Source organism: Peromyscus californicus, unplaced genomic scaffold (genome assembly GCF_007827085.1).
Source record: "Peromyscus californicus insignis strain IS unplaced genomic scaffold, ASM782708v3 Scaffold_12__1_contigs__length_115047231, whole genome shotgun sequence".
NCBI lineage: Eukaryota > Metazoa > Chordata > Mammalia > Rodentia > Cricetidae > Peromyscus > Peromyscus californicus.
The window spans coordinates 3449296-4026011 of NW_026294413.1; the positions used below are offsets into that span (position 1 = coordinate 3449296).

General features: G+C 46.8%; 3 protein-coding genes and 1 non-coding gene across 13 annotated transcripts; 2 read left to right on the forward strand and 2 right to left on the reverse strand.

The window, feature by feature from the left end:
* Window positions 1-28957: 28957 nt before the first annotated feature.
* On the forward strand, window positions 28958-132177 carry Stk24 (serine/threonine kinase 24). 7 transcript variants are annotated; one of them, XM_052732443.1, is made up of 12 exons: window positions 79122-79328; window positions 79672-79803; window positions 81491-81721; window positions 106204-106260; window positions 113426-113534; window positions 113737-113894; window positions 118799-118984; window positions 121091-121236; window positions 122955-123078; window positions 123859-123927; window positions 125634-125770; window positions 128972-132177. In XM_052732443.1, exons 1-12 carry the CDS (start codon window positions 79248-79250, stop codon window positions 129006-129008), a joined length of 1467 nt encoding a protein of 488 aa, XP_052588403.1. In that variant the 5' UTR covers window positions 79122-79247; the 3' UTR covers window positions 129009-132177. The 7 variants fall into 7 exon arrangements, with proteins under 7 accessions (XP_052588409.1, XP_052588404.1, XP_052588405.1 ...); XM_052732449.1 differs by lacking the exons at window positions 79122-79328; window positions 79672-79803 and adding an exon at window positions 28958-29329; XM_052732444.1 differs by lacking the exons at window positions 79122-79328; window positions 79672-79803 and adding an exon at window positions 61772-61912.
* A 402-nt stretch (window positions 132178-132579) lies between these two features.
* Window positions 132580-404167, reverse strand: Farp1 (FERM, ARH/RhoGEF and pleckstrin domain protein 1). 4 transcript variants are annotated; one of them, XM_052732439.1, is made up of 27 exons: window positions 403924-404167; window positions 337998-338191; window positions 225280-225384; window positions 207260-207302; window positions 204334-204412; window positions 196213-196310; window positions 193251-193365; window positions 192287-192434; window positions 189194-189289; window positions 187631-187794; window positions 186390-186458; window positions 183755-183830; window positions 182478-182733; window positions 170142-170329; window positions 169067-169156; window positions 168031-168164; window positions 151084-151165; window positions 147750-147987; window positions 144353-144483; window positions 142063-142131; window positions 141843-141932; window positions 141286-141368; window positions 141095-141207; window positions 140121-140287; window positions 136199-136306; window positions 135193-135344; window positions 132580-134068 (listed from the first exon to the last, which is right to left on the reverse strand). In XM_052732439.1, exons 2-27 carry the CDS (start codon window positions 338166-338168, stop codon window positions 133987-133989), a joined length of 3147 nt encoding a protein of 1048 aa, XP_052588399.1. In that variant the 5' UTR covers window positions 338169-338191; window positions 403924-404167; the 3' UTR covers window positions 132580-133986. The 4 variants fall into 4 exon arrangements, with proteins under 4 accessions (XP_052588399.1, XP_052588401.1, XP_052588398.1 ...); XM_052732441.1 differs by lacking the exon at window positions 403924-404167 and adding an exon at window positions 403342-403473 and having other exon boundaries at window positions 170142-170299; XM_052732438.1 differs by lacking the exon at window positions 403924-404167 and adding an exon at window positions 403342-403473.
* An 85334-nt stretch (window positions 404168-489501) lies between these two features.
* Window positions 489502-489647, forward strand: LOC128108124 (U12 minor spliceosomal RNA). The gene has a single exon (XR_008217333.1). It is a non-coding gene; the product is annotated as a U12 minor spliceosomal RNA (small nuclear RNA).
* A 6356-nt stretch (window positions 489648-496003) lies between these two features.
* Window positions 496004-541434, reverse strand: Ipo5 (importin 5). Its single transcript, XM_052732450.1, has 26 exons — window positions 541223-541434; window positions 535439-535519; window positions 532632-532824; window positions 530709-530811; window positions 529723-529819; window positions 529252-529356; window positions 524229-524351; window positions 524025-524145; window positions 517227-517314; window positions 514664-514770; window positions 511535-511659; window positions 511359-511448; window positions 511113-511286; window positions 509199-509417; window positions 507641-507724; window positions 505325-505457; window positions 505127-505248; window positions 504260-504356; window positions 502843-503015; window positions 502107-502218; window positions 501964-502019; window positions 501009-501131; window positions 499785-500004; window positions 499071-499299; window positions 497291-497432; window positions 496004-496728 (listed from the first exon to the last, which is right to left on the reverse strand). The coding sequence occupies exons 1-26, from the start codon at window positions 541310-541312 to the stop codon at window positions 496642-496644; spliced, it is 3294 nt and encodes a 1097-aa protein (XP_052588410.1). The 5' UTR covers window positions 541313-541434; the 3' UTR covers window positions 496004-496641.
* Window positions 541435-576716: the final 35282 nt, after the last annotated feature.

Sequence of the window (576716 nt, forward strand, 5' to 3'; positions counted from 1 at the left end):
AAAAAATGCTGCTCAGTCATTGTACAATGTGTTCTCTTTATAGTGGGGATACTGACTCTGTTCATGGAAAAGTCTCTTTATTGAGTAACATAGCTTTTTTTAAAATCACAGCTAGAGAGAAACCTAATGATGTATTTCAGGGCTTTTAGAAAAGAACAATGACAAATAACCCTCTGTCTCAAGTCACGGAACCATCTTTCAGGCAGGTTATGGTGAAACACACTAGCAAGGAGAGGACTTAGGCTTGTTTTTATCACATCTTTTTATTTATTTATTGGGGGTGGGTGGGTCCATGCTCCACAGTGGAGGTCAGAGGACAGCTTTCAGGAGTCAGCAGCCTCCTTCCACTGTGTAGGTCCTGGGGACCAAACTCAGGGCTTCAGGTTTGGTGGCCAGTGCCTCAGCCAGCTGAGCTGTCTTTCTAGTTACTGTTGCCTTCTCTCTCTCTCTCTCTCTCTCTCTCTTCCTTCCTTCCTTCTCTCTTTCTTTTCTTTTAATTTTCGAGATAGTGTTTCTCTGTGTAACAGCCCTGGCTGTCCTGGATCTTGCTCTGTAGACCAGGCTGGCCTCAAACTCATAGAGATCCACCTGCCTGCCTCTGCCTCCCAAGTGCTGGGATTAAAGGCGTGTGCCACCACTGCCAGCTCTTTCTTTTTTTATAAATAGGCTTTTAAATAAATGAGAAAGATATGTAATTTTCATTAAGTTTTTGGTTTGTTTGTTTGTTTGTTTTTTTGGCTTTTCGAGACAGGGTTTCTCTGTGTAGCTTTGTGCCTTTCCTGGAACTCACTCTGTAGTCCAGGCTGGCCTCGAACTCACAGAGATCTGCCTGTCTCTGCCTCCCGAGTGCTGGGATTAAAGGCGTGCGCCACCACCGCCCGGCTTCATTAAGTTTTTAAAGCTCTTGGTTACAATAAAATTTTGTTCTAAAACAAGAATGATACACATAAATATGTATATATGTCATGTACTTTGTATAAATAAATATAATGTATATTTAGCCTTTAAATGTTTAGAAACAAACACAAAAGTATACATGTAGGCTAAATTAGTAGGAATGAGTGACAGGCAAGTTCAGATCCCATAAATTCTGGGCTTGCCTACTGGTAATTTGCCTTTTGCTCGCCACTGGAAGGCACTGTTCACAGTGGAGGCACTAGAGCTTTGGAACGGGTGAGTGGCTATGATGTCCCCGAGGGAGTGCGGGTCCCCGAGTCACAGTTTTGGGGGTAGCAAGTAAGGGAAACTGGCTTGCTTAAATTTAGCCCAAATGGGAAGTGAGTTGACATTCAGAAGGTCACAGAACCCACAGGAAGAGCCGTGGTCTCCACAAGGGCAGGAACCAGAAGGAACAATGTCACAGGCCAGGGCACTCAGTTTCTTGGGACCTCCTGTTTCCCATCTGCAGCCATGCATCAGCAGGAAGGGCACGTTATAAACTCTTGCACTCGGGAGACAGTGTACAGCAGAACCAAGTAAATCAGTTCGAGCAAAGAGGAAACAGAACAGGAACCCAAAGACTTGAATACCCAAGCTCAGAAAAACAGGTCCAAATAAATCAGATAGAGGCAACCCACTGCTTGCTACCGGTGAAGCAATCCAGAGTGTGGGAAGGAGGACTCTTCAGGCATGCTCCAAACTGCAGGTGGTAACTGGGACTCTTCAGGCCTCTCTGGTAACTATGTGATTGTGCTGTGCTGATATTTATTCATTTAAAAGAAGAAATTTCCATGTTAATTTTTTTCCTTTTTTTTTCTTTTTAGCTCTTGGTTCTCTCTCTCTCTCTCTCTCTCTCTCTCTCTCTAATGAGAATAAAGTTAGGCAATGTGACAACTCCCTGGAGAAGCCCTCACACTCTCTTGAGTATGTTCTTCGGCTCTGCAATAAACTTCTTCCCAGTTTCCTTTTTAAAAAGTTAAGCAATGAAGGGAGAAGCGGAACTACATGATAGCAGTGTAGTAACGTAGTATTTTTTAAAGGGTGAGAAATGCTCCAGCAGGGAGAACCAGATACCACACGGGAAGTCAGCAAAGCGGGAGGGCCTGCAGCTCTAGGCCAAAGGGGACAGCTCTTCCAAATGTGTCTAGCAGGCTTTCTGGTTCTTAGCAGAAAATCATCCCTGGAGTGAGGTGGGTGAGGAGGAGGAAGAGGAGGGGACTCTAGGTCCACAGACTAGACACATGTCCCTGCAGCCGCTGCCACAGACAGAGAAATCCAGAGATGCTTAAGACAGAGGAGGGATCGGTGAGTAGACATTATAGAGTCAGAAGCCGGCAGTTCTGGTGGCACAAACTTTAATTCCAGCACTTGGGAGGAAGAAGCAGGTACATCACTGTGAGTTCTAGGCCAGCCTGGTCTACAGAGCGAGTGCCAGATCAGCTACGACTATGTAATGAGAACCGGTCTCAAAATTTAAAACAAAAAGAAGGGTGGAGAGAAAAAAGAGGTGACATTGCCCTTAGAGCTGTTCACAAAAGCAGCCAGTGACCCTGGGAAACAGCCTTTCGCTGTGGCCTGGACTTTCGTGAGGGAGACACAGGTAAGGATGTGGTAACGTCCTCCATGGGTGGGAAGTGGGGCCAGAGCAGAATTCTCAGAGAAAGGTCAGGGCCTATCCGTGGACCACAAAGTTCCCCTAATGAACCTAAAACTCACGTCAATATTCAGGTCCGTGGGCGAAGGGTGTGGCTTTGCAGTTCAGGGCTTGCCTGGCGTGCTTGAAGCCCTGGGTTCACAGACCTCCCCCAAACCTTCAAACCCTGTCATCATTCTTACCACAGTTACTCACGCACAAGTCAGACTCCCATCTTACAAACGACACAGACTGCACGAGACAGGACAATGGCTTTGGATATTTTCCTAGAGACTTTCTCTCCTCTGGTCCACCAAGGAGGTGAGGTCCTGGCCACTCTCCCCCCACACCCCCACTCCCCTCCTTCTCCCCCACCATCTCCTCATCCTGTGTTGTCAGCAGGAGCTCATCTAAATGGAATCACTGAACTTTTGGTTTTTCTCTTGGGTTTTGTTTATTTTCTTAAACTGAAGAGATAATAATTTTTCCTCTTTCAAAAATTTTTTCTTTACATTTGAAAATTTTATCGTACATGTATATAATGAAATATGTGACTCCAATTTCTTCCTCCAACTCTCTCCATATACTCTAAACACACCTCCTCCACTTCATGTCTTTTGGGTTTATTTGTTTTTTTGGGGTTTTTTTTTTTTTTGATAACCCACCAAGTCCAGTTAGTCCTGTCCATATGTGCATGAGTGTGGAGAGAGTGATATATATATATATATATATATATATATATATATATATAATATGATAAAACGTGCATGAAAAGGTCACAGTGAAACCTTTATTACATCTAATCAACATATGCTGAGAAAAGATGAACAAATCACACAGAAGAAGGGCAGGCTTCCCATTTTGTGGCGTTTCCGGTTGCTGCCTGCCTGTGCCGTCAGCGCCACGCTCTCTGACTTGGTTGGACAGCGCCCTCTCCCAAGGGCTGGACTCTGAAGTAGTTATAAATCTGTAGCATAAATCTAGAGTGACAGGAGCCGACCAGCGGCTGCCAGGAGCAGGATTAAGAAGGGCAGAAGGAGAGCGTGGAGGGTGGGAGACACATCCATTATCTTGATGGCTTCACAGGTCTATACATATGTCTGAACCTGTCAAATTTATATTTTATGTGTGTGATTCATAATTGTATTTCTTTAAAAAAAAAGAAAGAAAGGAAAGAGGGGCTGGAGGTGTGGCTCAGTGGACAATGTGCTTGCCACTTAAAGCCGAATGGCCTGAGTTTGATTCCCAGAACCAATGTGATGGAAGGAGAGATCAGACTCCCAGAAGCTGTCCTCTGACCTCCACACATGCACTGTGATATGCAAAGACACACGTGAATGCACACACAAAGTAGACTAGTAAAATGTAATTAAAAATGTAGGCCAGTGAACGGAGTTAGAGAAAGGCTTCGGGGTTCCCGAAAACCCAAGGCTTCGTGCTAGCACCACCTTGGGCTGCTCACAGCCCCTGCTACTCCAGCTCAAGGGGGTCGAACACCCTTTTCTGGCCTCCATGGATCCTGGACACACAGATATACACCCTTACACATAATTAAAAATAAAATAAATTATGACCATATGATAGTAGATACCTTGAAAATAAACATTTTAAAGCCAGAATTAAGTTAATTAAGTTAAACAAGCATGAGCCTAACAGTTACATACAAGGAAATTTGTAAAAAATCAATGACATAGAGGAAAAATAGGAGTTGGTTGTCACTGAAGGATAAAAATACTTACAAAGAATGTATTTGATAAAGGATCTATATTGGTTTGGAACTGGAGATACAGGTGTTGACTGATGTTTGCTCAGTAGATTGTATTTATCTGGGTCTAATCCCCAGCACTCATCTTTATCACCATAGTAACAATGTCAGTGCTATCACCAGGAAGAAAAATAAACATATGCAGATGCTAATGAGTGGGTGTGTACTAACATATGTGTGTACATGGCTTGTGCAGGAAGGCTTGTCCCTATGGCAACGGCAGTCCCATAACACACACACACACACACACACACACACACACACACACACACACACACACACACACACACACACCACAGACCCCGAGCTTGTTACTGAAGAACTGTAGGATTATCTGGTGACAGTGAGATTGCCTGGTGCACACACTCCTGCGTCAGCAACTATCCTCCATTAAAGGAACCAGACCTCTTTATGGCTGAATCCAGAGCTGAGGCAGAGAATACAGCAGATGAGCCTAGACAATCTCTACCAGAAAATATGGACTCACTCCCCAATACCAGGAACAGGTTAGAAGAATCTAGGAGCCATTTGAACAGACATCTACTAGTGAATCTGGCTCGTTTTAAAAGCAAAATAATAAAGGTATAAATAGCCGGGCGGTGGTGGCGCGCGCCTTTAATCCCAGCACTCGGGAGGCAGAGGCAGGCGGATCTCTGTGAGTTCGAGGCCAGCCTGGTCTACCAAGTGAGTTCCAGGAAAGGCGCAAAGCTACACAGAGAAACCCTGTCTTGAAAAACCAAAAAAATAAAAAAAAATAAAAAAAAATAAAGGTATAAATAACTATGGACTACATGGAACAAAACAGGATCCTACGGATTCACACTGATAGAAACAGACAAATAAATGGACTATACGCTTACGTAGTCTCGAATCACCATAGAACATGTGCAGATTACACAGGGAGCAGGCATGGCGGCTTGCAGCTTCCATCCCAGCAGCTGGAAGGCAGAGCTGGGAGGATCACAGCAAATTCCAGGCCAGTCTGAGCTACGTAATGTGACTTTGTCTCAAACCAACCAACCAATAAGCAAACCACAAATCTGAATGGGGGAAATGTACAGTTAAGACCCCACAGACTTCACCTGAACGGAGTGAGCCAAATGAACACCTTTAAAGACAACAGGCTAGAAACACAGGTTATCCCCCGTTTGGGATTCTTCACAGTTAAACTCAGGTCCTGTGTCTTTGGCAAGGAATACCACGCTTTCACCTGAAAAGTCAGTTTGGGGAACCTGTTTCAGACATTTGAAAACTAAGGAGATGTGACAGCTAAGTAACAGGACAGACATTCCACTAAGTGCTTTTGATATAAAAGGCATCGATGGGTTGAACGACCAAACTTGAACTGGATCCAGCGATGGCATAATAGTAAAATATAAATGCTAATGTTTTGATGTTTAAAAAACACCTTCACTTATAGAAAATATATGTTTAAAAAATGTACAATGACAGGGCGCTCATCAGCAATGTGCTCACAAAGAACTCTGTTCTTGAAATGTTTCTGTATTTGAGTTGTGTCCAAATAGAAGGAAATGGATATCAGCTACTGTAGAACAAGTAAGAAATAACTCTGCAGAGCTGGCCGTGATAAACGGTATATTATTCCAGCACCCTGGAAATTAAGACGGGGGACTAGGAGTTCTAGGCCAGCCTGGGCTATATAGTGAGTCCTTTGCTTAAAACAGAACCCCAAGGGCTGGAGGTATGATTCAGTGGCTGAACACTTGCTTAGCATGCCCAAAACCATGGACACAATTCAGATAGTACCAACTCCAAGACTACTGACAGGAACATGCAGAGATACCGTGAAGGCCAGATCTCAGACTAAAGGACCCACCATGATCAATGGAAAGACCTATACCAAGGCATATCATGAAGTCTCGGGGGATGAAGGATGAAGAAACATTTCAAAACTCCCCAAAAAGAGGAGACGCATTATCATGGTGTTGACTTCAGGAGAAACTCAGGGGACCTGGGATCAAATGCCATTGGGTTTTGAGCCTCAACACGGGAAACCTTTATCATGAAGAGAACATGTGTCTGTCTCACATTTCTGTATCTGGTCAAGTCTTCCAAGCAAGAATAAGAACATGTTCAGATATTTAGTCTCGTAACTTTCACAAGAAGGAACCAAGACATAAAGACAGAGGAAGATCTGGAAAATCGGGAGTCACAGAGGTTGTGGGAGTGCCAGGTGACGCTGAAGGGGACTGATTCCAAGCAGTAGCCACTGCAGTAGGGCCGAGCCACCAAGCTGGAATGAGGTTAGGGGACATTCCCAGAAGACAAATGCTTTTTTTAAAAAGAAGGTTTAATTATTTTTACTTTTTTACATGTGCAAATGGTTTACATATAGGTATGTATGTACACCTTATGTATGTCAGGTGCCCAAGTGAGTCGGAAGATGGCTTCAGATCCTCTGGAACTGAAGTTATAAATGCTGTGAACCACCATGTGTGTGCTGGGAACTGAACCTGAGTCCTCTGGAAGAGCAAGAAGTGCTCTTAACCACCAGGCATTCTCTCCAATTCCTTGAGAGGATTTTAACACTTTCTGAAGATTGAGGAAATGGATAATGATGGGACATAGAATATTAATCAGCAAAACCCACAATGACAAACCTAAAATATGAATTTATAGCTATATGATACACCAAAAAGTATACAAGAAAAATAATGAAAGAACTTGGGAAACTGAGGCCAAGAATTTTGGGTTTGAGAATATCTCTTAGGAAAGGTCCTGTCTCAAAACAAAAGCAAAACAAAAAGCTAAAACAGCAAAAATAATAAAATCATAATATTCCATATTTTTAAGGAAGGGAAGGTTAGTTTTGGCTCAGTTTGAGGGGACAGTCCATCTAGGCAGCAGGAGCCAGTCACACGACACCAGCAGTGAGCAATGGATGCTGGTGCTCAGCTGGCTTCCTCCTCGTTTCTCAGTCCAGGACCACAGCCTGTAAAATGCTGCCCAGACTCAGGATGGACCTCCCTCCTCAGCTAATCTAATCTAGAGAATTCTTCACAGACGTGCCCAAAGGTTTGTCTCTTCAGTGATTATAGAGCCCATCAAATTGACAATCAGTGTTAACAATTGCAAGCCTACTCCTTGTCAACTTAACACCTAAACACATCACTTTAAGCCATAATGTCCCACCCCTTGTCCCCATAGAGTCATGCCTTCTCATAATGAAAAACACTCATCCAACTTCAAAAGTTACAACACTGTTCAAAAGTGTGTGTGAAGGCAACCTCTGAACCTCAAGCTCCTAAAAAAACAAAAAAATAAGTTATATTCTTTCAATATGTAATGGCACAGGATGAATATTCTCAGTCTGAAAGGGGGTTTGAGAGGTCAACAAGGAAAGATCAGAGCCAAATAAGACCCAAACCCAGCAGGGTAAGCCCCAAATCCTGCAGGATGAGATTTTCTGGGCCACGGGTTTTAGTAGTCCTGCCCCTCCAGTGCTGCTGTCCATAGCACACACAGCCTCTCTCTTAAAGAATCAAATTACTATACATGCTCAATTATTCACTAAAAAGTATTTTTATACTTTTATATTCTTGTTTTGGTTGGGGTTTTGCTTTTTCAAGACAGGGTCTCACTGTAGCTCTGGCTATCCTGGAACTCACTCTGTAGACCAGACTGGCCTTGAACTTATAGATATCTGCCTGCATCTGCTTTCTGAGTGCTGGTATTAAAGGTGTGCGCCACCACCACCTGGCTTTTTATTTTCTTAAAAAAAAAAATTCAAGGTCTGTATGGAACTCTGCTTTAGCCATGAACTGGAGAGCCATCAATACTGATCTTACCAAAGATTACATCCAGCTATGATGGGAATTCAGTGGGTGGAGGAAGTATATGTGTGCATGGGGTATGTGTTTATAAAGAAGCAAGATCTTAGTATACAACAGAAAGTCAATAGTTAATAGGCAACTTAGAAAAACCCCAAGCAGCCAGGTGGTGGTGGAGGTACACACCTTTAATCCCAGTACTCGGGAGGCAGAGGCAGGTGAATCTCTGAGTTCGAGGCCAGCCTGTCTACAGAGTGAGTTCTAGGACAGCCAGGGCCACACAGTGAAACACTGTCTTGAAAATGTACGTTTTACAACCCAAAAGGGGAGTGGTAAAGGAGGAGGTCAATTGAGAGCTAATGATCCATTAGTATATCAAGAAGGGGATCTATTTGCTCAGTCTACATTCCTAGAAGTAGTTAGGTAAGAAGTTAGGAGTCTATAATGATAGTAATAGAAAAGGAGGGTCTCAGATTGCACAAGAAATAAAGCTATCGCTTGACCTAGGGATCAGGCGCCGTTTCCACAAGGGTGCTTGTTACCTTAGTTCAGGAGATCGTTTGGCCTTGGATGCTTGATAAGTTGTAGAAGTAACTGTCTTATTAAATAAGAAACACAGAGCCAATGCAAAGAAGAAAACCAAGAAGTCAGAACTAAGAGCCTTACCCTTCACTCCTGCAGCTATCCTCTTCAGCCAAGAGACCTACTTCCTGTGTTTTTGTCTTTATATAGACTTTCTGTTCTGCCTTCTCATTGGTTGTAAACCCAACCACATGACCTCCTCGTCACTGCCCATCTGTACAGACCTCCAGGTCTTCTATGGTTGGTATTGAGATTAAAGACGTGTGTCTCCATGCTGGCTGTGTCCTTGAACACACAGAGATCCACTTAGCTCTGCCTACCAAGAGCTGGGATTAAAGGCGTGCGCCACCAATGCCCAGCTCTGCTATGGCTTGCTATTAGCTCTGACCCCCAGGCAACTTTATTTATTAACATACAAATAAAATCACATTTCAGTACAAATAAAATATCACCATAGTAAGTATTTTAGATAAATATACTGTTAGGAGTTCTTGGAAGGACACATAGCATTATAAGAAAATCATTGTAGGAACCAGCTAATATATATACAAAAGCTAAAATATCACCAAGACTTCTTAAGCCATGGCTTGACCTTCAGAAAAGTCCTTGACTTGTCCAAGTAGCAGCTTTTGTGATAGTAGCTGAATTCCATTACGTTTTCCTGCGGCTTGTAGCATGCAACATGTGGTGTTTCCCCAAATGGTTTCTCTCACTGAGTAGTTTTGAGTATTTTTTATCTTTCTGCTAGATACCCAGTGCTTTCCCTAGGACAGAACTTTCTTGAAGAGTCTTCCTCAGTCCTCCCCTGCACTCTGCTAGCTGGGAACTGGGTTATTTGGTGATTTAAATCAGCACTCAGCTGAAGACATGGCACCATTGGCATAGCATTTGTGTAACATACCTGAGGCCCTGGGTTTGCTCCTCATAGCACACAACCCAGATGTGGTAACACACACACACACACACACACACACACACACACACACACACACACACACACAGTTCAAGGTTATATAATTGGCTACATGCAGAGTTTGAAGCCAACTTGGGCAACAAGAGACCTTGTCTCTAAAATAAAATATATAGGGTGAGGTGTGTGGTGCACGCTTTTAATCCCAGCACATGGGAGACAGAGGCAGTCAGATCTCTGTGAGTTCCAGCCTAGGCATGGCTACAGTGAGAGCCCATCTCAATAAAATAAAATAATAAAATAAAGTTTATTATTATCTCTGTGAACCCAGTGTACTGTATGTGAAGAGTTTTGGCACCTCTTTTGAATCAGGTATTTTAGATTGTATTCTGTAGCCTTACAAAAGATTTCTATTCCCAAACTCCTGTTTTTTGTTTGAGCAAGTGAAAATAGTATTTTAGAGTTAAATTTGCTGGGCATGGGGGCTCACACTTGTAATTCCAGTGTTCCAGAAGCTAAGACAGGAAGACTGCCTGAAGCTCAGGCCAGCTTGGCATCAGAGTGAGACTTTGCTTTAAAAATACTGATTAAAGCCGGGCGGTGGTGGCGCACGCCTTTAATCCCAGCACTTGGGAGGCAGAGGCAGGCGGATCTCTGTGAGTTCGAGGCCATCCTGGTCTCCAAAGCGAGTTTCAGGAAAGGCGCAAAGCTACACAGAGAAACCGTCTCGAAAAAACCAAAAAAAAAAAAAAAAAAATACTGATTAAAAAAAACAATTCCTGGGTTTGATCCCCAGAACCTCATAAACCAGGAGCAGTGGCACCCCATAATCCCAGCACCTAGAATGTGGAGGTGGAAGGATCAGTAATTCAAGATCATCCTTGGCTACATAGAGGCTAGCCTGGGCTACATGCTTCAACCCCCAAATAACAACAACAATTGAATCCTCAGATTGAACCATGGTGTTTTTGTTTTCATGAGTCTAGAAGTTCCCGGGACAGCAGAGTCTTTTTCCATGCTGGCTCTCAACATGGGAGCTGAAATAGGCTGCTGGACATATTTGGTAGTCAGATGACAGCCTTCTACAGAAGTGGCTTCATGTCTGGGGCAGAGTCTCCTTATTAAAAAAAAAAATAGACCAAGTTTTCTTTTCTTTGCTTGCAGCTTCCAGATCTCGATCTTATCCATCTAAAAGGATGATTTATCGAGTTTGCCAAAGGCATTTCACACGTGTTTGTTACATGAAGAAATTACATGAACTGAAAAATAATTATTTTCCAAAGCAAATATAACATTCACCCCTTTGCCTGCCTCCCTCCTCATCAAACACAATTAGCTACATACCTCTTGAGTTAAATCAGAGAGATCCTCCTGCTCCAGGGTCATGAGATGAGCAGCTGCCACCCTGCTGGTGGTGGCTGTTTTGGAGGTGGGGCTTGGCTGGTGTAGGAAGGACACTATGATAGGCCTTTGAGAGAGAGAGTTGAGCTCTGCTCTCAATCTTGTTCCCTGCTTCTGATCAGTTCCCTGATGGAAACTCCTCTGTCTGCCCCATGATGACGGATCGAATTCCCTTAAACCGTGACCCAAAAGCAAACCTCTTTCCTTAGGGTGTGTCTGTTGGGCATTTTGTCGCTGTGCTGTGGAAGCATGGAATATAGGGACTGTTTAAAAATTAAGGTTAAGTGGAGTGGAAAGACGGTTCAGCTGTTAAGACTACTTCCTGCTCTTCCAGAGGACCCAGGTTTGGATCCTAGTACCCATATCAGGCAGCTGGTAACCGCTTGTAACTCTGACACCATCTTCTGGCTTCTGTGGGTTCTCTCTCTCTCTCTCTCTCTCTCTCTCTCTCTCTCTCTCTCTCTCTCTCTCTCTCTCTCTCTCTCTCACACACACACACACACACACACACACACACACATATAACATTTTATAAATAAAAGCTAAGATCACTCATGGTGACTCATGCCTATAATCCCAACACTTGGGAAGCTAAGACATGAGGATTGCCAAGAGTTTAGGTAAATTTGGGTTATGTACTGAGTTCCAGGAAAGCCTGGGCTACAGTGCAGGACCCTGTCTCAAAAGGGGACAGAACTAATGTGTGTCAAGATATAGCTTAGTGGTAGTGCCCTATGATCTAGTCTCAGCACAAAAAGAAAAGAATTCACACACACACACACACACACACACACACACACACACACACACACACACACACACACACAAAGCTATTAAATATCTTTGGTCTTAAAAGAGATCCAGGAAAGACAGAAGACAAAGGATCACAGTGTCCTGAGCCACTATCAGAAAAGCAAGAGTTACATGACACACTTTGTTCTAAGAAGAATGGAAGGCTGCCAAAGAGGTAGAGCGGGCTGCTTGAGGAGTCTACTGGGAGGGCGGAGCAGACGCTGAAGACCAGGTGGAAAGACTTCCGGGTTTGGAAGTGACACACAGTCTTGGCGTGTCCCCAGTCACCTGAGTCTTCTTAGCTGTGGGCTCTGGTTCAGTGGGTTTGGAGTACGGCTGGAAATACTACCTGGGTAACAAACCACCAGGGGAATGGATGCTCCCCGAGGTGGGGCACGCAAGCAGCAAGGTTTAGAGTAGGGACGGCGGATGGACGAAACAGATGGGCTTCGGGAAAGAGGGTGATGGAACCGACTCAGCAGGAAAGGGGCGGTGAGGGCCAAGGATGGGTCCCCGGATTTGGAGCAGGTGCAGTGATTAGACCGGGCCAAGGACACAAGAGAAGCAACGCCATGTCATAGTGCCCAAAATGGACTTAAAAAGATGCAAACAGCGGGCCGTGCTTCAAGAAGGCAGCAGAGTCACCCACGTTAGGGGCTAAAGCGCAGAGAAAGACAGCCAGTTACCCACGAGCTATGTCTGTGTAGGTTCATTAGTGAATGGAACACAAGTTCCGCGGTGTGGTCAGGTGTGCACCAGACTGCAGAGGTCTGACAAGCACACGTCAGTGGAGCCAGGAGTGTGGTCTGAGGCAGATTGAGTCTCACTCCTGAAACACCAGGTACCTGGAGGCCCTTTTCATCCTTTGTGGTTCTGTTTTTATTTTGTGGCCACAACAGAGGCAAAGCCAGTCCTTCCTTCTCCCTCAAGTGTGTCCTCTCACCCTTCTTGAGCTTATAGCATCTGGGTGTGGTGAGCCCAGGGAGAGTGCTGCCCCGCCAGCCAATGGGTGACATCAAACCCTGTGACCAGCAGCCCCGCCGGCCAATGGGTGACATCAAACCCTGTGACCAGCAGCCCCGCCAGCCAATGGGTGACATCAAGCCCTGTGACCAGCAGCTTTGACTCTGAGCCTTAGGGCTGAAGCCCAAAGCGGCACAAGCGACAGGAACTGGGAGTGGGGGTTAAAAACAGAAACCTTTAATAAACTTGTTTATTGCTAATATTAATGTACACAATAACTTTATACTGCTACATAGAATTTACATTCTAGGAGTATCTCAAAATTTTTAGTCAAACACTTTTTAATTGGATATTTCAACTTTTCAACTATTTCACTTTTTTCTCTTATACCAGTAATACAATCTCATTTTCATATGTACATTCTTAAGTTGTTGTTATTATTCCCTAAGCATAATGTTGTGAAACAAAAGTGTAAAACCCAAGTACCAATACTTTAGAGTTTTGCCCTGTCACTGAGAGTTCCTCTAGGAAAACTGCATCCACTTACATTTCCATCAGTGATCTAAAACTGCAGGTTTTTCAATATAAGCATCTTCTAAATAATAGCATTTTAATTTTTAAATTAGCAAATTTGCTATAAACAAACAAGCATTAACTAAATGATTCGTCTGCTGCCTCTGTTAGAATATTCTTGGAGGAATATTCTAACACAAGGAAACAAACTAAACCCAGACGTCTACCTTACAGGCTTCATGATTCTTCATAGGTGAGTGGGGGGGGGGAGGCGTTCCTGGGGATCAGACCCAGGGTGGCACTCTACCACCCAGCTTTACCCCCATCCCATCACAGATACTTTCTGATGGGGAAGAACCATAGTTTTTATTTGTCCGACACTGGCTTTGAACTCCTGATTCTCCTGCCTCCACCTCCCATATACTAGGCATGTGTTCCCACCTCTGCCTGTGACAAAGACCCACTGGTCCTATTCCCAGAAGCCTGGATCCTTTCTGTTGAGGTTTGCTTACTGTTCTTGTCAGTCAAGTATTTTGGACCCTGCCTTTATCTTTAACTACTTTAATGTATTTTGGACTTATTTATAGCCTAGAAAGCACCTTGATCTTTCTGCTCATTTCCAGGTAGCCTGGCTGTGGAGCTATAGTTTCTGTTACCCCCTTTGTGGGCTTCCATGAACCCATCCAGTTCAGACCACTCACCTGACCTGCCAAGCTAACTCACTTCCATCATTTATCAACACACAATGGCCCCCAGGGCCATGGTGGAAATAGTTTTATTGGGATGCAACCTTGCTCCTCTGTGAATGTACCGTCTGTGGCTGCTTTGCTGACACACAGTAGGGTTGAATCGTAAAATATTTTCTGTCTGTGCCTTTGATGGAGGAGTATGTTGGCTATGATCTAGCCTTGTAGTTCTGGGAGATGATCCTGGATTTAATCCAGCATCAGATTAAGCAGATGCCCTTAGCTCCCAGCTTCTCCACTTTAGAGAGCACAGGGCTTTTGTCTGCTAAATACCTCTATCTGGTTTCTGCTCCATCTCTTACTCAAAGAAACCACTCAGTCCCCTCTGTCTTACTGTTCTATTGCTGGGATGAAACACCATGACCAAGGCAACTTTAAAAGGGAACATTTAATTGGGGGATTGCTTTCAGTTTCAGAGGGCTAGTCCATGATCATCAAGGCATGGAGTGCTGTGGCTGGCAGGCAGATATGGTGCTGGAGCAGTAGCTAAGAGCTTATATCTGACCCACAAGCATGAGGCAGAGAGAGAGCAAGGCTGAGCCTGGTGTGAGCATTTGAAAACCTCAAAGTCCACCCACAGTGACATAGCTTCTCCAACAAGGCCACACCTCCTGATCCTTCCCAAACAGTTCCACTAACTAAGGACCAAGCATTCAAACATATGAGCCTGTGGGGGCTGTTCTCATTCAAGCCACCCCACTTTCCAATGCCATGGCCTATCACAGCCCTTTCTTGGACTTTTGTCTTTTCTATTTTTTCCTTTTGTGGTGCTAGGAATCAAACACAGGCAAGTGGCTACCACTGAGGGCCAGGTTGGCTTCAAATTTAAAATCTCTTCCTTCAGCCTCCCAAGGACCTAGGTTTACAGATGTGTATTACCATGCCCAGGGCTCTGAGACTTTTGCTCAATCATAAATGATGATTCTCTTTAGGTCAAGACTCTCAACCTGTTCTGATGATGGGCTTCCAGGGCAGACACAATCATCCTGCTCTTATGTGTAAGGAGAAATCAGAGGCCAAAGAGCCTAAATAGTGAGAGATCTTGGTTTGTTTGAGTCTCTAGATCTAGTCATCAGAAGCCAGCTTCACCTCTTGCAGCTTTAATTTTAATTTGTTTTCTATTTATGGGACTGGAGAGATGGGTTAGCAATTTACAACACTTGCTGCTCTCCCAGAGGACCAGAGTTCAGTTCTCAGCATTCTTATCTGGCAGTTCACAACTGCCAGTTAACTCCTGCTCCAGGAGATCCAAGATACAAAACACACAACAGGGTCTGACATAGCCCAGGCTGGCCTCAAACTCTTAATCCCCCTGCATCTATTTCTCAAATTGTGAGGTTATAGGTATGTGTACTGCATTTGGTTTATGCCATGCTATGGATTGAACCCAGGGCCTCTTGCATGCTAGGCAATCATTTTACCGGTTAAGCCACATCACGAACCCAGCCCCTCACAATTTTAATTCTAATTCTTTTTTTTTTGTTTTTTTGTTTTTCGAGACAGGGTTTCTCTGTGTAGCTTTGCGCCTTTCCTGGAACTCACTTGGTAGTCCAGGCTGGCCTCGAACTCACAGAGATCCGCCTGTCTCTGCCTCCTGAGTGCTGGGATTAAAGGCGTGCACCACCACCGCCCAGCTTAATTCTAATTCTTGACTGTGGCTAATTTGAAAACATTGGATCTCAGCCAGGGCGAGGAGTATGCTTCAGTAACCCCAGCCCTTGGGAGGTGGAAGCAGGGGGATTGTGAGTTCATGGGCAGTCTGTGCTACATGACACTCTACCACTCTACCTCAAAATCACAAGGGCAGGGATGTAGATCAGAAGCAACATGCCAGCATCATAAGACCCTGGATTTGAGTCCTGGTGCCATGAGCAAAACAGACAAGGAGAATCTGTGTCTTTCAGGTATATAAGACAATAACTTATTCTTCCTATTTAAGCTGGTTTCGGCAAATTTCTCATCATCTGAAGTCAACAGTTTAGAGAAATAGAAGACTTGGATCAGGTGTCAGAGGAAGACAGAACTGAGTAACTGGCCGGGCAATGTGGAAAGCAGCTGGAAGCCTTGGTTGGGAAGCTGGTGTTCCCTGATGGCCATGAGGCTTGGTCTGAAGCTGGCTGACTTGCATTAGGAGACAAACCATTTGTAGACTTCGGACTCTGTAAGTTCAAAAGATGGTATTTCCTCACAGTGTTTCCACACCCACACAAAGTAGCACAGCATTTGTAAGGGTTGCTGATCCAAGCAGACAAGGATGCTCCCTGCCAGACGAGGGTGCTCCCAGCCAGAAGAGGGTGCTCCCAGCCAGAAGAGGGTGCTCCCAGCCAGAGACAACTGCCCCGGGCCTTTGGGACCTTGGGTGTTGCCCCGCTGCCTGGGACTGTGGTCATGGACACTACTTCCTGTTGTGTCACAGCCTGACACTCAGGATGCTCTTAGTCTTAAAACAGTCAGGCCGAGTGTGCTGATTTCTTCTGTGTCCTCGAGTAAGTTGCAAAAGGAAACGAACAGGCCTCAGCCAAGTTGGTCATCAGGAAACACTGCCGTCTTGGGTGACAGCCATGTAGTATTGCTCTAGAGGACCTGCAGGTCTGTTCCAAAGATCCCAAATCAGAGGTGTGTTTCTTTCCAAAGGCACAATTATATTATCGTGAGTAAGAGTGAGCCAGAAAGGCAGGTGAACACCCGGAAGTAAACATGGGTCCAGATGTGCATGTAACATGAGTCGTCTCACGTGGTCCCGCTCTTAAAACAGTGTTTGGCTCACTGCTCTGCTCTCACTGTCTTGAAATTGCTCTTTTGAGCCAGGGTGTTAGTCTGTAGCCCAGGCTGACCTCCAACTAAAGCCAATTCTGCTTCTGAGTACTGGGATTACAGGTGTGAGCCACTGCACCTAGCTTTTGAAATTGTTTTGTGTATGTGTGTGGTCATGTGGTGTACACATGCATGTAGGACAGAAGAACATTGAATGTCTTCCTCAGTTACCACTCTGCACCTTAATTAATCAGTTTTTTGAGACAAGGCCTCTCACTGAACGTGGAACTTACCCTTCCATTATGCTGGCTGGCCAGTGGGCTGTGGGGATCTGCCTGTCTCTGCCTCCCCAGCACTGGGATGACAGACACTGTTGGCGTTTTAGATGGTGCTGAGTATCTGACCTCAGGTCCTCAGCTTGAACAGCAAGTGCTTTTCTGACTGAGCATCTCCTCAACTACTTGGTAGTTGTTTGTTCTTGGGTTTTTTGTTGTTGTTGTTGTTGTTTTGTGTGTTGAGACAGGGCTTCATGTAGCCCTGGCTAGCCTCAAACTCACCATGTGGCAGAATCTTGACCCTCCTGCCTCTGCCTCCCAAGCGCCGGGACTGCAGGTGAGCCACGGCGCCAAGCTTTTGAATGGTTGACACGCTTTGATCTGGTATCCAGCTTAGTCCTCTGGAGAAGCTGGAGAAGCAAGTGAGCCTGCTCCTCGGCTTCTTCACAACACCCCCAGCCTCCTTCTTCCTCCTGCTGAATGGGGCCATGGCTTTCCCATGGCCAGACCTGGACCGAGGGCCTCATTAGCCTATGTGTGAAATTCACACTGAAGCATCTTGACTCAACAGGCTGTGGCCTTGATCTCTACTCTGTTTTCCAGGGACTTAGGTCACCCAGGAAGTTCCCTGGTTGTCTGATCCTTAAAACTCAAGGTTCCCAAACTCTGATCCAAGGGGCTCCTGGGTACTGCTGAGGATTCAGAGGTCCCATTGATACTTTGTTTTCTAGAAAACACAGCAAGACTAGATGTCTGTCAGACACCACACTGACAGGTATTAATATCTATTTCAACATTAGATCAGACTATATTCTTTGCAATGATGTCATGTCATTTGCAAAGTCAATGCTATATTTTTGGCAGTTGATAAGATTTAAAAAAACACAAAAAATTAATGTGGACAAGAAATGAAGGTTGTGGTGTCTGTTATGGCCCTAAGGTCGGGAAGTTACAGTGTCCAACAGGAATGTATTCCTGTTAGTCAGTGAGGTGGGTCAGGAGGGGAGTTAAATATTCTGTAAGGGACTGGAGAGAGGGTTCAGTTCCCAGTACATGTGTTCTTCCTGGGGACCTGGGTTCAGTTCCCTGCACCCAGCGGCAGCTCACAACCACCACATCATGTTCTAGGGCATCTGATACCCTCTTCTGGTCTCCACAGGCATTGTTCATAGATGGTGCCCAGATATACACACCAGCAAAACACACATACATATAAAATAAAAATAATGAAATTTAAAAATATATTATTTAGACATTTATAGTACTTTCTTTTCTCCTCTCTGTGTATATATGCACGTATGTACACATCCATGTGTACAGGCACATGTATTGTATGGATGTATATGTGCATGTATGTATGTATGTATGCATTCATGTGTAAAGGCACATGTATGTGTGTAGATTTTTATATGTATGTATGTATGCCTACATTTGTGTGTACAGGTACATGAATTGTGTGGATGTATATATGTATGAATACATTCATGTGCACAGGTGCATTATGTGTATGGATATTTTTACGTATGAATGTATGCATTCATGTGTACAGGTGCATGTATGTGTGTGGATGTATACATGCATGTATATATGCATTCATGTGTACAGGCATATGTATACATGTGGATTTTTTATGTATGCATGTTTGCATTCATATGTACAGGTGCATGTATGTGTGTGAGTGTATTTATGTATGCATGTATACATTTATGTGTACAGGCACATGTATGTGTGGATGTATATGGAGATTAGAGGTCACTCTTGGGTGTTGTTTATTAGAAGCCATACACCTTTTTTTAAAGTTTACTTACTATTATTGAGAATGTGTGCATGACATATGTAGAGGTGAGCCATCCCACTGGCCCTCACCTTTTTTTTTTTTTTTTTTTTTTTTTTAAGGCAGGGTGTCATGTCTTACTGGGACCTGAGTTCATTGATTAGGTCAGGCTGGCTAGTCAGTGATCTTCCTTGAAATTTGCAAATCTGCCTGTCTCCACATCCCTGGGATTACAGGTGTGTTTCACCATGCCCTGACTTTTTTATGATCCTGGGGATCAAAGTCAGGACTTGATGCTCGTACAGCAAGCACTTTATGAACTAAGTCATCTCCCTCTACATATGTGCTAAGTTATTTATACATGGCTTCTTTTTCTAGGCCTGGCTGTCCTGGAACTTACTTTGTAGACCAGGCTGGCCTTGAACTCAGAGATCTGCCCAGCTATACATGGTTTCTTAATTGGCCTGTTAGGTATTTCTTTGGGCTAAGAGATGCTATGAGCAAAATCAAGACATTATAAGGAGGATACGTAAGAGAGAGAGATCCGAGACCTCTGCCCTGAAGCAATGACTCCACAGCCTCACCAACAAGAGGTGAGCCAGGAAGGGTCTTGTGCTCCTTCATTCCCTCCCAGGTGACTGTCAGGGCTACAGAAAAGAGGGCATCCTTCAAGGTACAGAGCCAGCACAGCCTGACTTCACTTTCCAGGAAGGCGTCAGACAGACTGTGGGCTGATGGTGACACCTGCTCATTTCCCTTTTCCTTTCAAATGACAGTTTTTAAAGTGGTTATCAAACTTTTCTTCCTCTAAGAGGGGATTCTGCTTCCCTTCGGCTATAAACTGCTGTCCTGTGAAGGGCCCACTCATCCTGCTGTTCGCTGTGGAGAGGGAAAGCTTCTGTAGAAGCACTGGTGTTGAGCTTAAAGACTCAAAGGTTGGCATGAGTTGGCTGCACTATTCTAGGATGGAGGCACACACACACACACACACACACACACACACACACACACACACACGGAGTTACTGTGATGTAGCAGTTTCTTCTGGGTTGGACATGACCATTGCTATCTGAAATTTTTTTACATTCATTCATTATTCATTCATTCATTTGTATGTGTGTGCTCCAGTGTGTGGAGATCAGAGAACTTGTTGGAGTCTGTCCTCTCCTGCTACCCTGGACTCAAGTTGTCAGGCTTAGAGGCACCCTCGTTCACCCATCTCACAGACCATTGCCATCTTTGATTCAGAGCAGCTGTGATCACCGGCAGGTGACTCTCAAGACTCCAGCCATTACCATCTCCCGGTGCAGGAATCAGGCTCACAGAGCTCTCAGGCCCACACCCACCATCCTGGAGATCGCTGCCCCTCTCTGAGCTGTGGAAGAGGCAAACTCTGGACTGGGAACTCTTTAACAGTGTAGCCTAGGGGACGTCGTGGTGGTGTAGCTGCCTTTGAATCACCCATGCTCCTGTAGGTAAACAATAAACTTATTGATTCACCAAGCTGAATCCCTTCATGTCTGCTGAAGGTGAATAGACATTTCTTTCCATCTCTCCAGGAAATACATAAAAGTTGTGTGTGTGTGCGTATAGGCAGATTGTATGAGCAGACGTGTGAGTGTGTGTGTTCTGTGTTCACACACGGGCTGGGCAGCCTCAGGGCAGATCATATCATGCCAAGAGTCTTTTCCCACTCAGAATGGCCCTTTCCCACTTGCAGTGTCGAAGGCCATCTGGATTGGTCTCTCCTGTTCACTGTGCTTTCTTGCCCACTGGTCATAAGAGTAGATACCCACAAATGTAGGTTTATCTAGTGAGGTCTCAAATATGGGCCCCCAAAAGAAAAAGATACTCTTCCCTCTGGAATTACAAGGACTCCCCCCCCCCCCAGTAGCTCTTGACATTACACTGGGGAACAGATGAGGGCTGTCCCCAGCGAGCACATGTAAGAGAGAAGAGAACGGGCTCAATGGCTTATTTAACTACTCTTGAGTCCACCTGTATTTCTTACTTCTGAAACCAAAACACCCATAGCAACAACTGAAGGAAGGCTTCTTTCTTTCTCGATGGATTCCAGCCCATCATGGACAGAAGGGGTGAAAGCAGGCGAGGCTCAGTCTGTGGCAGTAGGAGTCTGTATGTGCCCATGGCTGTTCAGATACCACATACAGGAGGCAGAGAGCTACTGGAATGGGGTGGGGACGACCTTTAAATGACCCCTAGTGACCTTGCACCAGCCACCTCCTAAAGGTGCTACAGACCTCATAATAGTCACCAGCTTGAGAACAAGTATTCAAAACAAAAGCCTGCTTACTGTTGTGGTCCTTGCCTATAAACTTAGGGGTAGAATCAGGAGGATAAGTAGTTCAAGGCCAGAATCAGCTACATGATGAGTTCTAGGCCAGCCTAGACTATGTGAGATCTTATTTTAGATAGACATACACACATAAAAACAAAGCAAAAAAGGTGGGTAACTTCTTTGCTAACATGGGTGACACAGTAGGACATATGATCATGCAGAAGTCAGAAATATGGCTTCTAGCAAGGCCAGAGGCTGGGGAAACATGAGCAGGGGCCCGAGCACTGCATTGTCAGTGGACAAGACCACCAAGAGGAAGACAAGGTCATTGTGGGTGACGGGACAGAGAAGGGGAGTCTCAGGATGCATCCCAGAAGTCATGTTCAGATCAGGAACTGAAATACTTAAGTGACCTACTAGTGTGGCCCAGCTGAGGACCTTGGTAGGTGCAGGGGAGCTGATGAAGACTTGGAAGATGAAACCGAGGGAGAATGAACAACACAGCATGGCTGTAAATGTGTTATATCTGCTGCTTCTCATGATGAGTCAGTGTGGATATTTTTAGAATCTGAAAGAGTTGAGTCAGCAATTAAAGCCATCGTTGATCTGAATGGTAGGTATTTTGGTAGATGGGTGGTAAAAGTGTGTTTCTACTATTTGGTTAAATTCAGGGTCTCGGATCTGGCACAGCAATTTGATTTTAGGAGCGAATATCACCTCCAGTGACCCTACACTACCTGCACCGGAAGCAGTGACGTGTATTGCTTCCCTGGGTGTGACACTGAGACTCTGGATGACTTTTTATGGGGGACTAGGGGGATCCAGCCCCTCGAAAGTCCCCTCCCAGGGTCCGGGAAGAATCTACAACCAGCTGATAATTAATCTTTGAAGAAAAGAAATGAATCTATGTACACGAAACTCCTTAGTTCATACACTTTATTATTCTGTGGTAGTTTTCTTTCTACACAGCTTTTATTCTGCTCTCATGTCTAGCGCCTTTCTTGCCTGATTTCTCTTTATATTCATCTACTGTCCCCTCTAGGTTCTATCTTCCTTCATCTAGTTCTGTCCCTTCTAGGTTCTCATCTATCTAGTTCTTTCCCCTATCAGCTCCTCTCCCATCTCCTTCTCTCTCCTCATCTTGTTCTTCCTCATCTTGTTCTTCCCCATCTGGCTCTTCCTCATCTCCCATCTCGTTCCTCTAGTCCTCTCTTCTAGCCCTTCAATCTAGTTCTTCCCCATCTCAGTTTGTTCCTCTCAAGTTCTTACCCATCTAGTTCTTCCATTCTCTTTTCTCTTCTCTGTCCCCTGCCCTGGAAGTCCCGGTATATAAAGGGAGGGTCCGAGCCAAACTGTGTAAAGCTATTACTTATGTCCACCTGACCTAGGCAGTGTCTCCTTGTGGAATTTAAGTCAGGAGACTTGCAGGTGGGCTGTTATCACTGTTAGTCCTTGGAAGTTGGGCGCCCACCTGGGCAGTGTCTCCTGTAGTCCTTGAAAGTGGCTAAGGGAGATATCTGATTCCAGAGAAAGCCTTTCCTGAGGCAGTTCTCCAAATACCTGGAATGTGTATGTCCAGAGAGTGATCAGTCCACACTGTTAGCCCTTCTTTGGGAAAAGTCAATTGGGAAAACTATGAAGGCACACATGATTTTCATAACAGAATACAGCTGATATATAACAAGCCAAATAACACCAAATGCTCCCTGGAATTTGGCTTCCTCTGGAGGAAATCCTTGATCCCTCCAGGTAGTGACTTTGCCATAACCAGCTGAGTTCTTATGATATATTCCTGTGGCCTGCAGCAACTTTTAAGATGATATGTTGATGATTCCTCTCTATTTTGTTTTGTATTTAATTCAGCATAAAAATACTTCAAAGGGGAGGCACTAGGAAGATGGGTCTTTGGATAAAGTGTTTGCAGCGCAAGAATAAGGACTGGCTGGGCATGGTGGCGCACACCTTTAATCCCAGCGCTCAAGAGGCAGACATGGGCAGATCTCTGTGAGTTCAAGGCCAGCCTGGTCTATATATTGAGCTCCAGGTCAGCCAAGATCGAGACCCTGTCTCAAAAAAAAAAAAAAAAAAAAAAAAAACCCTCCTAAATAAATAGTAAATGGACTGGAGTACAGATCCCCAGGACCTATGTGAAAGCCAGGGAGACACAGTGGATATATATATCCCCAGAATTCCAGAGGCTGAGAAAAGGGGATCCCCAAAGCAAACTGACTGACTAGACTCGGAATTGTGAGCTCCAAGGTTAGTGAGAGACCCTGCTCCGGGAAAGAGAGTGGGGAGCAACTGCAAAAGATGCCATGCTCAACTTTGATTAAAAAAGACTGGGCACACAACATGCGCGCGCGCACGCGCACGCACACACACACACACACACACACACACACACACACACACACATGAATACCAAAAACAACCCAAAACAAAATAGGCCCCAAACCAACCAACCATAAAACAATAACGAACGAACGAGCCTGTTGGTAACATTTCGGATTGAAAACATGACATTGCTTCTTGGGTTTATCTAGGTCTGATTATTCAAGTTTGGCTTTCTTTTGCTCAGGTAAAAATTCTCTCTGCACTTGCTGATGTTGGAGGGAAGTTCCTGGTACTTGTTATGCAAAGGGCCGCAACAGCATCACTAACCTAGCTAGGAAACCACATAAAAATGGCTGGAGAGTCAAGACACATGCTATCTATGTCTTTTTTTGCAGGAGAATCCTTGAAGGTGGGGTCATTTCGGCAATGATTTCAGGCTTCCTGAAGTCATTTGTATTCTGAATCTGAAACTGTGACTCCTCAGCACACTTTACTTTGTGTGACTTTATAGTGTTCTCTGGGCTCATAATTCTGTGGATCTGCTTGAAGTGAAAATTAAAATCATCCTCCACAATTTATTTTCCTTGTCAGGAATCAGGGCCAAGAGCTTTTTAGCAGTAGAGTGGCAGTCTGTTCCTGTAGGATGGATGACATCACACCTTGTGTCCTTTCTGGATCTGTTGGAGAGCAAACCCAGCTTTGGGAGGGAGGGAGACCCACACACGTAGCACTCCATGAGTCTTTGTGTACTGAAGCCTTTAGAAGTTGATTGGCAGGGTCAAGTGGCCACTGTTCAGAGTGTGACAAGCCTTGTTAATTGGCTCTTTGCTGAGGAAAATCTCACACGAGAATTTTTCTAGTGAACCTGTTCTAGTAGGTGCTTCTGAATTGCCTGCATTTCCTTAGGGGGTAGCCCTGATGCAACCAAAAGCTTCCTCTGCCTGGATGAGGCTTTGAGACCCTGCTCTCCTGGGACATTGCCTTTCCAAAATGTAGCCACACATAGGGACAGAGCTGGCGCTGAGGGGAAAGACCTTATTTGAACAAGTTGGCCTGAAATCAGTGCTTACACTGGATCAGTTATACTCTTCCCTGGGAGTTCGTGCTGCGCATTCCAAGTGGTTACTTTGCCTTGGAAGTACTCACCAGAGAAACTTTCTAAGTTCCAGGACCAAGGGGTAGTGCTCTGGTTTCCCTGCACGATAAAACTATAGGACGGCACCCTAGGAAAGATGAACAACACCTGAAATACAGACACGTATGAAAAGAGAGTGGAAGGAGGCCCCACAGCCTCAAAGGGAGGAGGCTGGCTAAGACTGGGGGAGCCTGCAAGAGGCCAGTGAGAAACTCAGTGACAGCCTGTGCTAATGGGATTAAGTTTTGCCTTTCCCTTGCGATTCAGAAGTCCTAACCTCAGCAACCAGAAACTAGCAGAAATGTGGCTGTACTTGGAGACAGGGTAGATTAGGGACCCCTAATCAAATCTATTCTGATTGCTATCCTTATAAAGAGGGACGATCAGGACAAAACACACTCAAAGGAAGATGGGGGAGGGTGACCAGCCTCAAACCTCCGAAGAAACCGCCCCTGCCAACACCCTGACCTCAGACTTCCAACTCCTGCACTTCTGTAGTGTGTGTCCCGTGGAGGCCGCCCCAGCAGACTGACACACACTTTGATGAAAAGGTGATCCGGAGTTGTGTCCTTTGAGAGCCCCCTGGGCCACTGTACGATGCTCGACTCACACCACTCTGCAGCGTACGTGTGTCCCTGCCATTGTGCCACCGGACCACGATGACATGTGTTCTTTATATAGATGCTAATCGTTTGTCTCCAGGTACCAGACACGTGTAGAAACTGTCAAGTAGCTATTCGTTACTTACCAATCTACTCGTATTTCTCTCTTCAAAGTTCACTGTGGAAGCCCCCTTCTTTAATCTGTGCATTTAAATTGCTAATTCCGGGGCTGCCTGGCTGTTCTTCATAAAGTGGCATTTGGGGGTGTTTATTTTTCGACTCAGAAAGTCAAGGGAGAGATTTGTTGTTGAACTTCTGTTTTCTGCTGTACTCTTCGAGCTTGGCAGAGACTAGAACTGGTTTAGGGGAGACTGATAAACGGGGAGCTCCTTGTGTGGGAGAGGCTCTGTTTGGAGCATGGAAATGTCTTTTGTGGCTCAGAATACATGTCAAGAACACAGTTCATTGCTCAGTTCCTGTTTTTAAGTGAACAGAAAAGGCAAAGAAGGGGAGGAAAATAATTGATGCATTAGTGTCTCCATGGAGACCAGAAACACGCATGCTCTTTATGGAGCCCCTCACAGTCTCTCTTTTTGGAATTAGGAAAGTCTACAGTCTGCCGTAAGTATATATTGGAGGTGCAGAGAGACTGATAGGAGGCCGAGGTGATGATCTTTCCCCTCGTAGCTGCAAAGGCAGCTATTGTAACTGAGTTATGGCATTGTATACTTCCAAAGTTAGGCACTGGGGAGACCTGGTTTCTAGGATGGCATTAGGGAAACACCCAGGGTCCAGGGTTTGCATGCCCAACCCTGGACTGCAGGCTTGACATGTAGTTTGCATTCAAAATAGGTGTGAGTGAGTGCATGTGTAAATGAATGCAGGTATGAAAGCAATTAGCTGTTGGGCAGGATCTGATTCTGTACTCAGGTCCTGGCGACCATCTCTGCTCTGGGAAAACAAGGGATGGAGCTGCCCTAGGAACACTGAGTAACACATACAAAGGACATATGTGAACCAGTAATTCCCATGTGACTGCTTCTCTCTCCGTGAACATGGTACTCAGTAGTACCACATGGTCCGAGAAGTGAAGTTCAGCCTGTGAGGGAATCACAGCTATCGGAAGCTTGACACTGTCCAGGTGTGTCAGATCCCATAGTAAATGACAAGTTCCTAGCTTCACCTGTGTGGGGGTACAAACGGAGATGCTGATTATGGTTTGTAAATTATGTCATGTGGGACCTCCAGTCTCTTGTGGCTTCTCTGCTGAAACTTAGTCCCGCGAAGTCATTTATAGGTTTTCTGTAGTACTTGGTCAGAACCGCGCTCTAGCATTTCCACTGGTCTCCTTTCTTCCCATCGCCCGTCACGCTGTAGGTTTGACTGTGCCGACACTTAGCATACATTTTAGCGGGCTTGCCTTCATAGGCTGTGGTTGGCAGTGACTGAAGAGATCGTCTTCAAGTCCAAGGAAAATCACTGCTAAATCTTGGTATATAGCAAAATTTGGTGTATAGCTGGGCTTTTTTCTGTGAGCACACACATACACACACACACACACACACACACACACACACACACACACACACACGAATTCCAGTAGCTTGAGATCAGACTACCTTTTCATTTATTTTTATTTACCTATTTATTATTTTTGGTCTCACATAGCCCAGGCTGTTTTCAGGTTACATACATTGTTTTGTGCCCTGTGTTTTCCTGATAATATGTAAGGACATTTTCCTTATCTTTCTATATTACTGTATTAGTTACTGTGACAAAACACCATGCCTAAGGCATCTTTTATAAGAAAATGTCTATTTGGGCTCATCGTCTTAGACAGACTAGAGTCCGTTGGCAGGGAAGCGTGGCAGCAGGTGGAACAGGAAGCTGAGAGCTCACATTTTGAATCATAGGAGTGCTGGGAAGGGTACCAGGCTTTGAAACATGAAATCCCACTGCCAGCATCTACTTCCTTCAGCAAGGCTGAATTGCCTTTATCTCCCCAAACAGGACCCACCAACTGGGGAACCCGTGTTCAAATACATGAGCCTATGGGGGCATTATCATTCAAGCCACAATTACTAAATGTGTAACCTACTGAAACTTTTTTTAAACACCCACCTGGTTCTGCAACCACCCTTGCTATCCTGAAACTCTCTCTGTAGACCAGGCTGGCCCTGACCTCAGAGATCTGCCTGCCTCTGCCTCTGCCTCCCAAATGCATCACAAAGTACTATTTACTTAAGCAGACATTTCCGAGGCTGAAAATCTCTTAGAAGAGATTCTAATGTATTTCTTTCATGTTATTCTAGGTAGCTCCCCCAACCCCATTCTTTGTGTATTTTTTTTCCCAGGTTCAGACTGTTTGTGTAACACATAAACTCTTGGGTATCCGGGTTCATGCTTTTTGTTTTGTTTTGTTTTTCGAGACAGGGTTTCTCTGTGTAGCTTTGTGCCTTTTCTTGGATCTCGCTCTGTAGACCAGGCTGGCCTCGAACTCACAGAGATCCACCTGGCTCTGCCTCCCGAGTGCTGGGATTAAAGGCGTGCGCCACCACCGCCCGGCAACGGGTTCATACTTTTAATGCTTTTTAGTTTACTCTTGAAAGGTGGCAAAGCTTCTCAGGTGACTAGGAGTCACCATGAAGGCTTTCTGAAACATCCTGGAGGACGATTAGGCAGTTGCCCAGGTCTCCAAAGGGAATCGGGTTCACATTCTCTTCTGATGCAGGGCCCAGAGGGAGCTTGTGTTCTTGGAACACCTTGGAAGACAAGGACACCTCAGAGAAGAAACTCTTTCGTACCTCAGTCGAGGATTTATGCGTTTTCTCCTACTTCTGACTCTTGGGGACTCATTTTGTATGCCTAACCTCGCACAGCCATAGTGTAAAACGGTCATTCATGAATGAGGCCTCCGGGTTCCTAGACTGTCAGATGCAGCGATTCTGAAAGACTCTTAGACCACTTCCTATTTGCCACTTGTAAATAAAGTACTTCCTGGAGGCGCACGGATTCGGTGCATCTTTCCTTGTTCGCTGCAGAAGAGGCAGCTCCGAAGGCGGGCGCAGAGCTGGTGCCCAGAGTGGGCCTACGGCTTCGGAGCGGTGCAGCGAGGGGAGGGCTGGGTCGGAGTCTAGACGCGGTTTCCTCCTACTGTCTTCCCTTCCTCCGTCACCCCTCCGCACCCCACTTTCCCCTTCTTGTGCGCAGCCCAGAGATGGCGGGGGAGGCGGGTGGGCAGCCCTTCCTCCGTTCAGCTAAGTTTCCACACCCGGGGGCCCAGGCGAGGCTGAGTTGAGTAGCCAAGACGCTGAACACCAACCCGCTCTACCCTTGGGGTTTCCTCCTTGGTCTGGTTGGAAACTTCGCCCAGACAGAGAAGACGCTCCGCCCGGGTCTTTGGGAACAGGCCCCAGGCTAGGCCCCTTTGGGGACACCCCGAGTGCAGACTGGCCTCCGGAGGGCCGGGGCCGGTGGAGAGGGAAGGGTGTGGGGGGTAGTGCGCTCCGCTCCCCCACGGCCAGGATCTCCTGCGCGCGCGGGCGCGCGAGGCCCCCCCCCGGGTTCCGAAGACCCCCCTGCGCGTCGCCCCGGGGACCCCGCCCGCGCGCGCCCGCGGGGAGGCGCGACTTCGGCCTAGGGCGCCCGGCGGCTCCTCCCCTCCTCTCCCCCTCCCCCTCCCGGAAGCGCGGGGCGGGGTCCCCGGCCGGGCCGCGGGGGCGGGCGCGGGGGCCGGGCCGGGGCGGGGCGCGGCGGGCTGTGCGCGCCCACTCGGCTCCAGGCGGCCAGCGCTCGCGGGCCCAGGCCGCCCGGCTCTCAGCGGGCACCGCGGCGGAGCAGCGAGGGGGAGCCCGGGAGGAACGACCGTAGTCGCGCGAGGCCCCCCGCGTCTCTGGCTGCCCGCCCCAGGCTCGGTGTATGGGGACGCGGCCCGCCAACCTTCGTTGAGACCGTCCCCGGGGTGCGGTGGCCTCGGGCTCCAGAGCCCGCCCCGCCACCCGAGGGCTGCGCGCGGCCCCGGGCCTGCTCGCCGCGCGGCTCCGCGCGTCCCGGGCCAGGAAGTGGCGGCGCTGAGCGCCATGGCCCACTCCCCGGTGCAGTCGGGCCTTCCGGGCATGCAGGTAGGCTGGGGCGGCCGGGGCGGGCTGCGGCCGGGGCGGAAGCGGGCAACTTGGCGGTGTCAACACGGCCGCCCCCCCTCCCCCGCTCCAACGCGCCGGGACCGTTTCCCCGGTTCTTCGCCAGCTCGGGCGGTCGGGACCTCGGGTGTATGCACGTGGAGGGGCTGTGGGGTGCGCGGCCTGGGGCCGAGGTGGGGTGCAGGAGCTTTGCGCTCCCCAACTCCGACGCGCAGGCCGACGGCCCATCCGCGGCAGGAGTGTGAACTGGTGTCCTTGGAGGCCCCGCTTGGGTGCCTGGGCCCTGTGTGGGCCTGGGACGGGGGCAGCGGTACTCTGGGGTCCTCAATCCCCGAGAGCCTCCCCCAGGCCTCCCCAAGGCGGGGGACCCAAGCGCAGGAGCGGCTGGTCCCAGGCCGGGCGGGCCGCAGGGCGGGGTGCAGGAAGGTGTAACCCCGCTTGGGAGCCTGTAGTTCTGGTGCGGAAAGTGCGAGGCTGCAAACCCGGGAGACGGAATCCACACCTCCGCGCGCGCCCTGGCGTGCAGAGCCCAGGTTCACCCCTGGGGTGCCTGGACTCCGCCGCTGGACTTTCACTTTGAGACTCGATGGCATCTAGAGTTGTTTGCTAACCGGCTTTCAGTCCATACTTTGTGTCTTCTTAGCCTGCCCGTGACTTTTTTCTTTGGAGGGGATGGGGGCGGTGAGGGGAGTTGAATTTCAAATTTACATGAATGCACGGACATTTTCCGCCGTTGAGGACTGTTTTCGGTCCTTTGAAAAACAATTGCTAGTCTGTTCTTACTTGTAAAGTTTGTAAGCGCATAAATGCTGACAAAATGATTGCGATTCAGACCGCAAGACCAGTCAGAGTTTTGCTTTCCCAAGTGAGTGAACGGAAGACTTTGGCTAAAACCCCAAATATTGAAGATTATCAATCTGTAGATGCAACGGGCTCCTTTTCCCTGGCTCCAGGGTCGAGCTGCACAGTGTCCCAGGCCTTGGCTCGGACTGCTTGTGCCTGCCTCTTCTGAAGGTATTTCTTACCCTTCTTCCTTTTTTTCATACCATGGGAAGGAAACTGGATTTCATTATCCAGATTTGAACTCTAGAAAAATAGGAACTCAAAGTTACCACGTTATTGGCCACTAGAACTTTAGTTATTTTTTTCTTTTTTTTTGGGGGGGGGATAATAAAGTTGGAATTAAATAAAGTCGGAGAGTATCTTGGAGCGTCACCCCCAGCTTGTAAATCCTGATGCTGCTGGCCACTAGTTAAAAGCCAGCTGCGGCCTCCTGCAGCTCTGCTTTGTGAATTTAGAGGCAAGAGGTCAGGGTGAACTAGATGAGAAACAATTTCTTAGCAGTAGAGCAAGAAAGACCTCTTGGGACATTAAAAACCGTTCTGCGGTGTTTTCTTTTTCTGGCTATTATAATGTCTTAAGAGGATCCTCCACTGATGCCCACTAACCCCAGCCTTTGTCAAAGAAAGTGTTTGAAAAGATACTTAATCTTGGCACAGTGCTGTGCAGTCTGCTTCCACGTTTCTAAAGAATGGGCCAGAATTCTTCATCCTAGGAAAAGAAAAAAATCAGTACCCCCCCCAAGTGTATTTTTGAAAGATGGTTTTAGAAGGGCGCTGTTTTGATTTTGCTTTTCAGCGTAAAGGTGGTGAGTTTTTCTCAGTAGATTGTTTTTGTCGGTTCTGGTTCCATAGAGGTGGGAAAGTGGCTTTCCACAGTCGCACCTGCCCTGTGTACGTCTTCAAACCACATGCTAAATTTTTGGTGTATTATTGGAGAAGAGCCATCCTTCCCTTCCCATCCCCCCCAGAAAAGAAAAACAAGCAGGTTTATTTTCTCCTTGGAGTCAGCAGCTGCAGCCTCCCCAGGAGCTGTTTTGAGGATTTCATTAAAGGCACACCTGGGCTTGACTTTTACCTACTATGAACCTGAAGGGAAATAGGCATCTCCTTTGCTGTGGTTCTTATGAACCTCCCTTTCACCTCCTGGCTAGGATTTAGGAGATGGGTTAAAATTATTGTCATGCTGGGTGTGGTAGTGGCTGCTATAATCCCAACACTCATTCAGAAGGCAGAGGTAGTGGATCTCCGTTAGTTCCAGGCCAACCAAAGCTACATAGTGAGACTCTGTCTCAAAAAACCAAAACAAGCCGGGCGGTGGTGGCGCACGCCTTTAATCCCAGCACTCGGGAGGCAGAGCCAGGCGGATCTCTGTGAGTTCGAGGCCAGCCTGGGCTACCAAGTGAGTTCCAGGAAAGGCGCAAAGCTACACAGAGAAACCCTGTCTCGAAAAACCAAAAAAAAAAAAAAAAAAAAATTTGGCAAGACTTCAGAGCAGGTTCAGACAGCCCATGGGAGAATGTTAAGAAGATCACCTGAATTCAGGAATGCTTTAGTGTAAAGATTATTTTTATGGCCTGCTAATCATTTTATATTTGCTATTGCTGATGGAGAAAGAGATGTTTTTTACACCATTTTATAACTTTGTGGATCATGAATTGAATGGAAATTGAAGGTACGATAGTGTAGTGCATTGGGTGACAAATATGTGATTCAAATCCAGCTTTTTATTGCCCTCAAGATAGCACCCCATTCACCATGCTCTGCTGTTGTTTTATTGTTACTTTGGCAAATATTATACATTATTTTATTTTAGGTATTTGCTGAAGAAAGGAGAAATACAAGATCAGTGGCTTATTCAGTCAGTAGCCATGATTGACTACTATTGTGGTCCTTGGTAAAGGGGGATGATGGTGATGATACACCTGACTGTTTTGATGAAATTTTCTGGGGATTTTCTTGCTCCTCTTCCTAGTGTCTGGTTTTATAGTTGTGGGGATAATTAGAAATTACAAGCTGAGTGTGATAGCTGAGTCCTGGCTGTAAGTACTCCTACCTTCATTATTGAACATTCATTGTTTCATGCAGTTGAATTTCAGTGAAAATAAAAACTTAAGTTGGAGGTGGGAGCACCCAGTTAATGCTTTGAGTTTGCATTAAACTATGGTGCAAAATAATTAGCTTTTTGCTTATAAAGTTTTTTGGTTAAAAAAAAAATACTTTGTGCTGAGGTTGGTGGTGGGGTGGGAGATGGTGGTGGCACATACCTTTAAATCCATCCCAGCACTCAGGAGGCAGAGGCAGGTGGATCTCTGTGAGTTCAAGGCCTGCCTGATCTACAGAGTGAGTTCCAGGACAGCCAGGGCAACACAGGGATACACCCTGTCTTGAAAAAAAGAACAAACAAAATTTGTGTGTATGTAATGTACATTAGGTGTGTGAAGGAGTCTTTGGAGGTCAGAAGAGGGTCCCCTGACCTGGATTGTGGGTGCTGAGAACCAAACTCTGAGTTTGTTTCTGTAGTACTGTAAATTTGTGTATAGAATTCTGGTAGCCACTTTCCTGGTATGGCTTTCCTGGGCTGTGACCCTCATAAGAGAGAGATTTTCCATCAGGACCAGAAGCTAAAGCTTCAAACCTAAAGTTTCTTTACTCCTTATGAGTTACTACTGCAGTATAGCATGCCAAGAAAAAGCTGGTTGTCACAGTGAATTGATGCCCAGCCCACTGGTTCATGACCCCAAGTTTAAAACATGCTGAATTAGGGAAGTCACATGTATAAGAGGGCTGGAGTGAATTCAGCGTGCTGTGTGGTTCTGAGTTTGAGACCTCGTGTTTGCAAGTGTAGCTAATTTAAAGGGATAGCTCAGGAAACTGGCTCCACTTGCTGATGTTATCCTGTGCTGCCTTTGCCCCTTCTCTATGTGAGGAGGCCTGTGCACTGGGTAGCCAGGAAGCGTGTTCACTAGCACATTGGAAGTCTGGAAAATAAGACATCAAGACCATTGCAGTTCATTCTGGCTCTGGCCTCCCACCCCCTGTGTGGCATGTTTCCAGAGGGCTGTGCACTGTCCTTGGGAGATACCTGCTCTTGTTGCCCTGTTGGGAACTGCACCCTGCAGGGTGGCTTGGTGACTGAGTGGATTCAGTAAAATTGTGAGGCCTGGTTCCAAGAACATCTTGAGTGAGGCTGAACAGAGCGGTTTAGTGCCTTCCAGCCCTACTGCAGACAGGAGAGTCACTGAGGACAATTCAGGCTGTGGCTATGGAGGTCCTTGGCATCAAATGGTCAGCAGCTCTAGCAGGACATGCCCTAAGAAGGTTCCAGTGACTGGGGCCCAGGGGACCAGGCTTCTGTAGGATGGAGAGGCAGAGTGTCTAGGGGCCTGCTGGGGCTGAGGCCTGGGGTTCTTGGCATAGGTGCTGGGGAAAGTGGGTTCTGGGTATGTGCCCAGTGTCCACCTAGAAGATGTTGGAGTATTTGAGCAGTGAGGATGTCCATGGTTGGGATGGTGGGGACTTCAGTGTCCTGGACAGCTGGCTAGGACACCCTGTGGGATTCTTACAGACCTCGGTGACTTGAATTCTGTGACTTCTGTCACACACTTTGCCTTATTCTGCTGTCTCGTGTGGCCAAAAAATAATTGAGGAAAGTCAGGTACACTTTCTTGTTACTTGCTTAAGTCTTTTTCTTCCCAAGACAAGTTCTTCATGTTGTCCAGGCTGACCTTGAACTCAGCCTCCTGCTTCCCTCCCCAGGGCTTGGGGTACATATCCAGCTTGTACGGGCCGGGGAATCCAGTCATGGCTTCATGAGCGCCTGGCTGGCCCTTGACTTCAGCCCTTGCTTCTCTTGGTCTTTCTGTACCTATGTCCGTTCTTAATGTTCCCTCATTGCTAAGTGTTTGTTTTGCTTGAAAATGCATGCTGTTACCCTGACTCCTTTGACCTTCTGGTGCTAGCCCACTGAGCCATATGATATTCCCATCCCTGAAAAGTTTTCTTTCCCTCCCTCCCTCCCTCCCTCCCTCCCTCCCTCCCTCCCTCCCTCCCTCTCTCCCTCCCTCTCTCTCCCTCCCTGTGGGATGGGGGATGGTCAAGGTTTTAAATTACTTTTTAAAGATTTATTTTATGCATATGTGTCTGACTGTGTGCACCGGGTGCATGTGTTTGTCTTTGGAGGTTATAGCCTCGGATCCCTGAAGCTGGAGTTATAAGCAGTTCGGAGTTGTTCCCTGTTGGTGCTGGGACCAAACCCTGGTCCTCTGCGAGAGCAGCAAGTGCTCTTTACTGCTGAGCCATCTCTCCAGCTCCAAGAATTAAAGTTCTGTGTGTACATCTGCATGCAGACGTGCATGTACTCATGCCGTGATATGTGTGTGGAGGTCAGAGAACTATTTTCTGGAGTAGGTTCTTTACTACCGTATGTAAAATACGGGGATCGAACTCAGAATGTCAGGCGTGGTGGATCCATCTTTTTATTTTTTAAACATTAGTAGCTTTTGGCTCTAGTCCCAGATCAGGGAATGTACTTTGTTTCTTTTGCGGCAGGGTTTCTCTGTGGATCCCGGCTGTCCTGAAACCAGGGGAACCTCCCACTCAGAGGCCCGCCTACCTCTCCCTCCCAGGTGCTGGATTGAAGGTGTGTGTCTGACTCAAGGAAGGTACCCAGTTGCCTTCAAGAATGCAGACATACTGTCACTGAAAGTAGTGTTTCCCAGCACGGTGGCCTCCCAGTGTCCGATCTGGACAGGTTTTGTTCTTCTTGGAGCTGCTGTGCCCACCAAGGTTCTGAGTTGCCTCTCTGGTCTGGTGCAGGTTGATGGGGTTCTTCTGTTGGTCTTTGGCAAGATGCAGTGTGAGTTGCTAGTGAGGGGTGAGCCTGTTCCGTCTTCCTGTGGTTTTATGGGGCACACCCTCCAGGCTGTGGTCCAGCAGTCTGTCTCTTGCCACACAGCTTTATTTGGGTGATTTTCCTCGTGATTCAGACTTGCCTGCTTGGAAACTGGTACCTGCAGGAAGTGGGCCCCACCCGACCCTCCCCTGCTAATGCTCTCCCTGTTCCCTTAGCTGGGGTGATAATCACTAATGGAATCTTGTGGCTGGAGTGCTTGCAGGAAGTAGACCTGCGTATGTTACTCCTGCTGCTGTAGAGAACCAGTGCTGGTCTTGTGCCCATTGGTAGTAGTCACTTCTCATAACTGATTTTTATAGTGGACTCTACCAAATGACTTGGGAAAAGAAAATGAGACCATTAGAACATCTGACTAGTAGGGGACTGTGCCCAATCCTAAACTGCTCTTGGAACTGGTCATGGTGGCTCATGACTACTGTTCTGGCATTTGGAAAGCTAGGCGAGAGGTGTGCTCTGAGGTCAAGTCTGGGGCTACATGGTCATTTCCAGGCCAACCTGGACTATAGTGTAAGACCTTGTCAGTTGCTCTGCGTAAATCAAGATGTAACTTGCTGCAAAGTATACAGTGGCCTCTTCAGAGGCCTAAAGGTGTGTGCTGGGAGTGCACAGGAGGGCTGAGCCCTTCCCGCATGTTTTCTTAAGGGTTTATGGTCAGCAAAAGAAACTAGTGTTGAGTGCTGCAGTGGTATCGGCGTGAGTAGTGGGACATGGTAAGTTTTATGTGAATGCTTACCAAATGTGTAGCTAGGGCTTGTCCTAGTATTTTAATCTCTTCCTGTTTTTAAAAAGGAATTTCAGACTCTAAGGTTTGGAGGTCTGGTAAGGCTCCCAGCCCTTTGTTTTGTTTCAGTTACTTAGGTTTTGTTTGTTTTTATTGAAAACACAGATGAGATGCACAGTTCCTGGGAAAGATGGTGCGTACCCATCCCCTGCCTCCCATTTCTTACTCCCCAGAGGCGTCCCCTGATCCCTTCTGCTGACTTATGCCATCATTCCTTGGCTTAGGAGGACTCACATTGCTGCTTGTGTCTAGTTCTGGGAGTGCTGTGTAGACCCAGGATTCTGCAAATGAGGATGAGGTTTGGTCTGCTGCCTTCTCCCCACAGGAACCTCCTTTCTCCTGGCAGAGTTCATATGGTGACCTGGTTAGATGTGACGGCAGTGTCTATGTGGCCCACAGCCTGGGCAGCAGTGGTGAGGTGCAGGTCATCTTCTGATGTCTCGGGGGTTTTTCCCGATAGTTTTCACCAGGTATCTGGAGCTCCTCTTAGGAAACCCAGCTGGAGCAGACCTCAGGTCTTTGCCGCCAGAGAGTAGCTGGGATGGTGCCCTCCAGCTTGGTCCACTGCCCCCTCTGGTCTCTTGGCCTTCTTCTCTGAGTTCCTTTGCTGCTGTCTCCTGGTGGATACCTGTTTTGTGCATCCCTGTCTTTCCTGGCTTTATGCCGTTGATGGGGCAGTGGGTAGAGTGCAGTGTGCACTCCCCTCCAGTGAATTAGGATATGAGCTGTTCATGTTTACCTGTTGGTTATAAGGTAGTGTGACATGGTATACAATGGTTGGTTTTCTTGCAGATTGTGTTTTCAGTCCTGGGGGTGGGACAGATCCTCATGTGTTCTAGGCAAACACTTAACTACTCCTTGTGGTTATTTTTTGTTTTGAGACAGGTTTATGCTATGTAGCCCAGGCTGGCCTCCTGAGCCTGGGGATACAGGCACGTGTGGCTGTGTCCTGCGGGCCCCCTCTCGGAATCCTGAAGACACTTGCCTGCTGCCTTCTAGCTGTGTTCTGCTGGAGTGCAGTATGCACCGGGACTGGATTCCACCCACACAAACTGTCCTGCCCTTGAACCAGGAACAGTTCCTTTGTGTTGTGAAGGTCCACAGCGATATCTTGGTGTGAGTGTTGTCATAGTCCGCAGGCACTCAGGAGGCCTTTAGAGTCAGGCAGCTGGTGTCTTGTGATGAGGGTTTTTTTTCCCTTCCCTTTTTGAAGCTACCATCTGGATGCTGTACCTTCTCATCTGGCCCTTGAGTGGTCTTACCCTGTTAAAGCTATTTTCTGTCCCTTGTCTTTGTCGCTGGCTTTCTGGGCCATTGTCTCAACTTTCCAAGTCTCCTAGTGAGCGTTTCTGCTCCTGTTTTCTTAGACTCCAAGAGCGTTTGTGGCTCTGTGTTCCTCATTACAGTTGCTTTTCCTTTTTGCTTGAAGTTTCTGTTTTATGTCCTAGGCATAATTCTTTCCAAGTCTCTACTCTTCCTTTATTGGGTTTAGCTGCTGGGTGTTTTGTTTGTTTTATGGTAGGGACACCCTCTAATGTCCACTCACGTTTATGACTGGAGATTGCTGGGACCTCAGTTAAGTTTTTCTTTTACCTGCCTTCCTGTCCCCCCCCCCCCCTTCCTCCCTCCCATAGAGTCTCACTATGTAGCCCTGAAGCAGGGAATGCTGCCCAGGCCAGGCTGGCCTTGAACTCACATTCTTCTTACCCTAGCCCTGAGTGTTGGTATGCACCACCATGCTGGCTGTGGGGTGTAAACCATAGTGCTCCCTGTCAGTCATTCCTACTGGACAAGACAGTTGGGAACGGCCTTCTGAAGTTGTTGCCTTTCAGAATCCTCCAGCCTGTTCTTTCTGCCCATTCACGTCTCTCTTCATCTGCTGGGAGCCCCACTCTCCTTAATCTTTACGGAGGTAGACTGGGTACAGGGGTAGATGCACTGTCTGCAGTTGTTCTGGAGGTGATGGACCAGCAGGGGAGGAGGGGGCCTTTCTGGAAAATCTGTCTGGCTTCTTCTTTATCAGAATTGCCTTTGCTGAGTCACTGACTTCAGGTACCTCTGTGGAGATATCTCTGTGGAGATATCTCTGGAGATATCTCTGTAGAGAGACTAGTTACACATTCACTGGGAAAAGCAGTGTAGGAAAGGAAGGGTTAATACTTGAGGAGAGAGCCCATCGTGGACTGGAAACTGGTGGGGGTGGGAGGCAGCTGGCCACACTATGTCTCCAGACAGGAAGCCAATGGATGTTGTTGAGCTGCCTTTCTCCTTCCCATTTCTAATCAGTCCTGGACCCTTACAGTGCCCTGAGGTTCACTGTGGGCCGGCCTTCAGTTAAACCTCTTTGCAAACTCCCTCAGACGCACCCCAAGATGTGCCTCTTTGGTGATTATGCCTCTAGTCAAATTGGCGAAGATTGACGTCTGCCCACTGAATGGAGTACCTCTGCAGGTACCCACTGTCGCCAGTTTCTGGGGTTGTTGGGGTTCAGTGCTGTGAACTGGTACCTGCTTCCTCCCTGGAGTTCGTGCTTGTCTTCTGCGGTGGTTGACACTCCTAAGTTCATGAGTTGGAAACGTAGTCTTCAGATCCATGTTTTCGTGGTTAAGATGTGTAGCTTCTGGGAAGTAGGCTAGATGAGACCATAGTGCAGCCGTTTGGATGGTGATCTGTGGGGAGGAGACTCCTGGGCTGACATGGTCTCATTATATTACTGATGGTGCCTATCCCTTGCTTGGACTTTCCACCATCCAGGACTATGAGGAGTTAGCTTGTCTTATAACTTACTGATCTACAGTGTTCTCTTCCCGTGTTGGGGCAGGCTTAATCTCTCTCTCTGTCCCATCTTTGTGCCTCACCTGCTCTCCAGCAAGTGGCTGGATGAGAATGAGGACGTGGTTGATGAGAAGGGTCTAATTGCAGATTGGAGAGCACAGTCAGAGGCATGCGGGAGGGTCCACACTGAACCTGCCATGGGGTGGGGAGAGAGGAAGAGAAGAGAAGGGAGAGATGGTCAAGAGGACCAGGAGGAGCATAGCAGAACAGCAGAGTTATGTCGGAATCAGAAACTGGGGGAAGGGAAGGGAAGCCCCGTCCCTGGGCTGGAGAGGTTTAGGGTTGGGGTGGAGTGAGGAATGCTGGGAGGAGCCACAGGTACTGAGTGACACTGCCTTGGGTTTCTTTGAGACCTAACGTTAACCTTGCTGTGTTTAGATCAATCTGGAAAATACTGGCCTTTCAAGTGTGCTGCCCTTTGTGGGAAGCCTTGTGGGAGGGGCCTGATTCGGGCAGAGCTGCGGTCGCAAGGGCTGGGAGGAGTGCCCTGGCTTTGGGTTCCAGTGTTCTGTTTTGCTCTTCCTTGTCTCAGGCTGTTGCAGGCATTTGGATTCTTTATACTATGCTTCTCAGTGGGCCCAGTGCAGGGTTGGTAACTGACCGTGCGCAGGGCTCTTTTTAAAATAGTATGTACTTTTTATTTTTTAGAGTTTTCGTAATGGAATCCAGGGCCTTGGGAATGTTAAGGAGGCATTCTACAATGGAGCTGCACCCTCAGCGTCAGGATGTATATCCTGTGGGGAGACTAGTTATACGTTCATTGGCAAAAGCAGTGGAAGGAGGGAGGGTTCACATGTGGTCGTCATCGTCTTCATTATTTTTGAGAAAAAAGTCTTCCCTAGTTAGAGTGATGGGGCTGACTCTGGCCATGGTGGTCTTCTGTCTGGGCTGATGCACACTTCTAGTGGTAGTACTTGTTCTTGTGAACAGTGTGCCTGACTGTTGATGAGGGTAGCCTGCCAAGGGTGTCCAGCCTTGCTGTTAACGACACAAGAGATATCGAGTAACTTGGCTTTCTACCACTGGTCTCAAGCCCGTAAGTGAGTGTACAGGTTGACTTGTGGGTCTTCAGGTCTTCACAGTTGCCTTGTTCCTCCTGGTCAGGAGCCAAGCTCCTAGTTGAGGGTGTGGGTCCCTAGGCCCTTTATCTCCTTTCTCTCTGCTGAGCTGTGTGGGTCTCAACCCCTGTGTGTATGTGTGTGTGTGTGTGTGTGTGTGTGTGTGTGTGTGTGTGTGTTTGAATGACTCTTTCACAGGTGTTGCCCAAGACCATTGGAAAACACTGATACTTAAGATTAATAACAGTAGCAAAATTACAGTTATGAAGTAGCAATGAAAATAACTTTATGGTTGGGGTTCCACAGCATGAGGACCTGCATTAAAGGGTTGCAGCGTAGGGAAGGTTGAGAACCACTGTCTTAGGCACTTCTTTGGCTGGCTGCCTGTCCTGCCTGTCGGGTGTTGTCCAGTGAAGGCTGACTGAGGCATCATCACCGTAGCAGGGAGGCTGCTGGTCTCCCCCCTCTCCCCTCTCCGATTCTGGAGGACTGAGGTAGGAGTGCAGTTCTGTGACGTTCCCAGGGGTGCACCTGCCTCCACGACCACACTGCTGCGGAGTCACAGTTACACTGGGAGAGCCGCACAGGGGGCCCTGTGTGTCACCCCTGCAGTTCCAGGCCAGCCTGGGTGTCGCCGGAAGACCAGGGCCGCGGCAGACCACCTGGCAGCGGAGGGAAGATCGGTGCCCGAGAGTCCTGGCTTGGATTTTATTTGGGAAGACTGACTTCGGAACCTGTTGTGCATTTGGGGCCGAGGCCTGTGTGTTGTGGGACTTGGCCTCTTCCTCCTGCAGCTTGTGTTTCTGTCTTGTTGACCCTGGAAACTTTTCTAAGGAGCACATCTTTTGGAAATTGCCTGGCCTGATAGGTTGTCCTGGCACCTTGTGGAGACTTTTCACGTGGCTTTCACTGTAGCTACTTCTGGTTCTTGTAGATCTGGGATAAATGCCAGCAGAAAGTCAAGGCCTGTGATAACCCTGGCTTCTCCCTGGCTGTTTTTCAGCGACCTCTGTGGTGGGTCAGCCTTTGGTCTTCTGGGTTTGGACCTGGCCCCTCTCGGCCTCTACAGTCCACGGCCATGCCTCTTAGCTGGTGGCGCCAGCTTGCATGCCTGCACATGCCAGATCCTTGGCCTAGTAACCACCTCTCTTCTGCCTTTTGGTGATGGGAGGACACAGGATGCCTGGGACAGTGGGGATGACCAGACTGGCAGGCATTTCTCTCTCCATTCGGGATTGTGGGTTCTCTGTCATCAGCATTAACTCTCCCTTGAAGTTGCATGTTTAACATTGAACAGTGCATGTGTTTGTGCCCACAGACCCCCCCCCCCCCCCCCCGTGTGTGTGTGTGTGTGTGTGTAGAGAGAGAGAGAGACACACACACACAGAGGTCACCCTCAGGTGTTGTTCCTCAGGTACCTGCTATTTGGTTACTGAGCTGGAGTTTCTCCTGGCGGAGCTCACTAAGTAGGCAGCTGACTGGCCAGTTGAGCTCTGGGCACCACCTGGCTCCACCTCCCTGGTGCCAGGCTCACACACACCTGCTTCCTTACCTGCCCTTAACAACAACAGAAACCTGGGTTCTGGGGGCAGACTCTGGTCCAAGCCTTTCCTCAGCTCTGTCTGTATTTTGAGACAGTGTCTTGCTCTGTAATCCAGTCTGGCCTTGAATTTAACAGCCTCTTGCCTGAACTGCCTGGGCTGGGGTCTGCCATTATCCCCGGCGACTACAGACGTTCTGAATTGAGGGGAAAAGTCCAGTGAGTGTTTTTAAACTGTTGAAGGCTTTCACGTACAAGTAACTGATGGGCTGTTTAGTCCAGAACTGGCAGCTGTGCTTGAATTAGCTCCTCTGAATTGGTTAGATTATATTTCCAAACTTTGAGGTTTTGGAACTTGATTTTTAACTGTAATGTAGCACTTGTGAAATTTGTTACAGTTGTTCATAATGTGTATGTGTTTGTTTTCAAACTCTAGGACAGAGCGCACATGGTTGAGTTAGTGGATGCCTGTCCCAAGACAGGTGGATGAAAAGCTTAGCACCCTCATTAGAGTATGGGGTCTTCCAGAACGCCCTCCTCTGTTGTGTTTTTGGGAAAGATGAAGAACGTATGTTGAGTGAAACTGCACACGTTTCCTGGCAGCGAGCTAGCAGAGGCAGCGGAGTGGATGTGTGTGCAGCTAATGGTGTGGGGAGGTGGATGCAGATGCAGTAAACATCCTCCAAATTGGCCTGGGCTGCAAGGGTTGCCGCAGGTGTGCTGCATGCCATTTCATTTCCCCGGAGGCCTGGAGCAGAGGCCTGTTTGTGCTCACACAGTTTGAAACAGGTTTCCTTCACTGAATGTGATTCCTGCCTCTGGGGTGTGTTCCTGTTTAGGTAGAGCAAGTGGTTTCTTGTGCGCAAGGTTGAGAAGCCCCTCCCCACTGTGTAAGTTACGGTCTTCTGTCAGTGCCTGTGCGGTGTGCCTGTTCTGCTTCCTGGTGAGAGGTCTTTGCTGCTGTCCTGCTCAGAGAATGAGTCTCAAGTTTACCCTTGGCATCTCAAAATAGCTGGTGTGAAGAGATGATAGCATAGCTTAAACCTTTTAAGAATGGTAAACTTTTTGTTGAGACTGGGTCTCTGTTATATAGCTCTGGCTCTCCTGGAATTTGCTGTGTAGACTGCTGGGATTAAAGGTGTGAGGCACCACATCCAGCTAACCTCTCTCTCTCTCTCTCTCTCTCTCTCTCTCTCTCTCTCTCTCTCTCTCTCTCTCTCTCTCTCTCTCTCCCGTTTTTAACATATGGTCTATTGGCACAGGTCATTTCTTCAGCTGTAGCTGTGGAGGGTTTTTTAGAATTCTATGGGAACAGTTCTGGTCCTCTGTCTTTGTGCAGCAGAGTCTGGGTCAGCCTGTTCTGCTGGTGGCCTGTGATATCAAGGCCTTTGAGACCCGGCGGAAGGACCTGCTGCTGCTTATCTGCCAGGTCTGCCAGTCCCTTTCCTGCACTGACCTTGCAGTCGGGGCAGTCTGTTAAAATAATGTGAGCTGGGTGTGAGGACTGGGAGAGGAATGGGCACTCCCTTCCCCCAGGAAACACCCAGCCCTCAGCCTGTGTTTTCCTGCAACCTGAATATAGTGGTTTTTTGTTTTGCACGTTTCCCTGTGTTCATGAAACTTTATGTAGTGGCACTCATAACGTAGGTGTAGATGTAACCAACTGTCTTATTAAATAAGAAACACAGAACCAATGCAAAGAGGAAAGCCAAGAGATCAGAGCTAAGAGCCTTACCTGCCTGCTGCAGCTAGCCTCTTCAGCCAAGAGACCTCTCCGAAAGAGACCTACTTCCTGTCTGTCTTTATATAGACTTTCTGTTCTGCCTTCTCATTGGTTGTAAAACCAACCACATGACTGCCTCGTCACTGTCTGTTGGCTGTATCCTTGAACACACAGAAATCTACCTAGCTCTGCCTACCAAGTGCTGGGATTAAAGGCGTGCACCACCAATGCCCAGCACTGCTATGGCTTGCTATTAGCTCTGACCCCCCAGGCAACTTTATTTATTAACATACAAATAAAATCACATTTCAGTACAAATAAAATATCACCATACGTATACCATGGTACCCATCCATGTCTCATTTAGAATTAGACCATAAACACTGTCCTGAATTTCCATAGACTTACAATGATGTATTTCAGGTTCCTAAACAGGCTTCCGTCCATTTTCAATACAAGGCCGGCCTCATCTTTAGGGCAGGTTTTTTTGTTTTTTGTTAAATAGAAAATACTCATTCTCATTTCTCTCTCTCTCTTCTCTCTCTCTCTCTATGTGGGGGGTTGCACAAGTGTGTGCTCATGCCACAACACACTTGTAGAGGCTCTGGTCTCCACAGTGTAGGTCCTGTGGATGGAACAGGTCCTCAGGCTTGGTGGGAATGGCCTTTGCTGCCTGAGCCATCTCAGTGGCCTTCAGACCAGAATTCTAGCTAGAAATATACTGGTGTGGTGTGGTGATGAGAAAGAACAACTTGAACATTTCCTTTTGCCTTTAGAGAAAGAAACAATTACCTATCCCCACCTCCCCCTGTAGTCCACATGCCCTTCCTTGAAAACATGGAGTTTTCTGTGGCTAACTGCTTTGCACACATTGGGCAGCAGCCTTTGTAAGGCTGGGCTGCTCGCTCCTTGCCCAGCCGTGTTTTAAACAGTGGGCTGTGGTGAAATTGCTTCTAGATGCTTGATGACTTTGAAGCAAATGTAGAAGCCAGATGAAGGCAAGCAGCTAGAATTATAGGGTGGAGGTTTTGGAGTTACGTGTGTATGTTCCACATGTGTGGATTTGCACATATGTTGGGTGTGTTGGGGAGTGTGAGTGTGGAAGCCAGAGACATTACGTGTCTTCCTCAGTCATTTTCTATCTTGTCCTTTGAGACAAGGTTTCTCACTGCACTTGGAGCTCGTGGACCTCTACAGTGACGAACCAGCCAGCTCCAGGAAACTGCCTCTCACCACCTCTGGTACTGGGAGCATGGGTGCTGGGCATCAAACTCGGGTCTTTGTGTTTGCATGGCAAACACTTCTACTGACTGGGCCATCCCCCAGCCCCATCCGCCCTCTTTGAGACAGGGTTTCATAAATACTTGTTCCAGGCAGGCCTTGAACTCACTATGTAGCTATAGTTGAAAAACTTCTGAACGTCCTGCTTTCACCTCCCGAATGCTAGGTTTTACCAGCAGTGTGCCAACACACCCAGTTTTAGAATCATGTTTTGAATTGTCTGTCACATAACTATTTGGTGATTAATATTCCCTTGTTTTAAAATAGACTTAAAAAAAAAACATTTTATGTGTATGGGTGCTGTGGATATCGTTCTGTATAAATAAAACACTGATTGGCCAGTGGCCAGGCAGGAAGTATAGGCGGGACAAGGAGAGAAGAGAATTCTGGGAAGTGGAAGGCTGAGTCAGAGAGACACTGCCAGCCGCCGCCATGACAAGCAGCATGTGAAGATGCCGGTAAGCCACGAGCCATGTGGCAAGGTATAGATTTATAGAAATGGGTTAATTTAAGATATAAGAACAGTTAGCAAGAAGCCTGCCACAGCCGTACAGTTTGTAACCAATATAAGTCTCTGTGTTTACTTGGTTGGGTCTGATGGCTCTGGGACTGGCGGGTGACAAAGATTTGTCCTGACTGTGGGCCAGGCAGGAAAATTCTAGCTACATGTGGGTGTTTGCTTGCATGTGTCTGTACACCATATACATACATGTCCAGTGCCTGTGGAGACTGAAAGAAGGCATAGGTTCCCTGGAACTGGAGGCACAGATGGTTGTAAGCTGCTAGGAACCAAACCTGGACCCCCCCACAAGACCAAGACCAGAAAGGTCTTAATGAGTTATGTTTTTCTGTCCCTGTTTTTTGTTTTTCACATTTTCCTTCTATTTGTGTGTTTCTTCCCTTCCCTCTTTCTTTCCTCCTCCATTAATTAATTAATTAATTAAGACAGGGTTTCTCTGTGTAGCTTTGGTACCTTTCCTGGAACTTACTCTGTAGCCCAGGCTGGTCTCAAACTCACAGAGATCACCTGCCTCTGCCTCTGCCTCCCGAGTGCTGAGATTAAAGGTGTGCACCACCACAGCCCAACTTTTGTGATTGCTTCTTGGGTTTTAGAAAGAAGCATCTTTTTCCACTGGTTTTCTGAGAGTGGAATAGTCCAGCCTGGATACAAATCCAGAAAGCCAGTCTCAATAAGAGCTGGGAGGATGAAATTAATTTTTTTTTTAAAGTAACACTTTTTGGTGCAAGATGGTCCTGTGCTGTGTGTATGTTAGTTCTGATTGGTCAGGAGAAGTGTGTGAACTTGACCTGTGGGATCTGTCTCTACTCTTTCATGCCCTCCTGTGTCCAGCGGCTCTGTGCTGACTATCCATCCCCTTCACTGCCTTCAGGAAGAACTTGAGTTCTCCTTTTGACATTGATAGTTCACACAAGCAGCAGCCCTTGATTATTAGAGGAAAGGATATGTGTTGATCTAAGTACTAGGTAGGGAATGAAAAATTTGCAGCATCCTGAGGAGATGGAGTTCTGGGTTTGGGGTTTCGGGGAGGAGACTGCCATACGTCCACTCCTTGGGCCTGGGGTTTGGGAACCAGAGGTCTACATGTAACATGTTGTTTTCTCTGATTTAGTTGGATCTCACTCTGTAGTCCAGGATGACTCAGAGTTGACCATGGTACAAGGTAGTCTTCTGTTCACGGCAGTTTATCTGTCACAGTGTCCTGATTGCTGAGGTTACAGGTGTGGCTGCAAAGAATTTCTCAGAGGGTAAAGGTGTTTGCCACCAAGCCTGATGACCTGAGCTGAAAGAGAATCAGTTCCTCTGGGTTCTCTCACCCCAGCATGCATGGCTGGGCATGCCTCCCCCCCAGATAAATAAAGAATTTCTTCTTACTTTAAGTAAGAGGGAATCCAAGCAGGTTGTAGGAAAGCATAGAGACTTGAAGTAGAATCGAGTGCCCAGACGCAAACAGGGAGCTGGATTTTTCTGAACTTAGTGAAAAGCGGGTGACATCGTGAAGTCAAAGGTTCTCCTGGCCGGGCGGCTCGGCCTGGAGCCTCCTATGCTGAGGAGTTCTTGGGAATATTTTTTCACTTACCCTTTGCATTTGAAGTGTTTGCACTGATGGCCAGCCACGCGTGAGTTGTAACAGACATGGTGTGGCTGGACTGGGAGGGTCGTGGGGGGAGGTGCTGAGGCAGAAAGGGCAGGCTTGGCGATGGATGTGGGTTAAGAGGCACGGGGACACTCACTGGCACAGAACATGGAAGGGTGCAGACCCTACGGCGACAGATACGAGTTCTGTGCGTGAGCTGAAGGCAGAGGGTGTGGGCAGCCAGGCCCACAAAGGGCGAGTCCAGGCCAGGGAGCGGTTTGCTAAGTAGGTCACCGGTGGCTACAAGCAGCGAGGAACGGGTGTGACACTCTGAGTGACTAAAAGGGAGGGCCCTTGAGGTTGCGCCACCGAGCTTTGCCTCCTGGTCAGTGTCTGCACTGAGAGTTCCGGCTGAACCCGGCTGCCCACACTGACCATGGAGTTTTTATGTTTATGGGGGTTTGATTTGCATGCATCCTGTGTACCATGAGCATACAGTGCTCATGGAGGCCAGAAGAGGGCGTTGGACCCCTCGGAACTGGAGTTACAGACCATCATGAATTGCCGTGTTGGAGGTGGAAATCTGCCTCAGTCCTCTGGAAGAGCAGTCGGTGCTCTTAACCTGAGAGCCGTCTCTCCAGCCTCCTTTGAAAGGTCTAATGAGGAAAACCACGTCATACCTACTATATGTATTTCATTTTGACCCTGAATCTCCTCACCAGATAGTGTAGTGGGTGCCACTTCTGGAGGAGGTCACGGTGAGTTGACAGTGACATTTACTAGGGAGGTTCTTTAAAATACTGGTCTTGGGTTCGTCTTTAAAAATCTGTGTTGGTATCTTTTGTAGATTGCCATAATAGGCTTTCATTTTAAGCTAGGTGTGTGATTTTCGTGGTTCCTGAGTTGCTGCTTGTAGCTGGGTTTGGTGTTACTCAGAGCACATGGGTTTCCTGGTGTTGAATACTCATCATTAGGGCTTACGGTTCACTGTGTTAGTTTTTCTCGCCCAGTTTGGGCAGAGAGGAGACTCACTTGGTCATACCCCTGAAAAGGCCAGATTTGATTTCCTGTGTGACGTACTCATGCTCACAGGGACCCTTTGGCTCTCCACTTGTCTGGATGGTTCTTATAGCTTTCCTGAGGTGGTCCTGGAAGACAAGGAGCACTCTTTGTCAGTAATGCCGGCACAGGTTTTTAGGAAAGTGCTACTTGGCTTGGCCTCCATAGCGTCCCCAGCTCAGGGCAAACCCTGTGACAAGTTTGGGACTCGGGCCAGTCTCTTTCTTACACCCTTGAAGCCAAGCCAGATAACCAGTGTTTCCCCAAGGTAGGGTAGAGAAGTGCCAACGGAGAGTCCTCCCTCAGGTGGGACCTTCTCGGGTGGCTTTCTCAGCAAGGACAATGGCTAAGGTATGCCAGGAAGGGCCTCGCTGACATATGCAGGGTTTTTTATTTGGAGAACACTGCTCAGGAGCTGTTGTTGGGGGCAGCTTTCAGCCCAGCATTCCATAGTAGAGTGCTGTGTGTATCACAAGCCCAGTGTCGACTGTGACAGAGTGGGAGGACCAGGGGATTCACGGTGTGGCTATTGAAGATGGCAGCCAGTGCCACAGTCCCTAGGTGAAGTCCCCCAGGAGAGGAAGGATGAACGCCAAGAGCCGTGTTAGAACGAATGTGTTTTGGACATTTTTAATATCATTTTTTTGTCACCGCCGTGTAACTGAAGCATTTTAAAGTGTCAGTTTCAATGGGAAAGAGATTGGGGGCATCTTTTAACTTGATTTCTTGTTTTCTTGTCCTGCAAGAGGCACTGTGTTGACAGTGACTTGGAGGTGTGGAGATGGCAGTGTGTAGAACCCGCAGCTCTTGTGATACTGTCTCAGGCACAGGTATTAGTGTTGTAACTTTTACAGTGGGTCTGTTAAGAGCAACGAGTGTTTGGGAAGCAGAGCTCTCTGGGGTGGATGGTGGGAGCATTTACTCTGTCCTTTTGTGGACTTTGTTCAGGGAAGATGTAAGTGAAGGGCCAGGTCTCCACAGCTGTTCCCACCATTTTCCTCGAGAGTGGTCCAGTTATACCATTGGCCCGGCCTCATGGTCATTGAGAGTCCACAGTGGGTGTTAGGACTCACTTTTAATTCTGTTTTTATTACATGTATGTATGTATATTTGTAATGCTGTACATATGTATGAATGTATAGCACACATGCCATTAGGTTCTGCTGGAGTATTTCCTGTATGTACCATTTTTCCTTGCTGGCTTCTTCACTTTTTTTTTTATGGGGTGAGCCTGGGCCCTTAGCTCAGTGTGCTACAGAGAAAGCTGATGTGCCTTTGTGGAAGGCCGTCCACCCAGCAGCTCGGCTGTGCATGCTTGTTGAGAGGCCATCCGGAGGGCCTGCAGACGTTACTCTTCCCTTAGAGGCAGGGGTGGGAAAGGATTCCAGACACTCTTCAAAGCCCCTTGCATGCAGTCTTGCCCTGTTTGCATGTGGTATCTGGAGGGGCTAGAATATAGAGGTGGAGGAAGATGAACAGAAGGGGTCTCCATCTTTTGGCTGTGGGGAAGCCATCCTTCATGCTGGGTGGAGCCTTCACTGCAGCTGCTGGGGGTGCCCCAGAAAGTGAGCTCAGCGAACACATGGTTCCCCAGGGTGAAGTTGGGTGTGTTGTTGGAGCCTTAGAAGGTGAGGGTGGACACTGTTTACCTCTCCCCAGGGAAGGAGTTCTAACACCCGAAGGTGCAGCGTGCCCTCCACAGGCAGCTGAACCCGACCAGGAGAGTCGATGGGGTGCTTATACGATACCTTCAGTCTTCTTTCTGAAGGTCCTTGAGGTCCAGTAAAAATCTAGGTGTTCGCAGGAGATTGGAGCCCGGCTCCTTTCAGCAGGGCTCTTTGCTTCCTTGGGGCTCCCTCCTATTTCCTCAGAGGCCCCTTCCCAGTTGAGTCTTCGGATAAGCGCTCTCCAGAGGAAGGCAGGGAGCTGGTTCCCCAGGGTCTCTGCAGATGGTCTGCCTCCTGCCTCTCTCCCGAGGCATTGAATTTGTTGTTCAGGTTTCAGGTACCTGTCCACTGTCCTGGTTCCTGTGGGTGGCTGTTTGGTACTTTGCGGAGGGGAAAATACTACATGGTGTCTTACCCCCGAAAGAGTTTTTTTTTTTTTTTTTTTTTTTGGTTTTTCGAGACAGGGTTTCTCTGTGTAGCTTTGCGCCTCTCCTGGAACTCACTTGGTAGCCCAGGCTGGCCTCGAACTCACAGAGATCCGCCTGGCTCTGCCTCCCGAGTGCTGGGATTAAAGGCGTGCGCCACCACCGCCCGGCAAGTATAGGCCCTTTTTAAGTGAACCTTTAGCTCAGAAGGCTGAGGCTGGAGGATCATGAGTTTATGGCCACCGTGGGCTACAAACAGAATGTTTCAAAACATTCTGGGCTGTACAGAGATGGGCTGTAGCTCTTACTTGGAATGGCTACGCCTTACGTCCTTGAGGGGCAGAGAGGAAGCCTAGGTAGGTCTCCATTTATGTGGTCAGACCACAGTATTGTGTGTGTGTGTGTGTATGGATGTTTTGGCTGCATGTATGTCTGTGCATGCCTGTTGCCTAGGGAAGCTAGAAGAGGGCATTGGAGTTAGAGGTGATTGTGAGCCACCATATGGGGCTGGAAATCAAACCCAGGTCCTGGAAGAGCAGTCAGTGCTGCTCTTTCTCTCCAGCCCTGCAGATAGATTTTAAACCGAACTTAGTCTTTATGTGAGTTAGAACTTGAGTGATGTCTGCTTATTAGTGAGATGTTGAGTTGAATGTGCTTGAAGCAGAAGGCTGCTTAAATGGCTGAATTTTACTTGGCCAGAGTCTGGCCTCTGAAACTAAACATTTTATGCAAAAATAACATTAAAATGTGTACGTTCACCTTTGAGCCCAGCGTATTCCCCCCGAGAAAGGCCAGTGGTTCATGGGAGGGAGACCAGTGTTGGCTGAGGTTGGGCGTCAGTGTGGTGGTGTGCTGCTGGCCTGTGTGTGTGAAGGAAGGTCAGCCTTCCGAGGACAGAGCTATTTCTGCGTAAGATAGGCGCGAGAGCCACAGACTTTGACCTCATGTCAAGAGTTTTTTCAGTTTTGGGTGACTAGCAGTGAGATTGGCCCTAGAATGCAGATCTCTCTAGAGTGTCTAACCTCCCTCCCTGTCAAAGGGAATCTATAAGGTTGTAGTTAAAAGTTTTCCTGTGTCCCACCTGACCCACAGTCAGGACAAATCTCTCTCACCCACAGTCCTGCAGCTGCTTATAAAACAATCACTCAAGGGGGTTGGGGATTTAGCTCAGTGGTAGAGCGCTTGGCCCTGGGTTCGGTCCTCAGCTCCAGGAAAAAAAAAATGTGGTAGCTGAAAACCAGGTAGGCTGCCAGCACCATGTTAATTGGGCGGTGGTGGCGCACACCTTTAATCCCAGCACTCGGGAGGCAGAGGCAGGCGGATCTCTGTGAGTTCGAGGCCAACCTGGTCTACAAAGCGAGTTCCAGGAAAGGCGCAAAGCTACACAGAGAAACCCTGTCTCGAAAAAACAAAAAACAAAACAAACCAAAAAAATCATTCAGAAGCTGCTGCTTATTTATAACTGCTTGGCCATTAGCTCAGACTTATTTTTGACTAGCTCTTACATTTAAATTAACCTATTTCTATAAATCTATACTTTGCCACATGGCTTGTGGCTTACCAGTATCTTTACATCTTGCTTCTCCTGGCAGCGTCTCCTCTGTTCTCTTTTTCTCCTTCCCTTCTCTCTAATTAGAATTCCTACTCTGCTTTACCATTGGTCATACAGCTTTATTTATCAACCAATCAGAGCAACACACATTGACAGTATACAGAACGACATCACCAATCACAAGGTCTCATCTTTAGGTACTATAAATAAACTATTAATACGTTAGCAACATGCCTGAGGAAGGGAGAGCCGTCAGTCCAGGACATGTAGGTGGTGACTGGAGTCACGCAGGAAAGGAATAGGTAGGTGACACTAGGGTCTGTTTGTCCCCAGATTACATGTCAGCCTGTAGGGCTGGAACAGAATCCCCAGGGTGATAGTAGTGAGGGGTGGGTGGGGCTGCTTGTTACCTGAGCATGCTGAGGAGGAGAACCATGCTAGTTTGAGGCCAGCTTGGGCTATAGCTGGAGTGGGGAAGAGATGTACATTTGGGATATATTGGTGAGGGTAGAGACCTCACAAACGGGGTTAGTATCTGTGTATAAAACAGGCCTGAGGGAGCTTGCTAGTGTCTTCTGCCATGTGCCAACTGACGCTGACCTTGAAGATCTGCCAGGGTGCTGGGGTACAGGTTTCCATTCTCCAGAGCTGTAAGCAGTGTGCTGTAGCTGGAGAGCTTCTCTCCAGGTCCCACAACCCACATATAAAATAATCACTCAGATGCTTATATTATTTATAAACTGTATGGCCGTGGCAGGCTTTTTGTTATCTACTTTTTTTTTTATCTTAAATTAACCCATTCCTATAAATTTATACCTTGCCATGTGGCTTGTGGCTTACTGGCATCTTTACATGTTGCTTGTCATGGCGGCGGCTGGCAGCGTCTCTCTGCCTCAGCCTTCCACTTCCCAGAGTTCTCCTCTCTCCTTGTCCCACCTATACTTCCTGCCTAGCTACTGGCCAATCAGTGTTTTATTTATACAGAGCGATATCCACAGCAGTGTGCTTGCATTGTTTGTGAGTTACCTAGTCTCAGACACCTTTTTCTAGCAGATGGAATAGACTTATGACCGTGTCAGGCTAATGGAGGGCACTGTGAGTCCAGCTGGCGATCAGTGTGCGTGCTCTCTATGGAGAATTGCTAGTTACTGGAGGACTCGGCTGCTGTTGGAAGAGTGAGTACCTGGGAGAGCTTGTGTCTGCTTGGTGGAGGTCAAAGAGATAGAGTAGTTTATTTTTTATAGAGCATCATGTGACATGAGGGAGAATAATGAGTATATGTGTATGATCAAGTGTGTGGCTTGAGGGTAAACTCTGGAGATTGCCATCCCTCTGCCCCTTGTATGATTTATTGTCCCATATTCAGCCACCAGTGGAAATGTCCACAGTTGTCTGTGATTTTCTGCTATTTCATAGTGTGGCTCAGGAAAAAAATGCATTTAAAGCTTTGGGGTACAGTGTAATGGGAACGTTTGTTGTTACTAGTAAAAAAAAAAACCAACAACAAAAATCAACCATTTTGGGTCTAGTGTGACAGCTCAGATTGGTGCTGCTATTGAACCTGACAGCTGAGTTCAGTCCTCAGGACCCGCATGGTAGAAGGAGGGGAGAGACTCACACAGGTTGTCCTTGAGTGTTCAAGTGCATTTGTATGAGCACACAGACAAGTAAATTCAATAAAGAGTAAAGCCGTTGGTCTGGGTGTGGTGACACACACCTTTGATTACAGCATCGAGGGTCAGAGACAGGAGGACCTCTCTGAGTTTGAGGCCAGCCTGGTCTGTACAGCGAGTACTAGGCCAGCTGGGGCTACATAATGAGACCCTATCTGGGGGGAAAATAAACCACCACCACAAAATAAAACCTCTTTTAGGGGTGATAGTGGTGTACTCGGGAGGGAGGCAGAGGCAGGTGGATCTCTGAGTTCCAGGACAGCCTGGTCTACAGAGTGAGTTCCAGGACAACCAGGGCTACACAGAGAAACCCTGTCTCAAAAAAACAAACAAAAAACAAAAACAAAAAACCCTTCATATTTTATTACCAGGAAAACTATATTACGTGTGCACTTCCTGTCTGGTTAACAGATTGGAAAACGAAGGTTGAGAGGCAGATGGCTAGGAGGAGGTGGTCACAGACTTATCCATGTGACCCACATGTTCTTGTGGCACACATGTCAAGTTCTCCAGGGGGTTTGCTCACTGGAGTGGAGAGAGTTAGGGGTCTCTTTCTATTGGCTTCTCAAGGAAGAAGCAGGGGACAGGGACTGGTGGGCCACTTCCATTAGGATTGCCTCTGCCATGGTGGTGTATAACTGAGAACTGCAGCTGGGGTTGGATTGACTGGTGTGTGCAGTGTGTATGTGATGGAGGCTGTGGTACTGGGGTATAGGGAAGGCGTGTGCTGTACTGTTTTGGTTATGTTGATCAGAAAGAGTAGATAGCAAGGCCAGGCTACTAGCTGCTTGATGGATAAGCTGAGAGTCTTGCAGCGAAAACAGGGTTTCATAGTCTTGGTTTTTATCTCCAGGCTGAGTCTCTCCACTCATGGCATGCCAGAACATGAATCATGGACTAGAAAAACAGCAAACAACCTTATACAACCCCCCAATCACTCTGCCCCCCACCTCCAGCATAAAAGTTGCATTTAAAAACCATTAGGGAAAAGGGGGGAATTGAGATGTTGAAGTTCTTAGAGGTCAGGATGTGAAGGCCTCAGAAGGGATAGCAGTAAGAGTCGGTGTGTTCTGTCTGCTTGTAGTTGAGAGCATGCACCTTGGCTCTTTAGAGGTTGCTGCTTGCTTTCCAGCACATCAGTAGGGGAGAGGAATGGGGACTTGTGTGTGGTGGAGCTGCCCTGCCTGCACTTGTGGGATAACGCTCATTGTGGGAGACACTAGACATACTCTGGCCTGTTTATCTTTGGGTTGTTGAACCACAGACCATGTAGGTGTGGTCTGTGAGGGTGATAAGTGCTGGGGCTTGGGCTGGTCTGAAGACTTACGAAAGCCCCAACTCACCATAGTTCTTGGCAAAACTAGGCTGACCACCTTTTGGTAATGCCAACCATAGTTGAAGCTGTTTTGCTGGTCTGATTTCACCATTTAAGAAAAGTAGAAAGACCAAAATTATGAGGAGTCCTTTAAAATGAACCATTCTGGGAATGTTTGGTTTGTTTTTGCAGCTCTTGGTGGCACTAGAGAAGCAGACCTTTGAAAATAAGTAAGCTTTCTTCCTTTGAGCTCTGCAGTGACTCCCATGCTGTATGAATGTGATGCAACGCCTCCTGTCTGTCATGTGGATGCAGGGGACTTGTGGTGCATGCCACACCATATAACCACTTCTATAGCCTTAGCCCATTTGTGAAGAGACAAAAGCCTTTAGGAGCGACAGGGAGTTAAGCCTTTAGGAGGGACAGGGAGTTATGCCAGAGGGCCAGAGAGGTTGCTCAGTGGTTAAGAGCAGTTGTTGCACTTGCAGAAGACCTAGGTTTGGTTCCCAGCACCCATTTGGCAGCTCACCGTCTGTACCCACAGTTCCTGGATCTGATGCTCTGTTCTGGCCTCCATGGGCACTGTACACATGTGGTGCACATATGTGCGTGCAGGCAGAACATTCACACACGTCAAATTAAATTGCTGGATATGGTAGCACTCAGGAGGTAGAGGCAGATGGATCTCAAGGATGGAGTTCAGAGTTAGCCTGGTCTACATGGTGAGACCTTGTCTTAAAACAACAAACTTCTCCCCATCACCTTTCATCTTAATAGCTTCAGAAAATCAACAACAAAACCTAAAAAAGTATTTAGTGGATTTAGTAAAACCTTTTCCTTGAAAATTCCAAGTGTCTTATTTAATTTTTGAGCAATTTCATCTTATTATTTGTTGATTTCCCTCATGGAAAGAATTGTTTAAAAACAATATAGACACAGTGTTGGGTTTTTTACTCTTTTCGGGGGGGCCCGCCACCCAGCTCCCAAATAAATCATACATGGAGGCTTATTCTTAATTATAAATGCCTGGCCTTAGCTTGGCTTGTTTCTTGCCAGCTTTCCTTAACTTAAATTATCTACCTTTTTGCCTGTAGGCGTTTCCTGTTCTCTTACTTCTGTAAATCTTGCTCTTTGTCTTACTCCTGGGTGGCTGGGTGTCTGGCCCCTGATGTCCTCCTCCTTCCTCTCTCATTCCTTGATCTTTTCCTCCCAGATTCTCCCTCTATATATTCTCTCTGCCTGCCAGCCCCACCTGTCCCATTTCCTGCCTTGCTATTGGCCATTCAGTGCTTTATTAGATCATCAGGTGTTTTAGACAGGCACAGTAACACAGCTTCACAGAGTTAAACAAATGCAACATAAACAAAAGTAACACACCTTAAAGTAATATTCTACAATCCAGCTTGGTTTAGGGCAGTGAATTTGTGTCTGTTAGCCAATCTCGATCACCAACTTGATTTGATCTAAGAATAAATAATAGTTTCTGAACTCAAGTTTGGCCTCTTAAAAAATTGGTCCGTTTTCTCTGTATGGGTGTATGCAGGCACACATGTGAGTGCAGTGTTTGTGGGGGCCAGAGGTGTTGGACTCTCTGGAACTGGAGTCACAGGCAGGTGTGAGCCACCTGGTGTGGGTGCTGGGAATCAAAGTCAAACTGAACTTGGGTCCTTTGGAAGAGCAGCGTTTGCCTTTAACCACTGAGCTATCTCTCCAGCCCTAGTCTGGCCTTTTTTTTTGATCTCATACTCTCCCCTCCTGCAGAACAGAAGTGTTGGAGCCCTGCTTTTCCCACAGAATAAATTAATACAAACCGGTAGGTTTAGTGTTAACCATTGGGACAAGGAAAGTCGATAACCATCGTTAACATTTTAGTATACAACTTTCTAGACTTTTCTTCTGTAAATGTGCATAATACAAGACAGAATCAATTCCAGTAATTAATGCTATCTGGTTGGCTACTTGAGGTGTATGTGGTTTGACTATGTTCTGTCCCCTCAGGCTTGTGTGTTGGTGCCTGTCTCTGGCTGGTGGCTGTGTTGGGGGAAGTTGTGGAAATCAGAAGATGAGGAAACGACCTGGAAGGAGTAGATTGCAGGGGGCGTGCCTTTGATGTTTGCGTCTGGTCCCACCCTGCCTGCTTTCTGTCCAGGAGGACCTCTCACCTCCACATGTTCCCACCACATGTTATTTTGCTGAAGATCCTGGGTCTGAGGAGACATGGGTAAAACCTGTGAGCCAGAGCAGACTTTCCCCTTTGTGTTCTTAGATAACTTCTGCACGTGAGTAACTAGTTCACGTAGTTTAAAGCTTTAAGAAAAGATGGAAAACTTGAGTGACTCTGTCAGTCTTTCCATGTGTCTATTCCTTCTCCCCTTCACCCCTCCTCTTCCCTCAGTCCTGTTCTCTGAGATCTTGTCTCAGAGTCAAGGCTGACCGCGACTCAAGGATCCCCCTGCCTCGGTTTTTGAATGGTGAGATTACAGCTGTCAGCTACCAGTAACTGTTTTTCTTCTACTTGTCTAATTCTTACTTTCTGGGAGTTTTTGCTGTTATTTCCATTCATTTACAAGTGCGGTGAAGGTGTGTGTGTGCGTGCGTGCGTCGCGCACACCCGAGAGCTCCCACATTGTGTGCCTCTTGTGATCACTTTTCTTTTTGACTCTCCTGGAAAACCTTCTCTGGGCAGGGAGCTTGAGGTGCCCTCATCACCTAAGCCTGCTGGGTGACGCTGTCATGGAACTGCCTCTGGGGCCCCTGCTGCGTGGGTTGTGGCACGACTGTTCCTGCCCCCAGCAATCCTGTTGATGACTTTGGTCCTACATCCCAAGAAAAGGGCATGCATAAGCTGCTGCCCTGTAGGGGTCTGGAGAATTGCTGTCTGCTCCTGCTTCCTCCCTCAGTGTGGTTCAGGTCTTACTGGATGGGGCAGGTCTTATTTCAGAGGAGAATTGCATGAATGTGCCTCCTGTTGATCTTTCTGCTGGAAGGCTCTTCTTGTTTTAAACTCAGGCTCCTTTAGCACCACGAGGTCCACGTTAGGGCTGTTCTTCCCATGGGCTTTGGTATAATGCACGGTCTACTCCATCCACATAGTAGTTGTTTTCTTGTTGAGACAAAAGTGATGTCAAGGAGAAGGGTTGACTTTGTTCATTTGGAGGTTCCAGCCCATCATAGTAGGAAAACACGATGGCGGGAGTGGGGGTCATATGTGTCTGCAGTCAGGAAGCAGGGAGAGATGAACACAGTGCTGACACTCAGTCTGGGACTCTAGTCTGTAGGATGAAGCTACTCACACTCCTGAGTCTTGTCTGTTCAGATAAACCTCTCCGGAAACACAGACAGGATGCGTCTGCTGGGTGCCTCCAAATCGAGTCTGGCTGGCAGTGAAGAGGAACCATCAGTGTGGAACAGTCGGTATGGGTGACGACACTACCAGATCCCAAGGAGTTAATTGTCATTTTGATGTCAGTACTTTTAAAGATAGGCTGTAGGTGGACTCTTCCTGTCCTGCAGCTGCTCTCAAGTGAACACACTGAGGCTTACATTAATTACATACAAGTGCTTGGTCAGTAGCTCAGGCTTGTTACTAGGTACTCTTAAATTAGCCCATATTTCTTATCTATGCTTGACCATGTGGCTTGGTACCTTTTCTCAGTACAGTGTGCCCACCTTGCTCTTTGTGGCGTCTGCCGGCCGCTCTGACTCCGCCCTTCTTCACCCCAGCATCCTCAGTTTGATTGCCCTGCCTAACTTTATCCTACTTGCTATTGACCCATCAGCTTGTTTATTAACCAATCAGAGTAATACATATTCACGGTGCACAGAAGGATTATTCCACAGCAGTAGGCAACCAGCTTATCGTTCCCTTAGCCGTGTTCCCTGGTTTCTCGTTGGTGGCAGGGAATGGCTGTGTTCCTGGGCTCTTGGCCCCATGTTCCACCTGTGTTCTGGTCTGACTGGCCCAGCCTGTCCCATTCCACAGCACTGGCTACTTCCTTGATACCATTTGTAGAACTGAAGAAACTGAGAAGGAGACTTTCAGGGAAGTTGTGAGATTTTATCACTAGTTACTATATTGGTCCAGAAGACTGAACCAAGATTGTAAGGTATCTACCTGGCAAACAGGGCTTTGGTGCCTCATTACCTCGGAGTTTATTTAAATAAAGAGGAAAAGGTCATAATGTTTTCAGACAAGTCGCACTTGGCACTTTGTAGATGTCACAGATCGGTCCCCACCAAAGCCTGACTTGCAGGGTGTGCATAACTAGTGGGACAGGGCAGCGCATGAGGCGTGCCATAGCTGGGCATTTGGACACAGGCCAGAGAGGAGAGATCACAGCCCAGCCTCAACGAAACAAAAAGTGTGTGTCAAGAAAAGTAGCATAGGGTTGATTTTTGACAGCCCCTGTACGGCGTTTAGCTTACGTCCAAAAGCTGAAGTTAAGGCAGCTGTACTTTGCTGAAAACTATGTCATAGACTTGGATGACAAATACCACACCCCTGTAAGGTCTTACTTGGGGTGACCTTTTTGACTTTGAGTTTGAGGGTGGACTTGTCATCAGTGTCTGGTTTTGGGCTCTGGAATATTGATGTCCTGTGTAGACGATTCAGCTTGTTCTCACGGGGCTCCTCCTGCCAGGCTCCGATCTCTCCATGTTCTGTGCTTCAGCCGTGATGGTTGACGGTTACCATCCTCCACCATCATTTCTACAAGATTGTTGTGAGCTTTGTCTTCATGGGAAATTAAATCCATTTTCAAAATACCTGGCCATTGTTTCCAGGAATGCTTGAGTTGACCCAGTAGTTAACTTCCTAAAGAGTCTATAAAGCGTCTATGAATCTACAAAGATGACATTTTATAATGTCTGTAAATCAGTTTGTTGTCCGTTCATCCTTCAGGAAGTTAGAGACACCCCACCTGGCAGATGTCAAATGCAGAGTCCCCCTGACATTGGCCATTGTGATCTTCCTTGCAGGCCTGATAGGACCTTGAGATGTGGACTGTCTGAGATTGTTCAAGACAAAGAACATCTGGACTTGGCTAGGTGGGCGCTGGTGCAGACTGGGGTGAGCGGTGGCCGTGAGATCTGACCCCGGGCCTTTGTTACTGTGCATAGACATCTGTTACACATCTCAGCACAGTGCTTTTTGGCTTCCCCTGCAGGAGTGACTGTCCTGGCCTTGCTTTTGCCCAACCCTGATTCAGTGATATTCTTGGGGCTACTGGGGACCCCCGATGGCAAGACTCTGTCTCTGTGTTTTTTCTTTGGCCTGTTAGGATCATTTCTTAGGATTGGCACCCTGGTTTGCTGCTTCTAATCTGTCAGTTTCTTTGGTGTTCCTTACGGACCAGAATACTTGAGAAGGGACTGAGGTCCCTGTGCAGTGCAGAGCATTAATGAGGACTCACTCAGGGATTTGAGGCGCGAGTTTGGTGTCTGGAGGCCATTTTTAAAGCTTTGTCCTTCTCAAGGGTTGAGGTTTGTAGGATCTGATCTCTGTTCAGGGTTGAATTACTGCACCTGAACAGCTGAGAGCCACAGCTCGATGTGCGCGTGCCTCATGGGCCAGCCCAACCATGGGACACATTTGCTGCGTTATTCACTAGGTTTGTCCTCCAGGTCCTTAGTAGTCTTTTTTTGGGGGCGGGGGAGGAATATGGATGGATAGCTCTCTCCCATATTTGGGTAGAGAGGGATTTTGTTGGAGGGTGATGTTTGTAGCTATTTTTTCTTAGCCGGAGAGCAGGGTTATGGCCTGCCCTCTGTGGTGGTATTGTGTTCCCCAAAATATTGTGAACCCTAATAAACTTATCTGGGGTCAGAGAACAGAACAGCCACTAGATACAGAGGCCAGAAAATGGTGGCACTCACACCTTTAATCCTAGCACTCCAGAGGCAGAAATCCCTCTGGATCTCTGTGAGTTCAAGGCCACATTGGAAACGGCCAGGCATGGTGACACACGCCTTTAATCCCAGAAAATGATGGCAGTGAAAACCAGAAACTAGGCTGGTTAAGCTTTCAGGCTTTCGAGAAGCAGTTCAGCTGAGACCCATTTGGATGAGGACTCAGAGGCTTCCAGTCTGAGGAAACAGGATCAGCTGAGGAATTGGCAAGGTGAGGTGGCTGTGGCTTGTTCTGTCTCTCTGATCTACCAGCATTCACCCCAATAACTGGCTCCAGGTTTGATTTTATTAATAAGACCTTTTAAGATTCATGCAACAACCCTCCCCACTGCATTTCTGCTGGCATTTTTAGGCCCCGAGTAGCTGAAGGCAGGCTCCTTTCTCTCTCGTGCGTGCTGACAAGAGGTTCTGAGATTTTGCTTTCTGTTCGTTTGCCCACAAATACACCTGTTCTTACTGGGCTGTATTTTGGAGTTGAGTTGAGAGATTAAGTTGAGCTGTTGTGGCCATACATGGTAAGTGTCCATAGTTGGGTGCGTAGACAGGAAGTGTAATGAAGTGGAGAGTAGGCTCCACTTTCAGACTCTGTGGGCTGCTGCTTGCTTGCCTTTATTTTTCACCCTTGACCTTCAGGAAGAGAGGCTTAACAGGGAGATGTGTGGAGGTGAGGACCCAGGAAACCCATTTATTTCTCAGGCTCTGCCCTGTGGTTTAATGTTTGATTTCTTAATATGATATTAGTGAATCGCCTTGAAGACAGTTTCTTGGGTCTTACAAAGCTACTTAAATGATGGTTCGCTGACAAGCCACCCATGGGCTTGAACCCAAAATCTGTGCTGTGGTTTGGATGAAATTGTGAGTGTGTGCCCCATGGCTTCTTACGTCCAGCGTGACTATGTTACAAAGAGGTGGGTACTTTCTAAGGTGGGGCCCAGTGGGAATTGATTGCCCTGGGGAGAGATTAAGGTGGTTAAAGAGTGAAGAGCCCGCCCCTGAAGAAAGAACCCCTGGCTCCTCGTGTTCTGGCTTGCTTCTTGCCACACGTTCGCCTCTCCTTGTATGTGCTTTCCGTGTGGTGCTCCATGTCATGGGACGCAATCAAGGGAGCCCAGCACTATGCTTTTGACCTTCGTAACTGCACTAAATAAACATCTTTGCTTTGTGATCCAGCCTCAGGCATTTTGTTATAGCTACAGAATGTAACAGACTTACAGTCCATGAAGTTGCTTGTGTTTCGGTTTCCATTGGTAGAACGTAGGACTGGAGGCTGGAACTGAAGTACTAGTACAGATTTTTTTTTTTTTTTCTGGATGGTGGTGGTTTGGTCCTTTTGTCCTTTACCTAAAGAGGAAGTAGGCTGGGAACAGTGCTTACTCAGCAGTATTTATTTAGGATTGTACATCTCCCAAAAGATTGCTTATTTAAGCCTATCCTTAAAATACTTTAAAGCGCTGGCATACTGTTCAGTAGTGGGGCTAGTGGAAGGTGGTGCCAGGAAAATACTGAATTGTACGTGCCGATTCCCACGTCCAGAGCTTAATGCAGTCAAGTATGGCCTTCCACCTTCAAGCTGGTTAGAAATACGAAGTTATAAATGGCCTGTGGTTGGACTCTTTGAGGATGCTGGAGAACAGTGGGGTGACGAGGTGGAATGAGAGGCCGTGACTCCTAAGGCTCTGTCTCTGGAGTCTCCAGAGAGTAAAGGCCATGCTCAGAGGGGAGTTGGTCAGTCTCTTTTTCAAGTGTAAGATTTTATTTCTCCGTTTCAATAGTATGAAGGCATCAAGAGTGACGTGTACACGGGAATACATTGCTCACTGTTCCACACCACTGAGTAGTCAGTGGCAGGTGCTCCTGAACCCTGGCTTTCAGGAAGACACACGTCCTTCTGCTGTTGAGGTATGGCCTCAAATAATGTCTCTCCCTAGAGTGGTAAATATTAAATTGGCTATTAATAAGAAGTAACAAATCTCTAGAAGGCATTAATTTAAAGAATTTTTAGTGATATTATATATATATATATAATTTTCCTTAAGCGTCCTCACCCTGTTCTGACACGTTACTTCCTGAGCTTTGTTTCTCCTTATCACCCCAAACTTCCTCGGACCACTCAAGTGAAAACTTTAGGGAAGGGTGTTAACGTGTTGGCAGGCTCATCCACTGGACTTCCCCACTGTGGGTCAGGGTGTTTCCATTCCTCTGGAGGTGGGAGCTTGTGTGTAGGCGGGCCTTAAACCTGAGATCCTCTTCAGTGTGGTGGTGGTGGGGTTCCAGTTGCGCGCCACTGTGCCCGTCTCAGAGGCCATCATAAATACCGGATCTCCCAGTTTCCCTCAGTTGAAGCTTTAGCACCTTTGCTGACAGTTGCCCCGGCAGGCGGGTCTTCAACGGGGACCTAACGGGAGGGCCGACGAATGAGAGGGACGAGAGACACAAAGAATGAGAGCAAGACAGGACGTCTGATCAAGCTCCAAAATTTTATTTTACTCTCAAGGCATATATAGACGGGCAAAGGGGGTTGAGGTCAGGAAGGGACTTAATCATGGGTTGTTCGGCCAGCAGGGAATGTTGCTCTGGGGGTTATCTATCTACCCTTGTCTAACTGCCTAAATGCCTAGCTGCAGCTCGTTCACCTGATATCTGAGAAGAGGTTCTGGTGCTATGGAGACTTAAGCAAGGCCTAGATCTAAGAAAAGAGGAGAGAAGCCCAAATATGGTGCCATGTGTCAAGGGTCTCTTAGGCTTATGGCTCCCACCAGACAGTGGTTACCTAGTGAAAGACCAGATGTACAATGTATTTAAATCATCAAGCTGTGAACCAAAACGAAGCAGTTTGTTCTGTTTCAAAACATCCTTCATTCTCTAGACATACCTGCTGTCGTCCTGTACCAGGTATTTTTCCGGAAGCATGAGGCAAGAGGCCCCGGGGGAGAGAGGCATTTGCCCTTGGAGTGCTGTGGTCTTTGTGTGTGAAGATGGGTCAGATGTAGTTTTCTTTTCTTTTCTTTTTTTTTATTTTTTTTATTTTTTTTTTTTTTTGGTTTTTCGAGACAGGGTTTCTCTGTGTAGCTTTGCGCCTCTCCTGGAACTCACTTGGTAGTCCAGGCTGGCCTCGAACTCACAGAGATCCGCCTGGCTCTGCCTCCCGAGTGCTGGGATTAAAGGCGTGCGCCACCACCGCCCGGCTGTAGTTTTCTTTTAAATAGCTTTGCTGAGGTGAGTTTATGTGTCTGGATGCTCATGTCAGGTCTGTCATTCAGCGATTGTTCCCAGAGCTTCACCAAGGGGTGCACTTGTCTCCACCTCCTCCCCATTCCTTCACAGGCCTGTGCAGTCTGTCTTCATACCCTAGCCAAGGTAACACCAAGTCTGCTCTGTATATTGTGGTCTGTAACTTTGCCTTTCTTGGGCTTTTGTATGAATTGAGACACATGCCATTGGCTCTTTTCATATAGTATGATAATCTTATGTCTACGTTGTTTCTGTGTGTCTGGTACTGGGAACCGCACCTACAGTCTTGTGCTCTCCTTAGCTTCTGTCCCCAACCTCCTTTTTCTTATTTGAGAGAGGTTTCAGTCGTCTACAGCGCAGGCAGGGCTCGATTCATCTGCTTTGACTTCCTAGAGAGCTGGGGTTGCAGGCCTGCCCGACTCAGCAAAGATCTGCCTACCTCTGCCTTGCACCACCATGACCCACCTATGTTTAAGTTTTGAGAAATTGCCGTACTGCTTTCTGAACTGGCTTTGTCTTTGAACAGCAGCAGTTTGGGGTGGTCCTGTTTCTGTGTCCTGACCACCTGGTGGGCAGCGTCTTAAAAAAAAGGAGTTTGGCAGGGGATGACTTGCCTGTTTCCCAGAACAGCAGAGTCAGGTTCAGCTGGACACAGAGTCCTTGAGCCAGCCTGACTCTGGGGCCTTCGGGGAGGTCTGCAGGCCTGGACTTGACTGGAGCTGAGTGGAAGAAAGAGCAAGAGCGTCCCTCACTTGGACAGTCCCATGCTGGTGTTGGTAATCGTCCTCCCAGCAACTCGCGCTTACAGAAGAGGGACTGAGGTGCAGACTGTGACGTGGCCTAGCCAGGGTCCCCTCATCAGAGCTGAGACTGAGGTCGGGAGTCCGGGTTGGTTCTTCGTGTGTATACGATGAGGCAGTAGGATGTTCCAGGTTAAGACTTAAGAATGCCTTCACTGCTGCTTGCCTCTGTGAGCATTCTCTACTGAGGACTGCAGTGTCTCTTACCTGCTGGCCCTTACTGGGTTCTTGTCTTGCAGTTAGCAGGATCAGCACCTGCAGCCTCTGAGCCATGGACTGAAACATCAGCTGACCTTGTGGAGTGTCTCCTGTCTGTCAGGCTCTGTCTTGTGTTAACTAGCTCACTGTAGGGGACAATTCAAAGCAAACAATACAGTGGCCAGAGGTAAGAGCCCATTCAAGGGTGGGATTCTTGCCTCAGATGGGTTATGGACATGAGGATGAGCATTCCTTCCCCATCTAAGCAATCTCCTGAGAGGACTCGCTGATCGTTCAGTAGATTGCTACCACTGTATATGAAGGTGAGTGTCCTTGATGAGTAGCCTGGTCTGAGGGGTCATGGTAAAGTGGAACAGAAGAACACTGGTTAACCAGAGCTGAGTCTCTGGGTAAGAGACTTGCTCTCCTGCTTCTGAGGCTTTCAGGGAACTCTCAGGGTGGAATGTGCTCACCACCCTCTTTCTCTCCTCTCGTTGGGCAGCTGGAGTATTGGTAGTAATATGACAGATGTGTTTCTCAGTGCTGGTGGTGATGCACCAGAAATGCTTCTGGAGACTGTGGCAGTCCCTGGTTGTCTTGTCCCTGATCCCTAGGGTAATCAGTCACTGTCTTGGCCAGGTGATGGAACTGTTGTTTTGTATCAGCCATCTGATGGGCTAGCATTTGTCAGCTTCTCAGCTCATGAGCTAAAAAGGGGTGTGTGTGTGTGTGTGTGTGTGTGTGTGTGTGTGTGTGTGTGTGTGTGTGAAAGAGAGAGAGAGAGGGGAGGGCTGTGTCTGTGTGTCATGTCTGTCTGTGTTTCCATCCATGTGGTCTGAATTCTCTGAAATGTGCACTGAGCCTCTTACAGAAGTGTCCTGACCCAGTCTGGCATGTCACCACGGAGTTCTCATTCCTCCCAGCAGTTGCACGGGACAGCTGACTTAGTGCCAGTTGCCCAGGGGCTCGGCTCAGGGCTTCCGAGAGAAGCAGGGCTTGGCTGACACTGAATGCCTCATGATCACTGCCGTTCTTGCAGTCCCTGTTGCCTGCCTAAGCTAGAAGGCCCTTGTATTCAGTGGGATATGTGTATTCCTGTTTGGGCTTTTGAGGCAAGTAAGCTCTTTAGTGGCCTCTAAAAGCCAAGCCCCCTCAAGTAAAGGAAATTCTTTCATTGATTGAAGTCTGCATATCCCAAAACTGTTTGGTCTGATTTCTAGATTGCTTTGTTTCTTGACACTCACTGTCACTACTTTTATGAAATATTCATGGGAAGGTGAGTTCACCTGTGAGGACTGGGAGGTGGCATCAGGTTTATACCTGGTGGTGTTCTAGTGTGACAAGGGTGTGCTTTGCCATGTAGGCACCCCTGGAATCAGGCACACTGTGAAATGTGTGGCTTATAGTACTTTGTTGAATTCTGCTCCAGTCCACAGGAGACCCAGCTTCTCTCTCCGGCTCCCCGGCTGCGCGTAAGGTTATGCAGGATTTGACCTGGACTTTTTCAGCCCTGTCACGGAGTCCCTTTCGCGTGGGATTCTACGGAGTCACGTGGAATCAGCCCAGCATGGTGCTTTTATTTATTTTTTTAATTTTAAAAATACTTATTTTACATTCTGCCAGAAGTTTCCCCTCCCTCCTCTCCTTCCAGTCTCCCACCCTCTCTGTCCCCCTCCCCCCCATCCACTCCTCCATTTCTGTTCAGGAAAGGGCAGGTCTTCCATGGATATCAACAAAACATGGTGTATCAAGTTGCCGTTAGACTAAGCACCTCCCCCATGTATTAAGGCTGGGCAGGGCAACCCGGTATGAAGAGTAGGGTCCAAAGTTGTGTAGCATGTTGCCTTCTTGAGACGGTAGAACTGCCATGGTTAGGGATTATGTACCTAGGCTGCATATACACGGAATGTTTTTCATGATTCTTTGTTGTTTTGCATTTTGGTTTTAATAAAAATTCCAGTATTCATTTTTTATTGGACTATACAATTTATTTGGAAGTCCTTGTGATTTCTCAAATGCTTGCCCAACATAGTAGCCCTGACTTCATCTTAGGACTGTGTCTCTGCGAAAACCCTGACGTCTATTCTTCTCTCTCTCTCTCTGTCTGTTGTGTGTGTGTGTGTGTGTGTGTGTGTGTGCACGCTCGCTCACACATGTACAAAGGTCAGAGGAGGAGGATGCTGTATCCTGTTCTGTCACCCTCTGTCTTACTCCTTTTGACGGGGTCTCTTTGAACTTGGAGCTAGGCTGGCAGCCATCAAGTCCCAGGGACCCTCCTGTCTGTGTTCTCCACAGTGCTGGGGCTGAAGGTGCATGTGTAGCCACATCCCACTCTCTTGTGGGTGTCAGGATTTGAACTTTGGTCCTGTAGCTTGCTTGCAGAGCAAGCTCTTAGTTGCTGAACCATCTCCCGTCTCTGTTCAGGGAGACTTCTGTTGAAAAGTTCACTGATGACCACTAGGGGATCTAGGAAGCGTAGAGGTTTCCGTCCTTGGGACTTAGGAGGCAGTGTCCTCTGGGTGGGGGTTTGGTTGGAGAATTGTGACCACAGGCTAGTTGAAGGCCAGAGCCTTGGTTCCTTAGCTCCTCAGGTCCTCAAGTGTCACACGGCTGGAGGGAGTGGAGGGAGTAGTACACCGTCTAGTGAATGGACCCCTTTGCCCTGGTGTCCTGAGCCTTGTCTGCGCTCTCCCTAGGGTAATGGGGGTGGGGATTGAGGACAGAGGCAGAGATACTGAGGCTAGGAACAAGGCCTACTTTCTATGTTGTGTCGTTTTTTTTTTACACAGTATACTTTCTATGTTGTGTTTTTCCCCTCACCCCCCCCCCCCCTTTAAGACAGGGTCTTATTTTGTTTCCCTGGCTAGTTTGGAACTCTAATGAAGATCAGGCTAGCCTGAGCTTGGAACTCTCTAATGAAGACAGATCTGCATCAAGTGCCGGGATTTAAAGGCATGCACCACCATACCCAATTTCCCCCTTATTTATAATGCTTTTTAAAGCTGAATTTACTTTGTTTTTTTTTTTTTTTAAATTATGTGTAGATGTGTATGTGTGCATGTGGGTATGTGCACACGAGTATCTAGCCAGCCCTGTAGCTAGAGTTATAAATGGTTGTGAACTACCTGGTGTTGGTGCTGGGAACCACACGCAGTCCTCTGGAGTAACAGCAAGTGTTCTTAACTACTGCGCCACCTCTCCAGCCAATGCTCTTTTGGTGGGGGAGGGGGTTTAGTCTTGTGTAGATCAGGCTGGCCTAGAATGTAATCCTCTGCCTCTTGAGTGCTGGCCTTGCAGGTATGGGCAAACTCCCATCAACATGGTTTTATATGGGTAGGAGTTTCTACCTTAAAGATGGCAGGTGTTGGCACTAGGATCCCTAAGTATTAGGAGTCTCCTGTAGATTTTTTTTTTTAACTCTTTGCTCATTTAGGGGCCCATCACCCAACTCCCAAATAAATACACAGAGACTTATTCTTACTTATGAATGCCTGGCCTTAGCTTGGCTTGTTTCTAGCCAGCTTTTCTTAAATTATCCCATCTATTATTTGCCTCTGGGCTTTTACCTTTCTATATACCTTTCTTTACTTGTTACTCCATGGCTTGTTGTATAGCTGGGTTGCTGGCCCCTGAAATCATCCTCCTCCTTTTTCTTTTCGATCTCCTTTACCCAGATTTCTCCTCCTATTTATTCTCTCTGCCTGCCAGCCCTGCCTGTCCTTTCTCCTGCCTCTTTATTGGCTGGTCAGCTCTATTAGACCAATCAGGTGTTTTAGACAGGCAAAGTAAACACAGCTTCACCAAGTTAAACAAATGCAACATAAAAGAATGCAACACATTGTTGCACCATTAAAGAAATATTCCACATCATAAACAAATGTAACACATCTTCAACTAATATTCCACAATGGTCTCCTAGTTGTGTGGACATGTAGGCTAGCATTTAAAGACTCTGTGTCACCTTTCTTATCTGTCAATTCTGTGGAATAATTATTCAGATTTTCTCCTAGACTACATGATTGTGGTCGATGCTGGAGTGTGGAGCTGAGTTTATGAAAACAGAATTGTGTGAGACAGGTCGAGTATGTTTAAAGGGGTTTAGGTGAAGAGCTGTGGCTGACAAGAGTGAGGTCACTGAAGGGAAGGAGGCACATTTATTTCTGTGTGAACCTGTAGTGTAGGTCTCCTTTAATAGTGATCCTTTGTCAACTAACTTAGCAATGCCACTTTCTTTGAGAGAATGTTTGATGGCTGAAGACGATTGCCGATTCTGTGAGCTTCCTTGAGCCATTTTGCTAAAGATAAAGATTGTGCTGGTTTCTTTTTCTTTTTCTTTTTCTTTTTCTTTTCTTTTTGTCAATCTGACATAAACTAGAGTCATCTGGGAAGAGAGAATATCAACTGAGAAAATGCCTCCATTAGACTAGCTTCTAGGCAAGTCCATAGGACATTTTCTTGATTAGTGATTGATGTGTGAGGGCCCAGCCCACTGTGGGTGATGCCACCCACGGCGGGTTTCTTATTTAAATCACAACGCTGGGTAGGGGCTGAACTGAAACTGCAGGTGGGTCTGCAAGATGGACATTGAGCTGCCATTTGTGTCCCTCCCTGCGGTCAGTCACGCCGGCCCTTTTTATAAGTCCTGGGATCCTGCTGGGCTGAAAGCTCTGTAGGTGTTTGACTGGTGTGGACTGCCTGCTGAGGTTAAGTCGATCTGCTGAACTAGATGCTGTGTGCTCTTTGGCCCCACCCTGCAATCTTCCAAGTCATAACCTCATGGTGTTGCTGTGTTCACCTCCCCAAGGTTGAGATCCAGTTGTCCAAGCTGAGACTGTCTTTGCTGGTTAGAGCTGCATGTTTGGGGTATTGCAGGGATTTTTGTTGGCAGCAGGTTTGTCTGGGAAATTCCCAAGAAAAGGACATGTGACTTTTATTAGGTCTTTTTTGATGTATAAGCTTTGTGTTGACTTTCTGTGTATATATATCTTGAGTTTATAAAAAGGACATCTAGTGGGGAAACTGTGATTGAAATTTAACCTTGGCAAAGTGAGGGAGCTTCAGGTTGACAGACTCCACTTGTACAAACTGCCAGGACTACTGTCCCCACAGAGACCCGCTAGAGATTAATGTGCAGCTTAATCCGCCGAGATGGGATTCCTGGAATTTCTTTTGCTTGCCAATTAGCTTGAAGATTTGTTACCCATGAGAAAAATAATTGTATTAAAGATTAGAAAAGTAGTATGAAGTTCAACTGGAAAAAGTTCAGCCTAAGGAAATAGCCCCGCTGTGTTGAACCCATGCAGTGTGTGTGTGTGTGCAGTGTGTGTGTGCATGTGTGTGCAGTGTGTGTGTGTGTGTGTTCATTGTGATGCCCGTGTCCTCCTCTGTTGAGCCTGTTGGCCTGAGTGCTGCTGTGATGAGAAGCTCACTTGCTCTGGTAGAGTTTGTTGGGATCCACACTGTCTTTGAGATGGCAGGCACAGGGCCACATTGCCTCTACCACAGGCTTGCATCAGGCTTCATTCTTTGCTCTGGACCAAGGCAAGCTTGCTCCCTTAACACACTTGTTTCAGGTGACTGAGAAGTTAGAAGCTTGCTGAATCTGTCTCCAGGAATATCTGACCATAGTGCACTGTGGGAGCCAGGGCATTAATGGTGGTCCTACTGTATAGGCTTGGGCACAGACTTCAGTTTGAATTTCACTAGCATTTGCATGCATTTTGGGCTGCATGTGTTCTGTGAGGGTAAATCATGTAGATTGGAGTGCACATCACTCATCCAGGCTAAAGAACCATTTCACTACTGCAGAGGTTCATCTGGTACCAATCTCATCACCTCTTACCCCAGAAAACATGGCTCTGATCTCCAGCTCTTGTTACTTGGAGGATTTTCTACAAATGAAGTCATACAGTGTGTAACTGCTGGTACTTGTGCACAGTGTTAAATTGGGTGGTAAGAGGGTGAGTGGAATGATGAGAAAGAAGTTGGGGGGTTCTCAATCTGTAACTTCAGCCTTCAAGCCTTCACTGCATTACTCAGTGAAGGAAGACAAACGGGGAGCTCTTAGGAAGACTGAAGTAGTTGGAGGCGGCTGTGGTAAAGATGAAGGAAGGTTTGGAGAAACATTTTAGAAGAATGGTGGTCATAGTTTTAGGTGGGGAGAGGGTTTCTGGTTTTAGGGAGTGGTAGGTAGTCATGAGTGGTATTGGCAGTCTGGGATAGGAGAGCCAGGCACACAGAAAGACCAAATTTATACTGAGGAACAAGCTCGCACAGGGGTCTGTTGGTAGGACTGGGCCAGGCTGGATGAATTGGCATCGAGTTAGGGTGAAGAGCAGAGACCTATGACCCAGTTCATCTGCAGGAGGAGTGAGCTCTCTGGACGAGGGATGCTTGCCAGGTTCTGAGGAGCAGATTGCCAAGCCTGTTACCAACTACCTCCCTGGCCCAGACCAGTAGAGCACCATGTTGTGACAGGGATGGTCATGTGACACAGCCAAGTCATTAGTGCATCAGACCTAGGCAGGGGCTTTGTTTTCATTGGGAAACTCGGGGGAAGCTTAGCTTACTGAGCAGAGGTAATTCCAAGAGCCGGTGAGGACTGCATCTTTCACTGCCAGAGAGGTTTGAAAGAAAATGGTCATAGCTATTCAGGTTTAAAACACAGAGTAAGTACTTAAGTCATTACAGAACTATTTTAATGAATTCTCTCAAGGGATCTGAAGTAGTAAGTGCTATAGAAGCCTGGGCCCAGAATATGGTAGGACACTGCATACTTCTTTTTCTCCTCAGAGGCCTCAGAAGCCCTAGGTGGCTGGTAGGTGTTGCCCGCCCACCAGTCTATACTGAGAGGTCAGGTTCTGCTTTCTATTAGCTGCATGTGCCTGTGTGTGTGCGTGCGAGAGAGGCAGAGATGGAACAGAAATACCCACTATTTGCTTTCCCAGAGAGCACAGGATGAGTATATAATAGAGAAATGCTTTCAACTGGTCTTTCTCATTTATTTGAAATCTAGTCACCTTCCTGGGTAGATGTTGAGCTGCTCCTGGACTTTTATGCACAAATTGAAATTGTTCCCTCTTGAGAATGTAGTTTCTCTCTAACCTACAGGGCACCATAGTCGAGCAGCAGAGTACCAGCTGCACTCTACTCCAGGAGAGGGTGCTAGGACATGCACTAGCTGCCAGGGTCTTGCTTGTGCTAGGTATGCGTTGAACCACATCCGGATCCCAGCAGGCCATCCCATTACATACTTGGCAAGTGGAAGTGAGTCTGATACCCGCTCTCATGTTAGGAATCGCCTGAGCTAGCCTGTCTGCCATCTCCATGTCTCTATTCAGGCTTATGAAGAAGAGGCAACCTCTGACATGTATAAAAGCCAGTCTATGCAACTTTGTTTTTATAATTTTTACTAACGTTCTTTTAGGATTTGTTATAATAATAACAAATAATTTGAATAATTGAATGTTTGGTTTCCAGTTGATGGACTGTTCATGAAGGATTAGGAGATGTGGCCTTATTGGAGGAGGTGTGTCACTGGGACCCCCCCTTTTCAGGTTTCAAAAGCCCATGCCAGGCCCAGTCCCCGTCTTTGCCTCCAACTTTCCAAGAAGATGTGAGCTCTGAGCTACTGCTCCAGTGCCGTGCCTACTGCCTGCTCCCCCATGCTCCCCGTCATGATGACTGTGGACTCACCCAGTGAAGCTGTAAAGCAGGCTCCCAATTGGATGCCGTCCTTTGTAAGTTGTCTTGGTCGTGAAGTGTAGCACAAATCTTAAAAGTTCTTATTAATAAAATCAAACTTGGAGCCAGGTATTGGGGTGAACACTGGAAGATCAGAGAAGCAGAACAAGCCACAGCTTCCTCACCTCACCAATTCCTCAGCTGATCCTGTTTCCTCAGACAGGACGCTTCTGTGTCCTCATCCAGAATGAATCTCAACTGAACTGCTGCTCAAAAGCCTAAAAGCTTAACCAGCTCTAGTTCCTGGTCTTCACGCCTTATATACCTTTCTGCTTCCTGCCATCACTTCCTGGGATTAAAGGCTCACTTCCTGGGATTAAAGGCGTGAGTCACCATGCCTGGCTGTTTCCAGTTTGGCTTTGAACTCACAGAGATCCGGATGGATCTCTGCCTCCCAAGTGATAGGATTAAAGGGGTGTGTGCCACCATTTTCTGGCCTCTGTGTCTATCTAGTGGCTGTTCTGTCCTCTGACCCCAGATAAGTTTATTAGGGTGCACAATATTTTGGGGAACACAATGTCACCACAATGTTTCTTAGCCCTTCCCCATCTTCTGGCTCCTACACTCTTCCTGCCCTCTTTTCCTCAGCATCATCCAGATGTAAAGAGACATCATTGTGGTGATATATTGTGTCACCACAATATACTGTCCAGAACAGTAACTAAGACAGGTTTGTTACCATCTTGTCTTGATGGAGGCTTATAACTTTTCACAGTGAGTGATTGGTCATTCAGAGTAACTGAAAAAAGTAAAAGGTTCCTCTGTGTGGGCAAAAAGCCGAGTTAAGAGTAAAGGAGAAGTTGTTATGGGTGGCAAACATTTTATGAGGGAATTGGCTATTTATTTTTTCTTCAAGGCTCATTTCTGAGCATCTGGATTTAGAGGGGCCTTAGAAGTCCATAACAACGGTACAGGCCTTTCCCTTAGAAGTCCATAACGGTACAGGTCTTTGTTGGAGCCTGTTGGGTTTTCTCAGCAGTGAAGGCACCGATTTAGCACTATGGCCCTGTGCACTGTGGTGTGGGAGGCACTCATTCTATGCACTTGGCTGGTTGTCCATGCAGGCTCTTCTAGGGAGATCCCAGGTTTCTAGGTAGCCATTCACTGTCTAAACCCAATGAAGAACTTCTGTGACTTCTGTGATGTGTTGACTCCAGCTCTCCTTGGTACCTTCACTGGGCTTCATAGGGTCCTAGAAGCTGGGTATGTTGGCAGAAAGGTTTGGTGTATTCTCAGAGCCCAGGCTCAAACCCAGGCTTTGGATCCAGAACACTCAATTTGCTGTTCATTTTGGCTAGTTATTAAGGGTTCTGACATTTATAATAAATAACCTGAGCTTTTCTAAATCTTGTTCCAGATTAAAAAGAACCAAGATAAGGTCTGAATATGTATAGAGGTGCAGAAGTTAGACTGAGTTTTTATTTTATTTTATTTTTTTACTCTTTGGTTATTTATTCTTTTGGGGGCCCAGCTTCCAAATAAATCACAAACGGTGACTTATTCTTACTTATGAATGCCTACCCTTAGCTTGGTTTGTTTCTAGACAGCTTTTCTTAACATAAATTATCCCATCTACCTTTTGCCTTTGGGTTTTTATCTTTCTCTATTTCTGTATACCTTTCTTTACTTCTTTTTCCGTGGCTTGCTGTGTAGCTGGGTAGCTCACCCCTGGAGTCTTAACTCCTCGATCATTTTTCCAAGATTTCACCTCCTATTTCTTCTCTCAGCCTGTCAGCCCCGCCATTCTTTCCTCCTGCCTTGCTATTGGCTGTTCAGCTCTTTATTAGACCATCGGTGTTTTAGACAGGCACAGTAACACAGCTTCACAGAGTTAAATGAATGCAACATAAAAGAATGCAGCATGTCTTTTCACCATTAAAACAAATGTTCCACAGCATAAACAAATGTAACACATCTTTTAAAAATATTTTACTATTATTTATTTACGTGTACATGTGTGTATGTCTGTGTATGTGCCTGTATCTAAGTTAGGGCCATCCCCTGGATCTGGAGTTACAAGCAGTTGTAAGCTGCCTGATGTGGGTGCTGGGAATTGAACTTGGATCCACTGCAAGAACAATACATGTTCTTAATCACTGAGCCATCTCTCCAGCCCCAACACATCTTAAAATAATATTCTACAACACTGAAAGTTGGAGACAGATAGCCTGGTTTGTGTGACGAAAAGGATGGGGAAAGTTAAGATGGTAAAGCCACAAAAGCAGGCAGGGCAGGTACCCTCTCCCTGCACTTTCCACTTGACTCCTAAGTCCCCAGATTTCTTAACTAGCTGGTGAAGCTTTTTTTGTGATTAGAGGAATCAGTATTTTAGTGTCATTCATTTTTAGTTACTTTCACTGATTATCTCAGATTGGTGAAATATGGACATTTCTGTCATTTCCACAGTCTGGGATATCTAAGAGCATAGCAGGGCATCTGGCAAGGGGGCAGGGCATCTGGCAAGGGGGCAGGGCATCTGGTAAGAGCCTTTCTGCTGTGTTGTAACATGACAAAAAGGCAAAAAGAGTGTGCTGGAAAGACAGAAAAATCTGGCTGAATCTGTTTTCATCATGAGCCTACCCCCATTGGGAGCGCAGTTCAATACAGTCATGAAGACAGAGCCCTACATCCACATCATCTCCCAAGGGTCCCAGCTCTTAGGACTGTTAAAGGGTCAGTCACATTTTAGCATGAGGTTCGGGGGATACATGTACCTGGAGCTCCTGTAGCTGCTCAGACCCAAGTAAGCACACAGAGACTTATGTTACTTATAAACTGTATGGCTGCGGCAGGCTTCTTGTTATCTAGTTCTTACATCTTAAATTAACCCATATTTATTAATCTATAAGTTGCCACATGGCTTGTGGCTTACCGGTACTTTTACATCTTGCTTCCTCTGTGTCTGGCTGGCGACTCCTCCCCAGCCTTCCTGTTCCCAGCATTCTCCTCTCTCTTTGTCCTGCCTATGCTTCCTGCATGGCTACTAGCCAATCAGCACTTTATTTATTAACCAATCAGAGCAGCACATTCACAGAATACAGAGCGATATCCACAGCAGATGCATTCGGACCCCAGCACATGCCTTTGGTCTGCGGACATTGACCTCAGTTATTTCAGGTTCCTGACTGGGAGGCACGTAATCTTCACTCTTAGTTGTGTGAGAGAGATGGACAGAGGGAAGAACATTCTGCTACTGTTTCTGCCTGCCCAGCCCCTTCTTACAGAAGGAACCAAAGGCTTATAGCTGTGGAGTACCCTGTGAGGGTCTCAGAGCTCAGTACACTCACCTGTGGGACTGATGGACATTGCCTTTCGGAGCATTACTTCTTCCTGTCTCACAGAATGGAGATCCCCACTGCAGCAGTACAGGTGAGCAGTGGACCTCAGACACCATGTGGACACAGCACCCAGTGGACCTCAGACATCGTGTGGACACAGCACCCAGTGGACCTCAGACACCGTGTGGACACAGCACCTAGTGGACCTCAGACACCGTGTGGACACAGCACCCAGTGGACCTCAGACACCGTGTGGACACAGCATCCAGTGGACCTCAGACACCGTGTGGACACAGCACCCAGTGGACCTCAGACACCGTGTGGACACAGCACCCAGTGGACCTCAGACACCGTGTGGACACAGCACCCAGTGGACCTCAGAGACCATGTGGACACAGCACCCAGTGGACCTCAGAGACCGTGTGGACACAGCACCCAGTGGACCTCAGAGACCGTGTGGACACAGCACCCAGTGGACCTCAGACACCGTGTGGACACAGCACCCAGTGGACCTCAGACACCGTGTGGACACAGCACCCAGTGGACCTCAGAGACCGTGTGGACACAGCACCCAGTGGACCTCAGACACCGTGTGGACACAGCACCCAGTGGACCTCAGAGACCGTATGGACACAGCACCCAGTGGACCTCAGACACCGTGTGGACACAGCACCCAGTGGACCTCAGACACCATGTGGACACAGCACCCAGTGGACCTCAGACACCGTGTGGACACAGCACCCAGTGGACCTCAGACACCGTGTGGACACAGCACCCAGTGGACCTCAGAGACCGTATGGACACAGCACCCAGTGGACCTCAGACACCATGTAGACACAGCACCCAGTGGACCTCAGACACCATGTGGACACAGCACCCAGTGGACCTCAGAGACCGTATGGACACAGCACCCAGTGGACCTCAGAGACCATGTGGACACAGCACCCAATGGACCTCAGACACCGTGTGGACACAGCACCCAATGGACCTCAGACACCGTGTGGACACAGCACCCAGCTTGGTCCCTTACCCTAGTCTAGTTCTGGAGAGGGATTATGTGTCTGTCTCTTGACCTTCCTCCATGTTAGAGAAGGCTGAGCCTCCTGCCCCTGACTCCTGCCCCGGGGGCTGCTGGGCCTCCTACAGCAGATTCCGCTTCCCTTCAGGCTATGACTTCTCAGCTCAGCATAGTCCTTTTTATACAGGAAACTCGGGGTGGTTCACCAAGGGCATTTTCTTGTCTTTTTTTTTTTCCCCTGCCAAGGAGATTGTTTTCCTCAGAGGACAAATTCTGCCATCAACATCTTGAGCTTCCCTTTTCAGACAGGTTACCTTTAGCATTGCTTTTTTTCTGAGCATGGATGACACCAGCCATGTGGTAATGAGCTTATGCAAGAATTTCCCTGGTGTACAGGGCCTTGGCCTTGTGGGAACAGGCTCTCTGTGGAGTTCTGCTCTCACAGTCCTCAGTGACCCTCCTCTTGCCAAGGGCAGTGTTCAGTGGCGTATTTGAGCAGATGTGAGGTATCACATTGGATGAACTGCAGGAAAGGGGAAACAGCTGCTTTCTAAACCGTCTTAGGCCAGGTTTTGTTGAGCCACACGTCATCCCAGAACTTGGTGACTTTAACAGTAGTGATTTAGTACGCCTCCCTGTTTTAGTTACTCTTCTATTGCTGTGATACAAACACTACAATCAAGCAGCTTATACAAGTGTTTATTTGGGCTTACAGTTCCAGGAGATTAAAGTCCATAATGGCAGGAACAAACATCCGAAACCTCACAGGGAATGGCAGGAGTCTTTTGAAACCTTAAGCCTGCACCCCAGTAACACATCTCCTTCAACAAGGCCACACCTCCTGATCCTTCCCAAACAGTTCCACCAACTGGAGACAAATATTCAGACATAAGCAAGCCTATGGAGGCTGTTCTTATACAAACCACCATACCATCTCCCCCCCCCCCCCGTCTGTGTATGGGTGTGTGTGTGTGTGTGTGTGTGTGTGTGTGTGTGTGTGTGTGTGTGTGTGTGTGGACGCACATGTGTACTCTCAATGGCTTGTGGCTGTGGTCAGCTGGAGGGTTGTAGGGGCTGTGCTCTGGAGGTACGATTTGTCCTCATGCAGCTGCTCCGGTGGGCCAGAACAGGCTTCTTTGTGCTGATGGAGGTGTTGAAGAGGCCTCAGCTGAGAGCTGTGTGGTCCTTTAAGGCTTGACCTTGTAAGCTATACAGGGTTTAAAGCAATCCCAGGCAGGCCCAGGTCTTGGGTGACAGTCAACTCAGTGTTTGCTAGAGCAGTAGACACAGATGTGTGGAGCTGTGGCCCTGGGGTCGGTGACTTGTTGGGGCTGTTTATGGTAGCACTCTGCTAGTTTGCCTCCTGCTGCCGAGGACTGTGTCCCACACACATGCACAATGCGCTCCGCTCCTGCCTCCCCCTTCCCATGTGGTGCAGCACCAGACTGCATCAGGCTGCAGCTTCTGTCTCTTCAGGGAGCTGTGAACTGAGATACCATCATCTCAGCCATCAGTGGCTGACACAGATTGTTGTCTCTTGAGACTAGGCGTGGGAGATGGTCTCTAATGGTTTCCAGTTCCCTCTGTATTAGCTGTCTCATGGAGGAACAGATAACTCAGGCCGGGCAACTTCCAGTTCTGGTTCTGTAGGTGCTGGGCAGTTCTGCTGGCCTTGGACTGGGGATGGATGACCTCATGCATATGCCAGGACTTCATGGGGTCCAGGAGCTGGCCAGGTGGGTCTCACCATGGGCTGAGAGGACCGTTGAAGTGACATTCTCCACGATGTGTACAAGGGCAGGTGGGAGTCACGGGTAGTAACATTGTCCTGCCCTTCACTGGCCTCTTCAGTGTTGGAAGGGTTTAGGTAAATTAGTATTATTACTATTTTTTAAACCTCTCAAAAGGAAGTACCAGCATTGTGCATGAGGATTGAGCACTTAGCAGGCTGCTGCCTGTAGCTCTTGCTGTGCCCAGGCTGGCTTTCCCCCAGTTCTCAGGAGTCTTTCTCTGAGAGTGTCAAGGGACAGTCTCAGAGAGAGACTATTCTTGTGATTTCTAATGTGGGTCTCGCTGGTGTCTACGTAAACCAGGTTTTGTTGCTGCTCAGGGAGCATTTGTTGACTATCAGTTTCATTGCCCATCTTGGTGCCGAGCCTGTGGATAGAGAGGTGTGTAAGCATGGCCCCCATACTTCCTCAGCTTGATCTGGAACATAAGACAGAGCAAAAGAGGAGGCTTGTGAGAGGGCAGTTCAGTAGGGTGAGTGACACCATGTGTCTGTGGGAGGAGATTATACTAGAAAGTGAAGTGTCCTGGAGTTCAGGAGTCCTAGAAGCAGAGTGGGAGCTGACAGGTGGTGTTGGTGTATGCATGGCAGTGGAGAGCAGTTCTTAGACTCTTCTGGATGCTTAAAAAATGTGGATTGTATGCAACTCCCCCAACCCTCACTGGACTTAATGATTTTCCCAGGTGATTCTGTTCAGCTGGGAGGGGGAAACACTGACCCACACCCTGGCCTGGGAACTGGCTGGCATCCCTGGGAGAAGGAACAGAGAAAGAATGGAAGCCTGGGTTGGGATCTGAGTGGTTTCCTTGATTGAGGGCCAGTGTGAAGATTCCTTTGGCACCAGGGGCTGGACGAAGAGCTGAGGGCAGACTGTGGAGGCCAAGTTACAAGGGGCAGAGGGCGTGGCTGATGGGACTCCAAGGAGGGCACTGTATCAGTGGTGACCAGCGTTGCCTAGCCAGACTGCTGTGGACGGGGCAGGCAGGTGCAGAGGACAGGCAGGAACCTTCAGCAGAGAAGCGTGTGAAGTGGGAGGACTGCTGAGCCCAAATGGGGTGCTGCTTGTCTGTCCAGAGTGGGAGGAACCTGAGCGTGCTGCCCAGGGCAAGGAGCCAGTAGAGAGAGAGGTGGGAGGAGAGCTGTCCGAAGGGTTGCTGGTGAAGCTTTGCAGAGGAGGATGGAGTCCAAAGTCCCGAGATTGGCGTTAGCCTTGAAGAAAAGGAAGGCCACCCCACTTGATCCTGGAGGGAAGAAGGAGGTAAGAGGGGTTAGACTGCAGCCACTCTGACTGGAGGTGATTCTGCTGGAGGAGGGACATGGGTGTCCCTCACCCAGGCCTGTCTGTACTCTGGCTGCTTGTGGGATGTGGGAGGGAGCAGATAGACAGGCTGAGTTGGATGCAAGATGCTGCCCCCGCTTGCATTTTCCAGCATTCTTTGGGGATATTCCCAAAAATGACTTTGAAGAGTGCTTACCTAGTAAACCTGGCAAGTTTAAAAATGGGAAATTTTAGGGTTACCCACCAGTTTCTAAAACAGCCCCCACTTGAGGAGATTGCCCTCAGCTCTGAGATCTTTCTCAGACTATCTTGGCAAATGAAGGGTCTTGGAAAACCGTGTGAGTGTCTGAAGACAGTGGAGCTGGTTCCAGGACTGGAGACAGCAGCTGTCCAGGCCAGGGCTGCTGTCAGTTCCCAGCTGAACCACAGAATGTTGTTTCAAGTGCAGATGGAGGTGAGTGGGTTCTCTCCTTGGACTTATGGGAATGTACTTAGCTTTTCTGTGAGACAAGGAGGTCTTGGCCAAAACTGCAGTCTTTGCAATCCTACAAGTTTCTTCAGCAGTGTGTGACAGGGCACTCCATTCCACTGTGCAGAGTGCGAGCGACAGCCCTGCTCCCTGTCCTCCTTTCTTGTGGTGACTGGAGCACCTCACAGTGTGTGTGCCACGTCCAGCATGTAGACTTACTGTAGCTGTATGTGACTCTGGGTACCTCTGCCTCCGTGTGAGAACGGGGCACCTGTGACTGTTAGTGTCTGGTTCTTGTCATACAGTGTAGCGCAGCGAGGCTCCCAAGTTAAACCGTAGTAAGCCAGGTGCTTGGAACTTCAACTCTGAAGGCATGTGAGTGGCTGGCACCCAGTGACAGCAAGGTCATTGTCACTGTGCCTCTAGTGTTGGCATGTCCTGTGCCTTTAACCCACCTTGTCACTGCCACAGATAGCCTTCTTTCCTTGTCTTTCCCTGCCTCCTTCTCAGCCCCTCTTTGCTCTCTTTCTTGTCCCGTCCGTCCGTCTCCACCACCCCCCTCCCGTAGTACAGATTCTTTGAAGGATTAATAATAGACTTAAGGCTCAGCCAGCCGTCGTGTTCTTTCTGTGAGAAGATGTGTTTGCCAGACTGGCTTTGGGGCTTCTAACGTCCTTGGGAGTTGCAGGTTTTGTCATTTTGCTCTGAGACTATCTCCTGTCCCCTGTTGTGACACCAAGCCCCTCGGACAATTTCCAGATGGGACTGCTCCTGCTGAGAACCCTGGGACAGGGCTGTGTGGGTGTTGGGACCCAGTGTCCAGACTGTCCTTGGGCATGGGTGCTGTGTTTCGTCAGACTGTCCTTGGGCATGGGTGCTGTGTGTAGTCAGACTGTCCTTGGGCATGGGTGCTGTGTGTCGTCAGACTGTCCTTGGGTGCTGTGTGTCGTCAGACTGTCCTTGGGCATGGGTGCTGTGTGTCGTCGCACCTTCGGGCTGATTCATGCTTGAGTGCTCTAAGAGTTCTTTCATGGTAACGGCATTTGCGGGCAATGGGATCTGGCTGTTGTTCTGGTGAAGAGGATAGCTATAAATGACAGCTAGTCGGGATGCGTTTATTGGGGGTTGAAACGGTCTGTTACACTTAGGTTGTGGTTTTTCTTCCCCTCCCTGTTAGGTGAGAGCTGACTCACCTGTATTTAAGCAACTGTCCATCTGGAGTTAGGACGTGTTGGAGATGGAGTGAGAAAAAAGTAGATTCTTTGCTTGGAGCAAATTTAACTTCTGACCTCTTCCCTTCCCTGCCTACTGAACCCAGGGACTCACACATACTAGGCAGGCCTTCTACCACTGATACATTGCCAGTCCCAGAGCAAGTTTTAAAATGAGCTAATTATCTTTTCTGATGCATTTGGTATACACTTCAAGTTTTGTTTTCATTATACAAAATTTGCATTGTTTTTGTGCCACACTCTGTGTTTAACCCACACGTGTAGATAAGACCCAGGACTTTTAGATCCTGACCCTGAAAAACTGTAGTCACAGCACCATGGTCCTTGTCACAGGAAGCACAACCGTCCCTCCTAGGCCCTGGTCAACACACAGCATTCTAGGTAGAATGAAGAACCAGCTGTGGCTCTGGAAGTCTGATGTCTCTTCCTTCTCTCCGCAGAACCTGAAAGCAGACCCAGAGGAGCTATTTACCAAGCTGGAGAAGATTGGAAAGGGCTCTTTTGGTGAGGTGTTCAAAGGCATTGACAATCGGACTCAGAAAGTGGTTGCCATAAAAATCATTGATCTGGAGGAAGCTGAAGATGAGATAGAGGACATTCAACAAGAAATCACAGTGCTGAGTCAGTGTGACAGTCCATATGTAACCAAATATTATGGATCCTATCTGAAGGTAAGGCTTAAAAATAACGCTGCTTCCCGTTATGCTGCGCTTGGCTGAGTGGGGAGAGCGGACCCGGGAGACTGACAGACAGCACAGCAGGTTTTCAGAGCAAGGAGAGAGTGAGCCTTTGACCTTTGCATGGCGTCATCATCGTCATCGAAAATGTCACTCATAGGATTTTACTTTTGGTAAAAACAGTTGGTGTTGATGTTCTCTCAGAGAAGAAACTGTTTGAGTGGGGCTTTGTTGTTGAAACTGTTCATTAATTTATAACAGTAACCACTAGTCACTCAGGGTGGCTGTGAGTAGCCACAAAACCTCTTGCTGTCCTCAACTGTGTGGCTGAAGTAGCTGATGGGTCCACGCTCAGCGTGTAAGAATGCTGGTGAGTAAATGACCGAGTCAAGCCGACGTGCTGGTGTGCAACAGTGCAGGTGGTCCCTGGCCTTCCCCGTTCTTCAGTGGTAAGGTTGAGTGAATGCAGTGGCTCTCAACCCCTTTCGGAATTGAACGACCCTTTCATGGGTCGCCTAAGAACATCAGAAAACACAGATATTTACTTTAGGATTCCTGTCAGTAAAATTACAGTTACGAAGTATCAACGAAAATAATTTTATGGTCGGGAGTCACCGCAACATGGACTGTATTAAAGGGTTGCAGCGTTAGGAGGGTTGAGAACCATGGTATTAATGTGTTCCGACCCTGCGTGGAAGCTGTCTATCGTGGTGGATATCATAGGGTCATCCCACCACTAAGAAGGCTCGGTGACTCCTGTGTTCAGGCCCCGGGACAGGTGGCCGCTCACTGAGCTCATAAAAGTAGAGTCCTTAAAACTGGAGATTTAGAGCAGTTAAGAACTGATGCGAAAACATCTCGACAGGATTTCTGTGGAAGCCAGAACTTCTATGTGGAAGCGCGAGCATTTTTCGAGGAAGGCAGCAGAGACGAGGCCTGTCCCTCCTCCTCCGACCACCTGCTGGACACATCTACTCTGGTGTGAAGGCAGAGGATAGAGTTTGATTCTTGTGGAAACAAGATGGTTATCAGTCTAAGGTTGAAAATGTTGAGACTCATGAGTTCACCAAAATGAGTATTAGGAAATGAAAATTAGGTGGTAGTGTTATTCTCTTGTTATGGCGAGAAAGCACGGCAGTCTATAGATGCTGCATTTATGTAGGTTTTGAACTGAAGTGGTGACTTCTCGAGTTAGGGGGCACTGGGCGTGGATCTTGTCATTATTCATTTTTGGTGTGGGGCTGCTAGTGATTTTTTTTTTTAAGCGTTCTGCTTCCCCGTTTGTGAAATGGGGAAGACAAACACCATGCTCTTGACTGGATGTGACCAGGTGCTTCCAGTCTTGCCCTTACTGCCTTGCAAGAGAGCTGTGACCTGGAATTGTGAGCCTCCTAAACCCGTTTGTCCTCAGTTTCTTTTGTCGGGGTATTTTATCACAGTAGAAACGAAAAGTAGAGGAGTCGTATAAGGGGAAAGGCCACAGCACGCTGCCCAACGGCCGGCCTAGATGGGTAGGTAAGGCCGCAGTGGTGTAAGGGGAGAAGCAGCATGCTGCATCCATACTCTCCACTTAAGTGGCTACAGAAGGCCTGGAAAGGTTGAAAGATGGTGATACTCCATTTAAACTGAATTCACTATTGTCCAAGTGTTTAATTTGGGGAAACTAAACTAGCTGGGCTATTGACCAGAAGTCGCCTTCTGCCACAGCCACTGGGCCAGCCTTTCTACCACAGTAGTGCTGTACACGAGGTCCAACGGAATGGGGTGGGCAGAGGCAGGACCAGGGAATGCTGTGGAGTTTTCAGTCGGCAGCGGGTCAGTGTGGTTGGTGTGCCGCAGGACCCCTGCCTGTCCCTGCTCCATGCAGCCTCTCAATACATAGCCTGCTGCTGTATTTGGGGGATTGCCAGCCTGCCAGGTCTCTGTGTTGGGGTTGACTGATGTCACGGCCAGGGCTTTTCTCTACTCCTCTGGCAGGTGCTCCACCAGGTGTCTCCTCAGGCTGCCCATTCTGCAGGGTTTGGGACCTGTTGTGTTTCGTGTGCCTGGCACATAGAGGGGTTTTGGCAAATAGTGACTTGAATGCATTTTTTTTCTTTGTTTTAGATATTATCTCAGCCACATGACTCAGAATCCATGTCTGAAGCTCATTGTTATGTGCTAAAATGGGGTTTTTATCCTGTCCTTTTAGAACCACTTATCTGGTCTCTGGCCTCATCCCAGTTCTAAAGCAGATCAGGTGTGAGGCTCTGATAAAAGAAAAAAAAAGTGTTTGCTTTTCAAATCTTCACTTGGTATACTTTCTTATCAGAGTGTCACTACTAAGGACACATGCTCCACGGGGTCATTGTCTCATTGTGACTTCAGATCCTGGGTTTACAGTGAGGTTTGTAAGCTTTTTTTTTTAAAGTTAGTTCCTAAAAATTGTTAGGGTATTTTACCCACAAGATTCACCAGAAATTAATATTGAAAAGGTCCCTGATGAGTTCTGTGAAGGACCTATGCTGGTGAAGGTTCTGTGGTTTCGGGTGCATTCCACACCTCACTTTAGAGGGCTTTTCTCAGCCATAGTCTTTTTTTTTTCTTTTGTAAGTTGAAAAATCACTTTACTTGTTCTGGGGAGTTGTCCGGAGTCTCCTCAGAACTTCTGAAGCTGCTCCCTGGTGCCAGCAGCCTGGTGGCCTTGAGCACTTTGAAGCACAGGGCTTACACACGTCCACGGTGACAATGTTGCTATCTGTACATCCCTGAAATGGGGATAGGTGCACAGACATGTTCTTGTGGTACTTTTCAAATGATTGTACTTTTGATGTAATGGAGATAGCCCCAGCAGAGGACAGTGGTCCTCTGCATCCTCATCTTGGGCATGACACCAGACAGGGTCTGACCTCAGATGGAGACGTTACAGTGTATGTAGGTGCCCTCGATGGCCTCCTTGGGTGCCTTGAAGCCTAGACTGATGTTTTTGTAGTACCAAGGGAGTTTCTCCTTGCTAATTTCTTCCAGCAGGACATACTGTGGTGATATTGTGCTCCCCAAAATATTGTGCACCCTAATAAACTTATCTGGGGTCAGAGAACAGAGCAGCCACCAGATATAGAGGCCAGAAAATGGTGGCACACACACCTTTAATCCTATCACTTGGGAGGCAGAGATCCATCCAGATCTCTGTGAGTTTAAAACCACACTGGAAACAGCCAGGCATGGTGACTCACGCCTTTAATCCCAGGAAGTGATGGCAGGAAGCAGAAAGGTATATAAGGCGTGAGGACCAGGAACTAGAACTGGTTAAGCTTTTAGGCTTCTGAGCAGCAGTTCAGCTGAGATCCATTTGGATGAGGACTCAGAGGCGTCCAGTCTGAGGAAACAGAATCGGCTGAGGAATTGGCAAGGTGAGGAAGCTGTGGCTTGTTCTGCTTCTCTGATTTTCCAACATTCACCCCAATACCTGGCTCCAGGTTTGTTTTTATTAATAAGACTCTTTAAGATTCGTGCTACAAATATACTTCTTGGTTTGAAAGGTTGTGGGCTGCTTTTGGTAAGTAAGCTCGGTCTGTGTGTCCGCTATCCTCCCAACAGGTGAGGAAGAGAGAGGTGGGCCAACTCCCAGGCTTCCCTGTTCACTACTCAGTTATATTGGACTTGCTGGCTTGTCTTTTCCCTACCTGCCCCAGAGGAAACTAGTTTCCTCTGGTGAAATGAAAGCCAGTCATTTCACGCTCCAGGAAAGAGACAGAAAGGTGCTGGTGTGAGTGGCCAGTGTCTGTGATGGAGTGTCTGTCTGTCTCTGGTCTGGGCTCTTTCCTCTAGCATAGTGAATGGCCAGTTTCTTGACCTTAGCTCTTCTGAGTGAGCACAACAGAATACCGTTAGCCCCTGTGTGTAAACTTTGTGCTGGCTAGTCTTACATCAACTTGACACATGGTAGAGCCATTTTGGAAGAGGGAACTTCAATTGAGAAAATGCCCCTACCAGATTGTCCTGTGGCAGTTGGGCATTTTCTTGATTGGTGTGGGAGGGCCCAGCTCACTACGGACAATGCCACCTGTGGGCTGGTGGTCTTGGGCGCTCTAAGAAAGCAGGCTGAGGAAGCCAGGGGGAGTAAGCTAGTAAGCAGTATTCCTTCAAGGCCTCTGCTTCAGTCCCTGCCTCCAGGCTCCTGCCCTGATGTCCCTGGATGATGGACTGCAGGCTGTAAGATGAAATAAACCCTTCCCCCCAAAGTTGCTTTTGGTCATGGTGTTTTATCATAGCAATAAAAACTAAGACAGTTTCCAGGGGAAACACCCATAGTGCACTCTGCCTTGCAGGTATTGTATTATAATCTAAGAAACATTTTTATATCTGGAACAATTTATCTTGCCATGTGAAAAAAACGGATCCTGTTAGAACCTGGCAGATACTTTCCTTCCTTCTGACCTTTCCAGCTATTTTTTCAGAAAACCAATCCTGGTATTGTCCCAATTCCACCATATTTAGTAGTATTACGGCTGCTTGCTCAGGAGTGCATCTTGTTTGAGTTCCATGTTTTTATTGGTGTGGAAGAAGTAAGGTACTGTTTTAATATTAGTGCATGAGAGGTGATTGACATTTACTGGGACTGGAGTCACTACACGAGGTCGCCCATGTGGCGCAGTCTTGCCCTGTTAATACGAGGGTGTTCTGTGAGCTACGTGAGTATAGCATTGTGGCACTCTTCTGTGTGGTGCGTTGGTTCCCACTGACCACCGCATCGGTGGCCTTCCCTCACTGGAGGTCTGAGACCAATGTCTGTAGGTGGTTCTGGTTGTCAGTGCTTCCAGCTTCTAGTGTGTGGAGGTCTGGGATCATCTTGTATACCCTGTAGTGCATAGGACCACCCAAGTGCCAGAAGTCAGTGTGCGTGTGGTGGCAGGTGTGTTTCGTTTTAATGCTGAATGTGTTAGTTGTATTTGAGTTGCTGTGATGCAGTATCTCTAAGAACTGACTTAAAAGGGAGAAGATTTGCTTTGGTTTCCCATGTCAGGTTTGGTCCACGGCTCTTGGTTCTGCCCCTTTGAGACTGTAGTGAGCTGTACGTGGTAGGTAGTGAGCAGAGTTACACACACCTCAGGGGTGTCGGGGAGCCGAGAAAGGAGGGAGGGCTCAGGCCCTTCCATTCTTTTCAAGGACACAGCCCTAGGAACTCGCTTCCTTCCTCCAGGTTCCTTGCTAGAAATGCCACTGGCACCATCAGCCAGGGCCACGCCTTCCTGCACAAGCCGTGCACAAGCCGTGTGGGGTGTGTGTGTGGGAGGGGAGTGGGGCGGGGGAGGGGCGGGGGAGGGGCACGGGACCTCTAACACCACAGGACCAAGCCAGAACACTGACTGTTACTCCATTGCATGTATATATCACATTTTCACTTGTCACTTTGAGGGATATTTGGGTGTTTTCCACTTTCTGGGTATGAATAATGTTGCTGTGAACCTTTGTTGTGATTTGTTCTGTGGACGATGTTTCCGTGTCTCTTGACTGTACCCAAGGTGGAGTTGTTGGGTCATACGCAACACTGTGGTTGGCTTTCTGAGGAGCTGGGATCTTTGTTGTTGTTTTCTTTTGAGATCTTTATTGTTTTTTTTTTTGAGCCTCTCACTGTTGTGTGACTCTGGCTGGCCTGGAGATCACTATGTACACCAGGCTGGCCTCGACTTCTAGAGACCAGCCTGTCTTTGCCGCCTGAGTGCTAACTTTTGTTTTGGGAAAGCTATCCATACTATTTTGCAAATGGTTGCTTATAATGGTGAATTACGGTTCTTATTTCTGTTCATCTGTTTCATTTTGTTTTAGATAGTCTCCTAGTGACTGCAGAATGGTTGGTCTGTCTACACAGGGTGCTCTCAATCTCACCATCCTCCTGCCTCCGCCTCACAAAGCACTGAGATTCCAGACGTGTGCCACCATGCTGGGTTCTCTCTGGGCTCTGATGGTACCCTGTCCTGGCTAATGATGTTGAGCATTTTTTTTTTAATGTTAAGAAAAGTTTCTAATTTTTCCAAACCTCTGAGATAAAAGCAGTATTTTGTTATGCTTATCTGTTATGAGTAGTCAGTTTGACTGGGTCTGTGCTCTTGGCCACTTTGATTTCTGTTGCATTCTTTTTTTTTCCCCGAGACAGGGTTTCTCTTATTTTGGTGCCTGTCCTGGATCTCGCTCTCTAGACCAGGCTGGCCTCGAACTCAGAGAGATCCTCCTGGCTCTGCCTCCCGAGTGCTGAGAGTAAAGGCGTGCGCCACAGCAGCCCCGCTTCTGTTGGATTCTTAGTTTGTATCATCTGGAAAGTTCTCAGTTAAGTCTTCTTTCATCTAGTGCTTGAAATGACAGTTTAAGCTATTTTTCTTCTCTATCCCTACTTTTAACTATGGTATATATTCTTTGTTGGTGTATCCTAGATTTTAATGTGATTAATCCATCCAGTGAGAGGAAACCTTAGTATTTCTGCTTTTGAGGTGCAGTTTAATGAACATAACTGCTTCCTTGGTTAGAAATTTAACTTTTTTTTCCCTATCTTTATAATTTAGCCTGCTACATGTAAAGTGGTGTGAAGCTATGGCCCAGGGAAGAACCCTTGCATCCCGTAGACCACGGGGTGAGCCATGCCACTCTGTATACAGGTTTGAGTTTCCTGTGGTATTAAGTATTTATTCATCACACATTGGAGCTCCTCCCCTCTGCATCTCAAGAGTGGGGATGCTTGTGTGTTGATAGGACTTGGGGTTGACTTCTTACAAGGTTTAGGTAGAGATCGACAAGCTCACTTTTGGGGAACTGTCGTAGAGAAACAGGGTAAGATATGCTTGGAAAGAAAAGGGGGGCTCTCAGTTTTCTGCCACTGCTGGCCATTCTGACCCCGAATCCCAGAGGTCTGTGGATCCAGCCCAGAGGCCTCTTCACTGTGTGTGCGCTCAGCCTCAGGACCTGTTTCTTCTTCTGCCCACCCCCCTGAGTCTGTTGTCTTTGTGCTCAGCTTGCTTTTAGTGTGTGTTCTTCACGAGTGGTGGGAGGGTAGACTCAGAGGCCACTAAGACTGGACAGGGCCCTCTGGGGCAGGTGGTACTGTTTGTTCTCTATAGACAAGGAAGCCATGGCAGGAAGTGCTGTGGGATGGTCTGTATGTCAAATGTGTTGCTGATTGGTCAATGAATAAATCACTGATTGGCAGTGGCCAGGCAGGAAGTATAGGCGGGACTAACAGAGAGGAAAATTGAGAGAACAGGAAGCTGGGAAGGGAGACACTGCCAGCCGCCATCAGGACAAGGAAGATGTAAAGTACCGGTAAGCCACAAGCCACGTGGCAAGGTATAGATTAATAGAAATAGATTAATTTAAGCTGTAAGAACAGTTAACAAGAAGCCTGCCACGGCCATACAGTTTGAAACCAATATAAGTCTCTGTGTTTACTTGATCGGGTTTGAGCGGCTTGGGACTGGCGGGTGAGAGAGATTTGTCCTGACTGTGGGCCAGTCAGGGAAACTCTAGCAACAAGGAAGGTTGTTGGTTGGGACAGGGACAGCCGCATTTCCGGTCTGTGTTTTGTGGCCCTGAACCTGACTAGTCTTATCAAACACTGTTTACCCTCAGTTTCCCTTTTTGGGTTCCTTTACACTGATGGCTTGTCCTTCTCCTAAGGGTATTTCAGATAGCGTTTCACATTTGACAAAGTTGGGGTAAGAGGGGGCTTGTTGGTGGGGGCACCCTGACGGCTCCATGCTGGCTTCTCTGGCCCTGCTTCTTGCTCGTTTGCAGTTTGTTCTCGGTCTGCACTGTCTGGGGTCTTGGCGCCTGCACACTTACTGAGACTGTGCTGTGGCTCACCAGGCCCCACTGGGAGCTGGAGCAGTCCGTACAGTGGGCTAGCAGGCCCCTGACCCACTCACCGTCTCACCTGCCCGCAGTCTGGGCCTGCCGCATAACCTCTCCAGACAACCACCGCGTGTGCCTTGGTGCCCAGCTTTCAGTGTGGTATTGGGGAGTCTTACTGCTCAGGTGCCCTCACCTCTGCACTTTCTCGTCTCTCCACTGCCTTGCTCCTCCTTACTTGTGGATGGCCTTGGTCTCCTTGGTGGGAGGGAGAGTGCTGCCCTCTTGCATAGTACCTTTTCACCCTTGCACCCTAGGGCAGGCCCCTAAAAACATGGTGGGTTTTTGTTTGTTTGTTTGTTTCTTTTTTTCTGTCCCTGACAATGGAGACTGGCCAGCTCTGGACTGAGATTGACAAACTTACTTTCTGGTCATCTCTAAAAGGTGTAGCAAGAAAACTTCTTGCTGTGGATGATTGATTGATAAATAAAACACTGATTGGCCAGTAGCCAGGGAGGAAGTGTAGGCGGGACAAGGAGAGAGGAGAATTGAGAGAACAGGAAGGCGGAGAGGAGGAGACGCCAGCCTGCCATCCAGGGAGCATCATGTAAAGGCAGCAGGTAAAGCCATGGAACACGTGGCGACACATAGATGAACAGAAATGGGCTGAGTATAAGAGTAAGAGCTAGACAATGGTAGGCCTGAGCTAACGGCTGAGCAGTTTAAATAACATAAGCATCTGTATGTTTATTTTATAAGTGGGCTAAGGGACTGCTGGGACTTGGCAGGACCCGGAGAGAAAAACTCTAGCTACAACTTTTGCCTTTTGAAAATTTACAGGATCTAGTTTTATTAGTATGTTTGAGAGTTGATTTTTCAGAGAAGTAAAGTTTATCTGTAGGTGATCCCCTCTTTGAATATATGAAACATTTTAATTAAACTTTTTAAATTTGAGACAGGGCCTTATGGGCCATATGTGGTTCAGTCTAACCTTGAACTCGTGTTCCCTACTGGTTCTACTTCCCAAGTGCTAGAGTGTTCTTACTTGACATTGTTGGTAGCAGGAGCCACATACCTGAAGACATTTGTCCAAAGGGAAAGCAGTATGAGATGAGTACAAAGGGTGCATAAGGAAAATTGTTCCCTCTGTGCCGCTCGATGGGATGTTTGGAGTGACCGAACTGCGTTCCAAACTGTTGGGCTGTTACAAGGATTAGGCACTCGGCTTGGTGTACTGAACATTAATGCTGCAAGCCACAGGATTATTCAGCTACTGTGTCTCAAGACCCCTGAGCAAGACCACCACAGAACGGGTATCCGATGCAAGCACACAGGGTTTATTAACAGCAAACCCGGGCTTGGTCCGTGTCCAACACTCGACGTAGCAGGTGGAGGAGGACGGCTGTGAGCACTCACTTCGAGGGTTTATATAGGAAAGGTTTACGTGCAGAGGGTCACATATCATTGGATGAGGGGCTAGGGGAGAGGCAGTTCTTTAAAATTACTGGCTGAACTTATAAGCGTGAGGTTACTGATGGCTAAGAGGATGCAGGGTATCTACACAGACATAAGTTCTTACTTCCTATATCCTGTTTTTGCTGAGTCCAGGATATATACATTCAGATTTATTGTTCCAGCCTTATTTCCCCATAAGTTCAATCTCTGGTCAGCTCTAAAACTGCTGGTCAGCAAATAACCTTGGTCGGTGGGGTGGGGTAGCATCTCTCAAGAGGGCTACTGATTTTTCCCTTTCACTACTATGACAAAAGCTACTACCTGGAAGGTCAAGGACTTTTCCAGAGGTCAAGCCAAAGCTTAAGGAGTCTTGGTGATGTTTAGCTTTTGTATATATATTAGCTGATTCCTGCAATGATTTTCTTGTGTGCTATGTGTGCCTCCAAGAACTTGTACAGTGTATTTTATCTGAAACACCTCTCAGGCCCCCGAGGTCAAAGGACCAACAGAATAAGTTTTTCAGACCAGCCTCTTGATCCCCAGAATTAAGACAAAAATCTGTACAGAGACACTGCCCAGGCCAGGCACATAGCTTTGTGTCTTGTGCAAATTAAGCTCAGACCCTCCTTTATTATATAGCCTTAGTGATATTTATACTAACATTATAGACTCCTAACGTTTTACCTAACCACTTCTAGGAATGTAGTTTGAGCACATGAATTCCCTTTTTCTGATAGTATTAACTGATTTTAGCTCTTAGCTGACCTCCTCCTTTAACCACTCCCCTTTTGGGTTGTAAAAGAAAGTCTGACAGAGACTGCCTGAGGAAGACTCTTGTCTGTCTTTATGACCCTGTACGAATTCTAGCCTGATGACCTTTATTAGCCAGAGCATTGCTACTGCAGGGGTGTGTAACTGCAAACCTCAGAGACTGGGGAACTAGATTGGAGAACTGGCTGGAGAACTAGAAGGACAAGATGGGAGATGAGGAAGAGCCTGACGGGGAAGAACGAGATGAGAAAGACCAAAATGGGGCGGAACTAAGATAAAGGAATCAAGATAGCACATAGAGGGAACAGGAGAAAGATGGAGACAGAATTGGGCAAGCAAGAAACTAAGTATGAGAGCAGAAAAGAAGCTGGGGAAAGAGAGAATCAGAAGAATAAAGTGTATGGACTAAAGAGTTTCGTGTATGTAAATTTGTTAGGGAACCCTCAGATTAATCTGCTGCCGCCAGTGAAGGCTATCGAGAGGCTGGACCCTTTATTTTAATTATTTATTATGAGATTGGCTTTCTGATGCTTTGCTTCAGTAGGACCTAATGATTTTTCTTGTTGTTAGTCAGTGGAGATAGGTTAGTAGGTTAGTGGCAAGATTGATTATTGTAAACCCTGATCCCAGAAGTAGATTATCTATTGTTTTTAATTTTTAATTCTTTTATCTATCTATCTATCTATCTATCTATCTATCTATCTATCTATCTATCTATTTCTATTTTGGGAGCCTGCCACCTAGCTCCCAAATAAATTATACACGGAGGCTTATTTTTAATTATGAATGCCCGGGCTTAGGTTGGCTTGTTTCTTGCCAGCTTTTCTTAACTTTAAATTATCCTGTATATTTTTTGCCTCTGGGCTTTCCCATTCTATTACTTCTGTAAATCTTACTCTTACTCCATGGCTTGCTGGGTAGCTGGGTGGCCCCTGGAGTCCTCTCTCTCTGTCTACTTTTTTTTTTTCTTCCTCCTCCCAGATTTCTATATATTCTCTCTGCCTGCCAGCCCCGCCTATCCTTTCCCCTGCCTCGCTATTGGACATTCAGTTCTTTATTAGACCATCAGGTCTTTTAGACAGGCACAGTAACACAGCCTCACGGAGTTAATGCAGCATAAACAAAAGTAACACACCTTAAGATAATACTCCCTGACGATCTACAGTATGCATCTACACAGGCTTTTCCTCTTGCTTCCAGCCAAACCAGTATAGAACAGCACTTGGGTTTAGGTGTCATTGTGGGGCACATATTTTCAGACAGTGTGGTGAGCTGGAAGTAGCTTATGTTGAAATGCAGTAGCCAAGTTCTGTAGAAGTAAGTTACCAGCACTCTGTGGCTCCTCTTTAGACAGGACTGTAGATGGGCTGCAGTGGGCACGAAGACATCTTGCCTTTCTCTCGTTCCCCTCAGTTCTGGATCTGTATTCCGGAACACTTGTCCTTCTGGAAGGAGTTCCTCTTCAGAGCTGACAGGCGTGTCCTTGAAGACATTTCCGAGTGGAGGCGCAGTGACTTCCTTGATTACAGGAGACATAGATGGGGCTAATGTGTGGTGAGAACGTGACTTGGGACGGACGGGCTTTGCTTCATCTGTGGCTTCCTCTCCCCAAAGGGATGGCAGCTCAGTAGACAATGGGCATGCGACCCGAGGTCCCGGAGAGATCTGCACCTTCCTCATACATTCCAAACCTGCCTCCATCCCTGCCTTGCACGTGTTTGTGTTAGAGAACCTGAAACTGTTTGTTTATTAGCTGAGGCAAGGCACGGCCACTCAGAAACAGACAGCTCTTGGCTGTAGGAGTGAGACTTCCCTGGGATAGCCGTCCTGACTAGTGAGTGACTTTATGTCTGTTTCTCTGCATGCTGAGCCTTATTCTGCCCATTCTGTAGCCGCCTGAGGCTTCGTGCTTAGGGGAGAAGCTGCGTGAGTTTCTGGTGGCCACTGTGGTTGTCGTCCCTGCCTGAGCCTGCTGCCCATGCATGCAGGCTTCAGAACCCATCTTGCCACTGAAAGACATAGGGGACCAAACACCTGCAGTTCCCAGAAGAAGTGTACCACACGTCGGGAAGTGGGTAGCAGTCACCGGTAGGCTGCTCTGGTGCCAGCAGGGGTGCGGCTGCCACCTTACCAAGGGCTGCATCTGTGAGCAGGTTAGTGTTTCCTAGTTTGAAAGAAAATGGCCCCCATAGGGAGTGGCACTATTAGGAGGTGTGGCCTTGTTGGAGGAAAATTATCACCGTGGGGGGTGGGCTTTGAGGTCTCCAACGCTGAAGCTATGTTCAGTGTGACACAGAGCTCACTTGCTGTTGCCTGTGGATCCAGATGTAGAACTCTCAGGTCCAACTCCAGCACCGTGTCTGCCTGTGAACGGCCATGCTTCCTGCCATGGTGATAATGGACGGAATCTGTAAGCCACCACCCCAGTTAAATGTTTTTCTTTGTAAGTGTTGCCATGGTCATGGTGTCTCTTCACAGCAGTAGGAACCCTAAGATACCTAGGGAGCTTATGTTGGAAGAAGGTAGTTTTGTCTGTAATTATAAGAGATTCCTGATTTTGAAGTTGAAAGAGGAGTAATTTTAACTTGTGTACTCAGAAAATATAGAGAAGAACTTGGATGCTGAACATATAAAGATCATACTCTTTGGAATATAAGTGTGGCTGCTGAGAGAATGTATTTCTCACCTCACCTTTCCCTCTTGGATAGCATCGTGGAGAGTGACGTTGGCACATGGGCATCTTGTGTGGGGTGGTGCTCTGCCCCCAGAATCCCCGTGCAGAGTGGTTGCTGGGTCTGTAGCTGCTGGCCATGGTCAGTTGGAGTCACTGGGGTGGGGTGAGGTGGGGGGTGAGGAGACTTAGTGAGGGGCAGTCCAGTCCCTGGGTAGTCACTGTGACAATTTGTGTTTGTTCTGAAAAAGGGAAGCATCTTGTTTTGGGACTTTTATTTTAACCCTTGCAGAGTATCTGCCATTCATTCACTCACATAACATTAATTTATTGAGTGTTCTCAGGGTGGCCTACCTCAATCCCCACTGTGCTGGAATTGCAGGCCTGAGCCGGGATTCTTTGCATCTCTTAGGGTTTGTAGTTATGCTGCTGTGGGGTCTGTGGTGTGGAAAGATTAGGATGGTTCCGGGTTCTTGCGTGGTCTCAGCATTCCCACGCTGTTAGGCTTGCTTTCTAGGAGGTGCTGGAGCCCTCTGCAGGCCTCGCCCCTTCTTTTCCTGTGCCGTGTGGACCTTGTTAATAAAAGACAGAGTGAACTGGACCGTCAGTCACGAATGCCAGGTTATTAAAAGAATTTAATATTGTACCAAATCTTCTATTACTTGGCCTAATGTCATAACAGATTTGTTACTCCTTTTCCTGGTTTCTGCCAAGTGTGCCTCCATTTATGGTCAGGAATTAAACTTGTTCGCCGGCAGAGCTGTGGACAAGAGGGCACGTGTTAGCATCTTTCTGCTTCTCCTCTGACCGAACAGTTGCTGGGTTCTCTAACTTGCCATTGGACTTGTTACAAATGTGCACAGAGAACTCCATTTTTAATTTTGTGAGTTGGATGATGAGTAGGGTCTTTGATTTACTGTTGGGGTTTTAGTTGAGGCCCCCGGAGTGTATTGAGCTGGGGCTTGTTTCTGTCTTATGGAAAACACGAGGCAGATGTCCCTAGTGTGTTCAAGGTGTGGTCTTCCCCACAGGTGGCCCTTCTAGGGATTTGCTTTTTGAAAACTGCCAGGTGAATTTCGTGTGTGAAGAAAGCTCTAGACTCCCAGGCCAGCACCCTCCTGATAGTTAGAGCTGTGCATGGTTTCCGTGTGTTTGGATCCAAAGGCAGGCCTCTGTGACCCTTGGCCTCAGGTGACTGCAGGGCCTGCCCCAGGGGTAGATATGGCTACCATGTAGAGGGAACATGAAGTGGCCTCACCCCAGAACCACTTAGATGGAGCGAAGCAAAGACAATGACCTCAGTGTGGGCTCTGAGGGTTGGTGGGAGTAAGGCCAGTCAGCTGGGCTTGGTGAACACAGCAAAAGTCACATCTGGAGCCGGAGGGGAAAGGTCAGGGCTAGTTTCCTGGTCTACAGAGCAAGTTCCAGGACAGTAGGACTGTTGCACAGAGAAACCCTGTTTCGAAAAACCGAAAAAGGGGAATTAAACTGTCTTTACTGGGTAAGGAGGAGGAGGGGACATGGCTAGTTTCAGGGTCTCACCATGGCACTGTTGTAGGCACTAAGTCAATAGGTTCTGTGTGGTTGGTGGTGCTGCTCAGTACATGCTCTAAGGGCCATGGGGAGCCATCAGCCAGCTACGTCTCAGTTCCTGAAAGTCCTGAAAGTGAAACTCTTTCTAGTCACTTTGGGTGGCCATGGAGACAAGAAGGATCCCTGACCACCAGTCCGTCTAGCCAGTTGAGCTCCAGCTTCAGTGTGAGACCCTGTCTCAGAAATAAGGTGAAGGGCCAGTCAGCTAGCTCAGCAGGCAAAGCTCTTTCTGCTAAGCTTGATGACTTGAGTCTATTCCCTGGGACCCACTTGGTAGACCCAGCTCTTGTGTGTATAGTCCTCTGACTTTCACACGTCTGCTGTGGTGCAAGTGTACATGTATGCACGTGTTTGTGCTTCCATACAAAGTAAATGTAATAAAAAGAGTTCTAATCTTTACGAGAAGCATGATCTATTGATGAGGGCACAGGGTGTTGATCTCTGGCCTCCGAATCCATTGTCTTATTTAGGGTTTCTATTGCTCTGAAGAGACATCATGACCACGACAGCTTTTATGAAGGAACATGTAATTGAGTGGATTACAGTTTCAGAGTTTCAGTCCATTATCATCATGATAGGACAGGGCCACATGCAAGCAGACGTGGTCCTGGAGAGGTAGGTAGCTGAGAATCCTACATCTTGCAGGCAACAGGAAATAGGCTGACACTGGGTGGTATCCTGAGCATAGGAAACTTAAAATCTGCCCCTGCTGTGACACATTTTACCTAACAAGGCCATGCCCACTCAGGAAAGCCACATCTCCTGATAGTGCCACTCTCTGTGAGATTATGGGGGCCAGTTACATTCAGACTACCACATCCATGTACACACACATGCACCCCTCACTCTGCTCTCTGTTATTCAATGCATCTAGGAAGTTCCATCACCCAGGATACTAAGATGAGGTTGTACATTCAAGGCTAGCCTTGGCTACATAGTAAGACTCTGAAACATATAAACATACTTGAAAAGTCAAGCTGACAGTGTCTAATGCAGGTAATTAGCTTACCTCTGTATTTCATAGGAAGTTTTCACTAGAAATGGCATAGAGTACTCTGTTTGCCGAGGTTGGGGAGTCCATCAGTGTGCATGGCTAGCGCGCCCTGGCCATTGCTCGTGTAACTGCTTCAGTTCACAGCATCTGTTCCTGTGGCGCCAGGCCACCCTCTCTGCATGTTTGGGCGCCCACACCTGTACTCCCAAGGATGGGAAGAAGGTGCGAGGGATGAGCCAGCAGGTAAGGCAAGAGGTGGGTTGTCCACAGAATCCGTTACAAGGCTGAGCGAGGGGCTGGCACGCCGGCTGTCAGGGCTGCTGCCTCTTGAGCTTCTGTGTCTCAGGAGTTCAAGCTGTCTGGTGGTTTGTGGTAGAGAATGTGTGGTTTGGGTGAGACTTGGCTTGTGTGTGGACTCCTGGTTTGCTGTGGGCATCACAGGGTTTGTAGTGTGGAAGGCAGGTAAAGGAACAGACGCGGCACCTCTGAGCTGTTAGGGGAAGGAGCGCGCACTGTGGACTTTGTTCCTGGTTCTCAGGTCATAGAGGGAGATCCGACACTGCCGTGTAGGGCTGTGGTGTACCCTGCCGTGTAGGGCTGTGGTGTGGACCTCGGTGTGGCTTTCTGGTTAGGAGTGACAGCCAGGGAGAAGGCAGGAGGCCTGGGGCAGGCCTGAGGAGGAAGCTGGGGTGACTGGCAGGGCTTGGAAGCTCCTGAGACAGGGTGTGTGGTAGGTCGAATCTTAACCCTACTACACAGCTTGTTACAGAAGGCTTAGTTCTAGTGAGGCGACAGGCTGTGGTTCAGGTGGCCCCGCAGTGTGCTCAGGCATGTGGCTGGATGATGTCTGTTAGATGTACAGAGTGGATTGCCAGGAGCAGGCCCTTTTCCTAAGACTTCTCAGAGGCACCATGCTAGGTTTTCAATGCTGTACTGGTACCTGGGCAATGTGTTAAGCATGGTAGTGCTAGATTGTAACTCCAGCCCTAGACATGGAGACAGGAGGGTCAGGGTTATTCCCAGCTATACAGCAAGTTTGAGACCTTCCTAGGCAAGGTGAGCCTTTGTTTCAAAAACCCAAAAGCAAATGGAGAAACAGAAAAAAATCCCAACTCTAAAACAAGCCAGAACAAACTCGTTGGGAGTTGGCTCCAGGGTTAAGAGTCAAGAGTTTATCTGTGTGTGATGACCCCGCCTCCTTGTTTATCTGTGTGTGATAATCCACCACTGCTGGATGCAGTAGCCCCGCCTCCTTGGCTGGATGTGATAAACATGCTGAGCTTGGTGCTGTGGTTTCTGAGAGCTCAGTCCACTTGGCCTCAGTTTTTCTCTGTCCATGTGTCTGTCTTCTCTTCATTCGCTCATTGCCCCCTCAGGTCCATCCCTGGAGTCGTTCTAGACAGGGTACATGACTCTTTGGTGTGTGAAGAAGTTCAGCTGTACATTAAGAAAATACAAATACTTCCTGAGCTACTTTCTCTTTTTCCCTACATAAGGAGCAGTCAGTGACTGTTGCCTGCCTTAGTTTGTGGGATGCCACATCGGAGCATATGGTGAGTGGTCCTAGTTGCCAAAATTGGAAAAATGAGGCGCTTCAAAGTATGAAATTTATAGAGTGACACCACAAAGCAATACCTGAACAGTTTGACTTGTAGAATTTTGATGGGTGTCAGTCAAAATACAGGTGCATCCAAATTACAATGAAACTCACATCAGATTGTGTGTATAAGATGTGTGCAAAGCATTAAATGAGGTGTATTCATGCTTGAACTCTTCTGTAAGATCTCTTATTACACTTGTGTAAATATTCTAAAATCCGACAAGAGAAATCCCAAACACATCTGACCTCAAGCTTTTTCCAGTGTTGGATATTCAGTGTGTACCACAAATTAGGTGGTTCCAACAGGTCTATCAACCCATAGTTCTGGAGGCTGGAAGTCTGCAGCCATGGCTCAGCAGGGTTGTTTGTTTGTGTTCTCACAAGATCTCACTATGTGCTTGTGTCCCGATATGTTTTTCTAATGACACCATACACATTGAGTTACTGCCACCATAATACTCTCAGTTTTGCACAGTTTTCCCCTTTAAAGATGCTGTCTCCAAATACAGCCATGTTCCGGGGTACTGGGGGGAGGGTAGTGTAGCTCCCTGTGTTCAGCAGGCTAGGCACAGCCACCCACCCCAGTATGCCAGGTACAGAAAGAGTAACAGTGAATGCCAGAGAGAAGAGATTTAGCAAATGCTTGCCTTGGGAGGGGGAACAGATAAAGGGGTTCAGTGACCCCCAAGTTACTCTTTGGGGTCCTGGCCTGGGTTTTAGGTTTAAAAAGAGGAAGAACTGTGGCCAAGGGCAAGGAGGATATGTAATTAAGTAGTCTGGCTGGTCTTCAACTCAGATACCGTTCTGCAGAATAGTCCAAAAGCTATCATGGTGCCATCTCTGAGGGACCAGCCTCGTCCTGTGAAAGGGTGGACTTTGTCCTGGAGCACAATCTGCTCATCACAGGTAAGTATCCTGTGAGGTGGCTGCAGGCTTAGGACAGCCTTTTCTGCTTCTGGACTGAAAGGGAGATGAGGTAGGGCAGGTGTCACTGGCTTTGAGATGAATGATTTCCCTGTCAACATGAATCAAGCAGGAGTCTGACAAAGTAGGCCAGAGTTGCCTGGGTTTTCAGGGTCAAAGCCTGGGCTGTATCAGCCCTGGAAGTCTGGGTTTCATACCCTGTTCTCATGTACTAACTAAAGACACAGTAGTGAGAGGCAGAGAAGGGAGGGGACTAGGGCGTTCATCAGTGACTCCCAACCCCACCCCATCGCCTCATGTCTGCCTTTGAGCCTGGGCACTGACATGTTAGACTTAAAAATGGAAGGCAAGAAGCACACACAGCTAAGCGGTTCTTGTGAGAGGTATGGTCTTCCCCGTCATGGACCCCCAGATTGTCTGAGCTCCAGTGTGTCTTGCAAGACAGCCTGATGAATTGTCAGTGTGAAATCTCTTCCTGTCAGACAAGTTCCTCCTTCTGACTGGCATGAGATACCTGGGAAAATTTAATTGTTTGGGGTCTGTTATTTCAGTGGTCTGATAGGATGAAGTGTCTCTCTAAAATATCTTCTCTCCTTCCAAGACTGTGACAGACAAACAGAAAATGAAGGTAGAAATGCCAGGTCATCTGCTTCTAATTACCTTGTAGGCGGTGAGGATCAGTGTTTGTTTGTTTTTTTTAAAAGCAAATATAGCTTCTGAGTGCCTATTAGATGGTGAAGTGGGGGTGGGGGGTGTCTTAGTGGAAAAACATTAATTGGGGTGGCTTACAGTTCAGAGTTGAGTCCATTATCGTCCTGGTAAGACATATACAGTGTTGGAGAGGTAGCTGAGAATTCCACATCTTGCACAGGCAGCAGGAAGCGGTCTGTCTCACTGGGTGTAGCTTGAGCATAGGAGACCTCAAAGCTCACCCACACTGACACACTTCCTCTAACAAGGTCACATCTACTAAAACAAAGCCACGCCTCCTAATAGTGCCATTCCCTTTCCGGGCCGTTTTCTGTTAAACCAGCAGAGGGGCATGAAGTTAATACCTGTGACCTGTGCACTTGGGGGGGGACTGGGGTGGGAGGACTCTGAGGTCCAGGACTGTGAGCTATGATGAGTCTACTTTAAAACATAACCTCCCAGCCAACACTACCCACAGCAGCAGAAACAGATGTGCCGATGATGGGCTGGGGTGGGCACTTTCCCACACTGCTGGAGTCTGTACTGACAGGTCAGCTTCCTGTTACAATCCCGTCAGTTCTGATGGGAGAATGACCGTCACTGACTCCTGATTGATCTCACAATGGAACAATCTGATGTCTATAGGGCTTGGATTAGTTATGGCAAGGGAGACAAAACCCTTCATGGGTTTCTAGAGATGGTCTGTAGAAAAATTTCAGTTGAAAGGAAGGTGTGCCCCAGTGAGTAGGGCATTAGCATTTGGATAAGTGAGTGGAAAGATTTTATAGTGTATGTGTGTGTGTGTACATGTACACACATGTGCACAGACCATTTCTCTGAGGGTATACAAGACACTATGATAATTTTGTAGTCATGTGACTGGCAGTTTGGGGGCTGTGGGTGGCAGGGAAGCTTCTCACTATATATGAATTTGGTGCTTTAAAAATAATTTTTGACTTCTAAGAAGTGATCTTATTTCCCTTATGCAAAAGGTCATTGGTGATTTACATGGAAGTTTCCTTAAAAAATAAAATTATTCAGGTAAATTTTGGTGTTGTCATTGAAGCCTGATTGTGTGTTTTCTGGCATTCAGGTCTCACTGAGGCAGGTTTTTCTGAGGTCAGTGGTCCATCTGCCTCCTCCTCCTGAGTAGTGCTAGCTTGGGCTTTCTTCCCCAGAGCAGGACTCCTCAGTCTTCCTTACCCTGATGCTTCTGGTGCAGATGAGTCATTTTTCAGGTTTCATTTTGCTGTGAACTGTTTGGTCTTGTTAATTGGGCCAATTTGGTTTCACCAGGTTATTTCCAGGCATTTGTGGGTGATGATGTGACTGATGTTCAGCGTGTGCTTAGTGAACCTCACAGAGTGCTTTCATTATCCCTCTTTATCACACAAATAACTGAGGGTGTGTGTGTGTGTGTGTGTGTGTGTGTGTGTGTGTGTGTGTGCATGGACTAGAACTAGAACTTTGTGGCCCAGGCTCATCACCTGCCTGGAACTCATCATGCAGCACAGGCTGGCCTTGATCTCATGGTGGTCTGTGTGCCTCAGTCCCCCTAGTTCTGGCATTACGGGGTGAGCCACCATCCAGGCCCAGGTTGGAGCTCAGGCTTTAAGTGACTTGACTTCCAGCTTCATTTCAGTTTGCAGTGGCCTGGGGAGTGGGAATTGTTGAGTTGGCTTTCTGATGGGAAATGTTCTTTGGGGTAGCTGTTGTGTGTGAATTGATGTGTGCAGATTTTTCCTTGTCATTCATTCTTCCATAGTGATTACACTGCTGTAGAGGTTGTTTAACCTAGAGGGTGTAAAGGGTGTGGGAAGCTGTCTGCAGTGTGTGTGTGTGTTCCATGTAGACAGGCCATTTGCATGCGGGACTGTGTGACACCGGCCTGGGTCCTGGCACCCATGGATATGGAAGGACAGGTGTCCCTTATGTCGGCTTCTCCTTGGGTTGTGGGTGGAACTGATGAGGCTCCCAGCCCTTAGCCAGCGCCAGGTCCCCCTCTAGTGTTGGTGTTGAGAACGAGTCTGTGGGTTACAGACTGCAGGATTGTGCGTGACTGTTCAGGGTGGATGTGCACAACAGTGTGTTCTAAACACAGGTTCTCACTTGTGTTATTGGATCTGCTCTCTAGCAAGGGCCGTGATATATAAAGTGCATTCTGTTGCCTTAAGGCTCCGCCCTCCCTTGGCCTCTCCCACCCTTACCATTCTCCTTCACATAGTCCCTTGTTAGAGTTGTGTCTTGTTGACCAAGATCTCTGTATAACTGTGGATTCAGAGCTTCCCCGGAGCCCAGCAGGCGCCTGTAGGTAGTTCTTCTCAGCTGTTCCTATGTCTGCAGCATCTCTTATGCCAGATGAACCAGGTTTATTGCCCACCCCCCAGTAGGCAAGAGAAACTGCAGTTGGGTGTTATTCTGGTCTGGTGGGGGGCCAGAGGAGGTGAGGAGGCATTGTGAGCTGAGAGGAAAAGCTTGGAAGACAGGTTGGGGGCGGGTGTTGGTGAGTGTCTGCTGGGGAGAGGTGAGGGAGAGCTGGTGAGTGTCTGTCTGCTGGGGAGGGTGAGGGAGAGCTGGTGAGTGTCTGCTGGGGAGAGGTGAGGGAGAGCTGGTGAGTGTCTGTCTGCTGGGGAGGGTGAGGGAGAGCTGGTGAGTGTCTGTCTGCTGGGGAGGGTGAAGGAGAGCTGGTGAGTGTCTGCTGGGGAGGGTGAGGGAGAGCTGGTGAGTGTCTGTCTGCTGGGGAGGGTGAGGGAGAGCTGGTGAGTGTCTGCTGGGGAGAGGTGAGGGAGAGCTGGTGAGTGTCTGCTGGGGAGAGGTGAGGGAGAGCTGGTGAGTGTCTGTCTGCTGGGGAGGGTGAGGGAGAGCTGGTGAGTGTCTGCTGGGGAGGGGTGAGGGAGAGCTGGTGAGTGTCTGCTGGGGAGGGGTGAGGGAGAGCTGGTGAGTGTCTGCTGGGGAGGGGTGAGGGAGAGCTGGTGAGTGTCTGTCTGCTGGGGAGGGTGAGGGAGAGCTGGTGAGTGTCTGCTGGGGAGGGTGAGGGAGAGCTGGTGAGTGTCTGCTGGGGAGGGTGAGGGAGAGCTGGTGAGTGTCTGCTGGGGAGGGTGAGGGAGAGCTGGTGAGTGTCTGCTGGGGAGGGTGAGGGAGAGCTGGTGAGTGTCTGCTGGGGAGGGGTGAGGGAGAGCTGGTGAGTGTCTGCTGGGGAGGGGTGAGGGAGAGCTGGTGAGTGTCTGCTGGGGAGGGTGAGGGAGAGCTGGTGAGTGTCTGCTGGGGAGGGTGAGGGAGAGCTGGTGAGTGTCTGTCTGCTGGGGAGGGGTGAGGGAGAGCTGGTGAGTGTCTGCTGGGGAGGGTGAGGGAGAGCTGGTGAGTGTCTGTCTGCTGGGGAGGGGTGAGGGAGAGCTGGTGAGTGTCTGTCTGCTGGGGAGGGTGAGGGAGAGCTGGTGAGTGTCTGCTGGGGAGGGTGAGGGAGAGCTGGTGAGTGTCTGTCTGCTGGGGAGGGGTGAGGGAGAGCTGGTGAGTGTCTGCTGGGGAGGGTGAGGGAGAGCTGGTGAGTGTCTGTCTGCTGGGGAGGGTGAGGGAGAGCTGGTGAGTGTCTGCTGGGGAGGGTGAGGGAGAGCTGGTGAGTGTCTGTCTGCTGGGGAGGGTGAGGGAGAGCTGGTGAGTGTCTGCTGGGGAGGGGTGAGGGAGAGCTGGTGAGTGTCTGTCTGCTGGGGAGGGTGAGGGAGAGCTGGTGAGTGTCTGCTGGGGAGGGGTGAGGGAGAGCTGGTGAGTGTCTGCTGGGGAGGGTGAGGGAGAGCTGGTGAGTGTCTGCTGGGGAGGGTGAGGGAGAGCTGGTGAGTGTCTGCTGGGGAGGGTGAGGGAGAGCTGGTGAGTGTCTGTCTGCTGGGGAGGGTGAGGGAGAGCTGGTGAGTGTCTGCTGGGGAGGGGTGAGGGAGAGCTGGTGAGTGTCTGTCTGCTGGGGAGGGTGAGGGAGAGCTGGTGAGTGTCTGCTGGGGAGGGGTGAGGGAGAGCTGGTGAGTGTCTGCTGGGGAGGGTGAGGGAGAGCTGGTGAGTGTCTGCTGGGGAGGGTGAGGGAGAGCTGGTGAGTGTCTGCTGGGGAGGGTGAGGGAGAGCTGGTGAGTGTCTGCTGGGGAGGGGTGAGGGAGAGCTGGTGAGTGTCTGCTGGGGAGGGTGAGGGAGAGCTGGTGAGTGTCTGTCTGCTGGGGAGGGTGAGGGAGAGCTGGTGAGTGTCTGTCTGCTGGGGAGGGTGAGGGAGAGCTGGTGAGTGTCTGCTGGGGAGAGGTGAGGGAGAGCTGGTGAGTGTCTGTCTGCTGGGGAGGGTGAGGGAGAGCTGGTGAGTGTCTGCTGGGGAGGGTGAGGGAGAGCTGGTGAGTGTCTGCTGGGGAGGGTGAGGGAGAGCTGGTGAGTGTCTGTCTGGGGAGGGGTGAGGGAGAGCTGGTGAGTGTCTGCTGGGGAGGGGTGAGGGAGAGCTGGTGAGTGTCTGCTGGGGAGGGGTGAGGGAGAGCTGGTGAGTGTCTGCTGGGGAGGGGTGAGGGAGAGCTGGTGAGTGTCTGCTGGGGAGGGGTGAGGGAGAGCTGTTGAGTGTGGCAGGAGGGAGAGTTAAGGCCTTGGGCTCTGCTAACCTAGGGTGCCTCTCCACTCTAGTTTTCCTCACAAAGCTGTCCCTTCTTTAGTGGTGGTGACAACTGTGGCGTTTTGGGGATTGAGGTGTAGTGAGTAGAGGCTGTGGGGAGGGCTCTGCCAGCTATCCAGGGTGACTGAGTGGCTCCTAAGCTTGCTCACCTGCCAGTTCCCAGGGCAGGTTAGCCTCTCTGGAGAGAGCCCCATGTCCCAGTTGTTGAGGCTGTGGAGAGCAGGGCGAGGAGACGCGGGCGCCTTGGACATACCCTCACAGGGTCTTGAGGAATTAGCGGCCTCAGTGTTTCTGAGGTGCTGCTGCTCTGCTGGCCTTGTGTTGGGCAGTGTCCTGGTTATGCTGGTCCAGGAGGCTCGTCCTCTACATCTTCTCGGCCTTCATGCTGCAGAGCTCGGCTGTTATGTTGAAATGGATCTGAAATGAGTGCCAGACAGAGAGACGGTAGTTGATCCAAGGCAAGGAGAGAAGGCAGGTGGAGCCCCAAAAGCTCAATCCTTGTGTGGGGACCATATGGTGGTAGGCGGGAGGGGACCTCCATGGTGCCTCCACTGTCCTGGAAGGACAGGAGCTTAGAAAGGGAACTTTTGTTTGTCCACCCCACCCTACCCCACCCTAGCGAGTACAGGAACCCCATGAGGAAGTAAGCTGTAAAAACTGTTAGGCATATTGATCACTCTGTACCCTTAGGGCATTGGTTCCAGGACTCACTTTGGTTCCCAAACCTGCAGATGGGCACTCTGGAGGGCAGAGTGTGAGGGCAGAGTAGTGTCTAGAGCACCCTGGGAGACAGTCACACTGGTAAGGCGGGACTTAAGAGAGCATTTGATGACTTTGGGTGTGCCAGAAACTGGCGGCCTTTCTACAGGAGTGGATCCAAGGCTGCCTTAGGTCCTATGAGGTGCTCCCCCGCTTTGTTCATGGGGGTCTGGAGAAGCTGGGCTGCTTTGATCTGTTGGGGTTGGGGGAAGCAGGGTGATGATGCTGGACAGAAGTGTCCTGTTCCTCTCTGTGTGCTACACACAAACCCTGACTTGGTTCCAGGTTCTCAAACTGGGCTGTGTGAGGGCACCCCGGAGAGTAGGTTCAAGATGGAAATGCCCTCAGTCCTGTTCTCCAGCAGGGGCAGGGCTCCAGGCCGCTCCTGCCCGTAAGATAATGCAGGAGGGTTTTATGTGCGTAGTGGTTTTCTGTCTGGTTGTCATTTACACACTGTGCTTTGGTGTTATAAAATGTGTAAGTCTAAAATAATAACAAAATATTCTTTCCAATTCAATACTTTTTCTAGTTTTGTTTTAAAACTAACTTTCCCCTTTTTCTTCTGCTTCTGTAGGACACTAAATTATGGATAATAATGGAATATCTTGGTGGAGGCTCTGCCCTGGATCTAGTAAGTATCATTGTCGCTGTGTAACACACACCTCAGCCTGTTCCACTGTGGCTGTGCAGCACACACACTTCAGCCTGTTCCACTGTGGCTGTGTAACACACACCTCAGCCTGTTCCACTGTGACTGTGCAGCACACACCTCAGCCTGTTCCACTGTGGCTGTGTAACACACACACCTCAGCCTGTTCCACTGTGACTGTGCAGCACACACACCTCAGCCTGTTCCACTGTGACTGTGTAACACACACCTCAGCCTGTTCCACTGTGGCTGTGTAACACACACCTCAGCCTGTTCCACTGTGGCTGTGCAGCACACACCTCAGCCTGTTCTTTCTTGTGTTGGTTTGAACAGGAATTTTGGGTCCATTTCACTTCTTCCTTAAGGAAGCATAAAGCTATTCCTACCCTGTTGTATTCTTATACAGAACATAAAATTATAGGGCGCTTTGAAAGCTCTGCGGGGAGGGTTGTTTCATTACAAACCAGAAAATTAATCTGTAGCAGCAATGAAAGCTTTGGCCTGGAGTTCATTGTTTGTCTTAGAGCACTTGGCTAGTGTATTTTTCAGACCAAAATCATCAACCTCTGGTGGAGTGGCTGTTACTTCTGTAATGGCCGCCATGTTTTTTCCCTTCAGGGTTTTTTTTTTTAAATTTAATTTTATATGTATGGTTGTTGGACCTGCATATACGTCCGTACACAGCTTCAGTGCCTAGTGCCTGCAGAGTCCAGAAGAGGGCTTTAGATCCCCGGAGCTGAAGTGACGCCTCTGGAGGTGCTGGCGAGGGAACCCACGTGTTCTTTTAGAGCAGCAAGCACCGTGTGTGGCTGAGCGTCTCTGCAGCCTTCTGTCTCGGTCTTACGTCTCAGATGGGAACGGCTCTCAGCATCAGCTCCTCCCGCTTTCCTTTCCAGGTCAGGAACAGAATGTGATTATTGGGGATGGCAGTGGGTGCTGGAGCAGCGGCCATCCGCCAGGGCGCCCACGCACGGCCATCTCTGATCTTGCCAGTGCCTGTGCTGCATCAGAACAGACCTAACCCAGTATTCTCTTCCTCTGGAGAGAATAGTGCCCTTTACAGCCAGCCCACAGAGAGGGCCGAGGATGTTAGGAGGAGATGTTTAGTTCACATAGGGCTTTGTGAGCACCCCCAGAGAACCAGCCCCGTGAAGTGCCCCTCCTGTTAACTGGCACACTGTTGCCCAGCACTTGTCTTCTGTTTCCATTGTGTCCATGCGTTAAAAGTAACGTGAGTTCGAGGCCAGCCTGGTCTATAGAGTGAGTTCCAGGACAGCCAGGGCTACACAGAGAGACCCTGTCTTGACCCCCCCCCCCCCAAAAAAAAAAAAAGTTATGTAGTTGGGGGCTGAGGAGATCAGTGTCAGCTGGCAAAGTGCTTGTCATGCAGGCATGAGGATCTGAGTTCAGATCCCCATCGCTCTCGTAAAGCCTGGCCCGCCCCAGAGGTGCACGTCTGTCCCAGGGTGGCAAGGCACAGACAGGAAGAGCCCTGGGCTCCCTGTCAGCTGATCTAACCAATCAGTGAGAGACCTGGTGTCACAAAGATGTGGATGGTACCCAGTGTTGATTGCTGGACTCCAGACAAGCACAGATTCACACAGCATGTACAGACAACACACACGCACCAAAATTCATGCGATTGCACTCTTCAGACCTCTGTACATGGGAGTCTTGTGAGTGGTGACCCCCAGTTGGCCGAATCCTTGATTTTAGCATTGAAGGTGAGTGTTGGATGAGAGGGTGATGGGTGAGAGCTGAAGGAAGTCTCACACAGGTTTTCTAAGGAAAGCCCCCCCCCCCCCCAACAGTTTTCTTTCCTACAATACACCACCAGGTAGTTTCCCAAGAGGAGAAACCTCTAAAACAACATGTCTCCAGAAGCTGATACACTGAGGAAATTGCACGTTGTTGTAAGCCATAGGATTGCTTAAAATACTGTTCAAAACGAAGATTTCAAGAAAAAGTCAGTATGAAACAAAGCTAAACTGTGATATTAAAATGGGAAGAAACCAGCTGAATATATTTTATGGTCCTTTCTATAAATATCTACACTGCACAAATAACTTCACTTTTTTACTCTTGAGGGTAGTACAGGAATGTAGAAAATTACTTCCTTTTGTACAGTTAGATTTCCTGTTACCACAGTGGCTTTAATTTGTGGCGGATACAGAGTTGTGTGTAGGGACCCTGTCTCTGACAGGCCGCAGAGGAGGAGTTCTCTTCGTTGAAGGCTTCCGTGTGTTCATTCTTAGCACTACAATAATTGGGTTTACTTGAATTGGTGCCTGTGTAGTTTTAGAAATCACAGTTGGAGGAAAATGCAGAACTAGCCGCTTTAAATTTTCCATGTGGTTTGAGAGTCCCAGGACTCACCATCCATGTAAACATCTTTGATGAGAAGAAAGGGCATTCCTTTTGGGATCCCTGTGAATGGGTGTGGAACGGCTGTGGCAGCTGCTGGCTGAGTGGACCCGGACCTTATGAACTCTGCTTTCTCGTCCTGGAGCCTGTCTGCCTCCAATGTGACTGTCTCTTTTCCCAGCTTTATCACATTTCTGTCATTTTTGCCCCCAAACCATCAAAGAGGAAAAAATACTTCAGTTAATGGGGTATGGTAATTATGTTTTGAAGATTGAAAACAATCAGGATTATTTTGAGAGGATCTCTTTATGCATTTTGATAAAGAGTTAATAACCAGAATATTGTTGTGAGTCAGAATGTGGGTACTGTAGCTGCATGAATGAACTTGAGGGCCTTTCCTTTGAAGAGTTCAAGCTGGCTTTATTTATTGTCTCTGTTAATTGATGTGGAGTTGGCCTGTAACTGCAGGAGCTCTTTCTGAGGGTTGCAGCTGGAGAGGTGAGCGTGTCCTGGTGTCCTGCTGTTGCAACAGCTTTTCTAAAGAAAGAGGAAAGGAAAACTGCCACCACCAAGTGCTGGATCCAGTATGAACTGGACAGGGCAGCTTAGACATCGAGAGCAATCAGTGTAAAACAGGCACGTCTTTGATTGTGAATGTGCTCAGTCTGTTGACTTTTTATTTAAAATTAATAAAACACTCTGCTGTGTCACTTATCTCTGACTGCTCCGCCGCCTCCAGCTTAGGAGTGCCTGCCATGACTTAGGAAATCATGTTCGTGCCCTGCAATCCGGGCCTTAGTAACTTGCTGCTGCTCTTGTGGAACTAGTGCTGTGGATATCGTTCTGTATAAATAAAACACTGATTGGCCAGTGGCCAGGCAGGAAGTAGGCGGGACAAGGAGAGAGGAGAATTCTGGGAAGTGGAAGGCTGAGGGAGACACTGCCAGCCGCCATGATGAGAAACAGCATGTGAAGATGCCGGTAAGCCACGAGCCATGTGGCAAGGTATAGATTTATAGAAATGGGTTAATTTAAGCTGTAAGAACAGTTAGCAAGAAGCCTGCCACGGCCATACAGTTTGTAACCAATATAAGTCTCTGTGTTTACTTGGTTGGGTCTGAGCGGCTGTGGGACTGGCGGGTGACAGAGATTTGTCCTGGCTGTGGGCAAGGCAGAAAACTCTAGCTACAAATCTGTGTGGAGATCTCACACACACACACACACACGCACACACACACACACACACACACACACACACACACACACACACACACACACACCTGCATTTTCCCTGTGTGGAGCTGCACACAGAGAAAGGAAGTGGGGAGCTGGGTGAAGGTTAGTGAAGCTCTGAGAGGGAAAGGCTTTAGCCAATTGAAAGACCAGGCAGTCTGCTGCCAAGAACCTAAGAGCCAGCCTGGGAATCTAATTATGAAGGACCTTGGCTGTGTGAAGCCTTACTTAGTCAGGCAGAGATGTTTGACAAACTTAAAAATGAATGTACAGCATTGGTTTTGAAAAAACAAGATAGAATTTTGTAGGGTGAGCTGCTGTTGGCACTCTGGATGGAAATGGATTTTCCTCCCACACATATGATCACTTAGGACTTTCCATGGTCTTGTCCAGGGGCAAGATTAGGTGTGGACATGTGTCACATTTCCATGGTGAGAACGAAGTCATCAGGCCAAATGATGGTTCTGTAGAACCCAAGAAGATGGTCTGTAGTTGGGTAACTGTGTGCCCTGATGATTCTCTGTCGAACAGAGAAAGAATGGAGGGGATGTGTGTGTGTAATGGGAAAGGTATTACAAGTTACCTATAGATGGGATATAGTCCATATTCCCGGTTCTAGTTACTTTTCTGTTGCTGTGATAAAACACCATGATTAAAAGCAACTTAAAGTTACGTTGGCTTGTGGTTCCAGGGTGAGAGTCCATCATGGCAGGGAAGCACACTGAGCAGCAGGCAGGAGCAGGCAGCTGGTTGCCCTGTGTGGCCAAATGTTGCTGATCTTGTGCTGGGCTGAGGTCCTGCTGCAGACCCAGACCCCGAGTTCTGGTGTCGAGATCAAGGGAAAGTAGAAGCACCTCTGTCTTCCCCTTGCTCTTAAGGGACTAGAGCAATGTGTTTTCTTCGTTTTGAAAATTAAAACTGGTGCATTCTGTGAACACTGAAGAGTAGACATGGAGGAAGCAGGTGCCTTGCATGTCAGTGTGTTCCATGGCCTTTGGAACAGAGGTTTGAATGTTTCCTTTAAAAAAAAAAAAAAAAAAAGAATGATGCTCTCGGTCAAATAAAAATTGGAAAAAGTAAACTCTGTGGAACAGTATGCATCGTGCTGTTCTCATCTATGGGAGCAGTGTCTTGGTTAGAATTGGCAGTCATTTCCGGGCAGGCTAGTGGACACAAGCAGTTTGACTTTCTCTGCATATATAATCTCATGAAGGATAACTGAAAGTTGCTTATACTTCTGTTCTGCTCTGCTCTGAATGAAGAAAGCCAGAGAGGCTCAAATGCTAGGCAGCCAAGAGAAGGGCCTCTGGCTGGCCTCGGTCTTTATGGTATAGACAGAGTGGGCTTCCGGGATGAGCCAGAACGCTGCACCAGGCATGAGTTGGGCTGTGATGAAGGTGACTATACTAGACAGGGTTCTCTAGAATAACAGTTTACAGAATGAATCTCTCTCTATATATAGAAAGGAGATTTATTAGAATGGCTTAAGACTGTGGTCCAGCCAATCCAACAGTGGCTGCTTATGTATGGAAGGTTCAAGAATTCAGTAGTTATTCAGTCCGCAAGGCTGGGTGCCTCATCTGGTCTTCAGTATATGCTGGAATCCTGAAGAAGTAGGCTCCAGTGACAGTGAAGGAGTGGACTTGCCAGAGGGCGAGAGCAAGCAGGTAAAGAGAGAGGCTTCCTTCTTCCATATCCTTTATATAGACTGCCAACAGAAAGTGGGACCCAGATTAGAGGTGGGACCTGGATTAAAGGCGTGTCTTCTCATCTGGAGTAGAAGTGGATCAACATGATTTAATTTTTATCATTTAATTGAATGATTTAATTAATCAGAAATCCCTCACAGGTATGCCCAGCCATTTTTGGGTTTTAGTTTATTCCATATGTAGTGAAGTTGACAACCACAGTGGCCATCACAGTGACCAGAGGCCTCCGTTGCCACCATGCCAGGCCACATGTACTTTTGGGATGTCATAAGGTATCAGGAAGTCATGAAACATGCAATGACACCCAGCTTTTCTTTTCCTTGGGAGCAAGATACATTGGTTAGCTTTGTTTTTATTTTGTAATATTTTATTTTCTATGTGAATAATGCTTTGCTTGCATGTATTTATGTGTACCATGTATGTGCTTGCAGAAGTCAGAGGGCTTTGGATCCCCTGGGACTGGAGTTCTAGATGATTGTAAACCCTCATGTGGGTACTGGGAATTGAGCCCTGGGTCCTCTGCAAGAGTACTAAATGGTCTTAACTGCTGAGCCATCTTTCCAGCTTGTGTTTTATTTTTTGATACAGTCTGAGGACATCAGAGCCCAGACTGGCCTGGAACTTGGGGCAATCCTGCTGTTACGGGCTGCCTTTTAAAGTCTGGGATTTCAGGTCTGAGCCAGCACACCTGGCAACACAGTTTTCTTTTAAAAACAGGTCCGTGTCTTCCCTTTGACTGAGGTGTATGAGCTTGGGTCTTCACTGTCTGTTCAGAAAGTCTGGTTCTCCTGACTTAGTGGACTTGCTCTGTAAGGGCTGCTATTAGGTCTTTTGTGTCTGCTGACTGTCTCGGTGCCCCGAGCTCAGTGACACGGTCTCCACAGGTGAGGGTGGATGTCTGTGTGTTGTGAACGGAGTCCCATCCTGTCTGCTACTTCCTCCCTCCCTCCCTCCCCCCTCTCTCCCTCCCTCCCGTCCATTCGTCCGTCCATCCGCCCTTTTTCTTGTCTTTGTTTTCCAAGCCAAGGTTTGTCTGTTTCTTTTTAAACATGGATGTGTACGTGTAACATTGCTTCCTTACAACTTCTTACGAGAATTGATTCTAAAGAGGCAAGAGAAACAGCTCCTAGAGTTTTTCAGAAAAAAAGCAATTACTCCCCCCAATTAGGGCTAATAAATGAATGTTTCATGTATGTATTATATAGCACATTCTGAAAGTCTTAGGGATTGGATGCTTTTACTGTGTTTTCCCCAGCAGGAAGCAGATCCCTCTAGAAAGTTCTGGGGAGAAGTAGCTTGAGGAAGGAATGGGCCTGCCACACTTCTCACATCTTGTGCTTTTGGTGGCATGGACCAATCCTGAAGGTCAGCTTGCAGGTGTAGGCAACAGGGGCTTTTAAACTGTTGTGCTACTGATGCAGGCCTTGCCTCACTCATGAAAGTATCCGTCCATCCACCGCTCCTGACTCTTGACCTGTACTCTCCACTTAGCTGCATCCCAGGCCAGCAGACATTTTCTGTAGTCCTCTCCCTCATCCGTTAGTAGATTTTATTTTTTACTTTTTTGTTTTTTTTTTTTTTGAGACAAGGTTTCACTATGTAGACCTGACTGACCTTGAACTTGCAGAGATCTTCCTGTTTCTGCCTTCTAAGTGCTGGGATTAAAGGTGTGCATATATCATGACGCCTGGCCCTTTAATAGATTTCAATTGTTTAGGCAAAATACCTGCTTTATGTGACGGTGTCTTTCATCTTGATTATCCTATCTATTTAGCATGGATTTTGTTTTTTAAACCCTGTGTAAGAGCTTCTAAGTGGCTAATGACATTTTTTCTTATTAGTTAGAACCTGGTCCTTTAGATGAAATTCAGATCGCTACTATATTACGGGAAATTCTGAAAGGACTTGATTATCTACACTCAGAGAAGAAAATCCACAGAGATATTAAAGGTAAGAGCTACTCTTGTTTTATTTCTTTGAAACACCTGAAGTGGTACAGCCCTGCACATCTGTGCTCATCAGCGGCTGTCCTGCCCACTCTGTGTGTCTGTTACCAGCCCTCATTCCCTATGGGGAGAGCATGCATGGGCTCCCAGGGTGACCCTGGGTATAACAGAGCATAATGATGTCCTCCTGCTTGGTTGTCCTGCAGCGGCCAACGTTCTGCTCTCTGAACATGGAGAGGTGAAGCTGGCTGACTTTGGAGTAGCTGGCCAGCTGACGGATACCCAGATAAAAAGGAACACTTTCGTGGGTACTCCCTTCTGGATGGCGCCTGAGGTCATTAAACAGTCAGCCTATGACTCAAAGGTGAGAGCCTGTGCTGTGGACCCACCACATCCAGATGTTTGTCCCTTTGTTTTTGCATCACGTAGCATTCCTTCTGTACCGGAGGTGGGTGTAGGTCGTGGGGTGACTCTGGCCTTGTGACCTTGGTTGGTGTCGGACGCCTTCTCCGTCTCCTGCTATGCCGCCGGCTGATGTGTTCTTCCGGCCTTCGTGGCTGTTGGATGCGGTGGGGGCAGGAAGGAGCAGGTGTGAGGGTGGGCACTTCAGCCTTCAGAGACATGCAGACCCTGGGTAGATGACGTGGGGCAGGCAGGCAGTGCCTGTGCACAGGAACACGAAGGCAGGTGGCACCTTGGCACAGCAGATGAGGGGCAGGGCCTGGACAGACCAGCCTGTTCTAGATAAGGCGTCTAGAGAAAGAATCAGAGAACACAGAGCCCATAGCAGAGTGGGGCAAGTGTAGTTCTTCGGTGATTGCGACCATTTGTTGTATTTCCAGTCTCAGGATCCATATTCCCAGAGACTCGGCGACAGCAGAAGACGGGAGTCGCCCCCGTCAGGCTGGTTGTCTGTCGGCTTCTGTCCTCCTGGTTCTTGGTCTTGTCCTTTAGTTTTCTAAAACCTTGTAGTAACCCACTCTGTTTGCTCAGGTCAATGGCCTGTGCACAGTAAACATGGTAACTCAGAGACATTTATAGATTGAACATTATTTTTTGTTTTTCTTTTCATTTATTTATTTGAATTATGTCTGTGTGGCCGGGCAGTAGTGGTGCATGCCTTTGATCCCAGCACTCAGGAGGCAGAGCCAGGCGGATCTCTGTGAGTTCGAGGCCAGCCTGGTCTAGAGAGCGAGATCCAGGACAGGCACCAAAACTACACAGAGAAACCCTGTCTCAAAAAAAACCAAACAAACAAATAAATAAATAAATATTTCTGTGTGAATGTGCTAGTATGGAAGACCAGAAGCATAGATCCCCAAGATGGAGTCGGCATCTGTAAGCTGTCTGACATGGATGCTGGGAACCTAACCAGGATTCTTGCAAGAACAGTATGTGCTCTCTTAAATGCTTAGCTATCTTTCCAGCCCCTCAAAAAAAAAAAAAAAAAAAAAAAAAAAAAAAAAAAAAAAAAAAGGACTCAGTCGCCATCCCCTTTGAAGATGTGCTCTGTAGCTGGAGTCTGACAAACCGGTGATCCTCCTAGTTAGCCTTCCGAGTGTTGTGATTGCAAGTCTGTGTTAGCATGCCAGGCTCATGCCTTTGTTTTTCTTTCTTCCTCTCTCTCTTTTTTTTTTTTTTAAATAGGACCCTCTTCCATGTGTAGCAGCAGACTCCCTGCCTCATTAAATGGTGTGTGAAGCATAGGATAACTTGCCTTTGGGACCTTGGGTCACTCTTGTAAGGTATATGCCCTTACGGCATGCCATGGTGGGTGAAGGGACAGACATCCGTTGCTCTGGCTTGAGAGAACTGGGCTGGTGTGGTGAACTCAGACGTGCGGTGGTGTGGGAGCTCGGGAAGGAACTCAGGCCCCGGGGCTTCAGGTTAGTCAGCTAGCTCTCTGCATTTGTTGTTCGTTGGTTCCTGGTCTTCTGGGAAAAGATCACCTCTGCGGCTGCTTCTCTTCTGAAGCCCATCTTCTCTCGGCCTTTCCCCCGAGTTCTGTCTTGTAGGAGTAGGTGTATGTCCACTGTTGACCATCAGTGTTCATGTCTGAGTTTTGGTAGAAGAGAGACTAGAATCTAGGCTCTTACACTACCCTGTCATTCTCTTTCGGGTGGTGTAGTAAATGAGCTTCTCAACCATGGCCCTTATGACTTGGGGCCCAGGCCACCCATTTCTGTTCTACCCATGGCCACTTCCTTCCTTGTTTCCCAGAGAGCTCTCCTGATCTTCCTGTCATGGCTCTGTGGCACAGTTCACTTTGGTTGTTTGGACTGTGGTTCTCACCCCCTTCCCTGATTTTCATTCAAACCCCCAGGTGCCACATGTCCTCAGTGTAGTAACAGACAAACAGTTGTTTGCTGGGGTTTGCTGTTAGTTATTTTGGAGACTTCATTCAGTTGATGGGCCATGGTAGTTAATTATTTGTTCTGAGGTAGAGGAAGTAATGCTGCTGGTGGAGTGCTTGGGGAGGCATCGTTTGTCTTCCTACTCACATTTGTTAGGGTAGATTGGTTTAAACATGGATCTTCATTGTGGTCTTTGATTATATGCCAAATGGCTTGGTATGCATGGACATGCCAGCTCAGTGTCACTGGGCATCAGATGCAGGCAAGGGACTGACTGCATAGGTCCTGCACAGGTCCTGGTGGAAGGCAGCTCAGCCAGGCCAGTGCTAGAAGGGGCACAGGGACGCTGGGCGTTAAAGAGCGTTATAACCTCACGTCTGTCACCCGGCTGGGTGTAGGTGTTTCATAGTTTAGGTTTTTTGACAGGGTTTCGTTATGTAGCCCAGTTTGGTCCTGAGCTTTCAGTTCCTCTGGATCAACCTCCTTAGTGCCAGGATCACACCGTGGTGTTCTTGGTTGGGCTTAGGGAATTCCAAAGAGGAATCTCAAGTTGCTTGGAGACCAGGGCTCCTCGCTGGTCACTCCACGTGGGCCTGAGGAAGCAGGGACAGCTCCTTTCGGCCTTGCTGCTTCTGCTTTTTCAGCCCCCACTTCCAAAAGCAAGTTCTCAGGCCTCTGGGTGCAGCCAGTGCACAGCTAGCCTGAAGCAGAGACCACCACCACCACGCCTTCTCATAACGGGGCAAACTGAGCTGGTTGTATGGTGCCTAGGATCTGGATAGAGATCATTGCCGAAGCCCTGTGGATGCACGGTGGTGGCGTGCTGTGCCTGAGAGTGTGGGCATAGGTGACAGCATTCACACAGACTAGAGGGCCCGCTCGAGTCAGGCCTGCCCTACTGCCCTGCATCTCATTTCCCTTTGCATGACTTTCTCACTTCTCCTTGCCGACTTCATGACTCTGACTGGGGCACTGTGGTAAGGGTTTCTGGGACTCACAAGGTTGCAGAATGGCCAGTGAAGTCCACTCCAAGTGGTTAAGGTCAGAAATTGTCCCGGTCCTGTGGTCATCTGAATAGGCCTTCTCTTGCCACCTGTGAGGGAGATGGTAGGCTGCCCCTCAGGGTCTGGACTGGTGATGAGTGGTGCAGTGACAGGAGAGAGGTGCCTCTCTCCACCACGGTTCCCGTCGTGCTCTCCGCCAGCCTGTCCTGCCTTCTGTTCGGTTTGAGTTGGTGACAGTCCTGCCCACTGTAGTTCCCGAAGACTGCTGTGCTCCTTTCGTTGCCGTGGCCATTTAAGGAATCCACTGTGCAGGGAGGTGATTGGCACATGGGCTTGGGTAGCTGGAAGCAAGGCTGAGTCTATCTGTGTCTCAAGTCAGAATCCACAGGGCCTTAGGCAGGGAATAGAGAAACACATCAAATGTCACCAGGGTGGGGTACTATGGCTGTGATAACACTGTGACCACTGCTTGGGGAGGAAAGGGTTTATTTCACCATAAAATTGACAGTCCTTCATGAAGTCAGGGCAGGAACCTGGAGATAGGAACTGGTGCAGAGACCATGGAGGGATACTGTTTATTGGTTTGCTCCTTGTGGCTTGCTTAGTTTCTTTCTCATATACCCCAGGGCCACCTGTCCAGGGGTAATGGCACCACTCGCAATGGTATGGGCCCTTCCACATCAGTCAATAATCAGGAAAAGAAAGCCTCATAGGTTTGCCTATTGGCCAGTCTCAATTGAGGTCCTTCCTAGTGAGTTGTGGATGCGTTGGTCAGCCCACCACCTCCACCGATCCCTTTTTTTCCTCTTGTCCAGTGGCAGTGCTGCTGGAACATGTGGCTGTTGTTGCCCCACACTGCCAGGGAAAGCTCCGTTTCTACTGCTCACGTGGTGGGGTTGCACACTACGGTTGAGAACTACCGGTGTTGCTAAGCTTATGTCGGTGTGTAAGCAAGCCTTGTTTGGGTGGCATAGTGAAGTACCGGGATGGGGCAGTGGGTGGCAGATGCCAAGGTTGCTTTTCTGCATCTGTCTCTCTCCCTAATGTGAGACCATGCCGTGCAACACTAGTGTTTCACCGTGTCTGTCGCTTTAGGGGGCCTTGAACTGGTACAGTCCTCCTGCCTCAGTCTTCTATGTTAAGTGTTCTATGACAACAAATGAAGTCTGTCTGGAAGTGCTAGTGATGGCTATGGTTGTATGATGGTGTGTGGAGGGCATTCTGTTAATGTTTCCATGTCTGTGTTTGGCTATCTTTATAATAACATTCTCTAGGGCTGGTAGAGGGTTTGCCCAGCTGCACGAGGCGCTAGGTTCAGTTCCCAGCACTGCAAAAGCAGTCAAACAAAACAAAACTGCTTTGAGTTCTGGGCACAGAGGTCGGCCCTTTATATACCGTTTTGTAACCACCTCCCTCTTGAAAATTGAGGGGGCGGGGTCAGGGGAAGCAGTTGTCTAATGTCCTAAGACCTCGATTGTAGAGCTGGTGTTGAAACTAAGGTAGCCACTGGAGCTGAAGAGCTGTGCACCAGGAGCTGCTCAGTGAAAGGGTGACTCTCAAGCAGCTCCTCCTGCTCATCTGCTCCTGTGTCACTGCTACAAGGACTCGACTGAGCACACCTGACAGAGTCGTGCTGCCTCCCACAGAGGTGGCCAGCCAGGGTCACTGTGTAGGATGTGGGTATTTGCTGTCTGTGTTAAAATCATGGCAAGGGCTCGTGTTTCTTATCAGTTAAAATTGTCTTTCACAACCTGAGATTGAAGCGCGTGTGCGCGCGCACACACCCACCCCCTCTACTTGTCTCCACCCCCCCCCCCCCCCCCCCCCCCCCCCCCCCCCCCCCCCCCCCCCCCTCTGCTTGTCTGAATGTACTCTTGCTCCATGCCTTAAAGATGCTTTGGTCCCTACAGGCAGACATCTGGTCCCTCGGCATCACAGCAATAGAACTGGCCAAAGGAGAGCCGCCACACTCTGAGCTGCACCCCATGAAGGTGTTATTCCTCATCCCCAAGAACAACCCTCCTACGCTAGAAGGAAACTACAGCAAACCCCTCAAGGAGTTTGTGGAGGCCTGTTTGAACAAAGAGCCGAGCTTTGTGAGTGCCCCCTTCTGTGGTCTCAACTTGGACTGAATTTGTTGTGTTGGAATTGTTTCAGCCACTGTTGGCAGCTGTCTCCATGGTTACATGTTTGCAAATGAGTTTGATTTCTTTAAATTACAGGGACTTGTTGTTGTTGTCGTCATTTTACCTTTTAGGGATGTAAGATGTAGTTATTTTAACATTTTCCAGCATCTCATACCTCATTGAACCTGAAGAATATCCTCCTTAGTATTGGGGTGAGGTCATCAGTTTTTAATGTTTATAGAGAAAGATCAGTCTGTAAACTAGAAAGCTACTTCAGTAATAGCAGAGGCTGGCCTGAAAATAATGGAAGCAAATGCTGTTTCCAGTTGTCGTGTGCCAGGAGACACACAAATGGATCCACGCCACCCACCATCTCTGCTTCGTCTCCCTTTCCCTCTGAGTTTACTCAGTGGTGGCAAAGCCCGGGCATTGGCTTCTGTGAGCTTTGCCTCGTTTTTCTCTGAGAATTGGGGCTTTTCTCTAAAAGGAGCCTGTGCGTTTTGTGTCACATGTAGCAGCCTGTGTCCTTGCTTTGTTTTGGGGTTCTTTGAGCAGAGTTAGCTGACATCAATGCTTCATTGAACCTGAAGAATATTCATGAGGGGTCCCCTTGAACTCTTGCCTAAAGATGGTGAGAAAAGATGAGTTTTACAAGAGCATCATGTAGTTCTTCCAGTAGGGTACCCGTTCTGGCAAAGGAATTGATCAGGATCTAAAGCACTACGAGGAGCTCCAGGCTGAGGTCAGCAGATCAGTATTTGGGTACTGGGGTGGTGGGTGCGGTCTTGATGCTAGTCCAGGTTGTTTAATTGCTTATATCATGGGCTCATTCATGGCACAGTATATAGTACAGTAGCACCTGGGAAGAGAGACCTGAGTGTGTCTATATCCTCTTCTAAAGCACGTCTAGTACTCATTTATTCCTAAGATACACCCCTCCACCTTGGCTTGCCCCTGGACCTTCAGACAAGAAGGCTGCAAAGCTGAGAATATGCGCACTTGGGGGTGCTTGGAGTGTCATAGTCAGCAGATGAAGAGGGGAGGATTGCTGAGGCCACCTGGGTTCTCAGAGATCATGGTTGGCAGAACATGCTGTTTTTGATAAGAAAAAAGAAAGAAAAACAAAAACAAAAACGTTGATTCTTTGGAGTAGGTGGGACTGTGGTGTGCCTGGCTGGCATCTCTGTTTTTGCTATCTGTCCCTGGTTGGGTCACTCTGCATGTTGAGGGAGCTTTGTGCTGGTAGATGGGGAAACCGCTGACTAAACTCTGGGTGTGCCCTTCCGTTGAAGTTATACCATGTCCAGGCAGTGATCAAGCTGTTGGACCCAGTCACTGGGGTGGGGATAGGTTCACACACCTGCTTTTCTAATTGGAAATGCTGGTGACTGAGGGAACCCAGTTGGGTCTTTCCTGACTCCTGCCCCAACCTGTTCTACATGAGTCGAATCATTGAATTCACTTTAATTTGTGGTATTAGCCTAACACTATAGGAAGTCATGAAGAACACACATTTCCCTTGGTGAGCACTTGTGAGGTGGCACATAATCCAGGAGATGAGCCTCTCAGAACCACATAAACCAGGAGATGCTCTCCCTCAGAACCATGTAAACCAGGAGATGAGCCTCTCAGAACCACATAAACAAGGAGATGCGCTCTCTCTCTCTCTCTCTCTCTCTCTCTCTCTCTCTCAGAACCATGTAAACCAGGAGATGGGCTCTCTCTCTCAGAACCATGTAAACCAGGAGATGGGCTCTCTCAGGCAGTACTTACAAAGTTGTTTGTGGAGTTACTGGGTAGGAAGGCTCTTCAAACTTCGATTGAATGGTTCTGGTGCAATGTTGTCATCCTTGTTGGAACTCTGTCACATTCACCTTGTGGCTGTAGTCTCAGGCCCGAGTGTGGAGCCTACTCTTCTGGAGTGAGCCTGCGGGAGAAGCAGACTCCGAAGTAGAGCCCAGTGCCGAGTGGTGCAGTGATCGGCATTTCAGTCCAGAAGTCTGCTGTTGAGGTGGAGCAGAGCAGAATGAAGGAGAAACTTCCTCTTGTGGTTATCTGGGCGCGTGTGTTTTCCAGAGACCCACCGCTAAGGAGTTGTTGAAGCACAAGTTCATCATCCGCAATGCAAAGAAAACCTCCTACTTGACTGAACTCATCGACAGGTACAAGAGGTGGAAGGCTGAGCAGAGCCACGACGACTCCAGCTCGGAGGACTCAGACGTGTAAGTCGGGACAGACAGTTGGGCCCTGCCGCTTTTGTGGGAGTGGGCGTGCTCATGTGCGTGCTTGCATTGCTGGGAAACAATGATAGTTTAATCCCTCATGTACTCGAGGCCGACACTGCATTGAGCTGTATCCTGCCCCTCTTCACTGATGCTGAGTTTTGTCTTGTACACATGGGCTTGTTTGGGGTTCTTTGGGGAGTGGCATTTGTATAATAGACACATGCACAGGATTGTGGCATGGCGTCCTTCTCTTCATTAGCCCCCTGCTCTTAAGGAATGGACAGAAGAAGTCCTTGTATGCAGTTCTGAGGAGACAAGAAAGAATGCTTTTGAGACTCCTCAGTGTGTCAAGCTCTATGTGGGGCAGTCACTCACTGAATGCGGGTTTCCCGCTCAGCACCCACATTCTGATGCCTGGTGTGTGAAGTAGCTGGAGCCCTCCAAACAGGAGGTAGAGGGAGGGTGGCCTGGCTGTCTTGCAAGAGAGAAAGGAGGCACCTGGAGGCCCGATCGATCGCTGTCCTGCACTCCATAGCCAGAAGCTAGCACCGTGTCTCCTGCCAGGACAGTGGACTGCAAGCCTCTGGGACAGACCCAGGTCTGAAGGTCCAGGTTACTGTTTATAGCCAAGGTCGAGACCACTGACCAGGTTTCCCAGAGGCTGTGTGAGAATGGGGGTGGGGCTTGGGAGCCAGGCTGTGCAGGAGGTCTGGGTGGAGGTGGCGAGGCACCGACCTGTCATCCCAGCTAATCCCAGCAAGTGAATGAAGCCGTCTCAATATAAAATGTACACAAAAGTGCTGGGATTGTTGCTCAGTACCTGGCTAGCATGTTAGAGGCCCTGGGTTTAATTCCCAGTGAAGGATTTGGGTAAAGGAGGCAGGGAAGTTGTCCCAGGTTTCAGCAGCATGTCACAGTGGCAAAGTGTCAGAAACAGTTTGATGTAGGCCATGTTGGAATTTGAGCTGCTTGTGGAATGTGTGAAGACGTGTATATATAGCTTAAAGTGTTGTGGCATGGAGCGCAGGATGGAGAGCAGGCAGAAGACACTATACCCTGCTGTAGAAAAGACCTTGGAATTGGAGCCTGAGAACAAAGGGTCAGAGCCTAGGGTCAGCCTCTAGGAAGCCAGCATCAGAGTAAAGCTGGAGTGTGGAAGCAAGGCGGAGCAGTGTGGCTTGTTGTTGGGAAGGACGGAGGCATCCGGGCAGGCACTGGCATTGGGTCATTGCTGCTGAGGAGGAGCACGAGGCCCGAGAACAGGCGGGGAGAGGGACCTGCTTACCTGGCAGTGTGTAGAGCACTCGGACCGCAAGCAAGGGGCTGTGAGGCCGAGGAAGGGGACGGGGGTAGTGAGCAGTGCTCCTTCAAGACTTGAAGCTCTGTATGGTGTGATGGGGTGTGGCCTGAAGGGAGCAAAGGAGAGGACGTTTTTAGCCATGGCAGGAAAGAGGGACCTGGAAAGAAACTGAGGTTCAAGAGAGACTGACAGAGAAGTGGCAGATGGGTCCTTTGTGTGGAGGAGGAGGCAGCCTCAGCAGCAGCAGACAGTGGATGCTAGGAGCACAAGGACAGTCCCAGGAACCACGCTCTTCCAGTCTTCTGTGATGTGCTGCGAGGCTGCAGACTTGGGGGGCTGGGACTTAATGGGGCTGGGAGGTGGGCTGGGCAGTGTGGTTCACAGCATGCTGGTGAATTTGGGGGTTTCTGTGAAGGGAAACAGATGGCCAGGCGTCCGGAGGCGGTGACTCTGGGGACTGGATCTTCACAATCCGGGAGAAAGATCCCAAGAATCTGGAGAACGGGACTCTCCAGCCGTCAGATTTGGAGAGAAATAAGGTACGTGGCTCACACGTGCCCCGTGCCCATGCTCACCAGCCAGTGGCTCGACACGCCGGCTGTGGGAGTGGATGAGGGGCTCCTCAGAGCAGCTCCTTGGTGGCATTTGCCCTCAAGGAATTGGCATGTTTGGAGATGTGGTACTGAGAGTGTGGGTGCTGAGCGGCACCCCTTCACCTCCTGACCCTCAGCACGTGGTGGAGTTGGATGTGGAAATGAAATTCACACCTGAATGCTCTGATGAGCGTGCCTGTTGGACCTGTTCATAACATACCTGGGTTTTATGGTGGAGTTTTAATTTCAGGCCCTTAAAAACCAGTATTTTTCGTTTGGTATTTGAGGTGGTTTTTATGGCCACTTAAATTTACAAACTGCTAGGTTTTAAAAGGTTTTGTGAAACACGGTGTTACAGTTTATCAGGCTGTGGCTCCCTAAGCCGCCTCTGCTGAGGGAGGTAAGTACAGAGGGGTGGTAAAAAATGGGACCTCTCAGACAATGGCTGCTTGGAGTACCTGGCTTTATAGCCTCCAAAGTTTCCTCAGTGAAAACCCGCAGAGCAGGGCAGCAGGTTCCTTCACACCTACAGGTTCACACGTGGGATCTTGCAGTGATGTCCCTTGGGTTCCCAGCGGCATGAGTGGGTCCCTTCGTCGACATCTCACTTCGTGAACAGAAATGTTTCCAGAGGGAAGCTGGAGAATCCAGTCATGCCTTGGTAGAATCCTTGCCCACCTCAGTGTTGCCTGTTTGTAATGACTCCCTTTTCTTTTCTTCCCCAAGATGAAAGACATCCCAAAGAGGCCTTTCTCTCAGTGTTTGTCCACAATTATTTCTCCTCTGTTTGCGGAGGTAAGACCCCTGGCTGCCCTTTTTTTCGGGGGAGGGGCGGGGATAGAAGGGAGGAAGAGGGGACCAGGGCTGTCCTTTTGTGGGCGGCTGCCAGTACAAGAAGAGGCATTAAATCAGCTAGCAGAGGTAGGCTCAGCGTCTATATTGTGCTCATGACAACTACTAGCCTGGGTCCTGCCTTCTATAAGCCAAGCAGGTGAGTAGGGAAAGCTGTGTGGATTTCCTTATTTGTCAGGGGCTGTGTAGGTTTTACTGGGCTTAAACTTTTGAAATCATTCCTCAGTAACAACCTCAAATCCACCGGAAATGAGGTAATGTTTTGGAAGTTCTAGAGAAGAAAAGGAAATCTCTCCAGTGCCCCCTCCCTCTGAGTATGCGCTGTCATTAGAGATAATAGGCCGTAACTAGAGGTGAGTATTCAGCGCTCATAACAGTCACCAAAGCTCAGTAAAGATGATTATGTGTTCAACTTCAACACATGAGCGTAATCAAACAAGTGTGTGACATTCTCATTGCTGCTACTCTGCCTGTGCTGGGACAACCCCGCACATTAGTGATACGGAGCCCTTTGAATCTAGCCCAGTTCCGGGGGCGGGGGGGGGGGGGGGGGGGGAGGGCTGCAGTTCTCTGTCTTCTGCTTTGAGACACACAGGTGCGGGTCAGGTCAGAGGCAGGTGGGTGGCAGGTTGCAGATTAGTCTAAACGCTGTGCGTGGAAGTGGCAGAGTGTTAGCAAACAATGTCATAATGCTCTGCTTCTGTGGGCCTCTCCAGTGTCAGCTGTGACCGGTCCCTCCATGGCCCATTAGAAACAGGACAAGGAGCCTGGTGCTCTTAGAGTGACAGGCTCGGTTGGGTTGTTCTCAATGCCTGCCGAGTCAAAGCTGAGTGTTTTCTGACATATTATTCGCAAAGAAATGGACGAGGGAACTCTGGAGGACCTGCTGCTGTCTTGAGTCTGCAGCTGCCCCTGGAATCTGTTCTGGGAGGTCTTTGATCCTGAGCTGAGCTCAGCCTTGATGGGAGCGGCTCTTGTGTTCATCGTCCACGCTATGAGTACATCCAGGACAGGACTTGGAGTGGTCTTCATGCCTGGAGTTGTGCCTAAGCACTCAGTTATGACTCACGGGAGCAGAGGAGGGTGTTGCCCGAGTCCCAGAAATCAGGGTTGCCACGTTTATGTGAGAACATGTGACAGCACTCTTGACCCCAAAAGCTGTGTGCCTGAGTTGTACTATTCCTGACATAGTAACCGTCAGGAATGGGGCTTTGATGAGTTTCATGGTAGCTGCCAGCCGAAACCAGTTGCATGTGGCAGGCATTGATAGCACTTTCTGGTGTGAGGAGAGGAAACTCGAGTGCACCATCAGACTCATGTAAGTGTGTGAAGGTGTGCACCATCAGACTCGTGTGTGTGTGTGTAGGTGTGTGAAGGTGTGCACCATCAGACTCGTGTGTGGAGGTGTGCAGAATTACTTGCTTGTGTTCTGGCCTGGAGGAGTCCGGTGGGGACCGTCTTTTGCCTTATACGTACATAATGTTCACAGAGTGGGACCTAGAGTGACTCAGCAGCCACAGAGCTCATGCCTGATCCTCATCAGCCTGGCATGGCAGTGGTGGTGACGGCATCAGGCCTGTTCTTCTTTCCCGGCGTGGTCGCTGCCCAGGTCTGTGCACATGTCTCACTGCTCTTGTGTGCGTTTTCAGCTGAAGGAGAAGAGCCAGGCATGTGGAGGAAACTTGGGGTCAATAGAAGAGCTTCGGGGAGCCATCTACTTGGCGGAAGAGGCCTGCCCTGGGATCTCTGACACCATGGTGGCTCAGCTCGTGCAGCGGCTGCAGAGGTAACTGCCTCTGGGCTGGAGCTGGGTTGTAGAAGGAGCCTGGTGATGCTGGTGTGGCTTCTTGGACTAGGAAGCTGCCACGGGCTGCAGCTTGGTCTATTTCTTGGGTGCTCATTCTTGTCTGTTGCTGTTGTCCCCCAGACCATGGGCTTACACCAAAGCCTCTGGGGGAAGACTGCTACTGAACTGTATAGATGAAAGAAGTGAGTCTGGGAAGGACCACAGAACCTGCATTTATAGCTCCTGCCAGAGAAATGCAAGATGCCTTAAAACACCTCTGCATCTAGTGGTCTACTGAGCAGAGGTAGAGCCCACTCGCACTGCTCACTGGGACTTGGGTCTGACCCATGTACAGATACCAGAGGCTTTAGTGTAGTGAACTCTGAGCCATGTTAGCCTTCCCTGTGGGTCTGTGCTCTGGCCTCAGGGAGCTCCCATCCCTCCCTGGTGGCTTTGGACACGTAGCCTCCATGTTGAACACATCTTACTGTTAGGGCTAAAGAATAAAGGTGGTTTGCTTGGTGGCCCCAGTCTTCAGGCCATTGGAGGAGAGAGTGGTCCTTTTAAGATTGCCCCAATTTGATTCTACAGGCAGCAGCCCTTCACAGAAATAAAGGAAAGTACAGCTTCAAACCAGCCTTGTGCGTATCCCAGCAGGTCTCTGTGAACTCTATATCTTGGGATCACTCCACAGTTCCTCCTTGTGGCATTTGTTTTTTATTTAAAGAGGTTTGTTGTAAACCACACAGAACCACCCCCAGAAACTGGTTATTTGTTAACTATCCTGCGATTTTGTTTTCTGCTTTTGGAGTATTTAAAGTGTAGACTTGTGGGCAGAGGTCCGAGAACACCTCTCAGGATCTGGTTCTTTGATGCCACTTTTTGGACCTAGGGATCTAGTTCAGGTCATCAGGCATGTCTGCAAACACCTTTTATCTGCTGAGGCCCTCCGTCCCACCAAAGCCCGCCTCTGTTGGCAGTCCGGCCTCAGCTCCTGGTCCTCTTGCCTCAGCCCCTAGCTGGATGGCGGGCACACATCACCAAGTTTTTGTCACCTTTAAGAATTTTGCATTGAGTCCAGAGTTGCCTCATGTTCCATGGGTAGTTGATATGCGTGACTTGATTTCTCCAGTAGCTCAGGCATGGGTGTTGTGAATATGAATATACACTGTATATACACCTAGTTGATCCTTGTCCCTTTTCTGGACCTCTTGGTCTTCCTGCTGAGGCACCTGATCTGCCAGCTCTAATAGAAATGTGAGGGGAGCCACGTGAAGAATTTCATTTACTTTAATTATTTTTGGGGAGACATACATGTGCCACGGTGCGTATGTAGTCGGTTAGCTCCTTCCACCTGTGTGGGTCCCGGGGGTCAGGTTGCCTGGCTTACACAGAAGAACCTTCACCTGCTGGCCCCGAATCCTGCTGGCTTTGGATGTTAACATTGAAAGCACTCCTCCCCTACCAGTGTGTGCTCGCGTGCGTGTGCTTGTGAATTTTTGTGGTGCCGGGACTTTTTATTCCTCGGTCTGGAACCTGTAGGCAAGTATTCTGCTATTGAGCTGTATTCCCAGCCTGCTCACACATGGAATTTTTCATTTCCTAGAAGCTATACCAAAACAGTAAAGAGGAACAAACAGTTAATTTTAATATATTTGATAATTTCCTCTGTTAACTTACAATCATTATAAACAATAAACAAGTGAGACATTTTGCATTGTTTTCTTTGGTATTAAACCTTGGAAATCTGGTATGAATTATATATGGCTACCTCTTTCTCAGTTCAAACTCAGATTTCACGAAGTCGTTAGATGAGTGGTGGAGTCTTGATCTCGTCTCCGTAGACATGGCTCTGGCTTTCTGTTTTCCTCCTTGAGGTTGCTGAAGGCCCATGAGCCCTAGGGTGGTGCTCACCCATGATCGACATTTAGGCTGCTTCCTCGTTTGTTCCCACATGAGTCTCTTCAAAGTGACTTTTGGATCCTTTAGTGAGAGCAGCGCATCCACTCACAGAAGGAGCAGCTCAGCCTACATCAAGTCCTTTGTAGTTCTTGACATTTGAGTCTTAGATGCTGTGGCTCCAGTACGCTGCTCTGAGGCTCCTGTGGGACAATTTGAGTATGTGCATTGATTTATAAAGGCACCCTGGGAGGAGTGTTTGAGATGAGTTTCCTTGAGTATGTCTTTGGCCATCTCCTGTGATTGGATGTCCGTTTGCAGTGACTGGAATAATCTTGGCCATGACTTACACCATTTAGCATTCAGAAGCAAGACAGTGCAGACTTTTTTTGTGTGTGTGTGTGGGGGGGGGGGGCAAATACATGGGTCTTAGAGTTAGTGACCGAGTTGTTACCATCCCTTCTGTCTTTTAATATATTGCCTCCTGATGTTATGCAAAGGTTGTTCATGCAGACACACAGACCCTGCTCTTGGCCATGTTTTGGACAACGCCAGGAAGTGGCTCACCTGACCTACACCTGTATATTGCTGCCCCAAAGAATTGCTGAGCTTAGACTCAAACTAACCATGGGTGTGTGTCCCTGAGTCACCACCAGCTTTCAAAAATAGACCCTGGCCTGGAGAAGGCTCAGTGGCTAAGGTCCTTTCTGTACACACAGAAGACCTGAGTATCGGTCCCCAACACCACACAGAGGCTTCATGTGATGGTACACGGCTGTAATCCCAGCGTAGGATGGGGTGTTGGCCTCAGAGACACGGGTAGATTCTGGAGGCTTATTGGCCAGTCAGCCTAGCCAGAATGGTAGAGCTCCAGCCCAGTAGGAGATGCTGCCTGGAAAAGTAAGGTGGGGAATGAGAGAGGAAGCTCCCGGGAGTTGGCCTCTGGCCCCACAAAGGTTCGCATGGTTGTGAGTGCACGTGCACATACACGCACACGTGTGCGCACACCCGCACCACATAGCACAAAACAAGTCGATCCTGGGTGTCATTTGCTGTCTTAATGACACCCCTCCAGGGAGGCCGAACATAGGCTTGCTTCTTATGTACCGTGAGTTTTGTGTTAGAACCAGAATTTCGTACTCATCATGCACTCTTGTAGAATAGCTCTGCTGACTCTCACCCCTCTGGTGGGTTTTTTAAAGATGTTGAAGTTTCTGTAAAGAATGTGAAGTTTTGGGTCTTTGAAGTTTTGCTCTGGTGTCGGAAATAATGTGTACTGATTTCTCTTTGCTTTTCCCTTAGATACTCTCTGAGTGGTGGAGGAACTTCAGCTCACTGAGATGCCTTTGGCATTGGGTTTGGTTTTTCCTTTCTTCATCTCCCTTCTTTAAAAGTCAATGAGAGCCTTTGCTGACTCTGCAAAGAGGTGTCATGGAGGGGCCCCTCTCCTGCAGCCGCCGGCACCTGTCCAGCGATCCAGTCCTCACTGTGCCACAGCCAGATGGAGTCTTTCAGATGGGGTGGGGAGGGTCTACTCCTTCAAGCAATTATTTTATTTTTTTATTGTTTTTAATTTTAATCATAGTGCACATATTCAAAGAACGTATCTTTAACAAAACCCCTGAACTGTATATTTGGATTGTGACAAGGCAGTTGAAGACACGCAACCTCAGGTACCCTGCTTTACGTCGATAGCTCCTCCCCCTGGGAGACGGAGAGTCGCTCTGGTGGATCAGTGTACAGATTTGTATATAGCGTCATTTTTACGGAAACTTTTGGCGTGCATAAGGAATCACTGTGTACACATTGGCCAAGTGCTTCTGTAGATACTGTCTGTGGAGTAAATATTTGACAGGCCAGAACTTGAGTCTATTGCCTTGCCTTTATTACATGTAAATTTTGAATTCTGTGACCAGTGATTTGGATTTTATTTTGTATTTACAGGGTCTGTCATTAATAATAATTAACCCCCTCCCCAATGGAACACTCCTGTTTGTACCTCAACAGATGCAAATTTCCCCTCATTTTCCCTACACCCCTTTGGTACACTTGGGTGTTTTTCTTTCTCATCGATGGTACTGTTCTTAGTGTTTTCAATTGGAACATATCTCGTCTCACAGAGCTTTAAATTATTCTAAGTCTCTCCCAGATGAAGCGCTCTCATCTAATCTTGTTGAGTTGTGCTACTGCTGTGTCTACACCAGATGTCCCGTCCTCTCGACACTTTTCTGTTCAGCCTTGTCGTAGAATCTGCATATCATCTTTCCCACCTGAAAGTGTCTGAATGCTTACACAAATAAATTTTATAACTCACTCATTTTGCATACTGTTCTTGAAACATGGCTCTACAGAGCGGATGGAGCCCCTGGTCTGCACATGTGTGGTTTTGTAAGTGTGTGTATGTTGAGACTCGAGGGAAAAGTGCTCAGATGTCAAAAAGCCAAATGTCCGGGTTAGCACCCTATGCAGTTGTGTGGTTGGTCACTGAGATGTGGCCAGTGCTGCAGGTTTGTGGAACTGCTGAAGCTCTTGCTGAGGACTTGACTGGGTGGTTTCAGTTCTCTCCCAGGAGCCGGGGTCTGCTGCTGCTGTCAGCCAGGCCGTTTCTTCATGTACTGTAGAGCGGCACTTGACAGGGTGGGAAGGCTCAGGTTCTCAGGGCAGTTCTTGCCAGTCTTACTCAGATCTCTGTAGTGTTTTCATTTGTTGATGCTAATTATTGTCCTCTTGTTGGAGTGCTAGGTCTCGAAGATAGTTTTGGGAGCAGGAACTTAGGGACGTTTGCTTGGCCTCGTGTTGGTGTGTGGTGTCCTCGTTACAGGAAGGGCAGGCCAAGGCTAGAGGTGTTGGCTGTGAGGTGATTATTTAGATTAAATGGGGTCTAGGTTTTTAGACTATTAAATTGTGATAGTCTACTAGAAGTAGATTTGGGTTGGATTAATTATTTCAACCAAGGATACATTTTGGCTAGGGGAAATAGAACCACAATTGTTCCTGTGTTGTTTTATTACTATTTTTTTTTTTTTTTTGAGTCTCTGGGTGTTTTGCCTGCATGTGCATCACATGTGTGCAGTGCCCTTGGAGGCCAGAAAGAGTGTTGGATCCCTTGGACTGGAGTGATAGGTAGTTGTGGATGCTGGGAACTGAATCCAGGTGCTCTGCAAGAGCAGCCAGTGTTCTTAACTGCCGAGCCATCACTTTGGCCCCAGTACTGTTATTCTATAGCAAGAATGGTACTTTGAACAGTGAAGTTGGAGAATATGTTGTGTTTCCTAGAGTATTCTGTACTGGAGTGCTGTGTGTTTTCCGGTAGGAGGCCTGATGCATAAACCAAAGGCTGTTATTGCAGGAGTCCCTCAGAGAGGTGAGTCTGTTCCGTGGAGTGTGCTACCTGACTTGAAGAGCGTCCCTGGGGGCAGCAGGCACCTCTAGTGGATAGAGCTCTTCAGTTTACAAGTGGATAGTGATACGACTTTTGATTTCGTCGTCTTCTGCAGTGTTGAGACATGAGCCCAGGACTTGGTGTGTGCTGGGTCAGTCCCTCTGGGCTTTCCTTGCAATGCCCGACATCCGTCTTTTAACACTCGCTGTGTGGTTGAGCTGCTGAGTGGCCTAGATTCTGGTTAAGTATGGTATGCTTATGGTGTGACTGGGCAGCTCCTCTGCAGTCACTAGACTACAAGGCATGCGAAAGCAACACATGGTTCTTTGGGAGTTTATTGGAAACTTCCTTGGGGGCGTAGGTTTGACAGTTTAAAAGTGGATTGCCTTATAGTCTCTTCCAGCACAAAATCAGATGAAGTGTTCTGTGAACGTATCGTTTAGCTGGCAGTCTAGTCCTTAGTTCGGAGCAGGGCCCATCTCAGAACCACCACAGGCACCTGCCTGCCATCACAGGCTATTGTGGGTGGGCTCAGCATCACCCACAAGTCCCTCAGTGCCATACTCAGGCTGTTCACAGCCCACAGGTACAGCTTCTGATGGTGCTGATGCCACCCATCTGAGTGCCATGAAGCAGTGTGAGGCAGGCCGAGTGCTTGGTGATTCAGGTCTAGTTCATGAGACAGACTGTCATTTGGGTAGCTCAGGCTGGCCAGGAATTCAGGCTCCTCAGCCTCCTGAGTGCTGGGATTACAGGTGAGCCCCACCATGTAGCTCACTGATGGTCTTTTCCAGTTACTGCTCTGCCCAGGGGGTGACACCCTGCATGAGTAGACCCACCAGTGCAGTGTGGGAGATCGTGACTTCCTAGTAGCTGGGTTTCCTCACAGCAGCAGCCAGCCCGCGGATTTGTTCTCAAGTTGCTCATCAAAGTTCCTGTTTGGTTCTTTATGTAGTGTTTTATACTTTCCTTGGGCAAAACCTGGAATTGGTTTATATGCATTATATTTCTTAAAAAACCTGGCTTCTGTGTTTCTGCTATAAACTGTGTAATGTAGGTGGAAGCGCTCCAGAGAGTTCCTGAGCACTCACGCTGTCGTCCACGGTCAATAAAGCTCTCAGAAGTGGTGGTTGTGTCCTGTGTGTTGGGGGGCTACCAGACTCTTCTAGCCACTCTGCTGCTGTATGGTCGTCAGAAGTGCCAGTCACATGGGAACCACATGACCAGCAGACAATCTGGAATTATGTGCTGAAGAAGGTCATCTTGTCTCCAGCCCCTCAGGAATTTGGTGACTTAGAGGGAGCCTGCTCCCAACACTGTGGTGCTGGTGATGGGGGTCGTCTGCAGATGGTGAAGACCCGTAACCCCCCTTCTCACTTGGGTGTGTTTCCTGTTTACTCAAGCCTTTACTCACCATTGTGCCAGAATGTTGTATTTCCTTAGGACCGTGCGTGGGTGCCCTCTCCCCTTTCACGTCCACCCAGTACTGACCACCCTCTGCCCACTCACAAAGACAAGACAAAGGTGGTGGTTTTGCCTTCAGACTTCTGTGTGCTGGATTGTGGCATGAGGTATTTTTATTCCCTTTTGTTAGTACTTAGAACCATCTGGTACATTGTAAGGCAAATGATTAACACATCTCACCCCTCATCCATCTGTGAGTCAGGGATGCCAGCCACAGCCCCTTGACATCAGTGGGTCTGTTTCTCAGGTAAGATGTCCCTTGCTGGGGTGTAGGGCACTGGGAGAGGACTGTGCTGATCTGGCCAACTTGCATTGTAGAGGGCTGTATGCATGAAGGGAATGGCAGCCACCCAGTCACCCTAGAGAACAGGCAAACAGTTTTCCACTGGGAGGCTCAGGTAGTGTTTGGCAGCCAGGTCCCTAGGGGAGTTTGTACAGGATGTGGACTGTCATCCTGTCTGTACCCCATGCCCAGAAGGAATGAGTATAAAAAGAGAAAGACTTGAAGACAGGCATGATAGATACTACTAGAGAATGTGCAGGTTCAAACCATAGCGTCAGGAGGAACTGGGTCCAGTCACCAGGGCTGGGATTACGTACCATTACCATACAGTGCTTCTCAACGAAGCTCACTCAATACCCACCCCGTAACGGAACAGCACAAATGGCCCCGGTCAACGACATACAGCTTCTCATGCTTGTGAAACAGACAGTAAAACATCACAGCCTTAGAGCCCCCACTGTACACACCACGCACAGGACAGTGACGCCCAGGTATTGCACTGGTATCTGCTTCTCTTAACAGCAAACAACCCCACTACAGTTTGTAAATAAGAATCACAAACAATTTGGTCAACTTCCACCGAGGAAATAGGTCTGGTAACCAGGGTCTCACTGGAGCCAAACTCTTCGGTGGAACGGAGTGTGCCACAAATTGCTTATTAGTCAAGGAAAGTGAGTCCTACCAATGTCCTATTATTATAAAAGTAGAAAGACTGGAAAAAAAATGAAATCCAAAAGTGATCTCATTCGCTTAAGACTGCGCCATGTGTTGTAGACACTGGAAAAACCCATTTTGGAAAGTAGCAGTCTGCAGGTGAGAAGAACACAGTCCTTCCCTAAGAAAAGAAGCGCACTTGTGTCTCCAGGTGAACAGATGGGTGGGCCTGCGCCGGGGTGTGCCTGCGCCGGGGTGCGCGCTTGCAGGGCAAAGACTGGCATTTGGCACTGATGACAATGTCTCAATACTGGCACAAGCTCAAGTGCCCCCATGAGAATGGCAAGACAAGCCCTCCCCCCAGGCCTGGAGGGGAGAGATTAGTGCTGGAGAGGACAAGGGGACAGGCCTGTGGAGGGAGGGGCGAGGGCCACTGCAGATCTTCAGTGTGTTCAGACAGCTGTGGATTTTGCTAGGCTCCATTCTATCCTCCAAGAAAGCAGCCCTGGCTGGAACAACCAGTGTGTCCAGCCATCAATACAGGTGAGATTCTTTGTGACTCAAGATGTGGGCTCGGGAGGCCGAGCTGGTGGCACTTCGGATGACTTCCATCCACCTAAAAAATGGAAGAGACATGAAAGTACCTTGGGTGACTGTATATACCTCTGTTGGTTTAGAACAACCCTAACGTTGATTGAAAGACCAGAGCTCATCAAAGAATGCACTACTGTTCAAGCAGAGTCCTTGAACAGGGTCCCTGTAACTGTAGAGGACCAAAGTCTGAGAGCCATCGATTGGCACACCTCACAGGAGGCGTTTCAAAGACCCCGTAAGGGCTGCATTCCTGCATTCCCGTCCTGTCCCACTTGATGGGGCCATCATTTGGTACACTTGCAATAAATAGGGGGAGCACTGTCTGTGGGACACACCAAGTCTGGGCATTGCTGGTTGTCACGGTTGACAGTGTTACTGGCACCAGCTCCCAGGCTTCTGAGATGTGCTCAGAGTGATGTATCCCAAGTTACCTGGTTCAACACATCTTGAATGCAGAGAAAGGAGGCCACTACTCTTAAGATTCGGCGTGGCAAGGCTTCATGCCTTGGATCTCTCCAGGTGAGGATCTAGACTGAGAACTGCTACCTTCTGGGCCCGTTTGCAAGCAGTTAGGTGTAGGGAATGCTTGACTGGCTTTCATGAACATTTACTACGGACTGCTGGTTGACCTAGAAATGCTTTGGGCCAGCGAGGGAACAAACAGCAGCAAGGCCAGAAGAGAACTTGTTCCAAAGTGGGGAACTGGCACGTTGGGCCCCTGGTGGGTTAACTACAGTCCAGTGACTTCAGGCGTCTGGTGGTGATATGGGATGCACTGCCCAGAGTTCACGCCCAATAACCTGCCCGCTTGTGTGTCTCTTGAGATGAAGACCATTGCCCCGGGGTCTCCTACCCCAACACTCATGTGATCCTTTGGCTGTCCATTAGGACTGCTTATGCACCACCTTCCCGTTATGTGTGTATGGTAGAGGACGGAGCAGAATGTTGGCGTGTGCGCACCACACCTGGTAAAGACTGACATCACTGAGGGAGTTGGGACTGCTCCTACTGATGCCACACTGTGGGGCCAGGAATAGGAAGCAGGCCTACAGAATACACACCAACTCAGAGAAAAGCCCTGATATCAGGAAGGGGATAACCACAGTCCTGCAGTTGGGCTGTGCACACACAGGAGGCGGCACCTACCTCTCGAATGTGTATTCACTTTCAGCTCTGAAGTAGTACACGTGGGACTTGAAATGCAGCTTAAACACATAGTCCTTGTGAATGTTCTCAGATTCCGAGGGAATGGTGAGTGAGTAACCCAGCAGAGGCAGGCTGGCGAGGGGGTGATTGTCCTGAAAAGATGGACGGGGCTCTGAGGAAGTGCTCACCAGGGCTGCTGCTCTAATCGAGGTCAGGAATAAGCAGAGGAAGCCTGTCGTGGCCAATATGCCATCATCCCACTAGTGAGTCTAGAGAATGGAGTCTCTTCCCTTAAGGGCCAGTCTGTTAGGATAAGCTGGCACGTGGCTAGGAGACCACCCTTAAGAAGGTGTGTCCACCTTAAGACAATGTGTGCACATTTTCTTTGCCAGAGTCTGCCCATAGTGTAGTGCCTTGAGCCACCGTGAGGTCTACCTGAGTCCTGACTCGGAAAAGTGATCTCTTTCTCATCAACCTTCTACTTTGGGGTGCTGGCCAGAGCCCAAGTGTACTTTTAAACTCCCTACCACTGCTTTGGGCTTCCTTGCTCTTTAGAAAAGCTCCCCTCCCAGCTGTGTGGCTGACTTCCATGACAGCTTATCTTTTCCATTTTCCCAGAAGCTGTGAGATGAATGCCTTGCCCTGGGCCCTGGTATTTTCCTTTTAAATGCTATAAATTGTCCTGAAGTTTCCATTTGGGTCCATTCTTAAATTCAAGAAGACCAAGAGGGACTCCTGAGACTTCTGATTAATGTCTTTCCTGCTTTTAATTCAGTCGGCAAGAAAACACCCCCCCCAATACTGAGTCACCCCTCCCTTTCTGAGCAGCAGCTAGTAAGGGAGCTGCTTACTTAGAAGCCCATCTTTGAGCAAATGGACAGTGTCACTTAGAGCTGCAGGTCTCCAACAGACATGGCAGGCCCTGGAACCCCACATTTCCTGCCGTGCATGTGTTTCACCAGGCACTCTGCTTGAGCAGGCAGACCTCAGACTGTGGGCCACTTACCTGGTGTGATTTGTAGAAGAACAGGCAGAAGTTGGTGAACACCACCCACAGCTTCTGCCATCCATTGCTGTTTTTGAACTTCCTCAGCAAGTTCCCAGACAGCTGGTTCTGAAAGACAGGTGGGGAGACCCTTGTCATCCACTGCATCTCAAGATTCCAGGTAGTCCCTGTGGGTGGGTCCTGGAGACTCTGGCACTGAGAACAGGTTTTCCACAACAGGCATGTCATTGCATCAAGAGGTCATCGGATTGTATGGTGAATTCTTGTCACCTGTCACAGATCAGGCCCTCTCACGGGTTGAGTTCTTACCGTGGTCACCCCTGAATGTGACTGTCGGGGAGTAAGGTGGCAGCTGTTGTAATTAGTTAAAGTAGTCATACTGGGCTTAGGAAGGGCCCTCACCCCGGGATGGTGTCCTAAAGAAGTGATGGGGGACACCATGGAAGCAGAGGTTAGAGCAAGCCATCCACCGTCAGAATACCAAGGATGGCCAGCCAATGAGCTGGGGAAGGCAAACTGAGAAGCCATCCCCCTTCACTGGGAGACCCAGGATTGAGGGAGGCCCTCCTGAGCAGTTCTATGCTGCCACCTAGTGGGGAAGCCCAGAAGCCACTCAGCCGCCTCTCCAGGCATCCGAGTCCCCCAGTTCCTCTAAGAATTCAGCGGGGCAAGGACACTGCACAGACATGTGCACCAACTCCCAAAGACGGGTCCATTTATGCCCTCCGTCAAGGTGACATTAGACGACACGAAGAAGCTGGAATAATGCCACCCACAGTTCACCGAAAATGGTTAGGTGGGCAAATTTGTATCTATCAGTGCACAGTTCAAAAAACAACCGGCCGGGCAGTGGTGGGCACACACGCCTTTAATCCCAGCACTTGGGAGGCAGAGGCAGGTGGATCTCTGTGAGTTCGAGGCCAGCCTGGTCTACAGAGCAAGATCCAGGACAGGCACCAAAACTATACAGAGAAGCCCTGTCTCAAAAAACTAACCAGGCTTCAGAGAGGGCTCAGCAGCTTGGAGAACATTCTGCTCTTGCAGAGGACCTGAGTTGGGTTCCCAGCCCCACAACAGCCTATGTAACTCCAGCTTTAGGGGATTCAGCACCCTCTTGGCTTCCACGGGTGCTGCGCTCACATGCATATAGTCCCAGACCTCGCCATACTTAAAAACAAAACCTTTTCGATAACCCCAAGTCAGTTTTACTCCATTTCTGTAAGTGCCAGTGTCAGACACCCCAGAGGCTAGAAGCTGGTATGGAAACATTTACAAGTTCTATCCTTCAGCCTGATGGAAGACGCAGAAGTGAAGAGTGTGAGCTGAGTGGGGCCCTGTGGTGAGAAGGGGTTCTGCCCACACTGGGAAGAGCTTCAGCACCCAGCCATCTGGCTGCCACTGCTGCCTGCAGGAAGGGAAGGAGGAGTGGCGGGCAGCGGCGAGCCACACTGGCCCTGTGACAGGCCCTCCGCTTCCTGACCAGCGCCACTGCCTTGTCCTTGGGCGTCCCTCGTCACCAGCCCCCGCTGAGCTCCCAGAGGTGTCTCGCCTGTCAAAGGCCACAGTGTTCTGCCCTTTTGTTGCAACTGTCCTCTTGAAGCGGAGCCCACGTTCATACGGATGGGTTACCTCAGCCTCCAGCTGTTTGGGTTTGGTTCTGAAACAGCAGGCACCCTAATGTGTTCCCATTCTGGGACTGACTGATATTACTGTGTCCTCCGACATCAGCCTCTATTACAGGTTCAACAAGTTCAGGTCTAATGTCTCCACCTCCAGGACCTGGGGATGTAATCCAACACGAGTGACGTTCTTATAAGCAGATGCCTGAACGCAGACGTAGGAGAGGGCCATGTGCTCACAAATGTAAAGCCTGGGTCACAGGATGCACATACAATCTGAGAAAGGAATTTCCCCCAAGGCCCTCTGCTTATGGAAGAACACAACCCCACCAACACCTTGACCTGCATTCCCCTTCTAGAGCCCTGAGAGAATGATCCTGTATTCTAACCAGTGTTCACAGTTATGGCAACCACAGGGACCAGTTCAATCCAAAGAACTTTCCAGAGGCCCACTGTCCCTCAGCTCTGAAAAGATACCTTCTGTCTCAAAGCCTACAGGCAATGCCTGCCTCTCTTTAACTTTCCACAGCTACTTCGGTCACCTTATCATTCCGTCTACAAACACTTGGACCAGTGTTGAATCTAACAGGAGCAAAGTGAGGCACAGCAGTGAGAGCAGCCATGAGTCCAGAGGAAAGGAATCTGTCCAGCTGTCTGTGGCTTGAAAAGCAGCCTGCCTTGGATGTCAGACTGAAGCAATGTACCTTGGGGAGGACAGATGCTAGAGAATGACATGACAGCCAAAGTTCCGAACCCACATCATTATTGCCTCTGAGTGTGGTACTTGTCGACAGACTTCTCAAGGGGTCAGATGCAGGTGTGACAATCCCACAGGCCAAGAGACAAACCCAGAAGGGATATAACAACTGTTTAGAAGTGTTAAAAACTGGGCTGTAAGCAATGGCCTGAGCTGGACTGGCCTGTGGGCCAACGTCATTGACAGCGGTCTGTACACCCCTGACCACACAGATGAGGATGAAGTACTTGAGGAGCAGCCTGTGCCTCCAGAACCCTGGCACTGGTATTCACCCCTTGAACAGCTCAGGTACCTCCAGGGTCTCAATGAGAGGCAGGAAGTTTGAAAGTGAAGCATCCTACCCGGAAGGGATCTGGAGCCAAGAGAGCTGCCTGGCAGCATTCCGAAGCCAGCAGCCACCCCAGAGCGGAGCCTCCCTACGATGGTCCTCAACTCTTCCCTGCTGCCCTCAAGCAAGGGTCCCCACCTCTGAGACATGCCTCACCTGGATGCCCTCCCACACAGACCAAGATGAGGGTGGCAGGGAAGCAGGGGGCAGCCAGCAGCCTCTCAGGCAGGAAGTTGGAAATGTGAGAACCGGACACCAAGGTTACACACCCACAAAGAATGGGAGTATGTGGGAGAGCTAGGGTCCCCTTGGAAATGTCTTCAGGACATCGCTGCTGCAGGAAACTCAGTAGGGCAGTCTGAGCTGTGAAGGCTACTTGCAGAACACAATTCCAAGACGCAGCTTAAAGAACTTGTGGCATGTCTCCAATCTCTTTCGATCAAAGAACCAACAAACGACTACCATCCTTGGCTCATATTCTAGGGCCCAGGCAAGTCAGGAACTAGACTGACATTTTAAAAAGTGGTAGTCTTTTCTGTAGAAGTTCCCCACATGGAGCCAGAGTCAGAGTCCCTAAAGATGTGGAAGACATGAGCATCTCGGTGACTAGAGGGGACCAGCAGGTGATGTTGGGGAGAACAGGAGACAGCTTTGCTGTTCCCAAGCTTGCCAGGCTATGCAGTGGCTGCTTTGCCATGGGATTTGGAAAGGTCTAGAAGCTCTGAGTGTAGTAATCCAGAGAAAGGCTCACCTTCATAGCAACTATTCAGGCATGAGTCCCAGAGCCCATCCGGAGGGCCCTTCTTGGGGTGTGTCCTGTGCACTGTAACCTGGCCCTGCTAGAACCACCTCATCCCCTTTCAGACCTGGCTGTCCCCGGTGTACTAATTTCCAGGGAGCCCTTGCAGGTCACAACTGCTGGGGTGTCCAGAGCTGTTGGTTGGGTATGGGCTGCACTACTGTACACGAGCAAACGCTTCCTTGGCTGATGCCAGGAATGGAAGGAAATGGGAAGGTTTACGAGGGCAGAAAACCCGAAGAGCAACGCCTGCGTGCCGTGGGGATGGCTACAGCAGGCGCTCACCCCTACGCTCGCTCTTCTGCTCTGGGTGCTCACACAGGATGGGGCTCTCAGTGGCCAGGCACAGTGACTCCTTTGGTAAGCACAAGGCTGGAGGTGAGAGGCAGCTAGGCCACCCCTTTCTGCTCCCACCATACCTCCACAGCGATGCTGAAGTCCACCATGGAGACACTGGTGTTGCGGTGCCAGCACACATGCACCATTGTGTTGCCACGGTGAGGGGCCTGGCGCTCCAGCGAAGTTCGTGAAGCGCTCAGATCATCCTCTGACTCCTGGTCAGCCGCTGTGGCCTCATCCGGGGACTCTGCAGGAAGTCGTGAAAGGCGACATTGATACTGTTCCCTCTGACACAAGCTTTCCCTTCACACTCCAGAGTGCTGGAGGAGGCTGGGGGTGGAGACTCCTAGTGTGGCCCCCTAAGGTGCCCAATGGGTAGGATTCTAATGGGGCCTCCCTGGTGGAAAGCACCCTTCCATTATCCCCTACACTGGCTGGGAATCCTTCCTGCCGGTGGACACTGGGCCTGTGGCCTGCCCCCCCTCCATAGGTCCCGGCTGTGCTGGTTTGGAGGCCATCCTGCTCCCTCACATCCACTTTAACATTGATCCCTGCTGTGGGATGGTCTGTATGTCAAATGTGTTGCTGATTGGTCAATGAATAAATCACTGATTGGCAGTGGCCAGGCAGGAAGTATAGGCGGGACTAACAGAGAGAAATTGAGAGAACAGGAAGCTGGAGGAGGAGACACTGCCAGCCGCCATCAGGACAAGGAAGATGTAAAGTACCGGTAAGCCACAAGCCACGTGGCAAGGTATAGATTAATAGAAATGGATTGATTTAAGCTGTAAGAACAGTTAGCAAGAAGCCTGCCACGGCCATACAGTTTGAAACCAATATAAGTGTCTGTGTTTACTTGATCGGGTTTGAGCGGCTTGGGACTGGCGGGTGACAGAGATTTATCCTGACTGTGGGCCAGGCAGGAAAACTCTAGCAACAGATCCCAGCAGCACAGATGGCAGGCCTACCTGCTAAGGGGTTCTGACTTAGTGTGATCTCTCCCTCCGTGGACAGTCCCTGTGGCCATGGCCTTGGGCACATCAGCACCACTTACTGTTGTCAGGGGGGCTGCTGGCCAGGAGCTCAGGGGTAGGTCCGTTGCTTTTCTCTGCCAGGTCAATGGCCATCTGGATGTCCTCCATCCACTTTTCCATCTCTGATCGGGAACTGAAGACAGAGATGACGTCAGCTTTTCAGACCACAGAAGGTCAAAGGTAAACGGTAGGAGTCAGGTTCAGGAGTTACCTGGCGGCCACGATGATAGACTGCCGCTGGCCCCGGAGGGTCAGGCAGTGGGGCACACCCCACTCCTCTTCACTCTCCTCAATCTGTGGAAGAGTTCATCAAGTCACTGCTGAGCAGCAAGCCAGGCACTTGCTGCATCTGTAGACACTCACCAAACTGGCTACCAGACCAGTAAAGGCAGAGCTCAGTGGGACTCAAGGCTGAGGAACCTACTGCATTACTTCACTTCCTCTCCACCTTCTGAGAAAGTTGGGATACTCCAGGTCCACATGCAGAGGTGGGTGCCCTGTGGACACCTGCTGCCTGGGATGTAGTATGGGGCCTGCTTTAGTGAGGAAAAGTTGGATTTGTCCTCACTGAATGGGTAGTTAGGCGCAGCCATAAGACAGAGAGGCAAATCCCTACCACACAGCTCAAGTTAACTTGCTCTGGATTCTAGAAAGACCATCCTGTGGCCTATATGTGCGGAAGAGGTAGTATTTCCAGGGTCCTCCTTGCTAGTGAAGGCTGAAGTATCTGATCTTCACAAAGAGGGCACTCCAGCATTGGACACTTACCGTCATGCCATAGAGTGGGAGCTGTCCGTGGACTTTAAACTGATTAGATGCCGTCAGCCCCCGGCTGGTGTACAGCAAGACATCGTTGAACTAGAGGGACAAGCAAAAGTGTATGAGCCGAATGGGTCCTTCTTACCTCTCAAATCCCAGCTTTGGGATCCTCCTCACCCACTGTAACATGGTTCTGGACTGTCAAGGACAAACAGCTTGCCACACTCACCAGAAAGAACATTCGCTGTTGGAGCCCCTTCCCGGAGAGCTTGCTAAGGCTGCCCAGGCGGATGAACTCCTGTGGAGCAGACAGAGATAGAGCCTCAGTTTACTAAGAGTGCGAGCCTGGATTCCAGTTAGCATCATATAGGAGCCTGAAAGTTCAGTGTTATTCCCATGTTCAGACAAAATGATTAAGAAAGTTGCCCAAGAGCACCTTGCTGGCTCTGTCCCTGTGACAAATCCTTGTGATGCTCAGCTGAGTGGCTGCCACTCCAGACTAAGAACAAGGCTGTTACTGCTGTGGGGTGAGCTGGGCTTGGAGCATGGCTGCTGATGCTTCCAAGAGTTAGTTGTAACAAGCCCCAGCTGCACTGGTCTTAGAGTATTCTAACACTACTGTGGGGAATGCTATAATGGGCAGGCAGGCCTCCGACCATCTGGAGTCTGTCCCCTCCCCTAGTGACCCAGATTGCGATTCTCAAGAATCTTATTCCTCAGCAAAATGGAGATGTCTGCCCAACTATCCAGATTAAGAGATGAATATAGGTAGTCTACCTGATGAGATCTAACCTAACCTCTTTCTTTTTAACCACCACAAAGAGCCCCCCGCTCCCTGCTGGGGGACTCACCTGCTGCCTTTTTGCAGTGGACTTCAGTACACCTGCTCTGTGCTTATTCTGGTCTTGATCAATTGTTTTTACCTACCTAAGGCAGCTACTTGCCTTCCAACGGCGTCTCAGGCCACACTGTAACCAGTGACACTACACTAAGTGAGCATTTAGTTAGTCCCTTCTGTTAATCAAGGAGATAAGGTTCTCCGTGTCGTTTTTACAGGTTCTCATTCAATCTTACTGACAGGATATGATCCTCATCTCACAGGAAGTTCCACCCCTCTCTACTAGAGTTAATCTTGAAGCCACAGCAGGATACTGCAATTCAGTGCTCTCTTCACAATGAGAAACTTTACAAATGGTCTCTGCACCAGGGAGCATAATATATTATGTGTTTTGTAAATGTTCAGACAATATAAATGATATTGAGTCCATTTGCATTCTATAAAGACTGCAAATCAGGCTGGTGTGTGCTCAGTCCTGGCAGAATGAAAGCTGAAATGGGTCTCGGGCTGTTCCTCCCGGGTAACTGACAGTCTCTCATGACTTGCTTCCCAGACACTTTCTTGGCTAGGTTTGGCTAACAGAAATACCCAAGGCTTCTCCCATGGGTCTTGAGTCACATGGATTAAAAGCTGCCTGGGCAGGGCCTAGGGGACCTCTGTTGGTAAAGGGCTTGCTGTGTACACTGAGGGACCTGAGTGTGAACCTTAGAATCCATGTAAACAGGCAAGCATGGTGGTGTGCATTTGTGATTCCAGTGCTGGGGAGCTGGAGACAGGGGCATTCCTGGGGCTCAAAGGCCATCGAGACTAGCCTACTCTGTAAGGCCCAAGCTAGTGAAAGACTGTCTCAAAAACACAAAATAACCAAGGTGAACCACACCTGAGGAAGCACTTCATACATGAACTCTGGCTTCCGCGCACACACACACACGCCATGGCAGAGCTGAGTGTGACAGCTCATAACCTGTAATCCTAGTACTCAGGAGGTGGAGGCAGGAGGACCAAGAGTTATATTCTAGGAAAAAGAAAAGACAAAAAGGCAACTACAAAATAGTTTGCAAGACGGCAACACGACCTGATCAGATAAACCCGAAAGGCCCCAGCTTTCTGGAGCTCTGTCTGCAGGTTAGGACGGGCTTGCAGCAGATCAGAAGCGGGCTGGGGCAGGGTGTGAAGCCAGCCAGCCAGCCACCCCACTGAGAAATCAGATGAGATGTAACAAATGATTGAATAACTGTGTCCCCTGGGCTACTTCCTACCTTTCTGTTCCCACTGGGTTGGAAAGAAAGTCTAGTGACATTAGCCATATGAAACGCGAGCGCCCGTCTCTGACCCGGTGACAGCGGCAAGAATGAATGCGACTGGCCCAGAGTCGTTTACCCCACGGGGCTCGGGCCACAGCTGTCACCTGGCTCTGGCTTTCCCTCTGTATTTTCCATTTCCACTGACATAAATTTAAACATCACGAACGCTTTCTTAAACCCTCTTTACAGTGTGTGTGTAGCGGGGGGAGGGCAGGGACATACATAAGCACATTAACCAATCGGGACCAGAGCTGACGGCTACCCTAGAACATGCAAGGTGTTCCCCTGCTGCTCCCTCAGGTGGCTGGAGGAGACCCAAGTGGCCGGCTTCCAGCCCCGACACCCTCTGTGGCATTACTCCAACACCTTGAGCTTACCCTTCCTGGGATCACAAGATTGTCAATGCCAATCAAATCTTTCTTGAGCTCATGCAGCTTCTGGAAGTTCTCCATCTTGATCATCGTACCATGCAACTGTGCCACCATCTCTGTGATCTCCGCCAGCGCAGCTGAGGGCAGGAGACAGCTGCAGGTTAGCCTAGACAGGACCTTCAGCCCAGTGCTCCAGGACGGCCTTGTCACAGACAAGCTCCAGGCCTGCTCCATCCTCAGACATAACCTACTGGGAATCCAGTGGTCAGCAGGATGGGAAGGGGCTCGGGTGACAAGGATGGTGTCTTGGCCCCCTGGTACTACGTACACAGGGGCAGCCTCTATCTTCATTGGACTCCATGCCCCAGTCCCTCATCAGCAAGGCCACCTAATGTCTCAAGTCCATTGAACTGTCAAGGACAAATGAGCCCCAACAGTACTAGAAAAATAGAACGCAAGTTGGCCAAGGGTGGCACAGTCCTCTCCCCTTGTGGGTGACATCCTCAAAGCTGGGAGGGGCCTTTAGCCTTCTCATGCTGGCACAACTGACGGGTAATACCAGTGCCACGAGATCAGGTGGGAGAGAGCGCAGCCCAACGCAAGGGTTGGGTGGAGGTTAAGGCTCTAGGAGCAAGATGTGACCAGAAGGGCTAGTGAAGGGCTGCCATGGGCCCAGGAAGCTGGAATCACAAGGTCCGCGGGCAACAGCAGTTGGCTCCTCTCAAAGACTGGGGCCACCGCACAGCACATGCCCTGAGTATCTGCTCCCCCTTCCACAGATTATCAACATCTCACTTTACTTTGTCAAGTCGCTTGTTTCAAAAGTGTCCATAGCCAGGTGTGGTAGTGCACACGAAATCCCAAGCTTAGGGAAACAGAGACTGTACTTGTGTAGATCTGAGTTCTAGACCAGCCTGGTTTTCATAGCGAGTTCCAGGACAGCTGCAGCTCTACAGCGAGACCCTGTCTCAGAGACCAAACCTCTGTGTAGGACTCCTCTGCATCGTCCAGATGAAGCCTCAGGCCTGCATCCTCCCCGCGAGGTCTCTCCTCTGCTCAGGCGAGGCCTTGCAGGGTCTGCAGACTCATGTCTGGCCTGTGTTTCGCCTCTCCCTCTGCATTCCACACCACGACACACAGAACATCTACTTTCTGGAATGTTCCACAAACCCTGTCTCCTTTGGGCCTGTGTCTGTGCCCTTCTGAGCACTCTTCACTCTTCCCCCTTCCTCTGTTAAGTTCAGCTCTCAGATTGGGTATCCTTTCTTCAGAAAGCCCTGGCTGAGCTCCCTAGGTGGATTTCATTGCCAGCTCTCTCATATTATCCCATTTTCCCCCTCTCAGGGTAAGGAACAGTCTACCTTGTGTGTATCCAGTACATGGAAAACAGGATGGGCCAGAACCTGGACAGGGGGTGGCCAGCCTTTGATATTACTACATGTTGCTGACATCTACAAGGCTTGTGTTCCAGAATTGTGCAATTAAATTTTTAAAAATGCAAAGAACAGTAAGTTTATGATTTTGTGTTTAGTGCTAATTATAGCTATTTTTGGATGTATGGGTCTCACAGCCTTAGGAGAAACACGTCGTCATGTAGGTGTTTTGTGTAGTTGTTTGATTTTTTTTTTGAGACAGGCTCTTGTGCATCTGTAGTAGTTTGAATGTAATTGTTTCCCTTAACCTCATAGGGAGTGGCACTATTAGGAGGTGTGACCTCACTGGAGTAGGTGTGGTCTTGTAGGAGGAAGTGTGTCACTGTGGAGGCGGGCTTTGAGGTCTCATACATGCTCAAGATACTGCCTGAGCATATCTGCCTGATACATGTAGCCTGGCTGGCCCTTACCCAGTGTGACAGCCCACTTCCTGCTGCCTGCCAATCAAGATGTAGCCAGCACCATGTCTGCCTGAACACCCCCATGCTCCCTGCCATGATGATAATGGACCAAACCTCTGAACTGTGAGCTGACACCTCAAATGTTTTCCTTTATAAGGGTTGTCATGGAAACTGCAGTAGGGATGTAAAATGAATGAAAAAATTTAACTAATAAAAAGAAGAAGAAAAAAAAAAGAGTTGCCATGGTCAAGGTGTTTCTTCACAGCAATAGAAATCCTAACTAAGACTAGGCTAGCCTGGAACCTCTCAAGTGTTACGACTACAGGCATTCACCATCACACCTGATCTTATGCGGTGCTGGAGACTGAACCCAGGGCCTCCCATCTGCTAGGAAAGTGCTCTATCAACTGGGCTACACCCCAACCCACACCTGGATTTTTAAGCAAAGGAATAGGAAAAAGATGTGTGTAGAAAAAGATGGTACAGGTGACCTAAGACCCAGAAGGAGTTTCTAATACTTTGTGTGTGTGTGTGAGACAAATCTTAACATGTAGTCTGGAACTCGCTATGTAGACCAGCCTGTGCCACTGCCCGGCCCTATAATACTTTAGATAAGAACCAGGGCTTTGGTATGATGGTAGACACGCACATTCATACAATGTGTTCAGGAGCCACCTCCACAGGGCCCACTCTGTACACAGCCCTAGCTTGATATTTGAGGGGACTCAGTTAATAGACGTGGCCTTTGAAGGGACTGAGGGTGAGGCCAGGGCATGCAAACTTCAACAGACTATATAAAACACGGGACAAAAACATCTTGGGTCAGCTGAGCTCAGTGAGACAGCATGTGTGAGACACCAGCTCTGACCTTGTCCTGAAGGACACTTGCTCCTTTCCTCAAGCCTCAGTTTCCCTCAAAATGAGCAACCTGCAGTGATCTCCTGGAATTGTGGGGTGATGAAGGTGAGAGCCTGGGTACGAGGCTGGGCACTGCCAGGCAAGAAGCTGAGCAAGCTCAGGTAGGAAACACGAGGAGAGGGGCTGCGGTGGGTATGAGCAGGGTGCTAGGTTTGGGTTCCAAACTGCCTGCTTCCCACTGCGTGACCCCGCACAGGTTTCTTAGTCTTTCTGGCCTCGGCTGGTACCATCTATAAAATGAGCTCCCCAACGCCTCATGAGGCTGCGGCAGATGCCAGAAGTAACAAGCAACCTGAATCCATCCGTTATTTCCTCGAGCAGGCCTGAGCTGGGAGTACTAAGTCTCAAGTAGGCAGGTGGAGGCAGGCCTCTGGGAGCAGGCTGGCTATGGATCAAGTTTCTCCAGGGTTCTTTGTCCCTGACCACCTGGGTGCAAAGGAGAGGGTGTGTGCAAACAGGGAAGAAAAGATAGTCTAACTATTAGCATCACCTTCCCACGGGCAGGTCAAGATGCAACCATCACACGATGGAAACCTGGAATACTACAGCAGCAGATGGACCCACAGATCCCCAGCGGGCACAGCCTGGCCGCATCCTGCCTGTGGACACTTGTGGTTGTGTGGGCTGTCAGACATGCACACGTAGCCTTACCTCGGCAGTCCCTGAAGTCGGCGTGGCTAGGAGGGTGGTGCTTGCACAGGCGCTCCAGGACCTGCTTGTAGTGCATGAGCCGGTGCAGCGGGCGCAGGAGGAAGGTGTTGAGTGGCAGGTAACACACCTTCTGCAGCTCAAAGTCTCGGCAGAAATGCTCCAGCCGCCGGGAGCCCTTGATGGAGTTCTCCAGTGCCTCCAAGGCCTCGCTGTGCTTCCAAAGGTGAGCGGCCAGGTGCTTAGGGAGGAAGGGGGGGGTGGTCCTGGTCAGCACGCTCACACCAGTGTGACTTAAACAAAAGAAACCTTTGTGCTCATTATTTTACTGCAGTTTTTTTTCAGATGGGGATGAAACCACAGGCCAAGCTCTCCTGGTCACATTAAGAAGAGGACCCCGATTTGTGACAGCACTGTGCAGAGCTGAACACACACAGTGAGGGCACATGTGATGGATTCCATCTGGATGTGTTCCTGTGTGCTGGCCAAACAACCAGCTGACCATGCTTAGCACGTGCAAATGCAGTTTAGTGCCTGGGCTCGGAGTGCAGCCCGAGAGACACAGCAGGCGGGCGTCACTGCTAACCCGGATGCGGTTTCGAGACATGGTCTGCTGCTTCCCTCCACACTTCATAAACACTCTTTAACACCGACAACAAAACAAAATGAGCAAACGAACAAACAAAGGTAACTCAACTCCTCGAAAGAGACAGCCCTGCCCTCCCCAGTCTGTTTTTACTTTGCTTTCACAGAGCCCCACGGCGTAAACCCTGCGGTATTGGCATGGTGCTGAAATGCCAGAGAGGCCGGCAGAGCACAGAATGTCAGAAAGAGGAGACAGGCGATGCTCACCACAGGCAAGAACGGGTACTTTTAGGTCTTCCATGCTGGTTAATGGAGGAAGGCAGAACAGCAGTTTCTGGTGGGAGGGCTGTGGGGGTACTTGGCAGTCAGGCATGAGAAGGACACATGGTAGCTGGTGAACAGCAAGTCAAGGAGATGTCCCAGGGGTGGGGGAAGGGCCAGACAAGTCTCCCTCACCACAGCCAAGGCCCATGGCAGTGTCCTGCAGGCTATGCTCCCAAATAAGGGAATTGGATTTTTTTGTTATTTAGAAAAGTGAAAACTGGAAAGGGTTGAGAAAAGGCATGTGACGCGAGAAGAGGCATCTTAGGATGGGCAGTAACTGGAAGTACCACGGTAATCAAATCACATCATGGAAGAAATGAGAAGCCCAAGGAACCGGCTGGAATGGGCTACATGGTGACCATTCCCAGCACAGGGCATCCTGAGAACAATAAACTAGGAGGTGGTGAGATCAGTGTGGGGGTGGAGAGGTGAGCCGGGGAGGCAGCAGGCTTAGGCAGGGGCTTGCTACCATAGCCCACGCTGGTCTTGAACTTGAGGATTTCCAGCCTCAGCCTCCTGAGCAGCTGGGATCACAGGCGTGTGCCACCAGGTCCAGCTCTGTGGTGTATTTTTTTTTTTAAAGGCATTACTTAAAAATGATTCTGTATGATACTGTCATGGTAGATGCTTGTCTTCACACTCAGAATGTCCAATACTAAGAGTGATCCCCAGGATGGACTGGAGGCTTCAGACAATAATAATACAGCAATACTGCATCATGAACCTTAGCTGTACTATATCAATGAAAAATGTTAAGATTAGTGGAAACCATGAGTGTTGATGTGTGGGTGGGAACCCTATACACTGATTAAAACTTAAAATTTCACTGAAAAATTAAAATATATTTTAAAAAGACTCCCAAAGATGTCTATTACTACAACCCTGAGTCCTATGCATCCGCCTCTGAGCGCTAAGTCCAGAGTGTGGAATCTGCCAGGCTCTTCTGGCTTTGCACCTAACTTCGAAATCTCCCACAGCTTCTCAATGATGTTGCCCCACACTGCAGCATGGTGTGATTTGTACACAGTGGGACGGTGAATGATATTTAGGGCCTAGTAAGTTATATCCTGGTCTTGGTTAAGAAACTGGGGAGAGCTGGGCAGTGGTGGTGCACGCCTTTAATCTCAGTACTCAGAGGCAGAGACAGGCCGATCACTAAGTGAGTTCCAGGACAACCAGAGCTGCTACACAGGAAACTCTGTCTTGAAAAACTAAAAAGAAAAAAGGAAAAAGAAAAAAAACAAAAAACAAAAAAACCTGGGAGGGCTGGAGATGTGGCCGACAGTAGAGTGCTTGCCTGTGAACTATGGGGCCCTAGGTTCAATTTCCCAGCAACACACAACCTGACATGACATACACACTCTCACAGATACCACACACATATACCCATACCACACACACCCACACACACATCCACCCTCCCATAGGCACACCACACACACACACACACACACACACACACACACACACTCCATACATACCTCCCCCACACCTCTCCCACACCACACATAACATAGCATACCACACACACTCACACACACATCCACCTCCCATAGGCACACCACACACACACAACGCCCCCCCACAGATACACACACCACACCACCCCAGCTCCACAGCAAGAGGTTGACAAGGAATGTCTTGAGTAGCTCTTCATCCTAACACAGCAACCTAGCCAAATGGACCGTGGGAAGGAAGGACCCCCAATTCTGTGAGAGCCTTCCTACCATTTACCATGGAGTGACGGTTGGTGGGACTGGTGGCTGGCTGGACATACCATCATGGTGGCAGCATGATTGGCTGCCTTCTTAGGGAGCATTCCTTTTCTGGGACAGTTATTAGGTCTTGAGGTAATGGGCATGACCCAGCAGCTGAGATTTAACAAGACCTCTTAAAAATGCCAGCACAGATGCATTCAGTAGATAAGCAGTGTGACTCAAAGCCTTCTGTATCACAGGTGCTGCTAAATGTGTCCAAATGAACAATAATCTCAGACATTTGTAGGAGAGGATTGTGGGCTAATACTCCTTGGCTCTCTCAGGTATACTTTCATTGTAGATACTGCTGTTAAAAACAGATTTGATGGGTTTAAAGACACAGAATTTACTGGCATGCCCAGATAATTTAGCATCTGGGCTTTTGTCATGTACAAAGGAAGTCAAAACAACTGACTGAAAATGAAATGTACAGTTTTGTGTACGTTGTTTTTAAGGTCACAAAGACCTGTGTATGAATACCTGTTGCTTGTGGACAGTGCAGAGCCTTTGGACCGGTAGCTATCATGCTTTCTCCAGTAACATTCTGTAGAACGGCGGGAGGACGGTCTGACTATGTGATCATCCTTGATGCTTTGCACAAGTCGACGGGCCAGACAGTGCAAGGCCACAGAACAGGCTCCTGCCCCCTCCCCCAATCCCAGCCAGCTCACCTTCATGCCTTGAATGTTCTTAAGCATGACATCCCCGATTCTTTGGTAATCTCCTCTGATGTGGGCATTTGAGCGGCCTTCCCTGGGGGCAGCAAAGGAGGAATACACTGTTAGCAATGAAGCGCCCATGTCGGGGGAGGGGCAGATGACAGAGGGGTGACTGGGGGAGGGGCAGATGACAGAGGGAGTGGGTGGCCAGCTGGAGTGGGGGTAGGGTGGTGGGGGCCTCCCTTACATACAGGCGGTGGACACGGTCTCTGTGCCTCAGTGCCTGAGTGGGCACTCCTAACTCAGGGCTCAACTAGCAAAGAGAAAAAGCAGCAGTTTTACTGACCATTTCCAGTACTCAGTGGTATGAAGAGCATGACCTAGGTGCTGACTCATTCAATCCCCAAAGCAAACCTGAGAGGCGAGTGCGTGCCTTTCTCCTTTATGGCCAGGGAAGTTGAGACGGACAGGAACCCGCTTGTCGTGAACTTGCCCTCGGCCATGCTAGTTTAGTCTCTAGGGCGGCACTTGTACCACCACGCCAGTGTCTCTCCTCATTTAGTGGTAAGAACGGAGTAATAAACGAGGCTTGTATGTTGACACCCACTGCTCAGGCTAGCCTGAGGCCACCTTACAGGAAAGAGCTAAGAAATGAAGTAACAAGAGCCAGGCATTGGAGGCCAAGCTGAATATAAGAGGTGCCCAGAGAGCAAGGAACGAGTCCACAGCTGAAGTGACAGCGACCGGGGGTGGGGGTGGGTGGGGTGCTCCTGATCCTCCGGCAGCAAGAACGGGCTTCTGTGGGGGCACCAGAGTGGGGGTGGGCAGGGCACGTGCACAGGCCTCATCAATCAAGGTCAGGCAAGGTCGTGTCGGTGGACTAGGAACAGCGCCACCCCCACCCTTTGCCCCAGGTTTCCACACAGGGCACTCATGGGCACCATTTTACCCGCTCACACGTGGAGCATAAATGACACCGTACAAGGACCAAGAGCATCCAGACCTCCGAGGCAGCGAGAGGGCGGACCTGCTGCACCCCATGCTCTCTTGAGCCTCGGAGCACGGCTGCTTTCCTCCTGAGGCCTAACTACCACCTCCCTCCCACCCGACAAGACTGTGGAAAGATCCCTGTTAACCCCTTTGCTGCCTCGCTTTGCTCCCAGGCTACTCCGAAGATGTCTGTGTCCTCTGCGAATCCACGAGAAGCCCCCTTCCCTCTCTGCCCTCTCTCCTGTATCCTCTTCTCCGTGGTTTCAATCCATGATGCCAACTCTATACTGTACTGTCCTTCAAACCTACAGACTCGGCCCGAATTTCTCAGACACCAAAAAACTTTCCAAGGGCCACTGGGGATGACTCCCACACCTGACTCGGACCCAGGCTCCTCTCTGGCAATCCTTGGCCTCACACTAAGTCCTGCCTATTATTCCATCCCTCAGATGCAAGTCTGTGGTGCTGCGGGCAGTTTTGGTTATTAAATGCCTACTGAGTGTACCACTGGGGCATTTTGCTGATCCAGGTTTGGTCGGTAATTCAATGGTTGCTTCACCTAAACACTTGACATAGGGAAGGAATTAAATTCATAGGACTTCCGGTCTAAAGAATCATTTTGTGTTTAGAGCATGCTTGCTGCTCCTTCACCTGGGAGCCCCTTCAACATGAGGCTCTGGTGAGAGCTGTAAGTTCTTTCCTCTCCTGACCACCTTTCATACTGGAACCAAGAAGATATTCCACTCAGCCAGATGTTCAGATTTTGACAAAATGGCACCCACCCACCCAAACAGAGGCAAGGCCCAACTTAACTCCTGGAGATTACCTGGACTCTACATAGATGACCCAGAATTTACAAATGGGGGTGCCATTTGACAGCACATGTATGAAAAGTCTACTTAGTTCAAAGAATGCAATTTAGTTATTTTAATGACGACAGTGGTCTGGATTGAATGGGTGAGGGGCAGATTCCAGCTTCTATTAAAAATAAGTACTTCCCCACACATGGCTAAATAATGCCCCTGGCCCAAGACAAAATCAAAGCACAACCGTGGAAGCCAGACTTAATACTTCATCCCCTCCATTTGAGGTGTGACCTCAAACTTGTGGTGACCCTTCTGCCTCAGCTTTCCAAATTGTAGGGGTACAGGCATGTGCCACCCATGTCTCCAACTATTTACTTAAAAAAAATCTGCTGTGTTAAAACCTGCAACAAGGGACCTTCCTTCCTGTGTCTACTTGTTATCTGAGTGCTCGTGCACCCCCCCCCCCCCCGACTCTTACTGTACAGGGAACACTGGGCAGGAAGCAGTGATCAGTCCCCACGCAGCATGGACCCACTGATAACCCCACATTTACTGGGCGTCAGCTCTGGGTGATGTCATGGGAACAGGCTGAAAGCATCTAGAGTCTGCAGGATACAGCAGATCTGTCTGGCCCGCCCTCCCAGAGCAGACAAAGCCCCGGGCAGTGGGTCCAAACACAGGGCAAACCCCTGGGCCTAGGGACAAGCCCCAAAGTCTTGCTGCCCCGTGTGGAATTCATGTGTGACCACCTCTCCTACATTGGCTGCCTCCAAGTCTACAAATCTAAGGCATTTATCTTACTAAGAGCAGCTCAAAGGTCATTTTATTATCAAGAACATGAAAAAGTAATTATAACTTGTCCAGAACATCCTCCGGATGTTAGCCCCACAAGAAAAGGGTCCTTGTTTGGAAGGCAGGGCCACATAGTTGTCTGGCTAATTACCACACAGTAACAGAGCTGAAAATTCTTTTGACAATTTCATAGGAAAACCATGACCCACACAATGTGATTAATTTACTTCCAAGAGCAACTACACGTGACCTTGGCAAAGGACCTTGCGTGCATACACACAGAGACAAATGTGTGCACTTTTGAGGCTTTCTGGTTCTGAAGGGACACTTCTTTCACCAGTGAGAGCTGGTCATCTGGCAGCAGACCAACCAGGAAGCAGGAAGAAGAAAATGACAAGAAAGCAACCATTTGCCAGGGGCTAGCCCAACTCTCGGCAAGCCTTCCTGGGCGGGGAGCTTACATCCTAGCAGGCCCCAAGGGGGGCCGACAGAGGCTTCAGCAGCAGGTGGGCAAAGCCCATCAGGACCAACAGTCATTGGCTCTCCTATTCAAACCCCAACCCAGGTTCAACACAAAATCCATTGGGAACCTGAAACGACATGGTTCACAGAATGCTTAGTGACTTGCTGGTAACAGCACTTCCCAGTTCTCTGGCTAGAGGGATGTGAGGACTGGTTATGAGGACCAGTGTGGAGACTCCTTACCAGTGAAAGCAGGGAGGGCAGGACTCGGGTGTCTTGAGTAACCCAGTGGAAATCTCAGCATGCTTATTAACCCCAGCCCACCCCTTACTCCTCGTAATAAAAGGAAGATGTCTCTCCTGGATTTAAACACAAGAACCAACTCTCTGGTCTGGAGCTAGAACCCAGTGTCTAGATGCTCTCTGCCATCCAGAAACCAGACCTAACACAAAGGTCACATGCTTATCTCTGCTATTCCCCGTGGCTTCTGTGACTCTCCATGGAAACAAGGCATGCTTGTGTGTCTATGTAAATGAAAGAGCGACGCATGAACGAACTGGGTCAAGATGGGTATTTGTACATGGGACGAGTTGGGAGGCAATTCTAACAGCAAGCCAGCTCAGTGAAGAGGAGGCACCCCTGGGTCCCAGCACTTGGGAGCACTCCGAGTTGGAAGCCAGCCTGGTCTATATAGTGAGTTCCAGGACAGCCCAAACCAAACCATACAATTTCAAATGCATTTACAAGATGTAAGCAATTCCCTTCACCTTGTACCCCAAACACATCTTAACTTTCTTCATTTCTTGACTGTTTTCCAGGTGGATCCACTACACTGCCTCCAATGTACTTTAAGCCCATTTTGTATGCATGTGATTTCAGAAACAGTGAAGACCCTTCTTCAAACAAGAGATGGCCCCGACCTAGCTGACACAGGGTACCAAGGGCTGGGGAACTGGCCTTGAGACTTGCTGTTGGTGACTGCCTCAGACACCAGGAACACTTGGATGGTCAAGAATGTCACATGCCAGGGCATGTCCAAGTCCCTTCCCTGCTCAGGTCTTGAGACCTGTGCTGTCCAACATGCCCCCCAAGGGCCATTTAAAGATCAATTTGACTTAAAGTGAAGTTTTGCGACTGAGTTCCTCAGTCACACTAGCCATGACCTGAGGCCAGATATTGGGGTGAATGCTGGAAGATCAGAGAAGCAGAACAAGCCACAGCTACCTCACCTTGCTAGTTCCTCAGCTGATCCTGTTTCCTCAGATTGGATGGCTCTCAGCTGAACTGTGCTGCTCAAAAGCCTGAATGCTTTACCAGCTAAAAGCCTAACCAGCTCTAGTTCCTGGTCCACGCCTTTCTGCTTTCTGACATCACTTCCTGGGATTAAAGGCGTGTGTCACCATGCCTGGCTGTTTCCTTGAACTCACAGAGATCCAGACAAATTTCTGCCTCTGGAAAGCTAGGATTAAAGGCGTGTGCTACCACTGCCTATCCTCTATGTTTAATATTGTGGCTGTTCTGTCTCTGACCCTGGGTAAGTTTATTAGCATGCACAATATTTCGGGGAACACAGTACCACCACAGTGGCTACTGTTTATTAGTCATCGAGGGTTCTAGGGGGTCTGGATAGAGTCAAGGGGTGGACCACGATCATGGCCACCTTTTACCCTGTTTCACTGATGTGTGTGTCTATGGTCCTATCTAGCCTTGGCTTAATGACCTCTGCCACGGCACACCCATTCCCAGCAGTTTTCCACAGGATGACCACGTAGGGCTGTTCTGATGGTCACATGTGACAGTTTGAAGAATCACACATTACAGATGCTGGAGAATGCAAGGTGCCACACTCAGACGTGGGCAGTGTTATGGCTATTTTCACACAACTCCAAGACACCGACAGTAATCTTTTCCCTGAACACATGGTCACATAAACTGATCTTTTGAGTGACGTGAGAAGGATGTAGGGAAGGGCATCTAGCTTTGGAGTCCTTTAAATCTTACTGCATCTGCTCTGCTGCCTCCCTGTTACGAGAGAGGGTGAAGGGTGTAGTCAGAATGGCAGTCCCCGGAAACGGCAACCGTGGACCATGAAGTTCACTGAACACCGAGAGGACAGGCTGTTTAGCTTGGATGCTGTCCTATTCGCTGAATTAACGGAAGCCCCTGGGCAACCCAGCTGACTTCAGAATTCACAGTCTGCCCCTATCCTATGGAATGGGAAGAGCTGCAAATGATTAGGCTCTTCTGAGGTAGAATTGGCTCAAGCAGGATGGTACCTGAAGGATGGTACCAGATGCAGAGGATGGAGGTGGTCGCTGCTGTTGTATTTGGAAAGTTTTGATGCCCTAGCAGCAGAGATAAATAAATGCCTTACAAACTCCTCTCCTTCATCACCCAGTCAAGACATCAGTATCTCTATCACTATGCAAATAAAGAGATTGGCATTAGAAAGTGTATCCTGCCTGGGGCCACAAGGAGCAGGAAGAGAGGGCACTACTGAGATTTGGACTCAGGTCTACCTGACTACAAGACTTGTCTCCAAGCCTAATATGGCTAACACACAGCTCCCATCTCAGGTGTGGAGTGCGGAGATGTTGCCCCTCTCCCCGACCCCTAAGCCACCCCCCAGTGTATAACCTGGAACAAAGAGGCACCGCTGTCTTTGCGACCTGGTGCCTGGTGAGTCTGTCCCGAATGGTAACTGCAGCACAGACAATAGACAGGACTATTCTAGATCATGTTCGGTGTGCAGGTATCAGAGCAGGGAACCTGTTCTCAAAGTGAGCAGACATGAAATGGCTTCTCTGAATTCCTCCCAGTCAATGCAGGCCTAAAGCTGCCAAGAGTAAAGACACTGAAGAGTCCAGAAACTCCTGGTTCAGAAACCTGCCCTCTGGAGTCTCAATTCCTCACTCCTGAGGAAAGAGCAGCAGCAACAGCTATTTCCAGAGTTCCCGGAAAGAAGGAATGGCTAAACCCACAGACAGTATCCAGAACGTAGAAACATTCCATTCATGACAGTGAAACCCGCCACTGCTGAAGTTTTAAAGCCACCTTTCTCCTTAGATGTGGAGAATAAAATAAAAAAATACCAAGGAAGGAGCCTTGCGGTAGGGAATGATGGCTCTGCAGATCCCAGTCATCATCTGACAGGGCCAAGGAGTCCCCACATTGTAACTTTACCCGTGAAAAATTACTGTTCAAGAAATGCTCAGACACCAGGAGAAGTAAAGGCCATGGAAATGAAGAATAGTTCCTTGGAAGTTTCTAAGATAGAATGCAAGTGGCCAACAAACCAGAGAGTGTCCGCAGGCTCAGCACAAGGTTAACAGACCACATTTGTTCAAGTTGTAACTGCCCGACTGCCCTCCGGGTCTGAAGGAAGACGGTGTGTGGGCAGAGAAGTTCATCCAGCTGGAGAGATGAATGAAGTGGTGTCATCTGTGAGATGAACAGAGCTGGAGATGCTGTCAAGCAAAATAAGCCCGGTCAGAAAGACAGAGATGATGCTCTCTCTCACGTGGGGAATCTAGACTTTGAAAGGAAAACAACGGAAGTTAATGGGGTGGGGTGCAAATGCTGCATACCGCCTCTCATACTCAGGATCTTCAGCTCGATACATATATGCACACACACATGTGTGAGATCAAAACAGAAGGGAGATGCTGGGGCGTGGGGAACCAGCTAGAGGCAGGGAGGAAGGATGGCTCAGTGTGGCGATTTGAATGAGAAATGTCCCTGGTAGCACTGATTCTCAGCTGGTGGTGATGTTTGGGAGGTTTAAGTGGTGCAGCCTTGCTGGAGGAAGTATATCATTGCAGGGCCGGCTTCTACAAGCTTCCTACTCCCAACTTCCAAAAGAAAGGAGCATACAGGAAGGTCCCAGAACAGTGGGGCTGTCCTCACTGCACTGGGCATGAGGGAAAGGGGGTACCTGGGGAGGCAGGTACTGAGGCTATGCTCTGGGTGAGACACACTGTAATCTTCTCTGATGAAAGAGGACGTGCCAGGCAGATGTGTCCCTGTCTCTTGCAGGTATTAGATCCTGTACTGCAGTGAGAGAAGACACAGGAGTCTAATCAGCAACAGGTACAAGGGTCTGGCTGTCACGTAAGAGCTGTATGGATGGCTAGCTCAAGGGCTGAGTCCCTCTGGCTTCATTTTCCTAATCATAAATCAACAGCAGTACTCACATGTGGGGAAGTTTACATTAGAAAAAAAGCAGCGCTTTTTAAAAATTATTTTTCAACATGAAGGCTCAGAAAGTAAACACATTCACTCTGTGGCCATCTGCTTTCTGTTGCAGTGATTCAACTCTGCATTGCTCACGGGCACAGGCAGTAATGATCATCCCTCTGTGCTTCAATAAAACTTTATTAACAACAACAGGTGGTAGACCAGATTTGCCATTCCATTTTAAAGATTGATTGGAAAAATGCAGAGTTGGCATGGTGATGGTTTTCATTTTGGTAATTCTGCCAACTGTATGCTGGCACAATGTCCATGAAGCGTGTAGAGAGCACACCCACAAACGGTAGCTAATAGTTAGCATTTGACTAAAACGTTTAAAAACACTGTTAGCATTTGCCAGGTCCCCTGTGGATAGAGGTCAGTCCTGGAGCTTTTGAAACGTGACGGAAGCAACTTACAGTCATTAAACGATGTCACTTCGTGGAGAACTCAGTTCACTGTCATTTTCTGTGCTCCATCTGTTCAGTGACGGGATCTTTTGCCTATGATAAGGAGTGCGCTTCCTTCTTGACATCCTTTAGATTGATGGTGCCTAGGCTGGCAAGCTGGGCCAGAGGGTAAAGTGCCAGTCCAAGCATAGAGGGACCCACACATGGAAGAACATAACCAAATCCTGAAAGTTGTCCTCAGACCTCCACCCATGTGCTGTGACATGTGCCCCCCCCCCCCCCCCCCCCCCCCCCCCCCCCCCCGCGCACACACATTTTTAAAAGTAATTTTTAAAAAGTTAACTAAATTCATGGTACTCAAAGGAATGTTTATGATAATGAAAAGTTCTTTATATCTGTAACCCAATAACTATATTATATGGCATGCAGTTAGAGATACTGAGAAGCTGAATTTAGTTCAGTTTAAATGGCTCTACATGGCCATGAGCATGAGGGGACACAGCTGCACGTGTCTTCCTTTGTTTGTCCTTTTAATCCTCATGGTCATCTCGGTCTTGGGTGTCGACACAGTTAACAGAGACATAAGACCCTTTCTTTACGCATAAGTCAGAAAATGGCTCACAGATACCCCCGTCAGGGAGGCGGGGTTTATACACTTTCAAAAGTTGGGTACTATGAAGGTCAGGGCAGAGGGGACGGAGGGTGCATGTGTGTGTACACGTGTCCAAGCATGGACAGGGCTGGCACATGAGTCTGTGTGTTTGGACCCAGCTAAATCGCTCAGCATGGACCACAAAGAACACTTGCTTCCTTTGAGAGAGGATGAGAAGAGGAAGTGGCTGCTCTGGAGTTAAGAAAGAGCATCTCTGCTGAGGAGTTGTGTGTGTGTGCATCCCAAGGCCTGGAGGACAGCTATCTGCTTATAGGTGTGCTGTAGAGGAGGGCAGGAATGCAACCTGGCCAGCCCAAAGCAAGCTGTCCCCTGCAGGCCTCACATTCAACCAGAGGCCCAAGAAAGAAATCAAACTCAACATCAAAGCTGTTACCTCAGAAAGTGCAGGTCTGGGATGCTGGCCAGCTTCCTCCCAGGGACACCAAAGGAAGGAGCAGAAAGGTCTGTTTGCTCCTCCTATCTCCTGAGAACCAAACCCCCACCCCTGGTTGGCCTGCTGATCAAGCAGGGGAGAGGGGCCTCCGAGAACGGAGAGAGGGGCTAGCACTCAGATTAAAACCGCACCCCAATACTACACCACCCCAACACCTGAAGCCCTGGACTTGAAGGGCTTTACACAGGGCAGTCTTTCAGTGTACCCATCCAGGCCTGGCGCACAAGCCGGCCGCTTACAAAGGAGGCCGTTCTACTTGCTGAGGCTGGGTGAGGGTGAAGGGAAGTAATTCAGGGCAGCACAGAGACAGCTCGGATGGGGCAGGAGAACCAGTGTGCAGACGTGGGCCCGACCACGAACGACACATGCTGCTCTGAGGCCCCTCCTCATCTGTTCCTGGGGTGGTCCTGCGCTCTTCTTTCTTTTGTGAAATTGTGACAAGCGTATTACAGAGTTTCCCAGTGTTACCACTTTCAAGTGCACAGTTCAGTGGCGCTGCGGACGTCCACACGGTTTGGCAAGCATCACCACCGTCCTCGGAAAGTCTGCAAACTCCCGAAACCGAAACCTCGCCCCCAGCAAACACCACGCCTGCTTTTCCTTCTGAACACCTGGCAGCTGCCACTCCACTTCCCATTTCTGATCTCACGGCTCTGCACAGCTCCAGACGTGAAATTGTTGAGTATTTGCTCATCTGCGTATAGGTCAGATATTTCCTTTTTAAACCTGAGTAATATTCTGTCATCCAGAAAACTGTACTGTGTTTAGCCATTTGGCACATACCCAGATTGTCCCCATCTTCCTGCTACTGGGAATACTTCTGTGAGGTCAGATGCACTATGTAAGGGTTAGGCTCTTTCCTTAACTCTTTCAGGCACATATCAAGGAATGTAGTTGCTAGATTATATCATAATTCTATATTGAATTCTTTTGGGGGGAAGCTTTTTTGATTCTCCTTTAATGATTCCCCAGCACAAATCCAAAGCTTCACAGAGCAGATAGAATCATGAGGCGCTTATTTGATTGATATCTGTTCTTCAAGAACACTTTCAGACAAGAAAACCCATGGAACCAACTAGCCTGGGCTCAGAGGGGCTCACAGAGACTGAACTGACAACCAGGGAGCCTGCTGGGGCTGGCCTAGGCCCTCTGTATATATGTTACAGTTGTGTAAATGTGGTCTTCTTGTGGGACTTCTAACAGTGAGAGCAGGGGCTGCCTCTGGCTGATGCCTGTGTTTGGGACCCATTCTTCCTACTGGATTGTCTCCTCCAGCCTTAACAGAGGAGGAGGGACCTGGTCTCACTGCAGCTTGATGTACCGTGGCTGGCTGATACACGTGGGAGGCCCGGCTGGCTGATACCCGTGGGAGGCCCGGCTGGCTGATACCCGTGGGAGGCCCGGCTGGCTGATACCCATGGGAGGCCCACCTGTATCTGAAGAGAGACAGTGGAGGAGTGGATGGAAAGGGGTAGAGGGGAGGTGGAGGGGAGGAACCGAGAAGAGGGGAGGGAGGGGGAGCTTCAGGTGGGATGAGAGAGAGAGAGAGAGAGAGAGAGAGAGAGAGAGAGAGAGAGAGAGAGAGAGAGAGAGAGAGAGAGAACACGAGAACATCTTCAGGGGCACAGAATGGGGTCCTGACCCTTCCTCCACTCCTACTCGGCCTCAGCCACTGAATGTGATGGGGAGAAACATCTGTGAACTCCACCTGTGAAGTTCCCAGTCACAGACAGTGACAGTCCCACCCTAGAAACAGTCTCCCCACGACCCCTGAAGGGCTTTGAGGCTTCACATCCAACCCCCTGGCATCTCCCGACAGGAATGTCCCCTTGGTGCCAGGCCTGCTGCCCTTACAGCAGGCACCACCCCAGCACACCCTGTCCCTGTGCTCTGTTTCGTCACTGTTGCTGTGCTAAAACACCCCGACAGGCAACCCTAAGGGAGAAAAGGGCCTATTTGCCTCACAATTCTAGTCCATCGTTGTGTGGAAGTCAAAGCAAGAACTTGAAACACCTGGTCACATCCACAGTCAAGAGCAGAGAGAGGGTGGATGCATGCTTGCACAGTGCTAAGCACCCTCTCCACACTTACACAGGACCCAAACTCAGGGAACACTGCTGCTCACAGTGGGCAGGTTTTCCCGTCTCAACCCCACACAGACCCACCAGATCTAGATGATGCCTTACTGAGACTCTTCAAAGGTGACTCCAGACTGTCAAGTGACGGTGAAGACTAACCATCTCATGCTAATGGTCACCTGTTAAGGCCTGCTTTCGCCTTTGGGGATGATATCTATGGGTTCTTAGGTCCCCTGCTGGCTTCTGCGGTCATAACCCACACTTAGGGAAGGAAGGATGCCACAAGTCATGGGCATGAAGATTTCATCTTCAATGTTCTTCCTCTCAACATTATTTCCTTTTATTTTCACAGATATGTCTGTTCCCTCAGCCCAGGACTCCCACATCCAGCTCTCCAGGGGCCGGTACTGACTCCAAATCACCGCGCCTGGAGCATGCCCGGTCCTTCACTACTTGCCTCTTCCTTGTAGCCCTTACTTCTCATGACAATTGGGCGCTGTTCGGATCTGCAGTGTTCTCCACAGGCTTGTTGAGTTTGAACACGTGAGTCCCCAATAGGGGATGCTGTTTTGAATGCTGTAGAATCGGAGTCATGGGGCCTAGGTAGCAGAGTAGGTTTCTGGGAGCGTCCTGGAAGGTCATACACACCTGTAGTTCTAGCCCGAGCTTCCTGTTTCTTGGGGGCTATGATGGGAACATGGTGCAAGCTCCTCCCACCACACCCTGCCATGATTGTATCCCTGAAACAGGGAGACAAAGCAAACCTCTTCCATCAGTGACTTCCAACAGGTATGCCAGTACAGTGCTGAGAAAGTCAGCCATCTGCCATCCTTCTAACTAACCACATCCACAGACCCGAGCGGCTGCCCGTCCTCCTCCTAACTAACCACATCCACAGACCCGAGCGGCTGCCCGTCCTCCTCCTAACTAACCACATCCACAGACCCGAGCGGCTGCCCGTCCTCCTTCTAACTAACCACATCCACAGACCCGAGCGGCTGCCCGTCCCTTTCCCTTCAGCCCAGTAACCTGTGGACATCTGAGTCTTGCCTGATCCCCTGCACTGTTCTCAGGGGAGCCCTAACCCAGTTTCTACCCAGTTGACCCTTCTTGGTAACCGTGTGTGGCATACACAGCCTAGTCCAACGCCATTTATATGACCACCCACTGCTCTCAGCCCCCTTCTGCCTGTCTGCACACTTGCAGGATCTGTCCGCCAAGCCCCTCGGCACCAAAGCAGAGTCTCCGTCGACCTTGGGGGTGGGGTAGCCTGTGTGCAACACTTTGCAAGTCATCTCAAACATGAAATTTCAAAGTTGGATGGAATGTCCACCCACCCCAAGGCTGAATCTAGGTGGCTTTCTCTGAGTGTGTTTAAACAGCTGAGTAAACAGTCCTTTGCTTTCAAAGGAAAAAAGCATTTCAGCCACTTTTCAGAACTCAACGAACCAGTTACCATTTCTGAGAAGGTGTAAGTTGGCTTTTGCCAGCCGGAAGCAGGCCTTGGGCCTCCACCTCTTGCTCAGGTGTGTTCGCATGGCAAAGAGTGACATTTGGAGAAGGACAGGTGTTGTCAAACTGGGGGTGGCCTAAGCATTCCAGAACATTTCCTGATATGAGTTCTGCCCTGAACTTTCCCACCATTGACAGAGCACGCTATAGTCTATGGCCTCCTGGAGGCCTGCCAAGGGGAAACCATGATGATTGCCATGCAATCTGGGGTGGTGACCACCACACACGCACCAACTCTGAGGAACTTCTGATGCAGGAAAACTCTAGGTTTCTCTCTTTGAACAGTAGTAACTGAAAATAGCAATGGGCTGGATGTGGTGGCTCATGATTTAATCCCAACACACAGGAGGCAGAGGCAGGGGGATCTCTGTCAGTTTCAGGCCAGGACAGCCTGATGTACATGGAAAGTCCAGGAAAAAAAACAAAACAAAACCAAAAATCCCAAACCTAGAAAACAGTAAGGAATAAAGTCTAGAGTTCGACACCAGCGCTTCTTTCATTTTGACCTACGCGGACACAAAAAACGCTTAACGAAGGGGAAAGAGTGAGCTCTGTGCAGGAAACCTAGCATGTCAACAAATCTGAAGTATTCCAAATTCAGTTAACTTTTTAGAAAGCTTAGTTTGGGCTCAGGAGATGGCTCAGTGGGCAAGGTCAGCAGCTGCCAAGCCTGAAGACCCAAGTTCAATTCCTGGGACCTATGTAAAAAAAAAAAAAAAAAAAAAAAAAAAGCTGGATGTGGCTGCTTGCACGTGTCAGTCCCAGATAGACGGTGGAGGCAGCAGCACCCCGCAGAAGCCTGTGGGCCAGTTAGCCTGGCGCACACAACACAACAGAAACAAGAGACTCATCGCAACAAGATGGAGGACAAGAACCAACTCCCAAACATTATCCTTTGGCCTCTACATACCCACCATGGCAGGAACCCACCCACACCTACACATCACACATATATACACAAAATACCATTTAAAAATGCCAGCTGTCCTCCTTCCTGTGCGGGACACAGTACATGGAGCCCGTGACAAATGCTAGGTGTTTTGATGGATGAAACAGTCCCGTGGGAGACAGACTCCGACTCCGTTTACAGGTGAACAAGTACTGCTCAGTCACCGACAGAGGGATGTCTATCTAAGATTCTGCGTGAGCTTCAAGCAATGCCAGGGACTGGACTCAGGGCCTCTTTCTGTGTGTGCTAGCAACATAGTTTACAACAGAGTCATTTTCCTGGTCCCCATACTTGTTCCTAACTATCTTAATTAACAAGAGCCAACCTGTGTTTACCATGTCTCAATACGTAAAAGTAAAAACCTCTATCTAAACATCTATCTCTCTGTCAATAACTGCAAATTCTTTCCTTAAGAAACTGACTGGGACCCATTCTCACTGCCTGTATTCAGCCTACGGTCGCCTGTTTTCTGCAGGCATTATTGTCTTACATGTCCTCCAAAGCCAAGCTGGCAGCAAAACTCTGTGCCTCCCCGGGACATTGCACCCTCCTTTGCAAAGCCTTGGCTCAGGACCATCTGTGAGCGAAGCCTGGTACACGCACAGTCACTGGTTACATAGGTCAGCTTCTTGATTCTACTGAGGAATACCTGAGATGAGCTACTCATAAAGACAAGGTTGACAGAGCAGTCCAAGTAGGCTCATGGCGTTGGGCCTTGGGTAGGAAGGCAGGTGGCAATGGTGTGAATGCCTGTTCTAACACCTCAAGCCAGGAAGCTGACAGGACAGGCCCCCGGGCCCAGTCTTCCATGGGGGCATGAAACTTCCCATAGGCCCCGGCTCCCAGAGCTCTGCAGAGCCTTTCCAAGAGCGACTTTGGGGATCAATCCTTTAACAAACAAATCCACAGCGTTCAGTCATTCCTTCATTTTTTCATGCTTGTAGATATGAAATTCTTTATGAAATAGAATTCAATCCACTCAGAAATGCAGACCAAAGAATCCCAGATTCAGTATTTGCCAGGGGCACTGGGTAGGGGTGTCAACTGTTCCCCAAATATATTCATCACAGCTACCCCAAGAAGTACTTGAGAAATACAGATCTCATCCCCAAAGTTCACACTAAACAGGGCTGACAGGATCTCCATTTTTCCGATCCCTCCATGGCCTTCAAGTAGGGGCCGTGATGGAATTTGCACCATGGATAACTACTTTCTGGATACGGCAGGCGCCCTCTGCTGGAGAGCAAGAGTGGCGCTCAGGAGTTCTGCAGGGCTTTACTGCAAACTCACTCCTGTGTCTCAACTCTGCCCTCTGGTACAGAAAAGACAACACTCGCCTTTCTTACAAGACTAACCTATGGGTACCAGACAAGTGTATCATGTGTTCAAGACTGAGTCCCCCTTATTCTTCCAATCATTTCATTCCGAATGGGATACAACCTCATTACTTCATTTCAAATGTGAGCCTCAGATTGAATATTTTGGCTTCAGACTGTCAGCAATCCTCCTGCCTCCGTCTGATGAGTGCTGAGATTACAGGCCCGAGCCACTCCCATTTCCAGCTCCTCATCTGCCTTCATAGGCGGCAACAATGAAGGACAAAACAGTTCCAGGTAAAGTTGGGGAATGTCTCATTTTGAATGGCAATGTTGATTCGTTCACACCCAGCTCCTGCTGAAGTGGCGTTCTATTTTCCTCATTCTCAGCAAGGCCAACTTTGTACTGTTAGGTGTTCATTCTAAATGTAATCTGCCCCCCCCCCCCCCCCCCCCCCCCCCCCCCCCCGGCCTCTTAGTAAAGCCTGCTAGCTCCCTCTCAAGGGAAGGCCATCTCATACCATTCAGGTATAAAATGCTGCGGAGCCAGGCACCGCTTAGGCCAGAGAGCTCATGCTGGCCCCGCACGCTGGTCTCAGGAAGCCAGAGTGGGGCTCTGCTTTTCTTTTCTATTACAATGATATTCGAAGGCCTCAGTCTAATGCTGTGAGAGGTCAGAGCCCCAGAGCAGGCTCCTTCAGGACCCACAGTCACTAACGTCCCCCTCCCCGCCACTTCCAATCAGAAAGCAGGAGCACAGAGCACACCGTGGTTCTGTAGCTGCGGGAGCAGACCTTTGCTATTTTTCCTGCATTTTCAAATGCATCTCTGGTAGACAATCAACTCCCCATGTATAAGCCTGCATATAACTTATCCTTAAAAAGCCCCATAAAATTTTCTATGAGGGGCTCTATAGGTAAAGTTTTTAGGTAAAGTTACATCAGATTTTCCATTCTATATAAAAAGAATTTCCAGTTTTATATATATATTATCTTCATCTCCCAAGTTAAAATTGTATTTGGTATCTAGTGGAGAGACTTAACATTTTTAATCACTTTTCCATTGATGGATACTTAGGTCACCCTAATGCGTTAATTCTGTGAGGGATGTCTTTGCTCCTATCATGTCATGATATTAAAATCCATCCTTGTGGAGCTGGAGAGATGGGTCAGCAGTTATCGAGTACCTGCTGCACAGCCATGAGGACTGGAGTTCAGATCCCGGCACCCACGTAATGTCAGGTTGTCGCTTATTCGCCCGTCTCTCCCAGCTCCAAGACATTCGCTGCCATCTTCGGGCCTCTATCTGCTCAAAGGAAGTGCACTTGCGCACAGGCACACACACACTGATGCGGGTGTGTGCCTGAGCACACCCATACACAAGCCTGAGCACACCCACACACAAAACAAGTGTTAAAAAAAAATCATATCCTGGGCTGTTAAGCTGGCTCAGTGGGAAAGGTGCTTTTCATGTGTCTGGTGGCCTGAGTCTGATCTTAGAACCCACATAAAGGTGAAAGAGAATCAACTCCACAAAGTTGTCTCTGAACTCTGCATGCACACTGTAGCATGCTTATCCACAGGCATCATGTACATATAAAATAATAAAAATATTTAGATCCTTATGATAAGGTCAGCTGTGTGTCTATGTGTGTGTGTTGCCCAGACTTTGTATTTTCAAAGTATTCTTTAAGCTCTGTTAAATGCAATACAGCATTTTATATGTGTATGTGTATGTGTGTGTGTGCATATATATATATATATATATATATATATATATATATATATATATAAAACTATAAAGCAGGCAACAGTGAAATGTCACCTCACAAATCCTCCATGTCCCTCTACCATCCCACAGTTCCCTAAAGCAAGCACCTTTACTTTAAAATAACTATGTAATTAGCATAAGAAAATGCACTCTGAAGAGTTGTCAATCAAAGGCAAAGATAAGACCCAAACATGTAGCATTTCATTGGAATTTTTTGCTGTTGTTTTTTGTTTTTTTTTGAGACAGGGTTTCTTGTGTAGCTCTGGCTGTCCTGGATCTCACTCTGTAGACCAGGCTGGCCTGGAACTCACAGACCCGCCTGCCTCTGCCTCCCGAGTGCTGGGATTAAAGGTGTGTGCCACCACTGCCTGGTGGTTGTTTTTTCCCATCAGAAAATATTTAAAGGACGTCTTGCCTCAGGCCTATTTGACTTCTATCTCTGCTACGTGTATGGGACAGAGCGGGATAACACAGGGAGGAAGGAGCAGGGGAGCAGGGGTGCAGACAGGGAACAGATTTCAAGTTGGACTGTACTCACCACAGGGCAAGTCGTTGCTCAATTTCCTTGAGAAAATTGGTATGAAACTTGTGCAAAGGTTCAAAGTTCGGGAATATGAGACTCTTCAAGGCTTCGGGCATGGAGTCGTCTTTGCTGACTGTGCTCTGAAACCACTGGGAATAAAAAGGGGAGCGGCTCAGACGTACGCAGACGGATGAATGCTGGCTCTGAGCGTGTCAGCACTGTTAGCGGGGAGGCAGGCCTCCCCACTCTGAGGGGAGAAGAGTCTCTCTTTCTGATAGCTCTCTTAAATGGTTCCCCATGGCTTGTTCAAGCCGGGGCTGATCTCCTCAATGAGCAACTACTTGAACCAAGTTCTCACTCAGGCCAGCTCACAGGGAAGTCGTGAGTTCGGGATCACAGGCTACCCTTTAGGAGCTGTTGGTCTGTCTACTCCTTCACAAAAATGTTGAGCATGGGGTGGCAAAACTGCCTGTCCACGGTCACACACGTCACTGGAGTGGGAACTGGGCTCAGTATTTGAAAGCACCAGACACCACTTCATTCCAACACTGTGGGTGTCCCTCTTTACTGGATATATTCTTTCTCAAAATCACGGGGTCTAAGTCCCCAGGAGCCCCCAGCTTTGCTTCTAAGGACGGACAGGCCAGACGGCAGCCGTCAAAGGCAGTTGGCGGCACTTTCCCCAGCATGGCACAACTTACTATGAAGATAACTGAAGTCTCCCTCAAGCAAACACAATCAGTTACATTTGACGGTGAGTAAAAACACAGAATGTTCTGGATCAACATCCACAGACAGTAGACTGATTTTCATTTCCTCTGCTTCAGGAACGTCTTTCCTTTGCACTTCAAAACCACAATCATAATTTTTTTAGGGAACATTCCAAATTAAATATACGATTGACATTAATCGCCATAACCCATGATCAGGTTCTATAATCCTTGCAATTGGTCGGGGAGCCTAACATTCCTGCAAGCCCAGCCTCTCCCAGCAGCAGTTACAAGTTGAACTGAATCATGCAGGGCCTGCATTAGAGGTAAGCTGCACATACCGAAGCGATGACCTCGAGATCCTTCAGGTATGTCCGCTCCGTGGTGGAAACTTCCTTGGCAATGAAGTAGGCCTTGTCAGTTGGGAATCTCTGTAAAATCCGTAAAAGAACAAGACACAGCGGTCACATCTGAGTGGAAGTCTCTGAGAATGCCCTGATCAAAAAACAGTGATTCACTAACTAAGGGGTAAGTCCTTTGTTAGCCTGCATCAAATCTAAGTAAGCGTATTTCCCCATGAGAGTGTGTGTGTATGTGTGTGTGTGTGTGTGTGTGTGTGTGAGAGAGAGAGAGAGAGAGAGAGAGAGAGACAGAGACAGAGAGAGAGAGAGAGACAGAGAGAGAGAGAGAGAGACAGAGAGAGAGAGAGTGAATTTTAGGAGTAGGCGGCTAAAAGAATGGCCTCTGATGTGTAAGTATTACCATCAGCTAGGGGACTCTAATTAGGCAAGAGTTACACAATCTTCAAGGAAACTCAACCACGAGAAATCAGCATCCTGAGACCTGGTGCCGTGGGCTGGCAGAGCTGGTTTCTTGAGATGTTACAAGATGGCATTTACAGTGTCAGTGGCTGGATCAAAAGGAGATAAATGGTGATAGCAGTGTGTCCCAGTTCCCTGGAGCCTGGCAGTCAGATGGGCCACCATTAGTGTCTTATGGTGTAAGTAAAGCAAGTCTGTGGACGTTCATGCTCACAGCAGTGTTATTCAAAACAGCAAAAGATGAGAGGAGTCTACACTGACAGACGGGACGGATCCATCCCCACAACGGCCGCGGTCACATGGAAGGAGGCATCTGACTCATGCCACTCCACAAAGAACGTGAATAAACCCCAAAGACATGACACCACGTGAATGAAGCCAGTCAGAAACAGACAAATACAGTAAGCAGTCCAGGTGGGTTATCAAGGATGGGGAATTATAATCATTAGTCAACAGGACAGAGGTTTGGTTGGGGAATATGAAAAGGCCTGAAAATGGAGAGTCATGATGGTCCCGTGGCAGCTGTACATTTAAAGCCGGCATATTTTATTTTGGGGTTATTTTAACTCCCCTTCCCTCCCCCATGAATCTGCACCTTTCTCCGGCCCTCCTCTTCATCATCGGTCCTCGGGCACGCTTGGTCATTCAGGAGCGGGCTGATCAGGGGAGAGGCCTGCTTGGTGTCAGGACTCAGGTTGGGAGACAAGGTCACGTTGGTTGGGGCAACTCCTCCCTGCGAGTTGATGGACAGCTCTGAAAGGTGAGGGCTACCAGTCAGGGAGCCTGTTTGGGGATGAGAAGTTTTAAAAGAAAAAAAAAAGTAATTCCTTCTGGGATTGGCGGGTTCTTTCCAACTGTCACTTTTATAAATCTTTAGACCATGTCTACCATATGGCAAATGTAATGCATTGCTAAGTTTCCCACCCTCTACATTGTAGCTGCCTTGAGAGGAAGGGTACCCAGAGTCCACCTCACTCAATGCAGCCCCAGTTACATAATTAAAGGTAAGACAGAGACCTCTGCGTGGGTCACAGTTAAGGGCACTGAACAGCATAGCACAATCCTAGTTTTATCTGGTAACTACCGCCTCTGCTTCTAAAAACTACTCCAGGAAGTCATGGTATCTACGTCACGGTGAGACAGAGAGGCACGATGAGGACTAAACAGGCATCTAAGCAGCTGGTGTACTCAGGACGGACCACATCTTGTGACAATGGGTCACGGCTAATAGGTCAAGCAGCTAATTCCCCAGTCTACAGAGAACAGAAGCAAGCTCGGTGTACCTGGTGATGTCACTCCATGTCTGCTACTGTTTGGGACAGAAACACTAGCATTACACGCAACCGTGGTCATTTAAAGGCGCAAGCTGGAGATCCCATTAGCACAGTTCCCCTTTGTGAATCAGAAGCGACAGGTCATAAGTTAGTCCTCTAGAAAGGATATCATATTAAACAATAGGAAAACGTAGGTTACCTATTCCAGTCAGCCGCAGGAGATGTTACACACGGGACACTCTGCCTCAACCCTTTGAGGCCACATGGAGTGTTTCAAAATGCACTTCTAAGTTGCGTGTTTAGACCTAGTATATTTGTAATTCTGATGCAGAAGGGACATGAGGCGAACAGTTTCAATTATAAGGAAAAGAACGTGCCCCCACTTCCAGCTCTGATCCATTGATTCTTGCTACCCACTACGGGGTTAAGGATCTTCACCGGACAGGTGAAATAGTTTTCTAGAAGAATCCTCATGCCCCTGACACCTGTTTTCTCCCTCTGTAGTTGTTCACATGTATTCTGGAAGAACAAGATACAGCAGCCCACAGTGGGGCTAATGCAGGGCAGCAGTGATGTCGACCCCACAGGTACGACTCATGAGGGAATCACCGAATCTCCCCTGCTCCCAGGCTGCCCTGTGAGTGGCATCATCAGGGTGAAGTGCCATGGTACCCAGAAGACAAAAGAGCAGCTGTCATGCCTACTGGCAGCTGGTCAGCTAGGGATCCTTGGGAGGTAAGATTAGAGAAGGTGAGGGCTTACAGGAAGTCCATGCTTTAAAAAACACCCTCACGTTTGAATAAACCTCATTGGAATGAAGTCCTGGTGTTAGACAGAGACCCATCACCCCACACACCACCAGATCCCATAAATCCCGGAGAAAAAGGCCAGAAATCGCTTCACAAATGTCAATTTTATTGACACTAGTGCACAATTGATACAGTGATTAGGAAAGAATGAAACTTGTTAAATAGAAATAGTGACATACTGGAAATTGCAATTGTTTCAAGATACTACACTATTCTCTTTTAAAAAAAATTCACAGAAAAATGTTACCACTACAAATAGAAGTTAGAAAATCAAAAATTCTGGCAGTTTGTGTCAAGATCAAAACATTCCATGCATTTGTGAGTTGCTGAGTTGAGAGTCAGTTTGATTTGTCCACCAGTCACCTAGCTACATGTGGGGCTTACCGTCAGCTCTCACGAGACCAGGTGGGCCGGTTATAAGTGACAGCATGCTGGGCCTGGGGTTGCAGTGACGTGGTACAGAAAAAGCATTCACCTCACTGAGAGAGTTGGAGCCAAGGATAAAAAGTTGTTAGAAAGCTAGCTTCGAGTGGGGTTATCAGCGGGCGGTGAACAGCTTCCAGCGACACGGAGGAGAAAGGAAGGTACACACATTCAGAGACAACCACATCCACCCTCCACAGGGGAAAGGTGAGATCCCTGGCTGAACTCCCCCGGGGAATGCTCGCACTTAGCTGACTGGGCAGGCTGGAAGCATAAAGCATAAGACAACAGACCGGTTCCTGGAGAGGTGGTGACCGGACACCTTTTAGAGAAGAGAGTTGGTTAGATTTGGAAGAACTCACATTGGATGTGATGATGGGAGGCTGAACATGAGAGCTCTGGTCACCCAAGGTACAGATAAAGTTGGCCACAGCTCAGGTCGGCCCACAGGGTTCCACACACGTGGCCTAACCGGGTCCGGTCACCTATTTTATAGGTGCAATAAGCATACAGGGGAAAACCAAATTGGGGTAGTTAACTTCCTTCTCCCAAGAGGTTCTTGTGTCCACTCAGGAAAGGAAGAGTGCTGGCTACGTAGACCGTCAGACCAAGACGTGGAGAAACACCAACACTTTGATCTAGGAATCCATCAGAAGGCTAAGGAAGGAGAAGGCCCAAGTTCCTCAGGTTCAACTTCACAAATACCAGCTGAACTATGCAGGAGACCAGAAAGGCTTTGAAACTTTCCAGGTGACACAGTGGCCAAAGAAGTCACTGCTTACCACTCGGCAATCAATGAAATGTGCTGACGAGAGCAATCAGTGGAATTTGGCAGCTTGGCGAACATTTAAAATCCCCTTTTTGACTTTGGGGCAGGATGCTGACAACCCTCTGTGCAGACTGGTGTCCAGACTGGCAGGTGTGAGGGCGTGTCTAAAGCAAGCCAGGGTTCAAGGTTAGGTGGCGTTAGTACAGCTACACAGGATTGGGTTTTTGATGAAGTAGTCCATGCTTCCCGGGGGAAGAATTAACAAAGCCATCTGTTTTGAAGGCACAGCCCCAGGTGGTGGGAGCAAGGAGAAGGAATACATCAACCACCTTCACCCTTGCTCAGTGGAATGATTGATGCCTGGGATTTTTTTTAAATTACTTTTCCCTGATAAAGAAATTTACTTTATGTCCATTTGTTATCAGGGAGCTCTAGACAATAATTCTGTAGGACCCTCTGAGGAAGCACCTGGACAGTAAGGCAACAGGTGGGAAGAGTTTAAATATTAGAGAAGAGATCAAGTGCTCACTAAACCTCTGGAAACTTCGAATGGCTTAAACATTTTCTCCTGCTTCTAAAAGTTGCCCTGCATTATCTCAGACACTCGGGTTAGTAGCTCTTACGCCCCTTGCCTCTTCCCAACGATGTAATTTCTTCTCCACTAATCTGTATGATCTGAGTTATGTCGGCTCAGTGGACCGGCAACCTCACGACCAGCAGTGCTCTCAAGGCGTGCACTTCTGGCAACTGCCTTTTCAAATCTCCCTAAACGGACACTTTGTCATCCCACAAATAATTATGTGACTTCAAATTAGCCCTGCTGTGTTTATGGATTTCAATCTATCACCTGGCCCCGCCTGCCTTTCTAGCTTTACCATTTTCATTTAGAATACATTCATAATTCTTTCCTGGCCTACGGGAGGCCCAGAGTCTCAGGACAGACTTTCATCAGAGGAGATGAAATGGCCTGGGGGCACCAGAGGCTTCTAGAAGAGAGCCAGCTTCCTGTCTCCTGCTCCCTCTGAGGACTGGGCACAAGCTTCCTATTGACTGTCACCTCTTCAGCTTGTGCCAAAGCCTTGTAAACAAACTTACCCAATTCTGGGAAGAGAAAGAGAGGAAAGAAAAAATCTACTTCTCAGGTAATTAAAAATGGCATTTCAAATGCTTCTAGACCTGTCCTGTTTTGTAAACTGGTCAGTAAGTTGATTAATGTCTAATTTTTAACTTGATAGGGTTTTTCCTATAAAAGAGAAGTAGAAAATCTGACAGTTTAAAAAAATAGAAACTCATCATTTGTTAAATACTGAAAATGAGAACATGGATAACACATATAATTTCTACTTTCAAATGTTTTTTCACTATTCCCTCAGATAAACTTATTTCTTTTGCAAGTTTCTAGATCCCAGGATCCTATCTCTTTTTACCTGACTCTAAAATATAGATTTTACCTATGGACCCAGGGTATGTTCCAGAGGCATATGTAGGAAAGACAGCAGAAATGCAGGGCTCTTTTTAAACTCACAACTCTCACTAAAAGAGAAGATAATGAAATCTCGATAGAGACGATCTATTCTGAGAGTTAACCACTCGAGGAGACCACATCACACTGACTCAGAGGTGGTCTGTGGTGAAGTCAGGTCCCTGCCCAACAGCCTCTATGGAAACAGTCGGCAGTACCTGACTGAAAAAAGGTTCCCACATGGAAAAACCAGGTCATTTTACCAAGGTTAGAGATGGTGTCCTCTTCTTGATGCCTTAGGTGGCTGGGGTGAGTTACATGTGCCGCTCAGACCCAGTGTCCTTTAAGAAAAGCTCACAAGTGGCTAGGTACCCACTTCCCACTTCCTCATCAAGCCATTCAGAGAGGCAACAGTGATGCAGTGATGCCCGACTTGCAGAAGAGAGAGAGAAATGCCACTAAGGGCCAAATGGCAGAGAATGCATACGGCTGTTCTTTCTTATAGGGCAAAGAGACGGGAGAACCCTGCTTTGTTTGAAGATGGCAGGGAATGGGTGAACTTGGTGGCACTGTATGGGATGAGGAACGTGGAGCCTCAGACCAATGAAAAAAATTACCATCTGTATGAAGGACAAAGATTCAGCCATCAGTGGGAAAGAACAATTACAGGTTTTTGTTTGTTTTTGTTTTACAGCAAGATGCCTGTAAGAACAAGGTTTAAAAGCCTCAAGTTCAGATTAACATGAGATATTAATAACATGCAGACAATTTACATGAGTTTAGCCTTCCATGCTCAGTCACCAAACTCATGGTTATCAGAGAGAACAGAGCGCTTCCTGGTGACAGGAATCCATGCGTTGCTGAGGCACAGAACTGGACCCCAGCACACAAGGGAAAGCAGAGTGCATCTGTGGGAGCACACAGTGTGGGTGCCTACTGACATGACGAAGAGCTTACCCGCAGGAGAAGCCAGCTAGGGCTAGACTTCCTTCACATCCACCCAGTACTCCCTCCCAACAAAGCCAATCTACGTCAAGTGTCTTATTTCCATCGAGAATATGAAAGCCCGTCCTTTGGTGGGTCAGCTGTGTGAGCCCCCAGCATAAGCTGTCACAGATGCGCTCTGTTCAGTGACATCTGCTCCCCCCTTTACAGTGATCCCGCTCTCTTCCAAGGGCTTGTCCCACCCCCACGGCTAACCTTGTAAGGTGCAAGGCCTTGAGAGAAGAGGGGGCCACAAAAGCCAAGTCTATCCACCTTCTCCCAGCACCCTGATGAACATGTTGCTGTCTGTCAATGTACCATTGAGTGAGCAGGATTGCTGTTCTAGAAGACATGGGCATTCCAGGTATAAACCAGTATTTAAACAAGGCTCTGGGTTGTTTTAAAGAAAGGACATCACACGGTGCTCCAACCATGCAAGGGACAGAAGGTATGCCATGCTCTGAGGATCAAGACAGAACCCTGAAAACAAAGCTTTTTCTCCCAGGCAGGTTCATGCTGACAAAACACTGTGTACAATGGAACAATGGAAAGAATGTTTTCTCAGATTTATTAAACAAATGACAAAAATGAGAATGAAGTCCCCAGCCTTTTCTACTTGAGAATTAATTCAGTGCATTGGAAAATTTTAGTACAACACATCATTGCCTCAAGGATTAAATGCACACACACAGAGAACAGGAGGAAACTGTTATAAACACGGGCCAAGCTTGTGAGAGTCGGTTAGTTAGCTTGGCAGCAATCTTCCAAGGCAGGAAGAGGCGAGAGCAAGGGATGACCCCTTATCCACTCTAGGTGCTTCTGGAGAGAGTGGCTGGCCATCCCTGATAACTGAAGAACTAAGTTTGGTCTTTCTATTAGGGGGCCAAAGCCTTGCTTTCACACAGGGCCCTGGAAGTAAGGGAGCTGGGTACGGGTGCTCACTGGTGGGTGATGGCAGACGGTCAGCACTGCACCACACACTCCCAAGTGACCCTTCTACTGTGTCCTGCTTTAGAGCCAGTTGGCTCCCCAGATGAAGACTAACGCAGACTTGATGCCTCAAAGCTCCCGGTACCCTGCATGCCCCATTCCCACCCCCAGACTGTAAGTGCCTTGGTCCAAGTGCTTTGTGTTCTGCACTTTCCCACCACCCTTCTGTATTCTGAAGTGGCTCCACCTGGCCCTAGCAGGAAGCTCAAGTCTCCACAACGAAGCCCTTGCTTCATTGTGTCAACCTTTCAAACCCCATTCCAACCACTCTAGATCCGACTTCCCACGTCAACAGCTGAGCTTTAATTCTCCTGCCATTGGGTGCAATCGCAGAGCAACTAACCCGACCCAGCGTGCTCATGAGGAAACCCAAGCAAGCGCTGCCTTCCACGGGAAGTTACCATCCAATACCAGAGGCCACGAGGGTGCAGGGGAGCCCCCTTCCAGGCTATGCTGGGAAGCCATCATGGGCTCAATGTGGTCATCCTGAACAAAGGAAAGCCTAGGCTACTTAGAGCTCACTTCCCAAGCTTCTGGTCAGGTGTCACACATTTCCTGTGTGGCAGGCTTCACCTATGGCTTTCTGGGAGTGCTTTGCTGCTCATCTGATGAAGACCTTTTCCCAAAGGACCTACACCCTCCCCTGTCCCTGCCACAGCTGGCTCATACACAAACCCACACTCTCAACCCTTGTTCCCAGGAGACATACGGAAGTCTCTTGAGGTTACTAAAGGAAGACTCGCACAGCTTTCTGTCCAATTGGTGGCACCCAGATCACGTGGATCTTTGATCTAGGCTGACTCCATGTCTTAATCATTATGGATTTTTTAAAATGTTTTTCACTATTACCTCTTTAACTAAAAGAAAACTGATACTAAGTGGCATGCTAATTTTGGCCTGAATGCCAGGACTTCCTGTTAACTACCATACCTAGGAGTCTCCAGGGAACTCATTTCCCTGTTGGAAGCTTCAACTATCCCATGGAAAGGGGTGAGTTAAACTAACAAGAATAGGTCAGGGCCAGTCAGCCCTTCAATGTCACCAAAGTCAATTTCCTTAGTTGGCCACTGCTCGGCAAAGTCAGTGCTCCACTGGTCATGCCTTTCCCTGTGTGTTTGTCTGGGTTTGGCCCACGTGAAGTCAGAGTCTGTTCTTCAAAATCAAGGGAACTGGCTCAACTATAAGATGTTTATGAAAACGCTTGCATTTCATTTTCAACATTCAGCACCAGAGAACAGACTGGAGCCATGCAGTGTGAGGAAGGCCGTCCCTGGAGGAACACAGAGGAGCAATGTGTACACACGAGAGGGAGGATCAGGAAACAGCTTTCCTTGGAAATGCAACAGTGAGCACTGGAAATTCTAGCTAACCAAAGGAAAGGGCCCAGGCAAAGCCAAGCGATCAAGGCAGGACACACAAAGCAAACGGCACCTGACTGGCTAACTTATGCTCAGTCTACCTGTACTTGGTGGCTCATCACCGAGGGCTATGGCTGTCACAAACACATGATGTACTGAGATGCCAAAAGCCACTCCAAGTGGAGAAAGCTGACTGAAAGCACATGGCCAGCGAGTCCAGCTAGAACAACAACAAACCAAACCTTGAAGCATATTTAATATCATTTTACCAGTGTTGAAAGTGTTTCCTATCTGAATTGTATTGCTTCTTCAGAAAAGGCTTGACAACACATGTCAGGATGACTCCAAGGCCAACGCACGCCCCTCAAACTCAAAGTGGTCCTGGGGGCTGACTCTGCATTTTTGTTACTCAGGCCTGGCCTTTTAAAGAAAGCATTACTTGGTTTAAACCTTCAGAGATGTTCTTGAGCAGAAAATAGTTATTACTCACACTGTAAGTGCAGGCCAAGCAGCATCAGTGGAGGGATAACCGTGTGAGAAATTCCTGAAGATGAATCGCACATGCAGGAAAGAATCTGGCCTGCAAACTTCCTCTAATTAAATGCCTGTCTAATAAAATACCATCGATGGCACCCACATGACTGTTGGAGGGAGCTGGAACAGTTCAGTCTGGGTCTGGAACTCATTAAACGCATTTCTTCATGCTAAAGGAATTTCTTGCCTTTTTAGTTTGCTCTTAACAAGGATCCACACGGGAAACCACAAAGGGTCTACATATTTCAAAATAAAATTCTACAAAGCGTAGTAATGTAAAGGGGCCCTAGCACAGCTGTGAGGGGGTCTAATCTGTTTCTCTGTCTTCTATCCCTGGCCTTAAGACACCATTCCTTTTTGAAGAGCAGTAGTGAGTACACAGGGTCTGAAGGCCCATGTTCCTCATTCAAGCCAGAGAGCTGTGCTGTGTTTACCGCCATGGAGAGGCTGGCAGGGCTCAGAAAGCCCTTTGGAAATCTGAGGGATCAAGCTGTCCCCAGTCTCTCCTAGGTATTTTTCACAGCCAACCCTATGACTGGCTTCCCTCACCTTACTTCAACTTTACACAAATGTGGGTCCTTCGTAAGTCCCAGATTGAGACTTTGTGGGCTTCAGGGAGCCTTGGAGCCGGAGGCCCCTCCACAGCTGGAGGACGGAAAGGTTGGGAAGGGGTGTTGGTTTTTCTGAGCTTTGCAGAGGGGCAGCGGGGAGGATGTGTGACCCCAGCAAGCCTGTTACACTCAGCTACTGTAGGCATACACTCTCTGATTAATGTTCTGGAACGTGTATGAGTGGAAGACAGGCTCCCCTAAGGACAACCAATGACTATTCTCAGCATGACGGGATCTGTGACCTTGGAACAAACCTGTCCCTCGTTCTTTTAGGCACTAATAATTTGCTGGGACTGTCACCTTCAGAAACACTAGCCAAGAAACAGAAATGAAGTTGCTTGGCTGGTACAAAACCAATGAAGAGAAAACTCTGTGCTATAAACCAGTGGAAACTGGTGACAGACCCCTGGGCACGCGAGGATGGGTCAACTGCTTCGAAAACACTGAAATAAAATCACTTCTGTTAAAAAAAAAAAGGCAAAACAACTGTAAGAACATGTGGCTTTCAAAGGTCCTACGCACTGAGTTCTGCTATAATCACGTGACAAGGCAAATGGAATCCTTCCTATTTCATTATAGACTTCTGTACAAGTAGACATAAGGACAAGTCCCTCAAACAAATCACTGTCACAATTAAATCAAATGACTCTGCTCAACTCCTGACTTAAGTTTTCCTACAGCAAATTGATACCATTTTCTAAGACCAGACAGAATATACAAAACATGTCCAAACTGTAAGCACCCTATAATATGAACAGCAGCTAGTTGCTTATAATTGTCTTTATCATTCAAGATTTTCACATCTAATTTTAGTTAGAGATGCAGACAAGTGTCTCCAAAATTAAAACGTGGAGCCCGAAAGGTCCGATGGCATTCAGAAATCACGAGAGGAAAGAGCTGATGTGGCTGAGGGATGGCTGCAGCTTTGCCGCACGACACTGGGTGCATTGCGAAGCCACCTAACTCCTGAGTGTGAGCTTGCTCACCCACAGTGAAGGTTTGCCTGGTGACTGCTGAAGCCTCGGTACAGCTTTACAGGCCTTCTGAACGTACAAGCCATCTAAGGCGAGGCAGGGGGAGACTACGTCAATGAACAGCTGCCAGCCCCTCTGCATCACCGGTTTGATCCACCAGTCACGCACTGAATCGGCCAATCAAGAAAAGGCAAAACTGCTTGTGTACAAATGGATAAAGTCTTCGGAATATTTGAAACTTGGCTTCTCAACATTCTGAGAAGATTCCGAGACAAGATTCTGAGAGCCACAAGCCAAGCTCGACCTCACTTCCTGAACAAGCCCAGCTTTTCCCCTGTGATGCAGCTGCAGGAGGAAATCTCCTAAAACCAGTGGCCTGGTGGCTCACCAAGGATGCTCCATCTTTACAACTTTTTTCAGAATTTTGTAGTTACTTCAGATCTAAAGATTTTGTTCTATGATTAAAAAGTTATCAAAGACTGAAAAATACAAATGGAGGCATTTAAAAAGCACTTCATCTGTGGTACATGCCTTGCTCTCCAGTAAGTCGGGCAATGACTCAGCCAACGCCCTTACTACATTCCAGTGGATTCTCCAGGGCCGTCAGGCCTGAGAGAAAGGACCCTAGCTGAACCCACAGAGCCATCTGGGAAGTCCAAGCTGGAGGCCTGGCCAACAGATCCAGATCTCTTGGGTGACAATCAGGCATCATTTGACAATGGCTCAGGGATGCCATAGTACCACTAAGGACAACACAATGTGCCATAAAACCCAGCCCCGAGATCTAGAGTGCAGAAAAGCTGCGTGGCTGGCAGAGGCTGCTGAGATCCTGAAGAATATCATTGTTCCCAGTGGGGTCATAAGAATCCATACAACCAAGGGCGGTGATAATGCAGGGCACCATGTGACTGGCAGCCAGGCAGGCATGTGGGTGGCTAACCTGCTGGAGACCACAAAGCCCAGGGCAAGGTATTCATTTCCCCTGCCTTACCACTCAGGAGTATTTCTGGTTCACTGAGGGATTCTGAGAGTTAGAGAGCCATTTTCTAAAAAGAAACCTAATGATTTGACCCAGCAACGTAAACCCCAACCAAATGAGCAATCCCAGGTAAATGGCCATGCCTGGAGAGCTGACAACTTTTACAGCAAATCGCAGGAAACCATAAGGACCCCAGATTCTTCCCATTAAAATATCCCATTACTCTTGAGTATGATTTTACCAACACAGTCTCAGCTAGCAGCTAGCAACCAACTTCCACTTGGCCTCAGATTTGTTCATGCCTCCTTATAGGTTCCAGAAAACGGCCCCCCTTTTAAAGAGGGGAAAGACATGTAAAAGTCAACACTTTTCTGTGATCTCAGTGACATCTGAGTCAAAACTCCTCAGCCAATAGGAGGAGAATCTGCACACACAATTGAACACACAGAGAAAATTGCCAGGTAAATACAATACACTGTTCACACCGCCTGATTCATCATAAGGTATTTCTTACTCCCTTCAACCAGCAACGCAAACCTTCAGTAACTTGTTGTTAGGACTTCCTGTGTACCTTGCACCATGCTTTCTAAAAAGCAAGCCACCTGTGTGAAGTTTGTGTTCCTTAAAGGTTTGGGGAGTCAGACATGACCCATAAATGTGTGCCTATCCCAAACGTCATCTAACAAATGTTGACTAAAAAACGAACAAGTCACTGGGACGGACCCTCTGTGTGGCAACCCTGGATTCGTGACTCTTTAGTCAACAGTTGACCACCTGCCTTCCAGTCCCTTCACTCTTCCTCTCCTTCCTCCTCACTCGGGCGCAAGCCAGGAGCGCCCTTCTGACTCTTCCTCTGGGATGCGGAACTCCTACTTGTTGGGTAACCGAACGCCACGGACTTCCTTGAAGGGCTCACCACGGCAGAGTCCGAATCACTGGACTCAGTCCCACTGCCAGTGGAGCACTCGGTCACTTGCAGAGGAGCCAGCTGGCCCACTCCACTACCCGTGCACACAGCCTGCACGAGGGGATCCTCTGAGATAGGGCCTGTGAGAGAGGTACCGTTGGCTAGCGTCCTACCCTGGGGAACAGCCATGTTGGCCAACCCTTCCTCCTCCTGGTCACCGAGCCTATCCATGGCCTCTGGGGTGGGGGCTGCCTGGCTAAGGATGAGTGGGTCGGTCTCTGACTTATTATACCTACTGGGGAGGTTCCGCAAGTAGGGCCTCTGCAGGGCAGGGGCGCAGTTTTCACAGGGGGGACCCTGCTTTGGGGCACTATCTTCTCCCGCACTCTTTTCCCTAAGGTCATGTCCATTTTCAGAAACATAGCCTTGGGACCCAGTCCTGTCCCAACTCATAGTTGGACTTGAGCTTCTGCTGCAGGGGGACAGAGGGGTGGCCAGGGGGCTGTGGCCAGTGGAGGCCCTGAACATTTCATCTATCAGGGAACTATGTCTTGGGAGCCCAGGGCTCCCACTCAGATCAAAGGTAATGTCTGCTGAATCATCATCAAGGAATTCTCTAGAAGGAGGTCGGGAGGACTTTGTAGAGGGAGGGGAAGCCCTGTGCCTAGTCTCTGCTCGCCCCTCATCCCTGGACAGCAGATACACACCACTGGTCAAATCACCCTCATAATTGTCATTTGTTTGGGACCGGGACTGGGACCCTGGTTCTCTGAGCAGGTCGTATTCACTATCTACATCACTACAGTCAATGAAAGGAATGGAGGTACTGCTGCCCCCAGCAGCCCGGGATGCTGGACCTGTGCTTGGCTGCGGGGGCTGACGTTTGCTTGGCTGGGTGCCATCCTTGCCACCCTCCTCCTCCTCCTCTTCCTCGGGTGGCACCATGGCGGGTCCGTCTGCAGCTCTGCTCCCTGGAGGGCTCTTAGACAGAGCTGGGCTTTGGTGCGGGCCCGACTCCAACGTAGACACTTTGGCTTCCTTGGCTTGCTGGCAGCTCTGGACACTGGGAGACTCAGAACCTACTCCGAATGTAAGGCTGGCGCTCTGTGGAGACTGGGAAGAGGGAACAGGAGAAGGGTGGAGGGGATGGTTAGACGAGAGTGGAGCAACAGTGAAGAGGTGGGGCTAACGTCAGAGCTTCTCCCACGGCCTCCAGGAGCTGGAAGAAATGGCATGTAGAGGCCAGCCTGGCCTCCCCAGAGCTGGAACCCTGTGCTCAGGCGGAAGTGAAACTCATGATACAAGGTGGAGATGGGTCCCTAGCACGTGAGTTATATACACTGACTGCTTCCAGGGATTATACAACATCACATTCTTCTGAGCATCCTGTTCAGGAAGGACTATCCCCTCATCTCAAGTGGGGATGCAGCAGATGGCCCTTTCAGCCCATGAAAGCTTCCCTAGGAAGGGCCCACGGGACAGCAGAGAAACCCATGATGGACCATATGATGAAAACTCCAGAAAAGCTACAGACAAAGAAAGGGAAATATGACAGGTGAAGAGCTGGTGGTGGAGTCACCCAAGGAAAACACCTCCATGGTCTTCCTCAAACAAATTCTTAGTCTCTTTGAGAGAAAATTCTGAAAACAGCATACCGAGACACCAGCACTGGGGTCAGTGGGCACTTGCCACACTCAGAGCAAGAGTGACAATTTTTCCTGCTGTTGCTTGGCCACGGTCCAACACAGGCCCTTGGGATTCTGTCAGCCGAGTCCTCTCAGCAGGAACTACAATGGTCCAAGCAGGAACTAACACCCAGCATTTGCATAACAAGTCGCTATTGGTCACACAGCAGACACATTTAGCTGGTAGGTAGGCTTGGCCTCATGGACTGCCATGTATGTTTCAGGCCCCAAGCTCATGAGGTTCAGAATTAAAAGATGAAACAGTAGTTGAAAAGCCTGCACACCACAGGCTTGCTGTGCAGAGGCCGGGTTCAGAGCCCAAAGCCAGCTCAGAATCACTGGGGCTAAATCCCAGAGCAAAGGAGACGGGACTGGAAAGTACAGTCGGCAAGCCCAAAGCTCAGAGAGTTGAGGAAAAGAGCTACAGTTGTCCACGACTACCCACTGACCTGTTTTGGCACTTCTGAATTCGACGCTGTGGGCTGCGAAGCAAGGCTCCGAGTGGAATGGATCTTGCTGTGTTTTCTGAGGGAAATCACACAAGACAGCTCAAGTTAGGACAGCTTGGGTTAAATGAAGCAAACACCTTCTGTTTGAGGCACTGGGTCCTTTTTCAATCATGAAGGTACCCAAAGCTACCTTGGTGGATGTGACATACATGTAGTATTTTCCTAACTCCTGTGTAGTCCAGGGATCATACTTCACATTCTCCTGAGCATCCTGTTCAGGAAGGACCATGAGTGACTGAGCTCTGCCTGTTACCTACAGGGAAAGTCAAAAGGCAGGAGCGGCCACCAGACATCAAAGACTCTGAACTGCAAGCTAACACTGTGAGTACCAATTTGGGCATTTGGTTCAATATTTTCTTGATCAGATCTATGACAGGGGTAATGATCACATGCCGTCTTATTCTTACAAGATGTAAACCTAGGAGAAAAAGGTACCCTGTAAGGAAATTGAAACTTAAGAAAGGGACCACAGGGCCACCAGCACAGGTCCTTTATCTTGTCCTCCCTATCCACAGAACACGTATTAGAAACTTTTCAAGTACTGAACTCATAAGATGGTATAAATACATTCCAGTGTACACATATCTTTTTTTCACATGGAAAGGCCCCAGGTCATCTATATGGACAGAGCTACCTCCTGTGTGGTCTTCAGTATCGCAACAGCTTAAGAAAATGATGGGATTATTATCTTTGGATAGATAGGCAAGGCTGTTTCTGGTTAGCTAGTGGCTTGGATTCATAGGCAAAGGCTTCCTGACACCACATTTCTGGGTAGAGGTCATGACAAACCATGAGAGATTCATGGCTTATTTTAGCAAAATTAGAATAAAGCATCAAAATGATTTGAACATCTGTTAATAGGGAGCAAGATCAATAAAATGTAAAACACCCTAATACTCTAGAGTTCAAAGACAAGTTAAAAAGCAAATCAAGTGTTCCACGTATTGTATGCATGTATTTATGTAATTATGACAGCATATATAAATGAAACACCACACACCCAGGGCAATTCTCCATTTTTTTAATGAATAAGTATTGAACCCCAGAAGGAGCATAAATCTAAAAGTTTCTTTTGGAAAGAGAGATGGGAACTAGATAAGGTGACCCAAGGTGGTTTTATCTACTTTTGTTAGTCAAGTAGCAACAAACAAAAAAAGAACTTCTGAACTAAATATGTCCAAATACTAACACATGTTGGGCATCCTTTTGTAGCTAGAGTTTTCCTGCCTTGCCCACAGCCAGGACAAATCTCTCTCACCCACCAGTCCCACAGCCACTCAGACCCAAGTAAACACAGAGACTTATATTGCTTACAAACTGTATGGCCGTGGCAGACTTCTTGCTAACTGTTCTTATATCTTAAATTAATCCATTTCCATAAATCTATACCTTGCCACGTGGCTTGTGGCTTACCAGTGTCTTCACATGCTGCTTGTCATGGCGGCTGGCAGTGTCTCTCTGACTCAGCCTTCCACTTCCCAGTTTTATTTTCCTCCTTGTCCCGCCTACACTTCCTGCCTAGCCAATGGCCAATCAGTGTTTTATTTATACAGAACGATATCCACAGCATCCTTTCCTCTGATGTTTGGGAACAGAAGTATTTGGATTTTGGAATATTTGCACTCACGTAATGAGATAGCTTGGAAATAGTATCCTAATCTGAACATGAAATTCTTTTTTTTTTTCCTATGCACCTTATACACATAGCTTGAAGACTGTTGTATATAATATTTATAATTTTGTACATTTTTGACTGGGATCAAGTGTGGAATTTTCCACGAAGAAGTTTTAGGATGGAGTTCAAAGTTCAGATTTTTCCAGCTCTTCAGGCTTCCAGAGTAGTTTCCCTGCACTTGTTAATGCCCAAGCTGTAACAACAGGAATAGCCACGACATCTTGTCCATATGCTAGGGAAATATTCAGTGTACTAACATGAGCAACAGAAGAAGATTAAACATAGAAACTCATAGGCAGCTGAGAGGGCTTAGGCCAGGGTTTCACTCCTCGCCCTTCATCTCCCTTGGGAAGCCCAGAAATGCTGACAGGCTCTAGGCTCTGGAGCTAGCCTCCTTTCCAGTTAGGAGACCTGTGCTACTTGCTCTGTGTGTCAGTCTCAGGGTCTCCATGGTTAAGCAGAGAATAAACGACCACTGACCACTGGTCACACAGAGCCAGCGTGAAGCAAGGGGCCCCGAGCAGAGCCTGGCAAATACTGGAGCCACAGAATTAGCGGCAAACTGCAATCACCATCTGTGGGTTCTCTCCCAACCTTACCTAACTAAAGTTAATAGAACCATTCGCAAGTCACATCCTCAAGCATGTAAGGACTCCTGAGGATCAGAATAGGCCTGTAAGACACTGGGCGCACTCAGCCCTCCATCAGCTCTCCCTCCTCACCTGTCCCCATCTTCCCACCTCCTTCTATCTTGAGTGAGTACCCAGGGTCCTAAAATGTTCTTGTCCAACCCTCGACTTGCTGAGGTTGACTATGTGGTTGACCATATCTCACCCCGGGCTGGATGAAGAAGTATTTGTTACTCAGAGAGAATGGCGCTGGCTAGAAGGAGCTCTTTACCTTTCAAACTGAACCTTCTTGTGGCCTCCTTCTTTAACATAGTCCAGAACTTGCTTCTGAGTCCGACCACTGAAACAAAGGGACATGACATGGAGGCATTTGCATTTAAACACATCTTGCTAGGAGCCTTTAATCCTAGCAGAGGCAGGAGGATCTCTGAGTCAGAGGCCAACCTGGTCTACAGAGTGAGTTCCAGGACAGCCAGGGCTACACAGAGAAACCCTGTCTCGAAAAAGCAAAGCAAAACAAAACAAAACAAAAAAACCATATCTTTGCAGGCAGGTAAGAATAAAAGCAATCCTAAGAACCTCAGGGTTTCTGTCCACTTGATCTCTTACTATTTTCCTTATATATAATAAGACAAAACACTCAACTAAATAAACCCACTTAACCATGGTTGGTTGTGAGGCCACCATCTCAGGAGTCTGTCCATCTGTGAGGGTGGGGAAAACTTAGTTCTCTGTCTATACTTAGACTAGTGTTCCTTACAGTACGAAGTCAGTATTGTTTGAAAAGTAAATGAAAATGTGAACCTAAGATGGTCAGGTCTATGCACCCGTCTATGACACAACGCTTAAGGCAAATGAGACACTTGCTTTTATAAATAAACTCCTTTCCGCGTGAGCGTGGCTAGGGGATTGGCTCCATGGTAAAGCACTTGCCTGAAATGCACAAGGCCCCTGGATTCAAGGCCCCAGAACTGTTAAAAGACAAACTCACATAAGGAGCTACAAGCATTTGATGGAGAAAAACTCAGTTTTCTTTGGGTACAGTCTCTTACAGATTGTCCATGTTCCAGTGGGTGGTCCTACACCCAACCACATATGGGCAGCACTAAGTGGGCACAATGAATGGGCTTAAGGGAGACTAGGAGAAGCTGGGAAGGAAAGGTGGTAGCCGGTGTACAGAAGAAACTGGAGGGGAAATGTAGGCATGGGATTGATCAAAACACATTGTGTTCATGTGTAAGATTCTTAAATGATATAAACAAATTCATCTAGAGACTTATGCTGGGATTTGACTGTGAACGGCAGTTGGCTAAGTAGTTCCCAAAGGTTCAGACAGACCCTCGAAGATGACATGGAGCTGGCTGGGATAAGCCAGCCAGTGCCACCATTGGTCACAGACCCAACCACGGTCTGCCTTCTCTATCTGCTGTGACTCACAACAGCTAGGATGGGAGAAGTCTCAGGAAAATGTTTTCACAGAGAGCAAACGGGCTTGAGAAGCGGCGCCCTCACCTGAAGCGGAATGACGACCCTCGGCTGAAGAGGACAGGCTTTGGTTTTGGCTTGGGTTCTTCAAAGAGTCTAAAAAAGGCGTGATGCTCCACACAGATTTTCCAGAAGGACTTGCAGAAGTCTCGACCAGCCATCAGGAATTCCAAGGTGTCCTGGTATGAGCTCTATAAAGAAGAAATATAGCTTTTAGTTTCTCTGTACCATGCACAATCGTTCTGTTGAAATGCGGAGAAAACAATAGAAATGAATTTGTCCAATAAACTCATAACTGTGTGTTTCATTACAAGATCTTTAATTCAAAGACTGAGCAAAATATGCTGTTCCTAATGCCGAGGCAGGGTCACTTTCCAGCCACTTCTCCACAGACTTCCTTACGGGAAATAATGGGAAACAGGCACATAGACCGAGTGTGGCGATAACATTTCTTAGTAGAATCCATAAACAAAACTTCATTTTCTTGGCTTCTGCTACCTCCTTAAAAATAGTTCAAGTATTAACACACACCCCTTCCTTAAAATATCTGAACTGTGTCTCTTTCTTCTGTTTTCTTCCTCATGGCTCCTGTCCAGGCTGACTTCTAATTCCACTGTTTTATAAAATAGTGGAAGGCACAAGCCTCCAGGTGGCCCCAAGAGCCACAGAGGAAATGAACTCCACCCCCACCCCCACGCCCCAGTACAAAAGTATTAATGACTCTCAGCTGACAAACTTAGATGTCTTTTGATTCTGGAAGGAATATGGCAATTTTCTACTCCTACACTCAGTGTTTCCAATTTCAGTGGCCATGTTACATAAACAAAACCTCCCAGAGTCCTCAGCGTCCCCAGCAGCTCCGACTATTTTCGGGGCTCTTGGAGTTTGCACAAACTCAACTTACAGTGTATGCTGTAGTCGTTCCCACAGAAACTGGCTTTCTGTAACTGTAATTGCATTTTCCCACAGAGAATCATTGATTGGGGGGTTTGCTTCCCAGGCAGGCCTATTAATCCACTCAACACACTGCACCTGAATTCTGAACCTAGACTGCCCTGGTCACCCCCTGCCCATGGGATAAAGGACTCAGTTCCGGATGGGGACAGGCATCAGGGATGTATTGTACATCTTCTGTGTGGCTTTTGGCAGATGAAGAAGACACTATTCTCTTTCCGGAACCCATCCTGGAGTAGGTGACACTTTTGGGGGTTCTGTGGGAACTGAAAGTGATACATTTAGCCTATGCACTCCCTAAAAGTGTAAGGAAACACCAGGAACAAGCAAGTCAGGACTGCTTCTAAGTGAGGACAGCCAGGATATGGCAGAACGCTGACTGGGTCCCAGGGCCGAGCCACAGGGTGGATACGAAGCTATAGCATGGCTAGTTGTTTTTCGGGAAGGGAAAGGGTCTTCTCCTTAGGTACGCATCCTTTTTATCTGTCCTCCCAGAACCCAGAGAATAGCAAGAGCATTCCCAAGCTTCTGGATGCACGATTCTCCCTAGTCCATCTTTACAGGCCAGCTGCTAGGAGAGCCTGCTCCACTCACAGCTCAGCTGGTCTCCACACTTTATGTTCCTGAGTGACTTACGTTCACATCCGGTCGGAGCTTGATAAGAAAGCGCTTCCTTTTGAAGCTCAGCTTCCGTACCTTGGCCCAGTTAAAAGCATTGATTTTCGTGAAACCCTGAGAAAAGAGAGCAACCCGTGAGCTGATCCAGGCCATGCACATGAGGCACATGGGAACCCCAGGCAGAGGGTTGAGGGTCAGGTCAATCGCGCAGAAAATGCCTTTGATGAATGATTCCCAGGCTCTGTGTCTACTGGATGCCATGCACTCTTACACTGTTATTTCTCACTAATTATAGAATTTGGCATTTAAACCATGTCTGCCTTCATGTAGGGAAGGCACTGGTCAAGGTAATGAAAAGATAAATAAAAATGAAACCATGACAACCACCACACCAATAATAACCGTCTCTCACGGAGGGCCAGGTATTGTACTAAGGGCTTTTTAGACTGGATCTCACCAAACCACACACAGAACTCAGGGAGATGGATTTATTATCTTCATTTCACAGAAATGGAAACTAAAACATGTATACGTAAATATAAATAGAGCCCTATGAACAACATGCCCTGTCATCTAAAGTGGTAGGAATGGAAAAACCAGGCACGGGCTAGAAGATTAATTCCACGACACTCCCTTTTTGCACACAACTGAATTGTCTAGCAATTTCTAATATTTTGATCATATTAAATATACACAAAGCACATGAATTCAATCACGGTACTTCTTTCCTCTCTTTGTGACTTTTAGAAACATTTAAAGGTTTAGTTTTGAAATTTAATGGTCATGACAAAACACTGGGTTTTACTGCTCTTTTATCTTTTCTTTCTTTTTTTAAAAAATTGTTTTTCCAAGACAGGGTTTCACTGTGTAGTCCTAGCTGTCCTGGATCTCACTCTGTAGCCCAGGCTGGCCTTGAACTCACAGAGATCCACCTGGCTCTGCCTCCCGAGTGCTGGGATTAAAGGTGTGCACCACCACTGCCTGATTTGTTAAAAGTTTGTTGGTTTATTGCTCTTTAAAATCAGGTATTCGTGACTTATTTGTGCAGGTTAAAGCTGTGGGGAGAAGTTCTTCCTCCGATAACATCCTGCTCTTCAAAACATTCTTGCTGACAGCAGCTATGAGATCCAAGCCCCAACTGTTCAGGATGTGACTGTGTGATATTCAGTGTGTGCCATAAACGGACACTATTCAAGGGTGAGGAACTGCTACAACTCGTGTGTAGGTTTGTGTGTGAGTACGTGTGAGTTTCTAAATGTGTGAGAGTATGTATATGTACAAGTGTGTGTGTATGTATGAGTGTACGTATACATGTATATGTGTGTATGTGAGTATGAGTGCATGTGTGAGTAAGTGTGTGTGGTATGGGAGAGAAAGAATAGAAGGAGGGAGAGAGAGCGAGAGAGAGACAAGAGAGCGTGCGAACTTGCAAGTACAGGCCAGAGGTCACAGGGACAGGGCTTTGTTTGGCTGCAGGAACCTCCCTCCTGTGTCCTCCCCGGGGCAGGGTCTCAGGTGCAGACACTAGCTCAGCTTTTGCAGTAGGTGCCTGCGACCTCGGGTCTCCAGGCCTGTGTGACAAGTATCTCACCAACAGAGCCGCCTCCCTCTCCAGCTCCTTCTGCAGCTCATGAAACAGGCAAAGCTGTGGCGCTCACAAAGGCACTCATGCTGTGCGCACATTTACAGCTTTAAACCTTAGCAAAATCTGATCAGTTTCATAAAAACAGGTAGGCGCTTTCCACATAACCACTCAAATATAGACTACCTACTTATGTTTATTTTAAAGTTGCATTTCTTGACTTCTGTGTGGGAGGGGCACACAGGAGATGTGGAGGTCAGTGGACAATGCAGGGAGGTAGGCGGCTGCTCCCGGGTCCCTGGGATTGAACTCTGGGCCTTAGGCTGGGTGGCAGGTACCTTTACCTACGGACAGATCTCACTGCTCCTGTCCTGCTATGCTTAAAGAAATGGACTGTGGAAGCATTTGGGGAGGGGATCATGGTTTGGACACAGTGTAAGTGTGTCCCCCAAAGGTTCATGTGTTGGGGGTTTGGTCACCAGTGTGGCAATGTTAAGAGGTAACAGTATCTTTAAAAGATGGGTTCTAGTGAGTGGTCCTTAGGAATAAGGGTGTGCCTTTGGAGGGGATTAATACAGTTCTCAGGAGACCTAGGTGGCTGTGGTCTTTCCCTCTGGTATGTGCTCTAGCCTCTGTGACACTTTCCTCCATGGTGAAGAATGTAGAAAGAGGGGTCGGGACTGTGGTGTGCTCTTTGGAAGTTTAGTTCATCAAACTGTGACTCCATAAACCCCTCTCCTTCCAACTAGCTCGGGTGGTTCTGCAAAACAGAAAAGGGGTCACCAGCACAAGGGTGTTCGTTATTGTGTTTTCACAAGACTCAAATGCCTAAATAAACGACTCTGTGAAGCTGCACACTAACTGTGGGCAGGCTTGAAGGGATCACACTGGAAGGAAGGTAGAAGAGAAAAGCACTGGTCTAAAGCCATTCCATGCCGGGCAGCGAAGAGCACGCACACTGAAGAGCAGAGGGTCACAACGCCTTTAAGAACAGGACAGGTTAAGAATGCAGGGACAGAGTCTGTCTTGCTGAAAACTGTGCATTGTAGGGCTGTTCTTTCTCAAAAGCATGTGTGCTTTTAAAACTGGGTATACTGAAGTCCCAAATAAGCTGGTCGAACACAAATCAATTTGAAAGGAAAAAAACAACAACAACAGGATCAAATTTTAACTAAGCGTCACGATGTCACCTCCGAGTATGGAATGCATTTATTTGGGATCTGAGATCACCATTCCTGTACAGTGTATTCTCAGCATAGGCCTATTGGGAGTCACCAGGTTCTACGCTCTGAAAGATCTATTAAACCCAAACGAAACTCTAAAGTGGAGTCTCCAAGCAGGACAAGGAAGAATGCAGAGACCAGGGGACAAACAAACACTGTAGAAGCCGAAGGCCTGGGTGACTTTATGTTTTCTTCTTCACTTGGAAATAACTACCAGAGGCCTTAGCATGCCACCCGCATGAACCTGGGGGAAGAGCCCACTCTCCCGCCTCCCTCACCAAGGGAAAGGCACTGTGTTCTCCACACCTGAAACACTAGAATTCCTGTGTTGGCGACAGCCAGGTTGATCTTGGTGCCTTCCCTGTCCTTGGCAGGGTGCAACCGGATTCCGTACATCTCCAGCCGACGGGCCACCTCCAGGAGCTGGAAATCTGACTCTGCCGGGGTTTGTCCACTGACAAAGCAAGGGGAGAAGAGAAAGGCTAGGGGATTTGGGTTCCCCATGTCTATTATTTTCAGATTCAGCAGCTTCTCCTGGGAAATAAAAGGCACTTCATGGCGAGCAGCAGGGCTGCCCGATCAGATGGCACCCAGCCTCCACCTGCTGACCCCAAAGCCTCATGGTGAGGACAGAAGCCCCATTACCAGGGTAATACAAAACCCCACGGTCCATCTCCAAGCCACCCAGCATTTTAGGATCTCAGTTTTCTCCAGGTCATGCAAAAGTAAAACACTACCGTGGTAAGCAAGTTTTTGGCCAGTTTAGGTAAGTTGAACTTGCAAGCAGAATGCAAGGTCTCTCCTACCGTCACCAAGTGCAAACGTCTGCCTCTGAGCCACAAAAGGAAAGGTGGTGAGTGTCTTTTGAAAAATGTTCTCCTGACCAAACCAGACCCAAAGTGGGAGATCACAGGAGTTCTGGAGTTTTCCCATATTTAACATTGTGCCTGGCTTGACACATATGTCCCCTGGCTCCGTTGATTATCGGATGGTCCTCAAGTGTTGCACACTCCTCTACATTCTGGGGTCACTCTGTCTCAGAGCTAGGGTCTCAAACACTCACCTCTGCATTTTTTTTGAGAGTCCAAAATGGACAACACCTCAGTGAAACTCTGTACTCTTCATTGAGCCACTGTTCTATGTCACACAATAGGGGTGTGTGTGTGTGTGTGTGTGTGTGTGTGTGTGTGTGTGTGTACAGGCACATCCATGTGCCAGGAGGCAGAAAGCAAGAACCGGAAGGCAGCAGGAATGCATGCATGCAACTCACATGTGGCTATGGTGGAACTCCACGATTTTGTCTTCTAGTGCATCCTGTTGAGGTATGTACTTATTTTTTGCTAAGTGTTCTCTGTCCAATGCTTCATCAAAATCCCCAATCTCGGCTACAAAGAAACAGAAAAGAAAAATAGGCCACACAGGATAAACTCTTCAGAATGTGTTATTATCCCAGCTAGCAAACCCAAATCTGACGGGCAGCACAGGGTGAGCACAGTTGGTGGGGACTGTGACGAGGCCTCAACCTCAGAGTGGGGATGGGAGCGTATTTCACAATCAGAGCAACGTGCAAAGAGACTTCTACCCCTCCTTGATGCTAGTCGTCGTGAAGAAAACTTCACAATTATTCATCTCTTAGTCACACATACTCTGGTTTCTTTTCTGTTTTACATTATCTTGACACATGGTAATCACACACACCAACAGGGTAAGTGTGGCATTTTGAAACAGATGTACACTGTGTAGTGGAGTCATCAGGGTCACTGTTGAATCTATCAGCATAGACATTCATCACTTCTTTTCTGAGAAACCTTCAAAATTCTATCTCACAGTGACTCTGAAGCATTCGGTTGCCAACCACATCTGTCCCGCCGTGCGACGGGACACTGGGGGCCGTTCCTCTTTCCTCCCTTCTCAGGGTACTGTCTTTACATCTGGGTGATTGTCGAGTGACTCCGTGTAAACAGACTCAGGGGGTTCAGAACTTTTCAAAACCAGCTGTTGAAACTCTTACAGTGTAATAACCCACATCTGTTGTCATAGAAGATGTACCAGAGGGAGGAAAAGTAAACAACTCAATGTGGCTTTTTTAATTGTTATTTTATCTTAAGAGTTTGCCAGGTTCTTACATTGTCAGGAATAACAGGTCAGACTGCAATTGTCTGATTTTTTCATCCACAGGCAACACAACAGGTTTTTTTGTGCAACCTCAACATGTGTCTAGAAATTGCTGTACCATGGACACATCTGGCCCTGAGCCTTAAACAACTGTGCCGTGGACACCAGCGAGCGAATGTCTGTCAGACTCCTGAGCACATGCCTTTCCTGTGCACCCTATTACCTGTGTAACAAGCTACTAGAATGTAGCGTACTGACCAGGGCTCTGTGCCTGGGGAAAGCAGCTCACCCAGCCACGCTTGGATGAACCCCTCACTTACTGGCTAACTCTGCCATAGCCGGTGACTGTTCCCTAACTACCTTTTCTGGATTGAATCCCCATTCCATCACAGAAGATGGTGTACAAAGCTGGAGGGTGCCTTGGCCTGCAGACATTGTCACCAGGAGCCTGAATGGAAACTTTGATTTCTTGCCACAGTTTCTTCTATCTGGTCTTGAGAAAGCACAGTTGATTCCTACTATTCAAGACAGACAGGGGCTGGACAGATGATTCAGTGGTTAAGAGCACTTACTGCTCTTGCAGAGGACCTGGGTTCAGTTCCCAGAACCCACTTGCCAGCTCACAACCACCTGTAAGTCCAGGGGATCCTATGAAGTCTTGGTGCCTCTGTGGATACCTGGCATGCATACGGTACACACACACACACACACACACACGGAGGCAAACACTCATAAAAGTAAATAGAGGTAGAGAGATGGCTCAGTGGTTAAGAGCACCTGTTGCTCTTTCAGAGGATTTGAGTTCAGACCCCACATCAGAAGGCTCACAACCACCTATAACTATAACGTATTTTATGTTCTCTTTGGCCTCTATGGGCACCTGCACACGTGACATATACATAAATACATATAAATTTAAAAAAATCTTTAGAAATGATAATCATAAAGTCTCTGTGAACATGAAATTAGCAAGTAGTGCCTGTTGCTCTGAAGGGAAATTTGGGGTCAGATTCCTGAAAAACTTGAGACATTTGCATGATCAACTTTGGTTTTTCTGTGTGGCTCTATCTAAGGATGTGCTGTTTAATACACACTCCTGATTCGTCCACACAGAACTCATGCCCAAATGAAGCTCATTCAGCACACGTATTTTCTCTACAACATATATCACAGTACACGTGGGGACAAGGGCAGCACTTCAGTGTCATGTGAGGGGCTGATTTAGACAGTGAAGTCACCAAAGACAGCATAGGAATTTGAAGTGTGGCACTAAGCAGGCCACAGAAAGGGTCCTTTTGAACAACCTGACAGCAGAGAGTGACACAGAATTCCTCCTGCTGGGCCTCAGTGGAACATGTGCATGAGGCAGATCAGATTTTCACTGTGCTGAGTGTGTCCACACAGGGGCTGAAGGCACCCAAGCACTGGCCGGGGATGAATTTCAGCGACTGGGCAAGTCTGAAATGAGACTATCAGAGCAGCGAAGACTAAACTCTAAATGCGTAGGGACTTGAGTTCGGGCTTCTCAACTCGGAGCAAACTCTTTTCCACCCTGATGATAGAAATGTGGTCAGTTAAGGGTTCAGGTTTGCCTCTGGCAGCAGGGTTAACACACACCCAGGTCTCCTCCAGGTCACTTGGTTGTGGCCCTCCTCAAAGGCAATGGCTGCCCGAGTGCAGAATAAACTGGCTTCCTGAGCATTCCCCTCCGTGAATTACTTGGGGCAGAAGTGAAAACGGCAGCAGATTTGTGTCCTAACACTAATGACGAATATTCAGTGATGAATACTAAGTCCAAGAACAGGACAAAATGGATTTGGTACACCTGTCCCGTGTCCATCCAAGCTTCTCCTTTGAGACAACTGAGATAACACTGTATATCTGTCCTTAAAAAAAAAAAAAAAAATCTAGTATCACCAGAACACAAAGGTTCTGTTTGTAATGTTTGAGGCTATGCCATTAAATGAAGTTAGTGTCTCTGTTCTACTGGGGCATCCATGGTAACAGCAAAATGACACAGATATTCTTAACCATGTTTCTGTGCGTGAGTAACTTCTCCTCAATCAGATCACGGTGTGATTCCAACAGGATTCTCAAAGGAACTCAAAAGAACTTACATTGTACGATGTGTGAGATCAAGAGGGCCGCGCTGGTGTCATTACATGTCAACCTGCCTTGAGCCAAGTCCTGCTTCACCTGCAGAGCAAACAGGTACCTGGAAAGGTCAACAGAGATGGGGGTCATAAAAGGCAGCTGGAGGGTCAGCATCCAGAGGCAGCTTCCTCCTGGCGATCTGAACACACAGTGAGAAACTAAAGAAAGGTACACAAAACCAAGTAAAGAGAAAGCCTATAGAAACTGAAGACAGCGAAGGGAACAGGCGCGCTTAGAACTGCTGGATTTTCATGGAGGCAAGCCCTCATAAACATGCTGAATCAGAAGGGGCCTTGAGGGGGCCTCCCAAGCCAAATCTGTGACAACTTGACCACAACAAGAATGATTAACATAAACTGAAACATACTGAATTATGTTTATGAATAAATTATGAATTAATGAAAATTCATGAGTCCACAGTGATTGGGGGTTGGTGAAGAATAAAAAGTTTAATGTATCTACTCACGATCTACTCATGGACCTCCCTAGTCAAAAGCAGGTCAGTGGTTGGTGCATTGGTGGCGTGATGGTATGGGGGTTGAGCTGAAGCCTGCTTCACAGGAGGGAACTCCTACCCAGCACTGCAAACTGGTCAAAAGCTTACGGCCCGAGGAACCGTGGGTCCTAGGAGGGAAGCTATACTGCTGCCTCACTAAATGGATGTGTCTTAAAAATGTTTTCTAAATATTCATGTTTATACGCATAGTCCCTCCTCTCAGCCCTGGCCAGAGAAGACTCTTCCTTCAGCGGGCAGCAATGCGGAGATTCATAGCCGGTCAAAACGATGAAAATGAGCGGCCAGTGAGTGCTCACCCTAAACAGGACGTGTACATCATCCCCACGCCGGGACTCGGGCAACGCCACAGAAGAGGGGTCAGACGAGGCGGCGGCGGCGGAGGAGGAGGAGGAGGGGGGCTGTGAAATACTGAGATTGGGACATGGCATGGCTTTTGCATTAATGAACTACCCAGTCACTGCAACTATTGCTACCTGTACAAGGTCAAACTGGAAAATCCAGTCAACATCTCAGCAGGCAGCACTAATTGGATTCAGTGACTTACAAAAAAAAAAAAAAAGCCAAGCCCCAACAACAACCCCCAAGAGGACATGAGGTGGGAAGGGGTATGTGAGAGGGCCCTGGGGGAGTACACAGGAGGAGTTGGGGTAGATATGATCAAGATACATTGTGTCTGTGTATGAGACTGACAAAGAATCAATAAAAGATACTCTAAAAATAACAACAACATACACAAATAAATGGTGGCTGAAGGCAAAGAACCATGCATATGGTCACACTTGTATAGTTTAGGACGGACAAAGGACCCAAGCAGACAGCAGAGTTTGACTTGACAAGACCAGAGAGATAATAAGAGGCCAGAAATCCTCTTTCAACAACCTCTAAAGAAATCCACGCTGGCAAGAATTGTCAACTGGTACAAAAATCATTTAGGAAGCTGCATGTTCTGAGAGAGCCTGAAGAGACATTATTTATTTCCCAATGGAAAGATCAGAATGTCACCTCCTCATTCTAATGAATAATCTTAGCATTGTTATGAAGCTTATAACATATCACTGAGAATAGATTCTGGTAAAAAATGGTTGACTGCGCCCACAGAGCCTTTAGAACAAATTTCCAGTTCTTAAGACTATAGAGTTTGGAAGAATAAGCAAAACACACCAAGAGGAAGCAACATGACAGATCCAGGAGGTACGGACTTTTGTGGTGGGAAACCAGCATTACGAGGAAAGCTGAAGACCTGTGCTGGACCGAGAGAGGCCCAGGACCAGTGGCCACCAGCAGAACCAGTCACCAAGTCTGAGTCCTACTTCCTTTTTTTTTTTTTTTTTTTTAAAGACAGTGCCTCACTGTGGCCTCAGATGGCCTCGAATTTACTATGTAGACAAGGCTGGCCTTGAACTCACAGATATCTGCCTGCCTCTGCCTCCCAAGTGCTGAGATTAAAGGTTTGTACCACTACCCAGTGAGTCTTATTTAGAAAACACAGACATAAAGAACAGTCAGGGGAAGTTGAGAAAGTTGAGTTCGGTAAAGGTAATATATAACATGAAAAGTACATGTATACATATAAAAAAATCAGAAAGGATACCATGCTAGTGTGATTTACAAGAGGGATGAACTATTCCTGTGTTTTTAGTCTTGATTAAATGTTCTAGCTTTCTATAATGCACAGCTCTTACTTTGGAAAAAAAAAGATTGCTTTATTCTATGTTTATGGTGTTGGAGTGGAACCTCGGGTCTCACCGATGCTAGTGTGGTGGTTTGGACGGGAATGGCCCCCGGAGACTCGGACGTTTGGATGCTTGGTCACCAGTTCAAGTGCTGCCAGGGAGGTTTAGGAGGTGTGGCCTTGGGGAAGAAGTATGTCACTGGGGGTGGGTTTTGAGAGCATAAGGACTGCTGACATTTCAAGTTCCCCATTTTGGCTTCCTGCTTGTGCTTCAAGATGTGAGCTCTCAGCTTGCTGCCCGGCCACCACCTGCCACCTGCAGCCTCTGTTCGGCCATCACGGCCTCCAACTGTCTGGAACCACAAACTCTTTGCTCTAAGTTGCCTCGGCCATGGGGCTTTATCACAGCAATGGAAAAGCGACCAACATACAAGGTGGTGCTCTGCTACTGAACTACACGCTAATTAATTCTCAAAACAGAAAAGAAAAGAAAAAGGCCATCAACAGCACCAACTACCCAGATTTCCATAGAACTAGATGGTATACAGTAGTGAGTCTAGATGGTATACCGATGGTATACCAGGCTCACCATGGAGGATGGATTGTTCCAAACCCACAGTCACGTGGACAACTCCGGTTATACTCAGGTTAAACTCAGGGTGTGTGTGTGTGTGTGTGTGTGTGTGTGTGTGTGTGTGTGTGTGTGTCTATTGCTCCCTCATTCACACACACAAAACAAACAAACAGGGATGCCTCAAATTACACAAATATGGAAAAGGGACTTGGGGTGCTGGACTGACAGGGGTAGGAGGGATGTAAGAGGGGGTGGGAACAGTCAGAATGCATATTATATACAAGTACGAAACTGTCAAAGAACAAATTTATCAGATAAAATAATCCATGGGGAGGAAGTAACTAACAATTCAACAAAAAATAACAACCAATCTTCTTTAAACTGCTTAAGACATTTCATTATTAACAACTAAAAACACAAAAAATAGAATAAAAAAATCCAAAAAAGGTGGTAACTGCATGGGTAGGAAATGAAACCACAGCTCTGGAGACCCAGCAGCTGACAACTGGGGTCTTCACAAGCGTCCGTCCTTCCTTCCTTCACCTGTGTCCTGTCTGTGTGTACTCCACCACCTGCCTCCCGCCTCTCACTAGAAAATCGAAGGGAAGAAAAGTGGGGAACGTAAAACGGCTTGTTCCTGAGCACAGGGGCTCCTGGGGAAGGCCTGGCCTCCTCTTTCTGGATCCGGCAGTGGTGACTGCTCACTGAACCCAACACTTCCCAGAGCTGCGGGCCTTAATGCTGACCCATATTGGAGTTCACTTTCAAACAATGTTTTCAAAGCATTGCACTTTGAATAATTTATCAGCTCAAACACAAGGTCCTGTGTGTCTACAGAGAAGCGTTTGGGGACATATTTCTGGCCAGAGTCTAACAGGTTTTGTGGGTACTGGGTGACAATCCCAATAGGGCCGTGTGACAACAGAGGTCCTTGGAAGTGTATACATGTACGTGGTGGGCACACGCTTTTCTGAAGGCTGTAAGAACTTGTCACCTTCTAGCTATGCTTAGGCTCTGTTTGCCAGGCTGGGGTAACAAGAGAAACCGCTTCCTCGGACTGACACCATGGCCTTTCCTAAGCACACAAGCTGTAAACAGAACGCACTGGCTGTTCTTGCTGTCAGAGACTTAGCAACACCTCTGGGGCTATAAATGGAAGCAATTCCAGTCAAGCCCTCGGGAGCCAGGGCTAACTCTTACTCAGTAAAACTAAATTCAGCTAAATGGTGATAACAATAACACAAAATGCTTCCGATGGAATGGGCTGTGTCTCGGACAGTGAGACAGGAATGACCAGAGGGCCATTTGCTTTTGGAGTCTACATGCCCACATCACACGTACAAGTCCCCTGCTTCAAAACCCTGTTTGCAATGCACTGATGGTTTATTTCATTTGGAAAGTCTTAACAGTCTTCCTATTCGAAGTAAAATTAATTTAGTCTTCCTGTCAGCCAATGGGAATTTTTGCAGGCAGTCTGCGACAGAATTCTGGTAGAATCTTTTGGCTGAGAAGAGGAACTGGTCTTACTGAAGATAGACAGACACACAGAGAAAAGGGCAAAGCAAAGCTGGGGGTGGGGTGGCGTGGAGAGATGGCTCAGTGGTTAGGAGTGCTTGCTGCTCCAGCAGAGGCCTTGGGTCCAGGTGCCAGCAGCCACAGAGCAGCTCACAACCATTGCAAGTTCCAGTTTCAGGGGATTTCATGTCTGCCCCTGGCCTCCGAGGGCACTGGGCACACATGTGGAAAGACGTTCATACAGGCAAATGCTCACACATGTAAACTATCTTTAAATGACAGAAAAAAGAAAAGTGAGGCCGGGTGGTGGTGGCGCACGCCTTTAATCCCAGCACTCGGGAGGTAGAGGCAGGTGGATCTCTGTGAGTTCGAGGCCAGCTTGGGCTACAGAGTAAGTTCCAGGAAAGGCGCAAAGCTACACAGAGAAACCCTGTCTCGAAAAACCAAAAAAAAAAAGAAAAAAAAAGAAAAGCCAGGAATTCTTATTCAAAGAGCCTCTGGCTACTGTTTTCTACATGTACCCCCAAATCAGGTCTTTCTCTTCTAGAAGCCTGGGTGTTAGTGTCCACACAACTGACTCTGCAGTTCAATAAACAGAAAGGAATCCAGCTTCCTGCTGAGAGCAACATGCAACTTAATCTTCTATCTATAAAAACGCTATTCTTGGAGGCCCCACATCCTAACTGCAAAGCTAGCTTGACTTACATCCTACTAACAGCAGAAGCTTTGCTGTATCCTGGGCTCCTGGCCACATGCCCCTCCCCCAAAGCTCTACACCCTTCCTCACCATCCAACACAGGCAAGTGTCTAAAGTCTCAATAGTTGCCATCATGGTATTTCTCCTTATGCGGGAATTTGAGGGTGTGGAAGTCTCAACACAGTGGATTCCCAAGATGTCAAACTGTGTTGACAGTGATGGAGATTTATAAAAATCTCAGATCAATTTTGTTCAGTATCAAGCCAAAAGAATGGGATTTCTGGAAAACATCCTTAAAATATTGGTTCATGTTGGGAACCAAAAACAAAAGCAGAAAACAAAACCTGTGGCATCCATCCAGCAGAGATCATGTAGCTTAAAGGGTTTGTAAGTCTTGACAGGTAAGTTGGTAAGACAAACAGAAAACCAACCCCCCCCCCAAAAAAAACCCAAAACAAAAACAAACAAAGAAAAACCCAAAACAACAACAAAAAACCCAACACAAAAGGCACACTTGGCCTAATGGTAACAAGATGTATGGACTTTTAGAATAAAGATCAGAACATAACATCCAAAAACCTGAAACTCTAAAGACAAAGATACATTAAAGTCAAAAAGAGGCCCAACGACGGTAAAGTAAGAATTTCTGATGGGAAAGAGAGATTCCTGCCTCTGGTTTTCAAAGGAGGAAAGGGGGTCCAGTGACTGATAGATGGGCAAAGTCCGCTGCCAGCCGACTCCAGCTGGGGCTGGCTTTATTTCAGCCTGTGTTCCTGCCCTAGAAACTGGGAGATGGGAAGCCTGGTGAAGACACCGCACGAGGCTCTGGGCATCTTGTGACTGAGTTTTCGGCTCTTGGCTAGTGCTCCTCAACCAAAGTCTATCCACCATAGTTCCCAGGTGGCTGGTGGCTTTGGCTCACTCAGGGTGCTTTCAACTCCTTCACTCGTTTGTGGATGTTGGAGTAGATGGGGGTAACTCATTCATAAAACCTGAGTTAGCGGGAAAGCCTTTGTTTATACCTCTCTGTGGAAATCTAAGACACATATGTGGTGTCCTTCTTGAAACAGCCACATGATGGGTCACAGGTGCTTCAAACGTAGTCTCTCCAGAGCCAGCCCTGACTTCCTGCCTCTCCGGATGTGCCACTGCCCTTTAACCCTTTCTCTCCTGTTTTAGTAACCACCAATACAGCCCACTTAGTTGCTTAAAAATCTAAGTGCCCGTCTGCTTTGCTAAGACTCCACCTCTAACTCATCACCGTGCCGGGGTCCTACAGCTCCACACATTCCAAATACAACCACTTCTCTGCTCCTAACTCATCACCATGCCGGGGTCCTGCAGCTCCACACATTCCAAATACAACCACTTCTCAGCTCCTAACTCATCACCATGCCGGGGTCCTGCAGCTCCACACATTCCAAATACAACCACTTCTCTGCTCCTAACTCATCACTGTGCTGGGGTCCTGCAGCTCCACACATTCCAAACACGACCACTTCTTGGTACGTTCACTGCTTCCAGCGTCTCTTTGATCAAAGCCATCACACAGATGGACACGGTAACTGCTTGCTCACTGGATCCCATGAGACTTTCAGCCCACATTCCAGCATCCCCAGGGCAGTTTGTTTTTCAATACTACCTGTCACTGGGACGCAGTCTCACCTCCATGTTTACGCCCCATACCCCTGCCTCTTTGGCCATCAAGTATTTGGATGTACAGTGTTTGTTCCTGCCGTGGGCACTGCGCTTTTTCTTCTCTCTGTGAAGTTCCTACTCAGAAAATAATTCATATTCTCACACCACATCCTCGAGATGAACCCAGACCTAGCAACCTAATGTCACAGACTGACTGTTTCCTATCACATCATTCTACTTCGATGACCTCAAGAGCATTTGTTGATGTCGGATATTTTGTTGTGTGTGAAATCACTTTCCATTTTCAGGAGATGCAAGACTTAACTTTTCATCATTATGTTTCCAGAACATAGAACAAGGCTTTGAATACAGAGCACACGCAATAAATACTCTTAAGTAAATCATGTCTCTACCTCTTTGATAAATGAATGTCAATCACTCCAGACCCTGTGCTCTGTACTGTGAGTGATGAGGAAGGCATGGTGGCCTTGGTTTTAATAAGTCATAGCTTGAAAGGCACATGTGATGAGAACTTGGCCGGTCAGACTGGTACAGAAGAGGAGGGCAAGTGTGGAAGCGGGGCTTATGCTGCGGTCAGCGCCCCTCTAACGGAAGGCTGCCTGCTCTGTCCCACACTGTAAAACAAGCAGGAGCAAGGACAGAGAAGATGAAGATGATGATGACGATAAGCCTGAACATTTATAACGACCTACTGGATTCTAGTCACTCTGTGTGTAATAATGTAAAATTCTTAAAATAACTCTGGATGAGGAAGTTTACTGTCCGGATTACTGGGGATTCAGTCAATAGTGGCAGAGAATAAAGTAACTTCACAGCCACAGCTGGCATGTAGCCACATCACACCTGACCCAACACTTTCCACTTGGCCACATTTTCAAAGAAAATGACAACACTTTGTCAAATTCACCTCCCCATAGCAGCAAAGAAGATGCATCTCTAATTTTTTTAAATCTCCTCCACACCCTGTGTGTGTGTGTGTGTGTGTGTGTGTGTGTGTGTGTGTGTGTGTGTATGCCACATGTGTGAAGCTACTCAGAGAAGCCAGAAGAGGACATCAGAGCTCTTGGAGCTGGAGTTACAGGTGTTTGTGAGCTGCCCAATGTGTGTGCTGGGAACCGAATTCTGATCCTCTGAAGCACTCTTAACAGAATTCAGACTGGTTTCACACAGGAAACCCCTAAAAATGACTGGATCGAGGTGGGGGGGGGCGGTATTACAGATGATGAAGCCACCTCACTTCATAATCAGCCATAAAGAAACCAAGCTGCAGGAAAAGCATGGTCTTCTCCTTCATTCTGTAGGCATAGATGGAAAAGAGAAAGGCTAAACCGCTAAGCACGGAAGAGATGTGGTCAAACAAACATGAGGGAAATGTTTAGTCGATTAGAAATTAGTGTTCACTCTCCCGCTGTACACTACAGTGAAAAAGGTCCAGTTGACAGCCACTAACCTTGTGAGTTCTTCTTGGAGTTGCGTGTGGTCAGGTGGGAAGAATTTCACCACGAACTTAACAACAACATGCTTTGGCCCTGAAAAGAACAACAAAAACCATTAAGGTGTGTACTGATCAGTGTTTCCCAAGTCACCAAAGAAAGAGACATTCCCAGGCTCATCATTGTTGCTCCACAGTTCCCAGAGTCCAGCCACCACCACCCAGTCATCCAGAACGGCCACAGCTGCTAACACACACGTCTTCAGACAGGAAATCAGTGTTCTAAGAAAGGACTGACAAGAATTCTGCACACATTCAACGGTTCCACCATTTCCTCTGGAGCTAAGTTACACTGGGGATTTAACACCAGGCAGCTGTGTTCCACCAGATGTTTATGGTTTGTTGTTTGTTTTAAGCAGGAGCTTACTATGTAGTTCCCGCAAGCTTCAAACTCATGGAGATCTGCCTGCCTGACTCTTGATGACTGGGGTCAAAGGCAAATGCCACCACACCTTGCAAGTCAGCTCCTTTCTCCATGGGTAGCCTCGAATCATCTGATACAGTTTAGGGTATGCAGCTGTATACAAAGCATGGCTACTACCACTCTATCAAATGCGTTTCTATCTCCTGAGCCCTGAGGAGGAAATACAAAAGCGCCAGGGCTCTGCCTACGATGGTCAGGGGCCTTTATTGTCTCAGGCATACTTCCAAGGAGCTGGGACAGAGTCAGGAAGTACCTGGGGCCTGGAGGGAGCATAGGGTAGAGAACTTCAGAATTAAGGCAGAAAGCCAAACAAATTATAACATAGTGATTTGCAATGTAAGTGAGACTGTGATATGACAGTCTCAGAGGGGCTGCCCTCCGGAACCACAGCAACACCAGGTAAGTGCTATCAATCATGCGATGGGAGCAAGGGGCATGATGGGATTGAGGGGCATGATGCGATTGAGGGGCATGACGGGATTGAGGGGCATGACGGAAGTGAGGGGCATGATGAGAGTCATGGGCATGATGGGAGAGAGGGGCATGACGGGGGTGAGGGGCATGATGGGAGTGAGGGGGCAGGCTGGGGGATAAAACCTGGGGCCTTGGCACATGCAAAGCAAGTTGTAGACAGCTGAGGTACTATCCTAGCTCCATGGAATCCAAATTTTACCAGCAGTGCTTACTACAAAACTAGAAAGTGCCCTTCTATGTTTTGCAATGAACACACACACACACACACACACACACACACACACGATTTCAGGACACAATTTTGTGGTCACATGTCAAGTTTAGAAAGAAATAGAAATAGCAGTCTACTCTGAAGATGTTGGCCATGTACAAAAAGTTATGAAGAAAGGACAAGGTATAGAGCCTGAAAGGATGGTTCAGTGGCTAAAGGCACTGGCTGCTCTTTCAGAGGACTTGGGTTCCATTTCTAGCACCCACAGCACTCACAACTAACCATTCCCAGGGGATCTGGTACCCTCTTCTGGCCTCCTTGGGCATTGCATGCAGATAGTGCATAGACATATACAAAACACTTTACACAAACTTTTGTTTTTCTTTTTAAAGTCAAAACACAGAAATGCTGTCGCTAAGGATCTTGAGATACTCCCAACTTCACTCTAAAATGAGGGTACATGGTGGCACAAGCTGTGAGAATGTAAGGCCAGCCTGGTGTACAGGGAGAGGGGTGCAGCGCATGAGGGGAGAGAGCGCACCCTTTCACATCAGTCAGTCCTTGAGCACAGAACAACCATGTGGGATGAGATCAGGTCCAAAGGAACCCAAGGCCAGGAAAATCTTTCTTGTCAACACCAAGGGATGGCTTTGCCACACAGAGCCCGTCACAGCACACAGAGGAGACACACAGCTAACACCCCTGATCCAGTTATGACCTCACAACCATGGATGCTGTGCCACCACAAGGGAGCCCCTCATGAATCACTACAACGATATATGACAATCTTCCGGATTCATGGAGAGAAGCATGAAGATTCTAGGTCCTGTGCTCCCTGCACTGGTCAATCATGGGGGGCTGTTCTCAGCAGTGTGTCCCCCAACTCCCCTTACTATGGCCCAGAAACAGTAAGGGAATAGGCCTCTCACTATTTAGTGTGAGTCATTGCTTAATTTAAATGACTGGAGATGAGCGTCAATTTCAATGGCAGGAGGCCCCACAGACCATGCTGCATCTCTTTACATCCACAGCCATAGCTAGGGGTGGCCCGGAGGTGTTTCTTAATCAGAGATCATGAGCTAGGGCGTGGGGCCAGTGTAATGGAAGCCTGCAGCTCTGGACTCATCCACTTGATCCGGGCCATTTGGGATGACTTTAAGAACACAGCTTATCTCAAAGCAGTGAGAATGATAAGCTGGTGCTCAGGGGCCAGGAGGAGGAGAGTGAAAAACAAGCTTCCTTTTTCCTATTGTTTCCATGGCTCTCTTAATCTCTTCAAATATGCAGGCTGGACTCACATTAGAGCTCTGCTTGCTGATCAGATACACACACACACACACACACACACACACACACACACACACACACACCACACAATTAAGCACTTTCTCCTCAAACAAAACTAGCATTCTGATTTCATAGGCTTTGAAGAGGGAGACTAGAAAACCTCACATCTATTTTATGAATAGCAGGCTCCACCCTTCCCCTGAGAACACGACAGTAAAACAGCAAACAGCACAGATGAGACAAGCTCAGTGATTCCGAGGCTTAATGGCAAGCATTAGTCATTAATCAAGATGGTATCCGACTTTCCAGGACCGTTTTTATTACCAAAGTACTCTGTATGAAAACGGCAGATGTCACGTGTTTCAACGGTCGGCGGGTTCGTGGGTGGTGACAAGTGTCACAAGGAGAAAAGAATCTGTGTCTCTAGTGTTTCATGTCACAGACAGACAGACACCGCCTCATGGGAGTCACAGGAAGGAGCTACTTACTTCGAATCTGTTTTGCAATGGGCTTCAGGAGGTCCAGCCACACCTAAGGAGGAAGAAGAGCGAACGGAGAAGCAACTTCAGTGCAAGGTGCAGATTCTGAGACCATTTTAAGCCACTGAAATGAAATACTTTTAGAATCTCTGATTGTGAGCATTTTTTTCCTCTAGAATGTTTTACACTGCTACCTCCTTTAAATTTTTTTTATTTTATTATTTTCTGTGTATGGGTATTTTGCCTGCACAAATGTCTGTGCATAACATACGTGCATTGCTCCTTGATGTCAGAAGAGGGTGTCGGATCCGCCAGAACTGGGATTATACATGGTTGTGAGCCATCGTGTGCATGCTGCATGCTGAACCCAGGTCCTCTGGAAGAGGACCACCGCTCCAGCCTCCACTACTTCCTTTTATATAATCTGCAGGTTCTATGTCTGAACTTTACAATTAAAACCTTTTTAAGGGGCTGTGGCTCAGCTGTTAAGAGCACTGGTTAAGAGCACTGGCTGCTCTTCTAAAGGACCTGGGTTCAAGCAACACCCACATGGTTATTCACAACCGCCAGAACTCCAGATCCAGGGGACCTGATACTGCTTCTGGCCGCTATGTGTATTACATGGATGTGGTACACTCACATACATGTAGGCAAAACACATATACATAGAACACATATGTATAAACACCCTTCCTTTTTTTTTTTTTTTTTGGTTTTTTTGAGGTAGGGTTTCTCTGTGTAGTTTTGGTGCCTGTCCTGGATCTCGCTCTGTAGACCAGGCTGGCCTCGAACTCACAGAGATCCGCCTGGCTCGGCCTCCCGAGTGCTGGGATTAAAGGCGTGCGCCACCGCCGCCCGGCTGAACACCTCTCTTAGGTGCAGATGAACAGCTGACGGGGTGGACGTGCCTGCAACAGTGGAATGCTTGCTCAGTAGACACGAGGCTCAGAGCAGTGCAAAAAAACTAAAGAACCGAAAACGAAGAAACTTTCGGGGCTGCTGAGAGGGCTTAGCAGCTAAGGGCTCCAGAGGACCCAAGTGCAGTTCCCAGCACCCATGCCAGGCGGCTCACACCATCTGTCAGTCCAGCTCCAGGGGATCTGATGTTTGGAGCCTCTGTGGGCACCTGCACTCACGTGCACATACCCACATGTAGACACACAGCTGCACAAATGAAAAGTAATAATAAAAATGAACATTTAAAAAAACTAAGACATTTCTACTCTTATTTGTGCTTTTATCTTATTTACCTATTTAGAGAACATTAACAATGAGTGATTAATGAATGGTCACATGGTTTCTTGTAGCTGGAGAGTTTCTCTTTAGCCCCCGCCAAGCCCGTTAGTTAAGTTTTCTAGATACACATAGATATATTTGAGATAGACAGGTAATCTTCAAACACTTCAGAGACATACAGAATATGGCATTTAAAATATTTTAAAAATTTAGACTTTCTGGACAGTGAGACATGTCTGCTCCTGGCAGCACAGATTTACTTCAGAGAGGAGGATGGGCATCGAAGACACTCTGTATAGAGTTTATCTTCTTCTTGACAAAAATAGCCATTTGGGCAAGAAACTGTTCTTGCCTAGACTGCTTGAAAAAATGTGTCAACTGGACATGCAGGACCCATAGAAAGTTGACCACTGAACTTTGCTTGGCAAAAATGGTCCTTCAGGTCCTGCTTTGCAGAGGAAACTGTCAGACATTCTACAGGACACAGAAAGAAGTCGCTGAGAGACTCTAGGCCTGTGGGCTGAAGACAGATACCCCAACTTTACAGAGGAACTCTGGATGACTGTCCAGGCTGCCAGCTGTCTCTGTCTACTCTTGCAAGACTCCTGAAAGTTGCTTGTGTCCTTCTCCCATTTCTCAGGTAATATTATATCCTTCTGAGGTCTTTGATGTAGTTGAAGACTAGATAGTTATAATTTCCTTAGTTATGATAAAAGATAAGTTAGATATGAAACCTTAGACTCACAAACATAGGATAGATAGAATATCTTCTTTAATTTTGCCAAATACAAATAGACTAGATATTATAACTGTAATTCTTGCTTGATAACTGTTTTGTTATATGTAATTGTACTATGTGAAAGTTAAAACCTTCCTTTTTGAAAAAAAAAGTGCTGTGGATATCTCTCTGTATAAATAAAATGCCGATTGGCCAGTAGCCAGGCAGGAAGTATAGGCAGGACAAGCAGAGAAGAGAATTCTGGGAACAGGAAGGCTGAGTGAGGAGATGCTGACAGCCGCTGCCATGAGTACCAACATGTAAGATACTGGTAAGCCACGAGCCACATGGCAAAGTATAGATTAATAGAAATGGGTTAATTTAAGATAGAAGAACTAGATAACAAGAAGCCTTCCACAGCCATACAGTTTGTAAACAATATAAGTCTCTGTGTGTTTACTCGGTTGGGTCTGAGCGGCTGCGGGACTGGCGGGTGGGAGAGATTTGTCCTGACCATGGGCCAGGCAGGACTGGAGAAAACTTGAGCTACAGTTACTAGCTGAGTGAAATATGCATGCTTCTTTGAGAAACGAAATCCATACACAGAATAGGAACTCCTTGAGGGACAAGAGAGGGGATAAGTATTTACAGACTACCATACATCACATCACATGGTACCTAAAGTTATCTACTCTCAAAGCAAGTCAATGGATTCCTGTTGTCCAGGAGAAAAACCTGAGCCACACATGGTACATAATTTGTCCCAGGTGCCCCAACCAGAACTCAAAGAGGCAGACTGAACTGGGTTCACCCACCCCCACATTCCAGCTCTTTCTCACCTGCACACTCCTTGCATGGAGTTCAAATCTGAGAAAAAAACAGCTGGCCTCATTAATAAAACATAAATTAAGCACACAATCCCATTTGATGTATTCTTTTTGAAAAACTCTCCTTGAACTGCCGGTCAGTTGAAAGGGATTCTTTCTATATATAGGACAGAAACAAGGTTAAAACTCCCATGGTGAAGGGACAGGTTAGAAAACCAGAGAAGTCACCTGCAGAAAAATGATGTCAAGACTGACAGGTATTTGCAAAGAGAAAATTTCAAAGGCAAAGAAGAAAATGCTGACACCGGAGAATGATTTGTGCTGGAAATGCAAATCAAAACAACGCCATCTCAAACAACAAGATACACTACATGTGCTCTGTGTGTGTGTGTGTGTGTGTGTGTGTGTGTGTGCTGCGTGTGTGTGTGTGTGTGTGTGTGTGTGTGTGTGTGTGTGTGTGTGTGTGTGACTGAGGATGGCCAGGGCACAGGGAGGCATCACCTTACTCTTATTGCCAGGTAGATGTATAGGTACAGCTCTACTGGAGCTGTTCCAGAAGGTGTTCTGAAGGTGTCCCTTTGAATCTCCCGCCATCGAGCCATCCATGTCTGAAAATCATGCATTTATGCACACAAAAATGTGTATCTAAAGAGTGCTGATTTTAACATTTTTATGACCAAATTTTTTTTAACAATGGCCTAAATAAAACAAGTAAGTGGAATGTACATCTACATGAAGTATTACCAGGTAGGCAGTAAGAATTATGGTCTTGATAGTTTGTGTTTGTTTGAAACAGTCGCCCTCTAGGTCTGGCCAGCATTCACTATGTAGCCTCGGGTGCACGTGAACAGAACAAGGCTGTTATCACAGAAGTGAGGTCGGTATAAAGGAGGAACTTTGGTTCCTATTGTATCAGGCAGGCAGGCTCCTTATCTAAAAGCCAATGAAATTTATTGGTAAGCTGGATAGGACAGCTAAAGGAAGAGACAAGACACCAAGATTTCTGCTATAGGCCTCTGGCTAGTTGCTGATGTCATTCCTAGACAGGAAGTCCTAGGAAAGGGCCAGAGATGCAAGGACCTAGGAATGCTCCTAGATCATCCAAGAAGCGGTGGGAAACGAGAGGATGTGTATGTCTGGAGCTCAGGAGGCTGACAACTAATTTCTCATTTGGAATTTGCTCTGTTGACCCCACACCTGTGGCACCCTGAGAGTAGGCACAGATGAACACCTCTGATACCTGTCTCAAGTCATCTGAGCTGCTCTAACAAAATGCCACAGGCTGGAGGGCTTATAAACAACAGAAACTGACACCTCATTGTAGTGGGTAGCCATTCCAGCTTTGATCTGGAAGTTCCAACCCCCATTGAGACTTCGGCAACTGTCACGCCTACAAGGCGGGGCCAAGGGAGGCGCCTGGAGACCCGAGATCTGGATCGGCGGGCGCGCTCTCTGTTGCGGGACCCTGGATAGTGGAGGTGGACCGAGCAGAGCTCCAGAGAACACCGCTGGACTGTGATACACCTTCCCCAGACTCCGCGACCTACCTATCCCTTAATTTGTAAGTTACACCATTAAATAAATCTCCTTTTAACTATGTGGAGTGGCCTTAATAATTTCACCAATACCTCATAATTCTAGAGGCTGGGACGTCCCAGAGGAGGCCCGAGTCCTGGTTCACCGTATCTTTTAACCGTATGCTCACGTAGAAGAGGGGGTGAAACGGCCCGGCTCCCTTGGTCCTCCCTTAGGCGCCATCTCTTTCTGAGATAGGATGTCACTATGCGACTCTGTCTCGCCTGGAACTGGATATGCAGACCAGACTGGTCTTGAACTCGGAGGTCTGCCCAGTCTCTGCCTCCTGAGTGCTAGGATTAAAGGCATGCGCCACCACACCAGACTCCTGTGACCTCTTTTAAATGGACCCTACTCCATCCACAAGGGCTCTGCCCATGTGACCAAACCACCTCTCAGAAGCCCTGCCTCCTTACACTATGGACTTGTGGCACATGAACTCTGTGAACCAGGGAACGGTAGTGTTTCCAGAAGGACAGGTATGACAGCTGTCAAAGCAGAGGCGTTTGCCAGCACACCTGGGAGTCTCTCAGTTCAGCGGTGGCCTGGAAGTCCAGTGGGCAGGGAAGGGATGTGAGCTTTCCCGAGTCTCCGCTGGGAGGATACAGAATGAAAACTAGGATGACAATAGAAAAGACTCAGGTAAGACTTGCTAAGACGAAGGTCGAACACACGGGCAAGAGGAGCTGGGAGACCTCGGTGGGCATGAAGAGAGGAAGCCCAGGACACTGGTGTGGACCAGAAAGAACAGTTTGTATGCTGTAAGAGAGGAAGACATGTCCAAGGCAGACCCAGGGAAGTGACATTCCTAAGTCTGTGTGTCACTCTGTTTCCCTATGAAGTCAGAGGATCCAAGGCTCAGGGGTGAATGCTCCCAACAGTCATATAGTGTGAGAGAGAGCATCTGGGGATCCCCACATGAACCCTGTGGCCCTCAGTCTCTGTAGCTACACTGAGGACCCGTCACCAAGAGCTCTCTTGCTGCTGGTACTCACAGAACATGCCCAAACTTCTGCAAAGGGCAGATCTACCATGTGCCAGCAAGGGAGCCGCCAATTTTATGAATTGTTTCTAAACATCCCTCTCTGTTTTTGGCATTTCTCTGGAAAACATCAAATGCACATGGTGGTTTGAGCCAAACTGAGCACGTGGTTTTATAGCATACAGGTCTATGAACACGAGTTCCAAAGATTAATCAGGCTTGGGCTGAGGAGCCCTGAAGTGACATCAAGGCATCAATCATAGCCCAGCTGAGCCAGCCAGGGGACAGGCCAGCCTAGCAGGCAACAGCTGAGGGAGACAACCTCACCTATTGTCTTAGTCAGGGTTTCTATTGCTGTGAAGAGACACCATGACCACGGCAACTTTTATAAAGGAAAACATTTAACTGGGGCTGGCTTGCAGTCAGAGGTTTAGTCCATTATCCTCATGGCAGGAAGCATGACAGCATGCAGGCAGACATGGTGCTGGAGAAGGAGCTGAGAGTTCTACATCTGGATCCACTGGCAGCAGGGAGAGATTGTAAGACACTGGGTCTAGCTTGAACATATCTGAAACTTTAAATCCTGCCCTCAGTGACATACTTCTTCAAAACAAAGCCACATGTACAATGCCACAGCTCCTAATAGTGCCACCTCCTACGAGCCTATGGGACCATTCTCTCTCAAACCACCTATGAGGCAGGACCTGAGCTTTGGTGGATGGATGAGTCTGGAGCGTCCAAAAGGAAAGGAAAGCAGGCAAAGTGATGTCCTGGATGCGCTCTACTAAAGTAAAGAGAGCTGGACTCAGTTACCAGCCAGGTCCCAGGAGCCCACATGGAGCTGAGCCAACCTGCTCAGCTCCACACTAACTGGCCTGTCCGTGGATCTCCAGAGGCTGACACCTGGAACTCCCTGACCTGCCTCCCATTTGACTGGCCCTCTCTGAAATCAGTATGCTCACTCTGGGGCATGCCTGCAAGCCCACAGGGCTGACTGGGAAAGAATGTGGTTCCAACCAGAGTGGACTTCTGGCTACCACACTCCTAGCCTGTGGGACTCAAGGAGGAACTTACGGAGTTGAACATCTTTGCTTATTGAGATCTGAAGTCCTGTTGCTTTAGTTTATCTGGGCTGTGGTGACCAAACTCTCTGGTCAGGAGTTAGGGTTTTAACAACAGAATCTATTTCCTCACAGCTTGGTTTGTCTTTGCCAGAGAAGTCTCCTCGGCTCACAGGTGGCTGCCACCCATTGTGACCTTCTGTGTCCACCCTCAGAAGGACACAGAAGTCAGACCGGATTAGGGTCTACACTAATGTCCTCATTTAACCCAGTCAGTCACCTATTTCAAGATCATGTCCCCAAATGACACTCCCATGCCGAGAATCTGGATGTTGGGCACCAGAACATCAGCAAACAAATTCAGCTAAGGGTTCTACAGTTCAGCTCAACATGGCTTCCCAGCCCACCTTCCTTGGCTTGCCCATATTTCAGTCAGTTCTCAATTTCTCTCCAAATCTGTTTTGTCTCTAAGGTTCCTTTCCCACTTTGGAAAGTGTGTACCGAATGAATATTCTGTGGTGAGAAGGGCTTTCACACTCAGTGTCAAAGGGGGAGAGGACAGGGGAGGTGGGGTGAGGTGAGGGAGGGGGAAGGGAGGTGGGGGAGGGAGGGGGAGGTGAAGTGGGGGGGAGGGAGGGAGAGGTGAGATGGGGGAGGGAAGGGGAGGTGGGGTGTGGTGAGGGGAGGGGTGGGGAGGTCAAGTGGGGGAGGGAGGGTGAGGGGAGGGAGGGTGAGGCAGGGTGAGGGGAGGTGGGGTGAGGTAAGGTGGGGGAGGGAGGGTGAGGGGAGGCTGGGTGAGGGGAGGCGGGGTGAAGGGAGGCACATCACCACCCCTGGCACTGTCTTTGCAGGCCATGGGAATAGTGTGAGCTCTCGGTAGGGGTCACGGAAGAGACAACCATTGTGCCCACTGTGCCACCAGGCCCTGGACATCTCACTTAATGTTCCTAACAGCACAGTTACTTTGTACAAGCTTTGGCCAAGTGTGTGCATGCGTGCATGCCTGCATGTGTGTGTGGTTATGTTCAAATGTCTGTCTTTTCTGGAGCATAAAAGGCTTCCTTCTAATGACTCAATGTAAGTTCACCTCTCTGTCATCCTGTATTGTGTGTATGTACGTGTGAACACACACACACACACACACACACACACACACACACACACACACACACACACAGAGGGGTGAGTGTGCATCTGTGCATATGGAGACCAGAGACAACATCAGTTGTCTCCCTCTAGCATTCTCCACTCCTCCACCTCCTTTTTGAGACAGGGTCTTTCACGGAAGGAATCTAGAGCTCACCAATTTGCCTAGACCCAAGGCCCGCCATCCCACCCCCACCTCAGGCTGGAGTCACCGACATACTCAGCTGCTCCTGGTTTCTACACAGGTGCCGGAGCCCCAAACTTGGGTCCTCTTGCTTTTGTATGACAGGCACTTTACCGTGAGTGTCTCCATCCCTGTCTTCTTACTTAGCATTTTTCATGCTTACAAGCAAGCAACTTCTTCTAAAACGCACAGATAACACACCCACAAATGCCTCCTCTAGTCTGAAATGTTTGTTTAAAAATAGAAACTGCATGCTATTCTGAACTTCCTTCATCACCTACGACATACACAGGAAACATAAAATCTGTGTGATGGAAACTCATCTAAAGTCTAGAGTTCACCGTCACACAGTAGGGCGCTAATCTTGGAAATTCTCAGAGCAGAGCACTACAACGTGGACAGTTACCAAAATGAGGAGCTGGGAGAGCTGCAGAGCTACCCTTGAGTGAAAGGAGAGCAGTCAAGAGCGGGAAAGCCTACAGCACATATCAGAGGTAACAGTATCTGGCTCACAGGAAGCCAGGAATAGCGTAGACTCCCACCAGCCAGTCTAGAAAATCCCATGACTTGGTGGGCCTCCAGACAGTCGTGAGGAAACAGGCTTTAGTAGCTGAGAATACTTTAGAGCAGACTTCAGCATCCCACCTAACCAGCTTTAGAGTTTAAGTCTAAAAGGTGCAAACAGTTTCCAAGTAACTGCACCCCAGAACAAGCTCAACAGAATACACAGGAAGACACAGGCAGCCAGCATCCCACAGTGCAAATTCACAGTATCTAGCATTCAACTAGCAACCAAAGCCACCAGATACAGAACACAGAAAAAGAAGGCCTGAAGTAAAAACTCAAATAAAAACTAACCCAGAACTAAGAGATACAGAGGCACTGGAGAAAAATACGACCCCAGTTTCTAGACCTATCTACTTAAAACACTGAGATGTAGAAGATGTAAAAAGCCCAAGCTAGACTCTTAGAGAAGAGGTCATGAGCGGTTAAAAACAAAACAACAAAACCTTGGATGGACAAACACCAGCTCACACTGAAATCCTTGCAGCACAGGAAAACATCCCACAGCTGCCCCACTTTTAACCCAGAAGGCAGGAGGCTGGTTCATCAGCGCCAGCCTCACAAGAAATGCATCGTGCTATCGTCATGGTAGACCACTGGATTTCTCAGCTTTACTATCATCTCACAGGAATGCGTTCATATGTGTGGCCCATCACTGCCGGAAATGCCACTAAGCAGCATGTGTTTACATCCTTTTCGTGTGCATATAAACTACTCACCAAAATGGGTCATGTTCTGGGCTGTGAGCCAATTATTTTAAAAAGTGTTATATCATACAAACTACACTCCTCAACCATTATGGAATTAACTAAAAACCCAACAAAACAAAATAGAGGAAATCTCCATATGTTCACAATGAACTAACTTTTAGAAAGAAAAATAAAAAAAATTGAAAGTATTTTAAAATGAATGAAAAAGGTCTGATAAACAAGTCCAAAGTCGTGGCATGATATGTAAAAACCTATGGATTAAAAAAAAATCCTCTGAATGGGTAGGATGGCTCATATCTGTAACTCTCAGCACCGAGAAGGCTGAGATTGCCATGGATTCGAGGCCAGGCTGGATTACCCAGTGAGCACCTGGTCTACCGGGGCTACCAAGACAGATCCTGTTTCAAAACCAAAAACCAAATTTATCTGTTAGTACAAAAGTCATCTGCCTTCCATAGCTGGTTGTTTAGTGAAGTGGGCCTCCAAGCAGAGTGTCAAATTCATCCTAAGGACTTGGACTTCTTGATTTTAAATTCTTTATACAAAGCCCCTCCCCCCATCTGAAATGAGACAGGGTCTCACTGCACAGCCCCAGGTGGTCTGTAACTCTGAGGCGTTCAAAAGTGCACTCCATCAGGCCTCCTCGTTAAAGTCTCTTTCATTTTGGGGACGGGAAGTGGACCCAGGACACTGTGCAAGCGAGATAAGAACTCTACACTGAACTATACCCTAAGTCCTTGAGACGGGTCCAGATGTGTTGACTGGGTGGCTCTTGAACTCCTAGACTCAGGGATATCCCTGCATTACCCTCCTAAGTGTGGGAACAAGAGGCGAGTGCCACTGCACCCAGCCCTGAGACTTGCTTAGATATGCACCCTTGGACTCTGCTCCCTGAGTGATCCAAGGCAGTCTGAGCGTGTGCACCTGCAGCCAGTTTCTGGGGATGCTGATGCGGCCTGCCGCTCTGAGGATCACATTTGAGAATCAAGACCTTGGTACACATTTCCAGATCTCTTGTTCAGTATGATGTTTGGTGCTATCAAAGGGCAGATACTTTCAAAACCCAAATGAGATCACAGTGTTTCATAACAGGCTTCCCACCCACCAATGATTTCTAACTTTTCATTCTGTAACCTTTCCTGACATCAGACACACCCAACAATATTTAAATTCCTCTCACCAAGTGAAGCGCATTCATGCTCATGGTCTGTCAAAACTAGCATCCAACCCAGGACTGTGACTCGTACCTGGTTCAATTCGCTGAACTCCTTTCAACCTAGATGAGTATGCATACCCAGCACCCAACACTGAACTACAGATTACAGAGTGTGTTTGGAGTAACTTACAAGGAACTTCAGATGAAAAAGACAAGACAGCTGTAGGCTGAAGCACTAAGTCCATTATGGTACAGGATCAACCTACACAGCTATGTGCTGAGCACAATACACTGGTCTTGCTATTCCAGATCTATGCAAAAGGAAGTTTTGTAATAAGGGCAAGGTATGCCTGAGTCTTGGGGGAAAGGTTACCTGGCTGCCTGAAATCTTAACCCTGAGATTTCTATTTTTTTTAATTAACTAATGTGGCGGGGTGCTGGGGACTCTAGGCTGTGTGCATGCTAGTCTCTACTATTAAGATACAACCAGCTAGGCGGCGGTGATGCACACCTTTAATCCCAGCATTTGGGAGGCAGAGCCAGGCGGATCTCTGTGAATTCGAGGCCAGCCTGGTCTGCAGAGCAAGATCCAGGACAGGCACCAAAACTACAGAGAAACCCTGTCTCAAAAAACCAAAAAAACTCAAAACAACCAAATCATTATCATCTTCTTCTCCTCCTCCTCCTTTTTTTTTTTTTTTTTAAAAAAAAAGATTTATTATATATACAGTGTTCTGTCTACATATATTCCTACATGCCAGAAGAGGGCATCAGATCCCATTTACAGATGGTTGTGAGCCACCATGTGGTTGCTGGGAATTGAACTCAGGACCTCTGGAAGAGCAGCCAGTGCTCTTAACCTAAGAGCCATCTCTCTAGCCCCCAAATCTACTTCTTAGGATGGGGCCAGCCATAGGCTTCAGCTAGAGCACCCGTAAAACTGGAGCTGTTCAGTTTTACCTGTTTGTAAGTTGCTTGTTTGATTTTCATTGACTTTGAAAAATTCCCCTTGAAAGGTGTCATTTGGATGTTATGGCTATTTCTATTTAATGTGTCGGGGAGCTTCAGCGTGGGGTAGGCCCGCCATCTTAGCAAGTTTCGAAGTATGTAATAATGGCTTGCAGAACGTCTCACCACTGGGACCTGCCCTGTCAGTCTGGGACTACCCGTTGGCAGGGGCACTGCCAGATGCTCTGCCATGGGGACAGGGCTATACTGCCTCACCTCCTCTGGCTCCCTGAAAGTTCTGGGTGTCCTTCGCCCTGAGATATTTTTAATCCATAACACCTGGCATGTTCCTCACAGGGCCCCATCTTGCCTCAGATCCAGGCCCCAGGGAAGAAGCAAGGTAAGGGACTGTGACGATTCACAAATAAAGGACACCCAGCAAGGGACCTGTCATGCCAAATGGCCACAATTTCTGACATACAAACCACCAAAAGCACACTTACCACGGCAACACTCTTCTCCCAGTTAGAAGGAACACAGGAAACGGATGGCCAATGTCAGGCTTTTTCCCATGAGTACTCATACCGACTTAAAAGTCAGATCGGTTCATCAGGCCCAGAAACTGTCACTTTAAAGACCGGTGAGGTAGCCTTAGGGGCTTCTGAGTTATAATCCAAGGATAGAATCTGAGAGCCGAGTGCCCACTAAGTGGCAGGTGCCTTACTGGGCTCATTTCCACTGCCAGAGGAAAAGGTGTTACCCACCCAGCTGTCTGGGTTGGATGGAGTGGCTCCCTGACGTAAGGAGGTCTGGGGGCAGGCAGCAAAGGGAACAGGCAGGACAAAGTGCTTGGGCTAAGAAGGCCTGGGGGAGAGGGAGGAACGGTTACCGGCTTCATTGTGAAAGGCTGGGTAAGAACTCTGAACTTGTCTGCTGTGATTTATGGATGGGAGACTTCCCACCTGGGAGGAATGAAACCAAGCAGAGGTTGGCAACCGGGGTGTGCATGGGTCAAATCTGGACCATGGCCTGTTTTGGTATGGTTCCAGAGCAAATGGGCTAATAGTTTTAAGTAGGGGGAAAACATCTCAGTGAAAAATTGTATTTCATGATATGTAAAATCCATAGGAAATTGAAACTTTCATGGCCATAAACAAGGTGGGCTTCCCCCATGTATGTGTGTGTGCAGGTGCACATGCATGTGACGGTCTGAGGAACACCTTAGGTATCATTCCTCAGGGCCACAGTCTACCTTATTTTGACACCAAGCCTCTCCTGACCTAGAACTCACCCATCAGGCTAGGCAGGCTGGCCAGTAAGCCCTGGGGATCTGCCCATCTTGCCTCTACAAGTGATGTTCAGCTGGATCACAGCGTACCCTTTTGCTTACAGCATCTGTGGCTGTTCCTGTGCAGCCATGACGGGTAGGTACATCAAGACCTCCTCCTTCCATCAGACCAGATAGGTTCTGCTGAGGCCTCCTGGTCACCATGCTTCCACTTCAGGCTTCTGTGTCCACTGTTATCAAAAATTACCTTTGATCAGCCTCAGACCCATGTTCCAATCAGCTAGCACATAAGTACAAGTCTTTAGGCTTAGATCAATAGCATTCCAGGCAAAGACCCAAGCGATTTTTTTAAGGCTAATAAAAAAGACTTCTCTGCTCTATAGAGAGATCCTTCAGGGACAGAAACTTCAGGGCCAGAGGGCAATGGGAGGCAAACTCACTAGGAGCACAGCAATCACCTCTGCTTACAGAAGCTACGGGACGAGCCCAGTGAAGAGCAGAGCCCAATTAATAATCACCACTTCTTATTTACAACCCCAAGAAACACATCGTGGACTACAGAAAGCCTTCATTTTCCTTTCTAGGAAAGACAATGCCCTGGTTGGAGGTATGGTTCTGTAGTAGAGTGTCTACCTAGCATGTGCTTGCCCTAGGTTTGATATGATGTGAGGGAGAGGGGGAGTGCGGGAAGACAGTGCTGGACTTGAGCATTTAAAACAGAGAAGTGAGGCAAAAGCTGAGCAGCAGTTCAAGTTGCCTGATTTTGACACCTTCTCACCCAGGGTCAAAAGCCACAGCCTTAGTCTGGCAGGTACTCTGGGGAACAACATGTATCCTACAGAAAAAACTAAGCAAAGCTAACTGAGGCAGCCCCAGGACTGGACAGCTGTGAGCGGCCTTCCAAAGGGAGCCTGGCCAAGGCAGCATCACAGCTGGGTATCACAGTGATGGCATGCCCATGCTCCTTGCAATACCACTCAAGAGTAGCCCAGAGGAAGAAGCAACCCACATATCCATCGAAGGAGAAATGAGGGCATGAGATATGGTGTACATAGTACAGAGACGGAATCCATCGTGAAAGAAGGAGACAAATCCTGCTGTATGGATGACCTTTGGAGTCAAATAAGCCCCAGTTACAGACAGGTAAATAAATAGTGCAGGACTCCAGATACAGACATCTAGAGGAGTCAGTTCTTAGAAAGTTGAATGGTAAGTGATCAGGTTTTTCTGCACCCCATAAGCCTCTCTGCTGACACAGCAATCCAAATCAGACCGAATCAGAAAAAGCCCGGGTTTACTGGGTAAAGCGTTCCCAAGTGATTCTCTGGCCCCCTAGAGAGGAGTGGGGACTAGAGACGGAAAACCATGTGTCTGTTTTTTGGGATGCAGCACCCTGTGAGAGTGGTCTTGAGCCTCTCTGGGGGAGGAGCTGTGTTTGGCGGGCTTTGAAGGGGTGGGTTTGGGGAAAGAGATGGGGGAGGGGAGCTGAGGTGGATCTTCCATCAGAACAGTAAGGGGGGGGGGTGTGCTGGGGCATGGCGAGTTGTGCAGCTGGTTGAGAGAGGTGTGCAAAATGACTGACTCTCTTCTGCAAACACCCTGGTGGTGTGCAAAATCAGGACCATGAGTCACAGTTAAAAATGGCTACGACTATAGAGCTCAAGTTACCCACTTGGGACACACACACACAAAAGACAATGGAATAGACTTCTGTAACCCGTGCTTCCAGAACACTCCCTAGGGCCTGTGCTTTCTGCGGACAGCCATAAGCACATCCGATCCTTTGGGACACTCTTCTCTCTGTTTCACACATTAGGGAAGTGAGGCTTGGAACTACCCAGTGTGCCCCGGTCTTCCTGTTGCCAAGAGGCCTGGCAAAGAGGTGAGAATGAGGTTCAGCTGCCCTGGGTTACACCACCTGGCACAAAGGCAGGAAGGTTCCACGTGCGAGAAGATGTAGGTAACCACACTCCTCAGGCCAGACGATCAAGACTGTGCTCAGCACCCCTGTGACGATTCCACCAGCTGCAGGCCATATTCAGGTCACAAGGCTGTCACCACATTGTAAGCTCACTGTACGTTAGAGTGTATTTTCATTAAGGTTGTAGCCAATGCACACATGTGGCACATGCTGTAATTACAAAACCCAGTGAATTTTCAAAGGACTGCACCCCAAACTCAGCAGCCAGGAAAAGAGATGGAGGCACAGCCAGGACCCCACTTGGACAGCGTTGTCCACTTACACGGTCCCCTTTAGTGCTGCAGATCAATTTTGTAAAAACAGCTTGTTTTTGCCATTCTGTGAAAGCAGCTCCTAGGCTGAGACTGACGGGGTAAGACACAGAGACAGGATAGGATGATGACAGAGGCCAGTCCTCCCTCTATGCTTCCTGCCGGAGTGCCTGCCTGTGTGGACCTTCCCTCAGCCTGAGCTCTAACACAGAACAAGGAACTAATGAATACTGAGGGTAGATCTGAGATGGAGCCAGGCATGGCTTACTACTCCTCAGGGCAGGCACATGCGAACTCGGCTTCTGACCACTTCGTAAAGTCTTATTAGAACAGGGCCACGCCTAGCCCTTTGCATGTTGTTTAGAACGGGTCCCGTCTGCTATTGTGCTAGAACACTGGCACACGGTAAGTGCACATACACTGTTATGCACTGTATATCTGAATTGGGGGGTGGGGCAGGAATTGAACCCACAGCCTGCATGCTTGCTGCCACTGAGTTATATATACCCTCAAGTCTTGCGTTTCTATTTCCATGACATATGAAGTAGGTACCTGTCTCTGTAAGTCAGCACTGATATTTTTCCTTCTGCTTTTCCAGTTGTACACATTTTTAAGGACTATCACGGGTCATGACAATGAAGCCATATCAGCCCCTGAAAGGAGTCCTTGAGCCTAGCATAGAGAAGTCCCTGTGGTTACACAGAAAGACACTGAACTGGGAGTCAGAATGGTGGCTGGAGCCCTTGTTCTGCTATTAGCTAACTGACAGCCCAGGCGTGGAGTCACTGCAGAATCTCAGATCCCTCAACTGCAAAGTGCCAGCCAGCATCGACTTCGGCTGCAGAAAGGCAACTCTGGAGGACAGGGCTGGAACACACCCGGGAACAGGAGAGCCATTAGGAGCACGCGGCGGCGACTCAGGCTCAGCAGGCTTGTTAGAAATAACAAGCTGGTGTGTCTTCGGGTGTTTGGAAAGCCGTTACCTTAACATAAAATGGGCTTATGAAACAACGCTCCAGCCAACGGCGGTGCTCCAGCCAACGGCGGTGCTCCAACCAGCCTAGGCGGAAACCAGTTGTTTCTGGACTCTCACCGGAAGCTGTGTACTCCTCTAATGAAGGGGAACTCTGCCTCTTACCATTTGACACTTCAACTCACGTTTCTTCTCTATTCAGGACTCAGCGGAGACACAAAACTGTCAGGTAAATGGGGACTTAGGCGCTGGCAGCTCTGTGGCCACTTGCCACATCAAAGAAAAGACTGGGCCAGGGAAGCTTGCAGTTAAGGTACAGACTAGAAAATGACAGCGTGGGCAGGGAATAAAGTTTGCATAGCCTAGTGTAGGAAAGACCCTAGACACCACTGCAAACAAACCATTAGGAAAGGTGGGGATAATGCAGATGTCTGGCAGTGGAAATAAGCAGAGAAACATCACCTGTCCCCTTTAGGTTCCCAGTTCACGTGCCACTGGCTGTGAGCATGGCGCAGGACAGCAGCCAGGGCCTCCCCTACCCATGTCTTTCCCTGGGACACACGCTTCTTGGATTTTATCTTTGCCAGCTCTGGCTTCCCTCTAGCTATCATCTGCTCTGCCTCTGTCGTCTGTTCCTTCAGCCTCAGTCCCTTTTCTTCACTCTGATCCTGTTTCAGTGTTTCAATTGGTACTTAATAATAGCAGTTGTCTACACTAATTTCTACTCAGGTCTCTTTCCTATGCTCTAGGGAATTCACCTTCTAGTCCTGCTTATCTGACATGTGTAGCACGAATCTTAAAAGGTCTTATTAATAAAATCAAGCACGAATCTTAAAAGGTCTTATTAATAAAATCAAACCCAGTGCCAGTTATTGGGGTAAACGCCGGAAGATCAGAGAAGCAGAACAAGCCACAGCCACCTCACCTCGCCAATTCCTCAGCTGATCCTGTTTCCTCAGACTGGAAGCCTCTGAGTCCTCATCCAGAATGAATCTCAGCTGAACTGCTGCTAAAAGCCTAAAAGCTTAACCAGCTCTAGTTCCTCATCCTCACGCCTTAAATACCTTTCTGCTTCCTGCCATCACTTCCTGGGATTAAAGGTTCTTGTTAACATGCTTGGCTGTTTCCAGTGCAGCTTTGAACTCACAGAGATTCAGACGGATCTCTGCTTTTGGAATGCTAGGATTAAAGGCGTGTGTGTGCCACCATTTTCTGGCCTTTAGATCTAGTGGCTGTTCTGTTCTCTGACCCCAGATAAGTTTATTAGGGTGCACAATATTTTGGGGAACACAATATCACCACAGACATGTCCATCAGCCTGCCCACTGATGTGTCCCAGCTCAGGTCAGAATGAGACTTGTCATCTCCCCCAACTCGGTCCTCTTCTAGGCTTTCCCTTTTCCACCAATAAGCACTGTAACCTACTTAAGACCACAAAGCCCACAAGCTGGGCCACTCTGAGCTCCCTCACTGCTCCATACGATCCCACCTACCCTTCAATCCCAGTGCCTAACCACCACGCTCCAGGGGCCAGGCCACACTAATGCAGCAGGTCCTGATGGCTGTCCTGAGCCCAAACTGTCCTACTCCAGCCAGATGCAGTGGCCTTCCTAATCCAGGAATCAAATCATGTCTCATGCTGCCTCAAATGCACCAGCAGCTGCCCAAGCCAGCAGCTTGATATGGTCCTGGGAATCCAAAGGGATGGCTCCCGAGCACTGCAGGCAGGTTGGACCCACAGGAGTTGGTGTCAAACACACAAGTAGGATTTGACAACTGGGTATGACAAAAATGACAATATAAGAATAACTTATTCATAGTTACTGATATGAGATATATTAAATGATAATGCTTTAGATATAAACATAAATAAAATACATCTTAAAATTGACTCCTCCCAATTTATTATGATCTCCTCGGTAAACTACAGAACAGCTAGAATAACATGTGGGAGCAGGAACAGGGAGCTTAGTGGTAAAGAGCACTGGTTGGTCTTCCAGAGGATCTGGGTTTGATTCTCAGCATCCACATGGCTGCTCATAACTGTCTATAACTCAAGTACCAGGGGATCCAACGCCCTCTTCTGGGCTCCACAAGCATTGCATTCACATTGTATACAGATATGCATGTAGAAAAAAAAAATGTACCAGTGGCTCTGAACCTGTGGGTCATGACCCCTTTGGGAGTGGAAGGCATGGTGGAGGGAGGCTGTTTCCAGCTTTAGGCACTGCTGGCAGATGCACAAATTACCTTTGCATGTGTTTTGAACATTTAATCAAATATATATATTTAAAATACAAACTAGGGCTTTCTTAGAGTTCTCCTTCTATTTACTTCTGCATGGCCAGAGAGGCAGTGATTCTTCCCCATCCCTGAGATGAACAGCGGGAAGGTGGTGACATTAAGCTGGTGTACCCTGCGTCTCCTACCATGATCTTTTTGTGGTCAGGGAACTCCAGGCCGAAGTAGTCGCCCTCCACGAGGTTGAGGTGGCTGCACACGGCGTCCAGCAGCACCTTCCCTGGAGCCCGTTGCTGTGGACAGAAAGAACTGGAGTTAGAAGCGTCCTTTGCTGTGTGCAGACAGGCACACAGACCACACTGCTCCCGATTCCCGAGTCAGTGGGGCTCACAAGGGTCACGCAGGGCTTGCCACCATCCACCCTGTGACATCCTGGGAACCACTTCTGTGTCTGTGGTCTTCTGACTCCGGACTGAGACAAAGTGACTTCTCTCCACTCCAAACCCAGCCACAGCACCCTCCCTTTTCTAGTAACAAACTGCTTGTCATTTCTTTTTGATTTTGAGAAGGAATGTTGCTACGTAGCCCAGCCTTGAACACACGCTCCTTCTGCCTTTGCCTCCTGAGAGCTGGGATGGCAGGCATAGATGAGCAAGCCTGGCATCTGTTTCTGAGAGTGGTTTTGGTTTGCTGCACACAGAGCAGGGAACTGCGTTTCTCTACCTGCCACATGCAGGACAGGTAAGAGTCAGCAGGTAAAGGGGCTTGCCGCCAAGCCCGACTGACCTGAGTTCAAGTCTCAGGGCCACATGGTAGAAGAGAAGGGAGTTACATGTGTAACGCCCCAACAGAATCATGCCTTGCTTTCTCTTTACAACTCCATGGATCAAACGCTACCACACACACCAAATCTCAAGAGGCAGATGTTACCAAAGTCATTGGTTTTATATTTCCACTTTCTTTCCAATACACATATAACAGTTTAGGAGCCAACTCAAGATGCTGAATGACAGTGAGGGCTGAGAGCTGACAGGAGCAGTGATGGTGTGCCCATTAGCCTGTCCTCACGTAGCCACAGGGGCCAATAAAGATGGTTCGGTGTGGGGCACTGTACACTTTCATTTCTCTAACAGATGTCTTTTTATGGCCCCACAGCTGCCTTCACAGCAGTCTAGAAGATAGCCACAGCTCCCTGCAGGTGTATAGCATCCTCTGTGGATAATGCCAGCTCACTGGTCCTGTTTGAGCCATTTCACATGCACAGATGGCAGGATAAGACGAGGCTAGCCCAGACCCCGTCTTCTTCCCCATCAGATGCACCCCCAAGCCCATGCACGTTTATGCAAAGGAATTTCCTGTCACTGTGGCAATGTCATCTACTGGTTTTGATAGGCTATGTGCACACAGGCATTTCCTAGCTAAGCTGACGGATGGACACAATGACCTGCTTACACTAGTCCTTGGTTCTAGGTTCACTTTCTCACACAAGCATGCAAGAGGCTGTATGATTAGCTTATGGACAGCCACATTCTCTAGAACCTTCTCTCAGTAACTCCAGCAAAAGCCACAGACTTTTAACAAGAGACACTTTTAAAACAGGCCAGAGAGTAAGCCGCTGTGGAGGAATTCCTATATTGTGCAGAGTCCAGTTTCCCAACCTCCAGCACCGTCTGTCTGCCAACTATCTGCCCAGCTGGCAGGTGCTCATATTTCCCAAAGAATTCCTGGAACTAAGGGAATCTAATAACTTCAACTAGATTTACAGAATCTGAGAAATGAGACTTCACAGTTCAACACCGGGAATTTAAGTAAACAGAGAAAAGTCAGTACACAATGGATGTCTTTATGGACAAGGATATTAGACTAAACATGTCAGAAGAGAGATGGGGAGCTGCCACTGAAATTGAACCCTTCACTGAGTCAGCACAGGTGTCCATGTGCCCAGCTAACTTCCGGGTCAACACCAGGCTGTGCTGGGTCCTGCAGCCTCACCTTGCAAAGCCCCCTATGTCCTGTCATAGAGCAGCAGCAGAAGAGACTGCCTGCAGGATGGGCTGTAAATAAAGGGCCAGAATCTAGTTAACAGTGACAAACTAAACTCCATTTCTTTCTTCTTAAAGATTTATACATTTATGTACATGAGTGCTCTTCTTGCACATATGTCTGTATGACAGGAGAGGGCATCAGATCCCACTATAGATGGGTGTGAGCCACCATGCGGGTGCTGGGAATTGAAAAGGACCTCTGGAACAGCAATCAGTGCTCTTAACCACTGAGCCATCTCTCCAGCTCCTGGATCTCATTTCTTAAAGATGTTCTCAAAATTTACTTTTTTGTGCACATTTACATAAAAATGCCTCTTCTATAATACGAGGTTGCTATTTAACACGGAGATGTTGACTCCGAGTCTGAGTGACTAGTTTCTAGCCCCCAAGATCCATCTATAAGAAGCATTCTGAGTCCTCTGTGAATTCTGGCTACATTCACAGCATGACATAAGAACACTTCTAAAGGCTGGACGACTCATTACATGATAATTTTACAAGTAAATGACACTCTGATGTTTTCCATGAATTCACCATTAACATTCCAGCAGGTATCTAGAGCCTAAAATACCTCCAGGTAGAAAACCACAACACATTCAGAAGACTCTTTTATTGAATGAAAGAAGGGGGGGGGGGGGAGGAAGTCAGCCAGCCACATTGGGGAGAAGGCTCAGGCCATATAGAACCTGCCACACAAACATAAGGGCCTGAGCTGGAGCCCCAGAACCTACCCAGAAACTGACCATGATGGCATGCTATATTGCTGGGGGTACAAAGACGGGGGTCCTCTGAGCTCACTAGCCACGCACTTTAACCAACTGTGAGCTCCAGGTTCAGTGAGAGACTGTTTCAGGAAACAAGAATATTAGGGAAAGAAACCCAACACCAACCTCTGGTCTCCATACACATGCGCACACAAACACAAACACACACACACACACACACACACACACACACACACACACACACACACACACACACACGTGTGCACACCTGTAAGTAATCCAATCTGAGCAGTGGGCTGGGGCATAGTTCAGTTGGTAAATGGCTTGGCTAGCATGCAAAAAGCCCTCAATTTAGCCCCCAGTGCTTTATAAAACAGGTGTACACCTGGGATTCCAGCACTTGGGAGGTAAAGGCAAAAATATCCTAAGTTCAAGGTCACCTTCAAGCACACCGGGAGTAGGCGGCCAGCCTTGGCTACATGAGACACTGTCTCTAAATAAACAGATAAGGTGTATACGTGTGCGTGTGAGTGTGTGTGTGTGTGAGACAACAGCATCATTTAAGGAGGCAAAATACAAAGACAGTGAAGAAATATCTAGAAAAGCATTTTCTAAGAGTGGTCTTGTTATCAGGTGAAAATCCACATATGATAATAGTGATTTAATATGACCTCTGTGGCCTGCTACAGAGATTTTATCTGCCTATCTATCAATCATCTGTCTGTCTGTCTATTTATCTATCTACCTACCTATCTATCTATCTATCTATCTATCTATCTATCTATCTATCTATCGGTTTTTTAAGACAGGGTTTCTCTGTGTAACAGCCCTGACTGTCCTGGAACTTGCTTTGTAGACCAAGTTGGCCTTGAACTCACAGAGATCCATCTGCCTCTGTCTCCTGAGTGCTGGGATTAAAGGTGTGTGCTACCACCACCTGGCAACATTTTTTAAAAAAAAATTTTATGTATATGAGTGTTTTGCTTGCATGTATGTCTGTGCACATGTGCCTGCATGGTGCCCATGGGAGCCAGAAGTGGGCATTGGATCCCCTGTAACTGGAATTACAGACGGTTGCAGGCCACCATGTGGGTGTTGGGAATTGAACCCAGGTCCTGTCTAAGAGCAGCAAGCACTCTTAACCACTGAACCATCTCTCCAGACCCCAGTGATGTTTTCTTAAATATCCCCATATGGTTGTACTTTTGCAGATCACTAAGATTCCCATGGCCTCTAAAAATGTGAATCCAGACTACCCCATATGCCAGTATTCTTGATATAATAATCTAGAAGTTTTTCCCTTATGAGAGGTCAAAGTGTAACTATTATGTTTCATTCTGGAGAACAAATTGGCAATAAATGAGAACACATAATCAAATCTCTCTTTTTTTTCTTATTGGCTACTCTTAATTAAGCTCCAAGAGTATGTGAATCTTAATCTATTACACAAACAAATTGGCAGCTCCACACTGTGTCTCCCTGCTGCCTTCTCCATTTTAAACTGGCCTTTCACTGGGCCCTATGAAATCACATGAGCGGGGAGTTCGCATGCTTGGGAAGCAGTCCCTGAATCCTAAATGGTATGCACATTCACAAGCACGGTCCAGCAAACAGAAGCCCCAGGCTCAGTGCTTTGCCTTACTGTACCTTTAAACTGTTCCTGTGTTTTCAGATTATCCATAAAGTTTTATGCAAGGCCACTTCTGTTTTCCAAAAGACTAAAGCCACTGTTCTGCAGATGAGGGGCAGAGCCTCTCTCTTTTCCTCACCTCTCTAAAGGGCCAAGTGAATGAATCTCCTACTTGAGAAAGCTTTCAGGAATTATTTCACAGACAGAAATCTATAAAGGTAATGTCTGACCAGGTTTACAAAATTTCCATCTGCTCAGGTTTCAGAAAGCCATTTATGGAAGGGTTTCCCGCTCTCCCCCCCCCCCCCCCCCCCCCCCCGCCCCTCCGGTTGGGGTTTAGTGTAACCATGGCAACCAGGGCACACATGCACCCAACAGAAAAAAATGGCTTCTCTCAAAAGCCCTACCCCTCTTCCTAGCAACAGTACCTTTGAGAATATCGTTCTAAGTCCCCTGGTCCACTGTTTACCAGTCTGAACATAGGGTGCTGCAATGCCCCATGGATTTTCTAACAGTCTTCTTTCTTGGACCATTTCTGAATGGGTAATTAGAGCTATTAATAAACATAATAGCTTGAGAAGATATACTTACTAGGGGAGTAAAGTCAAGTGTAGGTACTATGCTATGAACAGGGAAATGATTTCCACTAAGTCCCTGATATAGACAAATAATTAGATAAATTAGAACAGATAGTGAGTACTTCTTGCTAAGTTCCAGGCCAGTGAGAGACTGTCTCTAAAAACAGGGTGGACAGTGCCTAAGGTATGACATCTGAAGCTGTCCTTTAGCTATATATGCACATGTATGCATGCCCCCCCCCCCCCCAGTGTTAGAAAACAGAACGGTTGACTACTCTTTCTGATGGTAGAGTAACCTGAGAATAGAATATCCTGGAAAGTTTAAAAGAAGCCCAAACTAAATGGGTCTTGACAGATGAGATTGCCAAGTAAACACAATGTGGATATACAATGTATCAGTCGGCAAAAGGGACACATTTGATGTCATCACAATAGAAACTTATTACTTTTTCAGCTACAAAGGATGCAAATTCTGCAATGATGGTGTTAGATTCTGGTGAGGGCTGTTTGTGGCGTCCAGGTGGCTAGCTTCTTGGAGTGTTCTCACATAGTGGAACAGCAGGCAGGCAGGCTCTGGAGGGGATGAAAGAGCTCAGCCAGCGGAGCAGAGTGCTGTTGTTTGTGTTCTGACAAAGTCTGCCTGAAGGTCACCTTTCTTTAATCCCAGCACTTGGGAGGAGGAAGCAGGAAAATCAGGAGTTCAAGGCCACCCTAGGCTACATAAGATTGAACCAGTCTAAAAGAGAAACAGAGCGGGTGGTGGTGGTGCACACCTTTAATCCCAGCACTAGGGAGGTGTAACAGGAATCTTAAAAGTTCTTATTAATAAAATCCAACCTGAGGCCAGTTATTGGGGTGAATGCTGGAAGATCAGAGAGCCTGAACAAGCCACAGCTACCTCACCTCGCTGGATCCTCAGCTGGTCTTGCTTCCTCAGACTGGAGGCCTCTGAGTCCTCATCCAGAATGGGTCTCACCTGAATTGCTGCTCAAAAGCGTGAATGCTTAACCAGCCAAATGCTTGACCAGCCAAATGCCTCTAGTTTCTGGTCCTTACGCCTTATAAACCTTTCTGCTTTCTACCACCACTCCCTGGGATTAAAGGCATGATGAGTCACCATGCCTGTCTGTATCCTTGAACACATGGATTTCTGCCTCTGGAATGCTAGGATTAAAGGCGTGTGCTACCACTGCCTATCCTTTATGTTTAATATTGTGGATGCTCTGTCTCTGACCACAGATAAGTTTATTAGCATGCACAATTTTTGGGGGAATACAATAACACAGGGAGGTGGAGTCAGGAATATAAGGCGGGTGAAGGTACAATCTCACCCTATTTGGTCTGAGATTTTGTAGAGGTAAGAAGTCTCTAGAGACTGGATGCTCTGCTTCTGTGATCTCCAGGCAAGCTTTATTTGTCAGAACACAAACAAGTATCATACAACAAAATGTCTACCATTCAAGGAGAAGACATGTGTTCCAATTCCCAACGCTCACAGAAAAGCTGAGCATGGTGACGCATGCTTTCAATCCTAGTGCTATGCGGACAGGGACAGGCAGACCCCAGGGCTCACTAGCCATCAGCCTAGGCAAATCACTGAACTCCATATTCAGTAAGAGCCACTGTTTCAAAACATTAGTTGGAAAGCAATCAAGACAAACACGCAGTAACATCAACACACACGTGAACATACAAATGAACATATACTAGACACACACAGGCAAAAAATTTAAGAATCAATAAAAAGAAAAGGCAGCTCTGGCCTTGGGTCTTCTTGTAAAAACAGTGGTCCTCTGAGAACATGCTTGGTTTTTTTTTTTTTTTTTTTTTTTTTGGTTTTTTCGAGACAGGGTTTCTCTGTGTAGCTTTGCGCCTTTCCTGGATCTCGCGCTGTAGACCAGGCTGGCCTCGAACTCACAGAGATCCGCCTGGCTCTGCCTCCCGAGTGCTGGGATTAAAGGCGTGCGCCACCACCGCCCGGCACATGCTTGTTTTTTACTGCCTCATTCAGTGTTAATTACTTTCTCATTCCAAACACAGCCACAGAGTGGCTTAAGGATTCAACAGGTGAAGCTTGGTTCAGTCCTACCATAGGGAGTCAGGGAAGAATGAGACATTGTTACTCTTTCTCTTCTTGTTGCCATTGGAGACAAGGTTGCAGTTAGTTGCAAAGGTTGACCTAAACTCAGTCTGAGCCCAGGCTGGTCTTAAACTTTCAGTTCTCTGGCTCCCGAGCAGCTGAACCAGGGATATTATTGCCACTCCGGACAGGTGTGATGCTAAAATAGAATTACGATCACAAAATGGACCTTTTAAAAATTGTGTGTGCATCTACCCATGTGCCACAGCATCCATGTGAGGGTCAGAGAACAGTCTACAAACAGTGGCTTCTCTCATTCCCTCGGGGGGGTTCCAGGGATCGAGCTGAGATCAGGCTTAGCAGCACGTGTCTTAGGAGCCAACCCCCTGGTCACACAAAATGGAATTAGGATCACAAAGTGTCTTGCCATATGTTCTCGGCATCATTGTTTCTGTGGAAGTGAGGGGTGGGTGACAGGCGGATGGGATCCATACTGAAAGGCATGTTCCTGCACTGTCCCTGGATTCAGAGCTTAACTCCAGCAATGATCGAGCTGCGGGGATGGGGTCCATGCCCCCATTCATGCTTGTCTCTGCTTAGATGTCAGGAGAAAGTGACCAGCATAGCACTCCTCCATCTGAATATGCTCACTGATTCCCTGGGGACAGTGAAGAGCCACAGGTACAGATGAAATCTAAGAATCTGCAAGGTTCTAGGGTCTCACAGATGGATTCTGGGGGTCCTGTCGATGGTTCTGGTCTCTACCTGAGACTGATAATCAACCTGAAGATTCAACAATGGTAGCAAATATAAAACCTTCTCTGAGCCACGAGTCCCAGTGGTGGAATCTGGAAAGCAGGTCTTCACAGGCACCAAGTGAGAACATTAGGGTAGGCCCTAGCCCAGCATGACCTGGTGTCCTCAGATGACGATGGGAATGGCGGGAGTGAACACCACAGGACAAGAGGCAGAGACTGAGAAGATGCAGCTGAAGCCAAGGGATGCCAAGTTATCATGGCCAAAGCTGGACGCTGGAGGAGGCTGGGAAGGATGGTGCCCAGCGTCTCAGAGCCAGCTCTGGTAGACTGTTGTTAGCACGCCTCCATTGTCTGGTGTCCTGTCATCCAGTCCTGACAAACTAACAGCCACTTCAGGCCTCGTTCTCAGCACATGTAGACAGAAACAGTGCACTCTCGGCACTGTCCCTTCAGGAGCCAGAGATGACAAGGAAATAAAGCCTCAATAGGCAGCCTGGGAACAATGCCAGCCTTTCAACATCCTACCCCCTAGATCCAAGCACACCTAGCATGCAGGCTAACTGTAGGAGGTGATTTCTTTTTCTCACTGCTAAAGAGCTCCCCCCACCCCACACTGTCATTATTCTGTATGTGAAGCATGTTTCACAGTTCAAGATCTTTCCGTTTAATCGTCTCTTTTGAAAGCTTTACAACCCAATCTCAGGCCTGAAGTCACACCAGGTCTCAGCATCTCTCAGCCATGTTCCCAGGACGTCCATTAATTCAGCTGGCCCTTCCTTTTCTCCTACTCCGCTGTAGTAGGTAGTTGTTCCAGCTTTGACCTTGAAACACTGCCCCTAGAGTGACGGCAGGTAACTGCAGTACCTGGAGCTGACCTGCCCCGGGGCATGGCTAAAAGGGAGCCCCTAAGACTCAGGTGCATACATGCTTGCTCTCTCTGCTGGATACCTTGTGGTCCTGGGATCTGGAGACCAAGCTGGAGTTCTCTGCTGGATGGTACCTCATCTCTCCTGGATCCTGTAACCCATCCCTACAGAAATAAACCTCTCTTGATTACCAGAAAAATTAAGTAGAATTGCCTCATTAAATACAGCAACACTCCACAGGCCCCAGCTCCAGAAGACAGTTACCAGTGAAGTGGGAGCCACGGAGGGCAGAGACTGAGAAATTCCACAAGAGTCGTGGATCTGTGTGTAAATGCCCACGATTGTTTGCCTTTTCCTAGAAGGATCAGCACAAGGCCACTGTCAGCTTGGGCTTAATGCAAACTAGGGGGGAGTGTCAGACTTGGGGCTAAATATAGCCAAGTGAACACATGCGGTGTGTCTCTACTGTCTCCTGCTAAAATGACAGTGAAAGAATAAAAAAACAACAACCATCATTTAATTTAAAAAGGGAATAAATTCTTAGAAGAAAATGTGAGGGGAGACATCAGGTGAGAGATTTCCTCAGAATTCTGGGAGATGACAGAGAAGGAAGCTGAAATGACAGAGGAGAGGAGCGGGGGAGTCCAAAGTGAGAAGCAGCCAGATGAGGCAGAACTGCTGGAAACCGGCAACAGAGGACGCTGCACATCTGGCAACACGGGACTGGTAAACTTCTCTTAAAATGCTCGGACTGGAGAGATGGCTCAGGGGTTAAGAGCATCAGTCACTTTTCCAGAGGACCTAGGTTCGATTCCCAGCACCCACATGGCAGCTCCAGGGAATCCAGCACCCTCCTCTGACCTCTGAGATTACGTCAGGCATGTGGTATACAGACATACATGCAAACACCTTACACATAAAGTAAAAAAACAAACGAACATGTAGGTTCACATCCCTAAGAGCCTGTTTAATTTACTGAACAATGACAGCTAAACCCAGAAGGCTGCAAAGGAGGATGGATAGGTGGTGACCATGAAAGAGCTCTTAGGACTAAACATGTTGCGGCAAGAACAAAAACTTCTTCTAAGAGTTAGAAGGTATATAGACTCCAGAGCTTTGGGGTGACACCTTCAAATTCTGAACCTGAGCTCTACACCAAAGACCAAAGAGAATGGAAATTAGCTAGTAGGAAAGGAAACACATCAGAGAAAAAATTCTAGAGGGAGCATCTCATAGAATGAATGAATCAATGAATGAATGAAGCTGATCTCAAAGCAAAAAAGCTTTGAGAGGAAAGAAGTGAAAAGATAATTCCCGAAGTTCAAACTCTTGAAAGTCTAGCTATGCTGATGAGTTGATGAGAAGTCCCAGGAACATGTCTTGGTGGTTTTGCATGGTCACAACACCAGAGTGCACTTATCCAGTCTAGGATACACCCCACGAACACCCACACTATGAATACTGTAGTAGGTGGGGCATGGATGCAGACATTTGCTATAGCCTACGGCCAAATACATACAGTATGTACACACTGCTGTGATGTCTGATTATCACTATTACCAGGTAGTGTACATAATTTCTGTGCTGTTCTTTCATATGTCTGCAGCCAGCGGCTTGGTTTATGCCAGCATTACCACAGACCATGAGGGAAGCGTTACAGCTATCCTGTTACAAGGCACCAGGAATTCTTCAGCTCTATTATAATTCCCTAGGACCAACATCGTGGCTGTCAGTCCATGATGGACAAGACATTGTTATGTGGCCTGAAGCTATCTAGCAGAAACAGTAACAGGACTTCCCTTTGGAGATCACTGGCAATGACACCTATGTAATCACACACCAGACACCAGCAGGGATCCATACACGGACCTCGTCTATGCCACACACTTGGGCCATTTCAGCATGGAGGCCAACATCGTGCCATGGCTGCACTCACATGAGGCTAGTCTGCACCTGAATCTCCTCTTCTGACATGGGCACCAACCCTTCCACAGCGCTGAGGATTCGGGCACCATGACCAAACCCTTCCACAGCGTTGAGGACTCTGGGCACTCCAAACTACTAGAGTGGCACCCAGAACTCAGTAAACGCTACTTAGTCTCAGCTATGATGACAACCATGATGCTTTGGAGGAACAAAAGGCGATAGATAACTCAAGAACTGAAGAGATGTCTGGTACCTTGGAAAGGAAACAGTGTGATCACCATAGACAGGAAATAAAACTTCACACCTCAGCTCTGGGGAGCCGGGACAAAGCTGTCATTCTGGATGAATGTAGCTAAATGTTTAGGTCTGCCGGTTAGTCTATGCACAAACGCTGCCATTCTCCCCCCTTAAGGAGGCTTTGGGGTGGCCACGCTGCCTGCAAGGACACACTGTCTCCTTGTTCCCCTCGGCACTGAGCCCTGGTGTTCGGAACACTCATTAAACACACATCAGATTGGGTTTCAGGGAGTCCCAGAGTCCAGGACAAGAGAGAATGGGTCCTTTCAGCTTCACGGTAATTCATGGATGTTGTAACCAGTGTGCCGGGCACAGAACTCCCTTCTTCCTGCATTCCAGGGCTATGCACAGAATGTGTGTGCATAGAGGAATGGGGATTTCTACCTCTCTCCTGAAAACCTGTTGTAAGAAGTGGGTTGGGGAGAGAATCCAGTTTCATTGTCCTTGTAGTATTAAGAACTTCTAAATTTTATTAACATAAAAAGATCTTGGAGATAACACCTGATATCACACTTGACTTCCAAAATCACTGTTCTGAAGAAAGGTAAAAGTGGCTATTTATCTGAACAGAGGACTTTGGAGAAAGCCGACAGACAGCGACGCCCCTGGGTTCCTCTTCCTCATGTGCTGCCAGAGTTTCCTGTCCTTGGCTGCCAGCTGTCTTTCCCCAGGAGCCAATCTCTAAAGACAGTATTAACTTGAAGACGAATTCTTCTGTCCACAGGCGCTTTCCACAAAAATAGTTCAGAATGTTTTCAAGTGGTCAGTGGTGAGGACAGGAACGTTTTCTCAACCCTGAGAAAGGGTTTAAAGTCCTTTTCAGGCAAAGCTCTTAAACTTAAAACTGCATGAATCAGGGTCTGGAGAGGTGGCTTGTCAATGAACAGCAAGCACTCCTGCTCTTCCAGAGGACCCGGGTTCAGTTTCCAGCATTCACCCACATTCATATGGCATCTATTTATTCTCTCTCTCTCTCTCTCTCTCTCTCTCTCTCTCTCTCTCTCTCTCTCTCTCTCTCTCACGCACACGCACATAAATTTTATAAATCTTAAAAATTTAAAAATAAGTCACCTACATGCCTTTAACTCCAGGAGTCTGAGGCAGGAGGATTGCAAGGCTGAGGTCAGCCTGGGTTATGTAGCCATATTCATTCTCTCTCTCTCTCTTTTTTTTTGGTTTTTCGAGACAGGGTTTCTCTGTGAAACTTTGGAGCCTGTCCTGGATCTCGCTCTGTAGACCAGGCTGGCCTCGAACTCACAGAGATCCGCCTGGCTCTGCCTCTGGAGTGCTGGGATTAAAGGGGTGCACCACTACCGCCCGGCTTCCATATTTGTTAAACCAACCCTATTGCTTTGAAATCTTGGAGAAAGATTTCACGTGACCAGAAATGACTGACGAATCTATCAGTTTTTGTGTGTGCTTGAAGAAATAAGTCAGTGCTGGTTAGTTTTGGCCAATGTAACACAAACCTAGACACAACTGGTTTAAGACACAAAGGATCTCAATTGAGAAGATGTCTTAATAAGAGTGACCTGTAGGCAAGTCTGGGGCATTTTCTTGATTGATGGTTGATGTGGTAGGGCCCCCATGCACTGTGGGTAGTGCCACTCCTGAGATGGTGGTCCTGGGATCTAGAAGAAAGCAGGGTGAGCAAGCCATGGGGAACAAGCCGGTAAGCAGCACCCCTCCGTGGCCTCTGCATCAGCTCCTGCCTCCAGGTTTCTGTCCCAACTTCCTTTGATGATGGACTGTGATGTGGGACTGTAAACTGAAATAAACCTTTTTCTCCTCAAGTTGCTTTTGGTCATGGTGTTTTTATCACAGCAATGGAAACCCTTACTAAACAAGTCCAGAGGATTTTACTCAGAAAAAAACAATGTTATATTGATTTAGAATATTGAAAAATCAAACTCCGGGCTGCAGAGATGGTTCAGTGATCAAGAGCATTTGCTGCTCTCGCAAAGGACCTGGCTTTGTTGCCCAGCACCTACACAGTGGCTATCAACCACATGTAACTCCAGTTCCACAAGATCTGACACCCTCTCCTGGCCTCTTTAGGCACCTCATGCATGTGGTGCATGGATACACAGATAAGCAAAACATCCATACCTATTAAAAAAATAATAAAATCTTTAATTAAAATAAAACCCAGAATTGTAAATGGCACATAAAACAAAACAATGAGGAAAAAAGAATTATTAGCTCTGTTGTCGCAGAAATTCACTCATACAAATACTTTTTTTGCTATAGTTTGAATATGGTTTATAAACTGCAATACTCATGCTGAACACACATTTACGGAGCTTGAATAGGATTAGGGCTTTTGTACACAAAGTGCCTGGTCCACCCCAAAGCTACACCCTTAGCTGCACTGAAATTCATTCATCCTGTGGCAGCATCGGTGGTGGTGAGGTATTTAAGAGGTTGATGGCTTCCCTGAGACAGGAGCTGTTCACAACACTAGCACTTGTTCATGATTTCCCTCTTCCGAACGAACACACCTGCCCTTCCGCTTACCATGCTATAATGCATCGCAAATGTCCTCACAGAGACCAAGCAGATGCAGCGGTCATGTTTTGGGGCTTTGCAGCCTCTAGAACTAGATGTCAATAAACGTATCCTTCTTTACCCATTTCCAGGAATTCTGATGTAGCCACAGGACACAGCAAGGCATTTCTCTTTACAGTCTGTTCTCACTCCTGTTCAGCAACACGAGTCAGTGAGGTAGACCAGGCTAGCTCTGCTGGTCTACAGAGAGGTCTGCCTTCTAAGCACATCCTCAGTGCTTACAATCCTAGGGCCAAGCTCAATTCACAGAGCACAGACTCTGGGATTAGGCACAAGCAGCTTTCAAGTAAGACTAGAACAAGTGTCCGAGAGACAGGGGTGGGATGGCGGTCGCTGGGAGTGAGGGGAGTCAGGAGTATGGTTGACTGGGAACAGACAAAGTGTTCTGTGGATGGGCAATGATGAATGGGAGCTTAATCCCACTGAACGTGTATTTAAAATATTTTAAAGTTTATGTCATATCTATTCCGCTATAATAAAGAGGGACTGTGACTGGGAACAGGGACACTGAAGCCGGCAGCGGTGCTCTTCTCAAAGCTATTTTTGACAGGATGGTGAATGTTTTTCCATCCATTTCCTTTCATTTCTTTGCCTATCCTATGTCACAGTGTGACTAATCACATAAACGGTTCAAACTGCTTCAGTCAGAAGCTCTCATCTCCACCAAGCCACACCCTCACCATGGGGTGGGGGCTGGCCACTCTGCCCCACACTGAGCTACACACAACCCTCCTCCCGCTTGATCACGCCATCCCAGTCACCCCAGCTATTCTCTGAGGAACACCAGGCGCTCGTCTACCTCGGGGCTGATGCACAGGCCAGGATGCTCTCCCGAGAAACTCCCAGGGTTAGTTTCTTCACGTCTTCCTTATCTTTGCTGTGTCTGCTTTCCAACAGGGCTGCCCGACACCACCCCGCTTAAACTTCGTTGTGCCGTTTCCCCATCTCACTGCTTCTTTTTACATTTCACTTCCTACTCAACAGCACATCACCTGTGTTCGACATGCGCTGTCACCTCCCTCTGTTGGAGTGTCCATGACACCGGGGTGTGGATCTTGTCTCCTCAAGGTGGTTCTCATAAAGGAGGAGTGGATAAGTGAATTCCCACAGTCAAACTACAAGGGTGCAATCTTTAACAGAAACAACCACAAAATACTCGGAGTTTACACCTTCCAAAACCTGTACGTGTGTACTGTGAATAAAAGGCCCACCACAGGTGAACTGGTCAAAAAAATTATGAAGTCCAGGATCATATTTTCCCTTGTCTCAGTGCTGAGGGGTGGGGAAAGCCCAGGGCCTTGCACATGCTATGCACATGCTCTGCCACTGAGTTACACCCCTAGTCTTCAAGGCTGGCATTTCAATGATGAGGAAACATGTTCAACTGCACAGCACAGAGCCAAACTAGCCACACGACAGCTGCTTGTACAATCAACTACCTACAAGAGGATCCACCTCGTGTGGACAGTAGGTCTCGTCCCAGTCACTGGCCAACCTCTCTACCTTACCCTTGGGTAGTTCTATAAATAGATCACACTGGCTCTGTGTGACCACGGCTTTCCAGGGATTTGGATAACTGAGTCTTTGGTCACCTGTGTTGCTATGGTGTGACTGTTTCAACACAGGTTAAGAGAGGGCTTTAAAAACGTATAAACATTTATTATATATAAGCTTTTATGTGATATATATAAACATTTTATGTAAGTCTCATGATTCCATAAAAAGTTATTTTCAGACATGATTTCTCATATTCCTTCTTACTAATGTTATAATCTATAACTTTCCTCAGGTTAAATTTTTTAATTTTTGAGAATTTCATACATAACTATACTGTATTTCCATAATTTCTAACCCCTCCCTTTACTAACTCTTCAGTTCCTCCCGTATCTATACCATGCCCCTCTAGAATTCTACTTGTGACCGTCTGTAATTACTATTATTCCACATATATGTACACACACACACCCCATACTGAGTCCCGGGACCCGGCATCTTCTCTGTTAATTCACACTGGTCTGTAGCTCCAGGCTCAGCCTAACGGCACCGCCCTTGGCACAGCGTGGCCAACACTCGTGGCGGCAGGACACTGAAGACAAATGGGAGACATGACACAGACACCAGGTGACAGTTTACATGCCTTACATGAAATCCTACAAACCACACTCCGCAGCGTGACCATCCACGTGACCCGCAGCAGCACTTACTCAAAGGCTGGGCTGGGAAACAGGGATAGTTCAGAAAATAAAGCCAAGTAGGACCCGTGAGCTTTAAAAGAAAAGAAATACCTCTGACTCTTCCATGATTGAACTTTAATCTACAAGGGTGATGTGTAGGAAGGGATACAGCCAGTGAGAAACCAGTGTGTCCCCTTCCCTCAAGAGAGGTCACCAGGAGTGACAGGGCTCCACCTACAGTCTCAGCTCACGGAATGTGTTTCATCCAAACGTGAGGGATGGCATTGTGCTCCCAGAAAAATCAAATTAAAATAACTAAACAACCACGAGCATGTTTCTGAAACAAAGGTCCAATCATCTGCCAAAAATTAAACCTGCTGTCAAAAAAAAAAAAAAAAAATAGTTTACTGAGACCCAACCGCGGACACAAAAAGATCTCATTCTTAAAGCTTTGATCTGTCTTCCGGGCCAGATTGCTGAGTTTAGCATGCAAGATAACGTCCACATAATCTACAACAGCGGTGCCAAAGAGAAGCTGATTCCAGCCGCACCTACTCCTGGGTGTTCTGGTCTACAGAGGCCGCAGTGAATATCACACATTTTTTTCTCCTCCTCGAAGGCATGGAGGGTCCAAATACACTGGGACGGGGAGAAGCCTTGGGGTCAAGTGTGTTTGCAAAAGAACAGCATGGAGTGATAGCAGCAGACACAGCGCCTTGGTAAACAAGGACAGGGATGAGGAGAGGGGGTGCTGTTGATCAGACAGGGAGGTTCAGGGCTGCGGTGACAGGGTCCCAGAACAAAAGACCGCGATGAACACTAGTTCTCCACAACTGGGCCTGTGAAAAAGAACGCTCTCTTAGTATTATAGGCCAAGATGCTTTATCAGTCTCTCCGAATAAATAAATAACACCAGAAACAGGCACGACAGCCAGGGAGCACACCTGCCTGCGTTTGAACACCCATCCCTCTTGCACACTTGTTGCCCAGCAGAGAGTCATTGGTGCCCGAAAGCTCCATTTCCCATCATCTTTCAAAGCAGTTCTCCATTGACACAATTCTCAATTTAAAAAAAAATTCCAAAAATGGACTCCCCTGCTCTGCAAGCGGAAAGAGGGGCGACAGAAACCGCCTCGCCTCCCAGGCAGGAAGGCCCTGCAGCCGCTACAGGCTGAGGCAACGCAGCAATGCCGTTAGCCGCCGCTGGTTTCGTGAGTTTTGACATTTTTTTATTAAACTCAAGGCCCAGCTTTCACCAAAGTCCCATTTTTACCAAATCCTCAACCACAAATACAGCTCTGAAGACCGAACAAGACAAGCTACATGTATAAATGTTAAGATAAATATTCTTGGGAAATCTTCAGACTACATGGACATGTATGTACCTCCCTGGCTTACTAATGCCTTTAAAAACATTGTACAATAATGAATTAAGAAAGCAGATTCTGGAGCTGGGGAGATGTTCAGTGGGTAAAGTCCTGAGTTCGAATCCCAAGCACTCACATAAAAAGCAGTCATGACTGTATGTTCCTGTAATCTGGCATTGCAGGGTAGAGAAAGGCAGATTTTGAGAGCACGCCCATCAGCCTGCTTAGCCCAAGCAGCAAGCTTTGGTTCAGTGACAGACCCTGTCTTAAGGAAATAAAACAGAGAGCAAGGAAGATACCCTGTTCTGCCCTCCACATAGGCATACATCTGCACATGCACATGTACACCTCCCCACACACCACATATTCGATGTGAAAACACTACCCCGCCCCCGCCAAAAAAAAAAAAAAACAAAAAACAAAAACCCCCGCCAAATAAAACCCAAAACCCGAAAAACCAAAACCCCACAAACCAAACAGTAGCCAGGTTCTGAGTTTGCGGAACACAGTGCACGAGCACTATGGAGCTAGTCTGACTTTAACCCGCCCCCCCCAGGTCACCCTTGGTTCATCAATAAAGAAACCGGCCCAGTGCCACGAAGAGTGTCTACTCCTAACACGTCCAGCCTGCCCAAGCTTACCCTGCAAGCTGATGAGTCGGACAGGAGCCTCAGTGATACAGACAGCCAAGCACACGAACAGTGTATGAAAAGAGGCCGGGGCAAAGAGCCACGGGGGCTGTATCAATCTAACCAGTAATGTGGGGAACAGCAAGAGAGATTTAACACTGCCGCATAAACGATTAGATGTTTCTAGAAACTTCATGGAGAGACAGCTTGTTGAAAGATAGAAACAAAAGTTTCCTCAATTTTGACATCAAGTGCAAAATTTACCATTCATGGCTCATTTCCACAAATCTTCCTTATAAGTTCATTGCTATCCTACATGGAAAGCTTTGTAATTCTCCACCTGTACCCAGCACACGTCTAGAACAGTTTCAACAGCATCCACTTCACGTTCTCCATCTAATTTGCCTAGGAAAGGTCAATTACTTTATTTTTGCCTCAAGAAAGAGTACCATGGAAGAGCAATCAACATAGTCCCCAATGCTCACCCTCAATAAGAGTTAAGGATGAGGTGGGCCAATGGGTCTGAACGACTTCGCTGGACGAGCCATGACACACAAACACACACACACACACACACACACACACACACACACACACACACATGCACACACACGCGTGTGCTAAAAGACACCAGAATCAAAATTCTAGAAACTCCGCTCCTGAAGCATCCAGGGATCTTTACTGATGCAAGTTAACAAGGGAAAAAGGAAAGGAATTTGACAAGGAGAGAGGGGGTTCCAAGTGGACACCAAGTGGTCAACATATCGGACCACAGAAAATACCCACAGTGAGTACTTTTATTTCTTCCAAATAATGGCACACTTTTTTTTTTAAGTCTAATGACACTAGAGGAAAAAAAATCAGTAATTCCGCACGGACACAATTTCAAAGGGTAACTTTAGAGTAAGTGTCAAATCATTATCACAGATCATGAGGTGAGGTGTCGTAACAACCTGCAGACAGTCACAAACGTGAAAACTTTAATGCCAAGATTACCTACTACACCACAAAATAACTCTCAGGGGAGTGGGGGGCGGGGAGGACAGCGAGAACCCTACCTTGCTTGCCCCTACTGCCAAATCCCACGGACTGGCTACAGTGCTCCAAGGTTGCCTCATGAAAAATGAGATTTCCTTCATGAAAGACTAGGGGATAAAACTTGAGAGTAACTTTAGCTGATTTTTCTGTCCCGTTTCTCAGTCACAAATTAAAAGGCAAAAGTGAGAGCCATCTGGAACTGAGGAGCCATTTTGCAACAGGCATTGTATAAATTCAACATACAAATGAAGTGTAGAGAAAGGCTCCTGGTTCAGAAGTTAAGAGCACTGGCTGCTCTTCCAGAGAACCCTGGGTCAGTTCCTAGCACCCAAACGATGGCTGGTAATGGTCTGTAACTCCAGGGGATTTGATGCCCTCTTCTGGCCTCTGGAGGCACTGCAGGCACCTGGTTCAGAGACATCTATGCAGACAGACCTATACACATAAAATAAAACCTTACAAAAACAGAGAAAGAAAAGCTGTTGCAAGTCTTAAATCAGATGGCAAAAGAACATTTTCCCAGTACATTTAAGGTTTAAGTCAAGCTGCAAACCCATTTATGTGTATTCCCTTCAGATACTGCTCAGCTGTACAGGAACTCAGGATGTATATTAGTTATAAATATAAAGATGACTAAATTCTATTTTAGTTCAAGTATTTAAGTGCTCTGAAGTTGATTTTCCTTACATGGACTTTGGGGAAAAAAAAATAATGTTGACACTCAACAGGAAGATGAAATTCTGTGGCTGTGGATTTTGGAAAAGAAGCGACTTTTCCTGTAGTGACTAAGCAAAGATTCACTGCAAATAGCATGTAAAATTTTAGTTATTTTTGTAGAAAATGGACAAATTAATTAGATGTATGGTTTTTGTTTGAGGATCTATTTTTGTAATTTCCTTTAAAAGTAAGAAAAACAAGGGGGGAGGGGACTATGTCAGTGAGGTTTTTAACACTGTAATTAGATACCAAGGGAAATAATTCAAAAGAGAAAAGACTCATTCTGGTCACCGTTTCAGTCCAAGGTTGGCGGCAGCCATTGTTTGGAGAATGACCATGACATTGGCGTAAGTGGTAGAGGAGGCTGTGTAACTCCCCATGGCCATGAAGCAGAGTCATGGGAAGAGATGGGGCAAGATTCACCCTTTGTGTAAACGTTTCTTTCATTTTTAAATTTTGTCTATATGTGTACCTGTGTGTGCAAATGTGCACAGAGCGCAGGGACCCGTGGAGGCCAGAAGAGCAGCTGGAGTCACAAGCAGCTTTTGGCCTCCTGACATGAGTGTTAGGAACAGAACTCTGGTCCTAACCACGGAGCCATGACTCCATCCCAGAGATGCCTGCCCCTTGAAAAACATTATTATATTGTATTATGTATATGCGTGTTTTCCTTGAACGAATGTAGGTGTATTATGTGTGTGCTTATTGCCTTCAAAGGCCAGAAGAGGGCACTGGGTTCCCAGAACAAGAGTTAAAAGCTGTTGTGAACCACTATGTGGGTGCTGGGAACCAAACTCTGGTCTTTAACTGACAAGCAGTCTCTCCCACCCCACCCCACGCTACGCTACGCCATGTGATGTCCAGAAGACAGCTTCTCAGAGCTCTCCTCCTCACCCCCCAGAAGACAGCTTCTCAGAGCTCTCCTCCTCACCCCCCAGAAGACAGCTTCTCAGAGCTCTCCTCCTCACCCCCCAGAAGACAGCTTCTCAGAGCTCTCCTCCTCACCCCCAGCTCCTGCATTCTTTCTGGTCCCTCTTCCACAAGGTTCCTGAGCCTTGAGGAAGACAGGGTGGGATTTGATAGACACGTCCACTCAGGGCTGAGCTCACAGTCTTCACTCGTGTCACTCCGACCAGCAGACGAGTCAACTGCTGCTCATGGCAAAAGAAAACCCTCTGATGGAGGTTCAAAGCAGCAGACTTAAGGGGCGAGCGGCTAGCACAGCTGCGCCGAATGGGAAGGCGAAGTTCTCAGATCCCTCTGGCTCTAGCAGGTTCCACCTGGTGCTGAGGTTAAAGAGGAGCAGCTGGTCCTGCAGCCTCCAGACTCTGTGAGGATCGGCAGCGCTTACGTGGTTGCTAGGGATTTGAACTCAGTTCCTCATGCTGCAGAACAAATCTCTTAGCCACTGAGCCATCTTCTCAGCTTTAGTGTTTTTTTAAACATCGATTTGCTCATAACTTTTTCTATTGAGAATCCAAGTACCTCTTCTCCCAGTGCCATGAAGAACAGGTGTTCTGACAAACGGGCTGGAGAAGCCAGTGTGTAAATCAATCGCATGGTGTAGCTATTAATGTGTATCTTCAGTTAACTTGTGCGGCATATGGGGGGCGGGGGGGGGGGGGGAGTATGCATGTGTTCAGTGGTTCGGCGTGTGTGGAGGCTGGGGTGTCTTCCTTGGTTACACTGGCTGGCCAGCAAAGCTCCAGGGAGCTGCCCATCTCTGCCCCATTCCCCAGCACTGAAGTTATAGGTGCACATTCACCACACCCAGCTTTCACATGGGTGCTGGGATCTCAACTTAGGTCCTCACGCTTACTCAGCACACACTTTGCCAGCTGAGCCACCTCCTCGGTCCTGAGATGTGCTTTGTGACTAGTTCTCAGGCAACAGCTCCTACTCTGTGCCTCTGCCACACTCTTCAGTTTACTTTCTGCTCCATGCAAGCCCGTCTGCACCTTGGGTACACAGCATCAGACAAAACCGAATTCAGCCACAGAGCCCTGACAACCAGGAGAAAAACAGCACAGTCCTATGTCTGATGTCAAGTACGGCAGACAGTAGTCCAATCCCCGGTGTTCACGTGAGAAGTAGACAGGAGTCAGCCTGGTGTCCAAGCCGGGCATAGCTGTGGTCACTAAGGGTCCCTTACTTGGCATTACTTTTCACAAAGGTCCTTTCATGTATTACACTGAATTTAAATTAGATCTAGATGCTGTTGGGAAGGGCCTGGTATAGGGCTCACGGACTCTACAGGAGGAATTGGAGTGCCAGGGAAGGTGGATAATCTGACCCAGGCAGAGATGGCACCTCTGTGAATAAATCTCAGGTTCTCCTAGGCCCAAAGCTTTGCTAGGCAGACGCTGAAATGTAGCTCTCTCGGATGACTACTTAGTTCAAACATTTTTTGAGTCCATAAAATTTTCAAATGTCTCCTTTTAATAATTGAGTTTAAACATGAAAGCTAATGAGGCAAGGAGGTTTCCCTTAACCAGTCTCTGAGATCAGTCAGCCTTGTATTACATGGTTGATTTTTTCCCATCTATCTCCATCTCAGTATTAACACATTCCTTCTCTTCAATGGCACTGCATCATCTTCCCTGGAAGGTGATGGGTTCTGTTGCCGCTGTCACACACCTAGCAGGCTGCCTCAAAAGGATGGCACCACAAGACCCCAGACGAATCAGATGGTGACGTCTGTTTGCTCCCTGGAGCTACTTTGTTGTTTTTTTGTTTTTGTTTTCTTGAGACAAGATTTCTCTGTGTAGCTCTGGCTGTCCTGGAATTCGATCTGTAGACCAGGCTGGCCTCGAACTCACAGAAATCCACCTGCCTCTGCCTCGTGAGTACTGGCATTAAAGGCGTGCGCCACCACTGCCCAGTCCCTGGAGCTGCTTTTAATTCTTAGAATCTTTTTTCAGATATAATCATTTCCCAACTTCCCACTCTGGTGTGTAACTCAGGTTGGACTTGAGACTCAACTTGCTAATTCAGCAGCCAGGAACTGATGACGGCATCTGCCAAGGGCTGTAGAAATGCACAGACTCAGGGAGAGCAAGCCTACAGGACGTGATCCAGGAGAAAAGGGTCCTCTATTCCACAGGCTAGTGGTGATCACAGGACCCGGTAGAGCTTAGGTGCTCTCATTAAATGTCCATCTGACCCAAATCTTGTAGACCTTTGAGGACAGGATGCCAGGAAGACCAGAAGTCTCTCTGTGGCAGGCTGGCTGAAACTGGTAAGATCTATGGGTGGCGGCAGAGTGATACTGGATAATACCTAACTCTATTCCATCTGTGTGCTAAATCACATGCTCTCCAGTGCCACCACAGCTGACAACTGTCATGGAAAAAGCTGGAAGAACTATGAAAGGAAAGATAATAAGGGGGCCTGAATTCTAAGAGAAATCCCACCTGTTATTGGGGGTGGGGGACCAGAAATATTCCTTTTTACCAGCCCGCCCTCTGTCCTCACTCTGTGTCCAGCCTGCTCTATGTCCTCACTCTGTGTCCAGCCTGCTCTATGTCCTCACTCTGTGTCCAGCCTGCTCTATGTCCTTACTCACTGTCCAGCCTGCCCTCTGTCCTCACTCTGTGTCCAGCCTGCTCTATGTCCTCACTCTGTGTCCAGCCTGCTCTATGTCCTCACTCACTGTCCAGCCTGCCCTCTGTCCTCACTCTGTGTCCAGCCTGCTCTATGTCCTCACTCTGTGTCCAGCCTGCTCTATGTCCTCACTCTGTGTCCAGCCTGCTCTATGTCCTCACTCTGTGTCCAGCCTGCTCTATGTCCTCACTCTGTGTCCAGCCTGCTCTATGTCCTCACTCACTGTCCAGCCTACCCTCTGTCCTCACTCTGTGTCCAGCCTGCTCTATGTCCTCACTCTGTGTCCAGCCTGCTCTATGTCCTCACTCTGTGTCCAGCCTGCCCTCTGTCCTCACTCTGTGTCCAGCCTGCTCTATGTCCTCACTCTGTGTCCAGCCTGCTCTATGTCCTCACTCTGTGTCCAGCCTGCTCTATGTCCTCACTCTGTGTCCAGCCTGCTCTATGTCCTCACTCTGTGTCCAGCCTGCTCTATGTCCTCACTCTGTGTCCAGCCTGCTCTATGTCCTCACTCTGTGTCCAGCCTGCTCTATGTCCTCACTCTGTGTCCAGCCTGCCCTCTGTCCTCACTCTGTGTCCAGCCTGCCCTCTGTCCTCACTCTGTGTCCAGCCTGCCCTCTGTCCTCACTCTGTGTCCAGCCTGCTCTATGTCCTCACTCTGTGTCCAGCCTGCTCTATGTCTTCACTCTGTGTCCAGCCTGCTCTATGTCCTCACTCTGTGTCCAGCCTGCTCTATGTCCTCACTCTGTGTCCAGCCTGCTCTATGTCCTCACTCTGTGTCCAGCCTGCTCTATGTCCTCACTCTGTGTCCAGCCTGCTCTATGTCCTCACTCTGTGTCCAGCCTGCTCTATGTCCTCACTCTGTGTCCAGCCTGCTCTATGTCCTCACTCTGTGTCCAGCCTGCTCTATGTCCTCACTCTGTGTCCAGCCTGTTCTATGTCCTCACTCACTGTCCAGCCTGCCCTCTGTCCTCACTCTGTGTCCAGCCTGCTCTATGTCCTCACTCTGTGTCCAGCCTGCTCTATGTCCTCACTCTGTGTCCAGCCTGCTCTATGTCCTCACTCTGTGTCCAGCCTGCTCTATGTCCTCACTCTGTGTCCAGCCTGCTCTATGTCCTCACTCTGTGTCCAGCCTGCTCTATGTCCTCACTCTGTGTCCAGCCTGCTCTATGTCCTCACTCTGTGTCCAGCCTGCTCTATGTCCTGTCTTCACTCTGCTTCTTTATCCTGCCAACACTCAAGAATTAAGAAGTTGATTTTTGAGTTCACCCCCTATCCCATTTTATTTTATATATTTGTTTTTAAATTATGCGTATGATACAGGCTGGACATAGAGCAGGCTGGACACAGAGTGAGGATGTAGAGCAGTGTATGTGTGTGGCTATGTGCAAGTGAGTGCAGGTACCAGTGGAGGCCAGAAGAGGGCAAGAGATCCCCTAGAGCTGGAGTTACAGGTGGTTGAGCTGCCTGACATAGGTACTGAGAATTGAACTCAGGTCCTTGGCAAGAACAGTATTTGCTTTTAACTGCTGAGCCATCTCTCCAGCCCTACCCATCCATTTCTTAAATTCTTCAAGAAACATCTGCTTTACTTCTCAGTTGGTTCTCACGCTTGTTACTTGTTCCATCATTCCTAGCAAGAAAAGAGACACTGTGTGGGGGAAAAATTAGGAACAGCAGCTCAGCTGTTCTGAGGAGACCAGTAGTCCTGAGTGTGTGTGACTCAAATGGCCACAGTATCCTCATACAACACAGCTTTACACAACAGAACAAGCTGGCAAGCATGCTGAGCTGCAACTTGGACCCAGGGAGCTAGCTCTCCCAGTCGGTGCAGATTCTAGTGTTCTCTTCTTTCAGAGGCACCTGAAGGGGAGCGAGGGGCGGGGAGGCCAGAATAGACTGCTCAACACCTCCTGTTGCCCAGGTCTTAGTGTCTGGATATGCCCAAACATGGCCTGATGTTTTTAAGTGCAACATGAAGGACCAAGTCTTCCAGTCCCTACAGAAAGTCGGGTGACTTGGGTCATGAAGATCAAAAGCTCATTCAAATAGGCACTTGTCCTGCTGTGGTGACAGTGCCCCTCTGCTTGGAACACTGCATCCTGTCCTGTCCACTGCGACGGAGCAAAGGTCCCACAAGTCTGAGGAGTTGATAAGCCCTGCTCAGGAGCCCGGTAGCTCTGTCATTCCAGCCATCTGCTGCTTGCTCTCCCGCTTGCAGGCTTGCAGCTTCTCGGTGCCCCCATTAGGGGCCTGGTACTTTTCCAGGAAAGGGCTTTGGCGTCAAGCCTTTGAACCATCTGCTGCTGCCTGGAATCGCCCAGGAAAACTGAAAGTTCCTCTCACCAGCAGTCCCCACAACACTTAAAATTCAGCTCCCTAATTGGATCATTCCACATCTCCAGGAGCGCCCTAGGAAATGCCACCTTGGGGGCCAATGGGGCTGAGTTATTCATGAAGTCTAATAGCCTCCAACAGAAAACAGCCATTGAAAGGCTGGGGGGTCTTCATTAAGCAAATTCCGCTGTCATGTCAAATTGCATGGGATTCCACCACAGACTCCCCCCTCCCCCATTTGTGCCAGCTTCAAAGTTGTAAAAATGAACAGCAGTGTTGTGGAGAGCCCAGTGCCATTTGCCGAGCACTCATCCCTACATGTGACAGTTGATGCTTAAGTTTGCCGACGTGGAGAATGGAAACTACCATTTATCCAGCACCCACTGAAGGCCTGTGGGTTGCAACTTGGCACATCACTGTGGTGACTAACTTTAATGGTATCCTGAAGAAGTAGAAACCACTCTGGGAAAATTTAATTATTAGCAGGTCACTTTAGAAGTATTGGGATACAAATGCAGCTTTGAAGTGCTTTTAAAGGTGAAATAAGACAAATTTTAATTATCTAGATGTTGGTGCACGCCTATAATCCTCACACTCAGGAGCCTGGAGAGTAAGAAGCCAACTAAAGAAACACAGCAAGTCCCTGCCTCAGGAAGAGGCAAACGAACACATTCCAGTGCCTAGTCGAGTACTGGGAACACAACGGGATCTCGGCAAAACCCCGATCCTTTTCCTTCCCGCTGAGGAAAGTGACCTACACAACTAGCTTCATGACACACCTTAGAGGCCAGAGCTAGGGCCCAAGCCTAGGTCCACCCACCCCTGCTGGGTCCACATTTACCACAGGGGTACTTCCACAGTCCCTCTGCTCACTTGTCCCTTCCACACACGGGGCAACTAAGCTCCAGGTTCAGCACCTTGCAACACCGCCAAGGAGCCAAGATGGCGAGTATCCCAAACAAGTCTGTTCAGAGCCGACAGCTTTCACAGCAGTTTTGCTCCTTTGCTGAGCACAGAGGAGAGGGAGGCTGGACCAGCCCTTGCCTCTCATCCCTCCCAGATGCCACGTGCTAACGTCTTTGCTCTCACTTCTTTTTCCAGGGGACACTGCCCTCTTCACTTGCTAGGACAGCAGATCCACACTACAAGGCTCATAGGACCAAGCAAGTGTCTCTCATCTGGGGGTGCAAGGGAAGCCTCACAGGGACAGAGTGAGCACCCACAACAGCCCAGGGTGGGAGGCTGTGGCTCAGCCCAGCATTTCTCTGACCAAGTGCCAACTGCATGGACTAACACAGCAGAAACTCACCCTACCGGCCCAGGAGGCAGAAACGTAAGGCAGGATAGGATGCCTCCACAGGGCTAGTTCCACCCACCAGGAGGCCTGAGAGAATCTATTTTGGCTTCTCTTCTAGTGGGGGCTGGCCAACCCCTCCAATCACCCTCCACTGAGTCGACAGTCGTGGATTAAGGACCCACCAGACAGACCCAGTGTGGTCTCATCTTCACTTACAGCTTCACTGCATCAGTGAGTAATTTCCATCCATCATTAACCAGGGTTTAGAACTTGAATGCATCTTTGTTTCATAGTGTGTTTGTTTTTGTTATTATTTTGTGGGGTATTTTGGTTTATTTGTTCTTGTTTTTGAGATAAGAGTCCAGTCTGGCTTCAAATATGAAATCTTCTAGCCTGAGCCTCCAAAGTGCTGGGATAATGGGTGTATGCAACCACACTGGCTCTTTTGAAGGGGTAGAGATTCAACCCACTCCTGAGCACTGCATCAAAGAAAAGCCTGTCCACTTCTCTTTAACCAAGTCAGAAACTAAGACTTAAGTTGAGCTATCTGATGGGAGCAGCTGAGAGCAGGTGGGAAGAGCCTCAACACAGGGCAATTGAGGGCAACTTCTCTGCCCTGTCTGAAGATTTGCTCTTCTTGGTCTTGGGTAGGAAATGTTTTTCCAACTTGGGTCCTTCCCACCCCCATGTACATAAAAAAGGCCCTGTCTCCCAGAGCCTCCTCTATTTACAAAGTCACTGCCCGGCGGGGGCTCATTATTCCACTGAGTTCCTTTAACCTCTTTTCAAATGAGCAAGAACATTCCGCAATTTCTTCCCACAGGATTAAAATTAAAACAGAAATGCTAGCAGCAACCTGCCCCTTCTCTACCTCAGATCTTGGCAATGCAGAGAGCAAACAAAAAGCTTGGCCACTGAGCAACAGTTTTCCCAAGAGAGGAGTCATCATCCAGGAGGGTAGCTGGGGTGTCTGAGTGCTAACCAGGGGAGTGGAGACAGGAGGCTGCCTGGGCCTCCTTGACCAGGCAATCTAGTTGAATCAGCAAGCTCTAGATTGAATGAGACCCTGTCAAAAATTAATCAATTAACTAATTAATTAAATGGAGGAGCTGGAGAGATGGCTTAGTGGTTAAGAACACTTGCTGCTCTTGCAGAGGACCAAGTTTTAGCTCCAAGCACCACATCAGGGAACTCAAAACTGCCTGTACCTCCACTTCTGGTGGGGGGGGGGTCTGCCCTCTCTTCCGGCCTCTATAGGTACCTGCACGCCTATGGTACACATACATTCTGGATCACATGCACAGACTCAGGCTCACACACACATGTACACACTCGGGCTTGCATACATAATAATGCATCTTTTTAAAAAATAAGATAGAACTGGGCATGATGTTACATGCCTTCAATCCTGGCACTCAAGAATCAGGCTGATCCTTTTGAGTTCCAGGACAGCCTTGTCTGTATCGTGAGTTCCAGGACAGCCAGAGCCACACAGACTCTGTCTCAAAAAACAAAAAACAAGCTGGAGAGCAACTGAAGAAGACACCTGTGCTAACCTCTGATCTACACATACACAAATATGTGTGCATATAACTATACATCCTGTGCATATGTGCAAATAACAATTACATGCGCACAAGCATATGTGTGCATGTAACTACACATCCTGTGCATATGTGCAAATAACAATTATATGTGCACAAACATATGTGTACATATAACTATACATCCTGTGTATATATGTGCAAACAACAATTACATGTGCACAAGCATATGTGTGTATATAACTACACATCCTGTGCACGTATGTGCAAATAACAATTACATGTGCACAAGCATATGTGTGCATGTAACTATACATCCTGTGCATGTATGTGCAAATAACAATTACATGTGCACAAGCATATGTGTGCATGTAACTATACATCCTGCAAACCACTAAAAACCTTTCTGCCCATCTTATTTTTAGAGGAATAAAAATCATAAAGAATACTCCAGGTGAATGTGGGTGAAGATACAAGCCTTCAATTAAGCAGTGACACTGTCCTGCCCCATCACCCAGAAATGTCACTGACTTCAAAGCAGGCTTGGCGGATCAAGGACATCTTCCAGAGAGGGCTGTGTCACACACTGAGACCGTCTACCCTGGGTAAGGGGAAGTGAGTCTGACAGACTGTCCACACTAGGCCTAGGGTGACCCTCAGCTCATTTCCCAAAATTCAAGGCAGGACCAGGAGGCACAAAGGAAAACCAGGGGAGGAGAGCCCTGGGAATGACATTCTGGCCCTCACTAGGGTCAGGCAATGAGTGAAATCTGATGACCAGCACTTCCTTGTCAATGCGGCATGATACATTTCCCTTGGTCAGCCAGCCAAAGAGTGCAGAGTCTCAGAATTCTTATCATCCGCTATTCTTCGTGATATCTGTTTTCCGGTTCTTAACCTTTAAAGTCCTTTCCAAACGGGAGATTATAGAATTTCACACCTTTTAAACCTATCGATTTCACTAACTTCTACTGAACACAAATAGCTCAATTGGCGTGGCTTTCTTGTGCACAGAAACTTACATCCTATACATAGGAACTGTGAGCTGACGTACGTATTAAGTATTTCAGATGGTGAAAATGGGAGTCATGGTGTCTATTACTGTAAGGAAGTAAGTTCGGTTCAGAACAGGACTTCCGTGTTTAAAAGCATCATGTCTGGACGAGGGAGAAGATTCTGTGGGAATGAGTGCTTGTTCTGTAAGCATGTGGAGCTGAGTTCTAATCCCCAGCTCCAACATACATCATCAGGCGTGGCTACACATGTCTGTAATCCTGGACTGGAGGTGGAGACAAGCGAATACTAAGAACTTGCCCGAGCAGCAACCTGGAATGGTGAATTCCCACTTCAATGGGAGACCCTCTTTCAAGGTAGCAAGGTAGAGCCACAGAGGAAAACAGTCTCAAGTATGCTCTGGCCTCTGAGCATGCAGGTACCTGCACGTTCACACACATCCTCACACTCACACATGCACACCATACACCCCCAAAATAAAAATAATCAATAAAGGTTTCAAATCTTACAACGGAAGAAAGGGGACTATTAGGGACAGGAAGGTGGGAGGGGGAGACTGGGAGAGGTACAGAGGAAGAAGAGTGAGATATGAAGGGAAATGCTGTAATGAAACCTGTAACTATATACAAACAACAAAACAAATCCACCCTCCAAGTCCTAACAGCGCCATTCCCAAACATGCTTCTCCGAACATGAAGAATGACCTCATCTCATAGAAACCTTTCTGCTGGCCCTCCACCCTTTCAATGAGCCCCCTAAACAAAATTCTAAGTACAATGTTAACAGTTTTACTGGAGCATAATGTACGTTCAGTAAAATCCAACCATTTGAAGTATAGCTATTTTATAAAGTAATGTGGTTCAAAAACACTTCTGTTTCCCCTTGAGCCAGTCGGTAGGTAAGTGCCGTCCCCCTCCCAGGCCCAGATAACCAACCGTCTATCTGCCTTCGGCCAGAACACTTCTCATTACAAAAGCCAGCCGACAGGGTCAGCTCATACCTGACTTCTTTTTAAAAACGTATTTACAGTTTTTTGAGAATTCCATACATGAGTATAGTATTTATATCATTCCCACACCTCTCTCTCTCTCCCCCTTTCCCCTTCAAACCTTCCAGTGTCTCCCTACTGTTTCTGAAATTCAAGACCCTTCTAAGAGTTACTGTTACACATATGTATACACATGTATATATAAATATAACCCATCAGGTCCCTTTAGTGTTACTTGTATGTACATATATTTAGGGCTGACCACTTGGGATTTGAAAACCCATCTGGGAACTCACGCCTACAGAGGACTGACTTGCCCACTCTCAGCAGCCACTGATTGTAGCTTTTCATCTAGGGGTGGCGTTTTGTGAGAGTTCCCTCAGCAGGACTGGCCTCTATACAGGTCTTGTTTAGGCACAATCTTGTTGAGATTTCAAAGCTTCTGTCACTTAGCATGCTTCTGAGGTTTGTGAACACAGCACATCTAATCAATATAAATGTCACTCGAGTCCCTTTACAATCAAAGACGCCCTGTTCCCCACAAAGCACAACTATAAAAATTATGATGGCTCCCCTGGGCCCACTAATCACCTCCTCCCTACCAGAAGAATCCAGACCCCAACTCCATTCCTGAGTTGAGACTCTCTACACTGAGGCTTGCCTGACTGTGTTCTCTACTGAGAAACAGCTACAGAAATCTGCATTGACTGCTCTCCAGGGCCAAGGGGCACTATCAAGCCGACCTCGCTCCCTCAGCTTCCCTAACTGGTCACCATGGGCTTCATTTTTCATGCCAATGGGATCTAGGCAGTCCCTGAACTCCCTAGCTTGCTTCTTCTCCACATGGACCACTCTGCTAAGGGAAAACAGCTCTAACACAGAGGCTGTGGTGTCTGTGGATGGAGGGATAAGGTGGCTGGCATTTGCATGATCACCATCAGGAGGATCTGCCCTTGGAGGAAGGGCACCTTTGTCTATTTTGACCACCTTTGTCTATTCTGGTCCTCAGTGCTTCAACGGATGATGGTAATGGGGGTTGAAATGGAACAAGCAAGAAAGCAGAGGAATGGACGTGAGCACGAATTCCTCCAGAGGGGCTTCACCAGTGTCACACCTCGGCCCCAGGCACAGCAGTGGTGGGGATGACTCTCTCTACCCGCCTCAGACCTAATTGTGGCTTTCTGGTCAAGGGGAGCAACAGTCACCTGGCCAAGGTGGGGGATGAAGCCTGGAAAGTGCCTCTCCACTTCCTTCCTCTCTCCAGGGGAGGGAAGAAGGACTCTGACTAGGTCTATGTAGGGGTCAAAATTAAGGTGTTTCTACAACAAGCACTCCTTAAAAGGAACCCAGCTGCAAGGGAAAGGAGGCTTCCCTGTGAATTTTAATGGCCACAGCCCTGCTGCTGTTTTGTTTGTGAAATTTGGTCACTCTAATTAGTGAGGTTGCTCCAGGCAACCTTCTCCTCCTTGCCCTGCCTCCTGCTTGGAGGACAGCCTTCATTTGTGCTTTGTAAAGAGGTCCAAGCCATGTGCTCCACATGTGTACCCATGAATAAATAAACAATAAAACACCTATTTCCTTTCCATCTTTCTCTGTGTGCTAATGTATGTTCATGTGGCAGGCATGGGACATGCATGTGGAGGCCAGAGGATTACCTTCTATTTCACACTGCCTATGCCAGGCCAGTGGGTCACATGCTGCCTATGCTGGCCTAGCGGGCCTGCACACTTTGGGGATTCTTCTGTTTCCACCTCCCATCTTAAAGTAGAAACATGGAGACTGCAGACATGTACATGTCCAGGGATCCACACTCAACCTTCATGCTGACATGGCAGGAGCTTTACCCACTGAGAGATCTGCTCTTAAGAACAGTGAGCGTCCCCTGTATGCATCATTATTTCCTGCCAAAAGGCAAGAGAGTTCTACAAGCAGCTTCGCTGGTTTTCCGGGCTCGGCTCTCTTAGGTGTTTGACTTCAGAAAGGTTAAACAGTGCCCAACCAACAATGTAGGGAAACATGAATGACATACCTCGACTACACAAAGATCAACAAATGCCAGGAAAACTCCCAAACCAAAGAGGAGAACGGGCCATGTTAACCTGCCTCAGGAACCTACCACATCACAGTGAGCGTGGCCCACTGCAGTTACCTCACCAACAGAAGCTGTTCCCCTCCTACAGGTTTCTCTGACCACCCAGAGAACCAGCAGTAAATGGTGTAGAAGTGACACATGGCAGAGAAAACCCTCCAAGCCCAACAGAGAAAAGGAAGTACAGCCAGGCAGCTGGAGCCATTAGTGCCTGTCCAGGCTTCCTCTAGCCTAGAATCTGTGTCACCTGTGAGGTCCACGGCTCTCTGTGGCCAACTAAGTTACACACTGTAGGGTGATGAGCACTGTCCTTCCCAGTAGGTGTCATCAGAAGACCAAAACTGGCTCCGGCATTCCTACGTACCCCTCAGTGCAAGGCGGCCCCACGGTGTCAACCACCGGTACACACCAACTTGAGAACTGCCAATCTCAGGTTTGGAAAGACTAGGGAAATTATCTAGGTCAAGACCCATCACGTAGGATGCATTAACAGTCTCCCTCTAATGGTAACTCTAGAAGGTCACTACTGATGGCAGAAATCTGAAGCCCTTGACCAAGTCAACTGTGTGGCCATCTCTCCTCAGGACTTGAGAAATGATGAAGCATAAAGGGCACCATGTGTATTTGAAAACACAACACGGTTTTCAAAATGTCACTAATGATGTTGCTTTTTTTACTAGGAAAAAAAAAAATGGGAAGCAGGTCCTCCAGCTCCAAAGGATGGGATTTCTGGGGGAACTACATGGTAAGGGGGCACTGAAGAACGCAAACGTGCCCTCCATGTTTAGATCAAACGTGCGCACTCAGGAATACAGTGTTACAGACCAGAACACTGCCCTGGAAGTCAACCCATTTGAAAAGCACCTGACACACACTTCCTGGGTGCTCTAACAAGCGGGTCCAGAGCACCTGCCTGCCTCCTAGGACTGCCAGGGAAGCAGCCATGAAAACTCAGTGGGAGGGACTCAGCTACTCAGAGACTGGAAAGACACTGACCCCAGAGCTCGATGTCATCGGCACCCCACAAAGCCAGCTGAGCCAGACAGCACAGACGGCCGTTTTCCACCTCCAGAAAGGAGGGAAAAAGCAAGGATGTCAGTTCTGGACCAAAGTTCCTACAGGTTATGAACTGAAGTTTTGAAGTATATTCTTGGAGCAAAGGCTTTAATGTAGTTCTTTAGCAATTATTCTGCAACTCGGGATCAAAACTCTGTGTATAATGCTCAAGGCTTCTGAGTCTTCTATAGACTAAATGAGGAAAAAAGAATTTGAATGTATAATGTCAAAGCTCTTACTTCAACAAGAAGCCCTACACATCCCACCCATACCTGCTGGGAGCCATCTATGAAATGGAGCCAGCAGAAGCATGCTTTTATGTCTCCTGGCTGGGGACCGACTCGTTCTCAGTGCGTGGCAGAGGTGGTGTGCAAACAGGGCAGAGAAAAGGCCGCATTCAGCAAAGGTCAATATTAATAGGATATTCAATGTCGAGAAAAACAGACACCAGACTTATCCTAACGGCTACCTCTGCATGGTAGAATTCTTTCCTTTCTTTTGTTAAGTTTGTGTGAGCTCAAATAATTTCTTTTATAGGGAATGCAATGCTTTCTTTGCCAGAACTCAAAACAACTTAATAGCTTTATTTAAAAAAAAAAAAAGAGTCGAATCAATATTTTCTGAAACTGCATATCACGGGGCTGCAGTGCCCAGGGCTCCATCACTGTCCACCAATGGCACCAATTTCTGCCCTCGGTCCCTCCAGTTGATGGCTCTTAGCAGCACACTCCTGCACCTGGCAGCTACACTGTTCGAGCCACTGTGGCTCTACTCCACTGCATCCCTGCTCCACCGCATCCCTGCTCCACCGCATCCCTGCTCCACGGCAGCCCTGCTCCACGGCATCCCTGCTCCACGGCATCCCTGCTCCACCACAGCCCTGCTCCACCGCAGCCCTGCTCCACTGCAGCTCTACTCAGCTACGAGTCCGCAAAGCCCGATAATCACAGAACTCCCCAACTCCCTCACTGTCTACTTCCTGTTTCCACATTCCTACAGGAAGCATGCCACTCATTCATCAGTGACAGCTGAAGCTCATCTATATCATTACACAAGCCAGTGTGACAGGATGGCAAAAGGCTCCTTCATGTCGCTCTTAGCCCCTATGAGGCTAGGGACTGTGTTCAACACCTCCTTTATAGTGCATGGATGTCATAACCAAAGCATTAGTAAGCACAGGATGAGACTAAGTCTCTACATGAAGGGGCAAAAGTGTTGCCACACAGACCCAGCACAGATAAGGACTTCCTATATTCCTGGGAACAGCTGGCAGATAAGACACAAAGTAACCGAAAACAAAGAAGAGCCCAGGGATGGCTTTGCCGCTACAAAATTACACAGCAGGGGATGGAAAGAAACAGAACCTGGAGGAGTTGTGGCCACAGAGGCTATCCAGTTAGACCCCACTCAGGATCAGAGAATCTGGGCTGGCTTTACCCAGAAGGGCTGCATAAGATGATGATTTTGCCACGGGCGTGTTTAGGTGTTTGGAAGGGTCTACACTTGGCTGTATCAGTGTGCTTTGATCTTGCAAGGGGGAGGTCTTTTGCCTCTCCCCTTGACATATTATAAAAAGCCCTTTTCAATAAACGAGGGGGTTGTTGGGTATTGACCCAGGCCCTCCTGAAGCTATCCTGTGTCTTGTCTTTCTTCTCATGGTCTAGTCTCTCTTTCTACCTAATATTTCTTTCCCTCTTCCTCCTTTCTCCTCCTCCTCCTCCTAAGAACCCTAGAAAAGGTGGGAAAGGTAGGAGCTGGACTCCCAAAGACTCCCACAAGGAGTGTCAACAGTCATCCTAAGCCAGGCTTCACGTGGGCACGGAGCCCATAGTCAGAACCTACACTGCAGGACATGGACAGTGACATGCAGGAGCATGAAACCTCAGGCGAGGTGAACAAAGGCTACAGCATCCTCACTCATCATTGGTAAAATGGGACTAACTAAGCTTTCTTTAAAATGCTAATTTAGGGGCCAAGCGGCTTGGCAGAGAAAGTGCTTGCCACCTGAGTGTGAGGAACAGATTCGGATCCCTAAAACTGATGCACATACAGGTGGGTGTGTAATTCCAGGGCTTGCAAGGCTGAGACAGGAAACCACAGAGCAAGCTGGCTAGCTGTATCGGCTAACTCTGGGTTCAGCTGAGAGACTCTGCCTCGATAACTAGGGTGGGAAGTGACTGAAGATGACTCCTGACAGCAGCCTAGGGCCACACATGTGTACATGTGCATGTGTATCCTCACACATACACACCCACATATATGTGAACATGGATATACACCTATGTGCACATCCCAAAATATTTTAATTAAAAACAAAATTATACTACAGGGGGCTTAAGAGAGGAAATGTTCACAAAATTCCTAGTATACATGATAGGTCCTCAAAACTAGGGGGCCTACCCAGGACCCCTCAGCTGTCCAGTGTGGGGCAGGGGAAGTCTGGGTTGTCCCTTTCCTCAGTGGCACGCTTTATGGTTCATCTGTTTCTGCTCTACTGTGTTCATTGGTCATCAGGACTAAAATGTACATCCGAGTCGGAGGCGGTTCAGAGGCTAGGGGCTTTTGTCATGGAGCCTGGCAAGCTGAGTCCATCTCCAGGAACCAAATGTTGGAAAGAGAGAACCTACTTCAGAAGACTGTCCTGTGACATCCATGTGCCATGACATGTCACCTGTCCCTCAAAATAAATTAATGCAAAGGAGAATTTTAAATGCAAATTATTGGCCAGCTGGCTACAGGGAACACGGATTACTCTAGCAACTGGCTCTGCTGGAGATCTACTGTAACAGCAAGCACGATGGAAAGCTCACTCAAGAGCCGACCAGCAGGGACTGAGTTTGGTTGTCTATGTGCCCAGCCTGCATGAGGCTTTGGGGTCCGCTGTCAGCATTACCACTACACCGTACAACCCCACCCCAAATTAAATCCTCAAAGAAATTTAAACATCATTTATACCTTCTTTTCCTTATTTTGTATTGTGGGGTACTAAGTCTCATACAGCGCAGGCTGCCCCCATGAGCAGTCTATGTAACTAAGGATGACCTTGAACACACAGATGAGTGCCGCTAAGGAGAACCTAAAGTAGAATTTAATATTCTCTCTCGGAGCTTGGTGACAGGGCACTGAGGAGAGGCAGGTGCCTTCTCCGATTTTGCTAGCACTCCAGAGAGTTCAGAAACACCACCCTCCTTCTGTACCAGCAACACTTAAAGAGAATCAGGAAGATTTTCTTATGACTCCATTTAAAATTAGGGCAGGCTGACATGCTAAAATTATTGTATACAGCTGGCTACAGTTGCAATAAATGTCTTTCCTTCCACCCCAGGTTGTGTTAAAATTCCAAAGAACAAACTGGTACGCACAAAAGCCTGGAAGAGCATGAAGCCCTACTCAGCTTAGAATGCCTGCTGCTTCACCAAATAATTAAGCCATGACGTCATCTCCATCGCACACCTGCAACATAATTGCTTCACAAAACCGCATGCGCAGATGGCCTCGAGAGCTGCAGGTCCACATAATAAAAGTCCGAGGGCGTTATCTGGACCAGGGTTTGGACCTGGAGAACCCCTGCCCTGGGCAAACACACTAATTAACTGCAGTGGGCTCACTGTGCTGCAAGCTTTAAAATGGACCGTGTGAAAGAGACGGGGAGACTGGACGTTCTGTTCCCTCCTCACGGGAAGGCTCCCCAACCACCTACAGAGCAGTTAGCCAGTTCTCTAAATAATAAATAACACACCAGGGCCCTCACTCTGACTCGGACTCACAGGAAGGTGACAAATGGAGATTCATCTGCTGTCATTTAAAAACCATCATTTGAACACCACTTAATCACCATCCTCTGAAGTCATTTAAATCACTTTATAGTTGCAAAACGCTTTATAGTTTACAAGCACTTTAATGGGACTCAGAAGCGAAGGCAGCTGTTATTCCCAGTGCACTAGCTCATCAGCAAGTGTTGTTTGAACACGACGTATGAGGAGATGGGCAGGAACAGGGTCCTTGTCTTCAGCAGCCTTTGTGAGTTAAAAGAATTCCCATGTCTGCCCAGCCTGGGGAGGAGTGCTCTAATTCAGAAGAAATGTTATTTTATCCCGGGAACTGGAATGGAAGGGCTGGGAAATGGAAGGCAGAGAACAGTGTGTACAAATGCCAAACCAGGAAGAGGAGAATGAGCATGTGCGGGGAGGAGCCTGCACCCAGGGAACATGGGAAAGGGAGGAGTGTGGGGTCCAGACTGGAAGAGTGAGTGGGTCAAGTCCAGGACGTTCTTATTGGAGGTCAGAGATGAGGAGAATGAAGACCCTTCAGCTAGATCCCAGGTTCTCTCAGGCCAGGACTTCCACTAAGCCCACAGGTGTCACATGTCACCTGGACATCCCTATTTGTTTAAAAGCTCCCAGGTACTCCAAAGACACACAAAGGGGCAGAGACTAGGCAGTTGCCTAAAGTTGTCCAAGTTCATGACTCTTTAGAATAACTGCAAATATGTCCTGTATAAATTTTAAGCAAAAAACAAAAGTCTCAGAAAAACACACACACAGATACCCTAACATCCCAGAAATAAATATTATGGCTTAAGAATTTTAACATTCATTACTTCTCAGGCTGGACATCCTAACTAACACAGCTCAGTTACCAAATCAGAACTGACCTTTACTTTTGGACTAAAATTTTTAGCTTAGATAAACGATACCAACCACCTTGGAATGTAGCTTAGATAAACAATACCAATCACCTTGGAATGGAGGAAACCATTCAAGACCCCAGTGAACACGATCAACCAGTTGAATATGTTTACCAACTGACTCACCTAACGTGGACCCTGAGATGGACACCCAGCAGATTAGTCTTAGAGGAAGACCTCCATTGTTTTCAAAGGTCTCTCATTGACAAACAAGGGCTTGATGAGCAGAACAGGTGACTCAGTGGTCATGACTCAGTAAACATCCTTCAACTCCTGGCTGTCTCCAGGGAGCAAGAACGGTAAGCCTGGGCTATCAGTGAGGACTGTTCACCCCTCCTTCCTCTGTGTCTGCTGAGAACACTCTGAATGGTGCTGCCTTGGCCACTACCAATCAATGATGTGTGAAGTTTGTGCCACAGATTAAAAAAGAGACTAAGTCTGCTTTGCAAGACTACCAACTTATACCAAGTGAGATGCACAAAACAGTGATCCTATTCATTATATTCAAAATACAGCCTGTAGGGTAAACAGATACAGACCTGAGAAATAAAAATCTTTAGGGACACAAATTTTTGTTTTGTTTTAAAGAATGATATGCTTTCTGCTCCTGCCAGAACAAAACCAAACCCAAACTCTTTGGAACTGACTTCTGGACATACACTCCAAACGCAATGATTTGGTGTCCATCCATCCTGTCTTTCCTCACAGAGGGGGAAATAGTAACAGGTGGCCGGGTTTCTATGTACCCAAGTATACTTGTTGGCAAAGAAAAAAAGACAAGTGGACCAACATAGTGTCACATTTAACTCACAGTCCAAAAATGTCTGGAAAGCTAACCTTCATCAAAATGGTTTGTGGACTCAGCCGTAGGAGAAACAGAAAGACCTGGATACGTGAAATGGCCGCCTACTATAAAACAGCAGTCTCCACTAAACAGCACTGTGAATCCTGCCCCCGGACAGCAGAGAGCATCTTCCATGCTGGCCGGAGCAGCCCTGTAAAGCCCTTGCTCTGTCTTCAAGCCCCAGGGGGTCATCTCTTCTTGCTATACCGTGTCACTGCAACATGCTGGCTTGATTTCAATACATCCAGGTAAATAGTGAGCTTGGATATCACTTTCTTCATGCCATTTGAAGGCACGCTCAAGCCTTTCTCTGGACTGTATCAGGCCTATAATTCTTCCCATGAATTTCAAAGTCACCACTGACTGAATGTTTCCTGGTACCTGAGAACAGGGCCCACACGTCCTTAGGGGTCATTTTTTAGGCAGACTCTCTTCACTTCCCCTGAAATGTAACTTTGAGTCTCGTGGTTTGGCAGGCAGTGACCGCATGAAGCTGTGCTCAATTATGAGGAGAACACTACTGCCTCTTGGGCAGCCACAACTGAGTCCTGTTCTTGCAGGCCTTGTCAGCTTAGTAAATATTTATCCAGCAGCCTGGTCTACGTGAGAACAGGATAACCACCTTTCTCCTGCTCCTCACCAACAAAGAAAACAACCGACTCTAAGTACTAGGTTAGTAATCCAGACATGTTTATAAAGACCCCCCAGATCAGAGCATACATGGAGAGCTTCAAGAGTTTACGATGTCTCGGCTTCCCACTCTGCCGGCCACTTCTTATCTATCTCATGCATTTAAAACCCTTCTTCCATTTCTTATTAAAATCAGTCCTATTCTCTTAAGTGTCCTGCAAGGAAGCAACCATGTTCCCATAACAGGATTATGTACTGCATAGTTACTGAGCTCAATCAACACTAGAATTGACACGAACGGTTTAAAAAAAAATTAAAAAAAAAAATGGGGTGCCAAAAACATCGAGCCCCTGCACTACCCTGGGATGGTTGGGCCGTCACAGAATAAGATATTTTTCAATCCTTTCTCAGTGCTTAGACATTGGACTGGATGACAGTGAATAATACTGATCACTGAAGATTCTTAGGTTATATTCTACACCAATGGTGCCCAGATATAATGTTCCAGGATGAAGGGAATGTTTCAGAACTGAGCTAATTGAGTAGCCATAAGCCATAGGTGGTCACATAGGCTCCCACACATTGCTATTGTGCTCTTGAGTATGGCTAGTACAATTGTATTTGAAATCTTACTTCACTTACAAATTGTCACAGAGTAATAGAGCACTGTATTGAAGGATGCACTTCTAGACCACTTATTAGTATGCTATTTAGTGTTTTAACAGACACAAAATTTCTCCCTATGGTTTCTTCTACCCAACATTTCATTATTGCTAAGTACTCTGCAGCATCTGCTATGACTTGGGGACCCATTTCTTTAACTTAAAATTACAGGGTTATTCTAAGAGGAAAAGCAGGAGTATGTTAAGACTTCGGGTTAAAACACTGAATTCAGTGGTTCTCAATACCTCCTACTTGTGTAACAAATGGCTACTTTTACCTTCTTTACAGCAAGTATGGTATGCTGCCATGGCTGTGGATGCTTCCAGAACATCACACTGAAGGGCACACACACACACTGTGCTTTCTGTAGACCAGGAAATGTCAACAGAAAACCCCCCGCAGGGGAAGATAATTACACTCTGCTTCCTACTCTTGGGAAAGCCTTTCCAAGGTCCACCCACTGTTTAGTTTGTGCTCCAAAGAGGTTCTTGTGAGGAACACAGGAGCTATTGTTTGCTCCAGGGACTCTCCTCAAGAGAAGCTTTGTCTCCATGTTCTTCAAGACACTCTCCAAGAAAATATGGAGGAAAATCTGGGCCAAAGGGTGTCAACTTGGAGCTGTGTACACAGACCCTTCTTTTGAGTAACCAACAAGGAGCTGGGAGGAACACTCACTCTGAGGACTCGAGACCTGGAGGTCGGAAAGACACACACAAAGGCTGAGAGCGAGGTGTGGGGTGGTGCTGTGTTAACCCAGGTGTGTGGGGAACCACCAAACTGTCCCCACAAAGGCCTACAGATTACTGGAATTTCTGGGATAGGCCACTAGGGACTACACCCTTGGGATACTGGGGACTCTGGCCCTCCTCACTTTTATCCTTTTTGCTTCTTGTAGCCATAGGGTGATTGACTTCCTCTGCTACATGCCACATGCCCCTTGCCCCATCGTAGTACGGACCCAAACGATCATGAACAGAACCTCTCAAACCCCAAGATCAAATAAACCTTTATGTGGTGATATATTGTGTACCCTAATAAAGCTTGCCTCAGGATCAGAGAAGCAGAGCAAGCCACAGCCAGCCTCACCTTGCCAACTCCTCAGCTGATCCTGTTTCCATGAATCCTCAGACTGAAAGCCTCTGAGACTCACCTGAAAGGATCTCAGCTGAAATGCCTTAGTTCCTTATATACCTTTATCCGCCCTGCCATCACTTCCTGGGATTAAAAAGTGTGTGTGCTTCCCAATACTGGGATTAAAGATGTGTGCCACCACTGCCTGGCTCTGTTTCCAGTGTGGCCTTGAACTCACAGAGATCCAGAAGGATCTCTGCCTCCCGAGTGATAGGATTAAGGGTGTGTGCCACCACTGTCTGGCCTCTATGTCTAATCTAATGGCTGGCTCTGTCCTCTGATGCTCAGGCAAGTTTATTAGGGTACACAATAGATCACCAGACCTTTGAGCAGATTCTACTAGGTAATTTATCACAATGATCAGAAGTGAACACAGTGAGAGGCCCAGGAGAGTGGTGCCCAGTACCAAGAGGCGGAATGTGATCCCGCGGAAAGCCGTCCGTCATGACAGTCCCTCTGTGAGTCAGGAATTCAGCTCCACAGGCTCTGCATGCCCAACAAACCATTTTATTGACGAACAAGAACAAACATCTCAACAAAGGTCAGCTCTGAGTGTTAGGAAGGAGGCGCACCCACAGCACCAGTCTCAGGGCCTGAGGAGGGGCCTGGCCTGCTTAGCCATGCAGAGTGGGAGAGTCCTCTAGAAGCAAAGCTTGGCTGGTGATAAATCACCCTCTGCTAACCTCATTCCCCCAAAGAAAATTTATCTCCATCTACCCACATCAAAGGTTTCAACTAGACTACAGAATGAAGGGGGGGCAGGGCGGGGCATGTATAGGGATAAAGAAACAGAGGTAGCCACCTCTTTATTCCTTTACAAGAGCATACATCTCCCGGCTCCTGCCCAGTCTAATATCAATTCCATCTCCTGGGTCCCTGTAGTAACAGATGCTGATAGTCCTGGATACAGGACCTTCAGTGAGATAGCGTCAGCTTACTTCCTCGGGACTGAAGCAATGACAACCTCCAGGATGGGGCAGGCTCTTCTACAGTCCTGTGAAGGGAAAACCCTACGAAAATCACAGCACCCAGCAGCTGCTTGTCCAGACGGGGATCCGTAGAGTTTCACCTTCTGCTCTCTCTGGCCCAGGTGACATACACCAAACCTGAACACAGAAAAAGCAGCGGCACTTCTTACAGGCTGCTTGTGTGAAGGTTCAGATGGACGCCTTCCTCTATCATAGGAAACCGACATATTTTAATGAACATTCTAGGCAGGACACTGGGTACACAATTCACATAGGTAGCAATGAGACTGTTTGCAGGGCCGGGCTAACCCATTAAGATCTCTCATACTGTGCTAACCTCCGGTCCTTACCATTGGCCAGCGTTAACACTGACACCGAATCTTTCTTTTGGGGTAGAAAGGTTTGCTGGACTGACTTGCCCACATGGACAAACTCCAGGCCAAGCACATGGCTCCTGCTGGCCACTGGATTCACACCAAGTCTTGGCATAGATCTCACCTGGCATGAGAGTCAATTTTGATGGTTTGTGGGATAGATACCAGTGACAGCTGACAGCTGACATGGAATATTTGAGCACACAGTACCACAAACATTAATGAGTTATAAAATATCATCCCACTGAGTGAAATGGCTCAGACAGGGGGGAGAAAAAGCAGTAGGAACTGCTGTTCCCACAACGCCCAGAAATAGAATTCATAACATATGATGGGCCTAATTAAGACATTTGGGAACTTGGTAAAAATAAATAATTATGTAATGGAGGCTGTGATGACTGAGAACAAACATTTAAATCCCATGCAAGCCAATAGCTCACCCAACACATGCACCTCCTTTATTGGATCTCTGGCTGGATTACTCTGCACACTGCAGCCTGGTGCCGCTACCTCTACTGAAAGAAAACAACGCTTGGCCTTGTGAGCACCTGAGACCATCAGACTGACACTGTACGCTAGGTACTAGGAGAGACACAAGGCCAAAACGAAGAAGGCATCGTGTCTGCCCACAACTGTCTTGAAATCTATTGAGATTTCAAGGGAAAACAACATGCACACAGGGAAATGAGCACCGAGGGACACAGGAACTAGCCTCTGAGAGACAGGAAACAGTCACTGAGGGATATGGGAAACAGACACTGAGAGACACGGGAAAGAGACACTGAGAGACAAGGGAAAGAGACACTGAGAGACAAGGGAAAGACACTGAGAGACATGGGGAACAGACACTGAGAGACACGGGAAAGAGACACTGAGAGACATGGGGAACAGACACTGAGAGACATGGGAGAGAGACACTGAGAGACACGGGAAAGAGACACTGAGAGACACGGGAAAGAGACACTGAGAGACACGGGAAAGAGACACTGAGAGACACAGGAAACAGACACTGAGAGACATGGGAAGTAGCCACTGAGAGACATGGGAACTAGCCACTGAAGGACACAAGAAATAGCTACTGAGGGATGTAGTGGGTAGCTGTTCCAGCTTTGACCTGGAAGCACTACTATCTGCAGTGAGGCTTCTGAGCTGTCACGTCTACCTATGACCTGCCCCTGAGGTGGAGCTGAGACGGGAGCCCTTAAGACCCGAGATCCAGATGTGCCAGCTCTCTTTTGGTTCCTGGTGATCCTGGATGGTAGACCGAGCAGAGTTCTCCACAGAACCCTGCTGGACTGCACCTCACCTCTCCCAGATCCTGTAACCAATCCCTTTACTGGCTGTAAGTTACCCCAAAATAAACCTCCTTTTAACTATGTGGAGTTGCCTTAATGAATCCTCCATAGAAGGACATGGGAAATAGTCACTGAGGGACACAGGAATTAACCACTGACAGCCTCAGGAATTAACCACGGAGAGACACAAGAAATAGCCACTGAGGAACATGGGAACTAGTCACTCATAGATACCAGAAATAGCCACTGAGGGACATGGAAATAGCCAGAGGGATACAGGAAATAGCCACTGAGGGACATGGAAATAGTGATTTAGGAATAGAAAGGCTGGAAGTGCTAGGTCAACACTGGTGAAATCAAAGGGAAGTGACAAGTGTCTCATAAGCCTCCGCCAGTTTAAAGGCCTGGTGGGCATGGTGAGCTATTTGCATTTTGTTCCAAGGGTGAAGGAAAACGGCAATGTAGATATGCATGAATGGGTATATAACATCACGCGTGCATAACTTAATGCCATTCTTCCTCTGGCTCCAAAGACCTTAACCTCCACAATTTCTTCCTCTCTGAGCTTTTCTCCACCAACATATTCCTTCCTAGTATTAAGTGAGGTAGCCAAGTCGGGGAAGATACTAAGCAAACACTGAGTAATCAGCCAACCCACCAAGAGGTCTTCTCCTCGGTAAGGGGTGATATAGATAAGGGAGGCAGTAGACAAGCTGCATGGGCAACAGGGAGGCTGCTCTAAGGGAGAAGGCACAGCCCAGCAGGAAACAGGACCACAGGTCTAGGTGGCTGCCTGGTGATAAGGACGAGAAAGCAGGGGAAGAGCTGCCAGGGTTCTGGGATGGAGAGTGTAGAGAGGAAACAACTCGAGTATTGGAGACAGACAGGAAAGCCAAGTAGATCCAGCTGTCTACACGTTCATCTAAGGATCATGAACCAGCAAGGGGCCTGTCTGGTCTACACGAGTCTGTACTGACATCACCCAGGGACCTCAAAAACTCAGGTGAAGATACAGGATGGTGTGGAGCCTAACTTCAACCTATATTATCACGAAGACCAGGCTTATCCTGTGTCTGATGATGGCTTAGGTCAAGCTCAGTTACTACCATGAACTGCCACAGGAAAGAAACCACTTGTCAACCTTGACGAACGAGAAGGTCTCCATGAAGGAAGGCCCCGGTGGGAATGCTGAACGTGTGTCAGAGCAATCGAGTCTGAAGACACACAGTGAAGTCACCCAGCTCTCTGGGGCCCTGACGACTCTTTCATGACAAGTAGAACCCACTTGGGTTTTGAATTTCTGTGACAATGAGGAAGCAGAGTAGAGGAAGGATGGCAGGCACGTTGGAATGTGTCATGTGCACCCATCTCTCTGTCTGCGAGTGATGTCACTCAACTATCCTCCGTATCCCTTGGGGTTTGGAGATGAAAATACCAAGACTTCTGAATGATATAAACTGAGTAGCTGAGACAGCAAAAAATGGAAGTGTGTAATGGTATTTGCTTCTCCCATGACCTTGGGCTATAAGGGTCCAAAGGAGGTGGTGCTTCTTGTATGTGACCTCTCAAAAGGCTAGGCATAGGAAACACATGACCCTTCTCTCTCCTCTTTTAAGCACCACCTCCTTTGGGCCATGTAACCCAAGGTCATGGGCAGAGCAAATACCACTACAGAAGTGGCTGTTATCCAAGACAGAAAACCAAAATTAATTCCTTTTATGCCGATTCTTTTTTTTACTTGTTTTTATGTATGTGTATTGGCTGTGTGCATGCATGTGCTCACATCTGTGTAGTGGCATGTGTGTGCGCGTGGAGGCCCCACTTCACTGAGGCAGGGTGTCTCCCTGAAGCCAGAGTTTACCAATTCCAGCTGGCCTAGCTATCCAGTTTGCCACAAAGATCCCATTTTTGGGATGGGAGTGCTGAGGTTACTGGTGGCTGCCACACCTGCCTGGTCCAATGCACGACAAGGATGGTGGCTGGTCTACAGATGTGTGGAAGGGAGAGCTCTTCCACGTGACAACAAATTCAGGAAAATGCAAAAATACGTATACTATTTTATATCAGCCTTCAAAATTTAAAAAATCCTAAATTCAATAAGGACATGTGTATTGTTGCAATCTGGATCACCGACTTTACCAAATGAAAAACAAGACAGAAAGCATTAATGCTATGCTTCAGACACTGAGACAGCAATATTGATTCTTTTTGAAAAGCCTAGCAACATGAATGCAGCTTTCCAAGCCTTTCATTTTGAAGTCAGGTCAAGAGGCAGATCATGGGTAAAAAGAAACCTGTGTGGCTTCCAGGACTCCAAGATACTCATCTCTGTCCACAGTGTGACATTTTCCTTCTGTCCAATTGGAAGAGCTGGGAGCCACCGTGAGACGGAGTGTTTGCTCAGTGAGAGATATCAGCTAGCAACTGGTACTGAAGGAGAGACCTCTGTGCCTCACTTCATCCCAAGCTTGCTCCATCACCCTGAGGCATACTCGGAGCCTCCAGATATTCAAAATTAACTCTCAGTTCACTAGGTAATGAAACAGGCTTCACTTGCAATAAAACAACCAAGAAATGATACTGGGGAAGACAGGGAGTCGGCAGTTTAAATAAATAATTGGAATTGGTTATTCTGGAAGTCTAGCATTCTCTAGTGATATCTGTGAATTCAACTAACGCCACGAATTTATAGCTATTTCCTCAATGATCCATGTGCCTGCGATAGTCAGTACAACCAGCTAGCTCCTCAGGTTCAGATTTCCCATGTGTGCTTGTACACACATGTCCACAGGTGTGCATGTGTACACACACACACACACACACACACACACACACACACACACACACACACACAAACACACACGCACATGTGCGTGTGTGTGCCTGAGGACAAACCCTGGGGTCATTCCATAAGTGCCATCCACCTTATTTTCTGAAATGAGGTCTTTCACTGACATGGAACTTGTCAAGTCAAGTAAGCAGGTTGACCAGTGAACCCCACAGATCCATTAAGTGCCGACTTCAATGTAGTCAACGAGAACACAAATGTGGGGCGGTATGTCCAACAAATAAGCTAACTCGCTGTTCTTCATGGCCTAAGCATACTGTTTGTCAGACTCTGAGTCACTGTGATAAAATGCCCGATGTCCACAACCTTGGGGGTTGAAGTATTTCAGCTCAGTTAAGGAGGTTTCCCTTCACAATCCTTGGCTCTGCTCTGAGCTTCAGTGAAGCAGAGTATCACAGTGGGAGGAACAAGGCACAAAATGCAAAAGCCCACCTCCAAAGGCCAACTTCAAGCTAGGCCCCACCTTCTCGTTTTCGATCCCAGAGTAATGCTATCATACTATGAACTCATCATGAGATTAGCACATCGATTACATCAGAGCCATCAGGATCCAATCACTTCCGCCAAACTCCATCAACTGGCAACCAAGTACCCAGTACAGGAGCCTATGGGAGATACTGTGTATTCAAAATGCAACACTAACTAGCCATATTACAGGCTACAGGAATTTCCAGGTAAAAATGTAGCTACTCAGAAGAGGCAAAGCTTTTACATCTGTTTCCCCCAAAGAGCGAGCAGATGTCCTGAAGAACAGCAGGGGTCTGGCTGACAAAATGAGAAGGCTTGGCACCAAAGACATTTCCAGACCTAAAAACGACTAGAATACCACGGCAACTCAAGACTTAATGCTGTCACGTGGGAGGGCTGCGACTCTGTAGGATTTTACCTTCCATTTGTTACCTCGCCTCTCTGTGGGTTTTGTGTGTGACTCCACCAGCATCTCAGTGCACTGTTGTTTTCTTAGGTGCTTCCAGGAAACACCCATCTTATAATCTGTCTATGAGGCACTTTCCAGAACGGGGGAAGACGGCCATAGCCTCCTCCTAATTTCAAATCTTTTTTTGACATTAAATCACACAAACGGCTTACTCTAGCCTTCTCTCTGACTCTCTCTCTGTCCTCATTTTCTCCTGAGGACAATTCCAAACCAAGCTAAACTGCAGGAAAATCGATTTTTCCTCCCAAAAACTCAGCTACAGATTACAGCATTCCTGTAGTTTTCCTGTTTAATCAAGTCAAAAAACGATCCTTTTGTAAAAGTATATAAAGACAAATCCTCTCAAGTGCACAGAAAAGTCCTCAATATTCACAAAAAAATCATAGTGACAGAGATAAGCATAATTACTTTAGAGAAGTCCATCTTAGCAGTTCTTTTTTTTCCCAGCAGTGTCAAAAAACATTCATTGGAAAGAATTTTCCAGAAATTCTTTAAGATTAAACCTCTTTTAATCTTCTTGGATAAAAATTGTTTCAAGATAGTTATGTATTTCTTTACGTTTTAAATAGGAAGCTGGATTGTGACCTTTACACCAAACACCCATGGCCATTACTAATCCAGCCGCAGTGTTCTGAGCCTGTGTCGGGCTGCCCGTTGCTCTCTTGACTTCTTCAAATACAAAGCTGGGCTGTCACCCCCACAGCATGCACTGTCCTGTGCTGCAGCTTAGAGCTCCACTCTCCAGGTCTTGGTAGTGACAGCTGGGACTGGGTGGATTCACTAGTTAATCACACTCTGAAGACCGAAGCGGGAAAGCACAAGACACCTGCTAGCCGAAGCGTGGCACTCCCGGCCCGCTGGGCTCCTACTGGAGCCTTCCATATGCTCAAGGTGGGACAAGACCGGGGGCATGCCTTTCAAATAACTGCTGAAATCCAAGTCTCAATTAAAACGAAGTCTACTGAGGGGTTAGGGAATAGCCAGTTCACCCAAGTTTGACTCTCAGAACCCATGTAGAAAGTCAGATGTCGTAGCGCACACTTGTGATCTCAGTGCCTTGGAAAGGGAGAGACAGGAAGGTCCCTGGGGCTCAGTGGCCGGCCAGCTGAGCCTAATCAGACGAGCCACAGGCCAGTGAGACACCCTGTCCTAAGTCACAATGTGAACAGAGCCTGAAGAATGACAATCAAGACTGTCTACACACACACACACATACACACACACACACACACACGGGGGGGGGGGGGGGATGAGAATCTATTGGGCAATATCCAATTAGCCAGTATTAAGGGAACCAGTTCATTCTTATAATCGCCAGAAAGTGGCACAGTTCACTAACGGCTCCGGCACACCTCCACCAGACAGTGTCAAATGTCAGAGTCTTAACTCTAACGTTGGTCCTGCCACAGTTTTTCTCCTTGCAGCTGACACAGTTAATTTTACTCCTTAAATTAGCTGGTGCTAAAAAAAGCCTTGAGTCTCCACTTTTACAGACGCCCGTGATTGCTTTACAGGAGACCTGGAACCAACGACAGGTGTCAACTGGAGGGACAGTAGACGACCCTGAAAAGGCAGGGCAAAGGGAAATCCAGCTGGAGGGTAAATGACTGCTTTCAGATGTCAGAGGACTGAATGATGGGGACTAGAAATGCCACCGAAAAGAGACACACAGGAGCTTTCCAGAACAAATAGTTTTTATTATCAATTGTGATTAATCTGGTTAATTTTGGTGTGGTGTTTTTTAATTATTTACAAGGGTTTTTTTTTTTTACGTAATAAACTTAATTTTTAAAAATAAGTTTTTAAAAAATTGTGACTAATTTCTTTTGCTATGCATGTGTTTACTGTTTGTAATATATGATTGTCAATTTGTTCTAATTCCCGAAATGGTAGTATTTACATTCTACAAAGTCCCTTCAGATTTGCTCCACACGAAAGCAACCCAAATTGTATTATTAGAAACCCAGCCAGACTATCACAGCATTATACACAATGAGTGTAAAGTCAACGAAACCGAGCAAAAAATCCACTCATAAGTTTGAGAGAAAAGACTCCAGGCAATTGGGTTTTCTATAAAAACACACTTGTTTGCCAAAGTTAGGATTTAAAGAAGTGAATGCAAACAACAACCAAAAACAAAACAAAAGTAAAAACCATCCACAGTTTGAGTTCATTGATCCACTTTATTGCACTGCTTATTCATCACAGGTGTGGAGTGCAGGCAATGTGCCGTGTGCCCAGGGAGATTCCATTTGGGCTAGTGGATCCACAGGAACCAGAGAGGAGTGAAGAGAGAAGTGAGACAAGGAGCTACAGTGTGGGGTACATAAAGGAAGGACACACACACACACACACACACACACACACACACACACACACACACACAAGCATTTCAGCCATGAATCAACGAAGCAGTGAGCTGCAGGTAAGCTGTGGCAGAGAACAACTCTGGAAACGTATCAAGGCCTGGGAGTGGTTTGGGGGCTAAGGAGAAAAGATGAGTGTACACCAGATGGACAATCAATCCTGAACACTCCTGGGACACCAACAAGCTGGTGTACACCAGACAGACAATCCTGAACACTCCTGGGACACCAACAAGCCTGTTTGCTTGGGCCACTATTGGTTTTAAGCAGATTTGACTCAGGGTATAAAGGAATGATTCCATCAGAAGGAGGTGGGGTCTGGAGGGCTAGCTCAGTGGTTAAGATACTGGCTGCTTTTCCATAGACCCAGGTTCAATTCCCAGCACCCATGTAGCAGCTAACAACCATCTGTAACTTCAGTTCCAGGGGATCCAATGCCCTTTTCTGCAAGTGCCAGGCATACATGTGGCACACAAATATACACACAGGCAAAACACCCATATACATAAAAAAAAAGAATTTTTTTTTAAGCAGAGGGTGGTGGGTTGTGGAGCACTTAAAGGACAGAGGAAATGGAAATGAAGCTAAGAGGTAGATCATGTGGGCTAGTTCTAAGGGGGGCAGGGTACTGATATGACTGGTTATCACCTACAGAAGTGAGAACCAAGGAGCAATGGATATGGGTGAAGGATGTCACACAGAACAAGACACCTTGGGGACAGAGCTAAGGAGTCTCCTGGCTCAGGGATCACTGAGCTATCCAAACTCCATCTGTTCCCTATAGAGTCACAGGCTTAGGCTCCATCTGCCTTTTCCTCAGATCCCCCTGCCTCCACCTCCTAAGTGCTGAGATCACAGACATACTCCACCATGCCAGGATTGAAGTCACTCTTTGCACTTCAGCTTCTAGTGACAGTACCACAGCACAGGGGTGACAGCAGCAGCTGTGTGACCTGTGGGGCTGGGGACACCGATCCCAGCTGTGGTGGTTTGAACGGGAATGACCCCCACAGGCTCATATATTTGAATGCTTAGTCTCTAAGCTTAGTCTCCTCTAAGGAGAGGGACTCTTTGGAAGGATTAGAAGGTGTGGCCTTGTTGGAGGAGGTGTGTCACTGGAGGGGGCTTTGAGGTTCCAAAAGTCCACACTAGGGCAACTCTCTTTCTCTGCTGCTGCCTATGAATCAGGATGTAAGCTCTCAGCTACTACTCCTGCACCGTGCTTGTCTGCTTCTTGCCATGATGATAAGGACTAAACCACTGAAACTGTAAGCCAGCCCCCATCAAAGGCTTTCTATAAGAGGTGTTGCCCTGGTGTCTTTTCACAGCAATCAAAGTTACTGACATACTAAGCATATCTGTGGGATAGCTGCTGCTGTGTCCCCTCAAGCTGAACCAAAGCCTTAAATCTGCAGTGACCACTGTCACTAGCTGCTGGCCATAAGTGGCTATCAACACTTAATGAATCAAAATTACATAAAAAGTTCAGCTCCTTGGCCTCAGGAGCCATGGCAGAGGCTCAGTCCACCTTGGTAAGAAGCTTCTCTCCCAAATGGCTCTGCTATAAACTCATATTGTGAGGACTTTCATCCAGTAGTATCCAGTAGTAATGGTAAAGGATGACCAAATTTAATTTTACTAATAAAAAACTTTATAACCATGGATGATCTCAACATTCTCAGTGAAGAGAATCAGCATTTGGAAACAAACCACTTTAATGTTTTCTTGAGTACATTACAACATTCAAAGAACTGAAATCAAGGCAGTACACAGAGTGAGAAGTATTTTCAACTATACTTAGAAACAGTATTTATTATGCTGTCAGCATAGAGAAACAGCATTAAAGTGGTAAGAAAGAACTTGCAGGCTTATCATAGCAGGTGTCAAAAATCACTCATGAATAAATGAATAAAGTAACATTCAATTTATGACACAGCCCATGAAATCAAGAAAACCATCATTGTGGAATTGCTAAATTTTATGTTTTTCTACCTAGCAAGTCCTATGGGTCTTTTTAAATGTGTTTGCCAAGGAGGCAGCATTATTATGCCAATAAATATGATCCATGAATTTGCAAAGAGCTACTCCAGTAAGGGTGGGGATGATACAATGGCCTAGAACTCAGCTCTGTTGCTGCATTAAGATCACACTACACATACATGTACACACGCACCCCACTCCCCTTCTTGACCCATGTCTTCAGAAAGGGCTGGAGGAGGCTAGTGTGGATATCTATATGTCTAATGAGCCCCCAAGGAGAGTCTCATCATGCAGGCAGGGCTGGAAACTTCCACTACAGATGATTCAAAGCTTGTTCATATTCCCTATGCTCCATATTAGAGTCTCATTGTGGGTTGGGAAAGAAACACCACTCTCTTAACAGTCACAAATAATATTTCCCTTAAACTCAATTTAAAACAGTACCCTAACGTATACAAGCTCACGTTGACTCTGACTGTGATTAGAATCTCCTGAGAACCTCTTGGAAAAATAACCATCCTAGGCCCCTGTTTGACCAACTCAATCAGAATCTGGCAGCAGGAATAAGGGATCTAAGAGTGTCATTAGATTTCTGGGTGACTCTAGCAGCAGGTAGCTGGGACCCAAACGTCACGTGATAGTTAATTTTGATTCCAACTTGATGGGATTTAGAATCACCATGGAAACACAACTGTGGGCATATCAGTGGCAGATTATCTATCAGGTTAACGGAGGTAGGAACTGTAAATGGAGGCATCACTGTTCCCCAGGCTGGGGTCCTGGACTGAATAAAGGAGAAAGCATGTGTGCTTGTGCTATGCATGCAGGCTGAGGTCAGAGGACAACTCACCAGTTGGATTCTCTACTTCCACCAAGTATGTGGGTGCTAAGGATTGACACCTATCTGTCTGTGTGATACCAATTCACATACCAAGTTTTATCATCAACACAAATTACAGCCTTAAAAATCAACAAAACAGGAAATAATCCCATATATGAACAGCTACTGTAGCTTCTTCTATCTCCACAGCTCTGCCTCCCTGCTGGAATATACAGCCATCAGGTGCAGGAGATGGGGGCGGGGTGCCCCTCTTGCAGTTGAGAGCATCATTCAGGCCTGTGGGAAAGCAGCAGGATTTCTAAACCCAGTATAATTAAATTATGGACTCATTTCTTCTTCCTAGGAAACTGACACAAAACCACTTGCAAAGCAACAGGAGGGAAAAAAATCATGGAACTTTCTGAATACAAAAAAGCTACTTTGTTTTTTTCATACAATAAAATTCTGTTAGACTAAGAGAAAAATGTTTTTATTCTGTAAGTCAGATTTCACTCGATCTGATTTCTCTCGATCTGATAATACTGTCTTTAAGATTTATAAAATGTCACACAAGATGGCAATTACCTGAAAACAATTATTCACTAGTTTAAACCATGAAACACACACACACACACACACACACACACACACACACACACACACACACACACACACACACACAAATACACCTTCCCCAACACATCTAACACATTCAAAGTTAAAAGCAAACACGAGACCAGTGAGATAAGTTAGCAGTTAAAGTCACTTGCCACCGGCCAAACCTGGGGTTCAACACCTCCATCCCCACCTGTGAGAGAGACCAGAATCCCACATTCAAGGTGGTACGTGAATGCAAGACAGACAGACAGACAGACAGACACACACACACACACACACACACACACACACACACACACACACACACACACACCATTAAAATGTTCCAGGTCAAATTCCTGTATAAGCAAGAAATGTTTAAAATAACAGTTTTAAACAAAAACATTTTAATTACCCATACTCATTTTACTCTAGGTGAATTTATTTATGTCTTCTACTTTGTTGTGCAGCAACATATTACTTCTACAAACAAGGCAGTCTATAATCTTGTATTTTGTTTCTCTCAACTATCTATGCTACAGTACTGTGGATTAACAGCTCTATAAAACGAGCAGAGTAAAACATACTGCCATTACTATTTGTGTACAAATCCCGAATACTCTGGGCAAGACTGCAGGCACCGATACTTCAAATGCCTTTTTCAATGGCTCTTCGTCCTTGGCATTTAGGTTCCTCATTCCATCAGTCACATCAGTAGGGAGAAGGCTGAGTACAGAAGTCTTCCTTCCTGATATGCTTAATATCATGCTGGCAACAGGCACAGAGCCATGAGGCTGTCCAGGTAGCCAACTAGTGTTTCCAGAACAACAGAGCGGTCAGCATAACCCCTAGATCCACGCTAGAAAAGACAGATTCCTAGGGCCATTTATGATCCCGCCCCCCTCTAGGACATTTCAACAGATGCTTCCTACCACTGTTGGTGCCACACTGCAGATCGAAACATGAGTAGTGTCTCAGTGAAAATGCTTGGAGAAGGCAGTATGCAGCCAAGTGTGTTTTCTGTTCCTCAGCTAATGTTTAAACATCTAAGGTATCACACTGCCTCTTATCCAGCCCAGAGAGAACAGGTCACATGCCAGTCGCTCATCAGCCAGGCTTTAGTCTCTTCTCATGCCTGAAATTGCTCAACCAACTACTCACCAGGAAAGTGGAATATTTTATATTAACTTATTATCACAGTCTTTCAGAGGGCTACACGCCCATGCGTGCATATGGGGGAGGGAGACTACTTCCTTTCAAATCCTAAAAATGTAAGGAACTGCTTTATCATACCAAACATTTTCCTCACAAGAAACTTTTGTAGGATTTTTGCCTTTTAGAAAATACAATTAAATTAATTACGAATGCTCAATTATGGGATATTTTAAAAACATATGCATATATCTGGTTTTATCATCAATGGTTAGCTCATGGACTATCTTATTTCGATGTATCCCTAAAACTAATTCGTAGGAGCTGGATCAATGATGAGATCACATCCTGCTCCTGCAGAGGCCATGAGTTAGGATCTCAGCACCCATGGAGGGTAGTTCATGCTGAGTGCACCAAAAGATCAGATGCCTGCTTCAAACCTCTGCAGGCACCCACACTCACACCCACATCCCCCCCACAGACAGTGTTTCAATAAGTTACACACTCTCACATACCTACTGTATGCAGAAGCCAATTCCAGATTTCCTTTATTTCATGAATATACATTTCGCTGCATTAAACCCACTTGTGAAAGGCAAGAGTTTGCGATCATTTGGTAGTGTTTTACATCATCCTATAACATTAACGTCTAAGTGACAGCATTAACCTATTTAGAGTCACACAGAGAAAAAACCAAAGCCAAGTCCCAGCCTCGGCCGGCACAGCTGGTACTTCTGAAAACAATTCGCCGGCTGCCCTGGCTCACATGCTAACCTGCCCCTCGCTCAAGGTTGGTAAGAAGAGTGCCAAAGGGTTTTTTTTTTTTTTAAATGAAAATGTATTATTTGACAAATCACATCATAGCTAATAGCTAGTAGCCTACCCAAATTAAAAGCTTACAAGAGAATGAATGGATAGGGAAACCCAATTTACCGGGGGACTCTGTCATAGAGGAGAATGTTTCTCTTACTAACTTCTGCCTTCTGTCAGACTTTGGCTGGTCAAGGCTGACTTGAAACAAAGGGGCTGGCAACCATTCTGCTGGTTCTTAAGGTTAGCACTGACATCGTCCTTATTACCGCTCAGGCCCTTTTCCTCAACTGTGGATGAGAGGATGCAGACCAGGAGAAAGAAAGTATGTCACGGAAAACTAGTTTTGGCTAACACTTATTTCTTTAAAGAACGCCACAATGGGGGTTGAGGTTGGGAAGGTGAACTTAAGTGCCTCCCCTGGAAGTACTCAACGAGGTAGGGCAGACCTTCCTTCCTCCCCAGGTCTCTGCCGGGCTCAGATCCAAGGAACCTGAGCCCAGCAGGGAGGTGGGGGGCCAGCTCTGCAGACAAAGGGGAACTGGAGGAGCCTGTGGGCATCTCTACCCCAGGCCTGGCAGTGAGTGCCAGAGGAGGCTCTAGGGAATCTGCCTGAATAACCTGAGGTATCTCATGGCCTCATTTATCCTGTCCCAGTCTTCTCACTTTCTCGCTGTAAAGATCACTGAGACAAAATGTAAAAGGCTACCAAGGGTGGTGAGGAAAATGCTGAAGACAACAATGGTACGGCCAGTGGGATCGAAGGGCCTGTCTATTCGGAAGAGGCTACCTCTAGCAAACTCTGTTTATGCCTAACCAGGTCAAACTGAGTTTTGTCCCTTTTTAAACAACTGACTAGATGTAGCTGCATCCACTAGTGTGTGTGTGTGTGTGTGTGTGTGTGTGTGTGTGTGTGTATCCATGAGTTTGTGTGCACCATATGCCTGCAGGTGCTCACAAAGGCCCAGAAGCAGGTGTCAGGTCCCCTGGAACTGGAGGTATAGGCAGTGGAGCCACCTGATGTGGGTGCTGGGAACCAAATGGGGTCCTCTCCAAGAGTAGTAAGTGCTCCTAAGTACTGGGCCATGTCTCCAGCTCCTCACATCTCCTTTTGTTGGAGGAAGGATGAGCACTGTCATGGGGTAAACCCAGGTTCAAAACCTTTACCCATCTTCATTACCGATACTTCAACATTAACTTATAGACATTTAACTATAGGGAGAAAAAACCTGGACTCTCAGCCCTTTCATAGCTCACACTCCAGTCTGACCAGAGACCATTCTAGCTCTAGACGAATTGAGCATTCATTTCCTGGTGTCCTTTCTGAGCTCAACTACAATCTTCGTTGAACCCCAAAGCCTTCATTCTGTTCTCAGTCCTTTATAATCCTCTGTCAACACCTATAAAACGTGAGCTGAGAAGCTGTCGTGGACCAGTGTTCCCAAGAGCAGACATCACCACCTCTTACAGCCGCTTCATCCCTCAACTCCAACTGCAGATAGCCATCGCCAGCTGGTTACAGTGCTGGCCAGGCTGGAATGTGTTATACAAAAAGATGTCCGTGTATTTAGACTTTAATATGGGGCCCCTGAAGACTTGAATATAAAGAGCCCTCAAGCTGTCACCCACAAAAGAAGTCCAAGGAGGTGAGAGGAAAAAGGGAGACACATATATTCTGTGAGTTGTCCCCAAGTGAATATGCCCCCCTTTAGCTACAATTACTATTACAATGACTTGAAGGATTTCTACTCCTGCACCAAGAGGGCTATTTCTTAGTGCTTTTTAAAAACTCTAGTTGTTAGTGCCTGCAAACAGGAGAGCTTAGACTTGCCACCAGGTCAGGTTAGTAAACAACACCCAGCGGTCCCGTCACAGATCCTCACTGAACTACTGCACAGCACACATCCTCTCTTTCACACTCAGGTTTCTCTGATGACAGACTCCAGGTCTGTCAGGGTAAGGGATGTTTCTTAATTCACAGCAGCCCATCTCACTGTTTTTAAAAAGAAGAAGCTGTTTTTCCCATTTCCATGAATAATCCCAAGTAAGCCATTGTGATGGCTGACCTCAGCAGTCACATGACTGGAGTGAAAGCTGTCGGGGGTTCAGTCAAGCACATGGCTAGGTAAGGGCGTTTCCAACTAAGGTCAGGAGGGCTCTGATTCAATCGGTGGCTTAATACATTCATGGGATCAAAAATTGAATTGGTTATTGGGAGGAAGTGGAATGGGGACGTGTACACATTGGCTACAGGAAGTGGATTTCTGGAGTGTGTCCTTGAGGGTTGTATCTTGTCCTGGTCCCGTCCTGCTTCCCATTTGTTTCAGCTGAGGTGAACAATTTTCTTCAGCTTTGGTATGAGCCTAAAAGGAATCCAGCCAGTCAACCACAGTCCAACACTTCTGAAATCATGAGACCAAATACATCATTTTCTCTTTGAAACTCTTGTTCAACACACACACTCACACACACTCACATACAAACATACATATACACATACACACACAATAATTTTAAATCTTCTGTCATTTCTGTCTTGGGAAATGACATCAGCAGAATTTACAACAGTCAAAAAGAGAGTTTGCCCAACTTTGTCTTTTCTTCCATCATGGTTTCTAATTCCGAGGACCACAGTGCTGTGGGATGGTCTGTATGTCAAATCTGTTGCTCTGATTGGTCAATAAATAGAACACTGATTGGCCAGTGGCCAGGCAGGAAGTATAGGCGGGACTAACAGAGAGGAGAATTAAGGGAACAGGAAGGGAAAGGGAGACACTGCCAGCCGCCACCATGACAAGCAGCATGTGAAGATGCCAGTAAGCCACGAGCCACGTGGCAAGGTATAGATTTATAGAAATGAATTTTTTTTTCTTTTTTTTGGTTTTTCGAGACAGGGTTTCTCTGTAGTTTTGCGCCTTTCCTGGAACTCACTTTGTAGACCAGACTGGCCTCAAACTCACAGAGATCCGCCTGCCTCTGCCTCCCGAGTGCTGGGATTAAAGGCGTGTGCCGCCACCACCGCCCGGCTTAGAAATGGATTAATTTAAGATATAAGAACAGTTAGCAAGAAGCCTGCCATGACCATACAGTCTATAAGCAATATAAGTCTCTGTGTGTTTACTTGGTTGGGTCTGAGCTGCTGCAGGACTGGCGGGTGACAGAGATTTGTCTTGACTGTGGGCCAAGTAGGACCAGAAAAACTCTAGCTACACCACAGCATAAACTACAAGAAAATGATGGGTGTCAGAACAGCTGTCCACATGCACACACTGGCCTGCTGTCTTCCTATGCCACACTGTCTCCATCTGTTGCCTCACTTATGGGGCTCATTTGAAAAAGAAAATAAAAGTTTGTATACACACACTCAAGTCTCAGTTTTTGAGGCATCTCGATTTTCAAACTACAAAAACTGTTTCTTAGTAAGAAAGCTGGCTTTCATTTTCTACCCTCTATAATTCCAGAAGGTTCTAGTCAAGTGAGTGTGAGGCTGGTGCTTGTGAATTCGACAATGGTTCACACATGGAACAGCATCAGCACAGGATTCTCGGTGTTGGGGGGTCCGTGTTCTAGAAGGAGAGCTGGGGGGCATTTGACAAAATGGATTTTTCCATGAGAAATGTGTGCAGTCCGTGAAGTCACACAGAGCTTAGAAAACAAGATTGGAGCAGGAGTGGTGGTGCATCCTAGACCCCACACTCAGGAGGCAGGAGTAGAAGGATCAGGAGTTAGAGGTTAGCCTGGAATACACAGAGTCTGGGGGCAGCCTGGGCAACATGGCAAGATGCTGTCTTGAAATGAAAACAAAAACAAATCAAAGCCAAAACCCACCAACAAAGCCCATGTACACACATCTAAACCCGCAAGTGCGAAGCTGGGAGTGTGGCTGAGTGTTCAGCATGCCCGCCCAACACGTACAAGCTCTGGGTCAATCCTTAGCACCAAATGAACTCCTCGTGGCAGCACACACCGGTAATTCAGGAACACCAGGCATAAGGGTCACAAGTCCAAAGTCATTCTACGCTACAGAGCAGGTTTTCAAGCCAGCCTGGGCTACATAAGATCCTGTATCAGAAAAAAACAAAACAAAAAAACAGGCAACCTGCATTGTCCACGCAAAGAATTCAGGGCAGCCCAGGAGAGCTCTTAGAAGGTAAGCATGAACTGTTCTGCCAGGAACAGTGTGTTCCATTAAGGGTGTGTGAACAGCTCCATCTCCATGGAGATCAGGGAGCAGGGACTTTGGGGCTTCATACCTGGTCCTCTTTGTGGCCAAACATACAAAGTGCCATTGGAAATAACCAACAGCCACCCAAAAAGAGTGACTTTTCTTTGTAGCCAGGTGAGACCTGAGGCTTTATACCGTCACCCTTTCTAATAAGTTAACTGTTTGGGGGCCAGGTGTGGTAGATCATGCATTTAATCCCAGCACTCGGGAGGCAGGGGCAGGCAGATCTCTGTGAGTTTGAGGCCAGCCTGGTGTACACAGCAGGTTCCAGGCCAGTCAGGGCTACATAGTGAGACACTGTCTCAAAAAAAGGAGGAGGAAGGAGCTAACTGCTGCCCAGGCTAAGGGTGTGGGTCGGTGGGAGGGCACATACGGAGCCTGAGCGAGAGTATAGGTTCAGTCCTTACCAGGCCAATAATCAGTCAATCAACCTCAGAGTCTTTTGACTAGGTCCTGTGGCTGAGGGTAATTCTTAAAGAACAACTCACTTTTTTGTGCTTATCTACAAGCACATTTTTACTGTCCCCCAACTCCTGTGTCTCAAGGATGGAGAAAAGGGTGACCCTCAGCAGCTCATGAGCAGGGAGCACAGGTTCACCTTAGACTGTACCAGGATTCTTTCTGGGAGCAGTGTCCTCTCTCTGGACCTTACAGCCACAGACTTCTCCCAGCTCAGCACTCCAGAGCCTACCAGATCTCTCACGAACCTTCCATACAAATTAGTCAAAATATAGACAGTGTAGGGTTTGAATGAGAGCACTCCATCGGCTCCTGTTGGAATGCTCGGTCCTCGGTTGGCAGAAGTGTTTGGGAAGGATTAGGAGGTGCCTTAGCTAGGGTTGTTATTGCTGTGATGAAATATCATGACCAAAAGGAAATTGGGAGGAAAGGGTTTATTTGGCTTACACTTCCACAGCACTGTCCCCATCACTGAAGTCAGTCAGGACAGAAACTCATTCAGGGCAGGATCCTAGAGGCAGGAGCTGATGCAGAGGCCATGCATGAAGGGGTGCTGCTTACTGGCTTGCTTCCCCTGGCTTGTTCAGCCTGCTTTCTTATAGAACTCAGGATCACCAGCCCAGGGGTGACACCACCCACAACGGGCTGGGCCCTCCCAAAAAACGCTCCATAGGTTTGCCTACAGCCTGATCTTATGGAGGCGTTTTCTCAGTTGGGGTTCCCTCCTCTCAGATGACTGTGTCAAGCTGACATAAAATTAGCCAGCAAGAAGGTGTGGTCCTGTAGGAGGAGGTGGGCTTTGAGGTTTTAAAGCCCACTCCAGGCCCAGTCTCTCTGTCTGTGTCTGCCTGTCTCTCTCTGCCTGCTGGCAACTTACAGACATGACGTGAGCTCTCAGCTACTGCTCCAGCACCACGCCTGCCTTCCTGCTTCGTGCTCCCCACCATGGTGCTCATGGACTCACCCACGTCTCTGAAACTGTAAGCAAGCCCCCAATTAAAAATGGTGTTCCTTCCCAGCAACAGCACAGCGATGAAGACAGACGACAACACTACTCCGTCCATCTACCTCAAAGGGCTGCTGCAGGTGAGACAGGAGTCAGCAGATGACTTAGAGGCAACACTACCCAACCGTGAACACTGAACAGAGACGCCCTCAGGGATGCCCATCAACATCCAAGTTCAATGAATGTTGAAAGGGAGACTTCTAAGTTCAAACTCATTACTCTCTCTAGCCGTAGTGTCTCTGAGGACTGCCCTGTCTTCAGTACACAGGTGCACGTTACATGCATCATCACGTGACTGTCTTCATCCCTGCTCACGGTTAATGACACAGCACAAAAATGGAAAGCAGCAGCTTATCACCTTCACTTGCAAAGATGATCATTAGGATGGTAGGTACAACTGTTTCAGAGGCAGGAGGATTACAAGTTCTGGAACTACACAGTAAGAGTCAAAAAAAAAAAAGCTGATGCTGTTTGGCTCGGGGCGTGTAAGCCTCCCACAGGCCGGCCAGCCTGGGTCCTCAAGACCCGGGCTGGCAGGATGACATCCACAAGCAGGTAGGTCTCATGATGATGAGCAAGGATGTTGTGGAGAAATAGGAGACAGAGAAGCGGAATGGTTCATGTGCTGTGGAAGGAGGCGGAACAGAAGATGTGAAGGCGGTGAGAAGTAGGCTGATGTGGGAGGCGTCTTGCTACCTGGGGCCATGGCGACATCCGGGTCTGGGCTATTGGTAAGGGCCATGTCTGGGTCCGTGGTCCTACCACAGCCGGGGTCTGTGTTAAAGTCCGAGGCCTGTGCTGCCACCAAAGGTTACAGGCCTTGCTGGTGTCCAGGAGCTGTGTCCTCACCAGAGTCACCCTGACCTGACTGGCCGGCCTGTGCTTCCACCCAGAGCCAATGTCATCCAGGCCCATGCTGCCGCCAAGGGCCATGTCTGGATACATGGTCCAGCTACAGATGGGGTCTGAGTTGACATCTGTGGCCTGTGTCACCTCAGGGGGCCACAGGAACCATGGGGAGCCTGCCCTGCCCTTCCCTGGCTCTGGGATAGCTGGCCCTGCCCCTCATGGGAGAGCCGTGCCCCCCTCCACACACTCAGGAGAGATGGCCCCACCTCACAGCACAGGGTGAGGGAGCACGGACCTGATGGCATGGGCTTGGGGGGGGGGGGCTCCGTCCCTCACCTGAGGTGGGTAGCCCCAGTGGCCTGGACTGACCAGCTCAGCTACCACCCGGGCACACAGCCGGGCTCTTGGGTTGGTACCCTAACATCTACCCCATCTAGGACCTGCTGGAGCTCGTGAAGGGATCGGTCCTGTGGAACTATACCGGCAGGATCTCCATGACTCAGGGTGCAGGATATCCGAGAGGGGTTTTGGTGAGGATCCAGTGACGATGGTGAACCAGAAACCAGAGGCCTTGAACCCGACCAATGACTCACAGCAATGAACATCTGTAAATAAAGCTGACTGGATAGGAGGGCAGACTGTGACACTCAGTGGCTTCCAGCACCACCAGGATGAATGGAAAGGTGTGGGGAGGTGGGAAAGATGGAGGAGCAAAGAGGATTGTTTTCATTGTCTTTGTTTTTTGTTTGTTTGCTTGTTTTGGTTTGATTTTTTAAAATTTTCTTTTGGGGGGGAGCTGTAGGAGTGAGGGAAAGATGTGGAAGGACCGGGAAGTGAGTGGAATTAGGGTGAATGATGTGAAATTCCCAAAGATTCAATGAAGAAATTATGTTAAATTTAAGAAAGAGAAATAAATTTTAAAAAAGAGTGGAATTTAGCAGGGTAGCTTGGCAGTGATGTGGCTGTCTGCCATGAGTGAGGTCCTAGGTTCTATCTCCAGTGTCAAAATAAAATAAAATGTCATCTACAAGTGAAGACATTTCTATGGGATTCACCAATTTAAACTAAACAATGTAAAAGCACCTGAGGTACAGCGGTTTGAGTGGGGAATGTCCCCCACAGGCTCATGCACTGGAGCAGCTCATCCTCCGCTGTGGGGCTGTTCGTGGAGATTTACTGGAGAAGGTACGTCACTGAGCTTTGTGAGTTTACAGCCCCATGCATTTTCAGCGCTCTCTCTCTCTCTCTCTGCTTTGTGCTCATGGTAAAGGCTCTGCGCCCCTCGCTTCCTGCCAGAGCACACCCTCCCCTCGATATGCTGCCTTGGTCGCAGTGTTTATCCTGATGACAGGAAGTAACCAGTGCATCAATCATGGTTGGAGGGAACTTGTTCAGCTATAACTTACACATTAAAACACGGTATGTTTTATGTTGCTGCACTTCAGTATCGAACTTCACAACTGTACAGCGTTCCTTCCATCAGTGGTCAGTACAGACTTGCTTTGTGGCGTGGAAAGTCTTATCCAACAGCCCACCTCTCTTCCTCCAGACCCCACTGCAGAGCCCCACACTGAGCAGACTACTTGGTGGACGGACACAGCCACCCACTCCATGTAGTATATAAAGGGCCAGACGACAGCATACATCTCCAGCTTTGTCTGCTGGGAGGGTCTTTGTCAAAACCGACTCAGTCACCACAGCAAGAAAGTCACTGCAGACAACATGAAAATGAATGGGCAGGCTGTGTTCCAAGAAAACTGTGTGCACAGGCACACAACGTGAATCACATGGAGCTGTCACGTGACTGAATATTCTTTATTTCTTTTTTAAAACACACTGAAAAATGAAAATGTATATTTTGGTCTTACAAGATGGAACTGTTCTGGGGATGGCTGCAATCTGTGTGTGCACACTTAACGCTGAATGAGTGCCTGAGAGTGATTAGGATGGTAAAGCTGATATGTTTATTTTACCACAGTCTTATTTTTGGCAAGAAAAAAGGTCCAAACTTTCTTATCTCACTGACTGGACTGGCCTATGAGCTATGGGTTGCCACCTGAGGTAATCGCATCTATCAATTTCATTTTAAAAATGGCCATGAGATGTACTGCAGGCCACCCAACTGTTAAAACACGAGGAAAAAGAGAAAGAAAAGCAGGAGAAACAATTATTTTGCTAAAACTGAGGTGAGTACGGACTTGCCATGTCATGAGAACAGCTAGCAACCAGCTTCCCCACAGGCCATTGTCAACCCCAGCACTCCAGAGCCTTTTGGACGATGGTGACCCTGAAAGTCTAGGGCGGCTGGTTGAGGGCAGCAGACATTGCTGGATTCTGGCCATGTTTCCTCAGACCTTGCCTGGGGGCTTTTGAACTGAGGCACATCCCTTAGCCCATGTGAACCTTCTGGATTAGAACCCCTTTGACAAGGGGGAAACAAAACACTAGGTTTGAGGGAGAGCCACAAGTCTCCTTGACAGCCACCCACAGGTTAACATCCTACCAGGCGCTAGGGCACGGGCAGGGGTTCCTCACCTCCAAGGCCAAACCAGAGGATGCAGAAAAAGCTGAGTTCAGAATTGGCCTAAGAAGTCGGAGGCCTGGCAGCTGGCAGACCTTGGAGATCCTTCCTATGGTTAACAAGGGTGAAATGGACAGGATTTACAGACCCATGAGGCCCACCCTCGCCCACACCAATCTGTAGAGGGGCATGTGCAGGCCAAGATGAGTCCACTCTGCAACTGACTTCAGGAAGGTGACGCTCTGAAGAGCGCTGCTGTCGGCCTGCCCATGCTGCCGCAGAACCCAGGAGTTACACCAGAATCAGGCCACGGCCAAGCCTTGCCATTTGTACAGACAGGTTTTTTTTTTTTTTTACTGTGACATTCATTTGCTTAACACCTAGGTGACATAATAACTCCTTCCCCCAAGTGCCGTGCACCTTCCCGGTTTTCCTCAAGTGGCCCGTGCCTTCCTTTACGGGCTTCCCATGGTTTTATTAAAACTTGAACAGCATCTCTTTAATCTGGAAATTTCACAGACTGCTTTGAAATCTGATTTCAAGCAACTTTCCAAGGATGGCCTTTGCAAACAGGAACTCCTTACTGCCCTGGACCCCCACCCCTTCTTCTACAGCAGGCCGGTGAGTGAGTGAACGTGTTAATGTTCAAACTTCAGTGGCCAGAGCTGACACTCATTTACTGTGCAGGGCAAACTGGTCCTAGAGCTTTAGCGTGGCTTTGCCTCCAACGGACAAAGTTCAGTTTGTGAATCCTGCTTTTACAGAGGACAGAGGCTCAGAGCAGACTGCCCGAGACCACAAAGCGGGCGAGTGGCTATACTGGGAAATATGGGCCCAGGTCTTCGACATACAAACTCGTGAGTCCTGTACCGTCCACCCTCCACCACCCCCTCACCCTCCCACCTCTGTCTTGCTCCTCTTTGGACTGGTCACACAGGAAAAGGGTCAAAAGCGTGAAAACTCTTGTAAAATGAGCTGGGAAAACCACTGGAGTGGAACGCTACGCTTTCAATCACCCACTCTCCCTGGCTCGCCCTCTGTATCAGAAAGGAATGGGGCTGGGCGTGATGGCATCAATTCATTTGGTGCCCCTTGACATCCACTTTGTCCTCATTAGTCCGTCACCCTGGGGGGGGATTAAGATGCACTTAAGAGTCACATGACCGTTTTCATCTTATTTTTACTGTCACATGGAACAATCTACAGCACCCTTGGGAAGCCAGAGATTACACTGGCAGGGCCGAGAACATGGCGAGTGTCAAGAGAAAACTGACTAGTCCCAGCACACCACCTGACCCCACAGGTCTACATGTGGAGTGAGCTATGGGTGCCTCCCCCATCTGAGGACAAAGCCACATGTACACAAGTCCTGCCAACGAGACTCAAATTCTTTTTTGAATAGAGCATCCAAGGTTTGGGGCCAGCTCAGAAAAGCACAATGAAATTAAGTCATTTTATGCAGCTAAGCAGCTAGAGGAGATCTGTCAGACGTGTGCACATCCGCCAGGGAGGAGGTGTGTGCCATGCACACGCAGTGACCGGGGCCCCTAACACAAAAAGATGAAAAGCTATTGTGGGAAGATAACTCCAGACTACAACCAGGAATTCAAAATACCACATCCACACACGCTCCGTGACGTGCATAGTTTTCAGAGTGCCTTCAATTCAATTAATTTCTGAAAACTTTTATGAGGCCCTGATGTGCACCAGGGCCTGTTTGCCCCGACAGGGTCACAACCCTCATTAGGTGCTGGTGGCATTTATACACAATTACTAAGAACAGAGTCACCTAAAAGTCACATGGCTGTTTTTATTTCTCCTGTCACATAGAGCAATCTACATCACCTTTGGGACGCTGAGTCCTACCACACTGAGAGGGTTTCACGGAATCCAGAGGGAGGCAAGGCATGAGGGAAGACGGGCGGTATCTACTCCTGGATCCTATCTCCAGATGGTCCCTGAACTGCCAGAGGGAGATGAGGAATTATTAGCTCCGTTGGACAGATAAAGAAGCTAGGACGGAGGGAGGTGCCACAGACTCTGCTCTGCGGTGTTCTGTTCAAGCCTAATATTGCGGTGTGAGTGGGAAACGTCTCCACAGACGCAGACTTGAGCTCCTGGTTTCCAGCAGGTGACAACTGCTTGGGAAGGCTGTGGAACTTCCCTGGAGATGGAGACTTGCTGGAGAAAGTGAGGGAGGAGCCACTTCCTGTTCACTCTCCCCTTCCTCAGTGCAGAGGACAGGCTACCCCACTCTCCCCAGCCAAGGTGGACTCCTTCTCACACAATAAGCGACCTCAAGCTGTTGGCTTCCTGCTGGGTGTCTGGTCACCACAAGAAAAGCAACCTTGCAGCCTGCAGGCTGTCAAGCGCTTGGGCCTCCACAAATGGTGACTTACGCAACAGCCCAGGGGGGCGATTCGTCCAAGGCCACAAGTAACCTAGTCACTAAATCAAAGTTAGACTCAAGATGCTCCCATGCTTATCACAAGTCCTCCCAGTTCCAAACCAGAGAGATGGAACACCCTCCAATAAACAGCAGAAGGGACGTCAGGAGATGTCGCAGTTAGAAGAATCACATTTACCCATGGGTTGAAAACAAACCCCATGGGAGCCCAGCTTACTTTCCTCAATCCCACTCTCGGACACCACACCAACTCCCTGTACAGCCGATGTAGACCTAACCCAATTCCTCCAAAGAACAATGGCTGACCAAAGAACTATGGGGTACAGTATGTGTTAGTTCACGAGACAGTTTCTTTTCTATAATATGCATTATTGTGGGAATTTTTAACAGTGAGTATACATTTTTCTTTTGAGGGAAAACTTAAACACAAAGTACACGTGTATACATCTACACAGGAATCTACCACCCCAAACTGACATATCATCACATTTGTTTCTTCTTGTAAAAATAAAAATTATGGTGGGACCGGGACCGGTCCTCAGTGCATGAGCTGGCTTTTTGGAGCCTGGGGCCTATGCTGGGACACTTTGCTCAGCCTGGATGAAGGGAGGAGGGGACTGGACCTGCCTCGACTGAATCTACCAGGCTGAGCTGAATCCCCAGGGGAGTCCTTGCCCTGGGAGATGGGAATGGGGGGTGGATTGGGGGGAGGGGGGCCGTGGGAGGAGGGAGGACAGAGGAATCCGTGGCAGATATGTAAAATTAATAAAAAATAAATAAATAATAAAAATTATGGATAACATTATTGCCATCCCTTCATGTAATAAAGCAATTACTATCTTGTATTTTATGGATTTATTTAATCTTTTTTTTTTTTTTTCCAAATTTACAACTCTTCTGCCTCAGCCTGAGAGCTAGGATCATAAGCATGTGCCATGTCCCTCACCTTGGATCTTTTCAGCATGTATCCATAAAGATGTGGAGAATCATAGCATGACTCTGACTTCCCACGCTGGGCTCATCCTTTTCAATTCTTCAGCTTCTATAACAAACCATCTTCCAGTCACCAAACTCATTTAAAAACATTTGTTTGTAACTTTTCCTCTAGAAAAACCGACAACTAATGGCTGTCCTTGTACCTGACTTCTCAGAGAAAGCCAGAAGGTCTCCATGCAGATAAATATTGCAGTGTTTGATGAAACTGTTAGGAAAGTAGCCCTGGAGAGGAGGCTCGTGGCAAATCCCTCTCCATACGACTGTCACAATCTATAGACATCTATACTACACTAGCTAGAGCAAGGCTCAGGTTCTCCAAACAGATCCAACAATTCCTCATCCTCCTGAGCAGATGGAATGATCTAGAGAGGGCAGATGAGTTCTGGCAGAGAATGAGAGTGGGTTTCATTGTTTTAATGAGAGTGCTTGGGGAAAAAGGTAATCGAAAATCAGGTGTGGCTTGGACTGGTGAGATGGTTCCACAAGGAGAGGCCCTTGCCACTGTGCCTGATGACCTCTGAGCTTTCCTGGAATCCACAGAGTTGGGAATAAAAACACCTGTCTCCTGTGGAGGATCAGAATATTCAAGGTCATCCTCAGTTACATGCTGAGTTCAAAGGCAACCTGAGACACAAATAAACGAACAAACAAATAAGCAGCGAAAGAAAAACAAGTTTTAAATGAAGAATGTTTCACAAACTAATGGGCAACAGACAATTTTGAGCACATGAGTAATTACAGCATCATGAAATATAAGACAGGCTTCATGTATTTTGAACAGTTAGATGAGTGACATGTAACTAAATATATCCAAAGCTCAAACACAATACGCAATTTCTGTGGTGCCTAGAACCCTTAAAGGACAACCAGTCAGTAGCCAAAGTCATAAAGAAGGAAGAGAGCAAAGAGACTGCTTCCAAGGTACTCAATCAAGTCATGAGGAACACAAAAACTCTTTTCAGCACCGGAAGAGGCCAATTATTTTGTCAAAATTAAAGTGTCCCCTCCATACAGCAGGCAGTGAGAAACACAAGCAACAGTGGACAGTGCAGCCAACGTGGAATCACGAAACGCAGCTATGAGGAGGGGTTGCTGCAATTATTCACTATATGACCTGGCTGTTCTACGGCTGAGGCCACATGGCTGCACGCGCCCACGCACGCGCCCACGCACGTACGCATCTCCAAAGTTCCCAATGTTATGGTCTTAGTTTTTTTTTTTCTGCTGCTAGAACACAGTATCCAAAACTGGGTAAATTACTGACAACAGAAGCTTATTTGGTCCACAGTTTTAGACACTAGAAAGTCCACAACAATGATGGACGTGGAAGACAGAAGTAGAAATTCAGTTGAACTCATCCTCTTTAACCAGGAAGCCACCCCTACAACTTTGATATGAATCCATTCATGAGAAACATAACCACCTCTTAAAGGGGCATTTCCGCCTGGCATTGTAGCACCTGCCTTTAATCCCAGTATTTATAGGCAGAGTCAGGACAATCTCTGTGAGTTTAAGGCCAGCCTGATATATATATATAGATAGATAGATATAGATATAGATATAGATATAGATATAGATATAGATATAGATATAGATATAGATATAGATAGCAAGTTCCAGACCAGCCAGGGCTACAGGTGAGACCCTGTCTCCAAACAAAAAGTGGCAAAGCTTCAAGGCATTCTGAGTTTTAAAAGGGACACTCAACTCACAGCAAATCCCCAGGTGACCTTGCCAGAATACGACCCAAAATCTTTGAGCCTAAAACTTAAGCCAAGTTCACTTGACTTCCACCACAGATAACTCATCCTCTTTTTTTTTTTTTTTTAAATGCTTCCCTGAGATATACAAGGAATCAAGTTTTCAAGTATCCATCTTAGAAAACAAAATCAAATGCTATTAACAGAGTTGTAAATTTTGGTGCATGTACTTTAAAGCCTCAAGATGTATTTTTATAATCAAACGCTGAGTAATAAGGTTTCATAATCACTCTCTCCTGTCCTGCCTATTTCTTTTTCATCTTCCTCCTGCCCTTCCCTCATTTTTTCTTGTTAATTCTTTAAAGTCTCACACAGACAAAGTAATAATACGTTGTAGCCAAAGATGACCTTGAACTTCTGATCTTTTTTTTCTAATTCCCAAATGTTGGGATTACAGGCTTTCACCTAAGCCTGGGTCTCTTTTTCAACTTTAAATTTTAATTTATAGCTGAAACGATACATTAATGGTGTACACCGTCAAGTTTGGTGTATGAATACACTGAAGAATGGCTAAATCAGGCTAATTTGGTATCTACATTACTTCATAGCTATCTATTCTGTTTTGAACACAGAATAGCAGTATCTGTCAAACACAAAGGTTTTAGCTTGGCCATCGTCACCACGTTATCTGGAAGCAGGAAGAAGGGTTCTGGATGATGCTGAGACAAGGCAAACACGAAGAAAAGGCAAATGGGCATTTTTCTTTCCACAGGATCAGGCTACCTCAGCATCTAGGGGTGTATGTAGCTCAGCGGTGCAAAGTCTGTCTACAGGATCAGGCTACCTCAGCAGCTAGGGGTGTATGTAGCTCAGCGGTGCAAAGTCTGTCTAGCAAAAATGAGGTTCTGGATTTGATCCCTAGCAGCACAGGGCGGGGGTAGGGGGTGGGGGATCTGAAAGTCCACAGTAAAGAAACACGTGTAACCCTTACTCAGCATTTCCTAGGCTGTGTCAACAAGACGGTGAGCCCCTCCACATTCCTGTCCAGAACACATTTGTCATAATATATTGTTGACACCTGCCGAGGCTGCTACTGTCTTAAAGACAAGACGATTCCATCTCAGAATGTCATGAGAATGTCAGGAGTTGGGAAAAATAAGTCAATGTGGAGAAAACAGATCTTTTAATCAAAAAGTTCTCCACTTTAGATGATGATACTGAGGAATTGATTTGTTACCTTTCATTTCTTCACAGACAGGGTTTCACTGTATAGCCCAGGCTGGCTGCCAACCCATGGAGATCCTCCTGCCTCACATTTCCAGGTGCTGGGCTAAGGTGTGAGCCACCACTTAAAGTAGGAATTTTTAGTGTTAGAGATGTGATGGTAATACAGCGGATTTTTTGTTTGTTTTGTTTTTTAAACTTGATCTTTTAGGGAGACATGTTGAGATAATTTTAATCAAAAAAAACAAACTCTCTTCAAAAGTAAAGTATTTCAGTTGATATTAAAAATTTGTTTTGAAAATCATTGTTATTCAATGTTTATTATGTTTTCTTCTTTACAGAACTTTAATAAACATTTACATTTTAATTGCTTTTAAAATACACAGTTTAATGTACTTAGTGCATTTCCACTGCTGTGTGGACATCACTACCCCTTTCCTCAGAAACGTGACGTTAACCACTAACGTCATTCCTCCCATCCCTCACGCATTGCAAGCATTATTCTACTTTTTTCCCTCTACCACACTTTCACACATTTGGCAGTGCTCTGTGACATCAGAATAAAGCAATTTCAAAGTGCTCAGATTTCAAATACCGATGGATTATATAAAATATACTACACTACATTTGGGGGCAATAAGGCCATTCCTGGCATTTTCAGTTACACAGAACTGGGTACGGATAAGCTCTTCATGTGTGACTGAGCCTGCCCTCCAGAGGATTTGTGATTCTGCTTTATCATTAACCCCACACTTGAATAAACATCTGTGGATGAGCATTTTATTCTATTATCTCTGTAACAGCCCTTCCAGAACCTGTGCACATCCTTACAGTTTCTGACAGCTCACCAGAAGGGTTGCCATTTTATTTACTTATACTTTATTTACTGACATTTCTAATATTTGCATAGACTGCTCTAGATTCCAGGTGCAAGAAGGAAGCTGGATATGACCAAAGAGTGGCGTACATTCTAGAGAAATGTTTACACTACACTTCCTTGTCTTCATTCGAGATCTTTCTCACGAGGGTTCTGCCTGATGTGTAGTATGAAGAGCCCACAGAGGTTAGGGACTTCCATATGGGGACTTTTTTAATTAAGAAAGTTGAAGGTGTGATATCTCCTTAACTCTGAAATCTGAAATAAAAGGATCATAAAAGAGGCAGCTGAAGTTGGCACATACCTGTAATTCCTATACTCAGCAGGCCAAAGCAGGAAGATCATGAGTTCAAGGCCAGCCTGGGTGCATAGTGAGACCCTGTCAAAATAAAGAGAGACAGACAGAAAAAGAGAGAGAGAGAGAGAGAGAAAACAAAAGACAAAATAAAAAATGATAAATGATGCATCTCATCATTAATACTAACATTTTCAAAAACAGTTTATAAACATAAAATAGTTGTCATTTTATGGTATTTTTTTTTTTTTTTAGGTTTTCCGAGACAGGGTTTCTCTGTGTAGCTTTGCGCCTTTCCTGGACCTCTCTCTAGGCCAGGCTGGCCTCGAACTCACAAAGATCTGCCTGCCTCTGCCTCCCGAGTGCTGGGATTAAAGGCGTGCGCCACCACCGCCCGGCTTCATTTTATGGTATTTTAAGATGTCAGCAAATCAGTATGTATCATGATTATGCAGCAGCTACTTGGAATTTACAATAAAAATTCACCAAAACTTGGATGAGGTATGGTTCAGCCAATGCTTCCACATTAAAAAAAAAAAAAAAAAAAGCAGGGTGTGACGGTTTGAATTTGTAATTGCAGTGCTGGGTGGCAGAGCCGGGCAGATCCAGCCACTCTCTGGCCAGCCAATCTCCAAACCAGGTAGACACTCTATCTTGGAATTAAAAAAAAAAAAAAAATAGTGCCTCAAGGGGTCCTCGGGCCGCGCGTGCACGTGCATACGTGCATACACACACACACACACACACACACACGCACACGCACACGCACACGCACACACCAAGAAAAAGAAAGAAAACAACAAAAAACTACCAAACTAACATTTCCTACATTAATTTTAATGTCTTATTTTTTCTTTTTTAAATGTATATCTTATTTTATTTTAAGACATGGTCTTACTATGTCCTGGAACTCATTGTGTAGACCAGGCTGGCCTCAAACTCAGAGAGATCCGTCTGCCTCTGCCTCCTGAGTGCTGGGGTTAAAGCTGTATGCTACCACTGCCTGCCTTTAATGTCTTAAGTATTGGTAGAGCTTTTTTGTAATGGCCAAAAGGAGCCCCAAAAGAGTTCCTGTTCTTTTTATTCCAAGTCCCACTTAAGACAATTATAAGAGCTCATTGTTTATTTTTTAAAAATTCTTCTAGAAATAAAAAGAAAAACTGCTATCCTTTGCTTTTCAATGCATAGAAAAGTAAAACCTTAAGGAGAAAAAAAACCAGAATGGCATAAAAGGAACTTTGTCCTAAATATACCCTTATGCTCTGCCCAGCTGAGGCCAAGCCAACTTCTCTCCTCCATGGAGTAGCTCCTAAATGTCCCATGGTTCCTTCTCCCTGCCCCCCTCACTGCCATTGGTTAAACTCATATGTGTTTTCATTTATAGCATTATGGATATTCTCTAGACAGTCAGTCTGTTGGAGAGAAATTGATCCCAGCAGTGAGCTATGATCCTGGATTCTCAGCACTTTCCTGTGAATTCATGGGAAGACTATTTATACTGAGGCAGAGTTGGAATGTGTAAGCAGCTGGGGGGGGGGGGGCGTCGTCTCATTCTGCATTAAGGACAACAAAGGCAGAAGAATACAGTTCTCAACAGTAGATTTCTTCACAAATTCCACAACAGTTTCCTGTTGGGTATCGCGGGGAGAGAGCACTCAGTGCACACTAGGTTCCAGAAGTGGCTGGGGGCCTTTTCACATGCACTATGGGGTCCTTTGGAAGGCACCATTCCTGACTCACCAGGAGACAGACATTATTTCCAACCACACTTTACAGGTGATGTGATTGAGAATTGCCAAAGTGAAGATATCTATTCAGAATCCATGATGGCGTGTGGAAGCCAAAATATTCATTCCTCTCTCTTCTCTTATTCCAACCCCAAATGCTTCACTGACACCAACACCATGAAAGGCATGCATTGGCGTATCACTGTAAGACCAACATCTAGAGATTCGTGAAGGAGACACAGCTACAGGGTCGCCCACACATTCCTGTCACTCACATGACAAGAGGAAATTAGGGAAATGGTCTCAGAATATAAACAACTAGAATGACATGGACAGGAAGGACAGAGACTGCCATTTTCAAAGCTCTTTGTAAATGTTTGATAAGCTCCACTGGATATCCCAAACAGAACTGCCCATTCATTTGTTCTAAAATCCACATGGAAAAATACGCATGCATACTCACAGACTCAGGCAGACAGAAAGACAACAGACAGACAGGCGTGTGCACGTGTGTACACACACACACACACACACACACCCCAAGGACAGACTCTAGCTTCAAACCAGAAACTCTGCCTCAGCTACTGTTCGTTCTTTTACTATAATCTGAAACTGACCGCACGGCTCAGTTTACTAACTATTTGCTGTGCATTGAAGCATCGAGCAGGACACAGGAGTAGGAACCTGGCAGTGTGACCTTGGATGGTGAACAGCAAAGCCAGAGCCAGCCGGTGTTCACAGAGGCCTCTGCATGCTTGGGTGTCATCTCATTTAACTCCCAACCATCTTTCAAGGTAGGATCTGTTATCCCCTTCTGTTGAATGGTAAAACCCAAGTCACAACGTCAAAGCATCTGGAGTAGGACCACAGCCAGTGTCCGTCCGGAGCCCAGTCTAGGGCACAAGTCTTGGCTTCTTCGTACACATCCAGTCAGCATGCTGGGCTCAGCGGGTCACTCTGAGCGCTCCGAGACCACATCGGTGAGATTCTGGGTGGGGACGGCATTAGATAAGCTGCAGTGACTGACCCTGGCCCACAGCTACCACCCACCCCGGCAGCACCGCAGAGAACCGGGCGGCTAACCTGGAGTTACTGCCAGTGAGTCCAACAGACATTTTCCTTTCCTTCAACACCTTCTCAAACACTAGAAAACGAGTGTTTTCCTCACTGAACGAACTCGGCTTAAGTTGCCCCTGTGGCTGCTGCCTAAGTCAATATGGGGCTATGAAGTCACCACAAACTGCACTCTGGACACGAGTACCACCAGGACCTCTCCAACCGTTGGAATTCTCCTTCCTCAGAACCAAGTAGCCGGCTTGGTTTTGATAAGCTTTAAAAATCTCAGGGGCCCATGTCTGCCAAAAATCAAACTGAAAAATGTTGGCACCACACCATTTGAATGAGTTCTAAAAGTAACAGCCTGAGAACTTGGACATATTTTTCTAGAACTATACATGACCACAAGGACTATGCACCCATTTTCGTTCAGCTGTGGGGCTCTTACAGTGAGTAATCAGGAAGGCTGGACAAACCCAATAACTATTTTCAGAGGTTCGACCACTACAGTCAGTGTAGTCTAGATTTTCATCTATCACTCCGTTGTTGGGTGTGCTATTAACCTCATGCATGTACTAGCAATTTTTACCATAGCGATTCAACTTGGTCTACCATGGACATGAAACTGTGATATGTCAGATCTCTCTGTAGCTATTTGTCCTTCTCTCTGCTGAGAGGACTTTTCCATAAACTTAGATAAAGCCATCTCTACTTCCTGAATGAAGCCACACTGAGAGTAAGGCCTAGCAGAGTCCTGAGCAAGGTGAACTACACCAGCCAACCTCTGACTGAACACAGGTAGGGCACTGACCTTTCAGCCTCACTTTCCTCTTCTACAAAGGGCATGTGGGTGTAGGTTTCCAGAAGCCATCCAACAAAGTCCATGCAGCAAGAACAAAACTCAGCATTGCCCATAAAACAAAATTTTAACACATCCTTCTTCTATCACAACTCAAATACACACACATTTATGCACCCCATATATTAAGTATAGATGAGACTCAGACCATAGATCAATACTTCATTTTTATAAAAATAAATGCCATTCATTTAATTAGTACATGAGTGTCCCTGTCACAGGGCCAAGCACTGGGCTAAGCCACAAGGGGCAGAACCAACAGGGACTGACTCCTCTCCTCACAGTTGAGTGAGTGAGACAAGCCTCCAATAAGGAATTCAAAACCAAAGGCTGCAGTTTTAAATTACCCGTATGTGTGCTCCAGTGCAGAGAAGCGGCCCACGACCCACACGGAACCTGACCTACGGTAATGAGAGAGGAGAAGCGGGGTGGGGTAGGAAGACACAGCGGCAGAGGTGCATTTCGTTTGGATGTCTGTGTCGAACTATAGTTTATTAAACCCTACATGGACTTTCCTTAGCCTCTTCTAAACAGGTGTCCTTTTGTATTTTACAACTTAAAGTTTTAATATGCAGAATGGGAGCACACACCTATAATTCCAGCACTTAGGAGCCTGAGGACAGGCTGGGCCACACACTGAGTTCCAGGCCAGCCTGGGATACCATGTAAGACCCTGTCTCAGAAGAAAAACAAAAGTTTTAATAGATGATGTGAATAAAACCTGAGTCCCATGCAAACTCAAAAGAATAGCATTATTGTACATCACTGGAATTTTTCAGCATTTGAAGTACAGTTTTAGCATCATCACTTGATGTGGCCTGAGATGGCGCTGTAAAGATTTAGCGTCATCACTCGATGCGGCCTGAGATGGCGCTGTATAGAGTGACACCCTTGGTTTTGTGGTTTTCTTGTCTAGTATTACACGTCTTTACAAAGTGCCTGCTTTTCCAATTAGGTCACTAGGCCAGCCAGACGTGACTTGTTCAGAAATCAAGGTGAATCTCACAAGGAAACATAAAGTAAGGTATTACCAAATTCGTATAAAATACCCTTTTATCAAATGCACATCCAGATCTCAGGCTCAAGGGCCTGAAAAATCTAGATGTATTGAAAATTAATTGGTCAAAAATGTCAGCGGCCTCAAGATGTTCTGAAGATTTCCAGCAGAAGTCTGTGGAAGGAGCGTCCAGGATCATATATGTATCTTGAAAGGAGAGCTGGGGGTGACCAGACGGCTCACTTCCCATGGAACCCCACGACTTAAATGGCACCCCAGAAATCCATCACTAAAACCCGGGGTGCTTTAGCGTTCCGCTGCCCCTTCTCTTCTGGATTGCCCAATGACAGGTATAAACAGCTGTGATCTCTCCTTGGTAGACACACATCTGGTGGCTTTTCTGCCTCCTCCTGAGATGCAAACCTGTATGACATCAATCATTTTGACAGCTGAACAATTCATGTGTCATCAAAGGACCTCCACTTGGGGGGTGGGGAGAACTAAGATTTCTTTTGATAAAATGGCCATGAGTCCAGAGTCAAACAGTGTCTAGGCCCAAAGTTATTTTTAATGATGGATTCCTTGAACAAAAATAGAAACTTCTTTTTTCAGTAAGAGTCAAAGACTGACCCTTGTAAAAAGGTTTTTGACTTACAATATAATAAAAAAATCAATCATTAAAAAGATTATTTTCCAAAAAAATACTATTTTAACAATACAATTATCTGTGTGTGTGAAGGCTTGTGTGGGTGCATATGTGTACGAGCACGCACAATGCACACACATTTACACACACACTTCTACAGGCCATCAGTAAGTGTCCTTTGTTGCTTTCTACCTTCTTCTTTGAAACAGGGTCTTAAACTAACCTGGAGATTGCTGTTGGGGCTGGTCTGGGAGTCCAGAGAGCCACTGGGATCTGCCTGCCTCTAACTCCTCTTACCCCTGGATATGGACGTGGCTTTGACGTGGGTGCTGGGGACCTGCCCACAGGTCCTCATGTTTTCACAGCAAGCATTATAGCCTCTGAGCATCTCCTCAACCCAAATGAAACTAATTTTTAAAACTTAGGTTTGTAGAGAACATAAACATTTTTTCCTTTTCATTATACCGTAAACAAATCAGTGTAAGGATACATTCTTGATATAACATTCGATTGGGTTAGGCATTGTAAATAAACCCATGATGGTCCGACATATACACGGGGATGTGTGCAGTTTAAATGCCGATACTGCCGGCTTATAGGAGACTTAGGCACCATGAATCTGTCCATTCTGGACCCATCATCAAGGTTAGCAATGACTGCATTTGCAGATTTCCAAAAGTAAAGTTTTGACAGTAAAACAGTTTAACTATCATATCACCTGATCTATGACCGCTTGTATGGAAGATGCTTAAATTTTTCAGCCTCTGATTATTAAACAATTATATAAAAACTGATACAGGAAGTTAATCCTTTAACGTGGGTTTTCACCTAATAAAAATGCAGCCAAGTCTTGTTATTTGATGTAATTACATTCTATGAAGTCATGACTAAATGAGCGACTGAACCATTGCTCCTAGGGGAAGTACAAGGTCAGGCTCCTGTGGGCCTCAGCCCACATTTCCATCAGCTGATCAATACATACCTCGTTTTATGCATGCTTCCATTGACAGACATGTTACTGAAGACACACTGCTGGTCTGTTAGCACACTGCTCACGGCCTGCAGCCTTAGTCCATGCCTAATGGAGTATAATACACACCATACCATTCACAGCCTTGGGAACATGGGGACTACTTTGGCACTTGCACGGGGTGGGGGTGGGGAACGGTATTTATAAACAGTAAAATCATTTTTAAAGGCATAAAAATGCAAAAGAAAAAACCCCACAGCACTACTTAGACTTTAAAAAAAGGCCATTCAGAGCTGAAACGTGGAGACTAGGAGTGGTCCTGGTACACGTGGCCTGTGTACCAATCAAATTTCCAGCACTCTATAGTGTGTGCGAGTGACTAGGAATGTCTTTGGGGGCCATGTAAACAGGTAAGAGATGGGGGATCTGCAAACAGAATCTTAAAAATGACAATGGACTGTGCTCAGCACATGGCAATGACTTTGCACACCATGACTGTCACTTACAGTGGAGAGTTCCTGCAGCTTTTTTTTTTAGGATTGCTAAGACTCCCAGGCACTTCTGCCCCTGACACTACTCCATCCTATAAAGGGACAGCCCATCATGTCCATGACCTCAGCACAACACTGTCCTACGGAACCCAAACCCCCACCACCTTCAGCTTCCCCAAATCTACTGCTGACTTCCTCACCACCACAACAGAGAATACAGAGCCAATGCAACCGTGTTTGAAGCTGTAAGGATTGGGACTCTCCTTCTAGCTACTGGGAGATGGCTACTGTCTTTACTGCCTCCGAATCTTTACAGATGTGTAACTGGAAACTTCTACCATGACTGGGGGCTGCTTCCTCTCAGGAGGTGTAGGCCCAGGGTACCTCTCTCTATGATGCTGATGTTGCTGGGGACATTGCTTTATTACCTCTTGTTCCTTCACCAGGACCCTCAAGATGGGTTCAGACTTGGTCCACAGTGTCAGAAATCTGTGACTTCTGTGGCCAAAGTACTTCAATCTTCACATGAGCTAAAGTTCATGGAGACTGAGGCACTGTAGCACTCATTCTGGGAGCAGGCCTCATTCCTGGACCCAATCCTTTTTACTGCAATGGACCATCTTTAGTCACAGGGTGTGGGGGGCAATCCTCTAACCTTCGCTCCTTTTCCCCAACTTCCTCAGCTGCTGTGACTACAACAGATCCTTCTCTGCCTTTCCTGCCTTCCTCCTGCGTTGGCTCACACTGCTCTCAATAGTCCACATTACCCCTCCCTCAGGCCCTACCCTCCACACTGCAGGGCTACGGGTGCCCCCCACCCATGGGAGGCATGCTGAAGCCAGGTTGTCTAGGATTGAAAACTAGGCCTTGTCATTTGAGGTCCAGCACGGGTTGATTGACTCTAAAAGAGAAACTAAAACTGTACCTGGAGACCAAACTTTTCCATTACAGCCAGGGCGGCAGACATCCTGTCAGCAACACACTCTGGGGCTGGTACTTTGGGCCCTGACAGGAGGCAGGATACGAAAATCTCAGAAAATTCTATGTACCAAGTATACAGGGTGAATCATGGAGCCCTGAAACAGCTGGATTTTTTTTTTTTAAGACTAATTAACAACTACTGTTCCATTTCAATGCTCTGGCCAGCTAGGAACAGACAAAGCCTCTATTCATTGAAGGGCCATGTTCCTAGGTGACATCACAGCATATGTTTGCAGTTTAAGTACCTGGTTAAAATTAAACTTTGCTAAAAACCTCTCTTACAGCATTTCCATATCCATGACTAAGAATTCCGAGATGTTCAAGTTATTTTCAGAGAAGATATAAAGAATATAGTATGTAAACACATACACACACACACCCCTACCAACAATAAAATGACTGTTACCTTTCCTAGACAAAAACCATAGCCTCTAATTTATATGTGCATATCTATGTGTGTACATGTGAGTGGAGGCCAGAGTTCAATGTTGGATGTGTCTTCAATTGTTCTCCACTTACATAGACAGGGTCTCTCGGTGAACCTGAAACAGACTGATCAATGAGCTCCATGGACCAGCCTGTCTTCCCCCATGCCTGGGGCCACTGTGGCTGCTGGGGATCCGAGCCCAGGTCCTCATGCCAGCAGAGCAAACCCTTTCCCAGCTGAGTCATCTCCTGAGCCCAACAGAGATGCTAAACTCATCCTTCTGATCTCCCTTCAGTAATTAAGATTTTTATCTCAAAAGTCACTGGAAGAATGGGATACTCTGCCTTTTCTGTACCACTTGAAATGTGTCACTCCAGGCAGCCACATAATAGTCTGTGATTACAAAACTCGTGGTTCTCTTCTAAGAACCGCCCTGTGAACTCTAAGAGATTTCTCAAGTGTGAATAATGAAATAACCACCTGGCATTCAAATTTTCACCTGGGCCTCATCTTGCACTTTCTCTCAGAGGGGAACTGAAGAAGGCTTTTTAACATTAAGCCAGAGTTTATGTAAGAACCAAGCGTCCCACACCTGTCACTGTGTCCCCACCAAGGTTTCCTCTCTCATTGTTTAGGGACCATATGACTTTGTCTTATAAAAAGGTGAATTAAACGTGGGATCTCAAAATGTCTGTTGTCATTAAAATGAACTGTTTGCACACAAACATCCTGCAGAAGACTTCTCAAGCAGGTAAGACAAACGTGGATTTAAATGTAGACACTTGGCTGTATTAGTCACCAAATGCTTTCACAATTAATAATCCATTCTTTTAATTTAAAAGCACCGAACAAAAACCACCATGGAACACAGTAATGTGGTAAATGGAGATGTTCCTTATAAAAATCCAAACCTTTCAGGAATTAAACTTCAGCAATTCCAATTAACATCTAAGAACTAATGGATGTAATTAAGAGACCACTTGGGAAAGGGAGATGGCTTTTAACTTCAACACTAGCAATAAACCAAATTCCTCTCTTTGGTCTAATTTACAACTACAACAGAAGTGGATTTTCCCCAGAAGCACATAGGCCAGGACAAAAAGCCGCCTTGTTCCCTTTAAGAGGTGGATGGGGTCCATGCAGCCGGGGATCTACCAGGAGCAGGCCCGCTCTTGTGCAAGGCTTCACACACCTGCATGGACTCCCACCTCACAAAGGCAGTGAGATGTGTCGCCATTTAATCTGCCTCCAGCCACGGCTGATCAATTTCTTCCTGGGAACAGACCTCTCACTCCTGGGTCAGCAACCTTCTTATCTCTGCTCTCTCACTGACTTCCAATTTCCACTCCCTCTCAGGCTGTCTGAGAGGACCTGAAATCCCAACTCTTACGCAGAGAAGGCAGCAGCTCATCAGAGGCTAAGCTCTCACTTCTAACCCAATTTACACCAGAAACAGAGAGCCCTTCTCTCAAAAGAGCACTACTCTTGCCAAGCACCTGCAAGCAGGGCTCCTTGGCCTCACAACACACAAGCTGCAGAGGACCTCAGGCAGGAGGAGGCAGGCATGTGCCCCTCAGGAAGGGCACGGCTTTTGTTGTTTATTTCAGAAGTATCGGGTACGTCCATTTCCCTGCTGGTGGTGGGGGTAGTACAAAGCCTGACCTATGCCCAGAGCTATCCGCCATGTACATTAAAATTATGTCATTTTTTTCTATACCAGCCAAACATCAATAGAGCTAGAAAAAGAGCTAAGAAAAACTGGACACTGGGGGGACATGCCTACAAATCCCAACACTTAAGAATCTAAGGCAGGAGGATTGCCACAAGTTCAAAGCCAGCCTGGAATATGTAGTAAGGCCTTGGGGGGCGGAACAAGACCACCAGCGGATAAAAGACAGGGCACTTGCTGGCCAAATTAGTCAATAATAGTCAATAAGATACGATAGGCATGCATTTTCATCATTAATTATTTTCAGTTCTCTTCTACTTTAAAATTACTCAGAACTCTCTAGACTTTCCAGGCATGCATTTTCACTGAGGAGACACCCTAAAATTTTAATGACATTCAAAATGGCTCAGAACTTGATCACTGATATTTCTTTCAAGAGACTTACAGTTTGAGAGGAGGGGGAAGATTCTAGAAATAAAATAAGAATATGGGGTGTGAAACCTGTTTCTTTTGTTGTTATTTTGTGGTTGGAATGGGAGTTGCAGGTACTTTTAAGAATCTGGCTTAAACTTATCCTGAAATCTAACGTGGTTGGAAGGTAAACAGCAGAGATGTAAAACCAGGATGGACTCAAAAAGGATAACTGTGAATTCAAACTTCAGGCCTAGTTTCATCAAGAAAGTGACTGACAGTCAATACTGACATTCTTGAAGAGTGAACAAAGGCAGCCAGACTGCTGGGAGTCTTCTAATGCAATGTGATCCATGCTTAACAATCAAGGCTTCATATCCACAGCAAAGCTGCATCCCTGGGGCCTAGCTGGTAGCCCAAGAAAATACCCAAACTCCTGACAGGAGATTCAGATCCTGAGCCTAAATCCCACACTGGGCACCAACACATGCCCATAATTAGTAATTTTGGTGCTTCTTTATCATTCCTTCATTTTACCATGGTTTTTACATTATTTTATTTCACAATAAATGATGCTTCACAATGCCTTGCTCACCAGCCACAGCCTGGAGGAATCAGAAAACAGTTCTTGCCTACACATAAAGTACAAGTTTTTACACATGATGCTTAACAGCTCTCTCTTCACACTGGAGAACGAAAAAATTTTGTTTGGGAACAAAAATAAAAACGTCGAACCCCCCCCCCCCCCTCCACCGGCCTCCTCCCCAGAAGCCCCTCTCTAGCTGGGCCCAGGAGCATAAGTCTCTAACACCAGCACTCAGGAGACTGAAGCAGGGGGATTGTTGCAAGTTCAAGGCCAGCCTGGTCCACACTCAAAAGACAACAAAAGATCCTATCCAGCAAAAGCCATGTCCTTAATTTGCTTTCTGTTGCTGTATTAAACACCATGACCAAAAGCAGCTTGGAGAGGAAAGGGTTATCTGGCTCACAGTCCATCACTGAGAGAAGTCAAGGCCTGAACTTGGAGCATGGACCACAGAGGGACCCTGATTACTGGCCTCCTCAGCCTTCCTCATTTGCCCAGGTACTCTTCTTACAGAATCCAGGCCCATCTCCATCAATTAGCAATTAAGATGCCCCATCCCTTCACACATGTGTCCTTTCAGCAGGCCTGATCACGTCTATCCCTTTCTCCTTGTCTTAATAAAACTTTTGTTGGGGGCGGGGGGGGGGGGGGGGGGGGGGGAATAAAAAGAAGATGCCCCATAGACATGCCCAGGGGGCAATATGATGGAGGCAATTCCTCCATCAAGATCCCCTCATCCCACGGGCTCTAGTTTCTGTCAAGTTTACAAAACAAACTAGCATAAGCCATATGCCACCCACACAACTCAAAGGCAGTGGTTATCAATCCAAGGGTTGTAACCCTTTGGCAAACCTCTATCTCAAAAAAAAAAAAATTACATTATGATTCATAATAGTAGCAAAATTAGTTATCAAGTAGCAACAAAAAAAAAAAATCTTATGGCTGGGGGTCACCACAGCACGAGGAACTGTATTAAAGAGCCGCAGCGTTAGGGAGGCTGAGGACCATAACTCTGAGGCCTCTTCTCCCAAAGTTCCCCAGCCTATGCAGTCCCTCTCCCCACCTGGATCCTACAACGGAATCTGACAGCCCTGCTTACCCGACCTCAGTCCTATCCAAGCAGGAGGGCCAGCCCTCTGTCCCTGAGAGTGTCTCCTCTCCCTGTACTACGTTAAATGGCGTCCTGGCAGAGACAAGATTTTAACGGTGAAAACTGCTGGAGGGTAAATTACAAACTGCATCCTTGTCAATGAGCTTCTGATCAAGCAGGACAATAATAATTCAGGACCAAAGAGCTCAAACCTTCAGCAGCAAAGACGCAGCATCACCTTTTGCTCTGAGCATCTTTGCCACACTGAGGACCTTGGGCTCTGAGGTGTTCTAATGAGGGAAGGGATAATAAAAACAGCTGGGAGCCTACAGGGCCTGGTGCATGTTCCTCACAGGATCCTCCCTGGATGTCTAAGTATTTTAAGTGTTCCCAAGAACTGAGGTGAGGGGGTGGAAACAGTCTAAATACCCTTCCTGATATTCAGAAGGAATGATAATTCTCATAAGTATTAAAAACATCCCATATATTCATTTAGTCCATCTTTCTCATTGGGAAGTTGGTTCCCCCCTAAAATAACTTCCTTTGCTAGTGGTGTTCAAACTCCACTAAATACCTTGAAATGCATATGGGAGATTTATCAATGTCTCTGCCTTTCTACCCATTTAAAGCTCTGACCAGATATGATAGTATTAGATTTATGACCATATACACCTCTAATGATACTTCCCATGGCAGCATACTTCTTTTATTTATACAGATAGTATTTCAATGCAGATCTTCATACCATAACCAAGTTAGTATTAAATACCACATGATCAAGAGCTACAGTTAAAACATACTGTCATGTTTTGTTCTTCTATCGTGTTTTTGTAATAAGATCAAATTAACCAATGGTTTGAAGTAAGGTTAGAAAGGCAGCCAGCCACCAAAGACTATATATTATTATGTGTGGTTTTGTTTCTATAAAATGAACCAGAAGAGGCAAATCTAGAGACTACCAGCCCATCCAGGAGAGGAGGGAACAGAGAGTAGTTTCCACAGCAGGAGAGCACGGGAAACCTAGTAGGGTGATGGCTGCCCACCTCTGTGGATATGCTACAATTCACTGAACTGAAACGTTGAGTGTCTTCTGGCTGGGCATGGTGGCACACCCGTGTAGTCTCAGCACTCAGGAGGCTGAAGCAGGAGGGACCTGAGCTAACAGCAAAGACTTGTCTAAAACACAAAAACCAGAGCGGGCTGTGCGAATGATGTGAAATACAGCAATGTAAATAGGAAGGGGAAATGGCCTGGATGGCTAGTTGGGGGATACAGGGAGGTGAAGGGCTGGAGTTGATGAGTACAGCACTTCTGTCCCTCCGCTCACAACAGTGTGGATGCACTTGGTAACGCTAGTGAGCTGTCAACTTAAAAACAGATGAGACAGGGTGAAGATGTAGGTAAACTGTAAAAAAAAAAAAAAAAAAAAAGAGAGAGAGAGAGAGAGAGAGAGGAGACCAAGAGTGGGTAAATATGCGGGCAGGACATGAAAGAGGACAGACATGGTGGGTACAATGGAGGTTGCAGGAAACACAGGACAAGGTGAATTCACTCCTATACTTTGCCCAAAAATGGCATAATGATACCTAATAAGTTGTAAGCTAACTTTAAAATGTATTAAATGGCTAAGATGGCAAATTCTGTTTTCTCCATGACTAGGGAAAACAACTTTTAGAGGGTATCACCTGTCTGGAACTACCATGGGACAGTCTGTGTTTCTCTGCCTTAAACATCCTCCACTTTGGCGTCTCTCCATTGTGGAGGGGGCACTCATTCTCCAGCACTGTCTTTATGCAGTGTGCTCACCTGTAGCAAATCCTCTTACCTCACAATTAAGTATGTGTGTGCTCCCCCACACACAAAGACAGCACTATCAGAATCAGAACTTGTGAATTAGTAAAATCCAAATTAATAAGCTTTCACCGAAAGAGAAAAACATAAATTGTAAACTCTATCAGCACTTGCTCCATTCCTTTGGAAATATTTTGAGCAATAACAGATTATAAGCATTTTCAGTCATAACAATGGGTGCTAATTTGCATCTTCTGTTTACACACACATATTTACTGATGAAGGCGCAAACGGCACTCTTCCATCAGTCTTTGCAAGCAGACTGTGCTTGGCCCTGCTCCCAAGGAGTCTTGTGATTTGGGGTGGAGCCTGGGGATCTGCATTTCTTTCTAACCAGCTCTCAGGAGACATGCTGCTTGAAGGCTCCAGTGAGATGAGAATTATTAGCTTAATGCCATGCGTGGTCTACGAGGCTCAGTCTCTGGGCTGGTCCAGAGCCGAGCGTTCAGAAAAAGTAAACACCATACTGTCTAAAGAATACAGACCTGGAGTGCAAACATCTAGGTAAGATGCTTGGTTTACGGGTGTCAGCACTGCTGAACATGACAGACCACACCTCTTATCCAGCATCCGGAAGGCTGAATCAAGACTGCTCTGAGTGTGAGGCCAGCCTGGGCTACATAGTTCCCTGGCTAGCCTGAGCTACTATATAACACACTGACTCAAAACACCAAACAGGAAAAACAAAATAAAAAATAAATAAAACAGCTAAACCAAGTATGTGATTACACAGTCCAAGCACTCTAGAAACTGAGGCAGAGGGACTGTTGTCCATCCGAGGCCACTGTGGGTTAAACAGCAAGTACTGGGCCAGCTTTAGACATGGTCTCAAAAGATCAGGCAGAAAATACTGTCATGAACCCACCCATCGTAAGCAACAAGTAAGCAGGTCTGTGGGCAGACAGGCTAGCCAGTCAGTGGGGACCAGGGGCTGGTACTCCACCTCCAAACCCAGGCTACACTGTGTACAGAGGGAGCCACTGACTGCTGGCAGGGAAGCAGGCCTTTTGAAAGCCCAGCCGCTCACTGATACGTGCACTAGAGTTAAAGAACACGGGACATCATTAGAAATGGAGGCCAGCATCGTGTGGCATGAGACATGGCTCCCACAGAAATGAGTGTCTCCAAAAGCCACATGGGAAAGTATGATGAAACAAAATCCAGGGCAGGGAGGAATGGGCTTATAGGAACCAGCACCATGACTGCACCATGACTCTCTACAGAAGAAGTTCATGTGGAGGACTCTCCTCACAGTCCACAATGGACAGTGCCTCTGTTCTAATTGGTGTGGCTGCCATCTCCAACTGACTCTAAAGACGTGGAGTTTCATATCCCAGCAGACTTCAGACTAGCTACTCTGAACAGATTTACTACCCAACCCTACTAACAATGACAGTGAAGCAGGAAGAAAAAAGAAAGAGAAAGGTCTACAGAGCCGCCTCTGAGAGCCGCAGAGGGTCTCATTACGTGGGGTCTTCAGTCCAGCAGCCTCAAGGTCCTAGGGGAAGGGCAGAGAGAGAACACAGGAGGAGCAAGAAGGTCCGAACTGAAGCCCCATCCACAGATTCGAAGACGCCAGCCATGACAGGCTTTTCTCAACTCATCACTCCACACTGGTGACCCTGAAGGTGCAGAGCGAGATGAATTCAGCTTTAGAGCACCCCAAAGTCTTTTCTTCTTCCAAGTTCTGACAGCCGAATGGCTGGGCTCAAGAGTGAGCCCACCCAGGAGCTCTTACGCAGAAGAGGAGGAGCTGCTCCCCAAGTCCTACAGTCCAGCAGATGCCTCTGCTTCTTCTGGTCATGGAGTTGTCTCCATCATCACCCCAAAATTCAGACGATCAGCCTGGACACCGGGCCTTCAGAGCCTTGACTCCCACTGAACACTACTACTAGTGTACCATGGTGCTGTGTGTGGTTGGTGGGGACCCCGGGGGAAACATCCCCACCTTCAAGGTGATCTTCTCTTCTAAGAGCAAAACAGGTAAAGACTACCCTCTGCCAGGAACCAGGACCAACACACACAGGAGCCTCGTGTGATCCCTGCACTAGAAATGGTCCCCCAAGAACAGTTAGGCAGTGGGTACAGCTTCCCCAAGAAAGCATGAAATAAAGGGGCAGAAGGGAGGGGGTGGATACAGGGGACCAGAGCTGTACTGCTGAGACCACCTCAAGCTTGGTGATCTCTTCCTGCTCAGAAGATTACAAGTTCCCTGAAAGTCAGAGAACCCCACCCCCATCCCCCACCCCGGGAAACAGTTGCGTGTTCTGACTTCTCCCTCCCTGGAATCACATTCCTCTGGAATCCCACACAGCCTGAGTTTCACTAATCTCATGCAACTAAAATTACAACATCTCGTTATTCTGAAGGAAGAGTGCCAAGTAATTAGGGCTCACATTTTCTAATAGAGCACCAAGTGAGTGCGGCTAAGTGTGTACACACGTACTTTCCCTTACTCTGTGAACTGCTAGGCAGAGGACAGACGTTATCAGACACATTCCTCTGTTGGGCCTATTTCAGCCCTTCCCACCCTTGCCCATCCATCCCCCCAAAGAATTCTCCCCAGAGTAACGTATATCCAGTAAGAGGGCCGGGTGTAAATAACAGACATACGTAAGGTGTTCTCCCTTGCTCCTGTCAGAACCCAGCCTGGAAGTGATGAGGGAAAAGTGGCACAGGCTAGAAGGCCAGCCTGGGGTTCTGGGGAGGCTTCTGCATAACTGCCAGTCTTGAAGAGGAGAGCATGCAATATGCATACTCCGACCACAGAGTGGGTGTGGCGCTGTAGTCATGAGAAGCTGTGGGCAAAGGCAGTGCCTGTGGTGCCTGGAAGGGCATGGTGGTGGTGGGCAGTATTCATTCAGGGTGTGTGTACACGTGTGTGCAGGTAGTTGTGTGCCGCACATATCTGTAGGCCAGAGGTCAACCTCAAGAGTTGCTCCTCAGGAGCAATGCACATTTAAAACAACAACAGACAGACAAACAAAGGAACCAGGACAGAGAGACAGGTCAAGGCGGTTAGAAACACTGTTGCTCTCATGGAGAACCTAGGTCCAGTTCCCAGCACCCACACGGTGACTTACAACTGTCAACAACTCCAGTCCCAGGGGATCTGACACCCGCATCTGACGTCTCAGGGCACCAAGCACACATAGACACATGCAGTCAAAGCACTCATACACATGAAAGTCAAATAAATCAACAAGAAAAAAATTTTAATTTATGAGAGAATTGATTTTTATTACATTATTCTCTCTATGTGGGGTGTGTGTGTGTGTGTGTGTGTGTGCACACGTGCGTGCATACGTGTGTGTGCACGTGCGTGCGCGCGCGCGTGTGTGTGTGTATATGCGTGCGTGCGTGCCTGTGTGTGTGTGTGTGTGTGTGTGTGTGCATACCATGGCACATGTGAAGGTCAGAGGACACTTAGGGGAGCCAGGCCTCTCCTTCCACTGTGTGAGTCTCAAGGATTAAACTCAGATCATGCAGCTTGGCTGCGATTCATCTATGTCACTGGTCCCACCTTACTTTTAGAGACAGGGTCTCAACTAGCCTGGAACTCAGTGATAAGGTGAGGCAGGCTTGCCGGAGTCCCAGGGCTCCTTCTGTCTCCTCCTCCCCAGAACTGGTATTGCAAGTACCGACCACCACTCACGGCTCTTCAGTGTGGGCTCTAGGGTCCAAACCCAGGTTCTCGTGCTAACACGGCAAACACTGACTGACTGAGCTATCCCAGCCCCCATACTCATTATTAAACCAAAAACAGTTCCCACCCTCAGCCCCACCCCAGCTGGTTGGCCCTGAGCTGCTGATGTGGCTTGCCAGTTACTCTTGGAACCTGTAATGGCAGAGTTAGTGTAAGAGCTTGGATCCCGCCAAATTCTACAACTCCCCAGCAAAGTGCTTCCCCGACATGAAAAGTAGCATTTAATGGCAAATTTAGAAGTAATTATTATAGATATAAGCTGATTAGTACTCTCCACCCCGGACAACATGTCCTGACTAAACCCAGCCTGGGGTGTTTGGGGGAGGAACAGTCTAAATTAGACTCAACCCACAGGGGCCCCTCACAGGAAAAACAAAGAATGAATGGGTAAGCTGGCCAGTGAACGACTGCACATCACCCTTTCCCTTAGAGCCCCAGAGTTTCCTATGTGGCCCAGAGGCTGTGTAAATAGTTCACTACATGGTTTTTTATGTTTTATTTTCACACTTACAGCTAGAACATTCATCCGTCCATCTGTCTGAAAAGCTTTCTTATCTCTGGTATAGGACAGAAAAGCTGAGTTGTGTGAGCATCATTTATCAAAGAAACAGTTCATGTCTCCAACTTTAAATAATGTGTGTGTGTGTGTGTGTGTGTGTGTGTGTGTGTGTGTGTGTAAAAGACAAGCTCGATATGTAGACCAGGCTAGCCACAAACTCAGAAACCCTCTTGCCACTGCCTCCTGAATGCTGGGATTAAAGGTGTGTGCCTTACACTTGGTTTCTATACACTTTATACATTATGTTCAGGTGTTATTTCCAAAGCGACCCTCTATTTCTGTACTGGTGCCATGTCTAACTACACTGGCTCTGAGGCCACACCACCTGAAGGGCAGTGTCCCCAAATTATTTTTTCTAGTTCCCTGTCTTCTCCCAGACTCCCAAAACCCATGATTAGTACTGTATTTGGGAAAGTATTAAATATGTATATAATTCTTTTGTGGGAGAGTTAGTATTTCATATTGTCCTCCCCTCCTGGGGGAATGGTATATTCATTCTCTATCATCTAAGTCTTGTTGTAAATTCTTTTTAACATTGTGTGTGTGTGTGTGTGTGTGTGTGTGTGTGTGTGTGTGTGTGCGCGCTATGCTGTGTGTGGAAGTTAAAAGACAACCTGTGGGCTGGCAAGACAGCTCAGCAGGTAAAGGTGCTTGCGACCAAGCCTGATGCCTGAGTTCAATTCCTGCAACCTAAATGGTAGGAAAATGGACTACCCACAGGCTGACCTCTGACTTCCACATATGTGCTGAGGTATAGATTCCCCCCCAACACACACACACACACACACACACACACACACACACACACACACACACACCCCACCCTGTACATGTGGGTTCTCCCGCACCATGTGGATCCCAGAGACTGAACTCAGGCTGCACACCCAGCACTTAACCCACTGAACCACACCACCAGCCCATGCAGGCTCACACCATCCACCTCATAAGATGTAGCTTCCTAGTTAAGTTCATTTCTACTTAGTTTTACTCTTGGTTTTAATTCTGAAATTTCTCATATTTGTAAGATCACCCCAAGTACATATGAAAACTAACTTCTATATATTTTCTTTAGGCACTTTCCAAAGTATCTTATTTCCAAAATAATGGAGAAGGTATTTTTTTAGGTATACAATAATAATCTTTGAAAATACAAATAATTTGATCTTTCCATTTCTTATATTTTTGGTTGTGAGCCTAGCCTTTAACGGCTGAGCTATCCCTCCAGCCCGATCTTTCCATTTCTTATTACATAAGTCAAACCTTGAAATTAACAGTGAATATCAGCTCATTTGAGAATGGTCATGAATTTGGCTGGCTTTAATGAGAATGGCTTTAGTAGTTCACCATTTAATTGAGTATCTACTGCTGGATTTTGGCAATCAGTCTTCATCATATTTAAGTCATTTATGTCTGCTCTTGTTTTGCTCAGATATTAAAAGTCATAGTCAAAAACATTTATAAGTTTTTGAAAAGATTTCCCCCTTTAATTTATTATTTTGAAAGCTTCCCTAACTATTGAATCATCCCCAAATTCATGGAATAAGTCTTAGTCTTAATGTGCTTTAAAAACACACCCCTTATTTGTAGTTTTTGAGGGGAGGAAGTATTGTTTGGTTTCTTTTGTTTTTGGTCTTGCTGTTTAGTCCAGGCTGGTCTTGAACTCACAATCTTCCCATTTCCAGCTCCTGAGTGCTGGCTGACAAGCATGGAGCCAAGCTTCCTGGTTTTAATTTAGTAGGATTTTACTTATGATTATGGCTCCTATATTTGTCAGTGCATTTTCCATGCCTGTGGCATCGATTAAGTTTTGTGGTTATATTATGCTCCCAATAAAACAGAAAATATCTGTTCTCTAAAGATTGCCTATAAAACCGTGGAGGCCTGGTGCTCTTAAACAAATATGGGTGAACTCACCCTGGAGAAATGCAAGGAACCGTTGATAAGAATTTATATACATGGCTGTTTGTGCTGGCATGAAACCTGGAAATATCTCAAATGTCTATCAACAGAAAATAAATTGAATAAATTATGGCTTATCTAAACTATGAGTTACTATGTAGCTATTAAAAGGAATTAGATTGCTATCTGTGGATCTGGAACGGTGTCTATAATGAAAGAATGAATGCACACACACACACACACACACACACACACACACACACACACACACACACGTTTACATGAATGGGCTGCTCTGAAAGAACTCGGACAGCTGTGGGGAGGGAGATCACTGCACACGAAGAATGACACAAACACACATCGAGTTCTTACAGTAATCACCTCGGAACGATGGAACTGCAAGTGGCTTCTCCTTTCCATAATGAAGAGAGTTGCATGAATCATATTAAAATTCAGGGCTGTGGAGGGTCCCTCACTTCTGTTTTAAGAGCCTGCAGGTAGTAAGCAGTAAGCAATCACGCCCTCACACTTGACTTCCTCCTCCAGGGTGAAATCCCCTCTACCTCCACCAGCTTGTCCTCTAAGAATCTGCTCTTTCTGGTCAAGAGCACAAGTGAGTGCCCAGAGACCTCCATCCCTGTGTTCCTTTCTCAATGGTCAAGAACCTTCCCACAGTGACCAACAGGCCACCTACACACTGCCTGTTTACTTCACAAAGTACTAAAGCCCAGCTTCCTGGCCCCACCCATGGCTTCTAGGAACTGAACTAAGAATCAGGAAGGAGAATGAAGAGAGCTGAAAAGAACTAACAGACATGCTCACTGAGAAACAGCTGACCTGCTGAGGGTGTCCAACTGCAGGACTCAGCAGAGATGCTGGTCCCAAGTGGCAACTGTAACCCTTCCTGAGTGGGGAAGAGATCCTCACTGGGGGTAGACACATCTAGAAAACACCGAGGATCATTTCCCCCAACAATCCATTTCTACTTGTTGCAGGGAAGCCATGAGACTCCATCTTTCTAAAGCTTCCTGAGCCACATGGGCTGCTCTGCTGGGGAGAGACAGCCAAGCCATTTCCGGTCTACAGCACGGGCAGAAGACGCTCGGCAGTGTCTTTGGACTTGAGATGTCAGCATCCTGGGTGATTCTTCAGGTCATGGTAATTTTTAGGTTCGAAAGAATGTTAAAATACCTCTTAAAAACTCAAAATGTCAGCCAGGTGGTGCTGACACACACCTTTAATCCCAGCACTCAGGAGACAGAGGCAGGCGGATCTCTGAGTTTGAGACCAGCCTGGTCTACGAAGTAAGTTCCAGGATAGCCAGGGCTGTTACATAGAGAAACCCTGTCTCAAAAACAAAACAGAACCAAAAAATAAACTCAAAATGTCAAGGTGGAGAGATGCTCAGTGGTTAAGAGTATTTGCTGATTTTCCCGGGAGGCCTGAGTTCAGTTCCCAGTCACCCATGCTGTGCTGCTGACAACAGTCTAACGCCCTGAGGGCATCTGCACTCACATGCACATACTGCCCACCCCATGCAACACACACACACACACACACACACACACACACACACACACACACACACACACACACACACGCACACCCCTACATATAACTAACCTTTAAAAAATTCACAATGTCTTCACTGACTTGAGCGGCAACTCCCTGGGCTGTTATGCTCCCCTGAGAATCCAAGCATCATCGAAGCTTGCTCCAGAAGGGGCTTCTGCTTGGGAATGCTGCTTGCCTCATTCCTATCCTTCTCTCTCCCTATTTGATATTTGTGAGAGCCAGGAACTGGGGCTCTCAGATCAGCTCCCCCTTCTGCTGAGTGTTACTGCTTGCAGAATAATCTTGACAGTTCATGTTGGGGGTGTGTGTGTGTGTGTGTGTGTGTGTGTGTGTGTGTGTGTGTACCCCATCTGTTCCCTGGTGATAAGTAGTGAGTCAATCTCATTCAGGGACGTTATCAGCCCAGCTGACAGTCTAGTAGCCGAGTGGCCACCACGACCAGCATCAACATTGTACCTTTTTCTCATTTGGTTCTGAACTCAGGGAAGATGTTTCATATTAATTCTAGTCCCTCTGAATATTTATTTTAACAAAGAGTATTTAATGAAAAATGTAGGATAGGCTGAAGAAGTGTCTTGCTAAATGCTACCATCCATCATGACTTAGAAAAATCTAACTGGCAAGCTAGACAGATCAGTCCAAGGCCACACTTAGTGTCACTGGGCATGCAGGCACTAGCTAGGTCCAGGAGAGCAGTGGGCTACAGCAGAGGCCTCCCGGATGTCAACCAACACCACAAAAGTCCTTCACACCATGAGGAAAGCCTTCCCATGTGAGCTTCTGCTACCATGGAAACCATGGTAGACTTTTCCGGGGGCAGGGTGCAGGGAGACAGATAATACTACGAGAAACATCCTTCACTCTTGCTGTTTCACAGCCGTGTGACCTCTGCCCACGTCTGACTACTGACCTGGCCGGCATTAGCACATTTGCACTGGTTTACAAACTCTACCTGCACGGCATGGACACCTGACAACTACTGCTGCTAGAAATCTTTTCCCGAAGATCCCAGCAGGTCTTCAAAGCATCAGTGGGTAAAAGACACCTGTGTACCAGCTGCACTTCAGAACGAGGACTAACACAATGAGAGTGCAGAGGAAAACTCATGGGCCCTGTGCGGTCAGTGACGGAAAGGCAGTTGTAAGGAATGTCGTCTTCTTTTTTTTTTTTAATGAGGAAACTGAAGCGTTTCAGTGTCTTTCTGTGATGGCTATGCTGTCACCGAGGGTGATCCACATAAGAAAACATGGCCCTACTGGGCGCTGCCCTGTTTTCCACACTGGCCGCCTGGCACACTGGTCACTGCTCCTACATGTGTCACCTTCACCTTTAGATCTGTCTCTTTGAGAGTCCCTCCATCCCTGCCCAGCAATGCACCAGCCAAGACAGGTAGGAGGAGGACCACCGAGCATGCACACTCTATCATGGTTTTATTAAAAGATACTCCAAAAGATAAATGAGCCAGTTGCCCGGCTCACAATATTCGCGTCACTGTGGCCAGGAAGATGTGCCCCGATGATCTTTCCGCAGCTCCCTTCTCTGTTGACATCGGTCAGAACCGTCTTCAGTGGCTGTGATCCTGAGACTCCGGAGAAAACACAGTAACGTACACAACTGTAGAGACACACCTGGACCGTCAGCACCCAGTTTTCTCCAAGGATCACAAATTGTGTTAGGGTAAGTACACTTAGGGGTTCAGAGCTTTAGGAGTTCATTGCTTTGAGAGACCAGTTTTTTTTCCTCTGTGGTCCTCGTGAAACCTCACAATATGTTTTTAAAATTTTGCTCCAAATATTTATGCTCAAAATTACAATGTTATCAAGAGGACCTTAAAGTTAGCTATTCTAACAACTTCATACTCAATGGCAAAGCTTTTTTTTTTTTTTTTTTTTCAAATAATGCTCAAATCTTGAGTCTGGTGCCTTTAATTCTAGTACTCCCAAGACAGAGGCAGCCTATTTATAGGACGGTCTGGTCTACATAGTGAATCCCAGGCCATTCAGGGCTACATAGTAAGATCCTGTCTGTCCTAGTTAGAGTTACTATTGCTGTGATAAACACCATGAGCAAAAACAACTTGGGGAAGAAAAGGTTTATTTGGCTTACATACACTGAATCACAGTCCACTGAGGGAAGCCAAAGCAGGAACTCAAACAGAGCAGGAACCTGGAGGCAGGAGCCGATACAGAGGCCATGGAGGGGTGCTGCTTACTGGCTTGCTCTCCATGGCTCACTCAGCCTGCTTTTTTATAGAACCCAGGATCACCAGCCTGGGGTAGCTTCACCCACAGTGACCTGGGCGCGCCCCCCCCCCCCATCAATCACTAATTAAGACAATGCTCTAAAGGCTTGCCTGCAGCCTGATCTTACGGAGGAATTTTCTAATGGAGATTCCTTCCTCTCAGATAGCTCCAGCCTGTATCAAATTGACATAAAACTAGCCAATACTCTGTCTTCATCCATCTATCCATCCATCCATCCATCCTTCCACCCATCCTTCCATCCTCTAATCACATCTGGAAAAGGCTCACATCTGCCTGAAGGTGACTAAGGGTGAATGATTCAATTTCCCCATTTTCTAAACGTGACCAGAGGCTACCAGACTGCCTGCTGGGAAGCACTTAAAACACCCATGGACTAAATCCTGCCAGCCTTTCCGTTTTCTTCTGTTCCTGTCACCAATACCGGGCAACACGGTGACAAACACGGCCAGTCTTTTCGGTGAGCTACTACAGCTCTTTCTGGGGTGCGGCCCTCATCGCCTTCCAGTTGCTGTCACAAACTACAAAAGTAAGTCCCCAGGAGCACCACACACCCTGTCCCTACTCTAAGTTCCTGGTACCTTACAGAGTTGCCGAGAGGCCTCCAGTGTGAACAGCACAGAGAAAAAGAATTCTTAAAGGAGACAGTTACTCAGACGCTATATTTTTAGACTCGGCTTTTATAGTTCTTCCAAAATTAAAAAAAAAAAATCCTGGTGACGTGTTTCCAGAGCTCTAACATGGCGGCATAAATGTCCTCTGTGTCTGTCCGACGGCACTGTCAGCAGGGTATGTGCCCAGCAAGGGGACGAGGACGGGTAGAGGACAGAAAAGAAGGTTATCACTTTCAAAGAGCTATGTGTTGTCAATCAGCTGCTTGGAATACATGTCTTACTAAAAAAAACAACATGTAATGGTGGGATCTACATGCCAAGTGTGGCAGGAGACGCTACTCAGCTTGGGTGTGCAAGAGAAATAAGTTTTTTAAAGTCTGAACCTTAAATCTAACATTTTATTTTTGGCGACAGGGTCTCACTACACAGCTCTGGCTAGCCAAGCAACTGGAATATAGACCAGGCTAGCCTTATACTTGCAGCAGATCATTGCCTGTGCCTCCCAAGTATCCGGCATGGTAGGCATTTGCACCACGCCCAGGTGCTGGACGCTTGTCACTTGACTGGTCTGTTCACACGGTCCTTGTGAGAATTTTGGGTTAAGATATGCTATCTGTGGTAATTTCAGCTTCAATTTACAGTTATGTCTGTACAAGGCTTCTTCAGTCATTAGCTTAAAATCAATGATATAAGAGGAGAACAGACGTTTAGTGTCAAGTGGCTCAGTGAGCACAAGCGTTCTGTCGTATCAAGTCCTCACTCCTGGTGTGTGCAGGACCCTGCTGGTTAGCACCTGGGAGGTCGCACAGAACCGAGATCCAGACTTAAAGGAATTAAGCATCTCTTGAGGAATCAAGACTCAAAGAGTAACTATCAAAGTATAAACAGGAGATTAAAAACCAGAATGAGTGGTGTACAGAGGGCTAGAACTGTGCCAGCCACCTTCCAAATGATACTGCTACATGTCATAACTTTTTTGTGATTTTTTTTTATAAAGTAACATGAAATCTACCATCCTGCCCATGTTTAAACATTCAGGATAGCAGTGCTAAGGATAACCACACTGGTGTGAAACAGTCCTAACAGGTTCATCCTCTCAGCCTGAAACCTGGTGCTTGTCACGTGGTGACTGCATTTCCTACACAGCCCTCCCCCACAGAGACCACCTCCGTACTCCTTTCCTACAAATCTGGCTAACTTTAGGTATTTCTGATAGGTAGAATCCTACCAAAATTTGTCACTATTTTAGGACTGGCTTATTCCGAGCACCACGATGTTCCCGGGGTTCACCTTTCTCTTTTACACCTGCTTCATCTGCCATAAACACACCACCTGGTCCTTATCCTTTATCTGTGGATGGACGGCTGGGCTGCTTCTATGCTGCGGCCATTGCCAATAATGCTGCTATGAACACGTGTGAGCAACTGTCTCTTCATGATCAGCTTTTGGCTCTCTGGAGCACAGTCCACACTCCAAAAGTGAGACTACAGGATCTGGATTTTCTGAAGAGCTGCCACTCCGCTCCCAACATCTATATCAATCCCTGCAGCAGTGAACAAAGGCCCAGTTTCCACACATCCTAACAGTATCTGTTATGTTCTGTTGGGTCTTTCCATAATGACCATCCTAATGCGTGTGAGGGGATATCTCCTCAAGACTTCAATTTATATTTCTCAAATAATCATTGATGCTCCAGGATGCTTACCAGACAGTTCGAGAAAATGGGGATGGCAGCAAGGACCTGTTTTTCTAGCATGACAGACACATTCCATGAGGAGGAATTTGCCAGGGCCACAGTGAACACAGCAGGCCTAGTTGGGGTACCACATGATACCCCTAACCCAAAGGGGTATCATGATTACAGATTCACAGAACAATGTGGTAGTGAAAGAGAGTAACTCAGAACTCACGCCTATCAGATGAATACCGCTGACATTTTCTCACACCCCAGTTTCTACACTGTTACCTGTCCACGGGACTGACAGGTTTTGGTCTTGAGTGGTCTAGTGGCACATCCTACAATCTTACCCCTCAGGAGTTTGAGGCAGGAACACTAAGGTAAAGGCTAGCCCGGTCTACACAGCAAGCCATCCTGAGGAAGAGGTCTTACCTCTTCATGCTCTAACATGACAGCAGCAGCAGGAAACACAGTCACTGAGCCACACAGTGAGGTGTCAGCAGGAACTGGCCTGCCTAGTTTTCAAATGATTTGGAAAATCAATTTTAACTTTAACTTAAAAAAATTTTTTTAAATAGAAGTTACAGAGCCAGGTGGTGGTGGCACATCTTTAATCCTAGCACTCGGAAGGCAGAGCTCCGTGAGTTTACAAAGCAAGTTCCAGGACAGCCAGAGCTGTTACACAGAGAAACCCTGTCTCGAGGGGGGGGGGGGAGTAGTTACATATGTAGGGTGAATTATCTCCCCCCAAATAAAACCCCCAACAGGACCTGACTAGGAAAAGAATTCTATGCAGACAATCAAGGTAGACCTTGGGACTTCCCTTAAAATGGCTGTGTTCTCAGTTAAAACAGGCAAGAGACAGCAGCTCACACAGCACGAAAACCTCGTGAGGATGAAGGGAGAGATCAGGGTGATGACTCTCTGGAAATTAGTTAAGGCAAAAATATGTGAGGAAACAACAAAAATATGTGAGGAAACAACTTAAGAAAGGAGGCCAACAGATGGCTGGGCAGGCCAAGACACAGCAGTCGGAACCCATGTAAGTTATGCTCTCACCTCTACACAAGGTGGTCTGAATGAGACTCATGGGCTCAGACATTTGAATGCTTGGACACCAGGGAGCGGAACTGCTTGGGAAGGATGAGGAGGTGTGGCCTTGCTGGAGAAAGTTTGTCACTGGGGATGGACTTTAAGGCTTCAAGAGCCAAGCTAAGCCCAGTGTCTCTCTCTGTCCGCCTGCGAATCAGATGTAAGCTCTTAGCCCCATGCCCGCCTGCCACCATGCTTCCCACCATGATGATTCTTCCCACCATGATGATTACAGACTAGCCCTCTGAAACTGGAAGCAAGCTCCCAACTGAATGCTTTCCTTTATGAGAGTGGCCTTGGCCATGTGTCTCTTCACAACAATAGAACAGCGACCAAGACATAGATTAATGCGCGCGCGCGCACACACACACACACACACACACACACACACACACACACACACACACACAGAGGCACACATACATGCTCATGCACAGTAATAATTTTTTTCTGTTTTGTTCCTTTTTTAATTTATTTTTTTTCCAGCCCGATCAGAGTTTCTCCCCGCTCCCTGTCCCTCCCCTGCCTCCTCCCAGGCTCTACTCTCAGCCTCTGATACCATCCCCTGCACCCACTCTTCAGAAAAGGGCAGGCCTCCCATGTGTACCCGTCAGCCAGGGCATACCAAGTTTCAGGGAGACCAGGCACCTCCTCTCCTACTATGGCTAGAGGCGGCAACCCAGTGGGAGGGAAGGGTCCCAAATGCAGGTAACAGAGTCAGAGGCAGCCCCTGCTCCCACTGTTAGGAGTCCCACAAGAAGACCAAGCTACACACCTGTGACATGTGCAGAGGGCCTAGGTTAATCCCAGGCAAGGTCTCTGATTGGCAGTTCAGTCCTTGTGAGCTCTTATGAGCCCAGGTTAGTTGATTCTGTGGGTTTTCTTGTAGTGTCCTTGACCCTCTTCTGGCTCCCACAATCCTTCCTCACCCTCTTCCACAGGATTCCCCTGCTCGGCCTAATGTTTGGCTGCGGGTCTGCGTCTGTTTCTATCAGTTGCTGGGTGAAGAAGCCTCAATAATACATTTTTTTTTTTTTTGGTTTTTTTTCAAGACAGGGTTTCTCTGTGTAGCTTTGCGTCTTTCCTGGTACTCGCTTTGGAGACCAGGCTGGCCTCGAACTCACAGAGATCCACCTGCCTCTGCCTCCCGAATGCTGGGATTAAAGGCGTGCGCCACCACCGCCTGGCTCAATAATACATTTTTATAGGAACTTGAGGAAGGAGTTTGGGGACCTGGTCACTGGGTGAAATGCTTGGCAGAGAAAGTCTAACAGCCCGAGTTTGAGTTTGAAGCACATAAAGGTGAAAAGTTTAAAAAAAAAAAAATTAAGCCAAAAATAAAAATCCACTGTGCCCCCCCCCCAAAAAAAAACAAAACAAACAAAAAACCCGTAAACTTGGGAAAGGAAGAGGGAAGTGTTCTATGCTTCCGCTCCGAGTTTGACGGTGCAGTTCATCGGTGAGACACTGTCATTTTACAGCCACAGTCAGGAGACATGGTGCTCTCAGCCTGTGTTCCCCTTTCTATTCAGTCCAGGACCCCAGACCACAGAAGGGAGCTGCCCACATTCAGGACTGGCCTTCCCACCTCATTTATAAACAGCTCTGGAAACCTCTTCACAGACATAACCAAAGGTGGGTCTCCTAGGTGATCCTAAACGCAGCCAAGATTAACCATGGCAGGCAGCAAAGCCTCAGAAGCCGAGAAGTATGGGGCGCGTTCCTCCCACAGAGAATGCTAGTCTGCAGCACTTTTTGAAGCCATCAGGTTAGAGACATTTGGTATTAGCAGCCACAGAGACCAGTTAATACATGATCCATTCACGAAGGCCAAATTAAGCCACTACTCCACTGATGTGCCAAAGAAAAGGGACCACAACTCAAGCCTCACCTCAGTGCCACCCTGGAAGTGGTGCCAGAAGGGTCCTGTGGATAGAGGACACAGAGAAAGGGTCCTTGTTTTTATCTAGTACCCTGTGTCCTGCCAAACAATGCCCAGAACAAAACCAACTATTCTCGGCCCCAAAGGACAGCATTTCTGAGCCAGACTAAAGGGCAAAAAAGAAAGTGTGGAAGCTAAGCACTGCAGCGCGTCCCCACTGAAAGGCTCCAAAGCGAGCGCTGCTGGCAGCACCTTGGGTTCCATTGGAGAAAACCAGAGCTTTATTTGGAGCCTGTATGCCCCTTTCAGAGCTTTCAAAGAGGAGCCAGACAGAAGGCAAGAATGGAAAGGTCCGCCTGATAGAAACTGTCCTGAAAAACAGGAAGAAAGGAAAGTTCATGAAGACAACTGCGTCATCGACTAGGCCAATGTGTATAAATTTCCTGAGAGACTGAAACATTCCACCTGCAGGGAAGCTCCTTAAGCAGGAAGCTGAACGACTCAAAATAGCTGCAGGAAGTCCCTGAAATGCACCAGATTCACTAGGCCCCTCCCTGCCAGAGAAAGGAGCTGAAGAAAGCTTAAAAATGTCTGAGACCAGCTGGGCTGCCTAGAGGAGTTTTAGGCCAACTGAGGCACCTGAAAGGGACACTCTCGAACCTGTTGAGCTGCCTATAGATTGCAGTGTGCTCCAGGCTCCCAGCTTTTGTTAGGGGTCACCCATGCTAAGGTGGCTTGGGTGATGCAACTGTCCTTGAGTCATTTCTGCTCCTGTGAGTAACCCCATACCCTGAGTAACCCCGACAAAACTCAGAGTACACCAAGTTGGACTTCGGTGGTATCTGTATGTGTACTCTGGTCTGTCATGGGTTTCCCATCTGGGGTGAATGGACGTGTGTGCCTTGTCTCTCCAGGAAGTCCCGTCACACAGCCATCAGCACCCTCCTCAGTGAGTGAGTGTTGATTGAACCACGAAAGCGTCAACAGGGCAGTGGTGTGAATACCAGCAGCTTGATCATGTGGTCAACACACGGAAACGAGTGTCTCTGTTCTAAAATCTACCTGGACTCAATGAGCTGTTACGTAGACAGAACCTGAATTAATAAAAGGCAAGGAGCTTTCCTCAGCCTGTGTCATGAAACCAGAGATCCATCCTACCACTTCTAATAATTCCTGTCTCCTAGGTGCTCACAAGAATCACTGAACCAAGTGACAATGATAACGCCGTTCAGAACAACCTCCGAGTTTTGTTTCAGTGCCTTCATTCAACATACGCTGTAGTTACTAAGGAGAATGTCCTCTTTTTTATTATTAACTGAATTTTACTATTAATATGGGGCACAAACAAGCATGTGCCCAAGAGTCACAGGAGTTTGAACAAAAGGTGTATTCTGCTGGTCCCGACCGGTGAGACGGGACCTACAGATGGCGAGGCTGGAGATTGACCAGAGCGGCCCTCAGTGTTCCTGGGTTAGTTTGCTCTCTGTTACTATGATAAACACAGGGTCAAAAACAACGCGGGAGGAAAGGCTTTACCTGGCTCACAGGTCACGTTCCAGCATCAAGGGAAGCCAGAGCTGGCACTCGGCACAGGAAGCTGAGAGGGGAACTGGAGAAGAGACCGTGGAGGAACACTGCTTACTGGCTCACTCAGCTTCGTTTCTTATGTAACCCAGGACTGCTTGCCCAGGGGCGGCACTCATCACAGTGGACTAGGCCCTCTCACATCCACCATCAATCATGAAAATGCCTCCTACGTCTGCCCACAGGCCAACCTGATGGAGTAATCCCTTAGTGGACACTCTCTCTCCCAGAGGACCCTAGTTTGTGTCAAGTTGACAAAAAGCCACCAGCACATTCTGTGAGGCATTCTTGGTCTCCTCCTGAGTGAACATGTCCTGTTAGCAACTGTCCCACAGCAGGACTGCTCAACTCAGCTCCTCTGCTTTGAGGCTTCTGGCTGGAGGTCAGTGGACAGTGGGCATGGGTGGCTAGAAAGGGGCTGGTTCACCCATCTTCCCATTCCCAGTGTGAGTCAAGTTTACACTGCTGGAGCTACCCAGCTGACAGGGCCCTGTGATGACATTATAGGCAACTGCTCCAGCTTTCAAGGAGGTTTCTCCTTTTCAGGGCTTGTGACTGCCTGGAAACTCTGAAAACACTCTTCTAGTGTATCCAGATCAAAGGTAATTGAAATTCCACCGTCCTTCTATTTGTTGACAGAAATCCATACAGATGAGCTACCATGGCCTATGCTATAGCTCATATTCCAAGTGAATTCCACTGAAATTACATGACAAGCTACGCATTACAAACCATGGACAGAATCCTTGGAAAGCACTGCATCGAAGCGTTTCCATCTCGGTCTTCACTCAAGTGTGACAAGCTAAAGGCAGTCATTTCTGGGATGATGAGGATATTTAAAAGGATTAAACTAAAAAGCATGTTGGAACTTAGTAACCAACCTCCATTTGCTATGCCTAATGTCATTTCTATAATCCGGAGGCTGAGGCAGGAGACTGCATGCAGTCAAGGTCAGCATGGACTAGAGTGTGACTTTCCCTCAAAATAATTTAGTAATAATCCTAGAGATGCTAGAGAGATGGCTCAATTCTTACAGTGCTACCCACAAAAGTATGAGGGCCCCAGTTCAAGCTACATAAGAGCCAGGCACAATTGTACAGGTCTGCAATCCTGGTACCACACAGGCAGAGAGAGGAGGATCCCAGAGGCTTGATGGCCAGTCTAGCTAGATCTCCAGGATCAGTGTGAGACCCTGCTGAAAAATTAAGGTGGACAGTGATTGAGGAAGACACAGGACAGCAACTTCTGGCTTCCACAGCCACAAAGACACATGCGTGTATACACACACACACACACACACACACACACACACACACACACACAGCTCTTATCAACCTCAGCAGTGTTCCTAACACGTACCCATTAAAAGCAGACAATTTCTCATATGACATTTGTCTGTCACTTGGTCCTTGGTGACCTCATGGAACCACCCAAGCTATAAACGTACGGTCTATACACCTATGGTCTCCATGTATGGAGACCCCATCCATGTAGTCCTTCCACCCCTCCGGGATTTCTCTCATTTCAGCTTCCTGACACTCCATCTAAAACACTCAAGCTCAAGCTCGGCCCTTATTAGTTACCACCACCCTGAGCAACCGGCTAATAACTACCATGGCCATCCTCCCACAGACACAGGACCTTTCTCTGGTACAATGGATAGGCTGTATCATTCCCACAGTGCCTATGGCCTCCAAACGCCCCAGGGTGGGACTCTGGCTCCCCTGCTGTGGGATGTTCTGTATGTTAAATTACTCTGATTGGTCAATAAATAAAACACTGATTGGCCCGTGGCCAGGCAGGAAGTATAGGAGGGACTAACAGAGAGGAGAAAAGAAAGAACAGGAAGGCGGAAGGAGACACTGCCAGCCGCCATGATTAGAAACAGCATGTGAAGATGCCAGTAAGCCACGAGCCACATGGCAAGGTATAGATTTATAGAAATGGGTTAATTTAAAATATAAGAACAGTTAGCAAGAAGCCTGCCACGGCCATACAGTTTGTAAGCAATATAAGTCTCTGTGTTTACTTGGTCGGGTCTGAGCGGCTGTGGGACTGGCGGGTGACAGAGATTTGTCCTGACTGTGGGCCAGGCTGGAAAACTCTAGCTACACTCCCCCCGTCTCTCTCTCTCTCTCACCCCACCCCAACTTATGTTCCCCCTCACAGACTTCACAGATAAGCTAAAGAGAAAACAACGGTTCTTTTCACATCACCTAAAGGAAGACATTTGCCAGAGTCCTGTGCCAGCTCACCGCCTACTCATAAATAATGTCCGTCCTTTCTACAAAGACTGGTTGTTATTTTTCTTCACATTCTTATCACTGGCAGCACCTTGCCTCTCATGTCGATAAACACGTATGGAACCCGGATTATGTTTCCAAGGTCACAGTCCATAAATAAAACCAGAGCCACAGAATCCCATTGTGGGTATCTGGTCCAACTTCCTGTCCATATAGAGGAGGAAACACAACCCTAAGCTTGTGTAAAGCTCTCACATACAATTTCAAAGTCAGTGAGGGCTTTTAGAATTGCTCTTTTCCACGATCAATCTATCCACAGAAAACTCAAAACTTGAGGAAATCACTCCATGTCCTCTAGGATTTACAGCCACCACTCCCAACTCAAGTGTTCAAAGTAGTAAAAATAAGCACATGATAAAACCTGGCTGGCTGGAACAGTCCGACTTGTACGCACCTGCCTTCCTATCTATAGTCAAAGATAAGAGCGTCTCCCTTCAGTGCATGCACAAAACCCACACCGTGATAGAGATCTCAGAATCCTAAGACTATCTCAGATATGTTTGTCCCATCTACATGAGACAGATGCAGGGACCTCGTCAGATACCCAACTCTAGGAAAATGGGCATGTCTTGGGATTCAGGAAATAAAAGAGACCAGGAAATCAACAAAGCAAAATTATATGTAAAGTTCTAAGAAAAAAAAATCCCCATTTTATTTTTTTTTTCTTATTTTGTGTTTGAGACAGTTTGTTATGCAGCTCAGACAGGTCGAGGTCATCTAGGCTGACCTCAGAATCACGGCAACCTTCCTACCTCAGCCTCATGTGGGTTGGGAGTACTGTGTGTGTGCGCGTGTGCATGTGCGTGTGCGTGCGCGTGCGTGTGTACACCACAGCCCCCAGGTCCCCCTTGATTTTCACGCAAACAGCTGAGGCTCAGGGACCCTGCAGTGGGTCCACCACACAGCAGTCTACCTGCTCAGCAGAAACAGGGCTTCAGGCACACTTGTGTTGCACAGATCTTCAGAAAAATCAACAGGACATGTGACTGACTAGGTAAACACTAGCAGCCATCTAAAGAAAGCCCGGCGGCTGGTGTGGAGCTACCGGGAAGAGGAGTGACCCCTGACACAGCATGCCAGTGTTTATCTTTCATGTGCTTTCCTTCTTCCATCTGACCCAGGCAGCAGCCTGAAGTGAGAGTCTCCACCAGGCTCCAGAATGAGCGTGAAATGCCAGTTACAGCAAGAGGAGCGGGCTCACCATCCCGAGAGCAGCGTGCGGTGCGGGCTCTGCCACACCATTTTCCACAAGATCCTCCATGTTAGCTCCACACTCAGTCCTGGAGTCAACTTCCTCATGTGGAGATGAGAAAGCCACACAGCTGGTGAGTAATGCCAAGTCAGGACCAGGGGCCTCCACATCCACCCCTCTTTCCCAGTTTTCTTAGATGTAACTATGAAATTTTATTATTTCCACTTAAAGGAAGAAGAAGAAAAAAAAATAACTTCTCAAACTTCTTACTGTGGCCCATTTAAATGTCAGAAATGGACGTTCTTAATTACCATCTATTCTTTTTATTTGTCAGGTTCTGAGTAATTATTTTTAGGGAGAAAATAGCAAACAGCTGTTCGAAGCTACGTCATCTCCTAGCCGCGTAACAGGCTTTGATCACTAGGGTAACTAAAACCGAAAGGCAAGCTCACAAGTAGTTCAGGCCCACGTTTAAATTTGGCTCTCTGCATCTAAGGAGCCAGGAGGGAAGGTTAACAGTATTTATCTGGAATGATTTATGAAAAAAAAGAAAAACATTTTTTTTAAACTCCATTAAAATAGCCTTTCAATTTAACCTCGGGAGGCTAGACCCAGACAGGCCCCATTCATCATCCTAAGTTAAATAACGCACAGAAATGCCCAGGCCCAGGAGAGTGGGCTTCAGTACGAGTTCAGAAAGTTGGCTAAAGAGCCAAGAGCAACATGGATAAGGAGAAAGCAATGTCTGGCTTGTTTTTAAGAGCCCAATGGACACGTGAAACTCCCTACACTTGTTCTCACCAAGGGCTGCTGCTTGAGAGGCAGCGGGTGCTCTGGGCCGCGGCTTCAAATAGCCAATTAAGCACAGGTGTACTTCATCTCTCCGAGGGGAGCAGGCGACTAACAGGCTACCAGGGCTTGTCCGACAGGACTCATTCCCTAAGACAGCCAAGAGAGAAACGGGAAACGGGAACTCCATGAAATCCAAAAAGGACAAAGACCCATCTAGTGTTTAGCCTGGGCTCTTCTTGGCAAAACCCATAGGGTCACAAAGACAAGACACAGGGTGTCCAAGAGGGCAAACAGAGGCCAAGGATCGGGAAGATGGCTGTAAAGTCCTGCCTGCCACCACCAAGCTCCTTTCCAGAGCCAGATAGCACAGAAGAACAAGCCTCCATTGAGGGCCTGCCCAGGTTTCTGTGAGGGTCAGAGCAAGGAAAAACCTGTTTCATCTCAAAGGTAATAAAATGAAAGCCTTGTTTAATCACGGAAGGCCTGACTTTAGAATGTTCCTAATGAGAACTCCAAAATAGCTTGGGCAATTTTACTACCAACAAAAAAAGTAGAAAATTCGATGTAGTCTTTTCTAGGATATCAAAGGAACGTGTAAAGGCTTCTCTCCAGCTTCAACAAACATGTTGGGGTTTTTTTTAATCAACAAGGTGTTACTAGGAAAAATATGTGATTTATTTTGAACTCCTATCTCCCACTGCCAAGGGGTTCAATGAGCTTCAGGGTAACCACCCCACACCCCTAAAGCTGCACTTCCAAGACTCCTGATACCCTGTAACTGTTATGTGCCTACCATGTGCTTTGCTGTAGCACTCACTAGGTATACAGTAATGACTGCGTCTGATCAGACCTTGGGCATTTTGTTTGCTCGAACACCACCCAGGGAGAGGTGGCACAGACCTCCATCTCAGAAGTGAGACAGGAAGATTTATGAGAGACTAACTTGGGTTACAGAGCTAGATTCTGTCTCAAAAACAAACAAAAAGAACCATAACAACAACAATCCCCACAGTGTTGCCGTCTTGTTAGAGAATTCCAGAACACAGTCACAAAAAGCTGATTTATCCACAAGGAGGTCAACACAGCATCCCAACTTCCAAAGGACAGAGAAAAGAGGTTTTCTATCTGGACCAAACGCCTTATTTTGCAGATAAGGAAACCGAGTCTGATTCCAGGGATGTAGAGACTCCTTGTCAGCGTCAGATGGGAGCCAGAGATTTCCAGGCTAATTAGAGGAAAGGCCAGACACTGTGAAGGAAGAACACTGCCCTCCGATGGAGCTTGGCCATTTTGGGATTTTGATAAATGAGTTAGGCGGGGAATGGGGATGATAACTAAACAGCCCAGATTGGAAATGTGGAGGATCTTGTGGGGGGATGACCAGCTGAAATAGGGGCCTCCCGATAGATTAAGCTAGACCTAAAGAAGCAAGATGAGGCAGATCTCTGTGAGTCAAGGCTACCCTGGCCTAAGCAGTGAGGTTCCAGGCTAGTCACAGCAGCACAGTGAAATACCGTCTCAAAAGGACTAGACAGGGTTAGACTAGCGTGAGCAGAAGGGTCCTGTGCACTGGAGGCCAGTGCCACCTGGCCTTGGTGTGAACCCCAGAAAGTACCGATGGTGAATTCCCTCATCATCTTTATGCTGGGCTGGCACCCAGTACTTCCCAGAACTGCTGTGAAAGTCCAAGGCAGGAAGCTACAGAGGGGCTTCGTGTGTAGATGAGAAAGCAGCACAGCGGAGAGCAATGTCCAGTCAGGACCCAAGGGCATGGGCCTGCTGCATTCTGTGAGAAACAAAGCCTTGCCTACAAGGTGCTCCCACACTACTGCCACATTGAATCAGGCAAACAAGTCTCCATTTTCCACAATCTGCTACTGCAGAAGCTAAAGTGAAGGCCAGTGGCTCAGAAGTGTTACGGAGGGAGGGTTCCTGCCTCCAGTAAACCCTCAGGGCCAGGGCCCTGCCTTCTCCCAGGATCCCCAGGAGTCAAGATATTCACACTTAGTCTGGCAGGCAAAGGCGGCAAGCCACACAAACTTTGAGAGCTACAACAGACAGCTCTAAGGAAATCAAGAAGACGCAAACAGAGGTAAGAGCCCAGTGTGATTTCCGGCCCTGACCACTGGAGAGGCTGCATTCTGTCCACTGCCTGTACCCCCATGTCTGCCAACCCCAAAAAGGCACACAGCATCTTCTCACCACCTGCTGGATTTTCCTTAGTGCTACCAGGCCTGCTCAAGAGGCAAGACCAGGCTCCACCTCCTCTTTGGCTCTCCCCAGCTCTTCCTACAGTGTCCAGCTGAGGAGGAGCTAAGCACGGGGAGAAGTGGCCATCTGCCTCTCCAACCATCCTCCCTGGTGGAGCAGCGTTTGTTTCCCAGAGGGGTCAGGAGAACCAGACACATAAAACCTTCTCAGGGACCTTCACAGGAGGCAGCCTGATGGGGGAAGGGAGCCCCATGCCTCATGTGCGATGAAGGCTTTCCAAGGCCTGGGACCCACTGTGCTTTATAAACTTGGTAAGAGGAGAAAGCTGTGTTATCAAACAGTGAGGTGTGGCTTATGTGCATGGTGTTTTCAACATCAAGATGATAAAACACCAGGCCAGAGCTTCCTATAAATGTTGGTTTTGAACTTTCCACTGTGTAGAGGAAGTACCTAAAAAGATGTCCAAGTTCAACACTAAAGAGGCTCACCCAGCTAGCCTTGAGTGGAAAAAAAAAACGGTGTCTACCACCCTGGCTTCCCAAAAGGCTCAATTCTTCATTAAAAATTTTCTAAAGGCAAGAAAAAAAGATGAGAATCACCATGAAGAATATGGTTTGTTTCCTTGTGCAGGAGCTGGTCCAGGGAGCTTGCATTTAAAATAAGTGTTTTGCCGGCATCCGTATTTTAACACAAAAGTAGTAAGAATAGGCCCAGGAGACTCGATCCCCAGGGAAAGACAGGGTTCACTGAAGACAGACCTCCTTAGGAAGCTGCAGAAACTTCTGGCTTCTTGCCCTGCTCATTTGCAGGACAAATGCTTGTGTGCAATGAGAATATGTTCGCTAGGATGTTCACTTGCCCTTATGGGAGAGGGGGACTCTTGCAGGGTCAGATGGCCTTGGTGAACTCTTAGCAAAAAGCTTTGAAGCAAAGCGAGTAAAGCAATTATGGGGAGCTGGTCTGGTTTCTGCAGTCCTGAAGCCACTGTCCGTCCATCCTTCACATCCTTGGAACGACCAAACCACCATAAAGCCTTGATGGCGTCCAGCTGTGGGGTGGCCTGGACTCTCGCTATTCTTAAAGAACACAAGGCAGAGATTTAGAATCTGCTCCAGCCAGGGACATGCTGATATCCATCTGCCTTTCTACAGCCAGTTTAAAGAAAACATCTGTTGCCCGTGGGCTGAGGAGGTACACTCAACCCAAATAGAAAAAGACAAAATATGAGTGGAAGAGACATGTTAAAACTACTAAAATCTAATTGTAAAATAAATTCACTGTAGCGTTCCATCGGCAAACACTTAATAACCACCAATCATCTATCTGCCCAGATACATGGGGGTGGGAGGTGGGGCATGGAGATCAGAAGGCAGATCCCTACCCTGAGAAGCCAGCAGCCAGCGGCAAAGGCATATAAATGCCACAAATCCTATTAAACTCCCAATGTGCACCCAAACACTGTAGATTTTATGTGAACCATTTTTCTTTAATTATGAAACATGAAGTGTTACTTACTATCGCCTCACTCCAAGGATTTGAAAGCAGGTACTCAGAAAGTTGCCCAAAAGAAACAAACAAGTATCATAAGAGAAAGTGGAATTTTCACCCCAGGCAGTGTGGTTCCACCTTGACAAGGATACAAAGAGGTCTGCAAAGGGAGGGTTGTGTGGGGAGGAACCAGCCACTGCCTAAGGCACAAGGCTAAACTAATAGGGCTATTAAGGGCACACACACGTTTCAGGAGAGGTGGAATGAAAAAGAAGGGTTAAACATGGAAAGAACAGCTCTATCAAAAATTATGACAGTAAACACTTGTGTGTATGCATGTGTGTGCACATACAAGCATGTGTGTGAAGGCCAGAGAATGATCTCAGGGGTGTTCCTCTGGTGTCATCTACCTTTATTTTAAGACAGGATCTCTCACTGGCCAGGAACTGACCAAACAGGCTAGGGTGGATGGCCAGTGCGCCCAAGGGAGTCACTTGTCTCCAAGTCCCTCCACTCCTGAGATGACAGGTATGCACTGCCAAGACAGGCTTTTGTTTTTGTTTTTAAACATGGGTTCTAGAAACCCAAATCAGGTCTTGTGCTTGTATTTGAACAGCTCAGCTGTTGCTCCAGCCCCCCTGAAAGAATTTTAAAAGACAAAAATACAATTCTATTGCTACATAGTGTCTGCACAGTTTCTACTCAGATGGTAGCTTGGTATGGAGTGGTGACCTCTGCCCTCTGTCAAGAACCACAGTGGAATACAGTACAGAGATCCCTCAGTCTGTGCGCACATTTGATAGCTCCTCTACCCCAGCCTGGACAGGAACACCATTTAACAGAGAGCATTGCTGGAGCCTGGGCTCCTAACAGGACCAAAAAGGAAAGAGAAATGAATACTTCACCAAACCAGTCTGGCAAGGCAGAGAGAATACTGGGGGAGGGGAAGGAGGGCCACATGTTCCAGAAGGCAGAATTCTCAGCGGGTGGCAGGTGCTCTCCCAACGTATTCTACAATTCTAGAAATTAGCAGTGGCTTTGTTCACTGGAATATGAAGTCCTAGGCCAAGTCCTTGAAAGATGAATTCCTCAGCAAGAAAATTAAAAAGGCACAAAGGCCGTTTGCAATGTGTGATAAAATTGGTGGCTTTAAACACAGCCATTCTGAGCTTTATCTTTCCCTGAGACACTTAAATTCACACTCCCTGAACAATGTTCTGTGAAATAAATATAATTTACTGAATCATATCCCATAAATGATTAAATGATGGGTTACCTCCGTTAATGCTGACTATTAAGTTTCAGACACTCTAGCCAACAGAAATAATGAATGGATTGCCTCCACTTTAGAAGCAGGTGTGTTCCAAAAGGCTCTCTGGGTTGGCTGTTCGGAGTCAAGACTGATTTTCTTTCCCTACAATGAACGATCGACACAGTGGCAGGTAGCCAAGAGAGAACACAAAAAATGACGCATGAAGTGTGCTGAGGGTCTCTGCCTGGCCAAGGTTAAGAAGTACAGTCTCTGTTCTGGGGACCTCAACAGGTTACACCCCCATAATTGGCATGGTGCCTTAGTCTTTAGCAACAGATGCTTAAGCACGAGGCTGGGAAGCAACTGGGGCAGCGCTCTCTACGAACAGCATGGGACGCTAAGGGCCTCTGACCAAGAGCAGTGGAGAATAGTGACTCCACCCGTTACCCCCACGGTCCCTTTCCTGGGATGTGGGGGGCAGCGCTCTTGTTTCCACAGCTGCCGCATGGAAAGTCTGGGCCAAGAGTTTCTAAGCTCTCCATACAGGAAGGCCATGAGCTCACTTGCTCCCAATTTCCTCATGTCAGGATGATGTTACAGGGGCCCAACACACACGCACACCAGAGTGAGACCTGCCTGTGATAACAACAGATTAAACCGCAACCCACTGAGAGCACCATCCTTCCCTCCAACACCAATGTTAACATATACATATCTTTAGATGTAGTTATACCACATAACATATGTTAATCAGTTATACTTCATATATATATATATATATATATATATATATATATATGGGCATGCTATATAGAATATATAAAACACACATATACACATGATGACATCTATTTGTGTCTGGGAAGTCAGAGTAAAACTAGCTAAGCCATTCATGTAACTATATGTACAGGTGGCTCATGTACAGATCTGAAAAACAGATCCCTCAGAACCAGAACAGGAGTGAGGTACCTGAGCACACAGACCCTCTCCATCCATCTCATGTCCCTGGGCCATCGGTGACCTTCCCACTTCTAGATGCCCACACCACACCCTTGGACAAACCCCTGGCTTACTGGAACTTCAAAGGTCTCCTGGGTGTCATCCAGCATCTGGATTTTGACAGTCATGAGTTTTCCTGAAGGTGTAGGCGGCGGTTTCTGTCCTCGTTCCAAGGTGCTGATCCCCGAATTCTCCGGGCCCCCCAGACGTGATGCTGGGGTGGGCTTCTGCTCTATTTCTCCCATGATGAAAGTAGCTTATATGATATCTGCAGGAAACGACAAGAGAGATGTATCAGAAGAAAGGACTCCTCTAAAACTACCCCAGTAACTCTTGCAGGATCTCCTCCTGCTTTGAGACGCTACACCAGGTAAAGGAGCCCTCCACACATTCTCCACACAGGAACCACATACAGCAGCATTCAGTGTACCTGCCTGAAATGTCACATTTAGACATTCAAATCTTTACTCATATTGTTCATTTGCATTTTTGCATACTGAATGTCTTATTCTTTTCTAGCTTCGTGGTCAGCTCTTAATTATTCATACTATAGCCTTGGCTGTGTTCCACTCTATCATTCTGGGTCTCCAATCACCAGCTCTACTTTTCACACCTTTAAAGTCGGGTGGGAAGAAACAAACAGGACCTAGGCTCTGTCATTAAAACCCACTAATTATCTTGTAGGGACTCGGTCACATACTAAGGAATGTGGTCATTCTGCAGATGAGAAGGCCACACACCGAGGCTTCCCAGTTGATAAGCTGAGAAAATAAACATACAGAGAGATATACGAGACTGTGGCCAGGGCTTTGCTCTCCATTTCTGAAACTCATCTTGATGGCAAGAATGTCGCCATTCGCTTCCTTCTTGTCACCCAACCCTCCAACTAGCCCTCCTTCCCAAGAAGCCAAAAGGCCTTTGTCAATGCTTAGGTACGGTATTGTACTTAAATACAATCTTCTTTGCTGCTCCCCAAGTAGTCCACCCTTCTCTCGGGGTACCCCGCCTCTGTCCTCTCCTCCCACACTGTCTCAGGCTCTCCCTGGCGGAACACCCTTCCTGCACCTGGAAACTTCTTTAATTGCTTAAAACATCAGCTCAAATGTCACTTCCTGGACACTGAGTGCAGAGCTTGGGTGCTGTTGTCCACTCTGTGCTCACAGTTTGAGCCAAAGTCACTCCATATGGCTAAGCCTGGTGACCTCCCCCAACAGCACAAGGAACACCCTAAAGAGGCCTTAATCGTGAGTGTTCTCTGTACAAAGACCTACTGAGGCTCAGTTTGGCACAAAGCTCGAGATGGCTGCTGGAGGACTGGTCGCCAGCAGGGCACTATCTGGCTTCAGATTCTGTGTCAGCAGAGCACACAGGAAAGAGATGTCAATTCAAGATACAACTGTAAAGGAGGAGGGTCTCTATGAGGGAAGAAGGGAAAACTGAACTCAGCTTGGCTACAAACCTTGGACAACACAAACAAAACAAAACAAAAAACCACGAAGCACAGATGGGAAAGGCGTTCTGGGAAAGTGAACAGCACTTTGTGGGGGACCTAAGATGCTGTGGGGCTGGGAAGAGGGCTGCTGGCAGAGCATTTGCTGGGCTCAGCCCCAGCCCTGAGGATGCAGAGACGGGAGTGCCCTGGAGCTCACAGGCTAAGCACAAGCAGATGAGTGAATCCATGTTAAGAGAGACCCTGTCCTGGGACCTCCATACATGTACAGAGGAGGAGCTCCTAGAGGAGGGAGGGAGGGAGGGAGGGAGGGAGGGAGGGAGGGAGGAGGGAGGAGGGAGGGAAAGAGATGGCAAGATGGAAGGATAGTGTGAATCAAGACTAAAGAGTTAAAGATAAACTTTGACAATGGGCCAAAATTAGACTCCCGAGACCCTCAAATGCCTGGCTGAGAACACAGCCTTCACCCTGTAGGCAGTACTGAGCCACAAGGACAAAAATAATGACACCACAGAAACACAACTTTAGGAAAACGGACTGGTAGATGACATATGACGTGGGAAATGAGGGGAGGGCAGAGGGAGTCCATCTTCAAAGCGACCGTAATGACTCATACATGAGGTAATACTTGAACAGAGAGATGGAAATAGAAAGATTGCCTGATGAGCCCGCTTTTGTAGACAAAGTAACCCAGTGTTGCACGTGGCTAGCTATTGGGAGAATGGGCGAGATTGGGATGATTGGAAAATGTGAAGTCAGGGCAAGAGGGAGGCAGAAGAACAGGGGTGGGCCTGTCCTAGGCTTTTAGAAGGTGTGGATGGACACAGGCTCTAGGCTTCGAGTCCATCTTACTGTATGTCTTAGTCAGGGTTTCTATTGCTTCGATGAAACACCATGACCAAAAAGCAAGTTGGGGAGGAAGGGGTTTATTAGGCTCATACTTCAGCATTGTGGTTCATCACTGAAGAAGTCAGGACAGGAACTCAAAACAGGGCAGGATCTCGGAGGCAGGAGCTGATGCAGAGGTCATGGAGGGGAGCTACTTCCTGGCTTGCTTCCCATGGCTTACTCAGCCCATGTTCTTATAGAACCCAGGACCAGCAGCCCAGGACGGCATCACCCACCGTGGGCTGGGCCCTCCCCCATTGATCACTAAATGAGAAAATGCCTTACAGCTGGATCTCAAGGAGGCATTTCGTCAGCTGAGGCTCCTTCCTCTGATGACTCTAGCTTGTGTCAAGTTGACACACAGTACACCGTACAAGTCAAAGTCATGGGTGTGAATAAAGGGGGTGATTGTGGAACCCCAAAAGCAAAAGACTAACCATGTCCCATCGGGAAGGGTCAAGGGGGATGAGAAATCAGGAAGGAGGGAGGGAGAATACAGAGGCACTGGGTGACAGAGACGGAGCTGAGGTGCTTCTGACGACTCTGAAAGGCACAACACTCGGCTCTGATCCTTGGGAACAGCCAGCTGGCTTGTAAGCCTTATTCTAGAAGGTTCCCTGCCCAGCTCATTTGTCTCCCTCTCCTGTAAAAGCAAGTCCCCAAGAAGTTTCCCAGGATCTTCCTCATGGGCCTTTTTCCCTTCACGGTAAAACCTTCATAATCTCAAAATATGCATAGAGTGGTCCAAAAACATTAGGGTAGAGTATGGAGCCCCACCCGCAATCCGCATCACTGACTCCAACTACTAGGATCTGCATCCCACAACCCATCAGAAAGGGACACGAGCACATTTTAGGAAGCACCTTGCCATTTGCTTCTCCCACCCCCATCATCCCACATTGAAACGTGAGAGGCCACTACTTACTCTAATACAACCCTGAAAGTCTGGGTCCCATGACAGGGAACAGTCAGTTATAGACCAGCTTTAGGAGGACTGGCCCTCTCCTTCCTACATACCCACTGAAGACTCTACTCAGTTACCTAATGTCTTTCTAATCTCTGGCACCAATAAACATTCACCAAGCTCCTGCTTGAATCTGCTTGGTTATGTGGTCTAGGCTTAAGCAGCTCATTTCGATGTATTGAGAGACAAGACTGGACTATCAACCTACAATTCTGAGCATGGTATCTTCATTGAGTGAAGACAGGACACCCAGGGGTGCTCAGTCAGTCAGGTGTGGGTGCTGCTGAATTCATTATGAAGTCAACTGGGCTGAAGATCCTCTCCATAAACCATGAAAAATTACTTCCATGAATGTGTTATTTGATATCTTGTGGTTAAAAATAATATAACCTTCAGGGTAGACCACACTTGCAGTCAAGTGCATCTTCCCCATTCCAAGCCTCGTGTGTGTGTGTGTGTGTGTGTGTGTGTGTGTGTGTGTGTGTGTGTGTGTGTGTTTTACTGTGTGCTGAGCCCCAAGCCAGGGAGCTGATGCCAGGTAGGAAGGGAGGGACCTATTCTCCCACATCACTCCTCCACCCAACCAAGGTTCAGGAGTTAGAGCTGTACCCTCCCAGCTCTCCCATCCCCACAGCCCTGCCTACAAACACATGTCTTTTGTCCTTATCTCCTGAGATGAATGTCTTCATTCCCAAGACCCTCGGGTGTATGTACACACTTCTAGCACCTTGGTTTCTAAATCCCCACCCGAGCATGATTTACAGACCTGGTATCTAAACTTCCTTTCTCTATAGCCCTTAGATGACCCCATTCTTATACTACTTCTGAGTATTGTCATTTCCCAAAGGATGTCACACTTGCTTTCTGTTTACATGCTAGAACGTGGACGGCTGCTGAACATAGAAAGCTCTGTTGAATTCACATGTAAACCCAGTCACAAGCGTCAAGTGACACATCCTAAGCAAGCCCAGAGAACATCGCAGGGATGCTTCGAATGCTTGACATCCCAACTGAGAAGCCCACAATCCTACAGTGTTATCTTCCAGAGAACAAGCCTAACCAAACCTGTGCATACACTAACGTGGGCTCTGTTCGCCTCAGCTGACTTCCCCAGCCGCCTAGACGCCCTGAGGGACAGTCAAGGACAAGTTACCAGTACTGTGGCATTCCACACCTAAAAGTTAGGAGCTTACAAAGCTACTCTGCTCCTCACATCTCCTTGAAACGTCACTTCAACTGAGTAAAGGAACAAAAACTTTATCTGGCAGAGAAACCAACGAGAGCTGTTGTGCCACAATATCCCTGCTTCAAGAGTTCCTCTTGGAACTTCCCCAAAAGCAATAAGGAGCTCAACATAAAACGCACACTCCCTCCCTGAGATGCAAAGACATCTGGACTCCCAAGGGGTGGCCAGACTTCGGTGAAGGTCACACAGAGATGAAATGCCTGGCAAGTTCTGTCCCAGCTGCAGATCTCAGACCAATATAAAGCCTGATTCTCCAGAACAGAATCCCCTGGCTACAAACCAGCAGTGGTGTTCTCAGAACGACAGAGGCAGATGTGCAGAACAGCTTCCCTGGGCACAGGTAGGACCAAGTGAGGAACCCCACAAGCAAGCCACATGGAACGGGAAGAGGGGAAGGCAGAGACCACAGCATAGACACTGCCAGGCTTCAACTAAGTTTCTGTTACACACCCCAGGAGCCCTAAGAACCCCTCCTAGCCGGGGCAGATCCCTGTCAGCCTCCTGTGTGTGAGATTCCTACAAATAGTTACCTGATAAAACAAACAACAAACAAACAAAAAACACAAAATGAAAAACACAGCCTCCTCTACTAAGGAAGGTGGGTCCTGAAAAGATGCTGAGGGAGCGAGGGAGCGAGCAGTGGGAAGGCCACACCTGAAGTTCCAGTGCTCAGGAGGTTGAAGCCCACAGTGTGAAGCCAGCCTGGGCTACACAGCATGACAGTGTCTCAAAATGACAAAAACAAAAAAGAAAGCAGTCATAACAAATGTCAGGAGATCACCAATGACAGAGATGTCACTTGCAACAGATTCAACTTTTGCCAGGAAGTGGGCATGGTGGCACACAAGTGTAATCCCAACAACACCGGGGGCAGAGACAGGAGGGTCTGCAGCTCGAAGCAGCTTCACCTGTTGAATTGCCCAAACATACCATCGTAAGTTCACAAGACTTGATAAAATGAATGAGATCATATACACAAAAGCATATGGGGGCCTAGAAGAAACCAAGGACACCAGCAGGAAATCAGCACAGAGGCACACAAGGGTGATAAAAGTTCCTAATCCGAAATCTGAAACACTCCCAAATCCAAAACTTCTTTAGTGTCTTACTAGGTAACTTGGGCTGCCCTGGAACTTGCTCTGTTAGAGCAGCTAGCCTCAAAAGTCACAGAGTTCTGCCTGCCTCTGTCTCCTAGCGCTGGGATTAAAGGTGTGCACCAGCATGCCTGGCCCAAATCCGAAACTTTCTAAGCACCAATATCATGTCCCAAATGGAAAAGTCCTAGTCTGACCCCATGTGAGACTGGAAACACTCAAAACTTACATTTGGGCTACCTGCATAAGATGGAAAGACAAGCAACCTTGTTTGGACCATAAGATCTCCTCCCAAAATATTCCAATATCTAAAAGAATCCAAAACCTAAAAATCCACTTGAGGTCTTAGAGATTTGGAAGTGTCTCCAGCCTGTATCACAAAAATGTGGGTCAGATGGAAAGCAGTAAAAGGAGCTGTGTCCTGATGAAGTCGTGGGCACTTACAGGAGGGTGGTTCAGAGAAGTAGGAGGGTTGAAAATGAGAAAAAACAAGATAGAGAAAAACGAGACATGATCTGCATGTCTCCGAAGACTCAGAAAAGGGGAACACGTTGTTTAGGGCATGATTTAAGAAAACATTCCAGCCGGGCAGTGGTGGCGCACGCCTTTAATCCCAGCACTCGGGAGGCAGAGGCAGACGGATCTCTGTGAGTTCGAGGCCAGCCTGGTCTCCAAAGCGAGTTCCAGGAAAGGCGCAAAGCTACACAGAGAAACCCTGTCTCGAAAAAACCAAAAAAAAAAAAAAAAAAAAGAAAACATTCCAGAAAGGAAAGATAAGTTGGGGATGGGGAGACAGCTCAGCAGGCCAAGGCACCTGTCACCAAGCCTCATGACCCAAGTTCAGTACCTGGGACCCCCAGATTGATGGAAAAATTGACCACCCCAAGGCATGCCACAGCATGTGTGCACCTACATTCAAATGTACAAATAAGTAAATACAATAGAAAAATTTAAACTTCTCTAAAAGCACATCACATCCTAATAGTAAGTAAAGAACCACTGCCAAGACACTTCACCGGTCTTGGAAAATGAAAAAGTATTTAGGCACCTGAGCAGAAAGCTCAATTAAAATAGAGAACAGAGGTGCGATTTCTCCACAGCCATATCCACAGACTAAGAGCCAAAAACAACCCCAGACATTTGAAGAATCAAAATTTTAAGCTAGGGCAAAGATTCACTCAAATACAAGCAGACTAATGTGCTCAATGGGTGAGAATTCTGAGGAATGTGACTCACACCCTTTAAAAGAAACTACTAGAAGATAAACTTCAGGAAAACAAGAGGGAGCCAAACAACGAAGAGCAGTTCATTCAAAAGTCACTTCCACTGTAAGACAAAAGCTAAACAATTGTGAAGGCTGTAAAGACACTCCTGAAAACATAAAAAATCCAACAAAAACCAGCAGGGTTTAAATAAACCCAAATGGATCACACTTCCACAGCACTGTTCATCATGGAAGAAAGTCAGGACGGGATCTCAAGCAGGGCAGGATCCTGGAGGCAGGAGCTGATGCAGAGGCCATGGAGGGTGCTGCTGACTGACTTGATCCCCATGGCTTGCTCAGCCTGCTGTCTTATAGGACCCAGGACCACCAGACCAGGGATGGCCCCACCCACCATGATCTGGGCCCTCCCCCACTGAACACTAACTGAGAAAATACGTGTTGGAGGCATTTCCTCAGCTGAGGTTGCCGCCTTTCAGATAACTCCAGTTTGTGTCAAGTGCACAGAAGACTCGCCAGCACACTGGTGAAGGCTAACACCAGGAGGACTGGAAACTCATTCTTTATTGCACACTTTTTCAGACATTTTAAATTTTGTGAGACAGAGTGATCTGGGGAGATGGCTCAGTGAACAAGAACACCTGCTACATAAGCTTGAGAACCTGAGTCTGGATCCCTAGAGCCCGCAGAAAGATCAGGCACAGCGGCTCATGCCTAACCCCAGCACTGGGTAGGGGAGGACACAAGAGCCAAGCAGACAAAGCAGGCCCCAGGTTCAGCCAGAGGCCCTGCCTCAAAAACATATGACGTGGAGCAATAGAGAAAGATACCAGAGTCACCCGCTACCCTTCACATGAGGCCCACATGTACACACACATACACATGCACGCACACACGCAAGCGCGGCCAGGCCAGTGAGATGCTTCATGGGGAAAGGTGCTTTGCCCACAGTCCTGACAAACTGTATCAGCCCAGGGACCCACTTGAGAGGAGAAAGCTGACTCCTGAAAGCTGTCCTCTGAACACACACACACACAAATTAATAAATGCAATTAAAAAAACCTCACTTTTGCAAAATTATACACTATATTACCTACTAGGACACAAGTAAATAATTTTTCCTTTCCTAGTCCTGCTCAGGATTCCAGCCCTATCTAGACCATAAATCTAATAAAATAAAATCAGTGAGAAGGGATACCTATAAATCAAAATGGGTGACAAGGAATTATTTGTGCACAATAGTATGTATTCCCCTTCCAGTTTTAAATGTAAGCGATTTACAAATTCCAGCTTAAGAAAAACACATCCCAAGTTGTTATTCACAGGAGAAACCCCAGAGGAAGATGGGCAGGATCGGAGAGGCTGCCACCTGGAGCTCCTGGAACATTTCTCGATGCCACACATGGAGGTCGAAGGAGTGTGCCTGTGCCATACTGTGGGACAAAAGTCAAGTGTGTCAGACACCTGGGAGCGCAAAGTGAGAAGGGTGTGTGACTGTCTCCAACAGCTCAGCTCATCCGCTCTGCCTGTGGGAGCTGGGAACTACCAGGACAAAGACACCCTGTGTTCCTGGTCCCTCTGCCAGGCCCCAGGCGGAGGGGAGGGTGGAGACAAACCTGGGGATCTGCCTGCCAGGAGCAGCACCTCAGGAGACCACACAGCTCAGCCTGGCTTCTCCGGGCACTTTGATAAGGAGTTCTGAGAGAGCTCGGCAGCAGCTCTTCTGGCAGATGGGTTTACTTATTTGAGCAAGAGAAACTGTATACCACCCCGGTGGCTCAGAAGGGAGGCGCTCGGATCCGCTGATTGTCCAGGCACGGGGCCACCCCAGCAGCAGGGCAGGGGAAGATGAACTGAGAAAGGTAACTGTAATCAGCACCTCCAGTCTTCCTCAACTACCAAGTAAACACTGGGAACATGTACCGGGCTGTATTGACTGAAACCAGGCATGGGGGAGCATGCCTGCAACTCCACACTCAGGAGAAGCAGGAGCGTCAGAAGTTCAAGGTCATCCCCAGCTACATGACTGTGCAGCACATGAGACTGTCTCAGAGAAAATATTCATTTTAATTAAATCTAAATTAAATACCCCCCCCCCCCAAATTTCTAGGGAACACTTACTTCTAAGGAAACTGAATAAAAGGAACATTTCTATTTTTAGTGGTTTTTACATGTTATTTAAGAAATCCAATTTGAGGCCAGGCGGTGGTGGCGCATGCCTTTAATCCCAGCACTCAGGAGGCAGAGCCAGACGGATCTTTGTGAGTTCGAGGCCGGCCTGGACTACAGAGCAAGATCCAGGAGAGGCGCAAAGCTACACAGAGAAACCCTGTCTCGAAAAACCAAAAAAAAAAAAAAAAAAGAAATCCAATTTGAGGTCTCCAGCATCCCTACTCTAGGGAAGAAAAAAAATTCAAATGTCCAGTTGTAACCATGTCCTTAACTAAAAACCCGAGTCTGACCAACGCCAAGTAAAATGTCCAGATACCCAGCTATGCATCTCACTGTTCTTCTGTCACTGTTGCCCGTGAACTAAACAATGCTCAGCCCACTAGGTCCTGCTGAGATGAGCCTGCAAGATCTCACCTCCTTCCTGCAAGGCTCTCCCCACCCCCTCACCTCCCCAACTCCAGCAGGCCTCTCCTCATGACTCTCTCCCTCACTCTACTCTCCCTGGAGTTAGATGCGCATTATTAACTTAGAGCCACATGCTATCTGGGCCTCTCTCCCTCTTCCTGCCTTGCCAGCAAGAGTCCAGGTCCCAGGGGGGCAGAGAGGGCTCTGTGTCTCCTGCAATGTGACAGCATGTCTCTTTCTTCAGTGGACTCTACGTCTGTAAGGCAGGGGTTCTGGGGCACATGCTCTGGATCCTCTCCCTCACCTGCCATCTCTGTAGAGCCACTGAGAGTCACAGACAGCAGTACCACCTGAGAGCCCCTTAGACACACGGGTTCTCCATCTCAGCCAGGTCCCTCGATCTGTGTCTTAATAAGACTTTGAGTGCTCCAATGGAGGTTCTAGCCTTGGAATCGCTGTTCATTTTTGTTCTTTTGAGACAGGATCCAAGAGTCCCCACACTGTGAACTCATTACACAACTGACAATGCTTGAACCCCTGACCTTCCAGCCTCTGTCTCCCAGATGCTCCACATGCTGGGATGACAGGTATGTGCCACATCACCAGCTTGGTGACACCACAGCTCTGATGCTCAGAGGTCCCAGGAGGGTCAGTGTAGACAAGATGTGTAAGCCCATCATCCTTGACAAATTTACACACACTGACCACTTCACCAAGAGATCACTCTCTGCCTAGGAAACGCCCACACATGTTGAATAATTGTCTGTTTCCGACAGATCATGGCAAGAAAAGAGGCCAACCCATGCCAATCAATTTTCAGTTACACTCTAACCTTCTCTCGACCAAGATGCTACCTTTGTTTACGCTCCCACCGATCTGAGGGAGCACACTTCCTGCATTTCAAGGATGTGCAATGACAAAATGGAACTGGGAAATGAAAGCTCTTCTGTCCCCACAGGAGATCAGGAAACCAGGGCAGAAAAAAAAAAACAAAGCAGTAATTCTAATTTTGGAGATGGTCAGTTGCAGATTCTAGTCACCCACATTCCTTCAGCTCTATTTCACCTCCAGGTACAAAGGCCCCGTCTTAATCTGCTTCCTACTGAAATGACAAAACACCACGACCAAAAGCAACCTGGGGAAGAAAGAGTTCACCTCCTCTCACAGCTTACAGTCCATCCATCATGAAGGAAAGTCAGGACAGGAGTTCGAGGCAGGAACTGTTATGGAGACCATGGAGAGATGTTGCTTACTGCTTGCTCCCCAAGACATACTCAACCTGTTTTCTTATATGCCCCAGGATCACCTGCCCAGGGTTGACACCTCCCGCAGCTGAGCCCTCCCCCATCAATCATTAATCAAGATCATGTCCCCAAAGACTTGTCTACAGGCCAGTCTGATGGCAGTTCCTCTGCCCAGATGACTCCAGCCTGTCAAGTTGACAAAACAAACCAGGACAGCCAGTGTGAAGATCATGTCTGGTGCAAGCGGACTCCTGTGAGGGAGCCACAGCTGCCAGCCCCTCTCAGTGTCCCAAAAATGATGTCTCAGCAGTATAATCCAGGCACATTTCTTAAGCTGAGCCAAACTCACACTCTTTAATCACAGGCACTCGCCAAAAGGTTCTCTTCCGAAACAACACAGGACAGGCCCACACAGGTACCTGATGTCTAAGGCATATTGCCTAGGGTCACAAGGATGGCGCTCATCACCACCCGCAGGCATTGACAGGGCTCCCCACACTACAGCAACTGCGCTTGTGCTTGGGAAACAGAGATTTGTTTCCCATCACACCAGACAGCTCTGTCCTTAGGACATAAAGGTGGAAGAGAGAGGGACACCAGACGAGAAAGAGCAGGTGCTCCGAGGCGATTGTGAAGCCTGCACGTTTACTTCAGACAGGGTGCTGTCCTGAATTCTCACGTCTCCCACAGGCTGAAGAACTGGCACCCGAGTTGGACCCTGAAAACAGGGGAACAGGTTGGATATGGAGGTGCACACCTGTAATTCTAGAGCCTGAGAGGTGGTCACGGGAACACTGTGAATTGGAGGCCACCCTGGGGAGATACTACATTGGAAAGGGAGAAACGCGTGTTTTTTAAATATCAGTGGTGGCAGGTGGCCCGAGTGGATCACACACCTATTTCTGTGTTCAACAGTCTTCATTAAGCATCCACTGCAGAGCAGGAGCTGGCCAGGTGCTAAGTGCAGGTAAGCAGAGGCAAGAAAATAAAAAGGGGAGAACGAGAGACAAGTGGAATCGAGGACAAAGACTAGGAAAAGTCCTTTTGCTCTGGACGCTACATGTTCCCACGCAGTGGTTGAGAGACAGAGGCAGCAGACAGTCACGTGGACACCAAGTACCTCAGCCTGTAATTAATAAAGAGACTCTTTTCACAGCAGTTGTTTAGAAAGACTGGACAGGAGCATTTTCCCATACACCTTCTCTCTTCATACGGCTTCATGACGGTTCATCTCTCTCATGAGTGTGGTACCTCTGTGATAGGTGGCGGATGGACCAATAGTGATTATTATTAACTAAGCTGTGTGCTTGCGTTGGGGCCTCATGTTTATGCCACACTCTCCACAGGTTTGACAGCTATACAACTGCAGTGGCATTCAGAAGACTATGCCTGGACATCTGTTCTCCATCTATGCATCCTTCCTTCCCTAAACCTGACCCAGACATCCACTCTATGTCTAGAGTTCTAACTTCTCCAGATGAGCATAAATGAGAATTGCACAGTATATGGCCTGTCTTAGCGTTCTATTGCTGTGAAGATACACCATGACCACGGCAATGCTCATAAAGGCAGGCATTTAGTTGGGGGTGCTGCTTACGGTTTCAGAAGCTTGTCATGATGATGGAGAAGTAGCCGAGAACTTTACATCCTAATCCTCAGGCAGCAGGCAGAGAGCCACCTGACCTGGCATGGGCTTTTGAAACCTAAAACCCACTTCCAGTGACACACCTCTTCCAACAAGACCACACCTCCCAATTGTTCCCAAACAGTTCAACTGGGGAGCAAACCTGAGAATATACGAGCCAAGGGGGCCACTCTCACTCAAGCCAGCACTGGCCTCGTCACCTAAGCCTCAGATCTTAAGGTGTCTGTGACTCAGTCGCTGACTCGGTAGCTCATTTCCTTCTGCTGCTGAGGACTACTCCACTGAACGGGTGTACCACTGTTTAACCGTCCTTCTGCTGAAAGACGTCATGGTTACTTCCAGGTGTTTGGTGACTGTGAAAAACTTTCCAGTCAGAGAAGTGGAAGGGAGTAGATGTTACCTCCAAGGGGGCAGGATCGACTTGAGGTTGGAAATGACAGCCAAGCCGTAGGGTTCGGTGGGCAGACACTGCTCTATCAGTTTCTAGCCCTGTCCAGCTCATATCTCATTCCCAGCAGGTTATTTAGCTGTCTTGACTTGTCAGGTAATTGAGCTTATCTCAGAGGCCCTAGATAAGAGTGTCTCCTTCTGTTCGTGAGAAAACGGAAGGTTTAGTAACTACATATGTCTGGAGTAAACAACAACAACAAGCACTAGGTACTTCCTTTAGCAAGCCACAAAGCAAAGTTTGCTTCTAAATCAAGCCAACATATTCCCAGCAAGCTGATTATTTAATAAAGAAAGAGTCAATAAAAACTCTGCTTCCCGTTTATGACCTCTAAGACTGTTGAGGTTTCACGCTCTCTGGAAAGAATGCTGAAGAAATCAATGCCTGGAACATAGCTCAGCTGGTGCCTACCCAGCAAGCAAGAAGCTCAGCGTCCACCCAATCACTGCATAGAACAGGTGTAGTGGTATGAGGCTGTAATCCCAGCACTTGGGGAGTGGAGGCAGGAGGATCATAAATTTAGGGTCATCCTCTGCTGCACAGCAGGGTCAAGGCCACCCTCAGTGGCCGAAGACCCTACCTCAAAAATGAGTGAATAAACATAACAGCACAACAGGAAAGCAATGTCCGAACTGAAATGTTTCTACATCCTGTGTCACAGTCACTGACAGAGACAAAAGTCACTTGTTTAGAACTTGCCACATCCACAGAGTGCAAATCGGAGGCTTCCTCAGGCTTCTCCCCCACAAGGAAGTCACTAAAGATGGTCTGCTCCAATCTCCAACAATTTCACTCTTATTTGAGTGACCAACTACGCAGTATGGCCACAATCCAAAGACACAACACAAGTGTAAAGGGTACCATGTCCTTCCTTCAGAATCAATGATTAATTAAATAGTGAAATGTCAAGGAATATATACATAATAAGAAAGCCAAACCCCTTGTGAAATAATGAGGAAGTTTAAATGTCAGCCTGGTTGACACACGAGGTATTCAATTAAACACTGTTGTCCATGTTAGAAAAAGAATGACTAGGAAAGATGCACTGTCGCTGTAGCCTGCTTCAAGGGAGATGCAAAGATGGACTGTTCACACACCTGAGGCCACGCTATAAAACAGAACAATAGCTGGGCCACCAGGTCAACCCCAACCAGGACCATCTGGAATGCACCATAAATTAACTTAATCATTCCTATAGTGTGGGGCGGGGAGGGGTCTTTGGGTTTCTACTGCTGTGAAGAGACACCATGAGCACAGCAAGTCTTATACAGGAAAGGATTTAACTGGGTCTGGCTTACAGTTCAGAGGTTTCGTCAGCAGCATGCAGGCACACGTGGTGCTGGAGAAGTAATGGAGCATTCTACATCCAGATCTTCAAGCAGCAGGAAAGGGAATGACACTGGGCCTGGCTTGAGCATTTGAAACCTCAAAGCCCAACCCCACGCACACATTTCCTCCAAAAAGGCCACACCTCCTAAAGGTGGGGGGACGTTAATTTAACCCAACCAACGCTCCTGTTGCACCTTCTCCATCAAGTACAGGCCTAAGACCTTTCTAACTCCCTAAATCCTCACAACCGCCATTGGATGGACGGAGTCCCGCTGGCAGATGAGGAGACTGAGGCACCACAGGTTAAGCCAACCCACCCACGGAACCCCTGCTGCCAAGTGGCAGCCAGAGAATGAGATCCAGATGTCCAGGGCCTGTGCTGATACCCAAGTGCTCAGCTGGAACCCACCACCTGTGCGGGATGACAAGTCCAGGGATGTTAAGATTCAGCCTTTTCAGGTGCCCTCACACAGCCTCCTGAACGCTCCTTCCCTCTCACACAAGTGTCAGTCAAGCTCTGTGCCACAAAACCCACTGAGAACACCATGGCGGGAATTTCTCCTGGGGAGATTGGAACACACTCACCAATGAGGAAGCAAACTATGATCCAACCAAGTCCAGCTCAGAGAAATGGTGAGTTGAATGGGCTTCCAGGACAGTAGGTGACGCCGAAGTGGCCAGAAGTTCTCACCCCAGCAGGGACAACAGCTGTTTAAATGGCACCCCCTCCCCCGCCACACTTCAGTGAAATCTCCCACACTCTATATACTCTAACCCCTCCTCAGTCCACGCGGCCACGTGCCACTTAGACACAATTACATACAGCTGGGAGACAGGTGCAGGAAGGAATGGCGGGAATCTCAGGTGAAGGACTAATGACCCTCTCCATCCCCTTTTCTATGAAGAAATGTCAACAGGCAGATCTTGAGGGTCTCTTTCCAGTAGACTCAGCTACCGTGACGAAGATGGTAACTTAGGATGTTACCCATTCTACAACAGATACCAGTGGAAGAAACCCACCAATTGTCAACGTGTTTGCTGGGTGACTATTAGACTCACATAGTGTTTGGTAAGCTATTTGTAATTCTAGATCAGGACCTTTCAAAACGTCTGAAAACCTTTCTCACGTCCGTTGGCAACAAGACAAACTCTATGCACCCAGGGATGGGGCCACACAGAACACATGTTAAAGTATATCCCCATGGTGCCTATCAGCCTCTGTCCCTGAGCCATCAAAAGAGTGCCCAGCCAGCACTGTGGAAGGCCCTCCCGAGCCTGAGATAGACAATGCACAGGCGAAGTCACTGTCCCTCTGGAATTCAACACTGCATGCTTCAGGAACTGCTCAAAGACACAGCAGACACTTTACGACAATGTCCAGAGACACCAAGACAATGGCTCCTGCCCAAAGGCAAACTTGGTGCCCAGTGAACATATGAACACAGAGACAACCAAACCTCACCCTCAGTCCTGCATCACTAAAGAGAGACAGCCATGCTGTGGGTATGGGGACTGAGCTCAAGATCGCTCTGGGACGAAAGAGTAAGCCAGCATTTGTGCAGACATCAAAGCCTGTGGCTGCTGACATTTCATCTTCTCACAAAACCCTTCTACCCACATGCAAGTGCCATTCATAAGACACTTACGCATTACTTAAGAGTCCAGATTGTACACTGGGACTCCAGGCAGGTGCTTAGAGAAGAAGAGAATGTGTCTGGGAGCATCCATGAAAACTTGGAGTCAAGAACTGTAGAGGGAAGGCTAAGGAAATTGGTCAAATGCCAGGCTGTTCCACCCTTCAATAGCAGGCCTCCCAGGACAGGAGCTACTGACTGGTCTCCAATTGGAGCTCCTGGGGCTGGTGAGGTAACATCCAAAGTCTAGAAGAAACAGGTGTTGTGTAGACTTTTCCTGGGAGACAGGAACATCTACGCTCCAATTCTGACCAGAGAATTCCACCAAATGCAATGTGGTGAGCCAATGAGTTTCATCAGGCTCACTTACAGGAGCCTGGAGGAGCCAAACACAAGTGCATCATGAGACGCTTTACACAGTGTGGATAACAACGTCCCTTAGCTGCATAGATGGGGTCCTCCCTCAGTTAGGCCTCCACATGCTATATATGCTGACACACTCCAGAAGCCATGAGACCATGTGGTTTGGGCAGAATGACATACAGCTGGGAGGACACGTGGGAAGGAGCCACTGGTCGGCCAGGTGCAGGACTAATGACCCTGCCCATCCACTTGTAAGAGCAAACATCAACAGGCCTGACCTTAAGCTGTAAATACACACAGCTGTTCTGATGACAATGGTAAGGGTGTCGTCCTCAGAAGACAACACCAGACATAGTGGCAAACATGTGTGACCAATCCAGCACTCAAGAGGCTGAGGCAGGAGGCTGGCTCTAAGTTCAAGTAAGTTCCAGTCCAGTGTTGGCTATAAAGATTCCGTTCCAGACAAACAAACAAAGGCACTACCAGTCTACAAGCTATCTTTATAAAACTCAAACACAATCAGGGCAGTAAGGTCAGAGCCGACAAATTATCAGATCAGGGAATGGTGAATAAAAAAAAAAAAATGCATGCATTTCCTTCAATTATATTCCTATTTTTCCAAGTAATAACTTGGCTTGAACACAAATATTCACCTACCACATCAGTCCTATGCATGTGTTAAACATTCTCAGGTCATAGAGCAGACAGATATAGGAACACAAAACCTGAGCAATTATTTGCAAATGAGAACACCCTATGTTAGAGAAAAACCATTGCCTGAATGAGCATTTTAAAAAATAAAGTCACTATGAACATTTCTGTTGGACATGGTGACTCATGCCTGTAATTTCAGTGCTGGGGAGGCTGAAGTGAGAGGTGTGCATCAAGTCTGAGGCCACCCTGGGCTACAAAGGGAGTTGTAGGCCAGCCTGGTCTAAAGAGTGAGACCGTCTCAAACAACAACTAAGCAGTTTTCCCACTGAAATGGTCTCCTACCAAAGCCTCAGTGAAGTAAATGAGTTCTGTTCTCCACATGAGCATAAAACAATGAACAAGGACTACAAAAAATACAAAACCAAACCAAGAGTAAGCAGAAATTAAACAACAAAAGGATGTATAATCTGTTACAGAAAATACGAACAGACCAAAAGGGAGACATGAGAAAACAATTACAGAACATTCCTTTCATCTCAGTCGAGGAAAATGAATACGCCTGAGAATTTTTTCAGACTTCCAAAGTTTTAGATAAACAGTCCTTTTTTTAAAAAAAGGATATATTCTAAACTCATTATACTTTAACCGAAGCAGAACAAAAGTATTTTAAAAGAATGTCTAAAGCCCTACTTGACCAGTAGAGTAGAGGCTGGGGCGTGAGGATTGCTGAGCTCTGGGTCAGCCTGGACTACGAAAGTGAGATCTTGTCTTAAAAACTGAAGGGAGAAAAAATCCTCCCAAAGCAACAGAAAACACTCAAAGGAGTATCTACTGCAAAAAAAGTTGGACTCTGGGACTTTGTGCACCTGTGGGAGAGGGCACACATGCATATGGGTACACACATCCATGCACGTGTATGGAGAGGTTCATATTGGCGTCTTCCTCTATTGCTCCCCAATTATTCTTTAAAGATCCTTACAGTTCTATATTCATCAAGACCATTACTCACCCTAACATCCATTAGTTTTATCCTATTAAATGTTTAAATTCTGACTCACAATTATCTTGATCAATGCTAACAATCAACTATAGCTAATTAGCAATGTAAGGACATCACAGGTAAGGGAAGAAACAAAGCCGCCCAGACGGAGCCGAGATGGTCCCTCTAGCCATGATCTCAACATGTGTACGCACACACATCACACACACCCAAGAACAAGAGACAGTGATAATTAAGTGGACTGCTACTTGAAGAATGTACCGCAAGAGTTTTGAAGGAAGGCATCTTCCTAAACTTGGTTCTTCAAAAAAGACCCCATTTGCTGGGCGGTAGTGGTGCATACCTTTAATCCCAGCTCTCGAGAGGCAGAGGATCTCTGTGAGTTCAAGGTCAACCTGGTCTACAGAGTGAGTTCCAGGACAGCCAGGGCTACACAGAGAAACCCTGTCTCGAAAAGAAAGACTCCATTTCCGTAACAAATCAGATCTCTGACCGCCTGCTTCCCTGACGGCTTCCATAGCAGGCAGATCACAATTCTGAATGACAAATCATGAACACAGAGAATGCCAAGAGGAAATGAAACAGGGATACACCAAGCACCACACATCACATCTTTCTGTAGGCTCTTATCCCACCCACTCTGACAGGTCGCTCTAAATAAAGGAAGCAGCTGGCTGCTCCCACGGGCACACACTTCTGTGAGGGGAAATAAAAACAAAGAGTCTGTTCTCTCGTGACTCAGCATCCATAATTATCAGAAGACAAGAGTTAGCTGTTCATTTCACTTGTGAAAGACTGAAGAGCCTTGATACACACACACACACACACACACACACACACACACACACACTCATTTACTCATACATGCACAAATACATATACATGTACATGCTCACTCGCACACACATACATACACATGCACACAGGCACATGAATGTATGGACACACATGCATGCACACACAGGCACATGAATGTATGGACACACATGCATGCACACACAGGCACATGAATGTATGAACACACACACAACTTATAGCTTAGGTAAAGTACTGGACAAACACAGTGACCTCTTAAAATCCATTTCACTTGATAAAAATGGCAATTTAAGCCGGGCGTGGTGGCTCACACCTGTAATCCCAGTAGTCAGGAGACAGCAGCAGAAGTGTCCATGTCCAAGGCTAGCCTGGGATACAGTGAGTGACAGGCCAGTCTGGTCTACAAAGTATGACCCTGTCTCAAAACAAAACAAAACCCGAAAACTACCAATTTAAGATTAGAAAGCAACTTTTACTTGCTGGCTAGTTTTGTGTTTTGGTTTGGGGTTTTTTGTTTGTTTGGTTGGTTTCTTTTTGTCAACTTGACACAAGCTAGGGTCACCTGGGAAAAGGTGACCTCAACTGAGAATATGCCTCCATCATACTGGCTTGTGGGCATGTTCTTGATCAATGATCGATGTGGGAGGGCCCAGCCCACTGTGGGTGATGCCGCCCCTGGGCAGGTGGTCCTGGGTTAGGTATAAAGAAAGCATAGAGAGCAGGCCAGTAAGCCATGCTCTTCATTGTCTGTGCTTCAGTTCCTGACTCTAAGTTCCTACACCTTGAGCTCCTGCCTTGGCCTCCCTCGATGATGGACCCTAGCATGTAAGATGAAATAGCCAGCCGGGCGGTGGTGGTGCACACCTTTAATTCCAGCACTTGGGAGGCAGAGGCAGGCAGATCTCTGTGAGTTGAGGCTAGCCTGGTTTACAAAGTGAGTTCCAGGTCAGCAAGGGCTGTTACACAGAGAAACCCTAAATAAATAAACAAACAAACCCTTTCTTCCTCCAAGTTACTTGGTCGTGGTGTTTATCACATGGCTAGGAAATTACCACTACCAGCAAACTAATTTCTTGGCTACCTCCCATATTTTCTCTTCAGTTTAAAACATCCACCTGTAGTCATTTTTTTTCTTTACAAGATTAAGGGGGGAGCAAAAAATAATCATTTTTAAATGACAATAACATTGGTGTCTTGGTGCTGATGTTGATGGGTGTGTTATGCATCTCTAGAAACCAATATGCATCAGTATGGTAAGCACAGTCTGAAGGTTTCTCTAACTCGCCATTTAGGAGGAATCCACTGTGAGAAATCATCTCAAGGAATGTTAAGTGTGTAAGCACAAAAGTGTTCTTTGCAGTATAGATGACATTAAGAAAGGGTAACCCAACTATGGAGATCTACCACCTGAAACAGGACCTGCTCAAATTATAACACAGTGTAGCACAGACAACTTCACTTGATACAATGTGCAAACGTGTTTGTTTGGGGAGGTCTGGAAACAGGATGGCAAGCAAAAGTCTGTGGAAGAAGTAGTTAAAAGATCTGGATCCTTTTTACCTGCCACAGGTAGGAAGTCTGATCCTGAATCCCTACCCGCCCAAAGCAGTTAGTATCATCTACTGATTATACACTGTGCTGAACAGTTTTATGTCAGCCAGGCACAAGCTAAGTTAATCTCAAATCAGGGAACCTCAGCTGAGAAAATGCCTTCATCAGACCTAGCGGTAGTCAAGCCTGTAGGTCATTTTATTTAATTAGTGACTGATGTGGGAGGGCCCAGCCACTTGTGGGTGGTGCCACCCCTGGGCTGGTGATCCTGAGTTCTATAAGAAAGCAGGCTGAGCAAGCCAGGGGAAGCAAACCAGTATGCAGCACCCCTCCATGGTCTCTGTATAAGCTCCTGCCTCCAGGACCCTGCCTTGTTTGATTGAGTTCCTGTCCTGACTTCCTTCAACGATGGGCTGCAATGTGGAAGTGTAAGCCAAATAAACCAGTTCCTCCCCAACTTGCTTTTTGGTCATAGTGTTTTGTCACAGCAAGAGAAACCCAAACTGAGACATGCACCAAATATTTACTGCTGTATTGATAAATCCTTAGAACCCAAAGAGCATTTTCTGATGTTACATGAGGAAGAGTTCTCAACCAACTGAAAGTCCATTTCGTTAGTTACCATGATGCTTAAGGACAGTATAGACGAGACCTAATGACTATTTGTTGCTCCATGTATATGGCAAAGTGCAACCTGAGGTCCAATTCTGTGGCTTCAAAGCTTATTTCACCTGTTCAGAAGTCCCCAAGGTTGTACTCCGATGCTGAGAACACAGGCAGGTTATCAGTGGTCAGCAGTGTCAAGGGTCCTGCAATCAAATCCCTTAGACGTGGGTGACATGTCCATTGAGGGAACCCAGCAATACCTGAGATTACCATCACAGTCCGGCATGCCTGGGAGTTCCCATAATGGCTCAGAGTCTGTCATGTTCCGCATCCAGTGTCTGCTCTCAGGGAGAGTTGGGATGTGCGTACAATGACTAATTCTGTCAACTAAGTTGGCTTTAGAAACACCTAGGAAATTGGTGAGGGACCCCTGTGGACTGCCTTGGAGCATGTTTCCAGGGAGGAAGTTCCCCTCAAGTCCGGTGATGGCATCTCCCACACACCCCCATCACTGGGAGACAGAAAAAGACATAAACAGAGGGAAAGACCCAAGTCCCACTTTCTAATTAATTTATCTCTAGAGAGCACAAGCCAAGAGAAAGGCGAAATTCTCAGACTTTCACCATTTAAGATGGAGCAAAGACACAACAGAGACATAAAACCCATCTTAAAGACCAGCACAGTAAGTTCCTGTATTTTGACTTCTTATATCGATGCAGAATAGCCTTGCAGCAAAGGAGAACAATGTGAAATATGTATCAAAGAAATGACGAAGGAGTGGGGATGGCTCAAAGGGAGAAGAGTACAGAGGCCATCACAGACAGGGTCTTGAAACCAAGGCCCAGGGACAGGCAACAAGGACAGTAACAACAAGCCAATTTTCACTAAATACACGACACTCTGGCAATATAACCTGCAGAAATGAGAGCATAAAATGCTTGCTGAAAAGGCAGGGGAGGTTTTGCAGTGAATCGTCCTTGGTTTCTCTTCTTAGAGCAATACCACAGCTCAACTGTTGCTCCCAAAATTGTGAATGTTTTATCCACATATCAATTCTTACCTGGGAAACTGAAAATAAAGCATGCAAAAAATACTTATTACATGGGGCTGGGAAAATGGCTCAGTGGTTAGGAGCACTGGCTGCTCTTCCAGAGGACCCATGTGGGTTCAATTCCCAGCACCCACATGGCAGCTTACAGCTGTCTGTAACTCCAGTTTCAGGGGATCTGACACCCTCATACCAATGCACATAAAATAAAAGCTAAATAAATTATTTTAAAAAAAGATTAAAAAATATTTATTACATAAGGCTTCCAACTCACTTTAAAATGGAAAACACACCTCTGCTGGATTTACAAAGTCTTTTTTGTTTTGTTTTGTTTGTTTTTGAGACAGGGTTTCTCTGTCTGGCTGTCCTGGAACTCACTCTGTAGACCAGGCTAGCCTCATATTCAGAGGTCTGCCTGCCTCTGCCTCCTGAGTGCTGGGATCAAAGGCATGCACCACCATCGCCTGGTTCTACAAAGTCATTTTTAATAAGCAAGGAAATACCAAATATTCTTGGTTGAATATGAATTTAATTGAAATATATATTGGGTTTGTTAGCGAACTTTTATTCCTACAGTTTACATAATCTGGTTAAATAATTTACCATTAACTCAAATCCCTTTCTCTGCTGCTTTTTAAAATACCAGGTCTCTTAAGAAAATCCTTAATTATTCTCTCATCATCAAAGCAGTTTTGGGGCTTTCTTTTTAGCCCAGGCTTGGGAGAAGCCCGGGCTGCACCTGACTGAGCAGCACAGTAGAGCTGACCCTGCTGGCAGAGGCATGGGTGAGTCAGCCCCAAGGTTGTGAGCATGGGAGAGCTGTCCCCATTTCTCATCTGTCCTAAGGTAGCATGGGTGGGAAGAGCTGTGCCCCACACCCATCAATGCCTGAGGCAGGTGGGAGAGCTGCCCCCCCCACACCCATCAATGCCTGAGGCAGGTGGGAGAGCTGTCCCTGCCCCTCCCCAGCTGCAGAACAGTCCCTGCCCCTCACCTGGGCAATATAGTAGAGCTGGCCCTGAAGGTATGGGTGTGGGAGAGCTGACCTTGAGGGCTTCAAAGCCTGAGAACTGGCCCCATCCCTTGCTCCTTGCTTCAAGGGGTGAGCTAGCAAGGGCAGTCCTGGAGAGCTCACCCTGGTGGTGAGGACAGGGGAGAGCCGGTGGGCTGACCAACCCTGCCAGTACCCAGGCCCGTAACTAGGATTATGTGTTGGCCCACCCCAACATCCACTCCACCTGTGACCTGCTATAGCATGGGGTGGGGGGTGCGGTTAGTCCTGTGGACCCAGGGCTTCAGGGTCTCCATGACACAGGACAGCAACAGGATTTCCAGGAAGAGTGCCAGTGAGCAACCACCACTGATGGAGCAGCAGAGACCAGGGGTCTCAAACAGACCAGTGATTCTTTTCAATATGCGTCTGCATGCAAAAATATATGCATAAAGGGGTTCACTGCACGACATGCCACACTGCCGACATGACAGCTTCTCTCCTTCTTCCCTTTCCCCCTTTCCTCCTAAACTTTATTTTGTTTTATTTTGTGGTGGGAGGGAGATGGGTGGGATCAGGAGGCATGATGCGAAAGACAATGAATTAGAGAGAGAGAGAGAGAGAGAGAGAGAGAGAGAGAGAGAGAGAGAGAGAGAAAGGCAGGAAGGAAGGAAGGCAGACAGGAAGGAAGGAAGGAAGGAAGAAAAGAATGTATCTAATTCATCAGGGAGTTTGTCAGACCAAATATTTATAAAGGAACTCAGGAATTCATATTTGAAAAAAAAAAGCAGTTTTTAATCTGCCTGTGACAATGACTAACACGTGGTACAAAATAATGGGCACACATCCTTTGTGAACTGGACCTGAACTAGACCATGTAATTTAGGCAGACAAAAGCCATGTAAGAATGTGTGTTGTACCAGGCTTGGGAGCATATACCTGGAATTTCAGGACTCATAAGGCTGAGGTGGAAAGGTCATGGGTTCAAAGCCAACCCAAGTCTAACTTGACAAGTTCCAGTACAGCCTTGAACACACAGAGACTTTATCTCAAAACAAAAGCAAGGGGCTGGGGAGATGATTTTGCCAATAAAGCGCCTGTTACCCAGGTATGGGGAATCAAGTTAGAATCGCAGAACCCATTTCAGAAGTCAAGCTTGGCAGCACCTATCTGTAACTCCAGTACTGGGGTAGACAGGAAAGACGTGTAAATCCTAAGAGCTCTCTGGCTCGCCAACCTACCCAAGCAGTGACCAACCACCATGTTGGTTCAAAAATGGAAGTACAGAGCAATAGAAAAGGACACCCAATGCCATCTCTGACCTCTACATATGCAAAACATGACACATGCATATTACATACACACACACACACACACACACACACACACACACACACACACACACACACAGGAAGAGAGAGAAACAGAGACAGAGAGAGATGCACAACAGCCAATTAAAGGCCATAAACGTATTTTAAGTATTTTTCCGACATGGTTTAAGTGTGACTCATTGGAAGACTCATTTTGGAGCTGGAGAGATAGCTCAGTCAATTGAGAGCTTGCTGACTGACACAGAGACATGAATTCAATCCTCAGAACCCATAACAAAAACCACAGGAGGTACTGGTACGTGTTTACAACCCCAGTATTGAGAAGGCAGAGGCAGGCAGACCCCTGGCGCTTGCTGGCCAGCCAGCTGAGCCCACTCAGAGAGTTCCAGGCCAGTGAGAGACCCTGCCTCAAAACCCAAGATGGATGGCTGCTAATGAAAGATACCTGAGGCTGGCCTCTGACCTCATACACAGATGGGCATGGTGGCACACGCCTTTAATTCCAGCACTCAGGAGACAGAGGCAGGCGGATCTCTGAGTTCGAGGACTCGCCCTCCCTTACCTCATTACATTATTAAGGCCTTGAAGAGGATAAGCACTGGCCACAGAGTCTACCTCTGTCCCCCTCCTCGTTGACAAGCACCAGGCCTATGAGCTGGCACCCACCAGGCAACCCAGTCGCTCAATGTGACTCATGTCTCTCCTGTCCTGTGGCCAAGGATGCTTGGAAGTCTTGACACCAGCAGAGCGACTACACACCAGCTATGTTTGCCATCAACCTGGAGTTCTACCCTCAGAGATATTCTGGTTTAAGAGGGCAGGCATTCTCTGCCTCCTACACATAGGACAATGTCAATCAAAGCACACCTCCAGGCCGACATGGTGTTTGTCATGGATAACCAGGACAGACATTCCCACTAAAAGCCACAAACAGTTCTTATAAGGGGACCTAAAAGAACAGAGAACCTTATAAGACCCGAGAGTCTCCTTTAGGAAGAAGGGGACCTAAAGGAACAGAGACCTGACACTTCACCCTTTGCCTTCCTCACAGGCAAAAGGAGGCTGCAGGAGGCTCTCAGGTCAACTCAGGCAGCTCAGGAGGTAGTCAGGGGTCTAGAACATTCTCCAAACTTCATGCATTTAATATGTATTTACTAAGGCTTCTTTTTTCTCACAGTAACTGCTCTAGACATTCAAAATGCCCTGGGACTCTGTGGCGGGGACACTCACAACATGACAGGAATTTAGTCCCCAAGACACACCAAGGGTAACCAACCCACAGTCACTCCATGGCAGCAATGCAGTGAACCAGTGCTTAGCACCATCCGCACGGGTCTTCAGAGCGCACGCTAGCAAATCCCAACGCTCCCAGGAATTTCTTTTTCTCCAATCATTGATAGTCCTAATGACTTGATTGAGTCCCCACAGACATCCAATGTGCATGTGACACCACACATCAGCACATCAGGTGTCAATCAGAATTGTACGTTTTAAATAAATGTCACACATTCCAAATGGTCCCTGAAATGACACCAACAAGAGAGATATCTGCCTCCCAGACCCCTCAGCTCACTTCACATCTGCCTCCCAGACCCCTCCAGCTCACTTCACATCTGTCTCCCAGACCCCTCTAGCTCACTTCACATCTGCCTCCCAGATCCCTCCAGCTCACTTCACATCTGCCTCCCAGACCCCTCCAGCTCACTTCACATCTGCCTCCCAGACCCCTCAGCTCACTTCACATCTGCCTCCCAGACCCCTCAGCTCACTTCACATCTGCCTCCCAGACCCCTCAGCTCACTTCACATCTGCCTCCCAGATCCCTCCAGCTCACTTCACATCTGCCTCCCAGACCCCTCCAGCTCACTTCACATCTGCCTCCCAGACCCCCCAGCTCACTTCACATCTGCCTCCCAGACCCCCCAGCTCACTTCACATCTGCCTCCCAGACCCCTCCAGCTCACTTCAACACCTTTTGTGGGTTTTGCTGCTCTGATCTCCAACTTGGATGGGAGCCCACCCATTGCCCAGCTCAACAGCCAAGACTCCACCTGGTACTGAAGTATCTCTCATTTCATGACCTACAAACTAAATGGTTAGTTAGCCTACCATTCAAAACCCCTGAAGGTGACTGTGAACTACCTGGAGACATTCCTCTATTTCTCAGGATACACTAGATTATTCCCACACCGAGGCGTGTTCCTCCTTTATCAAAGCCTATCTTAAATGCCACATCTTTCATGAAACTTTCTGTGTCCCCTTCTACTTGATAGCCCAGAACATCCTGTATTTCCCTTCTGGCTTCTTTCATAGCCTGCCCAATCTCACATCCCTATAGACTTAATTGGGCTGGAAATGTACATCACAGTTTAGACATTCAAATCTGTTCAAAGAATATGATCACAAAAGACAAGCCTACAGAAAGATGTTCTCTGCCTGGAAAGGGTCCCTTCAAAGCAATGCAATCATTTTGAAAATATTGCATTGGTTTCTAGGTAAAAAGAAGAAGAAAAAAATAGAAGAGCCATAGAGAATGGCCCAGCAATCCAGGTGGTGGTGGTGCACGCCTTTAATCCCAGCACCTGGGAGGCAGAGGCAGGTGGATCTCCGAGTGCAAAGCCAGCCAGATCTGCAGAGCGAGTTCCAGGCCAGCCAGAGAAATCTTGACTCAAAAAGAAAAGAAAATGACTCAGAAATACTGACAAAAAATTGAACACAGAATTAGCGTTTGAGCCAGCAATTCACGTTCTGGTTTCATAGCCAGTGATCATACTCATATGAGTATACATTTGCACACTCATGATTGCTGTGGCATTATTCACAACAGCCAGGGGGTGGGAGCCACCCCAATGTTCACTGGCAAATAACGAACAACACAGTGTGGAACGTGTACAATGGACTATTACGCAATGTACAAAGCAAACTATGACACAAACTACAGCTCAGACCAACCAGGAGACATTATGCTAAGAGAAATAAGGCTGTCACCAAAGGACAGATGTGCATGATCTCACACACACACACACACACACACACACACACGTTAAAATGTACACACACTTTAGACATTTAAATGTTTTTGTCTTATGAAGATTTAGAAATGTTAACAACAGCAAAACTTGAGGGAACGTCAAGAGAATCAGAACCATCTGGCATCCAGTCAGACAGTCCTAAAGGAATAGAGGACGCTTTCCAGGAAGGGAATCCAGAGAAAGGCTGAGGCTCTGTGCAGTGGGTGTTCTGAATGCAGAACCTTAAACAGAATAGCCCCCCTCAGCGGAAGGAAGTCTGAGAGTGAAACAGCACCTGGACCACACTGCCTGGTCCTTCCCTTGCGCTACTGTTCTTATGTCATTCTTTAAAACTGCGAGGCTTCTGCCCAGTGGCACACCAGTTAGTCTGTATCAGCTTACAAGACCAATGTCGGATTTCCAGGAATGGTTATCGGCCATTATTTAATAAGGCCATAATTTGTGTGTGTGTATGTGAGTGTGAGTGTGTGGGGGGGTGAACACTCAAAAGACTGCCACTCCTCAATTGTTTTACTTTTACCGATGACTTTAAGGGTTTCTTTTCTTCTTGGCTCTTGTTCCCATATGGTGAGATTCTGAAGAATGTGATGATGCAAATATTCCTGACTTTACATTAAATGATACCTAACACTGGTTGCCCATAATGATTCATGGGCACAAGGGCCATACCATGGTGGGAACTGGTAAACAATAGGAAATGAAGTTTGGTTTTTGGTTTTCAAGAGAACCAGATGTTAAATCTGGTCTTCCCCACTCAATATAGCTCATCAATACATTCTTCAAAAGGCTAATACAATCACTGGCGTGTACCCTCAACAAGTTGGAAGCTTATGGTGGTCAGTCGCAAGGTGGTTGAGCGTGTATGTCTGTAGCATGTGAGTCCAATCTCCAGCTTGAAAAAAATCTCATAAGCTGACCAATGACCAATTGTTTGTCAAAACAAACACAAACAAAAACCTACAAAATGAGCTGATTTCAACCCTCAGAGATAGGGCAGAGGAGTCAGGATAGTTGGAGCAATACATGAAAAGATAAGTTTCTCACAGGTTCTTACGGTGCTGCATTCCCAAGACATCCTAAAAGTCGGGCTCTGTGGCTGCTCTGCAGCCCTGACACAGCTCAGAAACCTGGGAAGGAATACTTCGGTATTTTATTCCCTCCAAACATTGCAACGCCCAGCCAAAAAAGCCACAGTTTTTTTTTAAAGCGCAGTAGCTCCAGAGGGTACTGTATGTTTTATGAGCTGTGTCCATGTGTCAGGAACAACGACAGTTATCTCAGATACCTTTATGAAGCTTGCAACTCAAAAATCACTGGGCATGGAATTGGGTAGAGGCAGGAACCAGATCTGAAGGGGAGGGTGATTTTCTGGACAGCAGTCTAGCAGAAGAAGGAAGTTCCAGGTTCACTGAGAGGCCATGTCTCAAAAGAAAAGGTGGAAAACCATAAAGATCCCTGAAGTTGACTTCTGCATGTGCACAGACAGCTACAACACACACACACACACACACACACACACACTACATGAACAGACATGTCACATCTTTGCATCTGCCATCATCCACCCTTCTCAAATATTTTAAAAATTAAAATTTTGGCTAAATGGTCAGTGAAATGGGGATGGGTTGGCTAGTTTTATGTCAATTTGACACTAGCTGGAGTCATCTGAGAGAAGGGATCCTCAACTGAGAAAAATGCATCCATAAGATGGGGCTGTAGGCAGGCCTATAGGGCATTTTCTTAATTAGTGATAGATGGGAAGGGCCCAGCCCATTGTGAGTGGTGCCATCCTGGGCTGGTGGTCCTGGGTTCTATAAGAAAGCAGGCTGAGCAAGTCAAGAGGAGCAAGCTGGTAAGCAGTACTCCTCCACGGTTTGGGCACCAGCTCTTGCCTCCAGGTTCCTCCCCTGTTTGAGTTCCTGTCTTGGCTTTCCTTAATGGGCTATGATTCAGGATACCTAAGTCAAGTAAACCCTTTCCTCTTCAAGTTGCTTTTGGTCACGTTGTTTCATAACAGCAACAGCAACCCTAACTAAGACAGGGCTGAAGGACAATTAATGTGGATGCTATATTCGGTATTAGTGCCTGATGGGGACCAGTCTTGGAAAGAGAAGGGAAGGGTGAGGGGCACAGCCACCACAGTGCCCCATGTCAAGCTGGCTCAGCTAGCCTAGGTCTTAGAGGGGTTTTCTGTGAGACAAAGAAGACTTCCAGCAGTCAAATACTGAAGGATGATTTTCCCTGTTCAACTGAACGGCTCAAAGAAAGCCAAGTATATGAACAGAGGTTTCACAAGCTTCCTGACATAGCCTTATGACCCCTCAACATAACTCTGGCTTCTGTGACAGACAGCCCAGCTGCATTCAAAGATGAGTTATCACTGGGTGGGAATGCAGGCAAAAAAAGATGATAAATACATGGTGGAAGTTATCAGGAGGTGTTGATGGGAGGAAAATGAAGCATCCACCAGGGAAAAATTAATAAGAATTCAAAAACTGATGGCTGAATTTTCATTAATTCAGGAACAGGCCCTTTATAAAACAAGCTTGTCCAGAGTGGTAGGGCCTCCCAGACTAGATATGGAGTTCCAGAGAACTGATAAGCCGTTATTGTAGACATTTAAAATGGCTGACAGAGCTAAGAAATGGACCAGAAAGAACTGCAAAAGGGAAGCCACAAAACTACCAAGAGAGCACAGAATAGGCACCTAGAAACACAGACACGAGAGAAGGGAAGTGAGGGGCGGTAAATCACTCTGAGTCAAAGGAAAGGAAATGGAGATCCACAAACAATCACAGAACATGGACTGGATTGGAAGAGCGAGGGAACAGGACACAGCAACTCCAGCCCCTGAAAAGGAAACAGCATTCAAAACATACACAAAACTATTAAAAGACCGCAAGACTCTCCCATACAAAGCCAGGACTGCATCTATAGGTATCAGAACACAAAGAGTCTCAAGAAAGTGGAATGCCGGTTCTCCAGACCTGCTATGAGTGTTTAAACTTTGAAAAGAATGAAAGAATTATGGGCACATCCAGTGGAAAAGGCAAGTCTTGTGCAGGATAGAAAAACACTGGGTCTCCGCTTCCTCCTCCAGAACTATCCAACGCCAAAAGAGAATTCAAAACAACTGCTATGACATTCTGAAGGCAAGAGAGTATGAGCCAAGAACTCAGCCAAATGGACCTACTAATACAAGAAATAGCTATGAACACAGAGTTAGGAACCCCAAGAAGACAATTTCACCAGGACCTCAATAGAAAAGTTGACAGTGAAATCCAGGCCAACCAAGAATGGATCAAAATAAAATCTCAGAAATGGCAGAATCCCAGTAAAAAGACTGGTAATGAATACATAAAATGTCCCCAAAAGGGATTCTGAAATGGAGTGGTGGGTGAGAGTACAGTCTCCCCCACTGTACAACTCAGAATTAACATAGAAAATTTCGGGGCTAGAGGAGAAGACAGAGCATAGAGTCGATTTTTTTTTTTTTTTTTAAGATTTCGAAGGAGAAAGTTGGTATCTTAATTTGAAACATGGAAAACTTATGAGAAAGAATTATAATTTCTTAAGACTTATTACCTTTTCCTTAGAAATCTGCTTTATAAATGATACCTTGAATCTCCCTTGATGCCAGAAACTCTTTGTCTCTCTTTAGTTTTTTTTCTTTAAAGTCAATTTGATTTTTGCATCTTTATGTAAAATTTCCATCATCTTTCAGAATCTGTCTGTGGCGAGTTCTAGACAAAGTTCACAAAATGCTAACAAAACTGGACCAGTGAGAGGGTTCCGTGAGTAAAGATGCTTGCTACAAAGCCCCACAAGCTAAGTGTGAACTCAGGTGTACACACACACACACACACACACACACACACGTGCAAATAAATAATAAATTAATGTTTTAAAAATTTTAACAAAATTGCTTCTAAATGATGAGATTTAGGGTAGCTTCATTTTAATTTTTTCCCAGTACTTTTTGTTGGAACCTGATCTGCAGCCCAGGCTGGCCTCAAATTCCCATTGTAGCTGAGGATAGCTTCAAACTCCTGATCCTCCTGCCTCATCTCCTGAGTTTCAATCCCGAGGATTATAGGTATGCACCCCTAACATGGCTTCCTTGCACTTACCAAATTGGTTTTGGTATTTTGTTTGTCTGTTTTGTTTTGGTGTTTTGGGTAGGAAAAATGTAGCATTTCCATTTCTCCCTAGGTAAGTTACTTTTTAACGATCATTACTGAACAAACCAATGAAAGTCACTGGCTTTATTTTTCCTCATTCCTGCCCAACACGGCCAAAATCTAAGCTTCGGACTCTTCACTTACTACTCCTATCATCTTACACCTTGTAGAGGATGAAATTCAAGTCCAGAGTGGGAAAGTCATTTGCAAGGTCACTCAGCTAGCGTGTGACCCAGACAGCCAGGCTTCACAACACGTGGGTAATGGAACCTCTGAAGTCCACTTGGTTCAGCTCACTAGCCTTCCACACCCCTGCTCCTGTTCCCAGTTCAGCTGCATGTCCTGCATGGACTGACAGACGGCAGGGTTTTCCAAACTCAGTAGTTCCTGTCCAGTGGACAAAAAAACAGATAAAGCACTTTTTTTTTCTTTTTTGGTTTTTTGAGACAGGGTTTCTCTGCATAGCACTGGCTGTCCTAGAACACTTTCAAAAAGGAAAGCACAAAGATGTGTTCTTTATCATGCTTATATACTATAATGCAGAAATTCTATGTCTAGGAATCTAACCTAAGAAAGACAGAACTACACAGACAAAGATATTAAGTGGAAGATTGTGTATACTAACCAAATACTAGAAATCGTCTAACCACAGGCTGAGTCAGTAAGACTTAGAAAACCATCACCATCAAGGCATTAAAACATACATTATGGAGAAACAGGCATCCTGGGAAGATGCTGAGGACCCACGCCCACCTCGATCCAGCAGCTTACACTCAGACATTCACCTCTAGTCTCCCCTGGAACTCCTTAAAATGATATCATTGCCGGGCGGTGGTGGCGCACGCCTTTAATCCCAGCACTCGGGAGGCAGAGCCAGGCGGATCTCTGTGAGTTCGAGGCCAGCCTGGGCTACCAAGTGAGTTCCAGGAAAGGCGCAAAGCTACACAGAGAAACCCTGTCTCGAAAAACCAAAAAAAAAAAAAAAATGATATCATTAAATTGAAAAGGAGGTATATCCACAAAGGAGTGGGGCTCCACAGAATCAAGAAGATGTTGATATCCTAGAAGAAAGTGAATTGAAGGAAGCTTACTAAGGAAAAAACTGAAACCTGAATCGCAGAGGGGGCTAAGAAGAAGCCACACAAACAGGGCAAAGCTCGGCGGCGGTGAACACAGTGTGCAGACTGGGACTTGGAAGGCAGGAAGAGCTGGGGCACAGTTGGTAAAGTGCTTGCCAAGCCCTCAAGGAAGGCTCAGTCCCCAGCACTGCATAAAACCAGGCGTGGTGGTGGAATGCCCGCAATCCTAACACTCAGCAGGTGGAAACAGGAGATTCGGAAGTTCAAGGTCATCCATGGCTATGTAAGGAGTTCAAGGCCACCCTGGGATACAAGATACCCTGTCTCAAAATTAAAAGGTGGGGTGGGGGTAGTTTGCACAGGTAAGTTTTATATTATGTAATTTTTAGCTACAATCAAGTTTTGTTTTTTAATACCAAAACAGAACAATGACTGACAGGGAGAGGTAAAGATGAGAAAAAAGCCCGGAAGGCAGCAGGTGACAGAAGGACCTGCACTTGACAGGACACGCCTGTTCTGTCTGGCAGACATTAACATTCTCTGACTTGAGACAGCAACCTCTTCATCTCCCAAGACAAGGCGGTTAAAAAGCAGTGAGCTGCTAAAACAGCCAATCAAAGGAATCCACCAGCAGTCTGTGACCCCAGCACCCGCTGCAGACTGAACTGTCCCACCTGACTGACTTGGAACCATCTACCACTCCCACCCTGCAGGTTTCCACAAAAAGCAGGGTAGAGGCAAAGAACACAACCACAGGTGCCTCACTGTGCTCCAACAGCTGTGCAGCTCTGGACACACTACTTTGCCTCACGGTGCCTCAGTTTCCTTGTGTACAACACTATTTACCTCTCATCAAGTTTAGGGAGAAATCAATGAACAGATTAAAGACAACATCTGCAAAGTGCACCCGACCTTGCCGCTGGCTACCATCCTGGAGGGACAATGGCGGCCTGACTGGAGACAAGGCAGTTCAAGCACCCCATATGAGCGAGCCATTGGTGCTGACATTCACATTGAGGGCTCCCTCCAGAACTGTCTGACTCACAGCGCTGTGAACAATGGCTTGCTGGGCCCTTCACCAATCCCTCACTTTTTGTTGGTTCTGTCAGAGGGCTATTCTGTTCACGATGGCCTTCTGAAAGCTTTTGGAATGTGCACAAAAGAAGAAATATGAAACTTTCAGACACTCAGAAATACAAATTCTGAGCCTCCACTTTAGGGTTCTCCTTGCAGCTCTCACTGGAATGTCCTGACCTGTCCTACACAGATTACCAAGACCTCTAAGACATCCAGCCTTTGAAAACATGACTAGAGAGAGAAACAGTGCTGTGTGTGTGTGTGTGTGTGTGTGTGTGTGTGTGTGTGTGTGTGTGTATGTGTGTGTGTGTGTGATTCCATTTTTAAGTAACAGATGCAGAGTTATCACTGATCGTTTGCTAAATTAAGCAGGCAGGCAATCACTGTGAAGCATTGCTAAATCTGGTAATTTGGTTTCATGTCTAAACCGAACTGTTAACATATTGGCCAATTTCCTTTCAGTCTTTTCCCTTTGCACTTGGAGGTACGCATGAATGTGTGTGCAAGTGCATGTGTGTGCAAGTGCATGTGGAGAAAGTCCGGTGTCAAGCACTGTTCCTCCAGCACGGTCTCTCTTGCTTTTTTGAGACAGGGTCTCTCACTGGCCTAGAATTTGCCATGCAGGCTACACTGGGGGGCGGGGCGGGGGGGGGCAGCAGTGAGCCCCAGGGATCCACCTGTTTCTACTTTCCACCTCCCCAGCACTAGGATTACACCCCTGTGCCCCCGGGCCTAGCTTCGCTTTTGTTGTGGTGGTTTTTTGTTTGTTTTGTTTTGTTGTTGTTTTCTACCACAGGTACTGGGAATGGAGCTTAGGTCCTCATGGCAGCTACCTGAACATTAAATATATAAAATAAACATTCTGGGCTTGGAAAGAAAGCGCAAATCCATGCAGAGTAGTGGACACCTGTAATCCCAGCACTTCAGAAGGAAGCAATGGTCGAAGCCAGTCTGGGCTACATGAGAACTTGTCCTGGGGGGAAGAGAGGGACAGACAGGGACAAAGAAAGCCAGAACTCCAGGGAACGCCTGTCACCTCACCCTAATACCACAAAGCTTCAGTGAATCCCTTGTAGCCTTTGCTTAAATCGCTGTGAACAAGATGGACAGTTGCCAGCACGACCCACCTGACCTGCACACCAGCTCAGAAGTAAACTCTGGGTGTGGGAACAGTTGGTCTCTGGTTACGAACTGTCGTCACCGCTGATCTACCCTGTCTGGATCTACGTCTCTGTCACCAGTCCCCACCCCTGTGCAAAAGAATGCAGCAGCCTGAGCTCCCTCCTCTTCACTAGGACACAAGAATCATGGAGGGGGTGTCTGCGCTGGATCCCTCTGCACACACACTACCCCAGCTTTTCTTGAGACAGGGTGTCTTACTGAATCTGGGCCTCACACTTGACAAGACTGACTGGCCAGGGAGTTCCAGGGGTCCCCCGTCCTATATCCCAACACGAGGCTGCACATGCCGTGCTCTGAGCTCTGGTCTTTAGTCCTTCTCAGACCTGCAGCTCAGGCACTTTACCCACAGCCTCCCTGGCCTCCCACAAGCTCCTAACTGAGGCAGCACCTTTGACATCCTAAAAACACCTCTCAGCTTTCATTCCAGGATCACAAACCACCTCAGACTCAAAGGCTCCAGGTGGAGAGGCAAAAGCCCACATGAAAATTAAAACACAGAGACATCGTTCCAGATTGATCCATATCCTAAGGATATCCTGAATGCCTCCGAAGCAGTTCTGCCAAGCATCACCTGAAACTTCAGCAAATACAAGAACAATGTGCCGTTTGACTTCTTTATGGGTACCAACTGCCCATAAAAATCCCTTCTTTGCTCTGCAGTGCAGGGACAGACCTCTTAAGAACAAATGACCTAATTAAGCTGAGCTGTCCAGGCTGAGAGATGCACTAAAATGTGCTGGATTTGAAGAGTCGAGGTACTACGCTGATGCAGTGGATTCATGGGGCTTTTTCTGATGTACAGATCAACACTGGGGCTAACAGGGGGCACTGGCAAACAGCCCTAGCCACTTTTATTTCTGAAACAACCAGAATGCATGCCCCCACACACACTCATCCCCTGCATGCCCCCCCACTCATCCCCTGCATGCCCCACACACACTCATCCCCTGCATGCCCCCACACACACTCATTCCCTGCACGCCCCCACACACTCATCCCCTGCACGCCCCCCCCACACACTCATCCCCTGCACGCCCCCACACACTCATCCCCTGCACGCCCCCCCACACTCATCCCCTGCATGCCCCCCACACTCATCCCCTGCACGCCCCCCCACACTCATCCCCTGCATGCCCCCACACACACTCATTCCCTGCACGCCCCCACACACTCATCCCCTGCACGCCCCCCCCACACACTCATCCCCTGCACGCCCCCACACACTCATCCCCTGCACGCCCCCCACACTCATCCCCTGCACGCCCCCCCACACTCATCCCCTGCATGCCCCCCACACTCATCCCCTGCACGCCCCCCCACACTCATCCCCTGCATGCCCTACACACTCATCCCCTGCATGCCCCACACACTCATCCCCTGCACACCCCCCCCACACACTCATCTCCTGCACATTTTTCACAATGTGATTAGCCAGCACAATGAAGGCATCTTTTTGGCACCACGCACAAGTCTGCTTTGGCTGCTGGGCCGCTGCCAGCGTGACACAATAGTGTGGATCCGTCGGCACTCATCCCAGTTTTGGGGAATGTGCTAAATTATCCCACACTCTCTTTGGGCTCCAGACCCCCACCCTAACAGATCCACACAGATGTTTCAGGAGAAAGCTTCTCTCCCCAACCCCCTTGAAACACATGTCAAGGGCCTGGCAAAATCCTGTACAAAGAAATGCAGAAGTCAGCACTGTCTTGAAAAGCCCGTGATGAGCTCACTTCCTCCTCCTCCTGCTCCTCCACTTACAGTCATGGAGACAGTCACGCTTGCCCACTGCCCGAAGTAAAGCAAAGAGGACAGGGGAAGGGTCCACGGGCAATTTTTCTCTGTTCCTTTATTTGATACCACTGGGTATACTGGAGTCTCCACAGCCCTTTTGAGCTGTTTTGGGGGGCAGCTTTGTGATTCTTATTGTTTTCATTACAAGCCTCGGGGAGGTGAAGCTGTGGGGGAAATTCTGGTCTGGAGACCAGAAACCCAGAACTGCTCAGTTGTCTGTCCAAGCCCAGCGAGTTCCAGGGCACCCTACTTTCCAGATCGTGCCCACCCTACCAGCTTCTCCTTCCTCCCAGAACTTCTAGTTCAAAGTCACCAAGGCTCCTGTGAGCAGGAGCCACACCCCACTTCATTCACGGTTAATCAGAACTGGAATTCTCAAGCTTTTCCCCATCCTGAACAGCCAACAACGAGGCTATGGAGAGACAGGCAGGATTTCCGAGGCCTGGATCCCGGGGGAACATCTTCTCTTTGTTCCATCCAGAAGAAATGTGCTACTTGAGGCTGGCCAACACCCACAGAGTAAAAGCAGCTGCCAAGAAAAGACCCTACAGGCTACAACTGATATTCCAGACGATGAGAGAAAAGGGGCAGACAGATGGGAACCTGACAGCACATAGGTGCGTTTGAAGGGTGAACTCAAACACGTCACCCACAGGGAATGCTGTTTCAAAGACACAGGGAGTCGGCCAGGCATGAAGCAAAGCAATTCTCCTGAGCTAATCTATCAATACCTGCAATTTCTGTATAGATTTTTATTTATCAGTTTGATAATATACTACAGTTCTTTTAGTAAACGGTCAAGATGCCCTCCCTTAGACCTTGATAAAATAAGATGAGCTTCCAACTAAACGTGGCGGATTAACCTCATGGCTGTGTCACTGCTACCAAAACTAAGAATGCGACAGTGGAGTTGTTGTTTGTTTTGAAAGGATGAGGAGAGAACAGCAGAGACAAGGGCGGACCAGAGATGTTAAAGGTGGATTTACATCCTTAGTGGTGCTCAGAGGGCCCCGCCCAGAGCCCCTGTGGCTCACCTTGAGGAAGACAATGGGAAGGTGGGTGTACCCCAGAACTCCCCTGGAGCTACCTACCCTCAAAAAGAGGTTTATTATTAAAAATAATTGAACCAGAGAAATCAGAAACTCACATATACCAGACACAAGAAGAAAGAACATGGGATTCAGGGCTGAAAAGAGGCAGGATATGACAGGAATTAGGAAGAATCTACTCACCACACCACAGCCCACAGTCCCCCGCCCCTAACCTGCTTCTAGAACTCACGCAGCTTATCCAGGCTTATCCCAGGCAGGGCTGCCAGAATTATTCTCTATGAACAGACAGCCTCACATTTGAGTTTCCTGTATGAAAAAGACCAGTGAGTAGCTCCTTCATCGCTGGTGGGAAAAAAAAATCAGTAAGATAATCCCGGCTTCCATAGGAAAGACTCAAACCTGATTTTGACAGCTTTAAACACCTACCCCTGACAGACAGCCAAGAATCACATTTGCATATTTTGGAGAAGAGCATGCAAAATAAGTCAGAACCCACCCACCCCCCAAAAAAAGGAAGAAAGAAAACACCTAAAAACATGACATCGTAAGGAACGGGGTGTTGAATGCCCGGAGAGGACGAGAGTCTCCTGTGCAGCACATCAGAAGGGGACGAACGGGTTAGCCTTTCACAAGGACGGCTTCTGTTATTGCTATAGTTTGCTAAAAAGTCAAAGAAATCACATGGAAAAATCAAAGGTAAGATTGATAGATGGGAACCTTAAAAAGCAGAAGACCCAATACTCAAATAATAAGAATTAGAGGGGAAGGCGAGGGTTGAGGGAAAGAGAGCTTGGGGGAGCGGGAGATCCCAGCTGGATCAACAACAGAGAGGGAGAACAAGGAATAGGAGACCATGGTAAATGAAGACCACATGAGAATAGGAAGAAGCAAAGTGCTAGAGAGGCCCACAGAAATCCACAAAGATACCCACACAACAGACTGCTGGCAATGGTCGAGAGGCAGCCCGAACTGACCTACTCTGGTGATGGGATGGCCAAACACCCTAATTGTTGTGCTAGAAACCTCATCCAACTACTGAGGGATCTGGATGCAGAGATCCATGACGAGGCCCCGGGTGGATCTCTGGGAGTCCAATTAGCGAGAATGAGGAGGGTTTATATGAGCGAGAATTGTTGAGACCAAGGTTGGATAAAGCACAGGGACAAATAGCCAAATGAATGGAAACACATGAACTATGAACCAATGGCTGAGGGGTCCCCACTGGATCAGGCCCTCTGAATGGATGAGACAGTTGATTGGCTTGATCTGTTTGGGAGGCATCCAGGCAGTGGGACCAGATCTTGTGCTCATTGCATGAGTTGACTGTTTGAAACCTGGGGCCTATGCAGGATTGTTTGGCTCGGCCTGGGAGGAGGGGACTAGACCTACCTGGACTGAGTCTACCAGGTTGACCTCAGTCTGTGGGGAAGGCTTTGCCCTGGAGGAGATGGGAATGGGGGGGGGTTGGGGGGAAGGTGAGGGGGATGGGAGGGGGGAGAACAAGGGAATCCGTGGCTGATATATAGAACTGAATTGTATTGCAAAATAAATTAATAAAAAAAAAAAAGAAATATTCTTACATCTGTGACATGCATACAACTAAAAATGTTTATTGGTTTATTTTGTGAGCTTATATTAATAAAATTTGTCATTACAAGCTTTATCAAAAAAAAAAAGAATTAGAGGGGAAAATTAAACAAATCAGTTGAAAAACTGACTGGCTGAAGTTATTTAGGAAAAAAATACACAGAAAAACTAAGCACATATTCATTAGCTTTCCATAATTACAACAAAATACCGGAGGACACAATGAACTTAATCTTAAAAAGGGTTTATGAAGCTCACATTTCTGGAGATTTCCATCCCAAGACTGGGTATTCCCTGGTAGGACAGAAGACCACTCATATCCCAAGCCAGAAAACAGAGAAGAGCTGAGATGGGGTCTCACACTTTCCTCCTAGGGGCTGCAGCAATGACCTGAGGACCTCCCACCAAGTTCCACCTTCTGAGGACCCCACTGCCTGCAAACAGTGTCACCCTGAATGACTGAGCCTTTAATAGGTAGTGGGGCCTTTGAGGATACTTATTCCTACCACAGTATCAAAAAATTTATCACATTTATTTAATGTGTGTGTGTGTGTGTGTGTGTGTGTGTGTGTGTGTGTGTGTGTGTGAGAGAGAGAGAGAGAGAGAGAGAGAGAGAGAGAGAGAGAGAGAGAGCGCATGCCATGTGGAGGCCCAAGGATAATGTGCAGAAGTTGGTTCTTGTAGTGATATACTGTGGACCCTAATAAAATTTGCCTGAAGGTCAGAGGACAGAACAAGCCACTAGATTAAACATAGAGGCCAGGCAGTGGTGACACACATCTTTAATCCTAGCACTCGGGAGGCAGAGATCCATCTGGATCTCTGTGAGTTCAAAGCCACCCTGAACTATCTGAGATTGACTCAGTCTAGGAGAGAAACAGAGCCAGACAGTGGTGGCACACACCTTTAATTCCAGTGTTTGGGAATCACACGCCTTTAATCCCAGCTCTAAGAAGGAAGTGATATGATAAGGTGGAGAAAGGTATATAAGGCGCGAGGAGACAGGAACTAAAGGCTTTTCAGGCTGAGGAGTCCTAGAGGTCAGATGTGGCAGTGACTTGTTCCTTTGTCTCTCTAATCTTTCAGCATTTATCCCAATGTCTTGCTATGAGGTTTTTTTTTTTTTTTTATTAAAAGCCCTTTTAGAAATTCGAGCAACATCTTTTCTCCGTCTACCATGTAGATCATAAGGATTGAACTCAGGTCATCAGGCTGGACAAGTGCCTTTACCCACTGAACCATCTTGCCACCACCATCCCCTAATTTTTTTAAATTAATTACTTCTAGGAAAAATAAGTTTTTAAGAGCAGTGCCTGTCTAGTTCACCCACGAACAGCTCCACACAGTCCGAAAGACATACTAGCAATACTGATAACCAAACACTGCACTAGAACCACTTTGTGAGGGCGGCGTGTTGATGGTCAATCCTCAATCCTCCCCGCCTGATGCAGAAAGCACGGGGAGCCTGGATAGTTTAACTTCTTCAGTAGACTTCTATCAGTCATCCCATTCCCAGATATCACAGCTCAAAACATTCACCAGTCCAGACACCAAGAAGGGGCTTCTCCATCATAGGGAAAGCAGAAACCGGAGGCTGCAAGAGACAGAGTGTGGGAACTATGAGCAAAAGGATCCCACTGAGTCAGGGAGATCCCTGGCCCTGGCCAGGATGACAGTGGGGACAGCCTGATGCCACCCAGCCCAGAGAGAAGTTCAACCCCATCAGGAAAAGCTCAGAACACCTCAGAACCAGGGCTCTCTGAGGACAAAGCTGAGGGCCAGAGGATCTGAGGAGTATTGAACAGGCTGACCAGGGACTCAAGGTATCAAGGCAGAGCTTTGCAAGGATTTAGCCAAGTGCTCCCAACATGAGGAAAGAAAAGCAAGACACCATGGACTCTGGGGAAAATCAAATCGGGCAACAAGGAAAATTAGTCATGGTGCATACACGAGCCACATGGCTCCTGATACGACTCAGTGGTCAGTAGTCACAGCAGAGTCTGTATTGGCAGCATGACAACTGATTGACAGACTTTTATTGTGGAGGGATGCACATCATTAGCCATCATTATTGAAAGTAAAGCCAGGTCCAAGGGCCACTCTTTGAACCAATATATACTTTAAATGATAAGCCATAAAGTTCTAGAACAGTATATGACTCTCAAACTACAGAAGATCTCTGTAACCCTCTAAACCTGGCTTAAATCCTGGGCTCCGTAAGGAAAAGGCTGGGGAGCGCAAAGCAGGACGGCACACCAGCAAAGCCTGAGGTACACAGGGCAGATGGCAGACTGCTTCATGTGCAAAGGAACTCCTAAAATTAATTAAGAAAAATATAATCTAATAGAAAAATGGGGAAAGGACAGATTAAAAAAAATCCCAACACCTGTAAACAGCTGACAACATGCACAATTCCAACCCGGGAGGAGAAAGCGGGAACTGTGCATGGGGAGCAGAAGCAGGAGGATGAGGAGTTCACACTCACCCTCAGCTACTGAGGCTAACCTGGGATACATGAGACCTTGTTTTAAAAAAAAAAAAAAAAAAAAAAAAAAAGTATGAATTAAGAAAACAAACAAGGCCGGGCGCACTTAAAGGTACACACCTTGGAGCCTGGTCTGCGAGGCGTTCCAGGACCACCAGGGCTATGCGGAGAAACCCTGTCTCTAAAAAGAGAGCGAGTGAACAGAACAACACTGGCATCTTCCCTGCCTCGAGAAACCAAAACAAGAAAAAAGAAAGGAAGAAAATGTCTCTATCAGATCTGTGGGGACTTTTTTTTTTCTTTCTTTTTTTTCTTTTTTTGGTTTTTCAAGACAGGGTTTCTCTGTGTAGCCCTGTCTGTCCTGGAACTTGCTTTGTAGACCAGGCTGGCCTCAAATTCACAGAGATCCACCTGCCTCTGCCTCCTGAGTGCTGGGATTAAAGGTGTGCGCCACCTGGCCAGGTTCTGTTTCTCTTTCAGACTGGATCAATCTTGTGTAACCCAGGGTGGCCCACAATGCATGATTACCAGCCACGGCTTTCCTGAGACCCAGTTCACAGGCCTTGGATTCACATTGTGAGAGCTGGGGGTTTCTTTCAGGTGTAGTGACTCATACCTGTTACCTCAGCACTAGGAAGGTTAAGACAGGAGAACGGCCGTGAGTTCAAGGCCAGCACAGGACCACTGAGCTACATTGTGAAACTTTTACTCAAAGGAAAAGATGGGGGGCAGAGGGACAGGAAGACTGGCATCTGACTGGTCAGACTGGAAAAGGTGAAACCACCTCACAGAACTGTGGGGCTCTGGGGTGTGAGAGGAGCCCTTGTTAGTAAGGGCAGCAATATAATTACTTCAAGCCCACAGCGGACCCAGTTTAAATCTGGTGGACTGTGGGTAAGTTACTTCTTGTCTACAGCAGCGCCAGCTGCAAAGCTTGAGGTGACCCAAGAAGAATGCTGAGGAATAATGACTAACAACACAGACACCTATCAGTAGGCATTTACTGATCATCTAATGGTGCCCATACGAAGAATGAGAGAGAGGTTCAGAATGTGGCTCTGTGGTGGGGGAAGAGCCCTTGTATAGCATGTGCAGGTCCTAACTGTCCATGCCCAGCACAGTAAAAAAAAGAAGACTAAAGAGATCTGAAAACTGTTTGCTCTGCAAGCCTGAAGACTTGAACTTCAACCCCAGAACCATGCAACTATAACCCCAGCACAGGGGAGGGGACCGCCAGCACCATGGGCATGCATCTGTAACCCCAGCACAGGGGAGGGGACCACCAGCACCATGGGCATGCATCTGTAACCCCAGCACAGGGGAGGGGACCGCCAGCACCATGGGCATGCGTCTGTAACCCCAGCACAGGGGAGGGGACCGCCAGCACCATGGGCATGCATCTGTAACCCCAGCACAGGGTGGAGACTGCCAGCACCATGGGCATGCATCTGTAACCCCAGCACAGGGGAGGGGAAGGAGGGAAGAGGGAAGAGGGGACCGGAGGATCTCTGGGGCTTTCTCGACAGCCACTCCAGCCAAACCGTGAACTCCATGGAGAGACCAGCTCAACAGGAAAGATAGGAAGTGACTGAGGAGGACACCTGATGGTGACCTCTGGTCTCCACATGCGTGTGCACACACATGCACACACCACAAACATATGTGTTACATACAGACAAAACTACCACAAAAAAATTTAAATGGACAAATCTGTATTCAAGAACACAGAACAGTTTCCTGAGCGTATTAACATAGGGACAGCAAGTCCCAATACAAAAATAGTTAAGCTACCAATTGTGTTAACTGCTGTGCATGATCCATTTCTGGATGGAGAGGTTTTTTTAATTTAATTTATTTATATTTTATGTATGAGTGCCCACTCAGCATGCACACCTGCATGCCAGAAGAAAGCATCAGATCCTATTACAGATGGTTGTGAGTCACCATGTGGGTGCTGGGAATTGAACTCAGGACCTCTAGAAGAGCAGCCAGTGCTCTTATGGCTGAGCCATCTCTCCAGCTCCGCTGAATGGATATTTCTAATTTTTTACAGTTGTGTGTGTGTGTGTGTGTGTGTGTGTGTGTGTGTGTGTGCGCACGTGAGCATGTGAGGTGCAAGCGTGGCAGGCAGAGGACAGCTCGCAGGAACCAGTTCTCACTTCCACCGTGTGGGCCCCGGGGATTACACTCAGGCATAAGGCTGGGCAGCAAATACCTTTACCCTCTGAGCTATGTAGCCTGTCCTAGAAGGATCATTTTTAATGACGGGAGAATACCACATTAAAGTTCTACTGGACTTGTCTCAATGGATAAAAATGATTTCTCATTTTTATGCTGCATGGTCGGGAAACCAGTCCTTTCTCAAGTCAAGCTCCATGTCTAACTTTATTTTCATTAAATCTTTTCTCCACAGCACTATGAACAGTATTTTTTTTTCTCAAAAATGTTTTATTTCCTTGTGGCTGGGGTGATAAGACCATGTTACCCAAGTGTAAAGACGGAGCTCAGAGCCCCAGAACCCTCACGAAAGCAGACACATAACATCTACAATCCTTGAGCTCTTACGGGACAGAGGAGGTGGAGAAGAGGGTTTGCCCTGGAAGCTTGTGGGCTGGCCTGACACACACAGTGGAGAAACCAATGAAGGGACCCTGTCCCAAACACGGGGACGTTAAGGACCAACACTCAGGTGTCACCAGTGAGGAGGCAATGACCACATCATCACTGGGGACGACTCTGACAAGCCCTTGGCCCAGACTGTAGCTCGGAACCTCTTCCCCTGGGACAGATGGTCAGATCACAGAGAAAGGACATAAAACTGGTAGGGGAAGCTTGTTTCCTATTAAACAAAAATCTAAGTTCTCTAAAAGACCAATAAAGCTTTCACAGAGGTCACAGCAGGAGGTCAAAAGCATGGGAGAAGGCCAGATGTGCTACTTTGTTGTTTAATCAAATACAAACTGCACGTTTTAAACCTCCAGATTTCTTCAAGGGGAAGTGCATCTTCTGCTGCACATCTGCAGAAGGCATCCAGACTCCCCAATCTTCTCATCTAGAACAAAAATGCCCCTACCTCTTCTCCCCCAAATGAGTCCCAGAAACACTGCCCAATGCCTGTCAGATAAACACAGTCCAGGTGCTCAACTACCCTCCATGTGGCTCAAACAAATGCTTCTATCTGGCCAGCCAATTGGCTAATATCACACACACACACACACACACACACACACACACACACACACACACACACACACACAGGCAGGCATGCACGTACACATGCACACGCACACACAGACACCCATTTCCTGAGCTATGAGTTTCAGTGTTCTGGGGCACCATTCCCTTCCTGGGTACATACAGGGGTTCCTGCCAGCACAATGACTCATAAAGGTAGCCCACAATCGGGCAATTTACTCTGAATTAAGCTGAAGACCGTAATCATGGGTGTTTAGAGAGGTCATGCTAAGTTTAATTTCTAAGTCGCTAATGCATGATATCATAGTACCAAACAAGCTTTTTCTTCTTCTCCATATAAAAGGTACTTGTTTTTAAGTCCTTGAAGCTCCCAACTTGAAAGATCACTGCTAAAGCACTTCTGCCTCTGCCAGAGACCGAGCGAAGCTAAAGGAGTGCACACATATACATATGTGTGTACACACACACACACACACACACACACACACACACACACACACCCTGGGAGGGTTAAGGACATGAACAATGCAGAGCTGCCATCAGTGCGTGACTCCACATCCCAGGCTTTCACAAGCTGAGGTCAAACAGCTGTTGAGTTCAGCTCAGTTCTAAGAGGTTTGGTGTCCTTTTTCCAGAAACTCTGAAAGGGAACCTCCCTTCTGCTCATTCAGCAGAGATTTGTGAATGTGTAGCCTGGGCTAGACCCTGGGGAGAAGTTTTTCTCTAGTGCACAAAAGAGGAAAGACATGCTTGCCGGCTTGCAGACATCCCTGAGAACGCAGTCCTCACACCACGCGCTGCCCAGCTACCGACCAGCTGGCAGGGCCCACAGGAGCGCTAACTGCAGACTCGGAGCTCTGACTTAGGCAAGCTTTCACATTTAAGGCTGTGCTAGAAAAAGATTCCTGCTCTGGCTCTAACTCGGGAGAAGCCTAACACTTGGACAGCAAGTGAATCCCAACCCCCACCCGACTACCAAAAGCCGTGGAGGTGGGGTTGGGGGGAGCAGCCAGTAATAAAGGAGACGGGAGGGGCCAAGCCCTCCAGGGCCCTAAGTGCTTCTAAACTCACCCTGGGAATCTCCACATGATAAATATCACAAAGCAAGTCACCCCTCCCCATCATGTGAACAGAGCCAAATTCTTCTGAGCAAAGGTCAACAGGAAATGACCTGAAGAGACCTTTGACCTTAATCATGTTGACTTAAGGATTACTGAGGCAAGATTATGGGGGAAAAGAAAGCCACAAAACATATGTAGACTAGATTATAATTGAAAAAAATTTTAATTAAGGAGAGTACAGGATGTTTATAATAAGGAGGTGGAGGGCAGATGTGGGAACTAACTTCTGCTGCATTTTACTGTAAAGTTACTCTAAAGACCACCACCTATTTTTAAAACCTTAAGGAAAAAAAGTTAAATAAGGCAGACAGGAAGAAGAAAGGGATCCGGGTGGGGGGCTGGTGAGTGAACAAATGCTATGTGTACATCTTGCCTGATTACTTTTCTTCATCTTTTTAAAAATATTCACAGTGGCTTTATTATTTTAAAAATAAGTTACTGAGCCTGGTGTGGTGACACAGGCCTATGACCCCCGCACTTAGGAAACTGAAGCAAGAGGATCGCCACAGTTGAGGCCAGACAGGGCCAGACAGGGAGACCCTATCTCAAAACAACAGACCCAGGTGTGGCGACACAGGCTTGTAATCTTAGCACTTGGGAGCTGGAGGCAGGAGGATCAGGAGCTGGATGCCAGCCTGAGCTATGTCCACAGACTAGGAGCCTACCCTCCAGCTCTGGACTTCATGCTCTTACTTAAGGATATGTTACGTGACTTGGGAATTGCTCCTCTGATTGGACTTGGGTTCTGGCTCAGTTTTAGGAATTACTCCACCTCAGACCCCACCACATCCCACTTCTTTGAACAAAAGATCTGTCACCCTTCAACTTCCAAGCCACAAGGAGAATTCCTTGGCCTAACCCCCTGATGAAGAAACTGGCCCTCCCCTAAGCATGCTTGGACCAGCAAAGGGGCACTGGTTCCAATGCACAGCAGGAATAAGTTTGCAATGCCGTGTCCTGTAAGCAAAAGTATGTCACACTCAATTGGCTCACACGTGGGCAAGCACATGTGCCAGCCCAGCCCAGCCCTCGAAGGTGGGGATGAGGAATTCTCCGAGAGTTCCAAGTCTCCAGAAAATTTTGAATATAAAAGTAGCAGTCTCAGTGAAACATGTGGATGGATCCATGACACCTTTAATCACACCTCCAGGAGGCAGAGCCTGTGAGGGTGAAGCCAACCTGCTCTACATAGTGAGTTCCAGGCCCATCAAGGCTACATGGTGAGACCTTGTCTCAAAAACACAGAGCCGGGCAGTGGTGGTGCACGCCTTTAATCCCAGCACTCGGGAGGCAGAGACAGGCAGATCTCTGTGAGTTCGAGGCCAACCTGGTCTACAGAGTGAGTTCCAGGACAGACTCCAAAGCTAGAGAGAAACCCTGTCTCGAAAAACCACAAAACAAAGAAAATAAATAAAAATAAAAACACTGATCAAAGACTTCACAGACAAGTTATTTAGAACTCATGAGTCACACACTTCAGTATAGAGTATACTTCAGTGTATAGTAAGTATAGCAGCCACTGTTTTAGAAAATGGGTGAAAGCTGCCACTCAGAAATGAAAAACAGACTTTCACTGGACCACAGGAATAGTCACATGGCTGAGCCGGGGGTTGCATCCGTGATCCCTCAGGTGGCTGGAAGCCAGTTTCCGAGATCACACACACCCACTGACTGGGACTCGCCTCCCGGCGCTCACACTCTGTGAAGTCACCTCCTGCTGCACCACGGCTGGCCCTGTGACCAAGCACACTGTGGAAACGGCAGCTTCGGACTTCCAAGCCTAGCTCATAAATGTCATAACAGTTCCTATCAGGGCTCGAGGACACTCCCTCCACCGTAAGCTGCTATCCATGTTGTGGTAAGCACCACCCTGCCCATGGAGCCCCTTGAGGTTCCTTAGAAAAGGATCTTATAGCCCTAGCTGACATCTTTATTGCAAACGTTTGAGCCAGAACTGCCGTCCAAAAACCACTCCCAGAGTCCTAACCCACAAAAACTACAAAAGGTCGTTTACTGCAGCTTTCAGCGGCTAAGCTTGCTGGAGGGCCGTAAACAGCGATGCCCCATGCCTGTGCTTTTCCCCATGGCTACCCTATCTCACGGCTCCTTTGTGATTTGATTAGTACTGAAAAACGTACACAAGAACTTACCAAGTAGGTCGAGAAAATTAACCTATATCCCCTACGCACCCTCAGGACTGACTTGTTCACTGACAGGGATGCAGAGGGGTCTCTGTTCCTCCATTCCACTGCCCTTGAGGACCTGCCCTCCAACTAACAAGCAGCTCCTCCTCCATGAGGCTTCTCTGCTACACAGACCAATACACTAAGTCATCTCCTAAAGTAAGCCCCCTTTAAAACTTATTTTCTTTGTATTTTTAGTGTTAAAAATAACTAACATAAGATATTACTACACACCAATGAAAATGGCTAAAAAACCGAGGGCTGACAATACTAAATGCTGGCAAGGACTGGTAGATATTTACTCATGAGATGTCAACACTATGTTCATGTGAGGATTTGCATCCATAGTAGCTCTGTATTTACAGACAACAAACCCAGAACTGCCCAACTGGAAACAACCCCAATGTCCTTCAGCAGGTGGATGGCCAGACACCTTCTGGTGAGTCCACGCAATGACCTCTATTCAGAAGGAAAAGCGAAGCAACTTCAGACACTTCACAGACTAAGAAGCATCTCTCAGACATGATGCCATGTCAGAGAGGCCAGCCTCAGCAGGCCGTGCTGTGTCTTAATGAGCGACATCCTGGACGTGATCAAACTATAGTGAGGGAAAAGGGGGACTAACAGGGGCCGGGGGACGACAGGGCAGCACGAGGGAGATTTCAGGAGAGAGAGGAATGGCTCGTATCCTGACTGCGTAGTTGGTGAGACAGTGCTCAGCCTGTGTTAAAACACAGTGCTGTACACTTAATGGGAAAAACTCACTTTGATAATGTTAAAATAGTCCACATTAATTTTAAATATATATACTTTATATATGTATATATACTATATACTTTTCTAAAAAAAATCATCTACAAGAGCAGTATATACCCTTAACCATGGGGCCATCTCTATAGCCTTTATATATAATTTTTTGAGAATTTTTAAATGGGGTAGGGGTTAGTTGGGAGTTTTTTGACACTATGTCATTCTAGCTAGCCTGGAACTCTCTATATAGACCAAACTGACCACAAACTCCTAAAAGATCTGCCTGTCTCTGCCTCCTAAGTGCTAAGATTAAAGGCATGCACCACCACACCCACTACAGTTTCTTTCTTAGAAGCAATTTCAATTTACTTCTTACTGAAAGAGAAATATGTCCACTTCTTAAATCACCTTCAGGGCCTAAGTCTCTCTTGACTTTCAAATCTTTTCTTTTTAAAGTGTTGGTTCTAGGAACCTTCACAAGTAAGCTATTTAAATCCATCACGTGTATCTCAGGACTCCAGCATCTTGCTAATAATTACCACTTGTCTTACTCTAGAGACAGGACTCTGGTTGTGTCCCCCATGAACATTCTTCTCAAGGCCAAAGGTTGTTAAAGAACCCAGATGCAGGAGATGCACGCCTGGCCTGCAGGAGACGCTGGGTCCAATCTAGCAGCCCACACATATCTACTTGCACAGATGCTCAATAAAAATTTGCTGTCAGAGAAAATGGATTCAATCCTGAGGTCTCAGGAAGCTTTCTTTGTGGTGATATATTGTGTACCCTAATAAAATTTACCTGAAGGTCAGAGGACAGAACAAGCCACTAGATTAAACATAGAGGCCAGGCAGTGGTGGCACACACCTTTAATCCTAGCACTCAGGAGGCAGAGATCCAGATGGATCTCTGTGAGTTCAAATCTCTGGACTATGTGAGATTGACTCAGTCTAGGAGAGAAACAGAGCCAGGCAATGGTGGCACACACCTTTAATATCAGTACTTGGGAATCACAGACACCATTAATCCCAACTCTAAGAAGGAAGTGATGGTGGGTGGAGAAAGGTATATAAGGTGTGAGACAGGAACTAAAGTCTTTCGGCTAGGAGCCTTTTCAGGCTGAGGAGTCCTAGAAGTAAGAGGAAGCTGTGGCTTGTTCCTCGGTCTCTCTGATCTTTCAGCATTTACCCCAATACCTGGCTCCGGGTTTTTTATGAGAAGACTGTTTAGCAATTCTAGTACCCAACTTTTGGGGCACAAATTCACAAAAAAGCCACTGGCTCAGGCTGGAGCTACACACGGCCAGAGTCCCGACTCTACCAGCTAAGTTCTGTTGCAGCCTCTCTGCAGCAAACTCCATAGGTTTTGGGCTCCAAAACCCACAGGAGTTCGCCACTTTTGCACACTTCTCTTGTGCAGACGGCGGGATCTTTCACTTCTTTCCTCTCCTGGTGGGTTCTGGCTTTCTCTGGTCCCACTCCTCAGGCTGCTGCCACACCACCATCTGAATCACTGTTGCTAGCAGATTTGGTGAGTCAACTGGGATTTCTTAATTAAGAATTAAGGAATTAGTTAAAAGAAAGTTTTTCCCCACATTAAAAAATGGGAAACGTTTTTTACAATGGAAGGCATTTGGTCTCTGTTTGATAACACATTAAACGGTCTGAAAATGGAACAATTAAATGAGAGGATTATTAATGTCGATGGCATAGATGTAATGTCAATTATAAATATTTGTTTGATCAATTTTTGTTTTATCATTAAAAAAGTTGGTTAACATGAGTGCCAAGATAAAAGTTTTAGAAAAACTTGTTAAAATAGATCATAGAGATATTCGGAACCAGATAGAAGAATTTAAAGGAGAACCAATCTCAACATTGCATTATAAGGTTACAGAGAAACAGCCTAAGGCTTTCAAAGAGCTACCCTTAATCTATCCAGTAACCTTACAGGAACTACCCAGTGGTAGATATCCTCAAGACTGTGTAAGAGCTGACTGGACTCCTGTGCAAATATTAGATTTGAGGAGATTCAAAGAAGCAATAGTCTCTATGGCATCCACTCATCTTTCATGAAGCAGATTTTAAACTCGTGGTCAACTTGTAATAGAATTATCCCTCAAGACTGGAGATATTTGGCTATAGCTGTCTTAGAAGCTGGTCCCCAATTATAATGGAGGACCTGGTGGAAAGATGAGGCTAAGACCATTGAACAACGGAGTAGGGCTAGAGGTATTGAAATTCGCCAAGATCAACTTCTTGGAGAAGGTGATTATGCTGATATACAAATACAATCTTTATATGATGACTTTATATGTGGCTTTATGCCACATAGCAGCCTCGAATGCTTAGGACAGAATTGAAGAAGTAGGAAAGAAAATTGAGTTATATACAAAAGTTATACAGGGCCCAAAAGAAATCTTCACTGATTTCTTACAAAGGCTATCTTCAGCAGTAAATAGAATGATACCAAATTCAGAAGCTAGACAGATAATAATTGAATCTCTGGCTTTTGAAAATGCTAATGCACAAGGCAAAAGGGTAATTAGGCCGTTAAAGGCAAGATCCTTGGAGGAATGGATCCAATATACAATGAATATTGAATCTCATGACCATGATGATACTTAGATAGGCGAGGTGATTTCCAAAGGTTTGAAGAAAAATAGTAATGTCATGTTTCAATTGCAGCAAACAAGTTCACCTAAAAAGGGACTGTAAACAGGGCATTCCTAGAAAAAAATGTTTTCTCAGAGAATAATCCCAATAGAATGCCCCTCCCTTCTGGATTATGCAGAAGGTGTGGTAAAGGCAAACAATGAACTAATGAATGTAGATCAACAAGGGACAGACAAGGTAATCCTTTGCCTTTGCCACTGGGAAATTCCCTGAGGGACCTCTTGCAGGCCCCCATGTCAAATCTGGTTCAGTCCTTTCCTGCCATCATGGAAGAACCCCTTCCCAGAGCAATTAAAGAACCTAATGCCTATTGTAAGAAACCATACTGCTCTGGATAATAGAACAGCTTTTGAAAATAAAGCAAAAATTTAAGGTGAAACCATAAATCAAAGTTAATAAAGATTAGAAAAGGGAACCTCCCCAAAGTTAGGGTTGGGGAAGGGTTTTATTTTTGTCTTTCAGTAGAATGAAGGCTAAGGAATCTGAAGATCACTGGACAAATGAGACATCTGAAGGAAAAGGACAAATCATCCAGAAAAAAATGTCCCACAAGCCCGGCAGTGGTGGCGCACGCCTTTAATCCCAGCACTTGGGAGGCAGAGCCAGGCGGATCTCTGTGAGTTCGAGGCCAGCCTGGGCTACCAAGTGAGTTCCAGGAGAGGCACAAAGCTACACAGAGAAACCCTGTCTTGAAAAACCAAAAAAAAAAAAAGTCCCGCAAAAAAGATTTTCTGCAGTGAACCATGACCACACCTAACAGTAAGATGATAGGACCCCAAAACTAAGATTCCATCAGGATGATGATAATGCCATTAAGCTGACAAATACCACTCAAAGATCGGTTTTGGACTACAAACTGCTCAGGACAATTTCAAGATGGCTAGCTCAGATGATACAGCCTCATAGACTACTCCAGTCAGGACTTGACCATAATCCTAAATTTTCTTTGTGTCCCTGAAAGACTACTAGTGCCCCCAATCAGCAGAAAGTAGCCTAGAAAACTATGCCCACATTCCCAAAAAAATGGATTATGGATGTTTGTTTTTGTTTAGGGGTTGGTTAAAAATTATTATTGATCATAGTCAATCTCTTTCTAAACGAAGAAAGGGGGATACAATATAGAAATGTATTATATAGAAATGATAGGATAAAAAGGTAGATTAGTGAATCTACTCTAAAAAATATAGAAACGATAGGATAGAAGGGTAGATTATTGAATCTACTCTGAAAAAAAGATATAAAAATGATAGGATCAAATGGTAGATTATTGAATTTACTCTAAAAAGGAAAATATGGATATGATAAGATAAAAAGGTAGATTATTGAATCTACTTTTAAAAAGCTGCTACTAGTTTTAAATATTTTACATTGGATTGGATTTTTGTATATTGTATACAAATTTTGAATATTGATACAAATTTGAGATTAATTTTGTTGGAACATACTATACAAACACTTCTAATATTGTTCAAAATTTTGTGCCCATACAGTTCATTCAATAATGTAATGCAATTGCTAGTCCTTGAAAGTTATTATTACCAACTAATTAGGATATAAAGAAATGAAAGTTAGTAGTTACTACAATCGAACTTGTAGTCATATCAGGTATGTTTTCAAAGTCAAACAGATATATTTTAGATAGACAGGTCATCTTCAAACACTTCAGAGATCAACAGAATATGGCATTTAAGATATTTTAATAACATAGATTCTTTTTTTTTTTAAATGACAATGAGACATGTCTGCTCCTGGCAACACCAATCTACTTCAGAGAAGATGATGGGCATTGAAGAAACCCCATATGGAGTTTACTTTCTTTGTTGCAAAAGTTAGCCATTGGGCAAGAAAATGTCCTTGCCTCAACTGCTGACAGTATGCTGTCCAAAATGGACAAGCAGGACACAAAAGAAAGGACTGCTGAACCTTGCCAAGACAAGGTAGAAAGCTCCTTTAGAAAATCCTGCTTCACAGATAAGTCTGTCTGATATGCTAGGCCTATAGGCTGAAGATGGATGCCCCAACGTTGCAGAGGAACCTTGGGTGACTGTCCAGGCAGCCAGCTGTTTCTATCATTTTTCACATTTTTTGGCAGTCACTTGCTTGCACTTCCTGCTTACTCAGTTAATAGTTCCTTCTTGGGTCTCTGAGGGAGTTGAAGACTAGATAGTTATAGTTTTCCTTGTTAACAAATTCAGAAAAGAAACTCACTAAAGAGGTGTAAAGTATATTAAGTTTGAAAGACATCAAAAGATAGTTTGGGGCTGGTAATACAAGTTAGGATAGAAAGTGAATTAGGTACAACACTTTGGATTCACCAAAATGGATAGATAATAGAGTATTTTCTCTGAATTTGTCAAATGTTTATAGACTGGACATTGTTAATGTAATGTAATGTAGTTCTTGGCGGTATACATTATATATACTTATTGTATATAGTTTTTTATATTAGTTATAACCTTCTTTTATTATAGACAAAAAGGGGGAAATGTGGTGATATATTGTGTACCCTAATAAAATTTGCCTGAAGATCCGAGAACAGAACAAGCCACTAGATTAAACATAGAGGCCAGGCAGTGGTGGCCCACACCTTTAATCCTAGCACTCAGGAGGCAGAGATCCAGATGGATCTCTGAGTTCAAAGCTACCCTGGACTACATGAGATTGACTCAGTCTAGGAGAGAAACAGAGCCAGGCAGTGGGGGCACACACCTTTAATCCCAGTACTTGAGAGTCACAGGCCTTTAATCCCAGCACTTGAGATCTCATGCCTTTGCTTGGAAAGCACACACACCTTTAATCTCAGCTCTAAGAAGGAAGTGATGGTGGGCAGAGAAAGGTATATAAAGCCTGAAGAGACAGGAACTAAAGTCTTTCAGCTAGAGGCTTTTTCAGGCTAAGGAGTCCTAAAGGTAAGACAGGGCTGTGGCTTGTTCCTTGGTCTCTGATCTTTCAGCATTTACCCTAACATCTGGCTCTTGGTTTTTTATTAAAAGACCATTTAGATTTCGTGTTACCTTTCTTTATCTATGCCTGGAGCACCTTAAGAGCATTTGTCTGCAGGGCTCTGGGAGAGAAAGGAACCGCCCACCCTCACTTAGGCTTTACTCTGGAATGTTAAGTGCACTAAACACCTTTGACCTCATATCCCAAGAGTTAGCACTGCCTTCCAACCTCAAAAATGTCTCAACCCAAGAGAAATATATATAAAATATACATTATGCTACAAGGACTTTGTTTTTTTCACTGCGGCAAATAAAAACACCTCCTGCAAAGTGCCTCAATCTTTAAAATAGTATCCCTTGCACTGCTTGCAACTTGTGAAGAGCCCTGGAATCTAAACTGTTGGGATTGCCAGGTTACTCATGGATACACCATAAGACTTTCATTAATCAACCACAGCATGGGAAAACTATGGCTGAAGTTTGAGACATCATGGCTTCTGACATGCAGGAACTAACTGGCAGGAAAAGCAGAGTCAGATATAAGGGAATAGCTGTACATGACAACAGTGGTGTCCCTGAACCCTGAGCTCTGCACAGGGCTCTCCAGATGAGCTGCATCCCTAGCCCGTATGTCCATACTCTTGAACAGTGTCCTCCCAAGGTGTGCCAAAGGAAGAAACAGACATCGCCTCGGCCAGGACTTTGATGGATGGCCAAGGCTTGGGTGTGCCAAACTGAGTATCTCTCTTGTCAACAAACTAGAGTTATCACACAAGGGCCCTACTCACTGGAGATGGATGAGGGCTGAGAGAACTAACAACTTCAGGCACTGGTGCTTGTGACAAATGGGGACAGCAGGGCACTATGCACGGCCCCCTGCCAGGACTCCCCGGGGCTGCAGTGACTGAGCAGGCACCAGCTCTTCCCTTGTCCTCGACAGGTGTGTTTGAACATGAGTGGGAGGACATGGCTATGAGGACCTGATGTTACAAGTGACGAAGGACCTACAACACGCCTCACACGGGATGCCAGGTCAGAAGAGCAGCACTTGTGTGGTGGCACAAACCTGTGATCCCAGCACTTAGCAGGCAGAGATGGGCACTCAGGATTTTATAAGGCCAGCCTCAGCTACATAGCAAGTTTAAAGCCACAACGACCTGTAACTCCAGCTTCAGGGAGACGCCCTGTTTTGTCATCTTGGGCAACTACATGCTTAGACACACAGAAATAAAAATGGACCTTAAGCAAAAGATGCTGATGTCCAGGAAAAAGCAGAGACCAGACACCAGGCTCCATGCCACGGGGCTGGAAGCTGACAACAGGTCCCAGGATGTCTCCACTCTTCCTTGGTCTGCTGCTGCTGCAAGCTCAGTAAGAACTAAACACTCCCACCCTGCTGCACAGGGCTCAGGTGAGGCTTTTCTCTTTTGGGGTGAAAATAAAAGACAGAGGGAGATGTTTATTCCATGGTTATGTACAACATTGCAAGAAGAACATTGCAAGTTTAAAAATGGGGCCAAACGGGCTACGCCGGCTGGTCATGGAGTCACAGGGACCTGCCTGCCTCTACCTTCCCAATGCAAGGGCTATAAGCTCATGTCACCATGCCTATCTTTACATCTGTTCTACAGATCAAACCCATACATTTATGCTTGCATGGCAAGCTCTTTACCAAATGAGCTATCCCCCCCAGATCCTTAGGAGGTTTTTTTTTGGGGGGGGGGGGGTTGGGTGATGCTTGGGTTCTTACATAGGGCTTCACACATGCTGGAGAAGCGCTCTACCACTGAGCTATGTCTCCAGCCTCCTCAATTGCTTTTGAAAGATTATATCTATTAAATGAAAAGATAAGAATATTGTTGATCTACATTCCACAACTGTCTGCACACATGGTTTTTATCTGCAGCTGCTGCTAAAATTCCTTCTCAGGAGAAGACACAAACAACGTCCACCCCTCCTCCTAAGGTCACAATGCCAAACCAAGACACAATTCCACCAAAGTTCACTCTGGGGAACCAATGAGTCTGCTGGGCTTACCTACAGAGTGTAAGTGAGGGGTTACCTAACAGAGTGTGGGTACTCCTCCCCTGAAAGGTCACACCAGAGTTTTTATCCAGCAGGGGGAAGGGATTCCCCACAGCTCTACAGATGGACCCCGTCTCTCCCGCTCCTTCTTGGCCTGTGTACCTAGACCCTCCCCCAGGACCCTATGCAATTAGGGCAGCTTTGCACACTAGGTGTTACGAGCGCGGGCTACACACTCAAGTGAGCCCCCCCCCCCCCCCCCCCCCCCCCCCCCCGTCTCCCCGACTTTCTGTGAGTGAGCACGAACAGTCAACAAGCCCACCTGGGATGAGTTTTTGCAAGTGAGCCTCACTGAACACTCCAAGACAGAGGGTGCTTGGCTTAGGGGAGCAGTTCTCGACCTGTGGGTCTTAAGTGACCCTTCACAGGGGTCGCCTAAGGCTATTGGAAAACACAGACATTTACATCATGATTCATAACTGTAGCAAAAATACAGTTAGGAAGTAGCAACGAAATGATTTTGTGGTTGAGGGTCACTACAACATGAGGAACTGTAAAAGGGTCACAGCATTAGGAAGGTTGAGAACTGCTGGTCCACTGTCCTCCTGCCTTACAGGGAAGTCTTTTACACAGTAATTCATTGGATAAACATTAGGGTTCTTACTAAGTCACTTTTTTTCCCCACAGTCTCATTTCGTAAACTCTTCTGTGAGATTCTTTCCTTGTTATGGGATCAAATGCCTAACAGGAAGCGACTTGAAGGAGGAGGGAGGGACTTACTCTAGCTCACAGTTTGAGGGGACACAGTCCACCTGGCAACAGGTGGCTCCATGGTGGCAGAAGTATATAGATGGGACTCTTCACCTCCTTGCATCTTGGCAGAAACAAAAATCAGGCAGCAGGCAGAAAATACACCCGTTAAAAACCTCATGGACCAACCACAAGAGCCTAATTCCTCCAGCAAGGCTCTACCTCCTAAAGACTCCACCTTCCAAACAGCACCACCAGCTGCAGACCACACAGGAGCCGATGGGGGACGCTCTGCACTCAAACCACACCACCTCTGGTTTACCAAGTCACCTTTCTTCTTCCCAGAGTCCTCTCTGTCCCCAGATGTCTTGCCTAACCTCTTCCTGCCTAGCTTTTGGTCATTCGGCTCTTTATTAAACCAACCGGAAGGCGCCTTGGCAAAGACACATCTTCACAGTGTAAACAAATATTCGGCAACACCTGACTCCTCGTCTAGTCAAGAGTTCCTTCTACTTGGCCTTCTCTAGAATCTGATACCAGAAAAACTGAGGCCCTGAATATAAAAGAAAATATACTAAACCCCAGATGAAAGTCCTCGCCAACTCTTCAACAATATCAACGCTCATGTGAACGCCATCCCAGGTGAAAGAAACGGCAGGCACCACCTCTTTCCAAGTGTGGTCTGAACTGCCGAAGGTCACTGCCGAGATGAGGCGCAGCAATGCACCACCAAGAGATCAAATTCACGGATATTTTAGTTTGCAAAGTTCATCAAACAGTCCTTAAAAACAGTTTGCTTCTCAGAGCAACTTGACACGCCCATTGTCTTAAGTTTCTTTTCCTGTTGCTATGATAAAATACCCCAACCAAAACTTAAGGGAGAGGGGGCTTATTTCAGTTCACGGTTCATCTTAGCACCCACAACAGGGGACGCCAAAGCAGTAGCTTAGAATAGCTGGTTATGTCACACCCACAGTGAGGAAGCAGAGAGACAGGAAGCCCAGCTGCTGCTGGACTCCCTCTCTCCATTCAGCCCAAGAGCTGCAGCCCAGGGGATTGCACCACCCACAGTGGGCAGGTCTTCCCACTTCAATTAACATAATAAATATAATCCCCCAGAGGCCATCTCCCACCCAGGTGGTTGGAGATCTCACCAGACAGACAACTGAGATTAATCATCACTTTAATGATCACAGAAAAATTATTAGAAAACATTTTCTCAAAGACAGTGTTATACGGCAGATGAAAGATAAACTCTTTCAGTGATGTTTTGAATGGGAATCCTCCTGATATGGCCCAACTCAAGGAGGAACATAAAATAAATAAATGCATTTTTTAGTGCAGGTTAATACTACTTAATAAACCAGACATGGGTGCGTGGAGCCTGTAGGCCTCTAGCTCTGTTCTCCTTTGGCCCAAACCACAGCATAGCTGCTGTGGCTACAGGCATCTAACCTAGTCTGTGAGGCTTTTTGAACATTCCCTAGAACCCCCATCAGCAAACTTCCCAGATGCTGGGGCTTCTGGGAAGAGATTTTTCTCAGCAACAAAGGAGCTTCAAGGAGCATGAACCACTGTGGCTCTAACAACACCAAGCGAGGAGGTGAAGCAAGGAGGTGCAGGAGCCATCAGCTACAACCGCTAATTAGGCTGAGGCATCTAATTAACCCGAGGTAACAAGCCGGAGGGCAGAAAGCAACAAGCTAGGAATGATGGGGTAGGACACTGGACACTGAGGAAGTGGGAGCCCTCCTACCATTACTGGAGGCCTCCATTTGGTAGGTTAAAGATCTCATTGGTTAGACGTTCTGCCCCTGGCATACAGGGATTCTCGTGTTCCCATGAAGTTTGAGAAAATAGGGCCTGCCCAACAAAGGAAGTCAGTTATGGGTGGGTCCTGCTAAGGACACGTCCTGCCACTTTGGCACCTATACAGGAGCCTCAATACCTTTGATGGCACCTGCTTGTTTTACAAATTCTCAGTCCAGTCAATCGATGTCTGTCATTTATATAAATGGACAGGACAAACAAAAATTAGGAAACGCTCTTCCTGGCCTCATATTACTTACCTCATCTAGAGACTACATGCTCCAAAGGTAAGACTGCTGGGAAAACAGAAACCAACGATCACCTGTAGACGCCCAAACACACCTCACCGCTGTAATTCTGGAATTCTAAGGAGCTGAAGATGATCAGTGGTTAAGGACACACTTTGCTCTTGTAGAGAACCCATGTTCTGTTATCAGCACCCAAACTGGGATGTTCACAACTGCCTATAACTCCAGTTCTGGAAATATCTAATGCCTCTGGCCTCTGTGGGCACCTGTGTTTGCACACACACAAACACAAAAAATTTTTTCTTGTTGTTATTGTTGTTTTGTGTTGTTGTTTTGAGACAGGGTTTCTCTCTATAGCCCTGCTGTCCTGAACTCACCAATATATAGACCAGGCTAGCCTTGAACTCACAGAGATCCATCTGCCTCTGCCTCCAGAGTGTTGGGAATAAAGGCATTTACCATCATGCCCTGCTACAAATGAGTTTTAAAAACAGAATGTTGAAGCTTGCTTCTGCCCAGGGTCTCAGTTTGTTGTTTTTCTTCACTGATTTCAAAACAACTTCCTTCTCATAATCCTTCCATCCGTGAAACAACACAGCCTAAGTTGAATTTTATTTTAAAAATCTATTTACTTGTTTTCAATATTAACCAACCACCTATTTATCTCTGTTTTCAAAATAACCAGGATTTTTTCCCATTTCCAGTCTTTCCAAGTGAGTTTATTTGGGGAAGAACAAAACTGTCCCAAGAAATATGATAGCCAGAGTAGTTTATCCCTTCTGTGCACATAAGAAATATTTTTTCCCAAAGCTAAACACATTTCCTGACCATTAGTACATTCACTAATCAGATTGTGTAAAATTTTTTGCTAAAAAACGTCTGCTCTTCAAAAGATACCAACAAAAAATGAAGAGGGGTTGGTGAGCTGGTCCAGCAGGTAAAGGCTCTTGTTGCCAAGCTTGCCAGCTCACATGGTAGACGGGGAGAATCAACTCCAGCAATTTGTCCTCAGGTTGCCATATCACACTGTAAGTGCATACACACACACACACACACACACACACACACACTAGTACAAAAAGATACAATAAGGAATTAAAAAGTGATGAGGATAAAATACATGAACAGATGAAAATATTCACAGGACACAGATGTAACAAAGGATGTGTATCTAGAGATGTAGAGAGTCACAGCCGTAAGCAAGGTGGTAGTGGGTGTATGCAGTTTACTCATGACAAGTGTACTCAATACAACTATAGAACACACACACACACACACACACACACACACACACACACACTGTAGTAGGCATTTACAAAAAGCAGACATACAATTGACTGGGGAGCACACAGGACAATTTCAAGAGTCAACAGGAAACTATAAACTAGAACCACCTCACACTATTACTGCATATTCCCCTAAGGGGCTAAAAACGAAAAAGACTGACAATTTCAAGTACAGGCAAAGAGCAGTCACAGAAGTTTCTGGAACCTGGGAGGTAGGAACACAAAACAGGCAAACCCCTTAGAAAACACACGGCAGTTATGAGGCCCAGCACAAATGATGAAAACTTACTTCCACACAAAGACCTCTCTACAGATGTTCTTAAGAACTTTGTTCATGAGCATCAAACTCAGAAACAACCTGGTGGCCACATCTTGGTATCAAAACCCAGGTACTGTAAGCATCACTGAGGAGCAGAAAGGAACCCCTTGGAAAGAAGATAACTAAGAAAGTAGAGGGGAGAAAAAGACATGAATAAATATAAAGCAGAGACGAAATGACACTGTGCCCATTACAGCAAAAATGCAGAGTGCGGGAAGAAAAGCTGGGCCGTTCACAAGGGGCAGTCAGCCGCCTGAGTGACAGAGGAGCACCGTGAGAGTTCCCAATCCTGACAATCCATCCTTCTGGAACAAAGAGAACGAAAGAGCTCAAAAGGGAGGTTACCATGGACAGATGCGCTAAGGGAACTCTAAGAGACAGCACTCCCAGGAAGCAAACACCCAGAAACTTCTGTGCACAAGGAGCACAGAGCACGCAGCCCTATCCAGCAAGAACAGCAAGGCACTGCAGAAATCCATTCTAGTTGAGGTCAAGCGACCAAATGAAAGGGTGATCAAAGGACACCAAAATATTAACAGAAGTGTTTGGTAGGAGGTGGTAGGTTACAGGTAAGTTTTATTTTCTCCACGTTTTCACTGCATCATTTTTAAGTACATGTAAGAAAGGAATGTGTCTTTTTCATGACAGGCAGCTTAAAGGACCAAATTGCTCAATTACAAAGAAATGAATATAAAATCAAATGTCAAATTCTCATATCCCCAGAACTGCAATCTATTGCTGCTAAGGTCAAGTTTCCCATTTAAAAAAAAAAAAATCCTAGGAACTAATTTAAAAGAAAAAGCTAGGCATGTTTATTCACTCAACAAATGTTTATCAAGGGTTTGCTGTGTTCCAGGCACTATCCTAGATCCGGAAATAACAGGATGAGAAGGAAAAACTGAAAGTATCCTACTACTGACTTCTAAGTCTTCCTTTGAAGTTAGTAATAAATCACCTTTATGAAAAGCATTTCTCCAAAAGTCTTCAGGCAAAACAAAGTGACAATCGCCACACTGAGTTTATTAACACATGACAGGGTTCATTACAGGCAACCCAGCTGGGCATATTTGTTTTAATATATGCACAAGTGACAGTTTAACACATGAAATTAATTCTGTGTAAGCGATGAATCCCACACTAGTTCCAAATATTTCAGTCTATCATTTCCACAGCACAGTGGAACACCACTGAAAGTTCATGAGCATGAGCCCAATGTTAGCCAAGTATATGGCTGGTCCTTTTTTATTTCACCAGTAGCAAGCTCAGAGTACCATGTTTAAACAATGTATCAATCACCCACTTTGTTCAAAGCATCCTGTCCCAAACATTTTTTGTTGACTCAAACAGGGAAAGGATATCCCCCACTAAAAGTTAACTTCTCTTCGTTGAAATGAGCACTTTGCTGGGAGCTTTTTGATTTAAAAACAAAGGCAACAATCAGCATAAGTGGATGTGGAGGTCAGCATTTCCAGCAATCTTAATGGAAACCATTTGCCTTACCTCGGCCACATGGAAGTGGTTAAGGAGGGTTACAACCAAACTCGTGTCAGTGAGGGCCAAAGACTACGATAAAGTAATGCCTCCGCATAAATGTCAGCCATTACAAGGCAAGAAAAAACAGTGCAACCATATGTGTTCAAGGGCCCACTGGGAAAGCTCTCCTCGTGTGTGTGTGTGTGTGTGTGTGTGTGTGTGTGTGTGTGTGTGTGTGTGTGTGTGTAATCCAGGCTGGCCTCAAACACATTATGCAACAATAACCAAGGATGACCTTGAACACCTCCACCTCCAGAGTGCCAGTATTACAGGCATGTGCCAGCACACCTGGTTTATTGGAGCTAGGGACCGAACCCAAGACCAACACTTCACCCAGCAAGCTTACGTCTCTTGCCCATCAAAAGTGCCAAAGCACAGGAGAAAAGCAGCCAGGAAGACTTACAACCTCCCGAGGCCCTCCTCCTCGCCCAGGCAAGATGCCACCAATACTGGGAAAAACTGCCAGCCCTTGGAAGAAAAGACTCCAAGGACAATGTCACAGGGCTGTGGGGTCCTCTTTTTCATTGTTAGCATCGTCTTTAGAGAAGAAAATGCAGTTCTCAAAAATACTAATTCATTCTCTGCAGTGAGCAAAGCCAGCCACAAGACTGGTGTAAGATGCCCAGTGCATCAAGCCAGCAAAGCACGAAGTCCCTACGAAGTCAGGCTCCTTGGTCCTGAGATATCCCCAGGCTGGTTTTTCCAAAGTAAAACCATCATGCAAAAATTAGATTTTCTTTCCTATCTAGAGTTCATCTACTCATTTTCCCAAGTGAAATAAACTATTAAGCATTCATTTTCCTTTTCTTTTTCTTTCTTTCTTTCTCCTTTCTGTTACTGAGATTAGAGTTAAGGCTGGACTTGAATTTACTATTTAGCCAAGGCTGGCCTGGAATTTATAAGCCTCTTGCTTCTGCCTCCAGAATGCCAGGATTACCTATGTGGCCTCCACACCTCAACCTCTTCAATACTACTTTTAATCTATATCTTTAAATATTTTTCCCTTGGATAATTCCTTTAATGAAAAACAAGATTAAAAACATTGTCCAAAACAATGATCCCAATATCAATGCCCAGAAAGAGAATATCAATGTGAAAAAGTTCATTATAAACAGGTGTCATCTATGCACACCTGTTTATAACTCTGGCACTCAGGGTGGCTGAGGCAGGAGGATCTCCTGTTAGGCCAGCCAGGGATACACTGCAAGATCAGGTCTCAAAAGGAAGTGGGGGTGGGGAGGGTGATGTTTGCACTGTATACCTAACTTCAGGAGGATCCCCCAACACACAGAACTCCTACATCTAACAGCATACCCCGAATCAGAGGAGCACACCACAGTTCTGCATTCACCCCAGGAGGTAGTTACCTCATCGATGATCAAGTATTTCTAGCTTCCTGTGGGCTTGGCAGACATCTGCTCGCTATCTACACCGCCGACTCCCCAAGCAGACCAGTCACTGCCCAATAATGCTTCTATTTATTTTACCCAGAAGCAGAGCTATTAGCCAGACATACTAAAAACACAAACGTTTCGTTGTGCTTGGAGTAGGTCCAATATTAGTGTCTTGCTGCAGACCGATGCTGCAGGAATATAAAGTGAGCTGTGTGGAAGCCATACCCAAGGAAGACATGCAATGTCAGGGACCCACCCACCTGAAAAGCCGAGGAGAAGGCCCCAGCAGAACAGTGGGGCTGAGGGAGGACGTCAGGAATTCGAGAAAAGCCCTACCTTATCCTTAAAAAACCAAACCAATTTTTAAGGCAACTCCCCATTAAAGCTTCCAGAACCCAAAAGGCTTTTTTTCCCCTTCTTTCTTTCTCCATTCCTTTTTCACATAGAAAAAGAAAAGCAGGACAACGCTGGGGAAATGTTCTGAAGTGGGCTTGGCAAGTCCACGTGGAAAGCCCATTAAACCTGGCCCAACGCGGGTCGAGGTTAGGCTCAGAAAACGTTGCCTGCTGGAAGGGGGGGATGGAAGTCTCGGGGGTACCCAACGCCAAGGGCCAGGGCTAAGGGAGTCAAACGCGGGAAACTAGCAAGGAGAAAGACTGTAACAAAAAATAAATGAAACAGCCCTAGGCCACCGAACTCCGGAGAGGGGGAGGGGTGCGAGAGGCTGAGCACCCTAAACTGTTCCAGATGAGAGGCAGTCACTCGCTCCCACATCTCCACCAGCTCGTCTCAAACCTCGTTTCTTTGTGAACCGTACTTCCCTCTTTTTTAGGAGATTCTACAAAAATCTCCACCAGCAGCTGGTCTCCAGGTCCCCTCAATGAAGCTCGTACCCCCTCCAGGACTCAGAAGTATAAAAACACTCACTCAGAGGGGTCCGGATGGCTCACACGGCTAAAGTTTCCCGAACTTAAATCGTAAAAATCACAATCAGAAGTTCTGAAATGCCCCACGCTCAAAAATAAGGGGAAAAAAATACATACCCTGTGCTTTCAAAAAAGAAAAAAAAAAAAACTTTCCCCTCTATAAGGCATGCAGCAAAGAGAAATAAGATCTAACTTAAGAGGGTGTGTTCCTCTTTGTCACCCACCGGGAAGCTCTCGCCGCGCGTGGGCGAGCTGCGGTGACCCGGCGGCACGGTGGCACCCGCGCCATCGGCCCACCTCGGCAGCCTGGGGACTGTCCTCTAGGGCCGAGATTGCAGCCCGAGGTCCGGAAGAGGCGTCGGGGTCGCTGTCACCCGGCAGGGTGGGAAGGGAGGAAGCGGGGGAAGGGCGCCCGCGGAGTGGAGGCCAAGGGGGGGGGGGACCCACAAGCTCGGAGCCCCGCAACCCAGGTCCACGGAGGTGAGCGCCACGGGCGCCCCAGGAGCTCCGGCTCCCGCTATTGTTGCGGGGCCCTGCGGCCGCCGGCTGCGGGCGGGACCGTCCCCGCGGACCCCGCAGCCAGCTCGGCCCGCACCCCGGGCCGCGGCCGCAGGGACTCGCACAAGTTGCCTCCGCGGCCGGGTCCACCCTGGCGGCCGCCCTCCGGCCGCGGTCATTGTTCGCCGCGCGCCTCCTACCTCGGCGGTTCCGGCGGCTCCGGGTCCCGGCTGCGCGCTGCGGGCTGCAGGGCTGGCGAGGGCGCGGCGGCGGCGAGCGAGGGGTCCCCGCGGGCGGCGGGCGTGCGAGCTAAGCAGGCGGCGGCCGGCCGAGGTCCGAGCCATCAAAGGTGGCGCGGGGCGGAGGGGAGGGCGGAGCGGGCGGGGTGGGTGGGGAGCGCGCTCCGGGTCGCCGCGGCCGCCTCGACGCCCGGCCGGAGCGCCACTCGCGCGGGAGAGGAGCGGCGCCGAGCGGGCGGCGGCCGCGTCCCCGCCCCGCGCCTTCGCCCCGCTCCCCGCTCTCCGCAGCTGCTGCGCCCGCGCCGGGACCAGCCGCCTCCGAGGCTGGCGAGCGGGAAGTGCGGGCCACCACCGCCCCTCCCTGGGCCTGGGCCGGGCCCTCGGCAGGGGGAGCCTGGGCACAGGCTAGGGACAGCGGAGAACCACAGCCCCCTCCAGCGTCCGAGCCGAGACCTGCGCCGGCGCGCCCGGCCCCGCCCCGCTCCGCCCGGGAGGCAGGTGCGCGGAGAGGTGGACCCTGCGCGCCCAGAAGCGGTGCCTTACTTGGGCGTGCGTCCAGAGCCTGTGTCCGAGCTGCGCCACCAAGCCGAGCGCGGGAAGAAGAGCCACCGCGGAGACACGAGCTCTGGCCTCGGGTGAGGGGAATGCGGAGGGCTGAAGACCGGCGCACCCGAGGAGCCAGCAGAAGCTGGCGGGAGATCCGTGGCACCGACTCCTCAGGTCGCTTTTGGAAGCCCGACATAGGGCTGCGACGTCGCGTGGAAAACGTTTTGCAGAGACAACACCCCCCCCCCCCGGGCCACTCGCGCAGGCTTCCGGCACCACCCTAAGCTGCGCGGGATTCAATACCAGAGGAGCAGGTGCCACCTCTGATGGTGCCTGGGCCCAGAGTCCACCACCAGAGGGAATCCCACGCCAGTGTCCACCGCCATCACCCTTCGGCCAGGGGACAGCAGAGTGCCCCTCGAGGGTGGCTTGCAGGTGTTTGATCCCTTTCTCGTTTTCCAGAACGTGGTGATATAGCCGGAAGAATGAGGCCAGCGAAGGCCTAGGACCCTAGGTGACTGTCAGTCACTGTCCCCACCCACCAGGTGCCGGGTTTTGGTTTTGTTTTCCATCATACCCCTTCCCAGCTTCTGCTCTGTCCGCCGCCGCTGGGAAAGGTCTCGGGGCCACTGAGCATATGAAACACGAAAGCCTCGTTCTGCTGGATCCAGAGGCTGCTGTGTCCCCGCCTCTAGCGCCAGTCTGGCTCAGAATCTGGTCACTTTGCGCCCTGGGGCAGTTCACTGACCTCAGGCTCAAGGGACACATTTTACAGGAGAGGCCACATTGTTTAGCCGAATGGAAATTGCCCCCCCCCCCCCCCGTGGGAAGGGAGGCTTGAGATAGGAAGGCTCCTACCCAGAGAGGGGCACCCAGATGAGTCGTTTCATCATGAGGGTAGAAAGCCCTTGGCTCAGGAGAAACAGACAGGCGTTGGGCAGTTTGCTGGAAAGAAGATGGGTGGGTCGGAAGCTGGCCCTGTGGCCAAACTGTGTGTGGCTTTACAAGTATGGATGAGCTGTTTTCATCCAGTACTTTTCTTAAGTGTAGTGGCTGAATCCCCAGCAGCAGCAGCAGCAGCACTCACTTTTTTTTTTTTTTTTTTTTTTTTGGTTTTTCGAGACAGGGTTTCTCTGTGTAGCTTTGCGCCTTTCCTGGTACTCGCTTTGGAGACCAGGCTGGCCTCGAACTCACAGAGATCCACCTGGCTCTGCCTCCCGAGTGCTGGGATTAAAGGCATGCGCCACCACCGCCCGGCTGCACTCACTTTTAAGGAATGGAAATTCCTCCTCATCGCTCCCCAGAAAGAGGCTCCTTATGTAGCCCAGGCTGGTCCTCATGCCTCTCCCCCTCAAGCACTGGGATTACAGCCTGAACTAGGCCCAGAGAAGGAATGCAAACTAATTTAACAGCCCCAGTCCTACCAAGTCCTCACATCTAGGTCGTTACCATACCTGGAGACCGCTGTACTAGGGTTCTGACCTCAGATTCACCGAGTCTCTTCACAGGAACAAGAAGACAATGCCCAAGACTGATCCCTAACTGTGACATGTCATCCATATTTTTAAAGTTACTGCAGGGGATTTCCAGTGCGCAGCACAGTTTGCTAGCAACCCCTGTAGCTGAGGTGGAAGAATCACCCAGGAATCTTGTTCCCGTGCAGAGTCTGTATCAGCCTGTTTCTAACATATTCCAGGAGGCATGATTTGGTTGGTCCAGAGACTGTGTTAGCGGTAACGTGCTGTGTCTCATGAATAAAAGCAAAATGGTAGGTAATACAAAAAGGCAAACAATACCATCTCCCCAGTCCATCCTCATTGAAGATCACATTTTTCCTTCCTTCCTCCTTCCTCCCTCCCTCCCTTCCTTCCTCCCTCCCTTCCTTTCTTTTTTAATTTGGTTTTTTTAAGACAGGATTTCTCTTTGTAGCCCTGACTGTCCTAGAACCAGGCTGGCCTCAAACCCAGAGATCCGCCTGCCTCTGCCTCCCAAGTGCTGGGATCAAAGGCGTGCACCACCACCTCCCAGCAAGATCAGCACTTTCTACATGCAGTTTTTAGCTCAACTGTTCTGTGTTTCTGGGATAAGAATGGTTTGGTTTTGCTTTTAGAGCTATTTATTGGGTGTGCGCATGTTGGACGAATGCATGCCACTGTGCACCTATGTGGAGGTCAGAGAGCGACTCTGGGGAGTTGTTTCCCCTCCCACCCCGTGGGTTCCAGGGGCCAGGGCGGCCATCAGGATTGGCAGCAAGCACCCTTACCCACCGAGCCAGCTCATGGGTTCCTGTCACGCTGTTTTGTTATCTCAAAATTAACAACTAAGAAAGTAACTTGTACTGGAGGCAATACAAGGGAGCCAGAAGACTGAGTAGGAGCTGACAGAGAGTTAGTGTGGGGAAGAAGAGCAGGGGACTTAGAAGGGATGAGCAGCGAGGTGGCCCAAAGGACCTCTGGGTATAGAATGCACACTGCAGGTTGTCTGAATTACTGCGGCACCAAACCTAAGGTGTCTCTTGTCGCCCTGAATCACTTCAGAATATAAACACAATGTCCTAGACTATGGGTGAGGTTATTTAGTCACCTGTTATTATCCCTCTTATTAATTTTATCTCTTAAAAGGTGGCCCATGCTTGTAGTTCTGTGACACACTTTTCCTGGGGAGACACAAACACGGGTCCACTCTCCCCAGAAAGGGAACAGACCAAAGTAGCAGCTGCACCGAGGGGCAACTTGGTGAGCCAATGAGATTTTATTGGGGTTACTAACCAGAGTGTGTGTGAGGAGCAAGGGTGACCTAAAGCAGCTCCATTACCAAAGAGCACACGCCAACACAGGTGAGGACTGCTGAAAGCTGCAACCCCCACCCCACCCCCGGCCCACACACCCACACACCCACACACCCACACACCCACACCCCTACCCCCACATATCCACACACCCACACACCTATCCCCACATATCCACACACCCACACACCCACACCCCTACCCCCACACCCACATATCCACACACCCACACATCCACACACCCCCACACCCCTACCCCCACCCCCACACATCCACACACCCACACCCCCACCCCCACACCCACACCCAGCTCTCTGCAGGACCAATGGGAGAAGCTAGGGAGCCAGGTTAGTCTCCCTAGGTGGTGAAGTTTGTTTACTTCCTGAGTCTCAAGTACCTCCCCCTCTCCCTGTTGGAAGGGATGCTTCAGTTCAGAGGAAACTGCTGACCAATGGATGTAAGTTCAAGACTAGCCTGAACTTCATAGTGACATCTTGTCGCAGAAAAAAAAAAAAAAAAAAACAACCACAAACAGGATGTTTTGTTTGTGAGGAGCATGTGCTATTCTTACAGATGACCTGAGGTCAGTTATCAGCACCCCTGTGATGGTTCACAGTTGCCTGTAACTCCAGCTCTTCTGCACATACACATAAATAAATCTTTAAAAACAGGTGGGTATGGTGGTGCACAGCTTTAATGCTAGCACTAGCCAGGTAGAAGCAGGCAGATCTTTATGAGTTTGAGGGTGGCCTGGTCACTATAGTGACTTTCAAACCAGCCAGGCCTACATAGTGAGATCCTCTCTCTCTCTCTCTCTCTCTCTCTCTCTCTCTCTCTCTCTCACACACACACACACACACACACACACACACACACACACACACACACACCAACACAATTATGAAACAGGCCTGTGTTCACATGGTAAAATTAAGCCGTGCGGAATGGTACCTGTACCCACTGTCATTTCTCAGAGGTACTTTTTCCATCCATTTTTAGACTTCTTGAAATGTTCTGGCCTTATACAAAGGGGAGGGATGCTGAACAGTTGGCTCAGCAGTTAAGAACACTGTTGCTCTTACAGGAGACCCAGGTTCAGTTCCCAGCTTCCACCTGTTGGCTCACGACTGCCTATAACTCGAGTTCCAGGGGACCCAACACCTTCTGACTTCCACAGGCAACAGGCATGCTTGTGGTGCACACGCATACATGCAAGCAAAACAGTCAGACACAAATATTTTTCAAAGTGCGTGTGCACACTTTGAGGAGTGTGTGCCTTGGAGACAAACTTCTCCCACAGCACCCACTCCCTGGAAAATGTCACCATTCTTTAGTTGGGGGAAATCTCTGGGTTTGGGACCATGCTGCTTCCTGGACCTACAGTTGTGCAAGGCCAGCACCTGAGGAGCCTGCAGCCAGGCCCTCAGCCAGGAAGAGGGTCTGCCTGAAGCAGCTGTGGACGAGAGCTCTGGTTTACGCCTGATAAACACATCCTGCAGACGCGCTGGCCTTCAGAATGACCAGGGCACAGTGACTCATTGCTGTGGCAAACGGGAAAGTGAAGAGGTCACTGGTGTGGTTGGTCACAGCATAGGTGACTGTCCCAGTTAGGGTCCTATTCCTGTGATGAAACACCACGACCAAAACCAAAACAGGGAGGGAAGGGTTTATTTGGTTTACACGTCCACATCATAGTTCATCACTGAAGGAAGTCAGGACAGGAACTCAAACACGGCGGGAATCTGGAGGCAGGAGCTGATGCAGAAGCTGTGGAGGGGTGCTGCTTACTGGCTTGCTCCTCATGTCTTGCTCAGCCTGCTTTCTTATACAACCCAGGACCACCAGCCCAGGGATGGCACCACCCATCATGGGCTGGGCCCTCCCACATGAATCACCAATGAAGAAAATGCCCTCCAGCCTGATCTTATAAAGGCATCTCCTCAGTTGAGGTTCTTTCCTTTCAGAAGACTCTAGCATGTGGCAGGCTGACATAGACTGGGACAGTGACTGTCATCGCATTTGTTACCTGCTGCTGTGATGCCCACAGGAAGCAACTCAAGGGAGAAGGCCGTTGGCTCAAAGTTTGTGGGGATACAGTCCACAATGGAGGGAAAGCAGGGTGGCTGGTGACTCCATGGTGGCAGGGGGGCAGGGAGACTCTTTACCTTACCTCTTTGCAGGAGAAGAAGCAGATAGTTGATTGGAAGTTGATCCTACCTGTCAAACCTCAAGGTCTACCCACAAGACCAACTTCCTTCAGCAAAGCTTCATCTCCCAAAGGTTCCTAGCCCTCCCCCAAGAGCTCACCATCTGGAAACCGAGCATTCAGACATGTGACCCTACCAGGGGCACGTGACCCTACCTGGGACACGTGACCCTACCAGGGACACGTGACCCTACCTGGGACACGTGACCCTACCTGGGACATGTGACCCTACCTGGGACATTTGCCGTCCACACTAGAACCACTGTCTTGTTTGCATAAATGGTCTTATTAATAGAAAACCCGGAGTCAGATATTGGGATGAAAGCTGAAAGATCAGAGAAGCAGAGAAAACCACAGCCAACCTCACCTCACCAACTCCTCAGCCGATCCTGTTTCCACTAATCCTCAGACTGAAAGCCTCTGAGTCCTCACCCCTGCGGGTCTCAGTTGAACTGCTGCTTAGTTCCTGTCTCCTCACACCTTATACACCATTCTCCACCCAGCCACGTCACTTCCTGGGATTAGAGGCATGTGTGCTTTCCAGGCAAAGACATGAGATCTCAAGTCCTGGGATTAAAGGTGTGTGCCACCACTGCCTGACTCTGTTTCCAGTGTGGCCTTGAACTCACAGAGATCCAGACGAATCTCTGCCTCCCAAGTGATAGGATTAAGGGTGTGTGCCACCACTGTCTGGCCTCTATGTCTAATCTAGTGGCTGGCTCTGTCCTCTGATCCCCAGATAAGTTTTATTAGAGTACACATTCTATCACTACAGAATTCTCTTTCTAGTGGCATGCCCTCACCCACTCTCTGGCTTTCCTTCATGTAGTGTGATGCCAAGGTGAGGGCTGTTTCCAGGGTCCACAGACAAACAGAGGGGGCTTTTCCTGTCAGGCACTCATAAGGAATTGAGAACTTAGTTCAACCGCCTTTGAGTTGTGGAGCCTTGTCATAATTCATGTGAGTGGACCAAAGTTGGGGGGGCATCCTAGGTGAGCCTTGAAATAATTGCAGAGCCAGGGGACTCAATGAAGCAATTCCTACACTCTTGACCCTTGAAATCCGTGAGATGAGGGACACTGTTATGGGTCACTGTGTTTGGGAGTGGCTTGCTTGGCAGTACATGGCTGTCACAGGGTAGTGTGGTAGAGGCAAGGGTGTTCAATGTTCAGAGTCGCATTATCTGGAAGAGTAGGAGTCTCTGTCTAGGTGGCAGCACATCTTGGGGGTTTGAACTGAATTTAATTTCAGCAACTCACCCTGCAAATCCTACCCCTTTCTGGGGCCCTGCTGTGTGCAGCATTGGAGTTAGCAGCTCCTTAACCAACCCCGAGATGCTGAGTTACGAGGAAAGCAGCTGGCATGCTGTGGACACCTGAAGTTGGAGAACTTCAGGCCTGCTAGACGGTGGCTGGAGGTGAGGCCTTGGTTCTTCTGCAGGAGAGTTATAGACTTGAAAGGAGGAAGCAATGGCGGTGACAGACGGGGTGTGGGGTGGGGGTCGGGGGAGGTCAGAGGGTGGGAGAGTAGAAACTGGGGATCAAAGGAATGTCTGTAGGACTTCCTTGTCAGGGGTTATGAAGTAATCCTCCAAAGAGTCTCCAGCCATTTCTCCTTCCACTCTACAGATCTGAAACATGAACACAATTATTTAACATTCCATCACTGATCCTGAGCTTTGAAGTTGAGCAAGGGGTGACTCTTTCAGGCATTAACTGGCAGTAGAATCGGTGCTGTGAGACTTTGTGACCAACTCGGAAAGACCACGTGGCTTCCAGCTTGTTCTCAGCGCAGACTTTCTCAAGGAGGCGTGCTCCATGTCACAAGTCCCAACTCTCCCAAGACTACCATGCTCAGGCTAGTTGGAGCTACACTGGGCAACAGTCCTAGGAGCCCGGGGTTCATCCCAGCCCATACGGCAGGATGTGAGGGAGGTAGACGTCTCAGAGTAGCTTCATCCTACTGTCTCTGCTCCCCAGGCTTTCTGACCAGCCTAGCCTTTTGGACCCTTCCAGCTTATGCAGTACCATAGAGCAGAGAAGCATCCCAGCGGCACCCTGTCCAAATTCTTGTTCACAGTGTCTTAGTTACTTTTCTGTTGCTGTGATGAGACACCATGACCAAGGCTACTTATAGAAGAAAGAGTCGCCGGGCAGCAATGGCGCACACCTGTAATCCCAGCACTCGAGAGGCAGAACCAGGTGGATCTCTGTGAGTTTGAGGCCAGCCTGGTCTACAAAGCAAGGTCCAGGACCAAAACTACACAAAGAAACCTTGTCTTAAAACACCAAAAAAAAAAAAAAAAAAAAAAGAGGAAAGAGTCTATTTGGGGCTCATCGTTTCAGAGAGACAAAGCCATGACCATGATGGCACAGAGGATGACAGCAGACAGGCTGTCTCAGCAGTGGCTGAGAGGTCACACCTTGATCCACAAGCATGAGGCAGAGAAAGCTACCCGGGCATGGCATAAGCTTCTGAAACCTCAAAGCCCACCTAAGGCCATACCTCCTAATCCTTCCCAAACAGTTCCACCAACTCAGGACCAAGCCTTCAAATATATGTGGTCCTATCGGGTCCATTCTCACGCAAACCACCACACATGGCCCTTGGCATCTGGATAAAGTGAATGTTTTATGTCATTAAGCTTTGCATGGCTTGCTACAAAGCAACAGATGACCAGAATGTTCACAAAAAGAGATGGCATGGCCAATGTTTTTAAATGTTTATTATTTCTGTATGTGTGTATATGAGTGTGTATATACACCTTTGAGTGCAGAGGTCAGACAGAAGAGATGTCTGACTTCTCAGAGCTGGAGCTACAGGCAGTTCACAGGACATCTAGTTTGTCGTGTGGATGCTGGGATCCACACACTGTGACTCATGACTGAGAAAACACTTCTAAGCACTGAGCAGCCTCTGCAGTCCTCATGGCGAACTTTTAAATCTTACCACTCTTAAAAAAAAAAAAAAAAAAGGCTGGGGAACAATTTTATTAGTGTTTAAAAGAAGACCCCAGGGCAGGCAAGCTGTAAATCTCAGCAGCCATCCAGAGGAGATACATGATGAAGAGAAAAAAGAAAGCCATGTCTGTGGTGATATTTTATTTGTGCTCTAACAAATAAAGCTTACCTGGGGATCAGAGGAAAAAGCCAGCCATTATTAAACATAGAAGTCAGGCAGTGGTAGCACATGCCTTTAATCCTAGCATGGGAGGCAGGGATTCATCTGGATCTCTGTGAGTTCAAGGCCATATTGGGAACAGAGCCAGGCATGGTGGCACACACCTTTAATCCCAGCAGTAGTTAACCATAGAGGTCTGGAGGTCTGTACAGACAGAGAGAAAGTGATAGAGCTTGGCGGAAAGAGGAAGTGATGTAGCTGGGCACAGAGAGGAAGTAAGATAGCAGGGCACAGAAAGGTGTATAAGGTGGGAGTATACAAGAAGTATCTCTCTTGGGTTGAAGATTTCCTAGTGGTAAGAACTTGTGGCTGGCTTGTTCTATTCCTCTGATCTCTCAGCTTTCACCCCAATATCTGGCTCCAAGTTTTCTATTAATAAGACCATTTAGCAACTCATTTTACACATGTCCTTTGTGAGGAGGGGACTTCAGAGAAAGTGGAAGAGCCCAGAGCCCTGGCACAAACACACTGAAGCTCTGGCCACATGTCTGAAAGAAAGACACCCAGAAGAAACAGGAAAAGCTTACGGTTTTCTGAGTCTAGATCCCAAAATGCAGAGCCTCATAACAGATCCACTGTGACTCCAGTGCTTGTCATTGATATAACAGAAAACAGTCTCATCACTTTACAATTGCCTGGTCACCTTTCTTTTTATTTATTTCTTTATTTTATATTTTATTTTTTGAGACAAGTTCTCACTCAATATGTAGACCAGGTTGGCCTAGAACTTACAGAGATCCACCCACCCCTGCCTCCTGAGTGCTGGGACTAAATGACTGTGCCTTCACACCCAGCTCTGCGCTCACCCTTCTTCTCCGAGAACTGCCCCTCACATCCCACCTCATTTTACCATTCACTGGGTCACTGGTCCTTGTGTTTTCTTTCTCATAGTATCTTTGAGGTGTTACGGTTGTCAGTCCTTGAGGTCCTGCAGCGAATATGCTTCTCGAGGTTTGGTTTGGTTTACAGTACTTTGTGTAGCAAGTTCTCCCTCTTTATAGTGTCCTGTTTTTCTAATGTTTGATGGTTTCACAGTTTTACTTGAAAAAGCCTTCCTTATTCAAGGCATTTTAAAAACATGCTTTCCAATTCAACAGTGTTAATCTTATATTTTATCATTGATCTGTCATTTATTTTGGCATGAGAAATAAGATGTGAACCCAACTTTTCTTTTGCCCACATGGCTATATAGACACCATCTGAATAACCCATCTCACCTATGTTTATTTAAGATGGCCAACTTCAGGCCAGCAAGATGGCTCAGCAGGTAAAAGGTGCTTGCTGCCAAGTCTGTCGACCTAAATTCAATCCCTGGTCTCACATGGGGGAAGGAGATAACCAACTCCCACAGCTTGTCCTCTGACCTTAAAATTTGCACTATGGTGAACACGTGCATGCATGCGCACACGCGCGCGTGCACACACACACACACACACACACACACACACACACACACACACATTCACACAGGCCATGGCATGCACATGCCCACACACATATTCATGCTGTGGAACAATCTCTGTACACTGTAAATATGTATTGCCCTCATTGTTAATAAAAAGCTGATTGACTTATGGCTAGGCAGAATTTTCAGGGCATAAAGAATGCTGGGAAGAAGAAGGGCAGAGTCAAAGGAGTCACCAGCCAGATGGAAAGGAAGCAGGACATGCAGGAGAGGTAAAAGCCACAACAGCACATAGATTAATAGAATTGGGTTAATTTAAGTGTAAGAGGTAGTTAGTAACCAGCCTGAGCTATCGGCCAAGTATTTATAATTAATAATAAGTCTCTGAATGGTTATTTGGGAGTGGTTGCTGAGACACAGAGAAACTCTGCCTACAAATGGTACCCAAACACATGGCACCTACGTCCACATAAGCCCTGAGAAAGCTTTAAAAAGGTTCTAAACACACAAAAACAGAGCAAAACATGGCTTCGTAGTGTTGTGTCTCTCATGCAGGCTGCAGTACAGAGATATGTCTCCTGGCAGCTGCCAGCCCACCATGAGCTAAGCAGTATGGTGGGTTCCCACAGTCTCTCACAAGGGCTGTGGTACAGAGAGGCTTCTCCCAGCCACTCCCTGCAGGCTTGAGAGCTCCACCAGTACTCTGCATGGTGGGTTTAGGGTTTTGTTCACACAGGCAGAAAAGGTTATAGATGCTCAGTAAAGACAGATCCAGACAGAAAAAAAACCCCTCTAAATAGATTACAGTGTGTTTAAAAATGTACAATGGCTTGGGAGAGAAAAGAGAAATGATATAGACAGTCATAGAAAAAATAGTTTAAAAATGATAAAGTAAAGAAATAAAGAAAGAATCAAGTAATATCAATGAAAAAAGCCACTCAAAGATGGAAAATACACGGGGAATCTCGATCCTGTGTGTTATTGTGTTGTCTTTAGATTTTTCTGATTGTTAATGAAGGAACAACAGCTGCTAAGACACATTAGATTATGAAAACTGCTGGATTAAACCAACCTATATATTTAAAAATGTCTTGACTTCAAAGTGGGAGTCAAAAGATAAGTTACTTTGGAGAAGATGTTATGCTTTTATTTCCACAGGAAATGAGAGGCTGTGGATTCGTTCCAGGTTGATATGGATCAGGTTTGATCAGGGAAGACCCCCAAAGATTCCAGCACCCCCAAACAACAGGACACAGTCTAGAAAAAACAATAGTCACATCCCCAAAAGATGGGTTATGGATGTTTGTTATCATTTAAGGGGGGTTGGTTACAAATTGTTATTGGTCATGGTCAGGGAAAATGCTAAACAAAGGAGTTAAATTCAAAGATCTCTTTCTAAAGGAAACAAAGGGGCTATGATGTAGAAATGATGAGAGAAAAGGGGGATTATTGAATCTACTTTAATCCAAAAAACAACTATTAATCTCCAAATATTTTACATTGGTATGGATTTTGGTATACTGATACAAATTTAAAGTTAATTTTGTTATACTGTTTTCATGTTTCTACTCTTGTTTGGGGTATTGTATTTATGCAGCTCATTTAAAAATGTAATGTATAAACCGGGCGGTGGTGGCACACACCTTAAATCCCAGCACTCAGGAGGCAGAGCCAGGCAGATCTTTGTGAGTTCAAGGCTACAGAGTGAGTTCCAGGAAAGGCACAAAGCTATACAGAGAAACCCTGTCTCAAAAAACCAAAAAAAAAAAAAAAAAAAAAAATACAGATTAACAGTCATCTATAATAGTCAAAATTATAGTCATGTTAGGTATGTTTTCAAGGTCATACACAGATATATTTAGATAGATAGATGGTCTTTAAACACTTTCAAAGACCTACAGAATATGACATTTAACATGTTTAATAACCTAAGTGTAGCTAGAGTTTTCCTGCCTGGCCCACAGTCAGGACAAATCTCTCTCACCTGCCAGTCCCACAGCCGCTCAGACCCAACCAAGTAAACACAGAGACTTATATTGGTTACAAACTGTATGGCCGTGGCAGGCTTCTTGCTAACTGTTCTTATAGCTTAAATTAATCCATTTCCATTAATCTATACCTTGCCACATGGCTCGTGGCTTACCAGCATCTTCACATGCTGTTTGTCATCGTGGAGGCTGGCAGTGTCTTTCTGACTCAGCCTTCCACTTCCCAACTTTATTCTCCTCCTTGTCCTGCCTACACTTCCTGCCTAGCCAATGGCCAATCAGTGTTTTATTTATTGACTAATCAGCAACACATTTGCCATACAGAACATCCCACAGCACCTAAGGCTTTTCATGACAGTGAGATATGTCTGCTCCTGACGCACCAGTCTACTTCCAAAGAGGATGATGGGCATCAAAGAAACTCTGCATGGAATTTGCTTTCTTTATGGCAAAGCTAGTCATTTAGGCAAATAAACTGCCCTTGCCTCAATTGCTGACAATATACTGTCCAAACTGGACCAGCAGGATGAAAAAGAAAGCAACAGCTAAACTTTGCCAAGACAAGGTAGGACAGTCCTTCAAAATTCTCTGCCTCTCAGAAAAGTCTGTCAAATATTCCAGGCCTGTAGGCCAAAGATGGATGCCCCAACATTACAGAAGAACTGTCCAGGCAGACAGATGTCCCTGTCATTAGGTAACATTACACCCTTCTTGGGTCTTTGTTGGAGTTAAAGACTAAATAATTACACTTAAAGTTTTCTTTAGTTATGATAAAAGGTAAACTATGATAAAAGGTACAAAACTTTAGGTTCACAAAGATAAGAGAGATAATAAAATATTTTCTCTAAATTTGCCAAATACAAATGGATACTGGATATTGTAACTGTAATTCTTACATGATAACTCTAACATATAATTTTACTATGTTAAAGTTAAAACCTTCCTTTTTAATTAGACAAAAAGAGAAAATGCTGGGGAACAATCTTTGTACACTGTAAATATTTATTGCTCTCATTGTTAGTAAAAAGCTGATTGGCTGATGGCTAGGCAGGATTTTCAGGGCAGAGAGAATGCTGGGAAAAAGAAGGGTGGAGTCAGATGAGTCAGCAGCCAGACAGAAAGGAACCAGGACTTGCTGGAGAGGTAAAAGCCATGAGCTTTGGGGAAGCACATAGATGAATAGAAATGGGTTAATTTAAATTGTAAGAGCTAGTTAGTAATAAGCCTGAGCTATCGCCTAAGCATTTACAATTAATAATAAGTTTCTGAATAGTTATTTGGGAGCAGCTGCCAAGACACAGAGAAACTCTGCCTACATATTCACACACACCATGGCATGCACACACATATATTCACACAGGCCATGGCATGCACATACACATATTCACACAGGCCATGGCATGTGCACACACATATGTATTCACACACACCATGGTATACACATACCCACACACATATTCACACATACCATGGCTGTAGCCAGAAGTTTCTCCGGTCCTGCCTGGCCCTGCAGTTGGGACGAATCTCTTCCACCTATGTCCTGCAGCCACTTGGTCCCAAGTAAACACACAGAGGCTTATATTAGTTATAAACTGTATGGCCTATGGGTCAGGCTGCTTGCTAGCTAGCTCTTATAACTTAACTCAATCCATTTCTATTAATCTATATGTTGCCACAGGGTCATGGTGTTACTGGTCTGTGGCCATCTTGTTCCTTGGGCAGCCGACTGGTGTCTCTCCCAGCTCCACCCTTCCTCGTCTCTGTCTTCAGTTCAAATGCACCACCTAACCTTGTTCTGCCTCACCATAGGCCAAACAACTTTATTTATCGACCAATCAGAGCAACACATATTCACAGCATACAGAAAGACATCCACAGTACTTCCCCTTTTCTGTCTAATCAAAAATGAAGTTTTTAACTTTAACACAGTAAAATTGCATATAACAAAACAGTTATCAAGAAAGAATTATAGTTACAATATCTAGTCTGTTTGTATTTAGCAAGATTAAAGAAAATATTCTATCATCTATCTTATTTTTGTGAGTCTAAAGTTTCATATCTAATTTATCTTTTATCATAACTAAGGAAAATTATAACTGTCTAGTCTTCAACTACATCAAAGACCCCAGAAGGATATAATATTCCTGAGTAAACAGGAAGTGTAGATGTAACCAACTGTCTTATTAAATAAGAAACACAGAGCCGATTCAGAGAAGAAAGCCAAGAGGTCAGAGCTAAGATCCTCACCTTTCCTGCTTCAGCGATCCTCTTCAGCCAAAGGAGCTACTTCCTGTGTGTCTGTCTTTATAAAGACTTTTGGTTCTGCCTTCTCATTGGTTGTAAACCCATGCCTCGTCACTGCCTGTCTGTAAAGACTTCAAGGTCTTCTATGGTTGGGATTGAGATTAAAGGCGTGTGTCTCCAATGCTGGCTGTATCCTTTTACACACAGAGATCTACCTAGCTCTGTCTACCAAGTGCTGGGATTAAAGGCATGTGCCACCACCGCCCAGCTCTTGCTATGGCTCTAATAGTTCTGACCCATGGGCAACTTTATTTATTAACATACAATTAAAATCACATTTCAGTACAAATAAAATACCACCATAAGGAAGTCTATTATAAGCAACTTCCAAAACTCTAGAAATGACAAAAGACATCTGGTTGCCTGGAAAGTCACCTAAAGTTCCTCTGCAATGTTGGAGCATCCATCTTTAGCCCATAGGTCTAGAGTCTCTGGCAAGCTTTTTTGTGAAGCAGGAAATTTGAAGGATTGTCTTGCCTATTGGCAAAGTTCATCAATCACTTCTCCCTGTGTCCTGTGAAGCAGGAAACTAAAGAACTATCTTGCCTTGCAAAGTTTAGTGGTCGTCTTCCCATGGGTCCTGCATGTCCAGTTTATACAATATACTGTCAAGCAGTCCAGGTAAGATCAGTTTCTTACCCAAATGGCTAACTTTTGTCACAAAGAAAACAGACTCCATATGGAGTTTCACTGATGCCCATCATCTTTTCTGAAGTAGATTGGTGCTGCCAGGAGCAGACATGTCTAAATGTCCAGAAAAGTCTAAGTTCTTAAAACATTTTAAATGCTATATTCTGTAGGTCTTTGAAGTATGTGGAGATTACCTACCTAATTGAAATATATCTATGCATACTTATTAAACTTAACTAACATGACTATAAGTTTGATTATCATATATGACTAATTATTAATCTGTATTTCTTAGTTGTACATTACAATTTTAAATGAGTTGTATAAACATAATACCTTAAACAAGAGTAAAAAATACATATATAGTATAACAAAATTAACTTTAAATTTGTATTATTAAATTAAAATCCATAGCAATGCAAAATATTTCAAACAAGTTGTTGCTCTCTAAAAGTAGATTCAACAATCAACCCATTTATCCTATCATATCTATATCCTACATTTCTATATCATGTCCCCTTTTCTTCTTTTAGAAAGATATTGACTATGACAAATAACAATTTGTAACCAAACCCTTAAACAAAGACAAACATCCATAATCCATTTTTTTTGGGGGGGGGGATGTGGGCATAGTCCTCTAGGCTACTTCCTGCTGATTAGAGGTGCTGTTAATCTTATGAGGATCCTGAGAAAATTCAAGAAAATGGTCAAGTCCTGGAAAGACCGTCTATAACCTTTGCTGATAGATAGCATCTGTCAAGGTTCAGGAGGTCTTGCTTGATCAAATCTGATCCATCTTAACCTGGAAAAAAATCTACAACCTCTTGCTTCCTGTGGAAACAAAAGCAGAGCCTCCTTTCCAAAGCAACTTATCCTTAGACCCAAATTTTGAAGTCAAGATACCTTTAAAATACATATATTGGTTTAACTTAGCAGCCTTTACAATCAAATGTCTTTCTCCAGTTAAAAATCTCATAGACAACATAATCCAGACTCTCTGTGTAATTTAATTTTCATCTTTACATGGCTTACTATATATTTTTTTTTTTTTTTTGGTTTTTTCGAGACAGGGTTTCTCTGTGTAGCTTTGCGCCTTTTCCTGGAACTCACTTGGTAGCCCAGGCTGGCCTCGAACTCACAGAGATCCGCCTGGCTCTGCCTCCCGAGTGCTGGGATTAAAGGCGTGCGCCACCACCGCCCGGCTATTTTTATAATATTTTATTTTTTAAGACTTTATTTTATGACTATCTATATCCTTTCTCTTCTCTCTCTCAAGCCTACATACCTTTTTACACACAATGTAAACTGTGTAGAGTTTTATTCCGTCTGAATCTGTCTTATTGTGAATCTATAATCCTTCTCTGACCAGGAGAGATTTTAGACTGTTAAGCTGCATGGCAACTTTGGCTGTTGACTCCCACCCCCAACTTCCCAACATGGCAGAGGTACATTTACCGCCAGCTCTGGGAGCCATCCTCACTGCCAACTCTGGGAAGCAGTGGGTCTATGCCTCCATTCAGTAGCAGGTGGCCCAGAAACCTTTATTTTGTCTGTACTAGCAAAAGCTAAATCCACCATGCAGTGTTCTGCATGGCTTAGAGACACCTCTGTGTACCACGGCAGGAATCTACCATGCTTTAGGCCAAGCCCACATGCCACAAACCTGCCATACTGTAGCTCAAGCCTGCAGGCCTCGGTGTTTCTGTATCACAGCTTGCCTGAGAGACACAACTAAGAAGTTTCTCTTGGCTCCATTTTAGAACCCTTTTTTAAAGCTTTCTCAGGTTTTGGGTGGAAATTCTTGCTACCATGTTGAGCACCAAATGTAGCTGAAAGTTTCTCTGGTCCTGCCTGGCCCCACAGTCAGGATGAATCTTTCCCACCTGTGTCCTGCAGCCACTTGGTCCCAAGTAAACACACAGAGGCTTGTATTACTTTACAATTTGTAAATTACTTACAAATTGTATGGCCTATGGGTCAGGCTTCTTGCTAGCTAAAACCCATTTCTATTACTCTATATGTTGCCATGGGGCTGTGGTGTTACTGGTCTGTGGGCATCTTGTTGCTCCTTGGATGGTGGGTTGGCATCTCTCCCAACTCTACCCCTCTTCATCTTGTCTTCAGTTTGAATGTACCACCTAACTTTATACAGCTTTATTTATCAATCAATCAGAGCAACACATATTCACAGCATACAGAAAGGTATCCCACAGCACATGGCATGCACACACACACACATATTGATTGACACACTCCATGGCATGCATATGCCCACACACAATGTGATTTTATATATTTATATAAATAAATGTGATTTTAAATATTAAAACAAATTGCCTACTGTACCTTATATTACAGTAAATATTCTTTCCCCTTTGAGCCTCCTGTTTCTGTTCAAAACCAAATTGTTTGTGTTTCTAACTTCATAATATATTTTACTATGTGATACAGTTCATATCAAGACTTTGTGACTATTCTTTTTTTCCCAAATGAATTCCATTATCAAATAATTATACTACAGTTTTGGTTAGAATCTCTTTCAAGTTGTAACTTTTAAGCTCAACTCCTAGAACTTCTTCCTTTTTACTTAGAACTGTTAAAATGGACTTCTTTTATTGCCTTAGTGGATATTAATTAATTTGACTGACACATCACCCTATGAAATTGGAGCTGTATTATAATTCCTGTTTTATAGAAGAAGGATCTGAGACATGGAGAGGCTAGGTAACTTACCAAGGGTCACACAGCTAGTTCAAAACAGAAAAGTGTTGTTGGTTGTTTTTGCTCTTTGGGGGGGCCCACTACCCAGCTCCCAAATAAATCACACACAGAGACTTATTCTTAATTATAAATGCTGGGCCTTAGCTTGGCTTGTTTCTTGACAGCTTTTCTTAACATATTCTCCCATCTACCTTTTGCCTCTGGGATTTTTCTTTTTCTTACTTCTGTAATCTTACTTTCACTTTTGCTCTGTGGCTGTCTGTGTGGCTGTGTGGCTGTCTGTGTGGCTGTGTGGCTGTCTGTGTGGCTGTGTGGCTGTCTGTGTGGCTGTGTGGCTGTCTGTGTGGCTGTGTGGCTGTCTGTGTGGCTGGGTGCCTGTCTGTGTGGCTGGGTGGCTGTCTGTGTGGCTATGTGGCTGTGTGGCTGTGTGGCTGTCTGTGTGGCTGTGTGACTATGTGGCTGTCTGTGTGGCTGTGTGGCTGTGTGGCTGGCTGTGTGGCTGTGTGGCTGTCTGTGTGGCTGGGTGGCTGGGTGGCTGGGTGGCTGTGTGGCTGGGTGGTTGTCTGTGTGGCTGTGTGGCTGGCTGTGTGGCTGTGTGGCTGTGTGGCTGTGTGGCTGTGTGGCTGTCTATGTGGCTGTGTGGCTGTGTGGCTGTCTGTGTGGCTGTGTGGCTGTCTGTGTGGCTGTGTGGCTGTCTGTGTGGCTGTGTGGCTGTCTGTGTGGCTGTGTGGCTGTCTGTGTGGCTGTGTGGCTGGGTGGCTGTGTGGCTGTCTGTGTGGCTGTGTGGCTGTCTGTGTGGCTGTGTGACTGGGTGGCTGGGTGGCTGGCCCCTGGCATCCTCCTCTCCTTGTTCTCTCCTCTTTCTTCTTCTCCTCCCAGATTTCTCCTCCTATTTCTTCTCTCTGCCTGCCAGCCCCACCTATCCTTTCTTCTGTCTCACTATTGACTGTTCAGCTCTTTATTAGACCATCAGGTGTTTTAGATAGGCAAAGTAACAGAGCTTCACAGAGTTAAACAAATGCAACATAAAAAAATACAACACATCTTTGCATCATTAAACAAATATTCCACAGCATAAACAAATATAACACATCTTAAAATAATATTTTACAACAGAAAAGGAGATTCCAACCCAGGAATTGAGTTTTAGAGGCCATTCTCCTAGCCTCAGTCTTCAAAAATCCCCGACAGATGGATAAAAAACAGAATGGAATAAAAAGTTTAATGTGTGGCTCTCACCCATAATCAAAGAAACCCCTTTTGCAGCAGATGGAGACTATTACAGAATCCACAACTGGTCATAATGCAGAGAATACGTGACTGTGGGGTACCCAACTCCAATTGAGAAATCTGTAATGCAACACCCCGCCTCCCTGCTCAAGCTCAGTGAAAATCACAGAAGAGGAGCACAAAGACTATAAGAGCCAGAGGACCATGCTATTACGTAGTGTCCCCTAGACATGGGAGAGAAGCTGCAGACATGATCACTCAACAGTGTGGTTACCTGAACAAGACATGACAATGTGGATGGGAAGGTCCACATGGTCACACCCTTAAATGAAGAGCTTTGGGGGTCAATACTGAAGAGGAAGGGAGAGAGAGTCAGCCTCTTCCAGGGATGAGCTCCCACATAGGTTGTCCAGTCCAAAGTGGTCAGCCTAGACATGTGCATACATGCAAGTTAAATGGGCTCAGTAGGTTATACATACACTTGTGCATATGTGTACACATACATATGCACATATATGGACCAATAATTAAGAGGTCATGGATTTAGGAGGGTGGGACCTGGGAGGGCTTGGGTGGGGAAGAAGGGTAGAGTGATGTTTGTACAGTGCTTGTGCAGGAAGTTCTCAAGAAATACTTATTTTAAAACATAAGAACTTAGGATTATTTTTGTTTTCAACTTCACTTCCCTTACTCGAGCCCTAACAAATTTAGAGGAGCCCTAAGAAAGCCACAGGCTGCACTCACTGGGAACCTGGCCCGTGATGTCCTTAAGGAGAGGGTATGCCATGCTCGATAGTAGCTGAGTATTTTCACTGTTCGAAGGGGTAGGCTTTCTGTCTCCTTGACAGCTGCCACATGGTCTCACTGCTGTGGAACTGTAACAAGTTTCGGGGAGTCAAGGAGTAGAACAGGGTTTCCAGAGACTGTAGGCAGGGGCACTGAGGACCAGGAGGGAGAGGAAGGTTGGTTGGCCATGTGATGTGCTATTGCAAATTACAATATACTGGATTTGTTTTAAGAGAGAAGGAGAGTTTTGAATGTTTTTTACCATGAAGAAATAACAAAAGCTTGAGGTATAGATACATCACTCAAATTGCGACAGATTTTCTCTCTCTCACATCCCCACCTCTCTCTCTTGCTCATGTGTATATGTGTGTGTAGAGCACATGGTGGCCTATAAACACACACGGTTCTGTTCATGTCCAGTAAGTTCTTTCATGCACCGAATACTTCATATCCACTAAGATGGCTAAAACTTTTTTTAAAGTATGGACAAAGTGCTGGACCCAATCCCAAGCCACAAAGTCCCACTCATCACCCCCCTCCCCCAAAGAAACAGTGGCAGGAGTCTGTCTTAGTTAGGATTCCTATTGTTGTGCAGAGACACCATGACCATGGCAACTCTTATAAAGAAAACGTTTAATTGGGGTGGTGGCTTACAGTTCAGAGGTTCAGTCCATTATCATCTTGACAGGGTGTGTGGTGCCATGCAGGCAAATACAGTGCTGGAGCTGAGAGTGCTACATCTTGCAGGCAACAGGAAGTCAACTAACTGTCACACAAAGGGAAGCTTGAGCAGAAGAGAACTCAAAGCCCATCCCCACAGTGACACACTTCCCCCAGCCAGGCCACACCTCCTAATAGTGCCATTCCTTTGGGGGCCATTTTCTTTCAAACCACCACAGAGTGTCATACATACTTGTGTGTTTCTACCCTTCTTTAAGTTGGACTTTGCATTGGTTACCTTATGTGGCCATGATCTAAATATGTAGCAAAAACAGTGTAAAGGGAGACACTGTTTATGTCGGTCCTAGTTCCAGAGGAGTCAGTCCTTGACACCAATGACTTTGGCCCTGAGGCTAAGCAGAACATCATGGAGGCAGGAGCATGTGTTCACCTCATTGTAGCTAGAGTTTTCCTGCCTGGCCCACAGTCAGGACAAATCTCTCTCACCTGCCAGTCCCACAGCCGCTCAGACCCAACCAAGTAAACACAGAGACTTATATTGCTTACAAACTGTATGGTCATGGCAGGCTTCTTGCTAACTGTTCTTACAGCTTAAATTAATCCATTTCCATTAATCTATACCTTGCCACGTGGCTTGTGGCTTACCGGCATCTTCACATGCTGTTTGTCATCGTGGTGGCTGGCAGTGTCTCTCTGACTCAGCCTTCCACTTCCCAGCTTTATTCTCCTCCTTGTCCTGCCTATACTTCCTGCCTGGCCAATGGCCAATCAGTGATTTATTTATTGACCAATCAGAGCAATTTAACATACAGACCATCCCACAGCACCTCATGACAAATGGGAAGCCAAGAAAAGGGACTGGGGACCAGGTACAGCCTTTCCAAAGCGTCCTGCTCAGCGGCCTGCTACCTCCAGTAAAACCCCATTCCGAAGATTTCCATAACCTTCCAAGACAACATCACCAGCTGGGGACCAAACATTCAACACATGAACCTGTGGGCACATTTCAGAGCTTCCTGTGTTGTCGGGCCAAAATAAAGACGAGAAATTCCCCCAACAACTGCTGCTGGTGCTGCATGGGAGAGGAGCACCAGGGCACACGTTGAGGAAGAAATCGCCCCTTGTCACTGCCTGGGCAGGAGTCATCTGATCCACGGAGAGCAGCTCTGTGTCTCCACTCTTGTCTCCCCATCAGTCTCACACAGGATACCCCAGCTACAGGTGGTTGGTGCCCCTAACTCTGGGATTACACCAACTCAGGCTCCAGTCACCTCATCTAGGATGGATCGGATATTTCAGATACAGCTTTTAGGGGCCAGAGAGATGGCGCAGCAGCTAAGAGCACTGACTGCTCTTCCAAAGGACCCAAGATTGATTCCCAGCACCCACGTGGTGATTCACAATGGGCTGTAAGTCTAGTTCTAGGCTTACTGATGCCTTTTCTGGCCTCTGCTGGCACCAGGAAGGCAGGCATGTGGTACGCAAATATACTTTCAGGCAAAACACCCATAAACCCTAAATAAAAATAAATTCATTTTAAATCTGAAAGAAAGCAAACTCTAAATAAAATCACACTCCTTCCTTAAACAGCAGGATACTGCTTTTGCTCAGTAAAAGGAACCTTGATTTTTAGTTTATTAGTAAAGATGTGGTCTACCTTAATGTCTGTTGCCTTGATAAGACCCTCTGCACAGAGCATCTTGGGGGAGGAAAGGGTTTATTTGGCTTACACTTCCAGGTCACAGGTCATCACTGAGGGAAGTCAGGGCAAGACTCAAGTAGGAACTGAAACAGAAACCATGGAGGAATGCTGCTTGCTGGTTTACCCATAGGTTCCTGCTTAGATGGTTCTTCCTGATCCCCAAGATAGGTTTTCTCTGTGTAACAGCTCTAGCTGTCCTGGAACTCAGGCTGGCCTCAAATTCAGAGATCCACCTGCCTCTGCCTCCCAAGTGCTGGGATTAATTGTGTGCCCCCACACCTAGTCGATATTTTCTTATATAGTCCATAACCACTTGCCCAAGGATTGGTGCTGCCTGTAGTGGGCTGGACCCTCCTATGTCATTTGACCAGCCAGACAATCCTCCACAGACATACCCACAAGCCATTCTGATTTGAATGACTCAAGGCTGTGTCAAGTTGACAGTTCAGATAACTAGGATGAGGGGTTAAACACATTAATGTTGTTTTAGTACTGGCAGTTGAAAGTAGAGCCTTGTTCCTGCAAGGCCAATGCTCTAGTGACTGAGCTACATCCCCAGCTCAGTAAAGGGGTTAAATGTGTGGAGTTACAAATGTAGAGCATAGGCGGACTTCATCCGCCTGTTCCTTCTTAACCTGTATACAGATCCATACCACCAAGGGAAAGAGGGACGTGGAAGTGTGTCATTTATGAAATAATTTCTACCCTTAAGTAAGCAAAAGTCTCCATTATACTCCCAAACATAGCCTGAGTGAATACACAGCAGTTAATCACTAAATTATCTCTGTTTAACAAAATAACTGAGGTGAAGAGTCAGCAAGGGACTTGGGCTTAAATGGCTGCCATCCGGACAAACATGGTTTTCTCTGTTTTGAGACCAGGTCTTACTATGTGGTCCAGGCACATACACACCAGAGTCCTTAGAGGAAGAGTTGTGGTACTGTGCACCTCCAAACACACCAAACACAAGGTTGACAGACGGACAGACACATGACGAAGGAAGCAGAATAAAAGTTTCGATAGGATCAAGGTGGTAACCAGAGGAGTGTTCACGACAAAATTCTTCCAACTTTGCTGTGTGTTTTACATTTTTGTAACAATGATAAATTCCATTCCTAAGTGTACACTCAGAAGAAGTGAAAATGTTTGCAAAAACACCTGCACACAAACATTCATATGAGAAAATTAATAATAGCCCAGAAGAAGAGGCAACACAGATATCCATAAAATGGTGATCAGATAAAAAAATTAAAAAATATTAGATGTGTTTAACCCCTCGTCCTAGTTAGCTTCAACTGTCGACTTGACACAGAGTCATCTGAGAAGAGCGTTGTAACTGAGGGGCTGTGGGCATGGCTGTGGAGGACCGTCCTGATTGATACCTGATAGAGCAGGGCCCAGCCCACTGTGGGGGGCACCATTCCCTGGACAGGTGATCCTGGACTATATGAGAAGACAAGCTGAGCAGGAGCCTAGGATGAAGCAGACAGTAGAAAATACCACTCTGCAACAAAAGCAGCGGCACACGCTATAATGTAAGCAAACTTTGGAAACATTAAGTAAAAGAAGCTGTGACGGTTTGTGAGCGTCAGCTGGAGATGATTTAGAATCAGCATGGAAACAAATCTCTGGCCACAACCAGGAAGATTATCTTAGATAGGGAAGACCCACCGTGCGTGAGGCGTTGCACGGCCTGGGATCTTGGTCTGAATTAAAAGGAGAAAGAGAACACGTTTTCATCCTTTCTTCTTCCTGACTGCAGATGCAAAGTGACCAGTGGCCTCCAGTGGCCTCCGCCAGGACCTCCCACCACGCTGGGTGAACCCTAGAACTGTGAGCTGAGTAAACCTTTCCTCTCTTAGGTTGCCATGTCAGGTGTTTCAGCACAGCAGTCAGGAAGGTAACAATACAGACGCCAGGCACAGGAGACCTCACAGTTCACGGGTCCATCCGTAAGAGAGGTCCACAGAGACAGCGGTAGCGTGGGGGTGGCTTGGATCCTGGCAACTGAAAAAAAGAAAGGAAAGAAGGAAGGGAGGGAGGGAAGGGAGACTGGCTGAAAATGAGCACAGATTTTCTCCTGAAGAGGAACTATTACACACTTTCTAATATGAAAAGTATAATTTTAAGCTAATTTTCACCTGGGAAATATAAGAAGTAAAGCATTCTCTCTTTTCTCTGCAATCCACATGGTATTTCATTACCTGGGTACATTGCTCTTTAGGGATTAGTTATTAGGGAATGGGCATAGTGGCGCACACCTTTAATCCCAGCACTTGGGAGGTGGAGGCAGGTAGATCTCTGACTTTGGGGCCAGCCTGGTCTACAGAGTGAGTTAGTTCCAGGACTACACAGAGAAACCCTGTCTCAAAACACACACACACACACCCATGCACGCACACACACACACACACACACACACACACACACACACACACACACACACATGTAGCTAGAGTTTTCCTGCCTGGCCCACAGTCAGGACAAATCTCTCTCACCTGCCAGTCCCACAGCTGCTCAGACCCGACCAAGTAAACACAGAGACTTATATTGCTTACAAACTGTATGGCCATGGCAGGCTTCTTGCTAACTGTTCTTACAGCTTAAATTAATCCATTTCTATAAATCTATACCTTGCCACGTGGTTCGTGGCTTACCGGCATCTTCACATGCTGTTTGTCATCGTGGCAGCTGGCAGTGTCTCCCTCTCAGCCTTCCACTTCCCAGCTTTATTCTCCTCCTTGTCCCGCCTATACTTCCTGCCTGGCCACTGGCCAATCAGTGATTTATTTATTGACCAATCAGAGCAACACATTTGACATACAGAACATCCCACAGCACACACACACACACACAGACACAGACACACACACACTTACTCATTTGAGACTGCAGAGATGGCTCACTGATTAAGAGCACTACTCTTCCAGAGGACCCAGGTTTGATTCCTAGCACCCACAGAGTGGCTCACAACTGCCTGTAGCTCTAGTTTCAGGGGATCCAGTGTCCTTTTCTGGCCTTTGAGACTATCTAGGATGTGTGTGGTATACAGACAAAACACACACATATAATAATTTTAAAATCTCAAAACTTATTCATTGATGGACATTTGAAATGTTGCTATTACACCAGGCGCTTCTATGATTCTCCCTCACCCATGTGATTTTGCACAAGCAGATGTGTAATTATAGAATCAATTTTTTTTTTTTCAAGACAGGGTTTCTCTGTGTAGCTTTGCGCCTTTCCTGGAACTCACTTTGTAGACCAGGTTGGCCTCGAACTCACAGAGATCTGCCTGGCTCTGCCTCCCGAGTGCTGGGATTAAAGGTGTATGCCACCACCGCCTGGCTAGAATCAATTCTTAGAAGCAAATTGTAGGGTCAAAATGCTGTGCTTTCAAATTTTGCTAGATTTAACTTCATCATGTGTGGTAAGGCACACATGGGCGAGGACCCTCCTCCCCATGGCCTCACCACAGACAGGACTGTTACACTTTCACTCTTCTTGACAGTCTAATATTTAAAAATGATCCCTCAGTGTATTTCAGTTCTCTCTTCTTCTCCCTTACCACTCTAGAGTGTTTGTGCCTTTCCCTGTGGTTAGCGTGTTTTCATTGTCTCCCTCACATCTGGGTTTGGTCACATCCTTTGTGGCCATCAGCTGCGCAGAAAGATCAGCCCTCTCTTGGGTATATGACTCGTCTTCTATGAACAGAAGCCAGTAAGTTAGCCATCCTTCTAAGGTCCAAACACGTGAGTGGACAGGGAGACAGACGATGGACGCTCCCTATCCTGGGTAGAATGGACTCACATTGAGGCTGGAGAGATGGCTTGGTTGGTAAAGGACTTTCCATGAAAGTGCAGGACCAGAGTTCAGGTCCCCAGCACCCACACAAGAAGCTGGGCCCTTCAGGGTGCTTCGATGTCCCACACTGGGACAGGCAAATTCCTGGAGCTCAAGGGTCAGCCAGTCCAGTGGAGGCCATGAGCTCCACATTCAGTGATAGGTTCTGTCTCAGAAAAGCAGGTGGATATCAGCTGAAGAAGACACTAGTTGTTGACTTCTGGCCTTAACATGTGACGAACACACATGCACATGTACCCCCACACACAACTCACATAGAGGAACATGTCTTTACACAGAAAGACTCACCTTGTCCACATGCCCTTGGGGTCATCAGGTCCCCTTCACACTGCCAATGACCCTTGAGTGCCTACACTCTACAAAGCTCATCCTACAGATGAAAGAGCAAGGTGACAAGGGTGTGCGGCTGCATCATGATTGTGAGGTCTTCCCAGTCCCCACACATTCCGTTTTTATGAGTATTGATGGGCAATTATAACATCGTTAGCTGTAATTAAACTCTCATTTTGTCCTTTTCAAATTTTTCTTGCTTTAAGCTACACCAATAAGAACTAATTATCTAAACTACTCCTTGGAACTATTTCTGTACATATGGACCCTTAATGCTTTGGACATACTGCACATTGATTTATTCTTGATTTTGCGTGTGTGTCTGTGCACACATCTGTGTGTGAATGTGTGCCCCACAGTGAGTGTGAGGAGGTCAGAGGACAGCTTTCCTTCCACCGCGTAGGTCTGGGGCTTGAATTCAGGCAGCGACTGCTTTTACTGGCTGAGCCATCTCAAAAGCCCTGGAGCATTGTTTTCCACAGTCTAAAGGTGGCGGTATCTAGTGTTCCCACGGAGACTTCCTTACTTGAGAATTTTGTGTCTCTAGTCTCTGGGGCAGTTTGTTCTCTTTCCATGCAAATTTGAAGACTTGAGAAAGATGTTCCAGGGGCATCTGGTTGGTCCCTTGGGTTCTTGGCTGGACCAAGATGATTAATTTCCCCTGTTTTAAAAACACCTCCAGGGCTGGAGAGATGGTTAGCGTTTCAAGAATGCTTGCTGCTCTTCCAGAGGACCCCAGTTCAGTCCCCAGAACCTGTGGTCCATAACCATCAGTAACTGCAGTTCCAGGGGATCTGATTTTTTTTCTGGTGTCTTTGGGCACCAGATACCCACATGGTGCACAGGCATACATGCCGGCAAAACACTCATACACATAAAATAATATTTAAAAACCAACAACACAAAAACCTAAAATAAAATTTCCAAAGGAAGTTCTTTTTGTCAACATTCTTCCATCCTGGTATTTATCATCATGCACTGTGACAGTTCCTTCTCAACCCCCCAACACCCCACATCTCACAGAGACCTCACACACCTCAACCCCCCACCCCACCCCACATCTCACAGAGGTCTCACACACCTCAACCCCCCACCCCACCCCACCATCTCACAGAGGTCTCACACACCTCAACCCCCCACCCCACCATCTCACAGAGGTCTCACACACTTCACCCCCCACCCCACATCTCACAGAGGTCTCACACACCTCAACCCCCCAACACCCCACCATCTCACAGAGGTCTCACACACCTCAACCCCCCAACACCCCACCATCTTGCAGAGGTCTCACACACCTCAACCCCCCACCCCACCCCACCATCTCACAGAGGTCTCACACACCTCAACCCCACAACCCACCCCACCCCACCATCACACAGAGGTCTCACACACCTCAACCCCACAACCCACCCCACCCCACCATCACACAGAGGTCTTACACACCTCAACCCCCCAACCCCTGCCATCTCACAGAGGTCTCACACCTCAACCCCCCCATACCCCACCCCACCATCTCACAGAGGTCTCACACCTCAACCCCCCAATACCCCACCCTACCATCTCACAGAGGTCTCACACCTCAACCCCCCAATACCCCACCCCACCATCTCACAGAGGTCTCACACACGTCAACCCCCCACCCCACATCTCACAGAGATCTCACTGACCATCTGAATGTGATTGGCTGCTGATTGTGCTCACTGTTTTCAGCTCCTGTGAATTAGTCATCACAGCAGATTTGCAGGATAATTAACTTGCAGCTTTGATTTTTTTTTTTCATGGCAGAATTAACAGAGTGAATTTTTTCCATGGTAGAACCACACTCTATATTTATTTCTTCTTTAAATAAATGTTTCCAAATTCAGGAATGCAAGATCTATCACTTAATTTCTATTCCAAACCTCATTCCAAAGCCAAGAAGAAACTCGGCGGTGGCGGCCGCCACTGGTGGCTGCCTCCTCTGCTCTCCCACAGTCCGATCCCGAGCAGCACAAAGCCGGAGAGACTGTTACTCAGATGTTTTGTTGCTGTGATGAACGCCGAGACGAACATTCAGAAGGAGGGAAGGATTGAGCTAGGCTCACGGCTTCACTCCGTGGGTCCCATTGCTTTGGGGCTGTGGTGAGCCAGAAGTGTCATGGTGGAAGGACACAGAAGAGGAAAAGTGCTGGCCTCATGGCACCCAGGAGACCAAGAGGGGAAGCAGGAGCTGCCGTGGTGGCTCAGTAGAGAAAGATGTTGTTTGCTGTCAAGCCAGATGACCCGAGGTTGATCCCAGGACCGCCCTGGTGGAAGGAGAAAACTGACTCCAAGAGTTGTTTTCTGACCTGTGTAGGCACAGCATAGTGCTCACATATGCACACAAACACAATAAATAAAGTGTGATATAAAATTTAGACAACGAAAAAAGCAGTGACCCATGAGTGAACTGAGCCGTTGATTAGGTCAGAGTCTCACGATCTATAACCTGATGGACACACCTCAAGATGTGCTGCACTAATCTCCTATCTCTCCGTCAAGCTGATAATCAAGGTCAACCATCACAGAGTCCACACCCTGCTCCGGGCTGCGTGGGGGTGAGTGCAGCCATCCTGTGATTGCTACGCTCTGCTTAGGCGCGACAGAGCTGCTCACTGGACCACAGACCCATCTTCCTTTGTGGTCTAAACAAAATCCCTTCTCACTCTCATCCTCAGAGGCGCTTTTTTTTTTTTTTTTTGGTTTTTCGAGACAGGGTTTCCCTGTGTAGCTTTGCGCCTTTCCTGGAACTCACTTGGTAGCCCAGGCTGGCCTCGAACTCACAGAGATCCGCCTGGCTCTGCCTCCCGAGTGCTGGGATTAAAGGCGTGCGCCACCACCGCCCGGCTCAGAGGCGCTTTTGTTTCAGCTGCAGAACACTGAACTTAGGGTGTGAGCTTTTGATGTGGGAAAAAGAAAAAGCCCACCATCCATTTCCTTATTCTTCAGACACATATTAAAGCGGAGAGTATCAGGTGAGAGGTCCAGAGCAGGAAGTCCCTGCCCTGAGGAGCTGACAGCATCCAGGAAGACAGATTAGCTCTGGACAGGCGCTTGACAGCCAGGTAAACCCACCTGGGGGAGAGGGCAACGGCAGCCTTCTGGAAGGAAGCTCTGTTCTGAATGGGCAGGAAAGAGCTGGGAGCTCAGCCAGGCGGAGAAAGGTGGTCCGAAGGTTTGCGTCCCTGGGTGCTCTCTGCTCAAGTATGAGTGGATCGATTTGCATGTTACCCAAGCCCCAGGGGCTCTAGAACATCTGAATTTTGACACTACTATTTTTTTTTTTTTTTTGGTTTTGGTTTTTCGAGACAGGTTTTCTCTGTGTAGCTTTGCGCCTTTCTTGGAACTCAGGAGGCTTTTCTTTCCCGTCCAGTTGAAGCTTTGGGATGTCTTTTAATAAACAACCGTACCCCACCGAACTAGAAACTGGACCTGGGATGAACAGAAACCACTGAGTGTCTGTGCTTCAAACTCAGAATGGTTGTCAGCAACTGCTGCCTTCATATGAGCTGAGAAACGGGGGCCTCTCATTTGTGAAGAAGCTGGAGAAGTTCAGAACAGGGCAAGGACAGGACAGAGAGGCGGCTCAGCTCCCGAGGGTCGCGGAAACAAAGTGCCGTGGACTGGCTTCCGCAGCGGTGGTTCGGCCCCTCTCCAGTTGGCAGTCAAGGTGTCAGCGGGTCGCTCCCTCTGGAGGTTCGCGGAGTCCATCAGTTCTGTGCGGTCGTCAGGTTCTGGGTGATCCCTGGTGCTCATTTGTTTATAGACACGTCCTTCCATCTCCGCCCCCAGCTTTGTCTGTGCTCTTCCCGCCCGTGGCCAATTCTAACCAAGTGTGACTTCATTTCAGCTTCATTAGATCTGTAGAGAATTTACAGATACCCCTAAAATTATGGTGGGGCGACATCACCATAAACTGGTGAGACTAATTTGTAACTGGTGGTCATAAGTTGAGACTATCATTAAATAAAATATAGCAATCCTGCTTATCAACACAATATACTGTAGCCAGGCATGGTGAGTACATATCTGTAATGCCAGCACTCAGGAGGCAGAGGCAGGAGGATCTCTGTGAGTTCAAGGCCAGCCTGTTCCACATAGTGAGTTCCAGGTCAGCCAGGACTGCACAGTGAGACCTTGTTTCGAATAACAACAACAAATCCCACAGGACGCTGTAGAGTGCCAGCCCAGCCTCCAACCTATGGGCTGCATGCATCCAGGATAACTATGAATGTTGCCCATCGTGTTTGTAGATGCTAGTGTCATGTCACAAATGTCGACTAGTTGGACACCTCCGTGTGCAGAACATTGGTGGTTTTCCCTGGCCATCACTGGGTTGCCATACCGTGTCCTGAGAAAGGATTATACCACACATGATAGTTGGGAAGAGCACCGCTCAAAGTCAGAATCATACTTTGTACAGACTGTATCACTTCATACCACAAGAGTCAGAATCACACTTTTGACAGACTGCATCACTTCATATGACCACAAGAGTCAGAATCACACCTTCTACAGACTGTATCACTTCACACCACCACAAGAGTCAGAATCACACCTTCTACAGACTGTATCACTTCACACCACCACAAGAGTCAGAATCACACCTTCTACAGACTGTATCACTTTACACCACCACGGAAGTCAGAAAGTCAGGAGTCAGTCCACCAAAAGCTGGAGAACATTTGTCCTTCCAAAGAGCATCTCAGCCATATGTGATGGGGTTAGACTATCACCACATTTTTGTAGGAAAATAAAACCTCATCCTACACCTTGGGCCCTCGTCTATCTTCGAGACCTCTCTGTGTCCTTGACTTTGACATCCTGCAGTTCCAGCTAACGATGTCTGCTATTACACAATGGTAATGTGATGGGTGTAGGTTTGCCGTGTATCGAGAGAGCCCTAATTAATATGCCGCACAGAACCCAGTGCCATTATCAGTTATTTCTATCACATCTGGCTGTGCTGCAGCTTTTCAGTGTTTCACTGGGTTCCCGAGGGGCAGGGTGGAGACAGACACAGAAACATTGTAACTGACAGAATGCGGGTTTCTGACTGGATCGTGTGCACTGTGCCGGGTTTTATGTGTCTTAAGATAGCGTTTCCCAAACTATCATATAAAATGGTGTTTTATGAAAAAAAAAAAGTAGAAGTCATTGTGTTTTCAACTTTATTTTTTTAATGAAATATATGCCCTCTTCTGGCCTCCACAGGCACCTCCGCACACACACACACACACACACACACACACACACACACACACACAGATGGAGACTGCACATTTGCTCAAGGGTCTCCAACTAAAAACAGTAAGCCCGGAACCGGGAAGATGGCTAAGTCAATACAAGTGCTTTCCCCATGAGCACAGTTGCTGGAGACTGAGCCCTAGCACTCACAAAAAAGCTGGGTCCAACCGTGTGCACCTGTAATCCAGCACTGGGAGCAGGTATGGAAAGAAGAGGATGCCAGAGCTAGCCAGCCAGTCTAGCCGAATTGGTAACTCCAGGTTCCGTGGAGATTTCACTGAAAAAAACAAGGACAATAAGATGGCTTCGGTGGGTGAAGGTGTCAAATGGTCGGAGGTCAGTCTCCAGGTCCCCACGGTGGAGCGAGAGCCGACTCCTGAAAGCTGGACTATGACCTACATATGCACAACGTGTCATGTGCGCGTGCGTGCGTGCACACACACACACACACACACACACACACACACACGCACGCGCACGCACACACACTCACACTACATAGATAATGTAAAAAAAATAAAATAAAATAAAATTGAGAAGGCTAGCTGTGGTAGCTCATGCCTTTGACCCTGACACTTGGAAGGCAGAGGAAGATGGGCCTCCTGTGAGTTCAAGGCCTGCCTGGTCTCAGAGATTTCTAGGTCAGCCAGAACTACACAGTAAGAGCCTGTCTCAACAAAAGGAAAAAGTAGAGTAATTGAGGAAGACACTGATGCAGACCTCTGTCTCCACCCATGTATACACACACACACACACACACACACACACACACACACACACACACACCAGCAAGCCTAAGATTGGAAACAGTTCTCTTTCTCCCATTTCTACAAACCCCATAACTAAATTTTGACTCTCAGTAGTAACACAAAAAAATTGATGTTTTACTTCAGAATATCTATCTATAAAATTATCCAAATTCTCAGCCATGTTCAGAGGACCTTCTTGCAGCAGACCTGACTGAAACACTCCAGCCACAAAAGTGATTCCTGTGCCTTGACCTCTGCCTTTCAAAATGCCCAAGCTAAAATCATCATCTTTAGGAGCACATGTAGACCATAATCAGCCAGGGTCCCACACAGCAAGCTGCAGACAAGAAAACAGGATGATCCTTACTCTCCAGTCCTCTGTTTCCATGTGTTATTGCTTTGTTCTTAATTGTTTAAATTTAATTTTATGTGTGTGTGTTTGCCTGAATGTGTGTATGTGTACCACATGTATGCCTTGTATCCTCGAAAGCCAGAAGAGAGGGTCAGGTCCCCTGAGAGTGCCGTTCAGATGACTGAGAGCTGGCTCGTGGGTGCTGGGAACCGCCTGGGTTCTCTGTAAGAGCAGCAGGTGCTCTTAACTGCTAAGCCAGCTCTCTGGCCCTTTTAATTTTTAAATTATTTTCATTTATCTATTTATCTACCCGTCTAGTTATCTGGGGCATGGATAGTCCTTTTTTTTTTTTTTTCGGTTTTGCAAGACAAGGTTTCTCTGTGTAGCCCTGGCTGCCATGGAACTCACTCTGTAAACCAGGCTGGCCTTGAACTCACAGAGATCCACCTGCCTCTGCCTCCCGAGTGCTGGGATTAAAGGCATGTGTCACCAGGCCCAGGAGGTAGTCCTTTTTATTTCACAATCTTTAAAGCCAATCTTAGACACCATGTATTTCACCTGTGCATACTTCAAAATGGTTTCCTTAAGTCCAAGACAAAATTAAAATGCCTTGCTCTATGGAACCTCCATTCTTGAAGTTGTTGTTGTGTGTTTGGTGTGTGTGTGTGCTATGCACACACTTAGTGTGGGTGTATGCATGTGTGTGCATAGCACATGGAGGTCCACGATCAATGTTGCACGTCTTTCCTCCACTTTTTTTTTTAATACAGGGTCTCTCACTGGACCTGAGGCTCACTGAGGCAGCTAGGCTTTTGTCTGTTGTTGGTACCCACCTGAGGTGAATAGATGTTCTCACGTCACTTCCCGTGAAAAGTGAACAGACCACTTTCCTGATGCAACAACATTACACACGGCAGAGGAACAAGGTCATATGAGGAAAATGTCCCCAAGAGTCTGGAGGAGTAGTGACGGGAAAGGGAAAGACTGTGATATCAGAGATGCCAGGGTCGGATCGATGTGCCTTGTAATTGCCCCAGACATTTCTTAATTCCAAATTGAGAATGAAGATTAGCCCGTGAGGAAGCAGATGAGCTTTAGTGGAGGTTACGAGGGTGGGGCTCTCGTGGTGGGATTAGTGTACTTGTAAGAAATGGCTTCTCTCCTCCTCCTCTCTCCCTCTTCACGGTTACTTCCCTGTTGCTGTGATAAAATAGTCCAACGAAAGCGGTAAAGGGAGAGGGGCTTAATTTGGCTGACAATTCTGGGGGAGACACCCCATCAAAGCGGAGAAGACTGGGCAGCATGGGGATCCTGCTGTCAGCATCAGGAGGCTGGCTGATCATACTTCCTCTGCACTCAAGAAGTGTGAACAGGAGTCAGGGCTGGGTGAAAAGCCTCAAGGCCCACCCACAGTGACTCGCTTCCGCCAGTGAGGTTCCACAACTCTCCCCAGCAGTTTGACCAGCTGGGGATCAGGTGTTTTGACATGTGAGTCTGTGAGGGACATTTCACATTCAAGCAGCATGTGACCTTTGGGAAGTGGTTGGATTATGAGGGCTTTGATGACACGAATACATTAATTCTTTTCTGGACTCAATTCAGCGGACAGTTTAGAGGTGACAGCAACATAGAATGTGGGACCTAGCTAACGGTAACGGGTGCTGGGAAGATAGCTAAACCTATGGCAGCAAATTTGGGTAACCCACGCAATGGTGAGATGGGAGGTGCAGACAGGTGGATCCCAGAAGCTTACGGTTCGCTAGCCTGAACCATGTGGTGAAGTTCCAGATCAATGAGAGGCCCTGTCTCAAACAAAATGTGGAAGTTGCCTGATGACTGAGACCCCACACATGCACCATGCATGCACATCCCCATACATGCATGAATAGTTACAACATGAACACACACACACATACACACACACACACACACACACACACACACACACACACACACACACACTAATAAAATAAAGGGAATGAACTGACACCCTTGGGGGGGTATCAAGCCCCTTCCTTCCTCTCATGGATTTGCATTTGCTCTCTCTCTCTCTCTCTCTCTCTCTCTCTCTCTCTCTCTCTCTCTCCACACACACACACACACACACACACACACACACACACACACACACACACTCACATGCACACACACGCATGCACACTCACCACAAACCCAGAAACAACAGGTGCAAATGTCCATGGATTGAACTCAGAAACTGTGAGCCAAAATCAAGCATCTCTCCTGAGTTGTTTATCTCGGGCATTTTGTCACAGTGACAGAAAACGGACTGACACAATACTTAGCAAACAAAACACTAGGTTTGTCTACGTTGTACTGGGAGCTTGGTAGCAGACTGAGCCCTTCCACCTGTGGAGAAGGAGGGCCTTGAACTTGGCCTTACTGTGGTGGGAGGAGCTCACGAGCCTGAGACTTAATGCCAACCACCGAATTTCATCAGTCCAGAGCAAAAGGATGGCTTGTTCCAGGCCTGACAGGAAGAGAGGCACCCTGCAGCATCTGTAGAGCCGGGGCAGTGGGTGACCAGAGATCTCTAAGCAATAGAGACACTACTGTGGTGTAAAGCATGTGTGTGTTTGTGTGTGTGTGTGTGTGTGTGTGTCTGTGTGTGTGTGCTTGTGTCTTAGGTGTGTCTGTGTGTGTCTATGTCTCTGTGTTTGTATCTGTGTGTGTGTGTGTGTGTGTGTGTGTGTGTGTGTGTATCACGGGAAGCTTACTCCCTGGGAATTGGAGCATAGGCTCTTGAGACAGGCTCGCAGGCTAGAACACCTACATGGGAGCTGGTGGTGCGGTGTTAGTCCACCGGAGAGCTTGGGTGGCTTGTAAGGCCTTCAGCTGGCTGGATGAGGTTCCCTCTAGAGTAATCGCTAGTCAAAGCCAACTAACTGGACATTCGCCACAGCTGCACGTCTTTCAACAACACTAACTGGCTGACTGGCACTGTTGCATGGACTGAGCTGGTGACAAAAGTACCCACCACCTCCAGAGCAGAAGTGCCCACTCTCGGGGTAAAGAAGGGCCAGTCTCCATGTGTGCCTCTGTTTACCCAGTGCCCACAGTGCTGTCCTTGGACACTAGGCCTTCTTGCTAGAGCTGATGTCACATTACCTTGGAGTATGACCTCTTCCCCACCACCACCACCACTGGGTCTCCTGTAGCTTAGGCTATCCTTGAACTTCGGATCCTCCTGCCTCCATCTCCCAGAGGACCAACTTTGGCTCTAAGCACCCACATCAAGCAGCTCACAACAGTCTGTAACTCCAATTATAGGGGGTCTGACACCCTCTGGCCTCTGCAGGCAGCAGGCACACACACAGACACATTAACAAAAATAAATACACAAATCTTTTAAAAGTAAATAAATGTTTGTGAGGAATTTTTGTCAAAGGGATTTCATCAAGGTTCTGGAATTTCACCTGATTTCTTTTTAAAGAAGTGGGTGACTTAGCTTCTTCACTGATTTTTTTTTTTTTTGACATGAACTGCAAATGTTAGTATAACATTGTGTGGTGGCGTGACAGTGAAACTCGTTCAAGGCAAAGATGCAGTTATTGATGAATCATGACATAATTCTTCCAGCAGGTTAACAGAGTAGGTTCTACACCTTTATTGGTATCAAAACCATGACAACTGCCCACATTTTAGAGACGCTGAAGGAGAAACCCCTCTAAAGTTGAGAATTTATCTTCATCAAATTAAAACACATAAAGTACTAAGTTCTCTCATGTTTTTCAGCCTCCAGTCCCACGTCAAAGGCAGGAGAATATTTTAACACTTCCCATGAATATTTAAGTTAGCGCATAAGTGTGTTAGTTAATATGCACTTATGTTAAATGGATGTGACTTGTAAAATAAAATTAGCTTCTAAAAGGACTCAGGCATGGGAAGTGCTGATGCACGCCTTTGATCCCAGCACTTGGGAGGCAGAAGCAGGAGGATCTCTGTGAGTTCAAGATCATTTTGTCTATGTATTAAATTCCAAGACAGCCAGAGCTAGACCTTGCCTCATGAAAGAAAAATTGAACTAAATTAAAAAATTTTAAATTTCATAAGATACAAGGATTTAACTGTTGATTCAGGGGTGAAAAAAGAAACGAGCTGACGTTTCTTTCCGCTCTGGACCTGCAGATCCATCTTTCTGTTCTAAAATGAGGCAGCAGCATGCTTTGAGAGATGGCTCCGTGCTGCTGAGTGGAAGTCTGAGAAATCACAAGTGCTGGTTCCGTGACAGCACATTTAGTGAGAGCCTTGCAGCCTGCCTGGAAGAGAAGACCGATGGAGAGTAACTAGGCCAGCAGCACTGGTGCGAGCCACACAGGGAGGCATAAAATCAGGCCCCAAAATGCAAGGGCTGACCTAATTTCAAGGCAGGTCGATAATAAAACACTGTCTCACACCCAGAGAAAAACAACATCTGTATTCAGATGAGCCACAATGAAGACGGTAAATATTTTTAAGACCCTGGGAGAAGAATATTAAATATTTAAGGATGACCTGCTATTTAGGAATGGATTGGTTCTGCTTGGTGAAATGCATGCTTAATTATTCTCAAAGGCTAGTGTGGCTTTTTATCAATCTAGACTTCTGCTCTGAGAGTGCTTTAGGAGGCTTTGGCTGCCTCGAGCTTTTTCTGAAAGAAGCCAGATTCCCCAGCAAGATGAAAGGCAGCCAGGGCTGCATGACTCAGAACAAGGAAGTGTGGGGCCATGGTGCAGGCAGGTGCATTTTCATTCTGACCTGCTTCACCTCCAGCACAGTTACCTGCACACCACAAGTGTCTGTTTTGTAATACGGTCAAAGGAGCAACACGGAATTATGCTGCAGAATTCTTAGAGGATATGTTATCGCATTGACTGGTGCGGGCTCTAATCTGAGACCTAATTTCAAATCTATTACAGAAAAGCACCTTCACCCACCTACTGGCCCACTGTAGACAGCGCATAGAGCAGTGGTTCTCAACCTGTTGTGACCTTTCTGGGGTCAAATGACCCTTTCACAGGGGTTGCCAAAAACCATGGGAAAGCACAGATATTTACATTGCGATTCATAACAATAGCAAACTTACAGTTACAAAGTAGCAATGAAAATAATTTTATGGTTGGGGGTCACCACAACATAACAAACTGTATTAAAAGGTCACAGCATCAGAAGGTTGAGAACCACTGGCATTGAGGGGTGTTGGCTCACTCTTTCATTCTGCTCTTCATTTAATGGAAATTTTCAGACATACACAATAGCAGAGAGAATCATGAACCCTCACAATCCAACTTCAACATTTACCAGCTGTCAATCATTCCACCTACACCCCATTCAGCCCTCTCCCAGGCACACACAATTATTTTGAAGATGCCACTTATTTTCAACTGCAAATACTTTGGTTTATTTTAGATGTATGTGTGTACATACAGGAAAATTGTGAGATATGATCACAGTATCATCTTGACTAAAAAATATTCACAGTAGGCCTTTGCTTGGTGTTTCGTAATGTTTTGGATAGTTGGTTTGAGGCAGGGTCCAAACAAGGTCTCAATGTTATTCTTTATTGATTTTTTTTTTAAATTTTAATGTGTGTTTCTTAATTATCTGTTTTTTTTTAAGATTTATTTATTTATTATGTATACAGTGTTCTGCCTACATGCATGCTTGCAGGCCAGAAGAGGGCACCAGATCTCATTACAGATGGTTGTGAGCCACCATGTGGTTGCTGGGAATTGAACTCAGGACCTCTGGAAGAACAGCCAGTGCTCTTAACCGCTGAGCCATCTCTCCAGCCCCCTGATTTTTTTTTTTTTAATGAGGCAGTGTCTCTTGCAGCCCAGGCTGGCTTCAAACTCGATATGCAGTTGGGATGACCTTGAATTTCTGATCTCTAGTGCCCACCTCTTTAGTGTTGGGATTCTAACCATGGGCCACCATGCCCAGACAGTTTATTTGGTGCTGGGGATTGATTGCGCCCTAGGAAAGGACCCTACCATGTGAGCCACATCCCCAGTCCTAACATGGCGGCTCAGTGCTGTGTCTTATCTTCAGCATCGGGTTGAGCAGGTGCTCTGCCCCTACCAGGCAAGGGTGATGTTCCTGCACTCCATCCCCAGCTCCCATATATGTCTTGAGTCTTTTTTTAAACTATAGGTTCTAATTTTTCTCCTTACAGATTTTTTTTTCAGTTGTGAATAAACCAGGCCATTTGCCTTGGACAGCTTCCCACATTTTTATTTTGCTGACTACATCCTCATGGTATTAGCATACTGTTCTGACTCCAGAATTTCCGGTACCCAGCAATCAGATTTAAAGACTTGAGCTAATTCAGGTCAGTCTTGGATGCAGGAAGAGGATATTGTGATGTCTAGCAGGACCTAGATCATCTCTGGCCTCTTTTTGCATTCTGTGCCTATTAGAAACTATATGTAAACATTTGAATTTAACTGTATATTTTTAGATGTGGTAATTTAATTCCATGTATTTAAAAAATCTTATTTATTGACTGATTCATATGGTTTTTTATTTTTTATTTTTTGGTGTTGTTTTTATTTTTATTAAATTTTAGATTTATTTTTATGTGTATGAGTGTTTTGCCTACATATGTATCACACGAATGCCCGGCATCTGCAGAGGCCAGAGAGAGTGGTCAGATCCCCTGGAGATGGTGTTACACACAGATGTGCTCCACCGTGTGGGTGCTGGGAACCAGATCCAGGCCCTCTGCAAGAGCAACAGGGAGGCAGAGCCACCTCTCCAGCCGATTTTTTGTTTGCATGTTTGTTTTTGACTCCGTCGCTGGCATTGACCTCAAATTTACTATGTAGCTGAGGATGACCTTGAACTTCTGGTCTCCTTGTCTCTACTTCCCAAGTGCGGGGATTAATGGCACATGCCACTACCTACCCTGACTCTTGCTGCGTATTTTACATAAGAGTCTTTCTCCATGCGGATGCAGCTGAACTGTTCACACACTCCAGTCCTATCGTTCCTTCCTGGATGGAAGCTGATGCCGAAAGGACGTATCTAGAGGAACACAGTTCATGGTAGAAAGGTAGGCGAGCCTGGTGTGGCGCCTCATACCTGTAATCCCAGAACGAGGGAGGGAGAGGCAGGAGGATGGACAAAAGTTAAAGATAGTTTGATCTATAGTAGTGAGTTCCAGGGCAGCCAGGGTTGTGTAGAAAGACTCACAGAGGGGGCGGGGTAGGCAGGCTGCGATTAGCCATCAAATATAAGACTCTCAAAACTGGAGGACTCAAAGACTTGGAAATAAACCTCAAAAGGCCACTGCAGGCCTTTGTGAGACAGATAATTAACAAGTCCTGAGCCCCCATAGCAAATGCAATGCATTAATAATACATAAGCATCAATTTTTCTAATTCCTAGTAGATGGCTTGGTGTGTCCTTAATGAAGTACACCAGGCAAGGTTATAGCCACACAGCTCTCCGGGGAAAGACAGACCATGCTCCTAATCCTGGCCATGGGAAAGCTGAAGGAACCTTAGAAGGCCCAGTGTGTGGCTGGTTTGACCCCTGGATTGATTATGGGTTTTGTTTGGTATCTTATTTTTTTTTTTTAAGTTTCCTTTAATTTGAAGTACAGCATGTTTTTCTTTCTCATAAACATTGACTTTTTGTTGTTGTTTTTTAAAAGGTGTTTTGCTTGCATGTGTGTCTACGGGAGGGTGTCAAATCCTTTAGAACTGGAGTCACACATAGTTGTGAGCTGCCATATGGTTGCTGGGAATTGAACCTGGGTCCTCTGGAAGAGCAGCCAGTGCTCTTGACCGCTGAGCCATCTCTCCCGCCCTGCTTGGTGTCTTAGGATGCTTCAGCCTCCCTTAGCGCCCTTACAGATTTGGGGACAGCTGCCTCTCCCTCAGATGCCTCATTCCTGGAGGAGACAGCTTGCCTGGTGGTGGGAGGAAAAACCGGTTCTGCAGCTGGACCCGAGAATCAGCCTAACGTCAAATAGCTTAATAAAGAACAAACATGAAATGTATTTAATATTCTTATGTGTGCGCGGGGCTTTTGTAAAAATGTGAAGATAAAAACAAGACGTGAGGCTGAGGGTTCACAGAGTTCTTCACACAGTGAATAAGACACTGCGGGGGTGTGACAAGATAAACTGTGGACAGTGACAAGTACGTACGTGAGGGGAGTCAGTGGAGAACGAGGGTGATTGGAAGGGGCTTGGATAGTCCTGCGTTAGTTACTTTTCTATTGCTCTGGTGAAACACAGTGACCAAGGCTGCTTGCTCACAAAGGAGAGCATTGGACTGACTGGTCCAGAAAGTTAGAACCCCTGATGGCAGAACAAGCGTCCTGGGGACTGTGGAGGCTTTTTGAAACTTCAAAGCCCACCCCCTGTTACACACTTCCTAATCCTTCCCAAACAGGTCCACCAACTGGGACCAAGTATGAGCCTATGGGGGCCATTCTCCTTCAAACCACCACACTGCACTCGCTGGCCCCTGAAGGCTTCTGGTCATATAATAGAGTAAAACACATTTAGTCCAGCTACAAAAGTCCCCATGGTCTCCCAGACCCAACACTGTTCAAAGGTCAAAGTCTCTTCTGAGACCAAGGGAAATCTCTAACTGTAACCCCTTATAAAATAAAAAAGCAAATTTCATGTTTCCAACATACAGTGGCACAGAATATACATTACCATTCCAAAAGGGAGGAAAGGGGATGCAGAAGGGAATACTGGACCAAAGCCAGACTGAAACACAGCTGGGCAAACTCCGATGCTGTGGTTCTATGTCCTGTGCTAAAGGGCTCGGATGGCTCTGTCCTTCCAGCTTTGCTGACTGGACTTCTCTCTTTTGGACTTGGACTGGTTCCATGTCTGCGCTCTCCTTAGCATATATCTCACGGCTCTAACATCTCCAGTATCTCAGAGTCTCCAACACAATCCAGGCTTCACTTTCACAGCTTCTCGCAATAGCCTCTCAAGGTCTCTTGCCCTCCCAGGACCTCCCTGAAGGGACTGTCCTGCCACCCATTGTTGGCATCAGTGGCTTCCCTTAAACACGGAGGAAGATCCCACTCTGCTCATGTGTCCTTCATGGCTCTAAAGCCAGAACCACATGGACGACACTGACCAGCTCTCCCGCCCCCTTTGATGGAGTCCAGGCTTCTTGAGTCACATTTTCAGCAGCTTTTCTGTGTCGTTGCTTTTTTAGGGACAGAGAATTCCTTATACATTTTCCTCTCACAGGATGGAGCTCAGTTCAGCGTGTGTGAGTGTGTGTGTGTGTGTGTGTGTGTGTGTGTGTGTGTGCGTGTTGTCTTTGCTGAGGGCACACCTCTGTTCATCCCAGCACAGACTGAGCGACACTTCACTCTCCTTATCTGTTTCAGCAGAAACCTTGGCTCCAACATGGAATTTCCTGCAGTCTTTTTCCCTCCAAGGTGTACATTTTATGTTTCTTTTTCCTCCATTTGTTCTGTCTTCATTGTAGACCTGCATAAGAATGATTACTAATAACCATGTGGCAGAGTCAGTATTAGGCTGTCTTGAAATCTCCTCCACCAAAGAAATTAGGCCATTACTTTCTAATTTTAGCCTCAGGCAAGTTCTTAGGGAGAGGGCAGAAAGCAGCCACACTCTTTGCCAAAATATGACAAGAATCGTCTCTAGCCCAGTTGCTTACTGCTCTCTTTTGAAACCACTTGAGCTGGGCCTCCACAGTCTGGACAGTTCTCAACACTAACGTCTTCCAAGATCCTACAGGACGGCCCATTAAGCTCTGCTTAAAACATTTAATAATGTTTCTAACCCAAAGCCCCCCAAAATAGCATGCTTTATTTTCTGTCAGAGAAATACCCCACTCCCTGTTGAGACAAACTGTGGACATGACAAGGAGGCGCACTGAGGAGATGGGTGGAAAAAAGGTTATTTTGGAAAATAAATAATATAGGTCTTTCAAGTGTTCACCACAGTCCCTATAGTGAGAATGCCCTTTAACAATTATTTTAATTTAAAATGATATATGTGTGTGTTGGGGGTGGTATGTGTATGAGAGTTCAGGTGTCTGCAGAGTCCAGAAGAGGAAATCAGATTCTGTCTTAGTCAGAGTTCTATTGCTATGAAGAGATACCATGACCACAGCAGCTCTTATAAAAGAAAGTATATAATTGGGCTGGCTTACAGTTTCAGAGGTTTAGTCTATTATCATCATGGCAGGGAGCATGGCAGCACACCGACAGATAGGGTGCTGGAGAAGGGGCCGAGAGTTCTACATCCAGATCCACAGGTAGCAGGAAGGGAGAGACTCTGGATTTGGAATGGGCTTTTTGAAATCTCAAAGCCCATGGCCTGTGACACACTACCCCTGAAAGGGCCATACCTCCTAATCCCTCTCAAGTAGTATCACTCTATGAAGACTAAACATTCAAATATATGAGTCTATGGGGGTCATTCCTATTTAAACCACCACAAGTCCCCTGGAGCCAAAGTTACAGACAGTTCTGAGTCTCCTGCCCTGGGGTCCTGGGAACTAAAATCAGGTTTTCTCCAAAAGCAGTACATGCTCTTAGCTGCTGGACCATTTCTCCAGTCCCCATTCTCTTGGTCCTGGCAGAGTGAGTCCCTTCTTTATGAGTGAAGGGAGGAAAGCGGGAGGCAACAGAGGCCTCTAGGCTCTGCTGATTCTCAAGTTCTTTCTGCTCAGAGGAAACAAGGGCCAACACGGTGTGTAACAGGGTGATATTTGGACAGAACAAAGGATCCACTTTTCCCTGCTGTTACCCCACCATCAAAGTGAAAGACTTTCTGTGTCTCTAAAAGGTGTGGGATTTGGAGCCTGGTGACAGGGGCTGTAATCCCAGTTTCTCAGGAGGCTGAGCTAAAAGGATCTCAAGTTCAAGAACGACCTGAGTCATCTTCTCAACAAGGGTCTCTCTGTGTTCTTTTCCCAGCATGACTGCAAGTCAAATCCCCAAATCCCCACGTTGCAGCTAAGAGGCAGTTAAGAGCACTTACTATTCTTTCTGAGGACCTGAGTTTGAGTCCCAGCTCCCACATCAGGCAGTTCACAACCTGTAACACCAGCTCCAAGGGATCCAATGCCTCTGGCCTCCATGGGCACCTGGACTTATGAGCACATATCCATATAGACACACATATGTACGCTTAATCTTAAAATATAAATAATTCTTTAAAAAATCCAAATGGACAATCTGAATGATAAAGAAAGGAAGAGTGAGGGGTGGACGCAGGTGTTCCTCCCCTCCACGATGCAGACAGAGCAGTGAACACGGGTATGTATTTAGTAATCGTGGGTAAGGTTGCTTGCTGTTAATGCTTAAATAAATTGATTAAAAATAATGTGTATGCACTCATGTCCTTAGCAGCATTATTCATAATTTACAAGAAGAAGAGAAAACCCTAGTATCCACAGATTGAGTGACAGACAAAGTGTGGCACAGACACACAGCAATACTGGGCCTTAAAATGAAGTCTTGTGCTGGGGAGATCCTCAGTGAGAAGAGTGGTCGCCACACAAGCACGAGGACCTGAGTCAGACCTCAGCATGCACGCAGAAAGTCGGGCATGGTTGTATGTGACTGTAGCCCCGAACTATGAAGGACGGAGTCAGGAGGATACCTGGGGCTTGTTGGCTGCCAGCCTGGGTTCAGGTTCAGTGAGAGACCCTGTCTCAAAGAATAAGGTGGAGAGTGATAGAGCTGGACACCCTCTGGCTTCCACGCACAGACACCACACACACACACACACACACACACACACACACACACACACACAGATATCACACACACACACACACACACACACACACACACACACACACACACACACACACACACACAGTTTCAACACACGGTACAACATGTTGAAGTTGGCTCCCTCCTTCCACCATATCTGTCCCAGGATCAAACTGGAGTTGTCAAGTTTGGTGGCAGGTGCTTTTACCCTGTGAGCTATCTCCCCAGCCCCATGTGATTCCACTCACCTTAAGCAGATAAAGCAGACACATTTATAGAAAAGAAAACGGAATTGTGTTTGCTGGGTGAGAAATGATGGTGAGGCTCATTTTTTTTTTGTTTCATTTTTGGTGTTGTTTTGAGACAGGGTCTCACTGTTTAGCCCTAGCTGGCCTAGAACTCACTATGTAGCACAAGCTGGCCTCAAACTCACAGAGATCCACCTGCCTCCGCCTCCTGAGTGCTGGGTTAAAGGTGTACACTACCACACCAGGCATTATTTTTATTTAATCATGTGTATGTCTGTGTTCCTGTGTGGGGTTATGTTCACATGAGCCCAATGCCCAGGGAGGCCAAAAGAGGGTGCTGGATACCCTGGTGCTGGAGTTGTGGGCAGTTGTGAGCTGCCCACAGTTGTGGGTGCTGGGAACTGAGCCATCTCTCCAGTACCCAGTTTTCTGTTTTATTAAGTCCCCACATGATTCTGCATATTATAGTTTATATATATATATATATGTGTGTGTGTGTGTGTGTGTGTGTGTGTGTGTGTGTGTGTGTGTGTGTGTGTGTATGTATGTATGTATGTATGTATGTATATCTTAAGGCCATATGTAACTGTCAAAAGAACCAAGTCATGAGCCTCAGGATCAGACTGTGACAAGGTGGGGCACAGAACCAGAAACGATGATAACTGATTTGGACTGCCCTGTCCTGAATCCTTACAAAGAAACTAGGCAAGCTCTGCTCCTGGGAACAGTACTGATGCTCAGGGCACCCGCTGGAAGATTCAAATAAACCCGAGGAGCCAGACAGCACCACCCAGCGCACACCTTTCAGGAGTCGGCTTTTGCCCGCTACCTTGTTGAACCAGGACTTCTCTTCTTGTCTCTGCTGCTGTGCCGTGTACTCAGGGATAGCTGGCCCCAGAACTTCCAAGCACTCGCCTCGATCTTGCTGTAGGAGCGCTGGGATCACAGATGTGGCTCTAGCAGTCAACTTTTTTCTGGGTTCCAGGTGTGGAAAGTGGGTTGTCAGCCTTGGGCTGAGCCATCCCCCCGGCCCTCATGAGAATTTGTAAGATGGCTTTCTGGGGTGTATTGTTTGGATCTAGAGAGCAGCTGATACACTTAACTTGGGGATACACATACTGCGGCCCTAAGTAAGCATGGCCTGTGTCTAACATCCTTGTTTGACAGGTCTGTGGGAAAATAGGTACTATCTCTGTGGGCAATCCTGGCTTTATCAGTTGTGCTGAAGTTCCTTGACTTAGCAGGAAATACAAGCTAGATTCCAGAGTGAAGGGCTCCAGAGCAAAGGGCTTCTCTCCACTGACACGACTTTTGACATTTTTTTCTTTCTATTTTGTCTCAGGCTGAAGTTGAGAAATATGCTGTGCATTGAATGGTGTCCGGCAGAAAGACATGTTCAGCTCCTGACAGCATTTGTGAATGGGACCTTGCTGGAAATAGGAAGCCAGCCCTAATGCAATGGGACATTTGTTCTTATGAGAAGGACAAGAGGCAAAGACTTGTGAACGGCAAGAATGCCAGAGAAGATTGAAGCGATACACCTGAAGACTGCTGTCAAATCTCCAGGAACTGGGATAGAGCCCAAGGACACACACTGCTCACGGCCTCTGCAAAGAGGCCAGACTTTGGCCTCTAGCAGTATGACAGAATACATTTCTGTTTAAGCCACCCAGTTTGGAGCACTTTTTTGGTCTAAAGAATTTTTTCAAATTGTTTTTGGGTGGGTGATGGAATTTGAACCTAGGACCTCATGAATGCTAGGCAAGCACTCTACCACAAAGCTATATCTCTAGTGCTAGTAGTTTATACACAATGAACTAAAACAATGTACAAATAAACAGAAAGAAGGTGCCATGGAAGGAAGGTACTGCACATCATCAGTGTGGTGTGTTTGTCTAGGGAACTGATGGAGGCGCACATTCTACAGGGCTTTATCCTAGAGACCAGACAAACTGATGCTAACTTCAGCACATTCAGCTCCCCTACTTTGGTCAACACTCGCTCTTAGGAATCTGAAAGCCAGATTGCAGCAGACAATTCTCGAACTCTCTAGAACATTCCAGAAGCTGGGAAGAATTAGTCCTTAGTTGAAAATACCTAAGCATGTAGGGGTTAGTTATCTTTCTCTGGGAAGATCAAAAGTTAAGGTACAAGAAGACCATCAGTAAGGACCAGAGTGCTCAGATCTGGTATCAGTTGTGACCATAGAAATCAACACAACACAATTTTTCTTGAAGTAAGGTGCGGAGGTTTATGGTGGTATTTTATTTGTACTGAAATGTGATTTTAATTGTATGTTAATAAATAAATTTGCCCGGGGATCAGAGCTATTAGAGCCATAGCAAGAGTGTGGCGGTGGTGGCGCATGCCTTTAATCCCAGCACTTGGTAGACAGAACTAGGTAGATCTCTGTGTGTTCAAGGATACAGCCAACATTGGAGACACATGCCTTTAATCTCAATCCCAACCATAGAAGACCTGAAAGTCTCTACAGACAGGCAGTGACGAGGCAGTCATGTGTTTGGGTTTACAACCAATGAGAAGGCAGAACAGAAAGATTATATAAAGACAAACACACAGGAAGTAGGTCCTTTTCGGAGAGCTCTCTTGGCTGAAGAGGATCGCTGAAGCAGGAAGGGTAACCTCTTGGCTTCTTCTCTGAATCGGCTCTGTGTTTCTTATTTAATAAGACGGTTGGTTACATCTACAGAGGTTAAAAAAAATTCTCTATTTTTTAAATAACAAGGGTTGGTTTAACTACATCTCTGAGTCAGATGTCTTCTTTCAAAACAATTAGGCTGTGGCTGTACATTGAAACTAGATTTCTTTCCATTTTTTAGCAGTCTTAATAGAATTCCAATGCCTGTTTGTATTTGTGGCGGTTAGAATAGGAACGACCCCCCATAGACTCACATGTGTGTGAATGCTAGGCCTGCAGAGAGGGCACTCTTAGGAGGTGTGGCCTTATGGGAGGAAGTGTGTCACAGTGGGGCGGGCTTCCAGGTCTCGCTGCTCAAGGCAGGCCTGGTGTCACTTTCACTTCTGCTTCCTGGGGACCCAGATGTAGATCTCTCAGCTCCTTCCCCAGCACCACATCTGCCTGCACGCTGCCATGTCCTGCCATGATGATAATGGACTCAACCTCTGAACTGTAAGCCTCTCAATTAAATGTTTCCTTTATAAGAGTTGACGTGGTCATGGTGTCTCTTCACATCAATAGAACCCTAACTAAGACACTAATTAAATCTATAAACCAGTTCAGTTACCCAAGGTAAATGAAAATATGAGCTGTCTAGTCAGTAGTTAGGGGACTCTTAAAAACTCTCACTGTCTGGGGAAGGACTGACCATAAATTCATGTTACAATCATTTAGGGGGCTGCAGAGATGACTCTGTGTATGAGAATGCTTGCTGCCCCTTGCAGAGACCAGATTATGGTTCCCAGCATCAACATCAGACAAGTCACAATTTCCTATAATTCCAGCTCCAGGGGATCTGATACTCTGAGAGCACTCACATCACACACACACACACACACACACACACACACACAAATACATGTCTACACATGTTCCACACACTCACACATGTTACATACTCACATATGTCACACACACACACACACACACACACACACACACACACACATATACATCTTAAAAAACAGAACCCTTTTCTGTTCCGTAACACCTATGAGAAAGCAGAGGACAGTTGGGTGTTCCATTTTGCTTTGGATCATTCTCATGCCTTACATGTTACCTAAAATCTAATGATTCTGAAAAACAGGATGCTGAGGGAATAATTATTTAAGGATAATTTTAGATTATTAGAAGGTATTAGATATTTGATACTTTGAAATCATGATTATTATCATCATTACTATTATTGAGACAGAGTCTGACTATTGTAGCCCTAGCTGACCTGGAACCACTATGTAGACTAGGCTATCCTCAAACCCACAGAGGTCCCCCTGCCTCTGCCTCCTAAGTGCTGGGATCACAGGTGTGCCCATCTGCTTTATGTGGTGTGGGGGCTCAAATTCAGATCTCCATGAACATTAGGCAAATGCTCTACCAACTGAGTTACAGCCTTAGCCTGCTAATATTATTTTAACTACGAGTTTAATGATTATTTATTATAAGTTTATCATTTAAGTATAATTATTAATTCTTTGATAATTTCATACAATGCATCTGTGGTAGTTTGAATGTAATTGGTCCCCATAATCTCATACAGAGTGGCACTATTAGGAGGTGTGGCTTTGTTGGAGGAAGTGTGTCACTGTGGGGGAGGGCTTTGAGGTCTCCTATGCTCAGGATACTGCTCAGTGTCTCAGCCAACTTCCTGTTCTCTACCAGATGTAGGACTCTCAGCTACTTTTCCAGCGCCATGTCTGCCTGCACACCGCCCCCATGATGCTCCCTGTCATGATGATAATGGACTGAACCTCTGAAACTGTAAGTAAGCCACCGCAATTAAATGTTTTCCTTATAAGAGTTGCTGTGGTCATGGTGTCTCCTCACAGCATCTTATATTCACCTCCTCTCTCCTTCTCCCCTGAGTTTGATATTGATAATTCTTAAAGATTTTCTTTTTATTATGTATACAGTGTTCTGCCTGCATGTGTCCCTGCAGGCCAGAAGAGGGCACCAAATTTCTTGGTTTTTGTTTTTGTTTTTGGTATGAGTGCTCTATTTGCATATATTCCTGCACACCAGAAGAGGGCATCAGATCCCATTGTAGATGGCCATGAGCCACCACGTGGTTGCTGGGAATTGAACTCAGGTCCTCTGGAAGAGCAGCCAGTGCTTTTAACCACTGAGCCATCTCTCCAGTCCCCTATTATTATTGTTGTTGTTGTTTTTCGAGATAGGGTTTCTCTGTGCAGCCCTGGCTGTCCTGGATCTCAGCCAGGGCTGACCTTGAACCCGGAAATCTACCTGCTCCTAGGCAGGGTCTGACTGATTGCATTTGGCCACAGCCTTGAAGATTACCCACAAAACTTAAAGATAAGTCCTTTTTAAAAACCACACTTGCATGCATGTGTGGTGTGTGTGTGTGTGGTATGTGTAGTGTGGTATATGTGTGTGTGTGTGTATGGGGTGTGTGTGGTGTGTGTGTGTGTGTGTGTGTGATATGTGTAGTGTGGTGTATGTGGGGGGTGCTGTGTGTGTGTGTGGAGTGTGTGTGTGGAGTGTGTGTGTGTGTGTGTGTGTGTGGAAGCCAGAGGAGAGTGCTGGGCATCCTCTGTCACCCTTCATCTCATACCTTTGAGGTCTTTCTTTGAGAGTCCTACCTGGAGCTTTTTTGTTGTTAGACCCCGTGGTCCTCCACCGCGGCGTACTCAGTGCTCTCTGAGGCTACGAGGCTACTGGTGTGCAGGGGGCACACCCGGCCTGCCTCACGGATGTTGGGAACAGAGCTCTGGTCATTATGCATGTGCAACAAGTACTTGTAACCATCGATTGTCTCTCTAGCTCGACAATCTGTTTTTTGTTTGTTGTTTTTTAATTTAAGGTCATTCCGGGTGGAAAACTAAACGTAGCGCTGTGGAGCTTTCCCTCTGCCTTCACTTTGTAGACTGTGCGGGGGTGTGGCCGCTCTGGACCCAGAAGAAAGGGGGATACAATGGTGATAACCTCCCACGCGTTTCAGAAGAAGCCACTTCCTGTAAAGGTGAGCCGGTCCCCTGTGCCCTCATCTGACAACATCGGAAGATGAAAGAAAGTCCGAGGCGCCGGCTTTTCCTGCCCACCTGAAGCGTTTGCAGAGCGGACCACTGGAGGGTTTCTAAGGGAGGCAGGAGGAAGAACAATGGCTGCCTTCTAAAATCAGCTCAAGGGGAGCCGGGCTGTGCCAGCAGCCTGGCGATCTGCCTGCCCTACTTCACCTCGGCATTTATCACCAAATAGAGCCTGACCGTGCATTTCGTGTCCTTAAAAGCACAGCGGGGCACAGTGGGGTGGCTCAGTGTGCGAAGGGGCTGCTGACGCCTGGAGTTCGATCCCCAGGGCTCATACAGCAGCAGGAGAAAATGGGCTCTGGAAGATGGCCTCTGACCTCCATACTCATGCAATGTCACGTCTTCACACACATGTGCACGCACACGCACACACTCACACACACACACTCAGTAAATAAATGTAATTTTTAAAATTAAGAATAAAAGCACAATTGTATCATATTCTGTGGCTGCTTCGACAAGCATAAATTAAATTAGAAAAAGATTAATGATACACAAATCCAAGTGCCAGAGCACTGATTTATGATGATAAACCAGCCACCTCCTTCAGTTCCCGTTAGCCTGCTCAAGGGTCGGGCATCCTGGCTGGATGCTCAGGTCCCACCCGTTCATTCCCAGGCACGGAGGTTCTGAGACAGTCACAGAGGGACTGAGGCCCTTCCCATCGTGGGGAGGCCACAGCAGCTCGCTCCCGAGGAGACTGGTTTGTCCTCCAGAACAAGTGTCTTGTAGTTCACAGATTCCTTTTTATGTTTTATCACAACCCACAATCATGACCAGATTAATTACTATTTCTTTTGAATCCAATATACTTAATGTGAAGTCAAGGAAGAGAATAGAGAGTAAAACTTGACACACACACAACACAAACACACACATATAGATACATACATACATACCCAAACATAAACACACATATGCACATGTACATGTACACACATATAACACAAACACACACACATATAGATACATACATACATACCCAAACATAAACACACATATGCACATGTACATGTACACACACACACAAACACACACACATATAGATACATACATACATACATACCCAAACATAAACACATATATGCACATGTACATGTACACACAACACACACACACATAGATACATACATACCCAAACATAAACACACATATGCACATGTACACACACACACAAACACACACATACACACAGACAGAGGCACAAACACATATACACAGTGTTGATTTTCGCAGTGTTAAGAACTGAACTCAGGGAATATATGTGCTAGGCAAGGGCTCCACCTTTGAGCCATGTCTTTTGGTCTCTGCACTTTTTATTCTAAATTTATCCAGAGTGACTACCGAGGGGGCTCTAAAAGAGATACTAAACAATGTAACCCTATAATGCTGGAGGCCCAGAAATGCCCTGACAGTCTATAGCTGAGAAGTTTATTTCAAAGGAGACAAATGGGCCCCACCCCTGGTGCCAATCACATCACTAAAACCACCAGTCACTACCCAACCGTGTGAACCGTGGAGGGCAGAGAACCAATGTTCTGAGGACACGAGGTCAGAGTCCAAGGACTGGGCACGCGGCTCAGGTGAAAGAGTACTCGCCTCCTATGCAAGAGGCTTTTGGTCCGTCCCCACGGTGATGGTGCATGCCTGTAACCCCAGAAACCAGAGGGTTAGCAGTTCAAGGCCATCCTCAGCTGCTTAGTGAGCTCAAGGCCAACCTGAAGTATATGAGACCCTGACTCAAGGAAAAGGTGGGAAGGGCTGTCGTTGCATGAACCTGAGGACCTGAGCTCAGGGCCCACACAGACATGTCCATTTCTTTTTTTTTTTTTTTTTTTTTTTAAAGATTATTTATTTATCTAGAAGAGGACGTCAGATCTCACTACAGATGGTTGTGAACCACCATGTGGGTGCTGGGAATCGAACTCAGGACCGCTGGAAGAACAGCCAGTGCTCTTAACCTCTGAGCCATCTCTCCAGCCCCCATGTCCATTTCTTAAGCAACAAGCTACAAGCACAACCACAAAGGAAGAGATGAGGGTCCCTAGGCACAGGAGAACAGAGGAAAGGCACCAACGGTGACGCAGACCCTGCATCCTGTGGGAACTACATGGAAAGAAATGACCTGTGATGGACTGGAAGCTCAGGGGATAAGAGCAAGCATGAGGACCTGAGTTCAAATCTCCAGCATGTAACCAGCCAGGCATGGCCGTGAACATGTCTGGAAGCCAAGAGCCACGTGAGATAGAGACAGAAAGACTGAGGGGGGGGGGGTGTGCTGTGGGGATGGTCTGTATGTCAAATGTGTTGCTGATTGGTCAATGAATAAATCACTGATTGGCAGTGGCCAGGCAGGAAGTATAGGCGGGACTAACAGAGAGGAAAATTGAGAGAACAGGAAGCTGGAGAGGGAGACACTGCCAGCCGCCATCAGGACAAGGAAGATGTAAAGTACCGGTAAGCCACAAGCCACGTGGCAAGGTATAGATTAATAGAAATGGATTAATTTAAGCTGTAAGAACAGTTAGCAAGAAGCCTGCCATGGCCATACAGTTTGTAACCAAAATAAGTCTCTGTGTTTACTTGATCGGGTTTGAGCGGCTTGGGACTGGCGGGTGAGAGAGATTTGTCCTGACTGTGGGCCAGGCAGAAAAACTCTAGCTACAAATGGCGTCCAACGTGGTGGCAAGAGTTTCCACCTAAAAACTGAGAAAAAAAAGATTCTAAAACGGAGCTAAAAACAGTTCCTAATTGTTTCTCTCAAAGAGCAGCAGCTGCCGGTTTGAGCTACTGGCGGGTTGCTGGCGTGCGTGCTCGACCTGCAGTATGGCGGGAATGAGGCCTCTGCAAATGGCACATTAAGCTACATTGTGGATTTAGCCTTTGCTAGTACAAAAAAAGAGGTTTCTGGGCTACACGCTGCTTGGATAAAAGCATAGACCCACGATAGCTCCCAGAGCTGGTGGTAAAGTACCACACCATGTTGGGAAGCTGCGGTGGGCGGAGCCAGCAGCCACAGCTGTTGCAGCTTAAAGCAATAGATTCACAATAAGACAGATTCAGATGTAATAGTTTAAAATGTGTGTAAAATATACGTAGGCTTGAAAGAGACAAAAAAAGGTGATATAAACAGTATAGAAACAAATACATGGTTTTAAAAAATAAAGTCTTTAAAGAGACAGTAAAATTAATATAAAAAATAAGCCACGTAGAGATGACTATTACACAGAGAGTCTGGATTGTGTTGTCTTTGGGATTCTTAACTACAGAGAGATGTTTGATTGTAAAGGAAGCTGAGTTAAACCAGTACGTATATTTTAAAGATACTTTGACTTCAAAATTTGGATGTAAGGATATGTTGCTTTGGAAAAGAGTCTCTTTTGTTTCCACAGAAAGCAAGAGGCTATGGATTTGTTCCAGAGTAAGATACATCAGGTTTGACCAGCCAAGACCCCCTGAAAGGTCTCCGATGACACCATGGCCCAGATGATCCAACATCCAGAACCGTTTCAAGACAACTGGCTCAGATGATACAGCCTCACGGACTACTCCATGATCCTAAAATTTTCTTTGTTTCCCCAGAAGATACAGTGCCCCCCTCCAGCAGGAAGTAGTAAAAAAAGCTACGCCCAAATTCCCAAATATACCAAACTGACTTTGGAGATGTGTAAAGGTTAAAACCTTCCTTTTTAAGAAAAGAAAAGGGGAGGTGCTGTGGGATGGTCTGTATGTCAAATGTGTTGCTGATTGGTCAATGAATAGATCACTGATTGGCAGTGGCCAGGCAGGAAGTATAGGCGGGACTAACAGAGAGGAAAATTGAGAGAACAGGAAGCTGGAGAGGGAGACACTGCAAGCCGCCATCAGGACAAGGAAGATGTAAAGTACCGGTAAGCCACAAGCCACGTGGCAAGGTATAGATTAATAGAAATGGATTAATTTAAGCTGTAAGAACAGTTAGCAAGAAGCCTGCCATGGCCATACAGTTTGTAACCAAAATAAGTCTCTGTGTTTACTTGATCGGGTTTGAGCGGCTTGGGACTGGCGGGTGAGAGAGATTTGCCCTGACTGTGGGCCAGGCAGGAAAACTCTAGCAACGGGGGGGGGGGGGGGGGGGGGGGGGGGGGTGAGGTCGCTGGGGACAGGAAGATTGCCTGGGCTTGCTGGCTGCAAGCCGAGCTCAGGGTTCTGTGAGAGAACCTGTGTTGAGGGAATAAGATGGAGAACAGTGGAGTAGGACACCTGATACCGTTCTTGGGTTGCTAGCCGTGTGCACCCCTGTACACATCACACAGTTCGACAAATACGCACACATACGCAAAATGAATGAATGAATAAGTAAATAAACATAGAGCGCTGAAGTGATACTTGCACAGACGACATGTCTGGACAACACAATTCATAGTAGCCGAGAGGTAAAAGATACCCAAGGCTCCACTGAGGGGTGAAGGGTACATTCATTACTGGAATCACACTCAGGCCTAAAAAGGAAGGACATGCAGACTCGTGCTACAACATTTGAAGGTATTATGCAAAGTTAAACACAGCAGTCAAAAGAGGGCCAAATGCTGGGACTGGGATGGCTCATCTGGTAAAGGACCTCCGTCAGGGCAAGTGTAAGAACCTGAGCTCTGTCCCCTGAACTCATGTTAAATTGTTGAGCATGGTCATGCATGATCCCAGCTGGGGAGGCAGAGACAGGAGGATTCCTGGGACTTCCTGGCCATAGCATAGCTAACTTGCCAGAGTGTTTTATCACAGCAATAGAAATGTAATATTTGGCTGGCAGTGGTGGTGCACGCCTTTAATTCCAGCACTCAGGAGGCAAAGGCAGGCAGATCTCTGTGAGTTCAAGGCCAGCCTGGTCTACAGAGTGTGTTCCAGGACAACCAGGGCTATTAAACAAAGAAACCCTGTCTTGGAAAAGAAAGAAAGAAAGAAAGAAAGAAAGAAAGAAAGAAAGAAAGAAAGAAAGAAAGAAGGAAGGAAGGAAGGAAGGAAGGAAAGAAAGAAAGAGAGAAAGAAGGAAGAAAGAAAGAGAGAAAGAAAGGAAGAAAGAGAAAGAAAGAAAAAGAAAGGAAGGAAGGAAGAAAGAAAGAAAGAGAAAGAAAAAGAAAGGAAGGAAGAAAGAAAGAGAAAGAAAAAGAAAGGAAGGAAGGAAGGGAAAGAAAGAAGAAAAAGAGAAAAAAGAAAGAGAAAAAAAAAAGAAATGTAACACCTGCATCCCACTTCCAAAGCGGTCTAAATTCACTGTAGTTCCTTCAAGTAGAGATTGATTTAGTAGCAGAGTTATTCACCAGCACAACCTCTGCAAGTCTGGGCGAGGCGGAGGCTGAAAGCAACCCCTGGAGTGATGGAGCCACCAGGGCTGTGGTCCAGAGCTCAGGCGGCATGGCTGATGTGTACATGGGTGCATATGGCAGGCCACTGTCACTACAACTCGTGCGCAGAGTGAGCACTGGCCGTGGGACGCGGGGTGTAGCCACACATACCTGGTGGCACTGTAGCAAGATGAGAACTCTGCCTCCTGTCTTCTTCCCAAATCACGTGTGAGTGGGTCCCATGGACAGTCGGGGTGTCGGGGCCATCTTTAAACCCTAGAGTCACAGAACATCTTAAATTGAGGATACATGGCAAGGTAAGAAAACAAACCAGAATCCCACACATCCTCCTGCCGACAGCCGCCATTGTGAATTACCTGAAGTTTTTTTTTTTTTTTTTAATCGTCATGAGTGTGTGTTCCTTCCTGTGTGACCGTGAGTGCATGCATGTCACCACGCACGCACGCATGCGTGTAGAAGTCAGAGGATGATCCTCAGCCTTGGTCCTTACCCACTTCATTTGAAACAAGGTTTCTTGTTTGTGGTTACATACCTCGGGCTGGCTGGCCCTGGAGCTTCCAGGCATTCCTTCCATCTTGTGTGGGATTACAGACAGGCACTGCTGCATTTGGCCTTATGTGGGTCCTGGGGGTCGGAACTCAGGTTCTCATCCTTACACAGCTAATGCTTTTCTCACTGAGCCACCTCCCTGGCCCTCACCTGAGGATCGTGTATGCAAGGGTTATTTATCTCTAGATAAGGCCATGTGACAAAAATTTAAACATTCAAACATGATGTGCCGTGCTCATCCTGCTGTTCTTCATGATGCTGTCCTTTCAACCAAAGAACCCAAAGTATATCAAGAACGTACTTCTACACTACTCTCTTGAATAAAAATATGGCTTCCAGTGTTTAAAATTTTGTCACATTAATGGAGTATGATGAAGTTGGCTACATGTTCATGTGGTAATTTTTAAAAATAGAATCATTTGAATAGAATAGCCTTGGCCTTGTGGAAGAAAGTTCTTGAATTCCAAGAACCAAGTGTCTTCGCTGTCTTGTGTTCCCCTCCACCTCCTGCATGTGTCAGGTGATGTGTGGTCTGGACCAATCAGGCCTGGCTGCTTGGCAGGCTGTCTTCTCTAATTATAGCCACCTTGGGGAAATACACCCTCCCTGGCGGCTAAGATAAAGTCCACACTGTGGGAGAGGCCATCTGTGCTGTGTCCAGATCTGCTGGGAGGGAACCATTTTTTCACGAATGCTGGCCCAACTTTCAATTGTCTGCACTTGTAATTCTGCCTGAGGGCTTTTTGACTTCAGCCATTTGTTCAACCTACACAGAGGCAAGATGGAGATTCAGGGAATAAGTTTCCCCAGAAATCCCCGCAGGGACATCCCTCTGCCACCCTAGAGTCCTGCAGCTGGACCCAGCTATCCAGAGAAGTAACTTTTTGTTGTTTGTAAAACAAAGTCTTAGTCTGTAGCCCAGATTGACCTGGAACTCATTTTGAGGCCCAAGTTGGCCTCAAAATTGTGGTAATCCTTTTGCGTCAGACTCCCCAGAGGGTTACAGGTCTGAATTTCCCTCAACACACACACACACACACACACACACACACACACACACACACACACACACACACACACACACAGATACACCCAGACACATACACACATACACACACAGATACACACACATAGATACACACACACACACACACAAAGCTAGTCCTGTGGTTCACAAAACCTCCTCTGCCTTGTTTTCCCACCCCAATCAGATTTCCAGAACCACCTTCCAAAACAACTACTTACATTTGAATCTTCCTGCTGAAGGATGCTCCCAGCTGTCAGGCTCTGGCCAACACCCCACCCCGCCCCCATGAAGAACTGCATCTCTGTAAACCCCATAGGCCACAGTAAATCTTTCCTCACTGAGATTAGAGTACATAGCTTTTTAATCCATCCTACAAGAATGTTAGCTTGCTCAAAAGCCTTTGGAGCTTGTCTGCACAAATCTCACATGGAATACCCTCTTTTCCAAAAATCAATTTATACAAAAGATGGGTAGCTTGAGCAAGGTGGGATGTGAAGACCAATGACCCAAGAGTCTCCCCAGATACCTGCAATTGCTTTATTTTCAACAGCCCAAGCTGTTGCAGAATTTTTTCAATAACCTTGTTAGGCACCACATGCTTCTCACTCAACCATAATACTCCCAAGAATTTCTCAGCTCTGCCTGGCCCTTCTTGCACCTAGGCAAGGGCACCTCCTTCCGTGCTCCTTTGGGGGTGCTTGCACAGATTTCAGTTGCCTTCTGTAAGACACCCAGAGGTCAGATTTACATAAAGAATTATTTTACTTGGAGAAAATCAGTGGATAAAGTGCTTGCTGTGAGTAGGATCTGAGTTCAGATCCCTAGCATCCATGAAAAAGACAAGAAGCTGGTAACATCAGCATTGGAAAGGGGAAGGTGGGAAGCCTTCCCACCTCGAGCCCGGAGCCTCTCTGGCCAGCCAGTCCCAAATGCTGAGCTCAAGATTCAGTGAGATATCCTCGCCAAAAAAAAAAAAAAAAAAATGGCATGTTGTAGAATATTATATCAAGGTGTTTTTGTTTATGTTGCATTTGTTTAACTCTGTGAAGCTGTATTACTGTGTCTGTGTAAAACACCTAATGGTCTAATAAAGAACTGAACAGCCAATAGTGAGGCAGGAGAAAGGATAAGCAGGACTGACAGGCAGAGAGAATATATAGAAAGAGAAATCTGGGAAGAAGTAGCCAGAGAAGGAGGAGGACTCCAGGGTCCAGCCACCCAACTAAAGAGCCAGCCACAGAGTAAGAGTAAGATTTACAGAAGTAAGAGAATGGGAAAAGCCCAGAGGCAAAAGGTAGATCAGATAATTTAAAGTTAAGAAAAGCTATCTAGAAACAAGCTAAGCTAAGGCTAGGCGTTTATAATTAAACTAAGCCTCTGTGTGTGATTTATTGGGGATCTGGGTGGCGGGCCCCCAGAAGAGTCAAAAACAACCAACAACAGTGGTGGAGAGCGTAGAGGATGATCCCAAAGCTGACTTCTGCCTACCATTCCCCCAGAACCTTTTCACAGATGGTGGGAGGGACCCCTAAGGGCCGCTGCTGTCCATTCAAACAAGTGCCCATATCCAAAGAAGGGTGGAAAGAGCCCATCACTTGCATCAACTGTTTCTTATGTTTTGTTTTTATTTCTTTGAGACAGGGTCTTACTATGTAGCCTTGACTGCATTGACTAGGCAGGTCTTGAACTTATAGAGATTGTCCTGCCTCTGCCTCCTGAATGCTGGGATTAAAGGCGTGTGCCACCACACTCAGCTTAACCATTTCTTCTAAATATCAATCTCGGGATGTAGCTGGGAGACATGACTCTAGCTCACTATAAGTCACAACCATTCTCCATGAGCCATCCTGTTTCCTCATCCTGGGGTACTTCCTCAGGCCACTGAACATCCCTCCCGGATGGCGCTCAGTGAGGTTGGCTCAGTGTGCTTTGTCTAGCCTGGGACCAAAGGGGAGCTGGACCCTGCTTTTGCCTATCTCGTGGCTACCAAACTCCAACTGATTCTGCAGACCTGGCAGGCTCCAGGCTGGTGTAGTGGCTACTGCTTCTCCATAGACCACACTTGGGTACTCAAGGGGCCCAGGCTGAGTGAGCAACCTCCACCCCTGGGAGAGAAATGTATACAGCATACTCTGGGGCGATAACTGCCCGCTCCTAGGGTAAGTTCATCTCCTCCTGTACCAGTCTATCTCCATATCTACCCAATGATGCCCATTGCCCTTGATACCCTTGGGACCCACCAGGAACCAAAGCATACCTAGCCCCAGCATTCACTCATGACCAAATAGTTTGCATATTAGTAGAGGACCAATAAATCCAGAACTCAACATGGAGCTCTATCCTCAACGGCAGGTGATCTTGACTAGGAAAACTGTTGCTCTAGTTCTCCAGCCATGAGAGATCCTTCCTCCACAGCAGCTGGTACAAGCTAGTTCACTGGAATCTCCATGGTATCCACTCCTCTGCCAAACCGCTGTTGAGGAGTTAGAGCCTTCCGAAGTTCACCAGCAGAGCATCTGGCTTCCCGTCGGTCCCCCCACCCCGCTCTGTCTTACACAATCGCCACGCTTGCTTCCACGTCCCTTTCCCTGCTCTACTCTTACCTTCTCTTGGTTGCTTTAGCAGTCCACAAACCCAGTCTGCGCGCTGATCTAAGTCATTCCTCTTCTAGAGACACCCTACATAGCAAAGCTACGCCTTGTCATGAGACACAGGGGAGCCACAAGGCCCCTGCTGAACTACCACCCTCTGTAAGTCTTCCTTGATCACTGTCTGCCTGAGCTGGGTAACACACACTCTCTCATGCCCAGTTCTCTCGAGGTCCTTTCTGTACACTTTCTCACTCCTCACTGCTTGATTCTTTCCACGGATCCACAAGGGGCTTTTGGGTAAAGATCTAATTTGTCCCCGTCCTTCTGTATCCCCAACTGAGAGGAACAGCAAACTCCTCCTCCATCTCTTCTCCTTTATGCAGTTTACCTACCAAACCAGAAGAGTCTGTTTTGAAACTCTCCCCTTGTGCGGACAGGCAAGCTTCTCTTTCTGGGCACACAGCTGAACCCCGGGTACACCTTGTCATTCAGAGAAGGAGCACTGAAACTTCCGCCACAGCTTTTCTGCCATCCTGGTTCCTCACATGCTGCTTTCTGAGACTGCAATCTAATCTCTGGTCCATCAGCCATTCCTGGATGTCTCAATACTCCTTTGGTGGATCACATTCATCAAGGAGGCACGCATTCCATACCACATGGAGGACAGGTTCCCCGGGACTGCCCCCGAGGATGCTCTACCCTCAGACAGCTTGCCCTCAATCACCTGTCTTAGCCCCTATAAGGAGGACAACACAATTGCCGCTCCCAAGCTTGTGTTTGCTTCTGTCTCACTTCTGTTTGGACAGGAAGTGTTGCGTTCCCTCTTCCTTGAGAGACACGAACAAATGTCCACTCACCCCAGATAGGGCACCAAAGGCAGGTTGAAGAAACCACCCCATCTAAGTCTGTCAAGCACACACTGATACCCTCATCCATACCTATAAAAAAGAATAAAATAAATGTAAAAAGAATTGATGATCTAGTCCTTCGCAGTTTACAGGCTCAAATAAAAGAAGGACGAGAAAGGGAAGGGGGGGCACGGAATTTGTGGCCAAGCTCCCAGTTTGGGTTCCAGCCTCACTGACACCTCTTCTGCTGCAGCCTGCTTCCCTCCTATGATCCAGATCAACATCAGCAGCCGCTGTTGCTCCTCCGCTCTGGTCTGGATCACAGTCCTCTGGAGAGTGAGTTGGGCTCTTCAAATTGCAGGATTTAGGATTAAAAACAAGGGGTCCTCAGAAAGATAAAGGGGTGATGTGTGAGCAACAATATAGCAGAAACGTGGATGGACATGTAGGTGCGTTTCCACAGTGTCAGAATTTATTAAATAACAGTAAATTCAGACGCACCTGTGGTGGTTTGGATGAGAAACGTCCCCCGTAGGCTTGTGTCTGGGGAGGTTAGGAACCTCAGGAGGTGGAGCCTTGCTGGAGGAAGTGTGTCACTGGGGGCGGGTCTTTGAGTTTGTACTCTAGCCTTACTTCCAGTTCACTCTCTCTGCTTCCTGGTTAAGATGTGAACTCTCAGCTACAGTTAGCCACAATAACAGATTCTCTTATTTCAATCTTAATTATTATTATCTTAAATATTTCTTCTGTATTTTATGTATATGGGTGTTTTGTCTGCATATACTTCTGCTCACCAGAAAAGAGCATCTGATCTCATAGGACGACAGATATGGACAGTTGTGAGCCTTCATGTCCTTCATGTATATGCTGGGAATTGAACCCAGGTCCTCTGGAAGATCAGCCAATGCTCTTAATCGCTGAGCCATCTCTCCAGCCCTCTATCTTAATTGGTAATATTAACTCTTAGGTCACACATTATACTTTACAGAATATGTTGCAAAATCCAGTGTGTGTGTGTGTGTGTGTGTGTGTGTGTGTGTGTGTGTGTGTGTGTATGTGTGTGTGTGTGTGTATGTGCTTGCGCACTCATGTGTGCATGCAAGTGTGTGGTGTGTTTTTGTGTATGCACATGTACATGCATGCATGTGTCTGTGTGGTGTGTGTGTGTACACATGCATGCACATTTATGTGTGGTGTGTGTTTCTGTGTACATGTGTGTTTGTTTACATGTGTGCGTGCCTGTGCTTGCATGTTACAGAACAGTTGATCACAAAGTTCATAGGACTATTCTGGAAACAGGCAGAAAGCTGGCACCGAGGCAAGGAGACGCCTCTAAGTTTGGAAGTTTTGTGATCCACAGGTACACTGAAATACCTAATGCTGGTGTGGGTGGCAGGCAATCCTGAGTGTTGGAGAGAATTGTGGGCAAGAGAAACGGGACTCCAAAGGGACTCAAGAGATCACACAGCAGAAGCAGAAAAAGACAAACAGAAAGGAGGAAGCAAGTAGCTTTCAGCTGTGACCAGCTCTCTTTCCCTTCGGGGTGTCCCTGCCTACCAGGCTCATCTTTCCTTGCACAGCACTCACAGGTGCCAGCTCCGAGGGCATCCCCTTGCCCTGAGTCTACAGCAGACTCTTTTGTCCTTCCTGGTCCTCAGGTAGCCTCTCTGCCCTTGGGCCACTCTGGGAGTGAAGGGGTTACTCAGTGGTTTTTGTTGTTCCCGGGAGGCACAACAGTATTCAAAGTATCCCAAGTACCCTTGTGTGGTAGTTTGAATGCAGTTGGCTCCCATAATTTCACAGGGAGGGCATTATTAGGCTTTGTTGAAGTAGGTGTGGCCTTGTTGGAGAAAGTGTGTCACAGTGAGGGTGGGCTTTGTGGTTTCCTATGCTCAAGATACTGCTCGGTGTCTGGTTCACTTCCTGTTGCCTTCTGATCGAGATGCAACCAGCACCATGTCTGCTGCACGCTGCCATGCTCCCCACCATGATGATAATGGACTGAACTGCTGAACGATAAGCCACCACCTCAATGAAATGATTCCTTCATAAGAGTTGCTGTGGTCATGGTGTCTCTTTACAGCAGTAGAAACCCTAACTAAGTCACCTTGTTTAAAAAATAAATAAAAGTAAGAAAAGAAAAGAAAAGAAAAGAAAAGAAAAGAAAAGAAAAGAAAAGAAAAGAAAAGAAAAGAAAAAGAACATTGTCTTACCTCTTACCTGCTCAGTTTGGTCCCTGTCCCTGTCTTTCTGTGCATAATACGTTTGCTGCTCTTCAAAGCTTCTACTCAGTCAGTAACCGGGCTTTGTTTTTTAGAGATTTATTTTGTTTTATTGTTTTTAAAAATATTTATTTTGCTATTTTTTTAAATATTCACTGTGTGTGTGTGTGTGTGTGTGTGTGTGTGTGTGTGTGTGTGTGTGTGTGTGGTGTCTGTGCCTGTGTGTCTGTATGTGCTCCACATGCATGTAGGTTCCAAAGGAGTGCAGAAGAGGGCACTGGATCCCCTGGCGCTGGCGTGAAGGGGGTTTGTGAGCCACTGGACATGTGTGTTGGGAACCAAACATCTCTGTAAGAGCACCATGCACTCTTAACTGCCATGCTGCCTCTCCAGTTCAACGGTGATTGTTTTTTAATAAGTTCTGCCCTTTGTTATCTATAGCTTTTCATATTTTTCTTGTTTCTAGGACCCTCTAGTCAATCAATATTAAATCCTTTCCACAAACCTTTTTGGCAGGAATCAAAGCTACAGACAACTCTATAATATTAAGTAATGAACACCTAAGTGCCAGACGGCAAGGGTTCTAAAATCAGGTGTGGTTTTGAAACTGCAGTATTATATTCATCTGACCTGGGGCAAGTAATTTAAACTCTCCAAACTTCAATTTCCATAACCATAAACTTGTGGAAATATACCTTGTGAAGATCCCATAAAAACACAGTTAATATCTGCCAAATGATTGCTAAATGTCAGACTCGGATTTAAGGGCCAAAGTCTTAAAAAAAAGAAATTTACAGGCTCCTTGGGAGAGCCCTGGGCAGCCATCGTTCTGAAGATGGAGAAAGTGACGGGGCTGCAGAGACGGCTCAGTGGTCAGGAGCACTTACTGTTCTCGTGAAAGACCCTGTTCAGTTTGTAACACCTACATCAGGGGGCTCACAACTGCTTGTATCTCCAAATACAAGGGGACCTGACACCCTTGTCTGGCCTCTGTGGCCACATACATGCATGTGGTGCATGTACATATACTCAGGCACACATACAAACACATAAAATAAAAACAAATATATTGTTTCTTAAGGTGAGGCACAAAGAGGATTTAAATAATAAAATGAGTTCAAGGTCACTTAATGGAATTGTAGAATTACAAGCTGAACCAGATTGTCTGGCTGTGAAGCCCGGACTCCAGAGCACTGACCATGATACCACACTGCCCCCATTCCACACACGTGCGTGGACTGGAAAGTGATATGTACAGAGGAGCAATTGTTCAGTGTAGTACACTTCATATAATCTCTCTCAAGCAGAGGTACCCAGTCTGTGGTCTGAGGGCCACCCGTATCCCAGGACAGCTACACATGTGTTCCAACAGAGGTGAGGATGAACACACCATATCTCAATGCCAGCAGCCTGGATACCCCTGATCTAAGCACGACTGAACACTATAAGGCATTTTGTTCTTCTGCCTACCAGAAACGTCTCTAGTGACAGACAGGCAAGTCAAAACTCTATTACTATAGAGATAAACCAGACCAGTAAACTGTAAATTTGACAAAGCATCAAAATTCAACTGGACATGGTAGTTCACACCTGTAATCCCTCACTCAGGAGGCCAAGGCTAACCTGGGCTACATTGTAAACTTCATGCCAGCCTGGGCACTAATGTGAGATTCTGTCTCAGAGAGAGAGAGAGAGAGAGAGAGAGAGAGAGAGAGAGAGAGAGAGAGAGAGAGAGACAGAGAGACAGAGAGACAGAGAGACAGAGAGAGAGAGAGAGACAGAGAGAGAGACAGAGAGAGAGACAGAGAGACAGAGACAGAGAGACATCGACAGAGAGACAGAGACAGAGACAGAGAGAGACAGAGAGAGAGGGAGGAGAGAGAGAGGTTACTGTAACTGGGCATGTGGCTCAGTTGGTAGAGTGCTTGCCTGGTACAGAATCCCTGTGTTAATTCCCAGCAGCTCATGAAATCTGTCATGGTGGCATATGTATGTGGTCTTAGTCCTTGAGCAGGATCTAGCAGGATCTTGGAGGCAGGGGGATCAGAAGTTCCAAGTCGGGGTTGGAACCATAGCTTGGTCAGTAGAGTGTGGGCTGCACAAACCTGAGGGTCTGACCTGGACTCCAGAACCCACATAAGAAAGCTGGGCACACTGGTATACACTCGCAACCAGAGACAGGAGGCCAGTCACTAGACCAGTGAGAAAGTATGTCTCAAACAAACAAATACAACCAAGCTGCATAGCTCATAAGGGACAACAACCAAGTTTGTCCTCTGGCCTCTAGGCACATGGACACATGCATGAACACACACACACACACACACAAAAAAAAAAAAAAAAACAGAGAGAGAGAGAGACACAGAGAGAGGGGGGTGGAGGGAGGGAGAGGTGAGTTCCTGACTCATCAACAACAAACATAACTGTAATAGATTGCAAATGTTTGAGTTCTGCCACAGAGGAACATATTTTCTGGAATGGACCCAGCAATCTGCCTCAGTGGCAGCACCAGACCTTCCCTGGGTAGTACTGCAGAGTGGCTAGACTTGGGAAAAGGAGGTGAGGCTGGTGTTTTGTCTTGAAATCTAATTCCAAGAATCCCCAAGGGACAGCAGCATTCTGCAACTCCCTAAAGATTGTGCTGGTCAGTGGTCAGTTCGAAACTGCCACCTCATTCAGACAGCTCTTTTTATGAGAGACTTTTATTATTCTTTGGGGGATGTGAAAACCTCCTAATGAATATCTCATCCAGCGCTCCAGAGGCAAGATTGACTTAGTGGGGATCTGTGGCTGACGCAGTTCTGTGAACGAGGAGGCTGGTTGCTCTCATTTCAGGTGTCTACTGGGTGTTGTCACAAACCAAAGACAACACATGCAGCCACATGAGCAGCGCTTTGGTCTCACGGGTTCAAATCCTCAAACTCCCTCTTGACATCATTGTATTGTACTCTGGGCTGAGAACTGACTTATAGACCAAGTCTAATCACCATGAGGACACAATTATTTTATTTATCAGACACATGTTGCAAAAGGCACTCCAACACTGCTGTTTCAAACTGTGTAATTAAGTGCCACTAACTATGAAGATCCATTTTCTCTGGAAATTCTAATTTTTAAAACAAGATTTATTTATTTATTTTTGTTTGATGTGAATGCTTGTGCCTGAGTGTATGTATGTTCATGCAGTACCCTCAGAGACCAGAAGAGGGCATTAAACCCCTGAAGCTGGAGTTACAGAAGGTTGTAAGTGCATGTGGGTGCTGGGAACTGAACCTGGGTCTTTGGAAGAGCAGCCAGTGCTCTTAGCTGATGAGCCTTTCCATCTCCAGAAACTCTTATTTTTTTCCATAGGGTTGTCAGTACGTTTCTGTGTTGTAACAGAATGCCACTGGCTGGCTGTCTTATATGCAAGAGGCACCTTCTTCTCAAATTTCTAGACTCTGAGAAGTCTAAGATGGAGCATGTGTTTCATAGCTCAGGGAGGAGAGTTGGCAGGTAAAAGCACATGCCACTCAGGCTGACAACTTGAGCTCGATCCCTGGACCACACAAAAAGCTAGAAGTCATTATCCGCATCAGTAACCCCAGAACTCCCACGGTGAGATGGGAGAAGGAAGTCGGAGCAGGTCAGTGGCTTAGTCAGGGTTTCTGTTGCTGTGACGAGATACCATGACCAAAGCAAGTCAGGAGGAAAGGGCTTATTCAGTTTACACCTCCACATCACTCTTCATAGAAGCAAGTCAGGACAGGAACCCAAACAGGGCAGGAACCTGGAGGCAGGAGCTGATGCAGAGGGGGTGGAGGGGTGCTGCTTACTGGCTTGCTCCTCATGGCTTGTTTACCTTTCTTTCTTTCTCTCTCTCTCTCTCTCTCTCTCTCTCTCTCTCTCTCTCTCTCTCTCTCTCTCTCTCTTTCAAGACAGTGCTTCCATGTAGCTTTGGAGCCTGTCCTGGAACTCGTTCTGTAGATCAGGCTGGCCTTGAACTCACAGAGATCTTATAGAACCCAGGACCACCTGCCCAGCGATGGTACCACCCACTATCGGATAGGCCCTCTCTCCCATAAATTACCAATTGAGAAAACTGCCTTCCAGGCTTGCTTACAGCCTGTAGTCTGTAGCATTTTCTTAGCTGAGATTTTCTCCCCTCAGATGACTTTAGCCTGTGTCAGGTTGACATAAAACTGTCCAGCACAGTCACTTAGCCTGAATTACATGGCCCAACAGGATTAACAAGAGAAACTCTGCCTCAACAAGGTGAAAGGCAAGAGCCAACTCCCACAGGTGGCTGTCCTCTGACCTACATATACACTCTATGGCATGTGCATGCCCACACTCACACACTTAAAACATATGCACACACACAAAATAAATGAAAAGTTGGAAGAAAGGTGTGTGTCTCATAAACATTGTGCTATACCCTCCTGCGGCATAAGTCAGATTCTCCTCTGTAAAGACCGTGTGTCGGTTGCTTTTGAAATACCTGATAACAAGAAGCTAAAAGGATAAGGGTTTGTCTGGGCTTACAGTTTTAAGGCACACAGTCCATTGTGGAGGGGAAGGCGTGGTGGTGGGAGGCAGCTGCTTACATTCCCTGTGATGCCAGGAAGTGGAGAAGGAACTGGAAGTAGGGCTCCTCAGGGACCACTTGCTACTGAAGCTCCATCTTAGAAAGGTTTCGTGGCCTTCCTAAACAGCAGCACCAACCAGGAGTCAAACACGATTCTGTGGGGCAGATTTTGATTCAAAGCACAGCTGACTGTAATCCCATCCACAAGGCTTCATCCTTTTGACCCAACCACCTTCCAAAGGCCCCACTTTTAATTGCTAACACTTTGGGGGTTACAATTTCAATGCATAAATTTAGGGGGAACAGAATTTTAGGTCAGCGAGAAGCTGGTTAGGAGTCTTGTGCAAAGAGACAAATTTGATGCACCACACTTTGAAAGCAATGTCCAACGTCCGAGGGAGTAACCTCTCACCTCTTTCTTCTTGGGTACTTGGTGTCTGCTCATTTCTGGTCTGTTACTAGCTGGGCCTCCCACGGTTTGTTGGGGGCGAGTCTCCTGGCTTTCATTACCTCTGCATTGCCAGACCTCATGATTAACAGCCCTGCTTCCTTGTCTGTGCATGTGCACTGCGTGTGTGCAGTACCCACCGAAGTCAGAAGGGAGCACTGCATGCAGTACCCACCGAAGTTAGAAGGGGGCACTGGATCCCCTGAAACTGAAGTTAAATGAGCGTGAGCTGCCACGTGGGTGCTGGGAACTGAACCCAGGTCTTCTGCAATAGCAAGCACTCTTAACTCTGAGTCATCACTCCAGCCCAATATATGCACTTACTGGACAAGGTCCCATGTATCCCAAGCTGGTCTCAAACTCTTTATGTAGCCAAATATGACCTTGAACTCCTGATGCCCCTGCCCTCACCTTCCGAGTTCTGGAATTACAGACACGAGCTGTCACGTCTGGCCGATGGAACATTGTAAGGAACCAGGGCCTCCACACTGCCTGCTCTACAGGAGGCAATCACTTGCCTGTCCTCCATCTCTAGGGCCTGGCGGCACATGGCTATCACTGGAACTGGCTAAATAAACCAGCGTTCTGCCCGCATAGTTACCGTCTAACATGGAGCCGACCAGCATATGTGGCAAGGCTTCAGTCTATGGCATTTTGTTGTTGTTGCCAGCTTTCTGCCAGTTACTGGTAAATATCTTCAAAAAGCAAAACCAAACCAACTCAAGAATCACTATTTAACCCTGTGATGCACTGAATTATTTCTCCTGTAACTCCAAGAGTGGTGCCTCAGGCTTTTAACACTGAGCTTAAAATCGGTATTGCAAGTTCAAGGCCATCTTCCACTTTATAGTTAGTTTAAGGTCAGCCTGGGCTGCATGAGACTGTCTCAAAAACCACCCAACCAACCAACAAACAAACAAAAAACAAAAATATAAAAATGATCAAACAAGTCTATGATTTGCTTTTGAATGCCCGAGAAAAAATGATTAGAGATAAATAAAACAAGATGGCAACATGAATGTAAAGAACAACCCTGCTTTAAGGACATACAAAAACAGTTTATTTTCAGGTAAGCATGAGTAGTCATGCCCTGGGAACTTGGTCACCATGAAGTACCATGTCCTAACTTGGGGGCTTCCATGAACACACACACATAGCCACTGGTTGAAGAAATCCAGAGGCTGATGTTGAGATTGCTTCCTCAATCATCTTCCCACCTTATTTATTTTTTCCTTTTTTTAATTGATAACTTTTTTCACACAATGTCTTTTGATGATGATTTTCCCCCTCCTCCAGTTCCTTAGATCCCCCTGCCTCCCCACCCACTCAACTTTATGTGCTTTTATTTCTCTCTTTAAAAAGACAAAAAAGAAAAACAAAATACTTAAGACAAACATACACACACACACACACACACACACACACACACACACACAAAACTGTAAATAGAGGCAGAGCTTTCTGTCCCATATACCTGATAATACCCAGCAGCCACTTCCCAAATTACCACTCAGAGGTTTATATGGTTTATATTAATTATAAATGCTTGGCCAATGGCTCAGGCTTATTACTAGCTAGCTCTTACATTTAAATTAACCCATATTTCTTATCTATGCTTTGCCACATGGTTCATGGCTTGTTTCCTCATTTTTTACATGTCTTTCTTCCTTGGAGGCTGGCTGACATCTGTCCTGACTCTGACCTTCTTCATCTCTGTCCTCAGTTTGATTGTAACACCTAACCTTATCTTGCCTTGCCATTGGCCAAATAGCTTTATCATCAACCAATGAGAGCAACACACATTCACAGCGTACAGAAGGACCTCCCACAGCACACAACACTCCCACAAAACAAGAAATCAAAATAAACAAGCAAAGCACCAATAAGACAAACAATGCCCAAAGCAAAATGAGACAAAAAGTCTACAAAAATATCATTGAGGTTTTTTTTTGTGTGTGTTTGTGTGTGTGTTGGCCAACTGCTCCTAGACATGGGGCCAGCCCTGAAATGTGGTTAATATGCCCAGTGAGACTTCATTGGAGAAAACTGATTTCTCCTTTGCCAGTAGGTCCTTTGCAGATAGCTTAGACGTGAGTGGGAGCCACTTATGCCCCTCAGTGCTGGAATCTGGTTGGGCCTGGGCCTGTGCATGTCTTGTGTGTGTGGCCACAGTCTCTGTGAATTCATATTCCACTTTATTTTTGAGACAAAGTTTCTCACTGAGCCTGGAGCTTGTTACTTTGGGTAGACTGACTGGACAGCTAGTCTCCGAGATTCACCTGTCTCTGTCCCTCAGTGTTGGGGTTACTATGGTGACCTGCCATGCCTGGCTTTCCTGAGTGCTGGGGTCCAAACTTGGATCCAAACGCCTGTGCAGCAATGGCCTTTACCCACTGAGCACTCTCCCTGGTCCTTACAGGTTACCCTTATCATACATGGCGTTAGGCTTGGTAGAAGCTGCAGGTCCTTCAGGCTTAGCACATAACGCAGAGTTTTATCGAGTAAGCTTTGATGGTGGGTAGCTGTCAAAAGGTAACTAAGGTGCCCGAGATAACGTTGGTTCTTTTTTTTTTTTTTTTTTTTTTTTTTTGGTTTTTCGAGACAGGGTTTCTCTGTGTAGCTTTGTGCCTTTCCTGGAACTCACTTGGTAGTCCAGGCTGGCCTCAAACTCACAGAGATCCGCCTGGCTCTGCCTCCCGAGTGCTGGGATTAAAGGCGTGCGCCACCACCGCCTGGCCTGCGTTGGTTCTTAATCTGTAACATTCCATCTCTCCAGACCAGCCAAGGCTGAGCAGTCCACAGGTGTCGTTTGGCAGACAGGGCTTCCTCAAAGGACCCCAGTTCAGATGGAAAGCTAAGAGCTGTTGAATCTGGGTGGTGTTACATGAGGGCTGATTAGATAAGCCTCCCTCTTTTGGAGTCTTTAAAATTTTCATAATAAAAAGTCAAGGGAGGCTGGAGAAATGGCTCAGTGATTCAGAGTGCATGCTGCTCTTGCAGAGGTCCTGAGTTTGGATCCTGTTAGAAGCTGACTCCCCCATTTCTGCCTTCACTATTGATTTCAATATGGGCTAAATAATTTACTTCATCTGCTAAAAATAACAGAGCCTCCATTCTTCCCTATTTATTATTCAGCTCCCAGGCCTGTTTCCAGCATCTTGATGTTCGTACTTGTGTTTCTAAGATGAAATAAGATTCATGTTCCTATTGTGTAGACTGTTTTTTTCAACCAATAGACCACAAAGACCTTCTGAAAAACCAGGTCGACTTGACGAAACTGGCCAATCACAATGATGTCAAACACTTTGACAACATGCTTGTGCTCAATGCTAACAGCAAAGAGTTCTGCTTTTGTTTAAGCTTTGCTTGCTTGCAGAGGTCATGAAAGACCTACATAAGATTCTCTCTGCGGCAGCTGAGGGCTGCTCACACTCTCCTACTCCCCAGGAGGGGACTGTAAGTTAGGTCCAACCACGAATAAATTTTACCCTGAAATATCTTCATGTTAGCTCCTGGTATTCAACACCATAACAGTTCCCAGCATGAAAAAGGCGCTTTACAACCTTCTGTAACTCCTGTTCCAGGAGATCGGATACTCCCTTCTGGCCTCTGCAGGCACTGCATGTGTGTGGCATACATACACACATGCATGCAAACACCCATACATATAAAAGTAAATAAATTTTTAAACATTTAAGGGCCAGTGAAATGGCTCACACAACTCAGACATGTTTAAATATTGGCTTATGTGTCTGTACTTACACATTCATACATGTATACACACATACACAGCACTAATAATAAAGAAATAAAAATCTGAGACATTCCCAGAGAGACAGCTCAGCAGTTAAGAGTACTTGCTGCTCTTATAGGGGACCAGATATCAGTTCCCAGCACCCCCATTAGACAACTTACAACTCGATTCCACCTCCAGGAAAGCACCCACACATACATGAACTAGCATGTGTAGGTGTATGCGCAACCATATAAGTAAAATTACTTTTAAAAATAAATAAAAATTAAAAAATAAGAATGAAAACAAACTACCACCAAGAATTTAATTCATTGTGAATGTTTCAAAGATAAATAAAGATGTTAATATATGTTCAGCCTTCTATCATGTTGTTTGTACATATTGGTGATCTATAGGGCACTACAAGCTCATGTAGATGTCACATATGTAGCCTGGAACTCACTATGTCACTAGGTTGGCCTTTACAATCTGCCTGCTTCACAGTATTTTCCTTTTCTTTTTTTTTTTGTTAACAGCCTCCTTGGATTTCAACCCCCACAAAATCTGGACCTTCCCCTGTTAGCTTGTTTTCCTACCTTTGATAAACAGAGCTTTCCACATCCTGAAGAAGCTAGTGGACCAGGGGAGGCATTGTGAGTCCAGGGCTCAGCTCTGGCACTGGGTCTCAGGGATGTCATTGCCCTGGGTTACAGAGGCTGGGCCAAGGCTCAGAGCTCATTGTCAAAGCCATTCTACTCTTAGGAGCAGCCACAATGGCACTGGCATCTTGACCTATAAACTGAAGGTGAGCCTGCTTGCCGGGGGCCTCAGGAAGCAGCTCCAGCTGGAAGTAATTTGAATGAACAAAAAAGCAAAATGGCTTCTTCGTTTCCTTACTGTGTAAGTGCCCTGTGAGCCCAGCAATTCCACCATTAATGTCTTATGTTGGAGGAAACTGAGGAAACCCTGATTTCATTGAAATGTAGAAGAAGAATCTGTTTTATTTGCTTCCAGAGACTGTCTTGGTTACCAAGGCCCATGGGAGAAGAGAGCCTGGCTGTGTAGCTAATTATTTTCAGCCCCTGGTTGTCTCCTTGGCTGGAGAGCTGTAGTAATGAGACTGAGGCCCTGGTCTCATTCTCATGTGGAGAAGTAACCTTGGTTCCTAATGTTGCTATAAAGACACTTTGACGTCATCGTCCTAAGGATGCACGCACATTTGTGGCCTGGGGAGGACATGATGGGATAATATGGGATATTGTCAATCACAACTGAAAAAAATTTAAATGTACATAACTTGAGTCGTCAAGGCCCTTTTTTAAATGAGGGACACAATCAGAGGATATGTGCCCCACCCACCCAGTTTTGAGGCAAGATAGAAAGACAGGGAAAATTCAAAGGACATAGAAGAAAGAGGATCCTGCCCCCCCCCCCCCCCCCACACACACACCCAGAGTCTAATTGGAGTCTCTCCAGCAGGGTCAAGAGTCCGACCCAAGGGCTGGGAGGTAAGTGCTTGCTGGAGGAAGGCAGACCCGAGTTTGCATCCCCAGCACCTTTGTAGAAGGCAGGGTGTGCCAAAGGCCCCTGTAGTTCCAGCATGGGGAGGCAGAGACAGGAGCATCCCCAGGACTAGATGGCCAGTCTAGCTGGAAGGGAGAGCCCAGGTCCAGTAAGAGATCTGCCTCAAAAGTAAGGTGGAGAGGTTGCAAGGAAGCCACTCCACTTTGATCTCTGGCCTCCACAGGCACATGCATAGGCTTGCACACTGCCACATGTACACACACACACACACACACACACACACACACACACACACACACACACAAGAATTCTAGTACAATAAGCGACATTTGCTAGGAAGGTTGCCTCCACCAAAACCATATTCCTTTCATATGGAAATATTATCAAGAATGCTAAAATAGTAATGAACCATGCTTAAGGTCTAAGCATAAATGGCTGTATTCCTTTCCCAGATGCAAACCTTTGATTTTCTGGGAATCTCATGAATAGGATTATAAACATTCATTTACAGTCAAAATGTAACTTCCTCTGCAGCCCTGTTACCTACCTGGTCAACTGCAATCCCATCCAGTGCACATCAGGGATCACCTAGGATCTCTTTTGAATTCCTTGACCATCCTTTGACATGCAACTTCGGAAGCCACCCAAACAGTATAGGTGCTACTGTAAAGGCAGTGAAGGAGCCTCTCTCTGGAGCAGCACAAGCCATGCACAGGATACTATTCCCCGGGTGCCTCCTTCCATATTCTAGTAACTATTTCCTGTTGCTGTGATTAAATACTCTGACAAAAGTGACTGAAGGGGTTGTTTCAGCTCATAGTCCATCAAGGTGGGGAAGTCAAGGCAGAAGAAGATTGGAGCCACTGGCCATATGGCATCCATAGTCAGAAGAAGAAAGCAATGGATGTATGCTGCTGCTCAGTTCTCATTCTCCATTTGCACAGTTCAGGGTCCTCTGTCCAGGGAGTGGTCTCACTCACAGTTAAGATCCATCTTCCCACATCAGGAACCAAGATAATTCCTCACAGACATGCTCAGAGGCCCATCTTCTAGGTGATTCTAGACTCTGTCAAGTTACAATGAATACTAAACATTGCAGCTTCACACTGACTAATTTTCAAGTTCTTTTTATGAGGTAAAGCCAAAAACCCCAGATTCATCTGAGTAGAGGTATTTCAAAGAGCTCTTCATGTGCTACCAGCAGCAGTGTGGCAGTCTCTGGCTCATATCACTGATTTACTAGGGATTGAACCCATGGCCTCACACATGCTAGGGAGGCAGTCTACATCATTGAGCCATACCCCCATTCCTCTGTTTATTTTTACTTTACTTTTTTTTTGAGACAGGGTCATATTCCATAGCCCACTAGCCTAGAACTCACTATGTAGTCCAGGTTGAACTCAAACTCATAGGAATCTTCTAGCCTTAGTTTCCTAAGTGCTAGAATTATAGGCATGAACTACCATGCCTAGTTCCATCATCATCATCATCATCATCATCATCATCATCATCATCACCACTATCACCATCATTACCATCACCACCATCATCACCATCATCATTACCATCACCATCATCACCACCATCAACAACATCATCATTATTATCATCATCATCATTATCACCATCATCAGCAGCATCACCATAATCATCATCATCATCACCATCTTCATTATCAACTTCATCATCACCATCATCATCATCAACATCATCATCATCATCATCACCATCATCATCATTACCAACACCATTATTATCGTGATCATCAACATCACCATTACCAGACCATCATCATCATCATCATCATCATCATTTTTAGAGTCAGAGTCTCTTCAAATTTCTTGACTCTCAGCAGGATAGGCAAACTATGTCCCATGGCAAGAGGTTTCATTCCTTTCTCACGCCCCCTCATTTTCTTCCCCCTTCTATACTGCCTTAAGCAGAGCCATACTCGAGTCCTTTGACAGAAGGTCTTCCTGGTCATGGGGTTGGCTGTGTGTGGGACTCTGCTGCCTCACTGACTCTCTATGCTGCTCTGAGTGTAGCACTGAGGCTGGGCCATCTGGTAGGTCAGCAGTCCAGCTTCAGCAAGCTGGCCAAACTGGATGGAGCTCGGATGGCTGCTGGAGTGATGTCAGACAACTTCTAACTCCCCATCTGTATGCTGACTGATACACAACCTCCCCCAACCAAAGAGTTGGCAGCTGCGGTAAAAATGGCTGGAATGAACCATAAAAGGAGAGGAAAGAGGTGGTACCCACATTCCTGGAGCATATATGAATGTCACTCCCCTTCATTTGTAGCTAGAGTTTTCCTGCCTGGCCCACAGTCAGGACAAATCTCTCTCACCTGCCAGTCCCACAGCTGCTCAGACCCAACCAAGTAAACACAGAGACTTATATTGCTTACAAACTGTATGGCCGTGGCAGGCTTCTTGCTAACTGTTCTTACAGCTTAAATTAATCCATTTCCATTAATCTATACCTTGCCACATGGCTTGTGGCTTACCGGCATCTTCACATGTTGTTTCTCATCATGGCGGCTGGCAGTGTCTCTCTGACTCAGCCTTCCACTTCCCAGCTTTATTCTCCTCCTTGTCCTGCCTATACTTCCTGCCTGGCCACTGGCCAATCAGTGATTTATTTATTGACCAATCAGCAACACACTTGACATACAGAACATCCCACAGCATTCATTTTTTTTTTTAACATTCTGTATATAACCTCTGGCTCCCTAAGAGAGGTAGAGTTGATTTTTGAGTTCATCTCCCACTTCTCATATTTTGTGTATGTACACATGTGTGTGTCTGTGAGTGTGAAGGCTAGAAGTTCATATTGGGTGTCCCCCACACCCTCTCTCCACTTTATTACTGAGGCAGGGTCTCTCTCTCTCTCTCTCTCTCTCTCTCTCTCTCTCTCTCTCTCTCTCTCTCTCTCTGTCTCTCTCTCTCTCTCTCTCTCTCTCTCTCTCTCTCTCTCTCTCTCTCTCGCTCGCTCGCTCTCTCGCTCTCTCGCTCTCTGAACCCAGAAGCTACTGGCTGGGCACTAGGCAGCTTTCTGGAGAATTCCCTATTTCTGCTGCCTGAGCACTGGAGTTACATGAGCACACCCGCTCAGCTTCTTAGGCAAGTTCCGGGGATTCAAATTCCAGCTTTCATGTTTGCTCAGCAAGTGCTTCATCTACTGGGTGGTGGGGGACCAGCCCCCACTTTTACGACCAGGGTATGCTTGAGCAGGGAGAAGTGGGAAATATTTAGATCGAAAGAGATACCTAGACGATAAGAGGAAAGACAGAAACACAGGAGAGCCTCAAGAGGGCCTGGGTCAAAACCCACAGCCTTTTCTGTCTCTTCTAAAGGGCTTTTATAAGAATGCCAAGGGGTGGAGCAATAGACCTCCCCCAGCACAGCCAAGTGCAGAGGCTTCCAAGGACCTGGTAACCATGCACATGGTCAAGCCATCCCCGAGTGCAGCCCTGCTGTGTAAAACAAGCTCAGATCTCACTAGGAAACCTTTGTGGGCTCCCACACTGGGTCATCTCCCTAGCTCTCCACTTCTTGTATTCTTGGCTAAGAATAAAGGCTTCCTCAATGGTTCAATCGGTGCTTGGTTGTGCTATTGGTTTTACAATTCCTGGAGGGAAAAGAAACCAATTACAGCTAGGTGGTGGTGGCACACGCCTTTAATCCCAGCACTCGGGAGACAGAGCCAGGCGGATCTCTGTGAGTTCGAGGCCAGCCTGGTCCACAAAGAGAGATCCAGGACAGGCACCAAAACTACACTGAGAAACCCTGACTCAAAAAACCAAAAAAACAAAACAAACAAACAACAACAACAAAACAACTACAAAGACCTACATCCTCCGGTCAGAAACCTGTTGGTACAGACCCCATCCCTAATCCGGAATCCACCTCTTTCCTGGGTGGTGGGAACAGAAATGCTCATGCTGTGGGAGGGAAATTTCCATGTTCACTCATGGGATTATCCTTTGGGCCACTATACATTTTAGCACACACACAGTTTGACTATCTAGGAAGCAGTAGGTTGAGAGTTCTTATTATGTGCTTTGTGTAGAAGAAGTAAATGCATTCAAATTGTACACATGACAAGATAGACTCTAAGTTAAGTCCAGCATTATGTCAAAAATCACATATTTTTATCATAAAGGCTGTGATTTTTTTTTTTAACAGGCATATGTTAGATTTCTGACAATGTGAAACCCTAACACCAGATGGCACATGATTCCTTTTCAGAAACGTGTCCGAGCTGGGTGGGCTACCTCACACCTATACTAGGGAGGCTCGTGAGGGGGACTGGCTGGAGTTTGAGGCTAGCCTTGGCTAGAGTGAGACCCTGTCTCAAAACAAAACAAGAGATGTGTTCAACAGATAGAGCTAGCTTAACTTACATTTTAGAGGGTGACAGTTTTTACATTTTCTAATATTTCTCTTTGATGGTTTCTTTGAACCTTCTAGTATTTTATTACTGTTTTGCTTCTAGAACCCTCATGATTTTTCCTAATTCCTCTTACTTCTTTGCTTAACCGTACCACTCCAGACCAAAATTCTGATGAGAATTCCACGTTGCTTTAAAGGCAACAATAGAGGGTGGGGTGGGGGTGGGGCAGCTTAGCGGTTAAGAGAATTGCCGCTTTTGCTGAGGACCTGGGTTGTTCCCAGCACCCATGTGAGGTGGTTCACAGCTGCCTGCAACTTCAGGGGATCTGATGCCCTCTTCCGGCTGCTGTGGGCACCAGGCATACTCATGGTGCACAGACATATATGCAGGTAAAGCGCTCATACACACACACAAAGTAACCAAGTAATGTTAGGTCATCACAGCACAACACTGTGTCACAGAGTCAAGTCAGTTGCCATTTGCCAGACACTGAACTAGGGGGAAAGGTCATTTTTACAATTCTCCTGACGACTATATGAATTCCTCAGGAGCATTCCTCCACGGGGAGGGCTTGGGAGGCCTCAGCCTCTCTAGAAACACTTGCAGTTCAGTCCCCAGCCTCGGCAGCTTTAGCTTTCCGCCCACTCGGATCACTTGCCAGACATGGAGGACCAGTGGATAATAATACAAATGGGCAACTCCTGTGAGCAGCTGCGCCAGAAGCAGGTGTGCACACCTGTGTCAGAATGTAGTAAATGGTAACAAACTCACAAGCTACACCAGTTTCCTTGATGAAATTTGCAGGAAGTCCAGGCTCTCCTGCCACCCCTCACAGCTGGAAAACACAGGCTCTTTTATCCCAATCTTTAAAACAATTGTCTTATCCTTGGACACTTTCATATATCTATGAAATGTATTTGATTATATTGACTCCCCACAGCCCCTCTTATCTCTTAACCGTTCAGCTCCCCAGTGTGTCCTCTTCTTATTCCCATGGCTTTTTTAAGTAATCTACTAAACTGAACTGCGTGAGCACGGGTGTGAGGTTCCTCCTGGAACCTCTGCAGCTTGCCAGTGACTACACCACTTCCCTCCTGCGGTAGTCCTTAACTGCAAGTGTATCTAGACATGCTGAGGCCTCCCCAGCCCTCCCGTGGAGGGATGCTTCTGAGGAATTCCATGAGGAAAGTTCCTGGGCTCTGAATTAGTGACTTCCTGCTACTGGGATGGTCAAGGCAGCTTATAGAAGAGTTGATTTGCGCTTATGGTTCCAGAGGAATGAGTGCCTCTCACGGCAGAGGGGCATGGCAGGAAGCTGCAGGCATGGCCACAGGAAGCTGAGAGCTCACATCTGGAAGGTGGCACAAGTCGGTAAAGTTCCCAAACCCACTTCCAGCGACATGCTTCCTTCCGCAAGGCTGTACTCTGGACCTGGACCTCCCCAGGCAGTGCCAGCAACCTGAGAGCAAGTGCTCAAATGACCAAGACTACGGGGCATTTGTCATCTGAGGCATTGTAGCCCCATACTGTGCAGGTAACCACAGCTACCATGAGTCCATGAGTCACTGTTTCAGAGTGCCCCTCCTACCAGCTTTTCTTCCAGTTTAAATTACTAATACTAATTTTCACATCACGTATCACACTTCACATAGTGATACAGATCTATTTGTAAATTACAGACTAGCTACAAACGGTTAAACAGGCCACAGAATTTTAAAAAGAAAAAAAAGCCTTATTAGAGGCATACTGAGAGCTTGAGGGGACAAGAAATTGACAACCTACTGGAGAATTTGCTGGAGTTGCTCAGGGCCACAGGGTCAAAATGAGCCAGAGTTGAGCGAACTGCAGAGACAACTGGCCAAGCCAGGAATTCACAGGATGAACACATATTGCTGGACAGAGGAATGGCATTTGGTGGGTTACATCAAGCAGTGGGTGTCACTCGAATTGCAAAAATGGTCTTATAATAATTAACCCAGAGCCTGATATTGGGGTGAAAGCTGAAAGATCAATTAAGCAGAGCAAGCCACAGCCACCACCTCTTACCTCACCAACTCCTCAGCCTGAATGAGCTCCAGCCAAAAAGCCTTCAGCCCAAAAAGCCTCTAGCTGAAAGGGATGCTTCTGCCGAAAAGCCTCTAGTTCCTGTTTCCTCACACATTATATACCTTTCTCCACCCACTGTATCACTTCCTGTCTCAACCTCTCTAATGTTGGGATTAAAGGCGTGTGTACTTTCCAAGCAAAGGCATGAGATCTCAAATGCTGGGATTAAAGGTGTGTGCCACTACTGCCTAGCTCTGTTTCTCTCCTAGGCTGAGTCAATCTCATGTAGTACAGAGTGGCTTTGAGCTCACAGAGATCCAGACAGATCTCTGCCTCCCAAGTGCTAGGTTAATAGGCATGTGCCATCAAGGCCTGGCCTCTATGTTTAATCTAGTGGCTTGTTCTGTTCTCGGATCTTCAGGCAAAGTTTATTAGGGTACACAATATATCACCACAAGTGGGGACTATGGTGAACTGAATCCTAGGAAGAATTGTACGTTCTCTGTTCGTCCCTTGAAACACAAACCAAGTAGTTAGGTAGCAGGTTACTATTGTGGTGTTAGATGTCTTTTGCTTTATGGGGTCCAGGGTGTTGTGTTCTTTATAGGCCAGTGACGTGTTCCTGGTGTACTAGAGCAGTTTACAGGCAACACCTTTTTACTTTGAGGCATAAATTATCCACCTGATCCCATGGGGGATGCTGGTGTCATCTGGCTCTGCATCTGCACCCAGAACAGAGACAAATGCCGCTTGTAAAATAGTCACTCTGGGCAAGGCATGGCCTGAACACATCTCCACAGCCCAGAAGAGGCCCAGGTGACAGTCTCTAACTGTCCCCTTTGCCTTTGGGGTTCTAGTTGCTCATGATAACCACACAACCTATCTTGCTCTGTAGCCAGGCTAGTCTCAAACTCACAGTGTTCCTCCTGCCTCGGCACCCCCGGTGCTAGGATCAGGCAAAGCCCATGATAACCTGCATTTCTTGTTTCTCCATTCTTTTGGTGAGAACAGGAGCTAGGAACTGATGAGACAGGCAGGAAACCCAAAGCAGCAGTTCTGAGAATGCCCTTGCTGGAGGCCAGGGATGCCAGAGTTCTGGCTCCGTTCTATCTCTCACCCTTGCCTGGGAGCTGTAAGTGAGGATATGACAGAAACTGAGAGGAGGCAGGGGACACCTTGTGGTTGGGCCAACCTGGCATACCAGAACATGTCCCTCCCATGCCTTACCTGTTTCTGCCATATACCCCTTTAAAAGCCCCAAGATGAACAATTCAGTGTTGCCCTATTTTCTGGGACCCACTCCTGCCATATAGGAGCTCTGCCCTCTGCCCCTCCAATTCCTACCTATTCCATCTATAACAAACTTTTCCTAACACCCTCTGGGTCCTGGGAATTTAATCTTTGAGTGTGAGACTGATTCAGAGTAGCCTTCGTGGCTGAGGAGTTTCCACAGTCCTAACCCACCAAGCCAGGCAGGCTCACCAAGCTGAGAAAGCCCTGCTGCTCTCAAACACAGCCCAAGTTTTCCCACTTTGTCACTTTGAAACATTCAAAAAGATTTATTTTTAATGATGTGTATGTGTGTGGGTATGTGGACATGCGTGCGGGTGCCCTTAGAAACCAGAAGACATCAGATCTCCTGGAGCTGGAGTCACAGGCAGCTCACGGCCTGGCATGGGTGCTGGGAACTGAACTCTGGCTTTCCCCGAGAACAGAGGGAGCTCTTACCTGCTGAGTCATCTCTGCGGCCCCTCACTTGGACTTGCTCTATCATACTTGATAACTGAGGAGCAGGCTTCAGCTTTGAAGGATTTCAGTATAATCAGTAATAGATTTTTCAGAAGCAGCCTTAGCATGAGTTAGTGGTGGTGGTGTTTTTTTTTTTTTCCAAAATGGGAAAATTCTAAGTGTCATTGTTCCCACACTTCTTAAAGCAGTGATGCTCCTCTACTGCCCTCTCAAGGTTTTCAAAGCTTTTCTCCATTAACAAAAACTTAAAAAGCCCAAATAGTATCTTAAAACCATACCTAAGGGCTCATAATGTAAACAATTGTGACTCTTCACCACTTAAAAAGCTTCAGCAACATTTGTCTTAGGTTTCGGTTTCTGTGAAAAGACACCATGACTATGGCAACTCTTATAAAAGGAAAACATTTAATTGGGGCTGGCTTTCAGTTTCAGAGCTTTATAATCATGGTGGGAAGCAAGGCAGCATGCAGGCAGACATGGTGCTAGAGAAGCTGAGAGTTCTTACATCTTGACTCACAGGCAACAGGAAGTGGTCTGAAATACTGGGCATAGCTTGAGCATATATGGAACTTCAAAGCCCGCCTCCACAGTGACATACTTCTCCCAACAAGGCCACACCTCCTAATAGTGCCATTTCCTTTGGTGTGGCCATTTTCTTTTAAACCACCATAACCTTCTTCATGCTTGCTGTGTGGGTGGCTATTTATGTCCCAGTAAGATTATTTGGGGGTGGGGCTGGGGAAATGGCTCTGTGGTCGAGTGCTTGCTCCTCTTACAGAGAAACTGAGTTGAGTTTCCAGCATCCACACACCCACACAGGGTGATTCACAATCACCTATAACCCCATCTGATGCCCCCTTCTGGCCTCTGTAAGCACTGCACTCACATGCACAAACCCCCAGACACATACACATAACTGAAAAAAACAAAAAACAAAAACAAAATTACTTGAGGACTTTTGAATCCTTAAATACACAATTAAAAATACTTTGCATTCAAATTAATAGGAAGGAGCAAAAACCTTTCCTTAGATATAATTCTCAGGTTTTAAATCCCAACACTGCTGATTTCAGCTGCACATACACAAATTTGGACCAAGAGAAATCAGCATGGCCCCTGTATAAGAACGACATGAGATTTAAGGTATTTGTTTCACAAATTGTACACCTGTAAGGTTTATCAACAATGAGATAAAAAAGTTCAGTGAGTTTATACTATAATTTTGTAGAAAAAATAATCTACTCAGTTATGTATTTTATTGATGAAAAAACTATAATATCAGCAGATTTATTTTTTTATTTTTGTTTTTTTGAGACAGAGTCTCTCTGTGTAGCCCTGGCTGTCCTAGAATTAGCTCTGTAGACCAGACTGGCCTTGAACTCACAGAGATCTGTCTGCCTCTGCCTCCTGAGTGCTGGGATTAAAAGTGTGTGCCACCACCACATGGAATATTGGCAGTTTTAAGGAATAAAAAAGAAATATGAACTGTAAAAGTCTTCTGTTGGATGTGGCTGGTCATCATCTTTGATTTGAGAATACTCCATAAAGAGAAATCAAATTATACATTAAGAGCATTTACTATTTTTGTAGAGGACCTGAGTTCATTCCCAGCACTGACATTGTGCAATTCACAACAGCCTCCAACCCCATCTCCAAGAGATGTGATGCCCTCTTCTGGCTTCTGTGGGCTCATGCATTCATATACACAACCCACATATATACTCATCCACACACATATTTTAAAAACACACAATCAAGAAGGGTAACCACAATATAAATGACAAGTTCTATTATTTTATTGTATTTACCACCAACCTCTCTGCTGAATTCGCTGAGCTACAACTGACTAGATACTGTAAAATTTTCAGTTAGAGTGAGACTCCTTCCTGCTTGCTCCCTAGAAAAAGGGGGAACATTTAATCTGCAAGGCCCTGTGAGAACTCAAGTGAGGTGAGGAGCGCAGGTCTGGGAAGCAGCCATGCCTGTCATCCCAGCACTTGGGACTTGGAGGCAGAAGGATCAGGAGTTCAAGGCCAGCCTCAGCTACGTAGTCATTTTGGAATTTGAGACCTGCCTAGGCTCCATGCCACTGTTTCAAGACAAAACAAACAAAAAAATCTAAATCTAAAAAGGCAGCCTGGGAGGGGAGCTAACAGGCTTCCTGATTTTTGTGCCACTCGGGCAAAGTGAATGACCCCATCCTCTCCACTCACTGAGTTGTCTAGGCAGGTCTTGGACTTTAATTCTCCTGCCTCCTACTTCCCTAGTAGCTGGGCAGGCTTAAAGCTAGCTTTTTCCATATGCACAATGTTTGTTTCGCCTCCAGAACTATAGCTGTTCACACATATATAATTTTTAAAAAACCAATCCACTAGCCGGGCGGTGGTGGCGCACGCCTTTAATCCCAGCACTCGGGAGGCAGAGCCAGGCGGATCTCTGTGAGTTCGAGGTCAGCCTGGTCTCCAAAGCGATTTCCAGGAAAGGCGCAAAGCTACACAGAGAAACCCTGTCTCGAAAAAAGAAAAAAAAAAAACCAATCCACCGACATTTATTCTGCTATTTTTTACCTCTAAGCCACCATGTAACTGTGTTCCTTTCTGGGGTGCAGAGCAGTGCTTTGGTATGGGTGCATATTGCAGCGACATTTTCATCACACTTTGACTGCCTTTTTACTACTAGTATTGTGGAGAGGGGCTGTGGTGAATAAATGAGCCAGCCCCCATAGGCTCACATATTTGAATGCTTAGTCACCAGAAACTGGAACTGCTGAGAAGGATGAAAAAGATTAGAAGGTGTGGCCTCATTTGAGCAAGTGTAGCCTCAGAGGAAGGTGGCTGTTGAGGTTTCAAAAGCCACACCAGGCCCAGTCTCTCTTTCCGCTGCCTGATGAGGATGTAGACCTCTCAGCTACTTCTCCAGCACCATGACTGCCTTCATGCCCCCATGTTTCCCACCATGATGATAATGGACTGAGCCTCTGAAACTGTAAGCAAGCCTCTATTTAAAAAATTTCCTTGGTAAGAGTGTGCCTTGGTCATGGTGTCTTTTTATGGCAACAGAACTCTAAGACAGAAGTTGGCACCAGAGAGTGGCACATTGCTGTGCTGGGCGACTATGCTGTTTGTTGGAGGACTATGGAAGACTTTGGAACTTTGGACCAGAAAAGCAGTTGAATGATTTAAGCAGGGCTTAGTGGTTCATCCTTGTAACTGGAGCACAGGCAGTGGTGTTCAGGGCCATGTGAGCTGTGGGTGGCCCAGCTCAAGAAACTTTAGAAGGGAAGAATATTAGCAGCTGGCCTAGAGACCATCATCCTGTTATATTTTGGCAAAGAATGGCTGCTTTTTACTGTTGCCCTAAAGATCTGCCTGAGGCAAAGTTGGGAAGTTTTAGATTAATGGTGTTGGCACAGATTCTGAGACAGTCTAGCACTGATTGTGTTGTGTGGTTACTAGTGATGACTTACTTACCTGCAGATATATGAGAAGGGTCAAGGGAGGCAGGAAGAAAGACAAAACGTACAGTTTGAGGAGAAAAGGAGCAGGCGTGTAATGGTGCCAAGTCCTGTGCTCAAGGAAATAACGTTTAAAGCCTGATGCTAAATGGAACAAGGGGAGTGGCCTCAGGGAAAGACTGCCCAGCTGAGCCTTCAAATTGTTAAAAGCAATGGAAGGAAAGCTTAGGTAGTGAAGGAGGCCAGCAAAAACATAAGGCTTATGAAACGCAATGCAAGGAGGGCCCAGGTTACAGCCCCAGCAAGGAGAGGAACTTGGCAGCTTTGGCCACAGGGCTCTCTACCCTAAGAGTCAAGGGGAAGGGGTTGTGCAGTCCTCTGTGGTTAATGAAAGTCACCAAGGATGGGCATTTGGTAGAGCAGTCCCTGCATGAAGGTCCAGAGAGGTCACTGTACAAAGCTGTGAAGGTGAAACCTGGATTGCATTAGAAACCCTGAGATGTTGGAGATGCCAGAGTCGTAGGATACCTGCCAGGCTGCTAACAGGTGGGAACCAGCCTAAGAGAAGTGTGTTGCAGGCAATAGGAGTTGGAAATCTGAAGAACACTTTGACATCAGACATGGAGATGCAGAGTTTGGAGTTTGCTCTGCGGAATTATAATTCTTGGTCCAGTATTTTCCTCCCTATTGGAATAGTAATGTATACCCTGTGCCATTATATGCTGGAAGTATTTGATCTGCTTTTTGATTGTTATTTTACAGGGGATTACAGTTAAGAGATTGCCATGAGTCTCAGAAGAGACTTTGAACTTTTAAATAGTGCTGAAACTGCTATAGACTATGGGGACTTTTGAAGTTGGACTGAATGCATTTTTGCATTATGATATGGCCACAGGGGGCCAGGGAGTAGAATATGATAGTTTGAATGAGCATGACCCCCATAGGTTACCAGGGAGCAGAACTGTTCGGGACGGATTAAAAGTATTAAGTGGTGTGGCCTTGCTGGAAGTGCCCACATCAGGCCTAGTCTCTCTAGCTGAGGATCAGGAGGCAAAGCTCTCAGCTGCCATTCCAGCACCATGTCTCTCTGCACACTGCCATGATGATGATGGATTGACTCTGAAACTGTAAGCAAGCATCCAATTAAATGTTTTCCTTTGTAAGAATCAACTTGGTCATGCCTTAAACTTTGAGTAAGGAAATTAATGATTCGGGGTGATGCCTGAGTCCCCACTGCTAATGTGGGAATTTTTGAGTGGGTAAAGGTTGTCCTTAAGGTGACCCACCTACTTTGCAGGATGCCTGGGTGTGGTAGTCTGCCTGACCCCCTGTATGTTAAAGAAAATCAGAAAGTTGACAAGCTGGCTGCACAGTTGTCCTGAGACTACATCCTGTGTGTGCTGCGGGATGTCCTGTATGCTGTAAATATATGTTGCTATGATTGATAAATAAAATGCTGATTGGCCAGTAGCCAGGCAGGAAGGATAGTGTAGGCAGGACAAGGAGAATGCTGGGAGGTGGAAGGCTGAGGCAGGGAGACGCTGCCAGCTGCCATGAGAAGCATGATGTAAGATACTGGTAAGCCACGAGTCATGTGGCAAGGTATAGATTTATAGAAATGGGTTAATTTAAGATGTAAGAACAGATAGCAAGCAGCCTGCCATGGCCATACAGTTTGTAAGTAATATAAGCATCTGAGTGATTATTTTATAAGTGGGCTGCAAGACTGTGGGGGCTTGGCGGGACCTGGAGAGAAACTCTCCAGCTACATGTATGGTCAGGGGCTGTCTTCCAAATAAACAGGGTTTATCCCCCCCACCCCCCAAAAAAAATCAACTTGGTCATTGGCGCCCAACGTGTTGGCAAGAGTTTCCACCTAAGTGAGTAAAAAAGATTCTAAAACGGAGCTAAAAACAGCTCCTAGTTGTCTCTTTTAAGCTAGCGGCAGCCTGCATGTTTGAGCTACTATGGCGGGTTCCTGGCGTGCATGCTCGACCTGCAGTATGGCGGGAATGAGGCCTCTGCAAGTGGCACATTAAGCTGTGTGGTGGATTTAACCTTTGCTAGTACAAAACAAAAAAAAAAAAGAAGAGGTTTCTGGGCTACACGCTGCTTTGATAGAAGCATAGACCCACTATTTCTGAGAGTTGATGGCTCCCAGAGCTGGCGGAAAACGTACCACCGCCATGTTGGGAAGCTGAATTGGGCGGAGCCAGCAGCCATAGCGCCAGCGCCGTTTCAGGCTTAGAAGGCTGCAGTTTAAAGCAATAGGCTCAAGCCAATATAAAAAAATAAGCCACGTAAAGATGGCTACCACACAGAGAATCTGGATTATGTTCTCTTTGATATTCGTAACTGAAGAAAAACATTTGATTGTAAAAGCTGTTGAGTTATGCCAAAATGTATATTTTAAAGGTACCTTGACTTCAAAATTTGGATGTAAGGATATGTTGCTTTGGAAAGGAGGCTCTGCTTTTGTTTCCACAGAAAGCCAGAGGCTATGGATTTGTTCCAGATTAAGATACATCAGGTTTGACCAGCCAAGACCCCCTGAAAGGTCTCCAATGACACCATGGCCCAGATGATCCAACATCCAGAACCGTTTCAAGGCAACTGGCTCAGACGATACACCCTCATGGACTACTCCATAATCCTAAAATATTCTTTGTGTCCCCATAAGATACAGCGCCTCCCTCCAGCAGGAAGTAGTAAGAGAATCTACGCCCAAATTCCCAAATATACCAAGCTGACTTTGGAGATGTGTAAAGGTTAAAAACCTTCCTTTTTAAGAAAAGAAAAGGGGAAGTGCTGTGGGATGGTCTGTATGTCAAATGTGTTGCTGATTGGTCAATGAATAAATCACTGATTGGTCAGTGGCCAGGCAGGAAGTATCAGTGGGACTAACAGAGAGGAGAATTGAGAGAACAGGAAGCTGGGTGAGGGAGACACTGCCAGCCGCCATCAGGACAAGGAAGATGTAAAGTACCGGTAAGCCATAAGCCACGTGGCAAGGTATAGATTAATAGAAATGGATTAATTTAAGCTGTAAGAACAGTTAGCAAGAAGCCTGCCACGGCCATACAGTTTGTAACCAATATAAGTCTCTGTGTTTACTTGGTCGGGTCTGAGTGGTTGTGGGACTGGCAGGTCAGAGAGTTTGTCCTGACTGTGGGCCAGGCAGGAAAACTCTAGCTACAGGTCATGGTGTCTCTTCATGGAAATAAAACATGGGTTCAGGGCATGTGTTTGCTATCAAGCCTGACACTGAGTTTGATTCCTCGGTCCCACTTGTCCTCTCTTCTCTATACCCAATCATGGCATACATGCTCAGATCTGTGCATTCAATCCATGTAATAAAAAACTCAGGCAAGCAAGCTTACCTGGCATGTGTAAGGCTCTGGGTTTAACCCATGGCACACAGGTTAATCTTTCCTTATGGGAATTTGTTTCTAGTTATGTTGGATTGCTACTACCAACTTCCTGCAAGGATGCCACAATAGACACTTTGGAGGGGCAAAGGGGCAAAGACATTCACTCTTGACTTAAATGGCTAGGCAATCTAGGCTGGGTTAAGTAGAGGATGTTCACTGCTCAGAGTGCCTCCCTGCCTGAGTCCTCCCCATCAGAAAGACATAGATACTTAAGAGAATGCCTATTACCTTCTAGAGAGGGTTGTGAATGGAACCAAGCAAATGTGCTTGTTTGGATCAAGTCTGAAAGGCTTTTCATTCAGGACAGGAGCAAGAACAGACTTGTCACCGAAAGTTTTCTAAGCCTGTGAATTGTGAACAAGTTCCCAGTGGCTCATTCAGTGAAAATAAGCAAAACAGTCACACTAGTAAGGCGTTAAAGCTATGGAGACTGTCCAATCCATCTAAGCACCCATCCTAGCACTCGAGAGGCAGAGCCAGGCAGATCTGAGGCCAGTCTGATCTACAGAGTGAGTCCCAGGACAGCCAGGGCTATTGCAGAGAAACCCTGTCCACTATAATCTAAGCACCCATGTACTTTGTCATGTAGGACTGAAGAAGCATTCTTTCCACCCTTTACATTACTGGATCTGAAGAAAGTAAGCTGGATCTTTTTTAGAAATGACAGCAAACTTTTCAGTAGTTGTCCCTAAGTACTCCATGGCGTTAATCAAACCTAGGGCTTCCCATGTGCTAAGAAAGCAGTCTACCACCACACTACATCCCAGGTCCTTGCTGGTTAGTATCTAGAAATGATTCACTGGGCCTTGGCCCCAGGAAAGGGATGTTAACTGTCATCAAGATAACTACTGCTAGTACCCAATTCAGTACTTGAGCTAAATCATCCCAATTATCACCAACACTCTGGAACACACAAGTCAGGAAACCTTTGGAGGCCCTGGTAGAAGAGAACTACGTACTGCCACTGTTCTGGACCTCACAGAAGTTAGTGGGGCTATGGTGGGGTGTTGCTAAAGCAACAGGTCTAGGGAGTTTGAGGAGGAGCAGAGAGCCCCTGGGAGTGGAGCTCCTCCATCTGCAGTCAGTTATGGGAACTTCGAGGCAGCCAGGACCCCACTTATCTCCGCTCTTGCTTTGCACTCCTCTGCTGGACTTCATGGGGTTTACCCTTCAGTGGAGTTCGGCAGGCCACCAGGGACGGCTGCAAGCCAGCTGGGCACTTCACTCAGCTTCCCGTGGATTAAACAGACAGGCTTTGACTGCCAGCCTTTGGAGTTCCGTGTCCCTTGTGAAGCAGAAGGAGCTGTGGCACCTAGCAGACACCTTCTATCAAACGTGCCCAAGATCCTTCCCTCCCGCGGTCCAGGCCAGTCTGCTCCTTGCAGAGCACCTCCTCTCAGTGTGACTCCATCCACTTCTTGCTAGCTCTTCATTGTCTTCTTCAGACACTTGCAATGTAGGCGTCTGGCTTTTCCTGCATGGACTGTGGCAATCTTTTCCTATGAGAACAGTTCATGGACACCAGACAGAAGGCCTGTGTTTTTGAAGAACCCTTTCCCTTTTTCTGATGCTGGGAATGCACCCAGGGCCTCGCATGTGCTTGCCCGGCACCTTACCACTGAGATGTCCAGCAGGAATCAACTGTGAAACTGTGACTTGTGCCACAGCCTGCTCAGAAAAGTTTCAGCTCTTCCTTTTACTGAAGATTGAACCTAGGGCCTCACACTTGCTAGACAAGTCACAGACTGTAGCACCAGTCTTCCTTTTGAGTATGGGTCTCACGTTGCTGGATTTTAATTTCTGAGACAGGATCTCAAGTTGCTCAGGCTAGCTTCCAATTTGCTATGTAGCCAGAGATGACCTTAAATTTCTGATCCTGTCTGAAACACACCTGGCTTACACAGTGCTGGGGCCTGAAGCCAGGATTCATGCATATCAGACAAGCACAGCCAGCTGAGCCGCTTCCCCTGAACCCACAGTCTTAGGGGCTGGCAAGATGGCTCAGTGGGTAAAGGTGCTTGCTGCCAAGCCTGACAGTCTGAGTGAGCCCTAGAACTTACACAGTGGAAGGAGAGCCAACTCTGGTAACTTGTCCTTTGACCCCCATGCAACACCACAGAACATGCAATATTAATAAATGTACTAAAATAATTAAAACAAAACTCTAGCAATTTGTCCTGACCTCCATATGACACCATAGAACATGCATGTTCATAAATGTACCAAAATAGTAATTAAAACTAATAAAAACTTTATTAGGAGCTTGAGAGATAGCTCAGTGGTTAAGAGCATGTACTGGCTCATACAGAGCACAGGAATTTAGTTCCTAGCACTCACAACTCCAGGATCTGACACCCTCTTCCGACCTCCTCAGGACTGTAGGCAAAGAGTACCCAGACTTACACAGCAGGCTAGCACTCATCCACATAACAAGGCAAACAAGTCCCATAAAGATGAAGAGAGGAAATGGATGCAACAATAATCTAGGCAGATGGGGCAGGGCTAACTGTGGGAAACATTTAGTTGGCTACTTAGCCTTTTGAATTGTCTACTTGTTGGAAATCCTTCAAGATAATAAATGCTTAGTTATTATAAATAAATGCTTACCAATTGTGCACCCTCCATTTATTAGGAGACCAGTTGCATCAAGAGTATTTACTTACTGACATTTGCTGAGCCAAGCTACAACCTGAGCTGTGATAAAGGTGCCTCGCATTACAGACTATCCAGTTGCCACTGAGAGACAGTTTTACTTCTAATTTACAGCATTAAAAATACTCAAAAATTGAGTTATGCTGAGTGTGTACTGTTACAAAATTTTCAGAAATGGTGGAGCCATAGTTACTCCCTCCAAAAGTTTGAATTCATAAAATGTATCACTCACTAGCATGCAAGGCCACTTAGAGTGGTACAGACAGGAAAACCACGAACTCCCCCATCCAAGTGTGTATAACCAGTTAACATAAAGAACCTAGTCACCGGGCATCTTAAGTTGGTTGTTTCATGAAGACAGAGGTCCCTAGCTCCTGTCCTCCCCACCTCAACTCAATGCCAGTCTTGGCTTGCCATCGGCATGTGTACCACCAATGCACTTCCCATGGCTCATGGGCCTTGCTAGTGCTTAATGATCCCACTAGTGCTTGATGTGAAGGTACCTGCTCTCACAAGTACTTAGCCCAGTGCAAACACTAGCTCTCTCCAAACATCTCCTGACCAGTCTACCACCCCCACTTGGCAGGTGGGCCATGTTTCTCATGAGCTTCTTTTCTGAGAGTGCAGGAGCACTCTAAACAAAAGCCCAATTCACACTGCATGGGCACCAGCACCCAGTCCTGCTTCAGGCTGGAGCAGAGTTGCTGCACTACCGGTGCCTGCTTTCCTGCCCAGGGAACACAGTACCAAGCTCCCTTCTCCAAGAGGCCCAGAGCACCGCTGGAAGCACTGACTACTGCCGAAGTCACTGACTATATATATATATATATATATATATATATATATATATATATATATATATTTTCTGCCAGATCCCGAAGTATCCAGACTAACCATGCGGTAGTTAGAAGCTGAACGTATCATCTAAGCACACGTGCTGACCAGTGAGCTGTCTAAAGAGAATCCATTTTATCTTCCATTTAATTCCAAATTTTGTTTTAATGAAGTAATGCAAATCATTTAAAGAAAGAAATGTTTAATTTTAAATTCTGATTTATGCATAAAACTCATTTTTATCACAGTTAAATTTAGTACAAACTATGAAAATGTTAACACTGAGGTTTCAACAGAAATCTATTAAGATCCCTTAGAAAATTATTTAAAGAAACAACAGCTAGTCAGTTACTGTTCTGAGATAACACATAAAGAAAAAAATTTCACTCATTTTACTGAAATTTTCAGTCAATAATTTTAGCCATAATACCTGTAAAATTAAAAAATTCAATGCTGTGTGTGGCTCTAAAGCAATTACAATCTGCAATGAAAATACTAAGCCAAAATCTTGTTGATCTAGTAAGAACAATCCTAGTTTTTAAAAGCTGGCTGAATTTGCAAACCTTAAGAATACCAGTTGTGAACAGAATAGTCATGTAAGTGAGCTTGAATTACGGTGAAGACTGCAAAGACAAGACACATTTTCAAGGCTGTACTGCAGAGAAAATGTGGAGGAAAAACATTCAGAGCCAGAACTATCCCTTAAAAAACTATCAGGTTACTCTCTGTGAAAACAGGAAAGGAACCACAGGCAGACAGTACTGAGTTTTACACAAGTCTCTGTATTTCAATGCTCTTTATTGAGGAGTGAACGAGACCACTGCAGACATGCCAACGACACTTCACATTCAAGGGCGACGTGGGACCGCCGCCGCTGCCACACCAGTCACTGCACAAGCCCTCTGGGGGAAGGAACAGCAGTGACATCCAGTGACAGCCTCAGCCTTGCTTGTCATCAGCTGTCTGCAGCTGGTCGGCTGGGTAAAGGCTTCTTTCTACCCCACACAGGTCTCACTCCACTTTATAGAATGAACACCAGGTTGTCTCCCAGTCTGTTTAACACACGTCTATGTGGATTAACAGATCTGGATTTCCGTATGTTTCTGTAGGTCTACTGAGGAAAGTAACTGTTTCCTCTTTCCCTTCGCACGGTGGGACACAGCAATAGAAAAATACTCCGCAGTGCTACCATGGGCTCACGGGGACCTCCTCTGTGGTCAGAGGAGATCCACGGCAGTCCACTCCGCACACAGGGCTGCTTTTCCTGTGTGCGCGGCTCCGGAAGAATGGCCTACACACAACACTACTGCTCTCTTGCTCAAAAACAAAACAAAGAAACCTAAACAAAAGGGTAAACGTTTATTTGGAGTTAGTTTTCTGGCAGGTGGTATTAAGGCCCGTCAGGCAGAGTTCAGGAGCTCCTGTATGGCTGCCTGCTGCTCCGGACTGAGTTGTGCTATGCATTCAGTCCACAATCCTCCAGAAGTCTGGGGAGAAAGCGCATACGTTTCAGACAGTGATCACGTCAAGTGTTTTAGTAAACTGCATGCACAGACTACAACAGTGCCCAGACACTCTACAGCTTAACTTGATGATTATTGTAAAACCAAGAAATCTGTTCATTTCTTCAAAGTTCATTTTATTTACAGAAAATTTTCTTTGCTTCTAAAGCAATAAAATTATCCCATTAGCTGGCACCTTAGATCAACCTATATAACCAAATGAAGTTAAAGTAAGTCATTTATATTGTTTTTGGTTCTGACAACTCATTAATAAACTGCATCTTTCTTTCCTTCAGATATTCTGAAAATCATGACCATCTGCTACATACTAGGACTTCAAATGCTCAAGTTGAAGATGAAGACTTTGCCTCTGACAGTGAGAACAAATGGGTAGAACATATTAATAACCCATTTCAAAGCTTCCTGATTTAAAAATACAATTTCCGCAGCTCATTAAATGTTAGTTCCTAATGTAGATTAAAAGCCAGCAGAGCCCCCGACACTGTCATTTATTTATCCCCTGTCCAGTTCAACCCATCCAGCTTACCTGTACTTGGCGAACTACATTGGCCAGGCGTTTGGCACAGGGGTCTTCATGTTTAATGGCCTCATGCATTTCTCCTTCCGCAATTATACTGAATATTTTGGGTAGGTTGGTATTGTTTGGGCCAAGAACAATTGGGTGATTACTGACAAAAGAAAATCAAACACCTTTATAAATAAAATTTGTGAGAGAAATTACTCACAATCACACTTCCCTCTGCTGCTCTATACACAACAGTTACATGGTCATTAAGACCACATGTCCTTATGGTTCAGTAGAAGAGAGCCAGCTGGTCTGACTCAGTGGGCCTGCAGCTCTCTCAGTGTTACTCGGGGAAAAACACTCGGCTCATCTCTCAGGATTCTTCTCAGGGCCAGGCAAGAGAACTACACGCTCGGTGTTAGAACCATCTGCATTGTGTCAAAACACAAGGAACAAACAGCAACAAACAAGCCCCAAGACAGTCTTTTTTTTGTTTAGTTTGTTTTTTGTTTTTTGAGACAGGGTTTCTCTGTGTAGTTTTTTTGGCGCCTGTCCTAGATCTCACTCTGTAGACCAGGCTGGCCTTGAACTCACAGAGATCCGCCTGGCTCTGCCTCCCAAATGCTGGGATTTAAGGCGTGTGCCACCACCGCCTGGCAACCAAGACAGTCTTGTCTCAAGTCAGTAAACCCAGCAAAGAGGCTGAGGAGGACTGTCAAGGTCAGCTTAGGCAACTTAGTGAGACCCTATTTCAAAGAATAAAAAGAGGGTTCAACCATGGAGCATTTTGCCCAGCACAAGCGAGACTCCTAGGTCTGGTCATTAGTACCACAAAACAAACGAACAAACCTCATGACATTACCAAGAATAACATTTGTTGCATCAAACAGATTCAAAAGGGTCATTTGGGTGTTTTAAGAGTAAACTAGGGGATAAACTTCAGGCAGGCATAATGGAAAGAAATGTAATAGTGAATTTGAGTGGAAGTCACTGACAGTAGTCACTTCCAAGGAGACCAAACAGTCTGAGGACCGATATTTCAGATACAAGACAGTGTAGTCTGTGGGTGACTATCACACTCCTCAGGAGAACCTACCTCAGTAGGGACATACAGTATTTATCAAGCTGAATCAAGCAGGCATGAAGGAATATCCTAAAAAATTCCAGGAATTCTACTGGATAGACAGTGAACCAAACTCTACTCAGAAATTAACAGTGAAAGTCAAGATCAAAGTCATGGTTAGAGGCTGCGGAGTAAGAGGGACGCCAAGGAATTGCTTCGATCCTGACATTTCTAAAGCCACTGTTGTTGCAGCTTAAATACTCAGGGTACAAAACTGAGTAAGTGACATCATAGCCCAGTATCAGATCACAATGCCTGCCTGGTGAAACCTTACAGCAGATCTGTTAGCCTCCACTTCCTTTTTGAGACTTTTGCTATGTAGGCAAGGATGGCCTTGAACTTGCAGCCATCTTGGCCCCCTCAGCCTCCTCAGTGCTTTGATTCTAGTATGTGCTACCATACCTGGCTACCACCAACTCTTGATCCATACAGCAAATGTAGTGGGCAACAAAACAGTTGATGGTAACTTTCTTCAAACAGTATTTGCTAAATTGATCCTACAAAGAACTCTAAGTCAGATCTTTACACAAGGGCTAAAGTGTGACAGGCTTCACATGCCTTACAAGCAAGTGCTATTTCAAATATACACAACCCACCGCTGGCCACAAGTGAGGTTCAACCTCAGCTTTCTGGGCCACGGAAAGAAAGAACGCCGGCCTTACTTCTGTGCTTGCATACCTTTCGATCAGGTCGCACAGATAACTGAAGGTCTGGACAGCTTCCTCTTTATCTTCATGTAGAGGAAGCCAAGACAACCAGTGTGGTAAGACTTCTTCAACGTTTACACAGTCAGGCTTGAACTTCATGATTTTCCCCACTGCGGAGATGCAGTTCTCTGTAGCATTGACATTTTCTTTGGTCTTAGAATCTGCAGACTGAATAACTCTTACAAGCAGTGGTAGTGCTTCTAAAACAAACATGTGAAAACAGGTCAGCTAAACTTCATGTCGATGCAGATGAACATAAATGTCCCCAACTCTGGTCCAGGTGCTAACTGCTCAAGTGTAAGGAAGCCTATGTTCTCGGCTTCACTCTCACAGGACTGTATGTAACAGAGGGGACACTAAGCATGGACAGGAACATCAGAGCTACAACTGAGATCCTGCGCACACCTGCTGCCTTCACTTTGACTGCCTCCACCCAGGCCTTACACTTCAGCACTGCCAACCTCGACTCCCCAGAAGCTCTTTAAGGAAGGGTGACACACGCTTTCATTCACGGTACAGTTAGTGCTATAGATGAGAGAGGGGGATAAAATTAAAAAACAAGAGAGGGGTGGGTGGGTAGAGGAGAATAAAGAGAAATCGGAACAGAATGCTTCCAGGTGTGGTGAGAACAAGGTTGGGCTAAAGGGCTGCCTGGAATGAAATGCACAAAGCAGAACATAAGTACCTGTACAGAAAGGGCGGTAGTTATCTCCACCATATTGTGCCATGACGCCAAGGCCATATGCCGCAGCTTGCCTGACTTCTGGGCTGTTGTCACACACATACTGGAGCATTGGCCTTAAGAAATATTCTGCATACTTAAATGAGGCTGGACTACAGTGTTCTATGACATCATCGAAGATGCACAATCCCCATTGTCTGTCTGGCCATGGTCTATGTGGACACTATAGAAGAGATTCCCCTTTAAGTACTAAATACTGGTACAAAAATTGTAAACAATTCATCAGGAACTATCTGCCTACAGAATGAATCCAATACAGGAAATAGAAACATAGTAACCACTTCTTACAACAAAAACATTGGAAGGGATACATACATTTAAAGTAACTTCACAGTACAGAACTTTTATGATTTGTTAGAGTTCCACAATATGACCACATACTGCAGAAGAAATTGATAGGGCAGAGATGTTCATACATTTACTTTGTAAGAAAAAAAAAAGGTAGGCAGTAGAGGAGGCACCCAAGTACACAGTACTGTGTAATTCCTGCAACCCAGGAGGCTAGGGTAAGAGGATCACTTGAACCCAGGAGTTAACGACCCCCAACTGGGCCTGGCCGCAAAGGCCTATAGTCCCAGCTTCCTAGGATGAAACAAGAGGATTCCAAGTTCCACACCAGGGCTACTTAGCAAGACTGTATCTCAAAGTAGAGTAACAAAATGATGTGTGTGTTTGTGTGTGTGTGTGTGTCTGTGTGTGTGCGTGAGCTTGTGAGAAGGCAGGAGGAAGAGGGGCTGGCGATAGAGGCCCGCAGCTGAGTGCTTGCCAGACATGTGCATAGTCCTGGAGCCTACACCCTACTACCTGAGGGTAGCTGTTAATGTATAAGAAGCTGTGCATGTGTGGGAGCAGAGGTATGCGATATCTACTTGTGCTTACTTTGCTAATTGTTCCAAATTGTAATCTCTGTAAGATATTTAAAAATCAAGTAGATAAACTTACTAACCACAGGCTACTATTGCACACTGTACATAGTAAAGACCATTCTGTTTCTTGAGAGAATATAGAAAACATACAGGGCAATGCACTTAGCTGGATAACTAAAAAAGTATGATGCACATTCCACCTCTGAGACCCATTTCTAACAAGTGTAAGACATTATATGCAGCAATGAGAGTTCCAGGTTAACTATTTATTCAAAAGAGCTCATAGGTGGTTAATACTTACAATCAGGTTGACAATTAATGGAAGCAGTTGTTCAAACCACGGCAACACCTTTTCTTTGTAGCTACTGAATATTGAGTGTAAAATATCTGACACTTTAGTCAGAATATAAACATCATTATCGTCCTAAAAAAGAAACACAACACGCAGCCACATGGGTTAGAAACTATCTGCTTGAGAATCAGCAGCAACACCTATAAAATCCAGGAAATGAATGTTTCCCCTGTTAAGACTATTGAGAAGCTGGAGGCTGAAGTGACCTTGGGGGCTGACACTAAGTCTCCACCACGGGAAAGGAGGCGCAGACGCCAAGTGCTACACTTACTGCCTGGGAACTTACTTATGTTAGAGTAGGCTGGTGAGGGCATGGAGTCGGCAGCAGTGCAGGCTGAAGCACATGGACACATGTCAATGGAGGCACACGTACATGAGCACAGCCCACTAGAGGCACCACACACCCCAGATGCTGACTCTGCCCATCTTAACAATCAGGCTGGATGAAATGACTGAGAAACACGGTAAAGAAAGCTGCCGAGGCTGGTGGTGCAGGCAGGCTTGTGATCCCAAGTGCAAGTCCAGTGTGGGCAACTGCTGGAAATAAAAGCCCCTCTTTCCAAGTAGGAGAGCTAGGGATAGCAATCCAGAGGCAGAATGCTTTCCTACAGTGCACCGAGCCTTGGTGTCCACTGCCCTGACTGTCAACAGTCACTCTAGCCAACCACGGGACATGGAACAACACCAGTATAGACAAACCGTGGTTGTGAGCAACAAGTATTTAATCTATGGCATTTGATGTGTGAGATACTCAAGAAAAAAGTTCATTCATTTCAAAAGACTTATTCTAGAAATACCAGATTCTATCAGAACAGGATACCGGAGGGTAACTAGAAACTGAAGCATTTAAACAGAGTTAAGATGCAAACGGTCATTGAATTGAAGTCGGAAGGGAATAATTTACCTCATCTTGTAGTGATTCCTCAACCTGTTCATCATAGTCTTCATCTTGTCTTTTAACTAAAACACACCCAAACAAATGTTTTTAAATGATCACATCCAAAGGCCAAGGACTTTGTTCAGAAGTGAGAAGTCCTGAAAGCTTACCTTGCCGCAACTCTTGATTTTTGAAGTGTTCTTCGAGCTTGGCCTTCAGTATCCCTCCCAGCTCCTCGAAGTGTTCACTGTTCAGGCATCCATCCCCCATCACTTCGATGCACTGAGCAAGTGAGACAAAGGACCACAAGTCACCGCCCGGACCAAAGACCCAATGCCTGAGGACACACTTAGCTGTGCTTGAGGGCAGCATCCCAACCGAGGTGTCAGGGACAGAGCTCCTTTCGGACCTATCGTACGTGTCAGGCCGAGGGTCCAGAGCCAGAACAGACATCGTCCACCTTCTACCATACCCATCTATTTTTGATACCAACAGATGAAAAGGGAAAGAGGCGTTCATGGGAGGATCTAGACACGAATGGTGCAGTGCCAGCAGCTAGAAGCATCAGACTTTCTTCTGGGATCCTGGGAACGTATACCAACTGCTTGATGCAAGGAAGCTACAACTTTCCAAGAACCACTAAGGACCCCTTTGTAACTGTCTGTATTTCTCCCACCTCTAACAATCCTTCTAGTATAATCTCACTATTTCCCAAAAGCTAACTTCCCAACCAACAAAAATTATACCAATATTTCAGAACAAAAAAATTGACATTTGCAGCAAAAAAAAAAAAAAAAAAAAATGGTTTATTATAATATATGGAAAAATCTCCCTGATTTAGTCAGCAGAGAATTACATGAACACGCCTTATAAAACAGGAGGGGGATATTCAGAGAAAACATTCACCTTCGCAAAAGAGTGCATTATTTCCGAGAGGACGTCCGAATCAGGCTCCGTGCCAATAGCCTTGATGAGCGCATCACACATGAAGTGCCACATCTGTGTGAGATACTCGGGACCCCGAACTCGTGCGCACTCCAGCAGAAGAGGCATGGACTCTGCCGCCGCCACTCGGACCCGTTTCATCGTTAAGGAAATGCACCAAGGGGCCTCTGGAGTATTCCAGAATTCCACCTACATGCTAAGAACACTATGCTAGCAGGAAAGGGGGAAGTGGGGACAGAAACAGCCAAGGCTCCCTGACCGTCTGCACGGCACGGCATGGAAGTGTGTTTGGTGACAGTGAAGGGCCTCTCACGGCTCTGCTCTGTAGCGTATGCAATGCCATCCACAACTTTCTCCTGTGTAGAATTCCCTGGTTTTCCATGAAGCACCAAGAGGCTCTTCCCTATCTAATATCATTTATAAACTAAAAAGCCTTGGTAACCTCTTCTGAAAAGTAACTCTAGAAGCTAGGGGCTGGAGAGATGGCTCAGCTGGTAAAGTATGAGCTGCTTTTGCAGAGGACTGGGGTTCAGTACCCCGAATCCATGTGGTGGTTTCTAACCATTCCTAACTCCAGTTCCAGGGGAATATAATTTCTTCTGATCTCCATGGGCACCAGCATACATGTACATATTCTTTCAGGTAAAACATTTATATACATAAAGTAAAAAGATTTAAATACTAAAAAAAAGTTAAAAATATTCTAGGGGCTGGTTAAGTGGTCAAGATCACTGGCTTCCAAAACACCCAGGTTTGATTCTCAGCACCCACATGGTGGCTCACACCATTTGTTAACTCCAGTTCTAGGGGATCTGACGCCACCTTCTGGCCTCCTTTGGGTAATGCACACACACTACTTCCTCCTCTGGTGTGACTCACCAGGAATCTGCTGGCAGAACTCCCTCTCTAAGGACACTGCCTACATCATACTGACTTTAGGGTTGGTCTGGTTTTCTTTTACCTACTTTATGAAACGATGTGTGTGGAAATTAAGAACAAATACCCACATGTATTAATTATGCCTATCAAGAACTTGAGGATAAAAACATTTATTGCAGATTTACTAAGATGTCCCTCAGAGGTGTTATCCACATTAGTACTGTAGAAGTCTCTCTCAGAAAGAGATGTATCAGTGGGTATCCAATAAGTACTGTGGACATTTGTTCATAAAATGTCAGTCTGTACAATTCTTAGTAAGGTCACAGAGGGCTGACTATAGCATGGTTAACATTTTGTTTTTCATGCTTTTCAAGAAATGAAGGCACATGAGGAGCCAAGAACACACAGCCAAGTTAGAGCAAATGAAGAGCAATTCAGGTAACTCAAGACACTACAGCTTTACTACAGACATGTTTTGTATTCAACTGTTGAAGGATATCATCATGGAAATAAAATTTCAGCAGAGGGACCATCAGTTTGACAACCTGTTCAGTGTATTCCACAAAACCTTCCTTCAATTCTTTAGCATAGCAAACCTGAAAGAAAGGAAATCAAGGTCCACGTTACAGGGTTTCAAAAAGATAACACTGACCATGTCGCTTGACACAACTGAAACCAGACAAGTTCAGCTTTTCTTTTAATGCCGTAAGCACATTTGTGATCGTTTACTCCAATGATATTCTTAGCCATCTACTACAGACTTGCCCCAAAAAGACAAAGTCCACAAAACCCCTCTGCTGTGGGATGTTCTGTATGGCAAATGTGTTGCTCTGATTGGTTGGTAAATAAAACACTGATTGGCCAGTAGTCAGGCAGGAGGAAGTATAGGCGGGACAAGGAGGAGAATAAAGCTGGGAAGTGGAAGGCTGAGTCAGAGAGACACTGCCAGCCGCCATGATGAGAAACAGCGTGTGAAGATGCCGGTAAGCCACGAGCCATGTGGCAAGGTATAGATTAATGGAAATGGATTAATTTAAGCTGTAAGAACAGTTAGCAAGAATCCTGCCACGGCCATACAGTTTGTAAGCAATATAAGTCTCTGTGTTTACTTGGTCGGGTCTGAGCGGCTGTGGAACTGGCGGGTGAGAGAGATTTGTCCTGACTGTGGGCCAGGCAGGAAAACTCTAGCTACACCCCTCCATTCCCAAAGCCTCTGCTGCAAACGCTGTGACGTGCACATGTCACCCAGGCTGGTGACGGCTCCGGTAACAGCGCCTGCTGTGCAGGCTGATGGCCGAGATCCACCCTGGATTGTGTGGTGGAAGGAGATCTGATCCCAAAGCCTAGTAACAGGATATTATCATACCAACATCTGGCAAGCAGTTGACTTTTCTTCCAGTCCTGCCGTTTTAATACCAAAACTCTGCTGATCTCCGAGGTTCACAAATTCCCAACCGTCATCGTCACTCATATTCTCCATGTCCTGGGCTGTTAACAGGTAAGAGAGACGTGTAAGAAGAAAAAGCAGTGGTGTTGCCGCTGCTGTGCCCAGTAAAGCACTTACTGTCAAGAAGGGCTACTTCAGGCTTAATTGAAGCGGTCTTCATCAGCGGCCCCATAACCACGGGAAGGTACTGCTGGAATTCTTTCCCCAGGATTTTGCACATTCTGGCCCATGCTGAGATCATGTAAGAGATCTGGGGGAAAATTTCAAACAGGCCGTAAGACAACAGGTAACTAAGACAGTTAAAGCCGGTTTCCCATCTTGAGGAAACGTAGATTTATCAACTGACATGTTTACATATTTCCCAATGTCACTCAACATATCCAAATCAGCATTCAGACACCTGTGACCTGTACAATGGAACAGAGCTGGCAGGTGAGGCTTTCCTGCTTTTTCCCTATGCAGCAATTATAATTTCTTCTCTGTTAGCATCCGTACCACTTAGTTGAAAACGAAGGCCACTTTTAGGCACTGATCTTTTGGAGGAAGAAGATATACTACCTGGCATAGCACCCACAAACACTATTGAAACCCAACCCCCCACCCCATGTTTAGTGTCAGCATGTAAGACAACAGGTGTCATCACGGCATTGCCATGCTTTCTTCTGGTTGGTCCTTCCCGCCCCCAGAGTGTGCCCTTCCCATTCTCCATGTCCTCCATTCTCCCGAAAGTGCATTCTTTTCCTGAGTAAAAATCTATTTGCACATGTACCCACATTTCCCTTATCCGCTTGTGTGTTGATCCAGGCTAGGCTGATTCTATTTCCCCTGGCTATTGTTGACAGGAGATGCGACAAACATGGATGTGCGAACTACCCATGGTAGCATGTGAAGACCTTTCATGTCCACGACTCTAAGCACATCAGACAGCAATATAGTAGCACTATTTTTAGGGTTTTTTTGTTTGTTTGTTTTTGTTTTGTTTTTTTGAGACAGGATCTCACTGTGTGGCCATGGCTGTCCTAGAACTCACTCTGTAGACCAGGCTGGCCTCAGAGATCAGAGATCCGCCTGCCTCTGCCTCTGAGTGCTGGGATTAGCGTGTCACCACCCCCGCCTGGTCAGACTTTAGTCTGTTAAGAAACCTCCACACTGACTCCCATAGTGGCTGCACCATTTAACATTCCCAAAATCAGTGAATAAGGGCTCCTCATTCCCCATATCCTCTAAGTTAACATAATCTAGCATGTTGTCATTTTTTTCTTGATAATAGCCATTCTGCCTGGGGGTAAAGTGAAGTATCAAAGTAGTTTTAATTTATATTTTATTTGTAAAGTCCTTCCACTCCACAAATGCTCTGTGGCTATTTTCTATGTGCCACTCTACATTTCCCAATATGAAGGCGAACACGTATGGTCCTTCCCTCCTTCCTCACAGCCCCTGACCCGTCTACACAAACAAATATAAATGGTATTTATTTATATGCTCCCACTCAGCGAAGAAAGGAAAACACAGGGTATTCTGCCTTTGCACAATGGTGTTCTCCATTTAAGTGATAAAATACTTACAGTAAGCTCATGGAAGGTTATCCCATGCCTTGTCGACGTCAAAACACTGCTCATGTCACTATGGTGTTGTCAACACCCACTGAGAAAAACATCAAGAAAGCTTTCCAAAAGAGGAGACTAAGACTAAACCAGGTATGTGCACACACAGGGTGTTCCTTTTGCAGTAACAGAGTCTACATCTGCTCATGGAAGTGGGCGTGGAGAGCAGCCACATGCGTACTGAGGGCTGAGACTGGGGAGTGACCACACATGTACAGAAGGCTCTGAGACTGTGCAGAAAGTGCCACATGTGCACTAAGGGCTGAGACTGCCGGGTTTCTGTGTCTCTTCCAACAAGGGGAACAAATCAATGGCAAATGGCCAAGAGATACCCAACAAAAACACTAGTTAGGTAGTTGATAAATGAACCTTTGAGGAAGATCTGGTCCGACATCCGCAGGAGAAATCTACAGTACAGACAGCACTGCTCCAGAAGGCAAGAGCAGCCAAGGACAGAGCCCTCCAGAGCAACAAACCTGAGACTCAGAGAAAGCAGGAGCAACCGACAGTAGACTGGGAAAGCCTGGATCCAGAGGAACAGCCTGGGGACCAGTGTCTTTATGATAAGAGATTAGACTAAGAGCATCAACCTGAAGCTGTCACTCATTTTAAAATTAAGAACACATGGGCTGCATGTAGGGCTCAGCAGTTAAGAGCACTTGCTGTTCTTGGACAAGACTTGGGTTCGATTCTCAGCACCCACATGGTGGCTCACAACCATCAATAGGCATACACAAGGTGAATACACATACAGACAGACAGAACACATAAAGTAAAACAAAACAAACAAACAAAACATTACATAAGGCACGTTCAGTAAACTGCCTACCTGAGGGTCGTCATCTTCCATATCATTGAAGTCTGTCTGGGTCTTCAACAATAGCTGCATCACATCTGATGCATCTTGCATGAACTAGAGAATATACGGGAAAAAAACCCCATCCATATTATTAATGCCTATCCCATCAGAGATGCACTTATTCTTGCTATCCAATTTTGCTTCTTCTGTAATAATAAATCGGCAAACAATAACTATTGCCCTCCCACACCCCCAAAACCAAAAACACCAAAACAAACCTCTATCCAGGGCCAGCAAGATGGCTCTGTAGGTAAAGGAGCTTGTAGCCAAGCTTGATAACCTGAGTTCAATCCTCAGAGTCCACATGATGAAAGGAGAGCACTGACTCCCAAGTTACTCATCTAACCCTCAATGTATGCTGTGGTACTCCCCCACCCTCCCAATAAAGGTTAAAAAAATTTTTTTTTAAATCTGTTATCTTCCTTTTGGATCAGTCACACAGATAAAATTATTCAGAAAAATTCTTATGTGTATTGTATGCCTAGCATAATGCTCTAAGAAAATCTACTTTCAATTGAAGGTAAAAAAGAAATTTCTAATGGCATTAAAATTTAGTTTACAGGTAATGTTATTTCAATAATTAAAATTAGTTCAAATCTAGGGAGAAAATTTAGATTGCTTTATGAAGTCGCTGTATAAAGATTTTGTATGACTTCTATTGGCTACAGTTTTGGCAGTCTTCACTGGAATCAATCAGGCAGCATTTCAAAGCTGGTTTAAAGCCAGATAGGCAGACTATGAGAGACAAACACTGGCTGGCTGAGTCCTGAGAAAACAGCTCACAAGGTAAGTAATGCCATGGGCTTTGAGATGGTAAGACAGATTCAAGATGCTGGTGGCAAGTGTCAGAGTGAGAAAGACAATGAGAAGCTGGTGTGGTGCGACATGCCTATAATCCCAGCACTAAGGCAGGATGGCGAGTCTGAAGTCAGCCCACACATAGGGACTGGCTGAGAAGCACAGCAGCCAATGAGTGTTCCATTAGACATTTTCAGAAATGTCTAATGCACAAAGCCTCACTTTATGATAGCTGCTTCTGGATTACCAAGCAACCAGCTTGTTTCTAAGCACACATTTAAGTAAAACAAACCATATGGGTATGAACTACAGATAACTTTCATGATACAGGCTGCATGGTGGAAGGGAAAAGGGACCAAGAATCCTTAATATTGAGCCGGGCGGGGGTGGCAAACACCTTTCATCCCAGGACTTGGGAGGCAGAGGCAGGTGGAGGCTCTGAGTTTGAGGCCAGCCTGATCTACAGAGTTCCAGGACAGCCAGGGCTATACAGAGAAACTCTGTCTTGAAAAACAAAACAAAAAACCAAGAATCCCTAATATAATAACAATGGAAAACATAGGCAATTATGTATTTCTATATAAAACAGAATGTGTGAAGGGAAGATTAAGAAAAAAAAAAAAAGTCAGCATTCAGAGAACCATTTAGCAGCCAAAAAAACTCCTCCAGTGACCTCAAAGCCCCTGTAGCCAAGCTACAGGAAGCAAATCCAATAGCATACACCACCTACTTTTTCCTTCCCAACCGCCAGACCAATGAGGCTGATACACTCGATAGTCTTCCCCCTCAGAAGCCTCAGCTCCTTCTGGACAGCATTCTCAACAATGTGCTTCAGTGACGGCATAAATAAGTCATAGTAGGGGACAAATTTTTCTTCTGCAGTATCTGCAACTGATGCAATGGATGTCACAACTTGTTCCAAAACTAACTTGGTGCCTTTCTGAATCAGCTGGAAGGAAGACATGAAAGAAATCATTTCAGTAACTAATGAATCTCTCAACCCCTCCTCCCTTCCAGAAGTCAGAAGTACACAGCCCTGCTCTATTTCAGACACAAAGTTTACCTTTTGCTCACTGATGTAAATAAATATTCTATTTTATGCTGTCCTATTGTGTCACTGAGAAAAGTCCCTTTTGTGACTGAATACACCACCCCTACTTGGAGACAGCAGCTTAGGCTATACCCCAAGTCACTGTGTAGCCAAGGCTGACTTTACACTCCCAATCCTCCTTCCTAGAGCTGTGAGCCACCTTGCCAGACCCATTCCTTTATTTTTCTGATCCAACCTCCTGGGATGATCCCTCTGGGGAACTTGGCTTTCCTCTTCCATGTTTCTCTTTCTTAAAGAAAAATAAAGACCCTTTTCTTGCACCAGAGACCTAACCAGTAGAGTTCACCCTGCCTACTGGCAATATTCTACAGCATTCTTTAATGACATCAGGTCAGCGCTCTAGAGCTCCTTCATTTCCCTTGTCAATGGCAACAGCCTTTCTCCTAGGCTACCCCAACACCTCTCAACTCTATCCTCTCCCAGTACGTCTTAACCAACGCCCCAGCTGAGTCTTTACACCCCACACACAGGGCCCTCTGGGGACTGCCAAGGTGATCCTCTTCGCGCTCAAATTCTCTATCCAAACTCACTTGCAAAGCCATGTTGGGCCTATTTATTATGGATTTCAGCAACAGCTTCTTCACCTTCAATATGTCTTCATCTTTTTTCAGAAAATAAAAATATTTCCATCTTCATATTTGTCTGCTGTAATCTGACGCTGAATGCTTAGGCCGTTGTTTTAACCTCCTTTTGCTAAGGCTCTGAGGCCTTTATTCTCTTTGTCACCCTTGCTCTCTAGCCTATTGCCTGAGCTACGCACACTGCCGTCTATGACGGGTTTATCATCTGTGAGCTGTATAAACTTGTGTGGCAGCGTGACAGTGAGTCCAACAGAGAAAACAAGTCCTTTGTTTCCTGTGCTCAGCATTCCTTTCTTTGGGACAGGGTCAAGGTTGGCCTTGAACTCGTGATTTTCTTGTTTCAGTCTCCAAAGTGCTGGCATTACAAGCCTGTGCTCCCATGCCTGGCTCTGCAGCATATACCTTGTTTTCACAACAGTAAACCATTTTTCAGTCTTCCTGCATGCCTCTCACAGCCAACAGTGTGATCAGCTTGCTGTTGCAGTCTCTCAGCTGTTTCCATGTTGCACCCTGCAGCAGAAACTGTAGCTATCTCCATAATTGGCCACTGTGGTGGCAAATTCCTATAATCCCAGAAATTGGGAGGTGGGCGCAGGAAGATGAGAAACTCCAAGTTATTGTTGGCCACAGACACAAACTTGAGGCCATCCTGGACTTAATGGCTCAAAAACAAACAAAAATCATAAAAAAAAAAAAAAAAAAAAAAAGGCATTGTTTTCCAAATGTTCGCCACTTCTGGCACTCTGGTTAGTCAACATTTTCTCACCCCCTCCCTCCACCATAATCCACACAGTGATTAATACTTGTCAATGCCTCTAATCAAGCCTGAGTGTCTTCCTCCTAACTCTAGCTTTCTGTCCCATGGTCTTGTTGGAAATGCCTCCATCTCAGGCCTTACCCATCTAGCCAATCTCATCTCCTCCGCAGAGGCTCTGACAACCTTGAGACTTACCTCCTGAAGTTTGAGGACCATAATGGAATGCAGGTGCTTCACCAGGTTATCCAAGTACGGAATGAGCAGTGACTTGGGACAGTCTTCGGTGAAGTTAATGAGAGCAGCTGCGGCGTGGGCCTGCACCCTTTGGTTGCCTTGGTCTTCCATGGTTTGAAGCAACGCTGCAATCACCTGGAGAGTGAAAGCAAGTGTTTTGAGATGTGCACCCTCCCTCTACAGGGTAGCGGAGGGCTTGTTACGTACCTTCTCATGAAATTTCTTTTGAAAACCAGGTGCAAAATCTGTAGCCATCTGACCCACAGCGTTGCAGGCTGCATACCGGACTCTTGGGTGCTGGAACATGTTCCCTTGTGTTAGTAATGGCAACAGACTCCATATGAAACTAAGACAATGACTATAAAATACTTATTGGTACTTACAGGATCCTGGAGGAAAAGCAAGACAAAATTTACAATCTCATTTAGAATTCCTTCCATCTGCTGGTGGCATCCTTCACCAATGGCAGATAAGGCCATTAATCCTGCATGCCGGTATTTCCAGTCAGCTGTGAAAAAGAATTAAACACAAAAGAGCAATAATTAGATGCCCATTCTTATACTAATTCTGGTAAACACAAGTGTAAAAATGATTCTTAATTGGAATATTAAAATCTTTCCTATGGCCACACTATCCTAAAGGAGCCCAGTCTTTTTTTTTTTTTTAATGATTTATTTATTCTTATTTTATGTACATTAGTGTTTTGCCTGCATGAATGATTGTGAGGGTGTCGGGTCTTGGAGTTACATACAGTTGTTAGCTGCCACGTGGGTGCTGGGAATTGAACCCCAGGCTTCTTGAAGAGCAGTCGGTGTTCTTAACTGCTGAGCCATGTCTTGTTTGGCCTCAGAGACTAAGCAGGGATGGGCCTCATTAGAACAAATGTCACATACACTTATAATTAGAAAAATGGACCCTGACCTACCTGGGCTGTTTTTCTTTCCGACTGCAAACAGACACAGCCTTGCTAGATGGCTAGTCTGTGTCAGCCTGGACCCAGCTTGCCATCACCCACTTCACTCTGGCTAATGCTGGGACGACAGGTGGGTCTCCACACCTGCTTCACTGTCTGACTTTCAGAATAGTATTGCATATGGCTCTCTCTTCTAAAACAGTAAGACTTTTCCTGGGTTGGGACTATAATTTGCTCAGTGGTAGAGTGCTTACCTACCATACAAAGGCTCTGGGTTCCATCTCAGAGATCAAATAAACAAAAACGCAAAACAATACAAAACAATTTTTCCCATAAGATTCACCACAAGCAATAAATCCTGGGACTTCCATGCCACAGACCACCATGTTCACTGGTCAGAGACTCACTGATGCCCACAATCACAGTTCTTTAAGGAGAGGCCAAAGGGAAGATGCTCTTTTCCCAAGTTTTTATTGGATAAACCTCATTTGTATTCTAGCATTAACAATGGGTAGCTGCTTTTTGGCGAACATTAATTCAGCACCGTTTATTTTAGTGGACCCCATATATTTGTTTATTGGGTTTATTAAATACAAAATGCAGCTGGGCACTGTGGTTCACCACTTCGATCCCAGCATTCCGGAGGCAGTGGCAGGGGGGATCAGGAATTTAACTAGCCAGCCTCAGCTACACAAAGACCTATCTTAAAAATACAAAGACGGTCCAACAAGATGGCTCACCAGGTAGTGGCCTGCCACTAAGCCCAATTACCTAAGTCTAGTCCCTTGAGCCCATATGGTGGAAGAAGTGACTTCCATCCACCAAGTTGTCCTCTGTGCCTACATGTGTGATGAGGCACATATTCACTCCAACACATAATCACCCTGACAATTAAGTTTTAAGTGTAATTTTTTAAATTAAAAAAAAACTATTTAGAAACCATTTAGAAAAGTCGTACACGATATAATTATCCCTCTGGATCATTAAGCGTTGCACCACCTCCCCATTTTGGCACTTCCAGGGTTCTACATATGCTAGTGCTCTCTACTGGAGACACATCCCTGATCTATTACTAACTATTCCTGTTAGTAATAATTACTGTATTATAGTACAATAATCCAGGCTATGTAGCTTCAGATTCTTTGTAGAACAAGTAAGCTGCAGATAAATGCCTAAGATTATAGTAAAGTAGTGTAAGGATGTAAGGATGGTTCAGTGCCCAAGAACCCCAAAGTCCTTTCTCAAGGGGTTTTACTAGGTAGGTCAAAACTATTTTCATAATACTCTTTTCCTCTCTCTTTGAAGAACAAAATACAACATTCCAGAGATTATGATGTGTGAAACCTCTGGACCAGACAGACATACTTAAGACCATGAGAACACACCTCATGTATTTAAAACTACCCACATGAATGCAGTGACTCTTGCAACCCTCCTTGTGCTTTGAGAAGTTATTCTTTACAATAACTATTTCTAGCAAGGCCTGATGGTGCAGCCTTTACTTCCAGCACCCGGGAGGCAGAGGCAGATGATCATGAAGTTCAAGGTCAGCTAACCTGGTTTATTAGCAAGATCCAGGCTTGCTAAGAGAACACAGTAAGACCCTAACTCAAACACATGCAGTTATTTCCGTGAATATATGACGAGTGTGTTACCACATCCAGCTAGCAAAGTTTTTTTACATGTCTCTGGGCTTTACTTTTTTCACAATAAAAATTCAAGTTAAATTTATTCACCCTAGTAACCCTTATAGGTTAAGTATACTGTGACAGTGTGGTCAGGTATGGTGGTACAATCTTTTCTATTAACCCTCACAGGTTAAATATATTGTGACAGTGTGGTCAGGTATGGTGGCACACTCTCTTCATCCTAGCTTTCAGGAGGCAGAGGTAGACAGATCTCTCAATTCCAGGCCAGCCAGGGCTACATAGCTAGACCCTATCTCAAAATAAATTAAAACATTTTTAAAAAAAGAAATAAAACAGTGTAAGGTGGAACCAGCAAGATGGCTGAGTAGATCTAAGGTGCCAGGCCTGACAACATGAGCGCCAACCTAGAACCCACATGGTGGAGAGAACTAATTCTTGCAAATTGTCCACAGACCTCCACACGCAAGTTGTTAGCGTACATGTGCAAGTAGGTATGTATTTAAACACACAGCTTAAAAAAAGCATAGGGTTGGGGAGAAGCAGAGGATCACATCATTAAGCAGATGAATAGAGTATGGGGGCTTTAAGTTTGTTTGTTTGGTTTTTTTTAGGATTTATCATTTCTCCCCTTATGTTATGATACTAATTCTAAAGAAGAAAAACAAAACAAAACCTTCAGCATTGAGGTAAAATTTATGCTATACCGTCTATGACCTTCCTAACAGGCTCCCAAGTGCTGGGGTTACAGAGGTTTGTGACCATTCCTGGCTCCTGAAAAGATACTCTTTAGCTTTAGACTGAACAGAATTTCATCAGTAGAATATAATTAGGTTAAGCATTCTATGAACAAGCAGATTAGCTTTAAACAGTCTAAGCATTTGTCAGAGCTTAAGATCAAGCTTTAGAAAGGCACATCCACCACTGTACGATCTGAAGCACCAGTAGCTTACGGTTTTGAAGCATTTGCATAATGTGTTCCTTGATCATTGGCAGAACAAGCTTTCCACCAAGTCCACAGGCCATCCGGTCCAAGGCACTCTCACCAGCAACCGCATTGCTAAACACACAAGAAAACAATGTGTTCAACACAGTTAAGAATAGCAAAACAAAAGTACAGAGAGAATATTCCTAAACATGTTCTTTGACCAGAGCTGAGAAGAATTCAGTCTTTGTACGTAAAGTTATGAGCCAAAAAGCCTTTAGGTAAACTCAGGTAAACCAAAACTGTGTGCTAAATTAGGGATAGATGCTGAGGCGTTGTGCACACCAAGCAAGTATCTACGCTGACCTACACGTCTAACAGTATATTTATATTAACAGTCTGCCAGGGTCTTTTGTCCTGTTGTCTGGATCTATTTTTCAAGAATTAAGTGAAAGCAACTACTGAGGAAAGCCATGTTTATCTCTCTTCCTAGAAATACATTCCTCTCACCTGCGGCAGACAGCAAATGACTAAACTGGAGATTAGAGCAACCAGGACTCCATCACTGTGAGCACATCTGTGTTTGAGATGAGGTTCAGGATGTTCCTAGGCTGCACAACACTTAACAGACCAGAGGGATGCTCCTCTCTCAAGCTCACAAGTGCTAAGAATGGGGCATCCCATGTCTTAAGGAACGCATACCCACTTACACACATACATGCACACACATGTTGTGGAATATTATTTTAACTAGGCAAAGATGTGTTACATTTATTTGTGCTGCATCTGTTTAATTATGCAAAGATTTGCTGCATTTGTTTCACCTTGCCTGTCTATGGCACCTGATTGGTCTAATGAAGAGCTCAACATCCAACAGCTAGGTAGAAAAGGGATGGGCAAGGCTGACAGGCAGAGAGAATAAATAACTCTAGGCTCGAAAAGGAGGAACATGAAGAGGAGGGAGGAGGAGGAGGAGGAGAGAATGAGGGAAATGCCTGGGGCCAGAAGCCAGATTCCAGAAGCAGTGAAAGTAAGATCTATAGAAGGAAAGAAAAGGTTAAAAAGCCCCAAAGGGAAACAGGCTAATTTAAGTTAAAAGAGCTAGCCAGAAACGTGCCTAAACTAAACCAAGCATTCAAAATTAGTAAGTCTCTGCTCGTGATTTGGGAGCTGGTTGTGGTCTCTCTCCTCTCTCTCTCTCTCTCTCTCTCTCTCTCTCTCTCTCTCTCTCTCTCTCTCACACACACACACACACACACACACACACACACACACACACACACACACAAGAATGAAAGCACAGGTAGGAAATCTTATCATTTCCAAAAAAAAGCAGTTTGGTGGCACACACCTTTAATCTCAGGAGACAGAAGCAGGCGGATCTCTGAGTGTGGTCTACAGAGTTCCAAGACAGCTAAGGCTACACAGAGAATCCCTGTCTTGAGAAACAAGAATTTAACAAAAACCTTTTTAAAAAAGCAGTTTCTTAAATCAACCAAATCTAAGTGCTGCTCACAGGGCAAGCAGAAGACAAGAAGCAACATGCCACAGAAACTGAATTAGGAAAAAGGGAATAACATGGCCAAGCCCTCCCTGGCTCTGCTTACCAGCCATGTTTCCTAACAGGTTTAAGCCCGAAAACACCACACAGATTCTGTGTGTCAGACATGTGAGAAGCTTCAGTTTTGTTAACCCGGCAGCTTATGCTAAAGACTAGTCTTTAGGGAAGAAGCAATGTTAGTTCTTTCTAGAGAACAAGTGGTCATACAGTGTGAGGAGCTAGAAAGAACAAGAAAACGGCCATATGACCCTGGACAAACCTCTCAGCCTTGACTTCCCACTTTGGATTGACTTGGCCATATGAATCTGTATTCTTGGTGGACTCCTAACCCAAAATAAATCAGGGCAGCTGTGTTCATCTGGTGTACAAATCTGGGCACCCTTGCATCATCATGAAATTAAATCTTACCTTATAAAGAGAAATGAAGTGCTTCCTGGGGAATTTTGCTGAAACTATTCTAAATGAGCTCTAGCTTTATTATACACACACACACACACACACACACACACACTCTTAAACTTAATTCTTGAAGAAAAGCCCAGACTAATAACACTTCTGTTGCCATGAGTATTTTCTGATTAAAAAATACAGGTTTAAAAAAACAAAATAAAATAAATAAATAAAAAATACAGGTTTTTTGTGTACTTCTATTTACTAGTTTTAGGAATATTCATTAAAAATGTAATTTTTTTTTCGAGACAGGGTTTCTCTGTGTAGCTTTGCGCCTTTCCTGGAACTCACTTGGTAGCCCAGGCTGGCCTCGAACTCACAGAGATCCGCCTGCCTCTGCCTCCCGAGTGCTGAGATTAAAGGCGTGTGCCACCACCGCCCGGCTAAAAATGTAAATTTTACTAACACAAATTATACACGAACAATGAAATACCTATGTAATACAGAAATGCATCTAAGAGAAAGGCCAATTTTAACTTCAGTTCATGGAGACATTGCAGTGAGGGAAGAGCTGGGCTGGCCTCAGCCCAGAACCTCACTCTGACCCTCCTCCTCCTGCAACCAAGGTTTGCACTGTTACCTATCGAAGTCGTCATCTTCCAGCTCATCAGCATTGGCCCAGTCCTCATCCTCTTCTAGATCCACCATCATCGCCAACATCTGAGGAACTGACGTCAAGAATGATTAATACCTCAAGACTGAACTTATTTCATCAATACTATTGTGTTTTGTTTAAGTGAGGCTGACTTTCTCCTCAAGAGAACACATGTCCAGCCAGCCCTCTACACCCACAGGTTTCACATCCTTGCTTTGAAGCAAGCTCAGTCCGGAATACTCATGATGGGCTGGCAAGATGGCGCAGTGAGGAGTGGCGCTTGCCATGCAAACCTGACGAGCTGAGTTTTATCCTGGAACCCACACACTGTAGAAGGAGAGAAGCGACAACACCAGGTGTCCAGGTAGTGTCTTAGTAACAGGACATCAACGGGTCTACACACAATACCAGCCTGTGAATGTGGTATGTCTTGAGTTCTGTAAATCACTCCCATGAATACCAGGAACAACTAACTGCGTGCACCCCCAGGTCTGCGGTTGTTTTGGTTTCCTCCCTCCCGTGTTAACTTTTGGCAGTAACTGTGTTTATCCTTTTCTTTACAGGAGCTGTAAGGATAGCCATCAAACCCTCCTCCAAACGTCCCCAGTTTACACTATGGAAGCTGACGAGGTCTGTCCTCCTAGCTCTCCACCTCTGCATCATCACTTGGTACCGTCAACTCTTAGCAAGACATACTTCATAATCATTCTCATTCTTATTGAAACTTAGCAATGCTAAGCCAGAATCCTGTCTTATGAATTCCATTTCTAGATATCAAAGCTTCTTTTTGTGTTTTTTGTTTAGCTTACGGTTCTGTTGATACTGAGACTCAGGTAGCACAGGTTGGCCTGCAATATATCCTGCTAGTTTGAACCTTGTCTTTTTTGTTTCTGTTTATTTTGTTTTTCAAGACAGGGTTTCTCTGTGTAGCCCTGGCTGTTCTGGAACTCACTCTGTAGACCAGGCTGGCCTCGAACTCACGGAGATCTGCTTACCACTGCCTCCCGAGTGCTGGGTGGGACTGGCAGGTGACAGAGATTTGTCCTGACTGTGGGCCAGGCAGGAAAACTCTAGCTACAAATGGCGCCCAATGGCTTGAGTTTCCACCTTAAACCTGAGAATATTTAATAACCAATTCCAAACGGAGCCAAAACCAGGTTCCTGCTTCATGTCTCATATGGGCGGCTAGACGCCGCATGCAGGTTTGAGCTATGGAGGGTTTGTGGCGTGAGTGCAGGCTTGACCTAGGCTATGTTACACAGAGGTATCTCCAAGCTGCGAACTATGCTGTGTGTTGGATATAGTTTTTACCAGTTTTTTAAAAAAAAAAAAAAAAAAAAAAAAAAAGGTTTCTGGGATACACGCTGCTTTGATAGAAGCATAGACTCACTATTTGGCTCCCAGAGCTGGTGGAAAATGTACCACCACCATGTTGGGAAGCTAAAGTGGGCGGAGCCAGCAGCCACAGCTCCGTTTCAGTCTTAGAATGCTGCAATTTAAAGCAATAGGTTCAAGGTAATATAAAAAATGAGCCACATAAAGATGGCTACCACACAGAGAATCTGGATTATGTTCTCTTTGATATTCGTAACTGAAGAAAAACATTTGATTGCAAAAGCTGTTGAGTTATGCCAAAATGCATATATATATATATTTTTTTTTTTGGTTTTTCGAGACAGGGTTTCTCTGTGTAGCTTTGCGCCTTTCCTGGAACTCGCTTTGGAGACCAGGCTGGCCTCGAACTCACAGAGATCCGCCTGGCTCTGCCTCCCGAGTGCTAGGATGCTGTGGGATGTTCTGTGTGTCAAATGTGTTGCTGATTAGTCAATAATTGGAACGCTGATTGGCCATTGGCTGGGCGGGAAGTGTAGGCGGGACAAGGAGAATGGAGCTGGGAAGTGGAAGGCTGAGTCAGAGAGACACTGCCAGCCGCCACGATGAGAAACAGCATGTGAAGATGCCGGTAAGCCACGAGCCATGTGGCAAGGTATAGATTTATAAAAATGGATTGATTTAAGCTGAAAGAACAGTTGGCAGGAAGCCTGCCATGGCCATACAGTTTGAGGCCAATACAGGTCTCTGTGTTTACTTGGTCGGGTCTGACGGCTGTGGGACTGGCAGGTGAGAGAGATTTGCCCTGACTGTGGGCCAGGCAGGAAAACTCTAGCTACAAATGGCGCCCAACGTGGGGCAAGAGTTTCCACCTAAAAACTGAGAAAAAAAAGATTCTAAAACAGAGCTAAAAACAGCTTCCTAATTGTCTCTCTCAAATGAGCGGCAGCTGCCGGTTTGAGCTACTTGTGGGTTTCTGTTGTGCGTGCTCGACCTGCAGTTTGGCGGGAATGAGGCCTCTGCAAGTGGCACATTAAGCTGCATGGTGGATTTAGCCTTTGCAGGTACAAAACAAAAAAAAAGAGGTTTCTGGGCTACACACTGCTTGGATAAAAGCATAGAGACCCACGATAGCTCCCAGAGCTGGTGGAAAATGCCATGTTGGGAAGCTGAGGTGGGTGGAGCCAGCAGCTACAGCTGCTGCAGTTTAAGGCAATAGATTCACAATAAGACAGATTCAGATGTAATAGTTTACAATATGTGTAAAAGATACGTAGGCTTGAAAGAGACAAAAAAGATGATATATAGAGTTATAGAAACAAATACATAGTTTTAAAAAATAAAGTCTTTAAAGAGACAGTAAAGGTAGTATAAAAATTAAGCCACGTAAAAATGGATATTACACAGAGAATCTGGATTGTGTTGTCTTTGGGACTTTTAACTGCAGAAAAACATTTGATTGTAAAAGCTGTTGAGTTATGTCAAAATGTATACTTTAAAGGTACCTTGACTTCAAAATTTGAATATAAGGATATGTTACTTTGGAAAGGAGACTCTGCTTTTGTTCCCACAGAAAGCCAGAGGCTATGGATTTGTTCCAGATTAAGATACATCAGGTTTGACCAGCCAAGACCCCCTGAAAGGTCTCCTATGACACCATGGCCCAGATGATCCAACATCCAGAATGGTTTGAAGGCAACTGGCTCAGACGATACACCCTCATGGACTTTTCCATGATCCTAAAATTTTCTTTGTATCCCCATAAGATACAGCGCCCCCCTCCAGCAGGAAGTAGTAAGAGAAGCTACGCCCAAATTCCCAAATTATATGTAATTTTACTTTGTTAAAGTTAAAACCTTCCTTTTTTTAAAAAAAAAGAGGGGGAAGTGCTGTGGGATGTTCTGTGTGTCAAATGTGTTGCTGATTAGTCAATAATTGGAACGCTGATTGGCCATTGGCTGGGCGGGAAGTGTAGGCGGGACAAGGAGAATGGAGCTGGGAAGTGGAAGGCTGAGTCAGAGAGACACTGCCAGCCGCCACGATGAGAAACAGCATGTGAAGATGCCGGTAAGCCACGAGCCATGTGGCAAGGTATAGATTTATAAAAATGGATTGATTTAAGCTGAAAGAACAGTTGGCAGGAAGCCTGCCATGGCCATACAGTTTGAGGCCAATACAGGTCTCTGTGTTTACTTGGTCGGGTCTGACGGCTGTGGGACTGGCAGGTGAGAGAGATTTGCCCTGACTGTGGGCCAGGCAGGAAAACTCTAGCTACACTAGGATTAAAGGCGTGCGCCACCACCGCCCGGCCAAAATGCATATTTTAAAGTTACCTTGACTTCAAAATTTGGATATAAAGATATGTTGCTTTGGAAAAGAGGCTCTGCTTTTGTTTCCACAGAAAACCAAAGGCTATGGATTTGTTCCAGATTAAGATACATCAGGTTTGACCAGCCAAGACCCCCTGAAAGGTCTCCAATGACACCAAGGCCCAGATGATCCAACATCCAGAATGGTTTCAAGGCAACTGGCTCAGACGATACACCCTCACGGACTACTCCATAATCCTAAAATTTTCTTTGTGTCCCCATAAGATACAGCGCCCCCTTCCAGCAGGAAGTAGTAAGAGAAGTTACGCCCATATTCCCAAATATACCAAGCTAGCTTTGGAGATGGAATTGGCTCACTTCCTCTCTAAACCCAGGCATATTGCTAAAAAAAAAAAAAAAAAAAAAAAAAAGGTTAAGAGATACTTATGTCCCAAATCAGAAGAGCCCTCTGGTGTGGGACAGAGAAAAACCAGTAATTTTTATTTAAAACAGGGTGATTATAAATATAATCTCTTTCTAAAGAAAAAAAGGGGATATGATATAGATATGATAGGATAAAAGGGTAAATTGCCGAACCTATTTTAAAGAGCAACAACTTGTTTAAAAAGTTTTACATTGGTATAGATTTTAGTTTATTGATACAAACTTAAAGTTAATTTTGTTATAGTGGGTGTATATTTCTACTCCTGTTTGAGGTGTTATGTTTGTACAACTCATTTAAAATTGTAATGGATAATTAAAAAATAGATTAATAATTAGTCATCTATGATAATCATACTTGTAGCCATGTTAGCTAAGTCTTCTAGGTATACATAGATATATTTCAGATAGTAAGTAATCTTCAAATACTTCAAAGATCTACAGAATATGGCATTTAAATTATTTTTAAAAATTTAGACTTTCTGGACAGTGAGACATGTTTGCTCCTGGCAGCACCGGATTTACTTTAGAGAGGAGGATGGGCATCGAAGACACTCCATATGGAGTTTATCTTCGCCTTGACAAACATAGCCATTTGGGCAAGAAACTGTTCTTGCCTGGACTGCTTGATCGACTGGACATGCAGGACCCATGGAAAGGTGACCACTGAACTTTGCTTGGCAAAATGGTCCTTTAGGTTCCTGCTTCACAGAGGAAACTGCCAGACATTCTACAGGACACAGGAAAAAAAATGACTGAGAGACTCTAGGCCTGTGGGCTGAAGACAGATGCTCCAACTTTACAAAGGAACTTTGAATAACTGTTCAGGCTGCCAGCTGTCTGTCTACTGTTGCAAGACTCCCGAAAGTTGCTTGCATCCTTCTCCCATTTCTCAGGTAATAGTATATCCCTCTGGGTTCTTTGATGTAGTTGAAGACTAGTTATAATTTTCTTTAGTTATGATAAAAGATAAGTTAGATATGAAACCTCAGACCCACAAAAATAAGATAGATAGGGTATCTTCTTTAATTTTGCCAAATACAAATAGACTAGATATTGTAACTGTAATTCTTGCTAGATAACTGTTTTGTCATATGTAATTTTACTATATGAAAGTTAAAACCTTCCTTTTTTTAAAAAAAAAAATAAAAGGGGAAGTGCTGTGGATATCGCTCTGTATAAATAAAATGCTGATTGGCCAGTAGCCAGGCAGGAAGTATAGGTGGGACAAACAGAGAAGTCAATTCTGGGAACAGGAAGGCTGAGTCAGAAAAACACTACTAGCCGCCACCAGGACAAGCAGCATGTGAAGATGCCAGTAAGCCATGAGCCACGCGGCAAGGTATAGATTTATAGAAATGGGTTAATTTAAGATATAAGAACAGTTAGCAAGAAGCCTGCCACGGCCATACAGTTTGTAACCAATGTAAGTCTCTGTGTTTACTTGTTTGGGTCTGAGCAGCTGTGGGACTGGCGGGTGAGAGAGATTTGTCCTAACTGTGGGCCAGGCAGAAAAACTCTAGCTATAGCTGGGACTAAAGGCGTGCGCCGCCACTGCCCAGCTTGAACCTTGTCTTTTAACATATGGTTGATCAAAACATTCTGTTTTAGTATTTGCAAATATAGCAATGTCTCTATTTCTGGCTTGAAACTAAATCTTAAAATTTTTCCTCATTAAACCTTTACTTATAAAACATATCTATATTTGTGTCTTTCATCAACTCTAAATTATTATTTTTTTAACATATCTGGGGTTAGGATTTTTCTTCTACAAAAATAAACAGTTGTCCTAATACCTCCAATGAATTATGTCCCAGGTCAGATCCGTTTCCATGTGAGCCATATGCTCTGGCTCCTTCCACCTCCTCAGTGCCTACATTCTCAGCATTATGTTCATCTAAACCATTCTGGCTGCTCAGGACTGTGTTCCTTCACAGGAATTTTAGATCAAGTCTACTAGGAACAGCTATTAGAATTTTGACCGAAATAGTGCTGTGTTTAGATTGACTTGAAAGCTGTCAGTCTTGAAATGGTATTTGACTGGTTCTCATCTACTTATACATTATTTCTAATCATTTTTACTGTTCTCACAGTTAGTGACCTTAGGTCAATTCTAGTATCATGTAACAAATCCTCAATATGTTATTGTCATGCTTTGTCGGAATTGTCAATAGAAATACTGAGAGTGGAGATCCTTTCCTTATTCCTGCCTTTAAAATTTTTAAAATTCATCACACAATGTAGAAACTACAAAATGTCTGAGGTGCATTCACTCCAGCTCAAATACCTATTGCTTTATGAAGAAAGGGCTAGGTTGGCCCCCTAAGCCAAAGTATCTCCACATCATAACTATAGTCATATGGGCTTCTCATGTGAGGCTGTGTGTGTGTAAGGGCGCAGGCAGCCCTCCCTGATCAGTGTGCTGTGGTCCTGATCACATGATCACAGCCATGCTACTCATTAATGTTCACTTTATGAACTATGGATGACTGAAGAATGCCAATTTTAATTCTAATACCAGGTTTCAGAGATCTTCAAAGTCCTAAAAGCAGATCCACAACACTGGGTTCATGTAAACATGTACAGACATACTCCTCAGACCCATCTAATATTCTGAATAAATCTGAGAAACCACACAAACCCTAGCACATTTACTCAACATTTTTGCCACATTACAAGTATTTGAAGAATTCTGACTTACTAGTCTGTGCAACAATACTGGTATGCTTTCTTAACATCGCAGCTGCAGTCTCAGACAGGGTCACAATCACTTCGAGGGCAAGCTGGCGCTGCATATTATTGAGGTTAGTGTCTCCACACAACTACAAAGACAAATTTGTGTACATTCAGTAATTTAGACGATTACTCCAGCCTAACAGAACATTTACTGAGGGATTTAACTTGCCTTTAGACTTAGCTGTAGAGTTGCTTCTAAGTGAGGGCGCAAATACTTTGGAACAGTATCCGCAATCTCAACAAGAGATTTTAGGACCGAATCATCATTCTGGTAGCATGAGTCATTGACAGCCTGCAAATGATAAAACAGAAAACAAATGGTGTATGCTCAAGACTCACCTCGTGATGAGATGCCTCATTAGTCAAAACATTCCTAAGAAGCACTAAATATTTGACTAATGCAATTAGGCAAATACAAATGTTCTACCTGGAGTCTAAAGGGTATCTTCCTTTTGAGGAATGTTAGACACACACACACACAAAATAGACTTAAGCCCAAGTCATGGAAAAAGCAAACCAAAACCACAATGAAACAACATCTTGACTGTGGAAAAATGGCCTAACAACAACAAAACACTGGCTAGGACCTGTGAAGAGTGAAGTTAGACACATTGAAAACCTGTATGGAGTTTTCTCAAAACACAAAACTTAAAACCTAGAATACTAGCACTACCATTATAGTCTAGCCACCCTATCACTGGATGACACACACACACACACACACACACACACACACACACACACACACACACGTAAAGAAATTAAAAATCAGTATGTGATTAAGGCATGGCCTATAATCCCAGCACACAGGAGATAAGAGGCAGGAGGATCAAGAGTCCAAGGCCAGCATCAGTGACAAGAGACTTTATCTTCCAAACCCAACAAACAACCCCTTAGGATGTTCTCTGCAATATACCAATACCCACCCCCAACAGATTCAGCATGTGAAAGGGATAGCTGCACTGCACATTTACTGCAGCCTACTCAACGACTAAGATGTGAAGTTCCATACAGCCAAAAAACCGAGACTGTCATTTCAGCAACATGAATGGACCTGAATACAGTAACAGTGAGGGCTGGAGATGTGGCTCAGTGATTAAAGGCACACGCTGTCGATCATGAGGACTAGAGCTTGAATCCTGGCACCTACACTGGCAGTCACAAACACTGTGACTCCACCACCACAAAGGAATCGGACATCCTCTCCTCTCTGTGAGCACGTGCATGCAAAGAAAGTGAAATAAATCTTAAACCAGGTTTTAGTCACAACAGTCAAGAAGAAGCAGGAGCAGGAGGATCTCTGTGAGTTCCAACAGAGGCTGGTCTATGTAGAGCGGTGGCTCTCAACCTGGGGTAGCAAACCTCTGGCGAACTTCTATCTCCAAAATATTTACATTAAGATTCTTAACAGTAGCAAAATTGTTGTGAAAAAGCAATGGAAATAATTTTATGGCTGGAGGTCACTACAACATGAGGAGCTGTATTAAAATGACGCTGCGTTAGGAAGGTTGAGAACTGCTGATGTGGAAGGTTATAGGCCAGCCAGGGCTATGTAATGGGACCCACATGATGGAAGGAGAGAAGCAATTCTCTTAAGCTATCCTTTTATTTACACATGCACACACACATGCATGCACAGAGGGACCCTCATCTAAAAACAATAAATAGAATCAACAAAATAAAAACAGCACCTTCTCACTTCTATGAGAAGTACAGACTAGAAGAGTGGTTGTCGGAGCCTGACAGCTGTGTAGGAGATGGATGGGCAATGGCTAATGGGCAGTGTCTATCATTGGACAGAAGGCTTAACTTCCAGTGCTCTGCAGTATGGTAGGGAAACTAGTTGACAACAACCAATTGATGTTATCTGCTATTTCAAAATAGCTCGCAGGAAGGATTTTCAACGTTCCTAATACAAAGAAGTAATAAATGACCAACAGGTTTGCCAATTACTTTGTGTTCATGTACTGAAACGTCACACTGCAACCATGAGTATCTATGTCACGCTAAGCGAAAAGTAAAACCAGTGATAACACAAAACCACAATAAAACTGAAGGTTGTCATCTAATTCTTTTTTAAAACCAGACAGAACCCTCCAGGCTGTCCTTTCCTTACCCCATGTCTTAGTCTTTTTCATACACACAATGAAAGCTAGTTTCTATGATACACTTAGTACCCAGGCCAGAGATATGTCTCAGTGGAGAAAGATGTCTGCTGCCAGGTCTGACAATTGGAAGGAGAGAAGCAATTCTCATGAGCTATACTTTGACCTCCACACTCGTGGTGTGTATACACACAGAGACAGACACCAGTAACAATATAGGAAAGGTACCCAACACTACCATTTGATTTCTAGTTGACTGAAGTTTGGTCACTGTGCAAATCATTCAAATGCATGTATTTTCTATCTACGATTAATTTCTGGTGAATAATCCTAACTTACTTTAAATCTATAGGCTCAAGAAGTAACTTGAAATTTCAGATAACGAAAAAAATAACAGCATGTTACATCCTAAAGTCGTCCGTTTCCTCCCCCCCCCCCCCCCCCCCCCCCCGCCTTTTTTTTTTTTGTTTTGAGAGATAGGGTTTCTCCGTGTAATTTTGGTACCTGTCCTGGTTCTCACTCTGTAGATCAGGCTGGCCTTGAACCTCACAGAGATCGGCCTGGCTCTGCCTTCTGAGTGCCGGAATTAAAGGTGTGCACTACCACTGCCCGGCTACACCTAAAGTTTTGTCACTAACCTAAAGTACGTTCAATGTGACAACGTGGGAGGAAAAGTCACTAAATCTAGTTAGGAACTTTTGTCACGTGGAAACCTTAAAGTTCAGCTTCTCCAAATCCCAATCCAGTGGTCCTCAACCAGAGTGCAATTCCTCTAGCAGACAGTTCTTGCTTGCCATGTGACTAAGGTCAAAAAAGGTCAAGGACAGAGATACACTGCCTCTGGGCCTCAAAGGTTTATGAGACAGAGCCCTGGCGATGGTGGTGCATGGTTTTAATCCCAGCACTCGGGAGGCAGAGCCAGGCAGATCTCTGAGTTCAAGGTCAGACTGGTCTACAGAGTGAGATCCAGGACAGGCATCAAAACTCAGGAAACCCTGTCTTGAAAACAAAAGGTTTGTAAGGGAATCACAAGACTTCCTCTTCATAGATCTCCCATGATCACTAATGCCAACTATTTCTAAAAATGGGAAATCATATGATCTGAGCCTAAAATCTAGCAACTTATTTTTAGCTTTAATTGTATCCACAGGTTGAACCACTTACAACCACAAATAGAGGGGAAACTGTGTATGCAGTGAACATGCACAAACTTTTTTTGAGTCAAGGTCTCACTATTTTAACTCTGGCTGGCCTGAGCTCAGAGCTCCTACTGCCTCTGCATCCCAAGTGCTGAGATGTACAAGTGGGTTGCCTCACCCAGCCCAGTCTTCTCACCACTGTTTCCCAAAGAATACAACTTCTTAAACACACAGCACTTGCCTCCTGCTAGGTATTAGAAGCAATACAGATTTCAAGTCCATCAGAATACACAAGGCCATATGCAAATTCAGCAACATCTTTTTTTTTTTCAGAGCTGAGGACCGAACCCAGGGCCTTGCACTTGCTAGGCAAGCGCTCAACCACTGAGCTAAATCCCCAACCCCTCAGCAACATCTTAATGTAAAGGACTTTGATGTCTGCATGGGGTACAATATACACATCTATGGAGGCCAGAGGCCAACACCAGGCATCTTCCCTTATAACTTCCCACTTTAATTTTTAGGAGAGCATTTCTCACTGAACCTGAAGCTTGCCTTTGAGCTAGAATGGCTGTTCAGTGAGCCCCCTGGTTCCACCTTGTCTCTGCCACTGTGGTGCTAGGATCCAAACTCAGCCATCTGCCCAGGCCCCAGGTCAGGAAATCTTACCAACAGTAAAAGCAAAGTGGTGCTTGATTTTTCAATGCTGTCTTTAATCTGTCCAGTTTTAGCTATGTGCACTGATCACAGGCTGTTTTGTCTGATAAGTCTTCTAGGGTAGTTGTGCTTAAGCACTTGCTTGTAGAAGAGCATTGCATTTTATTTCTTCTTCATACTTAGTATAGGCACATATACTAGCATTTAAAAAAATGTACCTGCACAACTGAGTTGTGCCACATGAAATTTCATTTTAGGGTAACACCTATTTGCCAAAATACAGGTGTTTGGTGTTGGACAAGACTGAGAATCACTACAGTACCCAAACCAATCTTTGATTTGTGACTAAGGCAGGAGGCAGCCTTAGAATATTAACTTGTCATTGGGAGCTAATAACGCAAATTAATCATGAACAGTTTATGATTTGTGGCCGAGTGAACAACACTCTGCAGTCCTGTTAATTCTCTCACTTCTTAGGAGGGTACTCTTGGAAAAGGTTGCTCTTTCTGCTTTAGCTTCTCCTTGTACAAGGGAATTTGAACCTCACAGGCTATTTGGTAAATTAATAAGAAGTGCTTATATTACTTCTACAACAGAAAAATCTTTGAACTATTAAAGACTAAAGAAGCCTTTTAGGATTGGAGATGTAGCTCAACTAGTGTTTGCCTAGTATCCAGGGAACCCTGTATTCCATTCTCAACACCTCATAAAACTGATGTAAAATTCCAGACTTAGAGTCAGGAGAATGATCAGAAGTTCAAAGTCATCCTTGACTACATAGCAAGTTAAGAGGCAAATGCAGGCTACCTTGGATCTTCCCTCAAAAAACAAAACCATAAAAAACCCTAAAGAACAATTAGTAAAAATTTTCCTCAATCTTTCAACAGCACTCAGAAGGATTTTGAGTTTGAAGCAAAGCTAGGCTATTAGGCCCTGTCTCAAAAGAAAAAAAAAAAATTCAAGGAGCCAGAGAAATGGCTCAGCAGGTAAAAGGGACTGCAGCCAAGACTGACAATCTTGAGTTCAATCCCCAGGACCCACAGAATGGAAAGATAAAATGAATTTTCCCATTTGTCTTCTGATGCCCACACATCAGACGCCCTTTCAAGGGCAGTAAATATAGGCTCAATGGTCACATATCTCCATGCTCACTACTGTGTTGCTAATACAGCATTTAGAGGCAATAAACACTGAATGAATAAATGAAGCAACAAGCTATACAACTGATGAAAATTTAATCTCTTGGAAACCAACATGAGGTACGACTGTCTATTCAAAGGTGTTTTCTTACCTGTAAGAATCCAGGTAGCAAGTCTGCAAAGTGTTTGAAGAGAGCAACATTATGCTCATTGGCAAGTATAAAGGCGGCCGTAGCTCTGGCAGACAACATCCGGATCTAAAAGGGAGGTCACACGTGAGAACGTTTTGGCAGATTCAAGCTGATCCTTCAACAGTGACTCTGGCATTTATATTTTAAGGTATAAAAGCAAAAATGGGGGGAGGTGTTGGCAAGATGGTTAAGGAGGTAACCGTGCTGGCAGCACAAGCCTGATCCCCAGCACCCACATAAAGGCTGAAGGAGAAAATCGACTCCTGAAAGTTGCCCCTTCTTGTTGGCGTGAGCATGCCAACACTCACATACAGTGAGGAATAAAACTGAGACAGAAAAAGAAAGCAAAGTAAAAATAGCCTTTTCCTTCTTTAACTCGGTCACAGGTTAGACTTGAAGTGGTGGTAACGTTAGTGAAGTGAAATTCCTTACCGAAGGGTGTTCTTGATCTTGCATACACTGAACTAACATCCGTTTGATGACGTCCAAATAGTGCTGTTGTTGGTTCCCAAAAATTCCAGGAAAGTTCCTAAAAAATGATTCAAAAAAGTCCTTAAACACTATACCATATCTTTGCAAAGTGTGGACTAAGCCTGATTAAACCACATTCATCAGTCCTTGAGAGGACGCCCAGCCCACGCTCCAGGTGGCCTTCTCTCAGCACCGAGGAAAGGTCAACAACATGGCAACCGAGGCTGCACAGAGACCACTCGACAGCCACTCCAGGCCGTGCTGCATCCTTCCACCCTGCCTCAGCCACAGGATGCTCCAATGTGTAGGACGGGACAAGCAAAGCCAGACCTGTAGTCCCCAGACTCTGACCACCTCTTTCTAGTCTGGTGATGCAGGGCATTCAAGCTGTTCTACATTGCATTGGAAACAACTAAATGAAATATATTTTTACTGAATCTGGATAAGGTCAATTTGACAACTACAGCAGGGATATGGTGTCTAAAAACTGTTATATATTGCTTACAACTTGCAAGGTTATAAACAGGATGTTTTAAACACAGCAGACAACATGTAACAGAAAACAATCAGAATGCTGAGCTCCAATCACTGCTCCTAAACACACAGAAGCTCATCAAAATATTCTAATACAGGACTACAAAAGACCCAGAAAACACTTCCCATAGCATCCTCATCTTTAAAATATCACCACCAAAGTGGTTTTCCTGAAGTTACAGTTGGTCCTGTGTTCAAATAAATGAGTGGGAAAATTCCAGAATTGTCAGAAACACATACAAAATTGCCAAGTGTGAAATGTGCAGCCATTTTTTCTTTCAAACCCATTTCTAAAACAAATACAAAACTTAAGAAATGATTTTAACTCTCAAAGCTGTGGGCTAAAACAATCAGCTAAAATGTTTTAGGTGTTAATGACCACAGTCTTCAGAATATTAGAACAGGTTACATACCAAAATATGTGAAGGGCAGCTTCCCGGAGTCCCATGTTTTGTGAGCTGACTGAGTCAAAGAGGAACTTCAAACCTTCAGGCCACTGGTTGTTGCCGTCCTCATCTACAATACAAAGTCCAGGCATGAAGTGTGCAACTCAAACTTCAAAATACTATGTGTGAATCAAAACACAGACTAGTGCAAATGCCACCTGCGCGGAAGACTCCATTAAGTCTTCTAAGCGCGGACAGCACTGCAGGCTGAAGAGCACAACTGTGCACCTACAGCTTAGGTTGCAGATAGCACTGCTCAGGCTCAGGCTGCAGAGGCAGCTCATTTGCATAAGCAGTTGGTCATAAATGCATGCACGCACGCAAGCATGTTGTTAGGCAGAGCCAAACTTGAAATCAAAGTAATTATCACTTTCAAACTGGAGAAAACACCAGGAACCCCAGGACCCACGGAGGGAGTTGACACACATTAGTTTCCTCAGGCAGTCTCACTGTCTAGTCCCAGACTGGCCTTGTCCTCTGTCACCGCAGTCACATGACAGCATACTGTGCAGTCTAAGTGCTATCAGGTACCATCCACGTTCACTTAACAAGATTGAAAATAGAATTTTAAGCCAGACCTGGTGGTGCAGGCCTAAAATCCTAATTCCTCAGGAGGCTAGGACAGGAAAACTACAAGTTCAAGGCCAGCTTAGGGATAGTGGTAGTCTTTGCCTAGCAGCTCTCAATAGCCTAGCTTGTATGAGGCTTTATATTCAACCCTCAGTACTGCAAATGGGGGAACAATTTAGCAAAGAATGGACTCCAGCCAATCTGTAAGCCCAGCACTTAGGAGGCTTAAGGAAAAGGACTGCCCCATGCATGTTAAAGGCTAGGCTGGACATGTAAGAGTAAACATACAAGGTACCGTGCTCCTTAAGGAGACCCACTGCTCACACTGGCACAAGTAACTGTCTACGAGTGAGGCCAGCCCAGGCACCACAGTGAGTCCTGATTTTGTCTTCTCTCCTTTTACTATGCTCTTTCTATCCCCCATTATCTTTCTTTAATTTTAAAAAGTTGGACGTTAAAGACAGAACCGAGCTCCTGCTCCTTACTTCCACTTGTGGTTCAGGCATTAAATCCTAAGCCTTGAGCATGCTAGTCAAGTACTCTACCACTGAGTCACACCCCGACGAACAAAATACCAACCTAAGGGTGACAATACCCCCACCTCACACTTTATGAGCTTTCCTGGGGGCTTTAGTTGTAGCTCAGTGGTAGAATGATTGTCTGGCATGTATGAGGTTGTGTTCCCAACTCAGGAAGGAAAAAAAATCCTTAAAATATTGGCACAGTAACACATGCCTGTAATCCCAGCACCTGAGATATGGAGGCAGTTAGCAAGTTCAAAGCAAGCTTGTGCTGTATGAGACCCTGAATCACAAAAACAAAAAGTCTACATTGGCACTCTGAATAGCAATTGTTAAAAGTATTAGGATTAGATTTCATAAACATCTGTAATTTTTGGCTTTAAATGTAGACTCTATAATCATAATCATTTTGGAAGAACAGTTCTTTGGTATCTATAAATATTCTAAACTATTCCAGTTTGGGTGTAAAATAAAAAGGACCAGTAAAGCTGGGCATGGAGACTCTCACCTGCTCCCTCAGCACTCAGGAAGCTGGGGGAAGACACATGTGAGTTTGAGGTCTGCTGGCCTCTACAGACTGACTCAAGAGGTGAAAGGAGAGAAGAGGAAAAAGGGCCAGGCGTGTCAGTACACACGTGTAACCCAGCAGGCAGAAGGGACAGGGCATTGTGCCTTCCAGGTCAATTTGAGCTACAGGGAGGTCTAAGACAACTTAAGATTACTCAAGGTTCTGTCTCAAAAACCACGCAAACTAACAAACGCAAGCAACGAGCACACCCTTCCCCCACTGTACACACACCTATTAGATTCCTGGCCAATTCTGCAGCAATATCACAAATTTTCTTCCTCATGCTGGATTGTGTTTCCATCTGAATAATCATTAGCAGTTCACTCTTGATGGCAGTCTGGACATCGGATGGAAGAGTTGGGTAGACTTCATCAAATGCAGAGGACAAAAGACGTCTCAGGAGAACGGCGGCCATTTGTCTAGCCTATAAATAGATAACACTGTTATTAACCTCATGACTTACCAGAGGAAACATTTCCAACCCTCTGCCACTGACAGGTTTCACTGCCCTACTTTTACATTCATTTCAAAGCACCCTTTAGTTTTTAGAAACATGTAACTCTTGAATAGTCACAATAGTCTCTCTATCTAGAAAGCACAGGTAAGAAACCAACACTTGAGAATTCAACGGAACATCTTGCCTTGATACTCTGAGAGGACTGTCCAGCACCTGCCCACCTGGCTTTGCTCTACAGCAGAAACATTTCCTACCTATCCTTCTGCTCAGTTTGGACTATTCTCATCACGTAGCTGCCCTTCTTCATTTAGTCTCTTTGGTAGAACGTTATGAAATCTATTTATCTTTATGATTCTCTAGTGTGAGCAAAACCCACAGGTTCCCAGTATCTACCCAGTGTTGATCAGTCTCGATGATACATTCTTAGATTCCCATTTCAAATCTGTGGAGAACTTCTTCTTTACGATGGCTTCTGTGTAACAGTCCTTGAGTTTAAGAGAAGCTGAGGCAATGCCACAATCAAGATGTGGCGGCCGATCCACAGCCACTGTCTAATTCACAACGTTAGAGAGCCAGCTTGTTAACCGGCTAGCTAACAGCTAGCTGTTGCTATGACGATCACCCTGTGAGCTTCTTCACCCCATTTTGAACGACACAGTGTAGAAGCACACTGGCTGTCGTGTATTCTGTAAAAGGGGAGGGGTTATTTCATACAGTTTTCTAAGGGTGACAATCAAACATCACCAGAAGCATTTATATGTGGTGTAACTGTTCAAAGAAGCCTCTGTGACCTTTCTGTATATGCAAGGTGAGTAGGATCTCTAGACTTTCTAGACCTGAGCATTCAACACTTGCCAAATTAAGAGATATCCAGTACTATCAGGATATTACTTTATGGTAGGAAACAATGAAAATTAGGTACTAAACATTCAAGAGTAGCAAAGAGCCCAGTAAATAGCTCCATTTTACCACAGGGGGAATGCATTAAAATTCCAGTATATCTGAATCTAATTACATTAGATAAGTCACCAGAAATAATAATAACTCTCTGGCTAGGCAGATACAGGAGACTGTCACACGTTTGAGGCTGGTCTGGGCTATACTGTGAGGCTTGATTCTTTTCTTTCTTTCTTTCTTTCTTTCTTTTTAAGAAGGTGGGCTGAGGAGAGGCTCGGCTGGCGAAGTGCCTGTGAAAGGCCAGGTGTGTAACACACGCTTGTGACCCAGCGCTGGGGACCAGAGCCAGGAGAGGCTGACTGGCCTGCTGACCAGTCAGTCCAGCCAGATCATTAAGTTCCAGGTTCAGTGAGAGACCCTATCTCAAAAAATAAAGTGGAATGCTATTATGGAAGAGACCTGACATCAACCTCTGGCCTCCAAATACACAGGTACACACAGAGGAACACATACATATTTTAAAGACAAAGACCTGGGATGTCTCTTTTGTGCTTAAATCTACATTAAAATGGTCCCCCCCCTTTTTTTTTTCCCCCGAGACAGGGAGGGTTTCTCTGTGTAGCTTTGCGCCTTTCCTGGAACTCACTCTGTAGCCCAGGTTGGTAAGATGGTCCTTCTTAAATAAACAAACAAGAAAGATAAGACAGCTGGGTGTGGTGGCACACGCCTTTAATCCCAGCACTGAAGGCTCCCCACCCCCCCACCCCCCCCCACCCCCAAGGCAGACAGAGCTCTGAGTTCGAGGCCAGCCTAGTCTACAGAGTGAGTTCCAGAGCAGCCAGGTCTACAGAGACCCTAAAAACTGTTCTCATGCTTCTCTTCAGCACATGAATTTTATCTAGAGATGGCCATATGCATATATTTTATAAATATATTTTCAAAATATGTGATTAACATTAAAATGTGTGGGGGGGGGGAGGCTGGAGATGGCTCAGCAGTTAAAGGCACTTGCTGTTCTTGAAGAAAACCTGGTTCCATTCCCAGCACCCACATGCTGGTTCACAACAATCCATAGGCACATATGTGGTGCACACATATATACAACACTCACGTATACTAAGTAAGTCTAAAAATTTCTCCCCAAATACTTTGTGAATAGAACTTTCTTTCTTTAGAATGAGGCAGTTCAATGAAAGAAACCAATTTTTATAGCTACAGAAATGATTTGCTGTGTGTGATGCCAAGCACCTAGGTAGAGGTGGTAGGACTGTAAATTTCCAGGTCAGCCTAGGGTACACTGATCCCCATCTCAAAACTAAATAAACAAATTTTTAAAAAAGTAATTATACATAACACTACTGACTTTTATCTACCTTAAAAATGTCTATGTTTTAAAAGAAAATTCTAAGCCGGGTGGTGGTGGCGCACGCCTTTAAACCCAGCACTCGGGAGGCAGAGGCAGGCGGATCTCTGTGAGTTCGAGGCCAGCCTGGTCTCCAAAGCGAATTCCAGGAAAGGCGCAAAGCTACACAGAGAAACCCTGTCTCGAAAAACCAAAAAAAAAAAAAAAAAAGAAAATTCTAATACTTAGTAACTAATCATTAAAATTCTTATCAGCACTCTGACCATCACCTAACACTACAGTTTATTTCATGAGAATTATTTTCAAATACTAAAGTATTACCTCCTCAGCAGCTGTTGTATTTCTGATGGCTTGTAAGAGGAATGTGATCTTGGACTGGCCTGGGATATTCTCATAGGTTTCCTGCACGAGAGATAACAAAAGGTTGGAATACAATGTTAGAAAATCCTATGAGCAAACCAGTGAGGAAATCCAGAACGGGACGCAGGCAGTCAGGACTGATGGTGGTGAAGTTTCTTCTGTGATATGAAGTATATTCTAGACAGGTGAGCAAAGAGCTCTCTACTCATCTCTTCATTTTTGTATATTTTCAAAACTTAGGTCCTCTGGGTCACCAAAAATTCATGTCCCACAATCATAAAAAAAAATTGACAAATATGGATCTAGAAAGATGGCTCAGTAGTTAAGAACACATGCTGCTCTTGCAGAGGACCTGGTTTGGTGATCAGCATGGACATTGTGGGTCTCAAAGCCTAATCCAGTTCCAAGAGCTCTGACAACTTCTTCTATTCTCCATGGGCACCAGGCATCCGTATAGATACATTAAAAAACAAAACAAAACAAAACAAAACAAAAAACCCTATATAGTACCACAAAATAAATGCACACTTTGATATTACCAGATATTCTAGGGAACTACTTTATCTTGTCAACACTTTTGTAGATTATGGAGAGTTGGTTCAAATCACAATTACAACATCAAATTAGATAAAGTAGCAACAAAAAAAAGGGAAAGTATCCAAATTCTTTATGCTGTATTTTCAGGGAAGGATTACTCTAATACATTATATATAATTAAAAAAAATCAAATGATTGTAGTCCAGAGAAATTTGCCCCTCCCAAAACCCAACAAACAAACGAACAAACAAACAAATAACCAGTGTTGAATCTGGATCTGTTCAAAAAGGTTTTGTGAGTCAGAGGGCTTTCCTTTCCCTTTTCTAGCACCAGAACAAACTTGTTAGGTCATAAAAGGCAGACGACAGCAGTCGGAAGCAAAGAGCACTGCCAGTCGGCCCTGCAAACATACATACATACATACATACATACATACATACATACATACATACATACATACATAAGGAGACCGAGCAGGCCAGATTCAGGAATACAAATGCACATACACATACGCATGCAGTAACAACTAGCTTGTCTGTCTGTCTGCTTTTCTCTTTTTACAGTCCCAAATTTGAAGGAGAGCAGGAAAGGGTACATGGGAGGGTTTGGAAGGAACAAAGGGAAGGTAGAAACGTAATTACATTAAAATCTCAAAATGGAAACAAATTGTTAGAATAGATTCCAAACAAGCCTCAACTTATTGACAAGAATTCATGCCTAACAACGGACCTCTTTTACTGAACACTGAATCATTTAAGTACATTTGGAATACTTTACCTGGAAAAGCCTTTAGTAACCGATCTCCTTCCACGTGCCTAAAGTAGATATTAATTTCTTAGCAGTCTACGTTTGGAGAGCTTGCCTGATGTCCCTGGATTTTCAAAACTGACGTAGGAGGACAATTAAGGTTACCTATGTCCCACGTGTCCCTTATGCCCTTCTAAGCCCTTCCTAGTGTCTCTGGGATACTGACAGACAAGGTGGTCAAGTTTCATCCCTTGAATGACTTAAGACGATGAGAACAAGGATAGAAACCTCGTCTTCCATAGCCACCCATCCTTCCAATCTCTGGAAGGCTAGCGACTCAGACTTCTGTTTATACAGGGCCACACTATTTCCAAACTCTTAAACATCTTAGTCGGAGGAAGGTGGACAAAGACCCTCAGGCCCACCGTAATAAACACAGGACCTAACAATGCTGACAACCATGCCGAAAGGTATGCACAGCTGAGAAGCTGGGCTGAATTTATTTATACAAAAATAAGATAATTTATGTAAAAGATATTCACAAGGCTGATTACAAAAATGGTTATGTATCTTGAAATTTTTCACTTAATTTTTAACCAAAGCAACTAAAAATCCAGCGAAGCTGTCACTAAAAAAAGGTCTCAGAGCTGGTTGTGGTGGCTCATGCCTGTAATTACAGCACTTGGAGACCAAATCGATAGGGTGAAACACTCTTGTCTAAAAAACAAAAATACAAATAATAAGCAAACGACAAACTACCCTATCCCAAATAAAAAGCCCCAAACATAGGGAAGTCCTACAGAACAGGAACAATGTAATAAATATCTCTTCATTCCTTGCACCCAGCACTCAGACCCACTGGAGAGGCTACCAACCATGAACAAGTAAATCTCGTTGGTCTGACAAGTTATTGAAAACAATTTCTCCCCTGGGCAATCATTCTTCAAAAACCCAGCATAATTCCTAAGGATTGCCATCTTTACCCAAGTGGGACTACTGGTGTCACTATGCCAGTTCCTATACAACATTAAGTCAAATATTCAATATGGTTCCAGGATGAATGGTTCATGATGGGAAAATTCAGTATGAATGGCATCGAACTCATAAAGAAGGTCTGTCCATTTGTATGTTGCATTAACTTCAGAAGAGCAGCGAAGTAAGGCTTAGCAGAAGGAACAAGCTGGAGTCCAGCCTATCTTCTTAGCCTGGACAAAGTCACACAAAGGCAGACATTGAATTTGTTCATTTTTCTATACCAAATATCCAGGACACTGAAATACAAGGACTATTCCTAGCATTACTCTGGCATGTCCAGTGTCCATTACTAGCTTGAGACAAACAAAATTTTGACCCTATTTGATCCCACTATACATAATCACAACATGTCAAGGTCTCTGGCTCCCCTTTCCCTGCCCACAAAGGAGAAATGTTAAGTACTCATCTCATTCATTCCATAAATATTTATGACAGCTCCTCCAAAATGCAAAAGAGGGAACAAGGAACTTCTACTTTGTAAACACCTCAGCTCCTTAATCAAGTATATTTTCCACTGTTACCCTTCCTCAACACAAATATTAATGAGGAGAAGTATTAGGAATTAAAATTCATATACAATTAATAAATACACTATGTCAAATAAAAATACCCAGTTCTGAATACCATAAATGCCTTTGAATTGCCTGTCAATTATTTATTTAATTGCTTATTCGTGTTAATTATTGTATTCTGAGACACATGGGCACTCAATATTCTCTTTCTTTTTGCTTTGAAATAGGTCTCTATGTAGCCCTGGTTGGCAGGACTGGAACTCAATAGATCAGGCTGGCCTTGAACTCAAAGAGATCCTCCTGCCTCTGCCTCCCGGGTACTGGAATTAAAGACATGTGCTACCACGCCCAGCTCAAAATCATTTCCTTAAATACCAGAAACATTTTCTGTAAAGTTGGAAAAGTCCCTGTAGATTTGAAAAAAAAAGTTTATTAAAGGGCTGTACAAATGGAGAAACATCCTAGAAGATTTAAAGTTTTTCAATCACTTCAACAAAGCACAATATGATTTTCATTGTATTTGAAAAGTAAAAGTGTGAGTAAAAGTGACCTCAGTCAAGAATTTGGTATGTATATGTCAACTAAGCATTTTATTTTGGTTGAGTAAATTACAAATATATTCACAGAACCCATACCAACTTTTCAGCTCCAGCAAAACATTTCCATATGTGTTTTATCAGACTTAGGATTCAATTTTGTTTAGGTTACTTATAAAAAGGCTCATTTCCCCAGGCAAAAGAGGGGTGCTGAGAGCTTTTGAGCAGCCATTTTTCCTAAAATATTTGCTTTTCTAGGAAACTTACAACTTAGTAGACTATATGGTATCAAGGAGCCCCTCCCCCAAATTTACTCTTTTGTCAAACTAAGAAAAATACTGTATCACAATACTTACTTTCTATATAAGTATGTTCTCAAGATGTATTAAGCAAAAATGTAGTATCTGAATGTTTTTGCTAGGAATAGAGTATTAACAGTACTTATTTCCGATTGTTCTTTATGAGAAAATGTGCTGAATGCTACTAACTATCCCTAAAGTGATGTAAGAGATAAAAGATTTACAACAGGCACCAAATTGGAATTCAAGCTGAACCAGACACTGGTATTTAGTTCAATAGAAGAGAGATTCCCCACCAGGCTTGACAATAGAGACTTAAGCAACTGGAGGGAAGGGGGAGAATTAAACTAGCTTACTAATTACAATGCAGTTCTGCTCTGCAACACATGGAAATTTCTATTATAGGGTGGGATTAAGAACTTGCTTTGGTTTAAAAAAATTTCCTCGAGTTTGCAGAAAGTATCAAATGTTTAGCATCATCATATCCCAAGTGCAAATTGTTGCAAGTAATACATGCATACTACTTCTAAATACATATACTACCTTAAAAACAAACCTTACAAAGCATGCATAGACAAGAATACATGTACTTGTATGAGCAGTACTCTCTGAAGACACTAGAAGCATCAGCTACCCATTCATAAGAAGATGAGGATATAAATAATGCACTTTATCTATATAATGTATGGTCTTCTAGGTGACAATGTGAAATGAACTGAGTGGAAAACCCAAATTGCAGAATGTGCACTGTAAACCCATTCAAAATAACACTGATGTACACATCAGTGATGCTTGTTACTATACATTTCCAAGGAAGACTCGTTTAATACTAACGTGGAGAATGGGTTAAAAACTGTATTGTTTTAATTTCACCCCATACATTGTATATTTCATGAATAAGGAGGGCATGGAAACTCATGTTCGAAATCCCAACACTCAGGAAGCATAAGCAGGGGTATGCCACAAGTTTGAGGGCCTGTGTAAACTACAAACCTGGTCATCTCCCCTCCCCCCAGAATTAATTTTTTTTAATAAAGACACAGTTTAAAGCTCCGTTTCATACAGAAGTTTCCAACACATTTACTTACTAAACTAAGTGTGACCGGAATATCCTTTCTACTCAAAGCAGAATTAACTCTGTTTTAAAAGACAGCTCTCAACTTTAGACCGATAAATACAAAAGACATGCCAACTTCACTAGCTATATGTAAAATACATCTTTGGTCTGTAAAGGTATCCAAAAACTTCAGCGAGTCTCCCAAAAACTTCTGACACATGGTCGCAAGGAACACGTATCAACTTTCCTAGAAGTTACCACACAAAAATCCCGGTTTCAACGTTTACAATGTATCATCCGTCTTCTATTCAACCAACAGTCTTACTGTTAGCTTGCAAAACGGCTTACAATTGCATGTGAAACGAAACTCTCTGGGACTCAGGCTGAGAACGATTTGGGTTATACGAAAAGAAATGGTACCGGCCCAGTTAGACAACCACAGTCCCCAGTACATCCCATTTATAAACCCTAATCTCTAGAGATCAAACAAAACTGGTAGAGGAGCCGAGTGAGGTGGTCAGCAAGAATCCCTTCAAGGCAACTTCACATGAGCTGGAAGGGACCGGCTGGTGCAGTTGGTTCCAGAAACCAGAAAGGGGCTCCGGGAAAGCCGCCGCACGGCAGCGACAGGCAGGACACATGTTCCCCGGGGCTGGGATGGGGAAGGGAGCCGCAGGGGCGGGGGAGCGGGACGGGCCCCGAGCTGCCGGGGTCTGGCCGCTCGGGAGGGCAGGTGGGCCAGGCGGGGCGGGCGGGCGGGCGCGGGGTGCGGGGCTCGCGGGCGGGGCAGCGCGTCAGGCGGGGCGGCACGTGTGCGCGGGGCGGCGGGGAGGCAACCGGCGCCGCCGCCGCTGCACGGGCCCGGAAGGGCCGGGGCCGGGCGGGAGGCGCGCACGTGGGCTGCGGGGCCGCTGTCGGCCAGCCGGGCCCGACCTGCGCCGCTCGGCCGACGAGCTCCGAGGGCCGAGGGGAAGGATGGCCGCGCCGGGCGGCCGGGGCCGCGGGGCCGCCGACTCGCTTACCTCCGCCTGTTTCCGGACCACATTGTCGGGGCTGAGCAGGTTTCCCAGGAGCAGGTAGAACTGTTGCTGCTCCGCCGCGGCCGCCGCCATTGCGCTAGGCGTGAGAGAGAGAAGGAGGGAGCCGTGAGGCGCGCTGGCGGGCCGGCGGGAGGGTTGGGGGCGGGCCCAGCGCGGCGACCGGCACCAGCGGCGGCGCGGGGCTAAGGGGCCGGGCGGGAAGGGCGGGGCCGAGGGGGCCGAGGGAGGACGGGGCGGGGCCTGGCGCCCTCTCACCCCGCCGCGGCCGCCGGCGCCGGCGCCTCATTGGCTCGTGCCTCGGGGGGCGTGTCCGAGCCCGCCCCCTCGAGGGCTGCGCCGATTGGCCACGCACCCGGCGGTGTCGTCACTCCGGCGCGCGCCGGGAGGCGGGGCCGGCGGGTGTGTGTGGCGGCCGGCGGGCGGCTGCGCGGCGAGGTTGGGGTTGGGTGAGCCGGGGGGCGGGCGGGGAGGAGCCGACCTGGCCCGGCCGCCTCGAGGGGCGTGAGGCCGGGCCTGGGAGGAGGGGCCGAGCTCCTGAGCGCGGGAGATTTCGGCGCCGCCGGCTGCCTCGGGTCCCTTCCCTGCGGCCCGACGCGTGGCCGCGCCCTCGGGGTTTGGAGCTCCGGGACCGCTATCCCGATCGCCCCAGCCGCGGCCCTCGGCGTCTGCAGACCCCTCCGTCTGTCTGGCCCTGCCGTCTACCCCCTGGGCTGTGACTCAGGCCACCCCTTCCCGCCGCTGCTCTGTGACTCACGTCCCTGGGCTGCCCCGAAGAGGGGTTGCTCATCCTGGGACTCTCCCGCCACAGCCCTCCGCCCGCGATCGGAGCACACACGCGCCCACCCGGGATCCGCGACCGGTCCCGGTGTTTGGGGCGCCTTCGCTCGCTAAGGTTGGGAGAAGTCGTGAGACACTCCCTGACTAACTGATCTTGGTCGATGCGGGCCAGCACGGTGGGGCCCAGAGACAGACGCTCTCTGTCTGTCTTACCTCCCACCCCCCATCTCTTCTCTCTCCTCTCTCCACCCCAATGCTTAGACACTAGCACCGGTCTACCTTTCTAGCTGGGACTGCCCAAGCCAGAGAGAGCAGGGCTCAAATCAGAGAACTTGGAGGAAGAAGCCTGCTCAGAATCATGACCACCATTCACAATCACAAATGCTCATATCAAAATAAAATAGAATCGACTCCCAAATTAATGTATAAAATAGCCCGACATTAAAAGAAGGTGGCCCAAGAATGAAAGATTATCCCAAGTTGAAAACTTGTTCTACAAAATAGATGTGCTGGCTTCCTGTGGAGAAAGAACCCAATCAGAGTTGCGGACCTTTCTCTACAAATCAGATTCTGTTGTAAAAAACCTTGGCTGGCTCTCACAGCCACATGTTTATCCCAGTGCTTTTGCCCAGACTGTTGAGAACTTACTGTGTCCAAAGTATTGCCTAGGCCCAGGATGACAGTGGGTGAAAAAAATTCATCTTGTGTCCAAAGGACACTACCTCCCCTGAGTCATAGGTGTCAACAGCATGTGGCATGCAGGTAAGATCTACAGCTCAGCAACTCATAGGATTTGACTTGAAGTTTTTTATTTCTTGTTGGTGATTCTGCTTTTTGAAAGTCTTAAATATTTTCTCTTAGGTGATTTTAAGGATTGGTCTTACGTCACCCGGAGCCAGGTCATGCAGATTCTGGCCAGATACCCTGGAATCCACTTGGAGGTGTGAGAGCCAGCCACGGTTTTCACAGCAGAATTCAGTTGATTTGTGGAGAAATTTCCCTTTCTGGTTTTAGCTGCCACACTGACCGAGTTCTTTCTCTATAGGAGGCCACCACAACTATTAGTAGAATTGGTGTCCCACCTGGAAGTCATTCTTTGGCCACGTTACTTTTTTCAAGGTCAGACCACTTCATACATTAATTTGGAGTCGATTTATTTTGACATATACATTTATGTGTGTGAATAGTGAACATAATTCTGAGTGTGCTTCTTCCTCATCCAAAGTTCTTAAAATTGAGGGAATTCCATACTAACTGATTTTTAATTAACTAGGGTAACAATGAAATAGGACAAATTATCTAGAGGCTTGCTCAGGGTATGCCCGATTTCTAGTTTTTGCTCAGTCCCTGCTATATTTGATATATATTTGTATATGGATGTGTGTGTATGTATTTTAAATGGCAGTCTATACAGTGCACATTATATATATGTATGCAGGGATTGGAGATATAGGTCAGTTAGTAGAGTGCTTGCCTAGCATGTGTGAGGCCCTGGATTTGATAGCACTGCTTTAAAGGAAACCTGAAGATTTATGCCTATAATCCCAGTACTCAGGATGTGGCTACATAGAGAGATGAAGACAGCCTGGGCTACATACATAAGGCTTTGAGAAAAAACAAAAACAAAAACAAAAAAAACCCTGAAAACTAAACAAACAAATATTCAGTGATTATTAAACAATAGACACCCCAATGTAAGTTTGTATGTCAAGAGATCTATGCTAGGAGTGGCAGTTGTATTATCAGTTTTAGTTTAGTTTTGTTTGTTGAGGCAGGGTCGAATTGTGTAGCTCTGGCTGGGCTAGAATTCACAGAGATCATACTGACTCTATCTCCCAAGTGCTGGGATTAAAGGTGTGTACCTGTTGATGACTCAAAAGGTGTCTAGTTCAAAAGGAGATGTGCCTTCAGTTGCAAAATACACATGAAATTTTAAAGACAATAGGACGTTAATAACATTTTATATTGATAACATCATGTACAAATAGTATATTGGGTTAAAGTCGATTAATGAAATTTATAAACTACGTTATTACATGTATCGATCATTTCAGCTCTCTCTCTTTGCTTATTGAAGTATGGCTAGTTAGAAACTCAGAAGTAACATGTGGTTTGAGTTTTTGGCTTAGATTTCTATTGGATAGCGCTTTGCTAGAGAATAAAATAAGTAACTAAACAGTTGCTTATATAGTTTGTCGTTTAGGTTAACTAAAAGACTTGAATAAATCAGTTACCTATAGTGTTTTCTGTTGCTCCCAGTTTTTTGACTTGATTCTCAGGGATTTGGAGACATGGCACAGCACTTTCTGAGCAGTGTTCCTTGCTTAGGAATTTCCTTTCCCTGCTGGTTTGACAGAAATAGAATTGGGGACCTTTAAAGGACAATCGGCTCAGGTCAAATCAGATCTTGTAGAATAAAAACTCATGACTGAACATGGTAGTTGGTGGCGCACACCTTAGTCCCAGCCCTAAAGGATGACCTGAGTTCGATCCCCAGGACCCACACGAGAAAAAGAGAGAACTGACTCCCCCAAGTTGTCTGTTGATGTCTACACACAGATACACACACACACACACACACACACACACACACACACACACACACACAGACAAATAGACACACAAGCACACACAAATAAATGTTATAAAAAAGTTAGCCGGGCGGTGGTGGCGCACGCCTTTAATCCCAGCACTCGGGAGGCAGAGCCAGGTGGATCTCTGTGAGTTCGAGGCCAGCCTGGGCTACCAAGTGAGTTCCAGGAAAGGCGCAAAGCTACACAGAGAAACCCTGTCTCGAAAAACCAAAAAAAAAAAAAAAAAAAAAAAAGTTAAATCAAGTACTGGTCAAGAGCTAAAGAAAAATAGAATTTTCTGGATGATGACTTCATTTAAATGTGGCAAATGGATTTAAATAATGTCCCCTTTGCTGCATTTTAAACATGAAATAAAAATAGACTTAACAGAAGGATTTCGTTTTTAAGATTAATGTTTTTACTTAGAACACAAATATATTGAATGTAAAAGAATGGAAAAAGACACATCATATAAACAGTTTCCAAAAGAAGGCTGGGAGGCCAGTACTACTATCACACAAAGGAGATCCGGGACCAAAGGTGTCTTGAGAGCTAGGTAGAGTGGGCAGCTGAAGCCTGAGGACCTGCGAGGACCTCGAGTTTCAGGCCTCAAAAAGCCAACTGAGTTCAATCCTTGGAACCCACGTAAAGGCAGGAGAGAACCAACTTCCCACAAAGTTGTCTTCTGAACTCTGTGTGTGGCACACTTCCACCCACATACTTACATCACACACACATTTTTAAAAACAAAATGTCATTTGTGATGGGATATTTCTATTACAAAAGGGTCAACCAATCAGAACGATACAGGTTAAAATAAATAAACATAACCCCCACACATCTCTGTGGAGTGGGTAAAAGAGTACGTGTATAGAAGTCAGGGACAGGAAGTGGGCCCCCTCATTCTATCATGTGGGTCTCAGGAATTGAACTCAGATTATCTGATTTGGTGGCAAGTGCCTTTACTGGCTGATTTACCTTGCCAGCCCAGACATAGAAGTTTTAAACACACATAACTAACAATAAGGCCCAAATACACAAAGTAAAATCTGTCCCACTTAAGAAATAAGACAGTTCATTGAGAACAGTCTGGGACTTTAGTCCCTACTTTCAGCAGTAACTGACAGGTTAACGGGCGTATAGATAGAAGACGGAGTAGACAAGACATGCTGCAAACCCAGCGTCTCCACTAGATCCGCACGGGACACACTGCCCATGACATCTGAGTGCACACTTTCCCCAGTCCATACACAGCATAGTGCAGAGTGGATCCAATTTTTAAAAGGTTGGAAGCATAAAACACTTGCTCTCTGACCGCAATAGATTGAGATTAGATATCAAGACTACCAGAAGTCAAAGAACTTGACATATATGTGGAGATTAACCAGTACAACCGTCAATGGCAGCTGTATTAGAGAACTCACGAGAGAAATTAGAAAATACCAGAGAAGAATGATACAACTGTCTGCCAGCAGCTCTTACAGAGCGCCATGACAGCAGGCTCACAGGGAAAGCAGAGCTGTAAACACCTACGTAAGCAAAGACAAGGTGCTAGGCGCAATGGTTTCTTCCAGTAATCCCAGCACTGAGGAGTCCGGGCTCCTGATTATCCTGCTGCCATCTCCCCAGTGCTGGGAAAACAGGACTGTGCCATCATGCCTAGCTCTGAGTTTTGACAAAGGTCCTGTGATGGTTAATATATTGTTTTTCCAGTTGGCTACTTTGTGGTACCCAGTTGTCTGGTAAAATGCAAGGCTACTGCTGTGAAGGGATGTGAGGAATGTGATTCAACGTTTGTAATTAATCAACTCAGTAAAACAGATTACCCTCCATGAGGTGTGTTCATTTTCTGCAATCAGCTGAGGCCCTAATAAGAACCACTCAAATGAACTCACATCCCAGGATTAAAGGAACTATTAGGATCATCATACAAAGTGATATCAGACACAAATACCCAAATATTCTATGAAATGTCCAGAATGAATAGTTGCCATGTACCAGGGGGATGGGACAGAGGAGAGAAGAGGTGATCGAGTAGAATATTACCGATAGTTATGCAGCTTCTTTTGGGGGGGGCATAGTTACTTCAACTGTCTGCTTGGCACAACCCACAGTCATCAGGGAAGAGTGAGCTTCAACTGAGGAGCTGCCTAAATCAGATTAGCCTGTAAGCAAGTCTGTGGGGCATTTTCTTGGTTGTCGATTGGTGTGGGACGGCCCAGCCTGTGGTGGGAAGGTTGAAAGCCAGCAGCGCAAGCCTTTAAGCATCCATTCTCTGTTGGTTTCTGCATCAAGGCCCTGCCTTGCTCCTACCTTGATCCCCCTCTATGATAGACTATAATTTATGAGGTACAGTATAAGCTCTTTCTAAGTTGCTTTTGGTCATGGTGTTTATTCTGAGTAGCAGAAAGCAATCTCGAACTGGGGTGACGAAGATGTTCGTGAATGCAGCAGTAATGGATGTACAATTCTGGATATTCTAAACTAACAACTGTGTACTTTAAAAGGTTGAACTTAGGCTGGGGAGATGCTTTAGACTGTAAAGGCACTTGCCAGTCTAAACCTAACAACCTGAGTTAGATTCTGTGACCTAGGTGGTAGAAGGAGAGAACTGACTCCTGAAAATTGTCCTCTGACCTCCACAGGCACTGAGTTACATGAACACTGGACATACATATGTACAAGTCCATATATATGCAATAAATAACTAAATTAATTTAAAAAAATGCTGAACCAAGACTGGTGGTACACACCATCAGTCCCAGCCCTCAGGAGGTAGAGGCAGGCTGATCTCTGTGAGTTTGTGACCAGTTAGGTCTACATAGCAAGCTCCAGGCTAACCGAGGCACACAGTGAGACCCTGTCTCAAAAAACCAAAAAACAAAACAACTCCCCCCCAAAAAAACCCAAACCAAAAACTAAATGAAAAAGGTTCATGTTTATAATACAGGGATTACTGTATCATACAGTATAGTTATTATTTTAAAATACTGTACAAATCTGAAGGCAGTTGACCTTGACCTCAATTACTGAATCTTTTCCCATCACTTTAACAGTTTCTTTTTTACTTGTGTTCAGAACATATGGATGACAGCATTCATAACTCTCAAACCTCTGAACATTCCTGTGCCGGTATTTGGGGAGAAACAGAGCAGGGCAGCTCCAGCAGGACTCAGCCTGTGTGTTTGCCTTCCCTTCTTTGCTATTCACAGGGAATACCTCACCACTGGACGCTCGGATATGCTTTGCCTCGAGCACTGTGTGGCACACCCAGGGAGCAGTACCTGTGTGACGTCATATCGCAAACTCAGCTCCTGGAGAGATGGACTGTTAGCAACCTGAAGGACTTTCTGCCCATCTTCCTCACTCTGTCCACTCTCTGCACTCTGTACCACGTCTAACTACATTAGTATTTAACGAACATCTTGGCCATTTGTATGTTTAATGGACATTGGGTGGGCCCCTTCACTACGGTGGGAGCCGCAAGGCTGTGGAGGTTGACTGGTAAGCTTGAGGACAGAGTTGCCTCCCTCTGTCTCTTTTTCTTTCTGTGGAGGTCTTACTATGTAGATCAGGTGGGCCACAAAATCACAGTCTTCCTGCCTCCACCGCCTCTACCTCCTCAGTGGTAGGATCACAGGCGTATTCTACCACATCCCCATGCTGACAGTCTTTTGAGATAATGAACTAGTGAACTGAGAAGATAATTTGCCACAATGATAAGTGAGAGAAAGAACAGTGGAATCAAGAATGATAGGAGTGGGATGGGATGTTACATTCCGGCCATGATATATCTTTGCTCTGAGATAAGATCTCCTCTTGAACCAGAACAGAAACTTGCTGGCTCACCTGGCCAGGAAGCTCTCAGGAGCTGCCCAGCTCTGCCCCCCAACATTTAAATTACAGAGTCACACAGTCATGTCCGGCTTTTCATATGGGTGCTAATGATTTGAACTCAGGTTCTCACACTTTAAGAACAGGGGCTTTTATTTTGTGAGCACCCTGACCTCAAATTCTCTATGTACTGAGGATGATCTTGAACTCTGATCCTTCTGCCTCCCCCTCCCAAGTGCTGGGATTATAGGTGTGCTCCACCATGCCTGGATTTCTCTCCCTTTGTGATTGCAAGCATTTCTTTAGTACTTAGGAATTCACTAATGAGTGAGAAACCTTTGTAAGGACAAACAGATGCAAAGGGAAGGGTGTCATTTCCTATTATCTTTGACAAAGGTTTTTTTTTTTTTTTAATCTTTTTCTTACACATCAGGAGAGGTAAGATTACTCAATAGAAAGGAAATAACTCAACTTCCTTTTAAGATGTTTTTAAAGTGTATTATTGTGTGGACACGTGCATGATGTATGTATGTGGGTACATGTGTCGTGGCAATCATGAGGTCAGAGCACAACTCTATGGAATGGGTTCTCTTCTTCCGCCTTTACTATGGGGTCCAAGGTCATCAAACTTGGGCAGCAAGTCCCTCTGCCTGAGAGCCATCTCACTGGCCCCAGTTTTCTTTAACTGTGAGCTCTCCTGACATCCAATCCACTCCACCTCTTCCTTAGCAACGTGGAGTTAAAGCCTCACCTGAGGAGTGAGACCAACATGGGACACCTCCAGTTTAAGCATTTACACACTTTTTGTTCACGCTGACACCTCCTGTTTTAACCTAAGCTTTTACAGACTTTGTTTTGTTCATGCTTACATTTTTGTTTGAGCATTCAGAGAGATAATGGTCCTCACCCTTTTGAAGAATGTGTACAGCGTGTAAGGAAAGTAAGAATGTGTTTTCAGGTCTGTATGCCTTGTATCCACTTCACATCGAAGTGGAACTGTGGGGTAACAACGGTGACGTGTTGGAGAATATACTGGGAAAATAGGCAGAAAGTTAAAACGTACTTTTAAAGTTGGGTGGGTGCTCAGGAGAACTTTTGAAAAAAAATTACACACACACACACACACACACACACACACACACACACACACACACACACACAGGTCAGAGGACAGCTCTGTGAGTGGGTTCTGTCCTTCCACCTCCATGTGAGATCCAAACAGAGCAGAGCATGGCAAGTACTTTCGTCACGGAACCACCCCCCAGCCCTTTGTGGCTTTTGAACACCCTGACAGCAATGAATTACTTTTTCTCGGTGGTGGGGAAAGTACAAGAATTGGACCTCAGGGTCAGGAGTCCCTGGCCCCTGGCCCCCTGTCTCCACTAACACCTGTGATCTTGGTTCTCATGGCTGCCTTATCTGTGTACTGAGAGGGCTGGACCAGTTCCCTGGGGTGTCTTCCTGCCATCCATTGTGCTGTAATAGAGCATCCCCCAGAGCAGCCAGCGCCTTGGGACTGTTTGCCCTGGAGCTTACAGATTTGTGTCCCCACATTTTCCCTAGTTTTTAGGAGCAGTTTTCCTCTGTCATCTGCTGTCATTTGTGGTAACTGCTAACAAAAAATGGCAGCTGTCTTAGTCTGTCAGCTACTTGCTCTCTGGTTTTCTGTGTGCCCTAAAAGCCAGGAAGCCAAGGTAGCAAAAGCTACGCGTGCTGCTTGGAGGAGCAGAGCACATCTCCTGAAGAGTAGCACACACAGTAACAACTATTTGGCCACTTACATACTTTATTTATTTGAGACACGTAGCGTAGGCTGGCCTTGGCTTGCTATGTAGCTGAGGATAACAATGTTTGTTGGAGGGAGGAGGGGCTTTTTTGAGACAAGGTCTTGCTCTATATCCCTGATTGGTTTGGGATTCACTACATAGACCAGGTTGGCCTCCGATCCCGAGTAGAGCCTACCTTTGCTTCCCTAATGCTGGGGTCACAGGTATGAGCTGTCACATCTGGCTTTATGGGCTTTATTTGATGCTGGATTGAGCTCAGAGCTTCATGCATGCTAGACTAGGACTCTACCAACTGAGCCACACTGCCAGTCCCGCTGACTTTCCATTTCATAACTGTGTGCCAGTGTTCTCCTCTCTCTAGAGCTGATACAATGTCCCAATCCAAAGCTGTCTCTCCTTCTGGTGCCACCCACCATTCATACTCGAGGGGACAGAATTGTTTATGAAGCTCCATGGAGTAGGCGCCTTGGCCCATTATCTGATCATTTTCTTTGCAAGGTAACACTGTCTCTACCCTGGTGAGGACTCTCACTCTAAGAAGCAGCTGAGGAGGTGGTTCGTTAAGGAAGCCCTGTTCTGGTTACTGAATGATTGATTGGGCTTCCCCACACTGAAGATGAAGTATTTTCCCCTCATTTACTTGACTAGTAGTCTCCGAAAGCTGAGATGAAATACGTTCACTGCTGAAAGGACACAGTGATAGAGATCAGGAAGGCCCAAAGAGGGGACTCCAGAGACTTTAAACACAACATGGTGAGGTGCCTGAGAAGTCATTCACTGACGGCCAATCTGCCTTCAAGTACCTCTTTTCTACTGGGATGGGGGGAGAACAGGCTGGTGGATTTCATTTAAATTACTTGGTGAATAGATGAAGGTATCAAGAAATGAATATCAGAATTATAAAGGAAAATAGGTCTTTCTGTCGCTTAGGAAATTAAGAGAGAAGCCAGATGGATCCAACAGTGACTTACTTGGGTGTTGCAAAGATCCTGGTCAGGAAACGTAGCTGTGCTCATGCATGGGCCCTGGTAAGGTTTCTCCCCAGAAGCACCTGCGTGAGAGAAAAGCCCATCTCTGACACACTGTGGGGCGTGAGGTCAACACTGCTTTAGGCAGCTCTGATCAATCAATCAAGTTGATAGACACAGTGCAGCGGCCGAGGGTGCCTTTCTTTATTCTTTCATCTTTTGGATTTGCTTCCTCTGACAGCCCCTCCCCCAAGATGCTGCACTTCCAACCCTGGGGACCAGGAGAGCCAGATGGGCCCCCCAGATCCCAGCCAGAAACACCTCCCTGCTCTGAAGCCCTTGGGTCTTCCCTGTCCGGAGGGAGCCTGAGGCCCACTTACAGCAGTCAAGGCTGTTCTCGGCACTATGCTAGCTTCGGTCATAGGATGGCACTGACCCCACAGTTCTGACCTCACAGCTCAGAGAGGTCGCCATGGAGACAGCAGATTGCAATTGTGACCTCCTGCGTGTCAGCGGTGTGCCACTGGTGGCCATTCGAGTTTGCCCACCCCCTGGGCTGCAGGGGCCTGAACGGTAAATTTGGATATTACAGGGCAAGTATACCTGAACCCATAGAAGGGAAAAGAAGCTACTGGCCCTGGAGAGCAAACTCATGGAGTCGAGGGGTCTTGGGATGGGACACAAATACACCACCAACTTCATCTTAGAACTGTATGAGTAGTCCCTTCACCCGTGGATTTCAGTGCTCTTTGTTCCTTGCGAACTAAACAGAATCAGTCCCACAAATAAGCATATATAAATTTGTGTGGAAGCAATAGGAAATTCCATATTAAATCAGGTTCTGACATTCGGGTTTGCAGTAAAATTCTTACACGACATATGCACTTCAGTTGGGTCTTATATTTTCCTGAATGCCCATTTGGCTACAGTTACTGCCTTTTTATTCTCCTTATTATCTCAGAAGTAAACAATACATGGTCGGTTTTAAAACCATTTAAGGAGACTTGTGCCGAATCCGTTCTGTGAGTTCTGTTTCTTCTTGGTAAGGAGAGAAAAAGCATATGCTCTCCAAGGGTCTCCAGAAAGCTCCTCAGCACCTGTCCTTTGTCCCCCACCTTCTATTTTCATCCTGTGGCCCTGGCCACAGTCGGTTCTCAGGCAGGGCATTTTTCTCAAGGGTTCTACAAGGAACTTAAAAGCAGGTTTTCTGTTTTTCAATAGGCAGTCTCATGTAGCTCAGGCTGGCCTTGAACCCCATGTAACAGAGACGAGCTTGGACTTCCAACCTTCCAGCCTCCACCTCAAAAGTGCCAGAATTACAGGCATGCGCCACCTCACCCAGCTCAAAACTAGATTTTCCGAAATGTATGAAGAACATGTTGAGGAGCAAGATTCTCAGAAATTCCCCCTGCCCCGGGGACCGGTTGCTCAGTTTTGGTTGCGGAGCTTGGCTGAGCCCTGATTATTCCCACACAGTTAGCCTCCACCACAGACTAACGTGAGAGGAGCGTTTATGAGTACTGACTCATAAGGCACAAGAGAACTGTGACTGGGCTATACCATTGATAAGGGAGCCTAGAGTGTCAGAGAGGACTGGGGTGCGCGTTTTGTACCTGTCACTCATCCTGCTTTAATTGAGAGCCATGAGTATATCATGCATATGTGAGGACATATATATGTGTGTGTGTGCACAGGAAGACCAGAAGTCAATGTCAGCTATGTTCGCTATCACCCTCCAGCTGACCTTTTGATACAAAGACACTGTGGTGGTTTGAATAAGATGTGCCCCTAATCTGGCTGGGTGGCGGTGGCGCACACCTTTAATGCCGGCACTCAGGGAGACAGGGACAGGTATGCCCCGGCCAGCGGGGTATCAACGGGGGCGACCCACCTGTGGGAGAGAATGAGAGGGACGGGGGAGACACGAGAGAAGACAGCAAGACAGTGTGTTCTGATCAAGCTGCAAATTTTATTCTCCTCAGCAGGGCTTATATAGCATGGGAGCGGGAGGGGAGGAGGGAAGGGGTGCATGACATGCCGTAAGTGCAGGTGAAGGGGGACGTGCAGGTGAGGGGCTACGTGCAAGTCGTGCAAGTCATGAGGCTGCTAGGTGGTAAGGTCACTGGTCAGGGCCCATTGTTCTGTTGCTATGCTACCTGACCTGCCTGACCTGTTCTTTATCTTCGGGGGCATCCGGTTTAGGGTAGGGGCTTGTTCTCTGGCTTAGCTAGTACTTTTTCATGGTCCTTGTTTGGTCTCTGACACAGGTAGATCTCTGTGAGTTCGAGGCCAGCCTGGTCTACAGAGTGAGTTCCAGGGCAGGCTCCAAAGCAACACAGAGGAGCCCTGTCTCAAAAAACAAACAAATAAAAAAGATGTGCCCCTGATCTCAGGCATATGAATATTTGGTCCCAATGGTTTTCAGTTGTTGTTGGTGTTTGCATAGGTTTGGGAGGTGTGGCCTTGCTAGAGGAAGTATGTCATGGGGAGGGGGGTGGCCTTTGAGGTTTCAAAAGCCATGTACCTTTCCCAGTTCTCTCTATCTGCTTCCTGCTTGTGCTTCAAGATGTGTGCTCTCAGCTTGCTGTTCTCACTGGCCACCTCTGCTCCATCATCATGGGCTCTCATCCTCTGGAACTGTGAGCCCAGATAAACCTTTTTTTCTATAAGCTGCCTTGATCATGGAGCTCCATGGATCTGCTTGTCTCTGCTCCTACCCCCATGCTAGGGTTACAAATGTATATAGCCATTCCTGCCTTTTTACATGGTGTAGCTTGAGTTTTCCTGCCTGGCCCACAGTCAGGACAAATCTCTCTCACCTGCCAGTCCCACAGCCTCTCAGACCCGACCAAGTAAACACAGAGACTTATATTGGTTTCAAACTGTATGGCCGTGGCAGGCTTCTTGCTAACTGTTCTTACAGCTTAAATTAATCCATTTCTATAAATCTATACCTTGCCACATGGCTCATGGCTTACCGGCATCTTCACATGCTGTTTCTCATCGTGGCGGCTGGCAGTGTCTCTCTGACTCAGCCTTCCACTTCCCAGCTTTATTTTCCTCCTTGTCCCGCCTATACTTCCTGCCTAGCCAATGGCCAATCAGTGTTTTATTTATTGACCAATCAGCAACACACTTGACATACAGACCATCCCACAGCACTCCCCCCCCTTTTTTTTTTCAAAAAGGAAGGTTTTAACCTTAACAAAGTAAAATTACATATAACTTGGGAATTTGGGCGTAGCTTCTCTTACTACTTCCTGCTGGAGGGGGGCGCTGTATCTTATGGGGACACAAAGAAAATTTTAGGATTATGGAATAGTCCATGAGGCTGTATTGTCTGAGCCAGTTGCCTTCAAACCATTCTGAATGTTGGATCATCTGGGCCATGGTGTCATCAGAGACCTTTCAGGGGGTCTTGGCTGGTCAAACCTGATATATCTTAATCTGGAACAAATCCATAGCCTCTGGCTTTCTGTGGAAACAAAAGAGACTCTTTTCCAAAGCAACATATCCTTGTATCCAAACTTTGAATTCAAGGTACCTTTAAAATATGCATTTTTGCCGGGCGGTGGTGGCGCACGCCTTTAATCCCAGCACTCGGGAGGCAGAGGCAGGTGGATCTTTGTGAGTTCGAGGCCAGCCTGGTCTACAGAGTGAGATCCAGGAAAGGCGCAAAGCTACACAGAGAAACCCTGTCTCGAAAAACAAAAACAAAAACAAACAAAAAAAAATAAAATAAAATATGCATTTTGGCATAATTCAACAGTTTTTACAATCAAATGTTTTTCTGCAGTTAAAAATCCCAAAGACAACACAATCCAGATTCTCTGTGTAATATTCATCTTTACATGGCTTATTTTTTATATTAATTTTACTGTCTCTTTAAAGACTTTATTTTTTAAAACTATGTATTTGTTTTTATAACTCTATATATCACCTTTTTTGTCTCTTTCAAGCCTACGTATATTTTACACACATTTTAATATTACATCTGAATCTGTCTTATTGTGAACCTATTGCTTTAAGCTGAAGCAGCTGTGGCTGCTGGCTCTGCCCACCTCAGCTTCCCAATATGGCCATGGTTTACCGCTGGCTCTGGGAGCTATCGTGGGTCTATGCTTTTATCCAAGCAGCGTGTAGCCCAGAAACCTCTTTTTTTGTTTTGTACCTGTAAATTTTAAATCCACCACGCAGCTTAATGTGCCACTTGCAGAGGCCTCTTTCCCGCCATACAGCGGCAGGTCAGGGCGCACGCTAGGAACCCACCAGTAGCTCAAACCGTTAGCTGCCGCTCATTTGAGAGAGACAATTAGGAACTGTTTTTAGCTCCATTTTAGAATCTTTCTTCTCAGTTTTTAGGTGGAAACTCTTGCCCCACGTTGGGCGCCATTTGTAGCTTGAGTTTTCCTGCCTGGCCCACAGTCAGGACAAATCTCTCTCACCTGCCAGTCCCACAGCCATTCAGACCCAACCAAGTAAACACAGAGACTTATATTGGTTTCAAACTGTATGGCCGTGGCAGGCTTCTTGCTAACTGTTCTTACAGCTTAAATTAATCCATTTCTATAAATCTATACCTTGCCACATGGCTCATGGCTTACCGGCATCTTCACATGCTGTTTCTCATCATGGCGACTGGCAGTGTCTCTCTGACTCAGCCTTCCACTTCCCAGCTTTATTCTCCTCCTTGTCCCGCCTATACTTCCTGCCTAGCCAATGGCCAATCAGTGTTTTATTTATTGACCAATCAGCAACACACTTGACATACAGACCATCCCACAGCAACATGGGTACTTGGGATTCAGACGAGCACTTACTGCTTCCATGGTAGGTGCTTTGCTGGCTGAGCCATCTTCTTGTCCCTGCTAATCATTTTTTAGGCTATCCTTTTTGACTTAACATTAGGTTTGGGTCCATCCAGCTATTCGTACTGACTTCACAGAATTTATTTTAATGCACCTGTTCAGGGTGGCAGTTTCTATGGCAATGGTGGGTGATACACATGGGTTCTTGTTAATGAACAGGACAACGCCTGTCCTTAATTCTTAGCCAGTGAGGTCATATGGGATTCAAGGCACCAATTGGATAGCTTTGGTGGTTTGAATAGTAATGACTCTCATAGGAGGCAGGCGGTGGTTGTGGTGGTATTGTGTTCCCCAAAATATTGTGTACCTTAATAAACTTATCTGGGGTCAGAGAACAGAAAAACCACAAGATACTTAGGCTAGAAAATGTTAGCATACGCCTTTAATCCTAGCATTCCAGAGACAGAAATCCCTCTGGATCTCTGTGAGTTCAAGGCTGCATTGGAAACAGCCAGGCATGGTGACACACGCCTTTAGTCCCAGAAAGCAGCCTTTAATCCCAGGGAGTGGTGGTAGAAAGCAGAAAGGTTTATAAGGCACGAGGACCAGAAACTAGAAGCATTTGGCTGGTTAAGCGTTCAGGATTTCGAGCGGCACAGTTCAGCTGAGAGCCATTGGGATGAGGACACAGAAGCTTCCAGTCTGAGAAAATAGGACCAGCTGAGAAGTTGGCCAGGTGAGGTTAGCTGTGGCTTGTTCTGCTTCTCTGATCTACCAGCATTGACCCCAATAACTGGCCTCAGGTTTGATTTTATTAATAAGACTCTCTAAGATTCCTGCTACAAGTGGTGGTTGTACACTTTTAACCCCAGCACTCAGGAGGCAGAGACAAGCAGATCCTGAGTTCAAGACTAGCCTGGTCTATAAAGCATGTTCCAGGACAGCCAGGACTATACAGATGAACTCTGTTTTGAAAAACAAACAAACAAACAAAAGAATGGCTCCCATAGGCTCCAGTATTCAAATGCTTGGTCCCCAGTTGCTGGAACTGTTTGAGAGCAATTAGGAGGTGTGGCCTTGTTGGAGGGGGTGTGGCCTTGTTGGAGGGGGTGTGGCCTTGTTGGAGGAGATGTGGCCTTGTTGGAGGGGGTGTGGCCTTGTTGGAGGAGATGTGGCCTTGTTGGAGGAGGTGTGGCCTTGTTGGAGAGGGTGTGGCCTTGTTGGAGTGGGTGTGGCCTTATTGGAGGAGGTGTGTCACTAGAGGTGGGCTTTGAAGTTTCAGAAGCCCATGCCAGGTCCAGTGTTGTTCTCTTTGCTTGACACTTGCAGATTGGATGTAAGCTCTCAGCTGCTGCTCCAGCACTATGCCTGCCTGCCTGCCACTGCCCTCCCCATCATGATGTTCATGGAATAAGCCTCTGAAGTTGTAAACAAGCTGCTAATCAACTGCTTTTCTTTTATAAGTTTCATTTGTCATGGTGTCTCCTCACATCAACAATAACTAAGACAAAGTCCTTCAGCTATCCCTGAAGCAGTCCTGATTTCTCTCAGACTCCTAGACCTCAGCATTACAGCTACCCACTCACACATGGGCACAAGCTTGCTTCCCTCCTACCAGGACTAGTTTTATTTTAGGGAATGTTGAGTCTGTGGACTTAAACAATAACTAAAAAGAAGTTCTGAAATGTTCACATTTAAGTGAAGTAACATATAGCTCATTCCAGAGCTGGCGGGAGAGGCCAGGAAGCCATGCTCTTCCCCCAGCTTTGACTGCACCCTTTGTGAGTGCACTGTTGTGGAGAGCCTGTACAGGGCTCTTTGGGTGCACAGTTTCATACTGCCTCATGGATCTGGTGAAACCATTCGGCTAGTGTGGAAGGAGGACCACCATCTGATGTAATCCAGATAAAAGCTGGCTTTCTTCTTGTTTACTTAGTTTTAAATTGTATTTATCTATTCTTCGAGACTCTCACACATGTATTCAATGCTTTTATTTGCTTTTGAGACAGTGTCTTACACTGCAGTGCAAGCTGTCCTGAAACTCACTTATTTAATCTAGGCAATCCTCCTGCTTCAGTCTCCTGAGTGCTGGGATTACAGGCATGAGCTGCCGCACCTGGCTGGGATTTATTCATTCCTTTTCCAGCAGCGGTTCTAAATGCCACAGGAAATTAAGCAGGATAACATTCGTGGGCTTTTCCTTCTGGCCTGTGACGGTGTGCTTCCGCATGGAGAGACAGCTCTGTCCCTCAAAGGACCTGCCTGAAGTGACACTCATAAGTTTTCACAATCCTTTGGCTCAAATATTCATGTCTGTGGGAAATGGGGACCCTTCGTCGCATTATGTCCTTGGCTTCCATGTGTAAAACTCAAACTTGTAGGGGCTGGGGAGATGGCCCAGTTGTTAAAGTGCTTGAGGACCTGAGTTCAATCCCCAGTACCTACACAAAAAAAGGAAAAAGCTAGGTGTGGTGACGTGTGCTCACACTCCCAGTGCTGAGGGAGTGAAGACAGGTAGATCCCGAGGCTCTTGGGTTAGCCAGCCTATCTTCCCTGTGAATTCCAGGCCAGTGAGAATGACTGACTGATTGTCTCACAAAACAAGGTGATGAGTTCCTGAGGACACTTGAGGTTGTCTTCTGTCTTTCACATGCACACACCTCCCCCACCCCACACGTACACAACCTGTACATAATCGAACGTCTAGTGGAGAATCTCTTTTGAAGTGTTGATTTATTGAAACAGAAGGGATCAGGGATTCCAGTTCATACCATTAGCACTCATGTAATTCATTTAATAAAGGGCTAGATTGGGAGCAATCCAGAGATTAATACTTTAATCTGCAACCTAGCCTTTCAAAAAACACTTTTGTGAGTAAAGGATCTGAACAGACAGTCTTCTAAAGAACATGTACAGTTAGCCAATAAATGCATAAAAGGTGTTGAACATTAGTCATGGGAATATGCAAATCAAAACCGTAATGAGATGTCACTCCACACCCACCAAAGTGGCTAGAGTGCGGAAAATTAGAATTCTCTTACATTGTTGGAGGGAATGTAAAGTGCTATGGCAGAAGAGAAAAATGGTACAGTAGTTAGTCTTTAAGAAGTTAAACAGAGGCCAGCAAGATGGTTATACACACACACACACACACACACACACACACACACACACACACACACGCACGCACGCACACACACACACACACACACACACACACACACATGGTTTCACTGTAGACTAGGGTGGCCTCAAACTCACTATGTAGTCCAGCCTAGTCTCAAACTTGTAGACTTGTAGAGACCATCTTGCCTCAGCTCTTGGAGTGCTGGAGTTATAGATAAGAGCTACTACACCAAGTTAAAAAGTAATAAATTCCGGGTTGGGGATTTAGCTCAGTGGTAGAGTGCTTGCCTAGCAAGCACAAGGCCCTGGGTTCGATCCTCAGCTCCAAAAAAAAAAAAAAAAGTAATAAATTCCGATATGTGCCATAATGTTGGATTAACTTTAGAAACATTGTGCCAGGGGACAGATGTAGCCACAGAAGATGGCATTGAATCTATTTCTATGAAATAGCCATAAAAGGCAAATCTACAGAGAGCAAGTAGATTGTAGACGTGTAGGGTTAGGGCAGAATATGAGATGAGAACTTAAATTTTTTTAATAAAAATAGATGAACATGTTGTAGCATGATTACTTTTGTGATTGTACAGCTATGAACAAACCAAAATCCACTGACTCTTACACTTTAAATGGGTAAATTGTATGGTATATGATTATGTCTCAAGAAAGAAAGAAAGGGCTGGGGGTATAGCCAAATAGTAGAGTTCTTGTTTTGCACGTATAGCTTCTTGGTTCTGTTCCCAATGTTACACACACACACACACACACACACACACACACACACACACACACACACGGAGAGAGAGAAAGAGAGAGACAGACAGAGACAGAGACACACACAGAGAGAGTTCTATGTCAGTTTTTAATGATCTTGGCTGCCAGAAATGTTTTATTTCTTATTTCTGAATTTCTTATTTACATCTTAGATGTGAGCTCTGCTCTTCTGACTCTGAGTTTGGAGAAGTCACATGATCCTTCGTGCACATTTCCTTCATATAACAATGGCATCATATAACCTGCTTACCTCTCTCTCTAAGGCATGCTCCTGTGAACTGATTAAAAGGTTAAATATTCTTGTAATGCAAACATTAAATTATGACAACATGAGCCAGGTGGTGGTGGCACATACCTTTAATCCCAGCACTCGGGAGGCAGAGCCAGATGGATCTCTGTGAGTTCGAGGCCAGCCTGGTCTACAAAGTGAGATCTAGGACAGGCACCAAAGCTACACAGAGAAACCCTATCTCAAAAAAAAAATTATGACAATATTAGCTACATCATTCAAAACCAAGGTATTAGATGAGCATGGTAGCTCACATCTATAATCCTAGCATGTGTGAGTTAGAGACCACAGGTTTAGGAGTTTAGGGTCATCTTCTGCTACATAGCCAGTTATGTGGTCTCCTTTTCCCTCATAGTCCATTGGCCACCAGTCCATGAGGACAAAGTGGCAGAAGTGGCAACGGAAAGCCTTGTATGTGGCCTGTGAACACAGTGGAGATAGCTTTCCAGGAGACAGCTTCAGTGAGTCAGCTCAGCTTTATTCCACAGCGAGGAGAGATGTAAAGGATCGGGCAGCGGCTGGGGCATCACCTAATTTGCAGTAACCAGCACGCTCCTATCATAAAGCTCCTAGTACAAGTCTTAGTTATCATCTGTGGAAGCACTATACCATTGTAAAGCTCCTAGCACAATGTCTAATTACCACGTGGGCACCAGGGGAAAGCTTCTGCAGGGAACTGTATCCAGCGTCACACTAGAGATAAGTCAGGCATCCAGGCCTAGAGACATCCTCCAGATAAGGCTAGGTGGAGATCAGGAAGTCCTCCATGTTGCTGAGCTTAGAGAGAGCTGCCAGGCCATAGCAGACTGCAACCTCTGACCAGCAGAGCCTCCCAGCATCCAGTTTAAAGCCAGCCTGGTCTACATTAGACCACACCTTCAAAGAACGAAAGAAAACAACAACAGCAAACCCACTACAATTTCCCCCAAAAGGTGTAATCCAACTTTTTTTATTTTGAGTCATTTCCCTGTGTTTTATTGTCCTCTCAAACTTAATGAATGAGACAGAATGATATTTAGACATGAAAAGTCTTAATGAAGTCACGATTAATGTGAATAAAGCTAAGAACATTGTGATGGTTAATTGTCATTGTCAACTTGACTATATTTAGGTGGGGGGTTCACCCAGGAGAACTACTCTGTGCATCTCTGTAAGGAATTTAACAGAAAGACTGAACCAGGAGGAAACGCCCCCTCTGAACCAGGTGACATAGTCACATGGGCTGGGGTTCTGGATTTCATAAAGGAAAAGGAGAATGCTGGCCTGAGCACCAGCATCATCTCTCTGTTTCCTGACTATGGATGTAATGTGACCAGCCACCTCATGCTCCTGTCACCATGCTTTCCCACCGTGATGGACTGCACACAATGTGACCCACCACCTCATGCTCCTGTCACCATGCTTTCCCACCGTGATGGACTGCACACAGTGTGACCAGCCACCTCATGTTCCTGTCACCATAAAATTTACCTTTCAAATCTGGCAATGTAAAACTGGAGAGATGGCTCAGCAGTTAAGAGCACTTACTGTTCTTATAGAGGTCCCAGGAACTATGCAAGACAGCTCACAACCATCTGTAATTCTAGCTCCAGAGAATCTGATACTCTCTTCTGTCCTCCATGGATAGCATGCATGCATGTAGTGCAGAGACAGATACTCAGGCAAACACTCATACACAATAAAGTAAAAATAAATGTAAAAAACCAACAATAACAACCGTTAAGCACTTTTTAATGGACCCTTCATTGCTTCTGTATCAATTCCTCCATTAAGCTGTTTTAGTGTTCTGGTTGGATCTCAGAAACCAGAGTTCAAGGAAGCATATTTAATCTACCTGATACAATACCTCAGTGCCCGTAGCAATGCCATGAACCTGGTATTTACCCAGTAAATACTGAGGTTATCTGTTGCCTGGTAACAGAGGAGGCTAAACTGATAAATGGAAATAGGACAGTGAAAATGTTGAGGGTCACACTGAATTTTGTCAGAACAGTAAAACTAACTTAAAGCATCTTGGGCAATGAGTGATGTCTACACCTTTCATAAGATCAAGGACACAACCATGAGGCTTAGAGAAGTGAAGAGGAGATACGGTGGCTGATGCACCTGCTGAGCAATGAATGAGAAGGGGGAGACAGCCTGCTTTTTCCAGTCATGCCAGCTTGGCTGAACACAGTATGGAAATTCTTCAGCCTTTTGTCCAGAGTCTGATGTCCTTCCTCAAGGGGATCTGCCTTTCCACTTACAGCTGATAGTGTTTTCTTTTTCATTAAAAATTCTTTGTATTCCATTTTATTTATTTGTCTGTATTAACATACCGTTGCATGAGTGTGGATGTTAGAAGGCACCTCTCAGGTGTTGGTTCTCTCCTACCACGTGGATTCTGGAGATGACTCAGGTCATCAGGCTTGGCAGCAAGCCCCTTTATCTCCACCCATCTCACCAGCTCCTCTGGGGTATTTTTTTTTTTTTTTTGGTTTTTTTTTTTTTTTTTTTTTTTTTTTGGTTTTTCGAGACAGGGTTTCTCTGTGTAGCTTTGCGCCTCTCCTGGAACTCACTTGGTAGCCCAGACTGGCCTCGAACTCACAGAGATCCGCCTGGCTCTGCCTCCTGAGTGCTGGGATTAAAGGCGTGCGCCACCACCGCCCGGCTCTCCTCTGGGGTATTTTGAATGTAACTGGGCCCCATAATCTCAGAAGGAGTGGCACATAATCTCACCAGGAGGTGTGGCTTTGTTGGAGTGGGTATGGCCTTGTTGAAGGAAGTGTGTCACAGTAGGGGCTGGCTTTGAGGTTTCCTATGCTCAGGATACTGCCCAGTGTCTCAGTTGACTTCCTGTTCTTTGCAAACTAAGATGTAGCCTGCACTCTGTTATGTGTGATATGGATTGATGATAATGGATTGAACCTCTGAAACTGTAAGTGAGCCCCTCCATTAGATGTTTTCTTTATAAGAGTTGCCATGGTCATGGTGTCTCTTCACAGCAATAGAAACCCTAAGACACCCTCCTTATTGTGTGTGTGTGTGTGTGTGTGTGTGTGTGTGTGTCCAGAGGAGTGCGTCCAACATCATCCTCAGGAATGCTGTCCATCTACTTGGAAACAGTCTTTCTTTGGTATGGAGCTCACTAATTAGGCTACACTAGCTCACCCATGAGCTCCAGGGATCCTTCTATCTGCGCTCCCTACGACTGGGATTTCAGGTGTGTCCCGTCGTAGGTGGTATTTTTATGTGGGCTCACAGGGCCAGCACTTTACTGACTAAGCAAACCCTGACCCCAGCCCTGGGGTTTCCTCTTCCTCTCTTAGAAGCTGTTGAATTATCAGTCAGGATGCCCAGGACAGGTAATAGTGGTATGGTGGCCTTTTAGTAGTTGGAGTTAGATGCAGGTCTTAGGAAGGGGCACAAGCAGAGAGCGGCATTTTTTCAGATGTGATCCCTTCCTGTAAGCCATCATTGATATGCTGTATCTTCCTCAAGCATCCAGGCACACACTAGGGTGTGCAATCCTGTCCAGATCACTCGTGACTCCAGATGGACTGTGCAAAGTCCCAACCTGCTTCCAGGGGTCACTGCCGCTATGAGTCACTTGTCTCTGCTGCTGGAATGCCCCTTCAGGATATAGACACCATGATAATGTCTTAGCACAGCAATAAGCAATGCTCACTCACAAGAGTGGAAGGTTTTCCCCCAAGCTGAGGCTGCATGCCACTCTCTGGGGCTGGGGCAGAGGTGAGGTCACCTGAAGCCACTGCTTACATCTTCTTTTCGCAGCTTCTTCTGGATCTTCCTGCTTCCCCAGGGTGGCCCAATTTTGACTGAAGATGAACTTTACAGGCTCCCTCTTCAGAGCTCTGCTTTTGGACTCTTTCTAAAAACCAAACCAAACCCAGGCTTTGTCTCTAAGGCAGTCATCACATGCTTGGGTCAGTTAGAAGCATTTGGCTGCAGAAAGGGAGCAAGGACATGCTCAGTAACGCAGATCACAGAGCACCCTGGGAAGGCTCCACAGTTGGTATCTCGGAAAACGGAGGGAAGATGCTAGATTTTTTTCCTTTTTTTTTTTTTTAGATAGGGTTTCTCTGTGTAGTCCTGGCTGTCCTGGAACTTGCTCTGTAGACCGGCCTGGCCTCCAACTCAGAGATCCACCTGCTTCTGCCTCCCAAGTGCTGGGATTGCAGGCATATGCTATTGGGATTATATCTCTAGCAATCCATGGAGTCTATTTAATGAGCAAAGGAACTTATTTGGGGGTTACATATTCACAAGACAGAATAAAGGAATTTGTTGCAGGATCTTGGAAGGATGAGGCACAGTCCAATGCTGTTCTCTGGCAAGCTCTGCCCCAGTCCATTCTAGCATCCAAAACCACAAGGTAGTGAAGAGAGAGTGCATATGTGCATCCCACGTCTTAAGGGTCCCCCAGCAGCCACACCCCAGGGGCATGTACCTTAAGGTCATAGGCAGGTGTAACAGTTACCTGCTATCTCACTGTGGCGAGCCACAAGAATATGATGCAGGGAGTCCAGTTGTATATAATAAGCTATACCTTGACTGACCAAGGGTCCTTCAAGTGGGAAGCCATTTATCACGGAATATTTGGTGTTATTCAGCTTTAATATTCAGCTGCTCCTCGTTATGAATTTCTTGTGCTCATAATTCCCACAGAACGTGTATGTGTGAGCATCCTGCTCGGGCCAGTACCTGGATAAGGTCTGTAGGCAAGGCCTTCTGCTTCTGAGCTCCCTGCTCCCTTTGTAGCACTTGAATTGGGTATCTGCCTTTTGCAAATTTCCCCTTTAGTTATGGCCAGCCCCAAACAAAGCACTGAAAGACTAGCAGGGAACAGAATAGTGGAGACCATACCTTCCTTGCCTTCAGGCCCAGTGGCATTCTAGAGCAATTGACTGAGAACAAAGGAGGTTTTTACATATCTGAGTGGTGTGAAAGGTGGAACAGGATTCCTGAGAGACAGAACTGCATGGCCAGAGAGAAGAGAGGAAGACAGAGATTCTGTAGAGGGTAAGGCAGATCTCCTGTAGAGTTTTCTGAGAGCCAGGAGTAAGGAGCTAGGAAGGAGAGATGGAGGATGAAGGAACAGAGGACAAAGATGAGGTCAAAAGCATAGGAGCTTACTAAAACTATGAGGACAGGAAAAACAGGCACAGAGAGGAGTGTGAGGACGGAGCTGAAGCTGTGTAGATAGAATTTTGTCACAGAGGAATGGAGTGAACGGACAAAGAGCTTGGTGACTTAGATTTTTCCCACCGAAAACAATTCTTGCCATTTGTAGTATCTCTTCTGGGCCCCCTGGGAAGACTATTATTAAGATTGGTCCATTAATAATATTTGAGCCCTCACTAGGGGTGGTGTGCTGTGGATATCGCTCTGTATGCTGTGAATGTGTTGCTCTGATTGGTTAGTAAATAAGATGCTGATTGGCCAGTAGCCAGACAGGAAGTATAGTATAGGTGGGATAAGCAGAAGGGGAATTCTGGGAAGAGGAAGTCAAGAGTCGCCAGCCAGACACAGAGGAAACACCATGTGAAGGCAGAACTGGGAAAAGGTACCAAGCCACTTGGCTAAACATAAATAAGAATTATGGGTTAATTTAAGTGTAAGAGTTAGTCAGTAATAAGCCTGAGCTGATGGCTGAGCAGTTTTAACTAATATAAGCGTCTGTGTGTTTACTTGGGTCCAAACGGCCACAGGGCCGCAGGCCCCGGGCAGGACCAGGGAAACTTCAGCTACAGTGGTGCTTCAGGGAATGGCTCAAACAGCTACCACTACAGTACGCCATCACCACCACCACTGTGCACTGCTAGGCTGAGATGGAAGATTTTTACTTGTTTTATGTTTTTAATTGTTTCAATGCACAGGTATTTCTGTATTACTAAAAGTTTTTCTAAAAAAAAAATGACTATACTGGTGTTTTCCTTTATAATGCACATAAAATTTACTAATTTCTTTTAAAGTATTCTATTAATTCCTTAAGAACATCATGCATGCACACTGTATTTTGATCATATTCAACCTTCCCCCTCCCTCCCTCTTTTTTTTTGTGGAACCTAGGCCCTTGCACATGATAGGCACTCTACCACTGAACTATACACCCCACTTACTCCTTTTCTCTTGAGAAAGGGTCTCATGATTGCTTCTGAAAGGGTCTTACAGGTCCCCAGGCTGACCTGGAATTCCTCTCTGGCTCACGCAGGCATTGAACTCGGGATCCTCCTGTTTCCACCAGGCCTGGCGGCGGAAGTTACCATGTGCCATTAAGTGTGTGTCATTGCCTTGAGACAGGGTTTCTCACGGAACTGAAGCTCACTGTTTTGGCAAGGCAGCCAGTGAAGTCCCCACACCTGCCTGCCCACCCAGCCCAGGGCTGATGCTCCAGGTGCATCCAGCTTCAAACATGGCTCGGAGGGATTCCAATCAGGACCTCACGCTTGCACAGCAAGCGTTCTTACTGAGCTGTCGCCTAATCCCACCATCATTCTTTCTATCTCTGTGAATTTGACTCTTTGAGATACCTGCTACAGCATTTGTTCTCCTGTCATGGCTTGCTCAGTGCCCTAATTTTGTTTGTTTTGTTTCTGAAACAGGGTCTCTCTGTGTAGCCCTGGCTGTCCTGGAACTCACTCTGTAGACCAGGCTGGCCTCAGACTCAGAGATCTGCATGCCTCTGCCTCTGCTTCCAAGTGCTGGGATTAAAGGTGTGCGCCACTGTGCCCTGCCAAGCCCTTTCAAGGTAAACAAAACAGGTAAAATAGGACTGTCCGTTCAGAACCGACTTTGAATTCATCTCAAGAATGATCAGTCTTTGGTAATTCAAAGTAAACTTGTATATAATATAAGAGAGATGGCTCAGCAGTTAAGAGCACTGACTGCTCTTCCAGAGGATCCAGGTTCAATTCCCAACATGCTGTGGGAGGATCCTTCTGTACACTGTGAATGTGTGTTGTCCTCATTGGTTGATAATAAAAGTTGATTTGAACTATAGCCAGGTAGAATAAGGCTGGATGGGAAAGCTGAATGGAGATACAGGGAGAAGAAGGGCAGAGTTGGGGGAGATGCAAGCCAGCCACCCAAGGAACTAGATGCCAAAGGACCAGTAAGCCACGGGTCACGTTATGATTCATAGATAAATAGAAATGGGTTAATTTAAATGTAAGAGCTAGTTAGAAATAAGCCAGAGCCATTGGCCAACCATTTATAATTAATATAAGCCTCTCTGTGATAATTGGGGAAGGGGCTGCAGGATGGGTGGGACAGAGAAAAGCCTCCATTTACACCAGCACCTACATGGCACATTTTTTTTTAAATGTAATAAGCAGGAGTCCTCCTTACACAAACGACTCTCGTCCACTGCCCAGCCCCTGCTGTCCCTTGCCATGGTTTTGTACACCTTGGGTTGGAGGTGACTCCCCAAAGGTGTTGGATGTTTTGTGCTGGTCACTTTGATGAGTCAATTTTGAGTTTAATTGTTAAAAATATGTTCTCTTAGAGATACTTTACAGACATCTTAAAACTTGCTAAGTTGCCAGACTGTTAACTGTACTAAAATGTGCAAGGAAGCCATTCTGTACATTATCTGCATCATCCCCAACAGCGCTGGCTCTGCAGTACATTTCTCTGAATTCCCCTCTGCTCACTGAAAGACAAAATGAAGAAAATGAAGAGGCAGCAGGTCCTGCCTGAGCTGAACATTCCTGCAGAAGTGCCCGTCGTCCACTGTCCAGGCACAGGCTTGGCCTGCCTTGTAGGACTGTTAGGTTCCTGGGCGGCCCTGCAGCGCCGGGTTCCAGAGCACACAGGTTGTTTCTTTGCTGAGGGCTCCTCACTCAAGGCTGGGAGCAGCTCTCTCCACCCTCTGATAAAGTGTTTTCTCTTTTAAACCTAGATCCTGTTTTTACTTCCATAGCAATCTCACATCTGGTATCCTTTAATAATTTTATATGCTATGAATGCCTTCAGGAGAAGGCAGCACATGTGCTAGGGATGATTTTATGCAAAATGAAGTAAAAGGGATGATTTTGTATAAAAACATCTTGTAGCCAGAGCAAGCATGATGGGAAGGGTCTGTGGTAAATGAAGACAGATTACACTTCATTTTTACACAATAGTAAAAACCCAACCATATCTATACTTTACAAATATAATGAGATATCTGTGTTTAAGATGTCATAATGGGGGACTGAAGAGATGGCTCTGTGCTTAAAAGCTCTGCCTACTCTTCTAGAGGACTTAGGTTTGATTTCTTAGCACTCACATGGTAGCTCACAATCATCTGTAACTCCAGTTCCAGGGGATCTAATGCCCCTCTTTTGGTCTCTGCAGACACCAGACACTCACATGGTTCACAGACATACATGCAGGCAAGCACTCATACACATTTAAAAGAGAGAGAGAGAGAGAGAGAGAGAGAGAGAGAGAGAGAGAGAGAGAGAGAGAGAGCGCACAATACTAAGAGTCCTCTGATCTCCTCTTTAGAAAGGCCTCTAAGCAAGAGTGAATAGCAAAGGCATCTCTGTTTGAATAAACGAGGGGCAGCTCCAGTGTAAAGATACAGTCTACAAGACAGAGTGGTCAAGTTCAGTGCTAACAACATGAGCTGGGGCCTCAGTGGAGGTTTGAGAGCAAATTTTTCACGTTGTCAGCAAAACAAAACCAGCCATTCCTGATTCAGAACAAAGGGAACACAGAGAACCACTGTGTTCTCTAGGAGCAATTTGCCAGTGAGGAGAGCAGAGAGAGAAATGTACTTTATGTATCACTGAAGTTACAGATCTGAATTTTGCATGCATATGTGCATGTGCATGTGTGTGTAGAGATAAACACTGTGAACAAATAAAAATAGACAACTAAAAAAGCCCAGAGTTTACTCACAGGAGGCACAGTTTTTAAAGACTTAATCGTGAACCGGATCCTCTGGAATCTCCCATAATGTTTCTGCAGTTACACAGTATGAGAAGTACTGAAGGGCAGGCATGGTCCTCAGTGGTAGAGTGCTTGCTTGCCTCACAGGTGTGAGAACCTAGGTTTAATTTCCAACGCTGGAAAGAAGGTGGAGGATGGAGGGACTGCTGTGGATGTCGTTCTGTATGCTGTGAATGTGTGTTGCTCCGATTGGTTGATGAATAAAGCTGCATTGACCTATGGCAGGGCAGGATGGAGCCAGGCGAAAAAATACAAGAGAGATAAGAGAAAGAGAAAGGAGAGGCAGAGAGATGCCATCCTGTTGTCCAGGGAGCAGCATGTAATGGGACACAGGTAAAGCCACGGAACAAGTACGATACATAGATTAATAGTTATGGGTTAATTTAGATATAAGAGCTAGCTAGCAAGAGGCCTGCCATAGACCATAGAGTTTGTAAATAATATAAGCCTTTGTGTGTTTACTTGGGTCTGAGTGGCTGTGGGATGGGCAGGACACAGGAAGAGGTGAAGGAGAGAGGGAGGAGGAGGAGGAGAGAGGGAGGAGGAGGAGAGAGGGAGGAGGAGGAGGAGAGAGGGAGGAGGAGGAGGAGGAGAGAGGGAGGAGGAGGAGGAGAGAGGGAGGAGGAGGAGAGAGGGAGGAGGAGGAGGAGAGAGGGAGGAGGAGGAGAGAGGGAGAAGGAGGAGAGAGGGAGGAGGAGGAGAGGGAGGAGGAGGAGGAGAGAGGGAGGAGGAGGAGAGAGGGAGGAGGAGAGAGGGAGGAGGAGGAGAGGGAGGAGGAGGAGAGAGGGAGGAGGAGAGAGGGAGGAGGAGGAGAAGAGGGAGGAGGAGGAGAGAGGGAGGGAGGAGGAGGAGAGAGGGAGGAGGAGGAGGAGAGAGGGAGGAGGAGGAGAGGGAGGAGGAGGAGGAGAGAGGGAGGAGGAGGAGAGGGAGGAGGAGGAGAGAGGGAGGAGGAGGAGGAGAGGGAGGAGGAGGAGGAGAGAGGGAGGAGGAGGAGAGAGGGAGGAGGAGGAGAGAGGGAGGAGGAGGAGGAGGAGGAGAGAGGGAGGAGGAGGAGGAGAGAGGGAGGAGGAGGAGAGAGGGAGGAGGAGGAGAGAGGGAGGAGGAGGAGAGAGGGAGGAGGAGGAGAGAGGGAGGAGGAGGAGAGAGGGAGGAGGAGGAGGAGAGAGGGAGGAGGAGGAGGAGAGAGGGAGGAGGAGGAGAGAGGGAGGAGGAGGAGGAGAGAGGGAGGAGGAGGAGAGAGGGAGGAGGAGGAGAGAGGGAGGAGGAGGAGGAGAGAGGGAGGAGGAGGAGGAGAGAGGGAGGAGGAGGAGGAGAGAGGGAGGAGGAGGAGGAGAGAGGGAGGAGGAGGAGAGAGGGAGGAGGAGGAGAGAGGGAGGAGGAGGAGGAGGAGAGAGGGAGGAGGAGGAGGAGAGAGGGAGGAGGAGGAGAGAGGGAGGAGGAGGAGAGAGGGAGGAGGAGGAGGAGAGAGGGAGGAGGAGGAGGAGAGGGAGGAGGAGGAGGAGAGGGAGGAGGAGGAGAGAGGGAGGAGGAGGAGGAGAGAGGGAGGAGGAGGAGGAGAGAGGGAGGAGGAGGAGGAGAGGGAGGAGGAGGAGGAGAGGGAGGAGGAGGAGAGGGAGGAGGAGGAGGAGAGGGAGGAGGAGGAGGAGAGAGGGAGGAGGAGGAGAGAGGGAGGAGGAGAGAGAGGAGGAGGAGGAGAGGGAGGAGGAGGAGGAGAGAGGGAGGAGGAGGAGAGAGGGAGGAGGAGAGAGAGGAGGAGGAGGAGAGGGAGGAGGAGGAGGAGAGAGGGAGGAGGAGAGGGAGGAGGAGGAGAGAGAGGGAGGAGGAGGAGAGAGGGAGGAGGAGGAGGAGAGGGAGGAGGAGGAGGAGGAGAGTGGGAGGAGGAGGAGGAGAGGGAGGAGGAGGAGGAGAGGGAGGAGAAAGGGAGGAGGAGGAGAGAGGGAGGAGGAGGAGAGGGAGGAGGAGGAGAGAGGGAGGAGAAAGGGAGGAGGAGGAGAGAGGAGGAGGAGGAGAGGGAGGAGAAAGGGAGGAGGAGGAGAGAGGGAGGAGGAGGAGAGAGGGAGGAGAAAGGGAGGAGGAGGAGAGAGGGAGGAGGAGGAGAGAGGGAGAGGAGGTTCAACAATAGCAGTCATAAAATTATTAATTCATAACTTCTTACATCAAACACATTATAACAAATAATCATTGCAATTACAAAAAGATAGCAAAGGGAAGAAGGAGAAATGGTAGATGAAAAAATTCTCACCAGAAAAATGTTACTCCTATGCGGCCTGGTGGTGCATGCCTGTAATTCCAGCACTCAGGAGGCTGAGGCAGACGGATCACTTAAGTTCAAGTTTCAGGCTAGCCAAGTCTATATATAGCAAGATTCTGTCATAAACAAATCAAGATACCTCAAAACAAATGACAAGTTGACTGCACCATTAAGAACTATAAAAGGACTGAGCAAATGATTTGGTCATTAAAGTAAGTACCTGCCTACCATGTGAGCATGGGGACCTGAGTTTAGTCCCAGCACCCATGTAAAAAGCTGGTCATGGCAGCAGGAGTCTATGACCCCAATACTAGAGAACCCGGGGGAGAAAGGTGGATCCTGGCAGCTTATTGGCTGCTAGTTAGCTCTTCCCTAGATGACAGATGGTAACCGTAAGCCAAATAAACCCTTTGGTCCCCATGATTGGCCGATAGCTCAGGCTTGCTACCTCATTTTCTACACGTCCTGCTTCCTTGGTGGCTGGCACCTCCCTGACTCTGCCCTTCTCCAGCCCCGCATCCTTAGTTTTTCCCCAGCTATACTTCCTGCTTGGCTACCGACTGTCAGCTTTTTATTAACCAATGGGCACAATACTTACTCACGGTGTGCAGAAGGATTATTTCACAGCAGCGAGGAAGCTGGCTCAGTAGGTAGAAGAGGTGTGCACCCACATGTGGAGGTGACATCAGGTCAGGTACCTCCTTCAGTCACTCTCCTGTTCTCTGTCTTATTCCCTTGAGGTGCAGGCTCCCGCTGAACTGAAAGCTCACTGTTCCAGCTAGTCTGGCTGGCTGGTGAGCCCTCGAGATCCTCTGTCTCCACTCCAGGGTGCTGGAGTTGCAGGCATGCACAGCCATGCCTGGCTTTTTAGGGGGATGCTGGGGATCAGCCCCTCATGTTTACAGAGTAAGCTGTTCTCACACTGAGCCACCTTCCTAACTCCTTGTGGAAGATTTTTAATGAAGAAATGCTTTATGTGAAGTTTGTTTGTCTGTTTTCCTTCCCTTTTTCCTTTCCTTCAGGGGTGTTGGGGATAAAAGTTGGACATAATAGAGAAGTGTTCTACCACTGAGCTACATCCTCAGCCTGGCATTTTTTTGTGACAACGTCTTATGTATGTAACCCACACTGGCCTTGGACCACTGATCTTTCTGCTTTTGCCACCGTGATGCTGGGAACACAGGTGTGCTCACCACCCTAGCAACATGAGGGGTGTTTATGAAAGTGCAGATAGAGTGAAGGCCCAAAGCATTGTGGGGACTGGAAACAACAGGAGTGACCCTGCATTTGGAGCATCAGGGGTGTGTGTGAGTGTGTGTGTGTGTGTGTGAGTGAGTGTGTGTGTGTGTGTGTGTGAGTGTGTGTGTGAGTGTGTGTGTGAGTGTGTGTGTGTGTGTGTGTGTGTGTGTGTGTGTGTGTGTGTGTGTGGTGGCCTGTACAATGCAGAGGGGAAGGGTTGCTCAGTTGGAATAAGTCTCACCCTTTGGTGGAGGGATTTGAGTCATTTTTGATGACCTGGCAGGGGAAAGACAGGGAGACACATTCCCTAACCTCCCTCTATTGTGCTATCTCTGATCTGTGAAGGAGCTAGGGGTAGGGAAGGAGCATGCCATCATGTCTCTCTGGGCACTTGGAGATGGACAATGTGATACATCTGATAGATGCAGAGACAGACTCAGAGGTCCAGCTACTCCCCAAGGCCATAGACCTGCTTGAGATTTAAAGTGGGGTTATGCGTTCTAGGCAACCAGCCCACCACTATCGCCAGCCCAGGGCAGAGGCTCTCCTGAAGATCATCACTCTGCTGGTGACTGGTCTGGTTAGGAGCTCAGGTAGTATGTGAAAAGTTCCCCAGAAGAGTCCAGATTGTAAAGCACAGTTGTCTGGAAACATGGTTTGTTGACATCTGTGCGGGTTTGAATGAGAATGGCCCCTATGTATCTCAATGCTTAGGCACCAAGAGTGAAACCAAGAGGATTAGGAGAATTAGGAGGTGTGGCCTTGTTGGAGGAAGTCTGTCACTGGGGGTGGGCTTTGAGGTTTCAAAAGCCCACGCGAGGCCCAGTCTCTCTCTCTCTCTCTCTCTCTCTCTCTCTCTCTCTCTCTCTCTCTCTCTCTCTCTCTCTCTCCTCTCTCTCTCTCTGTCTTCACGTCAGGATGTAGCTCTCAACTACTGCTCCAGCACCTGCCTGCATACCACCATGCTCCCCACCATGATGATAATAGACTAACCCTCTGAATCTGTAAGCAAGCCTCTGATTAAATGCTTTCTTTTATAAGATTTGCCTTGGTTGAGTGGGAGAGCAATGAAAGAGAGAAGATATTGAAGAGGGAGCCATTATGGGGTAAGGGAGAAGCCTGGTGCTAGAGAAAGTCCCAGGAAGCCATAAGGACAACTCCAGATTAGAATACTAGCAACAGTGGAGAGGGTGCCTGAACCGGCCTACTGCAGTAATTAGATTGTTGAATACCCTAACTGTCATCATAGAGCCTTCATCCAGTAACTGATGGAAGCAGATGCAGAGATCCCCAGCCAAGCAGCAGGCTGAGCTCTGGGAGTCCAGTCGAAGAGAGGAAAGAGGGATTCTATGAGCAAGGGGGGGCGGGGTGTCAAAATGGGGAAACCTACAGAGACAACTAAACCATGTTTGTAGGAACTCAGGAACTTTAGACCAACAGCTGTGGAACCTGCATGGGACCGGACTAGGCCCTCTGCATTTGGAGACAGTTGTGTAGCTGGGTCTGTTTGGGGGCCCCTGGCAGTGGGATAGGATCCATCCCTGGTGCATGAGCTGGCTTTTTGGAGCCCATTTCCTATGGTCGGACATCTTGCTCAGCCTTGATGCAGGGGGAGGGCCTTGGTCCTGCCTCAGCTGAATGTACCAGGTTTTGCTGACTCCCCATGGGAGGCCCTGCCCTTTTGGAGGAGGGGATGGGGGGTAGGTCTGGGATGGAGGCTGGGGGGGGGAATGGGAGGAGGAATGAGAGGGGAATCTGTGGTTGGTATGTAAAACAAATAAAAATAATTTTTAAAGAAAAAAAAAGATTTGCCTTGGTGATGGTGTCTTTTCACAGCAGTAGAACAGTGCCTGAGACACTTGCAGTATTCACGCTGGATTTAGTATAATACAAACTACCAGAGCAGTCACAGTCTGAGTGCTACAGGGGAAACCCGGGGCTCCTCTTTGGTTCTTAGTCTTGTTAATGAAAGAACTTAAAACGGACTCAGTAAGGAACTCACAGTTTTATCAGATTTTGAGAAACAATGATGCAAACAGGCTGTGAAGCTGGGCAGCTACTGGGAGAGAGATCCGTGCCTTCTGAGTTAGGCCAACATGCTCAGCAGCGGAGGTCGGCAAGCAGCCACGTGGTCAAAGGGGGTAGCCTCAGAGAAAGAGTAAGGAAGCCCAAAGCACCAGGGAACATATCCTTGGGCTCTGGCCAGCATCCAAAACAGATAGAACACCATCTAGGAAGCAGACAGAGCCCCTCTGGTGGAGGGAAAACCTTGCCCATGAAGCCCCTTCCCTAGCTAAGGAAGCAGAATCAACTCAGATGGCAGGCGGTGTGTTAGAGGAACACCACTCACTTGCTGTTACTGGAGGACCTGAGTACCTTAACGGACCTTTGGCTTTGCTCATTGATTCGGGACCACACAGCTGGGCGACAACATTAGTTTCCCACTAGCTTCGCTATTCTCAGCACTTCTGATGGTGTGTTCACTAGGTTCCATTTCAGAGACTCTTGGCTTTGGCCCGCAGGTGGCTCATGGTGACAGATTAGAACGAGAGGGCTTGGTTCCTCCGGCTTCATACTGTAGCTGTCCCCTTTGCTACTTTGACCTTTGGGTGAAACTCAACTCATCTCTGCATGTAGACATGTTAGTCATTTGAGAAATGCTGTCTCTAAAGCTATAATCTGGGGTAATCTTGACCCACAGCAGCCTCGTCTTTCCCCCTTCCCTACTTGAAGGCCACATACACTCAGCAACCAACGTCACCACACCAGGCCATGAGGGGAGCGATCTCTGAAGTTCTGGAAGTCTCTACCTATTTCTGAAAGAGTCACAGACGTTCCTCTCCGATAGCTCATCTCTCTTCCTCATTACTCTCGCTCTGTGTCTGTTCTTCTTCAACTCCTGGGGAAAGGAGCTGGTTCGTGAGCCCATCTCCCTCTCCTCCATCCTTTGGCCACTTTCTTTGGCCATTGTTTGAGTGCAGACACCTTCTTCCCAAACACTCACCTCCAGACATTGGTTTTCCTGATAAGCCCCTGAACAGCCTTAGCAGACACTAAATCTCTTAGCACCTTACCCTCAGAATTCACAGCTTCTGGAACTATATAGTGCACTTCTGTTGTTTATAAATTGTCCAGTCTAAGGTGTTTTGTTATAGTATACTAAAGGGACTAAGAGGGGGTGGTAATGCAGGATTCCTTCCTGGAAGAAGGCATTTTAAAGGAGGATCATTGGAGAAAGCTGTTCTGTATGGGATTTCGACCCTGAGAGATGCCTTTCCCTGCAGTCTTGCAGGCACTCGGGGAGGAGCTGGCCTTCCACCTGTGCGCTCTTCAGTGACTAGCATTTGTCCTACGCTTAGATCAGACCAACCCGATGCTAGAGGGTGAGGTCATTGCCCAGGAAGAGCTACCCAGTAACAAAGGGTCTCAGGCCTTTTTGCCCCCGTTCCCCATCCCTGTCTGTCTCTCTGAATGCCCTTTAACACCATCTTCTCCTGCAGGTATCACAGGTATCCGCCAACACACCTGGCTTCTCGCTTGGTTTCCTGGTGTGAGAATTCTTACAGAATGTTGTGAAAAGTGGAAGACATCTTTTCCCACACTGAGGAGTGGGCAGGACTTAGAGAAAGTCAATTTATCTGACGGTGAAAGAAAGAATTGAGAACCTTCTCATAGTGGAATATTGATGAGTTTGAAAAGTCTCGTTTGCCACAGAAAAGAGGAGGTAAACTTCTCTCTCCTCTTCCTCCATGGATTTTTAAAACTGACTTTGGCTGAGACTGGAGGGTCTTAAGGGTGGGACGGATGTGGACCAATTTGCCACTGCAGGTTGTTGAAATCAGCACATGACATTTGGGGGCTCGTAGAAGTGTGGCCGAGGTCATAAAAGGGTCTGATCTTAGATTTGTAAATAATTGTGTGTTCAGAGGCTGGAGTGAATTGTGAATCTTGAAAAAAACAAAAAGCTCCTAAGGAGGAAGAAACGGAAGCAATCAATGACCCCCCATCTCCACATCTTCCCGCCAGCATCAGGTACTCCAGGACCGCTTTGTAACGATAGCATTCAATTTGTTTATTTCTTTCTTCTCTACACATCCACCAATGCGGCTGGTT

Excerpts from the sequence above, each read along its gene's own strand:
- Stk24 (XM_052732442.1), top strand. The coding sequence starts at position 79,468 with ATGCAAGATGCTGCCCCCGCTTGCATTTTCCAGCATTCTTTGGGGATA. Across the intron at positions 81,722-106,203 it reads ATTATGGATCCTATCTGAAG|GACACTAAATTATGGATAAT; the intron begins GTAAGGCTTAAA and ends CTGCTTCTGTAG. Across the intron at positions 113,895-118,798 it reads AGTCAGCCTATGACTCAAAG|GCAGACATCTGGTCCCTCGG; the intron begins GTGAGAGCCTGT and ends TGGTCCCTACAG.
- Ipo5 (XM_052732450.1), bottom strand. The coding sequence starts at position 541,312 with ATGGCGGCGGCCGCGGCGGAGCAGCAACAGTTCTACCTGCTCCTGGGA. Across the intron at positions 535,520-541,222 it reads TGGTCCGGAAACAGGCGGAG|GAAACCTATGAGAATATCCC; the intron begins GTAAGCGAGTCG and ends TCTCTCGTGCAG. Across the intron at positions 496,729-497,290 it reads ATGTAGTTCGCCAAGTACAG|ACTTCTGGAGGATTGTGGAC; the intron begins GTAAGCTGGATG and ends CTTTCTCCCCAG.
- Farp1 (XM_052732439.1), bottom strand. The coding sequence starts at position 338,168 with ATGGGAGAAATAGAGCAGAAGCCCACCCCAGCATCACGTCTGGGGGGC. Across the intron at positions 168,165-169,066 it reads ATCTCGAGGTCATCGCTTCG|TGGTTTCAGAGCACAGTCAG; the intron begins GTATGTGCAGCT and ends TTTTATTCCCAG. Across the intron at positions 141,369-141,842 it reads TCCCACTCTATGGCATGACG|ATTGAGGAGAGTGAAGAGGA; the intron begins GTAAGTGTCCAA and ends ACTCTTCCACAG.